The sequence below is a fragment of the Aythya marila genome, assembly GCF_965140915.1.
Source record: "Aythya marila genome assembly, chromosome: 24".
Lineage (NCBI taxonomy): Eukaryota > Metazoa > Chordata > Aves > Anseriformes > Anatidae > Aythya > Aythya marila.
This window is the reverse complement of record NC_139065.1, coordinates 5,823,333-6,368,808: the sequence shown is the minus strand read 5'-3', so window position 1 is coordinate 6,368,808 and position 545,476 is coordinate 5,823,333. Positions and strand designations below refer to the sequence as shown.

The 545,476-nt window shown below is 57.4% G+C and overlaps 42 protein-coding genes and 1 long non-coding RNA gene across 57 annotated transcripts; 18 read left to right on the top strand and 25 right to left on the bottom strand.

The window, feature by feature from the left end:
- Positions 1–16,190: 16,190 nt before the first annotated feature.
- LOC309886898 (potassium voltage-gated channel subfamily A member 2) lies at positions 16,191–17,728 on the top strand (the record flags this gene model as incomplete). Its single annotated transcript, XM_082778207.1, has 1 exon — positions 16,191–17,728. Exon 1 carries the CDS (start codon positions 16,229–16,231, stop codon positions 17,726–17,728), a length of 1,500 nt encoding a protein of 499 aa, XP_082634333.1. The 5' UTR covers positions 16,191–16,228.
- Positions 17,729–60,796: 43,068 nt separating this feature from the next.
- On the top strand, positions 60,797–62,347 carry KCNA10 (potassium voltage-gated channel subfamily A member 10; the record flags this gene model as incomplete). Its single annotated transcript, XM_082778321.1, has 1 exon — positions 60,797–62,347. One exon carries the CDS (start codon positions 60,797–60,799, stop codon positions 62,345–62,347), a length of 1,551 nt encoding a protein of 516 aa, XP_082634447.1.
- Positions 62,348–67,780: 5,433 nt separating this feature from the next.
- Positions 67,781–71,185, bottom strand: LOC309886935 (embryonic pepsinogen; the record flags this gene model as incomplete). Its single annotated transcript, XM_082778262.1, has 9 exons — positions 67,781–67,918; positions 68,112–68,210; positions 68,468–68,612; positions 69,098–69,211; positions 69,494–69,693; positions 69,799–69,917; positions 70,410–70,527; positions 70,846–71,008; positions 71,130–71,185. 9 exons carry the CDS (start codon positions 71,183–71,185, stop codon positions 67,781–67,783), a joined length of 1,152 nt encoding a protein of 383 aa, XP_082634388.1.
- A 4,396-nt stretch (positions 71,186–75,581) lies between these two features.
- Positions 75,582–78,739, bottom strand: PROK1 (prokineticin 1; the record flags this gene model as incomplete). Its single annotated transcript, XM_082778747.1, has 3 exons — positions 78,089–78,739; positions 76,489–76,614; positions 75,582–75,701 (listed from the first exon to the last, which is right to left on the bottom strand). The coding sequence occupies exons 1-3, from the start codon at positions 78,158–78,160 to the stop codon at positions 75,582–75,584; spliced, it is 318 nt and encodes a 105-aa protein (XP_082634873.1). The 5' UTR covers positions 78,161–78,739.
- A 1,666-nt stretch (positions 78,740–80,405) lies between these two features.
- Positions 80,406–82,506, top strand: LAMTOR5 (late endosomal/lysosomal adaptor, MAPK and MTOR activator 5). Its single transcript, XM_082778675.1, has 4 exons — positions 80,406–80,502; positions 80,605–80,666; positions 81,538–81,655; positions 82,149–82,506. Exons 1-4 carry the CDS (start codon positions 80,468–80,470, stop codon positions 82,207–82,209), a joined length of 276 nt encoding a protein of 91 aa, XP_082634801.1. The 5' UTR covers positions 80,406–80,467; the 3' UTR covers positions 82,210–82,506.
- Positions 82,507–84,738: 2,232 nt separating this feature from the next.
- SLC16A4 (solute carrier family 16 member 4) lies at positions 84,739–98,168 on the top strand. The gene is made up of 9 exons (XM_082778249.1): positions 84,739–84,925; positions 85,429–85,538; positions 86,509–86,641; positions 86,996–87,139; positions 87,610–87,771; positions 88,063–88,611; positions 89,862–90,073; positions 90,854–90,947; positions 95,236–98,168. The coding sequence occupies exons 1-9, from the start codon at positions 84,910–84,912 to the stop codon at positions 95,388–95,390; spliced, it is 1,575 nt and encodes a 524-aa protein (XP_082634375.1). The 5' UTR covers positions 84,739–84,909; the 3' UTR covers positions 95,391–98,168.
- Positions 91,256–104,637, bottom strand: LOC309886924. The gene is made up of 4 exons (XR_014319000.1): positions 104,055–104,637; positions 98,200–98,307; positions 92,813–92,941; positions 91,256–91,655 (listed from the first exon to the last, which is right to left on the bottom strand). It is a non-coding gene; the product is annotated as an uncharacterized lncRNA (long non-coding RNA).
- A 64-nt stretch (positions 104,638–104,701) lies between these two features.
- Positions 104,702–112,972, bottom strand: RBM15 (RNA binding motif protein 15). The gene has a single exon (XM_082778248.1). The coding sequence runs from the start codon at positions 112,930–112,932 to the stop codon at positions 110,059–110,061; it is 2,874 nt and encodes a 957-aa protein (XP_082634374.1). The 5' UTR covers positions 112,933–112,972; the 3' UTR covers positions 104,702–110,058.
- A 25,401-nt stretch (positions 112,973–138,373) lies between these two features.
- On the bottom strand, positions 138,374–161,825 carry KCNC4 (potassium voltage-gated channel subfamily C member 4; the record flags this gene model as incomplete). 2 transcript variants are annotated; one of them, XM_082778255.1, is made up of 4 exons in its annotated part: positions 161,007–161,732; positions 153,510–154,446; positions 151,823–152,008; positions 138,374–139,097 (listed from the first exon to the last, which is right to left on the bottom strand). In XM_082778255.1, the coding sequence occupies exons 1-4, from the start codon at positions 161,655–161,657 to the stop codon at positions 139,036–139,038; spliced, it is 1,836 nt and encodes a 611-aa protein (XP_082634381.1). In that variant the 5' UTR covers positions 161,658–161,732. The 2 variants fall into 2 exon arrangements, with proteins under 2 accessions (XP_082634381.1, XP_082634382.1); XM_082778256.1 differs by lacking the exon at positions 138,374–139,097 and adding an exon at positions 146,097–146,233 and having other exon boundaries at positions 161,007–161,825.
- Positions 161,826–167,272: 5,447 nt separating this feature from the next.
- On the bottom strand, positions 167,273–188,974 carry SLC6A17 (solute carrier family 6 member 17). The gene is made up of 12 exons (XM_082778396.1): positions 188,840–188,974; positions 181,680–182,086; positions 178,287–178,444; positions 177,894–178,020; positions 177,011–177,192; positions 175,807–175,917; positions 174,505–174,746; positions 173,578–173,770; positions 173,010–173,202; positions 172,656–172,815; positions 171,892–172,054; positions 167,273–171,497 (listed from the first exon to the last, which is right to left on the bottom strand). Exons 2-12 carry the CDS (start codon positions 181,963–181,965, stop codon positions 171,129–171,131), a joined length of 2,184 nt encoding a protein of 727 aa, XP_082634522.1. The 5' UTR covers positions 181,966–182,086; positions 188,840–188,974; the 3' UTR covers positions 167,273–171,128.
- A 27,003-nt stretch (positions 188,975–215,977) lies between these two features.
- ALX3 (ALX homeobox 3) lies at positions 215,978–221,758 on the top strand (the record flags this gene model as incomplete). Its single annotated transcript, XM_082778320.1, has 4 exons — positions 215,978–216,215; positions 219,036–219,346; positions 220,619–220,681; positions 221,441–221,758. The coding sequence occupies 4 exons, from the start codon at positions 215,978–215,980 to the stop codon at positions 221,756–221,758; spliced, it is 930 nt and encodes a 309-aa protein (XP_082634446.1).
- A 2,439-nt stretch (positions 221,759–224,197) lies between these two features.
- Positions 224,198–235,094, bottom strand: STRIP1 (striatin interacting protein 1). Of its 2 annotated transcripts, none has more exons than XM_082778479.1 (21): positions 234,993–235,094; positions 233,742–233,811; positions 233,379–233,453; positions 232,712–232,846; positions 232,203–232,323; positions 231,141–231,209; positions 230,810–230,916; positions 230,232–230,359; positions 229,572–229,754; positions 229,198–229,415; positions 228,536–228,601; positions 228,258–228,321; positions 227,732–227,803; positions 227,379–227,453; positions 227,069–227,166; positions 226,676–226,802; positions 226,481–226,581; positions 226,254–226,320; positions 225,850–225,954; positions 225,342–225,546; positions 224,198–225,034 (listed from the first exon to the last, which is right to left on the bottom strand). In XM_082778479.1, exons 1-21 carry the CDS (start codon positions 235,086–235,088, stop codon positions 224,787–224,789), a joined length of 2,430 nt encoding a protein of 809 aa, XP_082634605.1. In that variant the 5' UTR covers positions 235,089–235,094; the 3' UTR covers positions 224,198–224,786. The 2 variants fall into 2 exon arrangements, with proteins under 2 accessions (XP_082634605.1, XP_082634604.1); XM_082778478.1 differs by lacking the exon at positions 234,993–235,094 and adding an exon at positions 234,827–234,955.
- Positions 235,095–237,480: 2,386 nt separating this feature from the next.
- Positions 237,481–259,955, bottom strand: AHCYL1 (adenosylhomocysteinase like 1). The gene is made up of 17 exons (XM_082778442.1): positions 259,708–259,955; positions 246,840–246,951; positions 246,067–246,210; positions 245,121–245,221; positions 244,757–244,859; positions 244,417–244,511; positions 243,443–243,549; positions 243,244–243,360; positions 242,987–243,050; positions 241,506–241,594; positions 240,842–240,912; positions 240,378–240,472; positions 240,203–240,301; positions 239,564–239,632; positions 238,256–238,334; positions 237,705–237,825; positions 237,481–237,581 (listed from the first exon to the last, which is right to left on the bottom strand). Exons 1-17 carry the CDS (start codon positions 259,813–259,815, stop codon positions 237,575–237,577), a joined length of 1,581 nt encoding a protein of 526 aa, XP_082634568.1. The 5' UTR covers positions 259,816–259,955; the 3' UTR covers positions 237,481–237,574.
- Positions 259,956–262,810: 2,855 nt separating this feature from the next.
- CSF1 (colony stimulating factor 1) lies at positions 262,811–271,167 on the bottom strand. Of its 2 annotated transcripts, none has more exons than XM_082778443.1 (9): positions 271,081–271,167; positions 269,741–269,872; positions 267,939–268,001; positions 267,420–267,599; positions 267,011–267,188; positions 265,261–266,069; positions 264,908–264,963; positions 264,705–264,757; positions 262,811–264,408 (listed from the first exon to the last, which is right to left on the bottom strand). In XM_082778443.1, exons 1-8 carry the CDS (start codon positions 271,099–271,101, stop codon positions 264,706–264,708), a joined length of 1,491 nt encoding a protein of 496 aa, XP_082634569.1. In that variant the 5' UTR covers positions 271,102–271,167; the 3' UTR covers positions 262,811–264,408; position 264,705. The 2 variants fall into 2 exon arrangements, with proteins under 2 accessions (XP_082634569.1, XP_082634570.1); XM_082778444.1 differs by having other exon boundaries at positions 265,261–265,388.
- A 21,569-nt stretch (positions 271,168–292,736) lies between these two features.
- Positions 292,737–297,965, top strand: EPS8L3 (EPS8 signaling adaptor L3). Of its 3 annotated transcripts, XM_082778441.1 has the most exons (20): positions 292,737–292,800; positions 293,204–293,267; positions 293,386–293,459; positions 293,532–293,596; positions 293,700–293,855; positions 294,389–294,538; positions 294,623–294,696; positions 295,082–295,215; positions 295,300–295,403; positions 295,488–295,596; positions 295,684–295,748; positions 295,869–295,943; positions 296,053–296,201; positions 296,313–296,415; positions 296,511–296,698; positions 296,820–296,916; positions 297,022–297,132; positions 297,229–297,308; positions 297,416–297,548; positions 297,660–297,965. In XM_082778441.1, exons 2-20 carry the CDS (start codon positions 293,227–293,229, stop codon positions 297,675–297,677), a joined length of 1,926 nt encoding a protein of 641 aa, XP_082634567.1. In that variant the 5' UTR covers positions 292,737–292,800; positions 293,204–293,226; the 3' UTR covers positions 297,678–297,965. The 3 variants fall into 3 exon arrangements, with proteins under 3 accessions (XP_082634567.1, XP_082634566.1, XP_082634565.1); XM_082778440.1 differs by having other exon boundaries at positions 296,841–296,916; positions 297,022–297,308; XM_082778439.1 differs by having other exon boundaries at positions 297,022–297,308.
- Positions 297,966–298,390: 425 nt separating this feature from the next.
- LOC309887011 (uncharacterized protein) lies at positions 298,391–302,510 on the bottom strand. The gene is made up of 17 exons (XM_082778389.1): positions 302,424–302,510; positions 302,258–302,333; positions 301,914–301,978; positions 301,746–301,827; positions 301,575–301,675; positions 301,250–301,345; positions 301,068–301,178; positions 300,695–300,786; positions 300,446–300,518; positions 300,085–300,195; positions 299,740–299,815; positions 299,413–299,477; positions 299,229–299,310; positions 299,045–299,145; positions 298,845–298,940; positions 298,662–298,772; positions 298,391–298,575 (listed from the first exon to the last, which is right to left on the bottom strand). Exons 1-17 carry the CDS (start codon positions 302,457–302,459, stop codon positions 298,480–298,482), a joined length of 1,470 nt encoding a protein of 489 aa, XP_082634515.1. The 5' UTR covers positions 302,460–302,510; the 3' UTR covers positions 298,391–298,479.
- A 172-nt stretch (positions 302,511–302,682) lies between these two features.
- Positions 302,683–310,152, bottom strand: AMPD2 (adenosine monophosphate deaminase 2). Of its 2 annotated transcripts, XM_082778437.1 has the most exons (18): positions 309,871–310,152; positions 308,661–308,791; positions 308,052–308,182; positions 307,673–307,741; positions 307,033–307,144; positions 306,752–306,938; positions 306,517–306,658; positions 306,323–306,412; positions 305,946–306,075; positions 305,666–305,860; positions 305,352–305,483; positions 305,087–305,250; positions 304,831–304,957; positions 304,526–304,689; positions 304,327–304,447; positions 304,075–304,248; positions 303,758–303,868; positions 302,683–303,667 (listed from the first exon to the last, which is right to left on the bottom strand). In XM_082778437.1, the coding sequence occupies exons 1-18, from the start codon at positions 309,938–309,940 to the stop codon at positions 303,452–303,454; spliced, it is 2,466 nt and encodes an 821-aa protein (XP_082634563.1). In that variant the 5' UTR covers positions 309,941–310,152; the 3' UTR covers positions 302,683–303,451. The 2 variants fall into 2 exon arrangements, with proteins under 2 accessions (XP_082634563.1, XP_082634564.1); XM_082778438.1 differs by lacking the exon at positions 307,673–307,741.
- Positions 310,153–312,210: 2,058 nt separating this feature from the next.
- On the top strand, positions 312,211–317,143 carry GNAT2 (G protein subunit alpha transducin 2; the record flags this gene model as incomplete). The annotated part of the gene is made up of 8 exons (XM_082778447.1): positions 312,211–312,328; positions 313,238–313,280; positions 313,513–313,654; positions 313,735–313,892; positions 314,276–314,404; positions 314,657–314,786; positions 316,498–316,651; positions 316,953–317,143. The coding sequence occupies 8 exons, from the start codon at positions 312,211–312,213 to the stop codon at positions 317,141–317,143; spliced, it is 1,065 nt and encodes a 354-aa protein (XP_082634573.1).
- Positions 317,144–319,774: 2,631 nt separating this feature from the next.
- On the bottom strand, positions 319,775–350,676 carry GNAI3 (G protein subunit alpha i3). 2 transcript variants are annotated; one of them, XM_082778446.1, is made up of 10 exons: positions 350,672–350,676; positions 347,520–347,666; positions 334,566–334,608; positions 334,323–334,464; positions 332,040–332,197; positions 325,304–325,432; positions 322,792–322,921; positions 322,110–322,263; positions 321,019–321,228; positions 319,775–320,916 (listed from the first exon to the last, which is right to left on the bottom strand). In XM_082778446.1, the coding sequence occupies exons 2-9, from the start codon at positions 347,635–347,637 to the stop codon at positions 321,038–321,040; spliced, it is 1,065 nt and encodes a 354-aa protein (XP_082634572.1). In that variant the 5' UTR covers positions 347,638–347,666; positions 350,672–350,676; the 3' UTR covers positions 319,775–320,916; positions 321,019–321,037. The 2 variants fall into 2 exon arrangements, with proteins under 2 accessions (XP_082634572.1, XP_082634571.1); XM_082778445.1 differs by lacking the exon at positions 350,672–350,676 and having other exon boundaries at positions 347,520–347,694.
- On the bottom strand, positions 348,343–349,997 carry GPR61 (G protein-coupled receptor 61; the record flags this gene model as incomplete). The annotated part of the gene is made up of 1 exon (XM_082778388.1): positions 348,343–349,997. Exon 1 carries the CDS (start codon positions 349,684–349,686, stop codon positions 348,343–348,345), a length of 1,344 nt encoding a protein of 447 aa, XP_082634514.1. The 5' UTR covers positions 349,687–349,997.
- A 4,369-nt stretch (positions 350,677–355,045) lies between the features above and the next one.
- AMIGO1 (adhesion molecule with Ig like domain 1) lies at positions 355,046–357,330 on the top strand. Its single transcript, XM_082778691.1, has one exon. It carries the CDS (start codon positions 355,192–355,194, stop codon positions 356,647–356,649), a length of 1,458 nt encoding a protein of 485 aa, XP_082634817.1. The 5' UTR covers positions 355,046–355,191; the 3' UTR covers positions 356,650–357,330.
- Positions 357,331–357,737: 407 nt separating this feature from the next.
- On the bottom strand, positions 357,738–364,803 carry ATXN7L2 (ataxin 7 like 2). 2 transcript variants are annotated; one of them, XM_082778673.1, is made up of 11 exons: positions 364,647–364,803; positions 363,168–363,239; positions 362,980–363,084; positions 362,733–362,901; positions 362,362–362,660; positions 361,693–361,775; positions 361,343–361,584; positions 361,088–361,259; positions 360,874–360,995; positions 358,844–359,687; positions 357,738–358,117 (listed from the first exon to the last, which is right to left on the bottom strand). In XM_082778673.1, the coding sequence occupies exons 1-11, from the start codon at positions 364,771–364,773 to the stop codon at positions 358,103–358,105; spliced, it is 2,250 nt and encodes a 749-aa protein (XP_082634799.1). In that variant the 5' UTR covers positions 364,774–364,803; the 3' UTR covers positions 357,738–358,102. The 2 variants fall into 2 exon arrangements, with proteins under 2 accessions (XP_082634799.1, XP_082634800.1); XM_082778674.1 differs by having other exon boundaries at positions 357,739–358,117; positions 363,168–363,236.
- An 877-nt stretch (positions 364,804–365,680) lies between these two features.
- SYPL2 (synaptophysin like 2) lies at positions 365,681–370,026 on the bottom strand (the record flags this gene model as incomplete). Of its 2 annotated transcripts, none has more annotated exons than XM_082778585.1 (6): positions 365,681–366,079; positions 366,616–366,807; positions 366,896–367,097; positions 367,737–367,861; positions 369,162–369,233; positions 369,904–370,026. In XM_082778585.1, 6 exons carry the CDS (start codon positions 370,024–370,026, stop codon positions 365,951–365,953), a joined length of 843 nt encoding a protein of 280 aa, XP_082634711.1. In that variant the 3' UTR covers positions 365,681–365,950. The 2 variants fall into 2 exon arrangements, with proteins under 2 accessions (XP_082634711.1, XP_082634712.1); XM_082778586.1 differs by lacking the exon at positions 369,904–370,026 and adding an exon at positions 369,362–369,760.
- Positions 370,027–370,428: 402 nt separating this feature from the next.
- On the top strand, positions 370,429–381,501 carry PSMA5 (proteasome 20S subunit alpha 5). Its single transcript, XM_082778497.1, has 9 exons — positions 370,429–370,585; positions 371,071–371,137; positions 373,353–373,479; positions 374,421–374,488; positions 375,278–375,385; positions 375,485–375,543; positions 376,453–376,555; positions 377,770–377,856; positions 381,222–381,501. The coding sequence occupies exons 1-9, from the start codon at positions 370,557–370,559 to the stop codon at positions 381,297–381,299; spliced, it is 726 nt and encodes a 241-aa protein (XP_082634623.1). The 5' UTR covers positions 370,429–370,556; the 3' UTR covers positions 381,300–381,501.
- Positions 381,502–383,964: 2,463 nt separating this feature from the next.
- On the top strand, positions 383,965–390,866 carry SORT1 (sortilin 1). Of its 2 annotated transcripts, none has more exons than XM_082778319.1 (20): positions 383,965–384,162; positions 385,152–385,211; positions 385,372–385,445; positions 385,566–385,668; positions 385,792–385,956; positions 386,030–386,103; positions 386,217–386,266; positions 386,396–386,523; positions 386,651–386,795; positions 387,146–387,301; positions 387,425–387,531; positions 387,865–387,967; positions 388,038–388,206; positions 388,363–388,553; positions 388,641–388,830; positions 388,944–389,060; positions 389,160–389,268; positions 389,355–389,461; positions 389,652–389,775; positions 389,853–390,866. In XM_082778319.1, the coding sequence occupies exons 1-20, from the start codon at positions 383,989–383,991 to the stop codon at positions 389,865–389,867; spliced, it is 2,361 nt and encodes a 786-aa protein (XP_082634445.1). In that variant the 5' UTR covers positions 383,965–383,988; the 3' UTR covers positions 389,868–390,866. The 2 variants fall into 2 exon arrangements, with proteins under 2 accessions (XP_082634445.1, XP_082634444.1); XM_082778318.1 differs by having other exon boundaries at positions 386,393–386,523.
- Positions 390,867–391,306: 440 nt separating this feature from the next.
- CPNE5 (copine 5) lies at positions 391,307–400,098 on the bottom strand. The gene is made up of 21 exons (XM_082778218.1): positions 399,942–400,098; positions 398,519–398,559; positions 398,372–398,418; positions 397,553–397,656; positions 397,274–397,313; positions 397,069–397,145; positions 396,727–396,786; positions 396,555–396,618; positions 396,231–396,334; positions 395,897–396,001; positions 395,447–395,488; positions 395,298–395,373; positions 395,040–395,093; positions 394,913–394,974; positions 394,671–394,717; positions 394,395–394,576; positions 394,193–394,320; positions 393,999–394,101; positions 392,507–392,564; positions 392,088–392,161; positions 391,307–391,634 (listed from the first exon to the last, which is right to left on the bottom strand). Exons 1-21 carry the CDS (start codon positions 400,022–400,024, stop codon positions 391,443–391,445), a joined length of 1,743 nt encoding a protein of 580 aa, XP_082634344.1. The 5' UTR covers positions 400,025–400,098; the 3' UTR covers positions 391,307–391,442.
- Positions 400,099–402,103: 2,005 nt separating this feature from the next.
- On the bottom strand, positions 402,104–403,783 carry PPIL1 (peptidylprolyl isomerase like 1). The gene is made up of 4 exons (XM_082778690.1): positions 403,678–403,783; positions 403,100–403,254; positions 402,445–402,513; positions 402,104–402,350 (listed from the first exon to the last, which is right to left on the bottom strand). Exons 1-4 carry the CDS (start codon positions 403,731–403,733, stop codon positions 402,130–402,132), a joined length of 501 nt encoding a protein of 166 aa, XP_082634816.1. The 5' UTR covers positions 403,734–403,783; the 3' UTR covers positions 402,104–402,129.
- A 216-nt stretch (positions 403,784–403,999) lies between these two features.
- Positions 404,000–406,761, top strand: PSRC1 (proline and serine rich coiled-coil 1). Its single transcript, XM_082778244.1, has 6 exons — positions 404,000–404,032; positions 404,403–404,617; positions 404,930–405,185; positions 405,295–405,451; positions 405,749–405,952; positions 406,059–406,761. Exons 2-6 carry the CDS (start codon positions 404,448–404,450, stop codon positions 406,163–406,165), a joined length of 894 nt encoding a protein of 297 aa, XP_082634370.1. The 5' UTR covers positions 404,000–404,032; positions 404,403–404,447; the 3' UTR covers positions 406,166–406,761.
- Positions 406,762–406,776: 15 nt separating this feature from the next.
- CELSR2 (cadherin EGF LAG seven-pass G-type receptor 2) lies at positions 406,777–429,425 on the bottom strand. The gene is made up of 35 exons (XM_082778243.1): positions 426,690–429,425; positions 424,226–424,870; positions 423,048–423,270; positions 422,461–422,576; positions 421,820–421,908; positions 420,867–421,024; positions 420,624–420,787; positions 420,006–420,131; positions 419,757–419,923; positions 418,862–419,047; positions 418,629–418,742; positions 418,060–418,234; positions 417,314–417,455; positions 416,566–416,686; positions 416,297–416,480; positions 416,120–416,221; positions 415,781–415,875; positions 415,479–415,688; positions 414,731–414,914; positions 413,960–414,103; positions 413,429–413,675; positions 412,963–413,130; positions 412,439–412,565; positions 411,582–411,782; positions 410,927–411,101; positions 410,221–410,333; positions 410,068–410,144; positions 409,470–409,596; positions 408,885–409,007; positions 408,694–408,815; positions 408,533–408,621; positions 408,290–408,439; positions 408,037–408,207; positions 407,711–407,957; positions 406,777–406,866 (listed from the first exon to the last, which is right to left on the bottom strand). Exons 1-35 carry the CDS (start codon positions 429,334–429,336, stop codon positions 406,845–406,847), a joined length of 8,151 nt encoding a protein of 2,716 aa, XP_082634369.1. The 5' UTR covers positions 429,337–429,425; the 3' UTR covers positions 406,777–406,844.
- A 2,046-nt stretch (positions 429,426–431,471) lies between these two features.
- On the bottom strand, positions 431,472–437,505 carry SARS1 (seryl-tRNA synthetase 1). Its single transcript, XM_082778496.1, has 11 exons — positions 437,292–437,505; positions 435,939–436,009; positions 435,756–435,836; positions 434,973–435,131; positions 434,237–434,380; positions 433,991–434,146; positions 433,235–433,456; positions 433,022–433,151; positions 432,245–432,402; positions 432,030–432,159; positions 431,472–431,931 (listed from the first exon to the last, which is right to left on the bottom strand). The coding sequence occupies exons 1-11, from the start codon at positions 437,425–437,427 to the stop codon at positions 431,774–431,776; spliced, it is 1,545 nt and encodes a 514-aa protein (XP_082634622.1). The 5' UTR covers positions 437,428–437,505; the 3' UTR covers positions 431,472–431,773.
- A 1,212-nt stretch (positions 437,506–438,717) lies between these two features.
- On the bottom strand, positions 438,718–449,072 carry ELAPOR1 (endosome-lysosome associated apoptosis and autophagy regulator 1). The gene is made up of 22 exons (XM_082778550.1): positions 448,897–449,072; positions 446,512–446,632; positions 445,752–445,944; positions 444,733–444,880; positions 444,575–444,655; positions 444,177–444,282; positions 443,959–444,108; positions 443,720–443,808; positions 443,442–443,619; positions 443,208–443,336; positions 443,040–443,130; positions 442,859–442,964; positions 442,653–442,790; positions 442,328–442,582; positions 441,759–441,932; positions 441,052–441,229; positions 440,804–440,900; positions 440,615–440,716; positions 439,851–439,977; positions 439,585–439,763; positions 439,331–439,496; positions 438,718–439,028 (listed from the first exon to the last, which is right to left on the bottom strand). Exons 1-22 carry the CDS (start codon positions 449,014–449,016, stop codon positions 438,960–438,962), a joined length of 2,997 nt encoding a protein of 998 aa, XP_082634676.1. The 5' UTR covers positions 449,017–449,072; the 3' UTR covers positions 438,718–438,959.
- Positions 449,073–449,344: 272 nt separating this feature from the next.
- CFAP276 (cilia and flagella associated protein 276) lies at positions 449,345–450,155 on the top strand. Its single transcript, XM_082778551.1, is given in 4 exon segments — positions 449,345–449,501; positions 449,504–449,521; positions 449,523–449,673; positions 449,853–450,155. Coding segments are annotated over 4 exon segments (330 nt in total). The 5' UTR covers positions 449,345–449,411; the 3' UTR covers positions 449,924–450,155.
- A 475-nt stretch (positions 450,156–450,630) lies between these two features.
- On the bottom strand, positions 450,631–453,435 carry TMEM167B (transmembrane protein 167B). Its single transcript, XM_082778217.1, has 3 exons — positions 453,356–453,435; positions 453,127–453,258; positions 450,631–450,913 (listed from the first exon to the last, which is right to left on the bottom strand). Exons 1-3 carry the CDS (start codon positions 453,417–453,419, stop codon positions 450,831–450,833), a joined length of 279 nt encoding a protein of 92 aa, XP_082634343.1. The 5' UTR covers positions 453,420–453,435; the 3' UTR covers positions 450,631–450,830.
- Positions 453,436–455,357: 1,922 nt separating this feature from the next.
- On the top strand, positions 455,358–456,368 carry GPR25 (G protein-coupled receptor 25; the record flags this gene model as incomplete). Its single annotated transcript, XM_082778387.1, has 1 exon — positions 455,358–456,368. One exon carries the CDS (start codon positions 455,358–455,360, stop codon positions 456,366–456,368), a length of 1,011 nt encoding a protein of 336 aa, XP_082634513.1.
- A 2,238-nt stretch (positions 456,369–458,606) lies between these two features.
- Positions 458,607–463,433, top strand: INAVA (innate immunity activator; the record flags this gene model as incomplete). The annotated part of the gene is made up of 8 exons (XM_082778689.1): positions 458,607–458,727; positions 459,240–459,352; positions 459,442–459,561; positions 459,827–460,055; positions 460,698–460,751; positions 460,835–461,267; positions 461,786–462,362; positions 463,096–463,433. 8 exons carry the CDS (start codon positions 458,607–458,609, stop codon positions 463,186–463,188), a joined length of 1,740 nt encoding a protein of 579 aa, XP_082634815.1. The 3' UTR covers positions 463,189–463,433.
- A 445-nt stretch (positions 463,434–463,878) lies between these two features.
- Positions 463,879–466,780, top strand: SHISA4 (shisa family member 4). The gene is made up of 5 exons (XM_082778672.1): positions 463,879–464,105; positions 464,910–465,081; positions 465,660–465,793; positions 466,106–466,285; positions 466,363–466,780. Exons 1-5 carry the CDS (start codon positions 464,033–464,035, stop codon positions 466,407–466,409), a joined length of 606 nt encoding a protein of 201 aa, XP_082634798.1. The 5' UTR covers positions 463,879–464,032; the 3' UTR covers positions 466,410–466,780.
- Positions 466,781–467,424: 644 nt separating this feature from the next.
- LOC309887057 (uncharacterized protein) lies at positions 467,425–470,007 on the bottom strand. The gene is made up of 2 exons (XM_082778480.1): positions 469,323–470,007; positions 467,425–468,046 (listed from the first exon to the last, which is right to left on the bottom strand). The coding sequence occupies exons 1-2, from the start codon at positions 469,798–469,800 to the stop codon at positions 467,532–467,534; spliced, it is 993 nt and encodes a 330-aa protein (XP_082634606.1). The 5' UTR covers positions 469,801–470,007; the 3' UTR covers positions 467,425–467,531.
- A 1,795-nt stretch (positions 470,008–471,802) lies between these two features.
- Positions 471,803–487,268, bottom strand: LMOD1 (leiomodin 1). The gene is made up of 3 exons (XM_082778495.1): positions 486,829–487,268; positions 472,958–474,577; positions 471,803–472,184 (listed from the first exon to the last, which is right to left on the bottom strand). Exons 1-3 carry the CDS (start codon positions 487,087–487,089, stop codon positions 472,158–472,160), a joined length of 1,908 nt encoding a protein of 635 aa, XP_082634621.1. The 5' UTR covers positions 487,090–487,268; the 3' UTR covers positions 471,803–472,157.
- A 4,364-nt stretch (positions 487,269–491,632) lies between these two features.
- On the top strand, positions 491,633–502,961 carry TIMM17A (translocase of inner mitochondrial membrane 17A). The gene is made up of 6 exons (XM_082778608.1): positions 491,633–491,685; positions 495,210–495,309; positions 497,096–497,159; positions 498,519–498,647; positions 499,047–499,157; positions 500,773–502,961. Exons 1-6 carry the CDS (start codon positions 491,660–491,662, stop codon positions 500,841–500,843), a joined length of 501 nt encoding a protein of 166 aa, XP_082634734.1. The 5' UTR covers positions 491,633–491,659; the 3' UTR covers positions 500,844–502,961.
- A 740-nt stretch (positions 502,962–503,701) lies between these two features.
- Positions 503,702–510,494, bottom strand: ADIPOR1 (adiponectin receptor 1). The gene is made up of 8 exons (XM_082778477.1): positions 510,440–510,494; positions 510,043–510,257; positions 509,346–509,462; positions 508,582–508,753; positions 507,667–507,853; positions 506,344–506,531; positions 504,855–505,048; positions 503,702–504,553 (listed from the first exon to the last, which is right to left on the bottom strand). The coding sequence occupies exons 2-8, from the start codon at positions 510,184–510,186 to the stop codon at positions 504,425–504,427; spliced, it is 1,131 nt and encodes a 376-aa protein (XP_082634603.1). The 5' UTR covers positions 510,187–510,257; positions 510,440–510,494; the 3' UTR covers positions 503,702–504,424.
- A 1,517-nt stretch (positions 510,495–512,011) lies between these two features.
- On the top strand, positions 512,012–514,724 carry LOC309887008 (tetraspanin-18-like; the record flags this gene model as incomplete). The annotated part of the gene is made up of 7 exons (XM_082778386.1): positions 512,012–512,068; positions 512,277–512,471; positions 513,001–513,075; positions 513,339–513,455; positions 513,653–513,832; positions 514,136–514,219; positions 514,677–514,724. The coding sequence occupies 7 exons, from the start codon at positions 512,012–512,014 to the stop codon at positions 514,722–514,724; spliced, it is 756 nt and encodes a 251-aa protein (XP_082634512.1).
- A 982-nt stretch (positions 514,725–515,706) lies between these two features.
- UBE2T (ubiquitin conjugating enzyme E2 T) lies at positions 515,707–520,508 on the bottom strand. 5 transcript variants are annotated; one of them, XM_082778202.1, is made up of 7 exons: positions 520,449–520,508; positions 519,861–520,015; positions 519,434–519,503; positions 518,346–518,451; positions 517,794–517,892; positions 517,274–517,357; positions 515,707–515,968 (listed from the first exon to the last, which is right to left on the bottom strand). In XM_082778202.1, the coding sequence occupies exons 2-7, from the start codon at positions 519,967–519,969 to the stop codon at positions 515,843–515,845; spliced, it is 594 nt and encodes a 197-aa protein (XP_082634328.1). In that variant the 5' UTR covers positions 519,970–520,015; positions 520,449–520,508; the 3' UTR covers positions 515,707–515,842. The 5 variants fall into 5 exon arrangements, with proteins under 5 accessions (XP_082634328.1, XP_082634330.1, XP_082634331.1 ...); XM_082778204.1 differs by having other exon boundaries at positions 519,861–520,009; positions 520,449–520,482; XM_082778205.1 differs by having other exon boundaries at positions 519,861–520,009; positions 520,472–520,481.
- A 3,408-nt stretch (positions 520,509–523,916) lies between these two features.
- On the top strand, positions 523,917–541,615 carry LOC309887173 (cryptochrome-1-like; the record flags this gene model as incomplete). Its single annotated transcript, XM_082778688.1, has 10 exons — positions 523,917–524,329; positions 527,268–527,384; positions 529,095–529,242; positions 529,565–529,705; positions 531,457–531,627; positions 531,791–531,931; positions 532,443–532,594; positions 537,688–537,785; positions 539,322–539,432; positions 540,587–541,615. The coding sequence occupies 10 exons, from the start codon at positions 523,917–523,919 to the stop codon at positions 540,682–540,684; spliced, it is 1,590 nt and encodes a 529-aa protein (XP_082634814.1). The 3' UTR covers positions 540,685–541,615.
- Between the last annotated feature and the right edge of the window lie 3,861 nt (positions 541,616–545,476).

The window sequence follows — 545,476 nt, the reverse complement described above, 5'->3', positions numbered from 1 at the left end:
TGCAAATAGCCCCAAGTGCTCATGGCAGGTCAGATCCAGCATCCCTCAGCAGGTAGTCTGTGTCACCTGCAGGGCACCAGCACCAGACGAGATCACACATTGGCAGGAGGAGAGTTGATTTTCTGGACTGCATCACAGCCCCGGCTCTTGGGAAGTCCTTGTCCCAAAGGTGTTAAATTTAGTTTCTTTTGGAACATGAAATAGTAGCCCTTAAGAGGGGGGATAGAATGTATCAGTACAAAAGTTATTTTTATTTTTCACTGGTGTTACAGAGAGTTTTTTTACGGCATATGTGTGTGTGTAATACCTTTTCCGGTTTCAATAGCCACTCTGTTAAAGCATCTCCCAGTTATGGTTTGAAATGTGTGCTTTGAAGAACAAAGTGACGGGAAGAGCAGAGCCTTTTATGGGTCAGGTTTGAGCCAGAGCTCCTAAAGCAGAGATGGCCCACGAGTTCTGGCCACTCTGCTTCTTCCATGCAGCCCCAAACCTGCCCAACAGACATCTCAAAGCGATGGAAATTTGCCTAATTTCAGCCTGTTCTTGATATTGTACATAGTGGCTCTGGGAATGAAACCACCATTTGGCAAACGTGTGCTCCATGCTGTTGGATTTCTTTTGCTTGGTTGCTGAACCAGCTAATTGTTAATGTGCTTTATCAAAGTAACTGTGAGTTTTATAGACTTCAACTGTTGGTCCAGTATATTATCTGTGTTGCCACGACTCTGAATATAGTCTTTTGTGTTTTAAAGATAACCATCATGTCAGGAGAGCCATTTTGAAATGCCATTTTGGAAGGGGGTGGGGAGAGAGGTCTGACTTTGGCAAGGGAAGACAAATAAAAAATATATCCAGTCAATTAAAAAAAAAAACAAAAAACAAAAAACAACTGATTTAATGATGGCTGACAGCAAGAGAAAATCCAAAAAAAGTAGCATATATTTATTCACATAATCATCCTACTGCAGGCTGCTCATCTTTATTCATGGCCCTTCAAAGCTATGTTCAGATGATGAGAACTCATGCATTGTACATGCTCTTGAGACACTGAACATGTATACATTCCAGCTGCTGTCTGCAGCAAATGCTGCCCACCATCCCTTCTCCCTTTCAGGCTGATATTAAAGTGAACAAGAGTTTTGCTGTGGGGCCCAACCTGGAAGATTTGCAAGGAAAACCAGTAGGATGCTCTAAGTGGCACTGGAGGGCTCTGTCAAACTCTCAAGGGGACAGGGTGGTACTTGAGGCTGTAGGGTTGCATAAAGCCACTAGGATGATGTTCATGCACACCAGCCAAGGGATGTTGTAAGAAACAGGCAAAATTAGAAAGCAAAAGATTTCACAAGGTGTCTCAATTGCTACAAGGGTGCTCATGAACACTCAGGGACACAGTGGGTGGAATGGGGCTCAGCAGCATGGCTGGAGAGGGCTTTCAGAAATGATGCACACAGTGCTGTGAGGTTCTGCTTGCTCCCCTAGATTTGGGGAAAAAGTCAGGATTCCTGCAGTACTGGCCTGGCCTCCAGCCTCTCTCCACAAGTGCTGGTGAGAACCCTCAAAAATCAGCCTTTGTGTGCAGATGGTTGTAATTAAACACATGCGGATGTTCTCTGAAACAGATGCTCACGTGCTGCTACCACTACTGAAATATTTTAAAATTAAGGAATTAAAGGGACAGTTTTTCTCTCCTAAAAAGCTCTGGGAGACAGTGTGCTCCCCACTCTATTGCTTTTCTTTTTGTTACAAAGACTCCTCTAGAAGGTTATCCCTTGAGCTGAGATTAAAGCCATGCCGTGGCCCCTTTAAATTGCAAAGCTCTGTAATCCTGGTGTTTTTGTCTGCCAGCCTTTGATACAGGTAAATTGCCTTTCTTTTTCACACTTTTCTGCCCTCTCCAAGATGACATCATCAGTGCATCTTCAAAATAAATGGCCTGAAATGCTGCTGTCCCCAGTATGTTTCCATACCCATTTTCTCTGACTACTCTGAAGCCAGGCCACTGATACTGTTTCAGATGGATCCTACAATTTCTGAGGGTGATTTTGGAGAAGAACACCTTACCTGGCATCAGGAAAGTCATTGAAATATCTGGACATGCACAATTAATTACATTAAGAGAAGTAGCAATGCCAGGAAATCGCAGACCAGTACTTGAAATGGGGTGGTTTTAGAGCAAAATGATGTGTTTGCTGCCATGCCCCTCTTGCTGCCATTAGTGTATGGGGAGGGGGACTTGACCATTCAAGTTATTCAGGCCTTGCAGTGCCAGTAAAGCAATGCCTAAAAACTTAATGTGTGTGCACCTAAGATGATGTGTTAGGAAGAAAGTTGCCTTTATTGTTGAGGGTGGAGTATTCCCATGGCTGAATTTAGGACCTTTCAAGGAGGTCCCAAAAACATTGCAGGAGAGGGCTGCTGCAGCCTGACCGACTGCAGCCTGACTCCAACACAGGAGGAGGTCCTCATTTATTAATTTCCCATCATTTACTATGCAATTTATTTTCATGGTTTCTTCCTGTGACTGAGATGGCTGGATATAATTTTGACTTTGCTTTCCCGTGTCTGTGTGCTTGTCACTGGGCTGTGAGTGATTTGGGTGGTACTGAAAGGTCTCCATGACTGTCTCAGCAGGACCACACATGGATATATTTGAACAGTGAAATATTGCCTTGTGAAATTCAGTGCATCAGACTGAAAAACCAAGCAGTCTTCTCTGCAAGGAGTGATCAGGTGTCACAGAAACAATGCAATTTTTGACTGGAGACGTAAAGTGCAGTCTTGTTGCTCTGATTTCTTTTTTATTTTGGTTTGGCCAGTGAACTGTGTTTCACTTGTTTCAACTTGTTCTGTTGATACTGGTCTGATGCTAAAACAAGCCAATGCATCTTGTTGTCCTGGTGATCTCCACTGCGCCATGGGTCTTGTGTTCAGTTACCAGTAAACATGAGTGATTTTTTTTTTGGTTGTGTGACTTTTTTACCTGATGTTGAATTTATTTTTTTAATGTTTTTCATTAGAACTTAAAACTGTTATTTCATACACAAAGTTCAATAAAATAGCTAAAACATACCTTGGAGCATGGGGTCAGCGTTCTGCATGTGTAAAGGGGGTTTGAAGATGAGATGGAGCAGAGGGGAGACATTCAGGTTATGAAGAGTGGGGCAAGGATGAGGTTTGAGATACATTCCCTGGATGAACTCACCACTCTTTTTTCATGATGAAATAAACTGAAATTTACTGTAGTTCTCAGGAAGAAAATTCACTGTGTTGGAGAAACAAAATCTTGGGGTAAAATCTGCATATTTCCAGCATCCTAACTATCCTTCTGAAGAGTTGTGCTCTCTTTTTAGAATGAAGTCACTCCATGCAAAGACTTGAAATTTTGATTTTAAATGTCACACAAAGGGATGTCACTGGTGATGTTTTGGCAAAGGCAATGCAAGTGGAGGCACTGAACCATTCATCCTAATCGCAGATGGAGATCTCAAGAAATGAGGCTTGAAGCTCATATAAAAACATTGACCTTGGCTTTCTATCATGTCTTTGGGCTGCATCCAAAAGTGAGTTTGGCCATACAATGTAAGAGCTTTTCTAGGTTACCAGTTGTCTTAAAAATATCGAAGAGTGAGAGGGGAATGGAAAAATAAATTATGATTTTACAAGCTGCATTTAATCTGCAGCAGCTGGAAGCAGTCTCACTTCCACAGTTGGGCAATCTGCAAGCAATTAGAGACTGGTGGGAAGTGGTCTTCCTGGAACAGTGAAGACCTGGAGACTTTTTGGGTTCCTTTTGCTTTTAAATCACCTGCCTCTGGTATTCACAGATTCAATTTAAAAAGCAAGAGGGTACCTTCCTGCTTTGGGGTAAACAGCTGGATGCCATAAAGCAAGTTGAACCATCACACAGCTGAAACCCTGGCTGAGATTTAGGATGGGTGACATGAGCCAGGAAAGTGTGGGAAAGGCTGGGTCTGGTTCAGGACCCAGATTGCCAGAGGGGTCCCCTACATGAATTATCAGAGACGGTGCCAGCACAAGTTGAATTTCAGATGCAAACTCTGCTGTATTGCGTCCCACAACCCAAGGGCCCCTGCAAGGGGGATTTTATTCTACTTCACTGCTGAGCTGGGAAGTGAGGGTTCCTGCAGTTTGTCAGGCTCTTATCCCAAGTGCTGGATGTCTTTGCAAATCCTATTTGTGAGACTGAAACCCTGGCAGGCCCTGTACAAGGCTCCAAACTGATGGTCAGGGCCAGGAGCAGAGCAGCAGGAATGGACCAGGGGAACTCAGCAATGAAGAAGAACTTTGAAGTCTTCAGTTTTACAAATCATTGTCTGACCCTGCTGGTCTCCCTGTCTGCATGGAGTGGCACAGGGCTCTCCAGTGGGGCCTGAGCTCTGCCTTTGCCTTGCCTGACAGCTTTGACTTCTGCAGTTGTGCAGGATCCTTGAAAAGCAGTGTTCAGCTTTTTTGGTTTCGTGTGGTTTTGCCTTTCTTCACTCTCTCGATTTGCTGTCAGCACCAGGGCAGCTGGTGAGCTGGGAGGTGGTGGGGGTGGTGGTGGTGGTGGTGAGCCAAGCTGATGAGCAAAATCACTTTGCACCAACTTCAGGGCAACTGTTTCCGAATACTCTCCCAGTGGCTGTTCTGTGTGGGACCAAACCAGTTCCCAGCCAGAGACAGCAGCAGCAGGAGATTTAAAGCCAGAAGGAAACAGCTTCTGTTTGGGGATGCTCAGAGACAGGCCATGGGTTTAGCAGCCCTTGGTACATCTACCCCTGCCAGACCTTGATTTGTTCCTTCCTGTGTCAGCTCCCCCGGAGGCTGTGGTGCTTCTAGCTGCCGGATTCAGTCATTGTGTGGTTAACCGGCATGGTGATTAAGCAAGCATGAAAAACAGGATGTCTTAAAGTATGAGATGTGAAAGGTGGCATGAATACCATGAGCCCAAACAGCCCTGGAGAAAGGACAGGGCCCGTGTCTGGCACATGCCACCTGGGTTTACATGAAAAGCAGCACAAGGCACTTGCCACAGCACCTCTGATGTGCAGAGAGTGGTGTCCATACCTAAAACATCACAGCACCCAGGAGTGAACCTTGAATTGAGGCACATGCCTAGACATCATGGGTTATGCAGAATTTCCAGTCCACACCACTACTTGGGCTGACGGACTGCATGGAGAAGACCTTGCACCTGAGCTGCAGATGGTCGGTGCTGACAGCCAGGTCATTCCCCAGGTTAGATTTTATTTACCAGTGTGGCTTTTGCAGGTGTCAGGAGGAACACATAGGCCATGGAATGGGGCATGGTGTGACAACAGGATGGATGTCCCTGCTTCCTCTGCGGAGGTTATGAAGGGCAGAAGGTAAATGCCACTGCAGCAGTTAACACCCCAAGGCAAGCTTGGTGTTCAGGCCTGGGACCTGAAGGTCTGGCAGCTGAACCCTGGCTGCCTCCAGCAGCTTTGCACACTGAAGCTGTGTGGGAAACAACTTCATGTGCTGCCTTCACATTTGCCGCTTGGAAATTTCTCTAAGTGTCATTTACTTTTTCTGTTATCATTTCTGTAACCATTCGCGACAGTTCAGGATTTTAGTGACCTGTGTCATAGCCCTTTCCTTCTCTCCCTTTCCCAGCTGGATCATCCAGCTCTCCCAAATGTGACTTTTCCAGGATGCTGGAATCTTCTCCAGGACACTTCCTCTCTCGCCAAACCATACCTTCCTAAGGACACCTCAGATTTGATACATCACTTCCTATCTTTTAAACAGATGTTAGTACCCAAAAAGATTTTCCTTTCCATTCTGACTGGTGAAGCATTGTTTCTTCCTGAAAGGCCTCACTGGCCATGCTTCTTCTGTCAGGTTTACCCATGGGATTGCTAGGATTATCATATCCTGCGTGGAAATATGTGCTTAAGACCATCTGGACCTGGCCATTTGTTACTATTCATTTTCTTGATAGACTCTTGAATTTCTTCTACCCATGCTTCAGCTCAGGGCAGCTCCTCAGACATCACCATGCTCCTCCAGCACCAAGGCTTTAGGCAGTGTTTCTGCATTTTTAATGTGATTAAAGTGGAAAAGTAGAATTCACCTCCTGCTCACTGAGGCAGATGCAGGTGTGCATATCTCGTCAGCAAAAATGGGATCGTGGACAGGATGAAGATGCCAACATATGCAATGGCACAGTTTGATTTGGGAGGAGGCAGCCCCCAGAGATTTCAGTGGTGGTGGTCTCAGATTGACCCCTTGACCTTCATGCCTCAGGGCAACCTGTCCAGGCAGGCTTTGAAAGGACCTGTCTGGAAGCCCCTCCTGTCTGGAGCTCACACCTTGCTCAACTATGGAAGCCAGTGACAGTGGATGAACTCTGCTTGTCCCAAAGGATACTGTTGATCCTCTTAAACAAGGACCTGGCAGTGGAACAGTGCAGACTGCAGATGCTCCTGGGACCTTTCTGCAGAACTGAAACTTTTCCTTTATTTCAATACCCCCGGAAAAAAAAATTAAAATAAAATAAATCAAGGGAAATGACAGGATCTGGGCTATGGACCTGAACATAAGCAGCTCTTTCACCAGCGATGTGGCACCCATGGGTGCTTGGTGGCAGCCGGGTGGGTGCAGCTCATTCAGAAAAGTGTGTGCTGAGAGCAGAGGGTGGGGGAGCAGGGGAAGCCGGGGCTAAAAATAGCTCTTTTCTAAAGAAGCAGCTGAAAACCTCTTTGAAGAAATGAGGGGAGAGGAGGAAGGTTTCCATAGAGACGGGGAAGTCTGTCTCAACACAAAAGAGGGGGTGGGAGAGGAAGAAATAGTAAATACAGCAGCAAGGTGACAGAAGAGCATGCTGCAGGGCAGCAGTGCTCAAGGCAAGGGCAGCTGAGGGTCAGACAAGGCTCTGCCACTGCCCCCTTGGATATGGCACCTCCTCCCCAATGTTCCTGTGGCTGTGACCTCCCCAAGCCACCTGGAGCTGCTGGACCAACTGGGGATGTGCCTGCAGGGCCAGATCAATGTCACTGTGAGGGGACATCCCCAGCATCTCCCAGGAGCAGGGTGACAGTGATAAAAAGATGAATTTCTACCTAAGCTCCCTGTTTCTTCTAGGACTTTTCCACCCTGTCATGGCTCTTTCCAGGAGGGACCCCACAGGGATAGAGCCACACTGGTGGCAGGGACACGCAGGTTGGGGCTGGAAGCTGATGGCAGCTGGCTGCTTAAATGATTTTGGGAACCAAGGCAGAGGGGGCTGGCACAGCGTGGGATTTGGCATGGCTTGCTCTCTGGCATGCTCCCCAGTTTGGCACAGCTCATTGACCCAGTGTGGTCCCCAGGCTGGCACGGCCCACACTTGGCATGGCTCACTGTTTGGCATGTCTGATGACCCCGTAGGGCCGGCAGCTTGGCACAGCCCCTGGTTTGGCAAGGCCCATGGTCTGGCACGGCCTTTAAGTTGGACCAGCCCGCGATTTGGCACGGCCCGGCTTTGTGCGGTGCCATGCAGTGCCCTCTCATGGCTGAAGCATCCTGCTCACTCTGCCACCCTGCCCACAGCCTCAAGCCCTGTGGAAGGCACTCCCCTGCCTGAGCATCCCCAGTCCGCATCTCTTCCCTGCAGCATCCTCCTCCTGTGGGAGGACGAGAGGATGCAAATGATCCTTGCAGAGCACTTTTCCTGCTGCCTGTTTTGCAATCCCACTGCTTCCTGGGGAGGATCACTTGTGGCCATGCCAGTGGCACCTCTCAGCACCCACAGCGGAGCATGGATTGACATACAGACAAGAAGACACACACTTTATGCAGCACTTGTATGTGGGTGCACTGCTACAGCAGCTCCTCACTGGGCAGAGAACAGAAGAATGGGGATAGCAGAGACCACAATGGGAACCAGCAGGGCAGGATTTGTGCAAGTGGGGTGAGTACAGGCCACCCATGGGATGAACTTTTGGGGTGACAGTAGTGGATCACCCCTCTCCACAGGGCTTGGATCTGACCTTCAGCACCTCTTGGTCACCACCAGCACCAGCAGATGCTTAGAGTGAGACACATTAAGTCTAAAAAGAGCATCTTCTCCTATCTGTCCTCTGATGGGAGACACGCACATGATGTTCTCCATCATCTGCATGGGAAACCAGTCACAGGACTGGTGGCTAAAAGGACATGCCCCATTATTCAGTGCAAAGTCACCTACCCACTTGCCCCAAGTCAAAGGTAATCTGTCTGCAGGTGTTTGACATCTCCACTGGAGGTTTCTTTAACCTTCCCTTAGTCTTACTCTCTAAGTTCAGAAGTTTTCAACATTTGGCCCTATTTCTCTGCCTTTTTTTTTTTTTTTATGAGAATTTCCTTTCCCAAAGCTGGAGGAACTGGAGGAGGAAAGATACACTTTTGGGCAGATGGGAATGACCTGGTTCAGACCTAAGGAAAATTAATCATTGGAGAGAAAATGAAATGAGTAGGAAAACTCATCACCTCTTCTTCATATTCTATGGAGTCACACAGGGAGCTCTGGTGTTTGTCAAAGCTGGCTTTCCATCAGCATCACAGATAAAGGCACTTATGGAAACCTATAGCCCTGCAGCAGCTCTACTTCTCACTGTGTTTGGAAGGAGTCAGAGGATGCAAGGATGCAGCTGAGTCCCCTCAGTTGCCCCCAGACAGCTCAGGGGAACACAGGGGCTCAGCTGATGCCTCTAATAAAGTCCCAACCCCAGGGAGGGATGAGGGGTTTTATACAAAGGTGAACATAGGGAGTGAGAAGAGGGCTTGTAAGCAGGAGGGATTCCTTTCCAGAGATGAAAGCACTCATGCCTGGTTCGAAGGAGGTTATTGATTTCGTTTCTGCTCACTAATTTGGCTTGCCCTGTCCTTTTTGTTTGTGCAAGTAAAATAAAGCATCTGTGAGAGCCTTTTAACTGGAGTGGCTGGAGCAGCTGCTCGCCCCATGCCAGTCCTGCCCACCAAGGCGCACTGAAAGGCCATGGGTCCATTAGCTCTCCTGCAGCTAGTGGCAGCATGGCATGAAATATTCACAATCTCAATAAGCTCCAAAGCTCTCAAGAACTGAAGTTGTTTACTGTTTTTTGGTTAGGCAAAATGTGTTTTTTTCAATGAACAGTGCCAGGGCATTGCAACCACTGCCAGCTCCTCTCCAAACATAATATCCATGCTGATGGGGCATCTTTGGAGGCAAAGATGCTGCAGCTCAACAGTTTCAATCGAAAAAACATTCAGAGTAGAATCCAAATGAGTTATTTTTTATTTTTTAATAACCGTGTATTTTATTATGGAAAGCACTTTGGAGAAATTCAGAGGGAGAATGCATTTAATGTTAACTTGCAGACAGGCAATACTGGCTGTCTTCCCTTGGGCCATGGTGCACATTGCCAAAGACCAGGAGATCTTCACAGGATAGGGACACCTTCCCAGGGACCCAATCTTCCCATGGACAAGGAGATGTTCCAAGGTCCTGCAGAGCCCAACATCTCTTTTTGGTCTGTTCATCCTTTCCTGTGTTACCTCAGGCCATTCCTGACTTCCCCCCTATATCCCAAGATGAGGGTAGATGCTCCGACCTCTCTCATAATATTTCAGGATTCACCAGCAGCTACATAAGAGCAAAGTGTGCTCCACCTGTCTGTGACATGTTGCTTCCTGGCTGCCTTCATTTTCTGACACCAGTCCACAACACCGGGGCTGCTGACAACTCTCTGTGTCTCCATTTGCCATAACAGATTGATGCACAGGTTCTCAATGCTGGGGGCTCTGTATGAGAGCATGCACCCTGCTCTGATGGCCTCAACAGGCAGGAGGTGGGATGCTTTCTCTGGAGGGTGACTCAGCCTAGGGAAGCCACTTATACTTTTCACAGCTCCTAAAATGTCATGGGACACTTCCCTGTGGAGGCTCAGACCTGGTCAATGCCCTGCCCAACATGCTCTGCTCAGGATTGCGGGAGCCCAGTGATGCTCATGCATGTGGACGAGCCATGGTCCAGCTCAGCATGGCTGCTGAGGTCCCTCAAAGACCCTCTGACCTTGCAGAAGGTGTCTGGAGGTCCCCAAGAAGGACACCACAGGGATATGCCATTGTCCAGGGACATGTGGAGGTGGTGGGACAGGGTCTGTGAGCTTCTCTCACTGCCCCCCAGGAGGGGTTTGGCTTAGGGCAATGTCGGGAAATGCCAGTCACACAGTGTGATGCTGGGGCTTGAATTTCACTGCCCTAGATGCGGTAAGAGCTGGGAATATCCCACCCTCTTGGTTTCATGTTCACTGATGCAGCTGTTGCCTTAAAACATCACCAAGCATTCCCAAACCCGCTGCATGGTGCAGTAAGGGAAAAAGGGAGAAAGGGCCATCTTTTCTCTGTCTCCCATGCTTGAAGAAGGCCAGAAGAGGCTGGGGTATGTAGGTGATGGGGAAGGGTTTGCACAGAGAAAGACACCACTTTTTTTTTTTCAAACATGTACACACCAGTTATGGGAAGAGCTTAATTCACCCTCAACAGCAACCAGGCTTCCAGAAACCCCAGGAAGTGGGAGGAAGAGAGAAGTCCTGCTTGCAGCTGCCTTTGGGGCCACATGCTTCTCCTTTCCCTTCTGTTTGCTGTTTTCTTTAGAAAAACTCTACCTTCTTTGCCCTTCCATATGCAGCATCCCAAAGTCACTGCCAGTGCCTTCTTCCTCTCCAAACAAAGAGTTTTGTTTTGTTTGCAATCTTTTTGTAGAACATGCCATTCAGTAGCATTGAGATATTTTGTTCAAAATGAGCTAGGAGTAAATGTTTGAAAATTTTCAGGTTTTGTCTGTTTTTGGAGGGGAGCCTTATGGGGGAGGAATTTTTTTTTTTGTTGTTTATGTGGTGTGGGCTGCCTTCAAACTGCACTTTTCCATAGATATAATGTCTGAAGAGCCTTTACCATAACGGCAGGGTCTCCCCTGGGACACAAGGCTACAAATCAAGCAGAGCTCTGCCTCCTGATGGGACCTGGGCACCAGATCTCCTGGGACATCCTCACACCAAGTGATCAGCCCAAGTCACACAGGAATGCTCCAGCTGGAATGCTGCAGACATAAATTGTCCCCAATACTCTGATGCCCAGCCCTCTTACACTCAGCTAAAAGACTTAAAGACTTAAACTTTTTTTTTTTTTTAAGGGGTAAGTTTTTGAGTTAGGAAGGGTATAAATATATTTGAATAAAAGAAATAAAGAAATAATCCAGAAAATACTTTTTTTTTTTTTTTTTACAATATTAATGCAAAGGTATCAGCCACTGAAATATTGAAATACATGTAAAACAGACAAGTGGGTGCAGTGTATCAGCTTGCTGAATTCTCTGAAATGCTGGGTTACTTCTCAAATTGACAGCGTGGTGGAGAGAGGCGGGTGCAGACATACACATTATAATAATAGCTCCACAATTAGGATAGTAAATCAGAGAGCACCACTCAATTCAGAGAAATTTGCCTGATTTGCTAGAGACGGGATTCGGTCTCTTTGTAAGGAGACAGTTCTGCTTATGTGAAAAATCCCACTGGTTTTGCAAAACCTTTGCAAGGCAGCAGAAGGAATAACAAGTTATAAAATCAACTTCACTTGAATTGTTCAGCCTCAGTTTCTGCATATTGCATAAGTATTAGCCTTGGGCAAATCATCTTCTGGATTCAGCCTACCCTGCTATGACAGTTCTGCCATCAGAAAAGACTGAAACAATGCACACAAAATTTTAAAAACCTTCTTCCAGAGTAGCCTCATACCCAGCAGGATGCACACAATAAAAAAACCCTTATGTACAAGGACTGTTCATGGCAGGAAGAGAAGGATTCCCTATTTTGCCATGGAATTAGAAATTCATTTTCAAAACTGGGATCTGGATGGGAATAGGGAAGTATATCTTTGTTTCTGAAGGGTGAGAAGAGGTCAGGAGGGGCCTTGGGAGGAGCAGCGGATGATAGCATCCCCCTTGCACCCCAGTGATGCACCCAGTATCTGGCCCTGTTCCACCTGCTGCTCCTGGTGCCCTGGAGAGCTAAAATCATATGGTTAGGCCCTCCATATCCCCACATTTCTCTGACTGGCATCATTCTTAGCATTGATTTTCTTGGACTTTCAGGGTGATCCAAGCATACCTCAGATTGGTGTTCTGGGGTGATCACCTCCATCACTGGCAGGTGCTTGCAAATCTGGCTGCTGCATATGGGAATGGAATTTTCTCCATCAACTCCTCCAGTGCTTGTATTTGCTGGATGCCAGGCATTTTGTGGTACTTGTTGCTGCCCAAGTGCTCTCCTTGCATGGTAATGGTGGAGTGGTCCAAGCATCTCCTTCATGCTTGGATCATTCTTATCTCTAATGCAGTGACTGAGCCGTGAGTCTTTTATGACAAGTTTGTATGTTCTTGCCCATCTCCCTCCTTTAGGAATGGAAGATGACTTCGTGTGCAGGGGGAAGGTCTGCAAATGTGAAGTGATATAAAATTACTGCTTTAAGGATGATGGAGAAGAGAATAGGGAATGAGGTTTCCAGGTGTGGGTGCACGGCTCATCTGAGGCTGTATGCCCCCCATGAAATGCTGTTCAAGCAGCTGGGCTGGAGCAGCTGAGGAGCCTTGCACATTGGGCAGCAATCCATCTTCAACCCCAGCCAACAGTGCCATGCACCCCTGAGTCTGATCCTGCCCCATCGCCTTCCCTAAAGGTGCATGGAGCTGCTGGTTCTCCAGTCCCAGATCTCCCCAAGCAGATCCAGGCTATAACTGAGAACACAGCATGGATTGGAGCTGCACATCAGAGCAGCAGCATCGTGCACCCAGGGATATGATTATTTCCCAGTGGTTGAAATCTAGGTCTCTTGCTTGGGAGGAGGGAGGGGGGGAGAGATGCTCATATTAATCTTATGAATATTCATTGAGAAGCTCTGCTGCCTGTGGAGGTTTGTTCCTGGGAGCCTGGGGCAAGTTTCAGGGCCAGTGGCGCAGGTGAGGGTGCTGTCAGCGGAGTGGAGCAGAGCGCGGCTGCTTGTGCATTCGCTGCATGCCTGACTGCAGAGCCAATTGTAAGTTGGTGCCTTTTTCTCCCCCTCCCTCCCCCTCCCTTTCCTCCCCGTTGTCCCTGCTTAAATAGCAGCTTGCCACAAACTGTGAAAATGGAGGCTTCATGTTTTCGGTTGCAAAAGGGAAAGCAAACATGACCTTGTCCTCGAGGATCTCTGACATCCAAAATCCCAACCCTCTGAAAGATGGCTCATGTCTGCAGTGATCCTGGGTTTGTGTATGCAGTGAAAAATTGGGGTCTTTTGGCAAATCTTCCTCTTCATCTCCTTCTTGCCCCTGCAGCCCCCAGATTTGCATGAAATAAGCTCAGAGATGCTTGGGAAGGTGGCAGAGGTGTTTGCCTCTTAGCAAAGGGAGTCAGGACAGCATGCAGTGGGGAGAAAGTAGCAGAAACAGCACTGGAATCTGTGATGTCAAGCTAGGTGATGCTGTAGCCATCTCAGATAAGCACCAACCACCCCACCACCACTTGGGTTTGGGCTCAGAGAGCCCATACCTCATGCCAAATAAAAATCAACATGTTAAAAAATGAGAAAGTGTCTGTACCGCTGAAGAAACTTGGATTGTTTTGGGCTGGGAGAAAGGGGAGGAGAGAATTTAGGGGCAGGAGAAAAATTGTATTAAAAAAAAATGATCAAGATTGGTTGATTTTTGGTGAGATGGGGGTTTGTGACTGCCTGATATTTTGGCAGCAGCAGACTCCTGGTGTATGCAGTGTTTTTGCATGGTGCTCAGAGGAGCCAGAGAAGGTCAAACCCAGCAGAACTTCAGAGTGAGCTGGTGGGGAGAAAATGCAGGAAAAGGAGAAAAACTGGGACAAATGCAACCTCCTCTCCTCTGGGCCTGGCAGAAAAGGGTTAAGCGAAGCCATTGAATGCTGCAAGCCTTGTCAGGATTGTACTATTTTTTCTAGTGCATAAAGAGAAGGGAGAGGAGGGTTCCACAGGAAGAGGAAATTTCCAAGAAAAGAGGGATCTGCAGCAATATCTGCACCTGGGGTGATAAAGAGAGAAAACAACAGGCATAAATGCCCCGGAGAAGAAAGAAATCTTTGCCAAGAAGGCTCAGTTCATAGGGTTATTTTCCACCTGCCTCCCCTACTCAGTTCTGTAATCCTGGCTCAAAGTAGACAAGTCGAGTTGGAGCTGAAGAAGGGAGGTTAGAGGATTTTTTCTTTGGGAGAGAAAAAAAAAAGAAAAAGAAAAAAAAGAAAAAAAAAGGAAAATGAGAGTTTGGTTGGACAGCAAAGGCTGGAGCATCCCATGGTGTGAGGCAGTGCAGGATGATCTAATTTAGAACCAGGGAGGCTGATGAGCCGGCGCTGACCAGGGATCGGAGCCTCAGCATCCCCATGAGAAATTTTGCCCACCGGAGTCGAATTCCCAGGGGGGTGGGTCGGCCGGGGGCTGGGTTTCAGGAGGATGGGAAGAGGGCGGATGCGGGTCGTGCGGGTCCTATGACCGGAGATGCTTGGGGCTACTCGACTGCTACTGGGGGAACAGATGGTCTTGGGGGGGGACCAGACAGGGACCGGCAGGGGGCTTGGTCTCATAGATGACACCAGAGCATCCCGAACTACCCGGAAAGGTGGCGCGATGGCGTAGGGACCACCAATTCCTGGGTGCTCGGCGAGCCGTTGCAGAGCATCCTTCGTGGCCGGGGGCTGCGTCGCTCCCCCTCCACCCGCTGCCTCCTCCCCTGCGCTGGCATCGGCTCCCGCGGGCGGCCCGGCCCCGCCGCCTTGAGCCGGAGCGGAGGGGATGGGGCTCTGTTTTTTTCCACCTTGCCACTAGCGCGCTCTCACCCTCATCTCGTGTTGCAGTGCAGGTTAGGGAGGCACTGGGAAAACAGCTCGCAGGGAGGAAAAAGGGCTTCCTGGAGGAGCCAGGGCTTTGCAGATGATCCTTCCAAGCCCCCGGCAGCTTTATACCTTCTCACTGTTTTTTCCAGGCAATGCCACACCTCCTGAGGACACTGGGGACATCAGGTTTTGCTGAGCTTAGCATCTTCTCAACGCCGTACTGAAGGCATCAGACAGACGCTCATCTGCCCTGAAGTGCAGACCTGCAACAGCTACTGAGAAGACTGTCCCTCTGTCTCTCTTTCTCTCTCTCTCTCTCCAGTCCAAACCATTACAAGACCTGACTTCCATCTGGGAATCTCACCCCTTTTATGTCCCTTCTCCTTTTCTACGATGACTCACCATTATTTTTAACTTTGAAGAGAGAGGAAATTATGGGGATCTTGGAAGCCTCTATTTCTCTCTAGGATTTCCCCAGGGTCAGATAATCGGTCTTACTAAGAGGCACTAAGATTTGGCTTCTCCAGGTAATGTGATTTGTTTTCTGTGTGCCATGGTGCTTTGCAGAGAATGACAGGAGCCGGGATGCCAGCGGTTGAGGAGGGGGACTGCAGTGGTCCGCGGGGCAGCTTGTACCGAAATTCAGGCAGCCACAAAGCCCAGGTCAGCGGAGAGCAGGGCGGGCAGTGTGGCATCCCATGGCTTTATGGCCAGGGCAGGAGGATGGGGAAGGTGCTGAACTTAAATCAGAGCCGTTAAGGCTTTCCTGGAGGGTAGTGCTGGGTTGTCTGCTATTGCATGGTTGAATGTTAACCCTTAGCTGCATGCCTGGAAATGAGCTCAGCCCGTGCTGCCTCTGCCGGGTGCCCCGCGGGTCCCCTTGCCAGTGTAGGGCTGGATGGGTTTTTCTTCCTTTCCTTCTCTTCCCTCTTTTTTTTAAATTTTATTTTATTTTTAATTAAATTTTTCTTTTTATTCAAAAATGTTCTGTTTTGCCAATGACAGTTTTTCACACTCTTTGTGAATAGATGAAGGTTCCTCAGGTGTTTTCTCTCTTCCACCTAATTGGTTTAGAAGGGAGTTCTGAACTCTGTCCCAGAGAAGGCAAATTAACCCCTTGAGGAAGGTGGTAGACATGCTAGCGCAGGGAGCTGCTCTCCCGCCCCCAACTTTATTTCATCTCTCTCTTTCTCAGCAGGGGCAATTTTCTTTCCTTTTTTATTTTCTTTTATTTTAACATCCCTTCGTTTTTCATGAAACACTTCCAAACCTACGTACCTGTCCTTCTGCAGGATAGTAGCCGTGCCCTGAGTCCAATCCCACCACCGGGCACTTGGAAGAGTTTAGCATAAGGATTTCTTTTAAACCCCAGTATGACAGTTGCTACCGGAGATCCTGCAGACGAGGCTGCAGCTCTTCCTGGTCACCCGCAGGACACATACAACCCTGAGACCGACCATGAATGCTGCGAGAGGGTGGTCATTAACATCTCAGGGCTGCGCTTTGAGACTCAGCTCAAGACACTAGCCCAGTTTCCAGAGACCTTGCTAGGGGATCCTAAAAAGAGAATGAGATATTTTGACCCTCTCAGGAATGAGTATTTCTTTGACCGGAACAGACCCAGCTTCGACGCGATTTTGTACTATTATCAGTCTGGCGGGAGGTTGCGGAGGCCAGTTAATGTGCCCTTGGACATCTTCTCGGAGGAGATTCGTTTCTATGAACTGGGGGAAGAAGCAATGGAAATGTTTCGGGAGGACGAAGGCTACATCAAAGAAGAGGAAAGACCACTGCCAGAGAATGAGTTTCAGAGACAAGTATGGTTGCTCTTCGAGTACCCCGAGAGCTCAGGCCCTGCCAGGATTATAGCTATTGTCTCTGTCATGGTGATTTTAATCTCCATTGTGAGCTTTTGCCTGGAAACATTGCCCATTTTTCGTGATGAGAATGAAGACATGCATGGCAGCGGGCTGAGCCATCCCCCTTACTCCAACAGCAGCATGGGGTACCAGCAATCGACCTCTTTCACAGACCCCTTCTTCATCGTAGAGACACTTTGCATCATCTGGTTCTCCTTCGAGTTCTTGGTGAGGTTTTTTGCCTGCCCCAGCAAGGCTGGATTTTTTACCAACATCATGAACATTATAGACATAGTAGCCATCATTCCCTATTTCATCACCTTAGGGACGGAGCTGGCCGAGAAGCCAGAGGATGGTCAGCAAGGCCAGCAAGCCATGTCCTTGGCCATCCTCCGAGTCATCCGCTTGGTGCGGGTTTTCAGGATCTTCAAGCTGTCCCGGCACTCCAAGGGGCTGCAGATCCTGGGGCAGACTCTCAAGGCCAGCATGCGGGAGCTGGGCCTCTTGATATTTTTCCTCTTCATCGGTGTCATCCTCTTCTCCAGTGCTGTCTACTTTGCAGAGGCCGACGAGAGCGAGTCCCAGTTCCCAAGCATCCCTGACGCCTTCTGGTGGGCTGTGGTTTCCATGACGACTGTTGGCTACGGAGACATGGTCCCCACAACCATCGGGGGGAAAATCGTGGGGTCCTTGTGTGCCATCGCTGGCGTATTAACAATTGCCTTACCAGTGCCCGTCATAGTGTCTAACTTCAATTACTTCTACCACCGGGAGACAGAGGGAGAGGAGCAGGCTCAATATTTGCAAGTAACCAGCTGCCCAAAGATCCCCTCTTCCCCTGACCTAAAGAAAAGCAGAAGTGCCTCTACCATTAGTAAGTCTGATTATATGGAGATTCAGGAAGGTGTAAACAATAGCAATGAGGATTTTAGGGAGGAGAACTTGAAGACAGCCAATTGCACCCTAGCTAACACAAACTATGTGAATATCACCAAAATGCTAACTGATGTCTAGTTGCTAAAACCTAGTAATGTATTTAAAGCTAAAGTGGAACAATTGCAGATATTGAGTGCTGCTCTGCATTGTAGTTAATACAGTATTTTCTACGGTGTATATTTGGTTCTGCATGGGAAGCAATAGCTATGTAAGTGACTTTTAACCTTTGATTTCCACACCGAATAAGTGTTTGTGAAAGCAAACAAAGAGAAAAAACAAACTAAACCATTTTGTTTCCCTTCTCCCATCCCAGGCTTGTGGGTTTCCAAAGGTGTGGAGTGGTTAGTCGAGCCAAGCACCACTCCTGTTTGTGCAATAGCAGAGATGCAGGGTATGTTCCCTGGCTGGCTGGGAGCATGGCTGGGCACAGCTCTGTCCCCAGTGCTGGGTCACTGCCAGCTCCAGGCACAGGCAGCAGCAGGGAAATGTTGTGCAGGGCTGGGGAGGCCAGCATGCTGCCGGCCACCCCAATTATTTGAAGGCTTGGGTTTCTGCCTTGGGAATGCCAAGTGCGAACGCATCACCCGGGCTCGCGTTTCATAACTGAAAATGCTGCATGCTGCAATAGTTTCAGCCACTGCAGTATGCCAGTGTGAGGCCCAGGGGAGGGATAATTAGTCTGACGGCGCATTATTTATTAAGTCTTAAGTTTTCTATGCCAGGCATCAGGAGGGATGAGTAAATAAATCGAGCGCTTGGATTTTATTGATTTATTTAGATGACACTTCCATCACCACTGTTTCCAGGATCACCAAAGACACCTCCACTGACACATTGAAAATTAGTTGGAAAAAGCATCTTTTTTTATATATCTATATATAAAACTGGAGCAACTATGCTGTGGCCTATAATATATTTATACTGCTGTGAAATTTAACCAGTAATACAGTACAGCTGCATGGGTATTTGTTGCATGAATCTGAATATTTAATACACACACAAATATATATTTTCTTAGTAGACTATACAGTATTCATGTTTATAGTGTTTATAGATACTCCAGTGGCTCAAAGAAAATTTATGGAAGCTAAAAAAATCTCTAATACGTTTAAAACTGGATGAGGAAAGCATGTGCTGACAACAGTTTGATAGATAACAAGGCAAAGCCTGAGTGTCCGAGCATCCAGCCACAAGAGCCGAGTACTGCAAGTGAGGGAAGGTGAGCTGAAAGTTAAACACCTGCACTCATTAGGGGGTGAGTAACTAGTCATTAATCGTGGTGTCATGAGCAGAAACCACAGCTGATCAGAGAGGGCACAGGGAGCAGGTGGAATAGCAGGTACTGGCTCTCCAGACTTGCTTGTTCAGCAATTTTCAGCCCTTTCCTATACAATTATTGTGTGTGTGTGTGTGTGTGTATAGATATTTAGAGAGCGACTATTGGGCCAACTCCTGAACAAAAGTGATCACTCAGAGCATCACGGCTTCCTGGCTCAGGGGCCACCAGACATGACCTGCACCAGATGTGACCTGTCCTGGGACACGTTTTGGGCTGGCAAACCCTTTTTCAACCATGTAGAGCCCTAGAGCTGGTGTTTTTTTCCCGTGTGGTGGAGGCTGGGCTAGATCCAAGCTCACACTTCCAAGACTTTGCTTTTATTTTGCTTTCTCCCAGTTGTGTGGTGTTGTGTTTTTTTTGTTTGTTTGTTTTTGTTTTGTTTTGTTTTTGTTTTTGTTTTTAGGGCTGTGTTAAGGTGCAGAGACCTCAGGGCTGCCCATGTTTCTTCTTCATCTCTGGTGTTATTTGGGGATAGCTGGGAGCTGTTGGTTCATGGGTCTTATCTGCTTTCCCCATCCCACCTGGATTTCCTTGTCTGTCCCCCCACTGCTGACAAAACCCAGAATGGGCCAGATGGGCCAGGGCAGGGGAGAGGGATGCAAACCCCTGCCAAGGTCCCAGCCAAGCAAGTCCCTGGGTGAAGGCTGGCATTTAGCAGCCTGTTGAGTCGGGTTGAATATAGGCAGAATTTGGGCACAGTCAGCATTTCACCACTGCTGCCAAACACAGGTGCAGCGAAGAAAACGCATTGAAAAGCATGCCAGTGAGGTCAGCTGGACCCTTCCTGACTTCCAAGAGGAAAACAATATTTATAACAATACAACAAAGGGTGCTAACGTATTCTACAGCAATGATTCAAAATCCTGTTTAGGGTCTGATCCATCTCTTGTGCTGACGTGGCCCCACTCAACCAGGTGGGATCACTCATTTTTACTTAAGTGATTGATTGATCCAGGCCTGGCTCTAATTACCACCCAGTGTTCATGGTGAGCACACCAGAGTCCTGGATCCTGCTCTGTGCAGAGCAGCACCAATGCACTGCACTGGGCTCTGGGTGCTCAACACTGCACAGGGTTGGGCCCTGCAGCCTGTGCTGAATTATATCTCATTGTGTTTAGAGTACTCTCCTCCTCTCTGCTGCTGCAGCTCTGAAATGGGTGTCCCTGAAGCCCAAAAACATTTGCAACACACACAAAAGAAGCAACACAACTGAAAGCAATAAATCTGTTTCTGAAGCTTGTTGTTGCATGGGATGGCATGGGTGTGATTTCCAGGCAACCAGCCAGCCTCTGTCAGTCTAGCTCACTGCAGGTCTATGGGGATGCAACCTTGCACCCAATGCACTGGGATGCTGGCTGCCCACCCATGGGTCCCCCAGACCTGGGACAGTCCCAACCCTGCTGTGCAGGAAAGCAGCAGTACTAAAAACAGGCTGCCACGGGCATTTAGAGAGGATGCTGGCACTTAACAAGACTTTGCAAAGGGCCTTGTTGTTTAACTCCTGTGAGTTTCAGACCACTCACTTCCTGGCCTCTCTGGATCTGGATGGATCCTGCACCTCTTGCAGTCACCCAGGCAGATGCACGAAGGGAAACCAGCCCTGGAGGGAGAGCACCTCAGCACTGGCCCTGGTGCCATGTATGGGAAGTAGGGGATGTGCCTGGATGCATGCTCAGATATGTTTTCAGTGCAAAAAGGGTCTGTGGGGGCTGTGGTAAGAAGCCATCCATCAGGCTGCACAAAACAGAAGGGTCCAGATTTCTCCCCCGCCCGGAGAAATGGTTTCCCTATAGTTTTTAATGGGATTTGTGCCTGCAGGTCGGAGCTCTAGTGCTATTTCTAGCTTTGCTTCTGACTCACTGATGTGATCTTGAACCAGTTTTCAGGAGGAGACTGTGTTTTTTTCTGTAATTTTTTCTTGAAGAATTTAGTTTGAGTAACTCTGGGCCTGCATCCGCAGAGAAAGCTGAGCATCCCAAACTTCCCTTTGCTTTGAATGGGTACAAAAATGGGATAGGAAGTGCCTCAGATTGAGGATGCCAAAATGCAGGGGCTGAGTCTCCTCTCCCTCCTCCCATGGAGATATTGGCCACAGTTGCAATGGAGAACTGAAGCTTTCTGCTCTGTGGAGGTATCCCTGCATAGGCACCCAGAGGAGGCAGTAGCCATATCTTAACTTTTATTCTTTGTGTTTTAGCTTTGGAGACAGAAAATGGTGGTTACAGTTGTTTTCTAAAAGCCAGCACTTGCCCAAGCCTGTGAACAACCCATCAGACCTTTAAAATCTTCTGAAATTGCTGTTAAGGGCAGTGAGGGGAAGCTCATGTACTGGCTGCACACTGCCAAGTGATTTAGAGCTGATGGAAAAAAATTATCGGTATGGGGTGATGTGTTTTATCAGGAAAAATAATCTCTGTAGCTTTGTGCTGAAGTCTTACAAATTTGGATACAGACCTATACCAAGAAAAGGATCTCTACATTAGTGTTATGCGAGTGTGGCATGTGGGAGTATAAATATGGGCATATTTGTGCATAAATACACAGAAGGAGAGAAAAAGACAGAGGAGGAGGAGGTATTTCAAGAAGGGCCTTGCTTTGTTATCAGATAATTCCTGGGTCAGCATTAAAAATGCTGCCAAAGTCTTGCAGCCTTTCTGGAGTTTGCAACACCCCTAGGGATGGGCCCAAGTGAAGGAGGCCTGGATTTGGCCTTGGTGGTGGGGACCAGTGGCACCCAGTTCCATGTACCCCTGCATCCCAGCAGCTTTGCAGCATTTTTGGTCTGGATCCTGAATCCCCAGCTTGGGCCCATCCTTGATGTTTTTGTGATTGTGCAGGGAAAGCCAAGAAGAAGCTGAAGGGATTTGTTTGCGAGTTTTGTTTTGTTTTGTTTTTTTTTTTAATGGAAGCACCTCTCCGCTTTGGAGCTGGGATGTGCTTATCTTGGGGTCTGTGTTCATGGGGGGGGGGGGTCCTTCTGGTTTCTTCAGTTGGTGGGTGGTGGTCAGCATGTTGCTGGGGTGGAAGGGGTGAAGAGAGGAGGAGCCAGCTCCAAAGCATTTGTTTTTTTCCCCAAAAAAATTATGTGGTTCTCTCCTTGCACCCCTGGCAGCAGCCAGAACATCCCCCTGTGGCCCCTCTCACTGGGGACTGGCTGCTGCCTTGCTCCAGGAGCCCTGAGGAAGACAATGGTCTTCATGCCCTTCCCCATCCTCCGTTGCCTTGGTCTCCCTGTGAAATTACTGCTTTGGCTGTCCAAATGTCACCCTCCAAGCTCTTTTTTTGGGTGCCTCCCATCCTGCTGCATCCCATGGTGAGGGCAAGGGGCCAGTCTCCAGCCGTGTAAATCAGCCCTGAGAGCACAGCACAGATTTACACCCAGGGATGAGCTCCCCCTGACCCAACCATGCATGGAGAGTGGGAAACCCTTCAGCCCAGTTCCTCTTCTGTGTGGGATGGGTTTGCTTGCCAGAGCTCCTGGACATTATATGACCATGGCCCTATTGCAAGGTCCATGTGTGTGTTTAATGCCCTGCCTGGCTGCTCAGGGCTTGGGGGGCTTGGGCTTTTTTTTTTTTTTTTTTTTTTTTCTGTTGTTTATTAGACTGCAGTTATCCATTTACACTTGCTCCTTCATTGCTTGAGACTGTGCTATTGTCCTCCAATGTCATCTACTACTCATTGCTGGAAGCACAAGGGAAAAACAGGCATTGGATCAAGCCTGTGTGTGCTGCCTAATTTGAGTGAATCGATAGGAAGAGGAAATCCAAGAAGGACTCATCCTAACGATGCTGGAGCCGAACCTTTTGTTGCCATGGTTACAGGAGAAATGGGACCAGGAATGGAGAGAGGCCTATAAACTGGTAAAGGAGGACTCGTGGGAATTTCAAGTCATTAAATCATGTGTTTGCTAGACAAAAATTTAGACACCAGCTGTATCTGAATTGCACAGTGTGTATAGACATTACTGCTCTTATTGACAGCGTGGGGGTGTCCTTGGGGTTGGGTGTGTCTGCAGTCTGAGACACCCGCATCAATAAGGCTGATAATTGTATATAGGTATACAGATCTGTGTATATACGTATTCTAAATGAGCATTTGCTGTCTGATTTATCATGAGTGTACATAATATATTCTTCACAGAGTATCACAAATTTTGTAAATATCAGCACTAATTAAGAGGAAATAAATATGTATATTATTGAGGAGCTATTTTGATATCAGTTCTGTGGAGGGTGGAGAAGAAAAAGACAAGCAAATGTATTTTTGGTAGACTGAGGGTTTTTTGTTTGTTTGTTTGTTTATTTTTTCTGTGCATCTAAACCTTCTGTAAGAAAAGGAGGAAACTGCCTGAACCATGGAAAAATCAGCCTGGGGGAAATTCCCCTGGAAGGGGATGGACTTCACTCTTGGTGATGGACAGTGGGGAGGACCTGGTGCTCTTCACCCAGACTGCTCCATGCTGTGTCTGCAGATCTCCCATGGGTGCTGTGCTGGAGGATACACCTCTGGGAAAACCTCCAGGCACTGAGCTGGTGGGTTATAAGGCGGTGATCACATTTGAAAGAGGGAGAAGCAAACAGGCAGGAATGGTGCTAGCAGCAATTCCTTGGTGGTGTTTCAAACTTCTTGTCCCAAGATATGTGTCCTAGTAGGACTTCAGGCTGAGAACAGTCTCTGCAGCAGGGAATGGGGATGGGTTCCCTATGAAGGCATCAACTCCTCTCACAGATGGATGGTTGCTTTGCTAAAACCCCAGGGAGCAAACTCAGCTCTGCTTTCTCTGCTACAGAGAGTCCTCGCCTCTCCTACATGTGTTTTGGGGGAGCAAAGGGGAGGGAAGGAGCTGGAGGTTGGTACTCATGTTTCAGGCTTTTGGCAAACTTCCACAAAAGAGAGAGAGCAATGGGGACTGAAATGTATATATATTTATCCAAAATCTGCCCAGGGCAGGTTCTCCTCTCCCTAAGGGGTCTGAGATGAATGCTCAGAGACAGCTGGGCAGTAGGTGTGTCCCCAGGACTAGGTTTTACCTGCACAGAACCAAACCAGCCCAATTCTGGGTTGGCATTTTTCATCCTCTTGCATCTCACTGGGACACTTAGCTGCACTAGGGACACTGTGGGAACTTCAGGCAGAGATTTGTTATTTTCACTTCTGCATATTGGGGAAATGTTTTTTTCTTGCCATGGTGACAACCCAGACTCTAAAAAATATCCTATCCTAGGCATGGCTTGTTTTTAGATAAAAAAGTTCAAATCTTTCTCCCCCTAGATAGGACTCATGTCAGTGCCATGAATAAAGCCTGTATTGTAGATTGATGTTTGGCTTCAGGATGTGGCATCACTTGCTGGAGACCTTGGAAGGATTCAGCAGCAAACCCCACTGAGCCAGTCTCTTGCTGCAAGCCTCCTGCAAGAAGTTGGAGCTCTCAACTTCAGGTTTCCCAAGCTGCTTCCCCACCTCCAAGAAGCCTCCTCACTCTTGGATGTATACACAGAAGAGTAATAACCCAAGGACAATGTGAAGAGCAGTGCTTAAATTTTGTCTAAACTGGCCAGAAATGTACCAGTGGCATTGGTGCTGTTTTCAAGCCTCCTGGTCCTTGAAGAAGTCTATTCTTTAGAGTACCACTGATTTCTATCTTCTTGGGGCAGCTCCCTCAAGCTCCAAGCCTCTGCACAGGGACTGAGCACCTCAGCATCCTCAACCCCCCTGGCTTCAGTGGTGGAGGACCCAGGCTTGATGTTGAGGTCCTTGAGTTGGGGTTCCTGTCCTGCCAGCAAGCTGCTGTATAACCCAGGGAACAACACATCTCAGTTCGTTCCTCAGTTTCCACACCTGTAATACAGCTTGTTATGCTGTGCCCCAGGATCCAGCAAATTGCAAAGCTCAGTACTGGGGCAGAGAAAATACATAAATGGGTAGAGGAGCCATGGATGGGTAATTTAGCATGAAAGGAAGTATTTAATTCTGAACATTTAAATACAGAAAGCATTTGAACCCATGCAAGGTAATACAAGTATTTATGAGCAGTGCATCCTGGGCTAAATCAGCAGCACCCTTGTCGCTGTGTTTTCTGTAATGGTGGGTGGAAGCTGTGCCCAATTTGAGCCACTTGGTACTCCTCAGCCCCATTTCCAAGACCAGGAGAGGCTCTGGTCAGCTTCAGCAGGCACCAAACCCTTGCTCTTATCTCTGGCTGGCAGCATTCTGGGCTCATCAATATCTAAACACTGCTTGGTGCGAGGGGTTTGCAGAAGTCTGCTTTGCAGGCTCTCTGAGGGGATGTCAGGAGGAGGCGGTGAGGCGGATGCAGTAATTATTTTAAACTGCCAGTCTGTCAATTATGCTGCACCATCCTGGCCGTGTGTGGAGGATTCAGGAGATAATGTCAGGGGTGAGCATCCTTCTGTTTGTCCTTTTGCACCATTTCAGAGACAAGGATGGGGAAGAAGACCTACACATATGACACAGAGACCTCCCAGAGCTAGCAATCCTGGGTGTGCAGCTGACCCTGCCAGTGCTGCCTGACCTACTTTTCCGTGCTTTCTTCACTGTGTGTTGCTTCTCTGCCAGGCAAGAGCCTATGAAACCCTTGTTTATCTGCTCCAGCTCATAAATTAAAGAGTCCTTAAAGGCAGTGGCACAGGGATGCTCTTTGTCTTGGGGAGGACTACACTGCGCACCTTTGCAAAAGGCTTTCTGCTCATTGGGGTCTACAAGTGCTCAAGCCCTCATAATCCCGCCTGGTTACATCGAAGAAGGAAATGAGCCAAGTGCCAAGAAAATTCTTCCACTGCTGCTTGTCCTGGGAAGCTCAGGTTGCTAAAACCCCATTACAGCCCATCATATGTGCCCCAGGGGTGAGTGGGGATTTTTAGTTGCCCTGGCTATCTATTACCAAATCCGTTTCCATTTGGCAAAGAGGGTGATTGGATCCTGAAAGCAACTTCTGGACCAGGGCTGCTGAAAGGCCATCAATACAATGCTGACAGCATGAGGGTGGATGGGGAAAGGATTGAAAGAGGAGAAGGGAAAGTGGTCCTGCAGCTGAGACACTGCTGCCCTCCCAGTGATGCCCATCACAAAGCGCTGGGTGTATGTCAGCGTGGCAGGACTCGAGAATGAGCTGGTGTAGGATTGCACCATCACTGCTGCAGTGCCTCAGATTCAGGGTGGCCTTCACTGAGCAGCTGGGTGCAAAATTTGCAAGTGTGGGTGTGCGAAGAGGGGCCCCCGCAGCCTATGTTTAGGTAACCTCCAGGCAAAGGTTCAGCACTCGCACAGCTCTCACTGAGATGAACACTTATCCTGCAGCTCTGGAAATCAGGCCAGGTCCCTCTTTCTCCTTCCCACTTTCTCTTGCTCCTTCTTCTCCCTCCTTTGCATTTGTGCTGGGTGTTGAAAGGCCTATTCCTGGGAGCAGTGCTCATCCACACCCCAGCACAAGGTACAGGGCAGGAGAAGGGGAGTTTAGGTAATGGCTACTGGCTGCTTTTTACTATATCAGGGTGTATTAAAGGAAGAAACACACATCTCCTCTTTTACAGTTTTAGAACTGATACTGGTGAGGCCCTGGATCTTCAAAGCATTAGTGCAGACAGGGTAATGAGGAGTGATGCAAGGAACAACAGGATTAAAGTCAGAGATACCTAAATATTATTTAGAGATACCCAAACATTTGTCCTTTGCTCTGAGGTTACCCTGATTTCATGGGGAATGCAGGCACCCAGTTGCCTTTCTCAGCCCAACTTGCTGACGTCCTGCTTGGCTGTCACATTGCCCCGTGCCCCTCTGTGCTGGGGAGATGCAGAAATAGACACAAGGAAAGTGTCTGAGCATTTAATCTTAAAACCCAGGGTGGGAGAAACTGTATCTAAGGCACCTGGGAGATTTAGCAAAGGCTCAGAAGATGGTTTGCCCCCTAGCTCACCATCCCCAATGGGCATGAGAGAAGGAGGTTAATCCCAAAATCGCATGATACTCCACAGGTGAGTCTTCAGGATATCCTTGGTGTAATGGGTGATTTGCTGAGCTCCCAGCAGGGACCCCAAGAGTGCAGTGTCAGGGTTTGCAGCTTGAACCCAGGGCTGGCAGGAGCTCATTGAGTTTGCTTTGCTACTCCTTCAGTGCAGCCAAAATCAGCTCCTGGAAAGAGCAGGGCTGGTTTGGAGAGCCAGAGAGACAAGGTCACCCAGCTCCCTGCAGCCACATGGAGATCCACCATGACTCCTGCATCTGCAGCCATCATCCTCCTGCACCGGCCCCCTTTACCTCCCTAGTGCACTGACACCAGCCAGGATCAGGCCCTACGGACATGTTTTATGCAGCAAGAGATGGAGGTGGGGGTGGGCAAGGGAAGCAGAACAAGCATCTTCTGCCAGGCACCTGCTCCCTGCCTCAAAAAAAAAAAAAAAAAAAAAAAAAAAAAAAATGCCAACAGCACATTGTTTGAAAGCATAGACTTTCCTGACTAGGCACAGGGTTGTCTTCCACTGTCCTTTTATCCTTGGCTAATTAAAGGCAAATCTCTGCAGAAGGAACACACTTCTTCACATTTAAGCATTAATAACTAGAAAGTGGCTGTGAATGCTCTGAGGCAGCTGCAGAAATCCCTGGCAGAAACAGCATTTTTATCTCACAGCTCACCAGTTTTGGCTTCAGGGATAATAAACTTCTGAGGTTTAGAAGGAGGCAAGAGCAGATCCAGCCCCATATGGGTTGAGTTTACAAAAGGATCAGTCAAATGGGCAGACCAAATTCCCAAGTTATCCCTGGGCAAGACCTTGGAGGTGACATGGCCATAGTGAGCTCCTCCCAGTCTCCTGGTTTCGCATGGATGCTGTGGGGAATGGCTTGGGTGAGCCCCAGGGGAGCAAACAAGAATGTTTGCTGGTCTCTGGGCAGGTGTTTCTAGGTGCAAGTCCTCTCACCCCCAGGGAGATGTTTGCGTGGTTCTGTCTGCCTGCCACCTCCAGGGGATGGAGGGACAAGTCTCCCTCTGGCTGCTGGTCTCCCTCCAACAACTGCACAGGGGGTCCAGATGGCTGCAGCTCCTTCCACTTCTAGATTTGTCCAGTCCACACTCTTAAGCATTCACATGCTGGTTGTTTCCACTCTTTTAAGGGCAGAAGGAGAATTTAACCCTGAAGCACCTTGATTAAACAAGAATGTTCTGGACATTTGTAAAATCCCTAGCCAGGCAGCCCAATGCACTTAATTCAAAGATGTTTTTAAATGTGTTCGGTTACTAAAATGCACTGAAAACCATACAGATGAGGAAAAAAAAAAAAAAAAAAACCACAGTTGAGCATTTGGTATACCAGTGCATAACTTTGTGAAGACAAAAAAAAAAAATATTGGTCATGGCATCCAATAAGACTGGCAAGAGGCAAGTATTGATAGCAACTATTCTTATTCTGATGATGACATTACGTGGCTCTTATAGAGTGCTTTTCATTAGTAGCTCTAAAGTGCTTTACGAAAGAAGAGACTCAGATGTCTTGAACGTCTGCAGCTATTTCAGCAGAGGAACACAAGTGCAGGGCTCATGCAGAAGCTCTTACTGCAGTTTTACTGGTTGCAGGGCAGGGGCCTCCTCTGCTCAGCTCCCAGCCATCCTAATGGCATTTTAGTTATTATTCAGCTTCTGAAAACCTCTCTGTGTGGCACAGCCCTTGGGGGGGTGGCTCCTGACAGACCTGGATGGAGCTTGGGGGGACACGCTTTTCCATATATAATGCCCCTGGTGAGCTCCCCAACAGTCCAATTCCACCTGCAATAAATGGGACTTGTGAAACCCAGGTGTTTTTACCCACTTCCACATTTACATGAGCACCAACTTTGCCAAGGTAACCCAAAGGAAATGCACCCCCATGGCTTTGGTCTCCTGCCCTGGAGGTGTTTGCTCTGCACACCCCGTACAGGGACAGAGAGAAAGGGCACTGCCAGAGCTGCCTGGCACAGCCCTGTGGTACAAATGCCCCTGAAAATGATAAGGTAAACTGCTTTAGCAAGAATAAAATTCCCAGCCCAAAGGCAGCTGGTGCCTGAGCCTTGTTTTTGGGGCCTTCTGGGCATGCTCACAGCCCTCATGAATGGTGCTGGGTGCCACAGGCATTCAGCACCCAAGAGGAGCGTGGCATTGATGTTGAGCAAAGCATTGGCACAGCTGACTGCACAACATGTGTGGGGTGCTCCTTCTCGGCTGGGGCTTTCCACAGCTTGAGGGGTGCAGGGATTTTGGGGCTGTCAGGCTGCCTTGCCGTTTGGCTCTTTTAGCATCGGAAAATGTCTGTGTTCATTGGCAGGTGTAAACCTTCAGCCTCTGCTCCACTGTCATGGGATATGCACATGGATGCACTCCCCTGTGTACAAACACATGCAAATACCTCCATTAAATCCCAGAGAGTGCTGATTTCAGATCCCTTCCCCTCTATGCTGTAGTTCAGCCTCAGTGATGATGCTGCAGTAGAAAACATCCCACAAGTTTGGGGATATCCCTCCAGTTTGTCCCAGGCAGGACTGTGTCATGCTGGCCATGGTGGCAGGTGAGAGCTGTCACAGGTAGAAAACATCTCCTAGCAGCTCCAGGAGGAGAAGCAAAGACATCTTTGAAAATAACAAATGCACTGCTCTGGTGCTGTGCAGGATGAACAGGATGGCATGGGAATGCTCTGCTGGAGGGAGAGGGTTTGCTCCCCTGCTCCTCCCCAAGTTTCTATGGCAGCTGTGGGGGGCTTGCTCCAGTTCTGCCACATGGGTGCAGCTCCTGCTGGCTAGTCCTCTCCTCCCCACCAGCATCAGCAGAACTGCCAGCTCAGCACAAAGCTGCAGCATCACAGCTCAAGGATTAGACATTCATTTGCCATAAATAGAAAATTGGGGGAATGTGTTTTAGCGTATTGAATGTATTCCAAGTGGCTGCCAATGTATAGGAACATGACCTCCCTATCAATCCCCATCCTTTTCCCTCTCCCCAGCTCCCTCAGGAACAGATGACCCTGTCACTCTGCAAACACCCGAGGCCCTGATCCTGTGACCAGGAGCCAGGGATTTGTCACTGTTCTGGGACTCAGGAGTCAGGAGCCACAGCCACAGCCCCCAACCCACTGGGCTGGTCCCCTGGGCAGTTGTCTCGTGCTGATGGAGGGACCCCCAGGAGGACATCTCAATTTGGTCTCAGTGTCAGGAGCCCCATTACAGTTAGTAGAGAGAAAGAGAAACTCCTCCGCATGATTCATCCAGCTTAATTTAGCCAAGTGCCTCAGGGCCAGAAGAGGCATGCCTTAAAAGAACCCATTTTTCTGCATTTGTGGTGAAAGGAGTTGGGGAAACAAGCTCAGATGGATGGAAATGCCTGCTCATGATGTAAGGGATGCCACTCTGATTTACAAGGCACCAATGACTGAAAGCCTCTTAGTAAAACCTATCTGTGAGGAGCTGCATGGGATGGAATGGCTTTGACACATGCCTAGGCACCATGGCAGTGCAGAGATGCGGGGTCAGTACAGATAACAACTGTTCTCCATCACTGGCTCCAGGCCTGGCTCCAGATATAACTCTACTCCACCTGGTGCCTTTCATGCCTGCAAAGAGAAGACCTTTCTGGATGTTCTCATCTGGGCTGCATATCTTGGGTGTATGCCATGACCATGTTATGCCTTCCTGGCTGTTTGTGCCCCACCATCTGCTGCTGTGGCATGATGCCCACCTGCACCTTGATCAGATGTTCCCCAAGGCTCTTTGCAAGGCAAGATAGCTTGCATGGCTGCATGATGCCATGATGGCCATAGGGACAGTGGTTTGAGGGGCAGCAGAGGACTGCACGGTTCTCATGTGGCTCTGCTGAGTGGTATCATGCACGCTATCTACATCTATCTGAACTTGTTTCTCTGACTATTTTCAACACAAATGCAGAGAAATGGGTTCTTTTAAGGCATTCCTCTCCTGACCTGCAGGCAGATTAAACCGGATGAATGACAAGGAGGAGGTCCTCCACTGATCATGACAGTGCTGTTGGCAACAAGGCCCCATGAAGTCCTCCTGGAGATACCTCCATATGCATGAGACAAATCCCAACAGGAGATCATTGAAGGTTCCTGTAGGTGCCACCTCTCCTCACACCAAATATGAGCCATCCTCTCTGCTCGTTGCAGTGGTTTCTGGCAATGTGAGAGGAGGCCAGAGCTGTACCAAGGTCCCATGGCCATGTGAGGGCAGACAAGGTTTCGTGGCAGCTCAGCACCCTGTTTCTATGCTGCCAAGCTGATTCAGCCCCAGCTGCACAGTTCAGCCTACCTGTGGCTCACGGCACTGCCAGAGCCCTGGCACACCTCTGCCACTGCTCGAGTGCCCTGACCCTGCACATGTCCCTGGACTTCCTCCAGTTTTATGCCTGATGAGGCTCAAGCCTTATGTTGCCAGTTAATGGACCTTAAAATGCCTAGAGATCCTGGCTTTCATCCTGCTCCTGCTTTTCTGGCTTCACTGAGGGTGAAATTTTGCTGTGGGGGGTAATGATGAGGGTGCAGGTGCTCAAGTCCCATAGGAGCTGGAGATTCATTCCTTCAGGTCCCAGGGGAGAGCTCAGACAGTGCCTGGAGGGGAATGCTTTGCATGTGTTTCCATGCAGACTCCTCATGCTATGAGATGTTATTTCTAACAATATTCTGTATTCCTTGATCTCTTAATATTGTGTGAAAGCTATTCCCATGGGTATGACCTCACGGCTACACACTCCCAGACCAAGCTGGTGTGTCTTCTCCACCAGTTCTGTCTACAAAAGTATTTCCATGCTCAACAGAGGAATAAAAAGCACTGCAAGGGGGTTGATGAGGCATCCACAGGCAGATCAGGCTAAAGCCAAGTGTCTTGGAGTGAGAAACATCCTTCTCAGCATGTCCTGGTGATGTTTCCATCCTGGAGCAAAGCCACTCCTTTTTAGTGACTTCCAGATTACTTTATAAAAGCATCGGGAAGGATGCGGAGATCTTCAGTGGCCTCAGGAGAGACAAAAAGTCTCGTATGGTCCTTCTTCCTATTGATTGGACCCTCCAAATAAGACCTTCTTCTGAAAGCTATTGCCTTGATTGTCCATTTTTCCTCCAAAATCTTCCTGCCTTGACTGCATCTGGCTGCTGTCTTCAGCATTTCAGCTCACGCTCACAACTGCTGTATTCATAAATAAATGGTAAGTGGATTGATTAGTCACTTCCCTCTGACTCCAGACCTCTCACCCCTGACCATTTGTTGGCTTAAATGGAAACTTCTAAGTCTTCTAGATAGTACCAGTGTGCGATTCCCCATGGGATGAAGCAGGAGTGTTTACGCATCAGAAAAATCTCCTCTTCACCTTTTTTCCCACCTGGTTTGGACATAGGACTGGCTTTTCCCCCCGCTTATCCATGCCATATGCAGATCCCTGGGATACATGACCAGGTTCCTCACTACTGGGACTTGTCCAAAGGGGACTAATTAAAGCAGAATCATGCCCATGAGCCAGGCTGGCCCAGTGTATCACAGCAAGGGGATACTCTGCCTCCTCTCTTCCCTGCAGGGCCACGGACATGTTCCTTTGGCACAAACCCTTCTAGAAAGGGTCTCTGCATCCTGTGGGTGCTTCAAAAGCCCTCTCCCCCCATAACAGTTCACTTCTTCGTGGTTATGCACAGTCTGATTTTATTGTGGGTGGGAAGGGGTGTTACCAGGGGTGTCCCCTCACACCCCCCATTAACCCCTCACCTGATGCTAAATATGCTTGCTGCATGAAAAAGTGGGAAAAGGGCCAAGTTGGCAGCCCCTGCCTCTGTCCCCTGTCCCCCCATACCACATTTATGCCCTCCTTGACGTGGCACAAGCAGCTGCAGCCTTCTATTTAGAGGAAATCTATAAACCACTCAGTACAGAGCAAACCTGCCAGCCTACCAGCAGCCTTCTGCAGCAAATTGATCAGGCGGTGACTGAATCTTGCTGTCTCTTTTTTTACCCCCTTTCTCTCTTTGTCTGAAACCACTTGGGACTACCTCCAGTGACAGCACCCATCATCTAATGCACCCCATCCTGCTTCACCTCCAGTGCAGCAACCAATATCCCATGCCCAGCAGAGTGCCCCAACAGTCCTGGGGTCAGGAAACTACAGATAAACAGGGTCTGAGGACCTTTCCACTTCATTTCCAGAGGTGGGGAAAGCAACTGAGAGATGGGAACCCATCTTCAGCTGACCTGAAGGTTGGTGCTCTGTTCATCTGCATACTTTCCTTGTCCCTTACTGGCTCCAAAATTGGTGGGTACAGATAGAATAAACCAAACAGACAAAGTCTGCAATGCCAAGAAGCTTGCAGGTTTGGATGTCAAGCTCAGAGAAAGGAGGAAACACTGCCCAGATAACCTCAACGTACACCCATAAAACCCCACCATCTGGCTAGGACCCACCACAAGTGCTTTGTCCACAGGGGCTGGTGCAGATATTAAAGCCATTCCTGAGCAGGGAGACTGGGGAAATGGCTTTTTTTTTTTTACTGAAACATGATGACTCATTCACTGAATGCCTTTTTTTTTTTTCTGTTGCTGTTGTGGGAAACATATTGTTTTGATTAATATCTTGGCTTGGGAATGTAGATGATGAAAAAGATTTGAAGTTTTCAAAACATCCTATTGGGAATTTGCAAAATGAAATGTCACTTTTTCTAGAAAACAAACAAACAAACAAAAAAAAAACTCCTTGGTTTTAGATATTAATTTGGTTGGCAAAAGGCTAGAATGAAGAGAAGCACTTGGATTAGGAGTGACACTTGTTTAAATTCTCAAACTGTAATTTTTTTGTTGTCTCAAACTCCAATTTTAGAGAGGAAAAACAACCAACACCCAAAGAGCATCCAGACCAAAAATTGTCTTAAAAGAAAGATAATAATGTGTCCACCATGTGTCCATCCTCATACATGCAGGCTGGTGTAGGGAGGGAGAAGTGCAATAACAAAGGGCACTTTGTGCATTTAAAACTGCTCTTGCAAAGTTGCAACACTCCCAGTGCTGGTGAAAATGACTTAAATCTCCAGGAAGAAAATGCCCAGAGCTTCCACTTTGGCACAAACAGCTGCGTGCATGCAGCCAGCACTGTGCCCTTGTGGCCAAGAAGGCTAATGGGATCCTGGCATGCATTAAAAGGAGTGTGGCCAGCAGGTCAAGGGAGGTGATCCTGCCCCTCTACTCTGCCCTGGTCAGGCCTCACCTGGAGTTCTGTGCCCAGTTCTGGGCTCCCCGGTACAAGAAAGACAGGGATCTCCTGGAAAGAGTCCAGCGGAGGGCCACAAAGATGATATGGGGCCTGGAGCATCTTCCCTATGAGGAAAGGCTGCGAGATCTGGGTCTGTTCAGCCTGGAGAAGAGAAGACTGAGAGGGGATCTCCTCAGTGTATATATCTGAGGGGTGGGGGACAGAAAGATGTAGCCAACCTCTTCTCAGTGGTTTGTGGGGATAGGACAAGGGGCAACGGCTGCAAGTTAGAGCACAGGAAGTTCCTCACTGACATGCGAAAGAACTTCACGGTGAGGGTGACGGAGCACTGGGACAGGCTGCCTAGGGAGGTTGTGGAGTCTCCTTCTCTGGAGATATTCAAGGCCTGTCTGGACGCCTACCTGGACAGCCTGCTCTGAGGAACCTGCTTTGGCAGGGGGGTTGGACCCAATGATCTTTCAAGGTCCCTGCTAACCCCTACAGTTCCGTGATTCTGTGATCTCCGAAGGAGACCTGAAGCCAAGCCTTTGGGGGATGTGATGGCCAGCAAAGGACATGACAGCTGAGGACCCAGGAACACTGCAGCTCCACAGACACCATGGCCATAATTGCTGTGAGCCTTCACATACAGAAGGACTGCAAAATACTGAAGCACGAGGAGATGCTTGGGCATGCAGTGGCTTCCAAAGAACTCACTGTTCAGCACGTTGCGAGTGAAAATAAAATAAACCTGGTATCAGTATGGGGTTTGTCCCCAGACAGCATCCCTGATTCCTGCAGTGCTCCCAATCTGACATATTCGCCCACACCATAAATGTCCCAAAATAGCTATCCCTAATGTCCAAGCCGGGTGCTGCACCAAGAGCTGGGAGATGGCATGGGGCTGTGAGTTATTTTAATGCCAGACATTGTTTTCTTGTTTTCAAGATGAAGAGTAGAATGCAGGAAGCTGCACGACAAAGCAGAGGAAATTTGCTGGTCAGTTTTGTGGTGATTATAAATTTGTGTGAAACTCCAAGGTCATGAGCCATGGGAAGGCAGAAGAAAGCACTGAAAGCTGAACCATGCCATTTTGCTGCTCTTTCCAACAAAATGTGCACCTCTTTCCTAGGGTGGAAATATCACCTTTTCTGAGCTGCCCTTTTGTGGGTGGGCAGAAAGGCTTGGATATTTGCTTCTTCCCAAGATATACATCCATTTTTTCTCTGGGGCTCCCTTGTCTCTGCCCTAGTGCACACACCACCAAGGAAATGGCCCATCCTGTCCCCATCAGGTCCCTTTGCCTCCTCCCAGCAGCAAACCATGTGGATGCCCTGTGGGCAGCAGGCTGCAGGCTTGGGTTCACCCTTCTGAAGTTCAGCTCTAGACATCTTGGTGCTATTTAAATATTTACAGCAGACGGTGGTAAAAAAGATTGAAACATGAATTATTCACAGCTTCGCTTTTATCTTGGCCACGCATTTGTATTTTGCATGGAGGATTCCTCTGGTGGGGGATGTGCTGAGCAAAGTGCTGGAGAAAGCAGGGAGGGAGAGGAGGGCCTCAGGCTTACTGGGGCAGACTCCATGCATGTAGCATGGTGAGAGGGACTTGGCACCAATACAAGTTTTTTTTTCCTCCTTGCACATCCTTCTGAGTGGCATAGCCCTGGCACATCAGCACAATGCTCTGGTACCCTGTGGATGTGTCTGGTGTCACAGAAGCTCCAGTCAGCACCAGCAGCAGTGAAAGCCTCCAGGCTTGGGTGCTCCCTTGAGCACGTCAGAGCACAGGATACTGTACAAGTCATGGCTCCAGGCCTGTCCCCAGACCTATTCCTGGGGCAAGGTGGCAATTTCATAAGGCTCTACATTTCCCTGAGCTGCTACTTCTTCGGGTATCCCTAGCACCAGGTTGCTGTAGCACAGCCTGCATGGCTTGAAAGGCAGTGATTTCCCACATACAAGCAGTTTCCAACAAATGTGAAACATATTGCAAATCCCTCCATATTTGTGTTCACACCAAGTAACTTATCAGTATGGTGGGGCCCCAGTGATGCTCACAGAAAACATAACTTAACCCCCTACAAGATACTTTTACGGGGGACTCTGAAGATTACTTTACAGAATCACAGAATCACAGAATTTCTAGGTTAGAAGAGACCTCAAGATTATCGAGTCCAACCTCTGACCAACTATGTTGACCAACTCTGACTAACAGTCCTCCACTAAACCATATCCCTAAGCTCTACATCTAAACGGCTTTTGAAGACTTCCAGGGATGGTGACTCCACCACCTCCCTGGGCAGCCTGTTCCAGTGCCTCACAACCCTTTCAGTGAAGAAGTTCTTCCTAACATCCAACCTAAAACTCCCCTGGCGCAACTTTAGCCCATTCCCCCTCGTCTTGTCACCAGGCACGTGGGAGAACAGACCAACCCCCACCTCGCTACAGCCTCCTTTAAGGTACCTGTGGAGAGCAATAAGGTTGCCCCTGAGCCTCCTTTTCTCCAGGCTGAACAAGCCCAGCTCCCTCAGCTGCTCCTCGTAGGACTTGTTCTCCAGGCCCTTCACCAGCTTCGTCGCCCTTCTCTGGACTTGCTCAAGCACCTCAATGTCCTTCTTGTAGTGAGGGGCCCAAAACTGAACACAGTACTCGAGGTGCTGCCTCACCAGAGCCGAGTACAGGGGGACTATCACTTCCCTAGGCCTGCTGGCCACACTGCTTCTTATACAAGCCAGGATGCTCTTGGCGTCCTTGGCCACCTGAGCACATTGCTGGTTCATATTCAGTCGACTATCAACCAATACTCCCAGGTCATTCTCCGCCAGGCAGCTTTCCAACCACTCCTCTCCCAGTCTGTAGCTCTGCTTGGGTTTAGTCATCCCCTTGAGGCAAAAATAAGTGTTCAAAACCACAAGTGCAAAAGTGGGACAGAAAACCCCCTTTGGTCTGTCTGTCCCTGGCAGTTTCTCCCTGCCAGGATTGCTTCCCGCTTGCCTGTGACACCCAGAGCTGCTTGGCCTGGTTGTCTCCCAAAAGGCAATAGCCATAGAGGGCTGCACATGGGGGCAGGCAGGCTAACACCGATCTCCCTTGCCTACTCTGAAAGGAGCTGTATCTGCAAAATATTTTATTTTGCAAAACTGATACATTCCCATGGGGTGGGTGAGCAAGGCAGGAACATGCCTGGCAGCTGAGCCACGCTGGCCACAGCAGTTTGCAGTGGGCAAGACATCCCTGGCCCTTGGCTACACTGAATTACATTGTGGGAGGATCTGGCCCTCTCTGGCTTTCCAGGTTGTTGCATTTTCTCTGTCTATAGTGGGAGGCATTGAGTGCTTTCCAGCCACCTCCACGGGGCCATTTGATTTGCAGCTCTGTTGCTTTTTCCATCCCCAGTGAGAGCAAAATTAAAATGGGATTTTACAGCTTCTGCCTCCCTGTGGAAGCTGCAGTTCCTTGGTGGAGCAGCATGAGGGGAATGTGCAGCTAAGGTGATTCAGTGTCAATTCAGCCCCAGTCAGGCTGCCAGGGTGTGAGAGCACCCCCCAGAGACTTTTTCTCTAAAAGTCATTTTCTCATTATTCATCCTCAAAAATTCCCTCATAAGCCATCCCAGGCATAGGGGCCAGCCCAGCTCAGTGAAGATGCTCTGTGCAACCCCAACTGGGAATTAGTCCCCTTGGCTCTGGCAGAGCTAGCTGCTGTCGGGAGTGTTCCTCCTCCCTGATGTGTTTTGCACCCTTTTGGCACAGGGCTCAGATCCCACGGCCCCACTGAATATCTGTGCTGGCAGCAATCCCTCTGTGCCTCAGTTTCCCCATGCCTGCCAGAGCCACCATGCAAAACTCTAGCTTTGCAATTTATGGAACACAAGAGCTTTCAGCCTTTCCTGGGAGAGTATTTCCTTGTGTTCCCCTCCAGTGCAAAGTTAAAGGGGACTGTTGGATGCCCTGAAGCCCAGGTGCTCTGATGGAGCAGCAGCATTGCATGCTCAGCCAGAGGCTCATTGTTAACAGTTTGCAAACAGACAAAACCTCTCGGTTTTGCAGGTGGGAAAGGCTGTGTTTCACCATTTGTGGATGAGTGGATATGTACCAGCACCAGGGCATCCCTAAATTGTTATTCAGCCATAATCAAAAGAGCACTAAAATGATTTTGCTTAATTAATCCCATGGAGGTATCCCAGTGAGGGCAGGATCATTCCAGTGGGTTGAGAGACAGATCGTTCCTATTTAATGGGTGGGGAAATGAGGTGCAAGGAGCTTCTCTGAGCAGGGGAGAAATTCAGGCTACACTGAGGGTTTGTCCAGCCTTGTATTTAAGGGCCATCCCTTCCTTGGGAAAGACCCATAATAATTTCCTTGCTTCCAGAGCAACATCATTGCTGGCCACCAAAGGGTATTTTTGATTTTGCCCTTCTCCTTGAAGCAAGGACCGAGGGCCATCGCTCCCCACAAGTCCAAACTGGAGACACCCCATCTTGATGTGGGATTTCAAGGGGTTTCCCCAATGAAACCTCCAAAAGCCATGCTCTGGGCACTCCAGTTTCAGCCCCTCCTCAGGCTCTCAGTGCACAGCAGCAGAGCTGTGTCCCACTGGGAGCTAGGACCTGGGGCCAGCTGGGATTTGCTTGGGAGGTTGTAGCACATATGCAGTTTTATGGGCGCAGAGAGGTTCATCTCTCCCAGGATCCTACTGTCAGCAGTGTCCAACACCGACTGCCCATAGAAGAATGCAGGAATGGGGACAGTGCCTGCAGACCCTTCCCATATCACATCTCCAGGGACATGCACTGCCAGCATTGCCGATCTGCAGAGCCCTTGCTGGCTCAGCATGAATTTGGCCCTGCATGAGATCTGTGAGCCTGGAAAGATGTAGTAACCCTCAGATTACAGTCCATCACTGGTATATATGGAGTGGTAATTCGTGTCAGAAAAATGGTTGATATTAATAAAGAAGGGGGAGATTTGGGAATGTGGCAGTGGGGGTCGGAAAGCCTCGTGGTTGGTGATAACATCAAACTCTTAGCGATGAGGTCATCAGGAATGTAAAGAGTTTAGAGGAAATAAAGAAGGGTGATTGAGCCGACGCCCTGCCATCTGGGATTGCTTGTTTTCCCCTCTGTTAAGGCACGGAAGTTGCGGGGGGGGGGTTGTTGCTGGTTAGAACTGTTAACATTTATTGTTTAATGTTATATGATAATAATATTATTAGTGTGGTTTCAAGTGTTAACGAAACGCAGGAAAAGCAATCCCGTTTTGTTGCTTTCGGGAACCTTGTGGTGAGCAGAGCATGTGCAGAAGAAGAGGGAGACAGTCAAAGCCGCTCCTGCAGTCTGGAACAAAAGGTTGCTAATGGTGATGGGGAAACCCTGAGCCTTTCACCCACAACGACCACCACAAAGAGAATTATAATATGAAGCGGGAATAGGATATACATATGTATAGGCGTACTCGGGTTTTCTTGTAAATATGTAACAGCAACGTCCTATATATATTTGAAAAGTTCGATGGTTACGTGCGCGTGGTGGTAGAGCACAGACTCCCTGCGCACCCAGCGCTGTTTACTTGCCTTTTATAAATATTCTTTTATGTTACTAAATTCAGAGATGAGACTTCATTTATAACAATCACCTTCCAGTGATGGTCTGGTATCTTCACTACTCCTTTTCACCATCTTAGTAGAGGCATAGGAAAGGAGGAAGATGCAGCCAGTGGTCGAGCTTGGTTCTAACGGGGTGCTCAATGTCATGGGTGTTCCTCACCATCAATGGCCTTTTCCTTCCTATTCCCCACTCAGTTTCTAGATTTTCACCAAGATTTTCAGGCCAGCTAGCACATCTGCTCCTGTTCAACAAGAAAACCTGCAAAGTAGCATCACAAAAGGAGCTGCTGCATTCCAAAGCTGTGGGCACCAGAGGGGTGAGGCCAATAATCTGGTGAGCAGCTCCACCTGCCTGAGGTTAGAAAAGGGCCTTAGGCAGAGGGAAACTAGCCTGGGGGCACCCCTGAAATTACTGGTCGAGGGTAGCATAGCCAGGCCTGCTCTGGGGTTAAAGCAGGTGGGCAGGGCTAGGAAGAGCTTAGAGGGAAGCTGGGGCTGCATCAGACAGCAACAAAGCCCGGAGTGAATGTTTAAGGGTGTGGAGCTGTGTTTCCCAGACAGCAATGCTGGGGATGTTGTGACAGGTTTCTGGCAGCTTTGTCTGCGTTGTCCTCCCCTGCAGCATCCTGAGAGGGGGCACAGGCTGGGTAAATGGCAGGGATGGGGTGGGAGGTGGGGTTCTCTGCTGTGTTTTGCTTTATGCCAGCCTGTTCTGCTTTACACCATCCCATTTCACTGACTCGTTTCAGAGCATACGTTGTTAGAGTGGCAGGGTGCCAGCGAGAGCTGGTGAATGTGGGTGGAGGGCTGGAGGAGGCTGGGGAGGACCCTCTGGGGCAGCAATGAGACAGTAGTCCCCAAGGATCCATCAAATGTCCACTTGTAACATTTCACCCGTGGAAGGCTGTGTGGTGTAAAGGCCGTTGGGCTGATGAGCATATCAGCATCCAAGTGTTCCCATAGCGTAATGTCCTGCCCAGGGAGTGTGTGCTGGTGCTGAGTCCAATGGTGCTGAGTCCTTTCCTTTCCACAGAGGGCATTTGTGCCTTAATTTCCAGGAGCTGGATTGAGGTAAATTTGCACCTATGGATGATCCATGACAGCTTTCTAAATTCAGTCTGGAGGAGAAAAAGGAGAGAATGGATGAATATGAGCAAAGGTGCTGTCACTTTACTGTCAGCTCTTCTCGCATCACTTCTGCATGGTTGCACAAGGTGGTGGAGGGGGCTTATGGAGGGGAATGTGACAGAGCATTGTGCTGATCTGCCACGGTGGAGAGCTTTGCTGAAACCAGGTTTTAGAGTGTGAGAGCCCTCTGCTGAGTCTGTGTGATCTGTGAACTGGCAGACCAGTGAGTGGCTTTGGAGCAGGTGAGCAAGTGGAGGGGGCCAAGAGAGGGGAGATGGGATCCTTCCAGTGCCCACAGCATCCAGGCCAATGCACACCTTGGCAGCTTGTCACCATTTCATGGTTGACCAAACGCTGTTTATGGGATAATCTGGCTTTTCATCATGAGGGTGAGCAGTTTTTAGGGGAATATGTAAAGACTTGAGTTCCAGAATGTGAAACAGCTGCAAACCAAACTCTTCTGGCAGATCCTGAGATCTGGTGCCCAAACGCCTTTGTCAGTTTGATCCAAGACGCCTGAGTACAGTGGGTTTGGTAGAAGAAGGGTCCCGTCCCATGTTTCTACCCTCACCTTTCTCCTTCCCCAGAGCAAGGAGCATGGCAGGCACCCGGTGCATGGTGGGGCCTGGCATTTGTCAAGCTCTGTTTTTTGCCCAGGTCTTTAGTGCTTTAATTTGCAAACAAGCAAAGAGACCAACAAAGCTGGGGGGGGGGGGGGGGGGGGTGCGTAAGGGAGGGAAGAGGAGGGGGAAAGTGGGGGGAAGAGGAGGAGGGGAGATACAGAATCATAGAATATCCCAAGCTGGCAGGGACCAACAAGGAACACTGAGTCCAACTCCTGGCTCCACACAGGACCACCCAAAAATCAAATTATATGTCTTAAAGCATTGTCCAAACACTTCTTGAATTCTGGCAGCTTGATGCCATTACCACCATACTCAAGAGCCTGTGCCAGTGCCAGACCACCCTCTTCCTAATGTCCCCTGATACAGCTTCATGTCATTCCCTTGGTTTCTATCGCTGGCGTTTGAGAGAAGGAAACAGGAATACCTGGTCCTATGTAGTTATACCTATATGTGTATGTATGTGTTTGCATTCTCTTTCAACTCTTTATTATATGTGCAAGTAAAGAAAACAATATGTAGACACCCACTCTCTTCTTCCTTAAAGAGCAATGACATGCTGAAGCAGTTCCATCTACACTTTTCTACTCAGCACACTTAGTCCTGTTTTCACTTCTTCCCCTAGAAACCAATTCCTCTTGTCTCCAGGCTCAGCCTTCGTTGTAGTGCATCCCTGCTCACCCCCAGCAGACCAAGTCTGTTAGAGCTGAGGGGTTCATTCACGCACCCTGCTGAAAGTGGGGTGGGTTTTCATGGCTGAGAATATCCTCAGCCCCATGTCACGCCTGCTGTGTGCATTGAAATGGGCAGTTTTAACCATGAGGAGGCAGAACTGTGGAAATGAAACGTCCGGAACGAAGCTGCTGTATTTCCATTCCCCAGATAGGGGCGCTGTTGGATTTCGTTCTGGGTACAAGGGATTTTGATCTTTTTCGTTTTAGGGCTCTCTGAAGTTCCTCCAGGAGGGGGTGCAAATTCGCCTGTGAGTTAAATTTAAAATTACTGACAGTAACTTCAATTTCCTTGGTCGCTTTTCAGAGCTGTCCTTAGCCAGCAAGACCGAGTAACCACAGAGCAAACAAAAATTGCTGCTTTGGAGACACCAGCAAGCATTTTCTGACGTTACAGGCTTTAGCTGCTGCAGGAACTTTATCTGGAACCAGCAGTTAAAACCAGGAGAAGATGGGTGAGGAGCAGCATATCAAGATACCCCAAGTTTGGTGCCTAAAAGCCATGAATGAAGCTTTTGGGTGGGTGGAGAGAGCTTTTTGTGAAGAGGTTGTCTTCAAAAAGTTAATGAAGAAGGGACAGAGCCATGCAAAATACCAGAAGCCATCAGCACGGCATGAATCCTTCTCTGAAAAATAACAAAAAAACATCCAAACTCATCTGGAGAGGGCAAGCCTGGGAGGTACAAATCTCCTGTGAAGCGACCCATTGGTGTCTGACCCAGTGCTTGCATTGGGGCCTGGAGCCTCAGGGCAGATTTTGCAGCTTGTTTGCTGAAGCCAGTCATCTTGTTTTTCCCCTGGCCAGATGGAGGTTTTTGTCACTTCTCCAGTACTGGGAGTTTTCAGGAAGTCTTTGCTGCCTTCTCTCAGCTTGCCGGGAGCTGCCTGATAGTGCTGGCAGAGCAGTGGCCCTAGTGGGCAAAGCTGCTACCCCAGTTTGCTGCCTGTGTTGGAAGAGGGTTGAAGGCAGCACTTCTGCACCTCCCTTGCTCCCTGCAAAGTGCCGGAGGGCTGGTTTTGCAGCTCAGCTTCCTTGCATGCTCCATTGCCTCAGTTTCCCTGTTTATAACCTTGCCTTGGGCCAAGTTTTGAGACAATGCAATAATGCCATGCTTGGCCAAACAACTCTCTGTGTGGCAGGAACATCACCTCAGATGGGTGTTGCCTTATGCTTGTGTCCTGAACCTTGTTGCAGGAGGGAGCCTTCTCTCCACCACGGCTCCAGTGAGGTCAGTTACAGCCAGGGCATCAGAGCCATCTCCTCACCTTCTTCCTTGCCTTCCTTGTACATGGTCCTGACCATGTACAAGGAGAAGAAAGACTCTAGCAAAGCTCCCAGTTTCAGACTTTCCCCTTTGCTCCTCCATCTCTCCTTCCCTAGTTTGCAGGGGCACCAACTGAATTACTACCTTCTCTTCTCCGTTACAGATTTTTATATGCCATCCATCTCCTTTTGTCCCTGATTTTCTGAAAAAAAAAAAATAAATAAATAAAATCTCCCTCTCCTTTGCCTGTCAGCAGTCCCAAAATGTACTAAACGCAAGACAGCCATGTCCACACCCTTGCACAGGTCCAGTGGCAGAGACAAGGTGAGTGAGCACAGCTCCTCCTCCCTTTGCTACTGATTCCTCAGCCTTTACGTGATACAAAATAGACAAGCAATGGCTCCTTCATGGAGAAGGCAATTGTGGGAATTAAATAAGGGTTGGAGATGGTTGCTTCAGTGTCCTCCTTCATGGGTGTCAGGGTGGGACTTTGCTCGCCCCAGGGAGGAAGCAGCAGTGAGAGCAGATGTGTGCTCAGGTCAGGGGTGGTGCAGAGAGTTTCCCATTACTGATACAGAATAGCCTGATTTCGGTGGCCATGAGCTGCCATGACGTGAGTTAGGGTTATGCAAACCCAATGAGAAGGTAATAGGCAGGGAACAGGAGCCTGCCTATTAATGGGGCAGTGTCAAATTGGGCAATGCAGACCCACAGAGTGGAACATCATCGGGGTCAGAGTGGGGTCTGGAGTGATTCGTGACAGGACTCATAGCCCTCCTGGAGGAGGAGACAGTGATCAGATTGCCAAACACTGCCCAGGCAGAGGGATAGCATAGCACAGCATCTGAGAACATAGCAAGCAGAGAAAGTGATCACAAAAGAGTAGTAAAGGGGCAGTATCTGGGAAATGAGGGCTTAAGCACTGGGGCTGTTCCTGGGGGTGAAGAGATAGCACAGGACCTGGCATTCTCCTCTGGGCTTTTCTTTGAATGCTCCTCACATCTGCTGTGTGCTGGGGATGGGAATTTACCATGGACATGGCCAAGAACTCCAGCTCACCCAGAGAACATGGCTTTGTATCACCACCAGAAATGCTGCAATGTTCAGTAATGCATGGGTGTGAGCCTGCTTCTGAAGGGTTTACCTGTATGAGCACCCCTTCTTTCCTGTGCTCCTCCAGGTGGGAGCCAGCCCCAAAGCTCAGGGTCTGTGTGGAGGGTTCCAAGGTGCTCCAGAAGACACACTGCTGGGCCCCACATGGGCCTGCAGCAGGCTGAGCACACTGTGCTGGCATGCAGGCTCCAGAAGGCTGTGTCCTCCCCCAGAACTGCTGCATGTGGGCTTGTGAGCAGTGTTTGCAGCTTGGGGATGGCAGAAGGATGGTAGTTGAGGTGTTGGCAGGTATCAGCTTCCCACCCTCAGCCAAAAGGAAACCGTGGTAGAGTCATGCAGGCAACGCAGAACCCAAACCTGCTTTTATGACTATGTTGGACTCAACATTCCAGCCTCCTGCTTGAGGTTTCTGGGGTGCTGGGGTCTGTAACTTCCACGTGCATGCAGCCCCCTCCAGCTGGGTACGGTGTGTGCCTCTTCTCTCCCCCTGCAGCACTGCCCAGCCTTGCACTCTCCCTTCTGCCTGCCAGGGACCTGCTGGAGCCTGTAGGGTGCAGAGTTGCTGGTGCTTGAATGCAGGCATGGCAGAGCTTGGACTGCTCCTGCTGGGGCCAGTTAGGTGGCAGACAGGCTGGGCCATATCCCACAAACGGGCACAGAGAAAGCCTCTGCCAGAAGGTTTTGTTTTGCTGCCGGAGCTCTTCTTTCAGTCTTGGTGTTTCCAGGGCATCAACAGGGCCCTGCGAGCAGGAGCAGCCTTGGGGTGATGGGGGTGTCTGGCCCTCTCCAGGGAGCCTCAGCAGAGCTGATGGTGTCGTGTCCTGGTCTGGATAGATATGGACAGCTGAGATGCAGGAGAGAGGCCAGGTTCACTGCTACAGCTTTGAAGTTTTTAAAGCAAACACATGCAAGTCCTGCAAAACATGAAAATAAAGGAGAAGAAAGGAAGGAGCGGGACAGAAACCAGGGAGAAAGGTGGTGATGGAAACAGCAGGGTGCAGCAAGGAGGAAGAAACACAATCCACCCAAGTGGGTACATAATTTATTTACCTATTAGCTATTAATAAGCTGGCCTTTTGTATCAAGTCTCCCGACGTCCTTGTAACAACTTCAGGCCTTTCTGCAGAGCATCACCCTTTCTGGGTGTTCCTATGCCACTTGCTATGCTAACATGATTCTTGATATGTCCCTCACCCGGCACTGCGCCTTCGTTACTACCATTCAGCTGAACAAGTAATTAATGTGATTCCCCATTACTGCACCGTAACTGTAACCTCCAGGAAATACCTGTGAGGTGGGAATATCTCCTAGGGACACTGCTTTGGGTACTGCCCAAAGATTGAGGGAGGTCTTTGGGCCCTCCTTGTGAGCTGTGTTGAAACAGAATGGCCAAGCTGATGGCCTGGTTGAGCAATGGACCTTCCCTTCCACATTTTGCTGTTCATGATTACAGCAGGACTGGTTGTGATACTTGATACCAAGCCGCAGATCAGCTGAATGTAGCAAGGAGAAGACCCTTGGTCAGCAAACTCACAGCTACCCTGCTGAACTGAGTGAGTAGTCTCCATTGTGTTCCCTCCTCCCATCTTCCTTGCCAAGCTTGAAGATGGACAAGAAGTAGGTTTAACCTTTCCCATGTATTCTTGGGAGAAAATGCACTTAGAGGCATATTTACAGGGTAGTGACCAGGACACCATACAGTAGGCTTGGAAGGACCCATTAGAGTAGCCAAGGCCTCCTATGCCTGTTTCTTCATGGTTCAGGGAATAAGGTGGGTTTTTTACTAATGGGAAGACACTTCTGTGATCTGGGACACATCACCTCTTCCCTGTTGTTGCCTAATGGTGCTGCCCAGAGCTGAGTGCATGGCTGCTTTTTTTTTTTTTTTTTGCGTTTTCTTGTAGTGAGGGATGTTTGGTGCCACTTGGGAACCCCCCTTGAAAGGCTCCCAGAGCCATAGATGTGCCACAGTTCAACTGGTCCCCAGAGTATGTACCTGGTATCCCTTGGGTGTTGCACAGGACAGCAGCAGTGAAGTGAGGCCAGCACCCAAGCCTGGAGCCACACAGCTCCCATCAAGGTGGCAACATGCCTTGGTAGGACTGAGCTACAGCCCACACCTGGGCAGATAAAACTCTTTAGAGTCCTTTTATCTTAAAATGTGAATGCTGTTTCTTGAAGCAGGCATTGCTTCTAGATCCTCAAGTATGAAGTTCTTAGTGGGAAGGGGAATCCCTCTCCTTGTGTGTGTGATATCTGTGGAGCAACTACTTCCAAGTACTGAAGCTGTCGGCTAGGTGACCAGCTCAGGGGCTGAGCTCTTGGGGGTATACCCCTCTTGGGGTCAGTTGCAGAGGAGTTTTGCTTTGTTTGCAGCAATCATTACCTGTGAAGATGTGCCTGGATTGTCAGCACAGCCCTGCTTGAAATGCCATGTTTCTTCCCTGTGTTTCCTTTAAAGCCAAGGACAGCAAGGCAAGATAGGGTTTCACGAGGGTATAGGGTTTCTGAATCTGAGTCTTTCCTGAGACAAACTCTTTCTAATCCTTACCTGCGTGTCAGAGCTGCACAGACACTGACCACATCCGTAACCACCCATAGGATCTTCTATTGCTGGAGGAAGAACTGTAATTTAGGCTGCCTGAACTTGGCTGCAGGTGAGTGACTGCTTTTAGTTTTATTTATTTTGCTTATAAAAGTCTGTATGGCATTAATAATATCACAGAAATGTAATGGAGCCTGACACCAGTGCAAAGCTCCTACCTACATTAAGCCACTCCTTTTATTTTATTTCATCACCCATAGGATGCAGAAGAATCACCTGGTTGACAAGGTTCCCATTTATCTCCAGATAAAATGGTGCTTGGCTTGTAGGTGTATACCAGCTTGTGCTGATATAGGATTTTTGGATGCTCTTGGGTTTGTGCCTGATCCCAGACAGATACGCTCTGTGCTTTCAGCATTTAAAGCCTTTATTTCTTTTCCAAGACTTAAATAAAGTAGTTATTCTTGGCTGTGATCTTTTTAATGGGTTTGAATGCTCTGCAAATCTTCTAATGGAAATGATCAGCCATTGCAATCTGCTTTATTGGAGGGTATGCAAAAAACACTGAAGACACAAGAGGAAATATTAGTTGCATCCAGTCCACTCAAATTAAACTGTATGGGCAAACAATTCATAGGTATTTCTGACAGGCTGAAATCCATTGCTGCCAAGTGGTCACTTAAAACCCAAAAAAGGGGAAGGAGCATCCATTTGATTGGGATGAATTAAATGCGGAGTGGGTGAGATTCAAGAGCAGGTTACATTAGATTCAGACTGCAATAAGAAGAGATAATGGGGTCTTTCTTTTTAGTTTGGCTTAATCTCACCTGGAAATAAAGGGATGTTTTAGGCAATTCCATGGGACTGAGAATGGGGATCTCCACTGAACCCTGTGAAGTTGTACAGTGTTTACCCAGTGATGCAGAGCAGAATTTGGGGAAGATTAATGTAATTTTGGGTCTAAACTGCTTCTAATTCTGGTGGATTCAGTACAGTTTGCATTTAATAGAAAATAACATGCAATTTTTGGTGAGTCCAGGTTAGGTCATCTTCCCTGGTCTTACAGATCAGTGCAAGAGTGCTGCCTCAAAGCTCCCTGCAGCTCTCATACTAATGAGCGCTTCATTCCTCCAAGTGCTAATGAAAAATCATCACTGGGGATAAAGGTGGTATGGAAAGGTTCAGAAGGGGCTAAAGAGACTTTCCTGGGTTTGTACTGGGTTCAGATGCAAGCAGGCATCAGCCCTAAGTCACTCCACAAGCATACCCGGGTGTGTGTCTGACATGTGATGAGATGCACAGTCCTGAGGCAAAGCGATCTCAAGGCAGGATGAGTGGTTTCTGGCCAACACGAGCTGATGCTGAGCCATTGTTTCCTTCCCCAGTGTGCACTGCCCAGCCCATGCTGGGGCACAGCTACAGTTAGTTATTGTCCTATTTCAGGGGGAAAAATCCAGTGTCGCACAACCTTCCTGACAGTCTAAATCTGCTCACTCCCACTCCTCAAAGAGAAAGGGGGAGAAAATACAATACAAAGGGCTCAAGGTTTAAGATAAGGAAAGGGATATCACTCAGCAATTATCGTGACAGACAAAAGAGACTCAGAGTAGGGAGATGGATTTATTATCTATTACTAACAAGCTAGAGAAATGAGAGATAAAGGAAATAAACCAAAAATGCCTTCCCCCTATCCGCCCTCTTCCACCTCTTCCCCCTGAGTGGCACAGGGGAAGGAGAATGGGGGCTGTGGTCAGTCTATGGCACTTCGTCTCTGCTAGTCCTTCTCAGTCCCTCTCTGTCCCTGCTCCCCGTGGGTCCCTCCCATGGGATGCTGTCCTTCCCGAAGTGACCCTGCAGGGGCTGCCCACAGGCAGCAGCTCTTCAAGCAAGGCTCTGTAGCACAGGGAGCAAACTGCTCCAGCATGGGTCCCCCATGGGTGGGCGGCAGCTCCCCCCAGACTCCCTGCTCCACGTGGGCTCCTCTCCACGGGCTGCAGCTCTGGCCCAGGGCCTGCTCCTGTGGAGGCTCTCCATGGGCTGCAGCCTCCTCCAGGCCACATCCACTGCTCCACCGGGGGCTCCTCCACAGGCTGCAGCGTGGAGATCTGTTCCTTGTGGGACCCATGTGTGCAGGGGGACAGCCTGCTCCACCAGGGGCCTCTCCACAGGCCGCAGGGGAACTGCTGCTGCCTGCCTGGAGCACCTCCTGGCCTCCTGCTGCACTCACCTTGGGGGGCTGCAGGGCTGCTTCTCACTCTTGCCTCTGTCAGCTACTGTGTGGCAGTGTTTTTTCTTCCTTAAATATGCTCTCAGAGGCACAAACAACATCGCTTATGGGCCCAGCTTTGGCGAGCAGCAGGGCCCTTATCTAACATGGGGCAGCTTCTGGATTCTTTTCACAGAAGCCACCCCTATGGTCCCTACTACCAAAACTTTGCCACGTAAACCCACTGCAGGCAAATGGGATGTCTCATCATGTCAGCTGCCAGGAAAGTATCTCCTTTTGGTATCTGACATATATCAAAAGGATGAAGATGTGTTTCCCTACCAGTGTTTTGTTTCTATTGTTCTTCTCAAATTGCCCACTAAAAGAGCTCCAAAAACATGAACTGCTTCTCAGTTCAGATTTCCAAAAATCAAAACACTTGCTTGAAACAGCAACTTTTGCATCCAACCTGGACTATGAACCTGTGCCCCAGTGAATAATTTCCCCTCACACATGGGAGAAGATGCTCAGCCCACACCACAGCTTGGAAAGCTATGGATCTGCCATGGCCACTGCTGCGGCGCAGTGGCCAGACCTGGGCTCACCACTGGGCTTGGCTGCTGCTAGGCTCACACATATCCATTTCCCAAGGTCATGGGAAGGAGATCAGGAAATTATACCAAAACAGAAATCAGCTCTAACATGGCACAAGGAGCCCAGGGCTGCTTGGGGGAAATAGCCCCGAGGGGCCACTTCTAACTCTGTGCATTGAGATCCCTTTCCCCACATTTTGTGGGAGATTTTCCAAGGCTGTTTTTCCAGCACCTAAAAAGGTAGTTGTGTCCCTTGTCTTTCCTTTTTTTTTTTTTTTTTTTTTTTTTTTCTCAGCACCTCCTCTGGGAGACCCTGACTTTGTGTGCTCAACTGCCAGGATGCTGCTGAAAGGGCTAAGCACAAATCTGAGGTTCTTTTCCCAATTCACCAGCAGAGTGTGGAAGCCTGTCCTGGTTGCACCAACTGGAAGGAAGCTCAGGGGAAAGGGTCAGCATCTCAAGCCACTGGCAGGAGGGTTTGAGATGCTGGGGTGGATGGGAAATGCCCTGACTGATGCTTGCCCCACTCCTGTGTGCTGGGTCACCGTCTAGGGCAATGCCCCAGTGCTGCCTTTGCTTGGCAAGTTTTGTGGCATGGAAGGTGATGCTGTCTGCATTGGCTGGAGAAATAAATGGAAAGGGAAATATCTGCAGTTTTTTCAAATCCTGCAGGAAAAGCAGGCAGGGGCTTGAAACAGCAGCATGGAAGCCTTCACTGAAAGCAGTAGATGATGCTTGCAGCCCTAACAGACCTTTGGACAGACCCAGTGGCTATGCCTGCATCCTGCAACCTCTGATCTGCAGCTGGCTGGGGCTGCTTTTTGGCTGTGTCCAGGTATGGCTAGGACCCTGCGCTATATGGGCAGGTAATGCCATGACATGATCCGCAGGGGTGCACAGAGGAATACAAAAAGCATACAAGGGTGCAACTCAGGCTCCAGAACCTTCAGCAGTTTGGGAGCCAACAGCAATTGCAGGTTCCAGGAAATGGATTTTCCCAAGCACCAGGACAGAGTCAGGCCCTGCCCTTTGTAGCAGCTGAGGGAATGCCTGGTCAACAGGACCTATGGCCAGATGAGCCCCAAACCTCTCCACCTGGAATGGAGACATGCTGAGGGTGGGAGCACCAGAGGGGCTGAGCAGGGGCAAATTAATGCAGCCCATGTGAAACTGGCACCATCCTGGCTACCAATCAACCCTGCAAGCAGCTCTGCAAAGGGGGGCTGGGGGGGTGGGGTGTATCACCCCATCTTCCTTCATTTGATACTGTTCCTTTTTCACTGTCACTTGGAAAGCAAAGGCCATGCACATATCTGCAGCCAAGAAGGTGGCAGGCTGGGAGCTTGAACACTGCTGCAACTTGCAAGCAGAACCCAGTGATGGAGCAAAATCCCATTTCAGGCACAAGGAGAATGAGGGCAAGGAGTCCCACCGGGCTCACGTGGGCACTGGCATCGCCTTTCCGCCCGGTGCAGGAGGGGTACAAACGTCCCGCACTGCCACAGACACACACTGGGAGAAGTGTGGGGGCTGGAGGAGGCAGCTGGAGGCAGTGGGACCGGGTACCCTGAAGCCGGAACAGGATGAGGATGAGAATGATGCAGAAGCTGGGTTTGTTGCTCCCTTCCTTTCTTTTTGCAGCAGGTTAAAAGATGGGGGTGGAAGAGAGGAGGGGTTGGCGTGTGACCTTAGGGGGCAATTGTGTTCTGCACTCTTTTTGGTGGTGGTGGTTGTTATTTATTTATTTACTTAATATGGGGTGGGGAGGGGGGGAAGAGAAGAGGAGGGAGGGTGGTTCTTTGAGGAAACACCAGGGAGTCAGAGGGTTGCTCCTGAATGCTGGGTGATTGTAGCAAGCAACCCTGGGGTTGCCAGGAGCTGGAGGGTCCCACTGACATTATCCCAGTCCCTTTAAATCTTAATTATGTTCCTGCTGTGTCCAAATTATAATGTCCTCCCCTGGGACCGCAGGGTCATGGTGACCATCCTGGGAGAACCGCACCAATCTCTGCTGAGGCTCCAGCTCAGTGCAAGGTGCTGCCAGTCTGAAGCAACCCCAGGTCTCCAGCCCCTGTCACTGCCTCCTTTTGCTGCCATTGATGCATAAATCAGGATCGATACAGGTATCAGCATGACCTGATTAGCAGCTTCCTATTGTTTTCCATTTATACCACCCATCCACTTTTGGCTGCGGCCGCAGCCTCTGGGGAGGGTTTGTACCTAGAGGCTGTCGGTGCGGTGGCAGCTGGTTTTGTTGGGGTGAGGTCGTTTGCTTGTCCCCAGGAGCAGGAGGAGGTCACAGCACTGGGCTCAGTACTCAGATCCCCATGGGGCTAGGCTCTGCCTGTGCACACAACCTCGCAGCACTTTTGGGCAGACCAGGAAAGTTTCCCATTGATTTGGCATCGACTTGTCTTTATCGCGTTACCTCCAAAAGCCCATTCAGCAGCACCAAAAGGCGCCAAGGCAGGTTTTGCATTAAATACCCACTTAAACCTTTTTCTGAATCAAGATAAAACACTGACTCTGGGCATGGGGAAGGTGGGGAGGGCTGCATTTCAGCAGAGCTTGGATCAGGCCCAGGCGATTGCAGCCAGCCTCGCTGCAGAACTCATTTCACCCCATCTGTCTTTTCCTGCTGCCCAAATGGGTTTGCGGCAGCTTTATGCAGGCACCTGAGATTGGGAACACTGCAGCTTCCTCCAAGCAGGGGTGGCTGCTCTTGACCTAGCTCGCTATTAAATTACATCCTGACCTGGTTAATCCATAGCTGATTAATTTGGGCTGTATGGCTGGGTATCAGAAAGGTTTCATCTGTTTCATGGTGTGTACTCTATGTACCAGGTTCTCTGTTAATCTAGTTTATATATATATATATATATATATATGGGAAAAAAGAAATGGGAAGATGCGTGCAGGACAGCTGGGCCAGGCATGCCACCCTGCCTGATGTGTTGGGTTGAGGCAGCAAAGGATGCCTCTGTCCTTGACTGGGAATCCAGCTTGGGAATTTCCTCCTATGCATCATTTTCCATGGGTGTCTGGCCTGGCTGTGCAGCACATCAGGAGGGCTGGGGAAACTGAGGCACAGAAAAGGTTGCAGCCCATAGCAGTTAGTGGCTGCCAGTTTACGCCAAGCATTTCTTTGGTGGTGGGATTAAAAGGTTTAAATGTTGGGGCTCATCCTAGCCTCTCCTTTTTAAAGCAAAGCCCTCTCTACACATGGAGATGTCACAGACTGGGCTTTAGGGTCCACTGGTGCTGTGAGGCAGCAGAAATTGTGCTTCTCTGTACCCCTTGCTGACCTGCTATTATTTCGTCATCTCTCAGTGCCTTTTCCATTTCTCTGCTGCTCCCACACTTGAGAGTGGAGGGAGCTTTTGCCAGACCTCTATCAAAGGTTTGAATTAGTATTTCCTATTTTTTTATCATCCACAAACAACCAGTCACTCCCTTCTTGCCCCAGCCCTGCTTAGTCTGCTTCAGCTGTGAATATTTGCCTTGAATTTAAGGAACTTCATTTGCAAATATATCTCCTGAGGATGGGGATGCCCCACAAACTTTGGCAGGGTCTTTCTGGGAAACAAAGCCACAAGCAACTCACTGGTGCTGCCTGACCTCAGTTTTCCTGGAGGGATGACTCCTGTGCTGCTCCCCAAGCCTCTGAGGGTCCTCTGTGACTGAACCAGGGATCTGTAGCTCCTTTAATTATTGCCAGTTCCCCATTTCATTATCCTCAATGCCAGAGCAGTCTGTCAGGCCGGAGCCAGTCCATTGACCCAGCCATACACTGAGGGGGTTGAAGTTTGGGTTGTGCTCATTCCACATTGCAGCCCTCGTGTGTTTCTCTGTTCCCAAAATCCAGCATTCCCTGGTGCTGGGGGTTTCACTGATTTAGGGACACTTTATGCAGCACTGAGAAATAACAAAAAGTCACCCCAACGTCTCAAAGATCCACAGAAGTGTCATGGCATCAGCCCAGCCCCGTCTGGGAGCAACATAGCCCAAATGAGTACTGCATCCCCAGCTAATTAGTTCTGCTAAGAAAGAGAAAAATTAACAGGGGCTCATTACTGCACTAAATCGATCTGTGGGCTGAAGCTCAGGTCTGGCTGGTGCAGAGCAGAGCACAACAGGTATGGCTGTTTACAGAAGAGTCTGTAAGCATCATTTTGCCCTAGAATTAGTGAAATATCAAGTTGGGTGCCCTCACTTCATTGCATGGAGTGGTGATGGTGTCTGCAGGACCCCTTCTGGCTTCCCCCCTGCTTCCACCCTCCTCCAGTTTCCCCATGCAGACCACAGGAGAAACTGGTGTGATGAGCTGGTTTGTCCTTTGCTGCCCCCTGTGCATGTTATAAGCTTCCCATGCAAAATAAAACACATGGACCTGCTGCAAAACAAAAGAAAAAAAAAAACAAAAACAAAAACAAAAACAAAAAAACCTCAGCCGGCAATCCTTCTGTGCAGGTTTGTCCTCCCCATCCACAGCAGCACTGTGCGTGCGGTGCTGCTGGGCAGCACTTCCACAGCAGCACTTGCTGGATGTCTGCCTACCCCTTGGGGGCAAAGTTGCCCCTGGGATAAATCCTAGGAGCTGCTGTCAGGGGGATTAGTGGGACAGAAGTGCAAGAGGAGGACAGGGCGCCCAGCTGTGGGTGTGAAAATCCTTGCATGTGTAAAGTCTTCTAAACTGAATGTGAAGCAGAACTTTCCCATGGGGTTGTGGTGGGTATGTTGTGTAATGCTGCACCCATCAGCCTGCTTTGACCTCAGGGATGTTGCTGGTCACAGCAGCTTTTCCTGCCAGAGCTGATTTCTCAGCCCAAGCACAATCCAAACTATTAGCATCTTGTGGGTGGTTTTCATGCTTCAGGCTTCCCTCAGCCACAGATGCTCTTTGCCTGGGTGTAGGATGTGACCCTCATTAGCACCAGGGAGATTTGAGAGGAGAAAAACAAAAAAACAAAAACAAAAACAAAACAAAACAAAACAAAACAAAACAAAAAACCACGGAAGTCATTTTTCACCCAAAAACACCATCACCCCATGTTTGAAGTCCTCCCAAAGGATGGGTTTGGAGGGCAGACAGGCACTGGCTGGGGCTGAATTTAGGTGCTGGGAATGTTGCTTTAACTCCCTTCTACTGGTAGATTCCCAGCAGGTGGGAATACGTGCTTACATATAAGCACAATACTATATAGGGGTGCAGAAAGGGATGTGCAAAATGATGAACCAGCCCTGAAGAGCCAAAAAAAAAATCTGCATGATGTCATGTCGCGTTCCATCACTGGCTGCAGCTGCAGAGGGTTGGACCTGAGTATAAGATGCCCCAAGCCTGTGGGTCCCATGCTTTCCTGCAGGACAGGGCACTTTAATGTGCTCATTAACATAATGGGTGGAAAATATCTCTGAGGACAGTGGAGGGAGCTGGAGGGAGGGAAATTGAGGTGACCGAGTCCCTCAGGAGCAAAAGAGCATCACTGTGGAGTAATTCAGGCTGTGGCATGTGGGTAGAAATGTACCAAAACACAGCGCTAAGGGGGTGAAGAAGAGGAGGAGGGTGTGGGGTCACCTGGGTGGGGATGAAGATGGCATCCATCCTTGTGCGAGTCCACCCAACAGGGCTGAAACCTCTCCAGGGTCCTTATGGCAAGGACGCAGTGGGGTTATGAATGTAACCAGCTCTAGAAAAGAAAGAAAGAAAAAGTGGGGAAGGAAAAAAAAATCTCAGTTACTTCAGTGACTCACACCATCCTGTCCGATGACGTTCCTTGGGGCCATTTATTTAGTTACTACTTGCTGCTCTAAGCCCGGTGGCGCTGGTGCCCCAGCCAGGTGTGCAGAAGGAGCTTGTCCCTGCTGTCCATTGTCCCTGCCGATGCCCTCTCAGGACTGTGCTGCCTCTGCCTGCTGCTGCCACAGCTCCTGGACACGTCAGGGGGGACGGGGACGTCCCACGTGGTTGTGGCACTGTGGCCATCCCCTCCTGGAAGGGAGCCCACTGTACCTGCAACCACAGGCAAGAGGTAGGTGGGCATCTGGGGATGCTCCAACCCTTGGGCTCTCCCCTCCCTCCTCATTTTAATACTGTTATTTTATATTAATAACAAACAACAACAACAACAAAAAAGCCTTATTCCCTGCCGTAAATCTGTCTCTTCATGCCAGCAGTGCTTGGGTCCCTGGCCCCCTCTCCACCTCCCTTCTGGGGACCGGCTCAGACCTCACCACGTCACGGACAAGACTTGTCCCCGCTGGACCAGCCGGAGCATTATTGGGGATTAAAGGTGGCATCCGCCAGAAGGGCACATCCCACCCTGGCCCGCTCCACAATGAATGGGTGGGGGAGGAGGGTGGGGGGCCAGGGGCCCCTCCAGCCCCCCTTCCTGATGGACCCCTGGCTCTTTTCAGGGCAGAAAGGGTGCTTTTTCCCAGGGCAACGTCGGGGCCAAGGCTCCAAACCACATCGGATCCTGCCAAAGCCCATCCCTGGTGTGCTGGGCTGCCAATTATACAGTGAACCAAATAGAGGAGAGCGTTCTAAATGACATTGCCTGCTTTATCCCAACGGGACCTCTCAAGGGTATGGCTGGACTTTTTTTTTTTTTTTTTTTTCTACTTCCCCTACACATCCCTATGTGTGTTTAATAACTCTCTTCCCAGATGCAGAGAGCATTGGCACTTCCATGCCCTGCGTGGGTAAGTCCCCATAGGTGATGGCATGGGGGGTTTATGGAACAAATTGTTTCTTTTCTCATCGAGCACAGGGGTGATGGGGAGGGCATGGGAGGGAGCAATGCAGTACCTCTGATTTTCTGGGAGGACCTTGAAGAATTCTGTCATTTGCTCAGGCGTGTGAGGTTTTGCTGGGGAGGGAAGCAGAACCGGTGGGAAGCAGGAGGAAGTTGTACATGGAGAGGTTTTGACTGCATGGATGCAGAGGGGCTGGTGGAAACCACAGACCAAATTTACTGATTTGCTAGTGGGATGTGATGAGAAAAACACAAACTCTCTCTCAAATGACCTTTCTTTTTTTCAGTCTCTCTCCCTTGCATTTTTTTTCCTCCCAGACAGGGATTTTGGATGAAGCGTATTAGTTAATCAGATTCTGAGAAGCAGATGTTAGGTGATTTAGGAGGAAAAAATGAGACTTTCTAGTTCAAGCCTTTGCTAGAGCCTACAGTGTGCATTGCAAACCATGTGGCTCTGTTCTTGCTTTGAGAGATTGCTTTGTGCATTTGGGAAGTGCTGGTAATTTTAGCCTAAATCTAAAGCGAGACAGAAAGGGTGGTCTGGAGTCTGGGGACAGGTGGGATACCTATCTCTGGTGATGGGGACAGGCAGATGTCAGCATACTTTGTGGCTCTGAATGCAATGAAAAGAAAGTCACAGCCCTGAACCCTCTGGGCAGCATCCTGATGGCATAAAATGGGGCTAAAAAAAACTTGGAAAAGGGCTTAAAAGCTTGAAACTGAGCTAAAACGTTCCTTTCCATGCCCTGCTGCCAAGGATGAGCACAACTTTCCACTCCCAGCAGTGACCATGACATGCAAATTGTCCCTTCACAGCTCTCAAGCCTCCATTTTCCCATGGGGGATGATGCTGGGTGGGCTCAGTTTGATGTGCATGCAGGCTTCAGAGCTAAGCCATATTTCAAGATATTGCAGATCAATATACCATGATTCAACACGCCACAATTGCCTCTGTGGTGGAAATTGTCAGGCTGAACAAGCCCCACCAAACAAGGGCTTGGGAATTTCCTTGCACAGAGTGCCAGCATGCAGTATTAGGAGTTAAGCACCCTTAATGCTTTTTAAGACTAAGATCATCTCACAGTGCTGACTTTGGATGCAATTTCACAGTCAGCTTAAGCTGCTCTAAGGTTGCTCTGGTGTTGAGAGAGCTGCCAGGCACAGGCTAACTTCTGGGCTACCAGCAGGACTGAGGACTGGTGAGCGTGGGGTCAGCTCACTGCTCTGCCTGAACAGTCCTGCTCTCCTCATTCAAACTGATTTTCTTTTTTTTTTTTTCTCCCTCATTAAAAATCAACTTTGGGGTTTAGTATTAAGGAAAAACGAGAAAGCACAAAACAGAAAGATGTGTTGCTTTTCCTTTTTTTTCTTTAACACTTGTTTTTCCCTCTAAACGAGCTTTGCTCGGTCTGGGTTTATCTCAGCATCCCTTCTCCCAGCCTGGCTGCTGATGGTGCAGGGGCACTGAGGTGTGGGCTGTCTGCAGCTCTCAGTTGCACTGCACTGTCTGCACCCTGCATTGCCCTGAGGCTACATCTCCCCTTGCCCACAGCAGCTTTTCAACAGAGCTGTTGAAACATCAAGTATGAGCGGAATCTGGCCCCATGGAGAGCTGCCCTCAGGCATGCTTTAACCTTGGCCATCCCAAGCAGGACACACCTCTATTGCTGGGACTGGAGGACTCAGTTCTGGGGCTCCTCATCTTCTCAACAGGCTGCTTTGAGGGCTAAAACACACCGCTGCTCCCCCCAGACATCATTTCTGCCACATTGCCTTGAATGCTCCTCCCTAAATGTCCCCACATGGGAAAATGGACACAAAAACAGAGCCAGACACAGCTGTACAGAGATGGGTACCTAAGAACAGCCATGCTCTGTGGCTTTTATCAGGTAAAGACATATGATCTTTAAGCAGCTTTACCTTGGTTCCTGGTAAGTTCTGGGATTCATCCCCAAATGCAGCATCCCTTGACTCTGCTGAGGAAACAGCATGGTTAAGCCATCATCTTAGATAAGGACTCTGGCTCCTGCACAAAATTTTGCTTTTGGGCTTATAATGCTGACAGCAGAAGAGCCAGGATGCTAACATCTCCTCCTGCAGCAGATTTGGATTTCTAGCTGGTGTGTACCCAGTTTGGGCAGCAGTGCTTCAGCACAGATGGAGGAGTCCTCTGCAAAGACAGAGGAACAATTTCAGAACCCTGATGGCTCCAGCTCAATAAGGAGGTTTGGGCACCAGCTGTGTCCCTGCGGCCCCAGCACAGGACCAGTCCCTGCGCTGCTGCTGCTCCATACAGACATGGCCCAAATTGCATTGCTATTCCTGGCAATTGAGGGCATTTGTGTTTTTCACCCTTCTGATGAACTTCACTGGGTAAGAAAGGCAGCGGGCCCTTGGTGATCAGTGGGCACACAGAAATCAGAGCCACTCTGTGTGTCCTTGTGTGGTTTCTTATGTTCAGAGAATACACTTGGGGGAGAAAGAGCTGGAGGCCAAAGGAGAGGAAATAAATGGGGGTGAGGTGGGGAACCTGACTAGCAAAGTGCATTTTGGGGGTAAATCTCCTCAGAACTGTTCTCTGTTAACTTCTAATTTCCCTTTGTGGTTCTCCCTGAGGCAGGACAGGTACTTTCCCAGTTCTATAACTTGGCCTGGTCCTCGAGCTGCTCTTAGATTTTGCCATTGATCTCAGCACTACAGTGGAGGCCTGCTGGGGATATGAGGCCCAGCAGTGTTTTGGGGACATAGTGCCAATAGCACCTGCCGGACCAGTCTTGGGAAAAGATCCACCCCATGGCCTGAAAAATGCTCTCCAGTCTCTCTTAGTAACCTGAGTGTTTAAACCTCATCTTCTTCCTATGGCTGGGAATATCATTTTTACCACAAGGAAGGCCTAGGACAGCTATAGAGGATGTTGTCCTCACCCCAAATTTCAGATCAAGACAAGGGGTTCATGTCCCTCTTCACACAGATTGGAGGGGTTCTCCAGGGCTGGTGGACATGTCCTTCTCCTCCTGACCTGCCTTTCTCAAGTCCCAGCCTGGCCCTCATTTGGGAATTGCTTTTGTAGTGCCAGGTGACCCAACTCCTGGGGTTCCACCAGTGACTCTCCCAACTGTATCAGGGGCTGTGGCTAACCAGAACACCTGTGTTTAATACACAGAATCACAGAATCATACAGAATCACAGAATGTTAGGGATTGGAAGGGACCTTGAAAGATCATCTAATCCAATCCCCCTTCCAGAGCACAAACACCTAGATCAGGTCACACAGGAACGTGTCCAGGTGGGTTTTGAATGTCTCCAGAGAAGGAGACTCCACAACCCCCCTGGGCAGCCTGTTCTGGTGTTCTGTCACCTTCACTGTGAAAAAATTTTGTCTCATATTTAAGCGGAACCTCCTGTGTTCCAGCTTGCACCCGCTGCCCCTTGTCCTATCATTAGATGTCACCGAGAAGAGCCTGGCTCCATCCTCCTAACACTCAGTCTTTCCATATTTATAAACATTAATAAGGTCGCCCCTCAGGCTCCTCCAAGCTAAAGAGATAGATACCTCCGAATCCTGCTCCAAACACTGGACCTGCAGCCTGTGGATTAGTGCATACTTGGAAATGTCTGAAATAGCCCCTCCTGCTCTCAGGGCTGGGACTGGTGAGGAAAGTCTGCATGGGATACCTGAATTCTCCCGTCTTCTGCTACTGCCTGACTTTTTATCCTTGGATGCTGTAAGCAGTATTGGGAGGTTTAGTGGTGATAGTGAAGCCATCCCAAAAAGGGCCTGCAGGATCTGGAGCTGAAAAATATGCTGCAAGTATAATGTCCATGAAATTAATGTTTGCATTAAAACATACAGGGTTTTCTGACCTTGGGTTTGTTTCATTCTTTTCAGTCAAGCAAAGCAATCCACATGCACAATTCATCTCTCTCTCCCTGTCCATTTGCTTGCAGATCCTCATAGCGTGGGAAAGACGCAAGCTGCTGGTATCAGACCTGGGGATTTATGCTGCTAATCTGATTAGTGTATGATGGACGTGTCCAGTTGGAAGGAGATGGAGGTGGCACTAGTCAGTTTTGACAACGCTGATCAGATTGTGGAGGATCCCTGTTATTCAAATGACCTCAGTCCTGCTGGGCAGTCGCGGAAAGGCCATCCCAGCTGCCCCAACCTCCTCTCCAACTGGAGAATCCTCATCAACAGTGAAAACGCCAACAATGAGACCATTTTCTCCAGGTTCTCTGCAGAGCTCAGTGAGCACCTGGTGGGGGAACGGGTGGGCATGGAGGAGGGGGACCAACGAGTCATCATCAATATTGCTGGGCTGAGGTTTGAGACGCGGCTCAAGACCCTCAACCAGTTCCCGGAGACCTTGCTTGGGGACCCAGAAAAGAGGATGCGTTACTTCGACTCCATGAGGAATGAATATTTCTTTGACAGGAACAGGCCCAGTTTTGATGGGATCTTGTACTATTACCAGTCTGGTGGGAAAATCCGGCGTCCAGCCAATGTACCTATTGATGTCTTTGCTGATGAAATCACCTTCTATGAGCTGGGTGATGAAGCCATGGACCAGTTCAGGGAGGACGAAGGGTTTATCAAGGACCCTGAGACCCTCTTACCAACCAATGACTTTCATAGGCAATTCTGGCTGCTCTTTGAGTACCCCGAAAGCTCCAGTGCAGCCAGAGGCGTAGCTTTGGTCTCTGTCCTGGTCATTGTTATCTCCATCATCATCTTCTGCATGGAGACCTTGCCAGAGTTCAGGGAGGAAAGGGAATTTAAGTCCACCCAGGAGCTTTCTAAGAATCTGACAGACACCTTGCTGGCCCACAGCACCTTCACAGACCCTTTCTTCGTCATAGAGACTGCCTGCATCATCTGGTTCTCCTTTGAGCTGTTTGTCCGGTTCATTGTGTGCCCCAGCAAGACTGACTTCTTCAGAAATATCATGAATATTATTGATATTGTGTCCATTATCCCCTACTTTGTAACTCTCACCACCGAGCTGATCCAGCAGAGCGAACTCAATGGGCAGCAGAACATGTCCTTGGCCATCCTGCGGATCATCCGTCTGGTCAGAGTCTTCCGCATCTTCAAGCTCTCCCGGCACTCCAAGGGGCTGCAGATCCTGGGGCAGACCCTCAAGGCTAGCATGAGGGAGCTGGGCTTGCTCATCTTCTTCCTCTTCATTGGTGTCATCCTCTTCTCCAGCGCTGTCTACTTTGCAGAAGTGGACGAGCCACAGTCCCATTTCTCCAGCATCCCTGATGGCTTCTGGTGGGCCGTGGTCACGATGACAACCGTCGGCTATGGTGACATGTGTCCCACCACCCTGGGTGGGAAGATTGTGGGGACTCTGTGCGCAATTGCAGGAGTATTGACCATTGCGCTGCCCGTCCCTGTCATAGTCTCAAACTTTAACTATTTCTACCACAGGGAGACAGAGAATGAAGAGAAGCAAATTCTGCCTGGGGAGGTGGAGAGAATGCTCACCAGTGTGGTGACGGGAAATGGCAGCATGGAGTCACTCAATAAGACCAATGGGGGTTACCCTCGAGACAAGGCCAAAAAATGACATTGCTGTGATGGGACTGAGCACTGTCAGGTGGGATTGTCTGGATAAGGTATAAAGCATCTGCACGCTGTGATTTTTTTTAACTGAATGTGCTGCTGCTGTTTTTTTCTAGACATTTTTCACTGATTTCCTGTGGCTGTTCAAATAAATACCATCTTTCTTATCTCTCTTTCCTGCCCATCAGTCTATTTTTTTTTATTATTTGATGCTCATCTGCTTGACATTTAGCTTTTTTGTCTGTGATATCAGTGCCATTCTCCATATGCAAAGATTTTCCCCATATACCAGAAGGGGAAAAAGGCAAAATGACATGAACTGCTTTGCCTGGTGGCACCCAGCTGTCCAGGGGTGGAGCTGGTTGCCATCTTCCTGCATTTCTTAATCCATTTTAAATATTTCCTCCACTACTCAGAATGTGGGTATCTGAGCAATCCCCAGATCTGCGAGTGGTCTGCTTTTATTTATTAATTTATTTTTCTGGCTGAAAAATAAGTTATATTTTTAGCTAGATGAGTTCCCTGGTGTGTCTGCCTAAATAATTTTGCTGATGCAGTAGGGTGGGCAGTGATGGATAGGATTGAGCCACTGGGTGTAGGGATTAAGACAAGAGGGATGGGGACCAGCTGCACTTGCACAGCCACCAAGAAAGGCCCCAGGGCGTGGTGGCTCAGTGCCCACGGACATTCATCTCTGAGAAGGACAGGGGGGATTTTTCCTGCCACAAATGCTTGATGCGTGGGTTATCTGGTGCACAAATGCCTTTGGGGATGTACCTCTGTGACCTTGTAGATTTTTTGTCACTTGTGTTGCTGAAAATGGGGCACAGAGTAATGAGGGCTGACATTTCCTGACATTTTGGTTTTTCGTTGTAAAAATCACTTCTGGTTTTGAAAACATGCAAATTTCCATAGGCATTTTCAATGGGAGAAACAGAAACAAATCATTTTGCTGTTCTCTCTAATGCCAGCAGGTTTCCTTCTGACAAAAACATTTTGTTCCAACTTCACTGTTTCAGTTGGCTTTTTTGATGTTTCTGCCTTCATTAAAATCACAGTTTCTCATACAGTGTCTACACATCTGCTTTTATATCCCACATCTGTTATATATGATGTCTCATCTCCTCAAGGTTCAGCATGATCATTGCACAATGTGCCAACATCTTTGGTTTGCAATTTCATTCAGAAAGGAGTGATGAAAGAATGTTTATTTATTTTTGTACCTGTTCTGATTGAAAATGTGAGATAGGGTGTGCTGGGATTTTTCCTCTGGCAGAAATCCCACACCCACTTGCTGCAGAGCTCGGGATCTGGGGGGATTCTTATTCTGGTTTGGGGTATTTTTTTTGTGCGCTTTCCGCAACACCTTTGGTCCACCTGCACCCCAGGCAGGTGGATCTGGAACATGATCAGGACAGGTGTCCGTCAGAGACAAATCTCCCTTTTAATTTTCTCCCATCCCTCACCCTTTTCCTCACCCCATCCCTTGCCACCCTCACAGCATCATCACCGACAGAGGAGGAGCGGTGAGAAATGTTTACTCTTCCCTCTGTGCTCAAGGGAGAAATGCCTCATTATCTGCAAGGATGGATGGAAGAAGAAGAGCTGGGCACAGCTGGAGGAGGCACAGCTGGGCACAGCTGGTGAGCAGCATTCTGAGACATCCCCAGCTCCTCTCCAGTCATTCCTCATTTCTCTCCAGCTGTTCTGCCACTTCTCTATTTTTATTTCATAGAAGAAAGAATGAAACTTTTAAAATCCTTTTATTTTTTCTTGAGCTCTCCTTCCCAAACTTCACTCCCATTATATCAAAGCTGAAACACTTTCGGTGTTTATTCCTTGGGAAGTGATCATGAAAAACTGGTGAAAAGATTTGGGTTGGGAAATATTCAGCCTGCTTCCTATGGAAAATCTCTGAGCACGTCCTCACTGCTCTTGCTCCTGTAGCAATCAGAGAGGGATTGAAATGGAGGGATGCTGGGATGGATGGATTGACGGATGGATGGATGCATGAAGAGATAGGTAGCAGGATGAACTTGATTCTTATTAACTTGTAAATTTTATTCTCCAATAAAAGAGTAGATGCTTCAAAGTCGAACATACAGAAAATACTGGTTATTTGGATCCAATGTTTTGTTCTTGTGTTTTTGCAATTACACAAACAGCAGGAGCTGGTCCCTGCCTGGGAATCATGTGTGCAGGATGAGGCATGGGACATTACAGACCTGAAGGCACAAGACCTGTGGGATGAGGACAAACTCTGCAACAGTTTCCCCAGAAGTTCAGCTTATGACAGCTGTCACAGGGTGGGGGACAGATACAAGGGAGATCCCTAACTTACGCTATGAGGATGGGGGTCAGAGACATTAAACTTGTCCAGATACAACAGCTGATTTCTGATTTATCATAAAGGGAACAGTAGAAAAAACAGACTATGAATATCCAATCAACATCCATGTAGTGTCTGATTTAAAAACAAAACAAAACAAACAAACAAACAAACAAACAAACAAAAACCACACATTTTCCCATACAATTTGCAGCTTAGCATTTTCCCAAATACAGCCCCAAAGCTCAAAGCTCAATGAAATCCATAAAAGGCTCTTATTAACTGTACATTTCATGAGTCAAGCCCTAATGAGGGCTTGAGCCCTATCATGTCATCTGGCACACAGGGAAGAATTCCCCAGAAAAAAATAAAAATAAACATAAAAATAAAAATTCTGAAGATGGCATGAAACCTCTTTGCTTTATCAGAAAGGTGTCCTGACTACTTTTCTTTCCATGGAGCAAGCCCGAACCTTGGACATATTTGTCCACTAGGAGCATTTTTCTCCTCCTTCAAGTCATAATTTCCAAGCAAACCTTGGAACATCCTTTTGCCACCAAACAGATATTTCTGTGCATCCCCTATGCACGGTACAGTTTTGGCACCGCAGCCACGAGATGGCACTCCAGGATAGACATTTCCCAGGACACAGTAGGGAACTACTACAGCAGTCCCAATGTGTTTGTTCCCCCTTTTAATTTTTGCTTGGAAGCCTTTAGCTGATTTCTTTATTGCCTGAGTGCATGCAGATGTGGGAAGGGCTCCCCTGGCCATGGGGGATGCTCACATGGAGAAAGCCCCTTGCAGAGCTGTTTGCCAAGGTCTTCTGGCATCAGTGCAGAATAGCCATGTCCAGAGGATCTGGCTATGAGGAATATGCCACCTGGCAGAGCGTTTGGGATATTAGCCCTGCCCAGGCCAAGGGCACAGCTTCCTTTTGCCTTCTTGTTCATCATGAGCATGGGTACAGCCCCAGGTGCTCCTACTGGAGCTGTGGTTTCAGCTACATTGGGCCCATTTCATGTTGGTTATAACAAAGGTGGAACCAAGATAAAGCCCCATCTGCCCAGAAGTCTAGCCTTGGGCCCCAGCTCTCATGCATTTTTGAATCCCCTGGCGTTAAGTGACCCAGGGCTAAGTGAGCTCAGGGAGCCTGGGCATAAATCACATTTCCACCATCCCACATTATATACTCATTATATTCTCATTATATATGTTATATGTTATATGTTATATGTTACATGTTATATCATAGAATCATAGATTCAGAATAATAGAATCCTAGAATCACAGAATGGTTTGGGTTAGAATGTGTGGGACCTTAAAGATCATTTGGTTCCAAAACCCCTGCCACGGGCAGGGACACCTCCCTTCAGATGAGGTTTTAACAGTGAGAGAGGAGAGAAATTCCTTTCTGATCACCCAGACTTGTCCCTCCATATCATCCAGAGCTGGTCCCATTGGGTAAACAGCCTCTTGGCCCCATCAGTGGTGGAGCCTTGTCTACTAATAAATCAGGCAGCCAGCCCCTAATCTCCCAGCCCAGCAGAAAGGCAGAAGCAGTGGTCATGCCTGAAGTTCTCTTCCAGCCTCCTGCTGAGCACTTTCACTACAGCTGCTAGGGAGGAAAGAGACAGCCTCCAGTTTTAACAGGGTTTTATGTGGATGGTGGTAATTTCCTTTTCAAAAATGAGAACTGCTCTTTGAGAGGAATGAAGCAAAATCAGGGAAGGAATCATCCTGACCATTGTGGGGGGGTGTGGGGTGTGGGGTTGGAAGAGTATAAGATAAAAATATTAGTTGTTCTTTTATTCCCTGTCGTGGTTTAACCCGGCTGGCAGCTAAACACCACGCAGCCGTTCGCTCACCCTCCCCCCTCCCTCTCTGGGACGGGGGAGAGAAATGGAAAGTGAAGCCCGTGAGTTGAGATAAAGACAGTTTAATAAGACAGGAAAATAATAATAATAATAATAATAATGATGATACAATGGTGATAATACGAAAGTAATAATAGTATGTACAAACAAGTGATGCACAATGCAATTGCTCACCACCCGCTGACCGATGCCCAGCCTAACCCCGAGCAGTCCGGCCCCCTCCCCCCGGCTAGCCACCCCTATATATTGTTTAGCATGACGTCAGATGGTATGGAATACCCCTTTGGCTAGTTTGGGTCACCTGTCCTGGGTCTGTCCCCTCCCAGCTCTTACTGCACCCCCCAGCCTGCCCGTTGGCAGGACAGAGCAAAGGCTGAGATGTCCTTGGCTTAGTATAAGCACTGCTCTGCAACAATTAAAGCATCGGGGTGTTATCAGCACTCTTCTCATTCTAAGCCAAAACACAGCATTCCACCAGCTACTAGGAAGAAAATTAATTCTGTGCTAACTGAAACCAGGACATTCCCCCTCAACAGTATCAAGGCCTATAACTGAGGATTAGTTGGTGTTTCCAATCTCTTAGTACCAGTCTGAGAGCACAGGCTGGTTTGTTATTTTGAAAAGGACCTTAAATTGAGATTCTGCTGGGGGAAAGAAAACTAAGTGTGAATGGATTACTCTAAACCATGGAAACCGAAATGAGACATCACTGCTACACACAAGCAGCTGTGGATGCTCTTCTGTAAAAGTTTCACAATGGGCAAGTATACAATGAGCATGAACTGTCTCCAAGCTGTCCCCTTGGGTGTGGGTTTCCAGAGATCTGCTCTGAGTTGGGCTGTGTTTGGGATGGAGAGTTTATCCTCCCTGGTAGGAAATTTGTTTTTTTCAGAACCGCTTATTTGATGCAGCCCCAGTACAAGAGACAGCCTTGACTTGACCTAGTTTTCAGCCCTTCCCAGCCACAACCACGGCTCCCAAAGGCCCCAGTCTTGTAGAGTTGACTGAATACTCTGAAGCCACCATGAAGCAGTAACTGTATGACACCTCCTTCATAATTCCTGTCTTTTTATCACAAATAAATGTGCAGCCACCATCTCTATATCATCAACACTTTATTCGTGTGTGAGCAAGGGATTCCTTATGAGAGAAGATCTCTTGCTGCTCCAAAAAATATGGTTGTGGTCTGGTTGAGTGATCAAACCACAGCACTGCTGGCATCACAGTGGTTTTAAACAGCCTTGGCCAGTCCAACACGGTTGTTGGCCCGGTCAAAGATGCTGTAGTACACTCTGATGAAGACATCTCCCAAGATCCAGAGGTCCGCAGAGGTGTTCTGGAAACCACTGATACATGCTTCTTCATTGTTCTGCATTTGAGCAAGAGAAGGCAAAGGGGAAAAATGTGGGTTAGTGCCTTTCGTCAGGTCGCTCTGGAGGCCCATGGCCATCCATCTGCTGTCCCCCACAGGAATGGGAGAGGCCAAAGTGATGAGAGCCATTGGAGAAAATAAAAGAATGTAGAGACAGGCTCTTGGAAGCTGGGTACTCACTCCTCCTTACCTGCTCAGTGTAAGCTGAGGCAGATACTGGATACTGAACCCCATTGATGACAAAGACAACATCAGGCATGGCAGAGATGTAGCTACAATTCACATTGTACTGCAGGGAGCAGAGGAAAGAGGCTCTTAGGTAAGAAGCAACACATTCAGCTGGTGAGGAGGGAAGGTTTTTGATTTTGCTGGTAAAAACTAAAGACTGGGAGAGTCTCATGGAGCTCTCCTTTGGAGGTACCACTGCAGCAGGATTGCTTTGCCATGAGCAGTGATGCTGTTTGCCTGTGTGTGGAAGCAGCCTTGGATCCAGGCTTGTGCCAGGCTGTCTCCAGGGCCAGCAGAGCAGGACACAGATGCTCTTACCTCTCCGTACGTGTTCTGCCTGGCCCCAATAGCACTCTGGATGTCACTTATGTCAGAGGGTGGCCCAGCCACAAGGGACGTTCCCGTGTCAACGATGGCTTGGCAGCCACCACTGCACGCAATCTCCTGCCCGTCCACGATGATGCTGGCAGCAGGGAGGGAAAAACAGACAAGGGAGGGGCTGCTAAGCCTGATGAATCTTCATGACACTTTCAGACTTGTTCTATAAGAGTTAGAGCTAGGACAGCTTTCCTCTCCTTGAGCCCTCTGCTTCTTGGGGTTTGCAATGACGGCTGGTATCACAGCCCCAATGCATAAATGAAGATGTAGGCACCAAACAGCCACAATCTGGGACCCAACCAAGCCCAGCAAAGTAAGTTGCTCTGCTCATCACCAGACACATCCCCAAGAGAAATAGGCTTTGTGCAAGAGAAGAACTAGGCTGTGTCCCTGTACAAAGCATACCCAAATCAGGTAGAAATTGCCAAAGTTCTGCGGGTTTTGGCTCCTTGGCTTTCTGCACCACAATGTGTTAAATGCCAGTGGAAAGCCCATGATGTTCATGGGTCTCAGTTCTCTTCAGAAGTTATGGCTAGAAATGAACATAAATCAGCAGAGTCATCTCCTTACCCATCCATGGAGATCTGCCAGTAACCCTGGTAAGAGACAGGAATCCAGTTGATGGAGCCAGTGAAATAAGCTTCATCAATTCCCCCGAAGATGACCACGCTCCCCATCGTCTCACTGGATGATGCATAAAAGGAAAACACCAAAGGGTTTGCCATGTCGCTTCTGTGCAATTACCTTAGAATGAGACCATGAGTCCCGTGGGGGAAGTCACATCCACTCCCCACCTCATTGCTGGCACTACAACAGCGTATTCCCCTGCCCTTAGGCATCACGGCACAAAGACAACAGCTGGATAGCAGCAGTGACAGTGGAGACGCTGGAGTGACCAGCAAATGCAATTATCTGAACTAGACACATTTGCTACTTCCCCCAGCTGTCACAGCTGATGCATCTTACCAGGATAGATAAACTGAAAAGAGGTTCTGCTCCAGCAAGCTCTCATTCACCAAGTTATCAAAGACTGGAGTGATCCCATCAGCAGCCAGACTTGGGTAGCCCAGTCCCAGGATCCCATCAAATTTAACATGGACAAAGAATTGTCCAGGCTCTGTGATGCTCAAGCCAAAGAGCTGGTTGGTGTCCATCAGTGATGCAACCTAGGGATGAGGATGACAGTTAGCTGGATCAGGCATTGCAATATGGGTGTGAATTTGGTGGAGAAGGCACAGAGGAACCCCCTGAGATGCCATTGTGACACTCACAGTGACAATGTCGCAGCCCACGATGCCCTCCATGTCACCAGTGCCATAGTGAATGGAGAGGTTCTGCCCTGTGCTTCTGTAGGTGGATGACTGCGATGGGTTAAACATCTGATGGCTCTCTAGAAGGTAATTGGGAACCAAAAATGAAGATTTTCAGGAAGGCTGAGCCATAAGGATAGCGTGGAAGTAAGAACCATGCTGAATTGCTGTTTAGACCTGCCATTTATTACTTGTGCTGCAGGAACAATTTAGCTGTAAATATTTGCCATATGTTACGGCTGCTTCTCCAGCATCCTAATGCCAAGGATCTGCAGGATATTCCATTTCCCCTTTGGGACAGATGAGGAAACTGAGGCACTGAGCACTAGGAGTATCACCCTGTGGAGTACAGCATTGAGTAGGTGCTACATCCCAAATACTCATCCCAGCATGTTCTGCAGAGTTGAAGGGACCCAGCACCATGGGGTCTGCTCATTGTACTGGCTAGGGGGCCCCTGGTTTCTTTGCAGTGCCACCACAAAATCGGGGCTTGATTCTGCAGAGATAAGCCCATGATGTGCTGTTGGATCCCAGCTCTGGCAAAATGGGGAGCCCTGTCTGATGATACTTACGGCAAGCTGGGCTGGCACAGGAGACAGAGGGAACCCAGAGGTTGGAGGAGCCAGTGTCGAAGACCACTGTGAAGTTCTGCGGTGGGGTGCCAATGGAGATGGTCCCGTAGTACTCCATCTACAGGGCAGCAGGACAAAAGGATGCTTTCAGGGCATGAACCCAGGCCTGGAACTGCCCCAGACCCACTTGTAGCCTTTGTGGTCCCTTTCTGCACATGCATGGGACTCATGAGTCTCAGAGCTGCTGAGGAGATATTTCAGTGTCCAGGCTCTGTCCAGGGCCAACAGTATGGGTGGGAAGGGGCAAAGTAAGTGAGCTGAAGACTTTGGGGGAAAAAAAATATCAGGTTTGGCCTGCACATGGCACAGACACAGAGATGGGTATCCCACAAACCACCCCAGGGCTGCACTACTGTGGGTCAAAGCCAGCACTCACATCCAGGGTGTTCAGCAGGGGCTCGGCGACCACGTCGATTAAATTGGGAAAAGCGTGCGGAAATTTTGTGCCAATGTCATAGCGGTGGCGCTGGAAGAAGTGGCGCAGCAACCCCTTCTCCCGGAGGATCTCTCTCAGTTTCTTCCCCCTTTCCAAGGGCAGCCTGGCACAAGAAACAAGAAAAACAGAGTTAGCCAGGAGCTCACTGCCTGCAGCTCCTGCAAGTAGCACTTGACAGTGTCACTGTTGGTGCTGAAGCCCATCATGATGCTGTGGGGTCTTACTTGGTGAAGCCCTCAGAGAGGGCAAGGACCACGCAGAGAAGGACCAGGGATTGCATTGTGCCGGGGCTGAGGGGACAAACGTCCTGTGGCTTATATAGTCCCAGCACTCCCCAGCTTTGGTGCCAAGGGCGGCTAGGACTGCCACAGAACTGTCCCCTCCCTGGTGGGCACCCAGCCAAAACCCCCCCGGTGACACCCAGGGACTGGAGCCCATGGCAAACAACACCCAATGTCGTTACGTCACCCAGTGAGGGGGTGATGGCCAGGCGCTCTGTGCCAAATTCCTACCACAACCCCTGTTCTCCCCCTCTGCCCCCCTCCCTGATCCCCTCATCCTTTTAGCACCCCAAATCCTTCATCCTGACAAGGATCTGCACATTGTGGGCATCAAAATTAGCCATTGCTTTACACCTGGGCATCCAAAACAAAAGCAATAGTGGGTCCCCAGCTTCATGCTTCCCTGCCCCCACTTTAGGGGGATCTGTCCCTGGTAGGAACACAGAAGAGGGTCCCACTGGGTGCCACCATGTGCGTACAGTGTGGGGACATGGGCATCTGGGCTGTGCGCACGTTTTGGCCCTCCGCCACCTACTGTTATCTGCAAAACTGATTAGTAAGTCATATGCAAACAAGCTGCGAGAAAGGTGACCCCGCACCATGCTGACCCCTGTCCATGTGCTGTGTGCCCAGTGATACAGGGACCATTAAACCAAGATTAAAAGCCTAATGAGTACCCTGCTATCAGCAACATCAATAATTGCTAAAGGCATTGGCTCACCTTTTGCAGTTGGCCAAGAGGAGAGCACGAGAGAGCTCGGCTGGAGGACGGAGGATGCAGGGCGATGCTGTACCCCACGGGATAAGGAGCTTCCTATCAGCTCGGTGCTGGCGGCTTCTGTTTGAGTACCTAAAGGCCCCAAAAGCTGGAGGCAGCCACCAGCATCGCAGCAGGGTGTAGGATTTCTCTGACGACAGTATGGAAAAGCTGTCGTGTTCCTTTTATGTTTGTCATTGGAATCCCCTCTCAGACTTTTCACTGCCTGGATTAGAAGTGATGCTAAATGCCCCTGAACTGCTGGGAAGGTCCACTCCCATTGCTGCAGGGTAAGGCAGCTTTCTGCAATGGGCTCTGCTTTTGTAATAGAGTAAAGCAAGAATTAATAGTGATTTCTTCAGCAGCATTATGGGAACCAGCTGAAATTGTCCCATTGATTAGTACAGAATTGGGAATGGGCTGGGCTGCACTGGATGGAAAAACAGCCCCTGGCTGCTCCAGGGATGCGTCCAGCTTTGGTCTCACACAAGGAAAGCCCCTTCCCATCTGGTCAGACACACCATGGCACATCCCAGAAACCACCCTGGGAAACAAAACCTCTCCAGCTGAAGCCCTCAAAATCCACACTCAACCCTACCTACACCAAATTGACTTCTCGAGGGCTGCTGTTGGAGTTACGACTGTCCCAGTGCCATTCAAAGAAGGGCTTGGAAGACCCAAACTGCACCCCTTATAGGGCATCTGATCTGAAGCCCCAGTGAGCACCATGGTTTTGTCTTGCAGAGCCAAAGGCAAAAAACATGGCCCCATCCAACTGCCAGGAGCAGCAAATCACTCCAGGGCACCATGAGTTGCTGACGGGAGAGATTTGGGTGGGAGCAATGCTGCATTCCCAGACTTGAAAGAGAAATTCAAGCAGCAGGAGGCTTGATTTCTTCTTGCTGTAAAAGCAGGGTGAATTTGATGTGGATTTTAGGGGGAAATTGCATGATGCTCTTTAGTAACCACATTGTGGTTACATTGGGTGTTGAATATCCAGTGCTGGGAGCGAGCATCCCCTGGGCACGGCGCTGGCACTGTGGTGCTGCCACAAGCCATTTGTTGCTGGGCGCAGTTCACCTTGAAGCCAGGACATTGCAGGGAGGACGTCCCAGCAGGCAAGGGGGTGCTTGGCACCACACTGCAGTGGGAAACAAGCATGTGAGGCAAACAGCCACTAGTGCTCTAGGTTAAGGGCTGTGTCGGCTTTTCCCCACGTCCCGCGGGAGGACGTGAGCTTTTGCTTCGCTACATATGTTTTATCCCCTCTGAGAGTGTGCACAGAGGTTTTCTTGCATGGCAGCTCTTAGGATGAAAAAATGCAGGGGGGAGACTTGCTGTTGTCATTGAGTGATTTCCCACTAAACTGTGATCTCCTGCAGATTAAAGCCACCAGGAGATTGGCAATGCCAATCTGTAGGAAAACCAGAAGAAACAAGTGAAACAACGCAACATAATAAAAGAAACCCCAAACATGAAGCTATGTATTTTTTACACTGCTACAAAATAGTAATAGTATCATGTTTTTTTGTTTGTTTGTTTGTTTTGATTCCCACTACCCCCTTCCCCCTGTTGCTATGGGGACCCCTTCCATATGGGGAAAGGGTCTGTCCAGGACAGCTCCAGAGCCCTTCTGCCTTTGTGTCCTATGCCAAGCAATGGGCAAATGCCCTCAAAATCAATGAAATGCATTTGTTTGTTGTTTTATCCAAGCTGCCTATTGAGGTAAGTCTTTCTTCACATAAATAAATAAATAAAACCCAGTCATTGCAGTGTTTTATTTTCATCCAATTTACAATCTTTTTTGAGGGACACACAAGTGTGGGGAAGCTTTCACCTAATCTCAGTTATTTTACATTCTACATTAACACAGCATCTGCCACAGAAAAACAATTGGTGTCCTTAGAAATAGAAATGGTTGCTACAATAGCACCAAAACCCAGCAAAATCCAGCAAAAAGGGGTACCCAGGCCACAGGAGGGGTTTGCAGCTCAGCTCCCTTCCATGATGCAAGGCGCTGCTCCCGAAGGTAAACCCCTGCAGCTTCCCAGGCAGCAGCTCTGCGTCCAAGTGCTTTCACACTCCAAAACAAGCTTCTCGCTTAAGCGTTGCCACTTCTTTAAAGGAAAAATTTTTTTTTCTGTTAATGCTGATTATTCTTTTTTATTTTTATATATTTCTCCTCAAGCTGGTGGAGGTTACTTTGGGAAGTCAAAGGGATGGTCAAATGAGTCAGGCTTTTCCCATGTGTTTTAGGAGGGGAACTGAAAGCATGTGTCTGAGATAACCTTTAGGACCTAAATTAACAAAAAAAAAAAAAAAAAACATTTAATTAAATTTAATGTCCCCTTTTCCTCTCAAATTTGACCAGCATAAAAGGAAGCCAGCATAGTGCCTGAACCTCAGGCAGCTGCTGAGCCTGGAAAACTTCTCATGTCCCAAAGACCCACATCAGGCAGCTCCAGCCAGCTCTGCTTCACCCCCTGCTAAAGAAGTTGCATTGGAAGATGCTTTGCACCAAAGCTTGAATGTTGGGGAAAGCCCAACCCTTAATTACACAAGACAATTGATGGGCTTTTAATTGCAGGCATTAGCTCATTCATCACCAGCTTTCAGAGCTGCTTCCAGGAGGAAATATGTGGAAAACACACAATCACAACAGGAATTGTCTTGCATCAATCACAAAGCAGATTTGTGCAGGAGGAACTGCACAGGAGCCAGCGCAGCTGGGAGGCTACAGGGGCACTGCAGAGGCTTTGGGTTTGTGTTGGCTTGGGAAGAAGCTGAAGTTTGGTTGTCAGTCAAAAAGCTCAGATTCTCACAAAGGGAAATTTCTGCTCCTCTGACTTTCCTTTTGTTTTTTTTTTCCTGCACAGTTGAAAAGTGCAGAAATAAGCTTTCCATTCCCCTCTTTGGCCTGCAAAATATGAAAATGGGATGGCTTGGCACAGCCAAAAATCTCCCCTTCCCTGAAATGAATTTCTAGTGAAAGCAGCCAACGATCACCGTTCATTTTGGAGGCAGCAGGAAGGGGCTGTGCAAAGGAAGGTACCTTGAGCTCTGCAGCCAACGCTCCTCAGCCTCCCAGAAAGGAGCTCAGGTTGCCACTGCCACCTCCTCCTGCTGGCTTCACTCTTGCAGACACTTTGGCAGGTGCAATGGTGCCAATCAGCTTCACCTCCCAGATTTTATTTTGCACTGGGGCAAACCCCATGGGAGGAAGCACTTGGCTGCAGAGGTCGGAGTTCTGTGTTCTCACTCTTTCCAAATTTCATCACCCTTTATTTTGATAACATAAAGGATGGAGGTGAAATGTATCTGACAGCATCTGTTACAGCCAGACAATATCCTCTGAAATGTTTGTAGAGGCCAACAAAAAAGAGGACGTGTCCTGTCCTCTGTCTGCTCCTCTGCAGGACAGGGCTCTGCTTTGGGGCAGAGCTTTGCTAACCAATGTGCCAGAGCAGCTTGGCCCAACTGTGCCTCGGTTTCTCCATATACATAGCTTATAACAATGTTGTCTACCTTGGAAAAGCAGTTTTAGGGTTGCATGGTGGAACAGTGCATTAAGCCACAGGAGGGAGCAAAAAATGGCCACTGCAGGCTGGCAGCCAGGATGAAACTCACAGCTCCGTCACCTAAAAGTCAATGTTCTTGAAGTCAAGCGAGCAACGGTAGCGGCCATCAAGGAACCTGGAGCAGATGAAGTTGGGCAAACAGGGGCAGGTGTGGTGCTGGCGCTTCCCCAAGAATGGGACCTACAGAGAGAAACAAGAGAGAGGATGGGGAAATCCCCCCCTGCGTCACCCCTGTGTCAGCCCTTGGGATGCAAGCAGGTAAGAAAAACTATCAAATGTAACGAAAGCCCTGGGAATTTCTCTCTGCTGCTTCTCAGGAGTTTAATGGGTATGCCTGAAATTAATTTCTGATCCTTCTGCCTTTGCTCACTCCTCATATGAGCAGGAAAAGAAGGCACAGCATCACTAAATCACTACCACCATGAAAAATCGATCTGCGGGCCCGGAGGCAGAACCTCACCCCCTCCCCCCCGGCTGGGTGTCTGGCACTGAATGCACTCAGAAGAGGAATGGCAGCTCAGGATAATCCAAATGCTTCTTATCCAACAAAGATTGCAGCTCTTGGGTGACTCTGCAGTATTAACTTGGCTTCTCCTTGCTTGGCAGAGCATTTACAAGTCAATTTGGAGCACTTTCATTTAAACAGATGTGCTGGGCGACTCAGCCCCAGCTCCCCAGGCACCACTGGCGTATGGCAGCAGGGTTTAGGGTGACAGGGACAGACAGCGGGAGCAGAAAACACTTCAGAGGATGAAAGCAGCTGCATCACGCCAGCCTGGGAACCCCCACAATGCTGCCTCCAGCCTCGTCCCAAATGCATCCCAGCCCCCTCGCCACCCCAGGGCATTAGTTGAGTTTTTCTCCCACATATGGAGCTCAGTGCCCTGCAAGAGCCAAGCTAATGTTTGGCCCAGGGTCCCTGAACTGCCCCGTTTCCCCCACCCATGGACCTCCCCCCCTCCGGTACCTTGTGGCTGAAAGGGTGGCACTCGTCCCCCTGCTGCCCCAGGGGGGTGCACATCCGCAGACCCCGGAGCCAGAGGCTGACAGCACAGCACGTCCCGCTGCCGCACTGCAGGTCCCGCTCACAGGCCTGGGAGGGACACAAAGGTGATGGGGGGGAGGAGGTCAGTGTGTCTGCCCCCAAAATCCCTTGGGGAGCAGCCAAGAAATCTGCTCCCGGGTGACTGGGTGCAAATCCTGCATGGGGATTTAAGGGAGAGGTGAGGGATGCTCACAGCTTTCCCATTTGGCTGCAGGGGTTTTTGGGCAGGGCACAGTCTGGAAACAGGGTGTAAAACCAGGAAAACCCCACATGTGCAGGGAGGGAGCCATGCCTGGGGGAGAAGTTTGCAGCTTCCCAGCTCAACCCCCTAAGGGAACCTGAATCTCCCAGAGCACCCAAAGCACCTCTTAGCACCCAAATAATGTTAAAAATCAGCTCCCAGTGGCGATGGACCATGGCTTGGCTCTCTCTCAATGCAGCCTCTTTCCTCAATCACCAGGGGCTGCACACTCCGCTGAGCCCCACCAGCACCCAAACACAGCAGAGAGAGCACCTGGCCTCTTTCAATTCAACCAGACATTCCCCTCCTCTTAAAAACTTGTCTCAACTTGGGAGGGTGAAAGACAATCCAAGATGCTCCAAGCCCTTGCTTGGAACACAGTCCCCATCAAGGTATTTTTTTCCCTATTTGGAAAGCTTTGCAAACTTCCTCATTTTCCTGTGTGCTGAGTCCAATCACAGTCACAGAATCACAGAATTTCTAGGTTGGAAGAGACCTCAAGATCATCGAGTCCAACCTCTGACCTAACGCTAACAGACCCCACTAAACCATATCCCTAAGCTCTACATCTAAACGTCTTTTAAAGACTTCCAGGGATGGTGACTCCACCACTTCCCTGGGCAGCCTGTTCCAACGTCTAACAACCCTTTCGGTAAAGACTAACAACCCTTTCAGTAAAGAATGTAGTGCTTAGAAAAGAAAAGGAGGGAAAAAGCTGTGCTCTGGGGTGACTACACTCGTGTGCAAAGAGCAGCACAGGCAGAAAAGCAAGGATTGATAGGGAACAGAACTGACGCACTGAGAAAGCAAGTAATAAACTAAAAAATACCTAAAGCAAACAGTGAAAGGCACCACTGGCATTCCAGTGCCTCTCCTGATCATTTTCTCAGTGCAAGGAAGAGGGGGGGGGGAGAGAGAGAGGCAGGGAGTTGGTTTTACATCCAATTTGACTTTGCACCACACGGGTGGGGGACGGCAGGGCAAGTTCAAAGCAACTTGAACTCAGGGTAGCATATACAGCTGCTGCTCCTTGCGCTTCGCTCCACACAGATAAAGCAAGATAAACTGGTAATTGATAAAGATTAAGCGCAAAACCTGTGCAATGAACTCTGGAGAGCAAGAAGATCTAATTACAGTGTTGTAACTGCAACCCCCAGGGTGACAAGCACAATTTCTGCCCTATTTCCAAAAAAAAAAAAAAAAAGACAAAAAAAAAAAAATGGCAAAACAACCCCAAACCCCACCCCAGGCTGGGCACAGGAGCAGTGAGACTGCACTTACCCCCGTGATGACAGCGCCACGGAGCAAGGGCAGCAGCAGGAGCAAGAAGATGGTCTGCAGGAGCCGTCGCATGGTGCCGTCTGCCTGTGCTGACTGCAGTCCTGCACCCTATATACCCCCTTCCCTCTCCTCCAATGTGTGTTTGTTTTTTTTTTTTTGTCTCCCCCTGATGATCTCAGAATAAGCAGATGAGACCTAAATCTCTTAACATCATAGAAGAAATATTTTCCCCACGTAGGGTGGGGGAAAAAAAAAAAAACAAAACACCAAGCAGTCATCCACCCTCATCTATTTCCCAGGATTATTTTTCAACTAAGCCAACACAGCTGGATTTTCCAAGTACATACATATTTATCCCTGACAGGTGTACTTAAGAACTGAAGTAAGAAATTGTGATTATTGAGCTAAAAGAAAATAAAAGGAAAAGGTTAGCCTGGCACATCCATGATGGTAAGAGTATAATATGTAATAGTGTGGGTCTGTGATAAGTACCCTGTAGAAAGATAGACTCATCTGCATTTATTTGTGACAATAAAACAAGACAGGGAGTGAATAATATATTTTTCAGTAATGAAAGCATGTTTGTACATGAACAGAATGTGTAAATATGTCTTGATTTAAGGTTTGAAGTATGTCCCCCATACCTGTATTTGGAATGTCTCTTGAGAGCACACAGAAACATGACTAGGGATTGCTAAAGTGGCTAAAAAGGCAGAAACAGGTGGAATTATCGACTTCTGGTTTTGTTTATACATCCTGGGAGGGTGCAAGGGACAGAGCAGTTTGCAGATGCTGGCATCATAACCTAGGCTGGCCAGCTCCCACAGTGACATCTTCCACATCTGCAAAATTTGCTTTTTTTGCATGTGTGCATCAGCAAAACCCCAACACGCTCACTCTGGGGCCCTTCCCCAAAACCACCAAAGTGCACCCAGGACTGCATCTGTCATGTGAGAGAGGAGCCATAAAACCCCACAGCCTCCACAAGGCGATGTCCCCACAGAGGAGGCCATTCATCACTCACTGCCATGCCCCACACAGCTCTGTGACACGAGCCCCCATCACAGTCCTGCAACAAGAAATAACAAGATTTACGAAAACAGCATTAGTCTATTCAAATACCCACCCATGACCATCGCATGGTCCTGGGCTCCCATGGTCCCGCCTGGATTTGGTCATGACCGAGCTCGTTCCCACCGGCCAGGGCCACGCAAGCCCAGGATGTGGTAAAGCTCCTTGACACAAGGACAGGAAAGCAAAGCAGGGTTTGTGATTTTGATCTAGTTAGCGAGATTTTACCAGCCCTGGACTGCGAGATACCACCCCCATGGCAGCTAGGCTCTCCAACGACGTTACAGGTTTAGTCCCTGCTGTCTCTGCTAGAAAAGTTTCTCTTGCAGAGCATCAGTGCAATGCTAAATTGTCAATTTAACTGACTAAAAATAGCCCAGCCATTTTCCCTGCCAAAGACCAGCGTTTCTTTTGAAGTGGCAGCTGTTCTGTTGCTTTGCTGAAGTCTCCTCCACCTGGTTTTGAAACGATTACTCCCAGCCTCCAGAAATCCCCCCACCAGAAATCCCAAAGCCTTTCTCCAGGGAGTGGACTATGAGCTGTGGTTTGGGGGAGGTTTCCTCGCGAAGGTCCCTGCAGGGCTGTGAGGCTGCAGCCCCTGGCCTGGGTGGGCACAGCCACGTCTGTGTCCTGCCTTGGTGCTCCCCAGGGCTGTGCCAATGGCTCCAAACAGGGCTGTTTGGGGCGCAGCAGGGAGCCCGTGGGCAGGTGGGATCAAGGCACCTGCTGCTGACTCCCAGCAAAACCGAGGGAAGAAATATGTAAAAAAAAAAAAAAAAAAAAAAATAATAATAATAATAATAATTAATAAAAAAAGAAAAAAGAAAAACCACCACTGCACTGCACACCCCCCATCAATAACATTTTAATTTTCCAGCCCGACAAGGCGAGATCCGTTGCCAGGCACACCTGGGCTGCCGCCAGCCGGCTCCGAGGCCCCGTCACCGGCCCCCTCCGGCGCCGCCTGGGCCCGGGCCCCCCCCCGTGTCGCTCCGCGGTCGCGCGTGGGGCTCACGCGCCGGTGGGCCCGGCTTGCGGGGAGGGGGGAGGGGGGGCGAAGAGACGCGCGCCCCGCTTTCGTAGCCAGCCCCCGAGGGCTCGGGCTCGGGCTCAGGCCCGGAGGCTGCCGGGCGTGGGAGGCGCGGGGAGCAGGACACGCGTGGGGTCCCTCCCCTCCCCCACGAGCCCTTCGCGCACCTCGGCGCGCCTTTTGGACCCGCGGCGCCACCGTCCGCGCGCGTCACGTGACTGGCGCCGCTGCCAGGAGTTGCCGGAGCAGGGCGGAAGCGAAGGCGCGGGGTTGGCGGCATGGAGGGGACCCTGGAGCAGCACCTGGAGGACACGTAGGGGAGGGGGGGGCGGCACCGGGGGGCGGGGGGACGGCACCGGGGGACGGGGGGGCTCCCGGCGCTGCCCCGGCGCTCACCGCCGCTCTCTGCCCGCAGCATGAAGAGCCCGGCCGTGGTGGGCGTCCTGTGCACCGACTCGCAGGGCCTCAACCTGGGATGTGAGTAACTGGGCCGGGGCCGGGACCGGGAGCGGGCCCCGAGGGCCGCGGGGTTGCTCCGGGCCGGCGGAGGGAGGGGAAGGGGAAGGGAAGGGGAAGGGAAGGGGAAGGGAAGGGAAGGGGAAGGGAAGGGAAAGGAAAAGGAAAGGGAAGGGATCGCCCCGCTGCAGTCAGGCACAGCCGCACCTCCAGCGCTGCCTGCAGCTCCCGGTGCCGCGGTACCGGAATTTGGAGCTGTTGGAGCGCCTGGAGAGGAGCAACAGCGGTGGGGAAGGGTCTAGGGAGGAAGGCGTGTGAGGGACGGCTGAGGCACCTGGGTTTGCTCATCCCACAGCAGGCCGAGGGGAGGCCTCATGGCGGCCTGCGGCTCCCTCACAAGGGGAGCAGAGGGGCAGGCGCTGAGCTCTGCTCTCTGGGGACAGTGACAGGACCCGAGGGAACGGCTTGGAGCTGGGACAGGGGAGGGTCAGGATGGGGGTTAAGGAGAGGTTCTGCACCCAGAGGTGGTCGGGCACTGGGACAGGCTGCCCAGGGCAGTGGTCACAGCATCAAGCCTGCCAGAGTTCAAGAAGTGTTTGCACAATGCTCTCAGACAGAGGGTTTGATTTTGGGGTGATTCTGCGTGGGACTAGGAGTTGCACTTGATGGTCTGTGTGGGTCCCTTCCAGCTTGGGATATTCTATAATTGTAAACCTCAACCTGTTCCTGACACTTAAAATCAATTTTTCTTGGAGGGGCCACAGGTTGGAGGGGTGCTGTGTCAGCCTGTAGAGGGACAGTGGGGACTGGCAGGAGCAGATCCATCTGGCTGTATGTGGGGGCTGCTTCACGTGCGCGCATGGTTTTAGTCAGCATCTCCTTTGCCTCACAGGCCGAGGAACACTCTCAGATGAGCACGCCGGCGTCATCTCTGTCCTCGCCCAGCAGGCAGCCAAGCTCACCTCCGACCCAACCGATATACCTGTGGTATGCCTGGAGTCAGACAGCGGGTGAGCATCCAACCTGGGGGTGCTGCTTTTCTCTGCATTCACTTTTGCCCCCATCTTTTGGGATCTCCTTGGGGGGGGGTCAAATCTCTAGAGCAGTGCTCTCTCTCTTTTAGTAAACTGGAAGACTTGGAGAAAGCTCCATCTCCAAAGCTACATGGAGAGGACAGTCACAAATAGGCATGGGAAATACTAGACTAATGGGACCTCAAATAACAGGAATTGTAAAAGCCGAAGGAAACCTTTCAGGGGCTGGTGGCTACTCCAGCATGATAATTCTGCTGTTGGGATCTCCATGGATAATTTAGCCCATGACATGGTATCATTTTTATGCCAGTTTTGTTAGTGAAGACTTTTCCAGCACTCTTCCTGGGAGCGATGGGAAGAGATGCAGCAACTGAGAGGTCTAGCACAGAGCTGCCCATCTGGTTTTCCATCCAAGTCAGCTTCTGCTCTCATAGCTGGCTTCTCAACTGTCTCACTTTCCTTGTTCTAGGAATATCATGATCCAGAAGCATGACAGCATCACTGTAGCAGTGCACAAACTGGCATCCTGACTCTGACATCCTGATACTCCACTCCAGACCAGCTCCTCACTGGACAATGTCTCTGCTTTCTGTGCTCCAGTGCAAAACATGCTTCTAGTACCAAATTTGGGCTGAAGGCTAGCCTTCTCTATTTAACAGTTCCTGTGCAGCTATCAGGGTTTCCAATTTGCATTTTAGTACATGTGCTGCTGAGGATGAAATGTGGGTCACTCACCGAGCTTGTGTAATGATAGATACTACAAAGCGTGTGTGTGTATGTGTGTGGCCTTATTTGTTGGAGAAATCAATAAATGACCTACAAAAACATGCATTTGCTTCTCTTTGCTCCTACTTTGAAAACTGTTGCCCAGTGCCTTCCCAAAAGCCAAGTGAGGTAACATCTTCCAGTCTGTTCTTCATTAGCGTTTCTATAGAGAAAAGGAGTAATGCATAAAGACTTAAATTAATGGAGGGTCCTCCAGGGGGAAAGGTACAAACACTTTCCTAGGAATTTCTCCTAGGAAATGTTTAGCCTCCTGTAGTTAAATTGTCCATGTGAGAATGAGTTGCTTATTAGGTCTTGGATTGAAGTTCAAACCTAAACTTGTTGGCCCTGTCTGTGCTGCCTGCTGTGGCTGCATGAACTGCAAATGGATGTTGACAACATCCTTACAAATCCAGGTGCTTCTTCACTTTATATATGAAATGGTACAGGGAAACAATCCTGCAGAAAGGCTTTTCCCTTGAAAAACTGCTACACTCAGATGCTTCCTACGTACAGGGAAAAGGAGCTAGCCTATAGCTGTCCTCATGTGTAAAGCAGAAAGGAAGCTTCACAGTGAAGCATAAGCTAACAGGGCTGGGTCAGAGAAAAAAAACGTGCATTCACACTGTTTTGACTTTACTACTGCACATGTCAGTGATGTTTCCAATCTCATAGTCACTGTTTTGAATGAAACAGGTACAAGGGACAAGCCCACCCTGCCCAGCTGGGCTACACTCTCCTGTTAAGTTCAATTAACAACGTGACCTCTAAGCAGGAGTGGAGGGGGATCTGCACTCCCCCCCCAGCCTGGCTGGCTGCTCCAGAAGGAGAGCACTGCCACCACTGCAAGGTGTCCATACTCAAAGTAACCTGCACTCTACTCAGGAAGACGCTGTGGGATGAACAGCCGTGTTTTAGACACCCAGCCTGCAGGCGTGGAGGAGGGATGTCTGCTGCCTGCAAACTCAAGAGTCCTTCTGAGAACTGGCTTTCCTGACCTCCTCCAGCCGTGGCCAGCCCCTGCCTGTGTCCTGCAGCTACAGTACAGGCACCTGTCCCAAAAATGAAAAGCTGCCATGTGCCTAAATCACCACAGGGAGCCTGCCTGAGTTGTGGAGTAATGCATACACCAACCTCAGGCACCCCAGTCTGTGCTCAGCTCCTCAAACCTCCCTTTTGGGTGCTATGAACATCCCAAAACTTTGAGCAATTTCATTTCCCATCTATGCCTTGTGTTTCCAGCACCATCAAGGCACAGCACACAAAGCTCTGCGCTATTAAATCATTCCCTCCCCCCTTTTCTTTGTTGTTTGATACTCAAATTCCAGGCTTATCTATTCAGAAGAGAGTAATATTGCACATTTTAAATAGCCAAAAGCCAGCAGAAGCTGTTGTCCCTCAAAGAGCAAAAAGGCAAGGGGACTGGACACGTGGCTGGTTTTCAGCACTCCAACGAGCACAGAAGAGCACAGCAGCACTCAGTGCTCCCAGTAACGAGCCCTGGGACCACTGCACTCATTAACAGGGACCCGCATCTGCTCCCTGGCCACACGCAGAGTGGCTCAAGCTGAGGAGGCAGAGCGGTTCCTCTTGGACATCTGGAGCGCAGTCACTGCACCCAACGCTGCCACCGCTGCCTCCTCCCCAGCACCCCCGGCCACAGTGACCAGCTGTGCCCTGAGCCTTTAAACCATATGCACTGCAAAACCCATCCTACTTCAATAAAAGCCCAATGCACACATCCATCCAACCCTGTCTTTCTGTCCTGGGATCCTGCTGGATCCCAGATCCCAGCTGGAGTGCTGCCTGCTCTGCCAAGGCAGGGAAGGGACAGATCATGGTCATGATCCTAAAGTTCTATCTTATTTTAGGAACATCAATCGGGGTGACAGGTCAGCCGAAATGGGGGGATGAAGCGGCTGTGTTTGCTTGGAGTTTGTGCATATTTACAACAGAGGCATGGAGCCAACTCAAATGCACTCAGCTACCAGCTCCTGCCCTGATCCCACTGCAGAGCACCTTGGCTGTAAAACACAAAGTTTTCCAGGTTCTCTCCTATTTCTGGGGCCAAGGGCTGGGTGGCTGCCAGCCGCCTACGGCTTAGCTTCAGGCCACCATTGCCACCTACTGCTCCACTCCATGTCTAGCAGGACCCGGAGCCTTGCCTGGAGCTGGATCCTTGCAGGCTTTTCCTCCAGAGGCTCCATTTCCTCCAGGCAGGATTTCTGCTCAGTGAAAGCCCCGGCCAAGGAAGGGGAGGGACTCCTGGCCTGGAGGCAGTGCGGAGGAGGAAGGCTGCGTCCACAAAGTCCCAGTGCAAACGTCCTGCCTCGGTTGTCCTCACCGGAGACAGACGAAGGACTAGACTTGGGGGCGGCAGGTCCCAATGTGGGGATTTCATTTCTGGAGCAAATGAAGAGACGATTCGTCTTTGCAATCTGCTGTTTCAGGGAAGGTTTTCCAGCATGCAGCAGCAAGACGGTAAGGAACAGTTTTGGGTTTATCAACCCCACCACAGGAGGTGCAGCACAGGCGAGGCAATGGGAAGGAAGGGAGCAGAGAAATGAGGGAAATGGACAGCTTCCCCTGAGAGCTCAAAGATTGGTAACAGACAGACAGTGAACCCCCAACTTCTGGCAAATCTATGTCCTAAAGCCATAGAATGTGTGCTCTAAATCAGCAGGGAGGTGCTTGTCACTTGAAATCACTGAATATTAAATAGCTTTAGCAATTTGGTAGGAAGGAGAAAGGAGGCTAAGCTGTTTGCAGCCAGTGATTACGTGCAACTAATATCCATTGGAAAAGAGCTTGGTAAAAGCTTCACCCATCCTCAAAAGCTTTCTCAAGTTGAACACAAAATGCTGCTTCCTCTTTAAAGGGAAAGGACCAAGGGGGTTCAAGGGCAGCTGATGCTCTCAGGGAAGCATTTCACAGGTTAACTGCAAAAGCAAGGAGCTACTACACCCCAAAACTCTCATTTCCAGGGGAAAGGAAAGAGGAAAAGCTGGAGCCAGAGCCACCAGCAGCGACGGGAGACTCAAGCCGAGGCACAGGTGGAGGGTGGGCATGGGTAGCGGTGCTCCACTTCTTCCTGGTAAGCAGAGAACAAACTCATCTAAAACCTTTGGAAGCCGGGGTCTGTGGAAAGTCTCAAGTCTGGTGCATGCAGGACAGTCTAATCCTGTCCAACTGATAGCAAAATAAGAGAGGCAATCACTAAGAGACAGAAAGTGCTTTGCCACACTGCGGACAGGCAGACAGTGGTCCCTGTTTTGCTGCTGGCTGAGCAAAGAGCTCTTTCACCAAAGGCCCCAATCACAAGGATGCAACCATCCTCACTTCCCCCGAGCCGCCTCTGTCCCCACACTGGTTTTATAATTATGCAGGAGCCATGAAATCCCACCTGGAAAGCAGTTGTCCTGCACATCCCCATGCCATGTGCTTCAATACCAGCACCCAAGCCCAGGCGATCCCCCCCACCAGCAATAAAGAAAACCCCATCACACAGCTAGAAATGCCAGGACATGCAGGAAACCTTTCCCCATTCCACCCCACTGCAGAGTGGATCTGGCAGGGTCCACAGCTGCCAATCGTTAACCCCAGCTCCAGGAGGAGGGAGGCAGGACATCAAGGGCACCAACTGTCCTTTGCCCTGTGACAGGGCCAGCCTAGGAAATGGGGCTGGCAAACACCCGTGCCTGCTCCACTCATCTCCCATCCTCTGCTGGCAATGTTTCATAGCACTGAGACCTGTTCATTAATATTATTATTTAATATTAAAAACACAATTTGCAAAGCAAAACACACTAGCAGAGTTAAGCTCTGGTGTTATTTTGCTTTTTCTTTGAAAAAGCCAGTTTTGCACAGGATTCGGGTGAGCTTAAAGCACAACATGGCCACCACGAGTCCACCCTAACGATATTCCCCAACACCCACTGCACCCCTTCTCACAGTTTCTTTCTCCCAGAACACAACAAATTGTCCAGAACGAGGGAGCACACAAAGCAGTAGGAAAGTAGCACCTGTCCCCTGCAGCACCTAACCTGCTTCTGATCTGAACTCAGGTTAATGTGCTCGTGATGGGAATGCTCAAGACCTTTGGCATTTTCTTTGTGGCTTTTCAAGAGGAGGTAGGGGGCTCCTCAGAGCAAGTCAGCTGGATCGGCTCCATCATGTCCTCGCTGAGGTTCCTGGGAGGTGAGCAACTCTGCAGCATCGGGTTGCTCTGATGGAAGGGGCCCCGGGGCGTTCTGGGGGTGGCACCTCTGTTCCCAGCCATGGGCTCACAGCACCTTGCTGTAGCTGCTTGGTTATAGAGGACATGAGCAAATCCTCACTCTTAGCAGCATTATTAATATCTCCAATCAAACCAGCTGCTGAATAATTCATTGGAGCTGTGTTGTGCATCAAGAAACAAGTTAAGGAAATCTGGATGTTCAGGGCTTCAATTCCGTCCTCTTCCCCCAGATTTCCAGGGTCCAAATTTCCAGGCCCTGCAGAGCATCAGCTGTCATTTTTGGGCACAAGAGCTCTGCCTCTTTTCCCTTGCAGCCCCACTGGTGGCCGTGGTCTGCAGGAAGCTGGGTGAGCGGCCAACCTCCATCATTGGTGCCAGCTTGGTCAGCGGCGGCTGCCTGCTCAGCACGCAGGCCACCAGCGTCCCCTTCCTCTGCATCTCCATGGGACTCCTCCTGGGTGAGCTGCCTGCAGCAGACGGGCACACGGGGACCTTGCTGCACACGAGCAGAAGCAGCTCATTTAAACCAGGCTGTGCCCCCACTGTCACCGGCCCCTTTACTGCCACCAGCCCCTTTCCATAAGATGTTGCATGAAACCCCAAAGCTTCATGCTCAGGAGCATAAGATACCAATTTCAACATGTTAGACCACACTAACTTTGTTATGTTTTCCCCTGGACCCAACATATGCCACAAATCCTGGCCTTTTAATCCCTTAGTGAAAATGCACAGCCTCAAAAACCCTGGTCACTAAACATGCCTGAAATCCTGTTCTCCACTGATAGCAATAGCAGTCAGTCCCCATTTTCATTTTCACCTCCACCGCAGGGAGAATAAGCTTAGGACAGCATGCCTCTGAATCCCCAGACCTCACAATACAAAGCAGCCACTTCTTGGCACTAACATCCCACTTCGACCCGTATCGCAGGCATGGGGTTCTGCTGCCTTTACCAGGCAGCAGCGGTGATGACGGCCAAGCGCTGCAGGAAGCGGCTGGCTTTCTCCAACGCCATCGCCCGCTCGGGAATGGGACTGACGTTCCTGATAGCACCCTTCACACAGCTTCTCATCAATTCCTATGGCTGGCAAGGTGAGCACATCTCCCAGTTTCCACATTCCTTGGGGTGAAGAAGGCACCTGAGGCTCTTTTTAAAAACTAAAATTGGATGCACCAACCCTCCTCCCCAGATTCTGTTTTCTTTTTGCATGCATCAGAAAGAAAGGGACTTCCAGCCCAAAAGGCAGAATAGTGGCTCTGGCAAGGCACCTTTACCTCTTTGCTGATCTTACTCCACATCCAACATGGATTACATCCTGTCTAAAAATAGATCTAAAAAAAAAGAAAAAAAAAAAAAAAAAGGCATCTTTTGTCTTTGCTTAGGTACTCTCCTGATTTTTGGAGGCATCATGCTAAACCTCGTGCCTTCCAGCATGCTGCTGCGTCCCATCAGCACCCAGCTGCCTCAACACTCCTCTGCTAAAAACCATGACAGTGAGTCTTCAGTGCCAAAAAAAGATTCAGAAACCCTTGCTAGACACCTGGATGAAGCCCCTGGCACGGGAGTGCAGCTTGGCCACACACAGGACCTGCCCACCACAGAGCAACCCACGGCACACTGCAGTGGAAACATCTCTGGGCCGGCAATTGCAGAGGCGTCGGAAGGGCTGGAGAAAGCCCCTGCAGACCACAGCTCCCCAGAAATAGCCAGCGAGGACATGAGTAGCTGTAAACCCCTCCCAGTGACCGAAGAAGAAAATCCACAGCCTCTCCTTGACTTTTCCCCTTTGAAGGATCCCCTCTTCTGCATTTTTACATGGTCTTTTTTGTTCAGCCACTTGGCCTACTTCGTGCCCATCTTCCACCTGGTAGCAAGAGCCAGGACGCTGGGCATAAGCAGCATGGATGCTTCTTACCTCATTTCAGTGGCTGGTAAGCAAAAGAATCTTTTAAACACATTTATAATTACAATGATGCCAAAATAGGAAAGAAATACGACACAAATCTTGCCAAGAAATAGTCCCAAATGTGTTCTAGAATAAATCTTCATGAAATAGCTTGAGCTCACAGCCCTTACCCCCCATTCTGTATATATAGTGTTGCCTTCTGTACAAGTACAAAGTTGCTCTCACATGGTGGGTGGTTCTCTCAACCTAAGCCAGATGATCACCCATCCCTTCTGCAATGAACAAACACAAGTTTCAAATTGCATAGGTGCTAGCAGTCCTCCCAAGCCTTCCCACAAATCTCCCTGCTTTGCTTAAACCCACAGAAATCCAGATCCTCTAGTCTGACCCAGGAATGTATGCAGAGAGAAATACAGTATTAGGAGAGAAAAACAACAAAAACACACTAATAATTTGCATCTAGCCATTTGGATTTGGCATATTCACCTGAAAGGGGGGAAAAAAAATACCACCCGCTCCCAAAAATAATAACATAAAGAAGGCATTACAATGAAGTCACATCAGGTTTAAAAAAGTGGCTCCATTCTCAGTCATGATAAAATATTTTATTATACAAAAATAAATTTGTCTTCTACAATGCTGTATAACATTTAGAAATTATGCATGCTGTGGAAGTGTCTAGAAAGAGATCACAGCAATTCATCTGACATTTTGAATTAAGAGTAGGAGGGTCACCAAGATAGAGCTGACAGTTACAAGTCCTTTCACCTTTAGTTTATAAAAAGGCATCTGGAAACGTTAAATCAAGTATGAAAGGTTTGCTGATCCTTTAATAAAAAAAAAAAAAAAGCTGGGCTTTTGTCCTTTTTTGCTTCTTAAAAAAAACACACAAACGCTTCTCAGTAGTCTGCTTTTTCTTCATCTTGAAAAAGATCAAGTGACAAACCTTTCTTTCCTATTTTTACTGAAGGGCACTTCAGAGTTTTCTGTTGAGTGCACAGCCCTTAATTGAATTTCTACATACCACTTTTGTGCACCCACAGGCAATGAAGGCACCAAGGTAAAGAAAAAAGCATGAATTTTACAACAGCCTAAAAATGCCTTCCTGCAGCTTCTTGGCATTGCAGCCCTTTGTGGCCACATCCTTAAAGCAAGTGGCAGGCGGAATGCATTTCACAGCTCTTCACAAAATAGAGAAAAAAAATGTAAAAAAAAAAAAAAAAAAAAAAAAAAAAAAAAATCTTCTTTGAGGCTCGATGACCTCCTTTTCCCCAGGCATCACAGAGACAGTCAGCCAACTTCTCTCGGGGTGGATCGCTGACCAGAACTGGACCAAGAAGTACCACTACCACGCAGCTTACCTGGTGCTCTGCGGCATCACCAACCTTCTCTGCCCTCTGGCCACCACGTTCCCGCTGCTCATGACCTACGCTGTGGCCTTTGCCATTTTCTGTGGTGGATTCCTGGCTCTGGTGCTCCCTGTGCTGGTGAGGATATTTCTTTAAATAATAATAAATAATAATAATACACAGTGTTTCCAGCAATATTCCACAAAATACCTAACAACCTTTTCCTAAAGCTAAAGTGCCCTGGGCTGTCGCAGACTTGCATCAGAGGGGTCTCCCCTCCAGACCCCTCAGTTTGAGCCCCTCGAGAGCCCCAGTCTGCCCCAGTCTCTGCCCCAGTCTCCCCACCAGCCAGCTGACTGGCATGCACAGCCCAGGTGCAACAAAAGCACCCAGAGTCTGCTGCAGATTGTCAGTGATTTGACTCAGCTAATTGCTTCCCATATCCTCCTTTCTAAAGGAGATGGCTCCAGCTCCTGGGAACCAGAATGAATCCATTCATTTACAAGCACTCAGGCAAAACCAGAGAGTTGTGAATATCTGGTCCCAACCCCTGAATTATCTGTAACACACAGACCAGTTACAGCAGGATCTGGATAGGGAAACAACATTACAATTTGGGATTTCCTCCCGGGAAGGAATGCAGTCAGATTTTACACCAGCCTCCTCAAAGCCTCAGCAGCATCACCAGTTTCAGGAGATGCCCAAACAGCGGGATGAGAGCAATGCACCTTGCATCCCTGTAATTTCAGCACCGACCTTAAGGAGGCGAGCAGATTCAAGGCTAAATCAGACCTACATGTGCAAAGTCCTCCCCAAACATTACAGCAGCTGGAAAGGAAACTCCCGAGAAAAGGTGCTTTGTGCCTTGTTCATTCACATGAACCCTACCGATAATTACTGATTTGGTTTTACAATCAGGTAGATCTAGTTGGTGTGCCAAAACTCCACAGCTACTTGGGATTTGCTTCCTTCTTTGCTGGGATAGCAGCCATCGGTGGACCTCCTCTAGCAGGTAATTCATACATTACACACCACATATACCCACCACAGATATCCACCAATTAAGTGTACTTCTGGTTCACTCGCCTACCCATAAGCATCCACAGATGGTCTTTCTGTCCAAGTAGAAAAAAGCATATTTAAGAACATTATCTTTACACAGGCAATATTTTTGCTCATGAATTTGCAAAGCCCAACCAGCAGTCTAACAGCTGCATGGGGAAAAGGATGCTGGCCTCCAACCCCTCCCTCCCCCCCTTTATAAGCCTGACCACAGCAGATCAATGGTGACCACACTACCACAGATTTTACCACCAAGAACGCATTATTAATACTGAGCTAGAAACAGAGGGATAGGAGGGAAGACTACTTCTGTGAAGACAGCTTGATAAAGGCAAGGCTCGAACAGACTCAGCAGCAGCCCCGCCAACGCACTGAAATGTACAGTGAAGCCCCAGTAATCTGTTTTGAAAACGATTACACTACTTAGCCATGAGAGCTCCTGGGCCCAAAGATAAGGAGGATGAAAAGCCTTTCCTCTTCTCTCTCTGCCAGGAAACCAAGACAGTTTTGAGTATCTGGCAGATTTCAAGCACTCAGAAATGAGCTTCTGTTCACAAGAAGGGCTCATTCTCTTCCACACATCCAGGCCAGGACAAAACTCATCCTTTCCCTGACCCTTAGTCACACCTCATATCCAGAACGAAGATCTTAGCTGTTCCTACAATGAAAGTGAACAGAAAAAGCTGCAAGGTCAAACACTGGTGTGAACGATGTTCCACGACTCACCTAGCAGATGTGCCCTGGACTCAGACTAAAACCTGGCAAACCGTTCTTCCTCTGCTGTTCCCTGCCCCGCGCTGGCAGCTGCCCCATGCCTGCAGGCACACTTGGCTCCAAACTGCCAAGTATTCTGAAATACCACCTCCGTGCTGCAAAGTTTTAGCAAGCCTGCTGTACTGCAGGCATGAGAAAGATTGATTTCCCTAATCAATATTTCTAGGTTGGCCAAAATCTGTATATGGATGCAATTTCAAGCAACTAAAGTACTTCATTGACAGTGTGCTTTACACTGTCACAGTGATACATAGCCTATACTGGGGAAGATCTCTTCTGCTGATACAAGATGTATGTCCACCACAAAGCAATACCTGTAAAACCATCTGAGTAAATTCTCTGACAGTACAAAAATAAATAAGTTGGCTATCCTTTATCCATGCATCATAGACGCTAACACAGCAGCTACACTTTGATCTGCTTCCAATGTATTTTTGCTAATTGGAAACCTTCTGCATTCTGAAGATGCTAACCACTCACTGCAAGAACATGTCTGGATTTTGTAAAGCAAGCAGGTTTCTTGCAAAAGGCCTTGCACAGAAATCAGTCTTCTTAATACAGATGGGATAAATAAAGGCCAAACAAAGCCAAGAAACAAAACTCTTGCTGATCTGTCTCAATGTAAGCAGAGCAAGAGGGAAATGATTCACAGATCAGGATCTAGGTTTGTGATACAAGATAATTTTCAGTTTTCTGCAATTTTCTCTTCCAATTCTTTTTCTTCTGCAATTTTCTTCTTCCAACACAGCTGTATTAAGCATGAATACTGAATGGGCTAGAAACTACTGATTAAGTTTCCAAAAGCAGCTGCTCCTTGCAGAATACAGGATGGGATTTAAATGCTATGTATCTTGGGGTTTAGTGCCTTTGCTGCCGACTTTCCTAAAACTTTGACTTCAGAAGTACGATTTTTAAAATTTTATGAAGACAAATTTTTATAGTGAACCCCAAGACATAATATTAACACACATATTAAAAAAAAACACTTATTTTGCACACTAGAGCAAAGCCTAATCACAATGCAACGAAAAAGTGACTTACCTGCAAATCTGTTTAACTTAAAGCCCTTGAGTCTGGAGGCAGCCAGCCTGACCGAAAGCCCAGGGCGAGAAGCCTGACAGCTTGCTCACAGCTGTTTGCCTGCCAGCATTGTTGGACGATCCTGCCCTTCTGAAAAGCAAAACCAAAGTGGAACAAGACAAAACAAACATTATTTTGGCAAGCCACAATCAAGCTAAGGAGGGAGAGTATATTTTATTTCCATAAATAGGGCAAATCAGTAACTCATGCTGCAAAAGGAAAAAAAAACAAAAAAACTACATAATCCAGGATTACAGAACAGAATCCAGCAGCCAGCACACAAAAACTCCAGCCCCGACAAACATGTGCAGTGAAGGGGGAGAGGAAGGAATCATTTGAAAGCTGCATTGGCACATACATTTAGATGTTCTCACCTAAATTCTGCCTGTCTCTTCACGCTAGATATTGCTGCTAGGACATCTGTAATAAACAAAACCCAGAGGTGCCAGATCCCTCCGCTGATCACAGAGCAGTGGTGCAATTTCAACAACCCAAACACAGTTCACAGCAGAAGCATGTGCAGCGCTTGTTTGCATTGTACCACTTTACATGCCAGGGATTTACCAGAATTGCTTGCAAAACCGCTGCTCTGTTAGACTTCGCAGATCATTGGCTTCTAATTCTGCTCTCTGCAGCAGGAATTTGCTTTTATTTTTTGCTCAGGGAGCAGGAACTTTTTGCTCAGGGAGCTTTGAAGGCTGGGACGTCTGGCGGTGAAGGCTTCACCATCGCTGCTCTGCCAGCCAGGAGGCTATGCTCATGCTTCAGCACTAGCTTGAGCTTATATAAAAAAATAAATAAATAAAATCCCACATTTATAAATATCCAGAAGGCAATTTTAAAAAATAATAGAAATACTCAGAGCTCCATGACTAGAGCACTCTGTCCTGGACACCAACATCTTACAAATGACTACATTAGCATCCCTTGTCCACATCTCACAGACTTTCAGGCAGGAAAAATCAATCCCACCTCTCAAAATAAACAAACCTGCACAACATACAGGGCCCTGGAGCAGGACTTGCATCACCATGTCCTACATCACAGGGTCCCCTTCTGACAGACAGCACCGTCACAGAATGGCCGAGGTTGGAAGGGACCTCTGAAGATCATCTAGTCCAACCATGATGGGTTCTTGGCTCTGCCTTCTGGCCAAGGCACATGCAGGGCTCAACCAATATCCCTGAGAAAAAAACAGCACTGAAACTTCACAGCATAGGCATAGGATAATAGAAACCAAATGCCGCTGGCAAGCCCACAGGGAAGCAGCAGTACAGCAAAGCAGCAAGAGCCTTTCCCCTGTTCTACAGAACTCCATGGCCGTACAAATCTGCAGGAAGGAAACGTTAGCACCTCTTGCCAGTCACACAGCCACATAACAAGTAGCATCACTCCCTTTCCCACTGAGTGCTGGGGCGCTCACGGGTACAGCAGGAACAGTGCTCCAGTGCAAAGCCGGGATCTCTTGGGACAACATTGCTGTTTCCACTCCTTTCCAGTTTTAAGAATCCCAGACTCAGGCCAGATCTAACACCGGTGTAAATTGTGTAAATCCGTGGATGTCAGGGAGGAATTCTGATGTACACCAGTAGCAGATCTAGCTCAGCTGGTCACTCTGCTGCTAACCCACCTTGTGCATCCATATGCTAGATTTGGGAGTATGTTATAGAATTTATTACACACAGTAGCAACTCCTATTGCTTTGTACATTTTAGATGCAAACAGAGGAATTATGCACATTTAAATTGAATGTCCAGATACTAGATGATATGATGTAACCAAACAAAACACTTAAAGGTCATTTTTAAAAGGCAGTCTGCCCCCTTGCAGATACCTGAGTCTCTACTGAACGTAGGTTTTCCTTTTAAGTGCCAGCAAAGCTACCTTTAAGCAAGTTCACTCCCTGCTCTTAGTCTGGGATCTTTCATATTAGACAGGTTGTGTTAAATTGGGTCTGCTCACAAGGCAGCAGGTCTGGGGAATCCAGAGACTGCAGCGCGGACATTGCAAAGGAGTCATCTCATTACCAATGAGACCTAATGTCTGCTGCAGCAGCTGCTACTTGCCCACTTACTGAAACAGGAAGAAGTTGGGAATTAAATTCCATCAGATTAAAATCAACTTCCACTACAAGGGTCCAGCAACATCAACCCCAGGAAGAACATCCTACATGTTTGCCAGTTACACCTGTCACAACTGTCCTACCTGATCAGGCACCAGCTGTCCATGCTGCACAGCCACGGGCATGCAGAGTTAAGGTAACCTAAAGAAAATATCGGAGGCATTCTGAAATGAGAACACACGTCCTTCACTTCCCGCACACCTCACAAAAGATTTTCAGTGAGAAAATCCAACAGCTTTACTAACGATCTTTCCTCCTGCAGGGTGGCTGTATGACTACACGCAGACCTATGCCTGCTCTTTCCTCTTTGCTGGAGCCTGTGCTCTCATCTCACCCATGTCCTTCTTCTTTGAGCCACTGGCCCAGAAGTGGAAGCTAAAGGAAGCCAACCCGAGCAACATCCCCACGCTGGCGTGAAGCTTTAAAGCAGTGGAAGCTTTGAAGAACCAGCCTCATTGCACCCGCAACCAGATGCGACAGCCAGCACAGACATTCTGCACCTGAAGCTACTGACGGCAGCAAAATCAAACCAGGGATTTTCAGATGTCAGATTCACCATTAGCATTACTAGATGTTTCTGGTCCATGTGTGATTAAAGCCACCTGAGAACCACATAGGGTAACGCGCTGTTTGACAGGAAGGAACACAGCTGACAGACGGGGGACACAGGGGCTCTGCCAGCTCCCAGCTGGGGACAAGGGGCCCAGCAGCCCCCGGCCTCACCAGTCTCTGCCCAGCACAAAGCTGCCTCACCTCTGGGACATAGCAGCCAGGAGCTCCCGAGTGCCAAAGCGCAGGGGGAGGTTTCAGCTTATTTACTCAGATATGACTAATTAGCAATGGGGAGGGATGCAGGGACCCAGACTGGTACAAGAGATAAGGTTTTAACTTCCAACAGGATGAGAAAAACAGCTGGGCATAGAATATCCTGAGTTGAAAGGGACCCATAAGGATCATCAAGTCCAACTCCAGGCGCCAAACAGGTCTACCCAAAAATTCAGACCCTGTGACTAAGCGCACAGTCCAAATGCTTCTTAAACTCCGACAGGCTTGGTGCCGTGACTACATCCCTGGGGAGCCTGTTCCAGTGCACGACAACCCTCTCAGTGAAGAACCTCTTCCTGATGCCAGCCTGAACCTCCCCTGCCACAGCTTGACACCATTCCTGTGGGTCCTATAGCTGGTCACTAAAGAGAATAGATCGGCACCTGCCTCTCCACTCCTCCTCATGAGGAAGCTGTAGACCACAATGAGATCTCCCCTCAGTCTCCTCTTTCCCAGGCTGAACAGGCCGAGTGACCTCAGCCACCCCTCATACGTCTCCCCCTGTAGGCCCTTCACCATCTTAGTAGCCCTATTATCCCTATTTTATTAGGCTTTGTGAAAGGAATTTGGTTGGAGAGCTTGGAAAAGCTCAAAGGCCATAGCCTAAAGAAACTCTAGTATGGAATTGGCTGTCACGGCAGAGGATGTGGAACCAAAACCTACAGCAGGGCAAACTTCCAGCCCCACAGCTACTCGTCAGGCCCTCACCCCCACTTTCCCCAGCACAGCACCCGGAGCCTCGCTGGTGGGCTCAGCAAGCCCGTGCTCCTCCAGCACCCTACAGCTTTCATTTGGATGGGCACAGTGCAGCTGTCCTGCCTTTCTAGCTGCTATTGAGGCTGCAATTTTTTGTGTTACTACCTTTAAAATTATTATGTAGAGCTGGGATATCACAGGGGTTTTACATGGCCACCAACTCAGCCACTACCGTGATACTTCCCCACTCGCCCCCTTTTCTTTTATAGCATCAAGAGTTATTCCCCTATAGAAGCATTCCTTTAAACTGCCCAATGGGTTATTTCAAGCACAAAATTAAGCAGTCTATGTTTAATAAAAAGCTGCACAACTTCACAGCTGTATTAAGCAGCTAAGACATTGCTGCAGGCACGACAGCTCACTTGCAGATGATGGGCCATATTCAGCAGTTACACAACTAAAAAAAGCCAAAGAAACCACGCATACTGAAATAAGGGAAATATTTTAGCCCTGAATTTGCACTCAGTGAGGAATATCAGTGGTATAAAATGCCTGTTTTCTCATAGATCTGCCTGTTCACAGCTTCCTCCAATTCCTGCAGAAATCCACAGGCAGCAAACGCTTCAGAAATTGTCCTTTCACATCCAAACTGCAGCATCAAATACAGCACATGATCCACCTGTACCAGCTTATGCTTAGATTCACGAGAGGACCTTGCGTGTCATTTGCTGAGCAACCAGGGTTTAAGGATAAAAAAGGACTATTTGGGGCGTTTAAGGCACTGGGGCTTGAAGAGGGGCAAGCGGATCCCATGTAATTTGTCTCAAGCCAGTCCTGCACTGCACATTGAGCTAAGACCTTTAGCAGGGATGAAGCTTTCATTTGCAAATTTAAGTTTTCAGCTCTTGAAATATTCACGCTCCTACTGAACAAATTAAAGACTACTGGTTTTGTTGCTGTAATAGAAACTATTCAGGCTTTACTGGCTTATGCTTGGCTTCAGGTTTCCAAACTCAAGAGCTTCAAAAATCCCTCTCCTTCTGCATTTCTAATGCACATTTAAGCTCACTAGTGCTTTTTGCTATCCAACAGTGCAAGATCCAGAGACCAAGGCAAGGTGCAGACAAAGAAGAGCCGACACATCACATCCTCACCCTGCTGCACTGATCCCACCCTGCCTGATTTATAGTACCTGTCCTCACGCTCTAAGTTCTTTACCCCTTTCCCTAAATAAACCCACTCTGCTGAACACCGCCTCTCATTTCCACACAAGCACTGCTGTTTTCAGCTCTTTTGCTACCAAGAACCAACCTGCAGGATGCGGTGGGCAAACCTCATTCCATCTGCTCCAATTTACCTCCCCAGCCTCCAGGATTTTGAGGAGAGTCCACTGTCCCCCTTGCTTGTGCTCGCCATCAGAGTAGCACAGGCCACCACTTCCTTACCCTTATATAAGAAAATTTAGGGTCTCCAACATCCTTGTTCCCCCATCTCCTTTTGCAGACAGCTCACGAGTCCCCATTTCCTGCAGCATCCTACCCCACACACGGGAACCACCAGCCTTTATGTGCCTCAGAAATAACTTTGCATAGACAAGGTACCTTTCTCAAGCCCAAATCACTTCCTCTTATCTGTCCAAAAAGGTCAAGGAAAAGAAATCCCTGCTGTGAGAAGCTGCTCACAGATGCCCTGCACACCGTCCTACCATCAGCCAGGGTGGTAGGAGAAGTCTTCAAGCCACCGCCTTTGCAGCTCAGCAGGCTCAGGATAACCTCTGCTGGTCACATCCACTCCTCTCCTCTTGTACCTTTTGCTGAGAAGGCAAACACAAAACAGATGTCTTAGTTTTCCTCGCAACACTGAAAACCAAAGCCATTTATTTACTCGCAAAGAACGCACAACACATACATTAGAGAAACAAACAGCAACAACAATGGGAACATCTGCCCGGAGGAAGATTTTCCATCCCTTTGAAGTCATCTTGCGAATAATTTCATAAAGACAGTTTTGCATAGTAAACAGCATCACACGTTGATCGGATAAATGCTGAAGTAGGGTTTGCTGGGACACAAACAAGTTCAAAAGAAATCTAGCTGTAATCTCTTAGGCTGATAGCAAATCCCCCTCATTCCTGCTCCCTTAGTCAACTGCAGAATATAAGGTGGAGAAAACAAGCAGTGTTGGCTTAACATGATCGTCAGCACGGACAGGGCTTTGCTCAGCACATGGTACCCTCCCATTTCTGCCCGGTCTCAAGTTCCACACGCTTCACAGTGCCTCTCAAGCATCATCTCTGCCCACGCTCTGTAGTGCTCATTGCTACCAAGCCACTAGAGATCTTTCTCATGAAGTAATTTAACTTGTAAAACAAATAAAACATCCTCAAGAAACCCAGCACTTGTAGTCACCAGGTATAGCATCCTCCTGTCCCAAGCTCATCTTTCGCACACATGGTGCCCATGGGTCACTTACCATGGTGGGCTGTGCCCCACTTCCACCTAGATGACAAAGCAGGTTTGGAAGCACGTCAGCAAAGAGCCCTTGGTTTGAAAACCTCCCTAAAATTCACACCAGGAGAACAGTGCAGAGAAACCAGATGCTAGAGATCTTGCAAAAGATAGAGCAAAGCTTGTTACTGATGCAGCAGAGCATTAAAAGCTTTTAAACAAAGCCTAATGAAACAGCCTCCAGTTTTCACCATATCTCAACAGAAACCTGGTGCAACATCCCTGAGCACCTTTGAAAAAAAAAAAAAAAATCTACTTTATTTAGATAAAAAGTCTTCTAAGTAATGGCAGGCAGGGAACTGTTCGCCTGCTTCCTGATTAATTTTAGCACCATAAAAATGAAGAAAGAGGGGGGGAACCAAACACAGGCTCAGCTTCTCCAGTGGGAAATCGCAGCACCTGCTGCTGTCACTACAAATCAACTACTGCTGGGATGTTGAGAAATGCACAACTGAGGCCCAAAGAGCTTGGCTACAAGGCTGCAATCCTTCCGGGGAGCTAAAGGGGTGAAAAATGCTTTTCCATCATTATTCACATTCTGCGATTTACTCCCACGTATAACCCCTACAGCAGCAGCTCTGGCCAAAAGGGAGCAAGGAGCAGCAGGAGCTGGGCCAGGCATCCCTCAGGAGGGATAAGGCAGCACCTGGCAGACCTGAAACCCACATCAATGGACTTTGCAGAAGCCAAGGTAAAACGCTGGTTTAGATGGGATTTATCATCTCTCTCTCTAAAAACTAAGGATGACAGTGCAATTCGAGATCATATCAAAAAGCATACATACTGTGTAAGTCCTTAACTCATATTGGAATTTTTATACAAAAGCACGCTCAGTGTATGCTTTCTAGGGCCCTGGCTATCAGCTGTAGCCTCCTCTTGATGGTTGTGTGTTGGTGGAGGCCTCTTCTGCGTCATCAAAAGGCAGGGCAAAGATTTAAAAACTCAGCTTTAGCCATTCCTCACTATACGAGCAAGCGTCTCCTGTCTTGCCCTCAACATGCTCTCAGACTGTCTTAACAAAGAAGATCTGTGATAACCAAGCCGGGGACTTCCCCACTGCTGCTCTCAGATGCTGCCAACTGATAAACCCAGGCACTGAACACGGAAAGCCGATCCCGATCTTTATTGCGTAAAAAGCAACAATCTTTATCTCGGAATAAAATGCGCTCCACAGGCTGGGCTCGGTCATTTCCATCCCTTCCCTCACATGCACAAGGTGAACTTTGAGACCAGGCCAAGAAGCTGCAAGCCTCCGGGAGGTGCGAGCAGGTCAGGACGCCTGGGTTCAGCCCCACCACCTGCAGCTGGCTGCCCTGCGCACAAAGCCACACCAAGGCTACTGCCTGCAGCAGGACCGTGAGAAGCACTGCCTTTGCAGGACGCTCATTAACTATGAGAGAAGTAAGGCCTACTTAATTCAGGGACAGTTTAAAGAAAAAGAATGTTCGCTCGTTGCTCCATGAGCCTTTTTGGGTGGCGATTCCCAGCACATCCACACCCAGGTGTGCTCTGGCTCACGGCACTGCTGAGGTCTCTGCTTTTACCTTAAGCCACAGGGACAAAGCGGAGAGCAATCTAAAATAGCTCGGTAAGGATATGACAACACAGCCTTCCAGCAACAGGAAACAAGGCTGTTCTTCCTTCACCCGCTTGTTTGGCAGATACCGCATGTGGTTTCTGCTGTTTACTCGCCCTTACGTACACTGATAACAGGCACGCTTGGCTCCTTCAGTGCTCGCTTCCCTCCTGTCCACAGCACACCCCGTGTTGCAGCCCCTCCAGCATTGCTCTGGTGATGCAGGCTGCCACTGTGTGGAAATTCAGCACAGCCTGAGCTTGGAAATTTTACTTCCAGCCAGATGAAAGCCACCCTTGGAGGTGAGCTGCTTTGTTTTTTGTTTTTAAAAACATCTTTAAAGGTAGTACAGCTACTTTCACTGAAGCTGATGGGAATTTATCAGCTATCATAATGGAAAAAAAAAAAAAGAAAAAAAAAAAAAAAAGATGTTTGAAAATACAGACGTCTTATCTAGAGCTAAAGTAAGTTTACAAAGACGGAGCCTCACTGAAAAGCTTTCAAGCCTGCAGCAACCACAGAAGATGAGGAATTCATGTTCAAGCCCATGGGCAATTTCAGAAGCAATTCATAGGTCAAAGTCCCTATTTCCAAAGCAATGCAGACTTTGCCTTCTAAGTCACCTCTGAGCTTTTGAGCACTTTCCCCTATAGATGTGTCTCATATGGGCAAGATAGGGCCAGGGAGGTGTCTGCACAACCCTCCAGTGACCCCATCGCTCCAACAGCTCCATCCCCGTGTCCTCAAGCCTTTACCCAAGCAAGGGAAGGGAACTATGGAGGAGGAAACAAAGTCAAGGAGGAAGAGAAAAGGCATTTGTTATCAGCTCCCTGACAGCCGGGAACACGTCACGCCAATTCGTTTTGAATCATGCCTTAGTGCAAGAGAAAGGGAGACAGGCTGGCAGACACAAGGAGCGAGGTCTCTCATTCACCCAGCCAAGGGAAGCAGCACAAGGGACGGTGATGTCCCCTTCCTCACCATGCCCAGGCTGTTCAGAAGCTCACCCCGCACCAACACTGCCTAAGGTGAGGACCACGAGCAGCTCCCAGGCAGTGCTGCTCCACCACAAGCACCCCCGGGGCACTGCTGCTCCACCAGCCCCCAGAGCTCCACAACAGCCTTTGGGAAGCTCAGCCAAGTGAAATGCAGGCTCCCTAACCGGCAAGCCTCCTGCACCCATGGGCAGTCCCGAGGCACGCTGCAGTTTGGGATTTTGCAGGCCTGGAACGTGGTGCTTTCATAGGAACAAAGATACACACTTAAGTACCCTGATGCTCGCTTGCTACAAATTGCAGGTGTTACGGGAAAGCTGCCAGCTCAGGGCAGCACACAGGGCTCTGGCTGAAGCAGTACATACTGCTAAGAGTCAGCCTGCCCTATTGCTGTGTCTGGGGACAGGAAATACTGGAGGTGGCTCCAAACCTACAGACTGACCTTCCAATCCAATTGCAGAACTAGGTATGAAGGTCAAGGCAGGGAAGAAAGCAGCTGAAATACCTGGCACCCACAATTAACCTGTGGCTCACTGGCAGAGCCACAGCAGCTGCGCACGGTCCCTCGCACGCTGTCCCGACCTGGGATAACATGTGACAGCCCCATGCCAACACGGGCACGGCTGGGAGCTCAGCAGAGAGGCGGCTGCAGCACCACCACCACATCACCGCACCCACGTTTAATTAACACATCCATCACTGGTGGAAGATACAAAGGACTGTTAAAAGACATTGTCATAAATGTCAGTGCCGCCCCGTCCTCAGTCTCTGCTCCTCCTGCAGGCACCAGCAGCGCGCAGCCCCACAGGGCAGACCCCGTAACCTGTCACACAGGGCGACACAGACAGTCCTCCAGCAGCTTACCCTGCCTTAAGAGTTTACCTCACCCAGTTCTCAAGCTGGCTATAATTACACACAGGCCCACAGCTAACAGACAATAAAAGGAGGAGATACAATAGGAATCACAAAGCCATCTGCCCAAGGTGCTTTCCACTCCTTTCCCTCGCCTTTCTGCAGGAGACTCACCCAGCCAGCTCACACCGACGTGGGACACATGGCAGAAGTATATCCTCAAGGAGCATTTGCTATTTTACAGTAAACCAGTAGCATGAGGCGAACGTAAGCTTGTTATTAGCTAAGAGCAGAATCTGGGCCATCTGATGTTTAAAACTTACTTCTTAATTCAGCTGTGGCTGGTAAAAGCGCAATTCTGAAAAAATGTGTGAATTCAAATCACCGGTTCCCCATCTAAGCCATCACTTTCTACTGCAGTGCAGTTAATTAAATGGTTCTCTTTACAAATCCACTTTCCCCAGATTGCTTGTCTGAAGTCTCATCAGCCAAATTAATATGATGCATATAGAGCACTTAACCCTTCAGAGGGCCCAGCTTTAACAAAAGCACAGGTTTTCCTGGAGCCGAAGCATTCCTCTAACCAATTCAGCAGGCAGATCCAGCACACAAAAACCAACCTGGTGTTACAGAACAGCCGCAGGAGAATCACCCTACACCACATCCCACAGTACCTCCAAGTCTCCAGAATAACCACATAACATGAAGGAGACTGCAACAAGCCCTCAGTTCAGTAACGGAGGAGTCTGAGTCAGAGCCACAGAACCCTCCTGGAGCAGCCGCCACCGGCCCTGCTTGCTGCAGGAGCCAAAGCACATCCAAGAGGTGGGAGCACGCCGAACCCTGAAACACACGCCTGGCTGCCCAAGCAGACGCCCAGCTTCTGAGAAGCATCTCCTTTACTTGGGTTATGCTAACAGATCGCTCTTCTCCTGGTAGCATCAACCACCAGCCAAGTTGAAGCTAGAGAGGCTCAAGCAAGCCTCCTGTCACTGCTGCGGGCCCTGGACCTTCCGTACAATGCTATGAGTTATCACAGATTCAGAGGTCACATTTCAACAGAACATGAAATACATTGCAAAAACATCAACTTCAACTACAAACACCAGCTTCTGGAAGAAAATCCCATCTCAAAAGTCTCCCCTCATTACCAGCAGTATCTAAAAATGCTCTCATTTGCAATAAACAGCTTCATTTAAATGCTTATACCAGCATCCCATAAACACATACATAGCTTTGCCTAAGCATCGCTTGGCTTTCCACATCAACATACACAGATTACAGATAGTGCTTGGTTACAAGTCAGTGTTAATTCAGCAGTTCATGAAGTTAAAATAGCAGCTCTAGCTCTCCACACCAAAGTCCTGCAGCTCCACTCCCAAGGCACCTTGCCCCATGGGTGAGGAAACCTTGTGATCAACAGGAACCCCAAAGCAAACACAGAATGTACATCGAAGAGTTTGATCCGTCGCTACCATCCCCAAAATGGATGGGAGCGGCACGCTGACCAAAGCAAACACACATTAGTAAAAGTTAGTTGGCACTCAAGGCTAGAGAAGCAAAAAAAGGTGAACAACAAAACTATCTCCTTTTACATTACAATTCAGTTCAACCTTTTAAACCCCCTTACCTGTTTCAGGGATTTACACAGCTCTTTGCCCCAGGAACAGAGACACCTCGCGGAGCACAACCATGGCATCCTTTTGCTGGAAGGCACCTGCAGCCTAGCAGTGATCCTGCATGGCTGCAGGACAGCACTAGGTTCGTTATCCACAGGAGGTTAAAGTATGTCAAGGCAACCAGGGCAAGCTTGCATTTCAAGGTGTCTTCATCTGCATGTCACATTAACTCTAACAGACCGGCAAGCATAACACAAGAGGTGTCTGAAGCCAATGATGCCGCAGTGTTAGCTTCCTCTTCGTCTCAGCGGTTGTCAAATGTGCCCCGAAGTCTCCTGCAGCGAACATGGAGTTGAGCTCCTGCACTGGAACAGCCTTCCACAGCTCAGGAGCCCCCATACAGGAGAAGGCAGGACTACAGCACACAACATTGTCAGGATGCCTCCATTTTTTCCTCTCACCATCTGTACTACACATTGTGGTGACTGCAAGCAAACATGCAGCCGTACCTGGGACGCGATCAGGGTGCATGCACATCCGAGGCATGTGGAACATTTGCTTCAAAACCGGTCAAAATAAGGCACTGACACCAATGCAAAGGTTTTAAATTACCAACTCTAGCTCTCAGGAACTCTTCATCCATTCAGAACTAAACCCAGCACTGCATAACTGCTGAAAAGCCCCTGGAGATGGAGGAGCGCCTCGTGTATGTCAGGAAAGGCTTTATTAACAGCATTTAAACACTCTTAAGGACTCATTTCGCTTTTTCTTTTGGCAATTTGGTGCAAAGGTTTACGTGCAAGATTCAACGCAATTTCAAACTTTTTCTTCAAACTTAAAAAAAAAATCAAAACTAAAGCCAAACAAGTTGGGTGAACAAAATAAATCAGAAACATAAAATTCAGGAACTCCAGCTCGTCGAAGCCCCAGACTTGTACACCGTTCTGAGATGCAGGGTGGTGCTTCCCTGCTTCTTGCATGCCAGCATCAGCACCGCTTCCTCGTAAGGATGAGGAGTAAAGCAGCAAGTGACCCCCTTCACCGCAAACCAAGGGGGTGCCACAGCCAGACAATCAACTAGATTCTTCAGATTTGGTAAAACACGCTGGTCAACGCGAAAGTGCCAGTCTCCCTGCTTCTTGCTCAAGACCCGCAACTATCATTGAGCAGTAGCAGCAGCAAGTACCCCTCTGCTGCAAACAAAGGGGTCAAACGTTTGTCGTCAATTCACTTCCAGGCAGAAAAACCATTTTCCTCAAAAGAAACAATTTATTTAGAATGAAACAAAATCAGCTCAACTGTGAGCGCATGTTTGAGTGACAGCTACTTTTAAGCTGTGTGAGCCATAAAAAGGGTATTCCTTTACTTTTCCAGCAATCTTGTGTACACAGCACAAAGCAAAGAGGTCATTTTTTTTCCACTTAAAACACGGGCATTGGCATCACAATAGCAGATACACAACTTTTTTTTTTTTTTTTTTTTTAAAGCTGCCATTTTAGTAAAATGCACAAATACTAAACAGATAAGCTTTCTTCCATCAAGAGGCCCATGTAAATTCCACACAAGCCACAGCTTCTCTTCCCAAAGGTCCATTAGAGCTTGGTATCCCACGTGGTTGTCTTCTGCAGTCCACCAGTTTTGCTTGCAGGAGGAAAGAAAATGTTATTTCAATACAAATGTATACGACAGATTTTCGCCTCCCAACGTTATACCACCCATGGGCATGAAACCTTGCAATGAAGTCACCTTCTATGTATAGATGCATAACAAGTAGTGCAGGGCTTGTTTTTGCACCGAGGTTAAACTAGGCTTACAGTATTGATGGTTATTCAACTTTCAGCAACAGTTAATGGGACATGTCAAAATAATTAACCATGAGAAAAATCAACGGAATTTTTGACAATTCAGTTGACTTTCCTCAAAGAACATTTCCCGAAGGCAACTTATCAACAGAAATGTGAAATGTAGTGTTCACAAGTTTCTCTTGTTATTATTTTGCTGCATAATTCCAACAGCAGGCAATTCCAATATTAAAGAGGGCAAATCAAAGACACACCTAATATCATTTAAAACTGTTACTATTCAAGTAATATTTCTCATCCATAATTTTAACACAAAACTGCAGGAAGTTGCATATTCAATTAACCATTCAGTTAATTCTACAATACAGTCTGCTTTAAGCCCGATATAAAAATCATCTCATCATTCCTTTTATAACTCATTGGAATACCTGTCCTTCGGTGCTATCTGCAGAAAGTTGTTAGAAAAAGGGGAGACAAGGGGGAAAGAACCCCAAAAACTCTGTAATTGTAGCATGGCAACGATTTCCTCCACTCTTTTTTCTGTTCAACAGGCGTACAGCAGACTCCCCACGAGTACTGCCCTCAGCACTGTTTGTCTTAAAAGCCAGGAACTACAATTTTCCAAGCCATTTTCCCTGAGTCCTCAGAGTTTTTGAACCTGTCTTCACAATTTTCATTGGTTCCTCCTTCCCATTAATACTTAAGGCCTTTCACCTCAGTTACCATCAACTAGATCGTTCCACTGCCAACGCAGGAAGCCTAAACTCTCTTCTCCACCCTCCACAGGAGGTTGAGCAAGTTGTCACCAAAGTATTTCAGACTTTTGACAGCCATATAAAAAAATAGGGTTAAGATTTGCCTGGCACATAAATCGCTTCTCCCTCTGCAATGCTTAAAAGGCTGCACCAGGAGTCATAAGCCAGGAGTCTAAAACCTCCAGAGCTGATGGTAACCTCAGCGCTCGTGCTGCACTCCCAGTCCACAGCAGACCATGCACTAGACCGGAGCAAACAAAGCCACTGGCTAGCACCCAAGGAAGTTGCGTAAAGTTTCCAATTAAAAAAAAAATAATTAAATAAAATCTTAAACAAAAGTATGAGTCATTTGAGGTTCTTTCCCCAAAGCATAAAGCACAGCTACAAAATGATTCAGGAAAAGGACATCCTTTTTCCACATTAATTCAACAAACTAACTCATGAAATATAGGAACATCAGCTGCACATAAAGTTTGAAGAAATACTGAGCTCTGACTAGAGCAACATAATGCCAAATACGACAAGAGAGCTGAATTCTGCTACATCCGTTTTGCTCTATACACAAGTGATATTACAGATGGACTTCTACTTGCGCTCAGCCCTGGCCAAGGTGACTTTTAGTGGGCAGCTACTCCAATGGTGCACACTTCAGAGCTTAAGAGAACAGCACAGCCACCAAAGCTGTACCAGACATGATGGCAGCACGTGGCCAAGTGCCGGCAAAAAATATTGCCAGTCAGCTATGTTTTGACATTAAATACCCTCAAAGGGTGTTAAAATCCTTGCTTACAAAACAAGAGCAGCAACCACATATAAACCAGATTTAAAGAAGCAGGTACTCCGTTCAGTAAGAAACCAGAAAACCTGGAGTCAAATACAGCCTTGCCTGTTCCTTATTGCCCTCCAGTGCAGAGAACTTTGACTTACAAAAGCCAGTGGCAGGTACAACCACTGTTATTTTATGCGGAAAAAGGAAGTGCACCCAAGATGCTCCTCCTGAAAGGGATCCCACACCACCCCAATTAGCTGTCAAGAGTTTGCTTTGACAAGCTGTGTTGACCCCAAGTTTCACGGGCTTTAAAAACAGGTGTCTGCTGTGTATCAGCATAACAAACACTGTGCTTCACAAGTTGAAGTGGTGGACACAAATGATGTCAGTGCTTCTTTTTTGGTGTTGGACAGGTTTGAATTCCCAGCAGTTCAAGTTTCTTTCCTTTAAAACTCTGCGCTTGCAAGTGACTCACATCAGATGCCACTAGAGAACTCGCTCTAAATGCAAGAAGCTCTTAGAGCAAGTTAGCAGCAGTGTTGATTACATGCAAACACACAACAGACACCTGCAAGAATTAAGACAGACATTCTTTGCAGTAAGTGGTAAATATGCTGTATCTTCTCAAACACAGTTATTTGCATTATTGGTGTCATTTCAAGAAATCCTCATTGTTAATAGCAAGATGAACAGCTGATTTCTGCCATCTAAATCTACTACATTCACGTGGAAGGACAACAATCCAGAAATCCTGGATTTCACCCTCAAACACTTAAGAGCATTAAATGAGGCTTGTATGTTTCCACTTTAAAAGAAAAGTAGCTCTAAAACCAAAATTTGTTTTCAAGATATGCTGCCGCATTCGAGTTCTCAGTTCACTGCGATGCCTGGGACACAACATCTACTCTTTCTGCTCTGAAAAAGGAAATCACACCTCACAGAAATGAGAGCACTCTCTGAAGAGAGGCTCTGTAAAGTGGCATTACAGAAATTCACCTCTCTGTGACAGCAAATCTCGAACAAGTACTGTCAAACTTGACAACTTCTGTATCCACAGAATACATTCAGTGCCTCTCATCCTTCAGGTACTACTGGCAACCCATCCCACATCTGAATTTGATTTTTGTGTCATCTAAGTTGAAACAGAAATCAACTTGCCCCACAGCAATTACCCAGGGGATGCATCGGAGGATCAATGGAGTGAAGCAGCATTGTGTTTACATTGTCCATCTCTTAAAATGTGGCTAAGTGCAAGATTACATTCTGGCTTTAAGCGCAAGATTATATTTTAGGGCCTTTATATGGATACAGTCAGATTTACACTTCAGTTTAGAAGCTAGCTGCAATAGCCTTGCAGTTGTTAAATAGTACGAGAGATTTGGATCCCTTACAGAAAATGAACGACTTACTTTGGGAAAAAGGCAAACTGCTTCCTCCTAGAATAACATGAAAAAGAACTCTCACCTCAGCATCCCAAACTACTTTTAAACCTCCCCAAGATGCTGAAAACACCTTGCTCCAGATTATCACAGAACTATAAACCTCATGTAATGCCCACTGTACTGTACCTGAAAAGTCTCTAGCAGACAGCAGTTCCTTGCTATTAACAAAAAGGTAAAATGATAATGAGAACTTTTATGTAATTAAATTATTACAGAATTAAAACCATCTCTGGAGAGAAGCACACTTGCTCAGAGTTTGCACTGTGGAACCAGACCCCACTGTACCTGCAACTCTTTGAAAAAGGCAGTAAAAACAAAAAACCACAATATAACTAAAGTTATTCTTAAAGCACCTCCTTGTTTCTTGCATACCAGAGTAAGCACAAGACATTCATGGTTTGTAACAAAGTCCTCAGCAATTTACCAAACATTGTCACTGCTACAAACCCAAAGTGCATATATGGGATACAACAGAACTCAGAGAAATAGGAGAAATACACCTGTTAAAAAAGCATACCTTCAGTGCATGCATTTTGTGGGGCTGGATGAAATTATCAAACACCCAATAAAGGAATTCATGTTCTGCAGTGTACCCAAGAGCAGGTGCTGGTCACCTGAAAGAAATCAACCTCGAGCCATGCAACTCAAAGGGAAACCATTCAGGCTCCTGAGGAAAGGGATCATGCGTGCCAAAGGGCCGCTGGCCTGAGGCCGTCACAGAATTTCAGTGACTCAAAAATGAGTTGACACCAGTCCTAGCAGGGATGTGGTTTTCCATTTAAAATACTGAGTGCTTTAAATCTGGTCTTTCAGGTTTGTAACTCTAGAGAATGAGCTATTGAACTTGCTTTAAAATACATGAAATGAAAAAAGGACACGAATCAAAATTACAAAGTTGGGAGTTTGTTCTTCCACCCCCTCCCCCCGTTTCTTTTTTTTCTTTTTTTTTTCTTTTTTTTTCTTTTTTTTTTTTTTGTAAATCAAAGCAGGCCTAGCCTCCCAGCTATCCCCATGGATAAGGGATTCTCAAAACATCCTATTCACACTAATGGCTAACCAACCTTTCTGGCTTCTAACTTTATAGAAAAATGTAGTAACAGAAAAACGGGCAGGGAAAGTCACCTACAAACAAAGATCTAATTAAAAATAATGACAGGGCTGGCTAAGGCTGTATCCCATAGCACCTGGCACACGCTGGAGGGGCTGTGTGGAGGAGTAGGCAGGGTTGGGTACAGAACACGAGGGCCTTAGGATGCCCCACGGACAATGATCATGACCAGATAGTCGTCCTCTGATTTGGCCAGTGCCTTGGCCGTGGAGTCCAGGAACTGCTGGGAGAAGTCGCAGGGTGGAAAGGCGTGCAGGACCCCGCTGTTCTCCTTGTCTTTGTTACCCCCCACAGGGAGGCTGATCACCCCAGCAGCCTGCTTTTGCTTTAGATAGGACACCAGATTCCTGAGTGGCCTCTGGGTGGAGGTTGTAGCGGCCTCGCTAGCTCCAGTTGCGGAGCGGTTGTCTGATGTGCCAGGCACAGCCAAAAGGATGGCATAACCATTGGGGCCCGCCACTTTGATGCGGCGGTTCACCTCATCCAGCTTGGGCTGGTCTAGACGAAGACGCTGGGTGATCTTGAGCTGAGCTACTTTCCCCCCAGTAGCTCCTTCCACTAGGAGACTGCTGGCAACTCCGAGGTCCCCCTGAAGCAGATGCATATTGGACGGGAAATTGCTGTTCTTCAGCAGAAGCATCCCCTGCCAAGCCAAGCACAGCTTGGAGGCTCCCCCAGCCTGCGACGCTCCATCCTGCTGCTGTTTCTGAGGTGGAGGTTTGAGCCGGGAGCCTCCGCCACCTCCTTCTGTAGCACGTTCATCCTTTTTGGCTGGACTTTTGCACTCCTGTGCGGCGGCTGCTGCAGAAGCACGATGCTTCCGCTCCCTTTCAGCGGAATTCTTGCGGTCGCGCTTTTCATTCTGGCCCCGCTCCAGGCTGCCCCTGCGCGACTCCCGAATGGGTGAGGGCCGCTCCAACAGGAGCAAGCGGGAGGACGAGCGCTCTGGGTCACTGCTGTAACGCTCCCTCCCTCCAAGGAGCTCTGGGCTGCGGTCTGGGGGGGAGGTGGTGGCCAAACAGTGACGCTTTCGGGAGGAAGAGGAGCGCTCACTGTCTGGAGAGCGGTCCAAGTGTCGGCCTCCATCCTCTGCCAGCCTCCGTTTTCTAGGCTGCTCCCTACTGCTACTGCCCAACTCCCGCTCCCCTCGGTCCCGCTCCAAGGACCAACCATCCCGACGCCGTTCTAGGCTTTCCAGCGGGTCATAGGCAGCTGCCCGGTTACTCCTATCCCGTACAGGGGGCGGGGGTGGCACCCACTCTGTTTCGGGATAAAGGTCTCTGTCACGGTCTCTGTAGAGTAACGGTGGCGTCCTGTCCCGGGCCCCCCGGAGGGGATCAGGTGGGGCCCCCCGGTGAGCCCCAAAAGCAGCTGCCTCTGCCACTAGCTCGTAATGAGCAGGGGGTGGCAAGGGCAGAGGCTGCAGGTAGGGCTGCTGGTACCGATGCTCAGTATCCGCAAAGTCTACGCGGAGCCGGCGATCCGGCCCACCCAAGGGAAAGCCTCGCATGTGGGCACAGGCCGCCTGCGCCGCATCCAAGCTCTCGTACTGGATGTAGGCCCACGAGTCACCTTTGCGGTAATCAATAGTGCGAATGGTGCCAAAACGATCAAACTCCCTGGCCAGGGCGGCAAGGGGCACCCAGGGCCCAAGGCCACCCACCCAAAGCCTGGTAGTTGGAGTGGCTTTACCATACCCAATCTTGATGGGGTTGCGCAGAAGCACCTTTCCTGACATGGCCAGCTTGGCCCGGTGTGCCATGTCCAGATTTTCAAATTTAAGAAAACCGTACGTGCTGGTTTGCCCACGACCCGGTCTTTTGATGTCCACCTCAGTGATGACCCCAAAACGGTCAAAGGCTCGGCGTAAATCTGTCTCGCTCACAGTGATGTCCAGGTTGCCCAGAAACAAAGTGCGGTTGGCTCTCTGGTCGTCCTCCGGGCTGATCTCCTCCTCACTGGCGGCTCCAGCGCCCCCACCTCCTCCACGGAAGCCCCCAGCAGCCGCCACACCAGCCACCCGCTCCAGCCCATAGGCAGGCCGCACTCGTGCTTCATAGAAGCCCCCGTAGTCCCTCTCCCTTTCCAGCTCCCTGGGCAGAGGGGGCGGAGGCGGCAAGCGGCCAAGGGCGAGCTGCTGCAGCCGGTAGTCTCGATAACCCAGGGCCCCACCGCTGCCGGCGGGGGACAAAGCCCGCTGCGTCGCCCCGGCCGGGGGGTGCCGCACAGCCGCTGCCGCTGCCGCCGCGACTCCCACAGCCGCCGTGCCGTAAGGCGACTCCTTGTCCAGCAGCGCCGGGGAGCGGCTGCCACGCCGCCGGCTGCTCCCTCCGCCGCTCCCCACGTAGACGGCCTCGATCTTCAGCGGGCGGTCGTAGAGCACAAGGCGGCCGCGGGCGTGCTTGGCGGCGCGGGCGTCCTCGGGCCTGCGGAAGTTGACGAAGGCCACCCGCTCGTCGGCGGCGCCGGTGCCAGGCGGCAGGCGGCTGATTTTGACGCTCACGTCGCCGAAGCGCTTGAACTCGTGGAAGAGCCCGTCCTCCACCGCCTCGTCGCTCAGCGCCGAGCCCAGCTCGCTGATCTTCAGCGTCTTGTACTCCCCGCCGCCGACCGACTCCGAGGACGGGGCCGCCGCCGCCGCCGGGGCCCGGGACTCCCCCCCGCCGCCCCGGCTGCCGCCGCTCCGCGACGCCTCCGCGGCTTTGCCTCCGCCGTAGCCGTGCCGCCCGCCCCCGCCGCCCGCCGCCGCCGCCGCCGCCCCGGCTTCGTACTCGCGGCTGCCGGCGCGGGCGGCCTTGTCCGGGTGCGGGCCGCGCCGGCCGCTGGTGCTGTCGGCGGAGGCCGCCGCCGCCTTCCCGCCGCCGCCGCCGCCGTTGGAGCCGCCGGAGCCGCTCGGCTTCTTGCCGCTCCGCTCGCTGCGCGCCGCCGCCGCCGAGGAGGAGGAGGACGCCGAGTCCTCGCCGCCGCCCCGCGACCGCTTGGCCTTGGCGGGCGAGCGCTCCTTGCCCTTCATGGCGGCGGGCGGCGGCGGGGCCCCCCCTGCGCCCCGGCGGCCTCCCCCACTGCCCGCCCGCCGCGCTCACGCACCCGCCGCCATCTTGGAAGCCGCGGCGGCCGCCGGCCCCGCCCCCTCGGCGCCCATTGGCCGCCCAGCCCCGGCCCGCGGCCCTTGTTGGCCGCCTCGGGCCCGCCGAGCGGAAGACCCGCCCGGTCCCGCGCTCTCCTCCTCGCGATTGGCTCGGGGAGCTGTCCGTCTGCGGGCCGGCCTCCCGCGCCCGCGAGGAGGGGGCGGGAGGAGCCCTACCCGCACCCCGCCCCGCCCCGCCCCGCCCGCTCACTGGACGATTAGAAAGGGAGCGGCCCTCTGATTGGGCGCCCGGACCTGTCAATAGCGGCTGCCGGGCGGTGAGGGGACCTCCTCTGCTCGCCGGCCATTGGGCGAACGCATCTCTTCCTTCTGATTGGCTTTTTTGCCTGCCAGTTGTAGCGGTCCCGCTGCGGCCCCGCCCCGCCACTCCCCATTGGTCCACTCGCCCAGACGCGGGTTCCCGTCGTCCCTCTCCAGTTCTCGCGAGCAGTGCTCTAACCGCCCCTTTACCCCATTGGCCTCCGCTAAACCGGCCCGCGCTGCTCTGATTGGCCGAACGCTGCGCCGCTCCCGAAGAAGCGCGGGCTGCGGCTCACGCCCCGCCCTTCGTTTACCATTGGGCGAGAAAACCTCCTCGGGCATCCGATTGGGCGCGGCAAGAGAGCTTGCGGATAGGCTAGGCGGCGGTCAGTCAGGCGCTCTCAGGCTCTGATTGGTCTTTGCTCGGAGGGGGGCGGGATCCCGGCAGGAGGGCTCGGCAGGCGCCGGGCGGGGCGGCTCCGTGCGCCCGCAGCGCTGGGGCCTCGCGGGGCCGGGCCTGGTTCCCGCGGGCCGCGCGCAGCAGGAAGGGGGCTGAGGGCGGAAGGAAGGCCCCGCAGGGGCTGGGAGCCGCTGGGAGCCCCGTGTCGGGGGGAGGCGGCCCCCCGGGGCAGCGGCAGCGCCGCTCCTCGCCGCTGGGGCGGGCGGGCCCCTCTTTGCCGTCCCCACGCCGAGTGCGGGGCGGGAGCGAAAAGGCCCCGGAGGGGGAGGGAGCCGCGGCAGAGCGGCCCTGCTGCCGGCCGCGGGAACGCTGCCTGCGTGCCGCTGCGCCGAGAGCCAGCCCCGCACCCCCGTTTAGCGTTCCCTGTGACCCTCCTCGTGCCGTGCTGGGGCATTATCCCTGCTGGCCACTGCCATCAGACCTCGCTTGGCAATGCAGACGTGTCAGAGGAACAGAACCCCACAAGGACGCTGCAGGGGGAAGAGCTGCATTTAACCCAACGAGGCTATGGCCCCCCCCGCCCCCCCAGCCGTGTTTTGTAATCACAGTAAGTGGTTTGAAATGAGAGCAGAAAGCACAATGTTCCCTTGCGCTGCCTCTGACTGAGATGTCCCTGCAGCTGTGCCACCCGTGGAAATCAGATCTCTCCCCAGGAACGTCTTAATCTAACAGAGGGAGAATCGAATCAGACTTTTTAATAGCAGTCCATTAGGCTGCATTTCTCCCTGTCACCTCATCTCCTTCTGACAGAGATGGTACACAGAGGCTCCCAAAACCGTGGGTGGGTTTTGAATGGTGGGTAAATAGCTGATATCTAAATATAGACCTAGGAGTGAAAGAAATTGTGTTTGAAATGTATGTTGAGCTTTAAAAAACAAGTTCCTCCTATGTAACAACACTGAGTTAACCTAACAGGCGTATTGGAGACAGACCCACAATGATACCGGAGATAGCTCATGTGGATATAATTATTGTAGACTGTATGGGAGACAGACACAATTATGTGGATGTGGGCAGCCAGATGAAGTGATACAAAGGTATGTGAGGGAGGGGTAGCACCACAGGCACAGAAGAGCAGTGGGTGAGTGAGACACAGAGAATGGGCCAGGAGCCTGGCAGACAGGCTTATCGCAACTGCTGCTCATCTGATCCGTGCAGCTTTCCTGGGGAGACACATGAGAAGGATAAAACACGGCCACTTTTTTTCCGATAGAAAAATCACTGTTCTGTCAGGGTGTTACCGTTTTACAGAAATGCCTCGCTTCCAAGGCCGGTGTTGCTGGAAAGGATTCTGGAGCCTGGGGTAGGATTGCCTCAGGAAGGAGACCTTGTCTGGCACAGCATGCTTTGGGGAACAGATTATCACAGTTTGAAATAAAAAGAAGCATCACCTTGTTTTGGAACAGACGCACCCATGTTCCATGCAGGTACCCTCCCTGCCAGTACCTCTCCCGTGCATCCCATGGCGTCTGTCAGAGCAGAGGAAGCACTCCTTGGCCAGTCACAATAAAAAATACGGGGAAAATCTTATATTGACATATTTCAGCTGCACCTTTGAGGCTACATCTGGTAAAACCTGGCACAGCTCCACAGGCTTGAGAGGAAATGCATCACTTTAAACAACTAGCGATAGAGACTTCTATCTGCTGAGGTTCTAACTGTTTCCTTGTGGTGCCTCAGGTTGCGAGCGAAACCCAAATTAAAATTCCACAGCTGATAAGTCACAGTTTAAGAGACACCTTGGAGGAGCACCGGGCCACATCGCTGAAGGGACAGGCTCTCCTGACAGGCATTTCATCTGATTTCTGTCCTCCAAGCCTGCTCCTTCCAAGCAGAGACATCTCCAGAGTTTTTCCACCTCTGCATCAGCCAGCAGCAGACGCAGACCTGTCTAACGTGCAGTTTGGCAGCACTGGTGCATTTGGAAGAGGGTTTTGGCAGTGGGGAAAGGCAACGCAGCACCCAAAACGAGCTCTGGAGGAAAGCACGATTTGTCAGACCCAAGAAATGGTCCTGCATAAGCAGGAATCGCTCCCCAGGCCCAGGCTAGATAACAAGCACTCTGTCTGCATTTATTTATGTGTATGAATAATTAAGGAGCCAGATGGCCCTTGAGCCCCTGGCCTAGATAGAGACGTCTAATTACATTTGGTGTCAGTGGGAGTTGGGCATCGAGGTCCTGTCAAGCTGGGCTCATCCTGGACGATACTTGGGTGTTGCAGAACCGGAGAAACTTGCTGTTTTCTGCAGAAACCTCTCTCTAGAGCTTAAGTGTTTGACTCCTTCTTAAAGCCTGGATGGAGATGACAGCAGAGGAGCCAGTGAGCCTGATGGAGGAGTGGCAAAGGGCTCCCATCAGGATGCTGAGCCCCACAGCCTGATTGATGTGGGCTGAAGACATGCGAGCATCTCAGCTGGGGAGGTGACTGCTTGTTGGCAGTTTTGCATTGAGGCAAGCTGCTTTTCTTCCTGGAGATGCACTTGCATCCCAGCTGGCCATTAGAAATGTCAAAATACATTAGCTTCACTTAGGTGAGGCTACAAGAGCCATCCCAGGAGCTCCTGCCAGCGCAAAAGCAAGCTGGCTTGCACCCTCACCCTCAGCACCACAAAAGGGAGGCAAAAGCTTCCCCCACACAGTCACTGTAGTTCTCATGATGGTCTCTGCCTTTGCCAGCAGCAAAAAAAAAGCTGGAGAACGTCCACCCTGCAGGATCATAGTGAGGTTTGGCAGCAAACTGCAAGGCAGCTCCCAGCACCTCAAGGAAATCCAGGAGAGAGAGGGCTCCTTCCTTCAGCTGAAAAAGAGGTGCCTGGGGTTTGCTTGCAGCCTCTTGGGGAGCCAGCGCGGAGATGGGGGCGAGTTCAAGAGTCCTCAACCTGCCCCAGCTCTTGGCTCAGTTCTCCTGTTGCGCCAAGTGGTGACAGTCCCTGTGAACATCTCAGCCCTCAGGCCTGGGCTTTATTCCTGGTTTGTGCTGGTGTGCTCGATGGGGAATGGTCCCTCATTCCCTGATTTTCCTCCCTGTGCAGCTCAGCGCCAAAATCAATCAGGAGACCTGATAACTGCCCAGCTAAAGCCAAACTCTCTTCCCCGTGCTTCAGCCCAGCTCGGCACCACCTCGCGGCCTCTGCGGACAGCTTTTGCAGCAGCTCCCCAGGCAAGGTGTCCCCCTCCATGCCCCAGACCTAGCAGCATCTTCGAGCGTCCCTGGGCACCCCACTGCTCCCCAGTCCAGCCCCGCTGCCGGCAGAGGGCAGCGGCAGCCCAGGAATTGCCGGCCGGATCCGTTCCCCGTCCCTTCTCCACCCTGTTTCGTTGCTTTTCCTCCGCTGCGCGGGTTTAATTAGTAATGAAGGAATTTATGGAGCCATTAGCACAGTAATTGTTCACTTTCCACCTAATAATCGGAGATTAATGGAAAGGGAAGAATAAACCCCAAAGTAGAGAGAGGATTCAGGCAGCATCAGGGAGCCAGGGCCACATCCTGCACCAAAGCCCAGTGCCCAGAGGACACCCATCAGCGTTCAGCATTACAAAGTCTCGAGCAGCTGGGGCTCCTCTGTGCTCTTGGCCTCCTGCCCTTCCCTGTCCCCAGCTGCCCTCCTCAGGGACATGCTGGGGACAACCCCCCTCCTCTGGACACCAATGTCCATACGGAATGGAGGCACCAGATGTTGGGTACCCATCCCAGAAGAACTCAATGTACCTGCACCCACGCCAAGAGATGAGACTCATCACTCTCCTGGCATCTTTAAGCACTGGGTCCTCTGCTCCAGCCATTGCCATGTCACTGCACGGTAACACGCTGCCACGCCACGACACAATGAGCCAGCACTGCAGCAGCTTTGCACAAGCTGTGTTCTGCTGGGCAGACAGCAAACAGGTGGCAGCTCCAGATGAGGAGGACTTCACATCATCCCGGGGCCCCAAGATGCCCCAAACACCAGAGATCTGGCTCAGTTTCAGCCAGGGCTGTCAGGCGCCTTTTGGGAATTTGGGCAGGGGAGGACTCCTCTTGGATAGGGACAGGGGAGGCCCCCACCCCTGCTGCGAGCTATAATGTCACCACCAAGTGTGATGTGCTTGCAGGATGAGTGGCTTGCTGTGGAAGGAGAAGCAGTGCAAAGGGATGCTGTGGAAAGCCAGCCCTGCTCTGAACTGCTGGGACCTGTGGCCTTTCCCTGCTGTCCCAGTAGGGTGGAAAGTGCAGACACAGCCTGTGGCAGAAGGTAATTCTCAACCCTTTGCACAAGCAGCTGGGAAGGGATGAGCTGAGCAGCAGCTTGCAGAGCCCAGCACCTGCATGAGGGGACCACAGAGATGGCCCTGTGAGCCAGCCTGCATCCAGGCACCTCACACCTCTCCTCCACCCTCGTAAGCATCCTTACCTCATTCTCCATAGTGCCAAACACTGCCACACACATGCAAAAGTCACCCATCTCTACAGTCTCAGGGGTGCCCTGTGTCATATCTTCCCCGCGCCACGCGTAACAGGTGTGAGTGGAGAGCAGCGTGCCGAGCAGCATGTCCTCTGCTCTAGCACGGCCTATCCCTTCACAGCACCTCTGTCTACAGGCATACAGTTGAAAGCACAAATCTTCACAAAATGTTCCTCCCTCTGACACCTTCCCAAGCAAAAATGGTGTTGTGCTGAAAGGCATCACCCCTGCAGCAGGCGAGGAGGCCAGAAGGTGCCAGGGAGCCCTCCAGTATGAGGACACATGCTGACCACAAAACGCAGACTTTGTTTCCATTTATCCTCCTTCCCCAGCCCGTGCTATGCATGGGCAGCCTGATGCTGGTTTCTCTTCACTGTCACCCAGGGACTGGTTCCCACCTCCTCCTAAGCACTGCCTGTGCCTCGGTTTTCCCATGCTATGGGTTTTCAGAGAGGGCTTTTCCTGTGCTAGACAGGTGGGGAAAGAAGATTCTCCAACCGAGATAGTTCCCTCAAAATCACCAAAATGCCCCCAGCACCTCCCAGTTCATGTACTCCAGCACAGGTTTGTTGTGCCTCTACGCTGTTAGTGGGAAGGAAAGATGGCAATTAAAATAAATTAGAGGCTGGCAGGGAGCTGTTACAATTTGAATAGGGTGGGAACTCAGGCAGGAGACAATCAATAAAGCAGGGGTGTAAGGAGACACCCACCAACCTTCAGGCAGAGCCCTGAAATCAAAAGCCTGCCTGACTTTGCTATTGGAGCAGTGCTGGCCCTGAGGAAGGAAGGTGTGAGCTGAGTTCCCTCCAGCCCTTGGGCTTCCAAGCTGGCAGCTGTGGGCAAGGCTTTGCTGCTCAAGGAGACCCTTTTGCACAGCGTAACGGGATCCTCTGCAACTTGGAGGAGCAGTGAATAATTCATGGGCTCTGGCAGATCATGCAGCCCTGGGGCAGACCTGGGATTTTATCCTTCCTTCAGCCCAAGATGCTCCTAGGAAAAAGGGGACCTTCCTACTCCTGAAGCACTGGGGACTGAAAAACACTTTGGGATCTCAGAGCCAGTGGGCGAGCTGAAGCAAAGCACATTGTGCTGCTCCCAGCTGTCCCAGTGTGTCACCTGCCACGCATCAGCCCTGCAGCAGCTTCATACCGTCCTCCTGGGGGAACCATGCTGAGCGCTTGTCTCTCTCCTTGAAGGCATTTCAGGACCATTTCAATCCCATGCACGTCCACCTCTCCTGGTCCACCAGCAGCTCCATTGGTTCCCTTCCAGAAGGGCCAGGCTCAGCCCTGTACCTCTGTGGCCATTCCCAGCCGCTGTGGCCCAAGGAGCAAAGATGGACAGCTCTCAGGCAGGCAGTTACTCCTGGGGGAGGAAAACTGCGATGGACTGGGTGGTTACACAGCAGGTGCCCTGGATGTGGCCTGCTGATGGACCCTGAAGGAAGATGACCTTGTTTCGGAAGCCCCAAAGGACCAGCACGTGGCTGCATGCTGCATCGAGGCAGTTGACAGGCACGGGGAGGTGGCTGGGAGCCACCTTGCCACCTCTGCCCCACGTCTCCCCCTCTTCCACCCCAGCAGCCTCCATCCCTCCAACCTGCACTGGATCCCATGGGTCTTCATCAAAAAACGTTCTGTACATTTGGTGCCTGGAGCTCCCTCAGCCATGGACTATGAATTCTTGCTAAATATATATTTAAGGGAGTCATGGGGATATTTTTAAATGACCCCTGAAGCTATTTCTGCTTAATCTCCCTCACTTTTCCTCTGTCTCTCTCCCTGATCTCCTCTGCAGAGGATGAGAGCTCATTTTCATCTCTCCTGTCTGGGCGACAAGGAGCCTGGCCGAGTGCAGACAAAAGCCAGTCCAAAAATGAGCAGACAGAGCTGAGAGAGAACAGCACCCGGGTCTGCTCCAGCCCAGAGCAACCAGGGTGAAAAACCCCTCTGCAGCCCTGCCCAGGTATGCAAGGGGCTTTCGGCCCCTCTCTGATCTGAGAGGAGAGGAAACCCAACCACTCAGTGCGAGACCTGCATGCAGTCCTGGTGCTGTGGCCAGCCTTCAGCCCACGCTCAAAAGCAAATACACCCTGGCACGCTCCACTTGCAGCCCTGCCCGCAGCCCCACCACTGGCTTTCTTTCCACCCAGCCCAAGCCATTTCACTGCTCTGCGTCCCAGTTCCCCCATCGGACACCTGGGGGTAATCACCCGGCCCTGCGGCTGGGGGGCCCCGGTGCCTCCCGGCCCTGCAGCTGGAAGAGGTTATTTTCTGAGGCAGCCCTCAGGGGAAGGGCACTGGGTGTGCACTCACACACATGTGGATTTATTACACCTAAATGCTGCCAGGAGAGGCATACAAATGAGTGAAAAAGCCAAGGAACTATTTGTTTAACCCTTTCAGCCCCATGGCAGTCCCCTGCCCCATCCTCCTGCTGGTGCCCTTGAGAAGCTGCCCTTGTTCATTGCAGGCAAATGCTTGTTCATCTTCCCTGCAGGTGTGATTTGCCCTTCAGGCTCTGCCCATGGCCCATGCCATCAGTCCTGTTCACAGGCCATTAACTCCAGCATTGAGCTCTACCCCTCCCTCCCCTTTCCCCGACTGTTTCAGTTTGTGCGTTTCTTAGATTTTTGCCTGACTCCTTTGGGTGGGTTTAGTGGAAGCAGCAGGGTTGCCTGATGGCTTCCAGCAGAAAAGGGAGAAATATTCCTCCTCTGTTCTCTCTCACTGACTCTCTATTGCTGTCTTCCCTCCCAAATTTCCTCACATGGAGCCTGCCATTTGCTTTCTTCCAGCAGTTCCCCTGCTGCTCAGGCACTTCCAGGTGCCTCCAGCCTGCGAGGCACAGACTGACCAGGCTCCCTATGGGAAATGCAGACAGGAGCAGGTAGTAAAGCAGGGAGGGAATCTAACTCCCTGAGCCTGAAGCAGGATTTAACCCACATCTGGACCATCCTGAGTGAGCAGCCTCATTCTGAAGCCTGCATTTCACCAGTAAGATTTAACCATCAGGGTCCAGCCTGGACTTCTCACAGACTCCCCCAAACCATCCCACAAGGCACGTGGAGGAGCATGGACATGGGAACAGACATCTCGCAGCCCAAGGACACTCAGAGCTTAGGTTTTGATCCAAATCTCTCCAGAAAGCTTTATGAGACTCTAGTTGCTTTTCCCTGGTGCTTAATGACCTCGGGGGTAGAGGCTGCCAGTAATCAAGTTACCATCACTCTGCCGAGATGCAATAACCGCTGCTGACACTCACAGTGCATTCATGGCAAGCTACATTGCGTGATTTGGTGCAGCCTGTTTCTCCTTGGGTGCTTGCTACACATTCAGGAGTTTGGCACTATAGTTGTTTCTCACACCTCAGTCAAAGGCAGACTTGAGCTGCTGCAAATATTTGTCTGCTTGCTGGAAAAAAAATAAATAATCAAAAATAATGGCTGAGAGATGGGACATAGGAGCTGTGAACAGGAGAAACTGCATGGCTTACTTCTTACCACAGGTCCTTTGAAAGTCCTCTTGTGCATTCAGTCTTGGAGATGCTTCACAAACTGTTGCATCCACATTTCAGCACAAGACAGATCCAGGATCCTTCTCTCTTAGGAGCTCAGCAGCATCCACATACTACATACAACCCAGCACACCTGATGAGAACAAGTACGAATGGGCTGAGATGCCCTGAAACACTTCTTGGAGGGGGAGCCTGACCCCAGGAGACCACTGAGATGAGGAGAGGAGACCCTACAGCTTCACTACACGTTACACAAAGTGAGAAAAATCTTCTGCCATGACCTGCACACAAGACCTAACCACTCTGCTTCCCCACTGCTGAGAGCTAGGCAGCCCCAGTACTGCTGCTGAGGCTGGGACATCCCCGGGCTATGACCACGGACCAGCCAGGATGGCTGCAGCTGCCTGCCAAGAGCTTCTGTGACAGAATTGCTTGCAGATGCTCTTGGTGCAGGTCCAGGACACCCTGAGCTTCTGCAAGCTAGACCCGGGCACGCAGCACAGAGCAGACCTGCACTGTCTCGTCCTGGCTCCAGCCGTGCTTCAACAGCGTTGCTGCAGGAGGCCGAGTGATGGAATGACAGAGGGAGAAAATGGTCTCCTTCACTGTTTACTCAGTTTTAAGTGAGGGACAGCAGAATATTGTGCATGATGCTGTCACCCTTTACATTTCAGAGGAACCAGAGGTTGCTGTTGCCTAACAGCAGCATTTGGGGGCATGGCAGGATGGAGCTCTGCAGGACACAGGAACTCCGTGGGAACAACCCATAGAGCAGTACTGGAGACACAACCTCAGCTGGGGCACTGCAGAGCAGGGAGGACTTTCCCTGAAGTGCCAGCACCCCACTGCATCCCTTCTCTGGCTCCCGAGGGAAACCCAAGTATGTAGGCTGTAAAACAGGGCAGTTCAGAGCCCTCACTGTCCCCTCTACCTCACATTACTTTTCCTTCTTGCCCACTTCTGTCACCTGCAGGGTGCTGGGGTCAGAGGATGGCTCATGGCGAGCTGTGCCCAGCCACCCACATGTCCCCAGCACCACCCTGGGGACCTGCTCAAAGACTGCACACCACAGTACAGCGATGACAGGAGCTGGGTCTCAGCGAGGAGCTAGCATGATAACCTACATCCTTTCTGCACCCAACCAGTTACATGGCTCTTTCTGGGATGCTGATGAAGCACTGTGCACCACATTGTGGGGAGGTGACAGATGTGCACATTGCTGGGAGGTGACATTGCCACCACCCAGCATGGACAGGAGCAGAGGGGACTGGTTTAAAGCCATATCCATCACTGCAACCCCACTGCAGGGTGTGAGATTGGCTCCAAGCTGCCCAAGGGGAGGTGGAGCCCACCCAGCACCTCAGCACCCAGAGAGGCTTCATCTCTGTAGACATGCCCAGAGGACCAGAAGGGTCTTGCCCAGATCAACAACACGGTGAAAAGCCGTCCATTTGCGGGTGCCGCTTGCAAAAAAAAACAAGCATGCAAGCTGACCAAAACCAGGTCCTGTCTTGGTCATTCCCCTTGGCAGCCCTGCTGCCTCCGTCCCGGTACACTGGATGCCTTCATCACTCTGAGCCAAAGATTCATGGCGAGGGCTCTCAGCTCACCACTCAGGCAGGCGCTGTGCTGCCACCCAGAGAAGGACTCCCAAGGACGTGAGCTGAGGGCGGTCGCACTGCAACTCGCTCTCCTCCATCAGCTGGATTAAGGACCATTTCCTACTTCTTCACCAAGGACAGTGGAGAAGGGCTGTGACCACATCAAGGTGACCAGCTCCAGGTTGCCAGGGGCTGACCTCCAGCACATGGAAGAGGAGGTGGCACAAACCTCTACGAGAGCATCACACACCCCAGATCCCAGTCAGGGGGCAGCTCTGCAGCCTTTACCCCCCTTCTCTCCCCTCCTCCTCCAGCCGCTTTCCCCACAGGGAGACAGGCAGCAGCTGAGATAATTTACCATTTAATGTGGGCAGATGGCTTAATTTAAACAAAATCAGAGAGGAGGAAAGCCAGGCTGTGAATGCCTTGATGAGTTCAGGCTGTTCTCCTTTCCCTCCCCCTCCCCTTCCTTCAACCTTTCTTCAGCAGCAGGTAAGGTCCCCAGTGTCAGGATCCAATGGGGCTGGATCCAGTCCCAAAGGCTCCTTGGGTCCTGTCATCCTTCCTGAGCTTCACTGTGTGGGAGGGAGAAAAAAAAAATCCAGGTGCAGCAACAGTCAACATCCCCCAAGCCCTTTTGCAGCTCAGTTTGGAATACAGAAACCCTGGAGATCTTCACCTGGAGGGGTTGGTTTGGCTGGCAGCAGGTATGAGGGTGGTTAGAGGTGGTAGCACAGCCACCCAGAGCTTGTGCCCCAAGGACTGTAGGGACAGAATCTGTCCTGCAGTAGTGGGGATAGAGAGACTACGTAGGCAGATTTGAGGATGAACCAGCTGTGGTGGGGAGGCTGTTGAGAGGAAGAAGGGATGGATGGAGACCAAAGGAACTGCGGCCCCTGTGCTGCACCAGGCTAAATCCCTTCCTTCACCTGTTCTGTTCTTTGAGGTCAGCCCAACGGGCAACATACCCACTAATCCCTTCCAAAACTCCCATTCAAGCTGTGATCTGCCCAAGGCTTCATTGCGCTCCCAGCTCTTCCCCATCTCAGGGTCTTCCACCCCCAACCAAAGCCTGCTCAAGCTTCAGCCATGCAGGTCCCATCTTGTGCCCTCCGAGCCCCTTTCATGGTGAGGTCCTGCCTAGGCTGGAGCTTCCAGGGCTGAAACATCCCAGCTCCCCCGGGCCGCAAGGGCCAGCTGGGGTGGGAAGGCAGATCTGAGCCGAAACCATCGCCAGGGCCCACTGGTGAACACGGAGGATAATCAGCAAAGCTATCATCAAGCATTTGGTGTTCAGCACTGCTGTTTCCTACCAGGGTATTAACCCAGCACGGCTCCCTTCGCTCACCAGGAGAGCCAGGCAGCTAGCCCTGTTCCAGGCCAGCATCGTCGACCACCACCATCCCCTCCTGCAACCCTGAGAGGGGGAAAACACCCACAACAATTGCACCAACCCCCGTAATTTCCAGAACAAACACAGCGGGATCTTATCTGTCAAGAGACAGAGATTTTCCTATAATTACCCACATCCCCTATGCACATAACAAATCCATCTCGGTTATGCAGAGACTTTTCATAAGAGGTTGCATGGCCGTAGGTGATTGCTTTAAAAAGCTACCCACCCATGGAGTTGTGCTTTCTGTGCTCGTTCCCTCCACAGTAATAAACGCTAATAATAAAGCTTAGCACCACACAGCATTTCATGGCCTGTCTAATGCAGGAAGTCAAAGTGGCTGAACACAATGGTCTCTTCTAATCACAAAAATAATAATAATCCAAGGAAAAAGCCAATGCAGCCTTCTGGAGGTGCAGAGCATGGTCTGAAGGGCTAGCAGCCTTGATTTGGGATTTAAAAGCTGAGTCGGGGAGTTCAGTGAGGTGCCCTCAGCTAAAAAGTGCATTGATGGCAGAAGCCAGGGCTGGGGGTTTGCAGCCCCTTTCTGCCCTGCCATCTGTGTCCATGAGCCTGCCTTGGGTTCAGTGAGCTTGTGCCAAATGTGGCTGAATTATTCCCATCTCCCCCCAGCAATTTTCTCCACCATTACCCTAATTAGCCCCCCCCAGCCCTGGCGGGTTGCTCAGTCGAGGCTGCGGGGGTCTGGGGAAGAGGCTCGATGTTGGATCTGTGCAGAGCAGCTGCTTTGAACGGTGGCTGCGGGTGGTGATGAGCAGGGCTGATAGCCAGCACGGCTGCCTCACTGCCGCTGATCCGAATTTCAATCAGGCCAGGAGAAACCCATCCATCTGCATCCTCCACGGGGAAGAAAACAGAAAACAGTCCTTGGGAAGCTACTGAGATGCAATTAGCAATGGGGCACGGAGGTGGAACATGGGGTAGGGTGGGCTGGAAGGTACCTGCTGGGGAGGTAGGAGAGTCAGAGAGAGTTTTGTTCTGCTCTCTGGACACCTGGAGCACAAAAGCAGCAAGGAAGTGTGGGGAGAGGAGCCAGGAGCAAAGGTGATGGGGCTGATTAGGAAGCTTCTCTTTTTCCTTTCACCTGGTGAGGTTTTGGTCAGGGACCATGGCCACAAGAGGCAGAAGAGTGTCCCTTCATGGCTCAGCTACTTGTTGTGGAAGTCGGGGATGCACCTCTTTAGGATTGCCTATCTGAGCTGGCAAGGAGGGAGCATGGCAGCAAGGAGGGACCCAGGCACCTCAGGGACATGTGAGCCAGCTCATCACCCACATGTCAACTCATCCCTGCTGGCCTGCCACGATCCTGCCCAGCCTGTTGCCCTGAGCCTGCCAGGGCAGTGCCAGCTCTGCAGCAGACACAAGGGGATTTGCATCGATTTGCCAAGAGCAGCATCCTTGGCACAGGCTCCTCCCCAAGTGCCCAGAGCTCCCACTAACGCCGTGGGCAGTGGGTCCCTCCTGGCTGCTGCCCACGCTCTGCCCTCCCCAGCCACCAGCAGGTCCCTCTGCAGTGTCCCGGCCCCATGCTGCTCCATCAGAGGGTACAGAAGTGAGTCCTGACCCATACACACTGTGTGGCTTTGAGAGCCGAGTCCTCACATGCTCATCACTTCCCTCCTGCTGGCATGGCTTTTTCACAGAATCACAGAATCACAGAATTTTCTAGGTTGGAAGAGACCTCAAGGTCATCGAGTCCAACCTCTGACCTAACGCTAACAGTCCCCACTAAACCATTTCCCTAAGCTCTACATCTAAACGTCTTTTAAAGACCTCCAGGGATGGTGACTCCACCACTTCCCTGGGCAGCCTGTTCCAGTGCCTCACAACCCTTTCAGTGAAGAAGTTCTTCCTAACATCTAACCTAAAACTCCCCTGGCTCAACTTAAGCCCATTCCCCCTCGTCCTGTCACCAGGCACGTGGGAGAACAGGCCAACCCCCACCTCGCTACAGCCTCCCTTGAGGTACCTATAAAGAGCGATAAGGTCGCCCCTGAGCCTCCTCTTCTCCAGGCTGAACAAGCCCAGCTCCCTCAGCCGCTCCTCGTTGGACTTGTTCTCCAGGCCCCTCACCAGCTTTGTCGCCCTTCTCTGCACCCGCTCAAGCACCTCCATGTCCTTCTTGTAGCGAGGGGCCCAAAACTGAACACAGTACTCGAGGTGCGGCCTCACCAGAGCTGAGTACAGGGGGACGATCACCTCCCTAGCCCTGCTGGTCACACCGTTCCTGATACAAGCCAGGATGCCGTTGGCCTTCTTGGCCACCTGAGCACACTGCTGGCTCATATTCAGCCGACTATCAACCATCACTCCCAGGTCCTTCTCTGCCTGGCAGCTCTCCAACCATTCCTCTCCCAGCCTGTAGCTCTGCTTGGGGTTATTGCGCCCCAGGTGCAGGACCCGGCACTTGGCCTTGTTGAACTTCATGCAGTTGACCTCAGCCCATCGGTGCAGCCTATCCAGATCCTCCTGCAGAGCTTTCCTACCCTCAAGCAGATCGACACACGCACCTAACTTGGTGTCATCTGCGAACTTACTGAGGGTGCACTCGATGCCCTCGTCCAGATCATCGATGAAGATATTAAAGAGGACCGGCCCCAGCACCGAGCCCTGGGGGACGCCACTAGTGACTGGCCTCCAACTGGACTTGGCTCCATTCACCACGACTCTTTGGGCCCGGCTATCCAGCCAGTTTCTAACCCAACGAAGCGTGCGCCAGTCCAAGCCAAGAGCAGCCAGTTTCTTGAGGAGAATGCTGTGGGAGACGGTGTCAAAAGCCTTGCTGAAGTCAAGGCAGACCACATCCACAGCCTTTCCCTCATCCACCCAGCGCGTCACTCTGTCATAGAAGGAGATCAGGTTCGTCAGGCATGACCTGCCTTTCATAAAGCCATGCTGACTGGGCCTGATCGCCTGCTTCCCCTGCAAGTGCTGCATGATGACTCTCAGGAGGATCTGCTCCATGAGCTTTCCTGGCACTGAGGTCAAACTGACAGGCCTGTAGTTTCCCGGGTCTGCCCTCCGGCCCTTCTTGTAGATGGGCGTCACGTTTGCTAGCCGCCAGTCGATTGGGACCTCCCCCAATCGCCAGGACTGCTGATAAATGATGGACAGTGGCTTGGCGAGCTCCTCTGCCAGTTCCCTCAGTACCCTTGGGTGGATCCCATCCGGCCCCATCGACTTGTGCATATCTAAGTGCCGTAGCAGGTCACCAACCAGTTCTTCATGGATAATGAGGGCCACATCCTGCTCCCCATCCCCTTCCACCAGCTCAGGGTACTGAGTATCCAGAGAACATCCGGTATTGCCGCTAAAGACTGAGGCAAAGAAGGCATTGAGCACCTCCGCCTTTTCCTCATCTCTTGTAACTAAGTTTCCCCCCGCATCCAGTAAAGGATGGAGATTCTCCTTAGTCCTCCTTTTTGTGTTGATGTATTTATAGAAACGTTTTTTGTTATCTTTAACGGCAGTAGCCAGATTGAGCTCCAGATGAGCTTTGGCCTTCCTAATTTTGTCCCTGCACAGCCTCGCTACTTCTTTAAAGTCCTCCTTAGTGGCCTGCCCACTTTTCCAAAGCTTATAAACCCTCCTTTTCCTCCTAAGATCAAGCCACAATTCTCTGTTGAGCCAGGCCGGTCTTCTTCCCCGCCAGCTCGTCTTTGGGCACGTGGGGACAGACCGTTCCTGCGCCATTAAGACTTCCCTCTTGACGAGCGCCCAGCCTTCCTGGACCCCTCTGCCCTTCAGAACCGCCTCCCAGGGGACTCCACCAACCAGTGTCCTGAGCAGCTCAAAGTCAGCCCTCCGAAAGTCCAATACAGCGGTTTTACTGGTCCCCTTCCTGGCCTCGCCAAGAATAGTGAACTCCACCATTGCGTGGTCACTCTGCCCGAGACAGCTCCCGACGATCACGTCCTCCACCAGTCCTTCTCTGTTTGTGAAGAGAAGGTCTAGCGGAGCACCTCCCCTGGTAGGCTCACTAACCAGCTGCGTCAGGAAGCTATCTTCCACGCTCTCCAGAAACCTCCTAGACTGCTTTCTCAGGGCTGTGGTGTGCTTCCAGGATATGTCAGGGAAGTTGAAGTCCCCCACGAGTACAAGAGCTGATGATTTTGCAACCTCTGTCAGCTGCCTGTAGAATTCCTCATCCGTCTCCTCATCCTGGTTCGGCGGTCTATAGCAGACCCCGACCAGGACACTAGCCTTGTTGTCCCTGCCGATCCTAACCCAAAGGGACTCGACCTTGTCATTCCCAACCTCGAGTTCTACAACCTCGAAAGACTCTCTAATATAGAGAGCCACACCACCACCCCTTCTATGCTGCCTGTCCCTTCTATAGAGCTTATAGCCAGGCATTGCAGCACTCCAGTCATGAGACTGGTCCCACCACGTCTCCGTGATGGCAACCAAGTCGTAGCCTTGTTTTGTTGCAACACAAAGCTGTTCTAAATGGAGAGAGAGAAAAACATCTTTAGGACCAAACCAGGCTGTTTTACCGCAGAGGCTCGTTGACTGCAGTAACACCTGGGCAACCCCAGAGGGACAGGAAGCCTTGCTTTGTCAAGCTCGCCTTGATCAGACAATGGAGCCAGAGAGCAAAACTCTCCCCATCCTCCTTCCCCACCATGTACCTTCCTCTGTACACCTCCCACCCAAAAAGAGACAAATTTAGAAGCCCCAAACTACAAACTGCAATTATGGGATAGTGGACACTGCCTGCAAGCCGAGCAGCAGCCCCACAACCAGGGCTTTAGCAGAGGGTGGGGGACATCAAGGGGAGCCCTCACTGTCCATCCTCCATTTATACCCAACATTTTCTGCAGTGCAGGAACCCTCATTCTGCTGCACAGGACCAGCAGGTTTCCCCATCAAAGCCACCACTAAGACTGGAGAGGACTTGCCCATCTCCTCCAGTCTCTCCCTAATTGCTTCCCACATCTGCTCTGCAGGGGTTGCTCCAGTTCAGCCCAGACTCTTAAAGCACATTTATTCCCCCAAACTCAGCCCTGCCAAGCCCATCAGCACACGCTGGCTTTTGGCTCACCAGTCAGCACTGAGGACACATTTAAACCGGAATGTGACGTCCTTCTCTGAGAGGGACAAAGGCTTGGGGAGCACGAAAAGCCCCCGGTCCAGCTGACTCCCAGTTATTCTGCTCAGAAATTGGCAGAGGTATTTTCAGAGCCGTTAACATCCAATTAGCATCTCTCCATTCAGCAGGGCCCTGGGTGAGCTGGCAGGCGAAACAGGGCAGATGTGAGGCTGGAAGGAACTGCAGCTCTCCCATTATGGTAAGTTTTCCAAAACCCACTGGTTGTGTCCCTAAATAGTTTCCTTCCGTGAACAGTGAGATGGTGTCAGCTGCTTTTTTTAAATTCACATCAGAAAATAACAAAGAGCTGCAACCAGCAGCTATAAATGCAAAGCAGAGGCTGGAGCATTGGGGTCCTACGGGGAGGGAACAGGAGGTCTGCACTGAGAAGGGCTCAGCAAGACAATTTGCAGCATTTAAAGGGGACAATGCTGGCACCAGCCCTGTAAGACACTGCTGCAGCCTTCCAAAGCTGCTCGGACATGGTTGACTTCCCCTTTCCTTGCAAACCGGAGAGAGGGAGACGGTATTTACCCAGCTGGAAATAACCATAGCATCCCTACTGCAAGGTGCTCTTGGGATTCTCCCTTCTTACCCTGGCCAAGCCTCCCGTGGTCCCACTGTATAAAGGAGAGCACAATGCTGTGCTGCAAACAGAGCAGCATTTCCCACAGGTCTTCAAGCCTGCAGCTCTCTGATATACCCCATCCCATGCCCTGTCCAACCATCCCTGCCTCCCATTGCTGCAGCATTGCGAATGGAGCAGCAAAGTCCCCCTCTTCCCTAAAATTCTCTGCATGATGGAGAATTTAGGCATGTTACAAAAATATTAGTGTCAATAGACACCTGGAGTGCTACATTTTTATTTTATTATTATTATTATTATTTTCCTGCCAGCTGTTGAGCAAATATCATTTTCTGTGAGCAGGAAGCAAAGATGAAGAATAGCTCACCCCAGGAACAAACAAAAGATTAATGACAGAGGGGGCCCAGTCGGGTGGCGGTGATAAGAGGGAATTCATTTGTATGTGTTCCTGCAGCATCCTCGAGATGTGGGTTTAGAAAAGGCTGTAGTTGCCATGAGCATCTGGCAGGGGGAAGAGTACAGTCCCATCACACAATCCCTGACCTCAGGGACACAGAGGACTCCTTGTGACACAATACTCCAGCACCCAGCAGGGTCTCACCTTTCTGCCTGGCTGAACCCCAACCCCAACAACATCATGAGGGTCCTATATCAATCAATGGCAAGCAGTGGGAAAAAAAAAAAATAATAATAATAATAATTTTTAAAAAAAGGTTAAAAAAAGAAAAAGAAAAGAAAAAGTGACAAGAGCTGAAGCAAGAGCCTCAGATGCTAGAGTACCTCTAGTAGCATTTCCTTGACTCCATGGGCACAGAAAATTTCCAGGACCACACAAACTCAAGGAGTTGGGTTGAAATATGACTTACTCCATTTTACTACCCAGAAAAAGGAAAACACGCCATTTTCTGAACGGAGCCTGCACAGTAGCAGGTCTAAGTATGTCATGAGCGTAGATAAGAGCCCATTGTGTCTGTTGCTTCCAGTGCTGGAGAATAACCTATTGGACAGGAGTTGTTTCAGGCATGCTGAGTGCAGCCTAGGGATGGCAGAACAGCTATTAATGAAAATGGAAGTGGTTTTCAATTAAAAAAAAATAAAGCCAATGACAACAGTTTCTAGATCAAAAGAAACCTATTCACAAAAAGTGTTCTGTTTGGGCAAAAATGTTAATAAATCAGGCTGAAAAATGCTGCTGTAAAAATCATTTTTTTAATACAAGTTTTCAACTTGGATTTTATTTCAAGGACATGAGGTTTTAAACACCTATTTGTCTTTATTGAAAAAGGCTTTGAAAAACTGAATACGTTTTTCTGCAGACAGGTTTTCAATTTTTTCCTGGGTGAAAGATGGGAAAGCAAAAACTCTGCTTTGAAAACTGAGCAACTTTGTTCCTCCATGGCTATTCTCCGCTGGTTTAAAAACCAAAACACCAAACTGTGTCACAGAGGCCGTGGTGGCTTAGGGTCTGCTACCTTGGGTCTGCCTGAGGCCTTGCTGTGAGGTCTCTGTTCCACCTCCATGAAGCCCACCGGCACCGAGGACCTCACCAGGAGTGCTGGATCCAGGAACACCAATCCATGCCAGCCCTGCCCAGAAGATGCACCGTGTTCACACTGCCACGGGTCTGCCCCTGCAGACCCAGCAGCCTCATGCAAGGAGCTGGTGATGGGGTTGGCCACTCCAAGACCTGGGCTTTGTTTTGTGTTTTTATCATCACACTTCTACTGCATGGTTTCAACTTCTGTTGGGGCAGCTACATGTGGTCCCAAGCAGCTTTGCTGGGTCTCTGCTCATTCTACATAGGAAGAGAATTTGCTAATTTAACTCATTGCTCCCTCTCCCCACACCAAGAGCCTCTGCCAGCCACCAACAACTTTGCAAATCCTCCCAAAAAACACATCCAACCCTAAAAAAACACATACCAGAAGGACGGGACAGGATTTAAAGCCTGGCTTGCACCCATCCACCTTTTAATACCATTTTGCAGCCTAATGCCCTCCTCTCTGCATCCCAGATGAGAAGGGATCGGGATTTATAGCCACCATTTGCCTTCTGGATCCGGAGCTTGGCCATGCCTTGCACCCGCTCCCTACCTGCTGCTTTTTTACAAGGAAACGGGTTGCCCTGGAGCCGGGTCTCCATGGAAACTCAGGTTTTTCAGACACTCAATGGAAGATGCTGGCACAGAGAGGCTTGTGCAGGAATACTGATTCAGCCCCAGCGTCTGTAACACTGACTGCATGTTAATCCTGCTCTGCTACCCAGCGAGCTAAAAATACCCCGCGCACTGTCGCCTCCTGAGCTCGCGTAAACAGCTTAAAGCAACACGGCACTGCCAGCATGGAAATTTCATGAATCAGCTAAAAAAAAGGAGATGGGAGAGGTGATGGAGGGGTCTCAACCCTTGCTGCAGCATGGGAAGCATGTCCCTGCTTGAGGGATGGAACAGAAGGATCAACAGGAGATGGGAGGCTCTGCACCACATGGGTCTGTGGGGGTTTGTTTCACCTCTCCAAAGTGGCCCTTTACAGGGGTAAAGGCAAGAAACCAAGGTTGCCCTCAGTCCCAAGCCATCTGGGAGTGCAATGCATTAATTGACATGCCAGGCTCAACATGTAGCACAAATGTGGGCTGTGGCATGCAGCCACCTGTCCCCAGCAAGGGGCTTCGGGGTGGTCTGAGGAGGGGGCAACCTTGGTGAGTAGCAGCCTGGCATGGTGCTTTGCCTTCTCATATCATCACTCTGCAAAAAAGATGTTGGGGTCCAGCAAACAGAAACCTTGGGGATAGGGACACTGGGGCTGTGGACGTTGCCAGTGCCCTCACTGCACCCGAGCTGCATGTCAGCCCAGCATTACTGGGACCATAATAGGCAAACAAGATCATGCTCTCCTCTCTGCAGTTAGTCGAGGCTGTCCTCAGCTGACTCCAAGAACATCTTTTTGCAGAATACACATATACCTCTCTTTTTTAAAGGCTTTCTCCCAGCAGCACACCATTCCCTGGGAAGCAACACCTAGATGAGGAAACTGAATCATGAGCCTGCTTGCTCAGCACCACAGAAATGTGGCTAAAAGCTAGGAGTGGAAATCCAGGTTTCCCAACATCCCCAGCTATGCCCCAGATGCTGCCCTTTGCCTCCAAAGCCACTGCAGCCTGCAACACCCCTGCATGCATCACAAGCACCCTGCTAACCCCAATTAGCTCTACCTTCTAAACAAAAGGATCCCAAAGCCCAGAGCAGTAGGATGAGCCTACATCCAACAGCACTGAGGATGCTCATCCAATGTAGCAGCTGGCTGTAGAGTTGCTTTTTCAGGGGAAACTGCATTTGTACTTTTGCTTTTGTCCCTGGCACAGAGAAACAGCCAGCATTCCCAGGGCCTAGGGGAAGGTGCTTTAATCCTTTGCTTTCATTTGGAACCAGAGAAGGGGCAGAAATGCCATCCCCAGATCACAGTGGGAGGATTTAAGGTGGGTGATAAACAGGGCTTTGTGGTGGAAAGTTCCCCCCTTGCACTGCCCAGAGCAGGAAAAAAACAATTTCCCAGTTAAAATAAATAAATAAATTGATAAAAATCCAGGCATCCACTTCTGGGGACAGGGGAACTTGCTACAGAGTTCCTTGCTGCTGGCTCAGGGAGGGGAAATGGCACCTGGACACCCTGCTGTCCCCAGGCATTGCCTCCCAACGTTCTCCCTGTGATCAGTCTGCTTTCTCAGCAGTGTTACAGGAGTGCAAGTAAGGGAGGAGGGAAAAAAGAACATTCTAGGTCACTTTTTTTTTTTTTTTTTTTTTTTTTTTTTTTTTTTTGTGGGCTCTTAGAGCTTTCCGAGCTTTCCCGGACATTGGCTCTGAATAGCCAGTGGTGTAAAAGAAACCCATGCAAGGCTTGCAAGGTCTGGCCAAAAATGGGCTGCAAGCTCCAGTGCATGCTGTAAAGAAAAGCAATTCCAGGCTTGATTTATTTATTAAACTTCATCACATTAAATGAGTGGGAACTGGACATAATCAACCCCACCATCCTTAGCCCTCCCTGCCAAAACCTCAGCACTAACCCCACTAGACTGAAACATCACAGCAGGGAGCGGGCAGTGTGGGGATGGGGCAGCCGGGTGCTGCAGCCAAGCTCAGCCCCTGTGCTCGTGACAGTGTCATGCCAGAGGCGCTGGACCCCCGGGGGCTCAACAGGCAGAAAAGTGCCTCTGGGCCCACAGGGTCCCAGGCAGAAATGGCTCCTCTTGCCCCAGGAGTTCAGCAGGCTCCCCCGCTCCTAAATCCCCCAGGCAAGGCCACAGCCTCTTGCCATGGCTGGCAGAAAGCCTCTCGCTGTGCTCAGGTGCAAGAGGAGTGCAGGGGCTGTGGGGAGCAGTCTCCCCTTGGTTTCCACAGGTGGCCTCTAACTGGCTGAGGAGCGCACACGGGACTGTGTGCACCGAGCTGTCTGCCCGCTCCGAGTCCCTCAAGGAGGAGCTGCCCACTGCTGGCAGCACTGCCAAGAAGGGGATTCAAGCAATCTCCCTGCTCCAACATGCCTGGTGGGCTGCAGGCAGCCTGTTGCACCCAGCATTATGGCTCCACCACCTCAAGCCCCATTGCAGGGACAGGGCAGCAGCACAAAGCTCTGGCGATGCTCAGCCCCGTTTATCTGCTCACAGCCAGGAGGCTTAGCACACACTCCCCTCTCCTGGGCTTTTCCCCAGGCCGGTCCCTCAGTCCCTTGACGCCTTTGCAACCCCTTGCCCTGCAGCACCCCCAGCCCCCTCCCACTGCAATGGGGCCCCAGCAGGTTCCGGGCTCAGAGGGGCAGGGGGAGCCCCTCGGCCAGCACCCCAGGTGCCACTGCCCGGCCACACACTGCTCCCAGCCTACTTCCCGAGATTAAAAATAATGTGCTCATCATGCTGGCATGGCACCATGGAGCCTCTCGCTTGTTTTTATTGACAGCACCATCTTCGGCTAATTAAAATTCCTTTAAGTGAACCCGCCAGCTGATCCCAGCCCTGTGGCCAGCAATGCTGTCACAGACTTCCCCCCAAGACTAGGGAATTTTTGCCCATTTTCCCTCCCTGCCACGTCCTGGCCTGCATGCCCTGCTGCGTGCCCCCTCCCTGCTCCACCTGCCTTCCCTCCCCTTCTGTTCTTTCTTCAAAAATAAAGAAAGCATCAAAAATGCTCAGGGAGATCGGGGGGTGGGGATCTATTTGGGAAAGGAAAGCAGGAGGTGTAAGAACGTGCCAGACCCCTTCCCCATCCCTTGTCGCCCTCCTCCTTCTTGTCTTGTGCTGGGTTTGTACCTAGAGGGCCGGAAGCCAAGGGACGCCAGCCAGGAGGGGACTCGTGCCAAGCACGCCTGAATCCAAGCCTTGCTGCGAGGAGCAGCAGTGCTCGGGAGACCACAGGCAGCTCCCAACAAGCAGCAGTGCTAGCAATGGCTCCACCTGGGATGAGCAACTCTGCAGAGACGTGGGGAGCATCCTGCCACTGGTGGCAGTGGTGGGAAGGTGACATTTGGATCCCTTCCCTGCTGTCTATCTCCAAAAGTTTTCAGTTCCTCATGGGGACAGCAGAAGTGAAACCTCCTTCCTGCTCCCCACTGCATTTCTGCTCAGCCAGGAGCTGTTGCTCCTCCATGCCTGGCATCGGCCCCCCTAAGAGGGTTTTAGCCTCCCCAGAGGCCTGGCCTCTCCCATCTCCATGCCTCCACCTGCCCTGACCCTCTTGGGTCTCAGGAGCCCACGAGAAGTGGGGATGCCCATGGCCATGGCCAGCAGCCTGGTGCACAGCCACAGCCATCGAACAGCTGGAGGAAGAGCTGCCAGGCATGGGGCTGCACCCCCTGGCACAACACTGGCCCGTCTGACAGGGCCCACTCAGACCCCCACGGCACACAGTGGGAAGGATCTCACCTGGCCAATGTCTTGCCCACCAAACACGTGTCTTGGTCACAGGTTATGCTCCAGAGGCAGCGTTGTCCTTCAGCTTCCCAGCCTTGGGATCTCTGCTCCCCCTTCACACCCCCTGTGCCATTTGCTCATCTGCCCAGATGTTCCAAAGCCCCATCAGGATCAGAGCTGCAATGGGAAGGGCTGCAGGGTGCAGAGTTGCTGGGATGCGTTGTCCCCATACCTCCATGGTGCTGTAATGGGATTTGCAGGGGAAGTACTAGTCCCTACAAGATTTCAGGGGTTTAGAAGCAAATGGAAAAAAAATCCAGACTCCTCCTAAATCAGCAGCATGAAGCCATCCAGGGGTGCTGCTGATCCCTGGGGATCAGCCACAGGTCCCTGACCCACAGGTTTGTGCCTCCTGATTAATTTGTGCACAGGAATCAGCAAGAAACAGGTTGTACATTCCTGCTGCGACATGGACTGGCAATGGGAAGAGGCTTTGTCTGTGTTGGAGAAGAGACTTTGTCCTGCTGCCCAGGGACACCACAGGGACATCTTCAGCCAGCTTTGGACCATCTGCCCACCACGTGCCCACCTGTCCCCAAACCCACCTCCCACAGGGCCAGGCTGCACCTGCCCCCTGTGCATCACCGAGATACTCCGAGCACTCCTGCCACCACCCCAGTCTCCAAACTCTGTGAGCACAGCCCAGGGGGATGCAGCTGCCCAACATCATTTGAATGAGCATCCCTGACCAGACAACCCGAGCACTTGGCATCAACCCCAGCATGCAGCCACCTCGGCGCTGGAGAAGGGCCACAGTGCTCAGCGTCCTCAGGGACACGGCAGCCATGTGCATTTGCAAATGGTTCTCTCCAGCCAGAGTGGGAAGCAGAGCATCTCTCTCCCAGCCTCAGAGGAAGGCTCGCTCTGTAATTGTTGTTTGGCTACCAGCCACTGATTGCTCACATTTGTGACTGCTTTCTTTTCGGTTTTGTAGCAGCAGCTCTTTGGTTCCTCTGGTTTTAACCTTCCATTCTCCCCCTGCACCACCAGCCCCAAATGAAAGACCTCATGCCCCCAGGCAGGTTGTCCCGGGAGGATACATCCAGGGATCATCTTCCTCCATGGGGCTCCAGCTGAGGCCCCTCCAGCTCACTGCAGCAGTCATGCCAGGCCTCTGCAGCATTCTGGGGGCTCACGCAGCACCTGGGGGTGCAGAGGGTTTAAACCGTCTGTGGAGCCGTTCAGAAGGTGACACCAGCAGCAACCCATCTTCAAAAGGGTGTGAAGTAGCACCCGTACGCCACCCAAACAGCTTCATGCCATCTGCTTGGTTCTGCTGCCCGTCTGCCCAGGCAGCTCAGGGAGCATTGCTCCCTTCACCTCAATGCAGTGTTCACTCTGAAACCTAAGGATGGCACCAGTATGGCCATAATGTTAATTATTTCATCTTTGCTAGTCAGAGCAAGCAGAGCCAATGCATTTGTCAGCTCTGTGGTGCCTTTTCTTCAACAAATGAAGATTGCATGGATGTTGAAATCAATCTGCCGTGGGCTTTCCAAGAGGGCTCTGATCCAAGCTGTGCAAGAAAGCAAGGAGCCACAACATGCAGGCAACACAGCTGCCGGAATTGCGATCCTCACTGCCAGGGACACATGGTCTTGGGGCTTCACAGTGCATGGAGAGGAAACACCAAGGCAAGAGGGTACGGGAGCTGACTCAGCTCGTGGATGTCTTTATTAGAACTCTAGTACGGCTGGACAGGTAGAGGCATGCGTACAGGACAAAGGAAATGGGAGTAGTATTGCCTTGATCACAGAGATATGTAACAGCATTAGAAAGACACTGACCCTTCCAGGCCAGCCGGGCTCACCCCACCATGGCACCCGCATCTGGCACTGCTATTGCTTCCTGTCCCTGTCCCCATGCCCCAGCCAACCCCATCTGTCCCCGTCTGCTTGGGGCACAACCACCAGGGGGGCGATGGTGCAGCAACCCGCTTGTGGCACCCAGAATCATGGAGAGTCCCTAGTTTGACGACAGAGATGGTCAGAGCATGGATGGAGCCACGGGTGGGAGTGAGGGGCGAGCAGCTGACGAGGCTCTGTGGTGGAGGCTGGGCTCCGGCTGGGTCTCTCGAGCAGGACAGCAGCAGCCAGGGGATGCATCCGAAAGCATGGGCGAGAGGAGGGGTCAATGTGTGCAGAGGGCTGGTAGCAGGCAGGGGAATGGGGCAACCCCCAGTCCCCCGACCTCCCCTCCTGGCCCTGCTGCCCCTCTCTGGCAGGGAACCCGGCTGCCAGACACTGAGGGGGCAGCCAGAGCTTCGGGTTGCTGCACTGGGCAGGCAAAGCTCATTGGAGAGAGCAGCCTTTGGCCTCAGGGAGAGCACCCCTGGGGGAACATACCCCTGAGCCTTGAGCAGAGCATCCCTTGGCACTGGTGACAGCATCTCCCTTGGGCAGACCATACCTTGGTCTTGGGCAGAGCATCCCTAGTGGGATGCATCACTTAGCATCCCTTGGCCTCAGGGAGAGCATCCCTTTGGGAAAACATCCCTTAGCCTCAGGGAACACACCCCTTGGGGTTCACATCCCACTGTCTCAGGGAAAGCATCCTTTGGGGTGCACATCCCTCTGCCTTGGGTAGAGCATCCCTCGGGGAGAGCATCCCTCAGGGCACACATCCTTCGCCGGGGTGCTGCCCACATCCAGCCGGGGCTCAGGAGAAGGTGACCACCTCACCCTGGGGGTAACTGGAAGAGAGGACGTCTTGGCAGGTGTCTGCAATTAAAGACAGAGGTATGAAACACACCATTAGAGATTGCTTTCATCAGCTATTTGTGGAGAAAGAGAAAGCAAGGGAGAGAGAGACCAAGCTTTATGGGGACCAAAACTTTGTAGGGCACAGAAAACAGAGGAACTGCAAAGTGAAACAATCTTCTCTGGAGGGAGAAAGTGCTGCTATTCTATCAGTCAAGTAGGCAAAATTGCTAAAAATGCCTCTGAATAGACCCAGAGACACCCCCCGCAAGGTGGAGACATTTCCCATGTCTCCTTGGATTCTCCTTAGTTTTCTTTCTTGGCAGAAACCAGAGAAACCAGAACTGAAGTTGGGGCAACTTTGAAAGTAAAAACAAAGAACAGAGGAAAGAAGTCTTTTCACTGCAAGAACACTGCTTGTGACCAAAAGTTTCCAAACCTACCCCAAGCCAGATGTCCTAAAGCCAAGCCTACTGCATTAATATCTCACAGTGTTTTTTCTCCTCTCTCTCTCGCTCGCTCTCTCTCTCCCTCCCTCTCTTTCTCATTTGTTATCATTAAATTAATTAACATTGATTGGAACTCTGAGTCACAACAATGCCTCTACCAATGTGCCAGGTTTCCAAGCGAGGGGCTGTCAGACAGGGAGACAGCTCCTGATCCACCCGATAAGCCACATAACTGCACTTTCCAGCCAGTAGTTTTGCTGCAAAACCCAATGCTGAGCTCCAATGGCTGGTTTCACCCTGGCTTCCCCCCCACAGCTCCAAAATCAGCTTGGTTTCCCCAAAAGAAATGTCTTATCCTCTGTCAAGCATCACAGCTGTGTGATGGGCTCTCCCTACCCACTGCAGAGCCTGGACATTCACTCCCCACACACAGTCTTTGCAAGCCCCCAAACAGCCACTTCCCAGCTAAACCCCTAGGATTGCAGTCCCTAAATTCCTCGGTAGTTTGTCCCCAAATGATGAACCAGTTTGGGGGACCCAGATTCATCTCCATCAAACAATTTGGGGTAGATTCTGATACACCCTGGGAAAAGACAGCACTGACTGTGCACAAAGCAGCTGCTGAAATATATTGCTGCTCCTGGTTCAATCACTCCTGCAAGCAGCTAAAAGCTCACTGCAGGTCTCGTGGTTGGCCAGAAACATTCCCCGTCAGGTCTATTGATTTACCAGGGACACGACTCGGCTTTTAACTCCCATCTCCTCCTCCCTGCTCAAAGCCATTTTATGTGCTAGCTTGAGACCTGCTGCCCACATCCCCCAGGGACCTGCCTTGGAAAGCAGCTTCCCAGCCTCAGAGAAATTAGCACGACTAAAAATAAATAACAACAGCAGAGAATTTTGTTTAAACGCCATCCCCAGACAAAGCCACCATGAGAAATCCACCCTCCTATCTTGGCTCATCGTTCTCAGCTCGATTACACACCACCAGCAGGTTTCCAGTCCTTCACCCTCACAGCCAACCATGAACCAGCCCCTCTGCAGCTCAGACCCAGCACAGCCTAGCCCCAAAATCCCCCAGGTTTGCTGGTGGTGCTGCCAAGGCCACCCCTCAGAAATTTCCAGGGACAGAGGCTTTCCCCCTACAAGCATCTCCCCAAACAGCCCCAAGCGCTGCCTCCACCGGCTGCCAGCCTCCGGCTGCTCCAGTGCAGCATTTGGGTAGGTCCTACACTAAAACTGTTTGGTCTGATGGTGGGTTTCCTTTTATTGTTTTGTTTTGGTTTGTTTTTTCATCCTTCCCATTGTAAGCTCCATTTGAATACAAAAGGCCAAAGTGGTGCTGAACAAGAGATCTCTAAAAGCCAAAGCACTGCCGCAGTACTGGGTGCTGCCAGGCTGGGCACTGCCTGATCCCACAGAGGAGCTAGTGTGGCCACCAGTGCAACGGGCAGCACTGGGACAGCTCCACTTGGGCCCCCAAGTGCCTTTGAAGGCTCTTGCCTCCAACCTGCACCATTTTGCAGGTCCCTCTTCTTTTTGCCACTGCAGTGGGGTGGCAGGGGGGGGATTTGTAGAGTGGGCAGAGGACCCTGGTCCCCATGAAGCTGCCATGAAACGCCTCCCAGTGAACATCTGCCCCTCCTGCAATGCAGTGCCCATCTCCACCAGCCAGGGCTTTCATGAAGATGGAGCAAAAGCCTGCAGCCACCCTGCTATAAGGGGCAGGGAGCTGCTGCCTAACAGGGCTGTTCTTTTGGAAAGCCACCTCAGATATCATCCACGCAATCAGGACAGCCCCAAGAACATCCCTGTGGGGTCATCACTGAGCACTGCCACTGCCTGAAGAAGCACCCAAGTTCTCAGGTGAGCCTGGCACTGATCTGAGCCTCCCCACGGGGGCAGGACTGTGGCCATCGCCTGCTGGCAGGGACCAGAAGCCACCACTGTTCTTCTAACAAGAATCAATTGCCTGAGCGGAGGTAACAAAGTAACAGACTGGGAGCTTGGAGGCTCCTATTTTTAAGCTCAACTACATCTTATTTTGCATCTGCCTCTGCTCTCCGCATTCCTCGTCAGCATGGGCAAGGAATAGGGTTGCTTTTTTTTTTTTTAATTTTATTGTCATCAAATAAGCACTGAGGATTTTTCCTGGCAGTGCTGGGGAAGTCAGAAACAGGCTGCTTCTGGGTAGAGCAATTACTCTCTTGACTTCTTAACCTCCTGCCCAGCTGACAGACAGGCCTTTCTATTTTCTCAGCTCTTTCAGGCATCTCCCGAGAAACAGAGCAGTTGTTGCAACAATAACAATTAATACTTTGCACGCAACCCGGGCTTTCACCACAGCCTCTGTGCAGCACAGGACAGTGATGTGGGACCTCAGGCAAAAGAGAGGAGCAGGAGGCAAGTCTTGAATGATGGGAGGGGAAGGAAGGGGGGGGAAGGGGAGGGTGAATTGCCCCAAAGCTCCCTGGTTCCAAAGAATGAGCTGCTTTTGCCCCTAGCACAGCTGTTTTGCTGGTCTCAGCAGACAGACATACACATGGATACAGGACAGATGGATGCAAAGACTCCAAACAACAGCCAGGAGCTATGCAGGGAGGAAGAGGCATCTCTGATCCCATGCTCAGTACTGAGCATCACCTGTACCTGCAATGGGGAGAGGAGCATGGGGCACAAAAGCTTTCCCTGGTGCCGTGCCCTACAGGTGAGAGCCCTGTGCATGTGGTGCCCATGGCAGGGGCTTGCAGTGCTTCACACCAAACTGGGTGCTTGTGCTCAAGCACAGCGTCCTGCTGGGATGGGGACAGCAGTTCTAATGGGAGCAAACATTGCATCCGCAGCACCAGCCACATCCTCAAAACACGCCAAAGCTCTGCCTTCTGGGCCACGAGGGCAGCAGCAAGCTCAATCACTGCACACTGGTTTATTTTTTAAATGCTGTTTTAGGACTTGGGCAGAGGCAGCTGTACTCCTATTGATTTATTCAGTTCGTCAAGAATAAATCAAACAACCTTGCTTTCTCCCAGTGCGTTTTGCCTTAGCTGGAACGTGCACTCTTCTCCAGATCCCTAAACATAGATAAGTGGCTGGGAGGATATTCGGGGGAAGTATCGTATTCGCTTGCTCTATTCTTATCCTATTCTCCAGGCAGCCAATTTTGGCCACTGTTTGAGATAAGACTCTGAGCTACAGAGAGGTTTAGCAGTCTGCTCTCCTGAGCTGCTACAGCTTCTCTTACGTTATCAGAGGGATTAACCCCTGCTAACTTACCCCCCAAGCCCTCTGAAACCCCTCCTAAAAATAACATCTTTTTCCCCCTCCTGCATCCTCCAAATCACTTATTCAGAGGAAGGCGGGGGGGAAGAGAGAGAAGATGCAGTGGGTTTTTCAACAGTTTGGTGCCTCCCACAGAAATGCCTCTGTCTCCCATTCGGGGCTCTGTTGTTTTAGAGGAGCTTTTGCACATTAGTCATGCTTTCCACTGAGTTGCATAATGCCAAATCTAAAAATTATGAAGCACAGCTCCATGTCAGCTCTAATATGAAACCAGGGAGAAATCTCATGGTCCACTGAGGGTTTTCCACACTGGACCTGTGGCTGTACCTGGTGTGGGGTTAATGTCCTGCTTGCAAGTGCCTCCAAACCCAAAGCTTTTCTGCATGATGCAGGGCTGGTTTCTGGGGCCTGGCTCATCTCCAAAGTCAGCATGTGACCTTGGACTTACCCATTTATCATTTATGATTCAGAGACCAGGGAAGGCATGGAGGGTCACCTTCTGTCTCACACAGACTCAGGAAATTTCAGCTCCTCCTGCTCCAAGTACAGGAGCCCACTCCAAGGGGTGGATGCAGCATCTTACGTGCCTTTTGCATGACTCACAAACGTGTGGAGTTACCTGAATTGTTGGGTGCATGAATGCACTTTAATTATAGGAATTCAATGAGCACAGCTACATAAACCATATACGACGAGCCCATGTACTGCCAGTGAGAGGTAGCTCACCACAGCAGGAACCCTATGGGACACCCTGGGGTGGACAGCAGGGGATAGCATTCACCCTTAAACTCCAGCACCAGGTCTGTTTGCTGCCTGGTCCTGCCTTCAGTCTCCCAGGGAGCGGCTCAGCACTGAGCTTTTCCCCCTCTTTTCTTCTTCCCTCCTTTGAATCTCCCTAATCTGCTGATGAGGCTGGGGCAGAAGAAGGCAGGAAGGAAGAAGGAAAACAAAATAAAAGGTGAGGTTTTCTTGTCAGCTTCACAGGGGTCTGCTTTCTTCCCAAATGAAGGGGGACACATTGACTGGCTCCTCCTGTCAGCTCATCCAACTTGATGGAAAGGAAAATAACAAAGCTCAAGGGAGGTGATTCTCCCCCTCTATTCTGCCCTGGTCAGGCCTCACCTGGAGTACTGTGTCCAGTTCTGGGCTCCCCGGTACAAGAAAGACAGGAATCTCCTGGGAAGAGTCCAGCAGAGGACCACAAAGATGATACGGGGCCTGGAGCATCTTCCCTATGAGGAAAGGCTGAGAGACCTGGGTCTGTTCAGCCTGGAGAAGACTGAGAGGGGATCTCATCAGTGTGTATAAATACCTGAGGCGTGGGAGACAGAGGGATTTGGCCCACCTCTTTTCAGTGGTTTGTGGGGACAGGACAAGGAGTAACGGTCACAAGATAGAGCACAGGAAGTCCCACACCAACATGCAAAAGAATTTCTTCACAGTGAGGGTGATGGAGCACTGGGACAGGCTGCCCAGGGAGGTTGTGGAGTCTCCTTCTCTGGAGACGTTTAAGGCCCGTCTAGGATGCCTACCTGGGCAGCCTGCTCTAAGGAGCCTGCTTTGGCAAGGGGGTTGGACCCAATGATCTTTTGAGGTCCCTTCCAACCCCTTCAATTCTGTGATTCTGTGAAACAGGGTGAAGCATTTAAACTTTCTCCTTCTGTAGCATCTCTTACACTGTGGTGGCAACAAGAGTTACTGCAGGATGCTCTCATTGTTAGTCCCTTCTCTACACAGAGGGAAATTAAGGCACAGGGAGCCCAGGAAGGAGCAGAAACATCCTGGCCGCAGCATCTGCCAAAATACTTCAGGAAGCAGCCTTGCACCATGGGGATCTTCACTCTGCATCATCCGATGAGCACTGCCTTGGCTGTGATAAAGGAAACAAGCTTGATCCATGTAAACTTTTGTGGTTTTTTGTTTGTTTGTTTTTAAACATAGTCAAGGCTAAACTTTGGTCCCCATCCTCTGGCTGAAAGCCCTCAGGTTCCAGTTACCCCAAGCTGGACTTGCTCAGAGTAAGGAAAAAGGATGAGTGTGCTGGGATGAGGGTTGGGGCCAGGGCTGCCAGCACTGAACTGCTCTATTTCCAGTCACCCAGGACCCAGCCACCTCTGAGGAGGCAGAGCTGGAGCAGCCAAGCAAGAAACAAGCCAAAATTCAGGGGACTGCAGGTTTTGTTCTAGATCAGGAGGACATCCGAGATCATTCAAAATCCTAAAAATTGATTTACATGAGCAAAAAAACAGCAGTGCACAACAAGGAGTTCAGCACTTAGACATCACCCTCCCAGGATGGGGGAGGACCCGGGTCACATCCAGCTGCCATCCCATCAGACGTGGGATTGCTCTGCCCCACCACCCTGGACCAATCTCAGAAGACAACTCCCCCATCCATTCGGGCCCCATTTTGTCTCAACTCTTCCACTTCCCCACTGCTCAACAGCAGCAGCTTTTCCAGTTGCTCCAACGGACACACATTTGCCTCCCCATCATCTCCCAGCTCTTTATAGAACATTCATCGACATATTTTACTGATCCTTTATCCCAGCCTCCACATGCTCCCCATACCCATCCCAGGGCCCTGCAACCTCCCACCTCCATAGGACCTCAGGCTGGTATTTAGGACTGCAGAACTACTCAGTACTGGCCTGGGACCATCCCCAAGGTCAGACAAAGAAGCAGACACAAGCAGGGAAGCAGAGAGTGTGATTTAGGCAGAGAAAAGCACAAAACAAGATGGGAACTGCTGCTGGGCAGGGAATAGAGATTTATTCATCTGTTGCCTCCAGAAATTCAAGGCTGATTTAAAAGAAAACCTAAAATGATATCAACTCAGCCATTTTCCACCACAATGATATATAATTTTATGAGTCAACATGTCCTTCTTGCATTTTCAGCCTCCTTTGCCCAGCACAAACAGCCCACGGGAAGGAGGGCTTGACACCGAAGAGGATTGCATGCCCTTAGCCCAATTTATTTAGCATGAATAAAGTTTCCAGGGAAATAGAACCACTGAGCAGCCCTCCGACCCCCCTGGAAACTGTCCCAAACACATGGACACGAGACGACGAGGTCAATGGAGACATGACACATCCTGCAAAGGGGCAGGGGGAGCACAGCTGCGGCGCTCGGCTGGAGGTCAGAGCCCACTTCTCAGCGATGGGGACGTCCCAGCTCGGATCTCCTCTGGGCACGGGCACTGCCGGGGACATGGCGTCACGGGGTGGGGAGGGGACAGAGCAACACAGGGAGCACGTGGCTGACACAACAAAGCAGGATCCAGGTGGCGTTTAGAGGATGGAGGGGACAGGAGAGCAAGGGCGCCGCAGAGGACAGGGAGAGCTGTAGCGCGACGCAAGGGGAGCCAACCCCACCGTGGATCCTGCCACACCATCTATGCTGCTTAGGCTCCGGGATTTTCCATAGCCTTTGTGAAGAAAATGGACAGAGGTGAGGTTAGAGGTGGGGAGGGAGGAGCACAGAGCGCCAGGGGAGGCATCACCCAGCCCCTCACCTGACTTCAACCCCCTAAAAAATCCAAAAAGGGCACTGTTGGTCCTTTGAGCACAGCCAGTCTCTGCAGATCCTAACAGGTTTCAGAGCTCCACTCCACTCCCCTTGGATCCCTATACAGTCGAGGGGGGCTGGCCAGATCCAGGACTGGAGAGGAGTATGCACCCCAGTCAGCTCAGGGCTTCCCTGCCAGAAACCCAGCCCGAGGGGCCCTGCCTCCCCTGGCCCCTTTCCTCCCACCCCCACCCCATGGCCACCCCAGTTTTCAAGGCAGGAACTACCCAAGAGCTAGGTCAGGAAGGGTCCGTGCTCCTGGACCAGTGGCCAAACATCCACCAGCACTGATGTTAGGGCAACAAGTAATCCCAACATTGGTCCGGGGGGAGGTCAAGCTTTGTTTTCCAGATCTCTCTGAATGAGGCATGAGTCTGGGGATTTTGTGGGCTGAAGCAAACAAGGAAACAGCAAAATTCAAACAAATGTGAGATTTGGAAGGAGTTATTGCCCCGGCTCTGGTTTTTAAGCCCACTGCAGCAGCAAGCTGCTGCTGAGACCTTTCTGTATGCAGAGAAGCAGGTAGAAATGCTTGAGATTTTCCATGAGAAATTGCACTGAAGAGCAAGTATTTCTATTTCTTTAAGCATGGAAACCCTTCACACTCCCCCAAAAAGCCAGAAATTGCTCAAGCTTATAATGAAAAGCAACAGCCAGAACAAATGTTCTTCCAGGTCAAAAGTCACTTTTCTTTGGGAAAGAAAATAAGTATTTGCACTGAAAAATGGATTTTTAGATCCAAACAGAAGTCCTGTTTAAAGATGTTCCACGTGAGCCCAAAGATCTGTTCTCTGGACTGCTGCATCTCACAGGGCCAGCTCTGCTGCCAAAGCGAGGAAAGCTGAGGATGCTCGTGGTCATCAGGAGCCAAACCGCCCCACAGCGCTTGCTGCTGTGCTCTCCAGGCAGGAGCAGTGGGGGACAGCACCCTGACAGCAGAAAAACAAAGCAACGGATGACCCCTTCAGCAGTTCCAAGCTCCCAAACCATTCCCCCATCTCTCAGGGGGTTGACAGCAAGTCCCTGGGTTCTGCATTGGTGCAGAGGCACCCATGACGGGTGTTCTGGGCTTGGCTCAGGGCTGGCTGCACACAACAGAGACGCTGCGGCTTTCTCCCTGCAAGCACCCCTGAGGAGGGTGCTGGCACGAGCACAGTACTGAAAGGCTACAGAACACCGGGGGGGCTTTCACATCTGAAAGTCCCCCAGCAGCAGGGAAGGGACAGGGGACCAAGAGCCACCTGCCTAAACCTGTTGCTGACTCCTGCAAAGCTTTTGTAGTTCCTGCAATGGGAGCAGGAGCAGTCTCCAAACAGAAGAGCAATTTCCTTATTTATGTTTTGGCATGAAGCCACTGGTCTGAATCCACGCAGCACACCAGGGGGGAAAGCGAGCATGGCCCTGGGCTGGGGAGAGCCTCATGACAAGCAAGGGATGTGTCCCACCTACAACAAGCAGGCAATGCAGAGCCCGCTTGCCTCAAAACACCCCCCTAACCACGGCACTGGGCTCATCCTTCAGCAAACCTTGCCCTTTTCCCAGAAGTGGTAAGGCTCTCTGAGCTGCTCATGCATTTCTCTGCCTGCTTTCTATGCTGAGAAATGCCCCTGGGATCATACCTGGCTGCAGCCAGTCACCAAAAGCTCGGGATAGGTGATGGACCTATCGCCCAAACAACAGAGGCAGAGAGGGCTTACAGGGCAAATCATGCTGCCAGTTTTGATTAAGTCTTAAGCATCACAGTTTGGGGCCACACCTCATAAAGATGCCTGATCACTCCAGGGCCTCCCTGGCACACCCAGAGCCATGCACAAGCACCTGAGAACAAGCTCAGGATGATGTTCCTCAGCCCTGAAGGCTGTCATGGCTTTCCACCAAGCTCCAGGCCAGTTGCCACTAAGAAGTCAAGCTGCAAAGCGCCCAAGGGCCATATTCTTCTAATTGCTACCGGTGCAGTTCATTAGCAGAGCTGGTATCCCAGCAACTTGAGTAGGTGCTAATGGAGGTCACCAGGATTGCTTTAAAAACAGGTTTGTTGCCAAGGAGCTGCATGGAGGCATCTCACAAACAGTGGCAGGGCAGCCTGTGTCCCGGGGGCTGGCAGTGCTGTGCTCCCCATTTTGCAAACATTTGCGGAGCATGAGCACACGTGCACACCCGCACATGCTTTGAGCTGGCAGCAGATGGAGATGGGGCAATGAAAGCGTGTGGCATTGCCCAAAAACGTGTATGTGTTTATAACGGCAGCCTGGCGCTCGCCTGCTGGTTGCGCATACTTGCACGCATGTCCCCATGCAAACGTGGGTTTGTCCCTGCTCCTTCCCAGCTAAGCATTGCTGGCAGATGCTCACATGAGCATTCCTGCACTTGATCCCACACTGTGCCATCCACATGCTGGTCACAACTCTGCACTAATAGCAAACAACAGAGTAAAATCAGCTGCATGATGCACTGGGCTCAGGCAGCCAAGCTAAAGAACTGCGGCTTTACAATGCTGGGTTCTGTTGAAGAGAGGTGCTGGAAGACCTGACTGACCAGAAGGGTACATCCCCTTCCCTACATTTAACCCCATTCCCTGTAGCTTCTCTAGAAAGTCCGCTCTGGTTTCAATCACTGTCTTGCTTTTGCTAGACCATCTTAACCCATCTTGCTTGCTGCTGGCCAGGGGTGTGCTGGACTCATCCTGCCTTCATATGCCTGCATGCAGGCAAAGGGCAGGTGCTCACATGCCAAGACAGACCCATGCCAGTCTTTGTGTCCCAGCAGGATGCATTTGGAGGAACTGTTGAGCAGGCTCTGACTGCTGGAGGGAGATAAGCCAGTGTGAAGCAGACTCCAGCAGCAGGGGAGCAAGGTGACACCACTATGAGCAGCAACAGGGACAAGAGAACATGCCATGGTGCAGGTGCCATGCTGCAGTACAGCCCAATCCTCTCCAGGGCCCATGTCCAATGGGTAGTGGGCAGGGATAACTCTTCTCTTCAAGCTGCCCCAGAGAAACCAACCACTGGCATCAGGCTCAAACTATGACGGATGCCAAGATCTGCAGCATATTCCTGAAGCAACCCCATCTCCTGATTTCCACAGCTTGTACAGACATCGGTACCTGTCCCAGGATCTGACAGATGGCCATCAGCAAATCGGGCTCAGAACCAAACTCATCTCAATTTGTAGAGCTGCCAACATCCCAGTAGCAGAACAAACAGCCTCAGCAGGCGATAAATCAGGACTGAGGGAAGAGGCGCCTATGCAGCGCCCAGCTCCTTTGGGCAGGAGCACAGGAGGATGCTCTGCCACTCAGACCATCGCTGCCCACCCTTAACCCTGATGACACCAGAGCATTTCACTGGTGAAGACATCAGGTTGGACCTCCCGGGGCAGTGTCCCATCTATCCATCCCCAGTGGCACAAACAGGATGTAGATATTGAGGTTTTCTCTTCCCAAAAGGTCTCACACATTGCTTGGGCTCCTCTAAACACCAGAGCCACTTTTCATCCCCTACCTTGCTGAAATGATCTGGTGAGTGAGCCACGTACATGTTCTTAACCGTATGTAGCACTCTGATGTTTGCAGGAAGGACACCAGAACGACCCAAGAAAGATCACTACAGTGCCTTTTTGAATATCTGTAGATGCCACCACGCATGGAGAAATAAAATAAAAATCTGGCCTTCTACAACCCAGTAATCTTATTTGGGAGCCCAGCAAGAGCAGCACTGGATCCTCAGCAGTTAGATCTCCTGTAGTTCCCTTGGTTTCAGGGGACAAAGATAAAATGCTTCAGCTGAAGAATTGCCTGACTTGAGCATCTTGTAAAGATGAAGATCAGCATGGGCTGTCATTCTTCTCTCCTATCCATTCCAGCTCAGTGTCCTCCCCAGATCCAAGGCAGGACTAGAGCCCCCTCACCTCTGCTCATCAGCAAATATTAGAAGAACTACTTTACAGAAAATGGTACTTCCAGGAAACACAAGAAGTATTTCAAGCAAATATCTGTATAATACTCTTCTGCCCAAAGATGAACAAGGCTTTTTTTTTCTCCCTCCTCTTTTTAAGGGAGAAGGTTGAGCAGGAACACCAAAGGGAATTGTTGATTTCACAGAACACAGCCAATTTGCTCACGTAATAACTGTGATTGCCCCCAGATGCCTACCCTCAACTCCAGGACTGCAAGAGAGCCTGGCCCAGGGAAGCCTGGGTCAAGCTGGGCTGCCTTGCACCTCAGAGCAGGTGACTCCCACGTAAGAGATGCCAGGGGCATGAGATGGACCAAAGCACCTAGACTAGAGGTCACAGACCCAAAACCAATATCCTTCCTACATCCTAAACCCATCCAGTCTTTACCATCCCAAGCAACACTAAAGCAGCAAACCTGTGGGGGTCTCTAAAGCACCAACACCTCGAGCCAAGAGGCCTCAGTGCACAGCTCAGAAATACAGGGCATCATCTTTTCTCCTGCCTGGTCCCAGGTCACTTGCTCTGATCCCAGTAGCTAGGACTACTTACTGGGAGTAACTGGGATTAGTTGGTACCAAGGAGGCAGAAGTAGGTCAGACTGCAGCTACATCTTCCCACATCACCTTGGATGTACAAATGAGCAAGAAAACTGCAGAACTGAGCTATGTCCTAAGAATTAACCTAGCAACTGAGAGTGCAGACAGATTCTGCAGCTCAAGGTGGGCAGTGGGTGCATCCTCCCAGGGGCTGGGGTGCTGGGAGGGGGACTCCAAAGGCTGGAGGGCAGTGTGAAGGTTCACAACTGAAGATAGCGGTCATTTTGTCACATGTAGAAGAATTTTATGTTTTCCTGACTAGTCTCCCCCACAGTTTCCTATAGAAAACCTCAACACTTCACAAAGCTCACTTTCCAAACCTGGAGGAGACAGGCTTTCTGGCAACCTGGTGCTTTTGGCAAGGCAGCAGTTGACACATCGCAGTTCCCCACGCTCAAACCCACCAAAAGACATCAGAGAGGGAGAGAAAAAGAAAAGCCTGTGGGCTCTTCTGCTTACTGAAAATCTTTTGACCTTCCTCAGCCATGATGTCAGGAGAAGTATCCTCTCAACACCACCCTGAGATGGGTGGGTGAGGACCAGGGAGCAGAGTTAGAGAGACAAGAAGAGCCAGAGCACTGGGCAGCAAAGGGACAGGACTGTCCCCAAGGAGGGCAGTGTGACCAGCATGAGGTCACAGATCCCTGATGGTGGCAGCCAAGGGAGGAGGACTTGGGGGAAGAGAAAACAAAAAGGATAGAGCTAACACAGAGAGATGTAGTGGACAGGGATGAAGCAGATGAAAAGGCAGGAAGGCAAGTGGCTTTGGAGGGAGCAGAGAGCAACAGCCAGCTGGGCAAATGGAGATGAACCACAGTCTTGGACAGATGCAGTAAACTTCCACTTCCCTCCTCCATTTGGCCCTCCCCAGCCCACACCTCCAGCACCAGCCATACCTTTCTGGATGCCTCCATCCGCTGCACAGGAGAAGTCACCCGTGGCCAGGAGGAAACACGTGGAGGATTTCTTGTTCTTATCCCGGGTGCTAGAGCGCCGCATGGGCCGCTTCTCTTCATCAGATGGTGACAGCGGCTGCTCCTCATCCGACAGCACTACATTGGCCTCACCGTTCTGCTTGGAGTCTACAAGAGGGTGGCAGACAATAATCAGCAGCTGATAAACCCATGGGATGACACGCTCAGGGTGGACAGAGGGGGTTGATTAGATCATGCAAGGATGCAGAAGACCAGATTGCAGAAAGCCTACAGCAGCTCCCAAAACTTCAGGCATGTCCCAACTGGATGTGCTAACTAGGGAAGAAGGACCATGCTGAATTTTAATCCCAAGCAGCAAATAGCATCTCTTGCTCCTGATGAGGGTTATATACCCTGCACAAAGCCAAGCAGGGCTGGCCAGGGAAGAAACGTCCCTGGTCTTTGAAAACCATTCCCACAGTTGGTGGGAATTAGCTTTTCTAAATTCACACCAGTTGAGATTGGGGCTGTTCTGGGTGGTGGTGAAGTGCTAATTTATGTCATGTGACTGTGGTTTGTTAGCTGAGATGCTGCACCTGGTGAGGACCAGTCTCAAGCTCCTGAATCAGTGTAGGGTTAGAGGGATAGGGTTGATCTGCTCCTGCAGAATAGCTCCTCCTGCTTCTCCTCATTGATGGGTCTCTTGGGGCAGATGGACTGTACAGGCACTTGGAGAGGACATTTATAAGGGAAAGCACCCATACAGGGCATTGGGATCTCCCTGTGTCCTCACAGGTGAAAGGCCAGTGCTAGGCAGATGGCCAGGTAGGTGACTTAGTGAACACTGTGTAGGACACAGCCCTCTCATGGTCCCTCCCCTTTACTTGCTGCAAAGCTGGCTGCTCTGGGGCAGCAAACAGGTGAGAAGGGCAAAGCAGCCTCCACAGCAAGCAGAGACACCATGGAGAGGTTCCTTCGATCCCCCAAGCTCAGCCCAAGCAATGTTGCCCACAACAGGGCTCTGAGCTCTCTCCGAAGAAAAAAGACTGGAAAAGCCCCAGACTTCATCTCCATACATGAGAACAAAGAAAAAATGCACAGAGGCTGATTTTGCTCCTTCCTGAGCAGCACTGGGCTTGTCATGCAGGAATGCCATTATCTACTAGAAGATGAATGAGAAGGTGAGGTTAGGCCCCAGGGTATGTCTATGATTTTATCCATTTTGGTGAAGCTGGCCCTAATTTACAGTCGTGGGAAGTAAAAAAAAAATAATAAAAAAAAAATAAATCTATCCCAAGGACTTTGCCAAACTTGGATGGGAATTGAGCCAATGGTCCAATCTCTGTCAAGCTGAACAAGGTAGGGACACCCTGAATCACACCAAGGGGGCTTAGTGCATTTCTGGAGAGCAGAATATGGCCCTTCCCCTGGGGCTATGCCCACCTTAGGTGGAGGGTCCTGATCTTCAGCATCCTGGTCCACCAACACAGCCCCCAGTACCCAGGTGTCCTGGCCCATTCTGCACCACGAGCTCATCACCCCAAGAGCCAGGAGCCACATCCTGCAATGGGGAAATCTCCAGGGACTCTGGGACACAGGGGAACATAGACATAGCCTTGGGGGCTCCCAGAGGTCTCCCACTCCCTCTGCCCAACCTTTGGGGTCTCACCTGACCGTTTCCGCTCAGCCACCCCTTCCTCTACTGCCAAGGGGCAGGTGTCACTCTGGGTGCTGTTGCGGGGGGAGTTCTCCTCGGATTTGCAGTAGGTAGGGGAGTCCAGTGGGGCCGGACGGGGTATATGCTTTTTCTTCTTCTTTGGCAGCTTCTGCTTGGCCATGGCCAGGGAATAGTACATCCCAAAGTTATTGACAATGACGGGCACAGGCATTGCAATGGTGAGCACCCCAGCCAATGCACAGAGAGCCCCCACCACCATGCCCGACCAGGTCTTGGGGTACATATCACCGTAGCCCAGTGTTGTCATCGTGACCACAGCCCACCAGAACCCAATGGGGATGTTCTTAAAGTGAGTCGGGTCACTCCCACTGGAGTCGGATGTCTTAGCTCCGATTCGCTCAGCATAGTAGATCATGGTGGCAAAAATCAAGACCCCCAAGGCAAGGAAGATGATGAGGAGCAGGAATTCATTGGTGCTAGCCCGGAGCGTGTGGCCCAGCACCCGGAGGCCCACAAAGTGCCGTGTCAGCTTGAAGATCCGGAGGATCCGAACGAAACGGACCACCCGCAGGAAGCCCAGCACATCCCGGGCAGCTTTGGAGGACAGGCCACTAAGACCTACCTCCAGATAGAAGGGCAATATGGCCACAAAGTCAATGATGTTGAGCAGGTTTTTGATGAAGAGAAGCTTATCTGGACAGCAGATGATCCGAACCAAAAACTCGAGGGTGAACCACAGGACGCAGACCCCTTCAATGTAGGTGAGGATGGGCTCCGTCTCCACTTTATGCGTTAGCAGGATTGTCGTGGTGTTGCCAACCACGAGGGTCTCCGTCACGTTGACATTGATGTTGAAGGCCTCGTGTGTCTCCAGGCAGAAGGTTGTGATGGAGACCAGGATGAAGAAGAGAGAGGCAAAAGCAACTACCTGCAAAAGTTAAATCACACGGGCCATTAGCTGAACTTCCTGGGAATATGTAGAAAGATTTGGGTCAACTGGTGGGGGAGAGCAGTAATTTTATGTACCATGATGATGGTAACTGCAGGACAGGCTGAGGCACACTTCTCCTGTCACCTGTGTTTGGCACATCTCTTCTAATCCTTGCAAGTGAACAGCATCAACAGGGATGGGAGAAGGCCTCATCTGACAAAAATGAGGCTCCAAACACCCCAGGAGCTGTGCTGCTTGCCATCCACTCAGTCCCTGCTTCCTCAAGACCAAGAATGGAGAATGGGGAGCATCCCCTGGACCTCTCCCATCAGTTGTGAGCAAACCTCAGAGTCTGGGGTCATCGGCCCAGGACCTTTCTCTAAGAGCTGTGATATGGACGCAGGAAGGTGCACTAGGCTCCAGTTGTGGCTGGAGATGTGTTGGAGATGACAGGTATGGGAATGAAAGGAGACCTGCAGCAGCCTGTGTTTGGAGCAAGCCTCCACTTGAGCACATGAAAAGAAACACACATGAAAGGCAACTTTCAGAGGACTAATTCGAAGAGCTTTCCCCCACACTCATCAAAAATCCCCCAGCTGAGATATCCTTGTAGGTCCTTTTCAAACCAGGATGTTCTTTAGATTCTATGAACCTAATGTGTGGTCTCGGCATGGACCAGAGATGTATGTCCTTTTGCCCCCTCAATACTCCCTGAGTAGTGAGTCAGTGCTAGGTGTTTTTCTCACAAGCAGCCCCAGGAAGTGGGGGGGCAGAACATGGAGAGCAGTTGGCAGAGCTCAGCCCAGCATTGCACTTATGCTCAAACCCAGTGACACACAGGTGGCTCCCATTGCTTTCCCCTCTCTAACATGAGAGACCTTCGTCTCCTCCCCACGTCATGATGCCACTTCACCTCAGGTGTGAGCTAGGAGGGGCCAGCAGCATGCAACTGTGTCACAGAAAACACTGTCGTCCCCCCTATCGATCCTTGCTCAGCCCTCTCCTCCCCAACAGGATGAGCTCATGATGAGTCCATTCCCCAGAGCATCTGTTTGCAAGAGCCCCTGAAAAAAGCCACTTGAGCAGAAAAACCTTCCTTCTACCTCCATCCAGCACAAAAGCACAGTTGCTTTGGCTTCTCAGGAGCAGATCCTTGCTGCTAACACAGCCTGGACACACTGGGCAGGATTTGACCCGCTGCTCACAGAGCTTCGCGGCTCATTTTGCCATCAGACCAGCTGTCCGGCTGCGTTCAGCAGGCAGCCGTGCCACAAGCCTGCTGGAGACGACAACCCAGGTCCTCGGCTGGAGTGAATAAGCAGTGGAGATAGCCTGAGTCACGCTGGAGAAAAAAACAGCCCCAGACACTGGCAGTAACGTGAGAGTATCCTCACAGGGTGTCCCCAAGGGTAAGCCTGTGTGGGTCCAGTGTAGGAGAATCATTCCTCCAGAAGTGAGGTGTGAAGTTTAAGCCAGACTCTAATTGAGGGAGAACTCTCTGGAAGATGATTCTCCCCCACCACATGATGGACACCTGCCCAGGGATGGGCTGAGATGCTTTGTACCCCCCAGATCAAAGCATGCTGGACCATACGCTGTGAGGCCTCTCTTGCCAGCCAGCTGCACCCAACCCTGCACAACTGGGGAAGCAAATCCAACCAAAGTGTGATCTTAAACTGAGGCCATTTTAAGCAGACAAGAGTGTCTACACAGGTGGTGGCATGGCCAAAATAATCTAATTTTCATCTGGGTCCTGAGTAATATTCCAGAGTTTGCCCATAAGGGTAATCTCAAGGACACATAAAGATTAAAAGCTTAGGCTCAAAGCAAAGTAAGAAAAACAAAATTACCAAGGAAGATAGCAAGACCCTGCTGCCACTCCCCCAGAGGAGCAAACACTCAAGCAATGAAACAGCCCTGCTGTGTGAACTGTGGAGGTGAGAGCTGATTTAGCCCCAGGTGCAACAGCATTCTCTAAAAATAGCAGAGTCACGTTCACAGCCAGTGCCAACCACTGTTCCCCCTCCAAAGCTGACAGTGCTGCCCCAGTTTTGCGTCAGCTGAAGATCTGACCTGAGACATCTTACATCAGCTCTAACCTCTGTCTTGCTCCAAAAAATGTCTTTAAAATAACATAAAATCCATGTCTATACCTAGCAGTAACCAATACAGCACTAGAAGTCCCACCAAACAAGTTCTCCAGAATCTGCTGCTGATCTGAATGGTGGTTCGACATAGTCTGTACAGTTTGGGGTGGTTGTTCCCAAAAAACATGACCCTACAGGTTGGCCTGGAATTTCCAATGGACGTGAGGTCAGGTTTAGCTGCAAAGGGAAAAAAAAAAAAGGAGCTACACATGAGCTGAACTTGGAAGCAGACCAAACACCAGAAGCAGAGTAGCTTCCAATGCAGAACAACAGAGTTTTACACTGAGCTGGGATGGCAACTACACCAGACACCATATTTTCACTGGCACCTCTGAGACTGGATTAGATAAAGCAGGCAATGAACCCATGGGCAATGGCACTACAAGGAAGAGCAGTTCAAAATGTGGGGGGAAAATTTCTAACCACACGCTCATGCAGTTGCCAGGTCTGGAGGTGCAGGGATAGAGATGCTGGAAAGAGGGGAAGATGGAAATAGACACAAGCCAACCAAGTCAGGGCCAGAGGGGCTGCTCTGGGGTTGGGGAGGAGCAAGGACCAGAGAAAATTAACCCTGAGACTCTTAGTCACTGCTGTCACAAGATCTAGGGAGGGTTTTTATGCACACAACCTGGGACGGCTCTCCTTCCTGCTGATGCTAAGGTTTGGCAAGATGCACCAGACCGGCTGCTCCAGGAACGAGCACCCACAGAATCTACTACTCCAAAGCTGCCCTGGGGAGGGTCCAGTGCATCCCCAGGCCAAATGCTGATGGTCAGCACTGACCCTCTGCTTCCCCTCTGAAAGAGAGCAGAGAAACTCTGAAATGGGGTAGCAGAAAAAAGTCCCACTTCAGCCACTCCCAAATGGGGTGGCTCATTGGACGCTGCACCTGCAGAGGTGCTCATGGGTCTCAGAGCATCCTTGTGCCACACAGTGACACCAAACCAGTGACACCATAGTCCACCACTGCACTCAATAACTGGGTGCACTAGACAGGTTGTTGTCAATTGGGTCAGGTGCACCTCCATGTGCTTCAGTTTCTGCTTCTGCCAAAGCATTTTTCCTAAGCTGTTGCAAAACCACACTGATATCTCAGCATGGAAAATATGACCCAGGAGAACCTGAGAGAATCACTGCTGGAGCAACTTGAAGGTGGCCATCCCCACAGCAGTGCTAAGCTGAGCCCTTATCCAAGAGAGGCAAAAAAGAAGGAAGCAGGGAGCTCCCAGTGCAGCCTGGTCCCACTCCATCCCACCATTATCTCCCCAGTCAGAGCTCACATCACAGCCCTCCCTGCTGCCTCCGACGCACTCCCGCCGCTTCTGTTTAGTGAATGCCTTTCTGACAGCAGCCTCAGTGCGCATGAAAAATAACATGAAAAATCTGAATTGAATTATTTTTCTTGATTGATTTTTGTTTGTTTGTTTGCTTGTATTGCTTTGTTCTGTGTTCTATTTGAAGCATTTAAACACTCAGAACATCTCTCAGAGGCAACGAGCACTTGAAGATGGAGAAAGGATCAGATACCCCTTTTAAAACGAGTAAAGCTCTTGCTGCCCAAACATTTTTGTGTGTGTGCATGTGTTGTTCTTACGTTAGCTGCAAAAACACCTCCTTGAGAAACCGACCCCCTGCCCTTTGAGCTGCTGGTGGGTGTGAAATGCCTGCAGGATTTCTTACCATTGATGGTTTTTTACACCTCTAAAGGCATCCAGAATTCATTTAGATCCCAAATGCCTGCATGTATGTGTGCGTGCATGGCAGATTTCAAAGCTGGGGGAATGTGCATGGATGGCTCTGGAACTGCGTGGGCAGGTGTCTGAGGGTCAGTGGGCAGCACTTTGGGGATGATCTAAGAGTATCTGCGAAAGGAGACACCCATGCAAGATAGTGGCTAGGCTGGGAGCCCAAAGACGCTCCTGGTTATGGGGAACACGTCCCAGGCACATTGGTGTCTATGGATAGGGACTGTCTGCATCTGCAAAGGGGTCATGAGGTGGGTGTTGGCACCTGCATGTGCTCACAGTGTGCGTACACGCTGTACTGAGTCCCCAGAGATGTGCGTGGATGAAGACTCACACCACCCAAGTCACAGAATCCAAAGGCAGGGACTGGGAGAGTGAAGAACCACCCACTGTAGGGGAAGATCAGGTGCAAGAGCACCCGAGGAACCTGAAGGTGCACAGGTCCATGGGACCTGATGAGATACATCTGCAAGTCCCAAGGGAACTGGTGGATGAAGTTGCTAAACCACTGTCCATAATATCTGAGAAGTCACAGCAGTCCAATGAAGCTCCCAGTGACTGGAAGAGGGAGAATATCACTGCCATTTTTAAAAAGGGAAAAAAAGGAGACCCAGGGAACTAAGAGAACTACAGGCAGTCAGTCTCACCTCTGTGTCTGGCAAGGTCATGGAGAAGATCCTCCTGGAAACTCTGCAAAGGCCCATGGAAAGTAAGGAGGTGACTGATGATGGCCAACGTGGCTTCACTAAGGGCAGATCATGCCTCACATATCTGGTGGCATTCTATGACGGGGTTGCAGCATTGGTGGATAGCAGAAGAGCAGCTGACATCACCTACCTGGACTTGTGCAAAGCACTTGACACTGTCCCCCATAGTATCATTGTCTCTAAAGCTGAGAAATACGGATTTGATGGCAGGACCATTCAGTGGGTAAGGAACTGGCTGGGTGGTTGCACTCAAAGAGTTGCAGTCAACAGCTTGATGTCCAGGTGGAGACCAGTGATTAATTGTGTTCCCCAGCAGTCAGTACTGGGACCGGCGCTGTTTGGCATCTTTGTCAGCGACATGGACAGTGGCATTGAGTGCACCCTTGGCAAGTTTGCTGAGGAGACCGAGCTGCATGGTGTGGTGAACACACTGGAGGGAAGGGATGCCATCCAGAGAGACCTGGACAGGACTGAGAGGTGGGCCTGGGAAAATCTCATGAGGTTCAACAAGGCCAAGCGCAAGGGTCTGCACCTGGGTCAGGGCAATCCCAAGCACAAATACAGCACAAATACACATGAGTAGAAAGAGAACATCCTTGAAGAGAAGGCCCTGGGGGTACTGGTGGATGAAAAACTGAACATGAGCCAGCAATGGGCACTTGCAGCCCAAAAAGCCAACCGTACCCTGGGCTGCACCAAAAGCAGCATGGCAAGCATGGTGATGGAGAGGATTGTCCCCTCTGCTCTGCTCTTGTGAGACCCCACTTGGAGCCCTGTGTTCAGCTCTGGGGTCCCCAGCACAAGAAAGACATGGACCTATTAGAACAAGTCCAGAGGAGGCCCATGAGGATGATCAGAGCCTGGAGCACTTTTGTTATGAAGACAGACTGAGAGAGTTGGGGTTGTTCAGCTTGGAGAAGGGAAGGCTCCAGGGAGACCTTACAGTGGCCTTCCACTACTTAAAGAGGGCTACGGAAAAGCTGGGGAGTGACTCTTTGTCAGGGGATGTAAGGATAGGACAAGGGGTAATAGCTTTAAACTGAAAGAGGGAAGGTTTAGATTGGATAGAAAGAAGTCCTTTACTATGAGGCTGGTGAGGCACTGGAACACGTTGCCCTAAGAAGCTGTGGATGCCCCATCCCTGGAAGGCCACATTGGATGAGGCTTTGAGCAACCTGGTCTAGGGCGAAGTGTCCCTGCCCATGGCAGGGGGGATGGAACTAGATTGTCTTTAAGGTCCCTTCCAACCCAAACCATTCTGTGATTATGTGATTCTGAGAGGGGTGTGTGAATGTGTGTTTCTGTGTGAGAACCACAGCTGTGAGCCTGTGCTCAATATGCTGATGGGGACCATATGTTGCATGTGGGCTGCATCAACGTGGTGATGGTGGTGGACGTGGGTACAGGGACAAGGGTGTTGGCAGGGATGGAGAGGGCATCTTTTGGGCCTGAAGAGGGATACGAGCTCCTTGGGAACAAATGTGAGGATCCCATTTGCTTCAATGGGACCCAATTTTAGTATTTCCCTACCCGCTGACACACGTGCCAGGGCATAGGCCCTGTCCTGTGTGATTAAACACTGTTTTTGGTGTGTGTACACATACAAGGAAGAGGAAACTAGACAGTCCTGCCTGTCCTAGATCATCCTAAAACTCCATCAGGGCTCAGCCCTGCCAAAAGCTCTCACAGACAATCCCTCACCTCCATGACAGGCCAGGAGATGCCTGGCAGCACCCAAGGGTGTGAAAGTGGCCACCAGTCTCAGCCCATGTGCAGTGAGTTGGGAGGGGACAGGGAGATGACAGAAGAGGCTTCCCATAAGATGGGAGATGGCCAACATGCCCCATGTCAGTAAGGGGACACCCAGTGGAGAGTCCATCTCACCCACGGAGATGGGGAGATGAAGGTATCACCAGCACGGCCCCATCCCCATCCGCCAGCACTTTTTGGGAGCTTACCCTTGCTGCCTTGGATGAATAGGGATCCTCAAAGAGTGCCCACATCCTGGGCTGCCAATTCCGACAGCAGCCACCCCCTCCGGCAGCCCCTGCCGCCCCTGGCAGCCTGTCCTCCATGCCCAGGCGTTGAAGGGCCATCTCCCTACCCCCTTCCTCTTCAGGCTCCTCTCCACCAGCCCCTCCACCGGGCTCAGGACTCTCGAAGATGTCCAGGGCCTCTTCAGCATCGCGGTGTTGGCGGTAGGTCATCCAGCAGCAGGGCTCCACATCGGTCTCGTCAATGCCCCAGTAGGTCAGCTCCTCCTCGAAGAGAGGCCCGCAGATGTCAGCCGGGCAGTGCAGCTTGCCAGTGCGGTAGTAGTTGAGCACGTAGGAGAAGATCCCAGGGTGGCGGTCAAAGAAGAATTCATTGCTTTTACCATCAAAGTCAAAGTTGCTCTGGGCATCAGGGTCAGCGAGCCAGGCCAGACGGGTGCCCGGCAAAGTCCGCAGGGTGCTTTTGTAGGTCTCATGCCGGGTGCCCCCTACATTGATGGTGATCTTGTCCGAGTCTTCCCCTTTGCCCATCTCTTCCTTCAGGCATGTTTTGGAAGGTGGTTTGTTCCCCGACTTGCGTCCACGGTAGGAGGAGACACACACCGAGCTGATCATAGATTTCGGTGGATGGGAGGCGCACGCTTCGCGCACTCTTCCTCGGGGCGAGGAGCTGGGGGTCGGCGGAGGCGGGCGAGGGGAGCAGAGATGGGACTGGGGAGGGGAAAAGGGGGGGGCTCAGCCTTCGCTCCGGCCTCCGCCAGCCCCAGTGCCGGGCGAGGGGGAGCAGGCTGGAGCCGAGCCGGATACCGCTGGCTGCCGGAGGCCGGCAGCGGAGGCTGCAACCTCCACCCCCTCCAAAACCACCCTCCCGGAATAAAACCGCCCTCCGCCCGCAGGCAGCCCAGCCCCGCCGGGCAGCAACAAGTGGAGAAGGGAGGGGCGCGGGGGGGGAGCTGCGGGCAGTGCCGGGGGGGCCAGGCCGGGAAGGAGGATACCGCCAAGGCCGGCGGAGGGGGGGCAGCCCCCGGTACCTGCAGTGCCAGCCGCGGGGGGGCCCCGCCGCCCTCCCCTCCCTCTCCGGCGGCTCCGCGCTCCCTCCGTCCCCCCGGGCCGAGGGGCAGGGGCCCCTCCCCGATTCCCGGTGGAGGCGGCGGGGGGAGAATGGATGCTCCCCCCCACACTTCCAAGCGGGGCCCTGCCCTTCAGAGGGGGCTGCGGCGGCGGGGAGGGGGGGGGGGGTGCTGCTCCCGCGTGGCCGGCCCGGGGGGGCCTGTTGCGCCCCGGAGGCTGCCGCCCGGCTCGGCTCGGCCGGGGAGGCGGCGAGGGCTGCTCCGGGGCTCGGCGGGGAAGCGCCGCCGCCCGGGGCTTTTATAGGGCTGGGAGAGAGCGGCGGGGTTACAGGAGCCGGCGCCGCCCCGCCGGGGGGCCGGGGACCCCCCCGCCCCAGCGCCCGGCCCCACGGCACCCCGCTGCCGCCGGCACCCCCCGCTGCTGCCCTCTTTCCTTCCCTCCCTCCCCGCCACGCTCCTCCATCCCCGCATCCCTCCCTCCATCCTCCCAGCCATCCACCCCACCATCACACCCATCCGTCCGTCGGTCCGTCCGTCCATCCCTCCATCCCTTCCACTCCCCCCTCCACCCCCCGCGGCAGCCCCCCAACCTCCGGCTCACCTCCCCGCGGGGCGCGGTGCGCAGCGAGGCTCGGGGGGCTCTGTGTCAGTGCGGAGGGAGCCCCGGACACCCCAGCTCTGCTTCGCGCCGGAGGGGAAATGCAGCCCAGAGCTGCCTGCGGATCTGGAGCCAGCTCTTGGCAGAGGCTCGAGCAGATCCCATCCCTCCCTGGCTCACAATCCCTCGCTCACCGAGAGGTCAGCAGAGACCGACCCTAGGTGCGGATCGGCGGTTGACGGGGAGCCCGGCAGCACCAGTCAGCCCCGGCCCTTCCCTCCCACAACCCCCTCCCCGAGCATCCCTCTGCCCTGCATCGGCTCCCGCATGAAATTCGTCCCTTCCCCGGAGCTGTGCCCATGGGTGCTGGGACTGGGCACAGCGCAGGACGCAGGGCATCCCCCACCCCAGCCCCTGGCCCTTCCCCTAAGCCCCCTCGCTGGGGGCTCTTCCACCCCCGGGGGATGGTGAAGCTCAGCTCCTCCTGGGACTGGGGAGGACGTGAAGAGGGACAAGCTTGTCACCAAGGCAAAGACCCCAGGGACCCGATCCTGTCAGCGCTGTTTACTCCAGCACGGGCACTGCTGGTGTTGGGGGGGAGGGAGGCGGAGGGGGTTGCAGGTGTATGCTTTGGGGTTATAAATGGGATCAGAGCCCAACACAGGTTTGTTACTGGGGGGGGGACGGGGGGGACGGGGACGGAGGGAGGGGGATACAACTTAGCAATGGGTCAGCACCTGGGTAAGGAAGTCCTCAGTGCAGAGTGAGGGGACAGCGAGTGGGGAATGCTGCCCCACTCCCGCACCAATCTGCACCTTCCTGGGCTCTGCAGAGGGTCCCCACGGGGTCCTGAGCCTCCCACCCCCCCCCCCTGCATGGATTTGTCCCCTCTGTGACATGATCACCCCCCTGCCAGGGGTGCTGGGGCAGACACTCCACCCAAAAGGCATGAGAGACATCAGAGACATCAGAGCCGCGCTTAAAATCTTACCACCAAGAAAGCCCTGCTCCAACTGTAGCTGCAACTCGACAGCTTCCAGGGCCGAATCCTGAGCGGGTGGAGGCTGGCACGGCTCCACACCCAAACCACCGGGGGCTGCACCAGCAGGGGAGCACGGAGCCCAAGGGAAAGCCGTGCTGGAAAAATCGAGCCTTGCATCACTGGCCAGGCATCACAGCTCAGCTCCTCATCATCAGTAATGTGAGTTTGGCCAGGAGGAAGGAATGCTGCGACCTGATGCTAATATTTTATACAGCGACTTTCATCCCAACAGATCACCGTGCACCCAAGCACAGCCACTCCTGGGGCGGGAGGGGGTGGCCAGGCAGACAAATGGGTTGTATCTGGGGAAGGAAAGGATCTTTTAGCCAGCAACACCCGCCCAAAGCTGTCTGCTCTCTAAATATGCCTTCAGATTTTTAATGTCCATGGAAAAAAAAAAAAAAAAGAGAGAGAGAGAGAGAGAAAAAAAAAATAGCAAGAGCTTGATGAATAAGGGTCTTTTCGGAGAGAGAGGGAGTCACTTCTGCAGGGACCTCCTTCGTCCCCACTGCAAGGCTGACAGACAACCTCCGGGTAAGGGATGGATCAGTAGGATCTGGAAGATTTCATGGAGGATCAGCTGCAGCCTGAAAAGCCAGAGCCCTTGGGTGGGTCCCAAGGATGAGGTATGGGGTTCCCAGGTTCCCCCCACTGGTCTCTGCACTGTCATAGGGCCCACAGCCCAGTGAAAGGGGCACATCCCCAGCTTGGCACACAGAGAGTGGCATGACAGCCTGTGGAGTGCTTGGAGGGCTGCATGACCTGAAGGAGAGGACAGGGAGATGCTGGGAACATGTGGCATCTCTGCCCACGGAGGGACAGAGGAGGCAGGGGAACTGCATCTTAGTTTAGGGAGACAATCCAGCTTTGGGGTAGAGATGGACAAACCAACCACACCATGTACTTCAAGACTAGGGTTCTATTACTAGAAAAACATGTTGACAGCAGCCTACTTGCCCCAAGGTCTCTGCCCTTTTCCCTTCATGCTTTTGGTGGGGCAGGCCAGCTTCTGGGCAGGAGGCGGCAGCACCCACTGCACCCCAGGGTGTGAGCCCACACAACCTTTCAAGATGCTCTCTCAGAAGCGGGTTTTCGCAGAGAACCTCTTGCAGGCTGTGAGCAAGGCACGTCTCTGCCGTGCTCCTCTGTTGGGGTGAATTTTTCAGCTAAACTTGCTCCTCGCCGGCCGGGCACGGACAGCGGGGCTGCGCTCCCTTGGGAGAGCAGGTTGCACACCCCGAGTTTGCCTCCCCGTCCCCACGCCACCTCTGCCGCGGACGGACACGGCTCGTTTCCAGCCCCAGTCCCGCCCCCCGGTCCCCGCGCCGCTGTGACACAAGTGCCACCTGGCGGGGCTGCCGCGCAGGGAAAGCGGGCGGCGGAGGGCGGCTGGTGCTGGCGGCGAATCTGGCTCCATCCGTGGCGTCGCTGATGCAATTTTGCTCCGCCAAAGCAATTTCGGGGCTGGAGGAGGCTGGGGCTGGAGCGGGAGCAGCAGAGGTGCTCCAGTCGCCTTTGTCTGCCGTTTGGATGGCTGCGAGCAGCTCCTGGCCGCGTGCCGTGCCTCGGTTTCCCTGTCTGCAAGAGCTGGGATCACAGCTGTGGATTTCTTCCAGCACCGCTCAGAGACCCACGGTGAGACTCTACTCCTTCACACGGGCACCCCTGCACTGTGTCTGTACCCACCCCATGTCCACACTCCAGTCCAGGGATGTTTTGAAGTGAGACACCCAGAAATCACCCCCTGATCCAGTGGTACCATCCTCTGCCTCCTGCCAGGCTCTGTGCCTCACTGTCACAGGGAATCTGTAATAATGTTTTTTTTAAATCACACATGTGGCTTAAATTTGCTTTGTTTCTCCAGGGCTTTTTTCCAGCCCCATGTGGGCCAGAATCACCCTTTGCCGTTTGTTTCAGGCAGGTTTTGCGTGGAGCCCCTGCACCAGAAGCTGGATGTTTCTGCCCCCATATCCCCCCACAACCCACTTTCAGCCCTGGGACTCCTCAGAGTGAACACAGCTGAAGCCTGCCCTGCTCTCACCCTCCCGGCCTGGGGCTTTTCCATGGCAGCAGCTCACTCAGCCCATGCAGTAACTGCAATCCCAAAGATGCATCATCTTTGCTGCTGTTTTTTTTTTTGTTTGTTTTTTGTTTTTTTCTCCTGGGTTTGCTTTTGCAGATAGCTGCAATATTTCCCTGCCTGAGAGAGAAGGGGATAAATCAAAATGACCCCCTTTCTACACTGTGGGGTGGCCTGGGGACAAGGCCCTTGTGCCAGCCAGCCACTGCTCACACACAGTCCAGCAGTGGCAATGTGTCACCTCCCTGCGTCCCAGGTCTGAGCCTCTTCCAAGTTCGTAATCAGGCAGCACACACTGCAGAGTGAGCACAGGTTCAGGCTGAGGCCTGACAGCTCAGCACAGCAGTGAGCAGCCACAAGTGGGTACCGCAGGGCCTCAGACATCACCCTGAGCTGGATTTGATGGGCTCTGCACCCCTACTCCTTCATCCCTCTCTGCTCTGCCTCACTGGGGAAATCTCTGAGGCTGGGGAGGAGCTGGGAGCATTTCCATCCCTGATCCCACAGATGGGGCTGTGCTGGGGCCAGAGCTATCCTCTGTGTCCCATTGTACTGGCCATTGCCCTGCAGGATGTGCTGCCCCAGAGCCTGGTCTTGGAGGGACCTGTGTGCCTCCTCCTGCCTCCGCCATGGGCAGTGCTGCTCCTCCAGCCCCCAGTGCAGGTCCTCACCCCAATGCTGCACCTACATCTCCAGACAATGCAGCACTGGAGATGCTCAGAAAACCTGACCTGCTCCTATGCAGCTGCCACCACAGAGGGGATGCTCACAGTTCACAGCAGCAAAGTACCCCAATGGCATCCCCACTGCTGGCACATCTCAGCTGGTCCCAACTCACCTCTATTCTTTTACCTCCCTCCTTGCTCCCTGGTATCAGACCTGGGGAAGCCAAAGAAGCTACAAAAGATGCAAGAGAAGGGAAGCGAAGGGAAGCTTCCCACTAAGCTTGTTACTAAGCTGATATCCAGCAGCTGAAGTTATTTGGGTCTGCTGGAAAGCTCCAGTCCTTCTCCAAGGTGGCTCTCCAGACTCCCAGCACCCGCAGTGCTCTGAATGAGACATCAGCAGTGTTAGCAGGGCATTGGAAGAGGAACATATGTCTTACCAGTGTATGTGCCCCATAATGCTAGTGTGTACTGGTTGAGCTGGTCCAGTATGGAAGATCACCTCTGTGATGCTCCTGGAGAGCCTGTGGGCAGCCATGCCCACAGTGGGCTCCTTGCAGGGGCTGATGGAGGCACAGGAAGGGGATCAAAGAGGAGAAGGGGAGACAGAAGGACGATATGGGTGGCTGGACAGGACAGGGAAGGACAGAGACATCTATGTCCATGGGTGCTGGCAGCCTTGGAGCCCATTGCTTTAGCTCTTTGCAACCTCAAACCTCAGAGAGACCCCAAAGCCCACCCCAAGAAAGGAAACATGCAAAGAGACTTGGTAAGAAGAAACTTTTAATCAGACTCCATTACAGCTCTTACAGGGTTTCTCTCGACTGCCAATGAGTCCGGCCAGCACGGCACGTATGTTAAATACACTGGCTACGAGGATACATGGGACGAGTTTCTACCAGATCTGTGCTTTTACCTGTACAGAAGTGCTTTGCCAGCCTTGTGCTTACCCACAGGGGAAGTGGCCACAACCCGTGTGCTGCCATGTCTCTGTCCAGGCTGGGCCGTGTCCCCTGGGGCTGGCAGTGCCACCGAGGCCACCCAGCCCTGCCACCTGTGCCCCATTCCTGCTGGTGAGACCCAGGCTCAGGGGAGGACAGGGGCAGGAGTGTGGCAGCGGGAGCAGCTCCCAGGAGGAGCTGGGCTTTAATGTGAGCTGCCAGGGTCTGTGTAGGGGCAGGAGGGTAAGCCTCTCTCCTCATTCAGGACTTCAACCCCTCCTGATTCAGCCAGCATCTCCTGTTGAGGACACCATCCCCTTCCAAGCAGCAGGATCGAGGCTGGGAACCAGGCAGGGAGCAAGAGGAGGGGGCAGGAATATCGGCAGCGGTTCCCCCCTCCTGCTCTGACTGCCTGGATGAAAACTGGAAAGTGTCTGTGCTCACAACTAGCAGCTATTCCCTGTGCCTCTGAGGGGGGAAAAGAAAATAAAAGTGGTTGCCAGGGCTAAAAGTCACCAGATTTGTCCTTATCCACAGCCCTGGGACCCCAAGAAGGTGCGTGGAGGAGAGAGCCTGCCCTGGCAGGTGGGAGAAAGCCCCACCGCAGGCTTCAAAAGTGGCCAAGAACAGCAAGAAGTGACCCCAAACAAAACACATACGCACACACGTACACGCGCACACCCCCACACACAGCATCTATGGACGAACATGCACACGCTCACACGGCCACGACACGGATCACCTACAACTTACCCCCGCACAGACCCCTGTGCCTAACACCAAGCAAATACCACACAGAAATACAGTACTTCCACAGATAAAAAGAAAGGCTTCCTCCCCCCTCCTCCTCTCTGTGGTCTCCCCATGCTAGGGGACCCCTTGAGGCTAGGGAGGGGCATGGGGGGAGGGATGGCCACCCACCACGCACAAGAAATGAAAAGGTAAAAATATGTCTGATATACAGTGAGAACTGATCTGTACAGCACTGGGAATGAAAATAGGTCATGGGCCACTTTGGAATACATTTTGTCATTTAACATCATTTACAGTGACATTTACAGAATAAATATACAATAGAAATAGAGAATCTCTAGGTTATTATTCCATCTCCTCTCTCTGTATACATTTTATATATATATATATATAATATAGCTTTTTGTTACCTTCTTATTGACTTTGCCTCTTATTGGCGCTGCAAGAAGAGGGGAGGAAGGCAAATGCCTTCCTGGCTGGTTTGGGAACAGTGATGGGAGAGATGGAGGGCCGGATCCTTCCCCCCAGGGTTTGAGGAGCATTGTGTCATGGGAACAGATGGAACCACATGTGTTGGCTGCGGGAGGTGTCCTGCCCCAGTAACTCCATGGGAGCTGCAGTGGGAATCCCCTGGGCTCAGGGGTGCGAGTCTGACTTGCATCGGAAGGTGACATTTTGCAATGATTTGGTTCATCCTTTGTTCTGCTGGTCATGAGGAGGAAATCAGGGACAGAGGGAGAAATAAGAGACAGGAGGGAACATCTTGCCTGGTGTTGGGGAGAAATGCATAGGTTTTGTGCTTCTCCCATTCAGAGGTGGTGCAGTGGGGATATTTCTGTGTTCCTCTGTAGGGGCAGGAGGAGAGAAAGACCAAAGTCACAGCAGAGAGGATGGTGAAGAGATTGGACAAGAGATGAGGGCATGGTTGATCCTGGGGATGGTGCTTCTCAGAGCTATCAGCAAAGACTGAGCTGCTTTGGTTCAATCCATGCCTCCATTTCCACCTGAAAAAATGGCTCACAAAGGTCCTGTGCTAATCTCCCAGACAGAGCCACCAGCTGAGCTCATAACAAAAAGGAGAAGGACTATAAATAAAGGATTACAACCCACAAGAGAAATGTCACTGTGGGGGACATTGTACATCCTAGGGTGCCAGGAGGAGTCAAGGATGTGGCAAATGGGCCAGATACTGTCTGCCTTTGACTCTCAGCCAAAAGGAGAATCAAGGTGGAAGAAAATCTATTGATAGGAAAGTGGAGGAGAGAAGGGCTCATGAACAAGCAACCATGAACTTGGCCTTCAAACTAACTTGAAATACTACCACACATCATCTAAGCCTAGCAGAACTGAAGCTAAGGAGCTCCCTCAGCTTTTGAGACTGTAGCAATGTGCTGAGAGGGAGAGAGGGCATCAAGCAGGCTGCTTCTCCCCTGCACCCACCAAGAAAGGAGGAAAAGGCCACATAATACTGGTGCCCTTGACAGAAATGCTTGGCTTATATATGATTCAGGGAAAAAAACATCAGTCCCAGTGGGAAAAACTCTGAGCTGGGAGGCCCCAAACTTTCCTAGACAGCTTGGGGAGAAAAAACATAGCATCACCTTCATCTGGTCCCCATAACATGGATGGGCATGATAGAGGCTCCTGGGCTCTAACAGGAGCTCACCAGCCTGGATCAAGAGCTAGCAGGGACATTGGGACCCGGCACCAACTTCTGGTCATTGCAGCTCAGAGGACATGTCCTCCATCTGCTGTCCCAAAAAGCTGGTTACCCCCTTCCAAAGGCTGGAGAGCCCCTGCACAGGTGCAGCAGCAAGGCAATGCAGGCACCGGCTCGATGCTCTCAGAGGTGAAGACATGTCCAGAGATAATCACTGCCCAGCTCACCTCAGATGGTGGGTGCAAGGGAGGTAAGTTAGGGGGGTGGTTTCCTGAGTGCTACACCAGGACTGTGGTAGGACTGGATGCCCCACAGCTCTGCTTGTCCCACTGGGACATCTAAAGTGGCAACAGGAGACGATCCCACGCCAGGGATTTTGGCTCAGCAGAGCATCCCACATGTCAGGAGTCATTCCAGGAGACTGCTCCTGACACCTATCACTGTAACCCTGGTTCAGACCTCACACATGCTCACACATCCAAAATCACTCACTTCAGAGGTCCTGCTGCCTCTCAGCACAATAACTGCTCAACCACAGAGCATGCTGTCCACGTTGTCTCATGGACATGATATCTCCATGTCTCAGAACAACCTGCAGACACCATCACCATGCTGGTAGTAACAAAACAGACACCAAGGATCCACCAGCTGCAGTCCCACACACCACAATGACTCAGCCAGCCCCACACTGCTCCCTGCCAACCCTGGTCAAAATATTGGGGTTATCTGGGTGTGTCCACAGCTATAAAAACTACAGGAGATACAACAACGATGGCAACAACAACAGCACCCTTTTGTGCTATGAACATCGATGGTTAATTGTGCTCGTTGGAATAAGGCCGTGGCTCCTCCCGGCTGAAGAACAATGGACAGGGAGGGCAGAGCACTGGGCTGCAGGAGGAAGCGTGCTTGGCTTTCCACCTGACACCAGGTCCTTTTTCCAACCATCAACTGTTTAGAAAGAGAGGTTCTTTGCTTCGGATTTGGGCTGCAAGAGAAGGACCCTCAGAGAGGTCCTGCATCACCACTTTTTCCTCCTCCCTTCCCTGAAGGCAAGCCCTGGAGGTCCCGCCATTCAGCCCAGGGTTGTCAGAGGAGTCCTGCCCCTCCCGCAATCCATTCTTCCTGATGTCATCTTGGAAATGGCTGCTTTGGGTTACGATTTTAAGAGGGTTTTCTTCTTTGTCTTGTCTTTATTAGTTTTCCCATTGCCTGGAAAGCCAGGATCCACTCCCCAGTGACCTCCTCTCCCGATGGGGGTGGTTGGCAGGCAACAGTCACAGTTCAGATTCAGGGGTGCTGGCCATTAAGTACCCACTCCCGTATCGTCCGTTGGGGGCACTGCTCATTTCCATGGGGGAATTGCTCCCTGGACCCAGGTAGGAACGGTGTGTGGGCATGGGGGACGGGGTCTCACTGGGCACTTTGCTCAGGATGAAGCGGGTCTCATCGTTGTCTTCCAAGTTGGAGATGTCCTTCATCATCCGGCCCTTCTTGTAGGTGACCGAAAGTGTGTTGGAGCCATCTGACACTAGGTGGAACTGCCGGAGAATGAAGACCAGAGGCAGAGGGAGGGATGCCAGGATAATCAGAGAGATAAGAATAGCCATGGCCCAGGTTGGGTAAAAAAGGAACTTCTCTGCAGCCTGAAAGAGAGAGAGGGGTCTGTGTCAAGGGATTGTTACAGCAAAGGTGATGCATATCAGGTACAATGTATCCTATGTGCTAGGCAGTCCCTGCTGCCTTCTGCCAGACTTTATCTTGAGGGGTATTACATGAAACTAGCAGAAAGAAAGTTAAAAACAGGAAAAAGTGCATGGTCCTGCACACAGAGGGTAGCTGTGGAACCGAGCCAAAACCCAAAGGTCAAACTTCAGCCCGTGGTCAGAACTCAAGACTTGCAGTCTCAGACAGGACATCCAGCAGCAGGAGGACAGACGAGCAGAGGAGGGAAGAGCAGGGTGGTCTGCAGCCCTCATCTCCTCCCTGCTCAGCCCAGGCCCAGGTGGAGGCAGCAGCAGGGGCTGGGGCTGTGCTCACCTCCTCTCTGATCCAGGCGCTGTAGCCCGGGGGGCTGACTCCCAGCTGGATGATACTGGCAGTCATGAGAACGGCCATGCAGATGGGAGAGACGTACTTCCAGGTGTAGTAGTAGAACTGATAGGGCCGGAAACCCAACATTTCTGTCAGTTCCTGCATGAACCTGCCAAGGGAAAGAGATGGAACCACACTGTTCCCACTTTCAAAAGAGAAACTTCCTCCCAGGAGACCCTGTTGTGGGTTATGCTCAAGGTAGAGCCTCAAGAGCCCAGCTGATCCAGGCAAGTGTCTCAGTGTCCTTCAAACTGGTAGCACTGCTTGGGAACCTCTCAAGGAAAAGGCTTCCTGACATAAGTCTGAGCCTCCCTTGCTCCAGCCAGCACTGGGGCAGACAAGGTGCCCTTGGGAGTGACCCAGAGCCTCAGACAAAAGCATACTAACAAGTAAGAGAGCACCATAACCAAAGTTAGATACCCGCTAGAAGGATGTGTTCCTGGGGCTGTGTTACACCTAGGGACAGGCAGAGGACTGATCCTAGACAGCAGTGAACAGACATGAGACATCCCTCCTCTATAAGGTAATTGCTATCGGGGTATTTGTTCAATCAGAGCTTGCCTCCTGGGAAAAAAAGTCCCACAGGAAAGAGCTGGAAGGTAGGTTTGGTGGTGTATTTTGTTTGGTTGGTTGTTTTTTGTTTGTTTGTTTGTTTGTTTTTAGCCAGGAGTTATAGCACAGATATTCTTTTCCCTGTGCAAAAGCCTTACTTCTTGGTGCCATATATCCAGGCCACAGCGATGTTCTCCAAGATCACTACAACCGTGAGTGGCAGCGTGGCTGAGTAATCATCAAACATGGTGACAAAGTAATTCCCAGAGCGCTGCACGAAGATCAGGCCGACCACAAAGGCAAAGATGCAGCAGCCGACTGCAGGGAGCAAACAGGTATGGTCAGCAGAGCACCCAAGGGGGAAGCAAGGCCTTCTCTTGTGGAACCAGGTGGTCCATTCCCTCTGTTAACAGGACCTGGTACACCTCCACCATATCCACGCTCTTCTGGAATGACCCCCAGAGCACTGGGGAACCTCCACCCCTTCCCCAGGAGAATGCAGAAGACCTCACCTGTGAACACTTCCTTCCGCACCTTGAAGGTGTCGATGATGGGCGTAGTGATGCCTGACATGGTCCCAATCATGCTGCCCAGCCCCAAGTTTATCAGCATCAAGAAGAACATGACAGACCAAAATGGTGAGGCCGGAAAGTGGGTCATGGCTTCCGTGAAGGCGATGAAGGCCAGCCCAGTTCCTTGCACTGACTGTTTGGGGGAGAGAGGCCAAAAGGAGAGAAGCAGCATGTCAGAGACAAAGCCTGCATGCCCCTGCAGGCCTTAGGTCTCTCTTGTCCCACTGAACAACTCCTGAAGGAAACAAAAATCCACTCCTGCACCCCAGCCTGGAAGTGATGATGTGGCTGTCAGACTCACTATGGGCAGACCATTTCTGCACCCCAGGAAAGATCCCTGTGCACTGGGAAGACCACAGAGAAAGGGAATTCCCATCCCTATGGAGGGTCTATAAAAACAGTTTCTCCAGATCCAAGTGCCAGGAGCTACCCAAATAAAGTAGCTCCGACCTGGGACTGGCAATGGACATGGTGATCTGCTTCTCCTATTAGGAATGCCACCGGGTACCTTGTCGAGTTCGTCCTCCAGCAGGCAGGCATCCAAGCCCAGTTCTTTGAAGTGCCCCTCTTTCACTGTCATGATCACCCTGTACATCTCATTGTAGTCCTTGGCTGTGAGGTGGGAGAAGTTCACGTGGGGAGGGATGAGGTCATGGCTTAGCACGTTGGTATTCAGGTAGCCCAAGATCTTCTCAGCGTTCCTAAGGGAGAGCAGAGCCCAGTCACCCGGAGATGTCCCCTTCCTCCTGGGAAGGAGGACAGTGCCTGACCATGTGAGTCCTTTGCATCAGGCAGGATAAACCTGCCTGGGTCACATTGCCCAGGTCCCAGCCGTGACATGCTGTCCAGCCTCTTAGCAATTTGCACAAGCAGATATTGCATTAGGCCACATGACAGAGGATGCAACCGGGACCCTACCAGGGGACAGGCTGTCTGCAGCCTCTGCTTAGCCACATGTTGTTGTGGCTTCTCTTCTGCTTTGTCACAGTCAGGATTTTTATGGATGCAGCTCACTGTCCAACAATAACACGACGTGCACAAATTCACCTTCCTCCAGCTGTTTTTGGGGTACAGCACAGTAGCTCTTTAGTCGCAGACAAGGAGACCCAACCATGAGTAGAAACTCAGGGAAACCCAGGTGATGCGATCAGTCATGGGCTCACCAGTAATGTGCAGACTAACAGCCTGCCTCATGGCTGAACTTTAGGCTGGAGGAGCTAAATGCCCAACTCCCTCATGAAGCTAGAAGAATTCATGCTCTCAGCTACAATAGGACATCTCTGGAGATCCAGACCTTGACCTGGGTCAAAGTTGGGTCCACCAAAACACAACATTACCCAATTCTAGATCACTTACTCCATTGCCTCAGACCCACCCCAACCGGCAGGAGCACAGACTTCCCCACCCCAGAGAGACAGAAAGCAAATCCACCTACTCCACCACACATTTCTCGTTCATGATGTTGGCCTTGAAGCCCAGCACGGCAAACACAACCAGGGTGGCCAGGACAGAAGTGAAGAAGTTGATGAAGGAGACAAGCGTGGCATCAAAGTGGCAGTTGTTGTCCTGCTTGTTGTAGCTGGAGAAGGCGATGACCCCCCCAAAGCCCAGGCCCAAGGCAAAGAAAACCTGCGTGGCTGCCTCCCGCCACACCTGGGGGTCCAGCATTTTGTCCAGCTTGGTGGGGACACAGAAGAAGAAAATAGGTGATTTGGTGGTGCCATAACTCATCCTCATGGAGCCAGAGCTAAACTAAAAGACTGCTGTGCCTGCAGCCAGGGCTGGCTCTGGAGCAGCCATGGGCTGGCGTTGTGCTGCCACAATCAGGTTCTGCATTACACAGCATGTGGAGGTCCTTTTTCTCTTTCCTGCACAGGAGGACACTGAGACATGGAGAAGGGCAAGCAAAGATTTGGACCACAGACCACCTGGTATCCCAGTTCCCCCACCAAGGGAGCCACATGCTGCACAGCAATGGGGCCGCATCCTGCCCCTGCCATTGCCCACCTCCATTGCCTGGAGTGTTTGGAACCCAGTGGCTGGGCTGGGGGGTTGGTAGCTGCCCATCCCCTGGACATCATCTCCCTTGCCCTGATGCAGGCTGGAGGCCTCCAAGCACTGTTCATCAAGAGTTCACAATTAATATCTTGTAGCAGCCTCCCTGGCTCAGCTGATTCATCTACATCTCTGCTTAATTAATTAATTAGCTGGTTAATTGCATAAGATTGGTGGATATTTTGCTGCCAGACAGTATCATCTCATAGAGTACTTAAATACATCACCTAAGGGACCCCTCTTGCCCACCCTGTTTCTGGACACCTGAAGGCAACAGGAGCAATGCCAAGGCTCAAAGCAGCACTAGGATGGCAGTCTACAAGTCCTGGCTGTATTCAAGGTGTTCCTAAAAACTCCTGGCTGATTTATTGGGACCTGCGAGGTCATCTGGGATTGACGCTCTATTTTTTGAGGTGTGGATCATAGAGGAAAAGTGGGGTTCTGTGAAATGATGTGTGTGTGAAGGGCTGAGCACTGGGTAAAGAAGCCCTCTGCAGGCAGCTGTTACCCAGCCTCAGATGTGAGGACAGAACACTTGCTTGCACCAGAGCACATGGGCACAGTGAGGGTGTGCTGTGGGGTACAGGGAAGTGACTGCAGCCTCTGCGGCAGCTAAACCTCCCCCCTCCAAACCAAGCTGGTGTGATCAGCCTGGAGGAGAACCTGGGCATGGGGTTCTTACCTTGGGTGTGAACATGTGCATGATCCCATCCACCGCCCCGCGCAGCAGAAGTCCCCGCACCAGGAAGCAAACCAGCACCACGTAGGGGAAGAGTGAGCTGAAATACATCACCTGGGGCAACAGGGATGCAGCATGGGCACAACCTCATTTACTGCCCCCCGGGCTCAGCTCCCTCCCCGTCCATCAACAGTACAGCACAAAAGGGGTGAAAAGAGGGGACATGGCCCAAGGCAGGACATTACAAATGCTGAAGCCTGGGTGGACCTGCAAAGTGCTTGGGCACACTTAGGAGAGAGAAGGAAAATTTGCTGAGGCTGCAAAGGTGTCAGCACTGGCTCAGAAAAACCCTGGAACACAACTGCCAGTGTCTGGCAAGCCCTAGGGAAGGCCAGCTCTGCCTTCCCACCCCACTCTCTTCCCCAGCATCAGCCCAGAGCTGCAGGCAGAGCAGATGTGGTTGGGGCTTCACCCTCAGCAGGGGGGATGTGCTGCCCCGGCCCCACTCCTGTGCCATATTCCCATCCCACAGCTCTCAGTGCTGCAGGCAGCAGTCTCCTTGCCCTGTGCTACCTGCTAATGTGCCAGATGTTTTGCAGAGCACATCTGGAGATGAGGATGTTTGAGGGTCCTGGGGGAGCCATACCCTTCTGCACCTGACCCCACTGCTTTCACAGCCTTCCTTCATACATCAACAACTCCAGCAAGGTCTCAGCGTCCCTCTCCCAAATATTCCTGCTCCTCCCAGCCCTGCTTCTGGTGTGCAGCCCCAGTGCTTCCTCCATGGAGGAAGGCTCTGCTCCTGTACCTAAGTCCTATGGGTGAAGCTGCCTTTGGGATCTGCAGGTGAAGGAGCTGCTGCCTTATTCAGATCTTCCACACCTCTTTCAGTTACAAGGCTCATGCTGCTCAGAGCATCCATTTGGATGGTCTGGACATCTGACAGCCCCCAAACACAGGGACTGGGACAGGTGCTTTGGCTGGCTTGTGGTGGCATTGCTGCAGGTGTGCTGGATGAAACCCCTCCCCTGTGACCCTCTCTGATCTCATTCTGGGCCCCCAGGAGATGTCCCCAGCTCTGGAGCAAGTGTGATCATCCCAAAGAACACAGACACCCCAGAGCAGGGCAGGAGAGTGTGGACCTGGAGGTTTCTGCCTTCATGTCATACAAAAAGCCTGGTCTGGAGGATGGACTGCAGATACCCACCTTCCCCGAGGACTGGATGCCTTTGATCATGGCCAAGCCAACAAGACTCCAGGCCACCAGCAGGCACAGGGTCATCTTCCAGTTGAGTCCCCCACTCTCTGAGATGGAGTTGGAGATGTCCAGGGCCTCCCGGTACCAGAAGTAGGTGGTGGCTGAGCTCCTCTCACATTCAGCCTCCACAACTGCAAATGAACAGAGGTACCAGAGAGTGAGGAGCTGGGGGAGAGTCATCCATTGTCTTTTAGGGGATGAACATAAATTAATGTCAAAGACCTGCAGGAGCTGGCTAGGGAAGGTAGGCATCCTTGGGAACTGAGGGACAGGATAACAGCGCTGATTTTTAGCAGGAAAAAGGGAACAGGACATAAAGCCATTGTCATGTCAAAAACAAGATGTTAAATACAGTTGAAGACATTTGCATTTACTATAAAATTTCCCAGATTGTCCCAAGGAGATGCTCAGATACTACTGAGCACCACTAGTTCCACCAGAGTCTCAGTCAGGCACTGACAAAGCAGCCAGACAAGCCCAGCTCAGTTTCCTGCACAGCCCAGGTCAGATCCTGGTCCCAGGCACCAAGGCAGCCTAGAGACCCAAACTCTGGGTCCTGAACAGGCATCAAACCCCAGCCACGGGGAAAGAATCTGTCTGAAAGCGTGGCCAGGACTTGTCTGACCTGAGGAAATATCTCCATAGGGACAAGGCACCTGGACTGCAGAGGACCCGGTGGCACCTTCTCCCATCCAATCCACACCCCCAGGAGACTCCCCAGGCTCCAGTGTCCCCAGCCTCCAATAGATGCAGACATCGGGGGTCTCCAGTGTCCTGCAGCCCCCCCTCCCCAGGAACTGTTCCCTCCCAGCTGCACCTCCCCCATCCTCACCAGCCACCGAGCCATTCCTGGCGATGGGGCACTCGCTCCAGGGAAGAGGGTACTGGAAGGACTTGAAGAAGTAAAAGATGCTCCAGCCGATGATGACATTGTAATAGAGACCGACAAAAAAACAGACCTGGGGGGAATAAGGAGGACACGGTGTGAAGTCGCAAGGCAGTGACACAGTCTCTACCCCACTTCCCGTGGGGCAGTGACGGAAGGGGAGCAGGGACAGGCTTGTACCCAAACCAGCCCCGGACCCACGGATGGAGCTGGAAAAGCTGCCATCCACCCCTCAAATGCCCACACTGGGCTCCTCCAGCCCACCCTCCACTTTGCAGATTGCTAAGTGTCCCACACACCCTGAGGTGGGGGCTGGAAGGGGCCCATGGGTGCACTTACCAGGCAGCTGGCATAGCCAATGCCCCCAAGGCGGGGACAGATGTAATTCCAGACACCGATGCTGCCCCGGCGGATCCGCTGCCCCACCGCCAGCTCCAGGAAGAACAAGGGGAGCCCAATGATGATGAGTAGGACCAGGTACGGGACCAGGTAGGCACCTGGCAGGGGGGAGAAAGCTCATCATGGACCCGTCTCTGCCTGCTCCCGTGCAGCCAAGCACAGACAGACAGGGAGGGACAGGCAGAGCTCAGACAGGCTCTGTCTGGTCCATTCATTTGCACTAAAAAATACACATGCACAGAAGGGAAGCGTGCAACATCTCTGACAATGTGGGTACATGCAGGATACACCCCTACAGCACACCACACCCGTGCAGACCTCAGGACACACCAGGAAACCAATGGGTCCTGCCTGCACACACACCTGAGCACAACTGAACCCCCTGCACTACAACAGCCCCGCAGCAACACTGGCCACGCCACGTGCCACCCTGCAAAGCGAAGTCCTCTGGTAGGGGTAGAAATAGCTCAAAATAGAAAGGCAGTTAATCTCTGCCTAATTGAGGAGACCAGAGAGAAATTAGCAGTTCATGAAGCATAACCAAATGGCCGTAAAGGATGCGATGACTCACGCTGCAGCGCCTGGCTGATGAATTACTCTAGCCTGCTGCTGGGGGCTGCAGGATGGGGCTTGGAGCACGTGGCCACAAAGCACATGCTGGAGCCCGGGCACTGTGGGCAAGCTCCTGGCTGGATTTACTCCCTGGTGACAGGCATCAGCCCTGGGCCAGGGCAGGACCTGGTGCTGATGCTCCACCAAGCAGCAGTGCTGCAAAGCAGTTCAACCCACGATACTGCCACGAGGCTGCAGCATGCTCTGCTCACAGGACGAGTGCCCTCACAGCGAGTTAGGGATGGACGTTAGAAACACAGTGGGGAGGTAAATCAAGATGCAGCCACCCAGGGTGATTAGGAGGGTGAAAGCAAAGGCAGAGTGCAGCGTGGAGCTGGACCCTGGGAACAAGCACGAGCTTCCCATCTTTGCAACACCCTCCTGTGCATCTGCACCTCAACCCATCAGCAGACAGAGCAAGAAAGAGATGGACAAGTTTGGAGGCAAATTTCTCCAACATCAGAGATTTTCCTGCTGTGACCCCTGGGAAGATGGGCACCATGCCCATGCATCATCACCAGCCTGCAGTGGCTCCCAGCACACCAAGTCCTGAGAATTTGGCTCCAACCCATCTTGCTGCCAGCACACAGCCACTCTCCCCCACAGACACCTGTAAGGGGAGTGGGAGAGAAAACAGCCACTGCCACCACCTCAGCAGCCCAGAAGTAGTCTGTCCATCACTGCCCAGCTCCTGCATCTGTCTGCCTGGCACCAGGCTCCCTACCCAGTAGGAATGTCACCTGGGGGCCAAGAGGGTAAATGTAGTGGGGAGAAAAGGCAGAAAAGCAGCATCCACACCAGGGGACAGGCAAGATGGTGCCACTTGTCCAAAAAGCTGAGGGGACTAATGTGGGGTTCAGGAGAGTTCAGCATTCTGCTGCTCAAGCCAGTTCCTAGCTCTGTGCTTCAGTTTCCCCATCATAAAATATGGAGGCAGCCTGTAAAGCCTGTCTGGAGACCTGCTGCAGGAAGGCATTATACTGTAGCAAGGATCTCCTAGAAGCTGCTGCTTGCCCTGGTATCTGTCTGGCTTTGTGCCCCTATGTCCCAGAGTAGGATGTGGCCAAGCTGTAAGGTTCAAACCCAGCACACCCATCTCCACCACAGCAGGTCTCACAGCTGTCAGAGGTACAATTCCCCATCCTGACATCACATCTCATGTGGCCTTTTGACTAAAAAGCAGCTGCTTAATGCTCCCCAAACACCGTCAGCAAATTCAGCCCTGGCTCTGCTAGGTGATTCTGATCAGGAATCATCCCAGCCTGGGAGCCCCTCCCATTTGCCAGCACTTGAGGTGGACAAGGCTAAAACCCCAGGATGCCAGAGACCCTCAGAGTAAGATTAGAGAATTTCATTCCTTGCACTAATTACAGGTAATTACTGGCTGTTGTGGCAATGTGGAAACTGAAGCATGGAGGGGTTAAGAGAAGCCTAGTTTATAACCACCTGCCCCAAGCTGGGTCCTGATCCCATTTAATCAAGAAAACCAGGAAATAACAGATGTGAGAGCTCTCTACCCAAGGCAGCAGTGCTCCATCAATCTATCCCAGCCCTGCATTCACCCCAGGCTCAGCCTCCAACCTCCTTGGGCCACACACAAACCCATCCTGCTGCAAGAGATGCATGTGTGCCAGCACGTGCAATGCAGCCAGTGCATGCATTCAAGACTCAAGCCCTGCACACCTGCAGATGAGTGCTGCAACCTGAGACAATGTGCAAAAGCCCTCCTCCCCGCCCCCCCCCAAGCTTTGCAATACCACAGCTGCATTATGCAAAGCCACACTGCACCAAAACCCAGACATGCACCTTCTGCATGGAAACAAAGCAGGGCACTGGGAGCTGTGAGTGTCCCCTCGCCACAGGGACCAGGTGCTGGGGACATGCAGAGGGGCAGGGGCTGGCCACAGCCACAGTGCCCCAGCCAGGACAGGTTGGCGAGGGGTGTGGGCAGCCCTGACAGCATGGGTCAACCTGGGAGGCTGACTCATCCCAAAGATGACACCAGAGATGTTTTAATTATTGAGGGCACTGCAGGCTTGCTGGGGCTGGGGGCACATTGAGCGATGCAGTGCCAGGAATATGGTGAGCATGAGGCGAAAGCAAAGCAGAAAGCTGGGCTGATCCTGGCCCCGTTAAATGCTGCTCTGCAGGGGATGCTTCCCATCACTGCAAAGGTCGGTGCTGCGGTGGAGAGGCCTCGGGGTGGGATCTGGATTATGGACAAGCAACCCACCCTCCCATCAGTGACACGAGCAGTACTGGGTCTCAGCACAGCTGGAGGAGACCTGTCTGCTCCTGAGCTGGCTGGAAGTTGAATTTGGGGAGGGACAGGAGCCTACGCAATGCAGATTTTGGACAGGGAAACAGAGGGATGCTCTCTTCTTTTTTTCTCACTAGCTTCCAAATTGCCCCAGCAGGAATCAGGGATGTAGTGAGAAATCCTGGCTCCTGGCCTGGGACTTGTCTTGTCCTCGAGGCAGGAGGGTGAGCATCCTTTCAGAAGACGCTACCCTGGGGGTTCCTGCATCACTGCACCAATACACACTGCAGTGAGCAGCACCCACACCAGGCTCTTCCAGCTCTTCCAGCTGCCCCTTTCCTCCTTCAGAGCCAAAACAAACCACATTGCTCCCTCCTTGCCCAGCAATCCGCACCCTGATGGAGGCAGGACCATACCTAAACCCACACAGGACCTGAGCCCATCCCTGCCTCATCTCTCACCTCCTCCATTCTTCTGGCACAGGTAGGGGAAGCGCCAGACGTTGCCTAGCCCCACGGAGTAGCCAATCTGTGCCAGAATGTACTGCAGCTTGCTGTTCCACGCCGGCCGGTTCTCCACATCCAGCTCCTCCTCCCCGTCCTTCTGCTTGTCCCAAGCCTCCCCCGTCACATTGAGCACACTGCGTTTGTAGTCCACAGGCTCCTCATGAGCCAGCAGGTCGGCCACCGACTCAGTGACATGCTCATTGCTGTGCTCCCGCTGTGTCACCTTGCTGTTCTTCGGCATTGGGACGGCTCTGTGTGGCCCTGGGGGGCAGGATGGGGCAAGAGGAGAAGACAAATGTCCCACAGGGCACACACCTGTGCAAGCTACAGCTCAGGGCTCACCTCCTCTTCATCAGCAGGACCTGCACAGGGAAGAGGTCAACAGAGAAGGAGGTGATTTTGCCCCAAGGCACAGCAGGGTCTCCATCACCCCCATTTAGCTGGGGTTAGCATCCCTGGCTGGGGGTTGCTAACAGGGAGCACTGCCCTGGTTCTTCATTCACAGAGAAGAGCTTCCTAGACCCTCTGGAGGGACCTTCCCCAGGTGCAGGGTGATGGTGGCAGGTGACAGAGACACCTTTTATCCTCTAACAACCCCACTCCTCATTCCCAAAACTCCTGCATCAGCCCCTGTGGGTGCTGGACTGGGACAGGCACAGGTGTGTTTATTTTTGGACCCACAGAGGGGAGCGTGGGGTGAGTGTGGGGTTGCTGCCAGTGCCGGGACAAGTAGGAGGTGCGGAGGGGTGCAATGGCAAACACAGCCCATATGTTTGCACCAGGGATGACTCTGACTGCATGAGTAACCCCGACACCAGGCATTTCAGAGAGTGCCCATGGCCCAGCTTAGCCCCACAGCGTTCATCCCCTTTGAAAAGCTATGAGGCATCAGGGAGGTCTATGCTGTTCCCCAACCCAGAAAAACACCAAGTACTGCCCTTCTTAACCATACTGGAAGAACTGGGGCCAGACTGGATGTTTCTGCCCCAGCTGGGACCATGGAGCTTCACCAGCTGGAGAGAAGATGGAGAAAACCCACAAGAAATCTCAAGTCTTGAGACGATTCTTCCAAAGGGTCATGCTTGCTCTTTTTCTCTCTTGACCATCTCAACTTTCTAGGGACCTCAGGATGGTCACCAGTCCCTGGAAAAGCAATAGTGTTGTGCCCAGGGACCCATCCTGCCCCAAGCTGGCCATGGGGTCATTTCACCCTCACCAGTGGCTTTCTCATGTAACTCAAGGCTGGTGCAGCACCCATATGGCATCCTGAAGGTGACACTGCACAAACAATCCATCCCTGGGGTCAGCACAGGCACCTGATCTCCACTGGGATGGGCAATATGGGACAGACTTCATGCTCTCCATCCCGGCGAGCAGGAAGAAGACGCCCCCCATGTTTTCCCTCAGCTGTCCCCATCTCTTCTTCCCTTTGCAGAAGCACCCAACTTTTTGATTCAGCTCCAAGCAAATCTCACAATCCTGAGCCCTTTCAGAGCAGGGGTTCAGGCCAGGCAGCAAAACTGATCCCCAGCCAGCAGTCCTGGTGCCAGAGGGGAGCGAAGCATCAGCCACAGCAGGAAACCTCACCCTCACCTTGCTGCTTTCTCACCCTGAAGAAAGTTCCCCATCTGCCAGGCCCCGTTCCTATTACAAAAGCTATTTTCAGCTGAAAGCTGCATCCGTTGCCAGGCAACAGCATCGGCTCCACCACCTTGGCTGGATCAGCTCCTCCGGAGAAGCCGATTGAATTATTCTTTCCAGCCTGGTCCAGCAATGTTTAATTTCCTAACAAGAACCATTCACGTAAACTGTTCACAGCTCGGCAGCAGCAATTACCTCACGCAGCTGCCCGTGACAGAGCATCCTCAGCCCCTGGCCATGGGCTGGCAGCTGCTGGTACCAGGAACAGAGGGCAGAGAAGGTCTCATCCAGCAGCCAGGAAATCACCGGGATTTCCATTGATTTTGGATCAGATTCTGTGCAGATGAATGTGGACCTTGAATTTAGGCACCCAGTTGAACTGCCTATGGGTAGTTTGCTGCTCCCTGTCTGCTCAGCTCCTTCCAAGGGTGACTCAGCCCTGAGTAGGACTTAGCCTTGGGGGCTAAAGTCTCTTCTTTCATTAGGGACTGAAAACCTATGATCTGCTGGCCAAGTCCCAAAGCTCAGCACCCCGTGGCTCTCCTGAGACAACTCAACCCCCTAGAGCAAAGCCTGGGAGATGCCCAGCTCCAGGAAGAGAGCGTGAAGCCAGGCCAGCATGATGGGGACAGGGCAAACCCCCAGCACCTCTCTGGGTCTCTGCCTCTCCCCTCCTCGCTTCGGGTCAGTGTTATCCTTAGGAGTCATGGGGCACCAGGACACGGTGCTCCTGGAAAAGGAGGCTCCAAGCACCTCCAAAGCCACAAAGGCTCTCAGTTCCTTGAACGAGCAACATTCCCAAATGATTTGGGGACCAAAATGGGTGCTGAGCTTTTCTCCTGGGTCTAGGGTAAGAACCAGCCGCCTCGCATGGCACCAGGACCCAATCCAGGGGACAACAGGGCCCTTTCTATTAATTTTCTCAGGATTTTACATCAGGCCCAAGACCTGCACCCCTCAGATTGGAAAGTGCAGTTCAAATCCATCTGAAAAAAAGGTATCTCTGCATATTTATTTGATTGAATGAGGAATTTAATAATAAATAAAAATAGTTTCCCAAAATAATAACTATGATGCAAGAAAGATGAGGCAGATCAGCTGACAACCAGGAGCTTTCTGAGCTTAAGAAAGATAGAAACCCCTCACCACTGGAAGATGGAAATTCAGCTTGTTTACAAAGCCCCTATGACCTCAATTTTCTTAAATGTGCATTTTCCCTTCTTTAGATGGAAGACTGGGGCCTTCCAGAGACCCCAGCTGCAAGAGCCCCCCTGCGCTGCAGGACCAGGTGCCTCTCTCAGACACAACCCGCGCTGATGTTCCCAATGTGGGTGCACAGAGAGGGGCTGGGCAAGGCACCAGTTTGTTCTGGGGTCAGCACTAGTGCCTGAAAAATGACTTGGGAGCAGTTGCCAACATCCCAGGGGGAGCCACGAGGCGAGAGCATCACTGGGTTGTCTCTGGGATTACCTACCTCCTGCACCTCCCACCCTTTAGCATCTGCAGGACCCTCCTTGAAGATGATTCTCACTTTTACACGCTTCATCCACCATGTCCCTTTGCTCTAGCAACCCAGGAGCATCAGGTTGAGTGCACACGGCCATAGGTGGCTGTGGAATGAACAGTTTTCACCCCATGCAGGCATGGAAGGAGAGGCTCCTGTTCTGCTACACCCAGGGGTCTGACACCATCAGGAAGCTCCCATTGTTCCCAGATGGAGATGGAAGCCCCCACTGTGGGAATGCCACTGTTTGGGAGCTCAGTGCTGTGCATCCCCCAGTGCTGCCAGCAGCTCCCCACATTCCTGCATGCTTTAGCAGGGAAGGGAGCTCTGAGCCGCGTGTACTGCCTCGGCCCATCCTTGCTTTCTCAGGGAGGTGGCTGGGGGAGCAATAATGTAGGTTGGAATCACGTGAGTGGATCTTTCAGTTAGGCCAGGGAATGCAGATGCAGGCAGGGAGGAAAAGTGGATTTACAGCAGCCTCCACGTAGAGCAGGCACCAGCAGCAGCTGTGCTCTGGGTCTGGAGGGTGGGCACCAGGGAAGGTTTCTCCTCTTCCAGAGACGGATCAGCTCCTGTGTCCAAATTCTGCACTTATGCCCCATTTGGGTCCATGAAGAGGAAAGTGAAGGAGGGAGCAGGGGGAGGGGGGAGAGACGGGAAGAAGAAAAAAACAGACTTGGATTTGGTGAATTCAAAATAACATTTAAACCATGGGAACTCTGCTGGTCCTTCCCTACCCCACCGCCTTTGCTCCTTCTGCTGCTCCCATGCAAGACCCCAGCAGCTCCTAAAGGAGAGGAGATGATGCTCCCAGCCTCTGGAGATCCAGACCCAGGAAGGTCCAGCTTGCTCCAGCAAGATCAGAGCTAGGAAAAGGGAGAGCAAAGGGTCCAGGGCACAGAGGAATTGCAGGAGGTGAAATGCCATTCTCTGGTTCAGGCTGTGAGATCTGAGCCTCTGTTTGCAGCTCCCCATCCTCACAGACATGCACAGGGACAGGGAAACCTTGCACCAAGGGCTGGGCTTTTTTATGCAGATGGAGAGGCTGAAGCAGGGAAGGGATGGATCCAAGGTCACCCAGGGAGCCAGCGAGCCCAGGAAGGAGATGTGGAAGGACAGAGCGGACACCTCTCCCATCTTCCCTCTGTACCCTGCAAAGCCAAGCAGCAAAGGGAAGGAACTCAGGGTGCATGTCCCAGCTTTGAGGTCAAACCACAAGAAAAGTAGCTCCAGGACCCCGCCTGCCCCATGCCACTGCCCAAGGCTGTGAGTGCAGCCCAGCTGGGAGCAGGATCACCTCTGCAAACTGCTTCTCTTGTGAGGCATTGCAGTGCGGGCCTGTGGAGCCCCTTGGCTGCAAGAAACCAGGGGCAGGACCCTCCAGGCAACATCTAAACTCCACTGCAAAGCCCCAGGAAGAGACTTTTGCCCCATAGGGAGACACCTCAGCTCTGACCTCCCCAGCCCTTCTACAGGGGCCCTTCTGCAGTCTCCTTCAAGCAAATCTCCTGCCATGAGGAGAGGCCAGGAAGAACTGCCTCCATCTTAAAGCTATTCAGAGCCGAGGCTTGCTTACAAACCAGGAAATTCAGAGCTCCAGCTCGGATCTTCCTCTCCCTTGCTCATCCTCACTGGCTCCACAGGGAAGGTTTTTGCCATCTGGACTCATTAGGGCTGCTCCCTCTCTCCTCTTCCTTAAACAATCACTGCTAATTAGCACCAGGCTCTTGCCACCCCACAGAGACAACACACGGTGACTCAGTCACACCCATCCACACTGCTCACAGTCCCACATCACAGGGTCCCACAGTGCTCACCCCTCGCACCCACATGTGAGGAGGTGCAAAATTCAGACAGGGACAGTGTGAGCACACACAACAGCACAGGGTAGCCGAGCACCACACACATGCGAGGAGATTTGCAGGAAAGCAGGCTTCCAGCCCTGGCAGACGTTTGTAAGCAGCTCAGCAGCACACACCAGGAACTTCCCTGCCGGAGGAGCGGGATACTCTGCGCCGTCCTTCCTGTGCAAACGTTCAGACCCACTTTAGCACCATGACACAGGATCGATTCACATTCGCTGATGAATCAGAGCTGCCTCCGCTTCTGTCTTACACCTACCCAAGTGCCGTTCGACAGCCAGAGTGTCCAGATGTTATAAATAGTCCCCAGCTCCCTTAAAGGCATGCAGAAGGGTGGTTACCATAGCCCAGCCACCACTTGCCACCTGCTCATCCTGGAGGTGGATGCGTTTCCTACAGCCCCCAGCTCTGGTCTCTTACCAGCAATGGCAGGCTGTGGTTCTGGTGCCACTCTTTTCTTCAGTGGATGCCGGAAACCCTCAGAAAGGGCAGTTTTGCAGATGGGTCATGAGACAGACACAACAACACCGGAGGAGGGGGAGCCTCAGCGCCTTGTTTGTCAGGAAGTGTATGAGCCCATTGATTCATCAGATTTGGTCTCCTTTCATGTCTCATTTGGTATCATGAAAACACACATCAGCTGCAGCAGTGTGACACCATATCAAAGCCAACCGTCATATGATTCCTTCAGGGCTCCACTAGGCTCACAAGATGATCTTTTTCCAGTTAGCTCTCAGTGATCCCTCTTAACTCACCCAATCTGGCTGAAGGTCAGTGACTGAACCCAAAAGCAGCCCAGGTTTATTCTGAAAGGCAGCAAATGGGCACCATCCAAATCCCTCTGCAGACTCTGCTCTGTAGTTCATGAAGCATCCATGTTTGTAAACAAACAAATCCAAATGCAACACAGGATGGGGTAAAATCTGAGCCCCTCCACCCAAGGCAATGGTTTAGTCTGGATGTGCGTAGGTCAGCGCCTGATCTGGGGTAAATTTAATCCTCGTGACTCTCACCTGGCTTGGCTCTGCTCTGACTCCAGATTCCCTGCTCTGTGCAAGCCTGAAGTGGCACTCCAGTCACTCTAGATTTAAACCAAACCCATTTGTTCCTATTGATTTCTGTGAAGCCATCTCTCCAATTTATCCTGGAGGACAGACAGACCCAAATTTTATTTCACTTCTGAGCAGCTGAGCTCCAATCAAGCCACCATCCAGCTTCCCTGACCTAGTCCCAACACCTCTAGAGAGAGATTCACAAGAAACTCTGCACCCTCCCGAGAATAGCTCAGCTGCCTGGCATCTCAGGTTTTTTCCTACCAAAACCAGAAATAGTTGCATCAGCTTCTGATGGATTCAAACCTCAGTTGCCTCTGACACAAGGCAGGATCCAAGAAGCAGAACAATTTCATTTTCTGTGTCCTTTACAAAGAGCTGGGACCAGATTTCTTGGCTGGTTTAAGCCCCACATTCCCAGAATTATGCAAATCTGCACCTGGTCGAGATGCCAGCCCAAAGCACACACCTTTGGGCATCAGCAATGCAATAAATGCAGAGAAGCAAATAAGGACTCCCCACACCCAATATAGAGAATTGCATGAAACCAGGACCCCAACCCTCATTTTTCTGCCCCAAAAGAATCCATCCAGATTCAGAAAGTACTAAAAAAAAAAAAAAAAAAAAAAAAAAAAAGAGGGTAAATAAAGCCCCAACACTTTGGTGGCTGGGAATTAAATATTCATTGCAGCCAAATGCTTTCTCTTCTCCCAATGTTATTGTCAAGGTCAGCCTGGAAGCGGCATTTCTACCCACCCTCAGGCAGTGGCTTGGGGGGGAATAAGCCCCCCAACAACCCACAGCAGGTGGCTGGTGCCACCCCCCGGCACCGGGGTTACCCCCCCCGCTTCCCCAGCTTGCCTCTAACGGTTCCCCCCCAACCCTCGATGCCAGCAGCCGCAGGGCCATGCTTGATGCCTCCAGGCTCAGGCATCCCCCCAGCTTCTCCCTGGGCACCTTCCCCCTAAAAAAACCCCGACAGCTGGAGAGGGTTGGAGGTGGGGAATTAAAGCAGCCAGCCGACGAGCAGCGGGGCCCAGGGGGGAGCATCCTTACCTCTGCGCTGCGGCTGAAACCGACCCGGCGCGGCGGGAAGCGGAGCGAATTCCCGGCACAGATTGACCGGGGGGGCCCGGAGAAAATCACCGGGGTCCCCCCCCCGCCCGGGCGGCGGCAGGACCGGACACCTGCGAGGCCACCTTGGGAGCCGCCGCCGCCGCTGCCTCCGCACCCCACGGCCGAGGGAAGCTGCGCGGCACCGGGCTGCTGCCAGCCTCCCCCCGCCGCCGCCCCGCGGATGCGCGCTCGGCTCGGCTCGGCCCCGCTTCCCCTTCGCTCGAGGGGAGGCAACTCCGCTCGGCTCGGGAAAAAAAAAATAATTAAAAAAAAAAAGCACACTAAAATAAATAAATAATGAGGGACACGCAGACCCTGACGCAGGCTTGAGTCACCATGGCTGCACGTCAAAGCCGGGGTGGCGGGCCGGCCCCCCCACCTCTCCGAGGGGGCTCTTGCGTAAAAAAGAAAAAGAGAGCACCGGGTCCCGGCAGGAGAGGCGGGTTCACTTCTGCCCACCTTGGTGCTGCAAGGAAAGGCACGACCTCCGTTGTAATGCCGAGAGGAGCAGTCCCGCCGGTGCTGTCCCGGTCGCCGCCGTGTCTCTGCCCTGAGGATGGGGGCACAGTGCTGTGACTCTGACCCGGGCACCACTTTGGGGTGGGAGGTGGGTTTTGGTCAGCCCTCTCCTCCTAGGAGAACTTGGTGCGTGGGAGTCGTTGCTTTGCCTCAGACCACGCAGGGAGGAATGGCAGGAGGAGTGGTCAGGACCCGAATTCTGCTCCCCATAACTCAGGTGCTCATCCGGAGCCCGTCTGTGGAAGGCAGCAATGCTCAGGGCTCACTCAAAGCCCAGTGGCACTCAGGGGCCACAGAGCCAGAGCTGGGCTCAGAGGACACCACATCTTCTCCAGCTAAACTGACTGCCTCTCACCCCAGAGCCCATCCCAGGAGCAGCACAGGCTGGAGCAGGGCTGAGCTGGGGGCTAAGCCACATTTGGGGATGAGGCAGCAGCACTTATTAGTCCACCTTTAATGCTGAGAATGAAATTCTGCAAACAGAAGGGTCCCACCCAGTGATCCAATTCTCCCAGTCCATCTCCCAACTATCCATGGTGGGATATAGTGACTCCAGGTATTTTATTAGGATGAAGACATAGATACATGCGCCCAACCAGCTCTTTGGGACAACCAAACTTCAAACCCAGCTTCTTTCACAGGCTTAATTTAACACAGTACTTTAGGCTGCTTCGATGCTGTAGCATGTCAAACAGAAAGCCCAGACACACCTCTGGCCATCAGCCCTCATCCTTTATTCAGTGCTGCGGAGAGACCTGCCATCAGAAAGCATCTAATTGGGTTCATCAGGAAGACCAGAGGGCTGTTAGGTTGGTTTACTGGTGGGGAAAAGAAGTATTCAGTAGAGTTTATTGCTTGTTCAGCACATGATGGAAATGATTAAGGTCTATGGGAAATCCTGAAGACCCAAATTCAGCCCATCCAAACCCCAGTGGTGTAGCCTAAACACTTTTCTCCAACTAGCGTGTTTCTGGTGCAGGGGTACTGGTACCAGTATCCATCTCCTGGAGTCTGTGAGAAACCCTGGCAGAAGGAAAAACACATTTGGAAGAGAGAAAAAACATGGAGGATTCAGACCTCCAGCCCCAAGACATGCTCCCTCCAGCACCTGGATTTCAGTGGTTATACACTTTTCTGGCCTCTGGACCCATTTCCCTTTCCAGCCTATTAGGCACAAAATGATCAATCCTCCCAAGTACTTGGGAGCTCAGCCAGCACCTGCACAGAGATCCAGCTCCTGAGAGCAATGGTTATAACTCTTCCTTCTGTCCCCCAGGAGAAGCAAGACCATATACCTCATTAGATCTGCACCCTTACCCATCCCGGGCAGGAGCAAGGCAGAAGGGGACTTGGTTTTTGCTGGTGTTTTACTACCGTGCAGAATCCCCAGTGCCTGCTCGCTGCAATGTCCCTGCGCTTCTCACAAGGGCTGGTGCACCTTGGCGGAGGTGAGGAGGTTGGAGCTGAAGGTGCCACGCCAACGGCAGTGTGGCTTCTGCATGTCTGGATGACACCATGAGCCCCCTCCTATGGGGACATGCAGGGGACAGGCAATGGCTGAGACAGTGCCACCAGGTCAGGATGGTCCCCCAGCCTGGCCACCAGGCTTTCAGCTCTCTACCTATCGGGGAACCCCAAAGCCATCAGGGTCCCATCTGGGTGCCAGGTGACAGCCACACCCGTGCAGCTGTACCACAGTTCATCACACTTGTTGGGAAGAGCCTGGCAATGGGAAGAAAGGTCCCACTGTCTGCCAGTGAGAAGGAACCTTCCTGACTGCAGACAATGGGGATTTGTTTCTGCCTTCATGGGGCAATGGGTGCTGGCTTTGCTTGGCAGGGCTGGGGAAGGGGAGCGGCCAAGCCCAGGGCCACTTGCACCAGCAGCTGCAGCTCTGCACAGCCAGAGGCTGAACAGAGGCAGATCAGATGATCTTCAGAAGGTCTTAGGCAAAGGAAAATCAAGCAACTCTAAGGGGCTCTGCACCAGCCATTCAGCTCCCTGACCTTGCACATCTTAGCATGACACAGGAGTGAGGCTTGAGTCAGGATCACGGAAGGTTCAATGACACCTCAAGGTGGGATAAACCCATGCCTGAGGATTTAAAGAAATCCCTTTAGCTGGCTACACAACCACCAAAATGAATTGCTGGTTGGTAAACTGAGGCAAAGAAAGGTTCCCCAGCTGGATCAAAACTATATAAAAAAATAATAATAATGACCAGGCCAGGCTGAATGTGGACTCATGAGCACACTCAGAACCAAATCAAGCAAAAATTTGACTTATTTCCAAGCCACATGATGCTGCCCAAGCTGTCACACTGTGGACGCTGCCAATGATGAGAGCAGAAGATGCCACAGGCAGAGGCAAGAAGCTCTGGCTCCGGCTGTGTTTGTCTCACCTTTCATAACAGCAGGGACCAGGCGGAGGCTGATCCAGAGACTCAGACTCAGAAAAAAACCCAAAGCCCTGTACTTTTCCGCCGCCAGCCCAAGCAGCCAGCATGGGCGATGGGACAGGCTGGATGAAAGCGGAGCATGTGCATGAGTAATGTCTCTCCTGGAAGAGCAGTGCCCCGGAGAGCCAGCGAAGGGCTGATATCGCAGTCCAAGATAGACGCATTTCCATAAACGCTTGAGCAGCAGCCTATAAATAACTGCCTGAATTTACCGCTGCTCTCATGTGACCCTGATCCCTGCATTTTCAGCTGCCATCTGTCACCATGGCAATGGCATCACAGGGCCACCAACCACTCATTCATAAGACTGGCCCAGGGGAGGGGGCCTGGCACAGGGGAGGCACCGCCAAGCTGCTTTAAAGGATGAAAGTTGCAGATTCAGGGGAGGAAAAATACAGGAGGTTTAACAGGAGCATGTGACGACCAAGCAGCCCTCCCCACCAGGAATGCAGCACAGCCCGCATTTCCAAACCACCGTGGCGGGTGCATGCTGCAGGCAGGCAGGAGCACCTGCAAAATGCACAGGCAGAGCTATGGGAAGGGAGGGCTGACAGCTGAGCATGGACAGACAGACATCTGCAGGGAGCACAGGGATGAGTGACTCCCTCCCACATTAGCCCCAGGAGTTTGGAGCACCACAAGGGTGCTGCCAGCATGGCAGTTTTTGCCCAAAGCAGAGTGCATACAGAGTGGATTAGTGGGGCAAGTGAGTGTGGAGCTGTCGGTATACTCAGAAGATGGTTTTCCACCTAAGCTGTCAAGCCAACCTATGTTCAAGTGATAATAATCTAAGGGGAAAATGCCCTCCAGTTTCTAAATATGTATTTGCCTGCAAAGCCACAGCCTGTCATGGCTCATTCATAGTCCAGCACTGCTAACACAGAGGGAAAGGGATGGAGCCTGGAAAGGAGCACCCGTCCTGGCTCAGAGCAGAGGAATTTCAAGCTCCTGCGTGGCATTTTCCACCCAAGGATCCCAACTCATTTTGCAAAACGCAGCCTGCCTAGTAACACTGTAGACTGAAGGGACTTACTCCAGGTTCCAGGTGCCACAGCTGAGATCTATCCTTCACCTCTCATGGAGAGGCTCAAACACCTCTTACAAAACTACGAGTTCCTCTACTACAGGAATTGGAGATGTTAGAATGTAAAAGAATGCATCAGAGGTGCCAGGCATAGCTGGGATTTGTCCAAGCGTCATTATGGCAGGGCCAGCGCAGCCCCGGCAGTAGCAGGTGACATTTCCCCTTGGGTTTGTCCCTGCCCATCCCTGGGCAGGGGGGCACATTTGGGCCAGTGACTGTCACACCTGGGCCAGCACAGGCATGGTGGCACTTCCAGGGCTCCCACACCCAGACCTCACACTTTCGCCATCCAAAAGCAGGCTGCTGACCCTGCAGGGTGTTGTGTCCCTATACAAGGGATGAGTGCCAGGCAGCCCCAGCTGGAAACATCAAGAAACATGGCAGAAAAAATGACCTTTAGAAAAAATAAATGCCATTTATTAGTGATCTCAATAAAACTTTCCCCCTGCCACTTTGTGCTCACCTGTTGGCCATTTTTCCCCAGGGCTGCAGATTGCTGGGGAGCTGGACTGACTCTTTTTGGCCTGTAGATCATGTCTGGAAAAAAAAAGGGGGAAGGGGGCAGGGGGGGGAGAAAGGCAATAAGCTATGGCTGAGTGGAAGAAGGAAAGCACGCTGATTCACTCAGCCCCAGGGGAAAGGCATGCAGGGAATAAAGGGGACTGCACAATGGAAGGAAAAATAATAAACACCAGCACAGGCGCAGGAATGAGAACCATGTCTCGCTGCCCCTGGGCGAATGCTCCTAGCAGCAGGACAACACTCTTTAAAGTGCTGCTGCTCCTGCTTTCTGGTCTTAATTTTCTTCACATGCTTAGCCGCCATCGGATCAGATGCGGCTGAGTTTGCATTGTGCAACGGAGGGGAATTTGTGAGTGCTGGGCCCGTCAGCGGTGCGTTGTTGGCAGCAGACGAGGGGTGGGGAGCTGCAGTTTCCCACCACCTTGGAGCATCGGGCTCATCTCCCAGGTGGTTTTGGTGGTCAGTTAAAGAGGGGCCTGGGATTGTAGCTGGGATTTTGCAGGGTTTGGGGGGCTTCTTCTGGAGCTCTGCTGCTGCTGCTGCTGCTGCTTTCCACCCCAGTCCTCCAGTTGCCCCAGCAGTGTGTCTCTGATGGATTTGCAGTGGGGCAGGTCCCAGCTAGCCCCACAGGTGGGTTTATGGGGAGGTACCCAGCATTGTCCCTCGCACAAGCCCTCCCTCATGGCCAGATCCAGCTCAGAGGCCACTCAGGGGATCTGGGACAGTCTCAGCAGTGCTTGTGGCTCCAGGACACACAGGGTCCTTGGACTTTTTGTCCTTGGAAATGAAAACAAATCCCTTCAAAGGGCTGCTCAGCCTCAGATCTCCCAGCAAGGACGCTGCGGGTTGAATCCCCAAGGGAACAGAGACCTCAGCCTGCCTTTGGGCTGGCTCCTTTGAGAGGGGGCGCGTCCCCTTCCCAAATACCAAAGGACACGGTGCGAGAGGACACAGCCCAGAGGGGAGGGCATTTGCCATGGCTGTGCCCAATGCTGCAAAGACCACAATGTGTCTCATTCCTCCTACACTCATTTCAACCATGCAACCTGCCTGCCATGCAGAGCTAAAATTGCCCAGAAGTGCGGGGTTTACACCCCCGTGTGCATCCCCTGGGGGAAAAAAAAGAATGCCCTGAACACAACCCCTGCACCACCACCATCCAGCTGGACCTCATTCCCCCCAGGGAAACAAGCCCCAGCGGCTTGGCTCCTGGCACCCTCCCCTCCCAGCTAATGAGCAGCAGCCGGATGCCACCCAGCTAGTCCCCACCAGTAGCTGCTGTCACCAGAAGTCACCCAGGAACTGCCTGGGGCTGTGATGCCGTGGCTGGTGGGGAGCAGCTGGGAGTGAGCTGGCCACAGCCATTGCCACTGGTGTCCCTCCCCACTGTCCCCAGCCTGGCACAGCCACTCCTGGGTCATGGGGGGACCCAGGGAGTGGTGAAAGAAGAGCTGCCAGCTTCAGACGTTTCCCACCGCATCCTGCAGGTTCCCGCAGGGCTCCGTGCCTGGAGCCCACCAGCTCGTGTCGCACCAGCTGTCGTGTGATTTTGCCCTGGGTGTATTTTAAGCGCTGCCTTTGACGTCATGCCTTCTTCCCCATCTCCCCAGGATACTGCTTTCTATATGTTTCTAGAAAAAATGGCCCCCAAATCTCACCTTCAGCTTCCCCCACTTGGGCTCTTCCTGCAGCATCACCGACACACCGACCCTCTGTTTTCTGCATGCTGCACAGCCAGGTTACCCTTCAGCAGCTGAGCAGAGATGGGGAGGAAAGAGGTGATATTTAATCTTTTGGGAGAACAAGGAAATGTGGAAAAACAAAGGCTGAGGTGGCCTGTTCACCTAGCACTCAGACTCATGGCAGGAACAGTCCATTGGCCCCAAAGGGTGAATGGGGAAGCTTCAGGAGATGGGGCTACCACACCCTGGTGGTGTTGGGTGTACCCTGCCTTGTTTTCAGAGCTGGGTACAAGTGAAACATCCTCCCCACACCCCAACAAGCCCCATGAGGAGCCAAATCCCATCCCCTCCATCCCAGCCACCCTCCTAGACTGGCCCCAGCCCCAAATGAGCTGTGTCCTGCCCTGCCAAGGAGCAAGAGGGAAAGTCCCTGACCGCCTCCCATCCTGGATGGGAGCAGGATATGGTCATCCGGGGATGTGGAGGCAAGCAGGGATGGAGCAGTGTGGCCATTGCATTGTTCCAGCAGCTGGGACACCTTTCAAAGCACTGCAGTGCAGGTACACGCTGAGCTTTTCGCTTGCACGTCTTGTCCCAGAAACAGCCTCTGGAGATAATCATCATCTGAACTGCAGGTCACCTCCCACCTGTGCTGTTTGGGTAGCACCATGAATGATGGAGAGCAGCACAGGGCAAAGATCAGAGCTATTTTTCCTCCTGAGAATTTTTACCTGCAGCTCTGTGTTAACAAATCCCACTGGATCTCAGTGCCAACACCAGTCACACGAGTGCCTCTGTGTCCTTCCTCAGGGGTGCCTAAGGTCAGGAGCATCCATCCCAGCTTGGGGTTACCCACTGCCTACCTTGGCATCCCTGCCCCAAAGAAGTGGGCTGGTACAGTAATGTGAAGGCCCAAAACATCTGGCTGAGGGGCTATTTCCTTATCCCAGACCCCAGGCACACCCTGATTTATCTCTCAATCTCTTGGCCATAAACCCAGATGGGCACTTCTCCATCTCACCCGTGGCGGGACATCTCACACCCCATCCAAGGTATGGCAGAGTTGTGAGGGACTGGTGGAGGGGGAAAAGCAGGAGGTCTTGGGGTTGGGAGAGGTCACTGAGAGGACTAAAGCAGCTGATAAAAAAACCCATCCCAGTGCCGCAGCTGGAAATGATCATCCACATGAAGACAAGCGGGTTTGGGCAAGCCTCTCCTCCTTCGTGTCCCCCAACCCTCCGAGCTCCCCGCGTGCGGGGTTTCACTGTGCTTTAAGGACAGCACAGGCCCCAAGGTATGTGAAACACTGCTGGAGAGAGGAGTCTGGATGCCATCCCATACTCTCCCTGCTGAGCTCCCATCGCCAGCCCTTTCATACAGTGGCTCCCATCCACCCAGCGAGACAGTTGCCTGCGGGGCCACTGCTCCCCGCCTCGGTGCAGAGGAGCCCGTGCCCATCAGGGAGAGCTGGGCTGCCCCTCTATAGTTGGCACAAGCAAAGGCATCTTCCCCTCATTAACCCCCCCAGGGTCGATTCTTCTCTCTCATAGAGCAGCACAACAGGGCTGGTTGCGGCACGGACCCAGACCAGCTGCAGCAGGGCAAGAAAGAGGAATCGGGGGCTTAGGAGAGATTTCAGGAGCACTTTTGCCTGGGTAACACCCCTGGGCTGAGCTGTGCAGGTCCAGCACGGCCACACTGCCCCAGCCAAAGATGCAGGCTCATGTCATGAGCACCCTGCAGCATGGCTGTGTGTGCTCCAGCTTTGCAAGGAGCTGGGAGAGGGGGATTTTATTTCCCAAACCTCCTCACTGGGATGGGGGTGACAGCAGCAGGCAGCTCAGCTGCAGGGAGATGTGCCGGCTATGCAGCATGATGGGATGCAACCCTGGCTGTAGCACGGCTGGCCGTGATGTGGGCTCTGGCTTCATACCTCCCTGCTCCCCCTGTGTTTCTCACTTCTCCTTCTTCTCCCCAGTTCCCAGAGCTTTCTGTGCCAGCTGCATAGTGCAGAGGTCCCCTGCCCGATGGGTGCAGCCCGGGGACAGTGTCTGTGCCCCATGCCACCCCTAGGAATGCACCTCAAACCCAGCAACCCAGAGACCTCCGAGGGCATCCTCTGCCTCCATGCAGAGCTCATCCAGGCCCAACCGCCTGCCAGTCCCCGTCCCATCCCCCCCGCTGCCCCATGGCTGTCAGCACGCAGGGCCACTGCCAAGACAGCAGCGCGCTGCATTGTCCAGGTCAGGCCCAAACACTGCCACCCGAGGGGAGCTTTGGATGCACAACAAAACTGGCAACACGAAAGAGACCCCGGAGGGGGGAAGAGACAAACAAACAGAGAAATCAACCCTAAAAAACAATGAATCTTTCTGAGCCGGGACAAATCCCATCGTCTCCGCTGCAGGGCTCAACCTCTGCTGACTGACATGGCCACCGCCTCTGAGAAAGGGACCGGAGAGGAATGCAGCCACATGGGGGTCCCCAGGGGAGGTCGGGGGATGTTCGTGTCTGGGAGGGGGCTGGCACAGGGATTGCAAAGCCTTTCAAGCCCCATCGCCATCGGAGGTGAGTGCTTGTGGCCCAGTTTTGGCTGCAACACCTGCACGTCTCACCCCTGGGCAGAGGAGGAGGTGGGGAGGGGGGCTGCAAATCAACGGGAGGGCAGCAGGATGCAGAAGGATCCTGGACCTGATGGGAGACATTTGCTGAGGATGATTTTATGGACATTTTAACCTCCCCTTCTCTTCATTACCTAGAATTTACAGCCCCTTCAAGATGCTCAAAGCTGGAGCTAATGGCACAGACTCTCTGCAGCTGGGAAAGGGGGCAACTGGCAACACCCTGGGGCCAGGGTGTCCCCAGACACCAGGGCTCTGTGCCCAGCTCTGTCAAGGGGAATCCAGAAGGTCCCAGACCCTATCACGCCTTAATTTCCCCATGAAGATGAGGACTTTCCTCTTCCAAGCACCCAAGCTCAGCGGATGAGCCTTCGGCTTTGCACACTGAGCCTCCCTTTGGGCTGGAAATAGGGGCTGGTGTGCAGGGGATGGTGGGGTCCCACCTTGAGGAAGGTCTGGAAAGTCATTGGGAGGAAGTCAGCAAAAACAAGAATAAGACGAGCTGGGGGAGAGGCTGGGGAAAGGGAAGAATGAGGAGGCGGCGGCAGGGAGACAGACTGCACCAACCATCTGCTGCGGGCACTTCCAATTCCTTGGGCTCGTTTCAGCTCTGCTTGCCTCAGCTTTGCTGTGGGAGCTGCCACATGGGAGCCTGTCCCCAGCACCAGCCCAGCCCTCAGGGGACACGTGGGATGGGACAGGATGGGACCCAGCCTGGGACAGACAGATGGAGGTGGCATCTGTGCCTAGGACAGGGCCAGCCAGTGCTCCTCTACCGAAGCACCCACAGGGGTCAGAGACCTTCTGCAACTGATTCCTGAGGCTCAAAGCCAGCCTGGAGCTGTCCAGGGGAAGGAAAATCTGCTTGGAGAAGCTGGGATGCTTTACACCACGAGGCAGTAGTCGCTTTAATACCCCAAGTAGTCCCTTGGGGTATTAAAAAAAAAACCTTGGGGGCTTGTTAATGATGCCTCAATTCAAGCACACAAGCCTGGACAGGGGACACATACCTGGGGCTGCCAAGTTCTGTTCTGTGCTATAATTGCTCCCCACCTCCCCAAGCAGCTTCTTTGAAAGCATTTGCACCTCCCAATGCTCCCCTCACCCTCTCCAGAGCTGCCTTCCTGCCTGTCCCCACCTCAGCCCCTCACCCTGGCCCTGGGGGTTCCCACAGCTCCCACATCAGCCAGCAAGAGCACACACAAAACTCTCCAGCCACAATTTGGGCAGCCCCTGTCCTCCTCCCTATGGGATTTGTCTCACTAGAACAGAGCCCCCCATCATGGGGCCAGTATTATGCTGGTGGCTAAGGCCACCAACCCCTGCCATGCTGCATCCCACCCTGGGTGCCTTTGGGGGGGACCCCACCCTCATAAGGGACCCACAAGGTCTTTGTCTTGGCCCTACCATAACAAAAGGATAACAACAAGCCATTGTATTCTGCACAGCCGTTTTATCCCTCATTTGGGGGATCAGCATGGGAGGGAAAACCCAGCTGTTAATTATTCCTTCATCACATATGCAAAAAGCAAGCTGCCCATTGGCCACACCACAGGAATCTACTCACATGGTGCAGCATTTGCGCTCCCATTGGCTTTGTGGCCAGCAGTGATTTAGGAGGCCAGGCATCACCTCCCTCAGGGCTGTCCTCGCAGGTCCCCAGGCTCCCTGAGGGACCCAAATCTTTCGCCAGTGCCTGCACGATGCACACCTCTAATGCAGACCAGATGAGCCTGATGTGTGCCTTCAATCGCCAGCTGCTGGTGCCGCAGGGACCCAGGTGCTCCAGCTGCAGCTCCAGGCACTGTGGGCTTTTGCAGCAGGATCCCATGGGGAAGACAATTGTCCCAGTGCCTCCACGCTGGGAGTGCTGACTGCCCTTTGTTGTCTCATAGCAAGGCTTACCTTTATCCTACAAAACTGCTGGCGTTTAGGAGTTCAGAGGGAAAAGAGTTTGCCATGAAGGCAGCCCCACTCCTCAGAGGGGCATGCTGGGCAGCAGGGACCAGGGTGGTACCCAGGGGATCAGCACGCACCCCAGTGAGTGCCACCAAGTCTTTCACCCCCAAAATTGCACCCATCTTGTCTTGAACAACCCAAAGCACCCCAGGCTGCAGTGGTGGCTGCTTGCCGAGGCACTCAGAGCCACACACCCCTCGCCGGAGGTTTTGCACCCAGGCTCAGCACTGCTGCAGAGGAAACACACCACACCTGGGCTTTCATTTCCCTCCTTGGGTGAGCTTCATATTTAGCCCCAAGACTAGAGCAAGCTGCAGCACTGTGTGCTGGCCTGGGCTGACTCTCTCCAGCCTCTGTGTGGGTGCTTGGGCTCTGAGCTCAAGCACCACAGGGTAAAACCACCAAAGCCAAAAGGCCCAGGTGGTCCTGGGGGCATGGGCAGAGGCAATAGGTTGAGGGCAGCAGAGGGGATTTGAGAAAAGTGGGAAGATACATCAAAAGTGATCACTTACCAAGTGGCTTAACACAATCAGCTTAGAGCAATAACGAGGAAAAACAGCCGCTGAAAGAAGTCAGAGCTTTAATCTTGGAGCAAATCCTGGCACTCCCCTCCCTGCCCCGTCCATCCCCCAAGTACTTTGCCATCTGTCCCGCAGCAGCCCAGGGGATGTTTATTTGCATGGACTGTGGTGAGCAGGGTCTGCCCAAGGCTGGGGACACCATCACAGGAGGACAGGCAGCGGGGAGCCAGGGCAGGATGCTCTGTGACCCCACAATAGGTAATGCTACAGGAAAGCCGGTAAGGAGGCAACTGGAGGGAGAGGCCACGGTCAGGGGGGAGCCGCTGCTACTGGAACAAACCCCACAGGTCAGGATTGAGCGTTACAGGGTGACTAGAAAGAGTGTGAGCAGGATGTGGCCAGGACACCATCCCACAAATGCTGGGAAACCAAGTCAGCCCCTCTTCCTATCTCATTTCACCAGGTAATTGCCTCTTCCAATTACACAATTACTGTGAGCAAAGGTAATTACAGAACAGAGGCGTATAATCATGCTGCGACTGCCATAACTCAGGGTAGCAAAACTGAGGAGCGAGACACATCCAGTGAGATGATGCTGGAAGGGAAATCACCTCCAATAAGGGGGGACAGGGACAGCACAGCAGCAAGGAACCACTGACAACCCCAGTGCCACAGAACAAGCTTCCCTTGGCACAGGGGGATGCAGGCAGCACATGCACGTTTGCACACACGTGTGCACCAAAAGATGGTCTCTTAACTTTGACAGCTGGGTGGAAGGATGAATTACAGAGCTAGGCAGCTACCAGCGGTTTGGCATCATAGTGTGTTAATTATTTTAACGTATACAGGTCTGCTGCCCCATTTCTTCCTTTTCCCTAGGCACAGGGCTTGGTTTCGCAGCATTTTTCTGCCAGGTCAGGGCTGCTTTATGATTGCCCAGAGGGAGGTATTAATGGCTGGGTGGAAGGATGAATTACAGGGCTGGGCAGCTGCTAGCAGTTTGGGATTGCAATGTGTTAATTACATTAAAGGCACTAAATACTTTCCCTGTGCTGATGAGGGAAGGTGGAGAGACACTTCAGGAGGCTGTGGCATGTCCAAACCCCTGGTGGGAATTGGGGTGCACAGACAGCTCGTTCCCGCCAGCTCCTTTGGAAAAGGCAGGGTTTTAACACCCTGACCCATAGATCCATAAAGCCACAGCACCACGCACTCGCCCTCCGGACGGGCAGGACTGGAGAAAGCATTTCCCCTCCAGTTTCTCCAACTTTACACAGCCAGGTGCCCTCCGGAGCCGGTACTGCGGCTTGGGGGCAGGAGGGAAACCTCCGTTCTTGCAGCAAAGAGAAAGCAGCCTCCCCTCCAGCGGGGACAAAAGCCCCAGCTCCCGCAGGGCACGGGGTGGCCCCGCAGCTCCCGGCCCCCTGTCGCTAGGTGGCGGTGCCGCATCTCCGCCCGGAGCCGAGCCCGGAGCCGAGCCCGGAGCCGAGCCCGGAGCCGAGCCCGGAGCCGAGCCCGGAGCCGAGCCCGGGGCCCGCTGCCGCAGCGGAGGGGGGAGACGGCGGGGGTGGGGGGCGCGGATCGCGGCAAAGCGAAGCCGCCAGGCATCTGCGTTGCCCTGGAAACGGCCCCTTTCCTGGCTGAGGCTTTATTTGGGTGGGAAAAGGAGGATTTTGGCTGCTGAGCTGGGATTGCTCCTGAAACAGTCTCGGCTCTGCGCTCACGTGCACTGCCCACGTTTCTGAGCCCAGGCATGAAGAGGATGCAGGTCCCAAATTCCCCACTCGGTCCCACAAATAGCCTACCGGGTCCTCGTGCAGACCCCAGCTGTCCCCTCGCAGTGGGGATGGGGCCCCATGTTGCATGAACTCTGAGTCGGGCAGGCAAGAAAAGCTGCCTGGTGCTGCTGCCCCCCGTCCTGCGCCCACACTCCTCTGGGGTACAAAAGGACCATGCAGCACAGGCAAACACGCAGCAGCAGCAGAGCAGCCGACACCAGCGCTCCCAGCTGACCTCCCAGGCGTGGAACCCCTTAAGGAAATCAGTTTATTTCAATCGTGTCTGGCACACTGTACAAACCAATCTAGAAACCAGTTCCATTAAATCAGTGTAATTTCTGGGCATGTAACAGCTCTGGTTTAACAATGCATCACACAGGAGGCTCAATCCACATCAGACCATGCCAGCCAGACTTTCAGAGCTGTTTTTCCTGCCTAAGCCTCACACCTTCCTTCCACTCTCCAGGACCAGCAGCTGTGATGGGGCAGGCACAGAGCAGGCACAGAATCAATACCTGCTTGGGAAAGAAGCAGCAAAACCTGAAGATGGTTTCTTTCTGCTGTGGTCAGGTCTGGGAGGTGCAGCTGGAGACTGAAAAACATGGTTAAAATGCACAGGAGTAGCTGAAAGGGGAGAAATTCTCCTCAAATTCAAGACCAGCTGGAGGACCAAGGACTTGGCAGAGCAGAGAGCTGTCACAGTGCAGGCACAGGACGCTGCAGCACTGGGATATGGGGATGGAGGTGAAGTCAGGGAATGGGCATAACCTGGGCTCCAGCACAGGGCTGATGAAGGATGGGAGCAAATAAGCCAGAGTTGCTCAGCTCCTCTGGTTCACTCTGTGCAGAAAGCACCAAGATGCTGGGCTGTGAGATATTGTCTCCGAGCCCATAAATCCAGTATCCAGCCAGCATCTTCATCTGGAAAAACCCACAGCACTGACCACCCACCCAATGTGGCAGTTTAGGGAAGAGATTTTAGGGCTTGCTCCCTCCTTTCAAACATGATCAGGCCAGACCCCAGATGGGATGATGGGAGGTGAAGAGGGACAGGAAAAACACAGCCTTTGTCTGCAATTCTTGTCTCAAATCTCACCAGGGAGCAAGTGGGACCCATGAGTCCCTGGGTCTTCAGAGGCGAGGTAAAGGGACCACAGCAAAGCCTAAAAAAGGGATTAAGTTAAACTACAATGAATAGCCAGTTATTTCCTGGATGCTTTCGTGTCCAGCAGCTTTTAACCACACTGAGAATGGCTCCACCAGCAGAAATCAGGGCAACGCACTCCAGCCTCAGTGCTGGGGAGCGGCACTAAGACCATACACATCCTCCAGCCACTCGTTTCTTTCGCAGAGGGGACGAGGGGAAGCAGCAAGATCTGCTCATTCTCAGCTGTGTTTCCACAGTCCCTCAGGATTTCATTCCCTGACACTAGGGCATCGAATTTCCATGACTGAGGATCAGCCTCTTATCATGGGGGCCTGCAGGAAATTGGTGCTGATGGGAGGCCATGGGAGTCCACAAAGCATTTGGAGGCTGAAGCCTTCAGACCAAAGTCATCCATTGTCCCTGCTGCTGCTGGGACAGGCACAGAGCCCAGGCCCCTTTGGGGCACCAACCCTATGGGCTGGATAGAACACATCGGGGTGCACCCAAGTGGGGTAGTTAGGATTTATCCTGGGAATTGTTCATTTGGGGAGGGCACAGCACTCACCTCCTGTTTTCTTACATCACCATGCAGGTGCTGGGAAGGGTACATTAAATGGGGCAGGTACATGAGACCTGGGACAATCTAGGGATTGGACACAGAGAGAGTCAACAGCCTGCTGCAGCCAGCATGGCACAGACCCCTCCTCATCCTCTTCTACAACAAGAAGGAAGCAGAGGTGTTTGCAGGGAGCCTAGCCCCATGCACTGTTACCCCGGGAGCAGCACTCAGCCCTCAACCCTTACCCTACACCAAGAAAAGAGCAGACAGAAGCAAGTTAACAAAAGCCAACCCCCTCCACCTGCTGCCAGTCACCCTGACTCAGGACAGTGGATGACTGACTGACAGCCACTCAGAAGGGATTGATCCTCTTGGAGGAGAAAGAGGAGGAGGAGGAAGAGTAGAGGAACTTCCCCCACACCAGGCCTGTCTGCTCCGTATTTATTGAAACAACAAACACAGGCTCTGCCTCCAGGTGCTCCTGCACATTTCTGCATGGCTGGCAGAAGCTGGAGCCAGCAGTGGGTGTGATTCAGCTGGTCTCCTGGAAAAAGGCATCATCCCACAGGTGGCTGCTCAGCATGTCCCGCAGAGCTGCCCCGTGCTCGCCACAGGCAAGGGGGGCACACCAGGTCTGTTGAGCAGAGATGTCCAAACAAAGGGGTGGTGGGATGTGGGGTGATGGATTTCATGTTGCTCCTGCACCTATGGAATGGACAATGTCCTGCAGACTAGCTGCATTTTTCTTCCCATAGCAAATGCTCTTCCTGCCCCATTCCCATCCAGGGAGGGTATTTCTGCTGCTATTTGCCCCCCCCACACACACACTTTGGAGCTAGATCCAACTCTGCTCCTTCCGAGAATAAATCACTGCCTTGGGTGGTGAGTAAAAGTCTGCCGCGCTCCCACCCAGAAGTGTTCACATTAATGGGCAGGGGAGAATTAATCCTCCACGCACAGGCAAGAGCTCAGGGATGTCCCTGCTGGAATCAATGAAAGGAAGGATTTCAGCCCACAAGACATCACGGCTTCAACAGGGTTAGTGTGTCACACACTGCCGCAGGCTGCCCCGTTTGAATTAAATGAGTTAATGAGATTACTGCAAGCCAGGACAGGGGGGGTCAAGAAGCTCCATGCCCCCCTCTGAGGAAAAGTGTTCCTGCACACAGCTTACCAGCACTGCCTCTGTGCCAGGGACTGTGGGATGCTTCACAGGGCAGGGGATGGGGCAGATGCTGCTAAACCCCCTGAGACTCCTCTCTTGGTGCCCTGCTCTTGTCAGGATTGGCAGTGATGTAGAGAGGATGGGAGCAAATCAAGCAGCACTACAGAAACCTGGATAGCAAAGAAAGGTGCAGCAATGTCATTGTTCCCTGCTGCAAATTAACCTCCCTGTGCAATTTTATCCTCTGGTGGGATCACCAGGTCCCCATGCATGGTTTGGGTTGGGTGGTGAGGATGAGGCAGCCTCAGCTCAGCTCCCTTGGGTATAAGGCTGCATTTTCCAGGGCAGAGGCACAGAGAGGGACATTCTGCATCCCCTTTGGTGCTGGCAGCCCCAGCTAATAGCCGTGACTCCTCCATGTGCAGAGGAAGCAGGGTTAATGCTGAGGGAAGCCACACTGAGCCCCTGCCCTGGGTGAAGTTATTGAATTCAGTTCATTGGAGGAGAGAGCCCAGCACACTGCGCCTGGGAGCCAGGTGGGACCCATTAAAGCCTGTCCTGCGGACAGGGCAGCGCCAGCCCCCAGGTCACAGGTGCTCCTGGGTCACACATGCCCTCAGGAGAAGGGAAGGAAGGAGGGGAGCCAAGGGGACCTGCTGGTGCAGCCTGGATCCTGCTGACAGGGTAACTCCATCAGCCTGAGAGCAGCAAGGGGTGTGCTGGGCCCCGCATTACACCAGTGGGCAGCTTTAGACTCAAAGAAGGTGGTCACCTGAGCAGCAAAGTGTAGGCTGCATGAGCCCCATGGTGCTCTGAGACCCTCCGCCCCTACAAACGTCCCCAAGACCCCAGCATATTCTATGATTCTATGACTGAGAAGAAGCAACGTCAAAAAAGCCAACAATAAATCAATGCATTTCCCCAAACACAGCCTTATTCTGCTGATCTCATTTTATCACTGAACAAGGAATGTAGTAATCAGATCCCATCATAATTTTTACTATGACCCAGTCCCCTAAAACATTAACTTTTCCTCGGATTACCTGGAACTGAGGACTTTCCCACAGACTGTACATCCTGGGACCCTGGTTCTCCAAACCCCAGCCCTGGTGATACCTCCCAGAGCATCCTTTCCACTAACTCACAGGATCGGCTGCTGGACCATTATCCATGCTCCCTCAGGTAAAGAGCTAAGGGCTGATCCTCATGGTTTCTTCCTCCCCAACTACTCTGGGCTCAGAGTTTTAATGTGAAAATGCTGTGGGTTATTTCAGGAATCGGAGGAAGACATCTTTTACTCCAATTTGGCAGGGGTCGCCTCCGCTTATTGCTCTGAGCTTCCCCCCCTGCTGCTCCAAAGGCTTTGAACCAGTTCAGATCCCATTAATGCGGTTAAACAACAGCAGGGAAAATGTAGGTTTAATATCAGGGGAAATACAGGGTGCCTGCTGGTGTTTAGGGCCTGATTCTGCGGGACGCTCGGACTCCATCACCCAGGCAGCCCCCTGTTTCATGCATGGGTGCTGTTCTTGATAAACACCCAACACAAGGAGAAAGAGAAGCTCAAGGCATGGAAATGAAGCAGCTCTGCTGGCCTCAGCGCCGCCACATCTCCCGCTGTTGTGTTGATGCCAATTAGCTTTCTTAGAGCAATTAATGAGCTCCAACACCTCCAGCCATCACCTTCCTATAGCTGCAACAGCCTGGAGAGCAACACACACCTCTGTTACAGGCTGCGAGCTGGCCCATGCAGCTTTGGGCTAAGAGAATGAGCAAGGAAGGAGATTTGCATCGTGCATCTGCTGAAATCTCAAGGCTGAACTGGAAGTCACAGGGAAGGAAGGAGGGAGCACAAGCCCAATATGCCAAACAAGTGGTTAACCCAGGACACTGCTCATATGAGTTGTACATGCTGGCCTGGCTCCTCAGCAGGGACACAACCTCCCAGTGATATCCAGCTGAGCTTTCCTTGGGTGCCTGAGAATTCTGGGGGGTGAAACTGATTAAAAGTTCAATGGTGTGGTTTTGTTTCCTATCAAGGGACATTTGAGGCATGGAACAGCTTGCAGCTCCTCTCAGGGAGATTTGCAGTTGAAAGGTCAAAGCTGTTTCTGGTTCCCCTTATCAGAGTTGGCCGAGCGAGAAGGAAACCTTTTGCTGTCTGGGTCGGGTAGGAGAGGTCACGCCGAGGACAGAGCACCGAGGCACTGGGGGTCCGGAGATGAGGCACCGATGACAGAAGGTGGGAAGAAACCCAGGAGACAGGAACTATGCCCTATCCCCAGTCCTACAGACAAAGCAACAGAGGGGAAGGCAACCCTCCCCACCACCCCAGCATGCCCCCATTGTCCCTTCCACAGGAGAATTAAGGGCACTGGGGTGTGATGGTTCAGGTACCATTTCTCAAAGTGGATTGGAGCAACACAACCATGGGGTTGGCCCCACTGGTGGTGGTGGTAGCCACTCAACTCCATGAACCTGCCCCATATCCCTCCCAGCACTACTGAATTGGGTTGAGTTTGGTTTGGATTGGTTTGGTTTGGTTCCCATCATTGACATGGATGTGGTTTGGGTGCTGGACCCCTCCAGGGCTCAGGTCTTACCCAATTCTGCCTCATTCTCAGATCTCATCCTCCTCTCTCCAGCCATCCCAGCCTGTAGCAGCTTGGAGACAACCCAACCCAACCCAACTCTGAGCCATGGGGCACTAGGATTTCCCCTTTGCCTGCTCCCAGCTGTCTCCCAGCTCCTTCCCGTTCCCACCCAAGTGGGTCCTCGCTCACCTTAAATCAGGCAGTGGCTTGGGGCTGGGAGCCAGGGCAGGCAGGCAGTGCAACAGGGGTGGGAAGCACGAAGCCTTGACAGCCCATCTGGTGTTCACTTGGTGTTGTCACCTTTCATTTACCCTGACAGGTACAGGGCTCACCACCATCCCACTCTCTTGAAGTCCTGACATGCACAATTGGATGACAGAAGCATTAAATGCCTGCCGACGTGCCTGCTGGAAAAGCACTCACCCTTTGCAGAGCGTGCAAACAGAAAGCACAGGACAAGGAGGGGAAGAAGAGCCCCCAGCATCATCACCCCCGCTGCATCTGCATGAAGATGGGACTCTCCAAGGCTCCTCAAGGCCAGCCTCAGTCCCCAGCTTCCTCGGGCTGTAAGCGCAGCCCAGCACCACCAACCCATCAGGAAGACACCAGATGGAGGGATGGTGGGGTGTCTTCTACCCTTAATACAGCAAATGACCCATGCTGGTGCCCCGTGCCTCAGTTTCCCTGTCTGAAAGGGGAACCTCTGCACCCCCTGCTGAACTGCAGCTTGAGATGCTGAGAGACAGAGGCTCCAGTGTGCATGCAGCACCACGCGCCGTGCAGCCGCTCACTCCACACCGCGTCCGTCTGTCTGTCCCAGCAGATCCCAGCCGGCAGCGGGGCTCACACCTAAGTGGGAGCGACAGCGGCGAGAAAATACGGCTCTGCCCAGGCTCCCTGCTGAGCCCCCGGGGATGGCTCCCTCCCGCTCCCCCCTCTCTCCACCCCCCCACACACACCAAAAAACGATTGCTTTCAGGTGTCGGCCAGTTCATAAAATAAATCTTCCCCTTAAGGAAGGGGGAGGTTTGGAAGGGGGTATTTTTTCCAAAGGCTAAACACAAACCAGAAGGCAGCAGACTGCGGCACGTTGGCTCTGCTTAGATTTCCTTGTCCTTTCGGGACATGGTTGGAGACACATAGCTGGATTTTTCCTTTTGTTTTCTCCCCCCCAAAAATTCTCCCCTTATTTCTAGGGGCTGCTCCAGATCTGCCTTAGTAACCACAAGGCAATGCCAACCTGGCCCCCAAGGGTTCCTCGCATCCCTGTTTGTTGTGGGCTTTTCCTTTCCCTGCAATAAATTTTCCACTTACTTTTTAAGGAAAGAAAATGTTTTCCGGTGCTTTTCTGGCTCTCTGTCGGGAGTGATTACTCCCAGATTTATTGGGATTTGCAAGGCAGGCGGCGATACCTGGGATCTCCGAAACGCCACTCACCAGGATAATGATGCAGGGAGCACTTGTCAGCCTCAGATCTGATTTATGGAGCAAGGTTTCATCCGTCCTGGTGCGTATAATTTACTGGGCTCTGGAAGTGGCTCATTAGGGGATGAGACGAATAAATCCATCAGTCCCATGGGGAGGTGAAGAGCTTTGTCCGGCCAAGCTCCATGAATGGCTGGCGAAACCCTGGGGGGGTTGGGGTTCTCCCCAGAGAGCTTGACAGAGCCACCAAGGGGGGAGCATCCTGGCACGGCATGAATCTGGCTCTGGGTGCAGATCAGGGGGTGCTTCATGGTGCAGTTTGGGAGCTGCTCCCCGAACATCGAGCATGCAGGAGAAGTTCAAGCCAACTGCATTTGCTCCTACAAAGCTGATTTCTGGAAGGGCTCAGGTTTATTCCTGGTCTGTCCTGGCATCAGAGTCAGTTCAGCCCTTTCTCACTGCACAGACAGTGCAAAAAAAAAAAAAAAAAATCTCTCCCCAACACCATCTCCCTTTTTCCTTTTTTTTTTTTTTTTTTTTTTTTTTCATTTGCACTATTTTTAGGGTGACTTTCCAGGTAAGGGCTCAATTCTGCCTACAGTCACCCTTTATAAATGCAAAATAACTGCAATCGGGTGAGCCCAGCTCTCCACAAAGGGGAATAAACCCCCGGAGGGACATGTAGCCAAACAGGCAGCTGAAATCTGCAAGAGCCCTGACATGGAGTTACTCTGATTTAGACCCATTTAACCAACTGCTGCATTAGATCAGGGCCAGATCCAGCTCCCAGTTACATATTTATTAACTCTCAGTGATACTGCTTGTTTAGTGTTATTATTTCTAACTTATGTTGTATAACAGTAATATGCTAAAATTAGAAGTAAAAATCAGTATTCTTGAATCCTGCCACAGTCTGGCCACTTCCCAGCAGAGTCAATCTGGAATAAATTCCATTTAATCCCTAGATGCATTCCTGATTTTGCAAATGCTGTCAGAATTTAGGAATTGAGAGTACTATTTCCATGACTTTCAACAGGATTAATGCCCCAAACCCAACCAGAGCATGTCGAGCCCAGCATCTCCCCTAAACCCTGGCTGCCGCCACTTCCAGGCTTCATTTTGCTTTTTAGTTTTATTTTATTTTTTATATTTATTTATTTATTTATATTTTAATTTTATATGTATTTTTACGGAGCAGCTTTGAGAAAAATCAAGCCTGAACTTGGCACCCCCAAGCACTGTCCGAGGCAACCTGGAAATCTCTCGCGTGTCTGGTGCACAAAGTACAAATCTCTTCTTACAGCACGGAGCAGCCGGCACGGCGCTGCCAGCCCGGGACTGCAGCCGCTCGGCCGGGGGCGGACGGAGGGGACGGTGTCCCTGCGGAGAGAGGCTCTGCTCCGGCATAAAACCGAGTTTACAGACACCAGTCAACTGCCCGGCTAACTCAGCAGCCAGGGAAACCCAACCAGCCGGCGTGAATCCACCCCGGGTTCTCGCTTGCAAAGACAGAGCCAGATCCTGTGCACGTTTAAAGCAGCCCGGCCACGCTGAGCCCGGGGGAATTAAACTGATTCACTCCTGCAGCTCCTCTAAAGGCCACAGCATCACCGAAGCACTTTGTAAACACTTCTGGTTTTTTGTTTGTTTTTGGTTTTTGTTTTGTTTTGTTTTTATTTGGCAACTACAGAAAATGGCTAGATTTTACACTGCTCTGAGTCAAGCCGCTGCTTTTTTCTTCCCCTCAGTCTATCTCCGTGAAATGCAAACGAAAACAAAAGCAGTTCAGCTTGGCTTTCGAGCCGCGTTTAATCCTTAATCCCATTCACAGCCATGCCGTTCATTTTCATGGGTTTTGTTGCCTTGATTGTTATTGCTATCATTAATTTAAGGCACGCTTTGACACTGAATGTTGCTCTGGAGTAAGAACTCAAGCCGCTGCTGGACTACACAATAATTTAGAGATTTCGGTAACGATGCTGAAAAACTTGCCCAGAGCTGTACTCTCAACAAAGCCACAATTTGCCTGAAAAGTTCGCCCCATTGCCAGTGCTGAGGGCATACATGTGCTATTGCAGCACACAGATATCACTCCTTAGCTATTTCAACAGAGCTGTAATCCAGCCAAGCAGGGCTGGATTATATAGGAAATATGATCACAATATGTTTGTACAAATGTAGATATTTCTGCTGTTGTGCGGGTGCAACTGCCACACGCTCATCTGTGTCTCCGCAATCTAGATGCATGCTTGCACGATTTTGCTGTCCATGTGTTGGTAACACACACTGATATAGAAATGCCCTGTGCTGTGTGCATGTCTGTAATACATATTTTCATGCAACTGAATGATCTGTGCATATATCTGGATGGCTATAAATACGCATGTGTATATAGGTATTTGTGTAAAGTGCGTGTGTGGCACGGAGGCTGCCGTTGCCTTTGTGCATTGTTACTACATGCGGGGATACGTTTGTGTCTGTGCTTTTCCTTTGTGAGACCTGGGAACAGGACCATTTTCTACTTCGCCAGCCTCATTAAGCAGCAAATCTGGCTCCGGCTTGGTGGAACCGATGGATTTCCGGCAGGGTCAGGCCGAGGGGCTCTGTCTCCCACTCAGCCTAACGCAAACCAGGATCGCAAGCAGCAAGGAAGATTTCCCCAGGTGAATTAATAAAGTCATTTTCCTGCCATCACCACACACATTCCTGAGCAAGATCGAACTTTGGCTGGAGACAAAGCTCTTCAATGAATCAGGCAACAGAAATTGGGGGATTTTCTGGGGTATTTGTGAGGAAAAGAGGGACATGCAGACAGGCAAAGGCTGAGGGTTGAACCCATGGTACTGCTGCAGCTTTAGGAAAAAATGTGAGCAAAGAAACGGCTTCCTTTGCTGCTCAAGGCTGGCATCAGGCTGCCTGGGAATATGGAAAATGCCCCTGCCCCATGCTACTGCTGACCCGAACAAAGCAAAATGAGATCCATAATGAAACAACCACCCGAACAGAGGCAAAGCCCTTTGCCATACAACCCAACAGAAAGGATGGGGAGGAGCGCAATGAGCCCTGAACAGAGCAGAGCCCTGCCTGGCCGCACTCTGTCACAGTTCTCGGGGCACACATACATGCCCAGCTGCTCCCCCTGGGCTGAGGTCACTCCCCGTGTCCCAGAGGGTGAGAGGCAGGGATGTGCCCCAGCCCCGCACCAGACCAGACTGAGCCCAGCCAGGGTGAATCCCCACTGGGGACCAGGAGAAGGTTCCTGCCCTGGGGCGCAGCGTCTGGAGGAGCCCTGACTAGGGATGCAGGCAGCCAGTATGGCCAAGTCTCACGTCTTCCTTGGTTGGGGGAATAACCTCTTGGGATTCCCCACAACGTGTCCTTGCCACAACAGGCAGAGGCCTGTGGCACATCCCACCTCCTTTTGTCCGAACACAGCAGACATGGAGAGGTGAATCAGAGCTGAGCAACAGCCTCCAAGCCCTGCTCCAGGCTCAGTCTGCAATTGCCCAGCACAGCCGGGGATGCCACAGGCTGGGCTTTGGTGCCCCAGTGGCATCAGGAGGGCAGTCACCCCTGCACCCAGCCCTGCCCTAACCCTGAAGCCGACGCGCAGAGACACACTGAGCTGAGCTCCCCTGTGCTTTGCAGATGAAGTCATGGCTGTTTCTCAGCAGGCTCCCAGGAAGTGCTTTCTTCCCAAACTGCAGATTTCTCAGGAAAAAAAAAAAAAAAAAAAAAAAAATAATCCTGAGACAAAGCCCATTGGTCAAAGTGAGGCTGCTGCTCCCCCCCCCCCCCTCAGCACTGCCTGATGCTCTGCTTGCCCTTTGCTTGCTCTCAGCACTGCAGAGAGGGGCAGAAAGTGGAATTGACTCTGGCTGAGGGCTGCCAAGAGGCTCATGCTGGCCCTTGCCTCCTGTGACCTCCATCTGCTGAACCCTGGAAGTCTGGGGTGATTTGGGCACTGGGTATGCCCCGGTGGAGGTTGGACATGAAGCTGGTGCAGCCCAGCACCTTGGCACATCCCAGCGTTTGTTTTGAGGCAGGGACCCCAAATCCTGCAGGAGGCAGGAAGGGTGAGAGGGAGAGAACACATTCCTGGTCCTGCGCAGTAGGGATTGCTCCATGCCGTGCAAGCTTTTCCAAGGCTCTTGGTAGCTTTACAAAGTCTTGGCTGTGCAGGGATATTCTTACAAACCACAGAGCTATGCAAACCCTCCCGGACTCCTGCCGAGCATTTCAGTTACATCTTGTGATCTCCAGGGAGGCAAGGCAGCTCTCTGAGATGGCTTAAGATGGTTGGGAAAGCCAATGGGATGCAAAGAGGGAAAAAATCCTCTTCTGAGCCAGCAAGAGAGAAACCGAAAACAAAAAATGTTTTCACTCCAAGCATCCCACTGGAGTCCTCCTGCTGCACTTTGCAGATCTTTTGCCATGGTTCATTTGGTAGCACATGTGTAAATAGACAAAACTGGGACACAAAAGGACTTTTCCATCCAAGAGCAGAACCAGTGGCATGTCTCCTTGCAGAGGTGTCATTTGGATGCTAGGACAGTGTGAAAAGTTTCTTCCTGAAGGGTCACAGTCATCCTTCTTCCACAAATACTCTGGTTTGTGACAAATGAACCCCATGAGCCCCATGGTGACCTCCCTCTCCTGCTCAGTCCTGTCCCAACACCCGTGCACAGTGCAGAGCCCCAGGCCACAAGGAGGGACACAAGCAGACCACTACATTGCCCTCCCCTGCAGCCTTTCCCCTGATCTCAAAGCACCCACCCCATCTGTGCGCCAAACCAGGAGGATGAGGCACCGCAGTCTGGCTCCACAGACAAGAAAGCCCAGGACAGAGGGGTGGTGGTGGACCCAGGAGACCCCAGGAGTCCTGGGTCAGCCCTACTGGCTGGGTTGATGAGACAAAATCCACCAGTACCTCCACAGACTGCCATCTGCACAACAAATACCCAAAAGAGCTCACAAACCTCTCCCCCTACCACTGCCTTCAGCACCCAGATCCTCCAAATCCCTGCTAGCTTTAGACCAAGCACCTCCCAGGAGCCTTCCACCTGCCCAGGAGGGCCCCTGCCATGGATCCAGCCCAGAAGGACAGAACATCCCCAGGCAGAAGCCTGTCCCTGCTGCCCCCCCTCCACACCAGCAGCACACATGGATAGACTCATCCCTCTGCTATTAAAAGTCTCTAAATGCCAGCAGTAAAACTGGGAGAAGTTCTTTGAAACTAATAAGCCTTTACAGGAGTTATGCTATGTTTAATAACACTTAATGACTTGTCACATGCCAGAGGACTTAAAGTCCCTATTTAGCAATAATTTACAACATGCAGCAAGCTGAGGACAGTCTAACGGGGAAACTCGCGGCAGCTCCAGCTGCTGCGAAGAGAAAGTGTTGGGCAGCACTGTGTGCAGAGCAGGATGTGGACAGAGCCGTCACAGGCATTTGGGGGGGGGGGAGGGTAAGGAGGGAACACCACCAGAACAAACTAGAGCCCTGCATTGCAGCCCCACAACTGCTTTCCTTGTTTTTCAGCTTCCCTCCCTGGGGGCTGGAATACCCAGCCATGATTTACAGCACACACTGCGGACCTGGTGTTCCTGCGATAACACGGGGCTTTGCGACAACCTGACACCATCGCATCAATCCTGCAGCTGCGGATGAGACATAGGGATTACATTATGTTTTTATCATAATCTTCAAAGCAAGATTGCCTTTTGATTTCAGATTTGTGCCACAGGCTAACAAAGCACACCTATACTGCCTCAGCACCACCAATAAAAGCAATAGCACGATGTACAACATTATTTGTCAGTGTTGTGCTGTTGTTTGGCTGTTTATCATGTCTGTGACCCACCTGGTTCTTCTCCACCTATTTTTGCTACTCCAAAGCAGTTCATCCCGATACCCACAGATTATTTTTTGTTTGTTTATTTGTTTGTTTTTGAGATCCTAGCACAGAGCAATGTCCCAGGATTAGCAGAAAGCTGTGCTGTGTGCCATGCATATGGGAAAACAGCAAATGGAAAACATCATCCTGCAGCTTTGCTATCCGTGCGTTTCTCTGCATCTGTTACCTAATCTTCCCTCTCTTTGACATTGATCTTCCCTGCTGTAACACCCAGCCTTTGAATCGCCAAACCTGACCCGATCACTTTGCACTTAACCACCCCCAAAGCTGTATAAAACCTGCCCCCAGCCCCCAAATCCAAACTCTGGGGCGCCAGGATGCAGCTGAACTGGCTCTGATGCAGACGGATGCAGAGGAGCAGAAAGGGAGGAAAGAGAGGATGGAAGAGGAGCGAACCCAGGCAAACCCTGGCCCCTCGCCTTGCCATCCCCGCAGCAGAGAAGGGAGCTGGGAGCTCTGCGAAACTGAGCTGGGGGCACGGCGGCACTCAGCCCTGCGGGGCTGCTCCGAGGGCAGACACAGACGCAGAGGACATGGAGCCGTGGGTCTGGCCTCAGCAGAGCCCTGCCTGCCCCGGTGCCGTGCCTCAGGGTCAGCATCTTCCCTGACCCAGCCTGCCCAGGCCTCAGCCACAGCCCCGAGGAGGGAAAGGCCGCAGACAGCCTCACGCGGCCTGCATAGGGGAAAAAACCCAATGGGTGTCTGAAAGACTGAGGGCAGAGGTTTATCCCCCTGCCTGGGACTTTGAGCTGCTCCCAGGGGCTGGGGTTGAGGCTTTGAATCAAGGAAGGGCCCTGGGCGCTTCCTGTAGCCCGAAGACCCCGGGGAGCAGCAAGCAGGGAGGAGCAGACCCCCGCAGCCCCTGCCCGGGCACGGAGTGGGTTTGTGCCCACAGCCATGGAAGGGGGATCGGGGCATCCCGGGCTTGGGGGGCACCGGGATTAGAGGGTTAACGGAGCGGGTGGGAGGGCGCACGTGACCCAAGCGGTGCAGTGGGCTGGGGTGGGTGGGTGTGAGTGTGCTGGGGGTGCTGGGCGAGCCCTCCCTTCCAGCCCCAACCCCCCCCCCCCAGCCCCGCACAAAATCCGCTCCCCGCGGCCGCCCCGGCCCCTCCAACCTGCAGCATGGAGGCAAGGGGCTGCCCGGCCTTCCCCACCGGCCGCCGGGCCGGGCCCCCCCCGGGGCCACCGCGGACCCCCGGCCCCTTCGTGGCCGGGCTGCCAGGACCCCCCCGGCACCCGCCGCCGCTCAGCCCCCACTGCCCGCCGGACAAGGCAGAGCCCCGGTACCTGGGTGCCACCAGCCCGGGGCCCCTCGCCGTGGCCGTCAGTGGGAAGCCCTTCTACCCGCCCGGGGCTGCAGGTACCGGGAGCTGCGGGGTGGAGGTGGGAGCCGGGGCCGGTACTCCCCCAGCCCTTTTCTTTCCTCCTTTCTGCCCCTGCACGGAGCCCGATTCTGCCGTCGGCCCCGGGGATGCGCCGGGCGGGCTGGCCTCAGTGCCTCCGGGCCCCCTTATCGCCGACACGCTCCCGCTGTCGCGACATGGCCCTGTTAGAGCACAGATCGCCACGGTCGGGCGGCCTCGACCCCGGCAAGCCCGAGGGGAGCGGGGATCCCGGCCAGAGCGGCGGGGCCGGGAGCGGGGTGAGTTCAAGCTCCGGGGATGGAAAAGCGGCCCCGTCCCTCGGGGGGGATGCGTCCGGCCGCCGCCCGGGCCGGGCCTCACCGGCAGCGCCCGGCGCCCGACGGCAGCTCCTGGGCCGGGAGCGGCGGGGTCCCGGGGGGTCCCGGCTCGGGGCCGCCGCCAGGCTCGGGCAGGACGCGGCGCTTCCCCCGGGGCGCTCCTCGTCGTTTCCCGATCTCCGCCGGCCGGGCAGCACCCCGGGCCCGCTCCTCTCCTCGCTCTTTCCCTCCCGGACGAGGCCGTCGGAGACCACCGAGGGCTCCGGTTCATCCCGTCCCGCGGGCCTTTTATGTCCCCGTTCGCTTTAATAGAACCCCAAAAAAAAGGAAAAAAAGGAAAAAAGAAAAAAAAGGCAGCACCGCAGTGTAATGGGAACCAGGTGGGGCTCGGCACAACAGGTAGAGAAAGCCACGGGGCACGGGGAACCCCCACTGCCACCCCTCGGGCCGGGCCATACTGGGGCCGCGCTTACCTGCTCCGGGTGCCGGCAGCCGCGTTCTCTCCCCCAGTTCCCGGGAGCCCTTCCCGTGCCCCGTCCCTTCACTAATGATCCCTCTGAGTGCTCCTTTCCCCTCCCGGTTCACCCAATAATCGTGCAGCTGTTCCCCAGCTGCTGGCTTCCCCAGTGCCGCAAAATTGGTCAGGGGGTGTTGGTTTGGGGGGTATCTGTATCTTCCCTTTTTCCCATCCTCTTTGTCCCCCTGCGACTCTGTTTATTTAGCTACACGCCTGTATCCTGCTCCCTTCCTGCCTTCTCCTTTTTGGCCATTTATTTATTTGTCTCCAATGCTGGAACCCGCTGGATGCTTGGAAATGCGGTGCCTTTGGAAAGGGGAAAAACCCCAGACCCGACGCATTTATCAGACCGGTTTGTGCAGCGGATTTTTTTACTTTGTTTTTCCTGATTTTCAGTTGCTTTTTTTTTTTCTTTTTTTTTTTTCACCTTCGCTCTGCTCCTTGGTGGGGCTTATTTTTTATCACTAAACCCCCTGGCCCAGCTCTAGTCCGGGCTCAGCCCGGCCGAGCCCTTTGAAAGACAAAGCCGGGAGGAAGCGGCAGCTCGGCCTCATCCCTTCACCGTTACCCGCCGCCGGGGCATGGACACAGGTCGGTACCGAGAGGGAAGGGGAGCAGTCGCCCCCCCAAAAACCCCGCCCCAAGATAACATTTTCCCGTTAATTCAAAGCAGATGCACCTCGACTCTTGTCTGTGTGCAGTAACCCCCAAATTGCCTTAATTATGAAACAACCAAAAATCAAAAAGGAAAGTCCAGAAAAGGCCGCTCCGGGGGCTGGTTGCGGGGGAGCACAGAGCCTCACGAGGGTGTGCAGGGACCCCACTCCGCTGAGATGTGACGGTAACAGGCCAGGAAGGAGGATCTGTCCCCAAGGAGGTGATTTCCCCCTCGCCGGCCCCAGGCGCTGCGCTGTGCCCAGCACCCAGCGGTGGGCCGCATCCTGCCCATCTCCAGGGCTGAGCCCACCAGGAGGGCTTCTGGCCTCTACCTGCTGCCAGCCCAAGTCCCTGGAAGTGGTAGTTGGGTGGGGGCAAAAGAATGGATTTCAGTTCATCTCCTGTCTGGGTAAAGCCCTTGTGTGTCCCCTGCAACTGCTGGGGGACCAGGTCCCCTTCACCAGTTCTGCTCCTCAGGGGACCCCACAGCACCAGATCCTGGCCAGAGCCGCTCAGACTCTCTTAGCTCTTCATGTCCCTCCATGGGGACAAGCACCCCTCCCTGGGGGACAAAGGCAATCGTGGTGCCTCTGAAACACTGGCAGGGGTTTAGCTCCTGGAGTCCATTCTGTGAGACTCCCCACAGGCCAAGCAGCAATGCGGGGAGGGGGGGAACCCCAACTTACTGCTCTGGCTCCTGTCGTGCAGGAGGGAGGGGAAAGGAGCAGAGGGTGGGTTTTTTTGTTTGTTTTTTACTCCTTTTTGAATTGTTTCCTGAGAGTTACGGCTGAAGGAAATGTAGTACCAGCAGCAGGCAGAGGCTTTTTGGGGTGCACTGTGCCTGTCCCCCCTTGAACTGAGCTGAGCCATAGGACTCTGGATGTGGCCCAGGCTCTGTAGCTCCAATGGCTCTGCCCCGGGAGGAGGCAGCAGCCTGTGCAGGAAGGGAGCAGGGAGAGCTGAGCAAAGCTCGGCCAGGAAGGTGAACCCTCACTCGCCTGCCTCTGCCCCGCCACACACCCTGTACCCATCAGAGCAGCTCCTGAGAGGCGCCCCAAGTGCGGGTCCTGTGGTGCCGAGCACCCACCAAGCTTTTCCCCGGCACCCTCAGGGAGCCAGCCGCCCGCTCCCCCAGAGCAAGGGCTTTGCCCTCCACGCTCCCTGCCATGACTTTGACCCAGACGGAGCCCCTTTCCCCTGGAGCTGCACCCACACATCTCATGGGGTGATGGGGAATGCACCCAAAATGCAGTTTTCATCCTCTCCCCGCAGGGACGGGGGGCTCCTTGCGTTAACCAACCCGCCTTGTGGCTCTCCCCTCCCAGGTGGTGAGAAGGGATGCAAAGGCGAGTACCAGGTGGTGCCCGCAGCCTGCCGAGCCCCCAGCAAAGCCCCGGGACAGCTGGGCTGCATGCTGGCAGCACCCCTGGGCAGCCTGCGGGAGCACCCAGCTCCCCCGCTGCCCGAGTCCCTGCCGCTGGGCAGAAGCAAGAGCAAGAAGCGGAGGAACAGGACAACCTTCAGCACTTTCCAGCTGGAGGAGCTGGAGAAGGTTTTCCAGAAGACGCACTACCCCGACGTCTACTCTCGTGAGCAGCTGGCGCTGCGGACGGACCTGACCGAGGCCAGGGTGCAGGTATGGCTCGGGGCTCTCGGCATCTTGCTAAGGGGTTGTGCCAGGCAGGGCTGGAGGACACTTTCCTCTCCTGCGCAGCAGAGCTTGTGGAGGTGATGCTGAGTGAGAAGCTGTTGCTTCCTGGAGGATTGCGCCAAGCCCCAGGGAGGAAATCCCAGCCCTGGTGCTCGCTGCACCCACCACCACAGTGGTGCCAAGTGCCAGCTGCCTCACTTCACCTCTTCCTTTGTCCCCTCCAAGGGACAGCAGAAGTTAAATTTTGGGAGGCTGCTGCCAGCACCCCCCAGCCTCCTTGTACCCTGTGCCCCACCAAACACCCTCCTAGCCTCCCTCCCATCCCAACCCCAGATGAGCAGTGATGGAGCATCCCCACACCCAGCCCAAGTCCCCAGGGTGCAGCCTGGATGGGGCTGGGGATCCCATCCCAGGACCCCAGTTTTGTGTTGTGGGGTAGGGTGAGGCCCTCCCTCCGTGCCCCAGCTCTGCCGGCACCGTACTAGCAGCAGGCCAGCAGGCTTTTCCAGAGGCGTTTCCACACGGTGTGATGCTCCATGCTGGCGGAGGAGACTTGGAGGGGGGGCCTGGTGTAGAGAGCAGTGCAGGCGGGGTGGGGGGAACAGAGCAGGGCACGAGGCTGGGGGCACATGGCATGAGGCTGAGCACTGACTGCCCCGAGCCACCGAGCTCTGGGTACTGCCCCCAGCATGGGGCAGGGGCTGTGGACAAGGCAGGGGCAGGGGACACACACCCCAAGCCAGCACATACCCAGCCTTGCTGTGCCTGCCATGGCCTCTGAGAGAGCTGCAAGCCCTGATTTGGGGTGGATTTGGCTGAAATTAACAGTAGCATTGAGAGCTGTGTGGCAGGAATCCCAGCACCATGTCCTGCTCTCCGGGACATGTTGCTGTACCTGTACACTCCCAGCAGCACAGAGGGGGTGTGGGGTGGGCTGTCTTGTCCTGAAGAGCCTCCTGCAGCAAAACCTGGGGTAAATGAAGCCCAGAATCACAAGGCAGAGAAAATCACCACACGTGGAGCAGGACTGCTTCTTTTCCAAGAGAGATGCGCCATTTCTGTTCTTTTGCTAGAGAAAACGTCTGGGGAGCTGGAGGCTGTCCAGAGCTGCACATGAGGGAATTTTCTCCATTCCCCACCATGGAGAGAATCAGCAGCCTTGGCAGGGGAAGGGGACAATGGGGGGGCACCACAGGCTACTCTTCCTGCCGGGACAGGCAGAGGTCTCCACACCTCAGCCTCTCCTCTGCCCCCCAGGTCTGGTTCCAGAACCGACGGGCCAAGTGGCGGAAACGGGAACGCTATGGGAAAATCCAGGAGGTGAGAAACCCCATAGCTGCCCACAGCACCCCACTACCCCCATCGGTAACCCACATTGCCCAGCTTTTGCCTCTGCCACGAGCTGTGTGGTTGTGTCCACTCCCCTTGCAAGGCACCTGGCCCCCACGGGAGAACAACGAAGATGCAGCATCACGTTCTGCTAGGGCAGGAAGAGGCTGCTTCATGGCCCTGCCGTCTCCCCTGGGAATGTACCCCTCCGGGAAGGTGTTGGGTTCCCCCCCATGCAAGGAAACCCCTTTTGCAGGGCTGGTGATCCATCATTCCCGTCAGCATCCCCTGATGGTGCATGGTCACCCAGGGTCTCCCTCCTCTTCCTCATCGTCCTATAAATCCATCAGCATTTCATCCCTCCCTTTTCTGCAAAACTGCCTTATTTTCAAACACTGAAAAGCATAAAAATAGTTTAAAAAGCAGCTTTGTACACATCCTCCATACTCTCCCGTGACTGCCCTGCTTGGTGTAGGGGCTACAGCACCACAAGGGAACAGGGCTGGGGAGGTGACAGGGGGGTCAGCAGCACTGCAAACTGCACACCCTGCAGGGCAGCGTTCTGCACAGATTTCTGGCAGGATTAGCTCCCCCAAGCAATTAAAGTAAAGCAACGGCAGCCCTTGCATTGCTCGCTCGCTGGGGGCAAGGGGGATTCAAGAGCTGGGGGGGCGATGTGGTCCCGACCCTCATCTGTGCATACCCAGCCTCTCCCCCGCTTCACTTCGGGATTCCTGTTCCTTTTTTCAGCTGCAGAGCAACCTGTGGCCGAGCTCTGGCCCTGGGAGCCCAACAGGGCCTTGCCTCGTGGCCCCCGAGAGCATCCCATCCCCGTGCGTGTCTCCGTACCCCCACGCTCACAGCAACATGGCCAGCTTCATGGGCATCCCCACCTCTCCCAGCCACCCCCCTGGCATCAACAGTCTCTATTCCCTGCATGGCCTCCCCCCGACCCTCGGTGGCCACCCCTTCGAGCCCCCTCCAGAGAACGACTACAAATCGCCCGCCCTGGTGACGCTGCGGATGAAAGCCAAGGAGCCGGGCAGCCTGCTGGGCTGGACCACGTAACCCACCCCAACAGGACATGGACCACTCGCCTGAGCCCCCCACAGTCCCGGGACACGTCCTCCCTGCCTGCTTCCTCCCTCCCGAGGCACACAGCACCGCTCGGCACTGGGGGGTGGGAGCGGGGCAGCGGGGTCACCCCGATCACTGCCAGCTTCCCCCAGCCCAGCCCTCTCCATCGTGCTGTCGGGGGGCAGCAAAAGGGTACCCCCGAAACACAGCCCACCCTGGCACCTCTCTGCCCCCTCCCCGCAGACACAGAGAAGCAGCAAGTGGCTGGTGGGGACCCAGCTGTCACTGCCTCTGCCACGGGGGCTGGTGCTGGGACCCTGGAAATCAGCTCCAGAAAACCCTGAGAATACTCTGAGGCTGCAGCCCCCAGGGAAGGTGACCATGGGGACAGGGTTGGGAGACCCGCATGGCAGTGGGAGCTGGGTGGTTTTGGGGCACCATTCCCTTCTTCCTGGGGAACTGAGGTGCTCTCTTCCCCAGCTTGGACACGTGGCCCCTAAACCAGCGCAGAGCTCCCCCCTTCCTCCCTCCCCTCCCTCCCTCCCAGTCTGGGTGCCCCAGCTGCAGCTGTCCTGGGAAGAAATGGTCACTTCGGGTGGGGGGGGGGGTCCAATTTTTGGAGTGGTCTCAGGCATCGGGAGGGGGGGGACACGACTGAATTTCCCCATGCAGCTGATGTGCTTCATTTGCTCTGTGACAGGGGGGTCCTGGAGCAAACTGCAAAGCACCCCCAAACACCTCTTCAAGGCAGTGCATCCGAGCTTACTTTCCAGACAGTAAAGACCCCATCACCATGGCCAAATTGCCCAAATCAAGCCAAGAACAGGTCTCTTCTTGCTCCTGCTGACCCCATCTTTAAAAGATGCTGTTATACCCCCTTGTGCAAAAAAAAATAAATAATAATATCCAAAATAGCCCTCCCCCTTTGCTGCCAGTTCTGCTGCATGCCCGTGCTGGGGAAGGAAAGTGGAGGCGCTCAGGAAGGGCCCAGCCTCACTGACCAGCCCAATCTGGGACAAAAAATAACCCAAGGTTTCCATGCAAAACCCTCCAACACTCTCAGTACCCCAGGAGCACCATGGCCACGGCAGGTGGACAACCCCCAGGGGCCCCATACTGCACCCCCACTTCCTGCAGCCCCTGCCATCTGCAGGGATTTTGTTACTCATTTATAAACAATAAAACACACTTTTAATAAGTTATTTATGGCTGGGGCCATGCTGTAAAAGCTACGGTCTGTGATCACCCGCACAGCTGGGGAACATTTCGGAGAGGCATGATGGAGACACAGCTCGCTCACACCTCGGCTGCTCAGGCGTTGGCTCCTGCCCTGGGAGCGGAGCAGGCACAAGGTGGGTGCCGGGGGCTGCCTGCACCCCAGCAGGAGGGAAGCAGCCCTCAGCAGTTCAGCTTTGCAAACAAACACATCACATCCCCCCCATCCATACCGCTCAGCGGGGAACAAGGGCAGGGTGCAACACTGGGGATGGTTTGTGCCACGGGACACCCAGCAGGAGCACCATGGGTTCAGCCTCTGCCCCTGTCTTGCCTCTCGCTGAAATCAGGGGTGAATCTTTTGGGATTCACCAACCCAAGCTACCCACAGCTGCTGCTACCCCTTGGTCAGGGAAACTGAGGCATGGCAAGGCACAAAGGGGAGCTCTGTTGTGACCAGGCTCTAGGGATGGTTTTGGTCTCCAGCTCCTCCACTGAATCACAGAATCGTTAAGGTTGGAAAATACCTCCAAGATCACCTGGTCCAACTGTCCCCCCACTACCAGCACCCACTGAACCATGTCCCCAAGCACCAGCCCCAACCTCTCCTGGAGCCCCCCCAGGGACGGGGACTCCCCCACCTCCCTGGGCAACCCGTCCCAACGCCTGCCCGCTCTGTCTGAGCAGAAATGGCTCCTCATTGCCCACCTCAACCTCCCCTGGCACAGCTCCAGGCCGTTCCCTCTGCTCCTGTCCCTGGTTATCTGCGAGCAGAGGCCGACCCCCAGCTCCCCACACCTCTCAGGGAGCTGCAGAGAGCCATGAGCTCTGCCCTGAGCCTCCTCCAGCCCAAACACCCCCAGTGCCCTCAGCCACTCCTCACAGGACTTGTGTCCCAGGCCCTTCACCAGCCTCGTAGCCCCGCTCTGGACACGCTCCAGGGCCTTGATGTGCTTCTTGTAGTGAGGGGCCCAAAGCTGAACACAGCACTCGAGGTGCAGCCTCACCAGAGCAGAGGACAGGGGGATGATCACCCCCTAGGCCAACAGATCTGGTCCGCCTTAAGTGTGTGACCTGAGGACCACATGGGGACAAGGATGGGAAACACAAGACCATGAACCTGTGCACCAGCTCAGCCCCACCACTGTCTTCACCCATGGCTGTTCCCCTGGGGCCAAAGGATGAGGACGCAGACAGAGATTAGACACACTCAGCTCAGAGGTATCGCGATTATATATATATATGTACAGCTCATCCACCCCACCCAGCGGGGCAAGGGAAGACTGCAGCCTCCAGCCCACCCCAGCCCCTCGGCCCTGTCACCATGTTCCCAGCGCCCCTGGCCCCCTTGCTGTGTCCCCCAGCAGGGTCTGGTGGGGGGACACAGCTATGGTTTTCCTGCCACAGTAGCCCTGTGTCCCACAGCATCACCTCCCCTCGATTTGCTCCACTAACTGCTCTCCCTCCTCGGCCCTGGCTGGTGAGAGGGCGATGAGGTGGCAGGGCGATGGCAGTACCACATCTGAAAGGCTGGAGCAGGGGCACAGTGTCCTCCATCTAACAGGAGACACCCAGGGAACTGTGGCCTCTTTTCAAAGCCTTCACCCCCAGCACAGGATTGAGGATGACAAAGCCTGGGAGAAGGCAGAGGGGCACGATGGCATCCCGGATCCCTCCCAGCCCTGCCGCAGGGGGCCAGGCACCCACAGACCCTGCTAAAGCCACACACCTGCGGCTTCACCCCCCAGCCTCCAGCCTGTCCCCAGACACCTCCTGCTTCCCCACTATCCTCGCTGCGAGGCCATCACTGCAGCAGCTCCTCCCAGGAGATGGGCCGGGAGAAGACCTCTCTCTCCAGCCACAGGTCGTAGTTGACCTGGAAATCCTCAGGCAGCTCCACGCGCTGGCCCAGCACGCTCTGCAGGCAGTTGTCCACAGGCAGGAAGTCAGGGTTGCTGTGCGCCCGGTCATAGCGGCGTGAGTTGAAGCGCTCAATGCTGGCACGCAGGGCACACTCCTCTGCCTGGAAATCCCAGGGCCGGGCATCCAGGTCTGGGCAGAGGGAAGAGAGTGTCAGAGGAGAGCCGGGGCACTTCAGGCAACCAACATCCCCCAGGATGAGATTTTTCAAATTCTTACAAAGAGCAGAATGCATAGGCACAGAGCAGGCAGCCACCAACATTTCCAACACTGCTGGCCACTGCCAGCTCCTTCCCCACAATGCCATCACCCCAAATCCTCCCAGACCTAGGGGCTGCAAAAGCCCTAAGCAAAGGGACAGCTCTGGCACAAACACATCTCTGCATGGAGTGGAAGGACTGAGGGTAACAGGACACTGTGGCAGCTGCAGCAGACATACCGTTGCCATAAGCCCAGTCGTCATTGAGACGGTGCCGCACTTTCTGGTAGATAGCTGACATGGTCTTCATGTTGCTCTTCCTCCACTGCCGACCCAGGTACTTGGTCTGCACCTTAAGCAACTTCAGCACGTAGAGCTGCATCATGGCTTGCTTCACCTTCAGTGCCCGCTTCAGGATGGGCGCAGACTTGAACACCACCAGCATCTGAGGAACAGCCAGGGCCGGGTGGTGGCACAGCTGGGGACACCCGGGTGCCCCCTGCTGTACAGGTGCCAGCCCCCTCCTCCAGCCCAGGCACACACACAAACCTTCCGTGCAGCATGCACGCACCCTCCCCAGAAGCCTCCCACTCCCCACCCACCTCCCATCACTCTGCAGGCACCCCCATTGCTCTCCCACTCTCCAGCAAGTTCTGGGGTGTAGCCTGAGGGGCACCCCAAGGTACCCACCATCCTCTCACCCAATTTAGCCTGCCTGGGCTGAGCCCGAGGGGTCCCCAGCCCTCACCATAGTGCGGGAGTGCTTCCACTTGGTCAGCTTATTCAGGATGCGCAGGAGGTTTATGCAGGAGAAAAGGTTCCTCCAGCAAAACTGGTTGTTGTCTCCTGCCTCCTGCAGGAAAGCAGAGACAGAAGTAAAGCATGAAATGGAAGCAGGGATGCAGATATGAAACAGAGAGGCTGTGCTGGCCCCAGGACCATTGCCCAAAGAGGCACCGCACAGCAAGCAGCCAGGAGATGCCTGCCAGCCCAAGGGTACCCACAGAACCCTCAGCAGTGCCAGAGGCAGAGCACAGAAGTGTTGAGGGTGCCAGGTCTGGGTGCTGGAGCGCTGCTGTCTCCCTGCGCCCACAAACCCCTCTGGAAAGCACTGCAGGTCACTGGGAGCCCGAAGAGAAGGGAGCAGCGTACCAGACTCTCCGCTGTCAGCTCCGGCAGCTCGTGCACCACACAGTATGGGTAGTCCAGGACAGAAATGCTGCAGAAAGGAGGGAGGGTGTCACGCTGCTCCCATGGATCATACCCCATGCAGGGCCGTGGGGCAATGCAGTCCCACAACTGGGCCTGCCTGCACCCAAGCCCTGGCCAGAGAGGGAGAAAGCAAGCAGAACCCCCTTTCCCATACCCTCCTCCACTACCTGTTCTTGGCAGTGATGTAGGACATGATGTTCTGGTTGAAAAACTTCAGGATGAGTGGGATACAGTTGGCAAAGACCAGATGCTGGGCCATATACTCAAACTACGGAGAAAGGCCAAGTGGGCAGGTGAATGCAGACCCATCCTGGGTGCTGCCCATCCCAGAAGCTTGGTGGCCAGACCCTGGCCCAGCTCACCTGGTAGATGTGATTCAGTTTGAAGTGCTTGAGCAGAAGGAGCAAGACAGCAGAAATGGCTTTGACGATGATCTCCTTGTGCCGATTGACATCCACTCCCAACTTCATGCTCTGCAGCACTGTGGTCCTGGGGCACACAGAGGAATCCTTGGGGCAGTGCCTGCACCCTACCAGCCCCAGAGGCTGCCCCAGAAGTGTCTGTGTGCAGTCTTGCCATTCCCTGGGCTATCAAGCAGGGAATGCAGTCAGGTTCTGCTACACCACACAACGGTCAGATTGCCCAGGAAGCCTCAGCACAGTCACAGCCCCCACGATCCTGCCCGGCTCCAAACCCTTCTTCCTTCCCTCCCCATTACAACTGAGCACCTCCACTTGCCCTCCACGGTCACTCACGGCATCTCCTCTGGTAAGACATCTGCCAGGATGTTGATAGAGTCTGTCTTAGCTTTGGATGTGGGAGCTGCAGCAAGGAGGATCTTCAGGAGAGCAATCTGGGGAGAAAAGAGAGAGATGGAAAAGGGGGTGGGGGAAACCAGCCAAAAGCCACCCTTCCCCACCAGACAACAGAGGGACAGTGACACATATGTTCAGAGGGAAGAAAACGTGGGGACATGACTAGAAAAGGACAGAACAGCAGAGGCGAGAGGCTCCCAGATCGGCTCCAGGAGGATGGAGCAGAGCCGAGGAGACCCACAGTGCTCACCATGTACTGCGGCAGACTCGGCAGGAGGCCCTGGTACAGGATCTCTGCAGGAACTTGCTCTACTTCTTCTTCCCCCTGGTGCCAGGAGAGATCAGAAAACCTCACACCAGGAGCAGCCACCAGTGCAAAGGGTCTGTTTCAGCCCTGGGTGTTCTGACCCTGAGGGTAGGATACCCCCGGCTCCTGCCCAAGTCCCCTCGCATACCCCACTCTCTGTCCCTGGAGAAATTGCTCCTCCTTCCCTAACGACCTGCAGAGCAAACCCAGCCCTCCCGACTGCTGAAAGACCAGGCAGAACCACATGCCCACAGCTCCAACTCTGGAGCCTCATCCCATCCCCACCCCACACTCACCCCAGAGAGCGGGGAGCGCAGGTACTCATCCTCCATGTGCACTTGCACCTCTGCGATTGACGTGTACTTGTGCTGCAGAGAGAAAGAAGAGGGTTCACACCGAGGGCCAGAGTCCCCCACCAATGTCATCACTCCCTGCCTGCTCTGCAGCACATCCTGACACTGCCCCAGCATTACTGCATTTCCCGCTCTGTCCTCTCATCTTTTTTAGTCCCTCCAGGAACCTTTGTTACTCCTATCCTACTGGCGACCCAACACTGATGGGAAGGGAGGCAGGGGGACGGTGGCTGCTGGTCTCACCTCTGGGACAACCCCAGTAAGAAAAGGATGAAGCCAGTGAGGAAAGAGGCTTGGTCAGCCTGGGAAACCAGGGAAGAGATGAAAACTTGAGGTCTCTCATCTCACAGGACTGAGCAAGGTGGGGAGAGGTCAGGAAAACACAGCACTGGCCCCGACCTGTGATCAGTGCAGGGGGAGGGGGACCCACACAAAGGCAAGAACTGGAGGAATCCATCAACGTACTCACCTGCTTCAGGGTTCGGATGCTTTCATGGATGGGCCTGGGTAACCCCACCACTGTGTTAGTGTCACTGGAGAGAAGGGAAAAAGCTGGGCTGGTTGCAGACAGGAGCAATCATGAGCCACCCACCCCATGGGCAGGTCAGGGACCACCACCCAGAGGAGCTGGCAGCAGAGAAGCCCTGAGCTTGCCAGTTGGAGGGTAGCAGCAGCCCCCACACTAGCAGCCTCTGCCACAGCACCCCCACACCAACAGTTCCCCAAGATGGCTCTGCAGGAACCTACCTGCCCAGAGTGTAGCCGATGAACTTGCTGCGGCTGGACTCCAGGAACATCTCGATGTCCTTCTCTCTGCAGCAAAAGGGACAAGAAGAAGAGTCGCATCTTCCCATCAGCCTAAATCCCCCTTGCAGCTGGGGACACAGAGCCAGGTTCTTCTCAGTGGTGCCCAGTGCCAGGACAAGAGGCAATGGACACAAACTGGAACAAGAGGTTCCATCTAAACATCAGGAAGTACTTCTGTACTGCACAGGTGACAACACCGGTACAGCTCGTCCAGAGAGGTTGTGGAGTCTCCTCCGTGAAGATCTTCAAAAGCCACCTGGGCATGGTCCTGAGCAACCTTATCTACGTAACCCTGCTTGAGCAGATGGGTTTGACCAGACGACCTCCAGAAGTCCCTTCCATTCTTAACCATTCTGTGATACACCACAGCCCCCAAGCATGGGACATCAGGAATAAATATTTGGCCTCGTGGCCAAATAAAGGGAACAGTGGGTGTCATCCCACTGACCGATAGCCACTGAAGTGACCGCCTGATTGACCTCCCCATCTCCAACATCTTCCACACACCCCTGCTGAAGTCACAAAATGTAACAGCCTCTATTTTACTTGAGCAGCTCCAGCTTTCCCTGCAGCCCAGCCCAGGATCAGCCCCCCAGACTCACCGGACCTTGGGGGCCCAGGGCAGCCCCTTGGGGCAGGCAATGCGGTCACTTGGGGGATGCTGGGTGGGTGGAGGCATCACCTCATCACGTTCAAGGGGAAAGGTCTCTCCCTCCAGGCTGTTGTCATCATCATTCTCCTCCTCTTCCTCACGAGAGTCATCAGCTTTGTAAGGGTCCCGCTCATTGAAGGCATCGAGGTTATCCTGTTTAATCAGGGCCTGGAGAAAAAAAAAAAAAAAAGAGCAGGAAGGTGGGTTCTGTCCTACTGCTTACTGTCAGGCAGGGAAATACCCAGGGCACAAACTGCTCCAAGATCAGTGTCCTGACCCCAGCTTTCTCCTGATTAACACTGCTGGCCCCAGTTCTGGACTCACCTTGTGCTCCCGCCGGCCTCGCTTCTGCTGCTGCTCAATAAGATCGGAGGCTGACGCTGGTGGGGAGGCAGCTCTCATATTGCGGATGACTTTAATGCTGTCCTCTGGGAGCGGTGGGAGGCCCAGGACCTCTCGCTTCTCTGCTTTCATACTCTGGAGCTCCTCAAAGCCCCCTAGGGTGCACTGCAAAGGAGACCATGGCAACATGAACAGAGGGGTACAAGTCCTCCGTACATGGCACTGGGGGCTTCTCCACCCACCCTCCCAAATCTGCTCTCTGGGAGTCCCAAATCCTTCCCCATAGTCTAAAACAAGATCTGTCCGTCTCCACACTGCTTTTGTCATTGTGAAATACAGCAGGGATAGGAGGGTGTTCGTGCAGCTGCAGCTGAGGTATCTGGACCTTTTTCTTTACTTGGAACCCTGGCTAAGGGCCTTAATTGGGTCCATCCTTGAAATCCAACTCCAGAGACCAACATCCAATGCTCCCTTATGGGGCGAAACCTGAGAGGTTTTTAATCGGGCACACATCTACTCGGCTAAATGCCAGAAAGGAAAGGATGGAGCAATTACAGACAGCTCTGAGGGCAGAACTTCCTTCCTCTGGTAAACATAAAACTGCAAGATGCACACTGGCACGCCCAGTGTCCTTTCCCTTACCAGCACAGTCTTCCAGAGCAAGAGCAGCACCTTCTTCATGGGGAAGTGCGGAGCGTGGCCACTGCAGAATTTAGTCACCATCCCGAAGAGCATTACAGAGAAGGGCTCGTTGTTGTACAGAGGGGCTCCTGGAACCAGAGAGCAGCGATAGCCAGGCCCTCCTCACACCCTGTGCTCACCCATCCTCCTGCACACTGGCAACACTGGCCCCTGCACCTCCCGTGGCTCTGACAGGCTCTCACCCCCATCTCCGAGGTCCTCATTTCACCCCAGGCAGCTCCTCTTTGCTTTTCCATGGCCTTGCACCCTCCATAATTTCTTAACGCTGTTTTTAGAGGAAATGACAGCCCAAATATTCAATTTCATTCCCCAGGGAGTGCACACACAGGTTGCAAAAAAGGCTGGCTGGCTGGCCTCCTCTGCTCCCCTCCTTCACCCCATCCAGCAAGGTTCAGCCTAGCAGAAACCAACTCAGAGCCCTGCTACCTGGGGCCTGGAGCCAAACCCGATCTTGCCCTCTTGCTCTTCAGCCCCAGGAACCCCCATCCCATCCTCCCCAACAAGTGTGGAGTCCTCACCTAGCTCTGCTCGGAAGGTCTGTCGCATGCTCTTCCACTCGGTCTTGTCCCCCTCAGCCTCCTGCCGGACTGTCTCCACGATCAGGTACATGATGTTCAGCAGTACCCTGCAAAGAGCAGAAGATTGGGCTAATCACCAGAGGTTGAGGCGGGTTAAGGAGGCTGCCAGCAGCCAGTGCTCTGGGGGAAGGCTTCATTTGCCACAACCACAGCTTGCCTTCCATTCAACCACTCCACACCAAGGAGTTTGGGCTCAGGCGCAGAGGAAAAAAAGCAAAGCAAAGCAAGCCAGAAACTCTTGTCCGCCTCTCCTCCAAACCCTGCTCCATACCTCAGGTCCGTACTGTCAGCCAGGGAGATTGCAGGCTTCCTCACAGCACTGCTGCAAGCTGCGCTGTTACTGCGGAGGGAAAACATCCTCAGTGAGTTTGGGGACATTTTAATTCTGCCACGAGCAACCCACACACCAGAGCCAAACCCTGGAACCCTGGAATAGGTATTGCTGCAACAAGCCCCCCCCCCCATCAACAAGAAAGGAGGAACACAGCTGTTTCATTCACTGCCAGACAACACAGCTCTTGGTGAATTTCTGCATTGATCCCATTTAATTCTACATGACATGACCCAAAACAATGCGTGTCACTCCAGAGGCTGCAGGAATCACATTAGGGATAGACCAGGAATGGGGCTGGGACAACACACAATGACCATGAGCCAGCACTGTGCCCTTGTGGCCAAGAAGGCCAATGGCATCCTGGGGTGTATCAGAAGGAGTGTGGTTAGTAGGTCAAAAAGAGGTTCTCCTCCCCCTCTACTGTGCCTTGGTGAGACTGCATCTGGAATACTGCATCTGGGCCCCTCGGTTCAAGAACAGGGAACTGCTTTAGAGTCCAGCGCAGAGCCACAAGGATGATTAAGGAAGTGGAGCATCTCCCTCACGAGGAAAGGCTGGGGGAGTTGGGTATCTTTGGCTTGGAGAAGAGGAGCCTGAGGGGTGACCTCATTAATGTTTATAAATATGGAAAGGGTGAGTGTCAGGAGGATGGAGCCAGGCTCTTCTCGGTGACATCTAATGATAGGACAAGGGGAAGTGGGTGCAAGCTGGAACACAGGAGGTTCCGCTTAAATATGAGACAAAACTTTTTCACTGTGAAGGTGACAGAACACCAGAACAGGCTGCCCAGGGGGGTTGTGGAGTCTCCTTCTCGGGAGACATTCAAAACCCACCTGGACACGTTCCTGTGTGACCTGATCTAGGTGTTTGTGCTCTGGAAGGGGGATTGGACTAGATGATCTTTCCCTTCCAATCCCTAACATTCTGTGATTCTGTGAAAAAAAACACCCAGGGAAGAGCTCCAGAGCCACTTCTTAAGTGTCTGCCCACAGTACTCACTCAATCTCCATGTTCAGCAGCTCTACCAGAGCATTGAACGTCCCCACTTCCAGCAACAGGAAGATGTTATACCTCATCCACGCCTGCACCTCAGCCTCAGAGCCGCACTCCCCAAACGTGCCTGCAATGACACCCTCACTGAATCCCACCTCTGCAGGGACCCCAAGGCCCTTCCATGCAGCCAGAACGCTTTGCAGAGGGAACGACAAACACTTTCTTAAATTTAATGCCAAAAGTCAGATGCAGAGGGACAGAACTGCTCTCTTGTGGGTAACAAGAGTCCAAATCAGGCAGAGCAAGCATAGCACATAGAATACTTCTAAGTTTTGGACAAAGTTCCTACAAACTGTCTAGTTCCCTCAAGAATTAGCTTTGTTCAAGGCATCCCAAGTAGAATCAAAGATGCAATGAAAAATAAACTCTTCAAAATATTTTAAATCAATAGCTTCCAACCCTTTACCCAGATTTAGGAACAGGGTAAAGGCCACCAGCCCAGTGTCAGGATGTACCTTGGGCAACGTAAAGGATTGCTCGGGCAACCCTCAGCCGCTTCTCCCGTGCAGTGACCTCCAGCCCGTCGAGCAGCCGCATGGCATGGGTGCGATGCTGGTTCTTGTCCAGTTCCGTCCACTTCTTGTCCCGCACTGGAAAGCCAAAGCAGACAGGCTGAGGGCATGCAGCACCTCTGTCTGCACTGGGCACAAACATCGCAGGAAGAGCTCAAAAGGATTCAGCTTGAAGGAAAACAGGGCTGGCCAGCAAACTAGACATCACTGGGAATAATGGCCACGCATGCGTGACCAGGGCAGAGGGACTGTCTCCTGTCTCCCGTCACACGGATGGATGAATCCCATCCATCTACACTGCCACTAGCAGCTGATGGAAAATGAGCTGGATGCTCTTGCTGCTGCCAGTATGTTCCAGCACAGCTGTCCTGGCACCGACAAATCTCCTTGGTCATTAACACCAGCAAATGCTGATCATGCTGGACACAGTGAGCTGTGCACCAGGGCCAGCCCACACGTGCTAATGAGGTCTGCAATACAAAACACATGAAGACTGCCACTGCCTGCTCAAGCTCTCTGACACAGCATTAGTGCAGCAACCCCTGCATCTCTTCCACGAGATCCCCATCCCACTCCCAGCAGGGCGAGCGCTCCAAGGGAAAGGTCTTACCATGGATCCTGAAGTCCTCCTCAAAGCACTTGCGGTTGAGCAGGAACTCAGGCCCTTCCGTGTAGCTGTACAGCTCTGTCAAAAGAACACAGGGAGAAAATCTTCACAACCTGCACCAAGCCATCAGAGAAAGCTCCAACCCTGACAAGTTAATTGCTATTTACAATGAGGGAAATGCAAAAAATAAACCCAGTGTACGGCAAAAAAAAAAAAAAAATCATTACATGATATCACATCCCTTTTAACGCCAGTGAGGTATTCAAAGACAATAACAAAAACGTTGGAGTCGACAGAATTCCTTTAACCATTACCAGGAAAGAAAATCATGGCTGATTAATTGATTCATCAGGATGAGTCCCTTACCAGAGAGCTCTGCTGCCCATTTATCAGTATCTGCATATTCAAACTCCAGGTCTGGGGACTCGGAGTAGCCCTAAAAGTAGAAAAAATCAGTTCAATTACAGCATTTTTCAGTAAAATCAACATCCCCAAGACAATCACGATTCACCTCATCCTCCTGCAGATCCAGGACTATATCTTCTGTTTAAGAAATAACAAATTTACCCGCAGCAGCATAAACGTTACCAAGGCAACCCCCAGCAGAGCTCTCCCCAGCCCTGCTGCCGCATTGAGCTGGGCTGCGCTTCACTGCTAGGCAGCCCCCGCCACTGCACCACCTCCAGAACAGTCCAGGAGCCCCAAAACACCCAAACACAAAGCAGGAGGCAGGGCGTGCTCAACCTTGGGAAAGGCGTGGGTTAGACGAGACTGAGCTGTTCACCCTTTTTGCACAGATTTAAGAAAACTTCGACGATTCCCCCAGCGACAGACAGATGTCAACAGACGTGAAGAAACAACCCGAGCTTCTTTGGTGGGGCTGGGAAAACACCCGCAGGAGGCCTCCGGGGACTGAAGTCTGCTCCCATCGGAGCCGAGCCCCGGTGAACCCTGCCCAGCCGCGGGGCTCCCGCTCCTGGGGGTGCTTCCCCTGCCCCCGCCAGGGCAGCTCCGGAGCCCTCGGGGCCGGGACGCTCTGGGGACACACCGGGAGGGCCGGGGGATGAGGCAGCGCCCCGGCCCCGGCCCCGGCCCGGAGGCCCCTCACAGCCCGGGGACCCCTCGCAGGGCTCCGTCACCTCTCGCCCGGACCGGGCCCGCACCGAGCGCCCGCGGGGTGCCGGCACCGGGGCGCTGCGAGCCCAGAGCAAACGGACAAGGGCTGGCGGGGCCGGGCCCGGCCCCGCGGGGCTGAACCGAGCCGAGCGGTGCCCGCCGCGGGGCCGGGAGGGGCGGCACCAGAACCAAGCGGCGGGGCCCAGGCCGGGGGAGAGTCGAGACGGAACCGGACCGGGCGCCGCACCGGGACCGGCACCGGCCGGGCCCCGCCCCTCCCGGGAAGGCCTCCGCCCGCCCCCCGCAGAGCCGGGCCCGGCGGCGGCGGCGCTGACCTCGGAGTCCTTGCGCGGCGGGCGGCCCAGGTCGCGGCCCTTCCCGGGCGGCGCCGCCCCGCCGCGGGCCTTGTTGTTGCCCGGGAGCGGCCCCGCGCCGCCGCCGCCGCCCGGCTCCATGTCGGCCGCCCTCCGCCGCGCGCGCCGAGCTCTCGCGAGGACTCACCCCCCCTTCTCGCGGGAGCGGCAGGGAGAGCCGGGGCAGCGCCGCCGCCATGTTGGGAGTGGCGCCGGGCTCCGGCCGCTCGGGCGGCTGCGCCATGGCTCCGCCCGCCCGTCCCGCCGCCCCGCCGCGGCGGCCGCGTCACCGCTCGGAGTCGCCCGCCCCCGGCGGCCACGTCCGGCGCGGTACCCGGCCGGCACCGAGCTCCGCCCCCGAGCCGCCATGTTAGGTGTGGCACAGCCCCCGGAGCCCCGGCGCGGCCCGCAGCCATGCTGTGAGCGGCACTTCCGCCCGCGGTTCGACGGCTTCGAGCCGCCATGTTGGGAGTGGCAAGAAGGGGCGGTGCTGGGGACGGACCCCAAAATGAGGGGCCTTGAAGCAGCGAACCTTCAAACCGAGGGGACTGGGGGGGCTTAGATCCCAATTAGAGGGGGACGAGCTGCCAGCAGAGAGACCCCATAGAACTCTCAGCCTCTCAGAGGGCCAAGAGGGGCTCAGAGAAGATCAGAGTCCCCCTCAGTGGGGTCAGGGAGGCTCAGACCCCAAATGCAGGGCACTGGAGGAGCTCCCCGGGGGCTGGGCGCGGCCCCGAGCTGGTGCCAGGCAGAGCCCCCACCACACACGGGGCTCAGATGCAACCCCCAGGGGGTGCATGCAAGTAGTCTTCAAACAAACAGCCCACAGGAGGAGTGCTTTCTTTTTCCTAATAGTTTAATTAGACTTTAATGATTTATTGCTCAACTGCAAGGATTAATATTGCATTCATTAAAAATCATTCATATACAAAATAAACCTCTCTCTCCCAGCCCGACGCTGCCACCACCACCCCGGCTGCCCCGCACAACATGGCTTATACAGAGCTGGAGGCCCTACTCCCGGGTTTGACGCCCGACAGGGGTGGCACAGAGGGGGACGCTGTGCTCCCAGGGCAGGGGGCCCAGCCCAGGCCCCCAGAGACCTAAGCCCCAGGCCCCTGCAGAGTTTGAGGGAGAGCAGAGGGCTCCCCACGTAGCTGCTGGGCAAGTGCAGCTCAGCAGTGGGATAATCAAAGGAGAAGGTGGGGACAAGAGGGTGATCAAAGCCACACCGTTCAGGGTTGCATCATCCTCCAGTCCCCACCAAGAGAAAAGGAGCATTACACCCTCCGCTATCAGCAGCGCCCACAACCCAGCGCTAAAACAGCATCCCCTGTCCCTGGGGACAGGGCAGCAAGAGCAGCCCTCTCGTGGGTACCACAGCATCTCACATCCGTGTACCAGGCGACGCAGGCAGCACAGGCAGCAAGGGAACAAGAGAACCCAGGGCTAGGGTCCTTTCCGCTGTGCTCTGGCCTTCGCCAGGTGAAGAAAGAGGCATTGGGGGGGGGGGGGGAATAAAAGCTAAGAGAAACCTCACTGGGTTGCAAGGACTTTTCCCTGTCCTGGGGCTAGCTGCAAGAGATGGAAAAGAGAAGTATTTGTCACCAGCAAGGATAGGAAAGGAAAGAACAAGGCAATGAGAGCAGCTGAAACACTATAAGAGGGCAGGGGAGGCAGCTGAGAAAGCCCAGCTCGAGGGATGGGGCAGCAAAGGGGAGCCCAGGCTGGGACAGGGGGAAGGTTCATCTCTGCATCCATCTTGAAACAAAAGTGAAATGCCCCCCTGAAAAACCCAGACACCATTAAAAACCACCCTCACTTCTTGCTGGGAGATGGGGCCGCTCTGATGCAGCAAGTGCCCGAACTCTGCAGCCAGATGCACCCCCAGTGCTTTTCCCCTCTTTAATACATCTTTTTAAGAATCAAAAAGGAGAAAGAGGGGGAAAAAAAGTTTTAAACTCAATTAAGGTGCAGTTTGGCTAAAAAACAAAAACAAACAAACAAAAAAACACACTAGGAGAGATGAGGATAATGCTGGGTGAGTGACCCCCATCCAAATTCAGATTAGCACCCTGGAACAGTGAACTCCCCGTACCCAGCCAGCCAAACCCAGGCCAGCAGCCACCTCCGCACACGGACCCTGGCCGGGTGGGGACAGTCACCTATTCACGAGGTGGCCAGCAGGCGCCACTCTGCTCCCAAGCAGAGCTAGGAGCATAGATCTAGCAGCTAAAACTGGGCTCTTTAAGGCAATTTAGAAGTTGCAGATAATCCACACAAAGAAAGAAAATGTAAGATAATGTAGAACAGCATCTCCATATCTGCAGATATCCTGGACAAGACTAACATGGGCTGGAAAGGTCAAAAAAAAAAAAAACAAAAAAAAAACCAACCACCACTGCAGGAATTAATTGCCCTTCACACAACAGGAAAGGGAACCAGGGCTGGGAGCCACCAGCGGCTTCAGCCACATCAAAGCAGGAAGCAAATCCCAGGTTGTCTGCCAAGATCAGACAGAGATGTGGTCACATAAAAGGGTGAAAACTCAAGAGGAAAAAAAAAAAAAAAAAAAAAAAGGTGACCTTAAAATCACACTGATAAAAGTAAAAACAGGTTTCTTTGTTGGTTTAAAAAAAAAAAAAAAAAAAAAGTAGGTCAAAAAAATGATTTTTAAAAATAATCTCTCATGTTGCCTTGTGTGGTCTGGTCCTTCATAGGTATGGTCCATCAGTATCTAGAAGAGAAGGGAGGTGACAGTGAGGCCATGAGCACTTGGGGACACAGCTCCCATCTGCAGAGGGGTCACAGAGCTCCCAGTGGAAAGCGATGTCCCCAGCAACATCCAGCCAGCACTGACCTGTAGTAGTTGGGTTTGAAAGGCCCGTTTTTGTTGAGTCCCAGGTATTTTGCCTGATCATCCGTCAGTTCCGTCAGGTGGGCATCAAACGAAGGCAGGTGCAAGCTGGCAACGTACTCGTCTGGGAAGGAGAGGGAAGTGAACTCATCACACCACAGCAGGGCAGGGGAACACACAGTGGTCTAGTTGGGCTGTCCTTGCCATTTAGTACCGCTAATTCACCATCAGGCAACCCAGTGGCAGAGCTGAGCCCAAGCCCTGGTGCCGAGGAGGGCAGGATGTGCACCAAAAGGCACATGAAAGCCTCCAAGCAGGAAGGCTTCAGGATGAGGGACACCTGACACACCACAGAGCATTAAAGAAAATAAAGAGGACAAGGTGCAAGTGTTTCAAGATTGCTGCTGCTTCCCTGAACTCATCCTCTAGCTGGAAGATTTGTCCCACCCAGATCTGAATTTCTCCTTATATCCAAAACTGCTGCCCCCCATCAGTCAGGGGACAAGTCAGTGCATAAAGCAGCTCTGGACACAGCAAGCAGTTTCTTCACTCACCCATCTTCTTCGGCAGCAGGTACACGTCCTGCTTGTAGCGGCCCTCGGGAGCATTGTAAAGCTCAATCAGAGCCAGAGCCTGCAGAGATCACAGGGGACAGACCGGGGACAGTCAGGGACAGCCACCAGCCAGGCAGCACTGAACACCTGCAACCAGCACAAAGCTCCCAGCAGTCGAGATCAGGTTTGGAAGCCTGAGAGAGGGGAGTGACCATTTCCAAAATGCCCTGAAGGAGGTACTTCTACCCAAAGGTGAATCCCTGTCCAGGTTCCAGGATCCCACCACCACCAGGGGAGGACCAGAGAGGTCAGAGATGAGGTGCCACCCAGCCTGTTTGCAGCACAGGGCTTAATGCCCAAGGGAAATCCAGAACACAAGGATGAAGGAAAGGGGAGCAGCTATAACTCCCTTAAACCGTAAGGCTGCTGCATCACTTGAAAATAAAGGAATTGCTCATTTTAAGCTGGCAGCATTGCTCCAAAAACCACAGCCTCTCCTTTGACAGAAATAAAACTGCATCTTCCTGAGGGCCAGTTCATGCAGCTGAGAATGAGGTCCAAAACACAGCCCCTGTCCCCACCACTTTACACAGACAAGTGTGAGGAAAAGAAGATTCCCCACAATTAGCATGATCCCCTTGATCACAGCGGTGATTTTTGCCCAGACGTTGGTCCCCCCCTTGTGTTTGCAGCCCCACAATTTCCTCCCACCACTTGCAGAATAAAGGCTGTGCTGTCCTCGGCTGCCTGCGGCACCATGCTGCTCATGTGGCCAGCGCTGAGCACAGATCACAGAGCAGAGCCAAATTCAATCATCGTTTTCTTTGGAAAGGTGGAGTCAGGGCAAACTGCAGGATACAAGCCATGTCCGCCCAGCTGAGACGGTGATGATGCTCAAAAGCATTTAACCACTGACTCCCAGATCTCCAAGAGTCACTCCAGTTATGTGTTTTTGTTGTTGTCATACAGAAAGCAGAACTCCAAAGACAAAACAAAGCCTTGCTTAGAAGTAAGCTTAAACCTGTGCTCAGGGAGCTCTCCAGTTGCTTATGGTACAACAGGAACTTTGCCAGAACAGAGCGTGACTCATTTAAAAGTTATCTCCCAGCTGTAACCAAAGCAGTAAGTTCACGCCATCATTAGCCACATTCCAGCCAAGAGGTGGTGCCTACCACATCTGTGGTGCCAGCACAACCCCAAGCACTGCAGGTTCCCAGCTTCTTCCAAACCGCCCCCACCCCAAGGCTCTTACAAGACCCTCAGGGCACACGCCACTGCTCACACCCCTCAGCCCCACAGTGTACAGACCTGAGTGGTGGCTGTGATGGAGAGGACAAAGGTGGGAACCGTGGAGCAGCTCAAGTTGAGAAGACGGCCCTAGGAGACAGCAGAAGGGTGCCGAGAGCTGAACTTGCCTCCAAGGCAAATTGAATCACCTGAGATATGATTCACCTCTACCCTCTCCCTGGGCCAGGGGACAACCACAGGGCAATAATTCAAGGGCCATGCACATGACCAGGCTGCCCAGACTCTGTCTTAGTTTCCACCCTACCCCTCAGATTTGGTGCAGGGAGATTTTGCAGTCCCTAAAAACGGAGCCCCTCCTAGTGCCAGTAGAGCTTGAGAGGCAAGAGGAGACACCCAGCCAGTTTGCTGCGTGGGAAACCTTGTCAAAGCCAGATGCAGACGGTGTTTGGCTCTCAGAAATGGCTCCTGGCTCAAAAGAATGAACCAGATACTCTATGGCTGCATGTGGTACACAATACTTCCCTTACCTCAAGAAAAAATAAAATAAAATCAAGTAACCCTTTCCTGCGCTCTGAACCTCCTCCTAGGTTCCAAGGATCCCAGCACCTTTCTATCTGGTTAAGACTGTTTCAAACTCTGACCCGCCTGGAAATCACTGCAGATGCCCAAAGCAATGTGGCAGCACAGCTCTCAGCGCACCTCGGCCAGCAGCACCACCCGCTTCCCATCCGGCCAGATGACGTGGTCCACTTGTGAGCGCACCCGCTCCCAGGTCAGCTCAGGGGTCCGCAGGCTGGTCTGCAGGGGCAGGAGGAAGAGGCTGGAGTCACTGTGGGAGGACCACAGGGCGGACACAGCCAGTAGGCACACTCACCACATCGATTTCCGTGTTGGAGTGGCCCATGTTGCACACAATGCAGCTGTTTTTCATCCGATCCAGGTGTTCTCTGGTCACAACATTCTTGTTTCCTGTGGCAGGGCACAGATGAACCCAAGGCAAGGGCACTATAAACTCTCAAATTTCTCCTTCCCTGCACTTGGGTCTGAGAAGCCCAGCTTGAGACAACATCAACTGGACATCAACCAGGACAAGCACCCTCCTGGCTGGCCACAGAAAAACATTTCCTCATGGGGAAGAGCACAATCAAACAGCAAACTGGGGGTTAAGAGAAAAAACTCTCCCCACAGAGTAGCTATTGCTGGTGTAGAATCAGCAACATGTGGCAACAAACTGTCCTCCACCCCAAACAGCCCCAGAGCCCTTGAGACACCGGCTTGGGAACAACTGCTCCTTCCCAGCCTGCTTCAATGGTCACCCAGGACCTTCTCCATCCCTACCTGTGCAGGTGATGACAACGTCGACCTGACGGATTACTTCACTCAGCTTCACCACACGAAACCCATCCATGCTGGCAAAAAAAGAGATTGGAACCACGATGAGGAGGAGAAGCCTGGTCCCCCTCTGCCTTAGGCCAGAAGGGGTCTCAGTGCTATCACACACAGAATTGTAGGGGTTGGAAGGGACCTCACGAGATCATCGGGTCCAATCCCCCTGCCAAAACAGGTTCCCTACAGCAGGTTGCCCAGTTAGGTGTCCAGACACTGATGGAGCAGCTCTGAATCACTCATGACAGCAGCCAGGCTACCTTTCCACACCCCCAGAGATGCCAGATGCAAGAGGAAGGGCTGTGCAAAGGATCCGGCATGAAACCTGCTCTCACAAATGCTGTAAGAGCTGGAGGATGTATGAAACACTCAGTTAGCCCTGCAGGAACCCTTAAGCAGTCTTCCCAAGCCAGCTAGGCAGGTGCCTAGCAGCTGATATCCCACCACTGAACCAGTCCTGAAAACACCCCAGTACTTCCCCATCACACCCCAAAAAGATGTACACTCCCTGAGATTAGCCACAGATTCTCCTGTCTCTGTTTAGCCTCTGTCAGACTTCAAAGGAGGCCAGAGAGCAGAAGGAAGAGGTGCTCACAAGCTACGTTTAACATCTCACCAGGCTTGGAGAGCACAGATGGGGTCAATCTCCGTGACGTAGACGATTGCTCCCAGGGCTTTCAGAGCAGCACAGCATCCCTTGCCGACCTGCAGAGGCAAAGCACCGGCATGAAGCCAAATGCAGGACACACTGAGTGCAGAAATCCCTTCCCCAAAACAGCCAGAGTACATCCCAGGCTGGGCAACACTACAGCTGCCCTTCTGCCTAATGCCAGGAGCAGCTCAGCAAGGCAGAAGCCCCATTTGCTGGGTACCATGTGCCCAGCTCCCTGTTCGTGGACACCTGTCCCCCAGCACAGCCACCAGGAGCTTCTAAAACCACCCCACTCCCAGTCAGCAGAGCATGGATTAGTGTGTACTTCCCGCAGTTGCCCCTAAACCAAAGGGCTTTGACATTCAGAGCTGTTCTGCACTGATGGGGGGGACAAATCCTCCTTCCCATGCTTCCCACATCAGCATGTGGGAGAGCAGAGCTCCTTTTAAAGCATCTCCAACTCTAGCCCTCTCTGTCCACTACAGAATTACACAGGACATCCCAGCAAAACCCTGGTCTCCATGCCACTTACCCACACGAACAGCTGGCTAGTCTCCGCATGCCCATGCTCAGCCCTGTTTTTGGGCCAGCTCAGTGCTGTAAGGAACGTCTCCAGAGACACCCTCACTTATCACCCAGCTCCAACCTCACTTACTGAAAATAGCCAGGAAGGACAAACTGGGACTCCAACCCACATCCAAAGGGAAAACCGTTGAGGGTGGAAAGGCTCCCTTGATGTGCAGAAATCCAGTAAAACTCAGGACAGGCCCCAGAGATGACAACTCCCAGCACAAAACACAGCTAGAGAAGCACACAGCACCACAGAGGGCCTGGGCAAGAGCCAGTGCAACCTCTTGGTCAAGCAGAGCTGGGTTCCACTGGTGTCTAAATAAATTAGTAAGCATGTTCCTGTTGGGAAGAGCATTTGCAGCTACTGCCAGGCCTTTGCAGCGCAGGAAGATAAACACCCAAACAGACAGCGCACAGATGGAGGGAAGGTGTCAGCTCCTGGCTCCGTGCTCTGCCAGGGCAGAATCATTTACAAGTTTGCGGTACGATTCCCCCCTGCCAGAACGTTATCGACCAGCAAGATGCAGCCCGCCCCTCCACCTCCTCTGTCACAGGCAGAGTGACAGCCAGGCTGGATGCTGAACTTGGTCCAGGGATAGCAGATGGGTGCACCCATGGGGTAGTTATAATTCAGGCCAGCGCTCCCAGCAGCCGTCATATTTACAGCCCAGCTAATCTACAGGCAAGCTGGGAAATCTGATGCTTGTTCTCCAGCCTCCCAGTAGGCTCTAGCATGATTTCCCCCATAATGGCTCACCCGATCTGATCTCCTATATCAAGCAAAGGTGAGTGGCCTTTGAGCAGGGAAGGAGCAGGAGACAGCCTGGGGGAAGGATAGCTGGGCAGGAGGCTGACTCACAGCTTATGAAACTCACCTCCCCATAGCCACAAACCACCACTTGCTTCCCTCCAAACATCACATCTGTGGTCCTCTTCAGGCTGGGGGACAGAGAGAGACCTGTGTTGGGATTAGTCAGGCGCACACCGCTGACAGCAAGGAGCCCCAGAACCAAATCCTGCAAACACACAGTGAGGGCGAAGCAGCAAAGAGCGCAGTCTCCACTCAAGAGCAACCAGAGCCAAATCCACCATTAAGAGTTGAAGTGGGGATGGGGAAAAGAGATGGACTCACCCATCCAGGATGGATTCCCGGCAGCAATACAGGTTGTCAAATTTCTGTTTGGTGACAGAGTCATTCACGTTCATGGCTGGGACACAGAGCTTCCCAGCCTTGGAGAGCTGGTACAGCCTGGAAGAGGACAGAGCCAGGTCAGAGCAGAAAGCAGCAATTGGATAAGAGATCTTCAGATCAGCCTTCCCAAACCTCCTACCTGTGAACACCAGTCACGCTCTCCTCCACGATCCCTCGAATCTTCTTGAATATGTTGGGGTACTTCTTATAAACCCAATGGGTCAGGTCCCCACCATCATCCAGAATCTACAGAACAGGCAAGTAAGAGCATGGGGCAGTCAGTCTTTCCACTGGGAACAGCACTTTCAGGAGACAGGATGGGGATAGAGATGGAAAGGATCTCCAGGCACTGATGGAAGGCTATTTGGGCCTGGGGACTGGCTGTTTGAAGACTGGGGACCAGGACTACCAGATTCTCCTAGATGCCAGTGATTCAGGGTCTCCTCTGGAAGGGAGGATTTCTTACCCACTGTGTGGAGCTGATGAACCCTAGCAGGGTTTTCTGCCCCTGCTATTGTTCTGCAGCCTGGAAACACGACCACAGACAGCACTAACTAAACAGTCTGAGATTAGAAGGAAGATACAACATTCGTGCTCCAAAAGCAAACAGCCAAGAGGAAAGGCTACAGGAGCTGTCACAGCCCTGTGCCACATGCTCTCGCATGACTAGTCATCACAGACCCCAAGCCAAGGCAGCAAGTGGCATCACTGGCTCTCAGCAAGGGAAAGGTCTCCCTCAAAGACCCCTGCAGATGGGATCTGTGTCAAGACAGCAGCAGCTGGGGCAGCTCCCATGGGGCTGCCCCTTTGGGGAAAGAGGTCCTGTGATTTCTCAGCTCATTGGCAGCTGTGACAGGAGATGCTCCCATGCCATTGGGCTATACAACTCTGGACACTGCCTCCACAGCTCCCATAACCCTCACGGTGGCCCCCAGCCCAGCTCCAGCTGCCGTTCTGCAGGACGCTCGCTTTAGCAGGGTCTCGAAGGCATTTGCAACACCAGCAGGTGCCAAGGCAGCCCCAGCACGCTCCTAGGAACAGCCCCAGGAAGGGAAGGGTGAGGAGTCCCCAGTGACCGCTCCACAGAGGAAGGGCTGGAAGAAGGCTCATTACCATGTTGGCCTGCCAGCCTTCTACGTTAACACAGCGGTCAATGCACCACCAGAAGTCATCCTCTGACTCCCCTTTCCAGGCAAACACAGCAACACCTAGAAGGAGAAAGAGGAGTATCCTTGGCACCCGCTGAGTTTGGCAGAGCTCTCTTCTGCTTGGCCAGCTTGGGAAAGCCACAGACAGGAGGGCCACGCAGGGATCAAATCCCAGCCCACACCAACAGCAGACCTGCTTATCCCTCCCTAAAAGATATTTGGTCCAACCCTTTCCTAGAACAAGGCCACAGAGCCAGGAGAGGGACTGGAAGGGACTCCGCTCACCCAGGCTCAGCTGTACTCACCTGCTTCTGCCAAGGCGGCCGCCACCTCGTTCTGGGTGGAATAGATGTTACAGGCAGACCAGCGGCACTGCGCTCCCAGCGCACACAGGGTCTCGATCAGCACCTGCGAGACAGCGGGGTGAGCCACAGCACCAGCACAGCCCGAGCACAGCCTTGTGCTATGGGCAGCCAGGAACTGACCAAGGACCGGCTTCAGCAAACATCGCCCTGGGAAAATGTAGGCAGCAGAACCTCTCTGAGAGGTTACCAGAAAAGTGAAGGTGCCTCCACCAATTCCTCAAGGCTAGGAGACTTCAGAGACTTTCCTCTCCAGGGAAAAGCTCGTCTCTCCCACCCCAGATGCCCCCAACAAGCAGCCACTCACCGCAGTCTGTGCTGTAATGTGTGTACAGCCTACAATTTTAGCTCCAGCCAAAGGCTTCTCCCCTTGAGCTCGCTTCCTGAGTGAAATCAGAGCAGACATATCTGCAAAAGGAAAAGAGGGGTTTTAATGATGGCTTACTCTGGAGGACTTCCTTTCTGCCAGACCTGCTCCCCTCTCAGTGGTCTCACAGGACACATCCATCCCCACAGTTCTTCCTGTAGTTGTCATACAGCCAGTGAGAAAACTCCCCATCCCCGGTCTGACTGCTCTGTCCAAACTGGGATCAAGACACAATCATCACCCATCATTTGACAGAGCCATTCAGGACACAGCATCCTCCCAGCTACATAACAAAGAGCAGGCACTGCCCATGGCAGGTAACCAATATGCCCCAGCTACGGAGTCACCAGTCTTGCAGCAGAATTACACCGAGGAAAAGCACATAAAGACATAAACAGTGCTGCCACATCTCAAAAGAGCTGCTCTAAATGTGCCTGTATTGTCTTCCCCTTCTCTGGCTTTGTAGCATGTGTCTAAAAGGAGCCTGAAAGCAAAGTTACCCAATCAGCCCTGCGGGAAATGGTAACTCGGCTTCCCGCAAGCCCCAAGGGAGGGGGTTGGGGCAGTCAGTTTTAGTGTCTCTGAAGGCGTTGCAAGATCCTTGCCCACTGAGGTTTCCCATCCAGAGCCACTAGGACATTAAACCCTACAAGAGCCCTCGCTGTCATTAGAAGATGGATGCAACACGTTGTTAATGCTTGCTACTGCATCTAGCTCTTCTCCACATCATCTGTGGATTTGGGGGTGGGGGTGGGAGACAGTGCAGTCAAGCTATCCAAGGCCATAATGAGAATTTTGGGAATCACCTCTTCTCAGTTCCTGCCCTCAGTGGGCATAGGACCCGGCCACAAGCCCCACAAACCCCTCACATCCCACACTCCCTTACCCTGCTCGGCGATCTCAATCTCCCGGCGTCCAAACTCTGCCTGCTTGATGTTCTTCACACAGAAATTGCTGCTGCCTTTGGAGTTGGTTTGCTGCTTCTCACGGGGGGACACCTCATCATCAGAGCTGTCTGTGTAGGAGGCAGCTAAAGCCAACAGAGGAGCGCACGTCACCCCAGGGACCCTTTTCCAACCCACCCTTTGGGCAGGTTTCTGTTCTGTTTTGCTTTCCGGCTTTCATGCACACACATGCCAATGGCTCTAACTACAAATTTCACAAGGAAAGCCAATGCCCATAGGGATTTTGCACTCTCATTCTCTAAAATAACCCAGAGCTAAGTGATGCACTGAAGTTTAACTATGAGAGTGAATAAGGCTGGTTCACCAAAATACAAACCTCTCAAAGGCAGGTAAGTTAAAACCCAGCTTTGTGGAATATGGATGAAGTCCACATAGCCAGAGAGGAGGCAATCAAACAGTATAATCCCTTCCCCAACATCTTCTGCAGGCTGGATTTCTAGATTTCTACAAAACCCAGTGCTCAACACGTAGGGAAGGAAAAAAAAAAAAAAAGCTTTTGCTAGAGAAAGACCAAGAGAAAAGGAAAGGAAGAAAAAAAAAAATCAATGTCTGAACTTCAGAAAGCCTGAGAAAGCCTCCACATCTGAGTACCACCCAGCAGCATGGAGCATCCCAACACCTGGTACAAGCAGCATGTGGCCCTGACACCAGACCTAGGAGACAGCTGCGCAGGCACGAGGAGCCCAGAACCTACCAGAGCTGTAGCTGTCTGTGGAAGACTGTGAGATGGAACGGGACAGGGACCGGCGGCCAGTCTTGGTCGGGAACTTGCTGAACTCCTGCATGTCATCTGCAAACTGGATTTGCTGAGATATGCAAAGGAAGAGAAGTTCTAAGTCAGCAGGTGCTCCTCATGGCATGCCATCATCCAGGCTATATGAGCCCAGGGCTCCCTTCAGTCCACCCTGACTGCTCTAGACACAGAAATGAGCAGTACCAAATGGATCAAGGAACAGATCTGTGGCTATGAACAGATGCCCAAAATTGAACCTCCTCAGCCCTGTCAGCTCTGCCACCGGAAGGTTAAAGCCAATTTGACGCCTAACACCTGAAGTTAACGGGAAAAAAAAAAAAAAAAAAAAAAAAAAAAAAGGCACTCAGCAGGCCTGGAAACATCCCCTTCAGCCCTTCTCTGACTCACAACACTCCTCCAGGAAAGGTCTGACTGCCCACACAAGTACTGTGCAACCCTCCAGACATGCACTGGGCAGGCAGAGGTCCCCACACAGCTCAGAGGAGCCCAGGCTCCAGCAGCCCCTGCCCGAATCAGGTCCACCTGGTTCTGCCTGAAAATGCAGCAGCGGCAAGAAAACTGGGGTGGTCCTGTTAGAAAAGTAGATCCCTGGTGCTTCTGGGCTCCTTCTCAGGAGCAGGGCATCCCGCAGGTTAAAAACATGGCACATTCTTCCAAAAGCAACACTAAAAGCAGGGGGAAAACCTAACGAGAGAACATTTCAACAAAAAGCAGTTGACATTGCATTGACTTTCAATCTCCTGTGTGTTACAGATGTTTCCATTGTAAAAGAAGTCCTAAATCAGCCACCCTTCCTTCCTAGCTCAGCCAGAGGCAACTCGAGGCTCCAGCACCTACAGCTGGCTCATCAAAGCAGTGGAAAAACAGCCCCAAACTGCTCTGCTGCTGCTGACATGCCGTCTGATCAGGCAGCAAAAGCCCTATTGCTGCTTCTGCAAGAGAAAGACAGCAGAGATTAAAGGGAATTAGGAATAGAGGCTGATGCCCACCCCCCAGGCATGCTGCCAGGCAGGAGACCCCCACCCTGCTGACCAAGACCCCCAGCATGGTCTCTTCCCTCTGATCATGTTGCTGCAGGATTTAATTTTGCCACTTAACAGGGATGAAACATCATCACAGGGAGTGGGATTAACAAAGCATCCCTACGGACCCAGGAGACCTCGAGAAGAGTCCTGAAGAGATCAAGATGATGGAAAGAGACAAGCCACAGTGGCCTCAAGGAGGGGTTTTCCATGTCACAATAACCCCAAAAGCTCCCCAAAAGCTTTGATGCGGCAAACAGTCTTCATGGGGAGAAGAATGAAGCCATTTAGTTGAGACCATCTGTCCCAGAAAGGAAGAATCTGCAGAGCCTGAGACGGGGCGGCTGCTGTGCTGTTACGGCTATTTGGGCTGTAAAATGGAGACAGCTTCTGGAGAAAGGCAGCTGAGGAGCCAAAAGCAGCATTGGTATTCTGCTCAGGAGGGGAAGCAGGGACGCAAAGCCCACTGCACAGTCCAAGCTAGCAGGAGGATACGCGGGTGAAGGACACAAACCCAGCATCTCCTCCAAAGACAGGCTGAAGACACCCTTTCCGCAGGCCAAGTCCCTCAGCGCTCCCAGGCAAGCATCCCAGGCATTTCTGTGGGTGCTGCTGCTAAAAGGTTTTCAGCCAGCAACTCTGCACTGGGTACATAACAGCCTGGCATCTGCTGCCCAGACCAGCCTTCCCAGCAGACGCCGTGTGATTCAGACACAAATTGCATGAATTTGCATTAGTGGAAGGAAAAAGAATGCTAAATGGAATTTGCAGGTTTGTTTTTGCAATCCTTTTAGGCTGCTCAGCACAGAGGGAGGAACCTGAGGGCATCCTAGCTGCAGGATGCCAGGAGATAAGAGGTACGGGAACGCTTCCAGCAAGTGGCATCAGGCAGGTAGCAGCAGTGTCCTCGGGGCTGGAGCTGTTGTGCAGGTCCCCAACCAAGGAATGGCATTGCTGGACTCCGTTCCAACGTCTGTCGCTTGGGTCAATCTTCCACCAGAGAGCCGGAGAAAGGCCTGCGTCAACTCTGCATCGGCAAATTGCTGGTGGGCATTTCCAGGGCGAAAACAGAGCAGCAACATCAGCACAGCAAGATTTCCACCCTGTCCTCCCCAACTCTTCCTCTGGCAGCTCATCAAACCAGAGGGTGTAAACATGCCCCATAAAACAGCTGCTGGCATTAAAACAGCTTAAAGTGTTAGCTGAGGAATTTTCTCCATCTCAGAAAAACATTTCCAGGAAAGGTGTGAACCTAGGAGGTAAAAGAAACAAACCAACAGATAACCCAGGCTTCACTGCTGCAGCCCAGGTCACAGACACACATCTGTCCCTGCTTACAGCATCCACGACATCGGACCCCCAGGCCGGGGCACAGCATCTGTGTGGCCTGGATGGCTTCTTGGAGGAAAGCACATTTGGGCCATGATGGGAAGGAGGTGGGGCTGGACATGGAAGTGCTCTGCCCGTGCTGCCACGACAGGCGAGATCTACCTGCCACCGCATCCCGCCGTCCCCTCCAGACTCTGGTCCCTCCTTAGGGATTGGCCGCGGATGCTGAGCCAGCTCCAGGGCACAGCCCCACTCTGGGGGAAGCACGCAGTTCTGGAACCAGTCAGAATCCAGGGAAGAATAAAAATCACTGCTAAGGAAACCAAGCGCCGAATTAACCACAGTAATCCCTGCCGTGGCTTTACCAGGGCTCATCTCAACTCTGCAGCTTAACAAAATCTGCCCTGTCTAAAATTATCACCAAACATCGCAAGCAGCTCCCAAATCTAAGGCACCATTTGCACCTCAGACCTCCTCCAAACCCAGCAAATTAACGCAGCCTCGGCAACCTGCCGAGAGGCAGACGAGGGGGGACAGCAGGCACTGTGGCCAGGCGAAGCGCGTTACCTTCCACGTGCCAGACTCTCTAGCTGCATTAAAGCAAAGGAGAAAATCTTGTAATCCCGTGGATGTCCCAGGAGTTTGAACGAACGGCCGGGGGCTGCGGAGGCAGCCGCACAACGCCGGGCTGGCAGGGGCAGGAGGGGAGCAGGAGCGAGGGGCTCCATGCCTGGCTGCAGGGGGCACGCTCACAAACCGCGTCCCAGCCTCCGTCCTGCTGGAAGCGGCTTTTCCAGCCGGGTGGAGCACAATGGTTGAGAGCAAGGAAAATATTTTTCGGCCCAGCAATTCACGACCAAGGAGACAAAGCAACAGAGCACTGATTTCTCTGCACAGTACGCCCCAGAACAGAGCCCGTGTGTTTTCCACGGCAGGTCAGCATCGCTTCCCCACTCGGGCTGGGCAGCAGGAGACAGGAACGGGGTCCCAATGGGCACCAAGCCCTGCACCAAGCTCCTCGCTTGGTACAGCAGGGTTTCAGGGAGAAGCCCTGTAGGATCTGACACCAGCTGGCCAAATCTGAGCCCAGCAGTGCTGAATGCTGCCGGCTCTCAGTCACCCCCGCCAAGGCTGAAGTACATTTTCTCCCCTTGCAAAACCTGGCACATCCGCACCCATCCCCACGCCGACCGACGACTTCCAACAGCGGCCACTTGTTTTCAGGGGCAGGGACCCCTCCGGCTTGGTTGTGCCTTGCACAGCCTTGGGCGGTGGAAGGAGAACGTGGGTTTGAAAAGGCATCAACCAGCTCCAGGCCAGGCGCTGACCTGGTTCTCCCAGGCACGGGCTCCACAGGGAACAGACACGTGCTGGGGAGCGGCGCCAGGCTCCCCCCATACCCCAGGGAAGGGAGCCACCGGGTTTACCCCTTTTTTTCCCCTCTCCTTACAGACAAGGTGAGCGATGGTGCAGCCACACTGGGACAGGAAGGTGCCCTTGCAGGCACTTCTGCCCTGCAGGAACACAATGGGGACAAGAACAGGCTCTGAGCTCCAAACATGATGAGAAAGCAGCAAACCACCTAAAACCACTTACACTCAGCTACTGCTAAGGCACACAGACTTTATCAGCAGCTTTTTGAGTTCTGAAGGCTTGGAGATGGGAAGCTTCAAACACCCAGGCTACTGCTGAGGGTTCGTTGTCTGCAGAAAGTCCATTCCCCCAGCACGGTTTCCCCCAGGGAAGCCACAACTGTTTTCTCATGCAGAGCCGAGTCCTGCCGTGCTGGTGAGCTTGGACATTTCTAAACAGCAATTGTTTAAATTCACTTATTTTCAGAAGCAAGTCATCACGTTCAGTCAATGCAGCAGGAAGAAAGGGAAAAAGCACCCCAGGGGCTGATGTCTCTTCAGCTACACAGCAGCCAACAGGGAGAGGAGGGAAAAAAAAAAAAAAAAACAGCTTGAGGCTTTTCTTCTTTTCTAGGTCAATAAGAAGAGCAGAGCAGCAGGTTTGCCTGGGCCACCTCCCCAGAGAGGGGACGGCACTCTTCTGGGCTCCGCTCCTGCAACCACAGGGTCTGGAGAGGACCAAAATGTCCTAATGGGGAGCAAACAGCCCTCCCCGAAGTGACCCGCAGCCTCCTGCCACAATCGCTGGCAGCAGCCCCGAGCAAGCAGCGCTGCCGCTGTCCTCAGACCCACTCTGCCCTACTTGCAGGCTGGGTTAGCCCAGCCCCGTTCCCGTGGCCTCCCAAAGGGCAGTAGCATCTAGACGAGGGGCATGGACCCACTGTGGGCTGGCCGCAGCCCCCCGCACGCAGGGGACACGGATCCTGCTCAGGACCCAACGGGACACACATGGTTTTGTGGTAGAAACCGTTAAGGCAGCTACAGGTGTTTTCAGGTTCCTACCCTGTAAGGGTTATCCAGCCCCAGGGGGCATTTCTAGTCTGCAGCATCCTGCAAGGACTGACGGAAAGAGGAAAAAATCAGGCACTTGGATGGGGACGTCAGAGCCAGCAAGCAGCTTCCACCTCGACCTCTCACCATCCCTTGCCCCAAACCTCCAGCAAGTGGAGGCTTTCAGAAGGGCTTCAGAGGTGCATCTGGCTCCACGATTCGTACCAGCAGCCCATTTCAGCTCCTCCCAGCTCTGGCCAAGCGAGCCAGCGCAAGGCTAGCAGACAAGGGACGGCACGAGTTCGCAGGAGGCTGTGGCCAAGCTCATGGCACAACCCGACTGCCAGCTCCAATCAGTTTGGCAGCAAGAGGCACCCAGCCAGAGCAGGAGGCAGGGCAGACCCAGACAGCAGGTGCGTTAGCAGTGCCCAGGGCTTCAGCCATCATCGCCTGCTGCCCACACACAGCCAGCCAGGGACACGGGAGAGAACAGCCCAGCATCAACATCAGCATCTTCCGAACCTCCCCACACCTGGAAGAGCACCAAGGGAGAGCAAGCAGGGGCACGGCACGGGCTACAGGCATGATGTCCATGAGCAGGACCTGCTTCAGCTCCAGGCACGGCCTCCACAACCAGAGGACTTCACCTGCAACTCCTCGGGGACATGACAGCTCCCCAGCTCAAACCTTAGAGGGCATCTCAAAGGGCTTCAATGCGCTGACACCAAGAGCTGCTGGGCAGATTCACCACCCAAGGGTGCCACTCGACTTTGCAGACCCAAGTGGGATCATCGCCACGTTCAGTGCCACTCCAATCTGTGCCTTTGGCACCAGGAGGGCTCACGGGGCAGGTTTTTCTACTGGCAAGGCAGAGCCAACTCCCTGAGCAGGAACCGCAGCCAGGCCTCTGTCTGGAAACCTTCACACCGTTCCCGACAAGGAAATAAAGGGCACTGAGGTCCTGGCAAAGTAAACCAGCCAAGCCCTAATACCAGCCTCCATCCGTCACTGGCAGATGAGGGATGGCTGGGTAAAGCACTGGGAAGAAAAAAAAAGTTTCCATGAGTACAAGAGGAAAATTAAGAACTTTCACACGAGACCCAGTGCTCGGTAGAAAAGAAACACCAGGAACAAAATGGGTCCATTCCAAAGGTTAATAGGCTGGAAACCGCCACAAGATTTCAGCCATCACGGGAATCACTGTGACTGCTAGTTAAGGGAAAAATAAACAGAACACAGGATTAAATAAAGTAAATGCGATTTTAAGTGTCCAACTGTTAAAGAGTAACTGGGAGTAATTGCTGCCTTATAAACGCCTTGAGGTCAAAGGTGTGCTCCCTCCAGCAGGAGCCAGGAGCTCTCCCCCAGCAGATAAGGCACCTGGTCCTTGGACTCCAGGAATCGAGGCAAAGGATCGCTCCCGCTGTAACGCGGAGGGATAGCACAGGTCAGATACCCACAATCTTTAAGGGCAGTGAACGCCCATGGTGTTTCAGAGGTTAACCCTAGAAAACCAGCATGGTGCAGCGTGGGGCTGTGGCTACCCGGGCAGGAAAGCATCACCTTCCACAGTGCAAAAAGCAATCAGCTCTGCTTGCTGGGTCAGCTAATTAGCTCACACAGCAGAGATAGCAAGGGATGCAGAGGACAGATAAGGCTTGGAAACAGGGAAAGCACACCCTGGGAGAAGTCTTCAACGGGCTTCTCGCTCAGAGCTGGCTGTGGGGTGTAAAGACATCACAGCCTTACCGCCTAGCAGCACATCTGCAGCAACGCCCCAGCTGTGCCCCTGTGGCAAACCACAGGTACAGGCAGTAAGGTCATTGGTATTAACTGGAGACCCCCTGCTGGGTTAAGTCATCCACAGGGGCTGGCAGGCAGATGGAGGACTACCAGCCCCAAGGGGGTGTCTGGCCACTTTAGAGCTTGAAGGCCACAGAAACTTGTTTGTGTAACAGTAATTAACTCTGATTTTTGAATTAAATCAAACTCGTCTACAGTCACAGCTGGACAAGACCACGGGAACATGAGGAAGCGCTGAGTCCAGCCCCACTGCACAGGCCAGAGTGAGGGTTAGCCACAGCCAGCAGCCAAACACAAGAAAACCCCAAACCTCTCCCTAACCCTAAGGCATCATCACGTGTGCTTGGGGAGCAAACCAGCCTGTTCAGCCCTGGTTCCCTGCACAGTGAGTGTCCCATCTGCCCCCGTTTCTTCCCCAGAACTGGCCTGCTGAGTCCCAGTATTTCAAGACCTTTTTTGCTCTTTCAAGAGATGAATATGGCAAACACCACCCCACCTTGACTCCAGCCACACTTAAAAGGTGTTCCATCCCGGTGCCTTGGCTCTAGAGAAAAATGCCTGGCAGGATCAGCATCAAAACAGACGCGGCCCGTTTGCAGCACATCTCACCAAGTCGGGAAATAGCCATGCAGATGGAAATGTAACAACAAGCTCTTCCATTTCCTCGTGTTCCCTGCCCTGGCCAACTGCCCACCGGCCCCTCGCAATGGTATTTCCATGGATGCGTCACCTACAGCTGCCTCTCACTCACACGGACTCTTTCAGCCTTAGAGAAGTCCTGTGTTTTGCTGCATCTGGTTGGAGGGGCTGCAAGGCAGGAGAGGAACACCAGGCTTCAGCGCAGGCAGTTTGCTGCTCAGGGCTCGCTACCAGGACGGACGCACGTCACCCTCCCGGACACCAACCCACCATGCCAGGGCAGAGACAACAGCCTCCTGCAAACAGGATTCATTCCATTAAGTTAAAGGCTGCAGGAGGGCTAAGAAGTGAACTGGCTCTCCTTGAGGGGACAGCAAGTGCAGAGAGTATTTGTAGAAGGAACTGAAACGTACGGAGACACAGGCTGCACTGCCTGCAGGAGGCAGACAGCTCCAAGCCAGATGTTTTCACTCCAGAAGTTGCCCAGGTTCCACACAAGCCTCTCCCCATGGTGCAAAACTGTAATATTCAGGGCTCCCTGCAGGGAGGTGAAGGAGAAGAGAGAAAACAGCAGGCACAGGTTGATCCTCACACCGCAGGCCATCAGGAAGTTTCAGCGAGGCAAAGCCCCGAGGAGACTCCTTTCCACGCCGCCTACCTTCCCTCTCCCTGCAGAGGCTGCAAGGAGCCGTTCCCTGCGCCCGCACCCCGCTCGTAAACCAGCATCCACCCAAAGCCTGGCCCGCAAAGCCAAGCAGCACCCGCGGGCCCTGCCAGCGGGCTCCAGGAGCAGGCAAGGAGCAGCCAAGGAGCAGCCGTCCCCCCTGCCGAGGGCTGGGGAGCCTCACCCGCATTACAACGCGCCCTGATTGACTTGCGGGAACATCATGTCCTCGGCCACCAAAGTTCTTTGGCTGTCACCAACCTGAAGTAAACAGATTCTGCAGCAGCAATAAGCTCGTTACCAAGGCCACCGTATTGATCCCCGAGTGTAATTAAAATTCAGAGTTCAAGCAGCCCAACGCGACAGGGCAACCAGGGTGGCCTCCCAAAGGCACGAACGGCTCCAGCTCCCACCTCCCGCCCCGGTCCTCAACCACCTCGCTCCGCGGGACTCCAAGAGCCCCCCCCAGCAGCCCCCAGCCACTGTCCCCACGCTCATTGGGAAGGGGAGGCCGCGTGCTGCTGTAGCCCTGGTGCAAGGTCCTCTGCGGTCTGCGCCCCACGGGAGCGGCAGAGGCTCAGGGCCAGCCGCCTCCACCGTCACCACGACCTGCTGGGTGGACGCGGGTCAGAGCCCCCAGATAAGCAGCCCCAGTCCAAGGGCTGAGCAGAAAGCGCAGCAAAGCCCTCTGCAAACAGCAGCACTGCCCGCAGGAAACTGCTGATGATAAAAGGCCCGGCCAGATACGAGCAAATCTCTTTGACTAAGCACTGCTCAAACACCTGGGACAAGGAACGTGCTGGCTCCTGGGAGGAACAATCTGGGCAGGGTCCTCAGCTCACAGCCCTGTGCTGAGCCGGCTGCTTATCTGCAAGGGCACCTCCAGGCTGGCCTCAAGGAGCTGCTTTCCAGAGCAAGACCCCAGGCCCAGCAGGGAGCACGAGAGCAGGCTCCGGCATCTGCACAGCAAAAAAGGATGAGGTCCCAAAGAAAGTACCGGCATGGGCAAGTCCTTCCACAAGGCAACTGCACATTTGGGGTGAGGCCAAAGGAAAGCAGCACCCTCCTGCCGCCAGCAGGCTTCCCAGGGTCCAGAGGGAAGGGAAGGAGGCTCCCAGAGGGGCCAGGAGACTCAGTGCCATTCAGGCACACTGCCCCGACGCCTGCACCATCAACGGACAGGAGCTGCTTTTGGATGGTGCTGCAAAGGGACATGCACCTCCTTTTCCACCTCCAGCAGCGCGGAAACAACCCACCTCATGTGCTGAAGGAGGGGGAGAACAGATGAGCAAAACTTGTCTGTTTTCACAGAATCACAGACGCTTTTTGAGATGCTTCAGGTGCTTCACCCTGACACATCACTTTGAAGATGGTTTGTGTCAGAGCCCAGGAAGTCTCCCTTCTTCCTGCTCTTCAGTTCAATATTAATTAATTAAGCACTTTCTGACCCTGCAGAAGTGCTGGGTCACAAGCAGAGGCCTCCTTTACATACATCACTGAGACTCTCCAAAAAGTCAGGGCGATGAAAAGGACATACATGTAAAGAGCAACTTCTATCAGAAATAATTAAAGATTCTGTCATTTAATAAAGCACCACCGGTGACCTGCCTGCTGCCAGCCCTGAACAACCGCCAAGTAAATCACCTCAGTTCCTAACACCCACGTGGCTTGCACTCGCCAGGGATCCAGCCAGATCAGCCCCAAGCCCTCTAACCCAGCGTGTTCACTGCCTCCCTACACCCTGAAAAAGGCCAGATCCACCGCAGGGGTCTCTGCAGAGCAGCAGCCCTCCAGCAGCATCCCAGCCTTGGCATCTAGATGGGAAGGAAAACCAGCTGGGAGAAGGTGATGAGAAACCAAAAGATGGTTTGGGCAAGGAAGCAAACACAATCAAGCACACCACGTCTGGTTAAACAGCCAGCAAAGGAGGTGGTGGCCAGAGCCATGGACAAGCTCACAAAGGCAGACAAAGATTTACAAGCTGTCAGTCTAAGGGATGAAATTAAAGAGGAAAAACAAGTGACTCCAGGAGCAGTGTCAGTGCACACAAGGGCAGCCCTATCCCCCCTGCACACCGAGGGGGAAGGCGAATTTGTGAGCACCTGGCCCCGGCAGGACAACAGGGACCAGAGACAAGTCAGGACCGGCAGAAAACCCAGCCTTAGGAAGGGGCTGCGCAGAAAGCAGCAAAGGTCAGGCAGAGCTCAACAGCAGGAGAGCAGCCCCGCAGGCGACCTCAAAAAGCCACAGCAGAGAGGATGCTCGGGGGACAGCCGTCGGCCCTGCCAGGGGACTGCAGGCACCGGCAGCTCCGTCCCCTGCTCCCACCGCCTGCCACCCCCGCGCGGCTCCGGCTCAGCACCACTGCAAAGCTGCGGCGCTGTGCGTTAGCATCCCCTGCCGCGCAGCCTCCGCAGGACTCCTCCGGCACCAGCATCCGCAGGGACACCACACCGACCCCAGCGGGCCGGCAACGGGCTCGCCGGCTGCTCGGGGTGCAGGGCTGCCGTGCGGCTCTCACCTCCCCGAGGGCAAGTCCGAGGCCGCAGCCCATTTCACGCTCCAGCTGCATGAATAAGCAGACCTGTCTGCAGAGAGAGACAGCGTCTGTCTGTCTGTCCGCCAGCACCCGCCTGTGAAGGAGCGGGCTGCACAGGAGGGAGGCACGCAAAGGGCACGCAGCCTGTGTGGGCACCCGAGCCCGCGCAACAAGGACACGGCATGGATCAGCTGAAGACACGAACAGGGACAGGGCTTACAGAGCCATCCCCTGCTCTGCCACCAGTCCCCAAGGACGGCGCCACGTCCCCCAGGCTCAAGGGCACCCACAGCGCAGCACGGCCAGGAGTTTAAGGCTCTGCCGAGCAGCTGATGCAGACTGGAAAAGAAACCGCTGCCAAGGGCACCTGTGGGTCCCCAGGGTGGAGAAGAGCAGATGCCCAGGCACACACGGAGCTTTGGAAGAGCACACCCTACCCTTCAGCTCTCCTTCACCCCCATGCCCGTTTTCACTTAACCTGGGCAAGACACAAGCCTCAGTGTCCCCAGAATCCCCCTGCAACATCAAGGCACACATTGAAAAAAGTACAAGGCTGAACATCACTCACCTCTGCCTTTAAACCACTCCCCACCAAAGAACCGCCTCACTCTGACCAAAGCTGGTGTTATCTTGCTGACAGACCAATTTCCCATAAACAGTAGCAAAAAAGGAGTTTCAGTGGAGCCAGGCAACCCCAGATCTTGGAGGAAAACCAGACGCATTTCTGCATAAAGGCTACAGCTCTGTTCACCTCTACTGCTGCGGCTCCAACTTAAATCCAGAGTTGATCATATTTAATCTTTTAATCTCTTACCTCCTGCTGTTTCACTTTTTCACCTTAAACAACTCAATGACAAGAGGGGAAAAAATACGTCAGCAATCCTCTGCGTGTGCTGCGCTGCTCGGGCTCGTGCCAGTGCCCGGGGCAGCGTTACCAAAGGCAAGGGAGACGCAGACTGCACAGCATCTATGGGGCCAACGCAGCTCCAGCTGCACCCGAGATCCTCCCCTCAGGCCAAGAGGGGCCTCAAGCTGGGGACGGCAACGTGGGCAGGCTCACACCAGCCCTCCCGCTGCACGCTGGCACTGCCCAAACACCAGAACAAGCCAAAGCCCCTCTTTGAAAATCCCTTCAGCAGCAGGTCATGCAGAGGAGACCGAGCCTGTGCTCGGCTTGGCCATAGTCCCACCCTCCCCCCCCACCTCCAAGCATCTGATGCGAGCTGCAGCCCCAAGCTCAAGGAGCCCAAAAACCTGGAGGCCACGCACGACATCCCCCACCTTTACGCAGGTGAATCACCTCTCAGCCCTCTTTTTCGCAGGCCACACTGAGAACTGCAATAAGCAGCTTTGACTTGCATTAAAACTGGAAGGCATTGTAATGGTTTAATTGCGATCCTGCTCTGAAGGCATCTGAAAACGCCTTGAGCTGGAGGCAGTCAGTGCCTTATCTCAGGAGGGCAATTCTCCCGTCCCGTCCTTTTATCCTTCTGCCAACGCCTTCGCCATTACCGAGCTCTATTTGCAGGAACTAGCCAGGCAAGGAGAACAGTGGCCCGAAGCATTCCGTTCCTTGACCTCAGCTGCATCGCACAATCCCCAAGATCTCGCTGCCTGCTGATGTTATCAGCCTCCACTGCCTCGTGTTGCTCAGGGCGCCTTTCATATCAGCACCCAGCTGGGAGAGGCCGCAGCAACCGCAGAGCCGGACGGGTGCTCTTCACACCGTGCAAGGAGCCTGCGTGTACAGCAGCAAATTCAAGGAAATAAAACTGCCCCACGCCCCCCAGGAACAAGCAAACCTCGTCTCTCAGGATGCTGGGATGGTCCCCCCCTAGGCACACGGGGCATTTCTTTTTCCTGCGCGTCTTTTGGCCCTGCAGGATGCTTCAGGATTCACAGACTGCTCTTCCTCCCAGCTCAGCTGGCCACAGCCGCACGCTGGTAACTTCCCAGCCTCATGGAAGACAACAGCAACAAAAAGGAAAAAACAACCCCTGAGCTCGAGCCGTGCTGGGCCCCCCCTGCAGGAGGCAGATCCCAGCTCCACGTTCCTCCGCTCCTTCCTCCGGGCTCCGTCCTCAGCCCGGATACAGCGCGCCGGGCACGGGGCAGCCTCCAGCTGCCGGTCCCGGCCCCAGCCCGGGCAGGCGGCGCTGCCTCCGCCGCAGCAGCGGCCGCGACCCCCCCGCAGGGCCGTGCCGCGGGGACCGGGCGCCTCCGGGGCCGCCTCCGGCCCTCAGCCCCGCGGGGACCTCGTGCCCCGGCTGCGCGGCCCCGCGCGGCGCCGAGCACCTCGCGGCCAGCACCGGGCCGCCGGCGGCGCGGCCCCGAGGCCCCCCCGGCAGCCCCCGGTGGCCGTGCCGGGAGAACCCCCCCGGGCTGCGCCCCGCGGTGCCGGTGCCGGTACCTTCTTGGGCGCCTTGGTGACGGTGGCCATGAAGGAGAACTTCTCGGCGTCCTCCGCCTCCTTGGCCTGCTTCGCCTCCTCGCCGCCGGCGGGCTCCGGTACCGACATCCTGCGGCGGGGCGGGGCCGGGCACGGGGGCGGGGGGCGGGGCGCGGGGCGCGATCCCGCGGCGGAGGCTCCGGTGCCGGCGCTGCGGCGGGGACTGCGGGCGCCGCGCTCGGCACCGGGGGCTGCCACGCCGTGACGTCGGCGCGCGCTGACGTCAGCGCGCACCCGCCGGGCGCGCGAGGCCGCGCGCGGCGAGGAGCGGGAGCGGCGCGGGAGCGCCCCCTGGCGGCGGCGGCGGGGAGCGGAGGGAGAGCGAACCGCGGCACGAAGAGAAAGGGCGGGGGGCGGGGGGAGCCTGGGGGGGGCGGGACGGGACGGCGGGACAGGAACGGGGACAGCGAGAGTAACGCACGGAGACTGTGACGGTAACGGTGAGAGTACAGGAAAGGAACAGCGAAAATAACAAAAATACAATAAGATACAACAAAAAGAGAAAGAAAAAATACAATAAAAACATCAACAATAATAATGAAATTACGATAAAAAGAATAAAAAGATAGAAGAGAAATAATAAAAATAATAAACAATAAAAAGATAAATACAGAAATAGAAATAATAGAAATAGAAATAATGGAAGTAACACAAATAATAATAGAAATAACACAAATTTAAAAAAATATAAATAAAAATAAAAAAATAAAAATAAAGAAGTAAATCACAAGAGGGGGAAATAGCTTAAGTACATAAATAAACCACCAGAAAAAGCCACAGGGGCAGGCCGGCCCGGCAGGCCCAGCAGCAGCAGCCCCGTACCCCCTGCCCTGGCCAGCAGGGCCTGGGGGTACCCGGCCCAGGGGGTCCAGACCCTGTGCCCCGGTCAGGGCCAGCCCCCCCCACTCCACGGCCCCCCGCTCAGTGGCGGTGCCGGGGGGCCGCATCCTGTGCCGTGCTGGGATCCCCAAGGCTGCAGGCACGGGGCCCGGCCCTGCGGCAGTTGCCTGTCCCCGGCTGCCCTGGGGGGCCGCGGGCTGTGGGCACCCCAGGCCCCAGGATCCGGCCCGGCTGCACCCGCGGGCGCCAGCCACAGCCCCTCCAGGCCTGACCCCGCCGGGGCGCGGCGTTGGCCTTCCCGCAACACACAGAGTGGGCCAACATCAGCATTTTGGTTAACAACCCACTGGGGCCTGCAGATAACATTTTTAACCAAAATCACTCTGTCTGGCCACAAAACGGCCCCGGGCTGGTTCTCGCCGGAGGCGGCGAGCATCACACAGGGGTGGACGCAGGGGTGGCCGGGGCTGGCTCGTGCCGCCTGAGGGCCATGGGGGGAACCACGGCCCCGCGGCGCTGCCCGGGCCGGCGCTGCCCCCTCAGCAGTCTGCGGCCAGGCTGCCCAGAGCCCCTTAGCATGGGGGTCACGAGCCCCCCAAGCTGCAGGGAGGGTGCCCCCAGGCCGAGCCACGTGCTGCCCAAGCGTCTTTCCCCCAAAACCACCCCGTTTTAACACTGCTGAGGCAGATCATCTGCTTTTAAGGCATACAAAATAAAAACAGATTTTGGAGGGTCTCAGGCACCCACCGCCTTCTTCAAGCCCCCGAGGATTATTTTCCACCCTCCTGTACGTGCATGGAGTGATGGGAATGGCTCCACCACTCCCCCCCTACCTATATGGTTCCCAAAAGTGGGCACTGAAAGCAGGTTTTGCTCCCCCAGATCTCCTCTCTGTGCTTTTGCCAGTTTGGGGGCGTCAGGGTGAGTACAGGTGAGGTGTAAATCTGGGAGGGGTTCACCCCCCACCCCAGCAGCCAGGATCTTTGCTCTGACAGCACCACGTTGCCGAGCTCTGCTGTGTGGCCGCATCCCTGCCATCATTCAGCTCCAGAGTGAACACTCTCTCCTCTGCTGCCGGCTTCCACCTGGAGCTGCCTGCAGGGCAGGGGCTGGCTGCCCCCAGCCCTCCCAGCCCGGGCACCCTGCCCACCCCCTCCCCACCACCCAGGCAGCCTCTGACCTTAAACACCCCCCCACTGAGACCATAATGACTGTGGCCTGGATCGGCGGGATATATATAGGTCCCACTTCCTTGGGAAGGGGATGTGGACCTGGGAAACCCCCGGCTGCTGCTGGGGAGAGGAAGGGCAGGGCTGAGTCAGCTCTCCTCGAGGAATCCTGTTTGTCAGCAAACAAGGCCCCAAAGCCCACAAAGGGCTCCCTGGCCCTATCCTGCCCCCCCCCCGCCTCGTGTCCCCAGAGAGCAATAGGGGCAAGCGATAGGGGCAAGCGATAGGGGCTCACTCCCGCACTGCCTGAGCCGCAGACCCCACTCAGGCCCATCATGGGGCTGCAGGCAGTGGCAAAGCCCCCTCCTCAACCCCCCGTGTGCCCCCGGGGAACCGTCTGTGTGCAGCAGCAGCAGGACAGGGGCTCGGGCAGCTGGAGGGGGGAGAAGGAAATAGCTTGCGGTGCGCTGCCTCGCCAAGCAAAGTGCTCGCAGGAAGCAACCTCAAGTGTGTTTGCTTTTAGCAGCTGCTTCAGCTCCTTCCCATGCATTTTGGGGTTGGGGGGGTGGTGGTTCAGCCCTGCACCCTCACTCACAGCACAGGGATGCGGGTGGAATGCCCCAGGCAGCAGGAAGGCCGGATCCATCTTGCTGCCCTCCTGCCGTGACCGTGAACTCCAGCACGCATCAACAGGAAAAGGGCAGGGGCAGCGCATACCCTGACCCCAGCACCGGCCCCATGCCTTGGTCACAGCCAGACCTTGCCCTGCAGCCCCCAGCCCCCCCCCAAGGGGGCTCCCTGCAGATCTGAGCCTCACTCCTTAGACCAGTCCCAGGTCAGTGCTGGGCCAGCTGGAGCACCCCAGGGCCGGGAAACCACCTCCCCTGGCTTTCCTGCAGGGGAAGGGAGCGGGACAGCCCCCAGCTTGCTGCCAAGGGGCAGGGGGCCAGGCAGAGCAGCTGAAATGCCCCCCCCCCCAGCACAGGCAGAAGTCACAGATACACAGCTGCAATGAGCATGGAGCCATCGCTGTCCCCATCCCCACATCCCTTCTGCTCTGGGAGCCAGGGTCCCCCTTCCACACCCCACAGAACGTGCCCCGCATCAGCACAGACATCCAGGCCAGGACACCCCCATCCCAAGATGCATCCCCCTACTCCCCGCCTCCCCCCCCAATCAGTTCCCACCATTGCAAAGTGCTACACATCTGTGTTTATTAATAATATTAAATATACAAGCCATTTTCTATTCTTTTCTTTAAATAGACTTCTTTAAATGACTTTGTATAAAATATTTCACTGTATAAAAAAAAAAAATGAAAAAAAAGAGGCAAAACGAGCCCATCCCGGTCTGACCACAGGCTGTCTCCCCCCCCACCTCCCCCTCCGTGCAAAGTGTTGCCAAGTTGGAGGCTTACACCAGCGGGCACCCAGCCTGGGCACCCTGCTGCGGGGCTTCTCTCCTGACTTATGCTGGTCTCTCACCCCAGGAAACATCTCCTTTTGGCCGTCATAAATACACATAGAAAAATTAATCGTAATGCTTTAAAAAGTGTGGTTTGTTCCAATTTTCTTCCACTGTATAAAAATAATGCTTCAAATCCAAAGAGCAGCACGGCCACGCTCAATGCGGGGCCTGGGGAACGCTGCAGGGGGGCAGGATGAAGCCCAGGGGCAAGGGCAGCTTGTGCAGGTGCACCCCAAGGTGCTGCCGGTGCGCCCCAAGGCAGTGCCAGGGGGGACGCTCCAGCTCCCACCCATGCGAAAGCAGCCCCTGCACCGCTGCCTTCCCCTGCTCCAAAGCACAGTTGCAAAAATCCAGTCTGGAGCGAGGCCAGCTCGCGGCAATAACCTTGCAGGGAGGCAGGAGCCCTCTTCCCCCTGCCCCCCCCCAAAAAACAAAAACAAAAAAATCTTCTGTCGGATAAAGGCATTCATCCACCACATTAAAATAAAACCCTAATGCACAAAGCGGTGCCAGGCAGCTCCCAAGGCCAGCTCAGGTGCGTAGGACGTGCCACAGCGGCAGCAGGACGGGGATGGCACCAAGCGTCAACCCCCTGCCTGGGGGCATTAAATATTCACAGTGTGAGGGTTCTCCCCTTGCAGTTCAGGGCATGCAGTCTGTGCAGGCACGGGGAGGCAGAGGGGTGGGGGGGTCCCGGCCACGGCTCCTCGGCAACTGGGGTGCAGGAGGGGTGCACAGGGTGCCATCCAGCTCCTGCTGTGCCGGGGTAGGAGAGGAGCAATGGGCAGCGGCGAATCCTGGCTGGATCCGGGGAGCTACTCCTCTCCGAGCTTCAGGCAGTGCAGCCCAAATCCAACACTGTCCCTGTCCCGCAGCCAGCGCCACGCTCCGTGCACTGCAGCCCTGCCTCTGCCGCCGGCCCCGCAGAGCCCCTTGGTGATGCTCCAGCGCCTTCCAGCCATGTGCTCCCAGGTGCCGGGGTTCCGCACGGGGTGCGTCCCCCCCACCCTTCCGTCTTTGCCCGTGGTTTTGCAGTCTTCTGCCATGGGGCTAGGGAGGGGGGGGGTGTGAGCATCATCGCCGCCGGGGGGAGGCTGCAGCAGGGCCAGCACGCACCGGCCCTTCTTCGCACAGCGAGGAGCATCCCCGTCCGTCCCCCGAGCAGCTTCACATCCCACCTGGGGCCCTGGGGAGAGCAGAAGTGTCAGTGGGACATGATGCTAAGGAGGGGAGTAATATGTTTTTTAAAATGGAAAAAAAAAAATAACAAATGCATTTTTAATATATTATTTAAATGTATATAAATCCTAATAATGAATTAATAGGCTACAAAACTGCACACCGGCAGCATCAGGGCACAGCCCTGCTCATCTGTGTGTCCCCACCCTGCTCAGCACTGTCAGCAGCTGAATAAAAAACAAAGTCAGCGCCTGCAGGGACAGGGAGGGGTCCAGCCCCTGCCCCTGGGCCCCCCCCACTCACCTCACAGCTCCTGCATCTCCACCTCCGGGCACCCCCTCGCTCCCTGTAGTGCCCTGCAAAGAAAAGCCCAGGAGGGGATTAGGGCAGGATGGCCCCAGCCAGGGTCCCCAGGGCGGGGGCCACAGCCAGGGTGTGTGTGTGGGGGGGGCTCCCTGGAGCCCTCTACCAAGAGCTGTGATGGCACTGGGTGACCCTGCACCCACCTTCGCTCTGGCTCCTCAGGGTCGCAGCCCCCCTCTTCCAGTGGCCTCTCCAGGACCTGCATGGAGGGAGAGGGAACGGGGGGTGAGCCCTGGGAATGGGGCTTCCCATGGGGGAGGCTCCCACCCCCTACACTCAGTAGAACAAAACCAGGAGAAGGGGGTAGAAATCTCCCCAGTAACACCCCTCCACCCTGCTCCGCATCTCCCTGCCCCATAATGGGGGGCACTGACAGGAAGGGGGTTCACACGGTCCCCATGTCAACCCATGCAGCACCCCACTGGAAATCCAAGAGATGAGTGGGGAAAGGGAGGCAGGGATGGATGAGGATGCTCACAGCCAGGGATGGGCTCACCTTGGATTTATACTTGTAGAAGAGCAGCCCGCCCATGGCCAGCAAGACAGCCACAACGCTGGCCACCATGACGTATATCAGGAGCTCCCGGTGGCTCTCCCTGGCTTTCGGCTCCTTCCTGTGTTGCTCTGCGCTCAGAACAAAGCTCGAGTCAAAGCTGGGTCCGGCCCCGCCGTCCTCGGGATCCCGCAGCCGACTCAGCCCCCAGCCCCGCGCCCTCGCGCTGTCCCCAAGGCTGCCCGGTGCCCGGCCCCGCGCCGACGGGGCCATCCTGGAGAAGCGGAGCTGCGTGACCGGCTCAGGTGTCTCCGTGGGACGGATCCTGGCCCCGCGGTGGCCCACAGAGACAGTGCTGGGGGACGCTGCTGGCATCTTGGTGCTCATCCTCTGGGGCGAGGAGGGCTGATCTGGAAGGACAGAGGCTCCGGTGCCCTCCTCCGCCATCCCTCGGGAGGGGATGGAGATGTCCTCAGCTGCCGGGTCGGCGGTGGTGGCCGGATCCAGTAGGGCTTCGGCGGTGCCGCCGGCTCCAGCCGTCTGCTGCATCCTGGGGGACACTGCTGATTCCGTGTCACTGAGCTCAATTCCTGGGACCTCGTCGGTCCCTGAGCTGCCCTCCAAGCTACTGGGGGACTGAGACAGGGCGCTGCTGCCTAACTCAGCGAGGGTGCCATGGAGGAAGCTGAAAGGGACCCGGGCACTAGCGGGTGCCATTTCTCTGCTGGCATGGGTGGCAGAAGATAGGGAGGGCTGGGTGGCAGAAGGGAGGGCAGGGGACAGGCAATTGCAGTCAGGATCTGTCCCCACACCTGAAAGAAGCAGAGAGAAGAGACGGCCGTGGGGTCACTAGCCTCCAAGAAGGGCAGACAGCAGATCTGAGGCAGGGGAAGCTCCCCCAGCCCCCTGTGTTCCCATGCGAACCAAACAGCCCCAGGAAGGAGAGCGAAGGGGAGGCAGGAAGCAGGCAGGACCAGACATGGCAGCAAGACAGAGGTGACAGGAACCAGGCAGGATGAAGCAAGCCCCATCACCGGGTCCCCTGAGCTGACAGCAGCGGGTTATCCACAGCACAGCATCGCTGACAGGAGCTGGCCAGGTTCAACGTCCCCATGGTCCCCACGGTGCGGTGGCAAGGCACAGCCCAGCACAGACGACAGTGAGACATCTCCTCCACAGGCATGCAGACAACAGCGTGGGTGCTCGCACAAGCGCAGACGGCAGCAGGGGCTCTTCCACCCCAGCGGGCAACACTTGGCATGGTGGCTGAGCCTCACCCAGCCTGGAGGCATTTACTCCACAGGACCATTCCCAGGGGAAACTGAGGCACAGGGCAGCAACGGGGCTCAGCTGAGGTCATGCAGCATGCTGGCTCTTTTGCCAACCCAGATGCTCAGTCTTTGGAGATGAAGCCAAGCCTGATACCTCAAGCCGAGCCGATGGAGCTGCCTCCTGACACTCCTCAGTGCCTCTCTCTGGCCTTGTTTCCAGCTGCATTTCCCATCCCAGCAGGATGCGGCCCCCCCTCTGAAGCTTTTCCCACCCCCAGAGGGTGGTTGGCCCCTTCCCCAAACGCAGACACAGAGCTCACCAACACCACGGGGACGGCCACCAGCCGAGCAACGCAGACAGACCCACAGACACGAGCTGCACCCACGTGTGCACAGAAGGTGCACGCGCGGCTCTCAAGCTGTCCCATGCAGGCAAGCCCGCGCTGGGTTTGGCAGGCAGAGGCAGAGCCCCGGTGCCTTACCTGGCGAGGAGCTGGGCTGCCTGGGCCCCACGCACATGCTGCGGTACACCTGGCTGCAGTCCTTCTCGAAGGTCTCCTTGCTCTGCAGCAGCAGGTTGATGTCCTGGAAGAACTGCTTCACCAGTGCCAGCATCTCATAGGGGGACGTGGTGAACTCCTCGAAGCACATCTCTGAGAGCTGGAGGAAGAGCTGGGCTCAGCACCGGGTCCCAGCATTTGCCCCGATCCTGCCTGGTGTCCCCACTGTGGGTACGGTGCTGCACCCGTGGCTGGGTCTGACCCACGTAGGGGCTCCCCACAGCCACCCAGCTCTGCTCCACTTCCAGGATGCGCCCACCCCACAGGCAAGCACTCAGCCCCATACCCCTGTGGGTCTGGCAGCCACCAGGAAGGGCAGAGGACCCCATACCATGCGCTCCTTGTCATCCTCCTCCCTGATGCAGGGGTCCACGTTCTCATCAATGCTGTCATACATCCTGCGCACCATCTGCATCTTCTTGGCATTGGAAGAGTTCTCCTTGAACACTGTTCTGTTTAGGATCTTGCCCAGCAGAGGAAAGGCAGCTTTCACATAGCAGACGGAGTCACTCTGGGAGGGCAACAACCCCCAGGAGGAGAGACTGGTTACTGCATGGGTACAGGGAGCACCATCGTCCCACCCCCCCTGGGGAAACTGAGGCACGGAGACACAAAATGCCTTCCTGTGCTCCCAGTCTGCATGAGTTGAGACTTCACAGCCTGACCAGAAGGGCTATGAAGTTCCCCACAAGGGGCCTGTCCTGCCTCCTGCAAAGGGGGACGAATGAGGGGACGTGGGGTCTGTGGGCAAAAGGGGTGCACCCCAATATGGACACCCCAAAGCACCCAGGGAGCCAGCCCCAGTCCCTGTCCCCTTCCATCTCCCAGTACCTGGCGAGGAGCCACTCACCAGCTGCATCTTATTGATGAACTTGAAGGAGACCCTGCCCGGATGCTGCATCTGGGTGTCCGCCTGCAAGGACAGAGCGGGGTGTCAGCCCACAGCCACGCAGTGCAGCAGGAGGGGGCACGACCCAGCCCTGCCGCCTGAGTGTGCACAAGCCCCCCGGACCCACAGTGCTGGGGGCTCTGCTCCCCCACACACTGATCCCACACCCTTCTTCTCCTCCAGACACTCCCCTAAGGTCAAGGCCAGATCTCTCCTCCCGCCAGGATGGCCCCGTACCAGGGACGTCCTGCCTCCCCCACCGTTCCCTCTCCATCCATCATTCTCCTCCTCCCCACCCCCCTCCCAGCCCAGCTCATGCTGCAGCCAAGCTGCAAAAGAGCATCTGCCACCTCCTGCACCGGGGCACTTCACAGCACGTCAGGATGTGACCGTGACACCGAGATCACAAATCCCCAGCTCTGCACAACACTGGAATCCTGCAGGCAGTGCTGCCGCCCAGACCTGAGCAGAGCCCCGTGCCATGAACATTTCCCAATGCAAAAGGAGGAAAATCCCCCAAACAACCGCCCCAAAGGCAAGCCCTCCTCCAGGGCGTGCAGCCCGCCTCCGGGCCCGCATCCCAGGCTGGGAGGGTGCGGGCTGCCAGAAGAGCTGTGCCGTACTGGAAACAATTGCTCCATTATCCCACGGGGCTGCAGCGAGGGCCGGCTCTGCAAACGCCTTTGCACGGCCAGAGGAGGAGAGGATTGTGATTCCAGCAGGGAAACCATGGCTTTCATTCAAACCTGCACCATCCCCTTTCTCCCCCCGCCACGCGCCCGTTTTTGATCCCGGTGGGCTGCAAAGCAAAGGCTTCCTGGGGGCACAGGGCTGCAGGAAGAGCTTGGGCAGAGGAAGCCAAGCTTGCAAATACAACATCTGCCAGCTCCTGGCACCGCAGCTTGGTGCTTAAAGAGGAAGAGGTAAAGTGAGCCCGGACATAGCGGTTACATGCTAAGAAGTGGCGGCTGAGCTCGGTGCAGGACTCAGTGGCACCGCTGCTGCCTCTTGCTCCCTGTTAGCTGCGAGGCCAGCAGTGCCACAACGGCAGAATTTAATCTGCGACAAACGCATCCGTACAAATCCCTGCGTGCCCCTGATTCCCGTGCCTCCCCTGAGCATCCGCGGGCAACCACGTAATTCCCACTCAAGAGGTGAGCCAAGGGCCAGCACAGGATGCGGCCCCGGCAGCAGGGATGGGGCCAGGATTCGTCTCCCCTGGGGAGAGTGCGAGCACCCGGCACTGCCCATGCGCCATGCAGAGCAAAGGCACCCATCACACCAGCCCGGCTGGCTCCATCGCCTGGCCAGCGGCCCCCCTCACTGCCTGCCACCCACCCACAGCCCCATTGCCAGCCCAGCTTCCAGGCAAGCAGCTGGACTCAGGAATGCAGCCAGATTCCTTGGCTTAACCCCTGCGCAGCCGTTGCAGCCCGGAAAACACCACAGTCCCAGTCCTCTCTGCCACTTCCCCACTGTCCCCTGCCTCGTGCTCTCTGTGGCAGATGCTGGTGCCCGTTGCCCCCTTCCAGCTCACGTTCCCAGCTGTTTCTCCCACTGGCACTTTTCTGCAGCCACGCTCACTCAAGGCATGACGGTGCATCACTCCCAGCTCCCACTCATGTCGGGTGCCCACTGATGCTTGGCTCCTGGGTGCTGTCACTTTGCTCGTGGAGCTGCCGAAGAGCTTGCGGGGGCTGATTGGCACCCACCCGGCCCCAAGCAAGCCTCTGTCCTGCAGCAGGGCCCAGGAGGGCACTCACCAGCTCCTCCAGCTCAGCCAGGTGCTTCTCCGTGATGATCTGCTGGCAGTAGCTGTTCTGCTCCGTCTCATGGATGCTGCAGATGAGTAGGAGGAGGAGGGACGACAACAGGGTGCAGCGGAGCAGGCACACCTGAGCACAGCAGAGCAACGGCTCAGAGCGGTGCTGGACCAATGAGCCCCCCGCCCTTCCCTGCCTCCTCCCCCAGAGGAGCCACCTTTGCAGTAGACGACACACACAGACACACACACAGACACCCCTGTCCTCCCACCCGTGCCCATGCCATCCTGTTATTTTCAGGCACCAGGTCAGAGGGGAATTTCCCAGTCGCCAGCAGGCACAGGGGCTGAATGGCCGAGGCACAAGCTCTCCCCCTCCATCCAGCCCCGTCCCCTCTCCCCACCGTGGTTCTCATGCCTCCGCCCCAGCTGCAGGCAGGGGTACTGAGCCACCCACCCCCAAAAATCCTCTCCCACCCTCCAGACTCCCCAGCCTCCACCGTCTGCACCCGCAGGGCTATTTCCACGCGTCGGCTCTGGCATCACCCCAACCTCCCCCCCCAGCTCCCTGCAAGCCGCGGGGAGGCCCGAGCACCCCGGTGGGCAGCGGGGCTCCCCCGGGGCTGACTCCCCCGCGACAGGGACTGGGCAGAGCCCCCCCGTGGGGGACACGCGTGTCCCTCATCCCAGCACCGAGAGGGTGCCCGGGTGGCGGCCGGGGGGAATTTCCCTGGGAGTCAGCCCAGAAATCCTCCCGGCTTGTGAAACTGCGGATGCTGCCCGGGGCACCGGCGGGCCACGGCCACGGCTGGCTGGAGCCTCGCCCCGCCGGGACGGGGCTGGGGACCGGGACCGGGACCGGCGCTGGGACGGAGCCACCCCGCGCCGGGACCGGGACGGAGCCAGGGACCGAGCCGGGGTCCGAGCTTCCCGGGGACGGGGATGGAGCCACACCCCGCCGGGGACGGGCTGGGAGCGAGAACCGGGACGGGGCTGGAAGCGAAAGCAATCGGACACAGGGGGCCGGGACGGGGCCGGAGCCTCCCGGCGCCGGGGACGTGGCCGGATCCGGGGGTCTCCAAGGGGGGGCCCTCGCCACGTCCCCTCTGCGAGCCCCGGGCGGGGACACGGGGGCCGGAATACGGCGGGGCGGGCGGGGGGCACCCGCGAGGAGCCCCGTGCCGGGGGGGGGATCCGCACAGGTGGCAACGGGACCGGAGCTGGGAGGGGGGGGGGGAGCGAGAAGGAGGGAGGGGGGGCGGCAAAGACGGGAGGGGGTCTCCCGGAGCCCGGCGAGGAGCTTAAGGGGTGGGAGGGAGCGGGGGGGGGGCGCGAGGGTACCTTGGCTCCGAGGCGGGGCATGGGGGCTGCCGTGGGGCCGGGGTGCCGCGGGCCGGGCGGTGCGGGCGAGGCGGCGAACGGGGCCGGGCTGAGCCGCCGCCGCCGCCGCGCTGCCCTTTATAGGGCCGCGGCAGCATGTGGTTTATGAGAAAGGGCTGGCGGGCGGCCAGCCCCCGGCGCGGCGCGGCCCCGCTCGGCTCCGCTCGGCCCCGCTCGGCTCGGGCCGGGGGGCGCGGGGCGGCCCCGCCATCCCCCCCCCCACCCCCTTGATATCCCCCTGCCCATCTCCCCCTGCCCATCTCCCCCCCCATCTGCCCCGTGCGGCTCGCGCACGCGGGCACATGCACGCGCACACACTTGCGCGCGTCCAGGCCTTGGAATGGGGAGGGAGATGGGAGGGGGGGGGCGTTGGACACCCACTCGTATGCGCGGGCACGCCCCGGGCACGCGCACACTTGGACACACACAGGCAGCTGCGTGCACAGCCCTGGAGCTTGCACGCCCGTGTGCACGCAATGCACACCCCTCGGAACATGCGCACGTGCACACGCGTCCAGGCACGGCCCTGGCATGTGCACAAGTGTCTGTGCACGCACAGCACTTGGAATGTGCAGAAGTGCGTGCACGCACATCCAGGCACGGATCTGAGGCATGTACACACCTGTATGCACATGCACACCCCTTGGAACACTCACGTGTGCATGCAGACACAGCCCTGGGATGTGCACACATGTATGTGCATGCACACCCCTGGGATGTGTTGGTATGCATACACACATGCAGACAGGCACACCCCTGGATACGTACACACGTGCACACACACACAAGCACGCATGCACAGCCCTGTGCACACACACACATGCACATACAACACACACACAGCACCTCACATGCATGCACAGCCCCCACACCTGCACACGGACACAGTCCTGCATGGACACCCATGCAGGCACAGGCGTACATATGTGCATGCCCGAACAAACACTCTTGTCGTGTACAATTGCGTGAACTCCTACATGCACATGCACACACAACTGCGTAGCCATGCAGCTGTGTGCACACCTGTACATACCCGTTGCACACACGGGGTATATAAACACAGTCCCTGCCTGGGATACAGAAACGTGCTCATACACAAACACACACGCCAGTGCAGCACATGTGACTTTGCGCCTTGCTTTTTATCCATGCCAGAAGTTTTCCTGCAGGAAATCCTGCAGGAGAAAAGCCCTTGTGAGAAACTTCTGCCATGCAGAGGGTTGCAGAGGGTTTGGGACAGGGTGCCCCCCACTGCACCTGGCAGGGTGCAGGTTGCAGGGCTCCTGGGTGCCCTGGATGCTGCTCAGGGCAGTGAGTGCCAGCAAGTGTGAGCAGGGCAGGAACAGAGGCATCGCGGGACAGGAGGACGATGAGAGACCCCAGGGCATTCGGCTGATTCCGGCTCCCCCCAGCTGCTTTTCCTATTGCTGGTGCCAGGCAGCTAGTGGGCTTGGAGGTGTGGGAATGGGTCTGCGTGCATCGTCACGCAGATCCATGTATGCATGAACGGATGCATTCGCACGGGCATGCGAGGACAGATCTGCATGCACAGATGTGCATGGATGGCTCCACGTGTGCATGAACAGCTCCACTTGTGAGGGTGTGCATGAAGGGATCTGCGAGTGCACGGACCTGTTCATGCACTCCTGTGCACAGAGATCCATCTGTGGACAGATCTGGGGACATGCTACCGCCAGGGACACAAAAGCCACCAGTGTTAGGCACTCAGCATGCAGAAAGCCCCACTCTCTGCTTTTGGGGTTTTCCTGCTCTTTGCCTGTTTGTTTTGCACGCAACTGGAAACAATTAGTTGTCAAGAGGCAAAATGTTTGCTTGCAAAGTGTTCGTCACACCAACAGGGAAGCAGAAAGCAAAATACTCTGCAAACACAACTAGATGTAAGCAGTAGCCCTGGGCTGCAGTGGTGACAACGGTGCAGTGACAAGGGGCCACGTGTCGGTGACAGCCACCACATCCGAGCTTCGAGGAAGCAGCAATATCAGCTCCTCGAGGCCGGAAATGCGAGCGGGGTTTCAGAAGCTGCTGAGGGTTTTTCTTGGAGCTGAGATAACCCCAGAGAGAGGGGGGACAGGGCTGGGGAACTGATGAGGAGCAATGGGGATTTGGGGTCAGGGCAGACCTGGGAGCCATCCAGAGATGGGGACAGCAGTGACAGCCCCCAGAGGGCATCACATCTGCACTCAGGGGTGCCACATAGGCAAGCTCTCTTCTCACCCATGAGTGCCCTTTAGGATCCGCGCTCAGATAAACATTGATGCTGAGGATGGTGGGGACAGGAGAGGAAGGATGCTGGGGTTAAAAGCCAGCTGCACTCCTGAGCACCCTCCTCCCCCCGCTGCTGAGATTGTTCTCATTTTCCACCATGAGCTGTCAGAGGCTTAGCGGCGCCTGGCAGTGGGAGGAAGCCGAGGTGGGCACCCAAGGGACGTGGCCGGGTGACGCCGGCCTGGGGGTGACTCACGGGGACCCCGTGCACATGCTTGGAGCCCTTGTGCGCCCGATGAGGGCTGCACTGCTCCTTCTCTCTTGCACACTCTCCCCCCGCCTCCTCTTTAAGTGACCGGATAATTGTCACAGCCCAGAGTCATGGGACAGTGTTGTCGTATCGCTGGTGAACGCGGGGTTTGGACGGACGGCGCCACGCTCGGGTTAATAATCCACCCCCTGCGCGCGGGAAGCAGAGGAAGCAGACGCCTCTTTTATTTTGGCAGGGAAGTGCTGTCATGCCTCCTCCCCTCCCAAACCTGCCGAAATCCCTGAGTCATGGGGCAGAAATAGAAACGGCAGCGGGAGCTTAGGAGTGACCAGCAGCAGCATCTCCTTAGTGATGCCAAATCTGTGGAAGGGGGGAACAGAGCAAGGGCCCCTTCCCAGTTGCAAACTGGGACCAGTGGCCCCATCACCACCCTGGTATTGCCTGGTGGCTGCTGTCAGCATCTCCCCCACAGCCATCCCCAAGCCAGGGGCTGTTACCTGGGGGAGAAAGGCAGGATGAAGCAGTGGGGCTGAGGGCATTGTCCTGGGCTCTGCTCAGCTCTGGGCTGCCGATGGTGGCTGTGGTCCCTGTGGCTCTGGCGGGGGCTGGTGGTCCATGTCTGCCGGCCCCCAGCCCCAGCCAGCCCCAAGGCAAGGGGCAGGATGCAGGATGCTCCCGGCTCCAAAGGGCCAGGCACCAGCAAGATCCCATCTGCAGCCACGTCTCCTCCTCTGCACCCAAGGCTGGAGCACCCAGGACACCTCAGCACAACCCGAGCCACGCGGGGAGCTGGAGGGGTGCAGTGTGGTCAGATATTCCCCCTCTTCCCAGCCCCGATGGGAGCAGAAGCACAGCACAGCCCAGTGCCTCCCTCTGGCAGGCTTTTTAGGGATGGCAAACACCAAGAGGTTCTTGGGGTGAACCCTGCAGCACATCCAAAGCCATTCCAGCTCCCTACATGGGACATGCACTCAGGCTCAGCCCACGTCTCCATCGGCTTATCTGGAAATCTGCTGAAGTCACATCTGCCCACTCACCACACTACAGAGAAAGTTATTTCCAGCAAGGAAGTGCTGCGAGCTCCTCATCTGTTCCTTTCCTGCTGATTCACCCATGGGCTCAGGCTCTCTCTCAGGCTCTGCTTTGCCCCTGTGCCAGTGTTGCTGTGGGACCGGGGTGGGCAGGGAGGTGCATGCCAGGCTGGAAATCCCCGTGGGAATGCCCCGCACCAGTCCTTGAGGAGCCGGAGGAATGTGGCCAGCAGTGCTGGAGACTGAGGGTGTCACGAGAAGATGACGGGACAAGGCTGAAGCCATCACCCCACAGCAATCAGCGCCACAAAATCCCTTCTTCTTCCCTCCTGCACCCTCTGCCCCCTGCTCCTCAGAAGGACCCACCAAACACCTTTGTGCACCCCCTGTGCACGGGGCCCTACACCCCTTCCTGGGTGGGTGCTGGGGTCCCCATGGGAGGGCAGTGCTGCAGGACAGTAGTGCAGGGCTTTGGGGATTTGGTGGCTGCTGGCGGGACAGGCTGGGAACCGCAGGGTCAGGCTGCATCTGCAAAGAAAGTCCTGTTTATAGTTATCGTAACCCAAGGTCCGGCCGCTTGCAACCACGGTGACTCTCAGGGGATTTCCTTCCCCCCTCCCCCCAGCATGTTGGGGGGTCCCTGGGCAGGAGCCAGCAGGATAAATCCCATCCCTTTCATTCAGGAACATTTCCCCACACCAGTGGTGTGTGCCATGTGGCTAGGGGGGACAGAAGACAAGTGATGGCCCCAAAGTGTCCCCAGCGCATCCCCAGCACGCCGTGGCTGAGTCACGCCAGGCTCCAGCCCCGCTCCTCCCTCCACCGGCACTCTCAAGGCTGAGGAATGCAGCCAAGCCCACGGCAAAAGCCTTCTCGGCTGTGGCCCCAGCACCCATCAAGATTTGGGGGGAAGGGGGAGGGGGCAGGAGCTGCCACCAGCAGCCCCATGGCTGCAGCGGTTACAGCGTGGCAGCAGGAGGCTCTGCACCCCATGCAGGTCCATGCAGCAACACGGGGGCTGCACCCATGAGTGCCCAGGGCTACAGCCAGAGCTGAGGTGCTGGGGTGCTGGGGGGGTGGGCAGCCCCCAGCTCCCTCCACCTCCTGCGCAGCCCTGCACACTGCTGGCTTGGCACCACCCGCTGCCTGCGGTGCGGCGTGGGCGCAGCCCCAGCACCCTCCGGTCAGCCCGGCTGGAGCCAGGCGGGTGCCACCCCACGGGGGGGTCCGGGGGCTGTGCTGGGAGCAGCTGGGCACAGATGGGGAGGGACGGGACACAGTGCATCTCCGTGCCAGGAGCGGGGGATGGATGGGCAAAGGGCTTGGGAGCACTCCAGGGAAGCCCAGCATTGGCGCCATGGGGGGGAGAACCGTCGGCACCCAGACCGGGGGGGTCAGGGGCTCCCGGATGCCGCAAGGGCCAGGCAGGAGCTTTGACACAGCTCTGGCTGCTGCATTCAGGCTGCTCTGCTGGACAACACAATTGCTGTGCTTTGTGTGCACCCAGATGGCCGAATCCCCACCACCACCCTCGAGCGGGGTGCCTGCACCCCACAGGGGACAGTCCCCAGGCTGTCAGGATGGCACCCCCGTGCCAGCCCCACACACGGGGCAGGAGGGGTGCTCTGCTCCACCAGCCCCACTCTCTGCCATGGAGATGCTGCCTGGGCAGTGCGGGGAGGGTCTGGATTGGGCCCGGCCACCCCGGGCGCAAACAGAGGAGCTGCTTGTCCTCCCCAGCAGGGCTGGTTGTTTATCTGCAGCCAGAGCTGTTTACATCAGCCACTGGCCCTGATCACACACAGGCCCCGTCCCCGCCTGCGCCCCCGCCATGGCCCTGGCTCCCCAGGTGCCGCCGGGGCTGTGCTGGGGATGAGGGAGGAGAGGGACGGGACAGGCTGTGTGCGAGAGCCATGCAAGGGCTGAGTCATGGCCCCAGCCTGCTCCACACCCACCTCCCTCCTGCTCTGGGGCCAGGAGCTCTGCCCTGTGCAGGATCCATCCCCGGGAGATGCTGAGCCCCTTCCCCTGTGCACATCCATCTTTGGCATCTGGGGTGGCCCCCAAAGCAAGGACATCTCCGGCATCTCCCTCCTCTGCCAGGCAAAGTCATGCTCCGGGGGACAATGACCTGTCCCCAGGGTGCTGTGGTCTGTGCTGGAGGTTGCAGAGTGCAGCGGGACTCAAACGCCATCATCTTCCTCATTGTGGATGGAGGCAGAAGGAGACAAACATCGATGGGGCCATCTGGATGGAAAGGCAAATGGACAGACAGACAGCTCAACTACCAAATTGACCCCCTTCGTGGCACAGAAAGCCATAATTTTACAGCCCGGTGCTGTCCTCAATGTCTGGAGGCTGCCCCATGCCTAGGGGAATGCCAAGGGCCTTGCTCGCCAGGGAAAGAGCCCGCGCCTCCAGGAGGAAGTGGCTCCTGCCAGGAATGCGAGGCATTACTTAGCCTGCCGGCCGCGGATCAGCTGTTTGGCCACTGTGAGGCTGTTTTTCATTAGGAGCAGTGATTTCAACAGTTTCGCAGTAAAGCTGCCTCCTCCCTCCAGCGCACGGCTCCAGGACAGCCCCCAGAGCCCCAGCCCTACCTGGGGACCAGGGTGCCAATGTAGCCTGCCAGTGGTTTGGCCCTAATGAGCCTTGGCTGCAGGAGAGTGTGGTTCGATGCCTGGATCCAGCCCTCCTCCACCACAGGGACATGTTCTGAGCTGGTCTTGATGTGCACTTGCTGGCTGGGATGCTCAGAGGGACCATGTGGCATCGAGGGGGCCACCCCGCTTTCATGTGCCCCTGTGGCACACGAGTGCTGCGAGCCCAGCTGGGCTCGCAGCCCTGAGCCCCAGCACTGGCTGAGTCAAACGGGTCGCTTTGGGCTGAAAAGGGGAGATTTGGACCCACTACAACTGCGTGAAAGGGAGTTGGGGGTGTTGCATAAAGCTTTCCAGCCTTATTCTCCAGCCAAACTCTCTGCTTGGAAATGGTCTGGAATCCACTTGCTTTTATTAAAATCATCTTTTGGGCTCTGGGAAACCAAATGCCTCACAAGCAACACCAGTTCCAAGGCCCCACTACTAGGCAGCCCATGCCCCGTGTCATGAGGGGGGACACGGTGGGACCAAGGAGCAGCCAGGCTCTCGCGGTGCAAGGCTGCCGTACAGCACACAGAGCTGCTCCCACGCTCCCTGGTGCTAAATTCAGCCTCCCCTTTCCTCACAGCTGGCCGAGGCTTCCCCAGCCTCCATTCTGGTGGCCTCAGCTTCCCTCCTGTGGGGACATTTCCCACCCTGACACCTTCACTTTCCCTTTTTCTCCATCCTCTTCCATGACCCCCATCCACAGCCAAAAGCAGAGCTGAGCAGGCTATAGCGAGGGGGTGAGGGGACTCGGACTGCTTGCATGGTTGTGGTTGTAGATTCAAGTTTTTGATGCAGTTTTTGTTTTTGTTTTTTCAAAACAGGGCCCTTTCAGCATGTGAATTGTTTCCCTCAGCCTGCAAGAGCAGATGCTGCAGCGTAGCCTCGCTCACCCTCCTGCCCGGTCGATAGAGCCTCGTGTGCCCGGCCGCAGGGACATGCACCTACGCCAAGAGCATTGTATCATCCCCGGGACAGCACAAACAACCTTCATCCACCACCAGAAAAACAGTCTGATGCATCTTGGCATGTGCTGCTATGCCTCCACCCATCCTTCCGCCGGCCCCTTGCATCCCCCGTGAACCCCGCTGCAGGCGGCCGAGATGTATCGGCAGCAAAAAAACACCCAGAGGCTTCTTCCAATTGCCCCTCACTCGTGCTGGCGCAAGGATGGCTGTGGAGAGCAGAAGTGTGCAAGGGGACATTTGGTCACCCCGATGGGTTCACCCCAAGCTGCGCCGTGCCTGGGTGCACGCTCTGCCCCGGAGAAAGGTGCTGTCGCAATGCAGCCAGCGGAAACAGTGCCCAGCGAGGCTGAAGAGCACAAAACCATGGTGGGGAACCTGCGAGGGCAGGGCTGGCCCTGGAGAGAGGGCAATGCTCAGGGGCATGGGGGGTTGCTGGGGCTCCTTGCCTGCTTGGCCTGACCCTGAGTTTGGGTCATCCTCTGCGCCTCTGCAAGGGTGGGATGCAGGACGGGGGCAGGAGGCAGGACTGGGACAGGAGGCTGAGCACCTCCGAGCCAGGGAAAGTCAGCACCTCCCAGCGGGATTCCTCCCATCCCAAGCAGTGTCAGAGGACTGGCCCCAGGATCCCTGAGGATCAGGGGGTGGCTCAAATTTGGGGGGCTGACATGAGCCAAGCAAGTCCCAGCTCAACATGGGACCCACTTGCCCATCCTTCCCCAGGGGATCCATGCTGCTCCCCCTGCCCGACGGTGCAATGGGGCCAGTCTGTCAATGCCCCCCCACACCCCCCTCAGTGCTCCTAATTAAGCATAATGCAGCGGAATTTAATCCTGCGGCCACTGCTGTCGTATCTGGAGGCTCGTGTGGTCTGCTTGCAGCCCTGCTCCATTCCTGAGCAACCACAAGAGTTTTCCATCCTCTTTTGATTAGCGTGCGGTCGCCGCCCCACAGCTCCCCGCCAGTTTGCCCCAAGCGGGGCCGGCAGCCCCCCGCACACCCGGGGAGGTGGGCCCTGGCCTCACCAAGCAGCCCCCTTCTGACAAAACTCACAGCCTCCCCCCAGCACGACTGTCCCATCAGCTGGGGGGGACTTTTCTTCTGCCCCAAATCAACTCGTTTCTCAGAAAACCATCCCAAGACGGAAGCCAGCTGCTAATCAAAAGGGAGCTGGCCCCTGACCTTCCACCACGGGGCTGCCAGGCCAAGATGGAGGCTTTGCTGGGCTCTTAAGCATAGCCAAAGAAACAGGGCTTTGCTCAGCCAAAGGCAGTGGCACCACCCCACAGGCCAATGATGGGGGACCTGGGTGCTCCCCTCAACCCCTTTGGGGATCACCCAGCTGTGGAGGGGACACGGCCCCCCCAGCCCACACTCCCTGATGAGATAAACCCTACCAGGAGCTTTGAGGTCCCGGCCACCAGCAGGTCTCTCCTGCTGTCCCTATGCCCCCAAACCTTTCCCAGCTCCCCCCCAAACCCTCCTGGGCCTTGTCCCTGCTCGGAGGAGCTGCAGCAGCCGTGGTTCAGCCACATCTGTGTCTGATTTTCCAGGCGAAGCCACATTCGCCCGTGGGACGCAGAGGCTGCTCTGGGAAGCCCCGCGGGAGCAGAGGACGCAGCCAGATGCCAGGCTCAGGATGTGGTCACTTGGCCAGGAGGAAAGTGGGGCTGGAGGGGCACAGACTGAGCACCACTGGTTTGGGGCAGAGGCAGGAGAAAGCTCCCCCCCCAGCCTGCTTGGAGGGGCCCAGCCAAGAACAAGCTCAACATGGCCCTGGAGAGGGGATGACGCGGAGCTGGAAGCACGTCCTGCTGTGAGCCGAGGCGCTCCATGACCTCATCACCACATGCTCCTGATGAGGAAGGAAAAGCATCTTTTATAAAGAAATAACCTTTGCCCGGGCTTTTCCTCGGGGAGAGAGTGTGACCCAGGGCCAGCACCATTCACCCTTTCCACGACAGCAAGCGATGATGAGCCTTCCAGCCACGAGGTGCCCTGACTCTGCTCCCCCATCCGCAGGACATGGGGACAAATACAAGGATGGGAGGATAGATATGGGGACAAGGGGATGTAGCTCAAAGCTGTGCCATAGCTGAGATCCACCTCCCCAGCCCACCTCTGCCATGTCCCTGGGGCACCCCAGGTTGCCACCGTGCTCCTGTGGGTGCCGCGTCCCCCCTATGTCCTCAGCACGCACAGAGCTGAGCTGAGCGGCTTTGCAATGCAGTGGCCAGCATTGGGAAACAGGGGCAGGGGAAGTCGAGCCTGGGCTAATAAACACATCGAAACCGTTTGTGGTTTCCGTGTGGATCATGTCCCTCCCCCCCTCCATCCACTGGAGACACCCCCACGCTCCCTGAGCATCCCCCGCAGCCAGCCCCATGCCAGCACAGCCAACAGGCAAGCACAGGAAGGGAAATGCCAGTTAATGAGAAGGAAAACAAATTCTTTCCAGGGAGCATGACACAGTGCTGGGCCAGGGCCCATCTCCATCCCCAGGGATGCCCGGCCAATGTGAAGCTGCTGGTTCCTCTTCCCCAGCATCAGGGCGGTTGCTTGAAAGCTCCAGGGCACGCTGCCTTCGCCCCATCCCTTCCCCGTGTAGCTGGGGCTCAACGTCACCACAAAATGTTTGACCCCAAAAGCAGCACCTTTGCTTCAGGGGGAAAAAACAAACAAACCAGCCGAACCCCAGGGAAGCCATGGGGTTGCTCTGCCTCCCCCCGCCCCAGATGGAAAAATGCAGTTTGAAACTGGGGCCACTTATGGGCTGACATCCCTTTTTGGGGGAAGGTTTGCAAGGAGCAGGGATGGGAAGCACGTGTGCCTGTGCCACCCCCGGAGGTGCTTCACCCTGCTCCCCATCCCGTTCCCTAGGTGAAGGTTTTGTTTGGACCAAAACCCTCAGAGGCAGAGTGCTCGGGGCTGCTGACGGAGCCGCTGAGACACTGCAGGACCGGAAAGCAGAGGGGAGACCTCGAGGAAACGCCTGACTGCCATCCTCCCCCCCAAACACCCCACCAGCCGCGTGGTGACAACGGGTGACACTGGTGACTCAGAGGCAGCGGGGAGGGAGCACATTCCCCATTCCTGCCTTGGTGCCACTGTGCTGCCCCTGTCCCCAGCACACCGAGCCCAACACCTGGCCCAGGCGCTGAGGGGACAGACTGGTGCTGAGCATCCTGCCCACGGTGCCCACAGCCAGGGCAGGAGGCACCTGCAGCAGGACCATCTCCACACTGCAGGTTTCAGAAGAAAAAGAGCCCCAAAAGGTGCAAACAAATCGCTAGCTCCTCTTCATACGGCACCTGGCACAAGGCACGGGGCAGGAGCTGAGCTGTTATTGCAATTGAGAGAAGATGGATAGGATTTAGGAGCAGGACTGGGACAGGAGCCCAGCAGCCTCCCTCCTTCTCTCCAAAAAATCATTTACTGAGCCTGGAAGGCAAATTTATCCTTCCCAGTACCAGGGCAAACACTTGCCCACTGTTTTCTATTAGCTCCCAGGATTCACCTGGACCCAAGTGGCTGAGCATCAGCCAAGCAGTTTTCTCCCCTCTGGAAAGGGAAAACTGGATCCTGGAGGGGGTTTGCTGGGCAGGCTGGGAGAGGGGGGGGTAATTCCTGGGAAGAAGCAAGCACCGGGGGGGTGAACGCAGCACTATGCCCACCTACAGCTCCCAGGGCTGGGCTGGGAGACGGGGCCATGAGCAGGATCCGTCCCCAGTGGTTCTGGAGCAGGTGGCTGCATTGGGGGATGCTTGGCGTGCTGGAGGCACGGATCACACCTCCCCACACACAGCACACTGCTTTCAGACTGTTTCCCCCTGGGCTTCATGCATTCCAGCCAGGCTCCGCTGCTGAGTCACACTTGGCCAGCAAAGAGGACCTGGCGGAGGAAAAGGGACTCCCCCCCCCATCTGACACCCTCTCAGTAGCCCAACGGGCCAGGGCCATGCAGGGACACCCACATTAACGGGGTGCTCATGTCACCAGGGGTCCCGGATTAATGGGGCACTCTCACCTCTGGTGTCCCCTCACCTCCAAGGAAATCTTAATGGGACACCCTTGTCCCTGGGTACACGTGGTTCTGGGGCACCCTCATCTCCAGGTCCACTTTGGCTCGACAACGCCTCTGTTAACAGGGAACCCTCATCTCTGAGACACCCTTATTAATGGATTGCCTTCATTAATGTGACAGCCTCCTCTCCAGCACATCCCACTCCAGTCCCATCGTTGAAGGTTGCCAGCCCTGTTTGGCAGCCCTATGGTGCTGCATCCCTTGGGTTTTGGGGTTAGATGCCTTCAGGGTACTGGAGGTTGCATGGGGCTGCCAAGCATCACCTCTGCCCCCCAGCGTGTGAGCAGCTCTGGGCCTGGCTTTGCACTTGCAGAGCAGGAAAACAGCTGTGGCTTGGAAGAAAGAGGAAAGATTTAGTTTTCCTCCTCCATAGGAATGAGACCAGGGGAAGGAGAAGCAGCTCTGTCCTGGGCGGTCCCAGCAGCTGGTTTACTTTCCTCCTTGCATATTTGGGAGGGTTTTTATTTAGCTGATACAAACGATGTTTGAGGTCCTTTTTATTCTAGTTTCCTCCCGGCAACCATCCGAGATGAGTCAGAAATAAAAAAATAAAAAATAAAAACAAAGAATAAGGGAAGCAAAGGCAAAACTCCCACCTCTCTCACCCAGCTGGTGCCAGAGCTGCCAGTGGAGCCACAGAGGTGTTGGGTGCTCACCCCCAGATGGGTCTGGGGGGATTTGGGGGAACACTTCTGCTCCCTGCACTTGGGGTGCTGGTATCGATTACTCAAGGCTGTGTTATGCTAGGCGCATTCCCTGGTCTGTGCCGTTCCCGAGCAGGATTTTGGCAGGGGCGAGGATGGGCTTACTCAGGCTGGAAGGGAGCTGGCTCGTCTGGGGAGCAGGGAGGAGATTTAACCCCTCCGGCAAGCTGGGCACTGCTCCCACCCCACTCTCATCCCAAGTCCTTCCCAGGGATCAAAGGTGATGCCAGCAAAACCCTGGTGAGAAGCAGCACACTTCTTCCTTTGCCCCAAATGTTTGGGGTGATGAGGCCAGGGAGGGGAAAACCAAGCCAGGCAGTGAGTCCCCACGTGTGTTTCAAAATAGCCAGCAGCAGGGTTTGGCCAGACACAGCGACCGCTGACCCGTGCATCCCGTTCTCGCCGTGGCCACAGATCCCCACCAGCGCCAGCACCATCCCTCCAAGGGATTGTGGCAGAAATGAGCCCAAATCAGTGGCAGGAACTGGGGCCACTGCTGTGCTCCCACTGGAGAGCAAACCCACGCCATGCGAGGGAGCAGTGTGGAGCTGCTGCTGAGCGCCTGCTCCATGGTTGGTGTCTGTCCCAGCAAAAGGGAGGCAACTCTTGCCAGATCATAATTAATGAATATTATCAAAATACCTGGAGATAGCGTGAAAAGCCCTAAACAGAGAATATTCCCCCATCACAGCTTTTTCTCTCCATCAGTGCCACTCAAGCAGCCCCGTGCTGTGGAGCGGTGCCAGAGGCAGACACGCAGCTGCCCCACACCACTGAGCAGCGCTGTTTACAGCCAAAAAAACCTGCAACCGCAGTCAGCACCCTGAGTGGGACTTTGGCAGGCAAAACAGGCTTATGCAGGCTGGAAGGGAGCCAGCAATTCCCAGGAGCAGAGGAGGAGATTTAACCCCTCTGGCAAGCAGGACTGCAGGTCAAATTCACCTCAAGCCCCCTTTTCTTGGCACGGGGTCACCCTTGGGTCCTGGGGAGACCTGGAGCTGGGTGCCACCTTGCTGTGTGTAGAGACACCTGTGCTGTGTGTCCCATGGGGTGGTGTCCCCTCCCTGGGGCTGGTGTCCCCAGCTGGGACCTGCAAACCCTTTTCCGTTCTTCTGAGAAGTGGCTGCATCCTGCGTGCCGGGGCTGGCTGTATCTGTCCTCCCTGCAGCCATGAGCTATTGCTCACAAATAAAAACAAAAGGGGAGAGTTATAAATAACCAGCCTGGTAGCCAAAAAAGCTATCTGCGAAGGCGACAGTGAGGATGGTGCCGTATGGAGCATCGTTTATGGGGTCTGAGCTGCTGTAGAACTGGGCTTTCCTCTCCATCTGCTGCTCCTCAGCCTGCCCCAGATTGCCCATGGCCCCAGGACTTCGCAGTCTGTGTTCTTGATGTCTGGCTTTGCACCACCCTGAAAGCTAGAAGCATACTGCTTTATTATTTTTTTCAGTGCAAGCTGACATTTTCTAGCAGTCGCCCAATTTCAGCATCTGGAGCCAGATGCTGAAGCCTTTTTATGGGCTGGAGTGCCCGTGTGCATAAGCCATCCTGGCTGGCACCCTCTGCATAGCCCTCCTGTGTGGCATCTCCCAGAGAGGCTCGAGGAGCATCCTGCAGCACTGCTCTGGACATCACCTTGAGGGCACCTGAACCCCAGCACGTCTGTGGACATCTCTTGCTGGCAGGGACTGAGACAGCTCAGAGCTCCCCTTTAGGCTCAGCTCTCTGCAGTCCCATGGGCCAGCCTTGGCCAAGGCATCTCCAAGCAGACTGGCAAAGACCAGGGAGGCACCAGCAGGCACTCTGCAGGCACCAGCATCAGTCCGGTGTGAGGCCCAGCTCAGACACACGTATCGCTCTAGGACCACCTATGTCCCATGATAGCAGTGACACAGACACTTAGTGGCTCCAGGAAGTTCCTGGAGGCACCTCTGGAGGCCTCCATGGTCCTCTGGCCGGGCTGGCATGATCCATCCCCTGTCTCCCAGTGCCTGGATGCAGAGGTGAGACATTCAAGCATCTTCATGCACAAGCAACTGGAAGACATCAAATCCTAAGCTCCTTTCCCAGCCCTGTTGGCATATTCAGCCCTTGCTGATGAGAAGCCTGGTGACTTGTAGTTATCTTCTAAACAGTTGGTTAACCACCTGGTTTTGCTATTCTCTTACCTTTGCCATGTCTTTCAGTTCCACAGACAGCAAATGCCTTCCAAACAAGGAGAAAAAAACACCAGCTTTTGTTTTGGTCTATTCTGAAGAAGTTGCTTGGGTCTTGCAGATAAGACAGATTGAGATGTGCCAAAAAAGACAGAGTGAGCATCCAAGTCCTCAGAGGTTTGGAGAATCTTTTATAACAGTTTACACAGAGCATTTTTAGGACATTGATCAGGCCCTTGCTGGCTGGCAAAAGGTCTTGGATGCTCATGGCATCCAGGCACACGTCCCTCCTGGTGTCCAGCAGAAGCTGCACTGGGCTGAATAAGACTGGGAGCCAGCTCCTTCTATTCCCTGGCCAACTTCCCATGGAAGTCACACAATAGGGAAGGTCAAACATTTTTCCATTCTGAGTATTTATCGATGGAATGACATTTTTCTGGCAGGAAGCACTTGCCTTTCAGGGAAAAAACAGCCATATGTGTCCACTCAGCAGCCGCATGTCCCCAGTAAACCCCAGCTGCACTGGTCTGGAAGCAGCACAGGGGGACTGGGGACCATGGGTGTCTGCACCCATCCTGGACCAGGGAGCACCGGGAAGTGCAGGAGATGCCACCTGATGGTGAGAGCAGCAGGAAAGAAGGTGAGATTTGGGTTCACACACTCACCGCCCCACTGCTGTTTCACCTCTCCAGTTCTGCCCCCTTTCTGCAACCAGCTTTGACCATGTGGTGGTTTCACTCAGCTAGGCAGCTGATCTCCACCACAACCACTCCCTCACTCCTCCACCTCAAAGGGAAAGGGGGAGAAAATTCGATGGAAAGGAATCAGTGGTTGAGATAAGGACGGGAAGATCACTCAACAGTTATCGTCATGGGCAAAACAGACTCAACAGATGGAGATTAATGTAATCTATTACCTATTTCTAACAAGCTAGAGCAGTGAGAAACTAAAACTAAAAACACCTTCCTGACATCCGCCCTCTTCCACCTCCTCCCCCAAAGGGGTGCAGGGGAACGGGGGCTGTGGTCAGTCCCTGACACTTTATCTCTTTTGCTCCTTCTTGGTCCCTCCCTGCCCCTGCTCCCCGTGGGTCACTCCCATGGGATGCTGTCCTTCCCGAAGTGACCCTGCAGGGGCTGCCCACAGGCAGCAGCTCTTCAAGCAAGGCTCTGTAGCACAGGGAGCAAACTGCTCCAGCATGGGTCCCCCATGGGTGGGCGGCAGCTCCCCCCAGACTCCCTGCTCCACGTGGGCTCCTCTCCACGGGCTGCAGCTCTGGCCCAGGGCCTGCTCCTGTGGAGGCTCTCCATGGGCTGCAGCCTCCTCCAGGCCACATCCACTGCTCCACCGGGGGCTCCTCCACAGGCTGCAGCGTGGAGATCTGTTCCTTGTGGGACCCATGTGTGCAGGGGGACAGCCTGCTCCACCAGGGGCCTCTCCACAGGCCGCAGGGGAACTGCTGCTGCCTGCCTGGAGCACCTCCTGGCCTCCTGCTGCACTCACCTTGGAGGGCTGCAGGGCTGCTTCTCACTCCTCCCTCTGTCAGCTACTGTGTGGCAGTGTTTTTTCTTCCTTAAATATGCTCTCAGAGACACAAACAACATCGCTTATGGGCCCAGCTTTGGCGAGCAGCAGGGCCTTTATCTAACATGGGGCAGCTTCTGGATTCTTTTCACAGAAGCCACCCCTATGGTCCCCACTACCAAAACCTTGCCACGTAAACCCACTACAGACCCAGCTCCTCCAACCTCCAAGGACACACCAGACCCAAGTGACTCCCCATGGAAGGTGTATCCCTGATGCGCCCGGCTCAACCTTCCCTTGTCCTGCCCCGGTGACACTGTGGGAACCTCCTGGCGTGGATTCCCCACAGCTCACACCACTTCTTCCACTTCTCGATGCAGACGGCATCTGGCTGCCCTTTCACAATTTCCTCCAGCATTACTTGGTCAAGTGTCAGCCCGGTGCACGCTGCACCCACGTGCTTGGTGGCACGGTCCCCATGTGTCCCTGCTCTCAGCAGCCCTAGGCTCAACACACCGACCACGAGGCCACGTTGGGCTTTGACGCAGAAGAGCGCGTCACCAGTAGGGTCCCCTCATATTTTGGGGAAGGGAAGCACTTACTGCAATTAAACACAGCGTTGCCTGGTCACAGCCTTTTTTGGCTGCATCCTCTGCATCCCGACCAGCTCAGAGTCATATGTTCGCATCGCCTGCTGCATCCTTATTCACAGCCTTCATCACCCACCCGGGCTCCTGGAAAGACCCCCTCGCAAGCACCATCACCCCATCCTCCCCCAGCCACAGCCACATTCACCCATGCATGAAAGCAAATCAGATGTCGAGGCTGCATCAGCAATGGGACCAAGTCCCCTGACCGGCTCTGCCTGCTCCACCCAGGCAAGAAGTTTGACTCACTGTCTTCGAGGAAAGCACTGGGGCTCCCGGGCTCTGCAGGGTTGCTTCCTCTGCCAACACCATGAGGGATTTGGTGGCTGAACTTTGCTGACCTCTGAATTTGTGGGGTTTTAGGGGCAGAGGGAAGTGCCTGGCATCCCTGGGATGCTGCCAAGGGCCAGGTCCTGCTACTAGGAAGGGTGCTGCTTCGGAGGGAGGGGGCATGTTAGAAGCTTTTAGGTTAGGCTCACCCCCAGGCTGGGCAGCAAGGATAAGGAGGAATGGGGTGGGATGCAAGGGATGGGCCTGTGGCCATGGAGATGCCAGCTCCTCCTGTGGGGGGATTCATCCCAAACACCAAACAGGAAGCAGAATAAAAGCCTTCCAAGCTCTCCGTGCTGCTCAAGCTTCCCCACACTGTGCACAGCAGGGAACGATCTTGTGTCCCCAGGAGGGGCACAGCCTGGGGCATGGACAACCCCTGAGCTCTGCCCTTCTGCCCCCCCCCGCCCTCCCCCACCCCCGCTGCACCTCTCACCCACCGCTTCCCCCAAAACCCATCCTCCCGACTATTCCAGGGCCTGGGAAACACCAAGAAGCACCTCCAGAGCCTGCAGCCATTTGCAGCAGCTCAGCCGCCCCCGGCTTGGCTGAAACCTGCTCGTTTGCATGCTCTCATCGCCTCTAATTAAACCCATGTGCTGCCACTGCCCGTTTGTCTCCCACCGCCTCTGGAAATCCCCGGGTGCCGCCGCTGTCTGCGGGTGCTGCTCTGTGCTGGGGCTCAGCTGCAGGTCCAGGGCAAACCCCTCGCTGCTGGCACAGGGAGTACAGCTACGCCAGCAGTGGGTTTGGGGGCCTTCTGACCCTCATCTGGGGGCAGGGGGGTGAAGCCTCCCTCACCCATGGTGGTCAGAGGGGAGTAGGGAAGCAATGGGGGGGTGGCACAAGGGTGGCCCCAGGGACGCCAGTTTTCCTTCTTCACCCCAAAACCTAGCTGCTTTCTGCAGGTGTGCAGCCAACGCCATGGGTCTGGCTGCTTCTCTGGAGGAAAAAAAAAATAAATAAATATATAACTTTTTCCATGGGTTTCTCCTTCACCAGGGGTCATATACCACACCTAGGTGGTTGGGACAACGGCCTGGGACTTGGAGGGACCCGAGCAGTCCCTGCCCTCTGCCCCGCAGCCTCCCAGCACTCCTCAGCCATCACAGCTCCGTGGCTGCTGTTTTACCTTTTGGCCTCTGCAGAGCAAAACCTCAACACATGAAGATTACCAGCCTCCAGCCAGGTCTCTGCAGCTCAGCTGGGGGCCACCAACTGTGCAGCTGTTCTGGCACACCGGCCGCCTGCGAGCATCCTCTTGGGCACCCTGCAGAAATGAGAAAGAGGAGCAGCGGCGGCGGGTTAACAGAGAGGAGAGGAGGAGGCTGCTCAGGTGTTGCTTTCAAAAGCCTCCGAGGATGCTGCAGGAGGGATCTGGGGAAGCTGGTGCACCAGTAACACCCTGGAGCTGCCCTCCTGCTCCTGCAAAGGGAACACCACCCAAGGACTCACAGGAGCGAGTAGTTTGGACCAAGAGGTCCCTCTGGGGATGAAGGTGGAGGGGAGGCAGCACCCCCCAGGGCAGAGGGCCACAGTGGGGTGACAGGGATCCAGCTCTCATCACCTACACCAGCTTCATGATGCCCTCATGTGGCAACCATGCGGTGCAGGCGCCAGCACCGCCCAGGCAGGATGCGACCCAGGAGTGTCACCATGGCCACACACTCACCATAAGAGAACCAGATGCGCCCCAGCCCAGGGTGACAGCGGGGAATGAGCCAGCAGGACATGAAGAGCAAGCAGGGACCGTGATGTCAAGGCATCACTGAGCATCCCTGCATCTCTTCACTTTTCACCCCAAAATGGCATCCCAGCCCATTGCCAGGACAGCTGGGTCATTAGGGCACATGGTCACTGCCGCAGCTGAAGAAGCCACGCAGAGGGCAGGAGGACTTGGTGGATTTGGGCATCGCCGACAGGGACGTCCCGGCCGTGGGGGCTGTGCCAAGCAGCACACTGAGCCATGCCGAGCTGTGCTGAGCCATGCCAAGCCACTCCTCTGGCCCAGGCAGAAAGGTCTGATGCAGTTTCCCAGCCCCCGAGGAGTTAACGGCCCCCCACGTCCCTGCCCGGCGGTGAAATGACGAGGAGCTGCCGGTCCCCAGCAATTAGGCAGCAGGTCCGGGTACACCGCGGCCCATCCCGCGCTTCGCCTCGCTGACGTGGGGACGGACCCAGGCTGCCGGTGGTTAGCGCCGCTGGCCAGCACCCAGCCACCAGAGCCGCAGCTGCTCCCCGGTGGCACCTGGCCGGGAGCGATGTGTCACCGGCCCTTCCCGGAACCCGCAGCCCTGCTGTCCCTCTCTGCCTGCACACCCCCAAGTCTGCCCCAACCCTGAGGCCGGATCCTGCCCCTGCAGCCTCAGCAGATGCAAGAGAAAATCCCCGCACTGGGATCAGGACGTGTCCCCTGGGCTGTCCCCTTCGCATGTGCCTATGTCCACCCCCTAGTCTGGAGCAGAAAATTCCCTCGGGGCTCCTACGCAGCAATACAGGCCAACACTGAAAACCTAGCAGGGGGGACACATGTGGGAGCTGCAGGATGGGGCCTTTTCCTCCCCAAAAGCGCTGTGTCTTGTGGCCAACACACTGGTTTTGCTCATTTTGACACCTGGGGGTTTCCAAACCCAAAAATGACCCCAGGAAGGGGAATGTGGGGGCAGCAGCCCCCACCAGCACCCAGCACTGCTTCTAATGTCCCTCTGCAAAAAAGCAGCCCCCAGGTTTTGCTCCAAGTCCAACTTGTTTGGGTTGCCTGGAAATGGCGTTTTCTGATGGCGGGCACTGGAGCGGTGGCCAAGTCCAGCTCCTTACTCTGTGCTCTGCCCCATCCTCCGCCTCCGCTCAGGGCCGCTGGGCTGGGAAAGAGCCTCCAGCTCTGCTCTCGGCTCTTCCCAAGGATGCTTTTGGTCCCTGGGGACTTTCCGAGCCTGGGGAAGGGCGACGGGGCCCAGCGGGGCTGTGCACTGGCAAACACCTCTGGTTGGGAGCCAGGGCGGTCGGTGGGGGAAGAAAAAATAAAATAACACATTTCGTAATATTTTACAGTAGTGCTGCAGCTGATGCCATCCCCAGCTTGCCTAGCGGGGTGACTGGGAGGTGTGGGGCAAGAGGATGGGAGGCAGCATTGGCATTGCCAGAGAAAAACCCCACATGGGGTTTTCACAATCCATAAAGCAGTGATGAAATAATCCCCCAACATAAATCCCCGGGGGCTGCTCTCCTGTCCCTGCTGGCACCCAAGGCTGAGCCGGTGTCACTGTGTCCCCTGTGGCAGGGACCGGGTGGTGCCGGCACCTGGGTTAATGAGTGCCCAAAGGACACAGGGTTTATGGCCAGTGTGGGGACTTTGCTTCCTCGCAACGCCACGGCGCGTCACATCCCCAGGGCCACCGCTGGGGACAGTCCCCAGGGCAGAGCCTGGTACCACAGGGCCGGGCTGGGTGGGAGGGGGCACCACAGTGCGCCCAGTAAGGGTCACTGGGTGGCCCCCTGCCCGCTGCATGATGCAGTGGCATTGTGCCACAGGGCAGCCAGTGCTGGCTGGTGGCAGTGGGGGCGTCATGGGGATGGCACACCTGGGTGGCCGCAGATCCCAAACACCATGTATGCTGCCCCGAGCAGAACTGGGCTTCACAGGATGGGTGGGAGGCATTTTGCCCCGTACCCCAACCCCCTCCCCGTGCCCCCCCTCTCCTCTAGGTCCCCTCCCCCTTGGGGACAGGGAGAATGAGGCTGGGGACACAGACACAACCCCTTACCTTGCATGTCTCTATCTACTGGAGGGGTTGGCATAGCAGGGGGTGGCGGTAGCCCCAAACCTCCCACGGGATCTGTGATGCCCCACAGCAGGACACCCGTGTCCCCCTTGAGAAGTGTCACACAAACGCTCCCAGCAGCAGGGAGCAGAGTGGGGCCGACAGGACCCGGGCTGGCAGCGGGCACATCTGGGACCCTGCAGGTCCGGGGGGCCGTGAAATGGGGGGGGGGGGGCGACCTCTGGGGACAGGGAGCACGGGGCCGCGCTGCCCCCTGGTGGTCAGGGCTGCGGGCTGCGCCGCGGGGAAACTGAGGCACGACCCCGACCCCTGCACCCCTCCCTGCTCCCTGGGGCCGCCCCCAGCCCCCTGCCCTGCTCCCACCTGTCCTCCAAGGTGAGGGGAGCCGAGCGAGGGGGGCAGTGGGGACAAGGGCCTCTTCTGAAGTGTCGGGGGGGTCAAAGGGACACAGTGACTGCAGCCCTGCCACCCCTTTATCTGGCCCAGATGCATCAGGATCAGGTCGGAGAAGCCAAAAGCCTCAAACCAAACCCCAAAGCCCCACTGCTCCACGCCAGGAACGGAGGCACGGTGTGTCGCCCTCCGGTACAGGGACACGTGCCTGGCCACAGCCCGGCCAGTGCCCACCTCACCAAGGACCAGTGGTGGCACAGCACAGGGCTGGAGCAGGGGGGTCTCCTCCCTGATGGGGAGGGGGGGGGTAGCAGGGCCAGGTCCTGCAAGGGGGAGACCCCCCCGGGACCTAGCAGGGCTGCCTGCCCATGGACAAAGGACGAAGCCCCACGCTGCGGGGTCACCACTGGGGACCCGCACGCCGGATCCGGCCCCTCCTTGGCACCTGGGAAGGGCTCCCCACCCGTTCCCCTCCACTTGCCCAGTTTCGGCCAAGCCAGGCAGGCCAGGGTTACCCAGAGGGCAGAGGCGCAGCGGTTTGTGGGAGAAAGGCTTGGGTGCCAGCAGCGTGAGACGTCACGGGCTCACCCAGGGGCGGGGGGGAGCCTGGGCTGGGTGTGGGGGCACCCCACCTGCTGGGGGCTGCATCCCCCCAGGTGCCCCCCAGGCAAGGGACCCATGGCACAGGGCAGGTACCCCAGGGATGCCCAGGGTGAGCGGGGTGGCGGCAGCTGTTTGTGCCAGGTGTTCACACCCACCACCCTGTTTTCCTATTCCCCCCCCCCCCCCCAACCCGAGGCAGACGCCTTAGGGCAAAGACCAGCCGGGTGTGGTGCTGACGTCAAGCCCTTACCCCTGCCCTGTGCCACCCTCAGCTGTGCAATTCCAGCCCGGGCACCCGAGGGAACAGCACCGGGATTGGGGTGAGCTCGGACCTCTGGGTGTCCCCCAGATCGGGGGGGGAACAGGGGGGGCTCTGGCCACTGGGTGAACCCTGCGAGGCTGGGATGGGGCAGGGGTCCTGCTGGTGACCATTGGCGGGAGGGGGGGGATGGACACAGGGTGGGTCCTGGGCCACCAATGTTTTTGGGAACCCACGGGGGTGACACAGCAACCTGGGGACCTTGCTGGGTGGTGGGCTCAGGACCTCGCACCCAGACCGAGCCCAGATCCTGGACTCCAGCAGGGCGCTGCCCACCCTATGTGGCCCTAAACCAGTTGGGTCCACACCGGGTGCCCCGTACGGGGCTGGGGCAGGGGCAAGCACACCGCCTGCATCCCCTCCAGCAGCCACACACGGCCTCCCCCCTCTCCCCCCCCCACCAGCGCTGCCATCGCTGCCCAAGAAGATGGGAGACCCCTTTGGCCGCTGGAGCGGCCCCCCGTCCAGGTGAGTGCCCAGCAGGGTGGGTGCCCCGCGCCCCCAGCGATGGGGAGGCGGGAGCCGTGCTGCGGGGCACAGTGGCCGTGGGACTGTCGGACTCACCGCCATCTGTCTGTCCGGCCAGGGGCGAAACCGAAGACAGCTCCCACCTCCACCGCTCCAACAGCTTTGCCCGACCCAGTGGGAAAAGCATCTACAGTGAGTAGCAGAAACCCCCCGAAACCCAGCTCCCCCCCGCGTGCCCACCCCTGACCCTGTGTGTCCCCCTAGACCAGCGCAAGGACTACAGCCAGAGCCTGCTCAAACCCCAAAGCAATTTCCAGCACCATGTGGAGGTAGGAGCCCCCCCCGACTGCCTCCCTGGTGCCCCACGCTGTGGGGAGGTGACGGGCGCCCCATGGCACCCCGTGACTCCCCGTGCTGTGTCCCCCCCCCCAGCACCTGCTCACCATGCGGCTGGACAGGGACATCCGCAACACCGATGACTGCCTGGCTCGCCTGAAGGCGCTGGAGGCCCAGGGCCGGGTGTGGGGTCAGGACCTCATCCTGCAGGTCAAGAACCAGGAGCTGGTGCTGAGCGATGTGGAGAGCAAGGTACAGTGCGCCCATAGCACCCCCAAAAGCTGGCAGCCAGCCAGGAGCAGGCACCGACCCTGGCACCCCCCCATTCTGGACCCAGCTCCCCATAAACGCGGTGTTCCCCCAGCCACAGCACCCCTGTATGCCTGGCACTCCCCTCAACCCCAGCACAAGCATCAGCCTTCCGATGCCCCCCTGTCCCTGGCACCCACCCTGGCCATGAAACCTACCCTGGACTCTTCACCCCCATACATCTCTTATTCCCCCACCTGTGGCACCCCACATAACCCTGGTACCCCTGCCATCACAGCCCTATAAGCTTGGCACCCCGTTGGCCGTGGCACCCGCAGCCCTGCCTCACGGCACCTTCCCCAGGAGCCCGATATGCCCCTCACCCCCTGCTCCTGGCTGGGCACCGCATAACCCTGACACCCACCTTCTCCTGTGCACCCCAATAATGCTGTAATCCCCCTGCCCCTTGCACCACGATAACCCTTGCAGCTCCCTGCCCCTTGTGCCCCTATAACCCCTTGCGCCCCCGTGTGCAGGAGGAGCTGGAGAGCTACCCGCTGGGCAGCGTGCGGGACTGCGCGGCCCTGCTGGATGCCTGCAGCTACGACTCGGTGCTGGCCATCAGCGTGCAGGAGCAGGGCCCCCCCAGCACCAGCGTCCTGCTCTTCCAGTGCGACCGCATCGGGGTGAGACAGGGCACGGGGGTTGGGGGGGGGGGTGGGGGGGCTGCGCACCAGGGTGGGAGGCTGACGGCATTGGGGCTGTGCCAGGCCCAGACGCTGAAGAGCAGCCTGGAGAAGCTGGTGAAGCAGTGCAAGGAGGAGCAGCACCAGTACGGACACAGGTAAGGGGGCGCGTGCCCCCACCCCCTCCACGGGGGCAACCAGGCTGGGCCCTCCCCAAGCCTGCCCCTAGCCCAGGCTGGGGGACCCCAGGTGGCAGGGTCTGGGGGGGCTCTCCCTTCTGGTGGAGGACCCCACTGCCCCCCACCCTGCTCCAAAGGGTCCCTCCCCATGGGCATGGGCCCCTTCTGCCCCTGCCTTCCTCCCTCCTGGTGTAACCCCCCCAGCACCCTCCTGGCGGGTGGGCCCCCTGCTGCCCCAGCCCCTGGCTCAGCACCCACCTTCCCCTGCCCATGGGTACAGACCCCCGGCACCCCCATAGCCAGGGGCAAAGCCCCATACTGCAGGCACCTCAGCAGCCCCCCCCCCCCATCTCTCCCTGCCCAGGGCCCCTTCGGACCTGCCCGACCCGATCCCCCCGTACATGTCAGCCCCCTACAGAGCCCCGGAGCGGTGGGCAGCCACCCCAGAGCCCACCTTTCCAGCGCCGCCCCAGCACAGATCATCCTCCTTGGACTACAGTGAGTCCCGGGGGGGCCATGTCAGGGTGTGGGGAGGGTGCTGGGCACATCTGGGTCCCCTAAAGTGTGTCTCATCTTCCCCAGGAGCAGGGGGGGGCAGCTGGGACCACCCCCCAGCACCAGCCGCTCAGCAGAACACCTGGGTCAACCCCTCAGGCCAGACCATGTCCGACACCGACCGAGATGTGGTAAGTGGCACCCTGTGCACCCCCATCCCCACATCCCCCCCCATTGCCCCCCCCGGCTCACCCACTTCTATGCTGCTCCCACAGATGGTCCTCAACCACGTGCTGGATGACATTGAGCTCTTCGTGAATCAGGTGAAGGATGCCCTCAGCCTGATGAGCACCAAGAACCAGAAAAAGAAGAAGAAGAGCAAAGGTGGGAAGGGGGGGGCTGTGCCAGGGGGTGGTGGGGAGATGCTGGGGGGCTGTCCCAGTGCCAGCCCCCCTCTCTTCACCCCTCTAGCTCTGCCACCCGAGGCCAGCTACAAGGACTTTTTCCAGAAGGTGAAATATGCCCTGAACCTCCTGGTAGGTCCCACCCGGCAGGACACGACCCCACGGCTCTGGGGCATCTTCGCTGGGGCTACGGGGGGTGTGGGGCTGGTGGGGGCCACACGGGGCCACGCTCTGTGATTTCTCTCTGCGCAGGGGATCACCCACCAGCACCTAGAGAACCCGGACCCCGCCCAGCTGCTGCACATCATCTTCGATACCCTGTCCTTCGTAAGTGCCCCAGGAGCGGGACCCCCTACCCAGCCAGGCGCTGCCCTCGGCACCCTGCCTTTGGGGCAGCTCTCGGGGTGCTGAGGGAGCCCCCCCGCCCGTTACCCAGGTCCTGGATAACTGCCCCAACCCCAGACTGGCGCCAGCGGTGGATGCACCGCTGCTGATCCCGGATGCGGTGGAGCTGCTGGAGAAGACCCTGCACCCGCACGAGTACAGCACCTGGAAGATGCTGGGCATCGCCTGGAACAAGACCAGGTGGGCTCTGGGCCTCCACCACCGAGGGGGGCTCCGAGCGGCACCCCCCAGCTGGGGACACCCCACTTTGGGGGCCGCACGCCCACCACCACCTCCTTTGCGCCTTGGCAGGGCCGAGTACCCCAACAGCGAGCAGGTGCCCCCCTACATCCCCACCTTCTCTGACGGGTGGCTGCCCCCACCCATGATGAATCCAGAGCAGCAGCAGCAGCAGGTATGGGGCATGGGGGGGCAGCAAAGACACCCCACTGCCTGCCTCTGTTTCCCCACCTTGCTCTGAGCACGCGTCCCTCTCTGCTCCCCGCACAGTCACTGGCCACCAGCTACAAGAACACCCCCAGCTATGGGAACATTCCCGGCCATAGGAACGAGGACATTCCCAGCTACGGGGACATGCCCAGCTACGGGGACATGCCCAGCTACGGGAGCCTTCCCGGCTACGGGAGCACTCCCAACCGGGGGGACGTTCCCAGACGTGGGGACATTCCTGGCCAGGTGTAAGTGCTCCCACTGCCCCACGGATGCTGTAGGGGCAGTACTGCAGCAACAGTGCTGGGTGGGATCCAGCCATGGTTGGGGGCACCCCTGGGTGCTCACTGCTGCCCCCCCCTCCTTCAGGCCCTTTTCGCCCCCCCCCAGGCTGGCGCGGGCTCTGTATGAGTTTCAGGGCAGGAACCCACAGGAGCTGAGTGTCAGGATGGGGGACACGCTGGAGGTACAAACTGGGGACCCCCAGCGGGTATTCTCTGGGGAATCAGAGCGGGACCCCCCCCTGTGGGGGGGGTCGGGGGAGCTGCCGCATTGTCACCGCCTGCCCTAGGTGCTGGACCAGCAGAAGAAGTGGTGGCTGGTGCAGAACAGCATGGGGCACAAGGGCTACGTCCCCAGCAACATCCTGGAGCCGCTGGGGCACGAGGACGGCTGGAGCCAGGTGGGTCCCCCCTCGTGCCTCCTCCACACCAACAGCACCTGGAGGGGGGTGCAGGGATCACCCCACCACCCTCTGTCCCTTTGTCCGCCCTCCCAGGTCAGCCCCCCCAACCTGCACATGGGCTCCTCGCCAGCGGAGGTGACGGCCTGGTTGAAGGACAAGGGCTTCTCGCGGATGTGCGCTGTCCCCTGAGTCCCCAGAGCGTGGCCCCCCGTTGGAGGGGTCACCCCCCTGGCTGAGCCAGGCCCCCCCGACCCCTCACGGTCTGTCTGTCTGTCCCCAGCACGGTGAGGTGCCTCGGGGTGCTGTCGGGCCACCAGCTGCTGCAGATGACGCCAGAGGAGCTGCGCGCCGTCTGCCCCGAGGAGTGGCGACGCGTCCTCTTCAAGCTCTCCTCCGTCAAGACGTCCCTGGGGGTGCGTCCCCCGAGCCCCCGCACTGTGACGCCCCCCCCAGTGGGTGCTTTCAGGGAGCAGGGGGGCGAGCCCCGGGCTCCCCGCTTCATACTTGTTCTCCCCTCCCTACAGATGAACCCCAGGGACTGAGCCCCAGGGACCACACCGACGCCGTCCCCAACATCCTCCTGCTGCCACCCCAGGACGGAGCGCCCCGGGGGGGGGCAGCCCTGCAGGAGTGGGGGGGCCCGGCAGCAGGAGGTTCCCCGGCCCCTTAGGGCACCCATTCCTCCCAAAAGCACCAGCGGTGGGAAGCTGCTGGGGGGGCACCAGGGACTCCCCCGGGGAGATGTGCTCTGCAGAAGCCGGGGGGAAGCCGGGTACCCCTCCGGGGGGGCCACGCACCGCGAAAGGCTCGCACGAACCCTGCAAGGCTGAGCTGCTGCTGTGGAAAATAAAGAGAATGACAGCACCGGGCTCTGCGTGTAAATGGGGGGCCCATACCCCTGCCCCACACCACCCCAGCCCAGCAGGGGCTGGGGGTGACACCTCTCACAGGGGTCCCCAAGGGGCACGGCTGTCCCCATGGGGGCACAAAGCCCCCCCCAGCACCACCTTGTTAGTGGGCAGATTGTGCTAATGAGCACCCCCCCTAATGAGAGGGGACCCAGGGCTCCTTCCCACGGGGACATCGGAGGGGACAACCCACAGAGGAGCTGAACCCCTAGCAAGGGGGTGCCGGGGACACAGCAGGGTGACAGCCCCCTCCCACCTCACTCTGCCCCTGGCCTCAAGCCCCCCAAGATGGGGAGGGCCCAAGTCCAGTGCCTCCCCCCACATACAAATTCAGGAGGGACTCAGGGTGCTGGAGCTCTACAATTTATTGTGTTTGGGGTCCTCACACCTACAGAGCCCCCCAGCCCCAGTATGGGGGGAGCAAGCCCCTCCACCCCTACTCCTTCTTGTTGCCCCACTTGGCCATCTTGTTGTTGATGGGCATCTTCTGGAAGCGGCTGGACTTCATGTAGGCAGCGACCTTCTCCAGGGCCTGCAGGATCAAGGGGAGTGCTGGGGACCCATTGCCCCCCGAGCCGTGACCTCAGGGGTCCCCACCCACGGCCCCCCCATACTCACCCCGAAGCGGTCCATGAAGTCCTTGAGGTTCTTGTAGGGCTCCAGGCACTTGGGCTCGAAGATGCTGTTCTGCTCCAGCACATCGAACATGAGGAAGTCCACGAAGGTGAGCTGCAGGGGGGGGGACACACACGGTGAGGGGCAGCGTGGGGATGACCCCCCCGCCCCATTCCCCAGCCGTACCTTGTCCCCCGCAAACCACTTGCGGTCCCCCAGGAAGTTGGAGAAGAGCTTCAGCTTCCCTGGCAGCTGCTCCAGGTACCCCGGCTTCAGCTTCTCCTGCGAGGGCAAGGGGGCGGCCGTGGCTCCCGCCGCCCAGGGACCCCCATGTGGGGTCCCCGAAATGACCCCCCCACACCCTGCTGCCCCCAGGGGGTACTCACGAAGTCGGGGTTGTAGCAGACCATGACCAGGCTCATGCGGAAATCCATCACCTGGTTCTCCAGCATGTCCACGCGCAGCTTCTCCTCCTCCGTCTCCCCGCCCTGAGGGACGGGGCAGGCGTCAGGCCCCCCCCCCACCCAACAGAGCCCCCCCCCCCCCGCCCCGCAGCCCCCCAGCACTCACACATGTTGTGCTTGCGGGCGATGTAGCGCAGGATGGCGTTGCTCTGGGTCAGCTTGGTGCTGCCGTCAATGAAGTAGGGGAGCTGGAAGGGACATCGGGGTATGGGGACGCTGGGGGGGGGCAAGGGAGGGGACACAGAGCGGAGTGCCCCCCCCATGGCTCCCCCCAGCCCCTGGCCACCTACGTTGGGGAAGTCCAGCCCCAGCTTCTCCTTCTCGTTGATCCATTGGCTCTTGTCGTAGTCGGGAGCTGCGGGGAGAGCAGGGGGGTGAGGCCGTGCTGTGCCCCCCCGGTGGGGCGGGGAGCTGGATGCCCCCCCAAGACACAGCCCCTCCGTTTGGGTCTCGGGAGAGGGCAGAGGCGCTGGGGGGAGCCCCCGACACCCCCCAGCCCCATTGCACATCACCCCCCCCGGTGGCGGAATCGGGGCGCGGGGCCCAGCCGCGTGCCCCAGGAGAGCAGTGAGGGGGGTCGGGGGGGGGGTGTGTGAGATGTGCCGCCCCCCCCTCACCTTCCCCGCAGCTGTACAGTTTGTCCTCGTACGGCGTCTCGGTGTACTCCAGCAGCAGGCGGATGGCGTGAGCCAGCTGGGGAGGGGGGGAAGGCGGAAATGAGCCCCCCCACGGAGAAAACCGAGGCACGGAGCAGAGCGCAGAGAGCAGAGCCCTTAACGCCCCCCCCCAACAACCACACCGGGGACGCCCCCCCCGCCCTCCCGTACAGGGACCCCCAAACCCTCAGGGACCCCTGGGCACAGCACGAGGCACTGAAAGGGGGGGGGGGGGCTTCACACCCCCCCAGCAGCATCAGGGTCCCCCCCCGGCCCTGAGGAGCCCCCCCCGTCCCCCCCACGCACCCCGCGGATGTCCCAGTATCCCAGCACCGCCATGGCCGCGATCGCTGCGTCCCCCCGCGCCCCCTCCCCCTTCCCCTTCACCTTCGCCTTCCGGTTTGGCGGGGGGGGGCCCTTAAAGGGGAAGGCGGCTGCGTGCGGTGGGGGCCGCCGGGCGCAGCCTCAACCCTGGGCCCTACGGTGGGCGTGCGCCGCGCCGCCCCCCCCCCCCCCCCCCCCCACACACACACCGGGGGGGCTCTGCACTGCCCCAGACTGCACGGGGGGGTCTCTTTTCTTCTGCCCCCCCCCCCCAGCTGCACAGTAGCAGCCCCTGTCCTGGGGGCCCCTTCCACCCCCGCACGGTGCATGGGGGTCTCATTACCCCGGGGGGTGCGCGGGGGCCCTCCCGTCTCCCTTTATCCGGGGGGGGCATGGAGGGATAACCCCCCACCCCCCTGGGATGCAGGAGGGCGCCGTCACCCCCAGGAGCTGTCCCCAGGGTCCCCACCCCTCCCAGCACCCCACGGCAGCTCCATGCACACAGAGGGGAGGGTGCGGACCCCCAGCTTTATTCTGCAGGGGAGGGGGCTGGGGGGGGGGGGCACATGTGGGGGGCATGCATCTCGGTCACTCCTTCTTGTTGCACCACTGCGCAGTCCGCCAGAAGATGGGGGTCTTCATGAAGCGCCCCGACTGCATGTACGCCCGGATCTTCTCCAGAGCCTACAGGGTGGAGAGGGCATGGGGACTGGGGACAGGGACAGGGATGGGACGGGGATGGGGACAGGGACAAGGATAGGGATGGGACAGGGATGGGGATGGGAACAGGGACGGGGATGGGAACAGGGATGGGGACAGGGACAAGGATAGGGATGGGACAGGGATGGGGATGGGACAGGGATGGGGATGGGAACAGGGATGGGGATGGGATGGGGACGGGGGTAGGGATAGGGATAGGGATGGGACAAGGATGGGCACAGGGACACTGGGGTGTCCCCGCTCACCTCGAAGCGCTGCAGGAACTGGCCCAGGTTGCCCTGCAGCTCAGGGCAATCGGGGACAAACATGCGTTGCTGGTCTAGCACATCGTACGCCAAAAAGTCAACGAAGGTGAGCTGCGGCGGGGGGAACAGTAGGGTCAGACCGCTACCCCCAAGCCCCAGCCCCCCCAGCCCCCAGCACCCACCTTCTCCCCAGCAAACCAGGCCCGGGAGCCCAGGAACCGCGACAGCTCCCGCAGCTTCCCTGGCAGCTGCTCCAGGTACGCCGGCTTCAGCTTCTCCTGTGCACAGGGGGGGCAGAGCTGGTGCAGGACCCCCCCCTCCCCAGCCCCTCCAGCCCCCGGGGTCCCAGCCCCATGGCCAGGACCAGGCAGGAAGGGGCCCATTCCCAGCGCACCTTTGCAGTGGCAATTAGAGGCCGCGGTGTGTTTTGTGATGACCCCGTGCCTCCAGCTGCCCAGGGACCCCAGGGGGGGTCCTGTCCCCCTTTCCCCCCCCCATGGCACTCACAAAGTCGGGGTTGTAGCACAGCCGGATGAAGCTCAGGCGCAGATCCATCAGGTGGTTCTCCAGCATGTCCACGCGCAGCTTCTCCTCCTCCGTCTCCCCACCTGAGGGATGGGGCAGGCGTCAGCCCCCCCCCCGAAACCCCCCCCGCCCCGCAGCCCCCCCAGCACTCACACATGTTGTGCTTGCGGGCGATGTAGCGCAGGATGGCGTTGCTCTGGGTCAGCTTGATGTTGCCATCGATGAGATAGGGCAGCTGGGGGAGGCAGCGGGGGGGGGGGTCAGTCCTGGAAGGCCCCAGCCCCACCGTGCGCCCCCACCCCCTGCCCAGCCCCCACCTACGTTGGGGAAATCGAGGCCCAGCTTCTCCTTCTCGTTGGTCCACTCGCTTGGGTCAAAGTCTGGGGCTGGGTAGGGAAAGGAAGATAGGGGGAGCAACGGGGGGGGGAGCGGGGAGGGGGGGGCACAGGGAGATGGGTCCCCCCGGCTCCCCCCACTGCACCAAGGAGGCAGGGGACGCGCAGAGGGGGCTCCCCGGGAGCAGACCCCCCCCCCCCCCCCCGGCTCCCTTCCCCCGCCCGCAGGCACCGAGCCAGGGCCAAGCTCCAGGGCCGGGGGGGGCCGCAGAAGGGCGGGGGGGGGGGCAGCCGGGGGTCCCCTCCTCGGGCCGTGCTGCCCCCCCCTACCTGGCCCGGAGCTGTACTGCCGCTCCTCGTAGGGGGTCCCGCTGTACTCCAGCAGCAGGCGGATGGCGTGGGCCAGCTGGGGGCAGAGCACGGCGCCGGTCACCCCGCTCGGCGCCCCCCCGGATTAGGACCCCCCCCCCCCGCACCCTTCCCCCTCCCCGCTCACCCCGCGGACGTCCCAGTAGCCCAGCGTGACCACCATGGCGACTGCGGGGACAGCGCCGGGGGCAGCCGGGACGAGGCGGGGCGGGGGCGGCACCGAGAGGCCGAGCCCCCCCCCTCCCCCGCACCCTCCCCCTGCCCCTCCCCGCCTCCCCCCCGGAGCGCGAGCGGCCCCCGCCCCCCCGTGCCTCAGTTTCCCCCGAGCTCGGGGCTGCGCTGTGCCCCCCCCGCTCCGCTGCACCCCAACCTCACAGCACCCCGGCTCTTACTTAAATACTTTTATTTCTCATGCTTTTTTTTTTTTTTCAGTTGTTTTTCTTTTTTTTTTTTTCTGGTGGCCGTGTGGTCACCAGCACTTGACCTCGGAGCCCACATCAGGGGCACAGGAAAGGGGGAACACACTTGGGACGGGGCGATGCCCCCGCGGGACGAAGCGGCCCCGTAGGGCCCGGAGCCCCCCTGGCAGTGCAGGGGATGGGGGCAGGCAGCGCCCCAGCCCCACGCCTCCCTCGAGGCAGCCCCTGGGCCACCAGGTCCCCAGCAGGACGAGGGCACAGCGTGGGCGAGGGGCTGGGGTGGGGGCTGCACCCAGCCTGTCCCCACAGCCCCTCGTAGCAGGGCGAGAAAGAGGACGGAGATTGGGGCAGGCCCTTCACGGGCATCAGGACCCCTGCCTGGACTCGGTGGGGGTCCCGCACGGCATCCCCGCACCCGGCACCAGCAGCCCCCAGCCCGGCACCGGGAGGTGAAGGCACGGCCCCCAGCAGGGCCCGTGCCCACATCAGCCCCCAAAGGCTGGCCCCAGCAGGGCCCAACCCAGCTGAGAGAAAGCAGTGGAAAATAAACAAGAAGGCACAAAAAAAAAAAAAAAAAAAAAACACTACCAAGAGTAGGGAACAAAGCCCCCAGAGCAGAGGCACTGGCACAGCCCTGGGGACAGCAGCGGGGAGGAGCAGCTCAGGGCACTGGGCAGCAGGAGGGGGGCAGCAGCGGCAGAGCCTGGGAGGGACACGGGGCCGGGAGCAGGGGGGGTCAGCGGGGGGGCAGAGTGGAGGTGATGGTGAGCGCGTCCTCCTCCTGGATGGTCTCCAGCTCCTCGCTCTGCACCGCCTGCGTGATGAGTGTCAGCTCCTGGCACAGCGTCTCGAAGCGGTAGCTGACGCGGATGTCGGGGACGTTGGTGCGGCGGATGTCATTGCCCTCCGGGCCCTCCTTCAGGTAGTGGGGGCCCAGCCAGTAGCTCTTCACCTGGGGGCAGAGCAAGGGGAGGCTCCTGCAGCCGCCCGCCCCCTCCCCACAGAGCGCCGGGGTCCCGGGGGGGGCCAGGGGCAGCGGTACCTTGTGGGAGAAGCCGCTCATGAGGACGCTGTTGCGGGCCAGCTCGCACATGTCGCAGGAGCTCAGCTTCCAGACTTGCGTGGCGATGCTGTACTCCTCCATCAGCGGCTCCTGGGGGGCACAGCCTCAGCACCCACCCACCCAAAGAGGATGGGGGGGGCCCAGCTTTTCCCCCCTGCCCTGGGCCTCCAGCACCCTCCGCAGCCCACTGCCCTTTTCTTCCTCCAGGCCCCCCCAACCCCGTCCCGTGGCCATGGTGGCTGCCCCATGGAGGTTCTGGAGGGGTCGGGGTCCCGTGGTCCCCCCCAGCAGCTCACCTTGGTGAAGTGGAACTGGAGGGGGTCGTCGGTGGAGAGGGAGACCATGAGCCCCCGCGAGAGGTACTCGGGCAGGGGGTTGCGGTGGTAGCTGAGGAAGAGACTGTTGTTGCTCAGCGGGGACATGGCGATGCCGATCTGCGCCAGGTAGTACAGGTACTGCAGCACGGGGGCCTGGGGGGCACAGCGGGGTGAGGGGGGGCCCGGCCGTGCACCCCAGCGTCCCCCCAGCATCCCCCCCGCCCTGCTCACCTTGCGGAGCAGCAAGCCGTGTGAGATGTTCTCCGACACCATGAAGCCCGAGACGAGGTGGTGGATGGGGCCGGCCTCGCCACAGTGTGGGCGCAGCACGAAGGTGTGGAACCCGCGTTTCCTGCCACGGGGGGGACAACCGTCAGCACCCACCCCCTGCCAAGACACCCCCCGAGCACTCCCAGGCGCGGAGCCTTACCGTCGGAGGTGGTTGAGCACCGTCATGTTGGCGTACATGTAGTACAGGTAGTAGGAGTAGGGCGGGTTGTCCTCCTCCACCCAGTTCCCTGGCAGGGGGCTGTCCAGGTTGAAGATGTGGTGCTCGGGCTTGGACTCATCATCCACGCTGTCGAAGCCATCCACCTGCAGGTGAGACACCGCCGCGGTCACCCCCCACCAAGGACACCCAGCCCCAAAGCTGTGAGGAAGGGAGGGAGCGGGTCCAGGCTGGGGGTGCAGGTGCCACTGGTGGCCCCCGGCCCCCCTGCAGGAGGCGGCGCTCACGTGCTCCAGGAAGAGGTGCAGCTCGGGGTGCTGGGCAGGGTGGATGGTGGCCTCGTAGAGGGGCAGGAAGATGTTCTCCAGCATCTCCTGGAAGTTGGCTAACTGCTTCTTCGTCCGGTAGACATCGCTGCTCGGGGACGGACGACTGTCAGAGCCCGGTGCTCCGTCCCAGCCCAGCCAGACATCAGCTGGGGGTCCCCAGTCCCCCCCCCCCAGGACATGGTCCAGGTGGGGGCAGCTGCCCCCCGGCACTCACAAGAGCCGGGGCACCTGCACAAGCCAGCGGACGTTGTTGGAGTGGACGCGGTGGTTGACGGCCCAGCAGGCCAGTTTGTCCCACTCATCCCGGGAGCGGCCGTAGATGGAGAGCCGCAGCTCGGCGTTCTGGTACTTGCTCTCCTCCAGGTCGGACATCACCTCCTGCCAGGGAGGGGGAAGCGTCACCCTTCCGCCAGCAGGAACAGGGACACGGGTGGCATTGCCACTGTGAGCACTGGAGGGAGGGAGGCACGGGACCTCACCTTGATGATGTGGGCAAAGTACTTCCCCGAGACGCGGTTGTCCGTCTTGATGAAGATCTCCCGCAGGATGGACTCGCCGATGGGATTGTACTTGGCATTGAACTTGTCGAAGCGGTGGAAAGTGTTGCGGTCCTGAAATGGGGGCGCAGACGTGAGCTGAGGCTTCCCAGCACCCTGGAGCCACCAAAACATCCCCATCCAGAGCTTTGGGCACCCCCACCCCACCATGGGATACCCCTGGAGATCTCCCACCCTGGCCAGAGACGAGCTGGAGGACCTGCTCATCTCCAAGATTTGGGGATGTTTCCCCGTACCGCGTGGACGTCCAGAGTGTCCACGCTGAGGTCATAGGCAGTGAGGTTCATGGTCTCAAAGACCTCCTTGAGCGTCTGCTCCTTGCCCTTCTCCACGTGGACGATTTCATCCAGGTGCTTCTTCATGGCCCGCTTGATGAAGCGCAGGAGATGCTTCTGGTTCATGCAGGACGAGGCGTGGATGTGAGTGTCCACCTGCAAGCCAGAGGCGATGCTCAGCCCTGAGAGCCGCTGGGCGCTCCCTGCCCGAGCCAGGACCCCCACCACGCGCCAGCAGTACCTTGCGGATGTTGTAGAAGTCACGGTGGGGCACCTTCTTCTGGGCCGCCAGCTCCTTCATCTCGTTGAGCAGGACGTGCATCTGGAACTTGGAGCTCAGGTACTGCAGCCGGCGGTAGCAGAAGGATTTGCTGCCCGAGGCAAGGAGGGGGCATCAGTTTTGGGGCGAGAAGGGAGAAAATCTATCCCCAAAAGGCTGGTGCCCACCAGGAGGAGGGGACACGGCTCTGGACTCTGGGGCCCCCCACCCCTCGCATGGTGACCATGAGCCAGGACAAACGTGGGGGCTGCACCAGGACCAGGTGTCACAGCCACAGCCACGTCCCCCAGTGCTGTCCCCAAGGTGCCCACCCCCCATGGCAGGGCCCTTCTCCTCACATGGGCCCGTTGATGATCAAAGCCATGAGGAAATTCATGTCGGCGATGAACTCCTGCAGGTCCGGGTACGGCAGGTCCAGCTCCGTGCTCCTGCCAGGCACACAGACGGGGCAGTGGGTCGGGTCCCCCCGTCCCCAGCCACCCACCACAGCCCCTCACCCAACCCATCAGAGCGGCGAGCCTCCCCATCTCACTTGTCAGTGGGGTCCTGCTTGGTGTAGACGTGCACCACGCCATCCACCATCTTCAGCCCGAAGCCCAGGTCGGCCGGCATGGTCTGGGGGTCACACTTCTCGTAGGGGTGCTGCTCTGCGAACGGGGGGTGCACAGGGGCATCTGCGGCCAGGAGAGACCCCGTGGTCACGCACCGGACGGCTCCCCACCAGCATCCCCATCCCCAGTGTAGGGAGCCTCCTGTCCCATGCTCACCAGCGGCCACGGGGGTCTCGGGCACCTCCTCATAGCCGCGGGTCTCCAGGGGCTTCTCGGAGAGCTCCTGCAGGTAGCGGGCGGTGGTTTTGCAGAAGCTCTGCAGCGACAGCCCCATGTACTTCTCCCGCAGGAACAGCGCCTTCACCACGCTCTTGGCTGCATCCAGCAGGTCCGTGAAGGGCACCTGGGAAGGGACACAAAAACAAAGTGGGGGGGATTTCACCCCAAAACCTCCCATGGGTGCTGAAGGGTGCCCCTCGTGGGGGGCAGAGGCTCACCCCGCACTTCTCCTCCCCGGAGATGGTGACGCGCTGGAACTCCCGCTCCAGCAGCGCGTCACGGTCCTTGGGGACATGGTCCACCAGGTCCTCGCTCTGCTCCTTGAAGAGCCTGCGGGCACGGCCAGTGGCCAGTGAGATGGGGACACGGCCTCGCGCCCCCCCACCGGGGGCTGCACACGGTCCCCAGAGGCAGGAAGGTGGCGGCGTCCCCAGGAGTGTCACTGCTGGGTGCCACATCCTGGTTGGAGGCAGTTGTGTCCCCCCTCCACCCCCCTATGCCCAGACGCATCCCCCAGCCCCACAGGAGCACAACGAAAAGTTGGGGGGGGGACAGAGAACGAAACAACTTGTGACAGAGACAACTCCCAAGCGGAGACAGGAGGGAGGGGACACGCAGTGCCGGGGGGGTGACAGGGCCAGGCTGGGGACAGATCTGTCCCATGCCAGCAGCAGGGACCCCAGCTCACCCCAAATCCCCCATCCCTAAACCACCCCCGGGCGCATTAACCCCTTCACTACCAGCCTTGGCAGCAGGGCTGGGGGCACCTCTCGGCTCTGTGCTTGGGGGAGAGGTGGGGGGGCCAGAGTGGGGCTGGGGGGACCCCAAGCCCCTGGTGTCACCGAGCCAAACACTCACTGTAAGTCCGCGGCACTGTCAACTTTCAGGAAGTCCTGTTTGGCTCTGAGCAAAATGTCGGGCTCGAGTCTGGGGACAGCGGAGGGGACAGCCGGGAGGGGACAGCCAGGAGGAGAAAGGGGCCAAGGCGTTGGGGGGGGGAGAGAAAACATCCCATTAATGCCCAACCCAACACAACCACACAGAAACCAGAAAAAAAAAAAAAAAGAGAAAAAAAAAGAGAAAAAGAAGACAGCAAGCGCAACACCCACGGGAGAGGAGAGGACACAGAGCTGGCACAGAGGACTGACAGCCCCCAGAGCAGGGCCGGGGTGCCCGCGGTACCCGGGGCGGTGGCTGTCCCCATGTGGGGACCTGTCCCAGGGGGACCCCGGCTTACTTCACGTCCTGGCTGATCTGGCGCTCCAGGCGCTGCCGCCGCTCCTCCAGCTGCTCGATGGGGCTCTCCTCGGGGAACTCGTACGGCGCCGTCCGCATCTCGCTCTCAGCCAGCGAGCGACAGAACAGCTCCTGCGGGCCCACCGCTGCTGTGAGCTGCGCCAGGTCTCAGCCCACACCCACCGCTGCCGTGAGCTGTTAGGTCTCAGCCCACAACCCCTGCCATGAGCTGTGCCAGGTCTCAGCCAACACCCAGCCCTGCCACCAGCTGGACCTGCTCTCAGCCCGTGCTCACCGCTGCTATGAGCTGTGTTCAGTCTCAGCCCACAGCACCGAGGAGGCCACGCTGTTGGGCTGGGGAGACACAACCTTGGGGGTGGAAGGAGAACAGCCACGGGGCTCCCCCCCAGCCCCAACCCACTGCAGAGCCCTGAATGGGGGACACAGGTTTGGAATCAATCGGGTGCGTGGGGTCACTTCCCTGCCACCACGGCCCCTGCGCGGGCAGGGGGGTGGTCGCCAGGCTGTTGCTGTGTCCCAGGGAAAAAGAAGGTAGGTGAAGCCCCCCCAGTCTGAGACCTGGCAAACCTGGGGTACAGGGAGGACCCACCTCAGCAATCTCCTTGTATTTGCCATCCATGGAGGTGCGCAGGTCGACAGGGAAGTGCTTCAGGCAGTGGGGTGTCCCAGGCAGGGAGCGCGCTGACTGCAGGGGCCGGGACCCTGGCCCCCCCCGCAACTCTGCAGGCACAGGCACAGCGTGAGCATGGTGCGGGGGGCTGTCTGCGCCCCGCTCCCAGGCAGGAAGGGGTTAACCAGCCCCCCCGCAGCCCTCTGGAACTGGGATCCTGGTCCCACCGTGGTGGGGGAGAAACTGAGGCAGCGCAAGGGCAGGAGCTCCCTCGTCACCCATCAGGGGACGTAACAAGCCAGCATCGCTAGTGGGAGAGGGGCTCAGGGACGGGGCCAGGACCCCCAGGGCACTGCCACGGGTGCCCACACAGGTTGTGTCACCACACTCCCTCTGCCCCTCGTCAGGCACTGGTGGCAGCACGGGTGCCCGTGTCACCCCACGGCACCGCGGGCTTGTCCGGTGCCACCCAGTGAGCCCTGCGCTGCCGGGACATGCCCAGCGCCCCGTGCCACCTGCAACACCACTGGCACCTGGTGCCACCCGAGTCTGAGAACAGCCCCCCTGAGCCCCCCCGTGAGCATCCCCACCGGCGAGGTGCCGACCAGCACCTGCCCTGTGCCACCGTCACCCCGTGCCACCGCCACCCAGCGCCTCGAGACCCCCAGGGGCTGACACACGAAGCACCCCCAGCCCCAGCACCCCCAGGGGCTGCTGCCCCCCCCCGCTGCCGGGTGAGCCGGGGGTGCCCTGGGCCCGCATCCAAGCCAGCCCCAGCCTTCCTCTGCCTCCTCCTCCTCCTCCTCCCAGCCAGCTCGCACAGCCGCTGCGCCACGGCACCGCCGCATAGCCCCCCCCCGGCCCCCGCTGCCATCGGGGGGGGCACCCGGCACTGCCCGTGACCACCGGCACCCCCCGGCCCCAACCCCCAGCAGAGAGGAGCCCCCGCCGAGCAGCCCCGACGCCACGGTGATGGGCGCACAGCCCCCAACACCCCCCGCCCCCCCCCCCAAAAAAAAACAATCCCCCAAAGCACCCCCCGGGGGCCACCACCCGACTCCCCCCCACCCACCGCAGCACTGCCCGCCCCCCCCCGGGTCGCTGCTCCCCCCCCCAGCTGCCTGGGCCGCCCCAGGGGCTGCGGGGGAAGATCTGGGGAGGGGGCGCCCCTAGCTGGGGGGGGGCTCACCTGCGGGGCCGGGGGCCTGCAGGCTGCCCCGCTTCTTGAAGGGGAACTTGGCCGGGGCGGCCGAGGACATGGTGGCTCCGGGGGCGGCGGGGTAACGGGGAGGGGGGGGGGGGGGCGGGAGGGGGCGGGGGCGGCCCCCGGGGCCCCGCGGGACTCTTACGGCGGCGGGGCCGAGCGCTGGCCGCCGGCTCCCTCCCCGGGTTGATGATTGATGCGGGAACCGGGGCTGGACCAAAGTCCCCGGCGGAGGCAGGCCGGAAGCCGGCCCGAGGAAGAGGATGGGGCGGAGGGAGGATGTGGGCGCGGGGCGGGGGGAGGAGGAGGAGGAGGAGGAGGAAGGGGGGGGGGGGGAGGAGGCGGCCCGGGGTTGTCGCAGCAACCGGCCCCGCGGCAGGGCGGGGGCTCGCCCCCGGGTGGGGGCTGCAGCCCCCGGGGGCGGTGCTGCCCCCTCCAGCCCCCGCCTCAGGCATCGCCCCCCCAGGACGTGGAGTTGCCCCCCCCCCATGGCATCAGCACCTCCAGCAGCCCCCCCCCGCCGGGGACACGGCTCCGACCCCCCCCCAGCACCGCACTCCCCCCCCCCCCGGCCCATCAGCGCCCCGCAGCGAGACCCCCCCAAAAGACGAGCATCGCCGCCCCCGGACCGTGTGCCCCCCTCCCCAGAGCCAGGCCTCGAAGCCCCCCAAAGAGGGGTAACCTCATCCCTGCCCCCCTGCACAGACAGCCCCCCAGGAGGGGACCTCCCCCCCAGCATCACCCCCAGACCCTGCCCGGGAAGGGGGGGTCTGTCCTGACCCACCCTCCCCGGCCACCCCCTCTGTCCCCCAGCCAAATCCCCTCAAACAGGGCAGGGCTGGGGAAGGGCTCGTGCTCCGGGGGTGTCGCCCCCTGTCCCCCCCCCGCCCCGTACCTGTGCCGCTGCTCCCGGTGCAGTGCCCAGGCCGGGAGTGCGGGCGCGGTGCCGGTGGGTGCCAAGTGCCCCTAATCCGGCACCGGAGCCGGGGGGATTTTTAGCTGCTGCCGGAGCAGAGGGAATGCCGCCGGCCCCCCGCGCCCCCCAGCCCCAGTGACGGGGACAGCGAGGGGACAGCGCCCTTCAGGGCCACCCGGGGGAACACGGGCTGTCGGGGAGGGGGCGGTGGGGCCCCCCCAGCCTGAGCTCTGGGCTAAAGCCGTGCCCCCGCCCAGCACCACCACCCCCCCACGCCTCTGGGTCGGGAGGTTGGTATTTTAATTGGACCCCCTTCGTAAGCGCAAAGTTCATTAGAGGCTCAGAAGGGGCTTTGTGTCCGTGGGGACAGCGGGGACAGGCTGTCCCCATGCCACCGCCGCTGCTGGGCATGGCGGGAGAGGGTTTGTGGTGGGGGGAAACGCGGGGATGCCACCCCCGGTGACACCGCAGGGCGCGGGGGGGTCACAAACAAACCCCTGGAGCCTGCAGCACCGCCACGGGGACCCAGCGGCTGTCCCCTGTCCCCAGCACTGCCGCCTCCCCAGAGCCAGCCCCTGCAGCGCAGGGCAGGGGCACCCACCCTGGGGGCCCTGTGGTCCTGCTGGGCTGGGGAGGAGGAGGAGGAGGCAGGGGGGAGGAAGGCTGAGCACCGTCCTGTTAAAGTGCTTAGACAGCAGGAGAGGGGCCCAGCGAGCGGCACTCAGCAGTGCAGGATTACAAGTGCTCGTTACTGCCTGCAATAATTAGCTCCATTTCCCCAACAGGAGGAAACCCACAGCCCCGCCATCCCCCTGTCACCACCCCGGCAGCACCCGGGGTCCCTGGGTGTGACAGGAACTGAGCTGAGCCCATCCCCAGCACAAAGCCCAGCCCTGCAGCCCCACGGGGGGGCACCCAAAAGTGGGGTGCCCCAAACCCACAGAGCCCCTCAGACACCCCACAGGACCTGGGGTGTCCCCATCCCCTGTGGGCAGGGGATGACATGCCACCTGCCCCCTTACATAAGGCACCGTGCCCACCTCCCTGGCCACCTCCCCGAGATGCTCTTTCTTTTCCGAGCCCTAATCTTTGCCATCTTGGGCTAATTGGATTTCCTGGGTCACATGGAGAGATAAAAAGTCCCCAAATCCATCAGCCCAGAAATTGGGTTATCCATGGGGAATTAAGGGAGAGCTCGGGGGGCAGCCAGCCCGCGAGCACCCAGGCGAGCGCTCCAGCACCCCCGGCGCGGCGCGGGGCAGTGGGCGCCTGGTTCGGCCTTTCGGGGCTTCCCTTTCTTCCCCCTCGCCCTCCGCCCGCCCCTGGGGTGCGTGCGCGCCCCCCGCGAAGAGCTGGAAGAGCCCGGGGACCTAGAGGAGCTCGAGGCGTTGGAAGAGGAAGACGACGCCATGGGGAGCGGGGCGAGCGCAGAGGATAAGGAGATGGCCAAGAGGTCCAAGGAGCTGGAGAAGAAGCTCCAGGAGGACGCAGATAAGGAGGCGAAGACGGTCAAGCTGCTGCTGCTCGGTAGGGTGGAGGGGACATCCGCACAGGGGCTGGCTGGGCACAGGGAGGACACAGGAACTATCCCATGTCCCTACCTGGCACAGGGACCCCATCGGTCCCCATCGGGAGCTGTATCCTCTGGGGATGGGCACAGAGCAAAAGCAACTGGGGCAAGGGGACAGAGAGGGGCTGGGGCTGGGGCTGTGGTGCCAGGGGTGCCGGGTGCCCCAGAGGTGTCGGTGCAGGGACATGCAGCCACTGGTCTCATCCTCTCCTCTTGCTGCCCCTTTTTGTCCCCAGGAGACCCCCTTCCCCTCAGCGCTGGGTCCGTTCTCGTTAGTCTGACGAGCTGTTCTTAGCGAGCAGAGGGTTGTCCCTCCACTGGATGTCCCCCAGGGTTGTGCCTGGGAAGAGCTGGGGGTGGCGTCTGCTCTTGGTGGCATGTAGACAGGTGGCAGGGACCAAGGGGACACCATGGGGTTGGGGAATGGAGTGGCTGAGGCCAGGACACCTTGGTGACACCTGTGGGGATGGGCGTGGGGGGGCAGTGGGACCCTCAGCATCCCCAAACCCTGCCCCACTGCTGGGCACAGGAGGGGACTGTCCCTTGGAGGACCCTGCTCCCCGCTCAGCCATCGGGGTAACCCCGCGGGGCATGGGGGGCAGGAGCAGCAGCAGGGGCTTAGCCAGGTGAGGGGGGGCCAGGGTCAAGGCGATTAGCACCCTAATTCTAAGCAGCTTCCTGTGCTGCCCTAAGCCGCTTAAAGCACCAAGGCAATCGCCGAGGCAGCGCAGGGATGGTGGCAGCCTCTGCAGGCCTGAAGCCACGGTGATGGGCAGGGCAGGGGGACAGAGCAGTGCCCATCACTGTGGTGTCAGGCACGCGGCATGCCCCAGCCACCTCTGAGGTTTCCTTTGACTCCTTTCCAGGGGCTGGAGAGTCGGGCAAGAGCACCATTGTGAAGCAGATGAAGTGAGTACAGCTGTGGCAAGGGCTGCGCCCCATGGCTGGGTACCCAGATTTGGGGGAGGGGGGACAAGGACTGAGCTCCAGAAACCCCTGGCAGAAGCATGGGGCCGTAGGACCTGGGGGTGTCCCCAGCACCATGCTGGTGGTGGGCTCCCAAAGAGGGGGTGATGCTGGGGAGAGAGGGGGCACCCCAGGGTGCCGGGCTCTGGGACTGAGGCTGATGTGTGGCCCCCAGGATCATCCACCAGGACGGCTACTCGCCCGAGGAGTGCATGGAGTTCAAGGCCATCATCTACGGCAACATCCTGCAGTCCATCCTGGCCATCATCCGCGCCATGTCCACGCTGGGCATCGACTACGCCGAGTCGGGACGGGCGGTCAGTGGGGGCGTCCCGCCCCGGGGGACGAGGGGAGGGGACAGCGCGTGGGGACAGTGGCAAAGGGCTCTCTCCTGCAGGACGACGGCCGGCAGCTCTTCAACCTGGCCGACTCCATCGAGGAGGGCACCATGCCTCCCGAGCTTGTCGACTGCATAAAGAAGCTGTGGAAGGACGGCGGGGTGCAGGCTTGCTTCGACAGAGCCGCCGAGTACCAGCTCAACGACTCAGCCGCGTAGTGAGTGTGGGGGTGTGCACGGGTCCCCTGCCTGCTGCAGTCACTCCCAGCTCCAAAATCCCCTCCCTGCTTCTGGGAACAGCTGCAGCACACCACATTGTTCTTTGTCCACCCAAGGGCCCCACGGGTGCCGTCTGGCCACAGCCCCCCGTGTCCCCATGTCCCCACTGCATGGGCAGGGTGAGGCCAGCTCAGGGCCATCTGTGCCCAGCTGCAGTCTCACTGTGCCCCTCAGGGTGTGGGTTGGAGTCACGTCCTTCACCAAGACCCAGCCCCAGACACCCCTTAAAAGCCCAGCTGTCACCCGGGGCTGGCATCGCACCCTCCACGGGGACCGGGACGTCCCCAGCCCCTCCACAGCGTGTCCCCTGCTGTCCCCGCAGCTACCTGAACCAGCTGGACAGGATCACAGCCCCCGGGTACCTCCCCAACGAGCAGGATGTGCTGCGGTCCCGCGTGAAGACCACGGGCATCATTGAGACCAAATTCTCTGTCAAGGACCTGAATTTCAGGTGGGCGCACGCACACACACCACACACACACCCCCGTGAGCACGGGCAGCCCCTCCAGCCCTGACAGTGGGAACAGGGTCAGGGATGAAGGTAACAAATTGTCCCCCTGATGCTCTGGGGCCACCTAGACTAGAGGGATGAGAGATGGGTCACCGAACCCGTGCCCCCCAAGTGCTATGGGGGCACTGGCACCATCCCAGCGGGGGTGGCAGGAGCAGACGTGTCACCGCCCCGTCCTTGTCCCCTCCCCAGGATGTTCGACGTGGGAGGGCAGAGATCTGAGCGCAAGAAGTGGATCCACTGCTTTGAGGGCGTGACCTGCATCATCTTCTGCGGGGCGCTGAGCGCCTACGACATGGTGCTGGTGGAGGACGACGAAGTGGTGGGTTTGGGGCTGGGGAATGGCTCAGCAGCAATGGGGGAGAGGAGCTGGGTGACAGCACCCATGCGGGTTGGCCGCAGTGGGGCAGGTGAATGCTCTGGGTGCCTGGGGCACAGCCACAGGACGGGGGGCAGCGGGGGTGGCTCAGCCTGGCCCCAGCCCCTGCGTGCACCCGTGCTCCCCCCGGGGCAGGAACAGCCCAACCAAGCTGACGCTGGGGTGGTTGTGCCATGGGTTTGATCCTGCTGACCTTGAGGAAAAATCAGCTCCTTCCAAGGAGGCCTGGCCTCCTCTCAAGAGCTGCCATCCTACGGGAACAAACATCCGGGTGCAGCAAAGCCCCGCGAGCCAACCCAAACACACCGGAGACAACGCAGGAGGGGAGGAAGCCCCAGCAGAGGGGCCCAGAGAGCCCTGGTGGAGGAACAAAGCAAATCAGGGTGCTGGGGGGTGGAGGAGCAGCAACAGCGCACAGCTTTTATCCTCCTCTGCTCCCCACGAGCAGCAGCACGGGGAAGGAGAGCAGAAGCTCACCAAGCGAAGCCTCTGGGTGCTGGGCAGGGGCTGCTCCGGCGGGGCTGCTGCTCCCCCCCCCCCCCCCACGTGCTGGGGGGACTCGTGCATTGCTCAGGGAAAGTAGCTTTGAGGGCAGAGACCTGGAGAGCAGAAACACGATGGCCCCAAGAAGGTGCCTTATTTCTCATCATTATTTTTGAAGACAACCAGGAAAAGCAGGCTGCCATCTCCCCTGCTCCACGGCTTGGGGCAAAGTCTCCTTGCTGCTATCTCCCGTAGCAGACGGTCCCGCGGATGCTCCCCGGTGTGCTGAGCTGGGTGCTGCCAGAGCTAGGCTCTGCTGCCTGGGGCTGGGTGACACCGGGTGTGCCCGGGCTGCCACTAGCCCTTCCCCAGCCCCTCGCAATGACACCTTACTCACTGAAGTCCTTGGGAGAGGCTGTAATGCTTCCCCTGCAAAGGACAGGGCAGGATTAAGCCAAACTGGGCCCTGTAGGAGCCCCAGTCACTGAAGCAATACAGGAATGCTGCCACAGCAGGGACCTAGACAATGAAAACCCATCCCCATCAAAGCACCTGCCTGCAGCAGGCAGCTGCAAAGGTCCAGCTGGATGGAGCCTTGTCCTCCCTGCAGCGAACTGGAAAATGCGCCTCTGCTCCCAAACCAGAGCAGAGCAATGCTTCCCCTTTCCGTGCTCCTTCGAAGCCAAGCTGGGGGTAACGGCTGAGGACTGCAGTACCCTGGGGAAATCCTGCAGCATCGCAGCACCGCCTGGCCAGTGTGGATAGGGGCACGGGGCCCTTGCTTGGGGCTCCTCCTGCCAACGATTCTCCCATCAGGATCAGTGCAAGCTGGTGCTGCTGACCGTCAGGGCCAGAGCCCCAGAGCCCCACACTGCCTGCAGCTGCTTTGCAGCTCCAGTGCTGCTCCCCACCATGAGCAGCACCCCAACATACCTGGGTCACTCGCACCATAGTGCAGGGGCTTTGCAGCTCTTCAGAAGAGCAAGGGGGCTCTTTGGAGGGTAGAGCCATTTGCTGCCATAGCAAACAGCACAGCCCCAGGAGTTGCTCCACTGCTGCTGCCCTTTGTTTTGCAGCAGCAGCTTGGGGCAAAGCACCCGTCACAGCACCGGGGCACAAAAGATGGTTTGGTTGTAACCAAGTGCCCATGCTCTGTCCTGTTTGCTTTCAGAACCGCATGCATGAATCCCTGCACCTATTCAACAGTATATGCAACCACAAATTCTTTGCCGCCACATCCATCATCCTCTTCCTCAACAAGAAGGACCTTTTCGAGGAAAAGATCAAGAAGGTCCATCTCAGCATCTGCTTCCCCGATTATGATGGTGAGTGGGTCTGGTCCCCCTGGGGGCCGGCCTTCACTGGCTCCATTATGCTGGGAGCAGTCCCTGGGGCCGGGAGCAATCCGGGGGCAAGGCCAGCATGACTGGTGCCATCTGGAGGATGGAAGCAGGGCAAAACAGCTTCTTTTAAAACTGAGTTGGTAGCTGCGGTTAGCACCCAGCTGGGAGGCAGGCTGTGGGTCTGACTCCCAAACACAAGCCCCAGGCGTCCCCAGGTTCCCTGGCCCCGAGCGTCACCACCCCAGCAGAGGCACCTGCAGCGAATCGCTCCCTCCCTCCGCAGGTCCCAACACATTTGAAGACGCAGGAAATTACATCAAGACCCAGTTCCTTGATCTCAACATGCGAAAGGACGTGAAGGAAATCTACAGCCACATGACCTGTGCCACAGACACACAGAACGTCAAATTCGTCTTTGACGCAGTCACAGATGTCATCATCAAAGAGAACCTCAAGGACTGCGGGCTCTTCTGAACATCTGTGTGGCAGGTATTCCCCGTGGCAGCCGGCAGCCACGAGCAGCAGCCTCTGAGCCACCAAAAGTGCTGGGGAAGGGGGGGCCACAGCCAGCAGGGTGAGGGCAGCCCCCGAGCCTGGGGCTGGGAACCTCCAGAGGCGAGGGACGTGCTGGCAGCAGCAGGAGGGCAGCACTGCCTGAGCACAGCTTCGCTCCGCTCCCCGAGCAGCCCGGTTATTGCTGCAAAGCAGCCTGACAAAACACGTTCACACCCCTGCTTTGTGGAGAGAGATGGAAACAACAGATTACAGCCCAAACTATGCACTTAAGCAGGATCAGACGTCTTTATCTCAGGCCTCCTGTTGCCACAACACTCTGCTCACTGCTCCCTGAAAAACAGCAGCAGGAGCTCCCCTTGTGCCTGACTGCTAAGACAGCTGCAGGGGAAATGGGGCAGGCAGGCGGCAATAGGACAGGGTGAAGCCTTGGGCCAGGGCTCCCCACACCAACGCAGCCCCCTTCTGCTTGGAGCACGCAGCAGGCTTCGGCTGCGAGCCCGCTGCTGGCACCACGGAAAAGATGAGCGTATCGAGTGTTGGCAGCAGCCGGGGGGCCCTGCCTTCTCCCTGGGTTACAGGCAGCAGCGAAAGCTACAGCGAATGATCAGCTAGGGAATAATAGGTTTATACCACCCTCACCTTCCAGCTACGTGCTGCCGCCCGGGCCCTGCTTTTGAAGCTGGTGGTGCAATGCAGATCTGCCTCTACAGGAGCCCTTCCTGGGCGTTATGCTAGTAACACCTTTGCTGTGTTTAATACCCTCTTCTTTCCTCCTCCCTGCCAGAAGAGAAAATGACTTCAGCTTCACATCACCGTTCTGCTGAGCAGAGCCAAAAGGATTAAAGAAAAAAAAAAGCTACCTGGCCCCCACTTTTTCTATGACCTACTCAACCAACCACCTGCGTTCAAGCCCGTAATAGGAAGGGGCTGAAGCCGAACTTCCTGCTCCCTTTCACAGCCATTTCCTCTTTTTAAAGAAAGAAACCCCGGCTCCCTGCAGTGCTTGGAGGTCAGCGTTTATCAATGAGATGCGGAGTGGTTTGACACCAAAGAGCACACAGACCCCAGTGCATCAGAGAAATTAACGCCGAGCCGCCACATGCCCCCCTGCGCAGCTGAAGGTGGCACCGCCACGGGACCGGTGCCAGGCACCCGCCCTGCCCTCGCCCGCTTTGTCAAACCTTAATTGGGTTGAACAGGGAATTTCTGGGCAAGGGCGGTGCCGCCTCCGAGTCATGCCTGGTAGCCAGCCCTGTGGCAGGATGAATTAATTATTTTGTGCTGTATATAAGTCCTGAGACTTCGGTGAATTTCTCAGAAAAATCTTCCTACTGGACAAAGGTCAAGAGCTGCTGCTGCCCCCGGTTGTGCTCTGCCCCCCGACAGCCTTAAGCAGACGAGCGGCCGGTCCTGGCCACCTTGTCCCGTGCCCACCAGCCAGGGCAGGGGACGCAGGAGCACTGGGGGCCAAGGGATGCCATCACGCCTCCAGCGGAGGAAGGGGTTGGATAAAGAGGAAATGGTTACTTGAAAGATTTTCATTCTGCTACTTAGAGCTGTATTTGCTCTTACTGTTTGTAAATAAATCAGTGTCGGTACTGTAGACAAGTCCTGTATCCTCTCAATGTCTACTGCAGGGTCACCTATACGGCTTCACTTAACAGTAGGGGAAAAAAATAAAGAAATATGCATGACATGGATGTCTCATTTCTCCCACTTGGATGTCTCTGTGATGATTGCTCCCAAGCCCCTTTCCCATCGCAGAACGCCTGAAGCAAGGAACATTTTGCGTTCTTTGCCTGAGCTGCTCTCCCCGCGTGCTGCACACACAGGTCCCCCGCCACCATCAGCTGTGCCCAGGCAGCATGGAGCAGGGCCACCACCACCCTCCTTGTCCAGGGGTACACATGGGTGCCACCAAACCACTGCCAGCTGGAATTAAGCCTTCCCAAAACACCCCCCCCATGATAAGGGATGTACCTGGGGCTGCCCTCCCGCCCGGCTCCAGCAGCAGTTGGAATGTGATTGCAGGGGAGCTTTGCATTAATTTGTTTAAAAGACAAGGCGAGCTGTGTCATGCATTAGAGTGAAGCTCAAGTAAAGCCTCGAGGCCTTGCTAAAAGGGAATTGTCAGGCAGGCAGTAGAGCTCAAGGTAATTTGGGAAAAAAAAATCTGAACTATAACGACAGTCTGTAGAGCTGCTGGGCACTGCTGCATGTTTGGCACCCAGCAGACACCGTGACATGGCCATTTCCCACACCCAGAAGGATCCCTCAGGTTATCTTGCTCTTGCAGTGCTGCAGTTCTAGGCAAGAAGCTTCAGAACGGGTTACAGCCACGTCATCTAACAGCAGCCCAGAGCAGTGAACAACTGGATGGATGTCTGCTCTCTGCCATCTGTGCCAGCACAACCCCAGCCTTCGGGAGCAGCAGAGAACACCAAGAGCCATGTATTACACGGCCCGAGGAGCCCTCCCATCAGCTACGCCTGCTTCCCAGCCAAGTGCATGCCTTCCTGCAGCTGGATGGGCAAAGCACAGAAGGGGAGAGAACTTCTGGAGGAATTACAAAAACTAGGGAAAAGGCTCAACTGTTTACTCACCATTTTAATACTGCCAACAACTATAACAGATTGAAACTGTACACATGACAAACTGGGAAAAGAGTCTAAATGCAATGGTTCAGCAAAGGAATGTACTGACTGGTTCTGAACATTACTACAGTAAAAACAATGGCAAACAAGAATTTGGCACCACATATACAAAGTAAAGGCATGCTGTCAATACAGTTTAAGAGTCTCCGAACAGAAAAAGCCATGGTAAATGCAGAACAAAGTGCACCCTTTAAAAAATTGCCCACCAGTTTAGACCAAAAATGCACAAGAATCTAAGTGGTTGATTTAGTAGCTCTGTAGCAGCACACATTTTCCATCTAACTTGGAGCTCAGCATTTCAGCTCTCCAACTGACACAGCCCGGGTACATGTCCACCACAAAGCTGGCTTGATGCTTACCACACAGTATAAATCCCATTTGGATATCAGCATAAATCAGGTTAACCCCTAACCATAAACTAAAAAGACTTCGTATATCCTGCTGCAGAAGCTTCTTTAAAAAGCCTTATGGTAGCAGGACGGTAACAAACTACACATCAGAAAAAGCCGAAGCTATCGCCGTAAGAGCTCTAAGGATCCATTAAGTAGTTGCAGAAATATTAAATTCTGACCATACCAAGTGTTAAAAACAAAGAGTTCCTGCTAAGAGGAATACTTTCTGCATGATCTGGTCACATGTGCATAGTTAAGTGATTTTTTTGTTTTTATTTTTAAAACAAGATTTGTTTGCAAATAAAGAAATAAAATTTAGTAAAGTTATAGTTTTCTTGATGGAAAAAACCTTAAAAACAGACTAGTGGTGGCTTGTTAACCAAAGAAAGAGAGAAAGCTACATATCGAAGGTCTGGAATCCAGCACCTTAACTTCACAACAGCTGTACACATTTGAGATTACACCATCCAAACGATGCCAGGATGATCTAGTCACACTAACAGTTGTTCCATCTTGACCTAACTTCAACATCCCATATCAATATAAAGGTCCCTAATACAGAAGATTGTGCTAAAGAATGCAACGATTCTGCATGCTGTTTTCGTTTCCCTGGTCCTGTTCATGCTTGCAGCTGTCCCCATGAGGCAGCAAAGAGTCTGGTTCTCAAAACGCCACATCATAAGAACTGAAAAGAGAACACGGAGCATTAGTGCAGTACAAGACAAAGCCAGACCAAGCTGGTGTGCAAAGCTTAAACTCTGCGCGCAGCCAAGCAGCTTAGCTTTACCTTCTTCCCACGCCCCTTCTCAATAGAGTCCACATTCCTTCAGGTTGTTCTTAATGATAACATCTGTAACAGCATCAAACACAAACTGCACGTTCTTGGTGTCAGTGGCACAGGTGAAGTGTGTGTAGATCTCCTTGGTGTCTTTTCTTCGGTTCAGATCTTCAAACTGACACTGGATGTACGCAGCTGCTTCCTCATATGTGTTGGAGCCTGACAAAGATAAGAGCCCTTACTTTAGCCAGCAGTTCACAGCAGAGAGTTTTTGCACAGATCTTTTAAGCACATATTAAGCTGCTTGCAACCATCTGCCTTATCCAGCTACAAATCCAAATCCACAATTAACCCCTTCTTGCAAATCTGAAGTCTATTCCCAGCTTCTGCCCAGTGACCTTGGACAAGTTGTTCACTGCTGCAAGTCTCCGACTGCTCCCCACCCCAGACCCTCCGCTCAGAGACTGGAACATCACCATCACACCTCTTCACGAGCAACCTGCGAGATCCAAAAGGGAACGCTGCACATCGGCTACCAAAAGGCTTTGTGCTAGAAACAGTTATATTGCAAGAGTGACAATGACAGGAACAACCAGGTTTGAGGGAAGGGCAGCTTCAAAAATCTAAATGCCTCAAGCACTGACCACGTAACACACCATCCCTGTGCAGGTGGCAGCAGGGAAGGGCTGCAGAACAGACTATTGCTGAAACAGACACCAGAGTGAACAAGGGTCTTACCCAGGATGTGGATAAACTTGATAGCCTCTAAAATAGAGGTTAAATGGAAGCATTGTCCTAGTATAATGTGGAAAACACAGTGACCTTGACTTGCTGAAGTGCAATACTGTTAAGTGTCTTTGCTTTTCAAACTCCAGGCCATAAAACACATGGACAAAGGCTATTCCAAACCACAGCCATGCACAACCACGTCCCTCCTGAGAAAATGAGTTATCAGCTAGCTGGACAGCTCAGAGATGCTGCCCGAGAGACACAGTGATGGGAACAGGGAAAAAGATAATCTTGGATTTTGTAGGCTTTAACTGACTCATTCCTGGCCCTGGTGATGCAAACAAGATGCCATTTCATGAGCCCAACCTTACCTGTGTATTCTGGATAGCAGATCGTTAATGGGCTTTTCTTAATCTTTTCCTCAAACAGGTCTTTCTTGTTCAAGAAAAGAATGATCGAGGTGTCTGTAAACCATTTGTTGTTACAAATGCTGTCAAACAGTTTCATACTCTCATGCATCCGGTTCTGAAAAGTAAAAAAAGAAGAAGGCGATGCATCACTCCAGAGTTATTTAGGGAGGATGAGGTGGGGGCAGACAGGCTTTACTACAAAGGCCAGACTAAGGCACCAAGCATTACACTGCTAAACACGCACGTCCTCACTGTCACCGCATCAGGAACAGTGCCCGTGGCCCTGAGGCTGGTGCTGCCTCACCCCGCTGCTCCCCCAGCCCATGCCCGACCCTCCACGGAGGAGCTCACACCTCGGGAAGCAGGCTGCGGGGCCAGCACCACGAGCCACCCTCCTGTACACAGGCCCTGGGGAAAATTGTGCATTACAGTTATCTTTTTCTGGGGCAAGATACCACAGGCTGCTGCAAGGAAGTGCTCTTCTTTACAGCTCTCAGGCCACTTCAGGGAACAACCACCACATAACAAAGGGAACGATCTAGAGACATGCCCGTCCCACACAGGATAAGATCTGCACTTGCTTCCACCTCCCTTCTGCTACAGGGCCACCCAGCCAGGCGTTAGTAACTCCTCGATGACATACCATTTCTTCGTCCTCGGCCAAGACAAGGTCATAATCACTGAGGGCCACACAGAAAATAATTGCTGTCACGCCTTCAAAGCAATGGATCCACTTCTTCCGCTCTGACCGCTGGCCACCAACATCAAACATCCTGGGAGAGGCAGAAGAAAAGTCTCAGGAGCTAAGGAGACCTCTCTCCCTGGCCACCACCCCATCCACAAGAGATGGGGAGGCTCAGCTAAGGACTTTCCAACAAGCAGGGGTTAGGGAAAAACAGGTACACAGCCTTCCATCAGCAGGGCCAACAACGCGGAGCCTCCCTTCCTCAGGAGAATTCACTGAATTCTTTTTAGAGCAATTTCAGCAGGAAGAAGTAGAGGTTCACCTACATCACTATCCAGAAGTCTGCTGATTCATCAGGGCATGCTTATTTTGTTCTCTGTCTCCTATTTCCTTAGCAACAATCCATTTGCTTGACTGGACTCCAAACACCTACTCACAGCCAGCTCTTCCAGTTCATTTACACTGCATCTCACAAAGGATTATCTGGAACACGCTACCTGCATGCTACTGCTGGGACTCGGAAGAATTAATGAGGTTAAGAAACAGCTTTTTTTTGTTTGTTTGTTTTCAAAAATAAGTGTCTGTTGTCTACTGAAGTTTAAAGGCTTCAGCTACTTACAGAATTTCTGGCTATAGAAGAGATGCAAGCACCTTGGATGGTTACAACACCCTGCTCACTGAAGCATTTTGATGAGATGCAGGGTTGCCCACTATGTTCTGATGTGCTGTGACTTAATTAAATCAAGCCAGATACAAGTCAATATCCAAGAGCTATGGAAATCATAAACATCGATTTGTTATCACAGCAAACACATAGACAAGAGACACTACCCAGTGTGGGCCAAAAGCAATACAACTTAATGACAGCAAACAAGGGAGCCAGAAGAGCAGTTCAGCTAACTCCAATTTTCTATTTAAGGTAAACTGTCCCAGTGGAGCACAGAAGGAAAGATGAAAATCTCTGCAAAGATACTGGCTGTTTACTTAGTTTGCATTATTCGCCATTACTCTCTGCTTTTAGCACACAGTCATCTGAAGAGGAATAGCATCCCTGACAACTCAGCTTCTCCAAGCTAATCCAAATTCAAGTCACAGTTACACTAAAGCTACCTCAGCCCATTATTAATGTCTGAGATTTAACATCAAGGCTTCTGTCGCAGGAAAGATGGCAGCTTCAGGGTTTAAGATGCATTAATGCTTTCCTTTGCAGAGCAAATCCCTCTGAGATGAGACACCTTGTGTGCCTCTGGGGAGGTGGGGGAAAGAGCAACCCCCTCTGAGGCATGTGCATAGAGTGCTCAGTCATTTCACTTTGAAAGAAGGGCTACAATGATTAAATCAAATATGCCTGCTACCTCCAGCTCACTCTCCCATTAGTCAGACGTGATGATTTTTGAAAGAGCACCACACACTGCAGCTGGAAATACTAATCCCAATACATTGTGACGGAAGACAAGTTTTCCCTAGATGAACCACAAGCCATATAAATAGTTCCGAGACGCAAAGTGTTTGGGCATTTTTGTTAGAACAGTTCATAAGTTAAGACATTTCAGAAGCCAAAACGTACTGCTCTCCCAAACAGCGTGCAAATGGATCCAGTTTTATAAGCAATGCATGGATTTTTGCTATAGCTCTTCCAAACTGTTTTCAAACACAAACTAAAAATAAGCCAATAAATTTAAAGGCTTTCAGCAACAAAAGCTTGAAAACATTGCTATAGGATGAAGGGAATTCGCCCAAGACACAGACACTGTTTTTCTACACCCACGTCCTGTGACAGCACTGCTCACCCCCAGGTCCCCAGGCTGGTTGTTAGGAGCGTGATCGCGACCCAAAGCGAGGATTTTCTAAGGAGCAGACCAAGAGCAGGGAAGACAGCTCGACTGCGCACTAGCAGCTGCTAAAAGGTTAGAGGGAGTTTGGTTAGTGATACTGAAAGGGACACTGCCAGGACCAGACTTGGTAGCTGAGCCCCTCAGGGGCTGAATTTAGGAGGCAGAGAGGGGAGGCAAGTCCCATCCTCTGCAGTACCACGTGGAGGCAGCCAGGCCCCAGCACTCCTCCTCTGCAGCAAGTGTCAGTCAGCAATCACTGGCTTTGTGAACACCATGCACCCCAGAGCCAAGGCTGGGTCTTCACAGAGAGCCCTTCTCTTCCATTCAAAGAAAGGGGTTAAATTCAAACTCAAAACCCAGGAGTCAGTGTCCTTTTAGTATTTTTTTTTCTGATCCTGTAAACAAGCAGTCAGTACCTGTGTGTGCGATTCCAACATAAAAGCAGCTGAAAAGAATAGAAGAAGGCAAATAAAAGTCAAACCAGTATCTCCAATGAGCAACACCAGTAGAAAGGGAGTACAACGGAGGCGAGGACACTTAAGAGCACGAGGCGTTTTGCACCGGGGGTGCAGATCTTACTGCCACGCACCAAGGAAATCACCGCAGTCCACAGGGACACGCTGCCCTTCACTTACTTGAAGTAGAGGTCCTTGAAGGTGAAGTGAGTTTCCACGATGCCTGTAGTTTTAACTCTGGTCCGCAGAACATCCTGCTGAGTTGGAATATAGGTCGGCTGGGATATTCTATCCAAGTCATTTAGGTAACTAAACCAGAAGAGACAACATAAGATGAGCTTTTTTTAGCCTCTGTGTTTGCTGTGAATCTTTTATAAACTGCAGAAGAAAGTCATCACAGAACTTATTCACCCTCTTAACACAATGCAGACCTCATACACGCAGCAAACAGACAAACCCCCTTCGGTCTGCCTCGGGATGGTTATCTTTTTTCTTTTTTTTTTTTTTTTTTTTTTTTACCCCCTTCATGTGGCCTTGCAGCACGTGTTAGGTGGAGTTCAGCTGGTCAGGAGCAGTGCTTAATCAGAGGCTAGCACAAGAGGTACTGCTGATGCAGAAGCCATGCCAAGACTGGTATCTCTTGGGGCAATTCAAAGTAGTCAAGGTTTTTCACATCAAAGCACAAGGCAATAAATCCAGTGGCTCACTTTAAAGGGCAAGAATACATCAAACAAACTAGCAGGAAGGAATTAAGCGCAAAGACCAGCGCCACAGCAAGCAGATTCATTCACCTACTTCAGCAACAGCAAACTAACAACCAGAGGTGCCTTAATCCCAGCTTCTGGGAGGATGCAGCAGAAATTTGTAACTCTTTCAAGCTGCAAACATGACATGCTGGGAAGCCCGCGTGCCTGCGGGCGGCCCCACAGAGCCCAGGGCTGCTGGAAGCGCCCTTTTCTCCATGGCACCACAGCACCGTGCTCACCAGGACCCCGACTTCATTTCAGCTTCAGCAGATTCCCTTTGAAGTTTGGCTCTCGGATACATCATTTCCTGCAGCACCATAAATCGTGCCCTAACCAGCAACACCTCTGAGCTTGTTTTTGCCCGTTATGAGGACAGTGAAGCCTTCTCACTGGTGGAAGCAGAAGAGATGACTGCAGCTCCATTTGGAAGGGACCTCCCACAGCTACGGGCACACCTTTACCCTGAGTGTCTTTTTAATCAGCACAGAACTGTACAGCTGTCACGGTGGCACAACGGTGTTACGCTATCTTAACGACCTTGCCATGCCAAGCAAGCAGCATCACAGACCATTAGCGGGCAGAGTTTGCTCACAAGCAAACGTTGTGCCCAAAGTTCACTCGCCTTTTTCACCAAGCAGGCAGCCCACCAAGCGGCATCTCCCTCCTCTGCCAGGAGCACCAGTGGGTGCTGGCAGAGTGCTGACCTATTTTCTGAGCCCCAGCAGAACCCAGCCCACCTGCCAGCCTCCTGCACCGCAGGGCTCTTCTCCAAGGGCTGGGATCTGCAAGCGGTTTTAGCCCAGGACAGGCCAACTCCCCTCATTCCCTCCTCCTGTCCAGTGGGATGAGAGGTTTGCAAACTGCTCTTTCACAGCACCACGGCGCCCGTAACTCACACTTGGGATTGGCTTTAGATTCAGTTTGGTAAAACGGAATTTGGAAGGCAGCTCTCTTCGTTAGGCTTCTCGTAAGCATTTCTGCTGAGGATTTAACTTGCCCAAGTGGTTAGCCTCTTTCCTACCAGTGTTAGTTCAGCTGGGACACTGTGGTTGAGAACCAATGGAAGAGATGGAAATGAAACCTAAGAACTGACCCAGCAACTTTTAACAGCTTGGCTTTGATGCAGGTCACAGGGCTGCCCCAAATCACTGAAACGATAAACGTGCAAGCTGAGGCTGTAAAGCATCTGCTCCTAATTGCCAGCTTTCAGCATCAGGAGTTTGGGCAATGAAACTGGCATAACTCCCACTTAAGGCTTTTTAGGCAGCCAGGAGTGAATAGGGGCATCTCCCATCAACTGCACTGCAAAGTGCCGCTCGAACACTTGCATATCGATCAGCGGAACAAGGTGTATCAGGTTAAGCAGTACTCCATCTGCACGTTCCCTTAAAAATAAACTCAGCTAGATTAATTCAGAGGGACTCCAAGGGCAAGTAAATACCAGACCCCATGACAATGCCGAAGCAGTTGGATTTTTGAGCAGGGGATTTTTTGGTACTAGTTCCCATGTACACGCAACCCCCCCCAGCTATCTGGGGCTCGCCAGGGGCAGATGACTTTGTGGGCACAAACCACCGTGCCCACCGCACGCCTCCCAGCTGCAGAAGCCCAGTCCGTGCTGACCACCTCCGTCTCCCTCCATGACATACAGGCTGAGTGGAACTTGAAAAAAAAAAAAAAAAAAAGGAAAAGCACAGTCTGAGACTCATGGCTTTGAGCTACTCATCACTCAGTTTGCCTCAGAGTTTACAGATGTTCCTCTAAAATACTGTTTCAAGAACTGAAAATGCACACCTTACTGAATCTTGCCACATCCCACGCAGCTTGCAGCCCTGTTCACAACCTCCTTTGTCACTGGGCTGCAGTCATACGCTGAGGCTGCGACACTTGTTCCCCACCTCGTACCCGTGTGTTTACAGAACCAGCTATTTCTCATGCTCAACACCACCTCGCAAACGCAAGCGTGCAAAAGGGTGGTTTTTTTCCTTGTTTTTTTTTCTTTTTTTTCTTTTTCCACACTGAAAACTAGGCTTTGGGCACAGAAGTGCTGACCAAAAGCCTGCAGCATAACTCATGTTTGCGTTAGTGACCCTCCAAGCCTTCTCAGGACAGCCCTGGTTCGATACCGACGTGTGCGTGGATGTGTAGTTCCAGCCTGATCAGCTTCAGCACCGTCCTGACTCACACTCAGGCCGACTGCTCTGCTAAGGAGCACTGACAGCAGCGGCAGGACTCTGGAGCACACAGCTTTCAGGAGGTGAATAAAACACAATTCCCCTCCTCCACACACTCACACGAGCCCTGGAGTGGCATTTTCCTCACAATTCAGTCATGCTTCCTTTCAGTGCTGGAAAGAATGCTCCCAAGGCCAAAAACTGCTCTGAAAGATTCATACAAAGCATTTCTTACGAAAGGCGCTCGCAGCCAGAGCTGTGGGAGGGAGGGGCGGCCCCCGCAGCCAGGAGGCAGCGCCACAGACAAAGCCTGCCTCAGACCTGCTGCCAGGAGAGGCGCAGCCTGGTGCCCAGCTGGGTTTTTGTCTGCAGCCACCGAACGCCGAGCTTTCCAGAAGCCTTATCACAAGAACCCATCCGTGTCAGCCTGAAAATGCAAACGGTATTCCTCCTTCCACAGGAGGTCGGTTCACACAGACTTGATCTACAGCCAAGCCTTCCTGCAGCAAGAAGAAAAAGGGTGAAGACCTGGTGAATCCTGTATCTAAAAGATGTCTTTTTCAGAAGTCTGCCTCCTCTTTCCCTGCATCTTTAGGTCGGTTTTGGCAGATGATGACATTAAACAAAGCAGAAAACATGGTAACAGAGCAGGATTTCCAGGAAAAGGGAATGCTGCGTGTTACCTTTATCAATACAAATGCTCATTTGGAGCAGTTCAGACAGACCCTAAGTCTACAACACAGACCTGCAGATGAAAAAACTCTCATCTGAAACTTGAACTGCGATCCCAAGGTGGTGTGTTACTCGGGAGGAATCACAAGAAAGTAGCACCAGGAGACACATGGGAGAGGTTCTATTTGAAAGTGAAGCAAATAAAATAAAAAGAAATCTAGGTTTTACCCAGCATCATAACTGTAAGGGAATTCAGGCCAGAAATGGCACTTGGGAGCGTGACAAGAAATGCCAGGATACGGAACAGTTCATCAGAAAGCATGCTAATTGCCTGCGGATAGCTCCCAACAGTATCTGCAGTTTGGTGCCTGCATGACCTTTGGAAAAAGCAGCAATACCAGCAAGCAAAATATTTTAGAGCATTATCCGCTTTCCAACACTTACAAGTATCAGATAGAGGCGACTGCAGAGATGTGCAAGACAATAAGCCTTAGCATCCACACTGCTGCCTCATCACAGGTTTTTGTTTGCTGTTGCTGTGACACCAAGAATCGTGCACAGGGTTCCCAAATACTTCTCCACAGCACCCACTGGAGACAGGAGAGGTGATCTAGGGAGAGCTGTTTGTTCACGTCAAGAGGTAAAGAAGAATAGGAAACTGCAATATGACAAACAGGGACGTTCGAAACATCACACCAAAAGAGCACGACAGTTGCTAGAGGGACGTTATCAGATGGTGCCTAAGAGAAGACACTGAGCATTTATGCCAGTGTTTGAATATCCACAGTTTACACCAAGAGTTAACTCAACTGTTCCAAAAACCAAACCACACACCAGAGAAAACATGCAGAACACTCAGGTTCCAGGACAGATCGTTTGGATTGGTGTTACCAGTGGTTATCTTCAGGAGCTTGCCAACACCCTTTGCATATGCACAACAAGCACACTGTTACAAGGTGAGCTCCCACGCGATGGGCAGGATCCATACTGCACAAGGGGAATGGCTCAGGCAGGCAACAGTGGCGAGAAAAGTTTTCAGAAGAATTTGACACAACCTTCAAAATCCTAGCACTCCGCCACAGCACTCCTGTCAGTTCCTGATGATAGTCAAACCACCTCATTTTCACAAGTGATCATTTGTATCTTGCTCTTTTTCCTTTTCAGGTGTCTCAGCAGAGGCCCTCGGGTCTGATCTGATGCCAGAAGCCCAGCACCAGGGTTGACACACAGTGCAGTGCAGAATTTCAGCTGAAAAACCAGCCACCCCAAAAAGAGCACTGGCTGCCAAGCCCAGTCCTGCTTGTAACAGCCACTGAAAGGAGCAGAGAGGTGACGTTCCCCCAGCAGTACTGCACACAAAAGCTACTGCCTACACAATCACCACCACAAGAAGGGATTGCAAGCCAGCCATCCTTTAAGCATGGACTTAAGAAACACCAGAAGATAAGGCAGGTCAGGGGCCACATGCTGAGCAAAGAGGAGCAAATGCTGGCCACATGCTCACTTGGCCACTCGTTCTGTACATTAGCAAGGCAGGGGGCCCATGGAAGAAAACAGGTCTTGAACTGTGTGATTGCGCTGTGCTCGCTCGCAGCATTTCCTAACCGTGGAGTTGCCTGGCAACTGATTCAAAAAACAATGCTGACTTCATGCAACTTCCTGCGGGCTTAGGACAGGAAGCAAAATTCTGACGCCTGTATCAGAAAAATGCCACACGGGTCATCACCAGGCTGAAATCTCTTTGCTGCAGATTTGACACCAGCCCATTAGAGCAACTCCTCACAGCAGGTGTCCACACATACCCGAGATGGGACATGCCGCAGATACTGAGGAACAGGAACAACCCACTAAAGCCCAGTCTTTGAAAAGCAGTCAGGTGAAGCCATGTAAGCACTCAAGCAGGCTTACACCCTCTCTTCCCAAATTTGCCTTGTTGCTGGCCCCTCAATGCCCTGTTCTCCAGCCTGCCTTCATTCACATTACCTTCCCAGGCAGACCATCAAGACCACAAAGCCAGGGCTCCCTATCTTCGCTTCCTCCTTAAGCTCCTCTCAACCTCTTAGGTTTTCTGCCTTAGATCCTGTGCGCAAGAAGAACTTCAGCTTTCCTCCTCTCTCCCACGTCTTTTTTTTTATTAAATCTATTCACTCACTCATTCTCATCTGTCCTTTTTTCTCCCTTTAAATATGAAGCTTCCTCCTTGTGTGCTGCAAAGGTACTCAAGAACCTGAGCCTCTTCTTGTCAACTCACTTAACCTTGATCTAAACCCATGATTATCTGCCGATGTGTTACAATTTAAAAAAAAAAATCTTGCTTATTTTCAAGCTAAAATTTGCTCTGCACAGACAGAGCCTGCAGGCAACTCAGCTGTGACTCATCTAAAGTTTCTTTATAAAGTGCTTCCAAACTAATTTTTCAAAGGCATAAAACATGGCCAAACTGAAGAATTTTCAGGTGGACATCAGGAAGCATGCTTGACCCCAAAGTCATCCCTTCTGACTTATAAAACATTTGCTCTAGAGAGACCAAGCATGCAATTTTTTCCATAAAGAAAAAAGCAACAACTGTCTTGTTTTTTTTAAAGCAACAGTTTCCCCTCCCTGCACTAACCTGCCTCTTAGAAATAGATAAGGCATTCTGGTCAAAATTCTCATTAATTCCAGCCAGCTGCCAGCAGCAGCCTACAGCGTTCTCACTATTTATCTAGTCATAACTTTCCAATTGTTAAGCAATTGTGTGCATTTTAGAAATAGAACGGTAAGCAGGTTTATAGCTCGCCTGCAGCACTGCCTTTGTGATGTTAAGCACAGAAACAGAAGCGTAGCGAGAGCTGTTAAAGAAAACAACTATATGAATATTGAATTGCCAGTATCAGGAGAGCCCAGTATTGGAAATTGTTGGTTACTGTGAATTTGGTAGTTAAATCAGAAGCTCAGTTTCAGGAAGAGTTACTCCCTTCTGCAGGGAAGGAGTAAAGGTCATGTCGCTGATGATCTGCTGCAACAACTGATCTTAATGCAAGGTGGTACATTGTTCTTCCACTCCAAGCAGATCGCCAAGTTCACCTAGGCTCAAAACAAGGAATGCTTTTTCTTTTTTCTAGTCTCATATGCAGGGAAAAGATAGAGTAAAACTGACTGATCAGCTAAAGCTCAAAGTCAGCTTGAGAGCCAAGCCCTGAGAAAACCCAGCCCAGCTAGACTACGGTTTCTGTCCGCCCACTCTGGAAGCGGTTTCTGTCTGCTTGCAGCCACGGAAGTCCTTTTTGAGGACCAGTGTTTGGTTTGCTGTGAAGAACCCAGAAGCCAGTAACGGTCTCTTACTATGATGCAGAGTCATTAAGTTGATATTCTCTTGATCTGCTGAAGCAGGCCTGAACCCCAGCATCTCTCCATAATCGCTTGATCACACCAGCTAGCTCAGCAGTCATCACTCCCTCCTCTGCGCTTCCAGCTAATACAAACAGCTGACGGGCATCGTCCTGCAAGAAGAGGTGAAGAAAAAAAAATAAAAATCAAAACTTAGCATCAGAAACTGTCTTAGAGGCTGCAGCAACTGCACTAAGGAGTCATGTTCCCCTCTGCCATGCTGTCCAGTCTTCTCCCGCAAATCACCACGTTCTTCTTCATCCTGCAGTCAGAAAAGTGAGATCTGTGCCAGAAACCACCTCCTCCAGCCTGTGGGGTGGGATGCACTGCTGGCGGGTGGCAGCCTGTGGCATACAACACTTCTGTAGCACCAACACCACAGGGATCTCCACCCCAGCACAACAGGCAGCATTCACATCAGAAATGCTGCATTTCAGTAACGTGGCACACGATGCCATCATCAGAGGAGAGGTAAGAATGCCAATGTGCTATTATAGCTAAACCATAAATAATGGCTTATAACTGAAAAAGCTTTATTAGAGCAGTGTCATACAGTACGGTAACAAGGAAAATCTCAGTATCAAAAGCAAGTTTTGGATGATTACAGGTTTAAAGCTTTGAGGATACGCTGTTTGCTGGAACAGCTGTCAGAAGGAAAGGAGACTGATTTCCTAATCAAGTGTTTCATCAGGAGATGGGACAGACTGATCCGCATTTGACTCTCTGCCCCAGAGCACAAAAAATTCTTTTCAGAAGTCTTAACGCAGGACCTTACTTCCCAAGCAGAAAAGCAAGCTTTTTCTCAAGCTTTTCAAACTAAGCAAGTTAACAAGCAGAATTTGAAAGTGGAAAACAGGCTGACCTATATCCCACACTGATGTTTACTTCTGCAGTGATCAGACCTGCCAGCTTCCTTTCAGATGTAAGAGACCTTTCACTATCCCAACAAGTTCTCAACTGCAGCAGACTGTCTCCCTCCTAATATCTGCTCCTCTCCAATGAGTATCTGTATCTGTACTGTCCAGCATTTACCAGCAAAGCTTGGAAAACAGTCAAATCTGCCTGCTACTCCAAAGGGTACTTCTCCCGAGCACAAGGCAACAGCCACCTAAATTAATTTAATCAAGGTTTAAATCACTGCAATACAGAGCCGGAGCTCAGTTATGAGTCTTTGCACGTGCTGCACTTACGGGTACAGTGCTATGCTGACAAGTCATACGCTGTGGTTTGCTGGGAGGCAGTAGATTTAGTTACCCTGGGTCTTGCCCTACAAAACTGTAACAAGTTGTTTGCCCTTCAGCGTAGTTTGGGGCACGGGAAAATTCTTGGCATTCAGCTCTTGTTCTGCTTTTGCAAAGCAAGCTAAGCTTGGGCAGGTCAACTGAAAAAAAAGGAACTTGGATTTTAACATCTTCCTCCTTCCAGCCACATTAGCCAGGCTGAGATCATCACTCAACCTGCACAAGCTCAGAGGAAAGGTGGAGCAGAATGCCAGGGTGGGTTTGGAGAACAGTTGAGTAACAGCATAGGTTAGTGCGCAAGTGAATATATGCCCTTCAGCAAGGACACTTTGTATCTTAAGTTCCAAATATCTGCAGTTGCGACACAAAGAAGCAAAGTGTGTTACTTCACTTACCGTGTATTAACTGTAAGCACAAGGAATCAGTGCAAGTCAGCAAACGTCACAGGCTGTGCAGCCACCGCCCAGAATACACAGATCCCATCTCCTACTCATTTTCAGGAGCTTCTGACTTCCCATTCTGCCTGTGCCTTCCCCCACCACGACAGTTAAGACTTCCTCTCTTCAGTTTCTACCAGCTTGAAGTACTGATGGTGAACACCAGTAAGAAAGAGCACAAGGAATCAGCAGAACTGAATGGTAAAGGAGGGCCTCCAATCCTCAGAATGCTAAGACTACAAGTGTGATCAAAGTTTATTTGGTTCAGCTTAAAGACTAACTGGCACAACGCCTTGAAACACTAATGAGGACTGACGTCCAAAGACAAGCAATTTAAACCAAAACTAAGAGCTTTGTTAAAAATTCAAATACCTTATACAAATGGTTGGGGATTTTTATTTATTTATTTGAGCACTCAAACTACAGATCGTGAAGTGTCCCACTAATGCATCTTGTAACAAACATACTTCCACTATAAGCGTCATGGGCAGAATTTCCAGGATTCATTAACACAAGTCACAGCACCAACTCAGACTAAGGGAAATAAGTGAAATACTTACTGCTCTGGCAACTTCCCCAAAGTCTATCTTTAGCCTTCCCATGGCTCTTATGATTGCAATGATGGACTGGATAGTATTGCTGTAGACAACCACTTTATATTGTTTGCATTCTTCCTCCGAATAGCCATCCTCATGAATAATCCTGGAAAAAAACCAAGCCGTCACTCCCAAGCCAAAGCACAAGGGCACTTCTTATTTCATCTTGCACTGAAATGCAGTTCACATGACTGCACTCTCACTTACTTCATCTGCTTCACAATGGTGCTTTTGCCAGATTCTCCAGCACCTGAAAAGCACAAACAAATTCCAGTTAGCAAAGTTAGAAAAAAAAAAGCAGATTGTGCCCTCCTCACTTCCAACAGAGAGGTTGACAGGGTGTGGAATAAGATGCTTCCTGTGCTAGCAGAGCCCCATAGCAGCTGTACCGTCCCTGGGGGAGGGATGGCACCTATAGCTGCACCCTCCTCAGGATTTATCTAACAGACTGTCTGCCCGCCACCCCTTGTTTCCAGCTCACTAACTCCAGTCCGAGGCAGCCCAACAGCTAAATGCATGGATGCCATCAGGTCCTGGCCACTATCGCCGGGCTGAGCAAGAGAAAAGCATTGGCCTTGAACAACCAGGTGGGGATAGCCACAGATCCTGGGGCACTTTCACAAGGAACAGCTAACTCAGAGCAATCTTGTGAGGTATTCAGAGGAAGGGAGCAGACTCAGAAGAGAGCTCAAAAACATGCACAAATTCTGCACACAGATCCAGGTGAAGCAGCTTAGGACATTAAAGGCCAGAAATGTGTTACTGTGTCAGAGCAGGAATACCATGATAGATCTTGCAAGGTCCCTCGGCCACTTTGCGGTCAGCCAAATGCTGCCCATAATGTTCTAAACAGAAAAAGGCGTGCTCCCGTGCTCCATTAATACAGCACAGTGGTAAAAGCACACTGACGGCACTCCCGAGCCAGGTGCTTCTCAAGAAGCCGCAGCAGAATCCAACAAGGCCTGCCCAGACTTGAAGTGGCAACTCCCGGCCACCCGTGAGTCACCAGCAGGAAGAGCAGGGACCTGGCCTCACGCTGCAGCCGCTCGCTGCTTCCCACAGGGGAGCACAGCCACAGGACAGGTCGGGCACCTCCACCACGGCACGGCACACCCACAGCGCATGCAAGGCAAATTGCAATTGATTAACAAGTTCTATTCTCCATCGTTTCCCACAATACAAGCTTTATTATTCTGGGGAACCGAGGACAAAGAGACCCGCAGGTTTACTTAGGAAATGAGCACTTGCCACAGGATGACTTCCAGCTGAAGTATCAGAGCTGTGGGCAGCAGCACCTGGCCACGCCTGCATCGCAGCCGCCTTTCCTTCAGAGGATGGAGCAACCTGCCTTGCTGAGCCCCTGCACACCGCGGGGGGCTGACTTATTCCAGCCCGCCGAGTCAGAGGCTCCTTTCACCAACGTTGCTTTCAATCCAAGGCATCGCAGAGCGCTCTGCACCCACTTCCCAGGGTGCAGCGAGGGCAGCAACCACCTCTGCTCACCAGTGCAGCGGGCACTGGCTCTGTGCCCCAAAGCCACGGCATTATCCCAGCTCGTTATCACAGCTCACCGAGCCCCGCAGCAGCAGCAGCCAGGGGGCATTGCCCATGCGAGGCCCGTGCCAGTGATGAAGCACGCAGAAAGCACGCAGGAGTCACTGCGTGCCAGCAGACAGCTGGCTCTGCTCTGCCCCGTGCGACCACGCAGCAGGAGCTGCCTGCAAACAAGCTGGACCAGCCATGGGTTTCAGGCTGCTCGGCCTAAAGGGCTCGCTCCGAGCTGCAGAACTGGGTTTGCTGAAGCCCAAAGAATGAAGCTGAGCCTGTCTGGATTTGGTTACGTGACTAAAGGTGTCCTGGCCAGGGGACCCAGCCTGCCGTTCACTTCCAGCACAAGGACTGCAGGCGCCCCAGCGCACACTGAGAACTGGCGGAGTGGTGACCCTGAGCAGCATTGCTGCCAGCAAGGCGAGTTTTGTTGGGAGAGGAGAATCCCTTTTAGGTTATCAGACTGATGGGGAAAGACCAAATTTCAGGTATAAAAAGAGGCTGTGAGAACCGGGCTGTGGCGTATTTCTCTAGAAGAAAGTAGATGAAATGCTCTTCCAGAAAAAGAGCGTTTCCCAAGCCTCTTGCAACACCCAAAGCGGACTACACTGCATTCCAGTTCCACTCCTGTATCCCTGAAGCCTTGGGAAAGCCGGCTCCTAGGTACAGCACCACAAATAGGGCATGAAAGCAGTGCTGTTGCTCAAAAACAAACAATTCACTGCCCGGTCTCACTGCTCGATGCCATGCTGGCATAGGAACCCAGAAATCCAACTCCCGAAGACAGAAGGTTGCTTTGTTGGGTTTGGGAGCAGGATGGGTACGCTGCTTCCTCGCTTGGAACTTCACACATGTTCTAGCTTGCTCGTTTCACCTTCCCTATTCAGCCAACAGGGTTTTGGTGGAGGAAAGGGCAATACCGCAGAGAACCTGGAGGAACACGAAGTACTTGCAAGAACGTCAGGGTAGGGCTTACAGCACGGGCTGGGAAGGAGCACACAGGACGGCTGCTTTCTGCCAAATACAAGCTGCCGTTCACCGGCTGTGAGCACGCTGTCACCCTCGGAAGAAGGCAGCAATCATCCCAGGACTGAGCGAGGACAACGCTGCCTTTACAGACACGCACTGTGTCCACTCCCAGTGCATCCGTCAGTTCCCAGATGTTGATGTGGATTCCTGAGGCTCTGCTGCTGTATTAAATTACAACAGAAAGTTTCCCCAACATCAGACAAGGTCATTTTCAAGCTGAATGTGCATTTCCTCCTAGGGAGCTTCAAACCCAGCAAGTGGTCAAATATTTTTACAGCTCTTGGTGGCTGAAGACAGGAGATACAGATCTGGTTCTTCACCCAGCAAGAGCTTTCGCAGCAGGACAAGCAGCTGGATGACAGGTTCTCAGGCTGTCAGGTGGGAGGAAACCAAAGTCAAATGAGGCCTTAACACATCGTATCACAGGGCTGTGCCTCCAGCCTCTGTACGCAGAGTGGCTGGACGAGGGTTTCTGCTTCTTCGGAGAAGAGCTGAGGGACACGCTGCTGTCTGAGCAGCAGAGTGCCACTGCCTGGGGCACGCGGCCGCTCTGCTTGCTTCGGCTGCGCGCGAACACCTTTAAGCACCGATTTTGCAGATACTGCTTTGAGTTTAGCTGCCTCACCATCCCCCTCGGGGACAGCAGCACTAGCAGCTGCCCTGTGCAGCAGGGAAACTGCTTCCGAGATAGGGCATGTGGTGCAATTTAAATCAATTAGCCTTTAGTCTAGGCTGAAGGGTTACCAGATGAGAGTCTCTCATGACAAAGTACTTCCATGTCTGGAAACCAAAGAACTCAACTTTTAAATTATTCCTAAGCATAATTCTTTTTTTTTTTTTTTTCCTTCCCTCAAGTCTTAAAGAGAAGATATTGCCAACTCAGCTCCAGGCAGAACAGGCAACATAAGACACATTCCATCTTTAAAGCCGTTGAAGAAACGTTAGCAAGAAATAATAACAAGGCAAGCTTTAAGCAGAATCCCCCAAACCTTTATTCAGATCTCCGAGGGAATTAACACCTTTCACCCAAGCAAACCCCGGAGGCCTGAAGCGCACGACGCAGCAGGGCTCCCCACCACAGCCCGCTTCTGCGGGACTCTATCCGAATCCCAGAGCTTGCAGGAAGCATCCTCCAGCTGAGCAGGCTCTTTCCTCTTGTTGTGCCCCCCGGGATGCCTGCCTCTCCTGGGGCAGGCACGCTTCTAGCAGGGGTGACACAAAGCGCAGCGACCTGCTGGCTGCACGCTGGTGACAACCCCAGGCGACACGCACAGCTGGGTGCAGGAGCGTTAGGGCTCCGTGTACCCGGCGCCTCCGCCCCGCTCTGCACAAGGGCTCCTCCACGCAAGCCCTCGTGTTTCTTTCCGCAGGTAAGCATTCCCCTCACTTGGCCGTTGTAATGGGAAAGCCTCAGCGCTGCCACCTCCCCGCAGAGCCCTGCGCAGGGATTCGGAGGAGGCTCCCGAGCACAACCTCTGGCTCTTTTCTCATCGCCAGACTCGCTGCCATTTCCTCAGATTACCTTAAAATAATCCACTGCTGCAGCAGGCATCGCCGAACTTGTACTGCCTGTCATCTGAGTGACAAAACAATATCAGATACAATTATGCCATGACAACACAGCCAAGTTGGTTATACAACACTAATTCGAGCCACATTCATTTAACTCTTTCCCTTCTCATTTCCAACCCCACGCACCTCAGCAGCAGCCTCAAAAAGCAGCAGCCCGTGCTTTTGGGGGCCGGGGTCCCGTTCCTCACCCTACTGCTGCTAAGGGACCGAGAGGCAGGAAAAAGCGACCCACGCCCTCTGCCCCTTTCCCTGCCAAGAGGCAGCCCAGGACAGGCTGCCAGGGCTGCCGCGTGTCACCTCCTCTGGGAGGGGATTCCCGAGGGAATTTTTCCGTCTGCTCCCAGCCTGGCCCCCTGGCCCTGCACCTCATTAAGCCCTCATTTTAAAGCGCCTGCCCTCCAGCACCACAATCACTCGCCAGGAGCTCCCGCTGGGGCAGCAGCTGCTTACCAAGGCAATGGCTGGCATCAGGCATGGTCTCCTCCAAGTGGCTCAGGAAAAAAACCAACACGTTAACACTGCCCCGGTCTATTCCACGACACCAGTGCTGCGTGCTCCCGTGCAGCTCGTGGCATTTTCAGGGGCCCCCTCTCACTGCCTACCTGTGCTTTAATCTCCCTCCTCTCCAAATTTTCACAGTTGTTTGCATTTTACTTAGTTCCCAGCCCCAGCTTGAACATCTCCAGGTCTCATTTCTGTCCTCTGACACTTGCAGTTTGTCTAAATATTTGCACGTACCGGGCAAGCTGCTGCTCTGCCTTGTTCCAAGTCACTTGAGTGGCTGCAAAGGGTTTGCACAAAGCGATGCACATCAGGCCCTGGGTAACCAGCACTCAGTGCACCCTTTGCTCCCGGGCGCACACAGCTCCATTTGCCCTGATGCCTGCTGTTTGCACTTACAGCAGGGCTTAAGCTTCAGTCGAGTACCTTTAGCAGGAAAAAGAGCAGGGACTGGAACGCTTTGCATAGCGCGAGCGGGCAGCGTGGCGTTGGAAGTGCTCGTGGGCCTGCAGGTCTCCAGAAGAGCAGGCAGCTGGAGCGCTTTGAGGAGCTGAAAAATCAGGAAATGAGCCACTGGATGTCACTGGGCCCACTGATACCAGAGCTGGAACACTGCTTGGGCACTGCTTGGGCACTGCTCACTGTCAAACACAGAGCAAGCCTCTCCTCTGTGCTTCAGGTAGCAGTTACAGGGAGATCCCCTTTCGCCGGGAGAAACCACGGCTGAATGGAGCAGGGATGTGCAGAGAAGGCTTCACAAGCCCAACGCCTCTTCTCCCAGACTGGCAGCAAGGAACACGCTGATCCCACAGCTCTGCCTGCGCGCCCCAGGGAGGGCGATTTCCCCTCCCAAACCTCCTGCTGCTTTTGGCAGAAGCGGCTCCCCCCCGACTGACCCCGCAAGACCCCCCTGCAGCCACTGCTCCTCCGCTCACCCCGCGGGGCCAGGATCGCTCCCCCAGAAGCCGGCTGGGACGAATGCCCCCAGCCAGCCCCTGCTTACTCCCGGGGTGGACGAGGGGGAATCTGAGGCAGCCCCAGGCCCTGCTGCAATGAGCGGTGCAGAGCCAAGGGGCCCCGCACAGCCTGGAGCTCACAAGATTTTGGGGAAGAGGGCAACGAGCATGGCACCAAAACACAGAGCGGACCGGGAACTGCAGCCCTGCACCGCTGTGCTCCAGGTACAACGGCCACTTTAAAGAAGTTACCTCTTCATTCACGCCGCCGAGGAAATGAGAAAGGGAGGCCAAAGACTACCTGCACCTTCCAGACACGAGCACCGAGCAAGCTCACTGTTTCAGAAGGTATTTTAAGCAAAGTGCTCTTTCTAAAGCTCGATCAAAACTTCGGGTGAGGACTTTTTCCCCCCAGTTAAGGGGAGAAGCCCTGAAGCATCTGAAAGTTTCAGGAGGGAAACCAGGTTACTGCCAAAACAAATCCTTACTCGAGACTTGGAAGAGATGCACCTGGAATATCCATTAAAGCCCAAAAATTTAGCAGGCTGACACGCTGCTGATCCCTAGCCTCTGGAGGAGGCCACGCACAGCTCGTAACTACAGCAACAGCCCGCATCCGCTGCGAAACCACAGCAGGAGCTTGGCAGAAACCTCGGCAGACCGCTGCCGAGACAGGGGATGCTCAACCCCCGCTGAACCCCAAAACCCACCGAAGCTCACAGGCATTGCCAGAGCCAACAGCCTGGGAACAGCCCCGGGAGCAACGTGGGGTCACCCAGCTGGGAAGGAGCCCAGGGGCCGGAGCACGCAGCCGGGGGGAGCCCGGCCCCTCCAGCACCGGGACCACGGCGGAGCAGGGGCTGCTTGAGTGCTCGTAAGCGTCCCCGGGGGGACACTATCTCCCGAACAGCACAGATGTTTCCTTTTGTCAACATTTATTCTAGCCCCTCCCTAGCAAACAGCCATGGATATTTGCCTTTATACACAAACACGCTCCTAGGACGCGGTTTTCCAGGAGGCTGCAGCCCTGGCACGCGCTCCTCCTGCGCAGGCTGCACCCCCGGCCCTCAGCCCTGTGCCCAGCCCCAACACCCCCCCCTGCTGTGCACGCTGCTGGCCCTGCTGATATCCATCACATCTCCCCTTGCAGAGATGTTTTATTTATTTCAGCGCAGCCCTGGGAAGCTCTCGGATAGCACAAGGCCAGGAGAGCTTGGCTGACTACAGGACCCAGCCCCGGGAATCAGGAAAAGGAGATGCCATCAGAAAGGAGGGCAGCGGTGTCAGGCCACCGGGCCCCACGAGACACAGCTATTGTTAGAAAAGTCAACAGGAATCAGAACAGCTGAGGCTGACACGCTGTGACAGCGACAACCACACACTGGAAAAAAAAACAACACCCGTACCCAAAAGGGCCCGGCTCGGGCTAGCAGGAGCCAATGGTACAGGACGAGCTGTCGCTGCCTCTGCACAAAGCAGAAGCAGAGGATCCGCTGCAGGAAGCCCTTCTGAAAACCTCACCACCGAGAGCCCTGGCACCACGGTGACTCCGGAGGCCCCCCGGCACCCAGTGCGACGTGGGGGGTTCCTGACACAGCCCCGCAGGCAGCCCTTGTGCTGCATGCAACTGTGGATCTTTCCCATATGAACCCCACCTCATCCCTGTATGGAAAAGGAAGGGAGAGAGGCTTGCCTGCATTATTTGGCCATCAGTGTTTGTGTAAGCCTGAAAAATTAAGGCTTGAAACCACAAAGCTGCAAATGGCTCATAAGCAACACGAGCTCCTACGCACCCATCCTTCACCTTTTTCTTTTTGCCTAGAACCTTCCTAGGGCATCAGCCTTATTTTACATAAAGGCTTTGAACGCCTGAGCGCTGCCTTAAAGCTTCAGGGGAAAATTTTAACACAGCCTTCAGTGGCTGCCCCACGCGGGGCTCACAGGGAGCTGGGGGAGAGACCCGGGGCAGGGCCAGTACCTGCAGCACGCGAAGCAGGCGGCGTCACCCCACAGCCAGGCAGGCGAAGCCCTCACTTCGAGGCTCCTCGGCCAAACGTGGCCAAAAGCATTGCTCAACTGTTCTGGGGGGGCTGGATACGGCCCAGGGAATCCCACATCCACCCAACAGGCTCCAGGCTGGCCACGGCTGGAGCAACCCCCGGCACCGACAAACTGCCTGAGGAACTGCAGAAAGAGGTGCAAAACCAGGCAGAGACAAACCTAAAGGTGTCAAAAAAAAAAAAGCTCCCCTTTGGTAAAATTAAAAACTAGAAACTGGTGAGAGAAGAAAAGGCCAGCCCTGGCAGGACGCAGACTGCTCTTTGTCCTCGCACGCTGCTGCAGCAGGGCCAGATCCTGGTGCCCACGAACCCAGCGGCTTCCAAGCAGGCTGCGAGCGCTGGTGAAGTGACTCCGGCTGCACCCGGTGCGGGATGCCAGGGGTGCCGGGGGAGCCTCCTGCACTGCAAACGCTGAAGGCTAGCTGCAATAAGATTTGGGAGACAGCGTGAGGTAATGGGAACAGCCTGAACTCTTGCGACGTCCATTTTACCTTTGATACAAAATTTTTTCTACGGAAGGAAAACAAACAACAGAAACTATTTTCCTCCATGGCAAGAACCAAATCAAAGTTCACGTCTGATTTACAGCCGCTTTACCTCATCCCAACCCCGCAGCGCACAGAAAGGCTGGTGGAGCTGACCCACTGCTGCGAGCCACGAACTGAAAGGCCCGAGAACAACCACAGACAGCGGGACAGCCTCCCCGTCCCCACCATTAAACGGCCAGCTGGCCAGAACCACCTGCACCGGCCGTGCCCTGCAAAGCTGGCACCAGCTCCCGGCAGCCCCATGAGCACCGGCACGGCCAGCAGCACCCTGACCCCCAGTGCTCTGCCAAGGGCCCCGACCCCCCCTCCCCACCCACAGCCCCGCAGCACGCTCTCATGGTGCGGCTCCCGGCCGAAAAGCAAGCGACCACCCCTGCTGGCTGCCCCGGCGCCCCTCCGAGCCCCCAGCTTTTTGCCTTCAGCCTCACCACGTGCTGCAGGAGCGGTGCTGAGCGCCGTGCCTTCCCCAACCTGCTGCAGAGTCAGCCCAAAGCCACGTTCAGCCTGCACAGAGGCAGCGAGGCAGCCCTTCTGGGCAGGACCCAGCACGGGGGCGCGTGCAGGGCCACGGGAGGAAAGGCACAGGCTGCTCTGCGGGGACAGGGGTGTGTGGGGGGTGGCAGGCAGACCCCGCCACCAAGGCCCCCGAGGTGGGAGCTGTGTCCCAGAGCAGCAGAGACCTGGGCTGGGCAGACACGGAGGGAACGGTGAAGACAAGGGTCTGAAAAAAAGTTCCTCGCTAGCACTGCTGCCTGAGTGTCTCATTTTCCTTGTGACCCGGGTGGACTGATGTTAAATCCCCGCTGAATTTGATGGAGGGGCAACAGCCCTGAGTTTTTACAAACATTTATCAAAACGAGCAGGCGGGCAGGGGACAGCCCATGAGCCCCCCGCCAGGAAGCAGCACACACCTGGAGCAGGGGCGTACGGACACCCCAACACACGGAGACCCCAACACACAGAGCTCCCCTCGGGCCTCTGCCCACCCCAGGGCCCAGCTCCCGCTCGCTGTTTGCTCTTAGAGCTGGCCCAGTCGGTGCCACCACGGTAAGGAGAGAAGGGTAAACGAGTCAGAGCGGTTACCAAACACCAACTGGGAAAACACGAAACAGGAGACGTGCCTCTGGTGACAGCCACGGCTGCTCGGGATCGCTGTATGGGATCGCCGGGAACAAAAGGCGGTGGCACGGCGAGCGAGGGGGGCAGCGCACTGCCCAACCTCCGTCTGGCTTTGTGCGGGGTGCGCTGCAAAACCAAGCAGCAGCCAGCTCAAGCACCAAGCCCCTGGGGCTGCTCGACCGAGCTCCCATGAGGAAGGAGCACCTCGAGGACCAGAAGCGAGGAGCACCGTGCCTTTGCAGCTGCATGCTAGCTCATTGCTCAAAACTTTTAAAAGAGACACGTTCAAATTAAAAAATCCCTCTTTGTTAAAAAAAAAAAAGAGTTATTGTGATGCTCTGCCTCCGTGTTTAATGAAACTTGAACCTTGTCCAGAGAGCCCTGGGAGGATGGGGCACAACACTGAACCCCCAGCCAGCTGCTCCGCCTGCAGCACCATCAGCACCGTGTCCCTCAGCTCTGCACGAGCACACGGCTGAAGCAGGAGCCCGCCCGGCACGAGGAGCTCGCGCTATGCAGCAGCACGCGAGGCCGGCCCTCACCCTGAGCGACCAGGGCCAAGCCTCAAAGATTGAGATGGATTTTTGTGAAATCTCCCATTGCCGCTCTGCGGTGAGCGCTTGGCACCTCCCTGGCCTTCTCCTGCCTGCACCCCATCCTGGGGGGTGAAGACCAAGCAGAAGGGTTCGGGTCCTGCAGCCGACCCCTGCGAGGTGCAAAGTGGCAGCAACAACACGGGCACAGCCCGGGAGGCGGTGGGCACACGGAGAGCCTTCCTCAGCCCCGGCCGGGCACCAGGCGCCACGAGCCAGGTTCTCATTCACACAGCAGCTGCTCCCAAACGCTAACAGAGCTAACTGCACGGAGATATTGAACTGCCTTCTGAAAACATAACCCTGACTGCTGCGCCTGCGAGAAAACCCTCACGTGGCCACTCACGAGACCAGAGCTCGCAGGAGGAGCGCTCCAGACGCGAGGGCAGCACGTGGCAGCCACCACGGGACGGGGACGGCGCCGCCCCGCAGGGAGCACTGAGCGGCTCCGGAGGCGAGGGGCGGCCGGGCCCGGTGCCCCTGCAGTCCCCTGACACACCATCGCTGTGAGAAGCAGGGGAAAGCTGCCTGTAGGGACCTGTGGTATGGACGGCAACAACAGCTTGGCCTGGATTTGAATCCCTAGAACGCCCTTCTCTGCGTTTCATGCAAGCACAGCCACGGCTGGCTGAGCACCATGAGGTGAACTGGGGGAAAAGAGGGGGGAACGGCAGGCTTGGAAAACAGCTGAAATCTCCAGGAGTAGCAGAGCTCACAGTTTGCTGGGGTAGTTACGCAGATGAAGGCTATTTTAGAACGAATTTATGCGTTTAATTATTTTTGCATGAATTAGCAAGAGCCCTTCAATGTAACCACGCAGAGCATCCGAACCCCGTACCACCGCAGCGGGCTGGGGACGGGCACGTTCTGCACACACACAATTTGGGGCCGGCTGCACCCACCCACCCCAGGCCTTTTCCACACCTCTCCACAGCGTGCAGCGGGACAGCCACATGCACCCAGCAGTGACTTCGTGCCTCGGAGCTGCCCAGAGCCCTCCAAGACCCGTCTCAGCACCTCTGGAAGGTGCAGGAGCACGGAGCCCCCGGCCCTTCTGCGTTTTGCTGCTCATCCCAGCTGGAAAATCCCACGGCTTCCTACGTCAGGCAAATCGCATGCCCACGCCTGCACAATGGCGCTGTCCCAGAGGCAAGGTGGAGCGGGGCGGCAGCAGCCGGCGGGGCTCTGGGGTGAGCCCTCGCCCACTGCCACGTGCTCAGCCCCGGCTCGGGAGTGGCCAGGCACCGAGCAACCATCGCCTCGCAGGCAGGGGGTGGCAGGACCCGGGCTCAGCTGCTGTGCACCGCTCACATTTATTTCTGGGAAAGACCAAAAAGCCTCGCAGGAGTTCCTCAACAGGCAGTGCTGTGGAAGCGAAACGTTCCAGGTGACCTGAGACCCCCACGCGGGAGCCACCGCACAAACCTGCAGCTCCCGGACCTTCACCCGGCGAGCGGCGCTACCTTGGCCAGCACCCGAACCCCTGCGGGGTCCCATCTCCCACCTCAGGCCAGGGGAAGCTCCGGGAAGCAGAAGGGGCACATCAACCCCCTCTCCTTCCTCCTCTGCCAAGGAGGAGACACTGTTTAAGGAACAAAAGCCCTGGTGCTGGGTGCAGCACTCACCTCCCACCAGCTCCCAGACCTGGCAAAGAACGCACGCGAGCCTTACCCTCATCTATGGGGCTCTGCGAAGCCCCAAGTAGGGCAGCGATTTTCACAGGGCCGGGGAGGAACATACGGAGTCCAAACTTTTCTCTCTAGAGAAATGCGTTTCTGCTAAACTTCACTGCATCAGCAGAACGGCGGGAGGCTCGCTCCGGTTACATAAACCACCGCAGGAGCTCCGACGAGTTAATGATACGAGACACTACTTATCCGAGACATCTTAATGCTACGTTGGGAAAAAAATGCTTGCTCAAACAATGGAAAAAACTCGTGAACTTTTCCATCAGCTCCTCGATCCCTCCCCGAAAGGACGTTTGTTCCCACTGCAGATTATTTTCTGCTGGCAGTTGGCTGCTCTGCTCTACCTGCTCATTAACAGAGCTGCACGTGGGGAGGGCGCATTTCAGCGCCACCGAACCCCCTTTGATCAGCAGGAATCCTTCCACTGATTTTTCAACTAGAAAGCTGTGACGGTGGAGACAGGACGCAGGCCACAGCCAAGCGTGAACCCGATCCGAGGCCCGACGCAGATCTCCTCCCAGTTATCCCAGAAAAGCTTCACTGGACTTCGACATATGTGACCCCACTACTGACAAGGTACCCGAAGGCACAGCAGGCAGGCATTTTGCTGCCTCCAAAGCCATCAGAAACCCCAAAACACAACCGCTGCTTGGGTTCTGGAGTCTCACCCAGGCTCTAGGTTAACGCGCTCTGAAGACAATTATTGGACAACCTTTTGGGTAACTCCCCTGACTCTGTCACCCGCTGCCAAGGTCAGGCAGTCCTGCCCCAAAATCCTTACAGCCCTTCCCATGTTGCCACAGAGAACACCAGACCGCAGAGAAAAAACCTGGCACAGGAAACACAAAGGAAGAACCGTGCCATGCGCTCTCCCTGGGAATGTGCACGCGTTGCTTACTATCAACAGCACAAATCCCCGCGGAATAAAGGATTATCCCGACCCTCGGCCGGGAAGCTCTCCGTGTGCACAGATCACAGAGCGCTTTTCTCAAGGATATGAGCAAAAACAAGTTAAAAGGGGGGAAAAGAAGCGTTCACAGGAGGAGGACCCCTCGGAAGGCAGGATCGCTAGCCTGCTCCTCCTGTTCGAAGGAGAGAACCCAGGCGCCTTTGTTCTGGCCCTCAGCGACCCCACCCGCCCCCACCTGAGACGGGGCCCAGCGGCGCTGCCCCAAGCAGAGGCCCCGGGCGGCCCGGCACGAGGGGGCCGTGTCCTGGCGGGCTCCCCCTGCCCCGCCCCGCCCCACCCCGCAGCAGGGCAGCGGCGCGGGGGCAGCCCCGTGCCCGGCGGGCCCCCGGGGGGCAGCGCCTCCTCCTCACGGGCAGGAACCCCCGGCACGGCCCCGGCACAGCCCCGGCACGCAGAGCCAGCGCCGAGGGGGTGCCCCCAGGACAGCCCCGTGCTCAGCCGAGCGCTTTTCAAGCTCTCGGACAGGCGCAGCCCGCAGTCGCCCCGCACCGCGAGCCCCAGGGAGCCCCCCGGGGGGGGCCGAGCCCGGGCAGGCGGCGCCCGCAGCGCGGGGCCCGGGGTCCGCGGGGCTCCTCACCGAGCAGCAGCAGCTTCACCTCCTTGGCCGCCTTCTCGCCGTCCTCCCGCAGGTTGCGGTCGATCATTTTGCTCCGCTCCACCGCCGCCTTGTCCTCGGCGCTCAGCGTGCAGCCCATGGCGGCGGCGGGCCGGGGCCGGGGCCGGGCCGAGCGGAGCGGAGCGGAGCGGAGCCGCGCCTCTCGCCTCCCTCCCTCCCTCCCTCCCTGCCGCCTCCCCCCGCCCGGGCGGCGCCGGATTTCCGCCCGCCCGCCGCGACCGTTACGCGCGGGGCCTGCCGGGAGCTGGGAGGAGCGCGCCGCTTCCGGCGCGGGGCCGCGGGGCACGACGGGAAGCCAGGGGCACGCGCTGCGCTTCCGCCCCGGGGGCAGCGGGGCACGACGGGAGTTGTAGTCCCGAGGCCGCGAGGGGCCTGGCAGCCCCCCCACACTTCCCCCTTCCACGGTCAGGCGCTGGGGGCCCGGCCCCGAGCTCCCGGGGCACGGGGAGGAGGCCGAGGCCGGGGCGCGGGGCAGCGGGGCCGGGACTCCCCCCCCCTCCACCCCGAGGACCCCCCCGGGACCCCAGAGCCGGGGCCGGGCTGGGGCTGCAGCACGGGGCCCCCCCGGGACCCGCCCGCGGGGCCGCGACCCCCCCAGCCCTGAGAGCCCGGCGGCCTCGCACAGCCCCGGGTGGGGGCACGGGGCGCCAGGAGGGAGCACCCCCGGGACGTCCCCAAACCCCCCGAGCGCCGCGAGACCCCAGAGCACACGGAGCAGAGTGGAGCAGAGCGGGGCAGCCGTCCCCGTGCAGCCGTGTTTGAGCCGAACGCGACCGCGGGGACGCTACAGCCCCGGGGGGACGGGGGCGGCCGTGGGCGCGTGGGCCCCGTCAGCACCGCGCCGCTCCGGCCCCTCGGCCCCGTCCTCGCCGACCTGTCCCGGGATGCGGAAGTCAACGGGGGGCTGGTCCCGCTTGGGGCTGGGGGTGTCGAGGCGGGGCCGGGGCTCGGCGGGGCAGCCGGTGCCCTGCAGGAACTGCAGGAAGTTCTCCTCGATGGAGCCCTCGCGGCTGGGCAGCCGCAGGTCCTCCTCGGGCGGCTGCTTGAAGAAGCAGGTGAGGAGCCGGCCCAGCTCGCCGCGGATCTGCCGGTTGAGGCACCCGTAGAAGAAGGGGTTGGAGGTAAAGCAGAAGTAGCCGAGCCAGGTGACCACGGTCTCGGCCGCCGGCCCCGCCAAGGGCTGGGCGCTCAGGGCCGTGTAGAGGTGGAAGGAGAAGTAGGGCAGCCAGCAGAAGAGGAACTGGCCCCCCACGGCCAGCAGGATGGCGGCTGCTTTGCCCCCCCCAAACGTCCTCTGTGGGGTGGTGCGGGGGGCCCCCGAGGTGGTCACCATGGTGGAGCGGCTGCTGAGCGACTCGGAGCGCCGCCGCGGCGTCTCCATCCAGGTGGGCAGGGGACCGTGGTGCATGGCGGCCACCCGCGCCACCTTGAACATGCTGCAGTAGACCACCACGATGATGAGGAGGGGCAGGAGGAAGTAGAAGGCTGCGAAGAAGACCACGAAGAACTTGCAGTAGGGGCCGCGGCTCCATTGCAAGGAGCAGCCGCGGCCGGCGGGCGCCGGCGGGTGGTCGGGGGACAGCCAGCCCAGCACGGGCACGAGGGAGGTGGCCACGGCTTTGAGCCAGACGCCGACCAGCACACAGGCCACCAGCCCCACCGTCATCCGCACCTCATAGCGCATGGGGTGCACCACGTAGTAGTAGCGCTCCACGTTGATGGTGGAGATGGAGAGGATGCACATGCTGATGAAGCAGACGCTGAGGAACAGGTAGACGCGGCACATGGCCTCGCCAAAAACCGGGCTGTCAAAGATGGACGAGCCGGAGAGCATCTCCAGCGGCATGAGGGTGAGGGCGGCCAGGAAGTCCACCAGGCAGAGGTGGAAGACGAAGACGAACTTGCGCAGCGCCGGCGTCTTCACGATGACGGTCATGACGGCGGCGTTGCCCACGATGGCCGTCAGGTCGATGAGCAGCATGAAGAAGAGCCCCACTGACTTGGAGGCCACGTCCTTGGGCTTGCCGTCGGCCGTGCTGTTGGGGGGCATGGGGCCCGGGGAGGGCTGCAGCGCCCGCGCCGCCCTAGAGCCGTTCCAGGCCCAGGGGGCGGGCAGGGAGGGCTCCATGCTGTGCCGCTGCGCCGGCGCTCACCGGCCCATCGCCCATCCTCGGGGCCTCCGGCGCAGGGCCGCGGGGCATCGCTGGGTGCTCACATCTCCGCCGCCCTACGCCCGACACTGGCTCCGGGCCATCTCCCGGCCCCGCTGTGCCGGTGCAGGATGGGTCCTGCCGAGCCCGCGGCACTCAGTGCACCCAAGGGTGCCCCCCGGCCCCGCTCATCTCCCCGCTCCTCTCCGCCGGGCAGAGCCGCGTGCCTGCGGGGAAGGGGAAGCCATCAGCGGCGGGGCACAGCGGGGATGGTGGGGGCAAACTGGGGCCCACGAGACCCCAGGCGGGTGTCCCAGCTCCGCTGTGACTCCCAAGTGCAACCCCCCGCACCCTGGGCATTGCTGGGTTCCCCCACATCACGACCCCCCCACCAAACCCCTTTTCCAAGAAAAACCCTTGATCCCCTGAAAAATGAGCGATTCTGGGGCTAAACCCCCCAAACTCCCCTGCTTCATCCCCAAACACCCACCTGCATCCTTCACCCAGAGCCTGGGCACCATGCGTGGCTGTGCTGGGACCGGCTCGGGGACACCAGGTCCTGGGCGCCCGGGTGCCCCCCTCACCTTGGGGGGCCGCGTGTGACCCCACACCCCCTGCCCGTCCCAGAGGGGTGCCCCCCCCCCCACACACCAAACACAGCCCGGAGAGAGTGGGGACCGGGGCGGGGGCCCTCTGGAAAACCCCCCCTGCCCCTCCCCACCCATGGGTGCTCCCCCGGTGCAGGGTGTGGGGGGGTCCCTGAGACCAGCCGGTGCCCCCCGGTGATGGAACGGGGGTGCAGGGGGTGCCCCCACCCCCGCCTGACCGACCCCCCCCCCCATCACCGCCCCCAGCCCTGCCTCCCCGACACCCCCCCCCCGGCATCGCTCCGCCACGGCCCCGGCACCTACCCCGGGGGGGGCTCCACGGGCCCCCGGCCGGAGCCGGGCGGGGATGCTCGGGGCCGGGGCCGGTGCTGGAGCCGCTGCGGCGAGGGATGCTCCCGCACCAACCGGGCTGCTGGGTCCTAAACGCCTCCCGCCCGCGCCGCCGCTCCCCGGGACCACCGGGCCCCGGGCAGGGACACGGGGGGGGACCCGGCCCCGCCGAGCCCCCCACATCTGCGGGGTCTCGGGGGGGGTCGCGGCTCTGCCCAACGCCCCCAGGGGATGGGGTTTGTGGGGAGGGGGGGAGAAGCAGCCCCGCTTGTGGCCCCGAGCATCGGCCGTGCCTCAGTTTCCCCAGCCCCCCCCCGAGGCTGGGGGGTCCTCGTGGGGGCGGGGGGGTCACTGTCGGCCCGGAGGGTCCGTTCTGAGGGTGGGGGGTCGCTGAGGGGATGGGGGCGAGTTGTGAGGGTGGGGGGTCTCTGTGAGGTGTGGGGTCTCTGTGGCACCGGGGTGGTCCCGGTGGGGGTGCAGTGCCCAAGGCTGGGTGCTGGGGAGGGCTCTGGAGGCACTGGGGGAACTGGGAGACGGAAACCCCTGGGGGCATGGGGGGAGACAAAGGGGCAGGCACGGGGTAAGGGGGTGCAGGGGGCACCTGGGGGGATCCGGGCCCGTGGGGCAGCTTCACAAGGGGGAGAACAGAGCGGGGATGGGGACGGGTGCAGGGGCACAGGGCCAGCAGGGTGAGGGACCTGGGGGGGTTGCAGGGCACCTGTCTGTGCCCCCCCCCCCCCCCTCCCAGCGCCCCGTCACCTCCTCCCAGTTCAGTGATGAAGCCACTGGGACGGGGGGGGTGCCCCCGCCGCGTGCTGTGCCTCAGTTTCCCCAGGTGCCCAGCCAGCAGTTTGCAACGTGGGGGAGTCCCCAACACCCCCTGGGGGCCGGCACCCCCTGAAGGCCTACGCAGGCTGGGAGCTTCCCCCGGCAGTGCCCTGGGCCCCGTCCCCCGGGACGTGCGGGTGGGTGGGCGTCGCGCGGGGCCGCGTGGCGTGGCGGCCGTGCCGGGGGCAGGCGGCGAGCGGGCACCGCGTCCCTGCCGCAGGCCCGGCGGTCACGTGCGCATTGCTAGGCTACGGGCACCCGAAATAAACCTGGCCGCACCGGATTAGAAACGCAGGACCTCGTGTGAACCGGCACCACCGCGCCGGCACCGGCACCGGGCTGCCCACCTAACCCGGCGGCACCCCAGCGGCGCTTCGGTGTGGGCGGGGGTTTGGCCGTGCTGCTCCCCCCCTCCCCCAGCACCCCAGCATTTTGGGCGTGCGGAGGAGCAGAGCCAGGCCCAGCACCCCGAGAACCATCCCGGAGCTGGGAAGCCACCGGGAGCATCGCTCCCACCCCTCAGGCACCCAGCAGGGTCCCCGCAGCGGGGCCGTGCAGCCCCCGCACATGGGTGCGTCCAGGGGGGAGGGGAGGGAGACCCCAGGCCCACCCCCCGACCATGCTGTGGCAGGGAAACTGAGGCACGGGGGGCAGGAGGTGAGGCTGCCGTGGGTGGGCCAGGTGGGGGGGGCATTCCCCAGCGGCTCGGGGGGGGGGGGCTGCCTCCCAGCAGGTGCTGGCTGCTGGCCCCTGCCCCACAGCCCAGCCCAACCTGCGCCTTGGTGCTGGGGGGATTAAGGGGGCACAGGGGAGGGGCACCCAGCACCCAGGCACCCAGCGCCCGGGCACCCCCGCACCCAATCGCCCCCCCCAGGAGGCACCCGATGACCTTGGCAGTGGCAGCCCCGCTGCAGGCGCAGGGTGAGCGCACACGTGTGTGTGCAGTGTGAGCAGTGTGTGCAGCGTGTGCAGCGTGTGCAGTGTGAGCAGTGTGTGCAGTGTGTGCAGTGTGTGCAGCGTGTGCAGCGTGTGCAGTGTGAGCAGTGTGAGCAGTGTGAGCAGCGTGTGCAGTGTGAGCAGTGTGAGCAGCGTGTGCAGTGTGTGCAGTGTGTGCAGTGTGTGCAGCGTGTGCAGTGTGAGCAGCGTGTGCAGTGTGAGCAGCATGTACAGCGTGTGCAGCGTGTGCAGTGTGTGCAGCGTGTGCAGCGTGTGCAGTGTGAGCAGTGTGTGCAGCGTGTGCAGTGTGAGCAGCGTGTGCAGTGTGTGCAGTGTGTGCAGCGTGTGCAGTGTGAGCAGCGTGTGCAGTGTGAGCAGCATGTACAGCGTGTGCAGCGTGTGCAGTGTGTGCAGCGTGTGCAGCGTGTGCAGTGTGAGCAGTGTGTGCAGCGTGTGCAGTGTGTGCAGCGTGTGCAGCGTGTGCAGTGTGTGCAGTGTGTGCAGCGTGTGCAGTGTGAGCAGTGTGAGCAGTGTGAGCAGCGTGTGCAGCGTGTGCAGCGTGTGCGTGTGGCTGTGCACAGGTGTGCGCACGCATGGTGGCTGCATGCGTGTGCTCACACGCGTGTGAACCTGGTGTGGCAGCACGTGTGCGTGTGCGAGGGGGGGCGCGCACACTCGTGTCTCTGGGCCGTGCGTGTGTGCGCGTGGCTGCAGCGTGCCCGTGCTCGGCTGTGCGTGTGCCCGCGCCTCCCGCATGTGCCAGCGTGTGCGTGCTCCCGTGTGGCACTGCATGGCCGGGTCCCCGGGGATCCCACCGCGGTGGCACAGGGACGGGGACGCCCGGAGCCCGCTGTGACCGGGGCAGCAGGAGGGGGGGTGCGGGGGTGCCGCTGCCTCGGGGGAGCTCAGTGCGGGGCGGGGGCCGGGCTGGCAGTGGGCACAGGGCAGGGATTAGCACCCGGATTATGGCAGAGAAATTGAGGACGATCAAAGGACAAAAATCCTGGTCCAGCGGCAGGGGACAGTGGCGGGGGGGGGCAGGGGGGGCAGCATTGGTGTCACCCGGCTCGGGGCGTGCGCACGGGTGCAGAAACCCCAACTGGGGCAGGGAGTGGGCAGAGGGGGCGGGGGGGGGACGGGGTGAGGGGCAGCCTGGGGACGCCCCGCTGTGCCTTGCAGGAGCTCCCCTTTAATTACTCCCCCCCCGCCCCCCCTGCAAATAAAAAGCTGCATCATCACGGCGCTGTTTGTTCCAGCTCCTTTCCCTCTAATTTTGGACCCAAAAAAACGGCACAAATGTTTGCATCTAAAAATACGCCCGGGAGGCAGAGAAACAACTGTGCACATCGGGGAGGGGGGGAAGGAGGGAAAGGGGGTCACCCTCTGCCTGGCCGGGGGCAGCAGCCCCAGGGGTGCCCCTCAGGGGGGTCCCAGGGCAGGGGGTCCCCAACTCAACCTGGGGGTGGCAAGTGGCCTGCTGAAGGCCAGTGCTGCCAGGATGGGGGCGGGACTGGGGAAACTGGGGTGAGACTGGGGGGTCTGGGCCGGAACTGCGGGGTACGGGCTGGTACGGTGGGGTTCCTGCTGGTACCAAGGGATGTGGGCCAGGGCCTTGGGGTCTGTGCTGGTGCTGAGGGATGGGGGCGGGTGCTGCCAGTGAGCCCAGCACGGCACGGTGCGGTGCGGTGCGGTGGGGATGGGATGGGGTGGGGATGGGGTGGGACGGGACCAGGTATAGGGATGGGGATGAGATTGGGATGGGATGGGATGGGATGGGGTGGGGTGGGATGGGATGGGATGGGATGGGATGGGGATAGGGATAGCATGGGGTTGGGATGCAGATAGGATGGGATGGGACCGGGGGTGGGATGGGGCTGGGACAGGGTCCGGGTCAGGGTGAGGATCTGATGGGGCGCGGCTGGGGCCGGGGTCGGGGCCGGGGTCGGGGCTGGGGGCGGTGCGCGGCCCACGAGGGGTTAAGCGGGCGGCGCTGCCATTGGCCGCGTGCGGCGCGGCGGCAGCCAATCAGGATCCGCCGTGCGCGGGGGCCGCCGCGCCGGGGCCGCCCCCAGGCCGCTGTCCCGGGGCGGGCGCTGCAGCCCCGCGGGGCCCGGCGCGGCTCGGGGCGCTTCGGCTGGGCCCGGCCCGGTTCTGCTCCGCTCCGCTCCGCTCCGCTCGGTGTCCTCGCCTCAGCCCCGTTCGGCCCGGCCCGGCCCGGCCCGGCTCGCGTCGTCGTGCCTCGGCCCGGCCTCCCCCGCCGCCCTCCTCGGCACCGGCCCGGCCCGGCCCCGGGCCCCGGTAACGCCCGGTCGGGGTGTGGGGGTGTGGGGGGGAGCCGGGCATCCTCCCGCCCGCCGCGGGGGGGCCGCGGCGCGGGGCTGAGGCGGGGGGGGGGCGCGGGGGGCACCGGGAGCGGCGCGGCCGGGCCCCGGTCTGGGGGGGGTGGGGGGGAGGCAGCGGGAGCCCGGAGCCGCCCGGTGGCAGCGGGCGAGCAGCGGGCCCGGCACCTGCCGGGACACCGGGTGGCCGGAGCCAGCCCGCGCCGTGACACCGGGTGAGGGGCGAGCCCGGTGCGAGCCGTGACAGCCGCTGGCCCCCAGCCACCCTCCGCCGTGTCACCGGGTGGCCGGAGCCACCCCGCGCCGTGACGCTGGCAGCCGCAGCCTCCCCGCGGTGCACGCCGTGACACCGGGCACCCGGCTGTGCGGTGACACCGGGCCGCACGAGCCCCCGCGGTCCCGTCCCCATCCCCGCGGCGGGGCCGAGCGCGGGGCCGGGGCCATGGCGGGGCCGGGGGCCCTGCTGGCGGTGCTGGCGCTGGCGGCGGGGGCGGCGGGCGGGAGCTGCCCCCCGCGCTGCGTCTGCGCCTCCAACATCCTGAGCTGCTCGCAGGCGGTGCTGAGCGCCGTGCCCGCGCCGCTGCCCCGCTTCACCGCCGTGCTGGACCTGAGCCACAACAACCTGAGCCGGCTGCGCGCCGACTGGGCGCCGGGGCGGCTGGCGCACCTGCACGCCCTGCTGCTGTCCCACAACGGGCTCGCCTTCGTGTCCACCGAGGCCTTCGCGCACGTCCCGCACCTGCGGCACCTCGACCTCTCCTCCAACCGCCTGCGGGCGCTGGAGGAGAACCTCTTCAGCGACCTGGCCGAGCTGGAGGTGCTGCTGCTCTACAACAACGAGATCGCCGCCGTCGACCGCACCGCCTTCGACAACCTGGGCCGGCTGCGCAAGCTCTACCTGGGCCAGAACCACATCGCCCGCTTCCCGCTGGAGCTGCTGCGCGAGGGCAGCCGCCTGCCGCAGCTGGCGCTGCTCGACCTCTCGGCCAACCGCCTGCGCAGCCTCCCCGTGGCCGAGCTGCAGGCGCTGCCGGCCTGGCTGCGCGACCGCCTCTACCTGCACGGCAACCCGCTGACCTGCGACTGCCCGCTCTTCCAGCTGGTGGCCCGCGGCTGGCGCCGCCGCCTCAGCGCCGTGCTGGACTTCCAGGAGGAGCTGCGGTGCCTGCCGCAGGACTCGGGGGTGCCCGTCAGCATCCTGGCGCTGGCCGGCCGCGAGCTGCTCAACTGCAGCGAGGCGCGCGAGGCCGTGCTGGAGGCGCACCTGGGCGACACCGTCACGCTGGGCTGCGACAGCCGGCTGCGGGCGGCGCACAGCCGGCACTGGGTGACGCCGGGCGGCGAGCGGGTGCCGGAGGAGGCCGGCAACGGCAGCGCGGCCGTGCTGGCCAACGGCAGCCTGCAGCTGCGGGCGCTGCGCCCCGAGGACGCCGGCACCTACGCCTGCCGGGTGGCCGGCCCCGCGCTCAACGAGACGCTCTACGTGGAGCTGCTGGTGCACAACTTCACGCTGCACGGCCCGCACGACGGCCTCAACACCGCCTACACCACGCTGGTGGGCTGCATCCTGAGCGTGGTGCTGGTGCTCATTTACCTGTACCTCACCCCCTGCCGCTGCTGCTGTCGCGGCGCCGACAAGACGCCGGCCCCCCGTGACGACAGCCTCAACTCCTCCGTGCTCAGCGCCACCCCCAACCACGCCGCCGGAGAGCCCCCCCAGTCCCACAGCACCGCCGGGCCCCGCGCCCCCCCAGGGGGGCAGAACGGCAGGTTCAAAGCGGGGGGCACCCCCCCGGCCGTGGCGGTGGCGGCAGCGCGGGAGGGCCCCCGAGCGCAGAGGAAGCTGTCGGACCCGGACTCGGTCAGCTCGGTGTTCTCGGACACCCCCATCGTGGTGTAGGGGGGCCACCCCGGTGCCCCCCCCCCAGCACCCTTCCCCTGGTCCGTGCTGGATGGGGTGCAGGAAGGACAGCCGGCCCGCTCCCCCCGCTGCGTGCATCGCAGCCCCGGGCTCCGCAGAGGTCGCCTCCGCCACGCCGAACTCAAGGGACACGGGGACTCTGGCGGGGACGGCGCGACCTGGAGCCCCCCGGGGGGTCCGCGCACCACAGGACTGACGGCACCCAAGGACACGGAGCCACCTTTGCCCCCCACTGCACGGGCACCCCAGGGCCAGCAGCCAGATCCCGGCCCCCCCCTCCCCACGACGCTGCCCCCCCGCATGTTTATCGCGACGCATGACCCCCCCGGGAAGCATGTCCCCAAGGCCACAGCTGCCACCCAGACCAGCGGGGGGACTCAGGGCACGGCCACCCTCGGGCCCCCCCCCCCCCCCCCCCCCCCCGCCACCCCCCGTTCAGTGCAGAGCCCGGAGCAGACCCCGCTCGGCGCCCCCCTCGGGGTCCCGTCCCGGGGTGGTAACGCCGCCGCCCCACGCGTGGGGGGGTCCTGTGGCCGGGGACCCCCCCAGCCCCTGCCTGCCCCCTCAGCCCCCCCCCACGCCCCCTGTGCTGTCCCCTGGCCGCGCTGCTGCATCGGTGACAATAAACGTGAGCTCCCCGCCCGCTGCTGCTGCCACGTGCCGGGACCGCGACCCCCCCCCGGGCCCCCCCAGCACCACAGGGACCCCCGGGTGGGGCGGGGCCAAGCCGCGGGGGGCGGGGCCGGTGGGAGGGGCATGGCAGGGAGGGGGCGGGGTCTGACCAAAGGGGCGGGGCCGAGTTGGAGGGGGGCGGGGCTGAGGGCGGGGTCTTCCCATCCGCAGGAGGCTGCGGCGCGGGGACAGCGACACCGCGGGGCTCTGGGGGACGCCCCCGCGCTCGCCCCCCCCGTCCCCTGCGGTAACCGGGGCCCCCCCGCCCCGTCCCCGCTCGGCTCCCGGGGGCGCCGCCTTCCCCCGCCGTCCTGGGGGGCCAGCAGCCACCCCTGGCACCGCGGGGACCTCAGGGGGAACCCCCCCAGGACCCCCGGGCCCGGCCCCAGGCACCCTGTGCAATACGGATTTTCTTTTTCCTTTTTTTTTTTTTAAAAAAAAAAAAAGAATCAACAAAAAAAAAACAGCAATAGGAATTCTTATAAATATCCGCAGCCGGCGGTGGCCCCGTGGAGGCCCCGTGGCCGCTCCTGCACCGGGACCCCCGGCCGCGGCCACCTCCTCTCCCCGGGGGTTGGGTTAGCAGCAACGGAACAGGAACAAAGAGTCTTGAGGTATTTTTCTGGAGGTTTTTTTTTTTTCTTCTTTTTATCCTCGTGTTTTTCTCCCCTTGTCAGCTTTTCGGTGCTTCCTGGCGGCGGCGCGGGGCTCCATGGCGCACAGCAGCCCCGGGCGGTGATGGAAGCCCCCGGCCCCTCCGTTAATGGGCTTTGGACTGCGGGGAGGGAGAGGCGTCGGTCAGCCACGGGGTCACCCCTGTCCCATGGTGTCCCCCACCCAGGGACAGGGCATCCCTGTGGTGTCCCCCACCCAGGGTTAGCGTATCCCCATGGCAAACCCTTCCCAGGGTTAGGATGTCCCCAGAGGGTCCCCATGCCAGCCACCCTCTGAGGGCAGCCCCACAGCACCAGGAGAACCCATTACGACCACGGTGTCCTCCATGGAGTCCCCTACCTGGTGCCAGCACCTCCAGTCTGGGACATGGGTGTCCCCTAGGGGTGTCCATGGCATCCCCAGCCTGGGGCCAGGGTATCCCCAGAGAGTCCCTGTGGCATCCCCAACGTGGGACACGGATGTCCCCAGAGGGTGCCCATGGTGTCCCCCACATAGGGATGATGGCATCAGCACGGCATCTCCCCTGCCATCCCCCACCATACCACATTGTCCCCACGGTGTCCCCCAACCAGGACCAGGGTGACCCTCATGGAAGGGGCACACGCAAGTGTCCCCAAGCCCCAGGAGGAGGTAGGTGCCATCCCATCCCCCATGGGTGCCGGTGGCCCTGTGGGGTCCCCCCATTTCACTGCCCCATGCAACCCAGCTGATGCTGCTCAGCTCTCCTGTGGCCTTTAATATGCCCGGGGGCACCCCAAAAACCCACTCGTGCCCTCCAATCTGAGTGGGGACCCCTCCAGCGCCCCCACCCCCTCCTTAGCCCTACCTTCAGGGCGCTCCGCTTCTCCTCAAAGCCCAGGGGGGTCCCCGGCTTCTTCCTGCGGACGGAGCAGCCTGGGTCAGGGGGCGCCGGGCCGGGGGCGGGTGGGGGAGCTGGCGGGGGGGCGGCGTGCTTGGGCTTCCCGGGCCGGCAGTACGTGGCCGTGTTCTTGCGCTTCTTGGCCTCGTCCTCCGAGATGCAGCGGGGGGGTGGGGGGAGCGCCCCGGCCCCATGCAGCGGTGAGCCCTGGGGCTCTGGCGTGGTGCTGGGGGGGACGCGGCAGTCCGGGGGGGGGCCCCGCTTCAGCCGGCCGCCGGTGCACACCGAGCCATTGAGGGCAGCGGTGGCAGGCGATGACACCGGGGTGGCTTTCGTCTTGCCGGGGGGGTGCGAGACCTGGCAGCCGGGACTTTTGCTTTTCGCCCCGTCCCCGGGGCAGGTCCGTTTGTAGGGGGGGCTGGCGGCAGCGCCCAGGGGCTGCTTGCGTTTGCGGGCGACGGCGTCCGGCTCCGTGCTGCCCGCCGCCTCCTTGGCCCGGAAGGATTTGCTGGCCTTGGTGGAAGGCAACTTGCTGAAGGAGGGCGAGGGGATGTTGGCCGGCAGCGGGGAGGTGATGGACTGGCTGCCGCCCCCCCCGCACTCCGGCTGGCTGCAGGCGGCCGCTGCGTGCGGGGACCCCACCGTGTAGTTGATGCTGGCGGAGCCCCGGCTGTCCCGGGGGCCGGCAGGGACTGGGGGTGTCCGTGTGTGGGGCGGGGGGGCCGGGGCGGCGGGGCCGCAGGGGGAGGCGGCGGGGCTGGGGGGCGCCGGGGCGGTGTGGAGCTGGGGCTCGGCGGCCGGGGGGATCTTCCTGTGGGGTGGGACAGGAGATGGTGAGAGGGACTCCCAAATTGCTGCTCCCTGCCCAGATGGGACCCCCCCAGTCTTTGCACAGAGTCCTGGCAGTGGTTACTCCCAGCTGCAGGGGGACAGCTACCCTGCCCCACAGAATTGTTAAGGCTGGAAAAGCCCTCCAAGATCACCTGGTCCAACTGTCCCCTACCATCAGCACCCACGGAGCTGTGTCCCCAAGCACCAGCCCCAACCTCTCCTGGAGCCCCCCCAGGGACGGGGACTCCCCCACCTCCCTGGGCAACCCGTCCCAACGCCTGCCCGCTCTGTCTGAGCAGAAATGGCTCCTCATTGCCCACCTCAACCTCCCCTGGCACAGCTCCAGGCCGTTCCCTTTAGCCCTATCCCTGGTTATCTGCGAGCAGAGGCCGACCCCCAGCTCCCCACACCTCTCAGGGAGCTGCAGAGAGCCATGAGCTCTGCCCTGAGCCTCCTCCAGCCCAAACACCCCCAGTGCCCTCAGCCACTCCTCACAGGACTTGTGTCCCAGGCCCTTCACCAGCCTCGTAGCCCCGCTCTGGACACGCTCCAGGGCCTTGATGTGCTTCTCGTAGTGAGGGGCCCAAAGCTGAACACAGTACTCGAGGTGCAGCCTCACCAGAGCACAATACAAGGAGACCATCACCTCCCTGGCCCTGCTGGCCACACTGTTCCTGACACAAGCCAGGATGCCGTTGGCCTTCTTGGCCACCTGGGCACGCTGCCGGCTCACCTGAACACGAGCCATCAACCAACACCCCCAGGTCCTTTTCCTCTGCACGGCTTTCCAGCCACCCCGCCCCAAGCCCATAGCACTGAGTGGGGTTGTTGTGGCCAACGTGCAGGACCCGGCACCGAGCCGTGTTGAACCTCATGCCCTTGCCTCTGCCCATTGACCCAACCTGTCCTGCTCCCTCTGCTGGGCGTTCCTGCCCTCCAGCAGATCAACTCTTCCCCCCAGCTTGGTGTCAGCTGCAAACCTACTGAGGGTGCGCTCAATTCCCTCATCCAAGTCATCAATAAAGATATAAGAGGATGGGCCCCAAGACAGCACCCCTGCACAGACTTCACCCTGCAGCCCTGGCCCCACTCAGTGCCCTGGGCACCCCTGGGTCCCTCCCAAAGCACCACGCTGGCCGGCAGGATGCCCCCCGGCCCCCCCTCACCTCCACATGTGCGAGCTGAGGTGCCGCTCCAGCATGGAGCCCAGCGCCGAGCAGAAGCGGTCAAGGCGCCGGTTGAAGACGTAGCAGCCCGGGCTGACCAAGCGGCTCCCAAAGGTGCAGAACTGCGGGGGGGGAGGGCACAGGGTGGGGGGCGTCAGGGTGGGCACCCCAAAGCCCACCCGCAGCAGTGCGAGGAGGCACCCCCCAAACTCACCGCTTGTGGCCGCGGCGGGCGTGCCGCATAATGGCAGTCGGGGCGGTGGGCGTCCTCGGCCCCCTCCTCCTCACTCTCCTCGCTGGACCCCCGGCTGCCCCCCTTGGGCAGGGGCAAGGGGAACAGCCCCGCGTCCCCCTCCTCGGGGTCACTGTCGGAGGAAAGCCTGGCCCTGCACCGGAGAGGGGCGGTGAGAGCCGCAGCCACCGGGCACAGCTGGGGCTGATGCCGGTGGTGGGGATGGCGGGCGCTCACCTGGGGGGTGGGCAGTGGGAGTGGGGGGGCCTGGCGCGGCAGGGGGACGCGCTGGGTGGGACGGCGGGGGGCTGCGGCAGCGCGGGGGCAGCCGGGGCCGGGCGCTCGGGGAGCGGCTCCTTCCTCACCGGGCTCTTCTCCTTCGGGGACTCCCGGCGGGAGCTGGCCTTCAGCTCGGCCACCAGCACATCGAAGTCCTTGGCGCGGCCCTGCACCTCACGGCGCTGGTGCACGGAGTGGATCTGCGGGACAGGGGGGGTCACACGAGGTGGGGGACACCCTCTGGGAGGCACCGCGGCTCCCACCACCCGAAGCCCGCGTCCCCCCGCCCAGGGCAGCCGAGGCGCTACCTTGCAGGTCAGCAGGCGGGTGCAGATCTTCTTGGTGTCGGGGTTCAGCACGCCGCACTGCTTGTTCAGGTCGCACTCCTTCCCTGCGGGCAGAGCGAGGCAGTGGGATGCCGGGGGGGCTGAGGGGGGCGCGGGGCTAAGCCACACACGATGACCGGGCTGCCGCCGCCTCTGCCAGCCCCGGTGGAGGCTCCCGCGCTGCCTGAGCCCCCCGGTGAGATCAGCACCGGGCTCCCCGCCGGAGCCGGGCGAGACCCCCCCGGCCCCCGGCCTGCGCCTAGGTTGTGCCGTGGCATCGCTCACTGTAGCCTGAGAGTGCCCGCGAGCGCCGCAGCATCTGTCCATGTCCCGCTTGCGGGGCTCAGCCCTGGCTCGCGCTCTTGCTCACGGCGCAGGGCTCGCGGCTCCCGCGCCGCACGCAGCTCTTCCGGGCACCCCCGCGGCGGGGGGCCCCAGACCTGCCGGGTGAACGGGGCCGCCGTCAGGGGCCGCCGCGGCTCCTCCGCGGGCGGGCGGAGGGACGGAGCCGCCGAGGTTACCTACCCCGCCGCTGCGCCGAACCCAGCCACCGAGCAGCCGGACCCGGCCTGGGAGCCCGCGCCACGGCCCGCAGCTACGCGGCCCCCACCGGCACCCCCCGCCCGCGGCCGGCGGGGAAGCGGGACTCACGCGCCGGCTTCTTGTGGGACCTGGGGGGCGGCTTGCAGGCGCCCGGCTCCTTCTCCCCCGGGGCGGGCACGCTCTCTGGCTTGTGCACGGGGCCGGCGGCGGGCAGCGCCGAGTCCCCCCCGACCCCAGCCTGCACCGGGGGCTCTTTCTGCGGTGCTGTCGGGGAGGGTCTCCCCGGGGGGTCTTTGGAGCTGGAGGAAGGCTGCGCGGGCAGGGCTTTGGGGGGCACTTTGATCCCATGCCCGTCCGGCTTGGGGAGGCTGGGGATCTTCTCCAGGTTCACCACAGGCATGAACAAGCTGGGAAGAGAAGGGGCCGGTGAGAGGCGCCCGGCGGCACCGGGGGGGCCGTGCTGCGGCCCGGCTGCTCACCAGAGGTTGTCCTTCTGTGCCTTGTCGGGCAGCGGCTGGGTCCGGCCACGGGCGCCCGGCGGCTTCTCCCGCAGCGCCTTGGCCACCGGCTGCCCGTTGACGGCGTGGCACTTGGGGGTGCCGGCGGCAGCACGGGCGTACAGCTTGCTGAGCGGGCCGTGGCGCCGTTCTGCCAGGGAAAGGCCCACCGTCAGCCCGCTGCAGGGGGCTGCGGCCCCCCACCCACCCTCCCCGTGCCCCCACTTACCGCAGTGCTTCTGGAAGGCCTGGGGCTTCACCACCTGGCTGCAGTGGTTGCAGACCACCAGGTAAAACTCGTCGTGCGCTGGGCAGTGGCCGAAGATGGACATGTCTGCGGGGCAGAGGCTGGTCAGGTGCCTCAGGGCACGTGTGGTCCCCATACCACGGGTTTTCTCCCCAAAGCAGGGAGCTTACCTTCCTTAATCAGCGTCATGGCGTCCAGTTTCTTGCTCCCGCTCTTGCTGCTCTCCTCCAGCTCCAACCCTGCTGGGGACCAAAACTCATCAGCGGCACACCTGGGCTGGATCCTGCACCAGCACCCAACGGCTGCCAGTCCCATCCGTGGAGAGAGCTCAGGACCCAAGGGTGCCGTGGGCCGGGAGCTGCTGTTGGCTCCGCCACTCATGCCTCCGTGGGTAAAACCTGGGCTGAAGTGAGTGGGTGGGCTCCTGCTGGAGAGCCATCGCTGTCACGAGCCGTGCCGGCCTCAGCGCCCGTCTGCCCCATCCCGCAGCCAGCATCGGGCACAAAGGCGCGGGTGCTGCCCTGTCCCCAGCTCCGCAGCTGCAGCCACCGAGCCCTCACCAGCAGCACTGCCACCACGTCCCCTGGCTGTCAAACACCAGCCAGCGCTCCCAAAATGATGAAAAGAGCTAAAATTACATGAGGACGGGTCCCTCAGCTGACCTCGGGATCAGGTGATGCTGTGGGGTACCCGTGGCCCCCCATCCCCTACCCCCCCTCCAGGCTCAGGGTGGCACCCGGTGGGTGACATTCAGCTGCTCAAGGCCTGGACCCACGAGGGCTGGGGACAGGAGGTGGCAGTGACCATGGCACCACAACAGGCACCAGCAGGGGCTCCTGGGCCCAAGGGGAAGGGGCAGAGAGAGAGAGGCTGGTGCCCAAAGCCACCGCGGAGGTACCCTGCTATCAGGTGCCAGGCCCTGCAGTGACCGCGGACATGGGGGCTCCTGGGGACAGCCCCCCTGGCTGCGACACGCTCAGTAGGTGGCCAGTGCCACCCGTGTCCCCACCAGCTGTGCCAGCAGCACGCGGCCCTGCTGGCTGCACCGGGTGGCTGTCCCAGCACTGGGACACGCTGCGTGGTGTCCTGCACGGCCGTGCCATACTGGGCACCCAGTGTCACCCAGCCGTGCTGTACTGGGCACCCAGTGCCATCCAGTATCACCCAGCTGTGTCATACTGGGCACCCAGTGTCACCCAGCTGTGCCGTACTGGGCACCCAGTGCTGTCCAGTATCACCCAGCTGTGTCATACTGGGCACCCAGCTCTGTCCAGCCGAGCCCGTGCAGTTGGAATGGGGGAGCCGACGGGGGCAGTGCCGGTACCGGGGCTCTCGGTTCCCCGCGGGCACTGCCGGGAGCGCAGCTCTGCTCGGTGCCCGGTGCCCGCCTCCCCGTGTCCCCGCCGTGCCCGGTTCCCGGTCCGCTCCGCTCCGGGTGCCCGCTGCAGGACGCCCGCCGCCCGGTGCGGGGCGCCCGCCGCCCGGTGCCCGCCGCCCGGTGCCCGCCGCGCGGCGGCGCTAGGACCGGGGGGAGGTGGGGAGAGAGGGGGGGGGGTGGGAGCGGGCGGGCGACGGGCGCGGCCCCGTCCGGCGGCCCCCCCGCCCCCCCAACCCCCCGGTGCCCCCCCCGCCCCGCCGCCGCCCCTCACCCGTGTCGGCGGGCGGCCCGGCCCGCTCCACCCATGCGCTCCAGCTCTGCCCCGCGAACTCGTCCAGGCTCGGCAGCCGCCGCTCCGCCGCCGCCATCGCCGCCGCCGCGCGCCCACGCGCCGCCATCGCCACCGCCGCCGCCGCGGGAGCGCGCCCCCCCCGCCGCCGCCGCCGCCGCCGCCGCCCCCGCCCCGCGCGCCCCCGCGCATGCGCCGCGCGCCCCCGCCCGCCCCGCGGCCCCACGGGCGGTGTAGTCCCGCCGCCGGCCCCGCCCCGGGGCTCCCGGGGGCAGCGCGGGGCCGGGGGGGGGGGCACCGGACCCCCCCTCCCCACCTCCCCTCCCAACCTCCCGCCGGGCCCCGGTGCGCGGCGAGCCCCGTGCCGGGCGGGTGCCCGCGGTCGGTGCGCGGCTCCCGGCACGGCCCCGGGCAGCGCGTCCGGGAGGGGGGGGGCACCGGGGCGGGCACCGGGGCTGCGAGGGGAGCCCCCGCGGGGGGCTGGGACCCGCGGCTCACCGGCCGGCCCCGCGGGGAGCTGCGCCCCAGGGCGCGCACACAGCCCGGTGGGGACCCGCACCCAGCGCTTAAGGACGGCCCCAGAGGGACCCGGCCCCATGGACAGCTGGGCCCCCAGGGCGTGAAATACAAGCACGGAGCGCGGGGCACAGCTCGATGTACAGCCCTGTAGGGAGCTCCCACCCCGGCTTATGGATAGCCCTGTAGGGAGCTGCCCCCCCCGCCCGTGGATACCCCCCCAGAGGATCCCCCAGGCTCACGTACATCCCCCGAGACAGCCGGGCCCCCAGGTGCCGGCCGTGCCCTCACACGGAGCTGAGCCCCCCGGTGCTCCAACCCCCCGGCACGGCGCAGGACAGGGCAGGGCAGGGCAGGACAGGGCAGGACAGGGCAGGGCAGGGCAGGACAGGGCAGGACAGGGCAGGGCAGGGCAGGACAGGGCAGGACAGGGCAGCCGTGCCACGTACACCCCGACACAGAGCCGGACACGCGGGGGCTCCACGCGCCCCGCACAGAGCTGGGTACCCAGGACCTTTATACGCCCCCGCACAGAAGCGGACACGTGGGGTACAGAGCAGGACGCCCGGACCCCTACATAGAGCCAGACAGCAGCGGTTAATGCCCCGACCCCGTGCCCCCCCACCTGGGGGCGCACGTCTCTGCGGCAGCCGCCCCCCCACGCCCCCGGGGCCCGCAGCACCCCGTCCCCAGGCTGGTGGCCGGCGCGAGGTCCCCCGGGGACAAGCGTCCCCCCCCCGCGTCCCCATGCCGCTGCCACCCCGGGGCGGCTACTGCTTGTCGATGGCTCCCTGCTCGGCCGCGCTGTCACGGGGCGCAGCCTGCACGTGCCACGCCGTCTCCTTGAACACGAACCAGCAGTTCCCGGCCCACAGCAGGAAATTGATGAAGCCGAAGAGCTGCAGGGAGAGAAGAGACCCACGGCATGGGGCACCCAGGGGTGACCCAGCCCCAGGCACCTCCTACGTCCCCCACCGCCATGCCAGGGGCTGCAGTGCCACCGCCTGCCCCGGGGACCTGTCTGGCTGGGGGGGTCCGTGCTGTCCCCGGGGGCAGGGGGTGCAGGACGGGCCCCCCGTCCCATGCCAGCAGCAGGCTCCGTTAGGAGCGCAACTGTGGAGTGTGTGTGCGACAGCTTCCCACTGCCCTCTCCCGGCTGAGCTCAGGAATCCCACACGTGTGTGTGTGTGCACGAGGGCTCGTGGGCACGGCTGTGCATGCGTGTGTGTGCGTGCACGTGTGTGCACGGCGTAGCTGTGTGCTTCTGTGTGAACATGTGTGTGCAGGTTTGCAATTCGTGTGCACAGGTTTGCCGTGTGTGTGTGTGTGTGTGTGGCCCAGCAAACAGATGAATGCGTGTGCCCGCATCCACGTGTGCACACAGCTGTGTGTATGTGCACATGGTGTGCGCAGCTCCCGCGCACCGTGCCCTCACCACCGAGATGTTGGCCAGCCCCATGGCCGGCGTGGCGCCCGCGTTGCACACCACGTCCTGGCCCTGGCACACGCTCATGGAGGCGATGAGGCTGGAGGGGCGCGTGGCCGCCTTCACGTCACTCAGCCCCTTGCCCCACGCGGCTGCCGCCACCAGCCAGAAGAAGGCGAAGCAGACGGTGACGCAGAAATCCTGCCGGGACGAGGCACCAGGCTCAGCCCCCTCCCTGGCCTGCGCCGGCTGTGGGGCAGGATCCGGCCCCGGGGCGCAGCCACCTTACCACGAAGGGGAGCTTCTTGTTCTCGCCGTAGAGGGAATGAAAGCGCAGGTAGAGCACCAGAGCTGCCATGGCGTAGAGGAAGGAGAAGACCCCCAGGGTCACGAAAAATTCGGCGGGAGCGGAGAAGTCACCGACGAGGTGCAGGGTCCGGGTCTCAGATTCGCCCTCACAGTCCGGCATCTCGAAGGGGATCTGGTATAACCTAGGTGCGGGGACAGCGGCAGGGTGATGCCGGTGGCCCAGGAATGGGTGGTGTGCCGGGGACAGCTCTGCTGTCCAAAATAACTGCTCTGGGGCATCCCTGAAGGATGGAGGGGAGGAGGACGGGGCATAGACCGCAGCCAGGTCTGATCCATGGCGACCGAGGGAAGGGGCTAATGCTGCAGCTTGTGGCTGGCACGGCTCCCTCCTCGCTCTCGCTGCTTAATGAAGATCCCTACGGGCACAGGATGCAGCGCCAGCAGGAGGACAGGCCCTCACAGAGGGATGCGCCCTGGTATCGGGGAGACCCAGCAGCTCCCATGGCCACGCCTGAGCTCCTGCGTGACACAGCAGAGGAGGCTCCTCCAGAGCAGTTTGCACTTCTAAGCCGTCACTGATGGGGTGGACAAAATCCCACATCCACCCAAAATGCACCAAATCCCTGTGCTGGGCAGGGACCCTTGCTGGATGTGGCCCCTTCCTGGCTACAGTGCCACAGCCGCAGAGTCACAGCCAGCACTGAGTGCTGGGGACAGGGTTTAACCCCCAGCCAGCACCCCGTGTCCCCCCCGGCCACATCGAGGTCTCTGCGGGGCCATGCTATATGTACTGGGGGGGACCCCGGTTTCGCCCCCCTCACCTGAAGGGGTACCCAAACTGCACAGAAATGGCGCTCATCTCCTTGGTTTCGCCGTTGCACTTCACCGTCGCCCCGGTCTCGCCGCTGAAGGAGCCGCACGCCCCGAAAGCGAAGATGGCGAAGAGCTGCAAGAGGGGAGCAGTGGTCGGGGGGTGCACAGAACCCTGGGGACCCCCCCGGACCCCACAGCTGGCCGGGTGTCCCCCTGGCGCTGAGTCACAGCCGCGGCGGGCAGGGCGCGCTGCCACCCCGCAGCTGTCGGCCGCGTGCGCCAGCTCCCAGGCTGCTGCCTGCGCCGGGCGGGGGGCGAAACGGGGGCGAAACGGGGCAGTGGGGGGGGACAGACACCGGGAGCATCCCCACCAAGGGACCCCGTGGCCTGTCCTGCCCTGGGGGTGGCAGCGTCCCATCCCAGGAAGGTGTCGGCAGCGTTGGGGAAGCCACCCGGCCAGGGGACGCTGTGGGGGCACCGGGCAGCTCCTGCCACCACCACGGGCGTTTCCTCGCTGGGGCAGGAGCGCTCCCGGCTGCCCCGCGCTGCGCCGCGCCCCTCCAGCAGGGGATATCCCCGCGCTGCCCCGCTCCAGCAGGGCCTTTGCCCCCGTTCGCTCTCTGTGGGTTTTCCACCCGCATCCTGTTTCAGGCTGCCCTTGCATGGGGGGCCTCATCCTGCCCAGCAGCCACAAAGGCGGGGGGTGCTTCGTGCCTCCCTGGGGGGACGCTCCGGAGCTGCGGGGTCAGCACTGTGGGAGAAGCCCCCTCGGGCAGCAGACACCCAAAGGTGCGTGGCCTTGGCCCCGTGGGCCCCGTGGCCGGGCTGCCCCGTGCCTCAGTGTTCCCAGTGCCGGAGCCCACGGGCCACTGCATGGCCGTGCTGCAGAAATGCCGCCCTCCCCGCGGCCCTGAAATACAATCCCGGAGCCATTCATAGCACGGCGGGGACGGGGCCATGGAATTGGCCCCCCCATGCCCAGGGTGCCCCCTCTTGGGGCTCGCTGCCCCCCCTCTGTCCCCTTCCCTGCACGCCCGCTGCCCCCCAGACCCCATGGGAAGGAGGGGGCCCCAGCACCCCGATGTCACCGTCCCCTCCGACGTGGCCAAGTGAAGCCACCTGCTCAAGGTCACCGGGGGGGCCGCGGGGCCCGAACCCAAGCGGCCGAGCAGCCCCGCAACCAGAGCCCCCCCAGGAAGCTCTGTTTGGGGTCCCCCCGCCCGCAGCCGCTGGGGTGGGGGAAGATCCGGGTGGGTTGGGGACTATGGGGTCCCTGGGGGAGGAGGGTCCCGCAGGCTTCAGGAAAGCAACGGGGACACCCCAAATCTGGGCTTGGGGTTAGTGCTGGACGGGGGCCGCAGGGCGGCAGCACCCATGGGTGCCGGGGAAAGGGCCGGGGGGGTCCCGCTGCGCTGGGGGAGGGGGGCACTCACCCACTCCAGCACCTTGACGAAGCCCAGGGGCTCCAGGAGGCGGCCCCAGCGCATCCCGCTCAGGACCCGGTCCTGCGGGAGGGAGAGAGCGGCGTGAGCCGGGGGGACCCCGGGGGCTGCCCGGGAGGAGCCGCGCCGGGCACCGGGCGGCCGTGGCGGGGACCTGCCCCCGGCTCCGGGGGTCGCCCCGGGGCCCCCACCTGGAGCCGGGGCGCCTTGTCGCCGGCCGCGGGGGCTCCGGGCTCCGACATGGCCGGGCCGTCGGGGCCGTCGGGGCTGCCTCCGCCGCCCGCTGGCGCCGCGCCGCTGTCAGAGCCGCCCCGGCGCCGCCACCGGGAGCCCCAGCGCCCCCGGGCAGGCAGCGCCGCCCCGCCCCGCCTGGCCCCCGGCCCGCCCCCGGCCCGGCCCCCGCCGACCACCGCGCCCGGGACGGCCCCGGCCCTTCCCCCGGCCCCCCTCAGTTCCCCCCCCGGGACGGGCGGCCCCGGGGCTCCGGGCGGGGGCTGGGGGCGGCCCGGGGGCTGCCTCCGGCCGGCGGTCGCTGCCCCCGGTGTCCGGCCCCGCTCCCTGCCCCGCTCCCCGCCAGCCCCGGAGCAGCGCGGGGTCGGGACCGGGGTCAGGACCGGGACCGACGCCCCCCCCTCCAGGAGACCCCCGCCCCCCCCCCCCATCCCGCGCAGCTCCGGGCCGGGGATGGGGGAACCCCCGGCCCCCCCCGCCCCCCGCCGCGTGCTGCACGGACCGGGGAGGAAGCGCCCGGGGGAAGCGGAAGGGTGGGGGAGGGGCGGCCCCCCCGGGGCTCCGGGGCCCCACGCCCGGAGGGGGAGCACCGGGGGGGCACCGGGGGGGGCACCGGGGGGGGCATTGGAGGCTCCTGGGGCCACCCCCCCCTCCCCGCCCCCCCCGGCCCCGCGCCCCCCGCCGCGCCCAGCGGCCCCGCCCTCTGCGTGTTTGGCCCCGCCCCCAGCCCATTGGCCCCGCCCCCACACAGCCGAGACCCCGCCCCGTTCCCGCTCTGGCCCCGCCCCCGAGCTGTGGCCCCGCCCCCTCTCTCTGGGTGCTCCCGGACTCCTCCCCCCGGCGCGGCCCCGCCCCCTCCCTCGCCTCAGCCAATCCCCGTTCGCCCCCGCTCCTCCCCTTCCCCTCCCCTCCCGGCCTCGCCGAGCCCGCCCTCCCCGCCTCCCTATTGGCCGCGCTTCCCGCGCGGCGGCCCAATGCCCTTGAGGCGCGGACGGAAGTCGCGCGAGCAGGGCGGGACTGCGCATGCGCGCCGCGCAGCGGCTTGGCCGGAAGTGGCGGCGCACCCGGCTCGGGCACAGCGGCTCCCGCCTCCGCCGCACTCCGGCCCCGGCTCCGCGCCCCCGCCCCGCCGCCGCCTCCCCCCCCCCCGCCGCCATGTTCCTGACGCGCTCCGAGTACGACCGGTGAGTGCCCGCCCGGCCCCGCCGCTCCCCGCCCGGCCCCGCGGCCTGCGGCTGAGTCAGCGGCCTGCGGCCGGCCCTGCCCGCGGGGCGCCGCCGGGCCCGGGGGCTCCTGGCAGGGCCCCGGGGTCTGTGGGGCTGGGGCAGCCCCCGGGGAGCGGCCGCCCCCCGCCCCCACAGCCCCGTCCCCGAGCACCGGGCCCAGCCCCGAGCACCCCCGGGGACGGTGCCGCCCGCCCCGGCGCCTCCCGCCCCGTCCGAGCAGCAGCGGCCGCTCGCTCCGCACCGGAGCCTCCCCGGACACGACCCGAGGCCGCTCCCCCGCGTTCTGCCTGGCGCGGGCCCGGGGAGCAGCGCTCGGTCAGGGCTGGGGGCAGGGGCGTGGGGGTGCCCAGGGAAGGGCCGGGTGTGCTGGGAGGCGGAGCCCCCGGCCCCGGGTCAGGTCCCGTGCTCTGCTTTTTACACCGTCTCTGACGTTTTTCTTGCAGGGGTGTGAACACTTTTTCTCCGGAAGGGAGGCTCTTCCAAGTGGAGTATGCTATCGAGGCCATAAAGGTACCGTCTGCTCTCCTGGCTGTCCCCCCGCGCCGTTCAGGGCTCTTCCAAAGCGGCTCTGCCCCAAAGAAAGCCGGGCGGGTTCTTTCCTTTGGTCTTGCTCTGCAGAGAAGCAGAGTTTGGCTGACTTCCCAGGGCAACGCAACACTGAGCAGGACCAGGAGGACGCTGCTTTCCCAATAGGTGCTGTTGTTGCCTGTGGCTGCTGGCAGCTCTTTCCTGGCCTTTTATGTGCAGTGTGGAGAGCAGGAGTTGTGCCAGAGTTCAGTCCCTTCTATCCAGCTGCGCCTCGTGCAGCTCCTCAGGAGCTGCTGTTTTGTGCTCCTTGAAGCATCGGCAGCCCAGAGGGGCTGGGCCACGCTTCCCTCTGCCTCCTAGCCAGTGATTTACTCACAAAGCAAACTCAGTCCAAAGTTGCTAATCCCCAAATCAAACCGCTAAAAGCTAGCGCTGAAGCGAGAGGTGCCGAGTGCTTGCATGCCGTGACTCCAACTGTGGAAGCTGGCACCTGTGATGTTCCTAAATGCTCCTCACACAGCAGAGGAGCGCTCTGCTTTCTCTTTGCCATCCTCAGCCAGTGGAGCTTTGCGTTCTGGTCCGTGTGCTTTACGATTGTGGAATCTCTTTTAAACAGCAGCAACAAAGTGGCAGCCCTTCTCTGGGTGGGCTGCCTTTCATGTTCTTAGCTTGCTGCTGTCGGGGCTCAGAGTGGTTCGTGGTTTGCTCAGGTGGAGTGTAGAACTTCTCAGCAAAGGCAAGAGGCAGCATGCTTGTGGGCAAACTAACGCATGGCTGCAGAACCGCACGGCCTCCTTGGGCCAGATGAATGTCCTTGTTCCTGAGAATTGGGGGGGAGGTTGGGAGCACAATTAAACTCAGGGAGAACTGGTGGGGTGATGAAGCTGAGAAGCTGTCAGCAGCCCTCTGTGTGAACTGGGGGGAAAGGGGAGTGTGTGGTGGGGTCTGCTAGCTTTATCTTCCCTCTGCTGCTTTAGTTCGGTAAAGCATCCTTTAAACAAGGAGGCAAAAAGTAGTAATTTGTGTTTATTAAGGCACCAGGAGGTAAGAACTCTGGAGCGCACGCCAGTCGTCAGGCCACGTTTTGTAACTGCAAATACTTCTGGCAGAATAGAAAGCGTCTGGAAGCTTTTAGACTTTGCTGGTTTCCAGATGAGCTGATAAGCTGCAAACACAATTGTTTCAGCTTGGGTGGCTCCTGTGACGTGTTACGTGTGGTGCCTGTGCTCTGGGGGTGTGGGACGAGTTGTTGTTCACATGCAGTGGCTTCATGGACAAAAATACTCCTGAAATAACAGCAGGTGTCCTTTCTTCACTTGGGGTTCGTGCCCAGCTGTGGCAGGCGCACGCTTAGAGGACAGGAGCTGTTGGGTGATGCCTAAACCCACGAGCACTGCAGCGGGGAGACTCCTGCCTGCCTCTGGCAGAGCCGTGGTTACAGGCCTGGACACACTCACTGCTAAAATTCCCCCGGGTGCTCTGATCTGAGCATTCCCGAGCAAGCAGCTCTGCACGACATCTGGCATAGTCACACCGGTAAGGCCCAGAGCTCGCGATGTGACTGAGCCCCGAGGCGCTCGTGGCGAGTGGGTTTGTGGCTGTGCTGGGTGTTTGCACCACCTGCACAGCGGGGGAAACACCTGCAGGTGGCTGACCTCTACCTGGAGCGTGGTGTATGTGCAGTTCACTCTCATTCACGCTAAATTTCACGGACAAAAAGCGTTGAGGAGAAAAGGAGCAAACCGAAAGAACAGTGCCTGAGCCAGAAGCCAGGTACCGTCAGAACTAAAGGCCGTTGTGTGAGCTCCATGTCTCACGTCAGCATTTTCTGTCTGTCTTGCAGAGCCAGGTTCACACGGCCTTTTCTAATCGTAAGGCTTTAAGCTGTAAAAATTGACGTTGCTCAGGGAAGAGATGGAATTATTTGCCCCAACGCTGCTGGTCCTGAGGAGCTGATCAGCAGGAAGTAGCACGGGCTTTGCCCTTCCAGCTCCCCAGTTCGAGCTGTAGCACTTCCAGTTAGGTGTGCAGGGCTAGACAGTTTTGCACACTGGTTTTCTGTCTTGATGATGTGTCTGGCCCCAAAACAATGTCCCTACAAATAGCATAAAGTGGGATTAGTGTTGCACTGTGGTATTGATGCTCTGTCGTGGCTACCCTGCGTTGGGTACGGCGCTGTAACTGTGCTTGTTTGCAGCTTGGCTCCACGGCCATCGGGATCCAGACCTCGGAGGGCGTTTGCCTGGCCGTGGAGAAGAGGATCACCTCCCCGCTCATGGAGCCCAGCAGCATCGAGAAGATCGTAGAAATAGATTCCCACATAGGTAAGGAGAAAGGAGAAGCACGCGTCTGCTGCCCCTGGGCACGTCCCTCAAGTTTTGTGGGCGTGTACGTAGTAAAGCTGTCCCCTGCGAGTTTCAGAAGCTGCATTTCAGGCCTAGCCTTTCCTGCAGGCAGCTCTGCCGAGCCAAGTGGGAACTCTCACCCCTCACAGCGAGCAGCAGGTCCTGGTCACTGGTTTTCCAGGCTGCAGGCCAGCAGGACATAGCTACGGGAGCAGGAAGAGGCAGCTGAGGCACCCCTGCCCCCCGCCTTCCATGACCTCCCTCGTGAAGGCTCATCCCAAAATTAGCTCCGGGAGGGCAGGGAATTACTGCAATGTAAAGGCTTGACTCTGGGCCAGGTCCTCTTGGAGCACCAATGCCCGGACCTCTGCTCGCAGCAGCCTTCTGCACCCTGACGGGGCCCACGAAGTTCTCATTACCAAATATGTCACTTGAGGAGCGGGAGACCTCCAAAATACCCGTGTTGCCGATGATCTGGGCCGTGGCAGCCTAGGAGCCCTTGCAGAGTCTGATTTCTTCCTCCTGTGTGCCTGCGGTGTGCCTTCCTCAGAGCAGGGAGCAGCTCCGTGCTGCGGGCTCCCCCAAGGGCTGCTCCAAAACCCCCAGCGTGGAGCGAGCCAGCCCTCCCCACAGCAGGGCCCAACGCCTTCCCCTTCCCACAGGCTGTTAGCATCTCTGGGAAGGCCTCGAATGTGTCCCCTCGAGCTGATCCAGACCTGGGGTGGGTGGGAGGCGTGCCTGGGAGCAGCCAGCCACGTGCCTGCCCCTCAGCTGCGCGTCCATCCCCTGCTCCTCGCTCCCTGGTGAGCTGCTGCGTCTCGGGACGCCCCCACACAGGGACCCGCAGGCTGTGGGAAGTCTGGGGCACAGCGCCTTGCAGATCGGTGCTGAGGTGACGCGTGGTTTCCCTCTGCTTCCAGGGTGTGCCATGAGTGGCTTAATAGCTGATGCAAAGACTTTAATTGATAAAGCAAGAGTGGAGACGCAGGTAAGACTTGATGTTTCTCTTCTCAAAACACCAGCGTTGGTCTCTGGGGCGTCTGCCGTGGGAAGGTCGTTGCAGCAAAGGAACTGGTGTGGAGTTGGGAGGCCTGTGGGGAGCCTGGATTCCCACATGGGGCTCTTGCAGAACAACCAGGCGGAGTTTCCCACACTGCGTATTTTCCTTTCTGGTGTTGAATGTTTGGTGGGAATCTTAGGGCGTGTTGTCCAGTGCCCATGTAGCCTCTTAACGCTGACAGTGCCTGGCACTGAATGTGTGGTGACGTGTGTGTCAGGCTTCGTTTTGTCAGAAGATTGGCTCAGTTGTAATTTTGGACCCTTAAAATTCCTATGTACTTCAGGTACTCAGGTCCTGGTACAAATCACTGCTCTGTATTTAAAAACTTATCCTGGGGGGGCTTTCCTGTGTGCCAGCACTGCTCCTGTGTCTGCAGAATTGGATCACCCCACCCATTCAGAAACCGGCCCTGGAAGCATTGGGGCAGAGTGCCCTGGCCTTGCATCTTCCTCCTTGGGATCCCAAGGCCCAAATGGCCGCGGCTTTTCTGTGGGATCCGTCCTGAGCTTCTCAGCGTGTCCTGCACTAACGGCTCCTTTTGGTGCTCCCATCTCGGGGCTCAACATGCAGCGCCCCGCGTGCCACCGCCTGTCAGGAGCGGCTGGGCGAAGCTGTCTTTGTGGCTACGCGGGGCCTTGCTCTGGACCACTGCGAGTGATCCAGGATGGTCATTTTAGGGGAACAAGGCAATAATTCTAATCCTTATGTTTTCTGCAGAATCACTGGTTCACCTACAATGAAACCATGACAGTGGAGAGCGTGACGCAGGCCGTCTCCAACCTGGCGCTGCAGTTTGGAGAGGAGGATGCAGACCCCGGCGCGATGGTGTGTAGTGGCAGGGCTGGGAGTGCTCCCCGAGCCTGCTCTTGCCTCTCTGACTTTGCCATCAGCCTTGCCTAACCTGTTGGCTGCTTTCTGTTGCAGTCTCGCCCGTTTGGTGTCGCGCTGCTCTTTGGAGGAGTTGATGAGAAGGGACCCCAGCTGTAAGTTCAGCTCTGTGATCCAGGCCAGCTTTGGGAAGAGAGGAAAACCTCAAACTGAATCTTTCCAGGGCTCTTTAATGACTTGATTCTGTGGTTTTCTATAAGCTAAACCCTTGGGGTTTATCCCATTGTGTACCTGACGTGTTTGTTAATGCTTTTAAGCCTGCCTTTCAAAACAAGGCTTACAGCAGTGTGAGCACAGCCTGCTCCTTCAGGGTTGAAGAGTGTGCTGTGTCTACAGCGAATCTTTGCTTTTCTGTATGTGGCCTCCTGGGCAGGAGGGAGGTGTTAAAGCTCTCCTTGTCCTGAGTTTATTCTTACCTTTCTCTAAAGGACTAGCAGAGCCACCGGTAACATAATATCTGCAGCCTGCTGTAACATTCCTTAGGGAGGTGGAGTGCTTGTAACCTGAACTCGTGTGCTTGAAACACAGCCTCCGCTGGAGGTGGGACTGGCTCTGCAGAGCCAGCCCAAAAAAGTCTCCCTCCCGAGAGCAGTAGTGCAAACTTGCTGATTTTCTTAAAAGGGAAAAGGGCAAAAAATACTCTGCTATGAGCATGGAGGGCAGTGTCAGGAGCGCACAGCTCCCTCCGAGCTTACCAGCCCCCTGGGGGGCTGCAGGAGACCCCTGGGCACTCCTCAAGCTTCCTCTGGGTGCCTGGAGGAGCAGCCTGCAGCTGTGCTTGGTGCAGCAGCCCCCGAGGCCGGGCGCAGCGAGCGGCTGCTGTGAGCTTGGCCACATGCTGGCAGACAAGCTGCTGCTCCTGCAGGGGCCTTGTTCCTCCCCAGCTTTGTGCAGTGCTGAGCACTCTGCAGGGAGGCTGTGGGCCTGGCAGAGGAGAAGCCCTCGTGATGCTGCAGCGCGGGGCAGGGTGCGCCTCTGTTCACTGTCACCTGTGTTCCCGGCAGGTTTCACATGGACCCCTCGGGGACGTTTGTTCAGTGCGACGCCAGAGCAATCGGGTCCGCCTCGGAAGGCGCGCAGAGCTCTCTGCAGGAGGTTTACCATAAGGTAAAAGGCCGGGCTGGGTTGACGTCGCACGAGTTAGAAGTAGCTCGTGACTCGCAAGGATCCACTCGTTTCCTTACTGATGAGTGATTCGCGAGACTCGAGTGCTCTGGAGGAGGTGCGTGAGCCTGGCAGGGTTGGGCTCGGTCCTTGGCAGCTGATCCGGTGATTGGATGTCAGCCGGGGAGCTGCTGGGGAAGGATCTCTGCGGTGAGGAGTGCTACAACCAGCAGCTTCTCTCCAGGCTGTGGCTGCTGAGGCAGCTTCGTGGAACACGAGCCCAGAGCCCGAGATGCCGGTTTCTGCCTCCAGCGGGTGATAATTGAGTCCATGTCAGGAAGTTCTCTATAAATAAAAGAGCTGCTGTATGAGCATGGCCAGTCAGCAGCAGGGCTCAGTATGGATGCAGCCCAAAGCATAGGGAAGTAAAGCAAGAGTTGTTTCGCTAGGCTTGCAGATCTGTTGAGCCACTGAAGTTGATGGCTTTGTACTGCAAGTCCTTGTCCTGTTGGATAAGCAGTAAAACATTCCTTCCCTCCGTGACGGGGGGCTGCCTGCTGTGTGTCAGAGGAAATCAAATACTGTAATGAAAAGTGTAATTGATGCAGTTGATTGCCGTGAAGACTTCCAGCCGAAGACTCGATAATCTAATTTATTAAGTAGCAGAATTGCCAGAGTTCTGGGCTCCATGGCTTGTTCACCATCTCCCAAGCGCAAAGTTATTGCAAGCACAGCTATCATCCCTCTGAACACTGCACAGCTGTCAGGCTCTAGTTCCCCTCACGCAGGGATTTACGATGCTAAAGCATGAAGACTTCTGCCAAGAGTCCAGCTTTTCAGAGCTTCCAGTGGAGCTTGGGGGGGAGCTGCTTGACAGACAGTAACTGGTGAAGGGAAGCGGGCCCTCGTGCCCTGGTCCCGACAGCAAGGTTTGTGTGCCCAGATTAACAGTTCTTAAGCTTTATAAAAAGTTATACAGAAACAGAAAGTCGCCATCATCGCAATTGCCGCTGTCCTGCCTGAACAGTGCGCTTTGATCTCTTGTTGATACTGTAGATAATTTGATAAGCTTTTAAGTTTGCTGCCAGTGACAGCTTAAAGGATTTGAGAAAAAGAGCAGGGAGAGAGCAGCACGCTTCTGGAGTCAAAGGGGTAGCGACAGTAGGAGTGCTTGCTTGAGCATCAACAATGCAATTAATGAGTGATTTGTTTTACAGTCAATGACGCTGAAAGAAGCAATCAAATCTTCCCTTGTCATCCTGAAACAAGTTATGGAGGAGAAACTGAATGCAACCAACATTGAGGTAACTATGACTGTTACCAGCACGCAGTTGTGGCTTGCGACGTAAATTAGTCTGTGCTGCATGTAGCCTGGGCTTCCTTGGTGCAAATCCCACTGGCTGCACAGCAGGCGTGTCAGTAGCGTGCTGTGTTTTAAACACCCGGGTAAGAAAGTTGTCTGCTTGGCTGCTGGAGAGGAGGGCTGCCTGCGCTTGTAGAGCAAGGGCTTGGCAGGCGGAGTAGCTCAGGACTCCCCAAGCCAGTGGCTGGCTGGCTGCGGATGGTCTTGTGATTTGAAACTGCTCGTTGTAGTACACTGTAGAGTGCACTGGAAAGCTTTTGGAGCTTTCTTTGGTTTCTGGATGTGTGCAGCCAGGTACATTTGCCTGGCTTGAGCGGGGTGCTGGTGCAAGCAATTCTCCCTAGGCTGGGTGGGAGTAGAGCCCCCCCCCGACTGTATGTATGCAGGCAGGCAGCCAGCGTGAACCTGTCATGCCAGCAGGATTGCTTTTTCTTCCTCTGGGTTTAGCCATTCTTTTTTTCCCTGGTCCTTGTAATATTAGAAGGAATGAAAATTATACAGCTTCTGGACTTGCTATATTCAGTCCTGGATGGGTGCCAAAAATCTGTCGGACAGAAGGACCAAAGAGGTGAAGCCTCCAGCAACGAGTATGCTTCGCTAACCTCCAGCTCTTGCCTGCGAGGCTGGCAGAGTTCAGCCTGACCCAGGCGTGCGGCTCTCGGAGATTACCGTGGGAGCAGTTGTACCTGTCCCCTCAAACCTTGATTGTTGGGCTGTGACGGTTCTCCTTAGGCAGTAAAGGTAAAACAAACAAACGAAACCTTCCAGTTTGTTAGTGATAATGGACAGATGATGAGCAAGGCTGGCATATAGAGTTTGCTTCTATTTCTGGCAGGTTATGAGACACTAGACCTTTTCAGATTATGTCGTTCTGACTCAAGCTGCTCTTCTCCTGCTGTTCTCCCCTTCCTTTCCTCTGAGCACTGGGAACCCATTTCCCAAAGACCCTGACAGTGCGCACCCCATTGTTTTTACCAAATACTCCTGCTGGGGACCCTTCTGACATGATTAACTGGCTTCCTTTGAAGGGAAGGGGCCCGCAGGCAGGGAGCAGCATGCTGAAAACTTAGATGCTCTCTCCAGAAACGATGCCAGCCACCTGAAATCTGCTTCCCCAGCTGCGTTCCCATCATGGGCAGATCAGTTCTCTCCTGATCAGATTCAGGGCTCTTCTGCTAGATCCGCAGTACAGTGCAAAGGAATTTAGCATGTACAGTATCCTTATGTCATGTCCCCGTTTGACAGGGCTTAACTGTGCTTGGCAAAGTGCTGAACGTATTGAGGAATCGTATCGGGGTTAAGTACGAGAGGAATGTGCTGAGGATTAAAAGGTCACTATTGACTCCAGTCACCCTTCTGGTTGAAAATCTTTCACCTGAAGTTACTGCTTTGCTTTCTAGCTTTTGCAGAAGTATGTGGTGCTTCACTTCATTTACTCAAGTCACTTCTCTTTCTTGAGTGCTTTTTTTCTTTTTTTTTTTTTCCACCTAGCAGCAAAGGGAAGGGGAGGGGGAGTGTGGTCATGGAACAGTTAAATCCATTGGCAGCCACATTCAGGAACCTTAAACAATGTTATGCTTTTAAAATTAATTACTCCCCTGTGAAGCCTGTAAGGCAATAGTTAAGTAAAGTTTTGGTGTGCAGGCAGTGAGGCGCAGGCTCAAGCGGACATGGAGAAGCTGAGCGGTGTCTGCGAGTCCTGGTGTGGGTAGCAGGGTGCAAACACGCGTGTTCAAGGCTGTTGGGTCCATCAGGGCCGCTGTCAGCACACGCAGCAATGGCTCGAGGTGCTTGTAGGAGCACCCGATGTGTCTGAGAACGCCTGCTAAAACCTGGGCTGCGCAGGGGTCTCACCCAGAGCATGCAGGCTGTTCCTCCTTGGTGAAGGCAGGCATTTGCCCTCCCTCTACCTGCACTGTTCGTAGGGTGACCTCGCGATCCAGGAGGGGCTGTGGGACACGCCAGGACCCCCTGAGCCATGCTCACTGCAGCCACACACGCGGATCCCTCAGCAGCATAGATGTGGGCACGGTCCCTGGTGTTGAGGGAGTTCTTGAAACAGCAAAAATCCCATGGCTTGCTGTAGCTGAGCAAACCAAGCTACCAGGGCAACTATGAGAAGTTCCCATGACAGTGTTCCCACATCGCCCAATTGAGGAATTCAGGAAAATATTGTTACCAGCAGCTGGCTTCAAGGACAAGGTCTATGTGACTGCTAATCACAAGGGGGTTGTTTTCTTGCAGGTGGGGTTGTTTTCTTGTAGTTGTTTGTCTGAGTGCTTTTGACCAATAATCTTGTGTGAAACACTGTCCACCCCTGTTAAGTTCACTATAAAAGTTAGGCTATTCGGGCAATAAAAGGGGAGCATGATCTGACTCTGCTGGTGTCTGTCGTGCTTCTGGCCGTGCTTCCTGCAACAGCCGGGGGCATCTGCGAGCGAGCTCTGGAGCATCCCTGGAGCTCCTGCAGCTTCTTGGCTCACCCGCCTGCAGCAGCTGCCTGTGCCTTGGGCTTCTGCGCCGTGAGCTAGGTGCAAACAAAAGTCCCACTTGCATTCCTCTGGCAGTCTCACAATTCTTCAAGTATCTCTTGTTCTGGTGCTTGCCCTGTGAAATGTCTCAGCTGTCTGCCCTGGACGCTGCCTCACGCTGTTCCTGGCACGGTGGCAGGGCACTGTGTTGTCCCCTGCTCCGTCCCTTGGGCTGTGCCTTGTAAGACGTTGTCTTGGCAGTGTTTGGCCCTCTTGGTAGGGCACCAGGCAGTTGCAAGGTGCATCCTGGTGACCAGCTTGCTTACTGGTGGTGTTTAGTGATCGACAGGCAGTTTGCCTCAGTTGTGCAGAGCAAATCTGCATTCCCCTTAAGAGTATTTTGCTGCCTCTGTCCCCTTAAAGCCAATCATGGGCCAGGATTTGTACCCTTGGTTGCTGGAGGAGAAGAGGCTGCAGGGGTGGGCTGAGGTGCAGCGCGAGGAACCCCTCTCCCAAGCAGTATTTGATGAAGAGCTCGTGTTAACGGGGTCTTTTTCCACAGCAAGCAGAAGCAAGGCCTGAGTGTTCCCAATAGATGTTCCCTGCTGCTGCTACTATGAGGAGACTGAGTCAATTAAAAGCTATTTCTGCAGCAGGCGGCTATTTTAGGGAATCAAAGAGCATGTTACGGGGTGGAATGATCTTGCTGGGCTGGCAGATCAGGCCGCCGAGAAGGAACAGCTGTTCTGTCTGCTGGGGCTTCTCTCTGTTCCCTGCCCCATGCTGTCACTTCACATATGCAGGCACACTTAACCCCTTGCTCCTTCTTTTTCAGCTTGCCACTGTGGAGCCTGGGATGAAGTTCCACATGTACACGAAAGAGGAGCTTGAAGAGGTCATCAAGGATATTTGAAAGGGAGAGAGAGACTCCCTCAAAGGCTGATTCCCCCGATCAAAGAACCGACTCTCAGTTCCTTCCAGTACCTGTGATTTTATTTCCAGCAGCATCTGTAATTGCTCTCCTCAGAAGGCTCTCGAGGTTTTTTTTTACAGTTTCTGTACATAACTGATCTCTACAATAAGAGGAAATGATAATAAATCATTTTGTTACTCTACCCTGGGTTCCTTTTAACAGGGGGGCGCTCAGAATGGCCACGGGGGGGGAGTGAGGATGAGGACACGCTGCAGCCGGTGCGGGGCAGGGGCTGCGCTGTCCCTGTCCCTGCAGCATGTGGCGCTCGCCCTGCGCTGGTCACAGGTCTCCCTCTCGTGGAGGATGCGGAGCTGGGCTCTGACCCAGGGAGGAAATCCACAACGGAGGGCGTTTGTGTTTCCTCCTGGTGGGAGGCTGGAAATGCCCATAACAGTAACAGAGCCGGGGTGGGATGGATCTGGGTTAATGGGACAACCCTTGCCTGTTAAATGGGGCAGACACCACTTTGTTTGGAGAGCGGGCTGTCGGACTGGCAGACTGCTCACCCACTTAACGGGGCGTATTGCTCTTGTTTCTGGTTATCTCCTGCAGCCATCTCTGTCCTTATCCTCGAAACAACATCTCAGAACCGGAGGCTGGTACAGGCGTGGCAGTAAGCGGGGCTTAGCGCAGGACTGCGCAGCCTCGGGCTCTGCCCTGTGCCTGGTACCCCGGGAGGGCAGCCTGGTCCTGTGGGGCCGCTCGCTCTGCCCTGCTCCACGAGGTCACAGCCTCATCCTGAACAAAACGGTGTTGTCTGAGCGGGAGAAACATCTGCTGCTTGGGGGGAGTGCCCTGGCACAGGGCCGCTTCCAGCGCTGCGTTGGGCTGAAAGCACTGGCTTTCTGCTCAGCTCAGCAGCGGGGACTCTGTGTGTCCCTGCTGCCTGGCAAAGCCACACGCAGCGACCTGCTGCTGCCCATGGCCCAGCAGCCAGCCTCGGCCTATTGCGGAGGGGAAAAGGCCGGTCCTGCTCATTTTTTCCCTCTTTTGCTCCTGCCAAACAGATGTAGGAAGGGAAGCTGTGGAAGACCAGTGCTGGGGTAATGCCAGTGCTCAGAGGAGCTGAGCCCCCTCCTTGTGGCACAGCAGCCAACGGGATCAGTGGGATCGGCCCGGCCCTGCAGGCGGTGGAACAGATGTGGGGAGCTGTGGACTTCGTCCCGCAGGGACACTTCCTGCAGCCGTGCCTGGCTCTGGCTCTGCCCACCAAGCCCCCAAGCTGCTGCCCTGGTCCCCAAAATGAGCCTGGGCAGTGGCAGGGGAACGTCCCTCGTCCAGCTACTGTCCTACGTGCTGTGCTCATAAAACTGCCCCGTGAGCGAAACCGGGGCTGGTACCGGCCCGTGGGGGTGGAAGAAACAAACACCCCGCAGCCCCTCGTCTGAGCTCAGCCGCACTGTCCCACGCTGGACCCCGCGGCACTCCTCCCAGGCTTGTTTGTGTCCTGGAAAACACAAAAAGCCGATTCTTCCTGGTGTGGTCCCTCGTGCCCTGCCCTTGTCACGCGGCTGCTGGCGGCGGTGGTGCACCACAGCGGCTGCTCCGTGGCAATCGGGTGAGGGGCTGCAGCCGCATCCCAGCCACGCACCCCCGGGGATTTCCTCACAGCTTTCACCCGGCCAGTTCTGGAGAAGCCTCTTTTCAGGGGGGTAAAAAAAAAACACAGAAGGATGACGCGGCAGGAAAACCTGCTCCAGCTCTGCGAATGACAAAGGGCAAAGAGAGCGCGAGGCCGGGCAGCTCCTGGGCCTGAGAGCGGGGAGCTGGGCCCACAACCTGGGGCCGTGCCCCAAAACATGGGGTTAGGCCTCAAATCCCGGGGTTATGCCTCAGAACCTGGTGTTCATTTTCCCAAACCTGGGGTTTATTTCCCAAAATCTCGGGTTATTTCCCCAAACCTGGGGTTCTGCTCCAATCCCAGCCCTTGTGCTCCAAACTCGGGAGTTATGTCCCAGACCTGGGGCTCTGTCTCAAAGCCTCGGGCTTTGCCCCAGCACCCGGCACAATGTCTCAAAACCGAGGGTTATGCCCCAAAAGTTGGGGTTAGGCCCCAAAACTCGGGTTTATGTCCCAAACCACGGGGTTATGCCCCAAAACCTGCATTTGTGGCCCAAAGCCTAGAGGTCTGCCCCAAAGCCCGGCGTTATGCCCCCAAACCAGAAGCCGTGCCCCACCCCCGGCCCTTTTGCCCCAAACCCCGCGGTTCTGCCCCAAACCCGACGGAGCCCCCCCCCCCGCTACCTGCCGCCTCGGCCAATCAGAAAATCGCTCCGCCGCCCCCCCAGGCTCCACCAATCAGAGCGCTGTCGCTAGGTGGATTAGAGCCCGGGGTCAACGGGGAAGGGGGCGGGCTCGCCCTCATCGTGCTACGGCCGTTGGCCAGTGGCGGGAGGAGGCGGGCGCTGACTGACGCGGGAGGCTGCGAATCGCGAGGCGCCCGAGCGCCGTCCGGCGGGGGGGGCGGGCCGCGGCGGAGAGCGACGGCCGCGCCGACCAATCGGCCCGGGGGGGCGCGGCGCGGGGGCGGGGCGCGGCGCGGCGCCGGCCAACGGGACCGGGCGGGGCGGGCTCGGGGGCGGGGCTTGGCGGCTGCGGGCGCGGGGCGGCGGCGGCGGCCGGAGTCGCCATGGGCCCGCGCGGGGCGGCGCTGGGGCTGGCGCTGGCGCTGGCGGCGGCGGCGGCGGCCGCGGGGCTGCGGCCGGGCCCCGGTGCCGGGCAGGCGGCGGCGGCGGCGGCGGGCGGCGAGGCCTGCGGCGGCCTGCGGGGCGTCCCGGCCGCCCTGGGCAACAACACGCACCCGGTGAGCGGGGAGGACGGGCGGGCGGGCGGGGGGGGACGGGACCGGGACGGGGACGGGACGGGGACGCTCGGCTGCAGCCCCCCCGCCCTGGCAGCGGGCGGACGGACGGACAGACGGGCAGCCTGCCCCCCCCGCGCCGACTGACAGACGTGCCCTGGGCGGACAGACGGACACCGGGGCAGGCGGCGGAGCGGACACGCGACGGGACGGACGGGCTGGGGGCGGGGGCGGGTCAGCGGCCCTGTGCTGCACGGTCGGGACCCACGGACACACAGACGGACGGACACAGACGGACGGACAGGCCCTGTGCTGTGCTGTGCTTGCGGACGGACGGACGGACGGAGCTCCCTGTCCCCACGGTGCAGGGCCCGGCGGTGCCACCAGCCTCGGTCACCCCCGGGTCCCCGCCACCGCCCGCCGCAGGGTGCGCCCGTTCCGCCGGCCGGGCCGGTCGCTAATTGCCGCTAATTGCCGCTAATTGGCACCCGGCTGCGCTGGGACGTGGTGCGCAGGCGGTGCCGGGTGTCCCCGCTGTCCCCACCGCGGCCAAACCGCCCCCGGCACGGGCAGGGGCAGGGGCAGGGGTCCCGGCTCAGCCACCCGCGTCCCCCGGCCGGGCGCTGCGTGCTGCCCGGCGCCCCGGCTCCGTTTCTTCCCCCTTTTTCCCCCCTTTCCCCCCCCGCCTCGCGGGGAGGGGACAGGGTGGCACAGGCTGGCGCGGGTGCGGCTTGGGCAATGGGGACAACGGCGGCGCTGGCCTCATTTCCTCCCCTTCCTGGGCAGGGCTTCCCCGCGCCGCTGGCACAGCCCGCTCCCCGCTCCCCGCGTCCCCAAAGCCGCCCGCTCCCCGCGTCCCCAGCCCGACCCAGCGCTGGGGCTGGGGGCAGCCCAGTGGCACCGAGGCAGCTGCAGGCCCCCGTCCCCAGCCCTGTGCCGCGGCCTCGGTCCCCACACCAACTTAGGGTCACTTCTCCCTTCTCGTCCCGCAGTGCGTCTTCGACGACCTCAGCGGCTCCGTGTCCCTGTCCTGGGTGGGCGACAGCACGGGGGTAAGATGGGCCGGGGGCCGCCCAAGAGGTCTGGGGGTGCTGGCACCCGTGGGCAGCCCCCCACCACGGGGGGCCGTGGGACCTGGTGCCAGGCCCCGTGTCCCAGGTGGGGGACTGCCAGGGGTGTCAGTGCTGAGCCCTGCCCGCTGCTCCCTGCCAGGTCATCCTCGTCCTGACCACGTTCCAGGTGCCCTTGGTGATCATGAGCTTTGGCCAGTCCAAGCTCTACCGCAGGTGAGCCCCCCCCAAACCCCTCCCCAGATATTTTGGGGTTGCCGCACGTGGTGGCACGGTGACCCCCCTGCCTGAGGGCTCCTGGCGGTGCTCACGGCGTGGCCACGCTCCCCGTTGCAGTGAGGACTATGGGAAGACCTTCAAGGACATCACCCACCTCATCAACAACACCTTCATCCGCACCGAGTTCGGCATGGCCATCGGACCCGACAATTCGGGGAAGGTGAGCGGAGGGGGCGGTGAGGCGGGCCCCCCGGCAGCCCCGTGCCCTGGCCGCGGAGGCTCTCGGTGGCGTTCCTGGTGAGCGACCCCGGGCCTGGGGCTGAGCCCCCCTTGTGCCCCCCAGGTCATCCTGACGGGCGACGTGTCCGGCGGCAGCCATGGCGGCCGCATCTTCCGCTCGTCCGACTTCGCCAAGAACTTCGTGCAGACGGAGCTGCCCTTCCACCCACTGGTGCAGATCGCCTACCACCCGCAGAACTCCGACTGCCTGCTGGCCCTCAGCACCGACGTAAGGACCGGAGCCCCCGCGGGGCTGGTGCCAGGTGCCGGGGCTGGTGGTGAGCTCCGGGTGTCTCTTGCAGAACGGCCTCTGGGTCTCCAAGGACTTCGGGGAGAAGTGGGAGCAGATCCACAAAGCCGTCTGCCTGGCCAAGTGGTGAGCGGCCGCTCGGCACCCCCCAGCGCCGGGAAATGCAGCGGCACCGCCGTGTGCTGTGGCACCCCCGTGCGCTGCGTCCCGCCAGCACTCTCATCCCCGTCTCTTCCCAGGGGCGCGAACAACACCATCTTCTTCACCACCTACCTGAACAACTCCTGCAGTGAGTACTGCCCGCTCCCAGCTGGGGTGCTGCGGGGACGCGGGGGCAGCTGCGGGGATGGGTGACAGAGCCCCTGGGGGGCCGCTGGGCCCCAGCATCATTAACCCCCTGTCCCTTCTTCTTAAGAAGCTGATCTTGGGTTACTGGAGCTGAAGAAAACTTCTGACTTCGGCAAAACCTTCAAGGTCATCGGCACCAAGATCTACTCCTTCGGGCTGGGCGGCCGCTTCCTTTTCGCCTCCGTCATGACAGAGAAGGTGGCTGTCCCATCCCCCTCCCGTCCCGGGGCACTAGTGGCCCGTCGGCACCAGCAGCCCCTCCGTGCTCCCTATGTCCCTGCTGCCACGCGAGAGGAGCAGGGCTGAGGGTGCTTTGGCTCCACAGGGCACCACGAGGCGCATTCACGTCTCGCTGGACCAGGGCGAGACCTGGAGCATGGCGCAGCTGCCCTCGGTCGGCCACGAGCAGTTCTACTCCATCCTGGCCGCCAACGACGACCTGGTCTTCATGCACGTGGACGAGCCGGGTGGTGAGCAGGGACAGGGACAGGGACAGAGCTGGGACCATCTGCGGATGGCTGGGGGTGTCCCAGCAGCAGCAACGTGAACTAAAAGCCGGCTCTGCTCCGAAGTGTGGGGCTCTCCAGCTCCACTGGCCGGCCTGGGCAGGGCTTTGCCTTTGAGGAAGGAATTTCTCATTAAGACGTTGCTAATTAGCAGGCAGCGGGTGCAAGAAACCTCGTTCCTCTTTGCGGTGTGCGGGGAGTGTGGCCACACTCTGGGGCACGGGAGTTACTCCTTGCCCTTGGTTCCTCTTCCTGCATGGAGCTGGGTCAGTGCCCGGGGAGCCCCCGTTACCTCTGCCCTGTTCCCTCTCCAGACACGGGCTACGGCACCATCTACACCTCTGACGACCGGGGCGTGGTGTACTCCAAATCCCTGGAGCGGCACCTCTACACCACCACCGGCGGGGAGACTGACTTCACCAACGTCACCTCGCTGCGGGGCATCTACATCACCAGCGTCCTCTCCGAAGGTGAGGATGTGGCAGTGACACCCCCCTGGGGTGGGGGCATTGGGGAGCTGGGGGCTGGCGGTGGCTCTGTGGGGACGTGCTCGGTGTCCCCCCAGCCCTGCCATCTCCCCCTGCTCCCACCAGACAACTCCATCCAGTCCGTGATCACTTTTGACCGTGGCGGGGAGTGGGTGCCGCTGAGGAAGCCAAAAAACACCACCTGCGACTCCACGGCGAGGAACAAGGAGGAGGTGGCTCTGTCCCTTGTCCCCAGCTAGGGGCTGGTGCCCACACGGTGCCCGGGCTCCGTGTCCGTCCCCTGTGGGTGGGCTTCGGCCATAAATCCCTGGTGTGAGCGGGGGCTCTGCCCTGGGCAGGGCTGGTGGCCACGCGCGGTGCTGGGGGGCTTGGGGGCACGAGGATGCGGGAGGGCAGGGACCGATCCTGCAGCCCCTGCCCGGGGGCTGGGGTTGCACCGTGGGGGTGCTGGGCATCCCCCAGCAGGCCGGAGGGGTCCCGGTGCTGCCCGAGGCGAAGGACCCGCCCTGGCAGCTCCTGGACGGGCTCGGTGCTTGCGCTTGCAGTGCAGCCTCCACATCCACGCGTCCTACAGCATCTCCCAGAAGCTGAACGTGCCCATGGTGCCGCTGTCCGAGCCCAACGCCATCGGCATCATCATCGCCCACGGTACCCAGTGGGGACGGGGGTGGGCGGGTGAGGGTCCCCACACCCCGCTCACGCTGCCCCTGTCTGGCAGGGAGTGTGGGGGGGGCCATCTCCGTGATGAGCCCTGATGTCTACATCTCGGACGACGGGGGCTACACGTGGGCGCGGATGCTGGAGGGGCCCCACCACTACGCCATCCTCGACTCGGGCGGCCTCATCGTGGCCATCGAGCACACCAGCCAGCCCGTCAACGTCATCGAGTACGTGCTGCGGGGGCGCGGGGGGCTGGGGGAGCACCTCCAGGACGGGCGGTGGTCCACGTTTGGGCACTGCTGCGGGTCCCGGTGGTGCGAGGTGGCGGTGGCTGCGGGTCGCCCCGCAGTGGCTCCGGTCCCCAAGCGTCCCCCATGTGCCAGGTTCTCCACGGACGAGGGGCAGTGCTGGTACAAGTACACCTTCTCCAAGGACCCCATTTTCTTCACCGGGCTGGCGTCTGAGCCTGGCGCCCGCTCCATGAACGTCAGCATCTGGGGCTTTCGGGGGAACTTCTTGTCCCGCAAGTGGGTCTCCTACACCATCGACTTCAGCCAGCTGCTCAGCCGGAGCTGTGAGTGCTGGGGGGACGGGGACACCTGCGGGCCCTGGGGTGGTGGCAGCGGTGCCACCCACGGGTGCTGAGCCCTGTTCCTGGCAGGCGAGGACAAGGACTACACGATCTGGCTGGCGCACTCCAGTGATCCCAGCGACCCCAGTGACGGTTGCATACTGGGCTACAAGGAGCAGTACCGGCGCCTGCGCAAGTCCTCGGTGTGCCAGAACGGCCGCGACTACGCCGTCACCACGCAGCCGTCCGTCTGCCCCTGCACCCTGCAGGATTTCCTCTGGTAGCCCCCGGCCCCGCGTCGCGCCCCCTCCCTGCCCCTGTGTGTCCCGGTGCCGCCCGCCTGGTGCCAGCGGTGTGGGGGTGGTGCTGAGCTGTGCTCCCCCCTGCCCGCAGCGATTTCGGGTATTACCGCCCTGAGAACCAGTCAGTGTGCGTGGAGCAGCCGGAGCTGAAGGGCCACGACCTGGAGTTCTGCCTCTACGGCCGCCGCGAGCTGCTGCGGACCAGCGGGTACGGCCCCGGCCCCGGCCCCTTCCCCAACCCCGGCCCCGGAGCAGCCGCGAGGCGCAGGGGGGTCCCTGGGGCTCATCCTGTGTCGCCCCCCCCCAGGTACCGCAAGATCCCCGGGGACAAGTGCGCAGGGGGGGAGAGCCCCAGCCGGGAGGAGAAGGACATGAAGAAGAAGTGCACCAGCACCCTGCTGAGCCCCAGCCAGCTGGTGGGTGACACACGGACGTGGCTGCCGCCACCCATGGGTGCCACCGGCCTGGTGCCCCCCACCCAGCCCCGTCCTTGCCCCCGCAGGCGGCGTCCCCCAGCTCCGTGCCCATCGTCCTGGCCGTGGTGGCCGTGCTGCTCGTCACCACCGTGGCCGGGGTGCTGCTCGTGAAGAAATACGTCTGTGGGGGCAGGTGAGCCCCCCCGGCCCGCGGGGCACCCTCGGGGACAGGGTCCCCACCTACGGGGGGTGGGGAGGTCCCCTTCGTGCTCTGGGGCGCTTCTTGCTGCTGCTGCCCCCCACCCCAATGCCTGAGGGGGGTGTTCCCATCCCTGGGGGGGCCACGCGCTGCCCCCAGCCCCCCCGTGCTGTGCCCCCCCCAGGTTCCTGGTCCATCGCTACTCCGTGCTGCGGCAGCACGCCGAGGCCAGCGGCGCTGAGGGGACGGAGGGGACAGACCCCAGCTCGCCCCCCCGCAAGGGGGGATACCACGACGACTCGGATGAGGTGAGTGCCCCCCCCCACCCCCCAGAGACCCCCCTCCCATTGGGGTGTCCGTGGCTGACGCTGCCCTTCTCCCCCAGGACCTGCTGGAGTAGCGGCGGGGACGGGGATGGTGCCGAGCTGCCCCCCCCGGCGGGCAGGGCCCGGGGGGCTTTGCTGCTGGGGGGCACACGGGGGGGTTGAGTTAATGCTGCTTTAAGGTTTGTTTCTGGCTGGTGGGGAGTCTTTGTTTTGTTTTGTTTTGTTTTATTTTTGTTTTGCTTTTGTGGTTTTGGTTTCTTGGCGCTTTTTTGGTTCTTTTTTTTTTTTCCCTTTTCCCTCTCTTTTTCCATTAGCTTCTTCAAGGCCCCCCAACCCGGGGCTCCTCCACCTGCGAGCCATTCCCCAGCAGGGAGCAGCCCCCCCCAGCCCCCTCCCAGCCCCCCTTACAGCCAGCACCCCCTGGGGGTGTGCCCCCCCCGAGCAGCCCCCCCCAGCCGCTGTCGGGCCCCTCAGGCTGTGCCGTGCAGCAGTGCAGGAGGGCACGGGCAGGGAGCTGGGGGCCAGGGGCTGCCCCCCCCCTCCAAAGCAATATCCCCGGGCTGCCCCCGCTGCCGGGGGGGGGCACATCCCAGCCTGGCCCCCCCCCAGGCTGCCCTTGGCCGAGGGAAACGCAGCAATAATGAATTCAGGCTTGAAGCTCTTTTAACAAGGGGCCGAGGGGGGGCTCGGTCCTTGCTCCCCCCCCCCCAGCTTTTACCCCACCAGGTTTTGGTCCCAGCACTGTCACAGTCTCCTTACACTGGAAATGCCCCCCCGGGGGTCCTGGGGCTCTCCGTGCCCCCCCCCGGCCGGGGTGCAGGGTGGGGGGGCGCAGCCACGCCGCTTGCATGTGCTTCAGCAGCGCCGCGACGGGGGCAGCGTGTGCCCCCCCCCGAGAAGCCATAGCCCCCCACCCCCCCCCCAGCCCCTGGCCGCAGGGAGGGGTTGGAGGAGGGGGGGGGCGAGGCCTGTGTAGAGCCCTGTAAATAAACCTGGATGTGTAATAACTTTGTACTGGCATTTTTCTGTATATTTGCAATATTTGGGTTATTAGAAATAAAGCCAAAACGGACCGTGTGTGACCTGATCTCTGTTGGGGGGGGTGGGGGCACAGCGGGGGGGGGGGCAGCTCTTGCTGGCAGGGGTGGGGGCTGCTGTCAGCGGATTAAAAAGACTGAAATTTATTGCAGTTTAAGGCAACGCACCACGACCCAGCGCACAGGCACACAACACGTCCATGCACGTAGAAAAATGATGGGGGGGGGAGATGTAGGGACCCCCCCGGCCCTCACTACAGGGACAAAGGGTGGGTGACCTGGGGTCAGGGGGGATGACACAGGTGGGCTCTGAGCATGGGGGGGGACAAAGGGGGTGCCCCAAAGGCTCCCTGTGAGCAGTGGGGGGATCCTCCTTCCCCCCCCCCCCCCAGGTCTCAGGGGTCAGGGTCCTTGTAGGGGAGAAGGGGGTGCAGGATGTGGCCAATCCCCCCCCCAAATCCAGTTTCTGTGGGTCAGGGAGGGGCTGGGGGTGCCTGGCAGTGATTTATCCCTCAGCTGAGGACGGGGGGGGGCTCTGGCCACATCCCCACGTCCCCACCCGTCACCGGGGCTGGAGCGGGGTCCATGGGGACACAGCGGGGCCGGGAGCTGTCAGGGCTGGGGGGGGGCTGGCGGGGGGCCGGGGGGGTCGGGGCTGGGGGGCGCGGGCTGGGGCTTGATGCCGCGCGCCTTCATGTAGGAGATGAACTGGTCGGGGATCTCGGCCAGCACATCCTTGGCCAGGCGCGCCATGCTCAGCACCTGGTTCCCCGTGCGGTCGATGTAGTCACGGAAAGGAACAAACTGGGGGGGGGAGAAGGGGGGAGGGCATCAGGCACGGCCCCATGGCACCCCCCAGGACCTGGAGCACCCCCATGGCCCAGTGCATCCCTACCTCCCCCAGCACCCCCAGGACACTGTGTCCCCATTGCCCCTGTGTGCCCCCATGTCCCGGGGCACTGTGGTGTCCCAGAGTGTCCCCCGCACGTCCCCATGTCCCAGCGTTCCCCCCCCCCAGCTCCCCATCCTCTGCCTCGCCCTCATGCCCCAGTGCATCCCCAAAGCCCACCCCGCATTCTGCTGTGCCCCCCCAAGCCCAAGTGCCACCCCCATGTCCCATGGCACCCCTCCTGTCCCCATGCACCCATCACCCCATAACCCCCCCCCCATACTGGGACCGGCCAGTGGCCCCCAGGAGAGCAGGGGCCGGTGGGGGACGCTGGGGGGGTCGCGCTGTGCCGTGCCGTGCCGGGCTACCTGCACGATGTCGCGCTCGGCCACCTTCCCGCGGGAGGAGATGCGGATGTCGTCCCCGTCCAGCTCCACCATGGCTGCAGGGGACACACGGGGGGGGGGGGGTGAGCAGCACCGGACGCCCCCCCCCCCCCCTCCCAGCGGCACCGGGGCAATTGCCTGCTGACACCGCACACAGGCAGGGCCGGTTCGTCAGCATCATCTCCTCGGAGAGCTTTAATTGAGCTTTTTGGCATGCCCCCCCCCCCCCCCCGAGGGAGGCGAACCCAGCCATAACGAGCGCTGCAGCTCATAATCACCGGCTGTGGGCTGCGGCGCGCCACGCTGAGCCGGAGAAAATTAAACTCGGATTTCCCTGGTGGCCAAAGGCAGCTGCAGCCCCCCCGTTCAGCCCCCCCGCAGGCCCCGCAGCACAGCCTTACCATCAAACTCGGCCTGTCCGACCCCCACGATGATGATGGACATCGGGAGCTTGGCAGCCTGCCGGGCCCAGAGTGTGGGGGGAAAGGCACAAGATTTATTGCGTGCTGCTGCACCCCCCCCCCGTGTCACCAGCAGCACCCCGCGGTCCCCGGGGTGCCGGGTGTTTGCCCGCAGTGACCGTGTGGGTGGCAGCAGGCAGTGGCGTGTGACACCCGTGGGGCCCCCACATCGCTCCCCATCATGTGTCCCCCCCCCAGGCACCGAGTGCTGCTGCTGCTCGGCGTGGGAGCGCGGAAGCTCGCGGCGCTTTGTCTGTGTGCCTGCTGCTCCCGGCACTGCCAACACCTGCGCTCGGTGCCACCACGGGCATCCCGCACCCGGCACCATGCATCGCGCCCCGGTGCTGCGGTGTGGGTGCCGTGTGGGTGCCATGCTGTGCACCCCGTGTGGGTGCCGTGATGTGCAGCCTGCCCCGGGTCTGCGATGTGCATCCCGCGTGGGTGCCGTTCTGTGCCTCCCGCGTGGTTGCAGTGACGTGCAGCCCGCGTGGGTGCCATTCTGTGCATCCCGCGTGGGTGCTGTTCTGTGCATCCCCTGTGGGTGCTGTGACGCGCATCCCGCGGGGGTGCCGCGCTGTGCATCCCACCTCGGAGGCACAGAGCGCATCCAGTGCTCGCCCCTGCGCCCTGCATCCTGCCTCGGGCCCCGTGCACATCCCTGCCCTGCCCCCCCCCAACCAAAGCACCAGGGACAGGAGCCCCTCATCCTCCCGGGACCCCAGCCTCCAGCCCCAAACTCAGCACAACCACGGCAGCCGGAGCCCTGTGAGCCCCCTGTGCCTGCTGCCAGGCCAGTGCCACATCCCCCAGCCTGGCCAGCATGGTGCTGGCAGCTGGAGGGCAGGGACCAAGGGCCCACAACAAGCCCCTGTGCAGGTGATGGCACTGAGCTGCCCCCAGCCACCCCCGCACTGCGGCTCTGCCACGAAATATTAAAAAGCAGCAAGCAAGAAGCACAAAAGCTTCTCGCCCTCCTGCTCTGGCCAGCAGCCGAATTGCTGGGAAGCGTGGACCCAACCTCCTGCCTGGTGTGTGGGAGGGGGGGGGGCAGAGGACAGAAAAAGTTCATTTATTAGGTTATTGCACGTTCCCCCCCTGCCCCTTCTTGTGCACCAGCATCCTGCCCCCCAAACCCCAGCATCTGTCTGGTTGGAGCACCCCAGCTCAGAGCACCCCCTGTGCCCGGACGATCACTGCATCCCAACACCCCGGGGTGTCCCTTGGGGGGAGTGCACCCTGGTACCTTGGGACACCCCATGTCCTCTGTAGGTCATTGCACCTTGCAGCAAGTCCGTGCACCCAGCCTCATGCTGCACCCTAATGCTTTGGGGCACCCCCATGCACCCAGCCACACACTGCTCCCCAGCATTTTGGGGCTCCCCGTGCACCCAGCCAAGCACCGCACCCCCCAGCCCCACGGCGCAGCACTCACGTTGACGATGGCCTCCTTGGTCTGCGCCATGTCCGAGATGACGCCGTCAGTGATGATGAGGAGCACGAAGTACTGGGAGCCATCGGGCACCGCTGCAGCCGAGCTGTGGGACAGCCGGTGAGCGCAGGGCAGGGGGGCCGGGCACAACCCCCGCCACTGGGGGAGACTCGGGGCAGCAACGTCCCCCTCCTTACCGGGCCACGTGGTTGACCACGGGGGCGAAGTTGGTGGGGCCGTAGAGCTGGACGCTGCGCAGGCTCCGGTGATAGGCCTCCAGGATGCCCTCGATGCCGCTGCACGAGGGGTTGGCCGCGTCGCCGTTCTGCGGGCACAGTGCCGGGTGACGGGGCCACCGCCGCCTCCCCCCCCCTGCGGCGCCCCGGGGCTCAGCCTCACCAGCGGGAACTCGTGGGACACGCGCCCGTCCGGAGGGATCTTGGCGCCGAAGCCGAGCGCCGGGAACATCTTGTCACTGTCGTAGTCCTGGATGATCTCGCCCACGGCCTTGAGCGCCATGGTGTAGGCGTTGAGCTGGTAGGGGCTCAGGTAGTGCAGCGAGGTGGACTGCGAGGGGTTGCCTGCGCCAGAGGGGATCAGCCCCTGTCCTGTGCCCCCCGGCCCAAACGTGTCACCGTAACGAGCCCCCGGGCTGTAGCCTGCGGCTCCGCTCACCGTTGGACGCGGTGAAGTCGATGGCCACCGTGAAGTTGATTTGGGTCCTGGCAAGGGAAAAGCGGCTCTGAGGAGCTGGCGGGAGGCCCAAGGACCGGCCGTGCCCCCACCCCGTTCAGAGCACCGTCTCTCAGCACCGAGGTTTCATGAGGGACCAGAGGGACCCACTCTGAGCGCCCCACTGGGTTCTGGGGACGCCGCTGCCAGCTGGGCCCATTTCATGGGGGGCTGCTGAGGCTCACCCGCCCCTGATGTAGTCCAGGAAGGTGTGGTCGGACTCCACGGCGAAGGACAGCAGCGTCACCTGCCAGGGACAGCGGGCTGAGCACGACGGCGGCGGCACCCTGCGCCCGCCTGCCCGGCCCTCACCGTCCCCGAGTTGAGGTACTTCTTCTTCTTCATCTTCTTCCGAGGGTTCACCACCTGGGAGAGGGGAGGCCGGGGGGGCACTGCTGGGCTGGGGGGGCCGGCCCCAAATCGACCAGGAGCCGCGGCACCAGGGTGCAGCGGGGGCTCCCCAGGGCTGTGACACCCGGGGGTGCAGCACGGGGACTGCAGCACCCATGGGTGCGGTGGGGGCACCCCGCTGCCACAGCACCCATCCCCGCGCCCTGTCCCCCTCCTCACCTCGTAGACGTTGAACTGGCTCTGCCCCCGCGCCAGCTCCCGGTAGCTGGTGGTGAACTCGCCGATGAAGTCATGGCTGCAGGGCGGGGGGGCACCGTCACCCGGGGTGCGGGGACGTGGCGGGTGGCCCCGGGGCCCCCCCGGCTCACCTGCCGTCACGGTCCCAGTCGTACACCTCCACCTTGATGGCCCTGCAAGGAGCGGGGGGGTCGCAGGTGGCACCTGCAGACTCGCCCCGCGCTCACCCTGCCCTGTGCCGGGGGTGTCAGCGGGCACAGCAGGGGCAGCCCCAGCGCCCGCTCCCGGAGAGTTTGTTTTGACGCCTCCATGGGCCTTTTCTCCTTCCTCCTCCTCCTCCTCCTCCTCGGCCGTTTTCGGTGGGATATTTTTATCCGCCGTTGCCACAGCAACGTCCGACACGGGGCCAAGCCGGCGGCGGCAGCGCGACGCCGAGCCACCGCTCACCGGGAGCCGGCACCGGGGCTGAGGCGGGGGGGCCGTGCCGGGGCGCAGACCCATTGCTCAGACGGGGAGCCCGAGGCGGGAGGGGGGGGGGCAGGCGCAGGGCGGCCCCGTGGTGCCGAGGCCCCGGCGCTCACCGGTCGTAGTCGCCGTTGCAGAGGGCGCGCACGGGGATGGCGAAGGCCGGCCAGACCGGGTTCAGCGTGTTCCTCACCACCTCTGTCTTGTGGCAGATGGTGAAGCTGCGGGGACGGGGGGGGGGACAGGGTGGTCACCCCCCAATGGCTGACCCCCCACCCATCACCCAGGGGTGGCTCTTGGAGACCCCCTCCCAGCGCCACCCCCACCCCACTGGGACACACGGGGGGTCCTGTGCCAGCCTCAGGGCCGTGACCCCCCCCCGAGTGGCAGCAGGGCCACGTCCTGTTGTGTTTCCCCCCCCCTCAATGGCCGCGTTTTGGGGCTGCTCACGTCCCGTCCTCATTGCTCCGGTAGAAGACCATGAAGGGGTCGGACTTGCCGAAGAAATCCTTCTTGTCCAGCTTGTTGGCGCAGAACTGCAGCGTGGCCACGTCCTGGGGCGAGGGGGTGTCACCGCCACGGAACCCCCCCACGGGCCTCAGGGTCCCGACGGGAGCAGATGGGGGGGGGGGGCTCCGGCCCCCATCTTCACCCCACAGCAGAGTGGAGGAAGGCCCCAGGCATGGACGTGGGGCTCTTCCCCCCCCCCACTCACCCAAGTGGCAAAAAAGGGGGGTCCCCAAACTGCCCCCCCCCACCCCCAGGGCTGCTCACCCTGCAGTTGCCCAGCTCCTCGGCGAGGAGGATGATGGTGCCGCACTTCTTCCCGGGGATGCCCCTGTGGGACCGGTGGTGAGGGGGGCACACGGTGACACGGGTGTCCCTGATGGGGGGGGGCGCAGTGACCCGTGTGTCTGGGGAACTGGGGGGGCACCCCAATGCTCACCCATTGGAGAGGGCTGGAGCCGGCTTCTTGCCACGGGATTGTGCTGTGACCGTCCCCATCCTGCGAGGACACGCGGCGGGGTGACGGGGGGGGGGGGACAGCCCCCAGCCAGACCCCACGGGGAAACTGAGGCAGGGCTGGGAGCAGGGGGGGGGACACTCATCCTGGGGGGGAGCAGCCCGGAGCCGTGCTATCTGCGCCGGGCTCTGCTCTCCATCCCAGACACCGCCGGGGCGCAAGATAAGGACCCGGGCGCCACCACCATCACTGTCACCCGCGGGACGCCGGGCACCGAGCCCGCTCCAACCCCCACACCCCCCCGCACCCCCCAGCCCTGCTCACATCAGCGGCTTCTCCAGGCGGCTGCCGGCCGAGCCCACGATCTCACCGAGGGTGCAGAAGGCCTGGCCCAGGAAGTCCTGAGGGAGTGTGGGGTCAGCGCGGTGTCCCCAGCCCTGTCCCCGTCCCCATCCCATCTCCATCCCATCCCATCCCATCGTCCCTGTCCCCGTACCCTGCAGCCCCACGGGGCTGGTACCATACTCACATGCTTGGACAGGTCGGGGCTTTTGGAGTCCACATCGTACCTGTGGGATGGACGGAGCGTGGCAGTGGGATGGGGATGGGATGGGGACAGGGATGGGGACGGGGGTGGGGACGGGATGCAAATAGGGATTGAGATGGGAGAGGGATGGGAGTGGGAGTGGGACAGGAGGTGTGGGGATGGGGAACGGGGATGGGGATGGGACTGGATGGGAGCAGCCGCCAGCACCCGCCGGGCTCAGCCATGGCAGCACGGCACAGTGCCCGGGGCCGTGGCACTCACAGGTCGAAGCGCAGGTTCTGCTTCTCCTCGAAGAAGTAGTCGAGCACGAACTTGCGCACGAAGTCGGGGTTCAGCGAGTTGTCGATGACCTCGGTGCGGCCGAACTGGGGGCAGTGCCGGGGGCGTGGGGCCAGGTGGGCTGGGGGGGCCGGGGGGGGCCAGGTGCCCCTTTGTGCGGCAGCGCGGGGCTGCGCCGCCCGGCCCGCCTGCTCATTACGGCCCGGAGCCCCTCAATTAACCAGACGCTAATTACAGGGCACGCGGCGGCGGGGCGGGAGCAGGGGCTGTGGAGCACCCCCTCCCCGGGGCTGGCAGCGCTGGTTGGCCGCCTGCCCAGCACCCCAGCACGCTGATTGGCCGCCTGCCCGGTACCCCAACATCCTGATTGGCTGCCTGCCCAGCACCCCAGCACACTGATTGACCAGTGAGCTGACACCCCGACATGCGGATTGGTTGGTTGGGCAGCACCCCAGCATGCTGATTGGCTGGCACCCTGACATGCTAATTGGTTGGTTCAGCAGCACCCCAACATGCTGATTGGCTGGCACCCCAACATGCTGATTGGCCAGCTGGGCAGCACCCCAACATGCCGATTGGTTGGTTCAGCAACACCTCAACATGCCAATTGGTTGATTTGGCAGCCCCCCGACGTGCTGATTAGTTGGTTCAGTAGCACCCCAGCATGCTGATTGGCCAGTTTGTCAGCACCCCAGCATGCTGATTGGCCATCTGGGCAGCACCCCGACATGCTGATTGGCTGGTTCAGCAGCACCCCGACGTGCCGATTGGCCGCGCAGCGGGGCAGGGCCGGGCTCTCACCTCCCGCCACTGCTTGGTGTCCAGGCCCTGGGTGTAGAGGACGCAGACTGGGGGCAGAGGCGGCAGCGCTCAGCAAGGCCCCGGCCCCCCGGGACCCCCCGGGATCCCCCGGGATCCCCCGGGACCCCCGGCCCCAGCCCCACTCACGCGGGTCGGACTTGGAGAAGGTGTCCTTGTCCAGGAGCTGCCTGCGGGGAGAGGCCGGGCCGGTGGGGAACTGCGGCACGGGGGGGCTGGGGGTGTCCGCGCGTCGGTGCGCACGGCCGTGTGCCGGGGTGTGCACAGCCGTGTGTTGGTGCACACACACACACACACACACACGTCTGGGAGCACCTGGCTGTGTGTCGGGGTGCACAGCCTCGTGCCAGGGTGCGCACACCCACCCGTCGGGGCGCACACAGCCACGTGGCAGGGCGCACACCCGTGTGTCAGGGCGTACCCCCGCGTGTCGGTGCACACCCACGTGCCGGGGTGCGCACACCCGAGCTGCGGCACGGAGCAGCGGCTCGGGGAGTTTCTCCAGTCCCCGATGGAGTGGGAGGAAAATAGGTCGGAGCGGCCGCGGGCAGCACGGCCGGGGGGGGGCACCCAGCACCGCACCGGGGACCCTGCCGGGAACCCCGACCCCGCGCCCCCAGCCCTCGTGAAGGGGTGCGGGGGTCCCCAGGGGTCCCAAAGCGCAGCGGGGCTCAGCCCTCGCTCAGGGCTGGGGTCTGGGGGGGACCTGAGGCAGGGAGGGGGGTGGTGAGGCCCCCCCGGGCAGCGAGCACAGTGCCAGCGCGGGGGGGCCCGGGCATCCCAGGGCGCGAGGCGATGGGTGACAGGTGGCAGCGAGCCCCAGCAGGCACCGGGCACGGGGGGGACACGGGGGGGGGCTGTGCGGGGAGCCCCCCCCAGAGGGGGGCAGGATGGAGAGGAGGAGGCTCAGGGGGACGGGGTAGAACGGCCCCCCCCTCCTGCACACCCCCAGAGCCCCCACTCCCTGCCCCTCCAGTTCTCCCAATGCCCTGCACCCCTTTGCCTCCCAGTGCCCCCAGTGCCTCCCAGTGCCCCCCCCCCCGTCTCCCAATAACCCCTGTGCCTCCCAGTGCCTCCTGCCGTGCCCTGTGCTTCCCAGCACCATCTGCTCTCCCAGTGCCCCCCAGTGCTTCCCAGTGCTCCCCAGTGCCCCGTGCTTCCCAGCCATCTCTGCTCTCCCAGTGCCCCCCAGTACCCCCCAATAACTCCCCTGTGCCTCCCACTGTGCCCTGCACTTCCCAGCGCCATCTGCTCTCCCAGTGCCCCCCAGTGCCTCCCAGTACCCCACAACCACTGGGTTCCCCCAGCACTGTACACCCGCTGTGCTCCCCCCGGCTCCCCAGTGCCTCCCAGTACTCCCAGTGTCCCCCTCCCGCATCCTCCCCGACTCTCCCATTCCCCCCCCTCGCCCCCAGGTCCCCCCGGTACCGTTCACCCCCTGACCCCCCCGCTCCCCAGTGCCTCCCAGTGCCTCCCAGCGCATCCCAGCGCCGCACAGCACCAGCCGCCTCCCGCTCCCCCCGGTGCCCCGCGCCCGGTGCCGCTCCCCCACCTGCAGGACACGGTGAGCTCCACCTTGGTGGCCGGGACGGTGCCGGTGCCGGTGCCCGGTTCCAGCGCTCCCAGGCCCGCCATGCCCCGGCTCCGCCCCGCCCGGGGCCGCCGCCGCCGCCGCGCTGCTCCCGGGGCTGCCCCGGTGCGGCTCGGGGCTCCCGGTACCGCGCGCTGCCGCAGCGCCGCCGCCCCCGGGGCTGCCCCCGGAGCCTCCTGCGAGACCGCCCCGGTACGGCCCCCGGTACGGCCCCCGCGCCGCCCCCGGCATCGCGCGGGGCTCCCGGTGCCCCCCCCGCTGTGCTCCCAGTATGGCCCAGTGCTCCCAGTGCCGCTCTGCTGCGCCCCCGGTACCCCCCAGTGCCACCCCACTATGCCCCCGGTGTCTCTCAGTGGTGCCCCACTGTGCTTCCAGTGTCTCCCAGTGCTTCCAGTGCCGCTCTGCTGCATCCCCAGTACCTCCCAGTGCCACCCCACTGTGTCCCCAGTGCATTCCATTGCTCGCAGTGGTACTCTGCTGTGCCCCCAGTATCTCCCAGTGCTGCCAGTCCCACAATCCTGCATCCCCAGTATGGCCCAGTGCTCCCAGTGCTGCTCTGCTGCACCCCCAGTATCTCAGTGCAACCCCACTGTGCGCCCAGTATGGCCCAGTGCTCCATGTGGTACCCTGCTGTGCCCCCAGTATCTCCCAGTGCTCCCAGGGATCGGTCCTGCTGTGTCCCCAGTACAGCCCAGTGCTCCCAGTGCCAAAGTGCCATGCACACAGAACCTCCCAGTGCTGCCTCATTGCGTCCCCACTATCTCCCAGTGCCACTCTACTGCATCCCCAGTATGGCCCAGTGCTGCTCCCAGTGCCCCCCAGTCCCACCACCTGCATGCATGTCCAATGTCCCCCGGTGTCCCTATGTCCCCAGCGTCCCCCCATGCCCTGCTGCCTCCCAGTGCCTCCCAGTGTGCCCAGTTCCCCTGTGCTCCAGTGCCCTGCGGTGCTCAGAGTATCCCCCCAGTCCCCATGGTGGGGGTGTACTGGGCGCACTGGTCAGCTGTACTGGACCCATGGGTGACATCCCCTTGTCCTTATGGGTGACATCTCTGTGTATCCACGTGTGACATCTCTGTGCCCATGGGTGACACCTCCATGCCCCATGGGTGACACCGGTGTGTCCCTGTGGGTGACACCTCCACGCACATGGGTGGCACCAGTGTGTGTGGGTGACAGCTCCATGTCCACAGAGGTGACAACTCCACTGCCCATGGGTGACACCTCTGTGCCCTCAGGTGGCACCTCCACGTCCCCATGCGTGATATCTGTGTCCCCTTACGGGTGACATCTCTGCACCCACAGGTGGCACCTCCATACCCTGTGGGTGACTCCCCCATCATCAGTGTCCCCCCATGCGTGATACCTCCATGACCTGCAGGTGACACCCCCCAGATGACATCAGTGTCCCCCCACATGTGACTCCCCCCCCCATGACTCCCCCCCCCATATCAGTGTGCCCCCGCATGCCAGCTCCATATCCTGTAGGTGACACCCCCCGGATGACATCAGAGTCCCCCAAGGGTGACACCTTTGTGTCCTGTGGGTGACACCCCCCCCAGATGACAACAGTGTCCCCCCCATGGGTGCCAGCTCCATGTCCTGTAGGTGACACCCTCCCAGATGACATCAGTGTCCCCCAAGGGTGACACCTCCACACCCCATGGGTGACCCCCTCCAATTGGTGTCCCCCATGGGTGTCCTGTAGGTGACCCCCCCATTAGTGTCCCCCACGGTGCCAGCTCCGTGTCCTGTAAGCGACACCCCCCTGATGACATCAGAGTCCCCCATGGGTGACAACTCCCCCAGGTGACATCAGCATTCCCCAAGGGTGGCTCACACCCCATGGGTGCCCCCCGCAGTCAGTGTCCCCCATGGGTGTCCTGCAGGTCACCCCCCCATCAGTGTCCCCCTGGGTGCCAGCTCCGTGTCCTGTGGGTGACACCCTCCCAGATGACAGCAACGTTCCCCATGGGTGACACCTCCACACCCCACGGGCGTCCCGCAGGTGACCTCCCCCATCAGCATCCCCCCGGGTGCCAGCTCCACGTCCTGCAGGCGACCCCCCCGGCCCCATAGCGCCGTCCCCCGCTGCCAGCCCCGTGTCAGTGCCGCACGCCGGGGCCGTTCCACGCCTTTATTGCCCGCGTCAGCCCGCGGGCACGGCGCGCAGCACCTTGACGTCGTCCAGGGGCCGGTCCTGCGCGCTCGTCTCCACCATGCCCACGCGGTTGAGGACGCCGATGCCCTGGCAGACGCGGCCGAAGATGGTGTGCTTGCCGTCCAGCCACTGCGCGGGCGCCAGCGTCAGGAAGAACTGGCTGCCGTTGGTGTCCGGCCCCGCATTGGCCATGGCCAGGATGCCGGCGCCTGCGGGACACACCCCGAAAAGCCCCGTTATTATTATTTTTTTCCTATATTTTTTTGGGGCGGGTTTGGTGAAAGGGGGTGGGGGAGCACTCACCGGTGAATTTCAGCTCGGGGTGCAGCTCGTCCTCAAACTGCTTGCCATAGATGGAGGCCCCGCCACGGCCTGCGGGCACGGTGGTCAGAGCCCCCCCCCAGGACACAGGGGTCTCAGTGTCCCCATCATGGGGCTGGGGGGGGGCAGTGTCCCCTGATGTGGATGGGGGGCTCCCAATGTCCCCACCATGGGGCTGGGGGGGGTGTCAGTGTCCCAGTCATAGGTTTGGGGGGGGTCTTGGTGTCCTCATCATGGGGCTGGGGGGGTCCCTGTGTCCCTGTCATAGGACTGGAGGGGTCCTGGTGTCCCAACCATGGGCTTGGGGGGGGTCCCAGTATTCCCACCATGAGGTTGGGGGTAGCTCTGGTGTCCCACTGGAGAGCTGGAGGGGTCCCAGTGTCCCTGTCATGGGGCTGGGGGGCACCAGTGTCCCCTCATGTCCCCATCATGGGGCTGGGGGGGTCCCAGTATTCCCACCATGAGGCTGGGGGGGGTCTCTGGTGTCCCACTGGGCTTGGGGAGGATCCTGGTGTCCCCAACCCACAGCTGGGGGCTCCCGGTGTCCCTGTAACAGGGCCGGGGGCTGTCCCCAGCACGGCCCCGGGGGGGTCCCCGTGTCCCCGTCCCGCAGCCGGGGGGTCCCGGCCGCACTCACCGGTGCCGGTGGGGTCCCCGCCCTGCACCATGAAGTCCCTGATGACGCGGTGGAAGCGGGTGCCGTTGTAGTACCCGCGGCGGCACAGCTCGGCGAAGTTCTTGCAGGTGCGCGGCGCGTGGCGCCAGTACAGCTCCAGCACCAGGGTCCCCATCCTGCGCCGGGACGGGACCGTCACCGCCACCGGCACCGCCACTGGCACCGGGACCAGCACCGGGACCGGCACCGGGGGCTGAACGGCCCCGGGGGACAACGCGGGGAGCACCGGGGGGCACCGAGGGGGGCCCGGGACCGGGGGAGGCGGGGGGATGGCGGGACCGGGGGGGCACCGGGGAGGATCCGGTACCGGGGGGGGGGCGGGGAGAGCACGCAAAGGGACCGAGGGGCCGCGGGGACGGACCGGGAAGGTCCCGGTACCGGGGGGGGGGGAGCACGGGGAGGCTCCGGAACCGGGGGGGGCGGGGAGCGGGGGGTGCCGGTACCGGGAGGGGGACGCGGGGGGGTCCCGGTGCCGGAGGGTTCCCGGGGGAGGGGTCCCGGTGCCGGCGGTGCCCGCGCCAGGCGGCCCCGCCCCTTACGTGGTCTCCATGGTGACGGTGGGCGGCTGCCAGGAGTCGGGCGGCACTGCCGCCATGCTGCCGCTGCCGGAAGCGGCCACCGGGCGCCGCCGCGCGCGCTTCCGGAGACCCGCCCCCTCCCGTCCGGCGGCGGCCAATGGGCAGCGAGCGCGGCGCGGAGGCGGGGCCGAGGCGCGCGGTGGGCGGGGCCAAGCCTCGCGGCGCGGAGGCGGGGCCAATCGGCGCGGCGCGGGCGGGCCGCCGCTATTGTGACGTCACGGGAGGGAGAATTCGAAGGCGCGGGCCCCGCCCCTCGCCCCGCCCCCTTGCTCAGGCCCCGCCCCTCGCCGGCGCCGAGCGGGACCCGGGGGCGGCGGTGAGCGGGGGGGGGGCGGGGGGGGGAGCGGGGGGGGACCGGGATCCCCGGGACGGGGGCGGTGGGAGGGGGGCGGGACCCCGGGGTGGGGGGGCGGGGCCGGGAGCCCCCGGGCCTTGGGGCCTCGGGGCTGGGACCCCCGGTACCGGGACCCCCAGGGCTCGGGGGGGGGCTGCGGGGCCGGGAACCCCCCCGGGGCTCGGCTCCCAGCCCCCCCCGGCCCCGTCCCCGCGCCGCCCGGTGCCGTCCCCGCGGCACAAAGCGCGATTGTGCCCGCTGCCGGCACAGCCCGGCCCGGGAGCCGTGCCCGGCCCGGGGGGGGTCCGGGGGGACCGGGGGGGGGGCTCGGGGTCACCGCCGCTCCCCCCAGGTCGCCCATGGGCCGGGGCCCGGTGCCGCCCGCCGAGCGGAGGCGATGACGGAGGAGCGAGGTAGGGCAGCTGCCGCGGAGGGGGCCCGGCCCCACGGGGCTCCCCCCGACGGCTCCCCCCGCTGCCTCCCCCCGTGTCCCCCCCGCGCCCCCCCAGACGTGCGCTTCATCACCGAGGAGAGGTTCGACTTCAGCGTCCTGTCCCCCGCCGACAGGTGAGGGGGGGACGCGGGGACACGGGGACATGGGGGAGACACGGGGGGCACCTGGGGGGACACGGGGGGACACAGGGACACGGCCACCCCACGGCCTTGGCTCCGGTGTTTTGGGATACACAGGGGGACATGGGGACACGGGGGGACACGGGGACCTGCCACAGCGCCTGGGGGATGCCGTGTCCTCCGGCCGAGGTGCTGGGGGGCACCAGGGACGTGGCACCCCACGGCCAGGGTCACCCGGTGGGGTGCCACCCCCCTGGGCCACCACGGGGCTCCCAGGCAGAGCTGAGGCCGGCCTTCACCCCGCAGCCGGGAGGAGGACGAGGAGGATGAGGAGTCCCCGGGGGGCGCGGGCGTGCGCTGGAGCCCCCTGAGCGGGGCGCAGCTGGAGGAGATGGTGCGCGAGGCCACGCGGCTGGCGGCCCAGCTGCAGCACAGCCACCTGCCCCCCCTGGGCCCCGGCCCGGCGGGGGGGGGCAGCCCCCGAAACCCCCGCCGCGAGACCTTCGTGGTGAAGGACAGCCCCGTGCGGGAGCTGCTGCCCACCGTGCCCCCCGCCCGCGAGGTAGGTGACGGCGCTGCGGGGGGGGGACACCACGTGCGGGGTCATGAGGGGGCACGGGGTGTGAGCTGCGCCCCCCCCGTCCCGCTCCCTGCCATCTCTTTGCTTCCAGGACACCCCCGGCTGTCACCCCCCACCAGCACCCAAGGGACCCCCCGCTAGGGGCAGGGGAACCCTTGCCCGGGGCGGCCCTTCCCGGCTGTGCCCCCCGCGTGGGGCAGGGGCTGCGGCACGGGGCAGGTCCGAACCCCTCCGGAAAGGGCCAGCAGGTAACGGGGTCACGGGCCTGGGGGGGGACAGGGACAAGTTGGGCATGGGCAGCTCCTTGGCACAGGGACACGGCCATGGGGCATCGTCCACTGGGGACAGCCGCACCGTGGGGACCCCCGTGCCGTGGGGTATCATCTCATGGGGACACCCCCGCCATGGGGATGCCCCTCCCTTAGGGTCACCCATCCTATGGGGACAGCATGGGGACAGGGAGCAGAGACCCCCTGGACACCAGCGCACCCCACGGGGCTGGGGGCTCAGTGGGGTCCCCCCCCCAACCCCACCATCTCTCCCAGGCCAGCCAAAGGCGAGGGGTGGCGCTGCTGCCGCCCCCCCAACCCGTGCACCCCGCGCCAGGGCCACCACCGCTGCCGTCCCCGTCCCCAGCAGCCGCCCCCCCCCACCCAGTGCCATCCCCAAGCCCCCCGGCCGGGCTGGGACGTTGGGGACGGCACCAGGCGGGAGGGGCCCCCCGCGGGCCAGCGTGGTGGCACCGAGAGGTAAGGCTGGGTGCTGCCCCCGGGGACACGGGGACGGCCCCTCTGTGCCCCCGATGATGCGGGGCTGCCCCGAGCCTCAGTTTCCCCATGCCTGCTCTCCCCCCAGGTGCAGGGGCGGCCCCTGGGGGGGCTGGTTCAGGGTGCAGAGCAGCCCCCCCCAGCAGCCGCCTGCGTCCCCCCCGGAAGACGACAGCCAGCAGCACCCTGCGGTGACGGAGTTGGGGCGCCCGGGGAAACTGAGGCACGGGGCAGGGGGCAGCGGTGCCCCCCCCGCTCCCCCAAAAGGAGGAGGCAGAGGCTCAGGTTGGATTTTGCTTTAATTACAAAAGGTCGCACCAGCAGTAGGAAACCCCCCCGGCCCCTCCCACCCCACGCACCCAGGGGTCCCTCACCCCCCCCAGCGTCCAGCACCCGGTGCCACCCCCACCCTGGTGACACTGCCTGAGCCTCGTCCCTGGGGGGGGGTGGCAAAACACCTCCACCCCCGCCGACCTGCCCCCCATGTGCCCCAGCACAGCCGAGGAGGGGGTGACTGCACCCCCCGGCCATGTGCCCCCCCCACTCCCCTCCTGGGGGGGGTTGGCACGGTGAGGGGCCCCCGTATGTCCTTTTTTTTTTTTTTTGTATTTTTCATGTATTTTTTAAATAAAACTCCATTGGGCATCAGTGCCGTGGACAATTCCCGGGGGTGCCCCATGGCACCGGGGGGGGGCACCCCATGCCGGCAGAGCTGCCCCATGGCCCCCCGGGGCGTGTGTGAGGGCAAAGCCCTGCCAGGCGTGGGGCAGGGTCCAAAGTGCAATGGGGGGTGCGTCTCCATGCCCCCCCCCCCCCCTCCCAGTGCCACCCCCCTGGTGTCCCTGGAGCAGGGGTGGTGCCCGCCGGGTCCCCGTTAGATGGAGGTCTCGTCGCTCCTGCCGGGGGGGTGGGCACGAGGGGGGGGGGATAAAAACGAGACAGACAGATGCATGATCACGGGGGGGCCGGGAGCAGGGGTGCCCACTGTGCCCGCAGCACCCGGCGCTCGCCCCGACAGACAAGGGATGGAGAGGGTGGCGGGGGGTGGGGGGTGCAGGAGCACCCCCGCTCCCCCCTTCCAGCCCCCACATGTTAATGGAGAAAATTAAAAAACAGAAATCTGGGCGGGGGGTGGGGAGGAGAGAAGAGCAGGGTTAGTGCGAGCTGCCCCCCGCTGCCACCCGCGGGGACAGAGCTGGCACCAAGACCGGGGCCAGTGCAGGTGCCCCCACTTCATGGACACCCAAAAAGCCCCTAGGCACCCAAGGGACAGTGCGGCACCCACTGAGCACCCTCACACCCAGTGGGCACCCAGTGCCATGCAGCGTGCACCCAGGGGGTACCTGGCACCTGCTGGGCACCCTCACAGGGGATGAGCACCCAGTGGGCACCCAACTGGCAGCCAGTGGGGCCCAGGGGAAGCCCTGGCACCCAGTGGCCACCCCTGCACCCAACAAGCACCCAACAGGCACCCAGCAGGCCCCATGGCACTTCATTGGCACCCGATGGGCACCCCTGCACCCGGCTGGCCCTCCTGCACCCAACGGGCACCCGAGACACCCTTGCACCCGCGCGGCACCCGAGGGGAACCCTGGCACTCTACTGGCACCCAGTGGCCACCCTTGCACCCAACGGGCACCCAACGGGAACCACGGCACTGTGCTGGCACCCGGTGGGCACCCCAGCACCTGGGGGGCACCCCAGCACCCGGGGGGCACCCCGCCTGCGCCCAGCACTCACTCGGAGCCGGAGGAGTCCTCGTCCACGGTGCCTGCCCGGATGCTCATGGCGATGGGCGCTGCGCCGCTGAGCTGCTCCTGCAGACTCTGGCGGGGCCGGGGCGCCCCAGGGCCCCCCCCGCGGCTGCCCTCGCTGCCCGAGGAGGCGGCGGTGCCGGCGGGGGGCGGCGGGGGGGGCACGGGCTGCCCTGGGCGCAGGGCGCTGCTGCGCTCGCTGATGGGGGGCAAGCTCTTCTTCTTCAGGATGCCTGCGGGGACGCGGCCGTCACCGGGAGTGCCGCCCCGGGACACGCCTCCCCGGCACCCATGGGTGCTGCTGCCCCGTACCTTTGTGGGGATGAGGCAGCGGCAGCAGTGGGGCGGGCCTAGGGGGCACCTCGCCCCCCACCGCCGGCTCCACCCGCAGCGTCTCCGAGCCCCCGTGCCCATCGCTCTCGCTGGCTGTTGTCACAAACTCCCCGGGCCAGTACGGCCGCGCTGGGGCCACCGGGCTGTCACCTGCGGGTGGGGACGGGGGAGCTGAGCCAAGGTGCACCCCCTGGACCTGTTACCCCCCCGGGGCCCCCGTTGTGGGATTTACCCGTGGGCGCGGGCGGCTGCTCGGGGCGCAGCAGCGCGTCCCAGCCGGCACCGGCGGCCTCGTCCTCGCTGTCGGAGGAGTGCGTGGAGCCGTAGGAGCCACTGGGGTCATCCTCCAGCGACAGGTCGCTGTCGGAATCGGTGTCGTGCTCTGTGAGTTGGGGGGGGACACACACAGAAGTCAACGGGTGCCCCCACCCCGTGCTGCCCGTGGGCTGAGGAGGGACGAGCTCGGCGCACCGACCCTGCTGCTGCTCCGCGGCGTCCAGGAGGAGCCCACCCGGCTCGGCCAGCGCCGGCTGCACGCGGCCGCCGCTCAGCCCCGCGTCCTCCCTGCAAGACAGCGGTGACAGGGGCGTCCCAAGGTATGTGCGTGTCCCCGGCACGGCCCCCCCCGCCCCGTACCTGCACACAAAGGGGATGTAGCTGTGCTGGCTCTTGGCCACGCTGTGCAGGGAGCCCGTGGAGTCCCCGAAGGGCGCCTGGTAGAGCCGGCCGGCCACGTAGGTGGTGTCGCAGCTGTATGCCTGCAAGGGGATGGGGACGTGGTGGCTGTGGTGGCACCCCCACCCCTTGTGTCCCCCCTCCCTACTCACGGTGGTCAGCGTGGACTTGGTGGCCAGCGCGGGGTCAGGGCCGCGGGCACGGGCGCAGCTGGAGCGCAGGCTCTGCCGCACCTCCCTGCTCAGCACCACGCAGAAGAGGAAGATGAGGGGGCCCTGGGGCAGAGAGGGGGGGTTGTGGGTGGGGGGCATGGAGGGAGCCCCTGCCGGCACAGCTGCGGGCCATCGGCAACCGGATGGGCAAGGGGCCCCCTTCAGGTGCCCCCCAGCCCCCCATTGGCACCCCAAAGTGAGTGAGGGTCCTCCCATAGCCATTGGGTGACCCTGCTGATACTGCAGGTGGGTGAGGTACAACTGGTGATGACTGGGTGCCCCCCAGTGGCACCCCAAGGAGGTGAGGGGCTCCCCATACCCATTTGGTGCCCCCCATTAGCTCCCCAAAGCAGGTGAAGGCCCCCCCCACGTCGGGTGCTCCCCCTCCCCTCACCCACCCCTGTGCCCCCATGGGTTCCCCCGTCAGCTGCAGAGGGAGAGGAGCTGGAGCGGGGCGGTGCAGAGATCTCGGGGCACAGCGGGCAGTGCTGTGCGTGGGGTGGGGGCACGGGGGGGCTGGGGTACCTGGAGGCAGTTGGAGATGGCGAAGAGGTAGTGGAAGAGGATGGCGTCGCTGTTGACGGCGAGCAGGGCCAGCAGCCAGGCCAGGCTGGGCAGCACCAGCACCACCAGCGCCGTCTGCAGCCCGGAGCTGGGGGGGCCCCGCGTCAGCACCCCCCATGCCATGGGGCAGGCACCCGCGTGGGGCAGGACCCCCCGGGACCCCCTGCTGCGGGGACACGGTGTGGGGCTGCCCATGGGCACCCCGTGCTGCTGCCACCTGTGGGCAGCCCCGTCCTTTGTGTGCCCCAGCACCCATGGGTGCTCTGTGCTCTCTATGTCCATGCCACCCATGGGTGCTCCCTGTCCTTCATGTCCTTTGGGTATCTTTGAATACCTTCCCGTGCCCCTGCCACCCATGGGTGCCCCCAATGCCTTTCTGTGTTCCTGCCACCCATGGGTGCCCCACTCCTTCCTGGCACCCATGCCACCCTGTGCCCTCCGTGTGCTCCTGGCACCAGCGGGTGCTACCCTTTCTGCGCCCCTACCACCCATGGGTGCTCCCTGCCCTTCCCACACCCCTGGCACCCACGGGTGCCCATCGCCCCGTGCCCCCACTCACCCCGTGCCCTTCTTCTCGAAGCCCTGGGGGGCGGCGCAGGAGGCCCTGGCCGCCAGCACGAGGAAGAAGACGCCGACCTGTGGGGCAGGGGGCGAGCGGGGCGGTGAGCGGGGCCCCTGCAGGTCCCCAGGGTGCCCCGGGTCCCCTACGCACCGCCACGGCGCAGGCGCTGGGCCCCGCCAGGCTCCAGACCAGGCTGTCGTGGATGGAGAGCCAGCAGAAGTCGGGGTTGCCGTAGCCCTCGGGGTCCAGCCCCACCGCCAGCCCTGCGCAGACACACGTCGGGGCGGGGCCTCCGAGGGGGCGGGGCCTCCGCAGGGGGGGCGGGGCTTCACCGGGAGGGCGGGGCCTCCGCGGACAGGGGCGGGGCAGGGGAAGGGCGAGAAGGTGTCTGTGCTCTTGGGGGCGGGGCTTAAGCACGTGGGGGCGGGGCTTATGCAAGTGGGGTGGGGTGCCGGTGCTCTCGGGGCTGGGGTGTGTCAGAAGGGGTGGGGCCATGCACTAAGGGGTGGAGCTAAAGCCTTGTGGGTGGGGCCGAGGTCGTTGTGGGTGGGGCTGGATCTTTGAGATGGAAGGCACTGGGGGCGGGGCCATGCACTTGGGGTGGGGCTGTGCTGCCTGGGGGCGGGGCCATGCTTTCGGGGGTGGAGCTAAGAGCTCTCAGGCCCTTGTGGAAGGGGCTACAGCATTGGGGCGGGGCTAAGGCCCTGGGGGAGGGGCTAGGATCTTAGGGGCGTGGCCAGAACGCTGGGGGTGGGGCCTGGCCAGCCATCAGCACGGAACCAGGACCACACCCTGTCAGCCGATTGGGGCAGGTGGGCAAGGAGGCGGGGCCATGCACGGGGGGCGGGGCCCTCACCGGTGATGAAGGCGGGCAGCCCCCAGCCCAGCACGTGGTAGAAGCGCATGGGCCCGCGGTCGACGTGCCGGGGCTCGCTGCGGCGCCGGTAGAGGTGCAGCGCCTCCAGCAGCGCCCAGCCCACGGCGCTCAGGTGCAGGAACTGCAGCAGGATGGCCACCACCGTGCAGGCCAGCTGCGCCGCGCACACAGCGTCACCGACGGTGCACCCCGGGGGGGCCTCCTGGAGCCCTGCCCACCGCACCCACGCCCCCATAGGCCACGCCCCTTGAGCCACACCCACCAGGGAGCCCCGCCCACTGCGGTTCTAAGCCTAGTTAGCCCTACCCCTCGTAGGCCCCGCCCGTCAGCTAGCCCCGCCCCTTCATTGACCACACCCATTGGTTAACCCCGCCCCTTCATTGGCCACACCCCCGGTTAGCCCCACCTATCCCATAATCCCTTCCCCAGCTCCCCAGGCCCATGGACCCGCCCCCGATAGACCCCACCCCCTTAAGCCCCGCCCCCCACCAGTGCCACCTTCAGCCCCGCCCCCACCTCCCCGCCCACTGCTTAGCCCCGCCCCCATCCCTCCCCCACAGCCCAGGCCCACGTGGCCCCGCCCCCAGATGGACCCACCCTCTTAGCCCCGCCCCCTCGTAGCCCCGCCCCGCACCGGCAGGTCGGCCTGGTTGATGCCCAGCATGAAGACGAGCTGTGCCAGCAGCAGGGCGGTGGCGCCGTGCCGCCGGATGCTGTGGCGGTTGGAGCGCAGCCCCCGCAGGGCGCCCAGCACCAGCACGGCCAGCAGCAGCCCCGCCAGCGCCACCCCCAGCGAGGCGTAGGTCAGCGCCGCCAGCGGCAGGATCTCCCCGTTCTGCCGCACCGGGGGGGTGGGGTGGGTTCAGGACACGCCCCCCGGACACGCCCCGAGACACACCCATGCCGAGCCACGCCCCCACCCAGTCAGGAGCTCCGGCCCCCCACCGCCCCGCCCCATCTCTGGGCCCCATCCCCTATATGAAGCCCCGCCTACTTCCGGGCCCCACCCATCGCAAGGCCCTGCCCCTATGGGAAGCCACGCCCACAACTGGCCCCGCCCCATTGGAGCCCCACCCACTTTTGGGCCACGTCCCCTATATGAAGACCCGCCCAATTCTGGACCCCACCCCATATGTGGAGCCCCACCCACCTCTGGGCCACGCCCCACCTGTGAAGCCCCGCCCACTTCCGGGCCCCACCCATTGCATGGCCCTGCCCCTATGGGAAGCCACGCCCACAACTGGCCCCGCCCCTATGGGAGCCCTACCCATTTTTGGGCCACGCCCCACCTGTGAAAGCCCCACCCACTTCTGGGTTCCACTCTCTATATGAAGCCCCGCCCACTTCTGGCCCCCAGCCCCACCCCCTGCTCAGCCCCGCCTTCCGATCCCAACCCAGCGCCCCCAGCCACGTGCCCCCGCCCACCCCTCAAGCCCCGCCCACTCCTCCCGGCCCCTCCCCCTTGCCCAAGCCCCGCCCCCCGGCCCGCACCTCTCTGCGGGAGATGTCCATGAGCACGGCGAAGCTCGTCATGTGGTTGCACTGGCAGCTGACGTGGCTCTGGTTCCGGAACACCACCTCGCAGCCCCGCGCCGACCAGCCGCCCGCGCCGCCCGCCCTGCGCGCCCAGCAGCGTGGGGCCCGGCACGGGGCGGGGGGGACGGCCCGTGCTGGGGACACCCCCGGGGACACCCCGTGCTGGGGCTGCCCCCCTCGCCGTGCCCCTGCCACCCACTCGTGTCCCCAGGCTCAGGGCAGCCACCCCGCAGCTCTGTCCCCATGCCACCCACCCGCACCACTGGCACCAGGGCTGCCACCCCCAAGCCCCGTCCCCGTGCCACCCACAGGGACGGGCTGCACAGCACAGCCCCAGCCCCTCGCCACCCTCCTCTCACCCCACGGACAGCGCCGACCCCTCCCCGCAGTGCCCACCCCGTGTCCCCATCCCTGCCCCGTGTCCCCGTGCCACCTCCCCCCAGGGGTGCCAGGCCACCCCCTCCCTGTCCCCCGCTCACAGCAGCGAGTGGTTCCAGAAGACGCAGATGGGCTTGGAGCGCTCCTGGGTCTCCAGCAGGCGGAACTGCAGCGTGATCGGCTTCTCCAGCGCCCGTGGCGCCCGCCCTGCCGCCGCGTGCACGCTGATGCTCACCACCGGGGTGTTGATGATGGGCCGCTTGGGCACCCTGGGGCACAGTGCGGTCAGGGCCATGGGTACCCACCCCACAACCCCACATGTCCGTGCAGCAGCCGCAGGCAGCCCTGTCCAGCCCCTCCCTGGGGACACAGGCCCCCTGTGTGTGTCCCTTGGGGGCTGCCCCATGTCCCAGCACCCCCAGCTCCCTCCCTTGCCCTAGCACCCTATGGACACCCTGTGCACCAATGCTTGGGCACCCCACAGCACTCCCCCTACCCCTGTGCTCCCCGTGTCCCAGACCCCTCCCAGTGCCCTTAGTGGCCCCCAGGGCCCCGCGGCCATGGCACCTGAGGCTGCGCTTGTCGGTGTCGTACTGCTCAGGCAGGAGCCCGGCTAGGGTGCGGTAGATGATGACGCTGGCAATGGCCTGGCCCTCGCTCAGCTCCGGGTGCCGCTTGTGCCGGGTCACCAAGGTCACCTCCTCCTCCTCCTCCTCCTCCTCTGCAGCCTCTTCATCCTCCTCCTCCTCCTCCTCGTCCTCCTCCTCCTGCCCTCCCGGGCTCGGCAGTGGTTTCCCGTGCCCCGTGGGGTGGTCTGGGGTGGGCGGGCAGGGGATGGTGGGAGCCTGGCGCCCCGGCAGCCCTATACTGAAGACCCTCAACCTTGCCAGTCCCTTGGCCACAGTGGGGTCCCCAGCCCTGCCAGCCCCATATCAGGGACCCCCAACCCTGCCAGTCCCTTGGCCACACCGGGGTCCCCAACCCTCCCATCCCCACAGATGTGCAGGGGTCCCCCATGGCCCTGCCCACCCCATGGCTGTGGGGTGTCCCCCCCAACCTGTGCCACCCCCCCCATTCCCAACACCGCCCAGGACTCACGCCTGCCCTCGGGGGGCCGGAAGACGCTCTCGGGCAGGATGACGGTGGTCTCCAGGTCAGGGGGCTTCTCCCCCCGCAGCGCCTCGTAGCGTGGCAGCCGGGCACCCGCGAAGCTGCCCTTGTCCAGCCGCACCACCGACACCACTGCGGCACCGGGCGTCACCGCCAGCCCCGCACCGGCACCCGCAGCCCCTGACACCCAGTGCCCATGTGGGCAGAACCCCGCTATGTTACGTGTCCCCTGGGCATGTGTGGGGCCGCATCCCCAGCAGGTAAACGCACACGTATGGCCTTGGGCATGTGTGGCAGCATCACTGGTGCAAGGACACGCACACAAAGTGCCCACGGTCCTGGGAGCACACACGTGTCCCCTGGGCACACATGGTGGGGATACATGATGCTCACACCCCCAGGTGTGCACACACCCATGTCCCTAGCTCTGCAGGTGTCCCCATGCACACACTAGCCCCCTGGGCACACGTAACAGGAACACAATGATCATGTCCACAGGTGTGCGCGTGGCCATGTCCCGGGGCACAGGCGTGTCCCTGGGTGCTCACATGTCCCCATCCCTGGGCACACAGGGGTTAACAGCCCCAGGGCACACACATGCCCATGTCCCCAGAGGCACAAGTGTCCCCGGACCCACAGCCCTGGGCACACACGTGCCCATGTCCCAGGTGTGCACATGTCGCTGGGCACCCGCCCCCCACCAGCACCCACCCACCTGCGGGCACACACCCCTCCCTGTTCCCATCCCCGTGCCCTCACCGATGTTGGGGGTGACGATGGTGAAGGGGCTGAGGTAGGTCTGGCGCATGTTCTGTGCCAGGGCGCTGGCGTAGTCCTCGAAGTGCTTCAGCAGCCAGGCTGTGCCTCCCTCCGTCTGCTGGATCAGCTCCCAGTGCCGCTTGTTGCTGGCGTCCAGCAGGGCGCTGCCCACCCGCAGCAGGTTCTGGGGGATGGGCAGGGCTGGGACAGCGCCTCGTGGTGCCCGCGGCCGCAGTGCCCATCACCCCAGCATCTGGGCATGGGTTTTCCCTCCCCCTCTGCTTCGCTGCGCTGCAAGGCTCTGTGGTGGGGGGCCTGGCACTGCCAGGCTTGCTGTGCCCCCCATCCCGAGTTAGGGGGGTGCCCATCAGCCCGGCACCTCGGTTTTCCCTTGGGGGCACCAAGTTCACCATGCACAGAGCTCAGCTCCTCCTTAGGATTGGGGCACCATGTGGGCACCCAGCACTAACGGCTGGTCCCCAGCACACTCAACCCCTGCAACCCCCACCCTGTGTTCTAACGGGAGCCCATCACCCTGACCTCTGGGCCCCAGCCCTGCTCCTTGTCCCCTGGGGAGCAGGGCGAGGAGGAGGTGCCCTGGTGCTGCCAGCTGGTCCCAGTGCATCTGCCACCCGGCTGGTCCCACTGCGCACCCCTCTCTGGTGAGGGGACCCAAGTGTGTGCCCTGTCCTCCCCCATCCCAGCCCACTTCCCCAGGACCAGGGGCACAGCGGGGTCCCCCCCGTACCTCGGTGAAGTGGACGTCCTGTGTGGCAGCCAGCCGGAAGCCGCGCTGGGCGCTCTCGTGCTGCAGCAGGCGGGCGGCCAGCCGGTACGCCAGGCGCACGTCGCTGCCGAAGTAGGCGGCCGTGTGGCGCGTGGCGTTGTGCAGCTGCAGGGCCACCCGCTGAGACTGCGCCGTGTCCAGCACCGACTCGTTGCGCACCAGCCGCTCCGCCTGCCGGCATCACCGTCCTCAGCCCCCACTGCCACCCACCACCCTGCTCCCTGTCCCCCCACCCTCTCCCATTCCTGGTCGGGGACACTTACGAAGCCCTTGAGGGCAGCGAAGGCCAGCGAGGTGCAGTTGAAGAGGTTGGGGGGCAGCCAGCCCTTGTGCTCGTCGCAGTGACGCACTGCCGTGCCTGCAGGGGATGTGGTCAGCGGGGACACCACGGGGACACCGGCACATCCCCATGTCCCCTGTACCCATGGGGACCTTTGGGCACAGATTGGCATCAGGGCATGGGATGGCAGCGGGCAGCTCTGTCCCCATGTTCCCCCCCACTCCCATGGAGCACTCTGGGCACGGGGTGGCACTGGGCAGCCCTGTCCCTGTGGGGGCACAGGGTGGTGACAGGCAGCCCTGTCCCCGTGTCCCCCCCTTACCGATGGAGCCCTTGGGGCATGGGGCAGCAGCAGGCAGCCCGAAGCGTGTCCGTGGCCACCAAATACTGGCCTCAATGGCACGGGGACAGCTGTCGTAGTTGACTGCAAAAGCCAAAGGGGTCGGGTATCAGGGCTGGGCACCGCTGGGGACGGTGGCACCCAGCTGCCAGCACCCACCTTCGCAGCCGCTGGCCGTCACCTCGGCGAAGGGGTTGTCGCAGCGGTCGCAGTGGCGCCCGATGACGCCGGCCTTGCAGGGGCACTGCCCGCTGGTGGCATCGCAGAGGCGGGACAGGGAGCCGGTGGGGTAGCAGTCGCACAGCAGGCAGGCGTCGCTGCCCGCCGGCCGGTAGTGGTTCTCCTGGGGACGGGGGGGCACAAGGGGGCTCGGTGGGGCCGCAGCAGGCAGGGGGGCGCGGGGCCAGGCAGGGGGCATGGGTGCTCACCTTGCAGCGACACTCGCCCGTTGTCTTGTTGCAGTCAGGGTCGAAGCCCTTGGCGACGTCGCAGCTGCAGGGGCCGCAGGTGGGGTGGCCCCACCACCCCCGTGGGCACGGCTGGTCCACCCTACGTGGGCAGCACGGCACGGCATGGCACAGCATGGCATGGCACAGCACAGCACAGCATGGTGTGGCACAGCATGGCATGGCACAGCAGCACGGCATGGCACACGTATTGTGCATGGCCACTGGGCTGCTTGCACAGCCGCTGTGCCTTTCTCTCACCCACCCTGCCACTTGTGTGGCCACCTTACCCTTTGAATCTCCCCCAAGAGCCACGGTGGTCCTACACAGGACATGGTGTGGACATGATGGCCACCGTGGCTCTTGCATGGCCTTTGTGCTCCTGCAGTGCCCACTGACCCTTACACCGCAGCATGTCCCTCTCATGCCCACTCTGTCATGTGCAGGGCCACCATGGTCCTTGCATGGCCACCATCCCCTTCCATGCCCATCCTGCCACCTGCCCAGCCACCATGTCCCTTGCATGGCCACCGTGCCCCTCCTGTCCCCACCCTGCCACTTACATGGCCACCGTGCCCCTTTGCAAGGCCACTGTGCCCCTCATGTCCCCAGCATGTCCTTGCACACCCACCCCTACCCAGCAAGAGGGATGGGGCACGCACGAGTGTGACAGGCGCCCATCTGGGTGCCCGTCACACTCGCGTGTGCCCTGTCCCTCCCCGCCACTCACTTGTGCTCGCAGTATGGCCCGAAGTAGCCCTGGGGACACTCGCAGACGTAGCCGTGGGTGGCACCGGCTCTGCGCACGCAGGCACCCCGGTGCTCGCAGGGGTCGAGGGCGCAGGCGCTGATGCAGCTGTCACCAAAGTAGCCTGCGGCACCGGGCACGAGGACAGGCACAGTTGGGGACATGCACTGGGCAGCCAAGGCAGAGTCCCCAGCTGGTGTCCCCAGAGTCCCCTGTCCCTTGGTTAGGGATGGGTAAGAGTGGCTGTGAGGGGGTAGCGGTGCCCTGGGTGGCAGTGCATGGGGACACCAACAGGAATGTGGCAGTGCTCAGGGAGGGTGGCAGTGGCCATGTGGGGACAGTGATGGGGGGGCAGTGCCCAGGGACAGCGAGAGGGGGTGGCAGTGCCCAGGAAAGTTGGCAGTGGCCACGGGGACAGTGAAAGGATGGTGGCAGTTAGCAGGGAAGGTGACAGTGACAATGGGGACAGTGACAAGGGTGGCAGTGACCAGGGAAGGTGGCAGCGCCTTGAGGTCTGTGCCTTGCAGGTGGCAGTGCCAAAGGCAGAAGTGACAGGGGGTGACAGTGCCTTGGGGACTGTGCTTGGGGGTGGCCACACTAAGGATGGTAGCGCCCAGCAGGTGGCTTTGCTTGGGGAGGTGACAGCACTGCGGGTGGCAGCGCCAGGGGAGGCAGCGCCTGGGGAGGTGACAGCGCTGGGAGGGGACAGTGGCCTCAGGGGGTCTCACCCGGGTGGCAGCTGCAGGAGAAGCTGTCCCAGTCATCGCTGCAGTAGCTGTGGGGGGGGCACGGCCCCGAGTCGCAGGGGTCGGGCAGGGCGCAGCCCCCCTCCACGTTCACCCGCGCCGCCGGTGCCACCGCCAGTGCCACCGCGCTGGCCGCCGTCTCGCCCACGCGCACGCCCTGCGGCACCGCCCGTCACCGCCGCGCCTGGGCCCCCCCGGGCCCCCCAGCCCCAGTCCCTGTGCCCAGTGCCCCAGGTTGTGTCGCTGTGCCCAAATGTCCCCATGGCCCCGCAGCCTGTGTCCCTGTCCCCATGCCCATAAGCCCCATGCCCCCACTCCTTAAGCCCACAGGCACTGTGTCCCCCTTCCCATGTCCCCATGACCTACACCGTGCTCTGTGCCCACAGCCCCACAGCCCCATGCCCATACCCATGTCCCACAGCACCGTGCCCATGTCCCCCTCCCCTGCGCCACGTCCCCATGCCCTGAGCCATGTCCCCATGCCCTGCACCACGTCCCCATGCCCCTGCCCCCCGCCCACTTGCCAACCAACGTCCCATGTCCCCACGTACCTGCAGGCAGCCGCGGAAGCCCTGCTCCACCTGGCCGCTGTCCCCTGCCAGCCCCCCCACGCTCAGCGTCCGCAGCCGCAGCCCCTGCAGCCCCCCGGCCACGTCGGCCACCGCCTGCGGGGACAGGGGCTCTGAGTGCGCCCAGCCCCAAGGCACCGCGGGTACCGGGGGGTCCCTGCCCCGGGGGGGTCCCCACCCTGCGCCCTGCCCCAGTGCCCCCACGTCCCCATCACCTGGTGGCGGCCGTAGTCCAGGGCGAGGAGGAGGAGGGTGGCCGGGGGGGCGCGGCCGGGGGCCCCCCGCAGCTCCAGCTGGAGGTGGTGCCAGGCGCCGTCGTTGACCCTGGCGTGGGGCAGCCGCAGCCAGGCCAGGCGGGAGCCCCCCTGCCACACACCCGCCTCCGCCTGCCCCTCGCTCAGCTGCGGGCAGAGGTGTCAGTGCCCCACCGGTCCTCCTCAGCACTGCCCCCATGGAAACCTTCCCCCCCCCACCCCCCATGGTTCCAGCACCCTCCTTGATAGGTGATGGCCCCCAGGGCAATGCCCCCTGCACAAATCCCCCCCCAGGTAATCCCCCCTCCAGGGCAATCCCCCTGGGGTAGCCCCCTGCTCCCAGGGGCAATCCCCCCATAAGGACAATGGCCCCCAGCATCGTCCCCCACCAAGGGCAGTAACTCCCCCAGGACAATATCCCCCCCCAGCACTGACCCCCCAGCAATGCCCCCCCCCAAGGGCAACACCCCCTGGACAACAGACCCCGCAGCAACCCCCTGCCAAGGGCAGTAGCTCCTAACCCTAAGGATAACCTTAACCCCCCCCCACACTGCCCCCAGAGCAATATGACCCAGAGCAATCCCTCCCCCATGCACGTGCCCACCCCCCATTCCCACAGCCCCCCCAGAGCAACAGTCCCATGCCCATAGAGCCAGGGCAGCACCCCGTATGCCTACAGACCCCAGGGCGGCACCTCCCATGCCCGTAACCCCTGCACCCACAGACCCTGTGCCCACAGCCCCCCACCCCAGGGCAGTACCCCTGTACCCATAACCCCTGTACCAGTAACGCCCATGCCCATGGCTCCCCAGGCCCATACACTCTCTGCCCGTGCCCCCCCTTGCCCCCGGCACACCTGCAGGGTGAGGGTGGCCGTGGGCCCGGCGGAGGCGCGCAGCAGCAACCCGCGGGGCTGCCGGGTGCGGAACATCAGCCCCAGGTGCCAGGGCAGCGTCAGGGGCAGCGCCAGCCCGCTCCAGGCCACCAGGCTGCTGCCCAGGAACCGCTGGGGACTCGCCATCTCTGCGGGGACACAGAGCAACGTGGGCGCCCACCGCCCCCCAGCCGCCCCATGCCCCCCCCCTTGGCCCCAGCCCCCCATTACCTTCCTGGCACGTCTTGCCCCCGAAGCCCAGCGGGCACTGGCAGCTGAAGCTGTCCCACTCGTGCACGCAGGTGCCCCCGTTGTGGCACGTGCCGGCGTCACACACCGTCTTCTTGGCGGGGCAGCCTGCGGGAGGGCAGGGGGGGGACGGGGTGGTGTGGGGCTGGTGCCCCCCGAGTGGCAGGCGATCCCGGCACTGTGCCCCCCGCCCAGCCCTACAGACTGCAGCCCCCTGACCCAGTGTCCCCAGGCACCCCAAGTGCCCCGTGGCACGGTGATCCCTGGCCACCCTCTGCCCCAATGCTCCCTGCACGGTGCCCCTGCCCAGCCCCCATCCAGACCCAGAGCCAGGCACCCCCCTAACCCCACATGCCCCAGTCCCACACCCCCATGGCCTGGGGCCACAGAGAGCCCTGAGCACCGCCCAGCCCCATGTGCCCTGATCCCCCCTGCCTCAGCACCCCCCGTCCCTATCCCCACACCCCCATGCCCGGGGCGCACGGCCCCCTCCAGCCCTCTGCTCCTGCCACCCTCAGCCCCACATCCCCACACCGAGGGGGCACGGGGAGCTCTGGGCATTTCCCCAGCCCCCCCCCCAGCCCCGGCAGCCCCCCCCACCTGGCACGGTGCCGTTGTTGGCGATGAAGGCGGCCAGGTCGACCGGGCGCTCGTCGATGTGCAGGTGCCGCATGCAGCCCACGAAGTGGCGGCTGCGGATGGGGAAGCTCTCGGGCAGGGTGGGCACGCCGCCCAGCAGCAGCGGCCCCGTCAGATCCAGCGACCTGCAGCACCAGCGTCACCCGCGGGGGCCCGGGGGGTACCCCCAACTCGCACCTTCACCCCCCCGGCCCCCGGCCTTACTTCTTGGAGCCGGACTGGGTGCCCTGCGCCGCGCACGAGTAGTTGCCCAGCATGGGGCCGAACTTGAGGGCCATGCCTGTGTCACAGTCGTCCACCGCCACCACGGCCACCTTCTGCTCCGACGGGCCCTGGGGCAGCCCTGACTTCCCCAGCACGGGCTGGGGGCACGGGATGAGCCATGGTGCCAGTGCTGCCCCCTCCCCGCTGGCCTTCATCCCCCCATCATCCTCCCAGCTGGGCCCCAGCCCTTCTTCCCTCCATCCCCGAACCCACATCCCTGGTCCCCTCCATCATCTTCCTCCGTCTCCAAACCCACATCCCCGCTCCCCTCTGTCCTCTTCCTCCATCCCCGAACCCACATCCCTTCTCCCCTCCACCATCTTCCTCCATCCCCAAACCCACTTCTTTACTACCCTCCATCCTCTTCCTCTGTCCCCAAACCCATATCCCTATTCCCCTCTGTCCTCTTCCTCCACCCCAAACCCACATCCCTTCTCCCCTCCATCCTCTTCCTCCATCCCCGGTGCCCCACTCCCCTTCACCCTTTCCCTCATCCACCCAAGCCCCCACCCCGCTCCCCTCCATCCTCCTCCTCCCCTCCCAAATCCCACAACCTCCCCGCTCTTCTCCATCCTCTTCCTCCATCCTCAGCCCCTCACCCTCCTCCATCCCCCCTTTACCCACCCCCAAACTCCCTCTTCTCCCCTCCATCCCAATCTTTATCCACCCCAATCCCCACCCCAATCCCCTCCATCCTCTTCCTCATCCCCAAGCCCATGTCCCTGCACCCCTCCACCCTCTTCCTCCACCTCCACCCCCCTGCTCCCCTCCATGCCCCCCATCAGCCCCCACCTTCCCGTCCCTCTGTCCATCCCCCCACGCCACCCCATGCAGCCCCGTCCCCCTGTCCCCCCCCCAGCTGTGGCAGCCTGGCGGCCCCCCCGCGCCCCCACCTTGTTGTAGTAGTGCAGCTGCACCCGGTGCCACTGCCCATCGCTGACACCGCCTGGCACGAACGGGGACACCGTGGTCGTGGTCTCACCTGCGGGCACCATGCGGCATGTCGGGCTGTGGGCACGGCCCGGGGGCAGCGAGGGGGCACAGGGAGGGGTCAGGGGGTGACAGCGGGGGGACAGTGCCACAGGGCAGCGCCAGGGATGGGTGCATGGGAAGCAGGTGCAATGCAAGGGACGCAGTGCCAGGGATGTGGATGCAGTGCCAGGGATGTGGACGCATGGGATTCAGGTGCTACACCAGGGATGCAATGCACAGGACGCAGTGCCAGGGACGTGGATGAAATGTATGGGCTGCAGTGCCACGGCTGCAGTGCCATGTGGTGCCAGGGATGCAGTGCCAGGGATGTGATGCATGGGACATGGCTATGTACGGGATGCAGAGCTGGGGATCCAGGGCCAGGTAGTGCCAGGGATGCAACAACAGTGATGTGATGCACGGGATGTGGTGCCAGGAATGCAAAGCATGGGATGCGGTGCCAGGGATGCGGACACGGTGCCAGGGACGCGGTGCCGGTGCCGTGGTGCGGTGCCAGGAGGAAATGCCGCGGATGCCGTGCTGGGGAGCGGCGGGGCCGTACCTGCCGAGAAGGTGAGCTGGATCTGCTCGCGGACGATCTCCAGCGCCACGAAGTCGTGCTTCTCGTTGAAGCGCCCGTTGTAGAGCAGCAGCGCGTCCCGTTCCTTGGTGGCGAACCTGTGCCCAGGGACAGGGGCTGTGTCCTGTTCCCAAAGCGCTCGGGGCCCTGCCCCATCACCCCACATCTCCCCAGCGTGCCCCACACCCCAGGTGCCCACCGGGATGCGCTGCCACCCCCTGCCCCGCTGCCCCCCCCCCCCAAGCCATCTGGGAGCCCCCATGTCCACGGGGCCTCCACAGTCCCCAGTGGGGTGCCCACCACCCCACGCCCCACTGCCCAACCCCACGTCCATGGGTCACTCCCCCCCCGTGCCCCATTACCCCCCCATGCCTCCTGGGCACCCCACTGCCCCTGCCCCATTTTTCCCACCCATACCCCCTGCCCCACTGCCCCCAGTGACACCCATGGAGCTCCCGCCACCCCACACCCCACTGCCCCCACCCCACGCACACGGGGTGCCCACCTCCCTGCCTCACAGCCCCCTGCCCGTGGCCTCCCCATAGCATCTCCCCCCCCCGTGGGCTCACGTCAGGGCGAGGGTGAAGTGGAAGCGCTGGCGGAGGCCGCGGAAGGTGACGAAGGAGCGGGGGGGGAAGCTGCGGGTGCTCATGGCGCAGAAAGGCTTCTCGTAGTGCCCGGGGGGGCACTCGCAGCGGAAGCCCCCCACCAGCAGGTTGACGCAGGTGCCCCCGTTGCGGCAGACCCCCGGCACGCAGCGGCCACGGCGGGCGCTCAGCTCGCAGTGCTCCCCTGCACGAGGGCACCTTGGCACCGGCCCCCCCGGCACCGGGGTCATCGTCCCCCCCCCAAGCCCTGGGGGTCCCCTCCCCTCCTCCCACCCCCCCCATTGCATCTCCAAAGCCTCTTTATCCCCAGCTCCATCACCGTGGCAACCAGCTCCCATCGCCACGGCAACCCAGACAAAGCCCCCCCCCCCCCCCCAGCCCCCTCCTCCAGCTGGCTGCCCCCCCCCAGGGGGCTGGGGGTGCCTGGGGGTCCCCAGTGCCACCGCTCCCAGGGTGACCCCTTGATTGTGGTGTCCCCCCAGCAGAGCCACACGTTGGGGAGGGGGGGGCAGATGGCCACGTGGTGGTGGCAGCCTGTCCCCGGGGTGTCCCCAGGGTGTCCCCAGGGTGTCCCCGGGGTGTCACCCCAGACGTCTCCCTCCGCCCTGACATCCTGCAGGGACCGCACTGGGATGGAGGGACAGAGGGGACAGGGAGGAGGGCACAAGGAGAGGACAATGGGGGGGGAGGGGTGCGCAGAGGGACCTGGAGGGCCGGGGGGGGGCTCAGGGGGTAGGGGGATTGGGGCTGGGGGGCTGGAAGGAGGGGGGGGGGGGCAGAGGTGCACGAAAGGAGGAAGGCGACGGTGGGAGACAAAGGGGAGGATGGGGACAGAGGATGGACGGAGGGACGGACCGAGGGAGGCTGGGGGCTGGACAAGGGAGGGCTGACGGGGATGGATGCTGCGAGGGCTGGAGGGGCGCACCACGAGGGGACGGGCATGGCGCACGGAGGAGCGGCAGGGAAGAAGGGACGGGAGCACAGGGCTGACGAGGGAGGACGGGGCCGGGTGGCAGTGGGGCAGCAGCAGAAGGGACGGAGGCCGGAGGGCTGCAGGGAGCAGGATGAGGAGGACTCGGGGGGAAGCAAGGCAGGGACGGGCACCGCGAGGAATCCTGGGGACAGCACCAAGCTCTCACCGGTGAAGTCCTCGTGGCACTCGCAGGTGTAGCCGCCCTCGCGGCTTCGGCAGCGCCCGTTGCTGCCGCAGGGGCTGGAGAAGCAGAGGTCCACCTCGGTCTCGCAGTAGTCGCCGGTGAAGCCGGGCGGGCAGCGGCAGCGCAGGCCGGTGACGGGGTGGATGGGGCGGAACAGGACGGTGTCGGAGGCCAGGAAGGGCGCCGAGCTGTCGAACTTGAGGACGGAGACGCAGCGCATGTAGTTCTCGCAGGGCTCGCGCAGGCAGATGTTGTCGTCGAAGGGCAGCACGCGCTGCGCCGAGATGGCGGCCAGCAGCGAGCGGTTGAGGTACAGCCGCTCCTGCAGCTCCTCCGAGGAGAAGAAGCGGGCGCCGCGCGCCGAGGCCGGCAGCCGCACCGAGAGGCTGACGTTGAGGATGCGGGCGGCCCCCACGTCCGTGTCCGTCTGGATGTTGAAGAGCACGACGCGGTGGCGGGGGGCCGCCAGCACCGCCGCCACCCCCTCCAGGAAGAGGCTGAGCAGGGGCGAGAGGAAGCGCTCCTGGGACATGTCGGCCAGCCGCAGCGTGATGCTGTTGCTCAGCATCTCGTCCGTGATCACCGTCACCCGCAGTGTGCACTGCGCCGTGGCGCTGTGGACCCCATCTGCGGGCAGGACAATGGCTGCGGTCACCGCGGTGGCACCCAGCAGGATGGCCGTGGGGCGACCACCCAACCGCTGGTGTTCACCATGGTGGCACCCGGTGGGGATGGTCACGAGTTGACCACCCACCTCCCTGTGGTAGCCACAGTGGCACCCAACAGGGATGGCCATGGGGCAAACACCTGACTTGTGGTGGTCACCGCGGTGGCAGCCGGTGGGGATGGTCACGGGGCGACCACCCAGCCCCTCATGGTCACTGCGGTGGCACCCATTGGGCCTGGTCATGGGGTGACCTTGTGCCCTCCACGGTGGCACCTGATGGGGATGGCCATGAGGCACCAACCCAACTGGTCCCACCCTGGGGTCGGTGCCTGCGGTGCCTCCTCCTCCTTGCTGGGGTGGCGGAGGGACAGACGGACAGATGGAGGATGGGCAGAGCACCAGCAGATGGACGGATGGACGCAGCCAGGGGACAGCTCGGGGATGTGGGGACTGCGGGTAGCACTGGACAGGGGGCCGTGGGCTCAGGGAATGGTGACAGACGGTGGCCCCATGGCAGTGGCTGGTGGCCGGGGGGTGGAGGGAGTGTTGCCATGGCGGTGGCAGCGGGGGCCCAGCTATGGCCGGACCCTTTGTTCCCCAGCCCCTGTGCAGGGGGGGGCACAGGGGGGCTCCCAGCGACCCCCTCCCCACCCCTTTGTGTAGCTGGAGCAGGAGCAGCAGATGGGTGGCTGGGGGACGCGGGGCTGGGGCAGGGGGCATCGCGGCACCAGGCAGCGTGCTATGGGGGGCTGGGGCTGTCCCCCCAACCCGCTAGGGCTGGGGAGAGAAGTGGGAGGGGGAGCTCTGTACCCAAGCTGCCCCCCCCCATGAGTGAGGGCCCCCACGTGCCCTCAGAAGGGGCTAAGTGAGAAACTGAGGCAGGGAAGGGCTGGGGGGGAGAGGATTTGGGGAGGGGGAGCCAAGCGCCCTCACCCTGTTCCCTGCCCCCAGATTCCCCATGGCCGAGAACTGAGAACCCCAGTAAGCCCCCCCCCGTGCCACGGTTTCCCCCAGCACAGTGAGACGTGGTGGCTGTGCCCCCCCCCCCACGTGTGGTCCCCACTGCGCCAGCTGAGCCCAGACCCCCAAAGCTCCCTGGTCACAGCCCCATCGGGGTCCCTGTCCCCCCGCTGTCACTCCCACACAAGGCAGAGGCCCTGGGGGGGGGACGTGCAGGCCCAGGACCTCCCCCCCCCAACATGGAGCCACTGGGGCGGGAGGGGCCTGGCCCCACGAGGTGTCTGTGACTCAGTTTCCCTCCCAGTCCCCAGGGTGGCACTGGAGCCACTCCCCTCCCCCCCTCCAAGTTGGCCCCCCACCCCCCTAGAGCACCCTCCCATTCTACCCTGGGCCCCAGACATTGGGTGCTGCCCCCCCCAAACCCACACTGAAGTGCCAGGACCCCCCAAACGCATGCACAGGGTCCCAGGGCTCCCAAACCCATGCAACAGGGTTGTGGACTCCCCCCCCCCAAAAAAAAATCCATGCTCTGCAGTATTGGGTCCCTCTCAGGCCCCCCAGGACTGAGGCTGGTGGTGGGGAAGGCAAAGGGGGTGCTGGGGACCCCAGCTGCCTCCTGCCGGGACCCCTGGGCTGGGGGAGGGCAGACAAAAGGTCCCCAGGATGTCCCCAGATCTGGAGAGGGCACCCCAAAACCTCCCTGCACGGGGCAGGAGGCAGCAGGGAGCACCTATGGGGGCTTCCCCAGCCCCAAACTCTGGTGGAACCCCCCCCAGACCACCCCCTCCTCTCCCCAGGTTTCCCCCCAGGGGTTCTTACCGGAGACGGAGACCCTCATGACGGCCTCCAGCGGGCGGTTGTTGTCCAGGGCCGGGCTGAGGCGCAGGTCCCCGGTGCGGGGGTCCAGCAGCACCAGGTTGAGCTCATTGCCCTGCTCGAAGGCGTAGGTCAGGCTGTCAGAGACGTCGGGGTCGCGGGCCGGGATGCGGCCGATGATGCCGCCGGGGAAGCTGCCCGAGCGGTTGGTGATGTAGTTGTTGAAGACGATCTCGAAGTTCCTCAGCTGGGGGCTGTTGTCATTGGTGTCCCGCAGGCGCACGTGGACGGTGGCGCGGCTCACCAGCGGGGCCGAAGTGGCCTGCACCACGATGACGTACTCCGCCTTGGCCTCATAGTCCAGGTCGGCCAGGGCGGTGAGCTCACCGGAGAAGATGTCCAGCTGGAAGACCTCGGGGATGTTGCCCTCCACGATCTGGTACATGATCTGGGCGTTGGTGCCCTCGTCGGGGTCGGTGGCCGTGATGCGGGCCACCACCAGCCCGATGGGGCTGTTCTCCTCCACGAAGATGTCGAACTCATCCTGCTCGAAGACGGGCGGGTTGTCGTTGACGTCCAGCACCGTCACCTGGATCTCCACTGGTGTCCGCCTGGCTGGCACACCCTTGTCGACAGCGTACGCCCGCAGGGCATAGAGCGGCACGTTCTCCCGGTCCAGGCGGCGCAAGGTACGGACGATGCCTGAGGTGGACTCGATGATGAAGTCGCCGTCGCCATCGTCACCGCCCTGGAAGGTGTAGAAGACCCTGCCGTTGAGGCCTGAGTCGCGGTCAGTGGCTGAGACCTGGAGGACGCTGGTGAATGCGGGCACGTCCTCGTAGATGGAGCCCTGGTAGGAGTCGCGGAGGAACTGGGGTGCGTTGTCGTTGACATCGCTCACCAGGATCTCCAGGTAGGTGGTGTCGGACTTCTGCGGGATGCCGTTGTCGCGGGCTGTGATGGCCAGGGTGTAGGACACCTGGTCCTCATAGTCCAGCTCCATCTGGGTGGTGACAGCCCCCGTGTCGGGGGCGATGCGGAACTGGGGGATGCTGTCCTCCATCAGGTAGGTGATGCGGGCGTTCTCGCCCGTGTCCTCATCCGTGGCGCTGATGACCACCACTGTGGTGCCCACCGGCCGGTCCTCGTTGACGTTGACAGTGTAGTGGGAGCTCTGGAAGACAGGCCGGTGGGTGTTGGCATCAGTGACATTGACGACCACCTGGGCTGTGTCCTGGCGGGTGCCATCGGAGGCGGCGATGGTGAGCAGGTACTGCCGCTCCAGCTTGTAGTCCAGGGGCAGGGCGAGCGAGATGAGCCCGCCGCCGCTCTGGCTGGTGATGGAGAAGCGGTTGCGGGTGTTGCCGCTGGAGATCTGGTAGGTGATGACGCTGTTGGCGTCACGGTCGACAGCGGAGACGGTGAGCACGCTCGTGCCCACTGCCGCGTCCTCGTTCAGGCGGGCACCGTACTCCCGCTGCGTGAACTCGGGGCTGTTGTCATTGACGTCCAGGATGGTGACACTGACGCTGGCCGAGGACGCCATGGGCGGGCTGCCCTGGTCCTGCGCCTCCACCCCAAAGCTGTAGAAATCCACTGCCTCCCGGTCCAGCTCAGAGGCCACCACGATCCACCCCGTGCTGTTGTTGATGGCAAAGGGGAAGCCGGCGCTGGTCTCAAGGAGGGTGTAGACCAGGCGGGCGTTGTCACCCGAGTCAGCGTCAATGGCTTGCACGTGGATGACGGAGTAGCCTACAGGCACGTTCTCCAGCACGGTGGCCTGGAAGGGCGTGCTGACAAAGATGGGCGCGTTGTCGTTGACATCCAGCACCTGCACGGTGACCAAGCCGCTGATGTTGGAGAGGGGCGGGCGGCCACCGTCCTGTGCGCGGATGCGCAGCGTGTACTCCTTGCTGGCCTCGTAGTCCAGAGGGCTGACCACGTCCAGTGCACCTGTCTGCGCGTCGATGTAGAAGTGGCCGCGGGTGTTGCCACTGACGATGCTGTAGTGCACCAGGGCATTGCTGCCCTTGTCACGGTCGGTGGCTGTCACCCGCAGCACAGCTGAGTTGGGCGCCACGTCCTCGGGTACCTGCGCGATGTAACGCTTCTCACTGAACTGTGGTGCGTTGTCATTGTCATCCTCCACCACAATGCGCACAGTGGCCGTGGCACTGCGGGGCCCTGGCTCCTGGCCCTGGTCCGTGGCCTCCACCAGCAGCTCGAATGCCTCCACGGCCTCGCGGTCCACGGGGCCGCGGGTGCGGATGACGCCCGAGCGGGGATCAATCTCGAAGACCTCGTTGGCACCGCCGGCGTTGAGGAGGCGGTAGAGGACATTGGCGTTGGGGCCGGCATCGCCATCGGTAGCCCGCACTGTCAGCACCTCGTAGCCCACCTCCAGGTTCTCCCGCACACTCTCACGGTACTCGGGCTGCTCGAACGCTGGGTCGTGGTCATTGGCATCGCTCACTGTCACCGTCAGCGTGGCCATGGCACTGCGCCGCGGCACCCCGTGGTCCACCGCCGTCACCCGGAATACATGGGTGCTCTTGCTCTCGCGGTCCAGTGGGGCGGCCGTGGTGACGGCACCGGTGACGGGGTCCATGGTGAACAGGGCGTCGGAGCGGCTGTCAAAGAGCGCGGCCATGGCGTAGTGCAGCCGCCCCGCCTCACCCGCGTCGGGGTCCACCGCCGTCAGCCGCGCCACCGCCGTCCCCGCCGGCCGGTTCTCCGCCACCGACGCCTGGTAGCTGGAGGGCTGGAACTGCGGCGCCGTGTTGGGGCTGCGGCGCTGGCGGGAGCGCCCCGCGCCCGCGGGGACCCGCATGGTGCTGGTGGCCCCAGGGCTCGTGGCGGCCCCTGCAGTCGCGGTGGCCCCGGGACTCGCGGTGCCGCTGGTGCACGCGGTGCGCTCGGTGCTGCCGGCGCCTCCATGGTCTCCGGCACCCCCAGGGGTCCCGGTGCCGTTGCGCTCCCCGGTGCCGCGGGAAGCCCCAGCGCTCCCGGTGCTGGAAGCGCCGGCGCCTGCTTCAGGCCCGGAGCCGCCGCCGTACCCGCCGCCGCCGCCGCCGGGCGCTCCGGGGTCGGGATGAGGCCGGGCGCCGCCGCCGCTGTCCCCGGTGCCGCTGGAAGAGCCGGTGGCCGAGAGCGGCCGCGCTCCGCCGCTGTCCCCGGTGCCGCCGTGCGCCCCGGTGCGCGGGGTGGGCCCGGCCCGGCCGCTGTCCCCGGTGCCGCTGGAAGCGGCGGAGCCGCCGCGGCGCAGGGGCAGAGGCAGGAGCGCGCCCGGCGGCGCGGCGGGCGGGCAGGTGCCGGTGCCGGTGCCGGTTCCCGGGGGCGGGCGGCGGGGCTGCCCCGGCGCGGGCAGCAGCAGCAGCGCGAGCAGCAGGAGCGCGGCCCCGCGGGCGGGCGGAGCGCCCATGGCGCGGTGCGGCCGCTGCCGCCGGTGCCCGCTGCGCCCCGCGCCCCGCGCCGCCGCCGCCGCCGCGCCCGCCGCCGGCGCGCACCCGCCGGGGCGGGGCCGCGCTCGGCACGGGGCCGCGCCGCGCTTAAAGGAGCCGCCGCCACCCCCCAAACGCCCCCCCCGCACCTCCCCGCACCCCGGCACCTGGCGCACGGGCACGGCTGGAGGGGGGCGCACACGCGGGGGGCGCGCAGACGCCCGTGCAGACACGCGCACGCCCGCCCACGCGTGCACACGCGTGCACACGCGCACATATGCGCACCCACGCGCACAGGCATGCACACACATGCACGCGCCCACGCACACGCGCGCCCACGCACGCACATGGCACGGGCACGGGGGGCACACGTGCACACGCGTAGGACACGCGTGCCGTGCACGCGCGGCACAGGACACGCGCGTGCACGCACACTCGGGGGATGCACACGCGTGAACCGCCCGCGTGCAGCACCCCCGCACCCAGCTCCGGGCCCCCCGACACGGTGCCAGCCGCAGCTCCGGGGCCGGGCCGGAGGACACTGGGGGGCACTGGGACAAACTGGGGGGCTGTAGGGGACATGGAGCGGAGCACCGCGATGGGTGGGGGGCTGCAGGCGGGGACACCCCCGTCCTGCTGCCCGCACGGGGCCGCGCCGCGGTGCCAGGCAGACGGCGCGGAGCCGGGCCCCGGGGCGCAGAACGGGTCGGACGGGTGCGGGGGGGCGGAGAGGGGAAAGGAACCGGCGCCGAAGCCGCCCCGGGACCCCCCCGGCCCCCGCCCAGGGCTCGCTGACTCAGCCGGGGCCGCTCCCCGCCCTGCCCGGGGGCCCCCCCGGTGCCCTTCAAAGGCGCTGCCAGGCGGGGAAGCAGGGCGAGGGTGAGCAGAACCGGCTGGTCGGGCTGCGGGGGGGCCGGCGCCGGGGCCCCCCCAGCTCCCGTGGGTGCAACCCCGGCTTTCCCACGCGCGGCACGCAGACGGCTGCCGTGGGAGGCACGGCCCAACCAACCAACCCCCCCCAACTTTCCCACCCCCGGCTTTTGGGAAACTGAGGCACGCCGCCCCCGCCCCCACCGCTGCCCACGGGGGTCCCGGGCAGCAGCTGGGCGAGCGGGGCCCCGGCCCCTCGTTGAATTACAAATGGGATCCGCCGAGCGCGGCCTTTGTCTGTGCCATTGTGTGGGGCCGGCAGCGGCCCCGCGCCCAGCTGCTGCTACGGAGAAAGGACAGAAAAGGGGAGAGGGGACCGGAGCCCCCCCCACGCTGCAGCGCTGCCCCAGCCCCCCAGCAACCACCCCTCGCTGTGCGTGGACCCCCAGAGGGGCACAGGCAGCCCAACAACACATCTCAGCAGCTTTGCTTTATTGGATTGAAGGAGAGGAAAGTTTCTGCCCCTGGGATGAGCCCGCAGGGCAGCGACCCAGGGGCGCATGGCCCCGCTCGGGGGGGGGGGACGGGGGGGCCGGAGCCCCGATACTGTCAGTTTTTCATCCCGGCGCTCCGTGCCGGGGCGGCCGGGCGGTGACCAGCAGCTCCCTGACGCAGACGGGGCCCCGAAGCAGAGGTGATGATGGATGGGCGCAGCCCGAGCCGGGGAAGAAGCCGAGATGATTCAGGAGGCCTCGATGGCAGCCCTGGGGCCAGCATTTAGGCGCTGTTCACGCCCATGTTCTGCATCTGCTCCTCCAGCACCCGGTCTCCTCCTGCTGACTTCTTCTTGCTGCCCTCCTGCTGCTTCTTCTGCTTCTTGGAGAGCTCCTGCTCGATGGGGGCCGGCTTCACGAATGGGATCATCTCTCGGAGGTCTGGGGGAAAAGCAAGTGGGACAGATCGCACCAGGGGCACGCGGGGTGCCCAGGGACCCAGCCATGGAGCCTGGGCATGGCAGGGCACCGACTGCTACCTGGGGGCATGAAGTCGCGCAGCCTCTCGGGTATGAGGATGCCCTCCTCCGTCTGGTAGTTCTCCAGGATGGCGCAGATGGTCCGGGTTGTGGCGCACATCGTGGCGTTGAGCATGTGCACAAACTCCACCTGCAGCAGGGTGGGGGGGAAGCAGTGAAGCAGAAGACGGGGAGAGCAGGACCACTCCCCCGCCAGCCAAGCCGCGCGCCCTCACCTTGTCCATCATCTTCTTGGTCTGCCCATAGCGGATGCGCAGGCGGCGTGCCTGGTAGTCGGTGCAGTTGGAGCAGGACACAAGCTCCCGGAAAGCCCCTGACCCCGGGAACCAAGCCTCCAGGTCCAGCTTCTTGCTGGCAGCATGATTCAAGGCGCCTGCGAGATGGGAGGGCCGCAGTTAGCACGGTCCAGCCCAAACAGACCCCCTGTTAGGATGGCAGCGGAGGCTAAGGCTTGAATTCTACAAAGCAGCTTCAGCAGCACTGTGCCAGTGCTCTGCACTTGTCCCAGGGCAGCCGTGTCCCTGCTCAGCAGAGCAGAGGCTAGAAGGAGCCACTACAGAAGCCAATTCCCCTGGGAGGAGTCACTCAGACTGTCCTTCCCTTCCAGAGGGACAGTGGGGACGCAGCAGGGACATGGTCCCAGCATGGTGGGGTGCCCATGCAGTGTGTGTCTGTCCTGGTGGGCCTGGAGTGACACAGAGCATCGCTGCAGGAAAGCTGGCGTCCCCTTCCTCTGTGCCCAGGGCCAAGGCGCCGCCTCCCTGGACCAGGCCTGGGGACTGACACCGTGGGAACGCGAGCCAGGGATGCTCTCGGACAAAGAAAGCTGAGCTGGGAAGTGGGTCAGGGCACGGTGGCACCCGAGGCGCTGGCAGAGGCGCCTGGTCTGCTCCCAGGCCATTGTGGCAAGGAGATGGAGCAAGGAAGTCCCCACCCCAAGGGCTTTCCCGGTACGCTGGCACCCCACACGGCCCCGTGGTGGGGACCCCTACCCGAGACGATGTTAACGATGTGGTAGGGGATGCCCAGGGACTGGTAGAAGTCCTCGGCTGTGGCGATCATCTCATCAAACATCTCCCACGACTTGTTGTCGTGTGGCGAGGCGTAGACAAACTGCTCGATCTGCGGAGAGAGAGCGGCCCCCCCGTCAGCTCCGGCCTGGGAGGGGGCACAAATGCCCCGCGGGGGCTCCCCGCTCCTCTCACCTTCTCGAACTGGTGGACGCGGAAGATGCCGCGGGTGTCTCGGCCGTGCGAGCCGACCTCCTGGCGGAAGCAGGTCGACAGCCCCGCGTACTTGATGGGCAAATCCTCCGGCTTCAGCCACTCGTCCCGGTGCAGGGCTGCGATGGGCTGCTCCGAGGTGGCGATGAGGTACTTCTCGTCGATGGAGCTGTCCTCCGCCTTCTCGCTGCCCTTGCCAATCACCTGGGGAGCAGGGGGAACCGTGGGGACGGGAAAGAGCACCTGTCCCCCGTCCCCAGCTGTCCCTGCACCTCTGGGGACAAAGCCCCCCAGCGCTGGCAGATGCTCAGGGCAGCCAGCACAGGCACCCGCGCTCCCCGGCAGCGAGGCTTCCCAGGAGGGGAACAGGATGGCTCCGAAGTGGGTCAAGAAAAGGGGAGCAGCTGCCATTCGCTGCTTGTTTGGCCTCCTTTATAGGCCCCAATGGCCTCCTGCCAGCTCCCGATGGCGAGGCTGGGGACGAGCTGTCACCCGTCACCCTATCGCCTTGACAACTGGCTGCGTCTGCAGGCCAGGCCTTCCTCGTCCCCACTGGGCCTTCCTCAGAAGAAGACGGACACAGGGACAGGGAGCAGCAGGGAGCCGATGCCATGGCCTCGCCAGGGCAAAGGGACAGCAGCCGGCTGCCTCCCGGCAGGGGAAGGCATGCAGCAGAGGCCGGGCTGGATGTGGGTGCCGGGTGGCGAGACGCAGAGAGCCAGCGGGCGTCGGGCTCACCTTGTACAGCTCCTCGTCGAACTGGCTGAGCTGGGCCACCTCCTGCATCACCTCCTTGCGCATGAAGAAGGGGGTGTAGACGGGAGTGTAGCCCTTGGCGCGGAGGCTCTGCAGGGCGTACTGGATCAGGGCCTGCTCCAGGAACACCAGGGGACCCTGCGGGACAAGAGGAAGCCACCACCGGTCACACGTGCCCTGCTGCACCACCCCTGCTCACCCAGCAGCGCCGCAGGGCTGGGCTCTCACCTTAAGGAAGTAGCCCCGGCTCCCCGCGACGACAGCTCCCTTCTCTCCCTCGTAACCGTCCACCATCACCACCAGGTCCACGTGGGAATACTTCTTCCTGCAGCTGCAGTCACCCCAGACCCGCTCCACCTTGTTGTCCACGTCCTGCACAAAGGCAAGGGGCAGAGACCATCACCTGTCCTCCCTGGGCTGCAGCGACACCAGTCTGCTCCTCACCACGCTGTCCTGAGCCCAGGCTGGGAGCCAGGCCCCCAGCCTCTTCCCTTCCCCTTCCCCACTCCCCAGCCCCCTCCGGGGCCAGGCTTTGCCACCTGGCAGCGACTGAACCCAGACCCCCGAGCCAGAGCTGGAACCCCAGTGCTGATCCCTGCTGGTCACTTATTATGCGGCCACTTGGCAGCCGGCCCAGCCCAATTGTGTTCCCCCAGCAAAATATTCCTGCTGGATGAATGAGGGCAGCCGAGGGAGATCCCAGCCCCCGGCTCCCAGCGAGTTTCCCATGTATTCCCCGAACAATGGCCGTGTCCCGCGCTGTCTGAGCTGCTCTTTGTGTGCTCCCGGCAGGAAACTCTGCCTTGTCATGCAGATTTCATTCACCGCCCGCGGATCTGGGGGCACCTCCCCGCAGCGCGTCCCACTTGCCGGTGGTTTCTGGCTTTGATGCACCAGCAGAGCTGGCTCTGGTCAGCCCCACAGCTCCCCACACCGCAGGGAGCCGCTCTCCGTCCGTCCCTACCTCGTCGTTGCTGATGGGCACCGAGGGGTGGAGGAGGTTCCCGATCTCCCGGAGACTCTCGAAGCGCTCTGCCTCCAGCCTGACGCGCTCAGCGTCGCACTTGAGGATGGCTTCGTCGATCAGGAGACGGACTTTCTTGATCTGGGATACCTGCAGCCCCTGTGTGCAGGCAGCGGGGTTAGATGGGGAAGGGAGGAAAACTGCAGGGGAGAGGGGGCTGGCAGCTGAGTGCAGTTAATCACAGACCCCCACCCACTGACACGGCCTCTGGAGCGAAACCATGGACTGAACACATCAAACAACAGCCAGAGAGCACAAAGGCCCAACATAAGTCAAGCTCTGAAAGGCCTTGAGCAAGCTACGGCGTCACGCAGCGCCTGACAGCAACAAGGGGGAGCAGTCAGCTCCCATGGCAGCAAAAGGCGGCCAGTGCCACACTCATTAAACATCTCAGTTAACGAAGAGGGGAGGGGAATGAGCAGGGAGGAAGGGCCTCACAGAGGACACACAATTATTGAGGCTGCTCAAATCCCCCACGGAACCAAATGACAAGCTGGTGACCAGGCCAACACACAGAGGCTGCAAGGACCTTAAGACGAACAACACCGGGCAAGAGCTGGTCACCACTGGCGTGGGACTGGGAGAAGCGGGGAGCTGCTTGCAGGGCTGCAGGCAGCCGCCCCTGCCCTGCTGCTGGGGTTTCCGTACACCTCACGCTGCCAGTTTGGGCAGGGACAGGCGAAGCCCTGGATGAAAGCACCGGGGAGCTGGGGCTGGACTCACCCCGAGGATGTCAGCCGTGAGCTCGTCCAGGTTCTGCGCGCTCTCTGGAACAGACTCGTCGGTCCCCACGGGTTCTTTTTTCTGCAGCGGGAGGAAAGAAAAAAAACACTGGGCGTAAAGACTGAAGGAACAGAGTAAAAATACTCTTTAATGATGCTAGGAACAGGCCTGCAAGGCCCCCACCTTCATCTTGTCCCCAATTGTTTTGCTGCACAGGTTCTTCAGCTTGTTCAGGTTATCAGCACGAAACCTACCTGGAGGGAGGAGCAGAGGATGCTGTCAGCAAGGCACAGAAGCAGGGCTACAACACCCCCTACACACCCCCAGTGCTGCAGCTCGCCCTGACCCCCTCCTACCGGCGCTGCCCCCCAGCAGACAGCTCCCACACCGAGGATTTGTTGGAGCCCACCGGGAGCGATGCTGCACCGGGCTGCGGCCCCACCGGGACCCCCAGGCTGGACTGGAGCTGTCGGGGTACGGGCAGACCCAGGGCCATGGGGTGACAGCCAAGAGATTTGGGTCATTCTCCTCTCCCTGCTATTGCCTGGGAAAGCCTCAAAGAGCCGGGGAGGAGCTGACGCGAGGACAAGGAGGGGACACGGGGCAGGGCCCTACGGGTGACAGCGGGGCAGGGCAGGAGGCAGGACGCAGCTGTCCCTGCTGGCAGGCAGCCCCGGCACCGACACGGTGACACCGGCATGGGGGAAGAGCCAGCCCCTGCCTCCGGGAACGTCCCTGGGCAGGAGGAGAGCTCTGGGGGGGCACCTGCCGCAGGGGACCCGGCACAGGCGGGCAGGACGAGGCTCTCGGAGCGGGGGCTGCCCGGGGGGCACCGTGCAGGATGCAGGGCCCTGGCGGCCGCCCCAAGGGCAGCGCGGCGCGGATTGCATCAGCCACGGCTCAGCCCCGCAGCGCGGCGTCGCAGGGCACGAGTGCGGGGTGACGGCCACACGCTGCGGGGTGGCAGCAGGGGTGGCAGCGGGGGTGGCAGCGGTGACAGCAGTGGGAGCAGGGGTGCTGATGGCAGTGCCAGCGGTGGTGGCAGCCGGGGGACGCGCTGGGCGTGATGCAGCAGGGCCGGGCTCAGCCGCCCCCCCGCCCCCCCGGTAAGGCCGAGCCCCCCCCTGCGGCACCGGGGCGGCGGCTGCTGCCCCCCCCTGCGCCCCCTCCGGTCCCCCCCGGACCCCTCGCAGCCGGACCCGGGGCTCGGTGCCCGCTCCCGGTCCCCACCCGGTGCTGGGGGGGGGGGGGGTGCCCGGTGCTGCCCGGGCTCGGGGCGGCTCCGCGGGGAGGGGGCACCGGGACCCCCGCACCAGGGCGCACCCGGGCACCAAGGGACCCCCCGGGAACCCCCCCGGGACCCCCGGCCCGGGGCATGGGGGGGTGGGGGGGGCACCCCCGGGGCCAGGCGTGCGGCCGGGGCCGGGCCCCGCAGAGCCGGGGGGTCCCGGAGGGGTCCCGGGGGGGTCTCGGGGGTGGAGGGGGTGGAGGGGGTGTCCCGGGGGGGTCCCGGTCGCGCCCCCCCGCCCCACGTACACCTCCGCCAGGCGCCGTCGGCCCGCACCAGCGCGTCCACCAGCGCCGGGTCCTTGAAGCGCTTCCGCTGCATCTCCCGCATGGCGCCGGGGTCTCCGCCCTTGTCGGCGCGGAACAGGTCCAGGTCCAGCACCATGGTGGCGGTGGTGGCGGCGGCGGCCTCGGGGCGGCCTCGGAGCGGCGGCGGCGGCGGCGGCGGCAGCGGCTCCCCCGGTGCGCGTGCGCGGGGCGGGGCCGCGCGGAGCCGCCGCGAGGGGGCACCGGGGGTGGGAGGGGCCCCGGGGTGGGAGGGGCCCCGGGGTGGGAGGGGCCCCGGGGGGGCGGGGCCGGGAGCGGTACCGGGGGACGCTGGGGGTGCCCGCAGCCCCCCAGGGAGCCCCAGCGCATCCCGCGGCCCCCCCGTGGGCACCCCCTGGCACCCTGCGGTGTGTCCCGTGGCACCCCAGGGTGCTCCGTGGCACCCCCAATATCCCACGGGCACCTTCCGGCACCCCACAGGACCCGCGTGGGACCCTCTGGCATCTCCCATGGCACCCCCAGGTGCCCCATGACATCCCGCAGCGCTGTGTGGCACCCCAAGGAACCCGATGGCAACACGCAATGTTCCAGGGGCACCTTCGTGCACCCCACAGGACCCTCATGGGACCCTAAAGGTGTCTCCCATGGCACCCAAAGGTGCTCCATGGCATCCCTTGGCACCCTATAGCATCCCCACAGCACCCCATGTCACCTTACGGCATCCCCACGGCACCCCAGCTTTCCCCTGCCCCGCTCCCTCCCCACCTCTGAGTGCCAGGCTGGGCCCCCCACCCTGTGTCGGGGCCCCCCCAGCCAGTCCCGCTCCCCCCGCAGCACGGAGTCACCCCACGGGACTCAGAAACGTCGCCTTTATTGCACGGCCGGGACATGCGGGGCCTCCTGGCGCCGCCTAGAAAACGTGGAGATCGCTGTAAAAAGGGGGGGCTGGAGCCGCGGGGCCGGGGGGCAGCAGCCGCCCCCCCGGGGACACCCATGGGAGGGACCCAGCAGTGGGGGGAACACTGTGCTGGGGGCTGCCAGCATGGGGGCACCCACTTTGGGGCAGAACCACCCCAATTGGTGCTTCCCGGGGGGGGGCAAGGCAAGGAGAGGGGGAGCGGGGCTGGCACAGGGTCGTGGGACGGCTGGCACGGCATGGCATGAGATGGCATGGCACGGAGCGACATGGCGTGACACGGCGTGACATGGCACAGCGCGGTATGACACAGTGTGACACGGTGTGACACGGTGTGACACGGTGTGACACGGCACAGCCAGCCCCTGCCTGCCTCCCTGCCCCACGCTGTGGCTGCAGAGCACGGGGCACACACGCAGGAGCTCGCACACACGTGTGCCATGCACACACATCCCCATGCACGCACACACCCCGCAGCCGGGCCCACGTGCACCCACACCCACGTGCAAAATCACCTGTGCATGAGCACACGCCTGCCACACACGTGTGCACCCCCACACACATGCAGGGGCTGCTCCCGCTGTTCCTGTGCCCAGGGCCGGGCTGGGTCTCCACCCCCTGCATTTGGCATTTCGTGGCTATTCCCGGGGGGGACAGGGGGGTACAAAAGCGCCCCAGGGCTCCGCGGGTCCGTAAGGCCACGGGGACGGGGGGTGGGGGCGGGCACGGCCCCCTCACAGCTCCAGGTCGGTGCCGCCGGACGACGGCTTCAGCGGGACGGAGTCGAAGCCATCCGGGGTGCGCTGCGGGGAGCAGGGACACTGAGGCACTGGGACACCCCCACGCCAGGGACACCCCCACACCAGGGACACCCCATCCCTAGGACACCCCGGGACATCCCCACCCCCATCCCCTGGGACACCCCCATCCCCTGGGATGCCCCTGGTCTTTGTGACACCCCTGTTCTTGTGGCACCCCATCCCCTGGGGCATCCCCATCTTTGTGATGCCCCCAGTCTTCATGACACCCCCGTCCCCTGGGACACCCCCATCCCCATGTGTCTCCTCCACCTGCCCCGTGGCCGTGCCCCCCGGCGGGCGCCCACCTTGGAGGTGAAGGCCTTGATCTTGCCCAGCAGCGACTTCTTGCTGGCGAAGATGAGCTCGTCCTCGGCGTCCTCGCCCTCCATGATGGCACAGCTGTCGGGTGCCGGCAGCTCGCTCTCCTTGGCCGCCGCGTTCATCACCAGCTTGGAGTATTTGTACTCCAGCCTGGGGACCCCCGGCCCCCCGTCAGCCCCGGGAGGTGAGGGGGGGACCTCACGTCCTCCTCCTCCACCCCCTGGAAGCCCCCACTCACTTCTGGTTCTTCTTCCAGAAGTAGGCAGCCAGGGCAGCCAGCAGCACGGCCACGCAAGTCCCCACTGAGACCCCCACCTTCAGCCAGAAATCGGCGCTGCGGCAGCTGCGGACCCTCGGTGGGGGCAGGCGCTGCCCCCCGCGGCACAGCCGGGGCTCCCGCCACACGTAGGTGGTCCTCTGTGTGTGTGTGGGGGGGGGACAAGGGGCTCAGCGGGGCGTCCCCGTGTCCCCACAGCCCCCCACGGCCCCGCAGTGCCCCCGTACCTGCAGGCCGCCCTGGCAGGCGCCCACGATGGCGCGGAAGTGGCCGGCGGAGCAGCGCGGGCAGCCCTCGGCCGTCGCCCACAGCAGGTGGAAGGTGCAGCCGTCACAGGTGCCCTCGGGGCATTTGCTGGGGACACGGGCATCGAGGACATGGGGGTGGCTGTCCCCAAAGCCGCCCTCCCCAGGGCAGTGCTGTGTCCCCAGCAGTGGCACCCGCCACTACAGCACGGGGGACACGGGGGTGGCTGTCCCCAAAGTGAGGATCCCGAGTGCCACCCTCCCTGTGGCACTGCGGTGTGTGGGGACAGGAGCTGGGGGGCATCGGGGGAGGGATTTAGCACTGGAACCTCCCCGGCAGTGTGGGGCTGTGAGGATGCTCCTGTGTCCCCAGCCACCCCAGTCCCCAGTGGTGGCACAGCATGGAGGGACAAGGGGGGGGCTGTCCCTGAAGCCGAGGACCTGAGGCTGCCCCCCTTCCCCTGGCACTGCGGTGTGTGAGGACAGGAGGAGCTGGGGGGCTGCGAGGATGCTCCTGCCCCCAGCCCGGTCCCCAGCTTTGGCACCCACCCGGGCACGGTGGGACACACACACAGGGTATGGGGGTGGCAGCTCCCACAGCAAAGTCCCCAAGGACACCACCCTCCCTGTGCACAAGGACCACAGTGCCTGAGGACAGGAGGAGCTTGGGGACACCTGGGGGGCAGAATCTAGGGCTGGCTCCCCCCTTCCATGCTGCCACCTGTGTCCCCAGCAGTGTCACCCACCTGGGCACAGCCAGGCTGCCGGTGCCTGGCTGCAGCGGGTCGCAGCGCAGGCGGATGGTGGTGGCCCGGCCCCCGCTGCACGACTGCGTCACCTCGCTGGACCTGTGGTGGCACCGGGGGGCAGGGGGTCAGTAAGGCCCCTGGTCCCCCTCCCACACTCCTGGGGGCTTGGCCCCCTCCCGACCCCACCTGTAGAAGAAGATGATGTCGGGCAGCTCGGGGTTGGCAGGGGGGAAGAGCTCGGGGGGCGCGGTGATGCCGTCCAGCGTGGGGCTCGTGGTGACACCTGTGATGGCAGCAGGGTGACGCTGCGTCCCTGGTGCCAGGGGTCCCAGCACCCGTGGGTGCCAAGAGCGCCTGCAGGTGCTGAGTGTGCCTGGAGGCTCGCCAGGGGCTGGGGCGAGGATCAAGGAGAAAAGGGGGCTCTATCCGCTCACCCACGACGCGGTCAGCCAGGCTGACGGGCTGCGAGGACACCACCGCCCGGTAGCCCACCACGTCAGAGGGCACCACGATGGCCTGGCACACGTGGGACGTCACCACCCGGCCCGCGCTCCCCTCGTCTGGCAGCCGCGCGTCTGTCACGTTGTCCGTGCACGAGGCCACCTTCCTGCCCTGCCAGCGGGGCGGGCGTGTGACACGTGGCAGGGACACCGCATGTGCATGTGCGGGCAGGGCTGTGTGCGTGTGTGTGTGTGCGCATGCACGTTTGGGGTGTGCATTTGCATGACCACGTGCACGTGTGAACGTGCATGCCCATGTGTATGCATGTTGCCCTGACTTTGTGCAAGTGAACACGAGCATTTGCACAAGTGTGCTCATGTCCACATGCAGGACACACTCACTGTGAGCGTGTGCTTGCATGACCGTGCGTTTGCACACACGTGTTTGCACAACCACGTGCCTGTGGCCATGTGCGTGCAGGTGTGCTTGCATGCCTGAACGTGAGCACAATTGCATGACTACGCATGTGTTTGCACAGCCGTGCACGTGGCTTTGCACGTGTTTGTACAGCTGTGCACACACACGGTGCACACAACTGCCTGCACACATCTGCACGACCCCACGCACCCACGTGGCTACACGCCCGCGTGTCCCCCACTGCCCCGTGCCCACGCCCGCACGCCTCCAGCGCCGCACTCACGCGGTTGCCGCAGAGGCTGATGTTGAAGTGGTGGAAGTACTTGAGGCCCTTGGAGGTGAAGCTGGGGCCGCTGGCGAACGCCGTGCTGGTGGCCAGCGCCGAGAAGTCGTAGTGCAGCGTGCGGCCCGGCAGTGCCAGCGAGAAGCTGCAGTTGTTGTAGCAGAGGGAGCGGACCTGGCCGGGGGGGGCACTCAGGGACCGCTGGGGGGGGCTGGGGTCACCCAGCCGGGGTCCCATCGTGCCACCAAGATGCAATGGCCAGAGGGGCTGGTGTCACCCACTTGGGGACGTCCAGGGAGGGTAACAGCCCTGCAGGGCTGGGTACTGCCAGCTACTGGAGCTACTGGGGGCAGAATGGAGAGGGGATGGTGCCCCCCCTTGGGGACCTAGGAGATGGTGCACCAGGCATCAGGGGCTGGTGCCAACCACTAGGGGCTGGTGCCACCCCCTCGGGGATGGCCAGAGGCTGGCGCCCCCCTTCGGTGCCCAGAGCATGGCCCATCTGGGATGCCTGGGGTCTTGTGTCACCCCTGGCGATGCCACCCCTGGGGACAGGTGGGGACAGTCACCTGGTTGCTGTGGGTGCCGGGGCCACAGGGCTGGCAGGTGGGGGTGCTGCCGGGAGGGTGCCCCTGCAGGTAGGTGCCGGGGGGACAGGGCTGGCAGGCACCGGTGGCGTGATCCAGGGCATGCCCGGGGGGGCAGGGGGCGCAGGCCCCCCCTGGCTCGGGGGCGCAGCGTCGGCAGAAGGAGGCCACCCCGCCCAGCACGTTGGTGATGTTGACGGAGTAGAGCTTGGCCACGTCGCTGGTGTACCGCCGGCCCTGGCACCAGGAGCAGCCGTCAGCATCACCCAAAGGGACACCGCCGGCCCCGTCCCTGTCCCCAGCTCACCGCCTCGTGGTAGGGCGTGCGCTGGAACGCCCAGGTGAAGCTCATGGTGGCGTTCTTCTCCACCACGTAGGTGTACGACTGCTTCCCCTTGGGCCCCGTCCACGTCTCCACTGGCGTGTTGGTGCGGGAATTGACACCCTGTGGGGACACAGGGGGACGTGGGACACCCCGCGGCCTGGCCCCACCACCCCACCGCCACCACTCACCACCATGAAGTAGAGCTCGCAGCTGACGCTGCACATGGTCTCAAACACAAAGGTGATCCTGGCCACCTCCTTGCTGTCCCCATCCTCCAGCGCCGGCTGCGGGGGACTGGGGACGCAGGCGACAGTGAGGACCACTGCCCGCCCCAAGGCAGTGCCACCATCCCCGTGGGGACGTGCTCACCTGAAGCCAGGCACCACCAGTGTGAGGATCATGAAGTCGTTGTCGGAGGCTCCTGCTGCCGTGTAGATGTAGTCCCCAGCCACCTCCCAGCCTGCAAGGACGAGGTGACAACTCGGCGAGGTTCCCTGCTGCCCGTGGGGACGGGGAGGGGACGGCGCCCACCAGTACCTGCCATCCCCTTGTACTCGAAGTTGATGCCGCTGAGCACGGTGGTCTCCATGTTGGGGGGCAGCACGTTCCACCACTTGTACTCCAGCCCCAGCACTGGCTCGGTGCCGGCTGGGCAGCGGACGCAGCCTGGGGACACCGGGGACAGCCCTGCAGGGGGGCAGCGCCCACAGCCCCCCCCGAGGTGTGAGGGTGCCCGGACACCCCACGGGACGGCCCCGGGGACCTCCTTACCTGAGCCGTTGGAGTAGGAGCCGTAGGGACAGGGCTCACAGGCGCTGCTGTTGCTTTTGAAGAAACCAGGGTTGCAGGGGGGGCACTTGGTTTTCACCCCCGAGGGGGGCAGCTGGGCTGCCTGCGGCAGCTCCTCGTTGCAGATTTTCGGCTCTGCCCACTTGAACATGAGCTGGGTCTGGGCAGGCAGGGGCACAGGGTGAGCTGGCACCGGGAGGGCGTGGGGACAGCACGCGGGGACCCTAGGGACCAGGGCAGGGGGGGCAGTGGGGCTGTACCTCCCCGTTGGCATCGCAAGCTGTGTGCGTGTAGAAGTAATCCTTGTCCGTGCAGGGCGGCCGCACCTTGCAGGACGCGGAGCCTTGCTCTGCCGGGCGGTGACAGCGGTGAGGTCCCCAGGGGGCACCCCGGGATGTCCTCCATGTCCCCGCGGGGACATCCCTCGGAGCATCCCCCTGCTATCCCCGAGCATCCCGGGGCTGCAGGGGCAGCGGGGACGGGGACACGCGGCTCTCACCCGCGTAGGTGGCCGGCTCGCAGGGCTGGCAGGCGGTGGCGCCTTTGCTGGAGAAGGTGTTGGCGGGGCAGAGCTGGCAGAAGGAGGAGCCGGCGGCGGCGGCGTAGGTGCCAGGTTTGCAGGGAAAGCACTCGGAGGTGTAGGCGACTCCTGGCAGCAGGAAGGTGCTCAGGGTGGGGTGGGGCACAGTGGGAGCCCCCCACCCTGTGCCCACCTACCTGTGATCCCGATGTTCCTCACCAGCACGGGCTTGGGGACCTTGGACCACACGGAGAAAGCCGTGGTCCTCCAGTAGAGCACGTTGTTGCCGCGGCTCAGCTCCACCTGGGGGGGAGCGGGGGGATCCCAGTGATCGGGGAGGGGCTGGAACCCACAGGGGGTCACGGCACCCACCCCTGTCTGCCTCCACCGACCCTCCCCTTTGTGCCCTCAGAGAGCACCTCCCTGTGCTGGGGTGACAAGGGACCTGTGAGAGGTGACAAATGACCCCAGGGGGGCTGTGGCGAGGGACCCTTCGGGGGGGCTGTGACAAGGACCCTGGGTGGGAGCCTTAGGGGGCTTCCCCAAGGGGCTGTGCCGTGGATCCCCCTGTGCCACCTCCATCCCCCATGCTCACGCTGTGGAACTCCCAGCCCTTCTCCGTGGTCCGCATCCAGCGCGACTCCTCCACCGTGGGCTGGCACTGGTCGTTCTGCACCTGCGGGGACAGGGATGGCGTCACGAGGGGGACACCCCCTGTGAACCCGGGACCCCTGCCCTGCACCCCGCACCCACAAAGAACTCGAAGACGATGCTGCTGTCGGGGTAGATGTACTCGAAGGAGACAGTGCCCGACTGCTTCAGGTTGACGGCGTACATGAGGGTGGCCGTGCACTCGTCCGTGTTGGAGGCGATGTAGTCACCCAGCGGCACCCACGTCGACCTGGGGCAGGTGACACAGAGCAGCACGGGGTGACACGGGCTCTGTCCCCGGGGCATTTCGAGGTCGGAACCTTGCCGTGGCCAGGATGCTGGGAAAAGGGCAGTGGGGACAGGTGACAGCCCTGGGAGGCCCACGGGAGCAAAACGTGACCCAGGGCACAGCACATGAAAGCACGGGGATGGAAGAGCACAAGGTGCTACTGCTGCACTGGCAGGGTGCTGAGGAGGCAAGGAGTTTAGGGCTGTGCTAAAGGGCTGGGGGAAATCCAGTGCGGGGTAGCTCCGGATGCTGGGGAGAACCCAGGGGATGTCACAGCGTGGTGACAAGGGGACGTCCCCCTGCCAGCCCGCCCCTGGTGCTGCCTCAGCCAAGTGGGCTGAGACGCGGGTGGGCTGCGGGAGGGGGATCCTGCAGCACCGGGACCGCGGGTGAATAATTAAAGGCTGCTGGAAGTAGGTTACATTTGCAAGCTGCATCGACGCTGCGGCGCGTGGCAGGCGCAGGCTGCTGGCACGGCGGGCGGCGGGGCTCGACGGCTGCTGCCGGCACTGATCAAAGGCCCGCGGTGGAAAACAAAGGCACCGCTCGTGCGGCAGCAGCGGGGAGGGCCCCAGGCACCAGCTCCCTCCGTGACGGGGGCTGCGGATGGGTCCTGCCAGGGGGCTGCAGCCAGGACAGGGTGGGACAAGGCTGCTGGGATGTCCCCTCCCTGTGGCTAGGCTGCTTCAGGGCTGCCAGGGATGGGCAAGGAGGGAGCAGGGGGGCAATTTTCCGTGCATGGACGTGTCCCGAGCATGCTGCAGCCCCCGGGTGTCGGTACCCGGGCAACAGCCGGGCAGGAAGCCCCCAGAACACGGCCGGGGCCACTCACGCCGTGCAGTTCTCCACCGTGTCGCCGAAGCTGTCGTCGACCTCCAGGTTGGTGGCGACGTTGGCGAAGCCGTGGGGCACCTCGTCCCACTCGTCGAAGCGCACGCCAGTGCCCAGCGAGTAGGTGCCCTCGGCACAGGGCTTGCACGACTGCGCCTTCATGTCGAGGAACTCACCTGCCTTGCAGGAGAAAGCTGCCCGCGTGCAGGGGGGGCATCAGCGTCACCACTGCCCCCTCCCACCGGTGCTGCTTTGGCTTCACCGCCCCCAGCTCTGCTTTCCCAGCTGGACCCCCCCCCAGCCCTGTCCTGAGCATCCTGCACAGCCCCCAGCAGGAGGGAGAGCAGCCCTGGACGGGTGACTTTGGCCATGCCACTGCCTTACAACGCAGCACGTGGCAGCTGGGAAGGGACCCCGGGACGAAACGAGGTGCGGGCCAGGCACAGCCCCCAACCCACCCTCTTCAGAGGGGCTTCTGTCTGCCCCACGGCATCCCAGGGACGGCCCCGCTGTAGCCATCCGTGTGCCGCACCGACAACTCCGTTAATGAGTGTTTATTGCTAAGGAGCAGCTGGATCCTGCCGGCGCCTTTGAAGGCACCGCGTTGCCACCAGGCTTCCGAGAAGCCGCGTTTCGGCTCGCAGCTGCTCCTCGGGAGGAAGGCTCAGCCTTGTCCCCCCCGCCCCTCCCCTTTCTGCTCCACTTTTACACCCCTGCTGATCATCCAAAGCCCCCCTACCGCTCCTGCACCCCAACCTTACAGCACTCGGTGCCCTTGACGGGGTCTGGCAGCCCGGTGCAGAGTCCCGGCGTGTGCGGCACGGCCACCCTCCACCGCGACCCCGCGCTGTCGCACGCCGTGTACTCGTAGTGGTACTCGGACTGGAAGAGAGAACGCACAGGAGAGCTGGGACCCCATGGGGCCGGATCACCCCCCCATGTGCCCACCCTGTTGCTCTGAACATTTCATTTCAGCTGCTGCAACGCCTCAAGCGCGCTGGCTCGAGCAGCTCAACCATGCCGGACTCTAGGGACCGTGCACGTGGCGGGCAAGGATGCTGGGGACAGGGGGATGCTGGGGACAGGGTTAGGCAGGACGACATCCCCCAGCCCTGACGTCTTCCCCACAGGGTGCCAAACCCCCAGAGGGCTGTGGGGACAACCAGGCCACACACCTGTCCCCCGGCTGTCCCCAGGGGACGAGCCATCCCCAGCACAGCGAAGGCACCCGGCGCTGCCAGCCCCTCTGTGGGCAGCCACGGCACCAGCACCGCTCCGGTGTGGGGACAAGGGACAGCTGGTGCCATCACCGTGCCACCTCTGCAGCACAGACCCCAAGGGCTGGGGGACCCCTGGCCCTGCTCCGGAGGCAGCCAGGCCCTGTTTGCCTTGGCGTGGCCGCGGCACGCGTTGCTCATTAAACACGCTGCCGGATGCACCGTCCTGCTCAGGAGCCGCCCAGGCTGCAGCCGGGCACTGGGAGAGTGCACAGGGACAGGGGCACGGGGAGGGGGGGGGAACAGGTTGGTAGCACCCCCTGGGTGGATGCATGGGGCTGCTGAAGCGCAGAGCAGCCGGCTGCATCCTCCCCGTTAGGAAATAAGCCGCCAGCTGCCTCCCAACCGGGACTTGCTCAAGGCCGGGAGGAGGCGACGCTGGAGGCAGGCGGCACATTCAGTCCCCGAGGCCAGGTCTGGCCGCCCGGTGCTCACCGTGCCCACGGGCAGCTGGCGGGGGCGAGGCAGCGGCACCGCAGCCCCCCCGGCCCCTCCAGAGCACGAAGCCGCAGCTCAGTGCCGGCAGCAGACGCGGGAGCGTGGCAGGTTTGTGCGAAAACAAAGCTTTGATGTTTCCTACCAGCACGAGGCAGTGATGGGGGGACGCAGAGGCGCTGGCAGCCCCCCAGACTGGGCATAGAGGAGGTGTCTGTGGTGCTGCAGGGGCCGGTTCTTGGGGACACGGCGGTCCCTATGACCACGGGCAGGACGGGGGCACCCTCACACCGCTCTGGGCAGCCCAGAGCAGAGAGCAAGCCCTGAGCATCCGATGTCACAAGTGCTCGAGGCTCTCTGGGGCTTGCACCTCGGTGTTTTCCTCTCCCCAAACTTTGCAACCCCCCCCCCCCGTCTCAGCGCATGGCTGGCAGCGTGAAGCTGTCAACAGCAGCGAGTCGCTCGCCTTCACCCGCTGTGTGCTCATTAAAGCCAACTCCATCGACCCAACTCAGCCCCGGGGCGGCTGTTCGGGGCTGAGGACCCCAGGTGCTGCCACGAGCCCTTCCTAGCGAGCGATGCCCAACCGGCAGGGACAGGCAAGGGGACAAGGGACAGGGGCGAGGGCAGAACCTCGCTGGGAGCAGCCCCCCCGGCGCCAGCACCGGCTGCAGCCCATTGTTTCCAGCTCTGGGCCATGGAACAAAAAAAAAATAAAACTGGATCACAGCAAAAAAGAATGGCCCAGATGAAAAGCAGCCGCTGGAGCGGGGGGGGGGGGGGCAGCGGGGAGCACACGGGGCAGGGAGCCCCCCCCAGCAGGTGCCCTGTGCTGCTGGGTCGAAAGGCAAAGAGCTGCCAGGCGGGGACGGAGATGTGGAGGCGGCGAAGGACGGCGCTGGTGGGGCTGGAGCTGGGGGCAGCTGAATGCCCCCCCCCAGACTGTCCCTGTGCCCGGCACCTCCCCGAGCTCACCTGTGCAGGACGCTTTGTGCCGGCCGGACCCGAGATAAGAGCCGTGCCGTGACCGCGTGCCGGCCTGGCAAAGGCGCACGGGCGAGGGGACGCGTGCCCTGCTGCCACCGACACCACGGGGCAGGGCTGGGGACCCCGCTGGTATCCCCCCGGGGGGGCAGCGATGGGGGCACCGGGCACCGGGCTGCGACGGGGCGAGCCCCAGAGCCCCCCCAGCAGCGGAGCCCCAGCCGGGCCCCGTCCCCGAGGTCCCCGCCGCTGTCACCCGTTAACCCCCGCTCCTCCCGGCTGACAGCTGACAGCGGCCCGGAGCCGCCCGGTCCCGGTCCCGCACCGGGGGCCGCTCAGCCCCGGTCCCGCGTGGGACACGGCGACAGCCCCCCACCGGGCCGGGGGCGGCGCGGAGCCCCCCGCGCCCTTCCCGTTACGGCCCCCCCAGCCCCCCCCTCCTGCCGGTACCTCCTTGCAGACGTGCAGCCGCTCCCCGGCGCGGCCCGGCGGTACGGCGGCGGCGGCCACGCACAGCGCCAGCAGCAGCCGCCGGGCCCCGGCCCCGGCCCCGGCCCCGGTCCCGGCCATGGCGCAGCGGCGGCGGCGGCAGCGCTCGGCCCCGTGCGGGCACCGGCCCCGCGGCCCCGCCCCCCGCCAACGGCCCCGCGCGCGCACCTGCCGCCACCTGCACCGCCCCCGCCCCGCCCCCGGCACCGGGCACCGGCACCGGGCCTCGTCCCCCGGGGCATCGCCGCCCACCACCCCCGGGGGCGGCACCGGCACCGGGCGTCGTCGCCCCTCGGGAGCCCCGTGCCGGGCATCACCCCCCGTGCCCCGTCCCTCCCGGTGTCCCCGTGTCACGGCGAAGCATCCCCGCCGTGTGCCCCCCCCACACACATCCTCCACGCACCGGGCAACCCCGGTGACGGCCCCGCCCTCGCAGCCGTTACCGGGCAACAGCCGCGGCCAGCACCGGCCCCGCCATGGAAGGCGGTGGCGCCGCGTCCCCGCCGGGCCCCCCCCGGCCCTGGAGCCGCCTCCACGCCACGCCCGCGCGGTGCACCCGGGACCACGGGTGAGTGCCCGCTGCGTGCCCCCCGCTGCCGCCCCCCGGCCCCGGTGCGGCGGCTGAGCCCCTGTCCCGGTGCAGGGCCCCCCGGCAGCCGGAGCAGCCCCCGGAGCCCTCCCCGCGGTGCTGGGTGAGCCCCAAGAAGGAGTCGGTGCACAGCATCCAGGGGGGCATCGGTACGGGGGGCACCGGGACGGGGCGGGGGCTACCGGGACGGGGCGGTTGCGGGGTGGGGGGTGTGACCCGGCTGCCGGGGGTGCCGCGGTGCCCCCGGCCCGGTTGTGGGGACGCAGGGGGGGGGGGTCCGTGGGGGCGGTCCCGGTGCCGCCGCCACCCTCGGCGTGTCGCCCCGCAGAGTGCCCGCACAGCGCGGCCACCAACAGCGGCTACTCGCGCAAGGCGGACGGCGGCTTCTTCTCCCCGTAGCGCCGCAATAAAGGCCCGGTGCGGCGCGGTGCCGGCGGGCGGATCAGAATCGCGGCGCGCTCAGGGGCCGGCCGCGGGGCCGGGCCTCGCCTATCTGATCGACTCATCCCGCCCGCCCGCCGCACAGCGCCCGGGGGCTTCGCGGCGCGGCTCTTCTCATCTCGGCCGGGGGCCGATCAAATAAGATCAACGTGTAGGCGGCGGCACGCGCAAAGCTCACGCACACACACACACTCACGCCCCCCCCCCACCCACGCACACGCAGCCCCCACCCGCACACGCCCGCGCTGCCGCCGCTCTGCGTGCGGCCCCGCCCCTCCCCGCCCTTTTATAACCTCCGCCCCGCGCGGGGCACGCCGGGTAGCGGGCAGGCCCCGCCCCGCTGCCGCACGCCTCCTGGCGGCGGGAGGACCGCTGAGCCCCGCCCCCGCCCCATGCCCCGCCCTTACCTCGGAGCCCCGCCCACCACGAGCCGCGCCCCCCGCACATCCCACGCACGGAGCCCCGCCCCCTCCCACGGAAACCCCGCCCTCCCCTGGCTGAGCCCCGCCCCCTCCCCACCGAGCCCTGCCCGTTTCGCAGAGCCCCTCCGGCTGAGCCCCGCCCCCTCCCACGAAGCCCCGCCCACACTACGCGAGCCCCCGCCCATTTCCCCGTAGCCCCGCCCCTCCCCGAGGCCCCGCCCAGTCAGGTCCCTGCGTGCAGCTCGCTGCTTTATTGGCCGGGCCCCGCCGCACCGGGAGCCCCCCGCGCCCCCCCCGGCCCCGCGGGTCCCCCCCGGCCGTGGGGAGGGGCCGGCGGCACTGGGGGCTGCGTCCTGCCCGGGAGGGGGCCGAGCCCCCCGGCCGCTGGCGGCGGAGCAGCGGCACCAGCACCGGGACGGGGGGCGCGGGGGGCGCGGGGGGCTTCACTTGAGGGCCAGGACGTAGAACGCCATCAGGACGCAGGACACCGACACGAAGGCGTGCAGCCGGGTGCCGATCACGGCAGCTGTGGGGGGGGAGAGATGGGCACGACCCCCACGGCCCCACCCCGATGCCCCCGTCCCCACCCCGTGCCCCCAGCCCAGCCCCGTTGCCCCCCTCCCATGTCCCCCTCCACCCAGCCCCACACGTTCCCGTCGGGACCCCAACGCCACCGTCCCGAGCCCACGGAGCAGCCCCCCAGCACCCCCCCTGTGCCCCATGCCCCCAACCCAGCCCCCAGCCCCACCGCACCCACCCGTGTTCCTGGCCGGGAACCCCGTGCCCCCAAACCCAGCCCCCAGTGTCCCCATCCCGGCCACCACACCCCAGTCCCAGCCCCCAGTGCCACTACCCCCACCCTGTGCCCAGCCCGCTGTGCCCCCATCCTGGAGCCCCACATCCCCATCCCAGCCCCATGCCCCTGTCCCGGTCCCCATGTCCCCATCTCCTCATCCCAGGCCCTGTGTCCCCATCCCACACCCCAACACCGCCATTTCTGTCCCGCACCCACAGCCCAGCTCCCCGTGTCCCCATCCCGGGACATCCCATCCCATATCCCTGCCGCAGCCCCATGTGCCCCTCCTGGTCTCACGTCCCCACTGCAGCCCCACGCCCCCAGCACCCTATCCCCACGTCCCCATTGCCGCCCCACCCCCCCTGCAGCCCCACATCCCCATGCCATGCCCCCAGCCCCACGTCCTCATCCCACAACCCTGTGTCAGAACCCCACGTCCCCAGACATCCCCCCTGCAGCCCCGTGTCCCCATCCCATGCCCCCAGCCCTCTGTCCCCACCCTGGAGCCCCATTTTCCCTATCACATGTCCCCAACCCATGTCCACATCCCAGAGCCCCGCGTCCCCATGTCAGAACCCCATGTCCCCAGATATCCCCCCTGTAGCCCCATGACCCCATCCCGGAGCAACATGTCCCCTGTCACACGTCCCCAACCCATGTCCACATCCCAGAGCCCCGTGTCCCCATGTCCCCATTGCCGCCCCGTGTCCCCATATCAGAACCCCACATCCCCAGATGTCCCCGTTCCAGCCCCACACCCCCACATCCCCCCTGCAACCCTGTGTCCCCCATCCTATGCCCCCAGCCCCATGCCCCCCATCCCAGAGCCCCATGCCCACAGTCCTGTGTCCCCATCCCAGAGCCCCTTGTCCCCCATCCCATGTCCCTTATCCCATGTCCCCATCTCAGAGCCCCACGTCCCCATATCCCCATTATCCCCGTGCAGCCTCACGTGCCCACTGCAGCCCCATATCCCCATCCCATGTCCCTATCCCAGAGCCCCGTGTTCCCCATCCCCAACCCCATGCCCCCAGCCCCGTGTCCCCATTCTGGAGCCCCACATCGTCCCCATCTCCCCACTGCAGCCCCATCTCCCCATCAGAGCCCCATGTCCCCAGATGTCCCCATGCCAGCCCCACACCCCCACATGCCCCCTGCAGCCCCTTGCCCCATCCCGGAGCCCAGGTCCCAGCCTCCCCATCCCAAAGCCTCATGTCCCCAACCCCTGTCCCTTGTCCCACATCCCCATCCCAGAGCCCCATGTCCCCAGGTGTCCCTGTCCCAGCCCCACGCCCCCCCCGGCAGCCCCGTGTCCCCATCCTGGAGCCCCTGGTCCCCTATCCCACATCCCCAACCCACATCCACATCCCGGAGCCCCACGTCCCCATGTCAGAACCCCACATCCCCTAATACCTGCCCTGCAGCCCCGTGTCCCCATTCCATGCCCCCAGCCCCATGTCCCGATCCCGGAGCCCCGTGTCCCCGTCTCCCAACCTCATGTCCCCAGCTGTCCCTGTGCCAGCCCTGTGTCCCCAACTGCTGTCCCCATCCTGGAGCCCCATGTCCCCATGTCAAAACCCCACAGCCCCAAATGTTCCCCCTGCAGCCCCATGTCCCCATCCCACGTCCCCAGCCCCCTGTCCCCATCCTGGAGCCCCGTGTCCCCACTGCAGCCCCATCTCCCCATCAGAGCCCCACGTCCCCAGATGTCCCCCCCAGCCCCCTGTCCCCCCTGCAGCCCCGTGTCCCCATCCCACGCCCCCAGCCCCCTGCCCCCCCCCCATAGCCCCCCGGCCCCATGTCAGAGCCCCACACCCCCAAACGCCCCCCCTGCAGCCCCGTGTCCCCATCCTGGAGCCCCGCGTCCCCCGTGCCACGTCCCCAACCCGCGTCCCCGTCCCAGGTCCCCACCCCCCCGGTGTCCCGGCCCCGTCGCCCCCTACCCTTGTAGCAGACCCCGCCGAGCCCCCTCCTCTCTCCGTGCAGCCAGGCGCGGAGCCGCGGCACCTTCCGCAGGTAGGCGCAGGTGCACACCAGGAGCAGCCCGAACACCAGCAGCCCGTCCAGCGAGTACACTGCGGGGCACGGCTGCGTCCCGGCACCGCCACCGCCACCGGCACCGGGCACGAAGCCCACCCCCCCGCTCTCCCGCCGCCCCCCCCCCCCGCTCACCGTTGGTCATGGCGGCCCCGGGGCCCTGCCTCAGCGCCGCCCCGGCCCCGAGCGCTCTGCGCATGCGCGCGGCCGACGCCCCGCCAGGAGCGAGCGGCGCGGCCCCGCGGCTCCACCGAGCGTCGGGAGCGCGCGCTGCGCCCCCCCCCCTCCCTCACGGTCACCCCCCCCACACACACACACGGGGGGGGGGGCTCCAGCCCCGTGAGGCCGCCCCGGGACGGCCCCCGGGGACAGGACGGGCCCCGGCGGGCGGCCCCGGTACCGAGCCCAGCGCTGCGGGTGCGGCCGGGACCCTGCGAGCCCGAGCAGCGGCTGCAGAAACGGCTCCGGGGGGCGGGGGAGGGCCCTGCTGGCCGCTGACCCCCGTCTGTTCGCCCAGCACTACATGTCTGCACCCCGTCCTGCATGCACACTGCCTTCCTGCATCCGTCCGTCCATCCATCCGTCTGTCCATCCATCTGTCCATCTGCCTGTCCATCCACCCATCCATCCATCCTTTCATCCATCCACACACCCATCCATCCATCCATCTGTCCGTCCGTCCATCCATCCATCCACCCACCCACACACACATCCACCCATCTGTCCATCCATCCACCCATTCACCCTTCCTCCCTTCCCTTCCCTTCCCTTCCCTTCCCTTCCCTTCCCTTCCCTTCCCTTCCCTTCCCTTCCCTTCCCTTCCCTTCCCTTCCCTTCCCTTCCCTTCCCTTCCCTTCCCTTCCCTTCCCTTCCCTTCCCTTCCCTTCCCTTCCCTTCCCTTCCCTTCCCTTCCCTTCCCTTCCCTTCCCTTCCCTTCCCTCCCCCTCCCTCCATCCCCCCCCCCCCCCCACCCTTTCCTTCCCCCCATCTCCCCAATCTGTGCACCCCCCCCCCCTCCCACCGCTCACCGCCCCACAGCTGGAGGAGGCCTCACAGTGGGGTTGGGTGGGGGAGGCCGGGCCATGGGGGCAGCCGGGCGACAGCCGAGCTGCTGGGCCAGGGGCCGAGGAGTGCCCGAGGGGAGCAGGAGCTGGGGGATGGCCGGGGGAGGCCGCACGGGGCGAGGGGAGGTTAAGGGAGGCCAAGTCACGGGGACAGGAGGGGCTCAGAAGAGGAAGGTGACAGCACGGGGCGCCCACCAGAGCAGCTCGTGGTGTCCCCGGGATGGGTGCCCCCCTCCTGGCTGCACCCCGGCCCCACTCCCATCCCCGGCCCCTCTCAGTTTGGGGTTTGGGGCCGTGGTGCAGGGCTGTGGGTGTTCACGGCCGTTGGGTGCAGGAGGCCTCGCACGTGGGGTCGGTGCCTCCTCTCCTCCCCCCCCCGTGCCACCGGGGCTCCGCGGCGCTCCCACGGCCCCGTCCCGTGCCCGCAGCCCGGTGTTGTCATTCCAGGAGCACTTGTGGCCGTGGGCGGCCGCGGGCATCGCTTCTTGGTGCCCCCCGTGCTGAGAACCAGAGTGCCTGGGGCTGGAATGAGCTGGCAGGGCCTGGGCACGGGTGCTGGCTCCCACCACAGCCCTGCACCTGCTGCTGTGCATTTGGGAAAAAAAAATATATAAAAAAAAAATAAAAAAAGAAAAAAAAAAAAGAAAAGAAAAACAACACCACAAAACCAAGGCTTTTGTGCAGTTTTTGCTAACCAGATGTGTCTGGGAAGGGGATGTGGAGGTTTGAGCGTGACGGAGCCGCGGCTGCTGCTTGGTGCCCCCCAGGGCTGAGGAATGGGGCCAGGGCCGGCACTGCCGGGGCTTTGCCCGTCCCTGTGGGCATGGAGCCGTCCTGCACCCTCCTCCCGGGGCTCGCTGTGCTCTGGCTGTTTTTCTCGTTGTTTTTCTGTTTCCAAAATTAACTGCGGCTCACCTCGTGCCTGCCGGCACCCATCCACCCCACGGACCCTGCCCCGTACGAAAGGAAGTGCAGAAGCCTGTTTTGAGCAGAGCTCAGATCAACAACCCGACCGCCGGGCACCGCCAGCACCACCCAGGCACAGGGGGGGCACCCGGGGCTCGGCCACCCCCATGGCTCCCGAGGCCACCGAGGAACCGGAGGCTTCGGCCGACTACGAGTACCTGGCGGGCAGCAACGCGACGGGGAGCCCGGAGCAGCTCTTCACGACCGTTGCCATCCCCGTCCTCTACTCCTTCATCTTCCTCCTCGGCTTCGCAGGGAACCTCTTCGTCATCGTGCTGCTGGCCAAGAGGAGCGGCGGCAGGAGGGCGGTGGACACCTTCGTGCTGAACCTGGCCGTGGCCGACGTCGTCTTTGTCTGCACCCTGCCCTTCTGGGTGGCGGCGGGGGCGCGGGGCAACCGGTGGCTGCTCGGGGAAGGGCTGTGCAAGGCGAGCAGCTACGCCATCAGCGTCAACCGCTGCTCCAGCATCCTCTTCCTCACCGCGCTCAGCGTGGAGCGCTACCTGGTCATCTGGAAGGTGCTGGACACCAGGCGGGCGGGCTCCAGGCGGCACGTCCTGTTCGCCTGCGGGCTGATCTGGGCCGTCTCCCTCCTGCTGGGCGCGCCGGCGCTGTGGTACCGGCGGCTGGACGGGGACGACTGCTGGGACGAGGACGGGGAGGACTTCAGCCTGGCCATGGTCTTCCTCACCTTCCTCCTGCCCCTGGGGGTCATCTTGTTCTGCTACTGCTCCATCTACTGCCGCCTGCAGCGGCACGTGCGGCTGGGCAGGGGCGTGCGGCGCTCCCACCGCGTCATCGTCGCCATCGTCGCGGCTTTTGTCTGCTCCTGGCTGCCCCTCAACACCTGCAAGGTGCTCCTCTTCCTCCTGGCCAAGGGGACGCTGGTGCTGCCGGCGGGGCAGGAGGGGACCCTGCGCTGGGTGGTGGCCACCAGCACCTGCCTGGCCTTTGCCAACAGCTGCGTCAACCCCGTCATCTACGCCCTGATGGACCCGCGCCTCCGCTGCCCACCCGCCCTCGGTGCCAGGACCCCCCCCTCCACCACCGCCTCCAGCCCCTCGCCCGGCAGCGGGACCAAGCTCCCCCCGGTCCCCAGCCCCCGGCCAGGCACGTAAGGGGGGACGGGGACGCAAATGGGCTGGGGGGGGGGTTTGCTGTCGGTACAGAGCCAGGGGGGTGCTTGGATGCTTTGGCAAAGCGGTCGCTGAGGTTTGTCCCCTCCCGGGAGAAGCCCCGGTGCCCCAGCAGTGGTTCCAGCCCCCCCGAGCGCTGCGCTCACCTGCTCCAAAGGGGTCCCGAGGGGCAGCCCCTGGCCGCACCGTCCTGTCCCATCCTGGTTTCTGCGCCGTCCCGGTGTGGGCAGAAAGCTGCAGCTGGGGCCGTGCGGGCAGCGAGTGAGGTCCCACCGAGAAGGCACCGCTGCACAGACACTGCCAGGCTCGGAGCTAAACGGGACGGCTCGGGCAGCGCCTCCGGTTGCTTCTGGTCTTACAGAAAACGAATACAGCTGTAGGCGTACCAACAGCGGTGTCGGTTGTGGAGTTCTTTTTCACAGCCTGCCTGGGGAATAAAGCTGCCGCGGGGCTGAGCTGGGCCACACTGAGCCGTGGGCGATGGTGCGTCCCCAGGCGCCGGGGACAGTCCCGTGCCCTCCCAGCGGAGCCCTGAGCCATTTCTCTTCAAATTCACCCTTTTTTGGTGCAGGGCCCCGCGTGCCAGGTCTCAGCCCCGCTCTTTGCTCAGTTCCTCCTCAGGGACCACCACGTGCTCCCCCCAGGGCTGAGGATGCTGCAGCAGGGCAGGTGGTCCTGCCGCACCCCACCGCCGTCCCTGTGCCTGTCCCTGTCCCTGCAGCCTGTGGCACCTGCCAGCACGGCTGAGGCACACTTTCCACCACCTGCCCCATGCAGCAGCGCAGGATGTGGCTGACTCGCCCGTGCCAGCCACCCTGATTCATCTCACACTGCGTCGGCAGCCGCAGCCCTGCTGTTCCCACGGCCTGGCACTGCCTGGCATGGCACGGCACAGCACGGCACAGCCTGGCACACCGTGACACAGCCGGCTATGGCACAGCTCAGCACGGCATGGTACAACCTGGCACAGCACGGCTCAGCTCAGCAAGACACAGCTTGTGCTGCCCCTCACCCTTCCCCTGCCCTTGTCCCTTCCCTTCTCCCTTCCCCTCCCCATCCCTGTCCCTGCCCGAGGAGGAGGAGGAGGGTCAGTGCTTCTCCCCATGAGGCAGAAGGACCCTGGGGGCAGAGGTGGGGGGCTGGGGACAAGGACAGGCCAGCAGAAACTGCGGGGCTCCCTGGCACCCAGCGGGTCCCTGTGTGGGAAGGGACAGGGATGGCGGTGGCATCTGGGGGACCCCGGGGCAGATGTCCCCAGCCAGGGGCCGTGGGCAGGGGTGGGGACAGTGCCACCACACTGTGACCGGCCCTGTGCTGCTGGCCCTGGGATGGGGCCTCCACCCAGCACCACGCCATGCCGTTCCATGCCATGCCATGCCATGCCGTGCCATGCTGTGCCATGCCGTGCCACACTCTTCCAAGCCATACTGCACTGTGCCACGCCACGCTGTGCCACGCCAGGGTGCTCTGCGCCGTGCTGTGCCACGCTCACCCCTGCCACGCCGTGCCGCCCCACGCCACGCTGAGCCGAGCCCTGCAGCCGGCAGGCCCTGCGGCAGCGGGGCCGGTGTTGCTCACCCGCTCCTCCCCTGCGTCTCAAGTCAAAACACGTCCCCACAGCCCGGGCGCAGCAGAGCCGCAGCGAGCGCCCGCACCAGGAGCCCCGCCGCACCGGCGCCCAGGTAAGGCCGAGCCCCGGCCCTGGCTGAGCCCCGTGCCCACCGGGGGTCCCGGCCCCTCTAACACTCCCCAGCCAGCCCACCGAGCCCCCGGCCCTGTCTCAGTTTCCCTGGGTGTTCACCAGTGTGGCTCATCCCACCGGGGAAACTGAGGCACGCCGTGAGCCCCCCCGGCTGCTCCTATCCCACCCGCTCTGCCCCAAAGGAGGGGACCCCGGGTTCAGGGCTGGGGGCAGGCTCCCACGTCCCGCAGCCACCCCCACCACGGGAAATGCCTGCAGCCCAGACGGGGAAGGAATAAAAACTGGGAGAGGCACCCAGCGAAACCGGCCCGCGCCCCCGCCACCTTTGCCCCTGGGATGGGGCTCATCCCGGCAGCCCGCGCTGCCAGGCACGTGTTTGCACACCTTTGTTTATCGTAGGACCTACAGGAAGGCAAAGCAAACACGGCCTCGCCTTCCTCCCCCACCGGCGCGGCGGCCGTGGCGGAGCCGTACGGGCGATGCTGCGGGCTGGGGGGAGTGCGGGGGGGGCAGCACCCATGGGTGCTCGCCAGGGGCTGGCGCGGGGACACGGCGTCTGCTCGCTGTCACCCACAGGGTCCGGCATGGAGGGCAGGGAGGAGGCGAGCGACACCGACAGCGGGATCATGCTGCACTCGGGTGAGCAGGGGGGGGCCGGGGGGGTGGGCAAAGGGGTTCTGCATCCCAGGGTGCGATGGGTGCCCCCTCCCACAGCCAGGGGCACGGCGGTGGTGTAAAAACTGCAACCAACCCCCCCCCAGGGGACAAGGGGCTGTGCAGGGGCTGGGGGGGGGGGGCAGGAAGGGGTGGAATTTGCTGTTGGGAAATTTGGGGGTTCCCAGTCTGGAGGAGGGACTGGGGCCGGGGGGGGCCGGGGTCTGCGGCTGGCTCTGACTCAGCGGCGTTTCGCTGCGGGCTGGGCTGAGTCAGGGCGAAACCTGCCCCCCCCCCCCCCCCCTCCGCTGGGAAGTCACGGCCAGAGCAGCCACGGGCACAGCCGGCACCCGTCCTGCCATGGGGGTCGGGAGGGAGAACCGGGAACCGGGGCCGACGGGGAGGCAGAGGGGGGGAAACTGAGGCAGGGAGGCGGGAGATCGGGCTGTGCCTCAGCCCGTCTGTCCATCCGTCCATCCGTCTGTCTGTCCGCCCAGGCCCTGGCAGCCCGGTGTCCCCGCTGAAGGAGCTGGCGCAGCGGGTGCGGCGGCAGCAGCAGGCACTGGAGGCGTGCGTGCAGGAGCTGCGGCGGCTCTGCCTGCGCGAGGCGGTGAGCGGGGTGCGGGGGGCCTGGGGGGGACCTGACACCCGCCCCACCACCCCCCCGGCCACCGCTCAGCATCCCCGTGCCATCCCCAGGAGCTGACGGGGACGCTGCCCCGCGAGTTCCCCCTGAAGGCCGGCGAGAAGCCCCCCAAGGTGCGGCGCAGGATCGGTGCCGCCTTCAAGCTGGACGAGACCCTGGTGCTGCGCGGGGCGGTGAGGGGCGACCGGGGGTGCAAAACGGGGAGGGGGGGTCTTCACCGCTGGGGCGGGTCCCAAAAAGGGGCAGGCGGTGACCGGGGGACCCCTCGGCACCCTGTCCCAGGGGAGGTGCGCTGCTCCTTGGGGTGCGGGGGGCCACGCGCCCATCCCAGTGAAGAAGGCAAAGCCGCCCCTTGGCATGTGAGTGGCTGCGGGCTCGCGTGGCTCTGGGGTACGGGGCAGGGGGTGCGGGGGTGCCGAGCGTCCCCTCTGTCCCCAGGACCCTCTGAGCGCCCTGGAGCGGGACCTGGCGCTGCAGCTGCAGATCGCCAAGGCCGCCCACCGCCTGTGCCGGGAGGAGAACATCAGCAAGCAGCTGCGCCGGAGGAGGAAGACGGCGGCGCTGAAGGAGGAGAAGAAGCTGAAGGAGCTGGAGAACACCCTCAGCCAGTGCCGCCTCCTGGCCAGCCACCGGCCCCTGCCTGCCAGCGGCTCCGGGGGTGCTCAGGGTGAGGCCGGGAGTGCTTCGGTAAAGGGGGGGTCAGGAACTGACTCATTTGTGTGGAGCCCGATGCACCGTCCCTGCTGCGTGCACCCCGCAGTGCTCCCCCGTGGGTGCACCCCAAAGCCCCGTCCCTGATGGAGGCACCTCATGGCTGCACCCCAAAATGCCATCCGTGGTGCAGGCACCCCGCTGTGCCCTCCCCACGGGGAATTCACCCCAATACATCCCCCAGCCACTGCGCCCTTGTGAACGCACCCCAAACCTTCATCCGTGGCGGATGCACCCTCACGGGAGCACCCCAACACCCCCCAGTGACTGCACCCCGCTGTGCTCCCCCAGGGACTGCAGCCTCGCGAGCGCACCCCAACCCTGCGTCCGCGGCGGGTGCCAGCAGCCGCCTGGGCAGGGCTGGGAGCTGCCCCGAGCGCCACGGCTCGGCTGAGCCGGCCCGGCCGGTCCCGCCACCGTCCCCGAGCGTGTCGGGACAGGCGGGCGCGGGAGGGGAGCGGGGGCCCATGGGGACGCGCTGGGTGGCGGCGGGTGCCGGGCCGTGGGAGCGCGGGGCCGCTGCCAGCCCCGGGGCCTGCAGGCTGGTGCCAGCCCCCGGTGCCATCCCGCGGTGCCACCGCTGTCCCCTGCCCTGCAGAGCTCAGCGCCTCGGACGAGAGCTCACTGTCGGACGCCGTCCTGCTGGAGGAGGGTAAGGGGCCATTGGTGGGGGGCACCACAGAGCCCTATCCCATTCCCTCTCCCTCCACCCCCAACCTTTTTTCTCTCCCGCAGAGGAGACGCAGCTGCCAGGACCCGGCACCCCGCGGGGGTCCCCATCTCCGTCCCCGTCCTCGTCCCCCTCCCCACGGCCCCGTTCAGTCCCCGAGGAGTGCTCTGAGGCGGAGGGGCCGGGGCACCCACCCACACCTGCCAGCCCCTGGAGGGAGACCAGCCTCGATGGGCCCTACGAGAAGGCCAAGAAAGTCGGCGATGACCCTGGGGACGGCGAAACCTGGGGGTCCCGATGCTGCCCCACGTCCCCACCTGCTGTCGCCACCGCCCCTGGCAGCCCTGACCTCACAGTCTCGCTGGCGCCCAGGGCCACGGATGTCCCTCCGTACCGCTTCGTCCCCATCCGGACCCTGGTGCTGTGCCGGCAGGCGGGCTCCAGCGCCCCGAGCACCCCGGAGCCACCGAGCCGGCGGGGACAATCCCAGTCCCTGAGGTATGGCCCGTGCGCGGAGCAGGGACGAGGGTTCCTGGGAGGAGGATGGAGAGGGATAACCCTGTGGGGTGGCGGTTATAACCCCATGGGGAGGAAGGAGAGAAACCGAGGGGAAGGAAGGTGGAGGTAACCCCATGGGTAGGAGGAAAGGGATAATCCCATAGGTGGGATGGAAATAGAACCATGGGGAGGATGGAGGTAACCCCACAGGTAGGAGGAAAGGGATAATCCCATGGGTGGGATGGAAATAGATCCACGGGGAAGAAGAGGGAGACAACCCCTTGTGAAGAAGGAAGTACCTCCATGGGGAGGATGGAGCAAACCCATGGGGAGAAGGGCTGAGATAACCCCACGGGGAGGCTGGAGATGACCCTGGGGTGAGGAGGATGGCAAGAGATCCCTGGGGAGGAAGATGGAGCTAAGCCCACGGGGAGCCAGCACCCCACGCCCTCCCGGCCGCCCTGTCCCGGGGGCAGGAGGAGCGGGGCAGGAGGCAGCCGCAGCCCTTGTGCCCGCAGGGTGGAGGCGCGCTGGGAGCCCGGCGAGCCGCGGGGCCGCAGCACCGCTCCCCGCCGCCGCCCCACGTACTACACGGTGACGGTGCCCACCTCCTGCTTGACGGCCCCCGGCCCCACGCATCGCTCCGGGTCCGACGACAGCATCTCCGACGTCTCCAGCATCTCCCACGCCACCTCCCCGGGCAGCAGCAGCCCCGACGTCTCCTTCCCGCGCCCCCCAGCCCCGCCACCCCTCACCGAACCCGGTTACTACCCCCGGGGCGCCCCCCGGCTCCTGCCACCCCCCGGCCCCCCGGCTTTCCTCTACGAGCAGGATCTGGCCCCGCTGCGCTACCAGCGCCTGGTGCCCTCGCACAGCCGCATCGTGCGCACCCCCTCGCTCAAGGACTACGCGCCGGCGGGCGCCCGGGGGCTCTCCAAGGCGGCGGTGACGGAGGAGCTCAAGTCATGGCACCAGCGTGCCCGGCTGCGGGGCACCCGGCCCCACTCCCTCGACAGGCAGGGCGCCTTCCGGGGACCCCGCGGCGGGACCCCCCGTGACGGCCCCCCCATCCGTGGGGCCCCGCTGCGGGCTCAGGTAGGGCACGGGGCCGGGGTGGTGCAGGGAGTGGGGTGGGGACAGCGGGGGACAGGCGGGTGGGGGGCACCGCGGTGGCTGTCGCCTTGTGGGGACACCCTGGGTGCTGCCCTGCGGGTGGGTGGGGGACGTGTGGTGTCACCCGCTGGTGGCACGGGGACAGGGGGCTGCGGTGGGGCAGGACTGGGGTCCTATGGGGGGCCCTGGGGCATGGCCAGGGTCCTGAGGTGCCCCTGGGGAAGTATTGGGGACCCATGAGAGTCCTTCAGGTGGGGCTGGGGACCCTCAGTGGTCCCTGGAACAGGACTGGGGAAGATCTCCAGGCAAAGGAGCTGGTCCCAAGGGGGTTCCTGGGGCAGGACAGGGGTCCCAGAAGGGTCCTTAGGGCAGAATTGGACCCTGTGGACAGCACCAGGGTCTCATGATCTGGTCTTGGGGCCAGGACCGAGGTCCTCAAGCCCCTTTGGGGCAGGATGAGGGGCTGCAGAAGGTCCCTATAGCCACATCCAGGGTCCCACCAGCAGGACTCAGGTTCCCACGAGGACAGGAGGGTTCCCGCAGACATTTTGGGGCTGCCTCACTCCCTTCCTCCCTGGGGCTCACGCGGGGCAGGTCAGGACTCGCTGCCGAGACTCTGCCACCCCCACAGCCCCCTCATCCCTCCCTGGGGCCGTGCCCCCCAGGGCGCCATGGGGTGGGGTCCCGGCACCCACGGGCCCCTTCTCCCACACAGGCGCCCCCGATCCGTGTCCTGCGGCGCTCCCCAGACGGCGTGCCCGTGCAGGTCTACGTGCCTGAGAACGGTGAGATCGTCACACAGGTGTGAGCGCGGCCCCCCCCCCGCCCGGGGGGGCACGGCCTGGCTGGCCCAGGGCGCTGGGAACAGGGGGCTGGGGCTGTCCTGTCCCCCCCACACCTCCCCGGGCTTGGGGACACGGGGGGAGGCACAGCTGCCCCCAGCACCCTGCGGTGCCCAGGGCTGGGATGGGGTGGCTGGGGCTGGCCCCCACCTGCTGTCCCGTGTCCCCTCATCGGTGACCCCAAGAGGGTCTGTGGTACAAAGACATTGTATTTTGGGCTTTTTTCTCTAATAAACGTGGTCATTTGGGATCTCCCTGCGGTCACTCCTGTCCTCAACAGCCCCTCGGGATTTGTCCCCTCCATCCCCATGCTTGTCCCCATCCCAGTCCCCATTCCCATTCCCATCCCCATCCCCATCAGCACTGGGGGGAAGGGAAGGGAAGGGAAGGGAAGGGAAGGGAAGGGAAGGGAAGGGAAGGGAAGGGAAGGGAAGGGAAGGGAAGGGAAGGGAAGGGAAGGGAAGGGAAGGGAAGGGAAGGGAAGGGAAGGGAAGGGAAGGGAAGGGAAGGGAAGGGAAGGGAAGGGAGGCCCTGGGGCGCAGGAGGGGCGCGGGGACGCGGGGGCCGTGCCGGGGCCGTGCCGCTCCGCCCGGCGGGGGCGGGCAGGGGCCGGGCGCGGGGCCGGTGGCTGCGGCTGGAGGCGCCGCCGCGGGGGGGCACCGGGCAGCGACCGAGCTCCGCCGGGCTGCGGCGTCACTGCGGGCCTGCGGCGGCACCGCGCTCCCACCGGCACCGGCACCGGCACCGGGGCTGCACCGGCCCCGCCGCACCGACCCCGGCCCCGCTCCCCCCGCCCCGGCCGCCCCCAGGATGGGGCCCGCTGGCCCCGGTGGCCGCTGGCCCCTGGCCGGGACCGTGCTGGTGGCCGTGGCCGCCTCGCTGGGTAAGAGACGCGGGGGGGGGGTGGGAGCGGGAGGGGGCGCCCCGCGGGGTGGGGGGACCCGGTGCCACCGGCTGGGCCCGCGGGGCGCCCGCTCGTGGGACCCGGTGACCTCGGCCGTGCCACCGGAGCGCGGCTCCCGTGTCCCCCCGGTGTCCCCCCGGTGTCCCCCCGGTGTCCCCACCCCGCTCTCCCGAGGGCTCTGCGCGCTGCCGGCCCGGGGGGGCCGTGCCCGTGCCTGAGTTTCCCGTCGGGGGAGTCCCGCGGGGAGCCACGTGGGGACGGGGCGGGGGAGGGCGGCGCGGGGCGGGGGGGGGCGGCCCCGGCTGCTGCCCGTGGCACCGGCGCCGCTTCGCCTCCCGCCGCCCCCGGGCCCCGTCCCCGGGGCTATTCTGGGCGCGCAGGTGGCTCCGGCCAGAAATAGAGCGGGGGGGCGGGGGGGACGTGGGAGGGGATGGAGACGGGGGGGGGGGGGTCGTGGGACGGGATGGAGCGGGGGGGGGACATGGGAGGGGATGGAGACAGGTATGGGGACATGGGGACAGGACGGAGCAGGGTGTGGGGGGGGATCCGGGTGGATCCGGGTATGGGTATATGGGGACAGGGTGGAGAGGGGGACAGGGATGTGGGGACAGGACGGGGGCAGGTGTGGGGACAGGACGGAGCAGGGTTTGGGGCAGTGACACTCAGGCTGCACCCATGAGCCATGAACCTGGGGGCCATGGACGTGGGCTGCTGCTGGGGGCCCCGGGGTGGCGGTGGCCGGGTGCAGCGCCCGAGGCCCCGGTGACGGGCGGCTGTCCCCAGCGGCGGGCGACGAGGACTGCCTGTGGTACGTGGACAGGAACGGCTCGTGGCACCCCGGCTTCGACTGCAACTTCTTCACCTTCTGCTGCGGCACGTGCCACCAGCGGTACTGCTGCCGCGACCCGCTGCGCCTCATCACCGAGCGCCAGCAGCGCCACTGCCTCGCCTTCAGGTGCCACAGCTGCACACTGCTGGGTGCTGGGTGCTGGGGCTGGGTGCTGGGGCTGGGTGCTGAGCTTCAGTGATGGGTGCATGGGGCTGGGTGTTTGAGTGTGGGTCGTGGGTCCTGGGGAGTTGTATGCTGGGTGCTGAGTGCTGGATACAGGGTGCTGAGTGCTGGGGCTGGGCACTGAGCATCAGTGAAAGGTGCTGGGCGCTTGGTTTTGGGTGCTGTGACCTGAGTGCTGGATACAGGGTGCTGAGTGCTGAGCACTGATGATGGGCACTGGCATGGGGTGCTGGGCACTGGTGCTGGGCACTGGTGCTGGGCACTTTCCTGGTGCTGAGCACTGGTTCCCGATTCCTGGTCCCTGGTTCCTGGTCCCTGGTTCCTGGTGCTGGGTGCTGGTGCTGGACACTGGTTCCTGGTGCTGGTGCCTGTCCGGATGTCCCCATCCCACCGCTCCTCCAAGGGGGTGCTCCAAGGGTGCCCCTCGGTGCTGAGGGCACTGCTGTAGGTGCAGGGCAGGGGGCTGCCCGGGTGCCCCCCCCCCTGGCCCTGCACCCCCATGTCCCCGCGGTGTCCCCCAGCCCCAAGACCATCGCGGGCATCGCCTCGGCCGTGGTGCTCTTCATCGCCATCGTCACCACCATTGTCTGCTGCTTCATGTGCTCCTGCTGCTACCTCTACCAGCGCCGGCAGCACCTCCGCACCCCCCTGCAAGGTGGGGGGCTTGGGGGGGCGAGGGGGACCTGGGGGCCTGCAGGGACATCGGGGGAGGGATTTGGGGTGTGGGGTGGGGCTGGCAAGGTGTAAGGTGTGTGTGGGGGGGGCTCAGCATGCTGTGGGGTCCTGTAGGGATGTGGGATATGGGATGCAGTGGGGGAGTCCTGCAGAGGGGCTGGGCGAGGGATTGGGACACAGTGGGGAGGCTGGGGTGCGGGGGGGTTGTAGGGATGGGGGGCGCAGGGCAGTGGCTCACAGCCCCTGGGCTCCATCCCCATGGATCCCAGCCCCAGCCCCATCTCTTCCACAGGCCCTGAGATCCCCCTGGCCAGCTACCCTGCACCCCCCCCAGCCCCATTCCCTGTGGACCCCAAAGCCGGCCCTGTGCCCCCCCAGCCTGGCTTCACCCCCATGGCCATGTACCCGCCGGTCGGCCCTGCCGCCCAGTACCCGCTGTACCCCTCCGGACCCCCCGTCTACAACCCCGCAGGTGAGCACTGCACCCCCCCTACAACAGCACGGCAAACTTTTTGGGGGTACCCTCACTGACCCCCCCTTTCTCCACAGCACCACCGCCCTACGTCCCCGCACAGCCCAGCTACCCCGGTGCCTGAGCCCCCTGGGGGACCCCGCTTCTACTGGTGACACCCTGGGGTGCCCATGGGTGGCAGGTGAGCACGGCCTGGGGGCCCCCGTTGTCGTCCCCCCCCCCCCCAGGCCGTGACGCCACCCTGTGAGGCTGATGGTTGGATCCGGCCCTTCCCGGCCATCGTGGGGACGAGGAGCACAGAGCCGCTTTTGTCCCCACGCCCGCCCCGCACACTGGGACCTTTGTGGGTGCCCGCGGGCGCCAGCGGCCCCACACACGGAGGGGCGATGCCGGGGGTCCCCCTGCCTGCCGGCACCGGGGGGGCACTGTGGGACCCCTGCTCACCCCGAACCCTCGGCTCTTCCCAAGCGGGTGGCATTAAATTGTGTCCCCCCCCCCGTGTTGTATCGTGTTGGTGGCTCTGTGCCCCCCACCCTGGGAGCAATGGGGAGGGGAGGGGAGGGGGGCACAATTTATTTTTTTTTGGGAGGGGGGGCCTGGAGGGTCAGTTCCCTTTTTCCCTCCAGGCATTTCTCCATCCAAAAGAGGTGATTTATTTTTGCCCTCCCCCTCCCCCACAATGTTTTATTTCCCTCCAAACCAGCCAGGATGAGCCAGCACAAAAACGGGGCGCGAAAACAACCCCTGCTGACATTTTGGGGCAAAAAGCAGCAAATCTGGGAGTCTGAACCCAGGGCGGCCGATCCCCCCACCCGCCCTGCATGGCGGGGGCCGGGACGCGCCTCCCTTTCCAGCCAGCAGCGCGGAGCAGGCGGCGCAGGCAGTGATTCACCCAGCTATTTTCGGTGTGATTCACACCCCGCAGCGGTGCAGGGGGGGCCCGGCGCGCCACAGGGGCTAAATTTGGGACCGCCACGTCCCGGCAGCCACCGGTGCCGCACGGTGCTCGCCCTCCTCCAGTGGCCGGATCCTGCCCCGCTGCGGGTGCTTTGGCTGATGAGACGCTGCCCCATCTCGGGGGGGGGGGGGTACTGGGTCCCAGCACCCCTTCCCCCCCAAAAAAAATCCCGCGAGCCGTCTGCAACGAGCCCAGGGAGAGGGATCCGGGGGCCAGCGCTGAGTTTTATTGAAGTGGGAGGACAAAAAAGAAACCAAAGACGCGGGGGCTGGAGGAGGCAGTCCCGGCTCAGGGCTGGGGGGCCGGCGGCCCCCCGAGGTAGCGCTCGCGGATCTGGGCCAGGCTGGCGCTGAGGCCGCCCAGCGCCTGGGCGATGCTGCGCAGGACGGCGGCGGTCTCGCGGCGGCTCTCGGCGCACTCCCGGCGGAAGGCTCGCATCTCCTGCACCAGCCGCTCGTTGCACTGGATGAGGCGCTGCTCGGCCGGGCTGAGCCGGGCGCTTTCGGGGGTCCCCTCCGCCGTGCCCGGGGCCCCCCCCGGCTCGCCCAGGCTGCAGTCACTGAGGTGCTCGGGCTCCTGCTCGAAGATGATGCTGGGGAAGTCGCAGCCCGGCGGCTCCGGCTGCCCGCCCAGGCCGCCCAGGGGGAGGTCAGGCTGGGGGGGTCGCGGGGGGCTCCAGCCCTCGCCGGGTGGGCGGGTGCTGCCACGGGGCAGCCGCCGCGCTGGGACGCTGTCGGCGGGGTCGTGGAAAGGCTCCGTCTTCACCTCCACCGGCTCCTCCTTCACCGGCTCCTCCTTCACACCTGGCCGGGCAGGGAACGTGGTCAGGTCAACCCCTTGGTGGCACCCCCAGCCCCACACCCTCTCACCCGGTGGGGACAGAGCACATCCCCTGGGGCTGCCGTGCTGCCGCCCCATCACCCCGTGGACGTCAGCTGGATGGCTCCACGCCGGGCTGCCTGGAGCGGTGGTGCCAGCAGATGCATGTCCCCTGTCCTGCCACCACCCCACGGTGGCCTTTGGGAGCCCCCAGTGCTGGGGTGCGGTGCCACCGGGATTTGGGGCAGGAGGCTGGGAGGTGCCCTGTGGTGGTGAGACCCTGTCCTGGAGCTGGTCCCCTCCATGTCCCTGGTCCCTGTCCTGCTCCTTCCCACATCTCTGCGTGCCCTCAGCCCTGTGCCCCTCGCCCACCCCCATCCATGTCCCTTGTCTCTCTCCCAGTCCCAGTGACCCCAGGTCCCTGTCCTGTCTCCCATGTCACTGTCCCGATCCCATTGCGTCCCTGTCGTGATGTTTGTCCCCCACGTCCCTGTGCTGGTCCTGCCCACATCCCCATCCCCGCACTGCTCTCCTGTGTCCCCGTCCTGGCTCCACCATGTCCTTGTCTCGGTCCCAGTCCCTCGTGCCCTTGGCCTGATCCTGGTATCCTCCCATCCCTATGACACTGTCCCTTGTCCCTTCCTTGGTCCTGGTCCCCCCATGTCTGTGTCTATGCCCTCATCATTCCACGTCCCTGTCCCCATCCCTGTGCCCCCACGGCCCTGTCCCAGTTCCCTGTCCTGGTCCAAGTCCCCCACGTCCCTGGCCTGGTCTCAGTGCTCCTGTCACCGACCTGGTTCCCTGTCCTGGTTCCCCGTCCCTTGCTCCTGTCTGCCACGTCCCTGCCTTGCTGTCCTGGTCTCTGTCCCCTCTCCTGTGTCCCTGTCCTGGCCCCAGTGCTCCCACATCACTGTCCCAGTCCTGGTCCCTGTGCCCATGTCCCTGCCCTGGTCCCTCCGTGCACCTGTCCTGCTCCCAGTGCCCCCACGTCCTGCTCCTGCTGCCCCCACACCCCTGTCCCCCTGTTCCTGCCCCCCACATCGCTGTCCTGTGTCCCCCTACATCCCCGTCCCCCTGTCCCAGCACCCCACATCCCGGTCCTGCCCCCCTTGTCCCCCACATCCCTGTCCCCCTGTCCCCGTTCTCCCTGTCCCGCTCCTGCTCCCCGCACCCCAGTCCCGGTCCCCGGTCCCAGTCCCGCATCCCGCTGCCCCCGTGCAGCCCACCCTGCGCCCCCCGTCCCGGTGCCCGTGCGCTCACCGTGCGGTGTCACCACCTCGACGGTGACCAGCGGCGGGTCGAGGCCGGCGGCGGCGCGCAGGCCCCAGCCGGGAGCGGGCCCGGGGCCGAGCTCGGGCGGACCGGGGCCGGGACCGGGGCCGGGGCCGGGGCCGGGGCCGGGGCCGGTGCCGAGGCGCGCGGCGGGGCGGGCGGCGGGGCCCTGCCGCTCCTGCCGGTGCCGGGTGATTTTGTCGTTGGCTCGGCGGCGCAGCCCCCGCCAGCGGTTCTTCACCTCGCCGATGTCGCGCTGGTTGCGGCCGGCGGCGTTGATCTTGTTGGTGATGCGCCACCAGATCTTCTGCTTCTCGTAGGCGTTCACGGTGCTGGCGGCGGCGCCGAAGAGCAGCGGCTCGTACCGGAGCACCTCGCTCATCAGGATCTCGATCTCCTGCAGCGTGAAGTTCGGTTTCCGCTTCAGCAGCCCCCGCCGCGCCGCGCCGCCCGCCGCCGCCGCCATGCTGCCCGCCGCCGCCGCCGCCGCCGCCTCCCGGTCATGCCGCCGCCCCGCCGCCCATCGCCCCCCGCCGCCTTTGTCTGCGCCGCCGCCGCCCCGGCACCGAGCGGAGCGGGGGGGAGCGGGGCGGGGCGGGCGGCGGCACCGCGACCCCTGCCGCTGCCGCCGGCCCCCGGTGCGCTGCGGTGCCCCCCCCCCCCGCCGCCGCCGCCGCCGCCGCCGCCGCCGCCCTCCGCCTGCCGGTGCCGCCGGGAGTCGCCGCCCCGCTCCCGGAGCTCGCCCCCTGCCGGCAGCCGGGGCTCGGAGCCGGTCGCCGGGAGCCGCACGGGAGAGGCGGGCGGGGGTCGCCGGCAGTCCCCCGGTGGACGGACCGGGGAGGTGGCGGGGTCACCGGTTTGGGGTGCCCCCAGGTGCCCGGTGTGGGTGCCCCACGGTGCTCCGATTCGGTGCGCAGAGGGCTCCGGGGTGCCTCCAGGACGGTGCCCGGTGTGGGCGCTCCAAGGTGCCTGGTTTGGGAGCCCAGAGGGCTCCGGGGTGCCCCACTGTGCCCAGCTTGGGTGCCCCACTATGCCCAGTTTGGGTTCACCCCAGGGTAGCCCACTTGCGGTGTCCCGTGGGGTCTCTGGGTACCACGCCCCCACACATAGGTGCCCCCAGCGGGGTGCCAAGCACCCCCAAACTCCCACACCCCCAGACACCCCTGCTCCGTCCCCGTCCCCGATGAGCAGTGTGACCCGGGGGGCAGCACCAGGGCTGGGGGTGGTGGGGCCCCCCTCACCCCTGTGTCCTCATGCCTCCCCCCAGCCAGGCTGGCCGCCCGCCCGCGCTGCACGGGTGCCCTCGTGTGAAATGCCCAAATAAAGGCATTTCTCCCCGTTTCCAGAACCTGCCACTCAGCCACGCAGCCTGCAGCCAGGGGAACCCCAAGAAAGGAGGGAGCCCCCCCAAGGGCCCATCTCGGTGCCCACCTGCACTCCAGATCTGGCCTCAGCTGGGTGCTGCCATCACCGCCTCTGAGGAGCCCTGGCACAGCTCTGTGTGGCCCCAGGGTGCCCAGCTGGAGGTGACTGCATGGCTGTGGGGTGCCTGGTTCTGGATATCCAACAGCGGCTGGATGCCCAATTTGAGGTGCCCAGGTGGCCCCAGGGTGCCCAATTTTGGGGTGAGGTGCCCTTTTGTTTTTTTTTGGGTGTCCCAGTTGTGGTGTCCCCATGGCAGGGCTCTGGGTGCTGCCAGAGCTGCCCCAGAAGGGAGCTGCATCCAAACAACCCCAGTACCCCCCTCCCAGGACCCTGGTGTGCAGCAGGGGTGCAGTGGCTGTGGCTCCTGGGGGGTGACGGTCCCCCCAGCCCTGTCCCCGAGGCGCACGGAAGCGTTGGGTGAGCTTTATTGCTGATGCAGTGGCCGCAGTTGTACAAATCGTGAGCAATGCTTCACACCAGGGGTGGGCACAGCGGCCCCAAAACCCACTGCCCCCCCCAAGTCAGGGCTTCATGGGCAGACAGCATCCCCTGCCTGGCAGGGCTGCAGGTGATGCTGGCAGCACGGGGGGCCACTGCCACCCCCTCCTGCTGCCCCCCACCCCAGGAGCAGACCCCCCTACGAGCCCTGCTCTTCCCACGGAGCACTTGATCACCGCACAAGGACAAATGTCTGGGTGCAGAGGTCAGGTCCCGCATCCTGCAGGGGCAGGACAGCCCTGGGGTCCTGGGGACAGCCCTGGGTGCACGCCCCCACCCCAGCTCCACCTCCTGCTGCAGCTCTCCACCACCTCCGACCCCGTGTACCACCAATGTCCCCATCACCCTCCCAGCCACTCGGAGACCCCGCGGGGACACAAGTGGTGACGATGGCCCAGATGTCCCCTGGATGGGGCAGTCCATCTGCTCGGCCCAGGTTGGACTGGGCTGGAGGGCATCAGCCCCTCGATGCGCTCCCAGGGGACCCCCGGCCCCACTGCACCCCCCCAGTCCCTGGCACTGCCCCCCTTCCACCACAAGCCCCCTTTCCCCGCGGTGGGGTTGGATGCAGCAGGGACGTGGGGACAGCCACTACCCCTTCCTCCGTCCTTGACATCCCCGAGTGGCCGGACAGAGCGGGGCACGGTGCTGGCAGAAGAGAGAGCTTGAGGGCTTTGCAACCGTAACAATAAATACAAGGTCTTCCTCACACACTGCATCGAACGGCCATGCTGGCCCTTCTCAGGCCCGGCCCTTCCTCCATCAGTCCCAGAGAGATCACTGCTCCTCGGCGTCGGTCACTGCAGGGTCCCAGAGGGCTCGTCATGGCAAGAGTCACGAGAAAGGCGAGAGTCCCGGGGTCTGCCACGCCGGGCTGCGGGGGCAAAGCCGTCCCGCTCCCTACTGCAGCAGCTTCGGTAAATCCACCTGCCGGAGAAGACACCCCGTTACTGGGCAGAGCTGGGAGAGGTGGCAGGGGCTGCTGGAGGGGCTCCAGGACCTGATGCAGAGCTGCTTGGTGGTGCCGGACCCCTCCCCGGTGCTGCTGGACCCTGCCCCAGTGCTGCTGAGGATGCTCGGAGCTCCAGGGCCACCCATCCCACCTGGCTGGGTTATAGCTGTCCCCAGGGCAGCCCACACAGGGACACAAAGCACTGGGGCAAGCGAGGAATTTCAGGGCTTGGCGCTGGGATGAGGGGGAGATGCAGCCCCTCGGGGTCCCCCCCAGCCCCGGGGGTGCAGGAGCCTGGTGAGCTGCTGCCCTCAGGGACCTGCTGCCCACACAATCCTGCCTGCACTGGCACCATTGCAGCTGAGCACCACTAACACTCAGCATGGGGAAGTCCTGGATCCCCACCCCCTAGGTTTACGGGTTAAAACCGGCTCCTTTTCTGCATCCCAACCCCTGGGCCAGATCAGGCCACTGGAAGGAGGTACCCACCCCAGGTGCTCTGCCAAGGTTTGGATCTGCTGGCCCCATGCACTGCACAAGGGATGGTGCAGAGGGACAGATCTGCCCATCCTGTGTGCTCTGCGAAGGGACGGACCCACCCCTGCCACGTGCTGTGCATGGGGGCTGCAACCTCAGACCCCAGGCTGTCCCCCCCCGAGGGCAGCCCTCACCCCCCACCACCAGGTGACGACAGACGTGGCTGCAGATCTCAGCCCCCACGCCAGCCCTGCCGCGGCCCCGCACTTGCCTTCTTGAGCTGTTTGAGGTTGCTGGAGCGGATGGCCGCCAGGAGCTGGTCCCGCGAGTTCTTCTCCTGGACCGGCAGTGCCCGGTCTCCCATTTTCCTCTGCGTGGCCGGCGAGAGCGAGTTCCTCAGGTTCTCGTTGATCAGCGGCGGGGCAAGCGGAGGAGGAGGTGGGGGCGGCGCGGCGGGCGCTCCCCCTTTCTTGGGAGAGTTTTTGGGGGAAGCCTTGGGGGATGGCTGCGGGGACCCCTTGGGGGACCCCTTCGGGGCTCCGACCTTGGGCACCTCCAGCAGGTCCTTCTTCTCCCCGCGCTCCTGTGCCAGTTTCTGCTCCTGGAGGCGTTTCTGCCTCTGTTTGTCCATGTTTCGGCTCAGCAGGTTGGTGACCGTCATGCGAGGCCCGGCCAGCTCGAAGTGGTAGCCCAGCTTGAGCAGCGTGGTGTTTTCCTTCAGGAGCTTGGCGATCTCCATCTCCGTCTTCCCCCCGCAGATGTGCCGCTGGTTGTGGAAGCGCAGCTCCGTCAGCGTGTTGTTCTGCAGCAGCGCCCGGAAAATGGCCAGGATGCCCTTGCCCGTGATGTGGTTGGAGTCCAGGTTGATGCTCGTCAGCACCTTGTTGGACTTGAGCATGATGGCGATGGCGAAGGCCACGTGGTCGTCGGCGCGGGTGTTGGCCAGTGCAAACAGCTTGACCACCGTGTTGAACTCCAGGGCCTCGGTGAAGCGCACCAGGGTCTCGTTGTTGATGCAGTCCGAGTTGTTCACGTTGACTTCGGTCACCTCTGCATCGTTGTTCTTCACCTTCTCGATGAGCTCATCGAAGATGCTGGAAGCTTCGTCTTCCTTGGCCTGGTCTGGGGAGCTGCCGGTGGCAGGCTTGGAGGGGCTGCTCTCAGCCGCCGCCGTCGCCTTGGCCTCCTGTTTCTCCTCCGCTGCCTTTTCTGCCACTGGTTGAGGTTCCTCCTTCTCATCTGCCTTTGATTTTTTCAGATCTGAACTCTTTTTCTCTTCTTTTTTATCTTTTTCTTTCTTCTCTTCTTCTTTTTTGTCTTTTTCTTTCTTCTCTTCTTCTTTTTTGTCTTTTTCTGCCTCTTTCTTTGACCCTGAACTCTTCTCTTCCTCCTTTTTGTCCTTCTCCGTGCCCTTCTTCAATGCCGAACCCTTTTCTTCTTCCTTCTTGTCCTTCCCTGTCTCCTTCTTTGCTGTTGAGCCCTTCTCTTCCTCCTTTTTATCCTTCCCTGCATCTTTCTTTAATATTGAGCCCTTCTCCTCCTCCTTTTTATCCTTCCCTGTGTCCTTCTTTAACACTGAGCCCTTCTCCTCTTCCTTTTTGTCCTTCCCCTTCTCCTTCTTTACCACTGAATCCTTCTCTTCCTCCTTCTTGTCCTTCCCCATCAGCTTTTTCTCCATGGCCTTGACCTTGTCATTGATGGCTTTCCCATCCTTGGTTTTGCTCTCAGCCTCAGCTTTAGCCTTTGGGTCTGTCTTCTGAGCACTTTCTTCCTTTTTTGAGTCTTTCCCCACTCCTGTATCTCGTTTCCGGGCCAGGTCTTTGGACGGAGCTTCCTTTCCCTTTTCTTCTCCATTCTTGGCTTCCTGCTTCTTCTCGGCCAGTCTGGTTTCCTAACAACAGAGAAACAGGGAGGCGTTACAGGGGCAGGGTCCCCGACCTCCAGCCTCACCACCCCGGTCTCATCGCCACAAACTCAGCTGCTCTCACACAGCCCGGCTCGGGGAGCTCTGGGAGCCCACGAGGGATGAGCTGTCCCGAAACACAACAGGCTCCGTCTTCCTAAATTGCTGCTGGTGGCTTTCAGCCCATTTGTATGGGGCCAGCGAAGGGCTGGAGGCTCTGGGGGAGATGGGGAAGGCAGAGCCCCAGCCCCAGCACTGCTCAGGGTGGGAAAGGACAATTGGGTGAAGGGAGGCGTGGGCAGTTTGTGATAGAAACCTGCGGAGGGCATCGCACAGGGTCCCCAGGAGGCAATGGGGATGCCAGAGGGGAGCACGAGGCCAGCTAAGCGATCTGCCCCAAACTGGGCTGGTTTAGCCCTGAGTACAGGCCAGAGTCTCCTCATCTCACCCGAGTGATTTCCCAGCGCTGCTCATGCGCTGCAGCCCATGGCCCTGCTTTGCAAGAGGCTGCTGATCCCAGCCGAGGTCCTGGCTCCGGGGGGGTTCGGTGTGCGAGTGCCCCCCGTGCAGGCAGAGCCTGCAGCACCCGGGTGTACCCAGCTCCTGCTGCAGCTCCCCAGGGCATCGTTGCTGCACGGTGACATGGGTGATGCTGCCCACCCAGCGGTCACAGCCAGCCCTGGGCTCTCTGAAACGGGGTTCCCCAGGCCAGGATTCTGCAGGTTTGAGCTCCCTGCAGAAAACCAAAGGAACTGGGATGTGGCCTTTATCTGCAACGCGTCTTCTGGTGTCCAAAGGCATCAGAGGAGGGAAGAGCCTCCTACAGGGCGGTCTCGGGGAAGGACGTGTTGGGCACGGCAGTGTCGCTGCAGCTGGCACCCCTTCCCCAGGCACACGAAGAGGCCGTGCAGCAGTGCTCGCACCTCCTGAGCTTTCTCCTCTGTCCCCAGGCCAGTCAGGATGTCTGCTCACTCCCTAGCGGGCTGGCAAACAGCAGCGCTTTCATTTTGTCTGCAGCTGCCTGCCTGCTCCTCCAAGCGAGCTCTGGCTCTGTGTGGTGTGCTCAGCACGATGCCCCTGCCATGCCCGCGGGGCTCTGTGGGCAGCAGGGGCTCAGTCCAGCTTTCGGCTCGCTAGCGCTGACCGCCAGGCAGTGACCACGTCCTCCCTGCATGCGGGCTGCAACCCCGAGGCTCAGGGGCTGTTTTCTTACGGGCTACCTCTGGCACCTAAGGATTTTCCTTTCCCTTTGTGCTTTAGGGCCATTTGATCATTTGTGCAGCATCTGCGTTGCTGCCGACCACAGCCAGGACTCAGCGCGTGTCCCGGTGCTGCCTTCACCCTGGGTGGATGGGGCTGGGCAGCGTCTCCCACCAGCACCACTTTGCAATGCTCTGCTTCTGCAACCCAAGGCTTTGCTGGGTGCAAGCACCCTCCAGCCTGCTGGTTTCCCTACAGCGCTGGGTTCACCTCCTCACGTGCCTGGAGTGATGCTGACACGGGAGCAAGAGTTGGTTACAGCAACGCAGCAAGAGCGGGGCAGTGGGGCAGGATTCCTCTCTCCTAACACCAGATGAGACCCCTCTGCTCCCACTGACGGAGATGAGTGGATGTTACAAAGCAATGCTGGTTGCACCTGAACCCCTGACACTGGGACCAGGTTTGGTGCGCAGGGGAAGATCCTTCTGTAAGGTCTGCGGCTGGGTTTGGTGATTTAAGTCTCCTTCTCCTTGTTCCCTGCCCGGGAGCACGCAGGTTCTTCTCCTCCCAGCTCTTCCTGGGTGCTCAATCGGCTTTGGTGGCCTCAAAGGTTTCTGTCCAGGGGAAGCAGAGGGCTGGGTGCTGTGGTCAGGACACGCTCAGGTCGGTGGTGTTCATCTGAGTGTCCTCATCTTGACCACAGCAATGCTGGTGGCCGAGTAGTGCTGCTGGCTGCGGGACGAGGGAGCACCATGGCGAGGGGGTGTCAGGGCAAGTGTCACCTTTGCTGGGGGGCATCAGGACTTCAAGGAAAGGCAGAAGAAATGCTTCTGGGAGATGCAGCATTTATGAGCTCATAGCACTAGGACAGCACCGTGGCTTCGCCCAGCGCCTTGAAACCCCAAATAAGAGCCTGGAGACCCTGGAGTGCAGCCGGGGCTGTCCCCCCAGCTGGGACCCCATAGCCCAGGCTGCGGCTCTGCCAGCCCCATGCCAGCCCTCTGGGATGGCAGCTTGGTGGAAAGAACTGGCCCAGCCGTCAGCAGGGCAGCTGTGGGGACAGCTTGTACCTGGCGTGTGCACAGATGCCATCTGGGACGAGAGTTGTTTGTTTAGTTAAGAAATTTCTTGGCTCCCTGGCAGGGACCTGAACAGACAGCAGAGAGGCACCAGACCCCACAGAGCTGCCCCTGCGGCACTGCTGGGCTGCGGACCCCCAGGAGCGGGGACAGACCCCATTCTGGGGATGTCCTGATCCCAGCACCTCCCTGTCCTGGGGTCTGCAGGGAGGAAGCAGTGCCACCACCTCCAGCACGGAGCTGGTGGCCCCTCTGACCCAGGTGTGCCCTGCTCCTGGGGTCGGGATGGTGCAGGGATGCTCGGTGACATCCCGAAGCACCTTGGTGAAGGGGAGCCAGGTCCCTGGCGGGAGGTGCACAGGATGGGGGCTCACTGCCTTGCACAGCATTGCCCAACGGTGCCCTTCAAAGGTGTCTGGGGATGTCCCAGGCTGGAGGTTTCCTGCTCGTCCCTGCAGCCCCCCGGGGCTCTGCAGCCCTCTGAGCTCTCCCGGACCCGCAGGCAGCAGCTCCTGCACACCGAGTGCTCCAAAAGCCTTCTCCTTCTTGGCCCAAGCTCACTTGGTGATGGGGGCCTGGGGCTCCCCTAAGCTCCAAGACCAAGCAGAGCAAAGGCTTTGGCCAGGAATGAGCAGATCCTGGAGAGAGGGAGGAAAAACCTGGCAAGAAGGAGCTGCAACACCTCCCGTATGCAGAGGAGGCAACGGATTTCTGCAAACAAGACGAAACCAGAGCAAAATAAGATGAGCAGCAAATCCCTGCTAGGCAAAGTGGCTGCAGCAAGTGTATCTTTTTATCACATCATTAGCACTGTTCTAATTAAAGCTACCATCCCCTGACATGCTGCCACACATCCAGAGCAAAAAGGGAAGGGACTGGCGTGCAACGACCACCCCAGGCGCTGCTGCTGGTGCGGGCAGCGTTTGCGCGCCCACGTTGGGTGTGCTGTTAGAGCTGCGAGCTCCAGCAGAAAGAGCCCCGTGCCTGCAGGGAAAAGCTCCGCCAGGGCCCACCTTGGGTTGGGGGGACACGGAGGGGACATCGGGGACCCCAGCCATGGGGCTCGGTGGCAGGATGGTGCAGGAGGGGGTGGGTGGGGGGAACAAGCACGTCCCCTGCTCCTCCCTGCACCTTCTCCAGCAGCGCGGCCGCCCCACAGCCTCTCCATGGCCATCTCCAGCCCTGCTGCTCGCTCCTCTCCCCAGCGCTGACATATTTACCTTGGGCACCTAGAAACAGGCACCACGGCACCCGCTCCCGTGCCATTCCCTCTGCTGCGAGCGCGATTATTAGGGGAATATTTTTACACTGCGTGTCAGACCTTTAAAAATAAGCCTAATGAAAACAGCCTGGTACTTGGCTGATTAATCACCAGTGTTTTGATGAACTGAAATGCCTCCCCGTTTCCTCTAAATAGACTAAAATGAGCATTGCCATTGCTTGTTAGCATTTGCAACCCTCAAACCCACTCAGATGCTTCCTTAAAAGGCAAAGCAGAGCGGGAACTTCTTGCCTGGAATCCCGGCGCTCGCAGCCCGCTGCAGCGGCCGTGGCCGGGCTGTGCCGCGTGGCTGAGCCCTGCGCCGGGCAGGCCCCGGGGTGGCTGGGTGGGAGCCGGGGGTGCCGGGCTCTGCTTCTCCCCCCGGTGAGTGGGGGGCTCGACAGCTCTCGGCTCCTGCCCCTGAAGCCCCACGGCTTGTTTTGGGGTGGGAAATCAGTGGGTGCCGATCGGGCTGCTCGCCCAGCGTGGGGATGGAGAGGGCACCAAGGAACAGGCTGTGAGCCCCAGGGCACAGGGGGGTCAGCTCCCAAGGGGCTGCCAGCTCTGGGTGCTGTTTGGTGGCAGGAGGGACGTGGGCACCCAGCAGAGGGGGGGGACGTCTGTTCTCGGGGAGCACTGGTGCACAGCTCTCCTGCACCAAGAAGCAGGCGTCTGCCGAAGGACAGCTGGGCCAGCTGAAGTTAATCGCCCCAGGAATGATTTCAGCCTCGTGGGGTAACTACTGCATGCAACCTGGAGCCCACTGGAGCCCAGGGGTCTTCTCGTGGCTCCTCTCCACGACCCCTCCCCAGCAGAGCCATTTCTGCCTGCTGGCTTTTGCCACCCATGGGGGCTGTCCACCCAGAGCTGTGCTCTGCACAGACCGACCAGGCTCCCTCTAGAGCTGCAGGGCAAAGCCTAAGCCGAGTGGCAGTCCCCTCTTCCCAGCCTCTGCTAGGATAATAAGTTCCCCCCGTGGGACATTTTCCTATCTGTCTTTTGGCAGGACGTGGCTCGGGCAATGGGAACCCACCTGCACAAATCCTGAGTGATGGAGGGGATTTTGGAGTGGGGAGAGCAGGGGCATGGGGGGCAGACATCTGAGACACAGCGGGGAGATCCCAAACCGTCAAGGGAAGGGTTTGGTTATTTGAAGTAAGGGGTTGATGCATAGTTACAACTCTGTAACTGACCAGCTGATCTGGTATCTGTGCCCAAGGGGTTTCAGTCTGTCCTACACATGCTTCTGAGTCCTTCAAAGGTCTCCAGAGCCACTGTGAGACTCCAAGGTCTAACCCACAGCTCTAACTGGGCATCTGCAACATCCTCATGGTATGGGCCGTATGGAGCCCCCGTGTCCCCTCCGTCCTGCCCAACTCACCCGAATCTACCCAGCGGCTGTGGGAGGTCAGCAGCTTCCCACCACCCCCCAGCACGACTGTGGGTGAAGGGGGTGAGGATGCTGGGCACAAACCGTGTGAGAACTCCCAGGGGACAGGGACGTCCCCTGAGACTGTTCCTCTGCGTGCAGAAGTCCCCTGAGTCTCAGTGGCCAACCATCGGCTGTCATTGCCTGAGATGCTGCTGGGTGTTCGGGTACCCGTTGCCATTGTGCTCTAGGGAAAGGTTGCTGCAGCCAAGCTGATCCACGACGAGCGGGCCGAGCTGTTCCCTTCCTCCATTCCTCAACCAAGTTTGAGTAACCCGGGGACAGCTCAGAGCCAAGGACATTCCTGGAAAAACGCCGTGTCCTTGGCTGAGGCCAGAGCGCTACTAAACCCAGACCACTGGAGAGCACAGGAGGGAGCAGAAGCCTCTGGCTCCTCCACCAAGCCCAGGACTGCGCCGCCAGCATGGACCTGGGGCTGGTCTGTGTTGGGCAGACCCCGGGCAGCCCTCCTGCTCCTCAGCCAAGAGCAAAGCTGCTCACACCCGTGGCTGTGCCCGCTGTGGGCTCCCTGGTAGGACCATCCGCAGGCAGCAGCCAGTTTCTCCCTTTTCTCCCTTGGCACGTTTGTTTTTCTTGGCATGGAGCAGGGCTGGAAGGATGCAGGCCCAGCATGACCCCCAGGCTGTGCTCTGCGTGCTGAAGCCCAGAGCGATGTAAACAACTTCTTGCCCCGTCCCGCCTCGGCTCTTACTGTTGTTCTAACGAGGAGCCCAGTTATTCCCCTTCCCCTTTGCTCAGGCCTTTCTAACCCCAAACATCACCGCCTCTTTGCACTTCCCAGGCCAGTGTTGTTTAAAACATGCTCCTTCTGAGATGCAGAGCTGTTCTCCAGGGACCGGCCAGTTTTTGGCCCTGACTTTTGTCTTTCTTTGCCTTCGTTGCTGAATTAAGGCGAATAACAAACATTTCAGCTGTTTCCTTTAGCTGGCTAGCCCCAGCTCCTCTGCAGCAGCACGCAGCCATTTTCCAGAGAGCCATTTTCCATTTCCATTTTCCAGTGGCCCTTAAAGCCGTGGGATACTTTGCAAATGGAAAGTTTTGTTGCTCTAACAAAACCTGTTTTTAGAAACCTGGGTTCTGCTCTTCTACCCATCAATTTCCCAGCCCCTTCTCCCAGCAGAGCCATGGCAGAAGGGGATGCTCCCAAGCTGAGGTCTTTGCTCTGCTCACCCCGTCTTCGGCAGAGGTGGTGAAGGGCAGTGGATGTCAGCGATGCGCACCCCAGCCACCTCGAGGCTGGATTTCTGCCTGGTGCAGTTTCTGTGGGCAGCCCACAAAAGGCATTCCTTGGATTTTTAGGACAGAAGAACGTCAAAACCAGCTGTAGTGATCCTCACAACCCCCTCCTGCCCTCCACACCACTGGGAGCAGGATGCTGGAGCAGCAGGGCTCTGGCTCCCGGCCTCCCGGGGCTACATGGACACATCTCCAATCCCCTTGCTGGGGCAGGACTCCCACGGGGGCCACCGCAGCCACCCCACGACATCGCTGCCAAAATTAGAGGGCTGGTTTGTTGGCCCAAACCCCAGGAGTTCCTGCGTCACCTGGGCTCCTCTGCCACGTGGGGGCTGCAGCCCCAAACCCAGCCCTTCATGAGACAGCGCGGCATGCCGGGGTCACGCTCTCCGCTTCCTAGGAACTGCAGACGCTCCCTGGAAGGAAGCAAACTGCAGCTCCCCTTCTCCTGCGGGCTGCTCCCATCCCCATGCAGCTCTGTGCCAATTCCCACGCTGTGCACATCCTGGCCCTGGTCCCCCTGCCAAAGGCAGGGCCACTCGGCGCCTTTGGCAGCATCCGGCACATCTCTGTGTGTGAATCCTGACCCAAACACCGGGACACAAATCTGGGGTCTCAGCTCTGGGCTGCTCAACCCAACATCAAGGGGCTGCATGCCCCCAGATGCCCCAGCACCCTGCATCTCTTTATCAGCACCTCTTTATCAGCAACACCTAAACAGAAAATTAACCCCCCCATCGGTGGCAGCTCGGCCCATATAAGCTGAACGCCCCAAGCATTTCCATAGGTTTGTCTGCATCCCCGTTGTGGATTATATAAGTACAGACCTCAGCCGTTAACTGCTCTTTTTTCAGACTGACCAGAAACCCGGTGTTTTTTTGGGCTTGTGCCCTTAGATGGACTGGGTGCCTTCCAGGCAGAAAGTTTGCTCTTGGCACGAGCTGCGAGCCGCTGGGAACACTGCGTGCTGCGACTCGCGCTGGTCACAGCAAGGCTGTGCTGCCATCACCCCCTCCCCACGGCACTACAGCCCATTGCTCCGGGCGTGATGGAGTTCTCACAGTGGTTGTTCAAAAACGCAGCTCTGACCCACGTGTGTTGCCTCCTCTCCTGCTTCAGCCCTCTCAGCCACCCATCAGCGGATCGTTCCTGCTTTCCTTCTTGCCTCGGAGGTCTGTCTCCTTGCCTGTGGCCAGCTGAAGCTCCTTTCTGATGCTCGTCCTTCTCCTTCCAGCGTTGGTGCATTTTCAGAGATGAAGAACTACACATCCGAGCACAGGCAGCAGCAGGTTTTGGTTTTGTGCATTGAGAGGTGAGAAGGGGAAGGGCTCTCCTGGAGGAGCTGCTCTGCAGCAGGCTGGAGAGCCCACGGAGCAGAGACCATCCGTGGCTGCCCCGAAGGGCCAGATGGGAGCCACTCAACACCTTTGGCTTCTTTCAGAATGTGTGACTATTTTGGATGTCCCCAGCTATTGTCTGCACCTCTTTTGGAGGCTGGGAGCTGGCAGAACACCTCCTTGTTCTGATGGGTAGAGCAGGCACCGATGTTGCCAGAGCCTGCCCCAGCCTGGGCTGAAAGAATGGCAAAACGGGGAGCTGGTGGCGGCTCTTGGAGAGGGAAGGGAACAGCCTTGGCATATCGACAGATCGGCTGATAAACAGAGCAGCAGAGTTTAAATACACTCGTGTTAGTCACAGACTGGTAAGATGCTTAAAGAATGATACAAGCACTTCTTTTCCCTCGTTTACAATTCCCCTTGAGTCTGTCCCAGCTATTTAAATCTGGAGCTTGTTTTTCTTCCAGATATTTCCATGAAAAAAAAAAAAAGAAAAAAAAAAAAAAAGACAAGCTTTGAGCATTAATAGGCAACTTTAACTTGGTTTTCTGTAGTGTAGCAGAAGGGCTCGCCAGTAGGGATCATCACTTTTCCTGGTGTTTCCTTCCTCTGTGAATCCACTATTTATCCTTAAAAGTGGCCTAAACACAACCCAGCAGCGTGCACCCGAGTCTACCTGTGCACACTTCAGCAACAGGATAGGAAGGCAGCAGGACTTTCTTGAAGATCTTCCCAAGGAGTTCCATAATCCCCAACCATGGCACTAGGACCTGTGTAGGACCTCCAAGGAGTGGGTCCCAAGGCTTACACGCAGAGACATGTGCAAGCACCTTGCTAAAAAAAAGCAGTTTTGTGGCCCTGGCACGAATCTCCTCCACTGGCAGGATGATGAACGCCCCCACATGCAATATCCCCGCACGTCCCCAGCCTTCTCTGCCTGAAGGAGCTTGAAATCTGTGCAGCCCCATAGGGAGGCAGGGCTGGGGGCTCCGGTGGGACCGGGACATCCAGGTGTCCTCTCCTTGCAGGCGTGGAGGGTGAGGGAAGGAGGCTCCGTCCGTCCCTGGGGAGGGTGGTGGGGCTGCAGAAGGGGGGCACAAGGCGGTGCCGCTGCCACCAGGCACTCAGCAGGTTGGGAGCCACCTGAGGCCAGGCAGTAGCCCAGGGAGAGCCCAGAATATCAGCAGGTGGGTGTAGTGGTGTGCTTTGAAAAGCAAAATGTCCCGTTGAGGACATGGCTACCGCCACGGTGTGCTCGTCCACCCAACCTCCTGGTGCCATGGCTCGTGTGGGTCACGCCGAGCTGCAGGGCTCCCCACAGTGGCTCTTCTCAGCCCGGTCCCTCCTGGCTAGTGTGACCCCCGGGGGTCTGGGGGTGACCAAATGCCAATGGGGAAGATGGGGATATCCCCATGGTGTGCATCACGGTGCTACATGGACGCATACATGCTGTCAGAGGTGTCACCAGCAGCCGAGGAAGAGGCAGACAAAGCCAGCTGGAGCAGCTCTCCCAAGTCGCAGCCCTCACCCAGCTCTCCTGGCAGCAAACCCCCCCCAGAGACACTGCACGCACCAGGCCCTGCCTCAGTTTCTCCTCCTTTGAAGAGGAATCCCAGGCACGATACAAAAATTTCAAGTGACAGCAAGTCAGCTGGGCCCCTGCTAACTCACAGCACAATGCCACTGCTTCAAACTCTGCCGTGTTTGTAACCCGAATTTCTCTCTCATGATGTCTTTGCCTGCTACATGAAAAAGCCACAAACCATTAAAAACCTCATTTATCCCGTTGTTTTAATATTAGTTTAACCATGGCTCCCTTGATACTCGGGCCTGCGGAGAGGCCATGCTGAGTGCATCTGAGGAGAGGCACAGCCCCGAGCTCCATGGTTGAACAGGGGTATGCCTTCACACGCCAGCAATATTTAATGAAGATTAATTAATTAATGCATCACCAAGATATGAATTTGGCTGCACGGTGTGGAGAAGTCAGGGCAAAGCTCACATCTATTTTGAGCTGTTTATAAACTGCTTCCTAGTTACCCAAGTTTGCCCTTTTCATCACAGAGAAAGACGACATGTTATTGTGAAGTTACAATATTTCTAAATATACCCAACGCTGAGGAGGGAATTGGGGTGCCTGGAGCAGGTCCAAGAGCGGAGAAATGCCTGCAAGAAGAACCGTGAGACTGGCCGGCACTGAGCCCTTTCCTTTAAAACCCCTTCCCTTTACAACACCTCCTTCCCCTTTGGCCAGCTCCTGCTGTCCCCACTGGCACCCAAACCCCACGAGCAACTGCACCAACAAACGGTGGGCAATGAGCGGAGCTGGGCAGGGAACTCCCGAATATTTTCTATCCTCAGCACTTTTGTGCAAGGCAGCTGCGGACCTGGGGACCTGTATCTGCAGGACAAGATGCCAGCCTCCTGCCCCCCCTGCCGCAGAGACAGCTCAGAGGCAGGACAACACCTCCCCGTGCTCAGGCTCCTGCTTCTCACTCGCTTTCGCTTGATGCATTTCACGGGGGATGCTGTGTGCCCAAGTGTGAAGAGGGCTGAGAGCTGCCGAGGGGCAGAGGTTTGGGTGGGCGATGTCGGCACCCAGCCTGACCACCACCCGCTGTGCGAACCCGCGGCACTCCTGCCGGTGGGCATGAGTGAATTGCAGCCCACGGCACCGCGAAATCTGCTGATATGGAGAGGGAGCTGTCATCACAGCTCCCAGCAGCCGGCTGAGAGCTGGGAGCCGCGGGATGCTCCAGAGGGCTCCACGCACTCACTTCATCCAAAACACCCCCCCGGGGCATGGGGAGTGCTCTGCCTGCTGGGCTGCTCTCCTCGAGCACTCCGGTGTCCCGGTGATCCCGTCCTGCCCCCTGCTCCTCACAGCAGAGCCCAGCTGGGCCCAACCTGCCTGCGCTGGCACCTTCTGGGTGCTAATCCCAGGTCCCAACAATGCCAGGGAGGAAGGGATGGAGGGTATTTTTTCTTACCCTCCAGGGACTGAAATAGAAGAAGAAAGCCAGTTCTGCAATATCCAGTTACCGCAGCGCGATCTAACGGGGCCAGTTTCGTTGCCCAATTTGACGGGAAGCCCATCTGCTTTGTCCTCCATGGCCCAAAGCTACCGACGTTGAAACGGGAGCACAGGGAGAGCCTTTGCCAGGAGCTCCCTCACTGTGCTCCCCGCCAGCTCTTGTGCAGCACACTCCCAGGACACCTCTCCTCCCTGTGCCAGCCCTTGCAAACCAGTGCAGACCCCTGCGATGCCACTGGGATGCAGGGGACAGGCCTGTCCTGCTGTGCTGGCAGCTCTCCGCCAGGGGAAGGTGAGTGCAGTGCCCTCAGCCAGGGGCACAGCACTTTCTGCAGTGACCCAGCAGTGGGAACTGGTCCCCCAGCCCACGCCAACACCACATATAGAAGGTGAAGGCTGCCAGTGCCATGTCCTCGCTGCCAGGGGAAAGCTCCCCAGCAGCTGGGAGAACTGCTTAACCCCTCGTGCAGGTCTCCAGAACCAACCTGCTCTTACTTCTCCTGCAGTTTTCATCTTTCTCTCCCTTTTTGCATCCTGGCTGCACCCCAGGCTCCAGTCAGGAGAGGGTGTCCTATAATAAGCTCTGTACACATCCCCAGGGAGCTTTCCAGGCGCTCCCAGGCCATGTAGAGCTTGATTACTCTGCAGGGTGCTGCTGGGTGCCCTGGGACAGGGAAGCAGAGCCAGAGCAGGCAGCTCTGGGGAGCTCACACATGGCTCTGCTCCACTCCCCCTATGAGGCTCCTCAGCCCCTGCACCGAGGATGTGGACCCAGCCTGGGACACAAAACCTGCCTGTGCTCCACAGAAAAATAGCTGCAGGGTCCCCTTCTTTTGCTTTCTGGCTCAGCCTGTCATAAAAAACGAGGGAAACCAAATGCTTCCCAGCCTCCCACGCACCGAGCACATACCAAATATTCTTAGTGCGGAGGTTAATAAATGTTACAGAGAAGTGGGACTGGCTCCCACTGAGGCGAGGCACAAATAGACGAGATGAGGGACTGGCATGAAGCTTTCTGGCTCAAGGCGAGCTCTTAAAGGATTTGCCAAGTGCAGAGAAGGAGATAAATGTGCCCAAATCAAAATGAAAGAATGTGTTTTAACTGAACAATAAAGAGGGAACAAATGGCTTAGGACATAACCCACTTCTTGGGGTGATTTCCACAAATTAGCCAACTTTGCTCTTTTTTTATTCCACAAGAACCAGAAACTGTTTGAGCTTTTGCACAAGAGGAACTGAACGGACCAAGAATCTGGAGATCTCCAAAGGCAAAAGCAGGAGGACAGAGAAACACATCCCACAGGGTCGCTGTCACTGCAGCCGCCCCTCCAGCCTTCTTCTGGCTGTAGAAGCCACCTCTGCCACCAGCCCTGCCCCAGGATGCTGGAGAAGAGGCAGAGAGAAACCCCCCGGCACCAGCACCAGTTTTGGCTTTCAGAGATTTCATGAAATCCCCTGTTGGCTCCTGGTGTGCCAGACCAGCTCCCTGCCTCATCCTCTGGTCTCTCCACGACAGCTATTCCTCTCTATCATGCACCACACACCGCTCACGGAGCTCATGTTTTCCGCCTCATCCCCTAAAACAGCCCCAACTCGCGGGTATGTCCGAGAGCCAGCTGAAACGCGGGGAGATGGGACTTACATCTATCGATTGCTCCCTCTGGATACGTTTCTTGGTGTCCTTCTCACAGTGGTTGAGCACCGTGTCGCAGTTCTGCGGGCTGGTCGGCGAATTCTCCGTTTGGTTTTTCTGACTCTGCTCCAGAGGGATGCTTCCATCCGAATCCACCACATCCAGCTCCTTCTCCAGCTCCTCCATCTCCTCTGGAGACAGAGTCGACAACAAGCTGTCGATGTCCGGATCTTCACTCACTTGTCGCCGATATTTGGCAACTTTGGACATCTTGGCCCGTTGGCGAGACACGGTTGCGGTTGTTGTGGTACCCAAAGCAAGAGAAAAAAAACAGAGCCGAAGCTCTAACACTGCTCCCCGCAGAGGCAGCAGGTGCTGAAGCGTTAAATCGCAGCAGCTCTCAACCGCTGCAGCCCCGGGGCTTGGTAGTGATGAAGAGAGGACACCCCTCGGCCCAAGAGTTGGCCAATAACAGCGCCCAGCGGCGATTCGGGTGCGGGGAAGCCAATGGAGCCCAGCGGGAGGCGGGGAATGGTGCTATCAGAGCAGCCTGAAACCCGAGGACATTCCAGGGAACCATGCAGAGCTGCATGACCAAATTTAGTCCGGAGCATTTAGCCTTTTAAAGGCAATGGGCCAACGTAGTGAGAAAAACACGCAAAAATGCACAAGCTGGCAGGCTGGGGAGCTGGGGGCTGGGGGCTGATCCCAGCACATGCCCATGGGTGCCTGCGGGCGAATAAAGAGGTCAGCCTTGCTCCCAAGTCTCCCCTGTTAGCAGGGGGCAGATTTTCGGGAGATGAGCTTTATGTTGGTGACAGCTCTTGGCTGAAATCCGCAGCAGCGTGCCCACCCCAGGGGGTTTTCACCCTTATCCTGGTGCTCTTCAGGATCTGTGGGGTTAGCCAGAGCGTGCAGCCTGCCGGGCAGAGCTGCTCGTGGTGCTGGCACAGGCTGGCTCTGCACGAAGGACGTGCAAAGCCCGGCGCCTGCGAGCCCAGGAGGCACCAGGCAGCACGTGCCAGCCCAGCGCCCGCTCCTCGCTCAGCAAAGCCCGAGCCCAGAACCGTCCCCGGGTCGCCTGATCGGTGCTTCTGATGGTTCCCTGGCCCCTGCAGGGGGTCTGCAGCCGCTCATCCATTTCCCCGTGCCCAGCCCCAGAGACGTCCCTCCTGCACAGACCAAATTCCTGAGTGTCTTCTGCCTCTGGTTCAGGCCGTGCCTTAAGCCTGGGCTTTGGTTGGAGGCATCTACTTTCCATCGACCTAATCCGCGAAGAAGCTTACTGGCATCTGCAAGTTCTCCCGGAGGGACATGGCAGATATGCTCTTTCTCTCCAGATTTCAAAGCGGCTTTGCCCCATGCACAACGTTTTGTACCCATGTGATATACTGCCGACTTCACCCTTTTCTTCATTCTTTATCATTCCCCTGCTATTTACTGCCTGCTCTCAGACCTCTCTCCTAGTCTGAGCAAGCAGTCCTTTGGTCTCCTTCTGCAAAATAAGCTCTTGTAGGATTTCCCTCACCAGCTTCATTACCACCTTCTTTTCCTCACCACCTTCCCTGCCTGTCCCCCTGGGTTGAATCTCGTCCTGAACAGAGGCACAGGGTGCTCCAGGTGAGCCTCCCAGTGCCTTGTGCTCCAAACCAGACATTCCCCTTCTGGACGGGAAATGCAGACTTGTTGCATTCTAGGATTTCATTTATCTCCCAGCATCCCAGCACCCAGCCCCTGCTCATAGCCTTCCTATGATTCACCCGCACAACTGAGATGTTTTCCAGATTGTAGAAGAAAATGTTGTTTTTAGTTTCCAAGTGCATATTCTCAAACATTGTGGCACTTAATTTCATCCCAATTCACCCCATCATTTTTATCTCCCTGATCTCCTGATCCCCATCTGTACTGACTGCAGCAGTTCCAGAAAACTTGGCACGATCAGAAAAGCTACCAGCGCTCCTCAGGCCTGTGCCGAGGTCCTAAACGAAAATGTAAAGATCAAAGACAAGGCTGAACAGCGAGGGACCTCACTGGCAATCTCCTGATATTTCCTCCTCACGCTGCTTCCCACCGCCAAGCATGGGGTGGGCAGCAAAAACCAGTTTTAGTGCTTCGTGACTGCTTCCAGTACTGCAAATCTGGTTTTGGTAGAATAAATTCAGCACTGATACTCTGTGTTTTTGTTCCTGGACCCTGACTGCTGTGCTGAGGGGCTCCAGACATTGAGCTCCACAAGGAGCTGTGTGCTCGAGGCCCTGAGGTGCTCCTGAGGCCCCACACATCCATCCCTGATCCGTGGGTCCGTGTCTGCTGGGCTCTCCGCCGCTGAGCTGCAGAGCTGCCTGCACAGAGCTAACAGCCAGAGCCTTGCAGAGGAATGGCCCTTCATCAGCGGAGGCCCTTCAGCAAGAGCAGAAAGGCAGGGAGAGGAGCGGCGTCTCCCCAAACCTGTCAGTTTATAGCAGGAGGGCTCAGTGGAATTCATCTTGGCTGTCACTCATCTCTTTAAAGGGGATGGCAGCATAGCTCCTGAACGCACCATATTCCACAGAGCTCTCAGTGCCATAAGAAAGGAAACGCTGGAAAGAAAGTCTAGTTTTCACCTGAGAATATAGAGGTGCTCTGGAGATGTGCGCTGCTCTTCACGGGCCAGCAGCAACTGGGACTGCGTGGGGACTGCGTGCTGCAGCCACCACGGGATTGATGCCAGCCCCGTAAGGCTCTGCCAGGTGGGAGAGCGCAGCACAATACAGCACAGCACGGTGCAGTATGGTGCAACATGGCACTACACAGTACAGTGCAGTATGGTACAGTGTGGCCCAGCACAGTGCAGTACAGCACAGCATGGTGCAGCACGGCACAGCACAGCACGGCACGGCATGGCACAGTGCAGCACAGCACAGCACAGAGCAGTATGGCACAGCACGGCATGGCACAGCACGGCATGGCACAGCACGGCATGGAGGAGCTCCAGCAACTTCAAATCTTCACCGAGGCTCCCCAGCCTCTGCACTTCCCCGGATCCCCATCCCCATAGCAACCGAGCACCTCGGAGGCACCGCTCAGTGTTTCTGCCCCACGCAAGGAGCGCAGCAGCGTTAGCAGCCCCGTCTCAGCAGTGAGGAGCTGAGGCAGCAGGAGGAAGCGTCTTTTCCAGGCACCCCCGCGGGGTCTGGCAGAGCTCTCTGTGCTCCCACTTCTTGTGCCACCACCCATGGCCCTCTGCCTTCCTCTGGTTCCCCCTATCAGCTGCTGGAGTGCAGCTGCAACAGGGATGGATTCCTCCAGGCTGCTCTATCGGTTCCTTCGTTCAGAGCCTGTAGGAGGAAAGGCCGAACCAGTGATCTTTTCACTTTGTAGCGTCTTCCTTGGGACAGCAAGCAGCAGCTCCCTGCCTGCCTGCAGCACGCAGCCACCCTGGAGCGTGCTGCTGCAGCTCTCCTCTCCCAACCCAACTGCAAATTCGCACAGATCCTTCCCCCGCAAAGTTCCCAAAATTCACAAGAGAGCGAGGGAAATGCAGAACAGCCATTATGCATGGGGAAATTAAGCAGCTCCTGGCTGCAGGGAAATTCTGAAAGCCCTTGCACAGCTCCCAGCAGCCTGCCCGGGGTGCCACCGCTGTCCCGGGCTGGGCTACGGGAGGTTCTTTGGTGACTCTGGCTGCCGGGGGGGGGGAGTTTTGGGTCCCTTGAGAGCTCTCCTGCAGCCTGAAGGGGATGGGCAGAGAACAATCCTTCAGCCTGATGCAATTAGCCCCTAACTGACTAGGGGAAAGGATGTGAGCCACCAAGAAATTGCCACCCTCAGAAGGGTCGGATCAGTGCCGGACTGGTGACAATAACGACGAGGATATAAGGGCTCAGAGAGCTGCTGCCGGGCTCTCCCGGTGCACAGCAGCTGGGACAAGACCGAGCTTTTCCCCGTCCCTTCTCCCCGCCTTTCCCAAAGCCACACCACCACCTTCTGGCGATCTCCTTCGCTGCATCGCTGCGCTCCCATCCCATAACTAGGGCAGCAGAGCCTGAAGTTCACAAGGACTCCTGAACAGCCTTCAAAACAGCAAACTGAAGCCGGCGGAGCGTTTCAGTCCCTTTCCATCGCTTCAGCCCATGATTTATTAGAGCAATTAAGTGCCTCGCTGGAGCTTGGTGAACAATCCACGCTGCCTGCTGCAGCCGAGCAATTCACCGTCCTACAAGGGAGGTTAAGGCTAAATGAGGACAAAGAGACCGAGCCGTTACAACTAGAGCGCTTGCGAACACTGATGGAGGAGAGCTCTGGGGCTTCGTGGGCTGCCCTGGCGTTTGCTGCCAGCACGGGGATGAATCCCGCGGCTCTGAGCTGCCTCCCGAAGGGCTCCCAGCCCCGTGCGCTGCTCGCCCGCGGGAGCGGCCCCACGGCCACCTCCTCTGCTGACGGCCCGGCTTCGGGCACACGGGGCACGCAGCGGGGCCGCCCTCGGGACAGCCGCCACACGCCTCGTCCCCAGCCCGGTGAGGGCTGTGCGGGGCCTGCTCCGTGCTGGGCTGCCCGCCCGCGGCCTGGGATCGCAGGGACCGCGCTCTGGAGCGGCCCACGTCTTTACTGCAGGCGAGAGCTGTGCGGAGCTCCGTGCCTGCACCGCAGCGCCCCGACCCGGGGACACCGGAGACACCGAGCACCCGCCGCCGGCCCCGGTACCGCCGCCCCCCTCAGCCCTCAGCGGCGCACGCGCAGCCACCTCAGCGCCCCTTAGTCCCGCCTTCCGCCCCCCATTGGAGGAGCGGCCCGAGGGGCGTTGCGGCGGGCCAATCGCGCGGCGGGAGGGGGGCGGGCGCGGCCGGCGGCGCGTGCGAAGATGGAGGAGTACGCGCGCGAGCCCTGGTGAGCGGCCGGGCGCGGGAAGGGCGCGTGCGGCGGCCGCGGGGCTTTGGCGGGCTCGGGGCGCGCGCGCCAGGAGGGAGAAGGGGGAGGGGGGGGAGGGAGCGGGGGGGGCTCGGGCGGCGGGAAGGGAGGGGGGAGGGGGGGGGAGGTGACCTTGGAGGCGCCGCCATGGCCGCCGCACAGCCCGGTCGTGGCCGCCTCATGGGCGGGCCAAATGCCGCTGTCCCCCACCCCTCAGGTGTTCGTACACACCCAGGAGAGCCCCTCTCGGGCTTCTCTTCTCCAGGCTGAACGGACCCAGCGCTCTCAGCCTGCCCCCACAGGAGGTGCTGGAGGCTCTGAGCATCTTCGTGGCCCTCCTCTGGGCTCCAATGTCTGAGGGCGTTGTCCAAACGCTTCTTGAGCTCCAGCAGCTCGGTGCCATGCCCGCGTCCCTGGGGCCTGTCCCAGTGCCCAACCACCTCGCACAGAGACAGGAATCAGTAAGGCTGGAAAAGCCCTCCAAGATCACCTGGTCCAACTGTCCCCCCACTACCAGCACCCACTAAACCATGTCCCCAAGCACCAGCCCCAACCTCTCCTTGAGCCCCCCCAGGGACAGGGACTCCCCCACCTCCCTGGGCAACCCGTCCCAACGCCTGCCCGCTCTGTCTGAGCAGAAATGGCTCCTCATTGCCCACCTCAACCTCCCCTGGCACAGCTCCATGCTGTCCCCTCGGGTCCTGTCGCTGTCCCCAGAGAGCAGAGCTCAGCACCTGCCCTCCCACTCCCCATGAGGGAGCTGCAGGCCACCATGAGGCCTCCCCTCAGCCTGCTCTGCTCTGGGTCGAACAAACCCTCAGTTTCTCCTCATGTCTTCCCCTCAGGCCCTTCACCACCTCTTTTCCCAGCTGCTGTGGCCCCACCCTACATTTCACCCCATTACCTGCTTTTTGCCCCATTATCTCCATCCCCCAAAGCCCCATGCAGTTCCCCCAGGCCCCGTCCCAAGGCATGGGGCACCCTCAGCCTCTCCCTGCCCGAGCTGCTGTCCTGAGCCCTAAACTGTTCACCATCAGCTATGGTGGCCATCCGAGGGCTGTTGCTGCTGGAGGAACCTGGCCACGTCTCGCATGCTGTGCTCTGCCCGTTTCCCTGCTCTGAGGGGCATCCTTAAAGCCAGGGAAAGATGTAACAGTAACATTAAGCTTGATAAGTGCCAAATTAATAATGGAATAATCTCTTTTATTCTCTTCTGATTCTCTCCACTGCTGAGGTTGAGAACTGCTGGGGCTGTGGGGTGTTTTGTGTCAGCTTTCCGATGCGTCCGGCGCCTATCCGGGAGTTGAAAGGCGCTGACATGAGATAGCAGTGCTGGCATCAAAGGCGTTTTCTCGTTCAAAAGCTGCTCCCGCGGAGGCTTGGAGGGTAGTTTAAGAGGAAAATTAAGTACCCCAAAGGTAACAACTAATGAGCTTTACCTCTGAAGGAGGGTTAAAGATGGAAAAAATCTAGGAGAGCACTCCATGATTGGGGTCTAATTAGTGAAGCTTCTGTAAAGAACAGTCACAGTTTGCTAAATTGGAATTCTTTGACCTTGTGGGTAAAGGAAGACCACTTTACATAATCTATTTAGATTTCCAGAAAGCCTTTTAACAGGGTCGCTCTTAACAAGCGAACAAAGGCAGAGAGTTGTGATGAGATGTTTTATTCATAACAGTAGATCAAAATCTGGACAGGAGGCACAGAGAGAAGAAAAAACGCTGAGAAGAATGAGACGGTCGCTTTTCATCTTGGCAGATCTGACAACAGCGTGCCCGCAACTCTTCCTGATCATCGCTCGTGGGAAATAGGGGGCTTTGTAGGAGGAAAATAAAGTATAAAATGGGGCTAAATTATTTAATTTCATCAAAACTGGAGGGGATTTGTTAGGAATGTGAGATGAAAGCATGTGGCAGGCAGGGCAGTAGAAAGGAAGGGCACTGCCTGGTGGGAGGACGTCCCCTCATTCCACCTCTGGCTGCTGTCCGCATCGGTGTGGGTTTGGGCCCGGAGGCAGCTGGTGGTGGTGGCGTGGGTGGGATCCTGGTGCCCCCACAAAAACGAGTGACTCTGACCCGAAATCAACGTGCGGAGCAGCGTCACGTGCGAGCCAGCAATTCACCTTTGCTCTGCTGTGCAGAGCTGGTGCCACCACCTCACTGCGGGGACTGCACAGATGGGGAACGGGAACGGGTCGGGAAGGGGTCGTGGAAGTGAGAAAGCAGCCTGGGGTGGCCTTTAGGCAGAGGGAACAAAAAATTGGTATTTTTTTGCAGGAAGCAAATGAAAACCCGTGACAAAATATGCAGTGTAGCAGGTGGTCAGGGGAAAAGAGGAGCTGTGTTTCCTTCCTTTCGGCAAAGAGCTTTTACATATCCTGTGGAACAGAAAAGTGGCGGATCTAGAGCAGGTGGATGGAGATGTGCTCTCATGTGCGGGACTGCAGAGCTGGGTGCTGCAGGGAGCTCTCAGGAACAGAAGCACTGAATCCAGAGGGAGATCAGAAAAGCGCATTGATACTCACATCTGTGATGGCTCTTAGTGCAGAATTTGCTAACCTGAACACGGGGCTTGCCGTCGGGTTCGGCTTTGTGAGCGTGCATCTTGCCGCAGCCTGCTTTCTGCTCAGCTTGCTGGGTATTGCCTGTGCAGCAGCTGTGGCTGTCAGGTTTTGCTATAAGATGAAAGAAGCAGAATAACTCCGTGCATACGCTGCAAAATTCCCAGCAGCGGCAGCACGGCTAATTGCAGGCTGGTGCTCGCCCAGCTCGGGAGGTGTTTGGTGACAGAGAATTACAGGGCAGCGGGCTGCAGAGGACAGCAAACCCCAAATTAGAGCCCAGCTCTCCATGGTTGGAAGCCTTTGCTGGGGGGAAGGTGCCTGTTCCTGCACTCCGTGAGGCTGCAGGCTTGGCACCGCTGCCTAGCGCTGCGTGAGCGTTCCTGGGGTTTGTTTTAATGAACTTCAAAGGCCCAGGATGCATCAGAAAAACCTTCCCAGTTTAACAAAAGATGACTTTGAAGTCTCCCATTCAAATAACCAGAACTAACAAAAAGTGTGAGTAACTCCGGAAAGCAGCGTTTTGTTCTCCTGTGGGCTGAGTCTCGTTTGAATTTGCCACCTACGTTTTCCGTAGGTCGAGGTGAGAACGAGAAGAGTGAATTCCGAGTTATTTACACTACACAAGTAGGGCAGAGCTGACTGTAGCTGGAATTGTGCAGACGTTTTCCATGATGGACGCGTCTTGGTGCCACATGAGAGGAGTTCAAACAGCTCTTTGTGGAGCTGATGCTGCCCATGGAGGCAGGGTGTTGGGCTCTAGGTGAACGTGAGCTCGTGTCACTGCACACCTGCGCGTGCCTGGTTTTGGATACCGGGACATTCGTTCGGATGGGGAATTTCCTACAGGAATGCACCGGATGGACGAGTGGTGGATCCCTCAGTTACTCACACAGGGTGACGTGATGCAGCATTGCATTTTCATCTCTGTTTTTCATTACAGTCCCTGGAGGATCGTAGATGACTGCGGAGGTGCTTTCACGATGGGAGCGATAGGAGGTGGCATTTTTCAAGCTATCAAGGGGTTCAGAAATTCCCCGGTGGTAAGTAAAACCATTTGAGAAGTGCATTAAGAGCACGACCCTGCTTCCTCTGTCCATCAGCAGTGAAACTTGGTAGCAGAAGGTGAGGTGGAGGAAATCCTTGTCCACAGAGTGGGACTGATGAACAGGCTGCGTGTCAATAATCCAGACCACGAGTGTCCATTGGGTGAATGGCTCAGCATCCAGAGGGGGCCGTCATCTGTCTGGGTTAAAGTTCTGCCTTCCCCCTTTCCACTGACGGCAGCAGTGGGGCTCTTGCAGCTGGCTGCCCTCCCTCGGTGAGGGGCATCTCTCTTCAGGATAGGAAAGAATGGGGGCAGCAAAATGTGTCCCTCAGCTGAGTTTCTGCCTTTGGTCCTGGCTGCTGCACGTAAAGCAGCAGAGCCTGGGTTGTTCTTCCTCATCTGCCCTGTCCCTCTGCCTTTCTTTAAGAAACTGGAAGACTCAAAGGAAAAATCTTCTTCTCCTTCAGATTTATATTAGGGAGTGTTACTTTCTGTACCTAATCTCTTATTTAAATACTAGTGTTTTTTAACAAATGGATTTATTTGAAAGGCAATTTCAGTTTAAATGTAGAAGTGTGCGTAGACATGGAAGTTCAAGTTTAGGCAACACTAGTCAGTTGTTCTCACTTTCAAGTTTTCTGCAAAATTTTGACCACAAACATGTTGTACAGATGTCTGATAAAAATAAGATCCAACTTCTACTTGAACATTGTAAAACGTTCCTCTGGCTTTTATAGAAAAGACTTAAAAGGGATGAAAGGTGTTTTAGCAGAGATTTACTGTTAGTTTGCTGTTACTATGTGACAATTTGATTGCCTAAATCTTCTTAATAAACTATCAGTTTCATGTAAAGTTCGTAAATAAAATTAAATAACTTTTCCAAAACTAGTCAGATCCTGCAGACACTTAACAGGAATGGGTTTATGTGCTTAACCACATTTAAAATTTGTGTGATACTTGTTAAGTGAGCGTATCCACACTTCTCAGTGCTTGTATCTAAAACAAAACTTGAGTGTTCCCAGTGTGCTTTAAATCTTTCAAAGTATAGGAAATGCATAGTAATTATTGTTGAAATTCCTGGATGACATTTACTGTTTGACACAGAAGGCTCAGAAGCACCTTTTAAACTTGAATTGCGTGCTCCTCTTGGCTACTGAGACTGCGCTGGTGAGGAGGGGAATAACTGCTCCAGCTGACCAGCAGGAGTGGCTGAGTTTGGGCCACCTGCCGAGGTTGCTGCTGCCAGCCATGCCTGCAGCTTCTGGTGAAAAATAGCACTGATAGAAACGCGGCATTACAGCGTGCAGTTCTCTGACACAGCCCTGTGGTGCTCCTCCAGGTGGATTTCTGTGTTTTCCACAGTCTCCTTCCCGCAGTTCCGTGCACCCAATGTTGCTGTTTGCTGGTGTCAAACTGGGGGGAGTGGTTGGGCATCAGATAGGAAGAAAGAATTATATCCGTGACAAATAAATGTGCTTATCTTGCTAAAAGTGTTACGTTAAATGTCTCATTCAACTCCCACCACACCCACCAAACAAACCTGGAACTTAAATCCTTTAAGTTGATGCTTGCTGGCTGTATTTGGTTTTGTAGCTTCCAGGTATATTGCAAAGACATGACAAATAGTAAAATATTCGTAAAAATGCATTTTCTGTCAGCTCCTGATCATGGCCATTGAAGGTGCTTAGAAGTAGGTTGGGCCTGGGGCACGTTTGGGCTATATGCAGTCATTTTGGCTGTCAGGCTTCGTTCTTACATTCTGTCATTCTCTTCTGTTGTAGGGGGTAAACCACCGACTACGGGGAAGTTTGACAGCTATTAAAACAAGAGCTCCACAACTGGGAGGTAACTAATTTTGTGTTGATGTTGCCATCATCTTTCCATGGACTGTTTGGGAATACCAAACACCCAGTTTGGGAATATAACGTGATGGAAGCGCAGGGACACCTGAGCTGCCTTCCAGCAGGCCAGATGCATTTCACCAGGGTTTGTTAGTCCAAGCAGAGAATAAATATGGTTCTGTTGCATCCAGAATTAGTTTTGGTGTGGAGGAAACATGCTTGTGCTCCTGGAGTGATAAACCGGGGTTAATCATTTTGTCATATTTGAGCCAGTTCTGTGCGGAGCTGCCTGCGAGCCTGTGCCTTGTGTGCATGGCTTTAAAGGGAATGAACGTCACTCATTAGGAGAAATCATCAGACGTGGAGAAACAGTGAAATAGGTGGGTGGATCTGGCTGGGATTTCAGATTTCCTCTAAGGTCAGCTAGGTACATTTCAGTCTTTTTTTTTTTTTTTTTTTTTGTAGTGAATGTTGTGCACAAATGTCTAAAATCACAAACCTGCTGCTTGAGTTAAAATGACATTATGAGCTCTTAAAGGTGGTTCAGCATCAAAGTGAGTAAGCCTAAGGATCTGCTCTGTGCCATTATGCAGAAGGAGAAAATGGGAGAGTGATGTTGAGCAGGGGAATGCATTGGCTGCAGCAGAACCTCTCAGAGAAATCGGGGCCACAGGCTCGAAAAGCTCCACAGCCACAGCCTGCGGTGACTGCACAGAGAGAGGAATTCACCCTCCTGGTCCGCATCTGATAGCAAGCTTTCAAAGGCATTAAGACACCTCCAATTAAGGAGAGTTGAACTTAATCTAAGTCACACATTTTTCCCAAAATGAGCCTGGGGATGAGCATTTCTTTTCATTTATAATACCGGTTATTGTTAAATGACTTTAGAATTTGCATTCTGAGAATTGTCACGTTCTCTTTACATCTGCCATACCGTATGGACCAGCTCTGACCTCCTGAGATGCCAGAAGCGGTGTTAGGATAAGGTGCTAAATTACTCTATCGTTCTCTATGAGAAAATATGTTTAAAACATTTTTTTTCTATATGCTATTTTTTCCCTGAGCTATTCCATCTTTATTAGGATGCAGGTTCCATTATAATCACTGCTTGGTAATCTTTTTCTCATGAAATACTAATTAATGAGATTATATACAAAATATATGTGTATGTATAATGTGTGTGTGACTTGACAAGTTTCGAGTTTGTCTCAGTATTGATTTTGACCTGTGTTTGGTTCTTGCTGAGATTGGATGTGTCTGAAAGTGTGCTAACACCACACCACCTCTTGATGACGTGACTGCAGTGTGGCTGCTTGCCTGCTTTTTCTAAACTGGTTTTGCCTTTTTGCCAACTTTCCAACAGGTAGCTTTGCTGTCTGGGGAGGTCTCTTCTCCATGATTGACTGCAGTATGGTCAGAATGAGAGGTAAAGAAGATCCATGGAATTCAATCACAAGCGGAGCCCTAACTGGAGCCATATTAGCTGCCAGAAGTAAGAAATTGAGCTCTTGGGAGCATAGTAATTGAAAAAGCTTCTGTATTCTAAATGTACAGTTCTCATCGTTGCAGCGAAGCGGAATTGTGTGATACCCAAACTGGAGTTTACTTTGTAAGAGAAATTGAAAGATAATCTTAGACTTTTGTCCTGTGCTTATGAAAGTAATAATTATGTTCTCAGACATTACCGTTGTTCTTTTGTTTCCCTGAGGAAGGGGGAGAATTGCTTAGTAATTATCTCTTTATTGATGATACTAATGAGGCTTAATGAATGCAAAATGACTGCTTCTGAGTCTGCCCATAGGAGAGATTATAACTATAGAAAGAGAATTACAATATGCAAAGTAATGCGCTGAAAAAAGAAAAAAGTGTTGTTTTGTACTTTTATTTTTAGATGGACCTGTTGCCATGGTTGGGTCTGCTGCAATGGGAGGAATTCTCCTAGCTTTAATTGAAGGAGCTGGTATTCTCTTAACAAGATTTGCCTCCACACAATTCCCTAATGGTAAGGAGCCATCGCTGCAGTAGCACGAGGCTTTTATTATGCAGTCTTTACTAATGTTCCTCTTCCAGTCATCACTCTTATCATGGAGTAAATCTACTCAGCCAATTCCCAGCTTCTAAGGCTGTAAAAAGTGAAGGAAGAGCCGCACATTGGTGATGATGCAAGAGCTTTCCAGTGTTCTGTCTGTGGGATGACAGTTCTAGAGAAATCCACGTCTAAATGAAGGGAAAGATTGGCTGTCACTCAGCAACGTAAAGGCAGAGGAATGTGGTGCACCTGGGGGTTTCCAGGCCCAGTGGGACGTGGGTCATTTCTGGGGCTTCAGAGGGTGGAGAAGATATTTGGGATTGGACTGAGCAAAATGTGCAGACGTGGGTGGTGTTACGGGAACAGGCGCCCCAGCCCTGTCCTGCTGACTCAGGCCCAAGCAGGACTTGTGGGTTCTTGCTGCTCCTTCCCACTGCGTGGCCGGGCGCTGTGGGGCTGAAAATGAGGATGTCCACATGACAACGTGCCAGATCGTGGAACTGGTCTTCTGCCCCGTCCCCCAGTACATCCACACAGCCCTGACACGTGGTGGCAGCAGTAGTTCAGGTGGCAGTGAGCAACACGCCAGGTTTGAGGGAATCGCAAGCAGCAAGTTGGGTGCGAGATGCAGGGTTTTGTCAGGCTGGCTGTGGTCCCTGTGCAGATGTGTGGGTAACCCTGGCTCACATGAGGAGGTAAAGATCGGCAGGCAGATGCAGAGGGCAGATGTCAAAGAGGGGTAGTGCTGGTGCTTTGTTTTTCCTTTTTAAAACCACTCCAAAACCTGTATCCCCTTTTTTTCCTAAGAAAAACAAGCTGAGATGTCAGTGAGCAGAGTCTGTAACCATTTACATAAATACTTGGCTGGGTGAAACAATTAATATCTCCATTACCCCACCTCGTTTTGGGAGCAATACAGACAAAACCACTAGTGTTGAAAGGATTAGTGGCAAGCCACTAATTCCTGATAGGATTCCTCTCTCGGGTTTGTTCACTGACGTTCTTTGTTCAGTCTAAATTGTTACAATTTCTGTTCTCAATACCAGAGCATTTTAAAATGAACCTGCTTTAGTGAAAGGGTATCATCTGTCTGTTATAATTTATTCTCTCTAAACTTGGCATACAATAAGCGTATTGCTTCCCTCCAGCAGGACGTCAGTAAGAGGAGTCGGGAAGCTGGCTCCACAATGCCTCGTTCCGTTCCACTGCCTTGCCTTGTTGTGGGGCGAGTTACCATGGGTAAACCTGTACAGAATGGCCAGGTTCAACTGCAGGGCAATAAGGCATAGGTTTCCAGCTCCTTTAGGTGACTGAAAACGTTTCCCTCTCACTGCTCTGATTCATTTCCCGATTAGTAAAGGAGCTAAAAATATGTGCCTTATGGGAACAGGGCTCTTGTCAATGTGTAAAGCTCTTGAACATCTTCGAATGGAAAAAAAATGTAAAGTCTTGTTATTGGCTTTGTTAATTTTAGAAGGGATTTATATTAAAGAAAAACACTGTGAATGTGTTTCATGCTTTTAGTAGGATGAATGTCTCATCTTTTCATATTTATTATTTGACTCTTTTTCTTTCTCCTTATTCGCAGGCCCTCAGTTTTCAGACGATCCCTCCCAGTTGCAGCCACCTCCATTTGGCGACTACAGACAATACCAGTGATTATCCTCATTCTGCTAGTTCTTATTGTACCTGAGCTGTAATTTAAAATGCTGGAGGACCAAGATGCGGTATGTCTTTACACCAGTGGTAGTCTCTTACACAAACCATGCCAAGAGGACCTTCAGCACTTGTCAGTGTAAAGCTGCACAGGAGAACTGTTAGAAGATGACAGATCTATTTATTCATAATAGATTCCATTGCTGTAATGTTAATTCATGTCTGGTAGAATACATGGAGATTTAAGATAAGGACCAAATGGAGTCTTGTAATCCTTTGGACATGGACTGAAGTGAATGTCTGTGAAGTCTTCTCTGGGATGTGGCATTAGCCATCCACAGTGAATGCATCTGGAATTTATCCTCTCCCCTTTCGGATTTAGGTTGCTACACAGATTTCAGCTTGAGGAAAAGCATTAATCTACATGCAGTTTTACATTCCTGAAGTGAATATTACTGGGAGAATGTGCAAGCCAGTGAAAATTGCTTCCAGCAATATTTATTTCACCGTTGTTCTTTGTTTACTGCACTACTGCCAAGTTGTTTGGTTAAAGCAGAATCTCTTTTGTGGCTCCTCAGGCTGCAGCACACCTCTGTCCTTCCCCTAAATACACAAAGCTTTGAGCCCCTTTCTGCAGGAGGTGGCAGCATGGTAACTCCGTGGCTGTGCTGAGACCTTGGCTTCAGCTTGGCTGCTGCATACTGTGGCTTGCACAGAAAACTCGAAGAGGTCTGCCACAGGCAGCTTCCCCTGTAGAACTGTTCCTCAAGATGTCTGTAGGGGATCAGGACTGAAAACAGGGAGCTCTCGGGGGTTGGAGGGTGAAGCACCTGCATGCTGTCAGCACAGTTTCTCACCTTTTCACTGTGGATCCAGTCTTTCAGTGCTCTGGAAGGTATCATAGATCCATCTGCTCCATGTTTTTGCTCTTAAATTCCAGTTGTGAAGGCACATTCCCTCTTGCCAGCAGTTAAAAAATTCTTATCTAGCAGGGTTTTCTGTTGAAGGCCCTGGCTAATGGTGTTGCTTGCTGCTGGCAGCTCCTGATAGAATACACATATTTCAAAAGACCTGTGTAGTTTCATCTGAGCTGCTTCTTGGCTTTGCTTTTGCCCAGGAAGGAGTTGGATCTCTGCGCTCTGTGAGGAAACACGCAGACCCATTCAATAGGAAAGGATGAAAATACCAGAAGTGGTCAGAGTAATGCTTGGCAAACGGGTGAATTAGGGTTGTACAATGTGTGCATGCCAGTGCAAGAGCCTGAACATAAAGCTCCTATGTCCTGTCATCCTGTACAAGGGACATTTTTTGTGGCTGTTTCCCCCACCCTGCCTGTCCTAGAACTGCTCCAGGACTGAGGTGTTGTGCTGCTCTGGTGCCTTGCTATTTCATATAGTTGCTGCTGGTGTGTAACTTTCAGAAACCTTAAGGACAACAGCCCCATGTTTCTGAAGGCTTGTCTTGCTTTGCCACTTAACCTGCTTCCTCAGGTGAATCGTAAGGAATTTGCTTGTTTTGTGTCACTCAACCAGCGTGCTCGCCTTTATTCCCAGCTGAGACCCCAGCCACAGAAAAGTCTCTGGTAGTTGAGGGAAAATTACAGTCATCATCAGCACAGAGCCTCCCCTGGGTATCTGAGGCTGTGTTAGTCACCAGATGTTTTCCTGTGCTCTCTCTAGGATTAGTGCACCGGGCATTGTTCAGCTCTGCGTACCTCCCAGCAGCTGAGCCAGCCTCTGCCCTGTGCCCTGGCTCCAAAGCTCGAGGGTTTCGTCCTCTGCCCTGACTCAGGCACTGCCCTCTGGGCTCTGCTGGGCCAGGAGGAAATGGGGCCGCTGCCCTCACTGCTGCAGCACTGGCAGCCTGCACAGGGTTTGCTCCCACTGCCACCTGCATGGGCACAGGAGGGAGGCCGCCAGGCACTGCTGGGTGCCCTCTGTGCATGCCCGCAGCACCACCGGCCTCTACTGGCTGCCGTCAGGGGCTGGGCACACGGCCTCTGTTGCTCGTGGACCATAATTAAGCAGCAGCCTGGATGTCCTGGGTGGCCTCTCCCAGCAGCATCTGGGAGCTGGCTCTGGCTGTGCCGGGCACTGGGGTGCATGGGAGTTGCTGGAGGCTGAGCTGTAGCCCGGGACCAGCTGCCCCCCGCTTTGGGGCTCCATCTGGGCCCTGCCTTTGCCATCCCCAAAGCCAGGCCCCATGCAGACAGCCCCAAGCAGGGGCACCGCACACACCTACCCACAGCAGCAGCCTCCCCCTAGCTGATGGGGCTGGTGGACAACAGGGACAGGAGCCCCGGGTGGCACAGGGGCCCCGCAGGCACTCCTCCCTCACCCCGTGTGAGGTGACAGGCTTCAGCTGCTCGAGAAGAGCTTTATTCAGCTCAGCTCTTCCCCTCTAATCCCCTGTGACCGTCTGTGCTGGACGGTCACTCACACGCTCCTGCACAAGGGCAAGCCACGATTTGGGGTGCCGTCCTTCACTCCCTGCATGCTAACTGGGTTTTGGTGTCTGTGCTGACCAGCCCAGAGCCCTTTGCCCTGCACGGTGAGCTTACAGCTCGCCTCCTTCCCCTGGCAGGCCCACAGAGGGAGGGCAGCAGGTCCCGCTGCCCCCAGTGCACCACGTGCCCAGGGAAGGGTTTCCTGTCCCCAGCACCCCAGTTTCCTGTTTTCTTTCCGCCGGGGCTGTCCTGACTCACCGCAGGCAGGATCCCGCAGCGCGGGCGCTCCTGGCGCTTGGCCCTGGCTGCTGGTGAGGGGCTGCGCTCCTCGGGGGTGCTCTCCCCAGAAGCAGCTGACAGCCTGAGCAGGTTTTTTGCTGCAACCACCCCAAAAAAACGAGACCGACACCGCTCGCACGACACTGAACTATTGACCTTTTTATTTCAATCAGCTACAGCAGCTCTACATTCCCCTAAAACACTGTCCTTCCTTCACTACCACAGACAGCGAGGGAGCCGAGTACACTGCGGTGGCAGCAAGTCTTTTTAAAGCTTAGTATTAAATATTAAATATTCTCTCATTTATGTTTACATTATTTTGTCAAGGAAAAAAAAAAGACCATTAAAACTTAATTTACGTGAATCTGTGCCTGTGCCCTGGGCAGCAGCACTGGGGGCCGCAGAGCTGCCCCCAGGAAGGCAGCTCTGCTGCGAGGGGTAATGCAAGATCTCCGGCCCTGGGCCTGGTAGTGCGTGACAGCTCGCTCCGGCGGTGAGCTCGGGAAGGGGGTGCTCGGCTGTGCCGGGAGCGGGGCACCCGCACCCTCTGCTTTCAGAAATCAGCATGCCTGGAAAGGTCGGATGGCCTCGGTGCTGCCAGAACACGGCCTGGAGGAGGTGAGGCTGTAACACTGTGGCTGGGGGGCTGCCAGGGCCGGCGCTGCCTCCCCTCGGCCCCAACGAAGTGCACGGGGAAGGGGGTGAGGATTTGGTCGACAGAACTCTGCTAAAGAATGTTTCTTTTTTTTTTTTCTTTAAAAAAAAAAAAAACAACAACCCAGTTTTGAGTCTTCCTTTGATTTTAGCAAAGACAGAGTTTAAAAAGCACTTAGGAAGCTTGTACTAAAACCAGGCGCTCTCAGAGGAGAGAGTCGTCTGTGCACCCCCCTTCAAGTCCGTAGCGAAACTCCTGCAGGTTCGACACCCCGTAGAAGTGGACGAAGGCTGCAGCCACCACGAGCACGTGGAAGATCTGATGCGACTGGAACTGCGGGGAAGTGAGAAAACCTCTGAGCCAGCCCGAAGGGGAAAAAGCAGTGCTAGCAAGAACTCCTCCTCCACAGTGTTCGGGCACCACCCCAGGACTGTCCCAGGCCGCACTTTTCCCCCTCGCTGCTCACAGGCAGCGTTTTCTGCCCTGTACTTTAGCCTTGCCCTGCCTTCAGCAGCCATCTAAGGGCTGGCTGCCAGCACGCACTGGGACACCCCCAGCCACGTTCTCGAGGATCCCCACCCTTGATCCCACTCCCCAGCTTCACAGCTGCCCCCAAAGCCCCCGCTCCACTCACCCAGATGTCAAACTTGCCCGGGAAGAAGCGCTCAGGAATGCGGGCGGCGTAGAGCCCCGCGCCCGTGATGTACATCACGGCCATGAGGAAGAACCAGCCCATCTGGCCGACGGTGGTGGCCTTCACAAACCCTTCGGCAATGGTGAAGTGCATGGTGGGCACCACGCCGCTCAGCCCCAGCCCCAGAAAGACACCTGTGGCAGAGAGGAGGCAAAAGGGAGGACACTACTGATCTGTAACGCTACCTCCCAGTCAAAACCAGTGCTGGCCCCCAGTGCCCACTGGGCAGAGCTTGCCCTGAAGGGCCGGGGGGGCCCCTCTGGACAGGGCCGGCCCCCGCAGGTCGCACTGCAGCAACAGGAGCACGAGGAGCGTGGCCCTGCCAGCCCTTCCAGGAGCAATGCTGCTGGAGTCATTTATTCAGTGAAGCTGCTCAGAGCCCGGGGGAAAAGTGCTAATTAGCAGTGCTGGAATTTTCAGATCTCACATCTAATTAGTTCGGCAGAGAGCAAATGGCACTGCAGCAAGACACCCGTGTGGAGGGGCTGCGGCTTGTAGTGGCAGCTGGAGGGAGCTCCCCCGGCAGCGGGGAGGTTTGGCACAGCCAGGGCTCATTTTGTGCTGGGGGAGCAACGCAGCCCTGTCCTGGAGCAGGCAGCAGCGATCTGTGCCACTACACTGACACCAGCGCTGCCGTGGGGTAACGGTGGGGCTGGCACTCGCACCCTGTCCCCTGACAAGGATCTCAGCTGAGATGTGCTGATGGGGCCGCGCAGCAGCGGTGCTGCTCAGCCCCCAGCTCGGCACCGTCCCTCCCTCATCATGTAGTGGGGGCGCTGCTACGGGAGGCGTTTTGCTGCAGGACCCCCTGGGAGACAAGCATGGGCAGGGGCGTTCCTCCACGCTCGCTGGTGCTCAACGAGGCTGCTTTAATATGGAGGGATCGGTTTCAGAGGCTCAGAAGGGGCCCTGCAGGGTGTGAGCACAGAGGCAGCCTTGCCCTGGGGCCTCCAGGAAGGCAGGAGGTGCCAGCACGCACCTGGCAGGGGATGGGAGGGAATCTCTGCCTCTCTGGGTGAGCTGCAGCTCCACGTTGCCAAACCGCTTCCCGGAGAAGGCGGCTTCACACAGCACAGCCCCAGGCTGCCCGGCCGCCACTTACAGGGCTATTTTTACAACGCCGTCTGCCTGCTCCAAACCTCAGGCTTGCTGAGTGCCAGGAGGAGCTCAGACCAGCCAGCAGCTGGGCCCTGCTCCGTGGAGGCTCCAAATCTCCAGCACAACAAGAGGCAGAGGGAGACCTCCCTGCTACAGAGCAGGGCAGACTCTGGGGCAATTCATTCTGCAGATGGTTAGAGCTCCTCAGGGTACCCTGGAGCCCTGCCCTAGCACAGAGTCCACAGCACAACACAACGGCTTCTTCCCAAAGTGCCTCCCCGGAGCTCCCTCCCGGGGCTGGGGGCTTGGGATGAACACAGAGCACTCCTACCTGCTCTTGTCTGCCGGTGCTTGGGGGTGGCAAACCGGTCCCACTGAGCCACGATGATGGCGGAGATGCCCAGGACGCAGACGATGGAGAGGTAGATGAGTCTTGGCTGCGGGGAGCAGTAGAACGAGTAATAGAGCCAGGGGACGAAGCTCCCCATGATCAGCAGTGCAATTCCTGAATAATCCAACCTGCAGCCAGGGAGCAATGAGACACACACAGGTGAGCCCCAGAATCCACCCCATCATCCCGCCTCCTCTTGGCACTCGGTGCCATCCAGGCTGCCTGCGCCCAAACGGAGCCACCGCTGCCAGAGAGGCAGCCAAGGCCCCGTGGGTGAAGCTGTGCCCAGACAGGAGATGTTCAAGTCTCATCAGCACAACGTGGGACAGGAGGAAGGACCTGGGACTTCTGGGGATGCGAGCAGAGCTGGCAGGAGCACAAAGGACAAACAGCAGCTTGCTGGATAGGCAGAAACAGCCCGGAGATGCTGTGCACTCAAACCACCACGACAGGATGCAGTGGGCATTAGTTCTTGTGCGTATGGATTCGACCGTTACCCTCCCCTGCAAAGTGCTTTCGATCTATCGACCCCAGAACCGTTCAGCTGCCAAAGTGCAGCCGCGCAGCAGCTGTGCGAGAGCCTTCCCGGGTACACGAGGACGCTGCTGCTCGGGGCGCTGCAGCACAGTTTGTTCTGGAGCTGCGAGCCCATGGGAGCTCTGGTGTTTGTGCAAAGGAGCTTGGCAAGTAAATGCCCAAGTAAACGCCCTTGATAGACTTGCGTGAGCAAGATCTCATTTGAAAGCCTTGCTGCTGCTCTCCCTGTGCTATGAAGGCTGATGTGAGCTCAGCTCTAAGAGCAGCACTGATCTCAGAGGGGAGCACTGGCTACTGCCCAGCATTTCCACTCTGCCGGGAATCGTGTTTGTTTTGCTTCTTTCAATTTGGTTTCAATCCAAATTGGATGCAACGGAGAGTTTTCGAAAACATCCAGCAAACTGGAAACTGCTGGGTCCCACGGCTGCCCAGTGAGACCAGGACCCCTCACCGCACTGCTCCGAGAGGCACAAGGTCCCTCGAGAGCCACAGCCTCCAGGGTCCCTGTCCTCACAGACCACGGTTCCCGAGGAGCTGCCAGACTGAAGGTGCTCAGGCACAGGGCAGAGCCTCCAGGATCCTGCTCCTGAGCCCCACGCTGGATCCAATGAACGTTCCCTTCCCCCAAGAACAACACCTTTTGGAGCATGGCACTTCCCAAGAGGAAGCGCTGGGAGAAGTGAAAGCCCCCCACGAGACCACACGACCCCACCTGCGCTGACTCACTTTGAAAAAGTCCGCGAGACCTTCTCGGAGTGACAGTAGACAGTGTGGAAAAGCCAGGAGAAGCTGAGGCACAGCACCGCACCAAGGAAGAACATCCCGAACACCACCTTCTCCTGGAGAGGTGCCATGAAATACATGTTGGGCCGCAGCATGGTCAGGATTCCCAGGCAGAGGAACAACACAAAACCTGCAGGAAACACACCGAATGTCAGGCAGGAGCGGGGTGACCCAGAACACCCCACACAGGGTCCCCACAAGGGACACGGGGCAGGACAAGTTCCCTTCCCACACTCAGTCGGTTCCGGGGGTTCCTCCCTTACAGACCCTGCACCCTGTTTGTCCGGGGCAGTCACTGGCCTGGCTGTGCTCTGCAAGGCAGAACCTGGACATGTCCTGGGTTCCTGGGGAAAGGTTTTTGGGACATTGTTTTGCCCAGGACACGTTTCTCCATCCCAGGAGCAGAACAGCTCGCTTGCAGAGCTCAGGCAGAGCCACCACGCAGCAGCAGCAACCCAGACACAACCTGAAGGCCTCAGAGCGCCCTGTGCAGGCCAGGACCCTCCGCAGAGCACCTGGCCAAGCCCCTCCCACAGCCTGAGGCCACCCAATGCAGTTGTCAGCCCCTAATGAGCATGGACAAAGCCACCAAGCTCAGGCCGTGGCCTCGATGAAAGGAAGTGCCCTGTGCTCCCTTCACCCTGAGCTCCAGGAAACCTCACAGCGTGCGTGTGCAGGACCAGGCAGGGGTACGTGAGCCTAAACCAGAGATTTCTGGCACAGAGACAACACGGAGCCACGGAGCAAGTCCCAAGGCTTGATGTGGCCAGCCTGCACACCAAGCTGCCCCCCAAAGGCCACCCCAAACGGCTCCAGCCCCGTGGAAGCGCCGCGCAGCCCCAGAGCTGCCGCAGTCACCCAGGAGATGCGTCCAGATGTTGCCCGTCTCGGTGTGTATCCGGAAGATGCTCTTGAAGCAGGCTCGGAAGGACGGCATCGGGGGCCGGTGCCCGTGCAGGAGGTAATCGTTGTCCTTCAGCCAGTCGGGCAGCACATCGTAGGGGATCACGCGCCAGCGCCCTTCCCACACCTGCAACACAGTGACCTGCGCTGGAACCACCACAGCCAACGGGTCACCTTTGTTGCCTTTACTCAGCCCAGGAGCTCGGGTCGCATGCGGAACAAACCAGCGAGCCTTCCCTGCAGCCAGGGCCGTGAAGGCCCCGTAACTCTCCCCCGGGAGGGGAAGTTGGGCCTTTGCAACACCCGGCACCCCGTGGGATCCCTTCCCTTCCGCCACCCACATCCTGCAGAGCGCTCCCCACATCCCCAGGGAGCTGGAGACGGTTCCTACCCCTGCCTTTAACCCTTCAGTCCCCTGAGGCAGGAGCTGTTCTCTGTGGCAGGAATTCCCTTCCGTTCTGGTCAGAGAATAGGAAGCCTGGCTGGCACAGAACCGTGCCGAGTCTCAGCCATTTGCCACTGCTCACCGAAACGCGGTGACCACGAGCACAGGCACTGCTCTGCCCAGGGCTGAGTGGAGGCATCCGGCAAAGCCAGCGACAGAATTTGTGATCCCAGTCCCAGCTGGAGACACTGGGGATGCTCCCGAGGTCGCTGCCAGTCCAACAGGGCTGGGGGCAGCCCCAGCTGCCCGCCAGGGTCCCCAGCAGCTCTCGTACCTTATACACAAACTCTTCCATCTTCTCCATGGCGTGGTGAGCCTGCAGGGGCAGAGTCAGCACACGAACCACCTCCTCCTCTTCCTCACGGGCTGCTGGGCACGGCGGGTCCTCAGCCTAGGAGGAGAAACGCCGGGAGGGAACCATTCCTGCCACGGGAGGAACGCGGGCACAAGGAGAGCAGCGAGTCCCTTCTGCACGCACCTGGGGCTTCGTCCCCTGCCGAGGGGACGGGCAGGACCCACCGGTCACCGCTGCTTACGCAACACCCCCCTGCCTTAACCGTCTCAGGCAGACTAATCCCCACTTTATCCTTGTTTAAAGGCGGGATTACCACGGGGGATTTTCATCCTTACAACCAAGAGCCCCTGGGCCCAGCCGGGTCGCCGAGCCCTGGAGCTGGGCGCCCACCCCAGCTGGGACACGCTGCCGGGACGCACTGCCCGTCCTGTCCCGGTCCCTTCCCTCCTCCTCCCCCTTCGCATTTTGGGGCTGCGATTCCCGGCCCAAAGCGCCACCAAACCAAAGGGCGAGGGCAGCTTCTGGGCACCCCGGGGCACAGCCCGGGCACCCTCCAGGTGACGAAGCGCCCCGCGGCTCCCCGCGCTGCTCACGGGACGAGGCCCAAACCCCCCGGAGGGCCCGGGGCTGCCTCCGGTGAGCGTCCTGCACGGCCAGGCGGGGAAGGGCGGCTTACGCTGGGCGGGCCGGCGGCGCCCTGCTCCCCCTTCTCCTCCAGCAGCGGCCCCAGCTCGGCCAGCTCCAGGTGCGCTCTCTCCCGGCCGGTAGCGGCGGCCAGCCCCGTGCCCGGCCCGGCGGCGGCGGCTTTGCGGGACGCCATGGTGGTGGCGGCGGCGGCGGCGAAGCTCCTGGGGGCCGGTGCGGGTCCCTCGGCGTCCTCGTGCCGCCGCGCTGCGGAGGGAACGGAGCGGAGTCAACGGCACCGCGCCGGGGCTGAGACCGGCGGCACCGGGGGGAGACCGAGAGGGCACGGGAGGACACCGGGGGAGTCCGGGGGGGCACCGGGGACACCGGGACGGGCTCAGGGCCCGGACGCCGCCGGCCCCGCGGCGCCGCCCCCCGCCCGCACTCACCGGCCGCGACAGCCCGCGCAGGGCGGCGGCGGCGGCGGCACCGGAAGCGACGCTGAGGGACCGGGCCGCTTCCGGCAGCGCCGCCCCGCCCCGCCGGGAGCCGCGCGGTTCCCGCGTTGTGATTGGCTGTCGCGGCTGTCCGTCTGCATCCCGCCCGGCCCCGCCGGCTGCTGCGATTGGGCGAGGCGCCCAGCCGGGAGGGGGCCGCTCTAGGCCGGCGGCGCGTCTCCACTGCCCCCTGCGGGAGGGGCGGGGGCGGTGCCAGCCCCGGGAGGCCTCGGGGTGGGGGAGGGAGGTAACGTCCCCCTCAGGGCCGAGCCGCCCCTGGGGTCAGGGAGGCGCTGGGGCTGGAGGGGGCTGCACCCCCCCCCCCACTGTCCCCACTGAGCCGTGTCCCCAAGCACCAGCCCCAAGCTCTCCTGGAGCCCCCCCAGGGATGGGGACTCCCCCACCTCCCCGTGCAGCCTGTCCCGCTGTCAGTGCACAAATGGCTGCTCCTTCAGGCAATTCCCCCTACCCGGTGTCACGACAAGGCGACATCCTCCACACCCCTCCCCAAGCCCTCTCAGGCCTCATGGGGCTGGAAGGAATTCACAAGAAACTCATGGAATCATACATTGAGGCATTCTCTATTTTCACCCCTCCACACCTTTCCATATATTCCATCATTGCACAAGCTCTGCCCCGTTACCACACGATGCAGCCCTGAGGGGTGCCCAGGCATGGGGACAGGCCCCGTCCGTGCTCCCATCCTCGCTGTCCCTCCATCCCCGAGCACCGAGAGGCGTCGAGGGCTCCTCTGGCGGCACGGCCCCAGCACTAATTGACGCCGAGGTCGTCCCCTGCCTGTCGCGGCCGGCTCGTCTTTCCCCGCCGGCCAGGGCCAGGTTTAATTACCCCCGCTAATGGCAGCCTGGGACCGGAGACTCCCCTCGGCCCGCCGCCACGCCAGCGGCTCCTGTTCCCCATCAATTATTCACAGCTCCGCTCTGGGAAGGGGTTTCTCGGGGCTGCTCGGGGGGGATTTTCCAACTTTTCCGGCGTTCAACAGCCGCTGCTGGTCCTGGAGCTGGTTGGAGGTGCCGGGGCCACCACTGTCCCCGTGGGGTGAGTGGTGCTGGGTTTGGAGGGGACACGGGGCGCGAACATTTTGGGGGAGCATGGGGCAGCCTGAGGGAGCCTGCTGGGGGCTGCGGGGTGGGGTTTTTGTGCTCCAGACCTCATCCACTGCAGCCCCATAGGGGCTCAAGGGCCCTCAGGCTCCTGGCTCCAGCTGGGGAATGGCAAACCCTCTCCATGTGTAGGGCTGTTGCTGTCCCAGCTCCTTGCGGCACTTGGCTGCTGCTGCCCCATGGGCAGAGCAATCCATCGCTCCCCTGACCTGAGCTGGAGGGCATGGGGGAAACCAGTCCCTGTCTGTCCCTTCTGTGGCCGTGTGCTGGACCACCCCATGTCCCACTGCAACCAGGGTGTGGGACAGGTTGGGGCTGGCTGGGGCCAGGGTTCAGCTCCCCCCTCTGCAGGGACAAATGCTGCTGTCTGCCTGCAGAACCCCGTCCCCTCGGCGTCCCCATGGGTGTCTTGAGCTGCGTGAAGTACCTGATGTTCATCTTCAACGTGCTGGTGTTTGTGAGTTCCCCCGGGCCCGGCGGGATGGAGGGGTGCAGGGGAGCCGGCCGGTCCCACCCGTGACGTGAGGCTGTGGTCACCGACAGGCTCAGGGGAGGGGTGGCACTGGTCCGAGGGATGGGACCCCAGCAGGGCTTGGAGCATCCTCAGTCCCCGTGAGGTGCCTGGGGCTGGTCCCTGTGCCCTGTGACCGCGGTGTGTCCCACAGGCCGGGGGGACGTGCCTGGTGGGTGTCGGGGTCTGGGTGGCCGTGGACCCCGCTGGCTTCCAGGACATCGTGGCCACCAAGCCTGTGCTGAGCGCGGGCGCCTACCTGCTGCTGGCTGTGGGCATCGCCCTCTCGCTGCTGGGCTTCCTGGGCTGCTGCGGGGCCCTGCGCCGGAGCCGGCTCCTGCTGCTGGTGGTGAGTAAGGGGAGAGGTGGGAAGAGCTGGGGGGCTGAGCGTTGTGGGATGCAGGGTGTCCCCAGAGGAGTCAGAAGACCCATCCTGGCCCTGTCAGCCCTCAACACACACCCCAATCCCATTCCCACTTTGGAAGACTTTGAATTTAAAGGCCAGAGGGTTTAATAAAGCACTGGGTGGGATCTTTTCTCCCTGAAGCCAGTGGCTTGTCCCACGTGGCCTTTCTGAGCCTCTTCCCTTAATGGCAAGAGCTAGAAACCCCTTTCTGAGCACAGGCGTGACAATTTCTTTGGCATCCTCAGACCCTGGCAGGCAGTGCTTGTTTTTAATGTTCTGCCTGACAGCTGTGGTGCTCGGAGATGTCGTGCCTGTCCCGAATTGCTGCATGCTTGTCTCCTGTATCCCCCCTGTCCCCTGGTCCCAGGGATGTGCGTGGGCAGGGAGAGCTGCAGGGGAGGGAGGAGCAGCAGGAGCAAGCTGCACACAGACTCAGGCTGCTCTCTGACTCCTCTGTCCTGCTGCCTTCCAGTTCTTCGTCCTCGTGAGCCTCGTCTTTGTCACACAGCTGGTCGGGGCTGTGCTCTTCCTGGTGCACTGGAAACAGGTATCATCCCTGCGCCCTGCTGCGGTGCCCAGCCGCTCTCCTCCCTCCATCATGCCACTGATCATGGCCCTGGGTCCCTCAGCAACCAGCTGGGGATGGGGACGGTGCAGGGATGCCCTCCTCACCCTCACCTTCACCACCAGCACGCTGAGCAAGCCTGAGTCCAGCTGTGTCCCTCTGCTCCCGTGAGCTGGTGGCACTGGGTGGTTGATGGTGGGTGTGCGGTGACTCCATGAAGGGACTGGTCCCCCGGGTGCTCACAGGTGGCGCTGACCCCACAGATCCGCCCAGAGCTCTTCCTGTCTGAGCTGCAGAGGAACTACCGTGGGGATGAGGACGCCGAGGTCTTCTCTGTGGCCTGGAACACCCTCATGGTCATGGTGAGCAGGGAGGCTCCTTCTGGGACGTGGAGTACCCATGGGCCCTGCTCAGGGTGACCGTGACCACAGAGGGAGTTCTCATGGCTCCCAGTCAGACTCCAAGCAGCGTGCTGGGCTGTTCCCCTCCCTCTATTGCATCCCCAAGCAAAGTCCCTGCATTTTGACAGCATGTTGACAGCGTTTCCTTTCCATTTCAGTTCTCCTGTTGTGGCGTTTTAGGGCCTGAAGACTTTGGGAATGGCTCCCGGTTCCAGGAGCTGCATCCAGGGACGCCCTGGCCACGGGCGTGCTGTGCCCGGGACGGGCTCCTGCAGGCAGGCGAGCTGCTGGGCTGGGAACAGTGCCGGGAGAGGAGCCCTGGCTACATCCACGAGCAGGTAGGGCTGCACAGGCACCTGCCCTGCACTGCCAGGCCCTGCCACATCCCTGCCGTGTCCCCAGCACATCTCAGGCTCTTGCCTATGGGGAGCAGCACCCTCTGCCCCGAGCACTGAAGTGGGGCAGGACCTGAGACACTGCTGTACCGTGGTTCTGCACCGTGGTACCTCCCCAAACCCGCTGCTCACCCTGCCCCACCACGGTGCTCCCGACCCATCCCAGCCTCCCCAGCTCTCAGTCTCCCTTTGAGCTCCCTGCAGTGAAGCCTGAGGGACGCCTCCAACATCTCCCCTCCTGCCCAGGGCTGCTTCCCCACCTTCGGCAGGACCTTGCAGAATTACATCTCCATCCCCGGGACCTGCAGCTTGGCCGTGCTGGGCATCGAGGTACGGAGCAGGGGCTGGAGGGGACAAGGCAGGCAGTGGGGCACCTCTCACGGGCGCTCTTTACCAGGAGGAAAGGGGATGGGGCTTTGCGTGAAGGGACCACAGACAGGCTCTGTCTGTCCCCCAGCCTTTGGTTGTCACGATCACACCCAGAAAGGCGCACACAGAGCAGGTCTGTCTCAGGGGTGTAAAGCCAACCTCACACCCACCGCGGCTGAGATGGGTTGAGGGACTGAGGGAGCAAGGTTTATTTTGCTCCTGCAGGCCCAGGGGAGGAGGAGCACTGCTCAGCAGCTTCCTCCGTGCAGCATGGGGCAGCCCCTTGCAGGTCGCAGCTACCCTGGTGCCTGGCTGGACTGGGAGCAGGACACTGACCCCTTTACTGTCCAGGCACTCAGATTCCACCCAGTTGCTGCTGTGGCAGGGAGCTAACCTGCTCCATCTCTTTTCATTGCAGATCTTTGCCATGTTCTTTGCCTTTTGCCTTTACTACAACTTTGACTGAGCAGGACACTGGGAGCAGTGCTCCTGGCCACTGCCAGTGCAGCAGAGATGAACCGAGGGCTTTGGAAACAGCAGCAGGCAAGGATGCTCCATTTTCTTGCATATCACAGCCCAGCTCCGTAGTTCAGGAGCTTTTCTGAGTCCTGTGTCCGCTCCAGGGGGCAAATAAGAATGACCTGGTTCACTTGTCCTGGAGCAGGGACAGGACACGGGTCAAATTCTTTACACCCAAACACGCAGAGCAGGAGCCTGAGCTCTGGACTTGGTCACGCTGCAATCTGCCAGTAACGTAGCTGTGACGACAGAGTCCTGCCCCCAACATCTTCTGGCCTGCTGTACCACCAACAGCTACGGCGTGGGTCAGGCTATCAGAGTCCTCCTTCCTCTCAATGCTCTCAGCCTCACTGCCCTGTCCCACACTCCCACATGCCTTTCTTCCACATCCTGCCCCCTCCCACACCTCTGGGTCCCCCCTTGGGTTTTTCTCCATCCTCAGCACTCAGCCGGTGCTTTTCGCTATCCAGCCCCTGGAGACACAACAGCACCTAGACTCATTCCATGTCCCAGCTTGTGTTAAATGGTGTAAGCTGCAACTGGACTGTAGCATGCTGCTCCAGAAACAGAGCTTTAAGACACAGAAGTTTAGAACTTAAATTACTGAGGTATCCTTAAGTAACCTTTATTTTACAAGGCAAATGAAGCCTTCACTAGAGAAGGATTTCAACAGTTTAACACTGCAAACTAGTTCTAGTATGTCTGTCACTCAGCTTTTGTTCACTGTACATTTTGAGGCAAGGACACAAATAGAAACATCAGTCTTTAGTGCTGTTTGCATTCCTTTGAGAGAACGCTGGTAGTCAGAAGCAGCACTGGTACTTCCAATTGTCCTTTTCTTCAGAATACTCTGAAACCCCCAAACAAAATGTAAACCTCAGGGAAAAAAAAAGTTTATAAATAAAATATAAAGCTTTTATTTAATAGAACTTCTGACAGAAAAGCAACTAGGAAATAGAAAAACAAAGCCTACTACTATTAATATTAAAATATTTAGTTATACCTGTGTAAAGAAAAAAGGACAGCGAAAACAAAGTTGACAGCCACACCAGGAACAAAAATCACTTAGGACTCCAGGCGAGATTTCTTCTCTTTCTTGGTGATATTGCTCCCTTTTCTTTTCAGCACGATAGATTCACTGGTGGTACTTGTTTCACTCTGATTTGTTTTCTCTTCTAAAGCCTTGGAAGCCTGTGATTACACAAGAAATAAAAGTAACAGCTGTGAATAATTAAGTTATATAAACTCTTAGCACTGTTGCATGTTTCCAGCCCCATGTGTGTGTATACACGTACACACCTTGGAACACCCTGCCCTCCAAGATCAGAACTGACTGCTCCCTGCTTTTACGCACTGACCCTCAGCTGTACTGTTCCTGTTGCTGGAAACTGTATGAAGAGGGGAGTGACAGGAGAACAGAATAACAACTGTACCCAGAAGTGCCACATACGCGCATGAGCATGCATGAGCTCTCTATGGAGCCAGGTAAGGGATACGTAACTGATTTTTTGGAGCAGGTTTAATCTGCTTAAATTAAATTTCTTTTTACGCATCTCATCTGTGAGATATGTCAGGGTGCAGACCAGAGGCAGGAAGATAGGAAATGTGATGGCAGAAAAACGCTCCACCAAGGGGTTGGGAGACCAGTCAGAGCCAGAGAACATGTGCAGAAGACAGAACAGGCTTAGCTGAGCATAAGGCACAACCATGGCAGAACGTGCAGTTTGGTAGGAACAGAGCTGAGGCAGAAACAGGGCAGCAGAATCCCAGATTATTATTTTTTTTAATCAGTTTTACTCATCCTTCTTACTTCTTGAGAAACAAAGCAATTATTTGTGACTGAACACATCATTAACTTCGAAGGAGTGATAGTTTTTCCTCCACACAACCTGTCCACCTTTAAGTTGTGGTTGTCCAAACGCCTGTCAGAGGACTGGGTTCTCCCAGGGTGACAAACCCCAGCTGGCAGGTCTGGGGAACAAACACTGCTTCAACTCTCAGTGGCCAAAGGCAGCAGCTCCACCTGCTGTGCTTACAGGTGCTGCACCTCAGCTATTCTCAGCTTGTTGGGTATCTGACTGGTCACAGAATGTAACATCACACAGCAAGAGAGCTGCCTTTGGTTACTCAAACTTCCTGAAAGACTAATACAAAGAAGACATTGTAAAAACGCCACCCTTCTCTAATCAAGGCTTACACCAGTCATAAGCAAGGATCCCTCCCAGCAGAGAGCAAGGGGTAGAAGTGAGACTCCACCTGCTCCCTCCACCATCCACAGACTTCAGGGCTAATATTTTCACTAACTACAGCAGATATTACAAAGTGAATCTAATAACGAAATTATAATTAAATAGTCTTCCAAGACAGAACAAAAGGGGAGGAAAGAAAGCAAGCTACCAGGAGAGCCTTGCCAAGTAATCGTGAAAGGCAAATTGAGACAAGAAGGACTGTTCACAAAAACCAAGCTACACAACCGAAAGAGAGCACATTTCTCACCCTCTTTTGCTGGCTTGCGTATTTCTCAGTCCACTCCTTGGCATTTATCAAGAACAGCTGCTTATTGTACTTGTACTCCGAGGACTAAATGTAATGAGAAAGACAGATTTGATTTAATATTAACACTGAGAAGCTGAGACTAAACACTAGGGGTTTGTTAACTCCTCTAGGAGTCCTGGCATTATGACTCCTCAAACCAGACCCAACCTGCTACAAGCATGTGGCATAAAGCATAAACTCATTTTGCTTGAAGCATGCACCCTTCTGTTTGTATAGGCAGGCCTGAAGACAAGACCTTCTCCATCTCTTTTCCACTGCTGCCATAAACTCCATACAGCATGCCCCAGCTGCTCCAGAGAAACACAGCCATGCCCCAGGCCTGATCCCCAGCTGTACTTCTGTGTAATCCCCCAGCGTGTTAATCCTGAGTGAGCGAAGTGGAAGCACAGCCTGAACCTAATGCTCTGTTCCACCCCAGCCTGTGCCCATGGCCACAAGAGGGTCAGAAGAGCTCACGTACTATGTCTGCCATGAGAGGGTCATCGGGGTTGGGCTCCGCCATCAGCAGCTGTATGGAGGTGAGCAGCGTGGAGATGTTGAGGGAAGGCCTCCACGCGCCCTTCAAGGGAAGAGGGTGAAGGAAGCAGTTAAAGAAAGCTACACACGGGCAGCCTAGAAAAAGCTCAGGACTTAGAGCGTTCAGATCCACATGGAAAACACCCGATGCATTCCCACACACAGGCTGCGGCCCCTCTGAGGAAGCCTGACAGACAACCAAAGGCTGCATCCCACACACCTCTGCTGGGACAGTGCTGGGTAGCCCACTTTCAGAGGGCTGCCTAATGCCTTTTGGCTCCAATCCTTAAAGCCTTGGAAGCTTATACAGAACAAAGAAGGTCACATTCTAGTCTCTAAACAAAGGACAGGCCGCACAAAAACCTCTACTGCTGTGCTCCTGTGTAAATAAGTCATCAGCAAACAGACATTCAATAAGGCTTTTACAAGAAAAAGATAAGGAGTTCATTATTCTCCTCAGGCTCGGCTTACCCATGTCCAAGCAGTGCTACCTTACCTTTGGTGGTAACTTAAGAACATCCAGGCAAATCCTTCCAGCAGAGTCAATGTTAGGATGATAGATAGGGGTCAGAAAGCGAATCTTTGGGGGCTCGAATGGGTATCTTTAAGAGATAAGCATTAAGAAACAAAAAGCTATTTTTATATTTGTACTCCAGTTGCTTCATCACCCAAGAAATACCATTATTTCCTCCTCCCAGCCATTTACTAAGTGACAATCTTTCCCAACAATTTTTGGGGCAAGCCGTGCCCTACCTTTTATGCTTTCAGCTGTGTTTGATTAGCACTTCCCTGAACAGCTTCCCACAAAGAAGCAAACATGATAGGAAGCTTTCTGATCAGAATGAGCTACTTTCCAGAAAGCTTTGAGACAAACATAGAAATCCTGTTAAAGTGCTTTTAGGTTGTTTATCATGCATCTCAGGATGTCCTGTATGAAATAAGCTATTCAGCCAGCAGAAATAACAATTAATGAAGGGTTTGTTTAAAGATTATCAACAACATTCTTCATGGGGAGGCTGAAGGAAAGACCTCACTACAAGAAGGACATGGAGGTGCTCAAAAGAGTCCAGAGAAGGGCAACGAAGCTGGTGAGGGGTCTGGAAAACAAGCCCTGTGAGGAGCGGCTGAGGGAGCTGGGTTTGTTCAGCCTGGAGAAGAAGAGGCTCAGGGGCGACCTTATTGCTCTTTACAAGTACATTAAAGGAGGCTGTAGCGAGGTGGGGGTTGGTCTATTCTCCCACGTGCCCAGTGACAGGACAAATGGGAACAGGCTAAAGTTGCACCAGGGGTGTTTTAGGTTGGGCATTAGGAAGAACTTCTTTACCGAAAGGGTTGTTAGGCATTGGAATAGGCCGCCCAGGGAAGTGGTGGAGTCACCATCCCTGGAGGTCTTCAAAAGACGTTTAGATGTTGAATAGGGATACGGTTTAGTGGAGGACTTGTTAGTGTTAGGCCAGAGGTTGGACTCAATGATCTTGAGGTCTCTTCCAACCTAGACAATTCTGTAATTCTGTGATTCTATCAAACATATCAATTAAACCATATCTGAAATGCCTCACCACCTAGATGCCATTGCTCACTTACCTTTCAGGAACAACTATCTCCAGGTTGAATATTCCTTTCTCATATGGTGTGTCTGCAGCTCCTAAAATTTCTTTAGGAAAATGAATATCAAAACATAAGCATTACATTAAAAATCACTTAAATTTATCCAACGAACTCCACAGATCACCCACAATTATATAACTATAGCACTGCTCAAACCCATAAATTTAAATCCATGAATTAAAAGCTGCCACAATACCCGAGACCTGTTCCACCCCACAGCAATCCAAATAGTCGCCAGATCCAACAAGTAATAGATATAAGCTAAAGGAACATCAGAAGAAGAACCTAAGCTTTTTCCCTGGAATTCCACAGGTACGTACGTGCCACTCAGTGAGTCCAGGCCTAGCAGCAAATTCTAACGCATCCCTCCCTTAAAAAGCAGCCCCAGCAGCGGGGTACCTACGTGCTCGGAGGTCGTCCAGGCGGCTCCCACTTTGCCAGCAGGTGATGCCAGGAGGGGGCTCTGTGCTCAAGAGGGAAAGCTCCCTCTTCAGTCGCGATGCTCGCTGCATTGTGCTGAGATCCCGAAGGCGAATTTTATTGCTGCCAAAGCTGGAACTTCGGGAGGAGAATCACGGAATCGTTAGGGTGGGAAGAGACCTCCAGGAGCACCTGCTCCAGCCACCCCCCCCCCCACTAAACCACGTCCCCAGGCACCAGCCCCAACCTCTCCTGGAGCCCCCCCAGGGACGGGGACTCCCCCACCTCCCTGGGCAACCCGTCCCAACGCCTGCCCGCTCTGTCTGAGCAGAAATGGCTCCTCATTGCCCACCTCAACCTCCCCTGGCACAGCTCCAGGCCGTTCCCTCTGCTCCTGTCCCTGGTTATCTGCGAGCAGAGGCCGACCCCCAGCTCCCCACACCTCTCAGGGAGCTGCAGAGAGCCATGAGCTCTGCCCTGAGCCTCCTCCAGCCCAACCCCCCCCCCCAGGATCCTCACGGCCCCCCCTCAGCCCCCTCCCGTGACGCCGTTAGGGCGGGGGGGGCCTCACCGTGACCCGCATCCTCCCCCCACCTTGGCGGGAAGCAGCGCGCGGCGCGGGGGGGGGTGAGGTGGGGGGCGGGACATCCCCCGTCGCTTAGCAACGCGGGGAGACGCTGCCCGTTGGCCCCGCCCCTCGGCCCAAACCGCGGGCGCTGACTGGGCGCCGCCTGGCCACGCCCCCTCCCGCGGCGCCCGTTCGAATTCGAAGGGGAGGAGCGCTGCGATTGGAGGAGCCCCGAGGGCGGGAGCGCAAGCCACGCCCCTAGAGGGCGGGGAAACGCGCGAAGTGGGCGTGTCTCGCAGACGCCCCGCCCTCTGGCTCTGTATTGGGGGGCCGGGGTCCTGCTGCCCCCTTCCCCTTGTCCGCCCCATTCCCCGTGCGGTGCCCCCGCTCCGTGCCCCGGCAGCAACCGGAGCGGGGCGGCCCCGGCCCCAGCCCCAGCCCCGGCCGTGCCCCCAGTCCCCGTGTCCCGTCCCCCCCCGCTGCCGGGCGTTGCATAACCGGCCCCGTGGCCTGGGCACTGGTGCCGGCGGCTGGGGACAGAGCTGGGGACCCGCTGCGCGACCCCCCGTAAAGGGGGGCATCGGGTCGGGCCGGCCCCGCACCGCCCGGGGCCCTGGGGAGGGTGGGGCTGGGTGTCAGGGCTGTAGGGTCGGGGGCTGTGGGGCTGGGAGTAGGGGGTGGGGGGTCAGGGGCTGCGGGGTCGGGGGCTGTAGGGTCCGAGGGCTGTGGGGGTGGGGGTTGTAGGGTCAGGGGCTGTAGGGCTGGGGCCAAGCGCTTTAAGAGCCCAAAACGCAGCTGTGGGGCTGCTCTTGCAGCTGGCTGTGTGTGCGTGCTGAAGGCTTCATAACCGCGTTGTCATCGCTTCCTATCCGGACAGCCAAGGCGAGCGGCTGTGCCTTGACTGCACCGGGCAATCCACGTGTCCGCGGAGGAAATTGAGCTGCTAAAAATTTCCGTTGGGCCTCGGTCCGAACGTGCTGGGTCTTGCTGTGCCACGAGCGGGCGTTGAGCGCGCTGCCAGCCTCCTCCGGCAGGAGTTACGCAAAACCTCGAGTCCTTCAGCCTGTCGAATCCACCCCAGTGTGTGTTTGTGTGATCGCAGCTGGGGTGTTAAACCTGGGCACCTGCCTTGCCAGTGCCTGTAGGAACGGGAGCACCAAGGCCAGGTCCAGGTGACCACCATCGCACCCCTCCAGTGGAAGCCTGCACGCAGAGAGAAATGCCCGTGGGTGGCAGAGCTGCGGTCAGCACTCGGGGGCCACCCTCTCCTCAGGACAGCCGGCTGTGAAGAGCCCGGAGCACCTGCCAGGTAACCCCAAGGTAAGGTCCAGTCACCTCATTTAGGGTTTTCCCTGCCTTGTGTTGTGGCATACATCCCAAAGTGGCGCAAGGCGTGTTTTCTGCCTGATGTGATTGATCTGTGATGAGCTGCAGTCACCCAGACGTGGCAGGAGGCCTGCCTGGCCTTGCTGACAGCGTTGGTTTATGGAGAGTTCAAGCAGTACCTCTGGATAAATCCTGCCACAAAGTCAACCAACAGATGGTGCCTGCTCCTCCTTCCCCCATCATTGCTGAGGATCGTCCCCTTCCTCCTGGCAGGGCTGGAGCACCCGAGGGTGCAGCCCTTTGGTGCTGACCCACCACATCCTCCTGATGCCACTTTGGTGCCACTGGGCCCACAGCAGTGACCCCTTCCTGCGTGTTTCCACCCAGCCGTGGGTCCCAGCTCCCCACCCAGCCCTGGCACTCCTTCAGCTCTGGGCTCGCTCCCCCCGCAGCATGCTCAGGGCCCCCCGCTTCATTCAGGCCTCTGCTTCCCCCTGTGCTGGGATCCCCAGGGTTGTCCCTACCCAGGCACTGCAGTCCCCCCAGCCCCTGCTAGCGTGGACTGGGTGAGAGTTCCAGCACATTTTAGATGCTTTGCTGCCCAAAAATGCCAGCTGGGTGCTCCCAGGTGCCAGAGCCGCCCTGTTTTTCCTGTTCTTCCATGGCGTGTGGGCAGGCTGGTGCCGTGCTCTCCTCCCTTGTAGCTCCATTCCCTGAGCCAAGGCGCCGCACACCTGCAAAGCCCCAGGCTTGGCTCTGAGCTCTTCTGTGCCCTAACCCGTTTCATGGTTAGGTTACTGGGGGCTCAGTGGGCTGTGTCGTGGCCTGGGGGCGCAGTTGGGTGCCTCAGTGATGCTGATGAGTGTTTTAGGGAAGAGTGCAAGTCAGATCGTTATATGAGGCTGGTAATGCTGTTGAGTGTGGGCTGAGCAGGGACAAGGGGCAGAGACCTCCTGCAGCCATTTGGGAGGGTATAAGGGGGGAAGTTTGTTTGAGGGGCTGAACTGGGTTAGAGATTGTTTGGTCCCATGCCAATCCACAACCTCTGAATTCTTTGGGTAGTAACCCTTGAAATTAGAAGCAGGTGGAGGTGGGCTGGTTGGGGGCTGTCACCAGGTGGGCACAGACACCAGGGGCAGCTGGGCTCAGCGCTTCGGCTTGCTGCTGAGTCCATCCCCCGTGAGCAGAGCAAGCAGGGCAGTTCCTCAGGCTCTGCCCTGAGCTAGCACCAAGGTGAGCCCTCCTGCAAGTCCCCAAAGCCAGATGAAACAGTTCAAAGGGAAATGACTGCATGTTGATCCCTATATCAGCCTAAGGTCACCACCTAGCTCCTCCACAGGGAGAGGAGGGCTTTTCTCCTGATGCTTGGAGGCACAAAGGATCTCCTGGGGCTAGGAAAGATGGATTAAGAACTGTAGTGAACTGATGAATCCAGACATCACAAAGTCAGCGCTGTCAGAATAGCCCTGCATGCTCTTGTGTTGGTGTTGTGCTGTGCTTTGCTTTCCTTCCTTTTTCCTTACAGTCTTTAGAGCCTTGTTAGTGAGCAAACATGCCGTATCTTTTATACATCTTCTACTGAAGCCCAGGAGGGCTTTTCACTGCTAGGATGAGCCATGTATCAGGCCTCTGATGAGATGAGGGATCCTGCGGAGCTGGCATCCCTGCAAACAGAGGCAGAGCTCCCTGAGCCACCTTCTCACCGCTGATTTACAGAGGGCTGGATGCTGGGTGCTGCAGGCTGCATCCGTGTATGGGGCTGCAGAATGGTTCTGTAGTAGATGGAGCTCTGACAACTCTGTTTTCCTTCCTTCTGGTGAGCACTGTTGGGATATAATTTAATTTAGGAATTTAATTTGAGGACTTGAGTGACTCTTTTGGGGAAGCAGCCGTTCTCTGTGGAGCTAGGTGCTAAAGCAGCTGCCAAATGGTGGGACCTGGCACAGTGAGGAGTGGTTTGGTCCTGTCTCTGCTCTTCTAGCCTGTGAAAGCTCATTAAAAAAAGCAAAGATTTGTGACAAAAAGAGCTGAGCCATGTTTGGAGCTCTATTTCTAGTATTAATTGGCCTTGTTCCTTAATAGGGATGTTATATCCTCAAAGCCAACAGCTTTTTTCCTCTTCTAACAGGTCTGAGAGCAGCCAGGATGCCACACCGCACCATCCATCTCTTCCGGAAGGGGCTGCGGCTGCACGACCACCCAGCGCTGCTGGCTGCGCTTGAGTCCTCAGAGGTTGTCTACCCTGTCTACATCCTCGACAGAAAGTTCATGACGTCCGTGATGCACATAGGAGCCCTGCGATGGCACTTTCTGCTGCAGTCCCTGGAGAATTTGCAGAAAAACTTAAGTCGGCTGGGCTCTCACTTGCTGGTTATTCAAGGAGAGTATGAGCCCATTCTTAGAGATCACGTCCAGAAGTGGAACATCACACAAGTGACTCTGGATGCGGAGATGGAGCCATTTTACAAGGAGATGGAAGCCAACATACGGTGTCTGGGAGAAGAGCTGGGGTTTGAGGTGCTTTCTGTGGTGGGCCACAGCCTTTATGACACCAAACGGTATGTGATTGCCTTAAAGACCAGTGAGGTGTCTCCAGGAGGGTTTAGCAAGCATCAGGGAGAAAAAGTCAAGTACTTTGGTCCTTCTGGATCTTTTTCCTTTTCAGAAAATTGGACTATTTGAGATAGTGGCACTGCTTGCTGGAGAATTTTTGTGTTGGTTTACTGGAAGCAATAGAAGAAATTTTGGTGGGTTGCACAGGTGTTAGGATGTTGGGCTGTAGTTAGAGCCTAAAGAGTTTATTTTTTTCCCTTTGGGCAGTTTAGTTCACTTTAAGCCATTACGCTAGCTACTCTTTTACACAGACGGAGAAATTCTTTAACACATTTAATAGGACTTAACATTCTTATGTTCTTTTTTTTTTTTTTTTTAAATCTTTCTAGTCAACTTTCAATGGTGTCTTGGATCCAAGCAGTTATTCAGAGCTGAATGACTGCAGGTATTTAAATTAATAATAATAGGGAGGAAATCATTAGCAGTTAAAACAGCCTTAACGCTCTGCTCCTGAAAAACCCTACATTTGTGTGAACGAGTTGATGTATGTGACTTGCCATCTTAAATTCAAGCCATCGGTCTGTATAGGTGGTTGCTGGCAGGGAAGAGTTCTTTACAGTCCTGAACCTGTTTTTTTGTGGTCTGACTGTCTCTGGAAGCCCCAGAGGTGACCAGCACCTTGCCGGCTGCTGTCCTAGCTGTGTCTGGCAGTCTGGAACTACACTAGCTGAAGCTGTGGCTGGCATCCTGGTTTCAATTTTGCTCTCTCAAGTCCCGAGAACCTGCTCTCAGGATGGCTAGATGTTCACCCAGGGAAGTTTTACTTGTAAAATCTGTAACTTCCACAGTCAGCCCTGCAAACTGGTGCTTTTCCAGCCTGTGCTGTCACCTTCCTTGGCTGAACAGAGTTATGGCTTGAGTTTAGGAGAAAAAAAGAGGGTTTATAATCTTTGGAAAAGAGGGCAGGCCACTCAGGGGGACTATAAGGATGTTGCGAGGCAGTGCAGGGACAAAATTAGAAAGGCCAAAGCTCATCTGGAGCTCAATCTGGCTACTGCTGTCAAAGACAACAGAAAATGTTTTTACAAATACATCAACACAAAAAGGAGGACTAAGGAGAATCTCCATCCTTTACTGGATGCGGGGGGAAACTTAGTTACAAGAGATGAGGAAAAGGCGGAGGTGCTTAATGCCTTCTTTGCCTCAGTCTTTAGCGGCAACACCAGTTGTTCTCTGGATACCCAGCACCCTAAGCTGGTGGAAGGGGATGGGGTGCAGAATATGGCCCTCATAATCCACCAGGAAATAGCTGGCAACCTGCTACAGCACTTGGATGTACACAAGTCGATGGGGCCAGATGGGATCCACCAGAGGATACTGAGAGAACTGGTGGAGGAGCTGGCCAAGCCGCTTTCCCTCATTTATCAGCAGTCCTGGCTGTTGGGGGAGGTCCCAGTCAACTGGTGGCTAGCAAACGTGGTGCCCATCTACAAGAAGGGCCAGAGGGTAGACCTGAGGAACTATAGGCCTGTCAGTTTGACCTCAGTGCCAGGGGAACTCATGGAGCAGATTATCTTGAGTGTCATCACACGGCACTTACAGGGCAAGCAGGCGATCAGGCCCAGTCAGCATGGGTTTATGAAAGGCAGGTCCTGCTTGATGAACCTGATCTCCTTCTATGACAAAGTGACACGCTTGGTGGATGAGGGAAAGGTCATGGATGTGGTCTACCTTGACTCCAGTAAGGCTTTTGACACCGTTTCCCACAGCGTTCTCCTCAAGAAACTACTTGTGGCTTGGACTGGCGTACGCTTTGTTAGGTTAAAAACTGTCTGGATAGCCGGGTCCAAAGAGTCGTGGTGAATGGAGTCAAATCCAGCTGGAGGCTGGTCACTAGTGGCATTCCCCAGGGCTCAGTGCTGGGGCCAGTCCTCTTTAATATCTTCATCGATGGTCTGGAAGAGGGGATCGAGTGCACCCTCAGTAAGTTTGCAGATGACACCAAGCTAGGTGCGTGTGTCGATCTGCTTGAGGGTAGGAAGGCTCTGCAGGAGGATCTGGAAAGGCTGCACCGATGGGGCTGAGGTCAACTGCATGAAGTTCAACAAGGCCAAGTGCCGGGTCCTGCACCTGGAGCACAACAACCCCAAACAGAGCTACAGGCTGGGAAATGAGTGGTTGGAAAGCTGCCAGGCAGAGAAGGACCTGGGAGTGATGGTGGATAGTCGGCTGAATTTGAGCCAGCAGTGTGCTCTGGTAGCCAAGAAGGCCAACAGGATCCTGGCTTGCATAAGAAGCAGCGTGGCCAGCAGGGCTAGGGAAGTGATTGTCCCCCTGTACTTGGCTCTGGTGAGGCAGCACCTCGAGTACTGTGTTCAGTTTTGGGCCCCTCGCTACAAGAAGGACATGGAGGTGCTTGAGAGAGTCCAGAGAGGGGCAACAAAGCTGGTGAGGGGTCTGGAGAACAAGTCTTATGAGGAGCGGCTGATGGAGCTGGGCTTGTTCAGCCTGGAGAAGGGGAGGCTTAGGGGCGACCTTATCACTCTTTATAAGTACGTTAAAGGAGGCTGTAGCAAGGTGGGGGTTGGTCTGTTCTGCCACGTGCCTGGTGACAGGACATGGGGGAATGGGCTAAAGTTGTGCCAGGGTTGTTTTAGGTTGGATGTAAGGAGAAACTTCTTTACTGAAAGGGTTGTGAGGCATTGGAGTGGGCTGCCCAGAGAAGTGGTGGAGTCACCATCCCTGGCAGTCTTTAAAAGACGTTTAGATGTAGAGCTTAGGGATATGGTTTAGTGAAGGACTTGTTAGTGCTATGTCAGGGGTTGGACTAGGTGATCTTGAAGGTCTCTTCCGACCTAGATGATTCTGTGATTCCTATTCACTTGCAGCTCCAGTTTCCTTCTTCATTTATACTGTGGTGAAAACTGACCTTATTTTATTTAGGATTTTGGACCTGAATGATGGGACTCCCCCATTAACATACAAGAGGTTCCTTCACATTCTGTCTCTTCTTGGGGACCCTGAGGTGCCCGTCCGAAACCTTACAGCTGAAGACTTCCAGTAAGTAACGCCTAGGCGGCAAGAAATTGCAGGTCCTTTCTGTCTGCCCAAAAGAACAGCCAAGGTCAAGTGATACCAGGGTGCTATGGGCACTGTTTTGTTACCTCTGTGCATGGAGGGCTACAGACTGTATGCAGAGGGGATGCAGATAAGAGGTGGCACAGTCCAAAGGCTTTAAGCTTTTGCAAGACACGTTGAGACAACCTTTGAATGTATGTAAAAGGTTAGCAGAGGAGTGACTAAGGAACTGCAGGTCTCTTTCTCAAAGACATGCTCTAGCTTCCTTACAAACCAAGATTCAAGGGGGGAATTGGATGAACCACTATAGCATGTTTATGCAAGAAATCCAGTGGAACAACCATAATGTTCCCTTCTGGCTTCAAAACTTTTCTTTCCTCCCCTCTGTTGTATGGGAAGGAGGGACCAAGCTCGTGTCTCCCAGGACTTGAGAAGCTCAGAGTCATGGATGTCTTATGTTTAGCTCTGCCTCATAGAGGTTAGTGGTCCAAAGGGAGTTAAGATTGGGGTAGGGGAGGTCTGGCCACTTGGGATGGGACTGCAGATACTTGGGACTTGTCGGGCACCTCCTGCGTGACCTCAGCTCTGTGTTAGTAACCTAGGCTTAGTTCTTCCATCTTGGGGAATCCCATTAATTACTGAATGTTGTCCCCATACACCCCAGTGATGAGACCTATGTAAGTATTGGGATGAACCAGTTCCTAGGGCTTTTCTCACAGTGCTTCCTCCCCTTCCCCCCCCTCCCCCTATAACTTGTTTATTCACACATCTTTTTAATTGATGATGAACGATAAGTAGTTCACATGCTTCCCAGCAGGCCTGTGTTGTGCCAGTGCTCTGAGAGCTGCACTGGCTCCTTCTGCTGTAGGTGTTTGCAACAGAGCAGAGCTCAGTGTTTCCAGGTGAGTGGGAACATCTCTCTCCATCTCTGACCTCATTCAGGGTTTTGCTGGGAAGTCTGCATACCACTGATACTTCCCTAAGCAGCTTTGTTTGTGTTTTATAGTGGGATGGGGTAGGGGTTGGGGTGGACACATGACATACCCTGGTGCTATTCCAGCCTTGTGGGGGTCGGAGGCCTTGGAACAACCTCAACAGCTGAGGCCACACAAGAGGAGTGTGACTCCTCGGGGTGTCCTTATGAGACTGCTCAGGGCATCCTAGCCCCTTGTTTAGGAAGAAGCAGCTGAGGAGGTGGCCCAGAGAGCTGCTCTGTGTCCTTCCCTATGAAACCTCCCAGAGCAACCTCTCCCCAGAGGCATGGAGGGGCCTTTGGAGGCAGTGCCAGTGACCCCAGTTAAATTTAGAGTCTGAGGAGGCTCCTAGCTCCCTCCCAGAGATGGATGAGGCAGCCGGGGAGGCTGCAGGAGAGGAGGTGCCTCCGAGCCTTATGTAGCAGATGCCAAACAAGAAGGAGGTCTGAGCTGTGGTCACAGCTGGCTGCTCTGAGCATTGTCACTTGGTGGGTCTGAGCCTCTTCCCCCAGTTCAGACTGAGTTCAGACTGGAACTACCTGGAGCAGTTTCAGGATGAGATTTTCCTTCCCTAAGGAGTAGAGCCTGGGGTTTCTGGCTGTGTTTTTGTTCCCTTGTGCTGGAACAGAGGAGATCTTGGTGTATGAAATGAGCAGAGGTCTTCCACCCTCTTCTGGCTCCAGTTCCCTCTCTGAAAGAGGCCTGTCTCTCGCATTAGGAGGTGTAAGCCCCCTGACCTGGAGCTGGCTGAGTGTTACAGGGTGCCTCTCCCCGCGGATTTGAAGATCCCCCCTGAGAGCATCTCCCCCTGGAGAGGAGGGGAGACCGAAGGGCTGCAACGCCTGGAGCAACACCTGGCTGACCAGGTCAGTCTTGATTTAATGTGGGTGATGCCGGTGGCTGTGGGTGGGCTGAGGTCAGTGCTGTCCTCCCTCCTTTTGTGTGTGGTTGTCTCTGGACCTCAAGAAACCGCTCAGCTGAGAAGTTCTGTTCCAGCTCTTGCTGAGGATTTCCCCTCCAGGCAGACTGATCTTAAGATGTTGCTATCCTGGATGGCAGTATTTGTGGGGGTATTGCAGTGGGATGTTGAACAGGCAGAAGCCAGTTGCCAAGAGCTTTTCCTTGTTCCATTAGCTGGACACATGTCACCTTGTACTGCCTAACCCTTGATTTCTGTTTTCATTTTAGGGCTGGGTGGCAAGTTTTACTAAACCAAGAACAATACCAAATTCACTGCTTCCAAGCACCACAGGCCTGAGTCCCTATTTCAGCATGGGCTGTGTGTCAGTTCGCACCTTTTTTTATAGGTTGTCAAACATTTATGCTCAGGTAAGGGAAAAAAAAAATGGTCATAGTCCAGCAAATCTAACCAGGCCTGGTTTTTAAGTGAAGTTTTTGAGCAGTTTAGCCTGCTCAAGCAGTTTTGTTTTTAGAAAGTATCTATTTTCATCTTAGGTAAGTTTTGATTACAGCGTAAGCCAAAACCAGGTTCTGAAAACTTGTTTCTTAAGAAAAACTATGGCTGAAACCAATCCAGGAAAATGTATCCTGAACCTCCTGCTTAGAGTCTATCTGAGACATGGCTGAGCTACCTGCATTCAGCTAGCTGGGCAGTTAATATGTTGGTAAATGTATGTTTATTTTAAGAAATCCCCATGTGATACCATTTTTGAAGGTAAATTGAGAGAATTCTGCCTGACAAATCTGGTGGTCTTCTATGATGGGATTAAACAGTGGTGGATAGGGGAAGAGCAAATGACATCACCTAACTGGACTTGTGCAGAGCTTTTGACAGCGTCCCACACAGCATCCTTGTCTCTAAATCGGAGAGATGTGAATTTGGTGGATGGACCACTCAGTGAGTAAGGAATCAGCTGGATGGTCACACTCAAAGAGTTGTGGTCAACAGCTCATGTCCAGGTGGAGACCAGTGACAAGTGGTGTCCTACAGAGGTCAGTATTGGGACCAGTGCCATTTAACATCTTTGTGACATGGACAGTGCACCCTCAGCAAGTTTGCTGAGGAGACCAAGCTGCATGGTGTGGTCAATACACTGGAGGGAAGGGATGCCATCCAGAGAGACCTGGACAGGACTGAGAGGTGGGGCTAGGCAAACCTCATCAGGTTCAACAAGGCCAAGTGCAAGGGCCTGCATCTAGGCCTGGGAATCCCAAGCACAAATACAGGCTGGGTGGAGAATGGATTGAAAGCAGCCCTGAGGAGAAGGACCTGGGGGTGTTGGTTGACGAGAAGCTCAGCATGAGCCAGCAAGACGCGCTTGCAGCCCAGAAAGCCAGCCATACCTTGCATCAAAAGCAGTGTGGCCTGCAGGGTAAGGAAGTGGATTCTCCCCCTCTGCTCTGCTCTCGTGGAACCTCACCTGGAGTCCTGCTTTCAGCTCTGGGGCCCCCAGCACAAGAAGGACATGGACCTATAGAACAAGTCTAGAGGATGTCAAAAAGATGATGAGGGGCTGGAGCACCTCTCCTATGGAGTCAGGCCGAGAGGGTTGGAGTTGTGCAGCCTCAGAAGAGAAGGCTCCAGGGAGACCTTACAGTGACATTCCACTACCTAAAGGGGGCTGTAGGAAAGCTGGGGAGGGACATTTGGTCAGGAAGTGTAGCGACAGGATAAGGGGGAATGGCTTTAAACTAAAAGACGGTGTGTTTAGATTGGATATAAGGAAGCAATTATTTACTTGGAGTGCGGTGAGACACTGACACAGGCTGTCCAGAGAAGCTGTGGATGCCCTGTCCCTGGGACTGCTCAAGGCCAGGCTGGATGAGACTTTGAGCAACCTGGTCTAGTGGAAGTTGTCCCTGCCCATGGCGGGTCCCTTCCAACCCAAACCATTCTATGACTCCATGAATTCAAGGTAATGCAGGGTCTAACAGAGTTCAGCTTTCTCTGCTCTGGTGCAAAAAAAGTGCTTCAGATCTTTGATTTCATTGGCTTTCGTGGTAAACTGCATCAAAGCCAGTTGTATAGTTAGATTAATTTTTATTTTATGGACCTCACAAAATGAGTGAAAACATGATGGTACATATGAACTGAAGCTTTGAACTTCTGTCTTTTGCAGGCCAAGCATCACTCCCTGCCCCCAGTGTCACTCCAAGGGCAGCTTCTATGGAGGGAGTTCTTCTATACAGTAGCATCAGCGACACCAAACTTCACCAAAATGGCTGGGAACCCCATCTGCCTTCAGATCAGTTGGTATGAGGATGCAGAGAGGCTCCACAAATGGAAAACGGTAACAAGATGCATTTCCACAACTGCTGTGTTTCAGCCTAGACTTTTTCAATGGCCCCAGGACTGCTGCCTGCTGGCTATTTGAGGAGGAGTTTATAGCAGTGTGTAGGACACAAGTGCAGTGAAGCACAGTGCTAGAGGGCTGATTTTTCTTTCTGCCTCAGGCACAGACGGGCTTCCCTTGGATCGATGCGATTATGACCCAGCTGCGCCAGGAGGGCTGGATCCATCACCTTGCCCGGCACGCTGCTGCCTGCTTCCTGACACGGGGGGACCTTTGGATCAGCTGGGAAGAGGGCATGAAGGTTGACTTCTGGTTTTAATTTTTCTGTTTTCATTTGGTGCTTCTCTGTTCTGGCTGATCTTCAGGAAGCTCTGCAAAATACGAGCATGGAGGTGGCTCTGGAGAACAGTGCTTTATTACTGAGCCTCAATAGAAATCTCATGGTTTATAAAATCTCATTGTCTTCTGCTTGAGTCTGAGCCCTGCTGTGTAGTGTACAGCGGTGAAAAGTCCCATCCCCAAGATCTGATGATTTTGGATGATGATAATGATATTGGAGACCTTCCCAGTTTGCAGCAGTCTTCAAAGCCAGACCTTGTTGCTCTCTTGTGGGGTTTTGCTCTAGCTTCCTTCTGGCAAACTGTCTTACTGGACAGTAATGTGCAAAGGGTACCCTGGACCAGAACAGTGCTGTGCTTCTAACAGCAAGCTTCATCCTTTATCTCCCAGCCTGTTGTGCTGTTTTGGTTTTGCAATACGGGCAGCCATTTCAGGGGTGTTTCTCTCTTTCTTTTCCTGTCATCAAAATGCAGGTGTTTGAAGAGCTGCTTTTAGATGCTGACTACAGCATCAACGCAGGGAACTGGATGTGGCTGTCGGCCAGCGCGTTCTTCCACCAGTACACACGTATCTTCTGCCCTGTCCGCTTTGGGAAGCGCACGGACCCTGAGGGGCAGTACATAAGGTAGGGCGATGCATGGCCTGGTGCTTCCCTGGCTCCCCTGGCAGCAGCAGCTGGAGAACTCAGTCTTCATAAAGCACGTGCCCCTGTGAAACAGGGCTTGTAGCAGTGATGTGTTTAGCAGACTAGAAAACTATGGCACAGAAAGGCAGAGATGTACTTGTGGTTGCACAGGAGATGATCGAGTATGGAACTGTGTTGACCTGTGAGCACCCGTAGGCTCCAGCAGTGTCCAGTCACTGGGATGACTCCTCTTTCTGAAGGAGTAATAGAGATGTTCTGTAAAACATCTCACAGCTCTCCCCCTCCAGTCTGTGCTGTGTTTCATTGTTTTGTGTGCAGTCTGAATAACTTTGGACACCCAAGTTTTATTTCCCATTCTACTTTGAGCATGTGCCATTTGCTTCAAAGTCTCATTTTTCTCTCTGGTCTGTTTGGGAAGCAACAGCTCTGTTGGTAGCGTGCTGTATCAGACACCTTTGCAGTTACATCTGTGATGGCAGTATGATTAATATTTAAGATTTGGGAGGTCTGGCTAAGAATTTTATCCTAACAGAAGGAACACTCCTTTTGACTAAAAGCTAACAGTCTGTGATAGTCTCCAACCCTACTTCTGAGCTAAAATAACACAGGTTGTGTTCCACCAAGAGCCATCACTCCATTTGGTCAGTTGTGGCAGTTAACAAGCTACTTAAGGAGTTCATCTCCCTCAGGCATGTGTACTTACCCTTATTAACATATACGTCATGGTAAAACTGGTGAAGGGCCTGGGACACAAGTCCTCTGAGGAGCAGCTGAGGGAACTGGGGGTGTTTGGTCTGGAGAAGGGGAGGCTCAGGGGAGACCTCATTGCTCTCTGCAGCTCCCTGAAAGGAAGCTGTGGGGAGCTGGGGGTTGGCCTCTTCTCGCAGGTAACCTGTGATAGGATTAGAGGGAATGGCCTCAAGTTGTGCCAGGGGAGATTGAGGTGGGCAATGAGGAGACATTTCTGCTCAGACAGAGCGGGAAGGCGTTGGGACGGGTAGCCCAGGGAGGTGGTGGAGTCACTGTCCCAGGGGGTATTCAAGGAAAGGTTGGGGCTGGTGCTTGGGGATATGGTTTAGTGGGTGCTGGTGGTAGGGGGTAGTTGGACCAGGTGATCTTGGAGGTATTTTCCATCGTTTATGATTTTTATGCTATAGAAGTGATTGTCTGGAGTCTGTCTCTCCCAAGAATGCACACCTGTCTTTGCTAACATTTTAATGTTTTTCCTCATTGTATCTGTTTCTTTGAAACACCATATAAGTGGGTTCTCTGCAACCACTTGGCAGAGAACAGGGGAACAGAGGGGGAAATGCTGCCTGAATGTTCTCTCACTGTGGCCACAGTTAATAAAGCTTCTGTCTGACCTGTCCTAGACTGTACTTGTGCTATTACACACCTGTAGTCCTGATATTTTCCTTTACCTCCTTGTTGTTGGTGAAGGTTCTTCTTGGCTTTCCTGGAAAGTAGTGGGTGACAGCTGATTTCAATAGGACCAAGCTGTGTTGATGTCTGTGGAAACAGCTCCTTTTCCCCACATCTCCTTGTCACGTTAAGGGGTGTAGCTGATTAACCGTTATGGGTCTGGTCAGATTCAGGGTACTGAACCATCACAGTCACAGATTCACCAATAACGCATTAACCGTTAGAGGTTTAGTCGGATTCAGAGCACTGAACTACCATGGTCATGGATTCACCAAAAACGCAACTAGAGTAAGGGTGGTTATACGTTAAATGAGAACCGTCACGACTACAAACAATGCAATCAAATGCAATTTATTACAGCAACAGGTACACAGGGTCTTTGGATTGCGGCGATAGTGACTGTCTGCAAAAGCAAGCTAGCATGCATGAAATACTCAGGTGACACAGGTGTGCAGCCTGGAAATTAACACGTTAAAAGGCACAAAGACTCTCTAGAGATTTCTAAGTTTCTGTGGAGACACACAGTATAATCAAGTGTTCAAATCTCACCCAAAGGTGTCCCAATTTGGGGGGGAAGAGAGGCTCAGCCCGTCGACTGATCCCAGGGGTCAGGAGGTCCTTGGGATTGTGGCTTGAGTTTAGGAGAAAAAAGAGTGTTTACAATTTGTGGAAAAGAGGGCAGGCCACTCGGGAGGACTATAAGGATGTTGCGAGGCAGTACAGGGACAAAATTAGAAAGGCCAAAGCTCATCTGGAGCTCAATCTGGCTATTGCTGTCAAAGACAACAGAAAATGTTTTTACAAATACATCAGTGCAAAATGGAGGACTAAGGAGAATCTCCATCCTTTACTGGATGCGGGGGGAAACTTAGTTACAAGAGATGAGGAAAAGGCGGAGGTGCTTAATGCCTTCTTTGCCTCAGTCTTTAGCGGCAACACCAATTGCTCTCTGGATATCCAGTACCCTGAGCTGGTGGAAGGGGATGGGGAGCAGGATGTGGCCCTCATAATCCACCAGGAGATAGTTGGTGAACTGCTACGGCACTTGGATGTACACAAGTCGATGGGGCCAGATGGGATCCACCTGAGGATACTGAGAGAACTGGCGGAGGAGCTGGCCAAGCTGCTTGCCCTCATTTATCAGCAGTCCTGGCTATCGGGGAAGGTCCCAGTCGACTGGCAGCTAGCAAACGTGGTGCCCATCTACAAGAAGGGCCAGAGGGCAGACCCGAGGAACTATAGGCCTGTCAGTTTGACCTTAGTGTCAGGGAAACTCATGGAGCAGATTATCTTGAGTGTCATCACACGGCACTTACAGGGCAAGCAGGCGATCAGGCCCAGTCAGCATGGGTTTATGAAAGGCAGGTCCTGCTTGATGAACCTGATCTCCTTCTGTGACAAAGTGACACGCTTGGTGGATGAGGGAAAGGTCATGGATATGGTCTACCTTGACTTCAGTAAGGCTTTTGACACCGTTTCCCACAGCATTCTCCTCAAGAAACTACTCGTGGCTTGGACTGGCGTACGCTTTGTTAAGTTAAAAACTGTCTGGATAGCTGGGCCCAAAGAGTCGTGGTGAATGGAGTCAAATCCAGCTGGAGGCCGGTCACTAGTGGCATTCCCCAGGGCTCAGTACTGGGGCCAGTCCTCTTTAATATCTTTATTGATAATCTGGAAGAGGGGATCGAGTGCACCCTCAGTAAGTTCGCAGATGACACCAAGCTAGGTGCATGTATCGATCTGCTCGAGGGTAGGAAGGCTCTGCAGGAGGATCTGGAAAGGCTGGACCGATGGGCTGAGGCCAACTGTATAAAGTTCAACAGGGCCAAGTGCCGGGTCCTGCACCTGGGACACAACAACCCCAAGCAGAGCTACAGGCTGGGAGATGAGTGGTTGGAGAGCTGCCAGGCAGAGAAGGACCTGGGAGTATTGGTGGATAGTCAGCTGAATACGAGCCAGCAGTGTGCTCAGGTGGCTAAGAAGGCCAACAGGATCCTGGCTTGCATAAGAAGCAGTGTGGCCAGCAGGGCTAGGGAAGTGATTGTCCCCCTGTACTCGGCTCTGGTGAGGCCGCACCTCGAGTACTGTGTTCAGTTTTGGGCCCCTCGCTGCAAGAAGGACATGGAGGTGCTCGAGCAAGTCCAGAGAAGGGCAACGAAGCTGGTGAGGGGCCTGGAGAACAAGTCTTATGAGGAGCGGCTGATGGAGCTGGGCTTGTTCAGCCTGGAGAAGAGGAGGGTCAGGGGTGACCTTATTGCTCTCTACAGGTACCTTAAAGGAGGCTGTAGCGAGGTGGGGGTTGGTCTGTTCTGCCACGTGCCTGGTGACAGGACGAGGGGGAATGGGCTTAAGTGGAACCAGGGGAGTTTTAGGTTGGATCTTAGGAAGAACTTCTTTACCGAAAGGGTTGTTAGACATTGGAAGGGGCTGCCCAGGGAAGTGGTGGAGTCACCATCCCTGGAGGTCTTTAAAAGATGTTTAGATGTTTAATAGGGATATGGTTTAGTGGAGGAGTTGTTAGTGTTAGGCCAGAGGTTGGACTCAATGATCTTGAGGTCTCTTCCAACCTAGACAACTCTGTGATTCTGTGATTGTGTATTCCCTCGGGGTGGTATCTTCCCCGACATCCCCTCTCTCTTAGGCCAATTTATATTATTTTCTATCTTTTAGGTGGAGCTTGAGCGACTCTAGTCAAGCATATCTTAGTTATGATTGGTGAAAAGTTCTCCCATCTCCGTTTAAAAGAATAGTCTCCGAGAAATTCAGAGCGCATCCTCAGTAAGGGGTTGTCGCATCTTGGAGGCGGGTAGCTTTTGAGACGGAGGTGTGTTTTGATATTATAATGGTATTATGATGAGCAAAAGTACACTAGGGTACAGCATTTGTCAAAACATGACAGGCCCTTGGCTCAGAGTAGCAAAAAGTGCGGCTTATTGGTCTTGGTGTGCACAAGAACAATAGAGTCCCCACCTGGTACAGAGCCTAGCTGTGGTGTCTCCACTCCACTCTACGCTCCAGACTGTTCCTTAGGGCTAGCACACCAGGTTCCCCCAGCACGATAGAATCTAAGGTTGGAAGCCTAGGGAACGCTCAGGTAATGCAGCTACGCCCTACCTTGAAAGCCTCTTCAATGCTGCACATTTTCTTTAAAATGTGAATGTTAGTTTTATTTTCCTAGTTACTTTAGGCAATTGCACCACACTCCTCTTCCTCGCGTCCCTTCTAGCTCTGTGCCTTGTCATGGTGAAGCTCATGCTGATGTACCTGACAGTTGCACAGAAAATGACTTTCCCATTCTGTATGATTTTTTTTATTATTATTTTCTTAGCTGTTTTAATTTAGTAAAATTTCAGACAAAATATCAGGGAAAATGTTAAAAACAAATACTTTGTATGAAGTCAAGACTGAAATAATGTTTAAATCAATCCCTTTATTCCTTGCTGTAAAGTGAACTTGTGGAAGATGTTACTGTACAGAGGTTTCAGAACACAGAAACAGTTATTTTGTGCAAAACAAATTGGAACTGTAGATTGTAGCGTCAATACGACCACCTAAAATTAACATTGGTGTAGGTTGGATTACACTTCTCTTAAATGTACGAGTATTTGCCTTCAGGATTATAAAAACATTATATTATTACTCTTTGATAGGAAATACTTACCTGTCCTAAAGAACTTTCCCTCCAAATACATCTATGAGCCCTGGACAGCCTCTGAAGAAGAGCAGAAGCAAGCAGGATGTATCATAGGTAATATGGACACCCTGCTAGGCATTTTGCTACTGAAAATTGTCAAAAATAATTACATGTGTGTGGTGGTTTTACTCAGCTGAGCAGCAGAGATCCACCACAATCACTCCTTCACTCTTCCTCCTCAAAGGGAAAGGGCTCAAGGGTTGAGATAAAGAGGGGGAGATCACTCAACAATTATCGTCACTGGCAAAACAGACTCAGCGTAGGGAGATTAATGTAATTTATTACCTATTACTAACAAACTAGAGCAGTGAAAAACTAAAAACAAACAAAAAACACCTTCCTGCCATGCACCCTCTTCTACATTCTCTCCCCGAGAAGTGCAGGGGAACAGGGGAATGGGAGCGGCGGTCAGTCCATAGCACTTCTTCTCTTTTGCTTCTTCTTGGTCCCTCTCTGCCCCTGCTCCCCATGGGGTCCCTCCCACAGGATGCTGTCCTTCCCGAGCTGAGACTGCAGGGGCTGCCCACAGGCAGCACTTCTTCAAGATCTGCTCCAGATATGGGTCTGTACCACAGAGTCCATCCATCAGGAGCACACTGCTCCAAGCTGGGTTCCCCACCTTTATCAGATCCCCCCGTATCCTCTGCTCCTGTGTGGGCTCCTCCATGAGCTGCCGTATGGAGATTTGCTCTGCCATGGGCTGCAGGGGGACAGCCTGCTCCACCAGGGGCCTCTCCACAAGCCACAGGAGAACTTCAGCTCTGATGCCTGGAGCACCTCCTGCCCTCCTTCTGCACTCACCTTGGGGGCTGCAGGGCTGGGTCTCACTCCTCCCTCTCCCAGATGCTGTGGTGCAGTATTTTTTTCCCCCTCTCTTTCTTAAATCTGCTCTCACAGAGGTGCCAACAACATCACTTATTGCCTCAGCTCTGGCCAGCAGTGGGTCCCTTTGGAGCTAGCCCTTATCTAACACGGGGCAGCTTCTGGACTCTTCTCACAGAGGCCCCCCCTGTAGTCCCCTGCTACCAAAACCTTGCCATGTAAACCCAATACAACTATATGAGATGGAAGTGTCACACTTCCAATGCAAATCACACATTTGTCTTTTGAAAATCGATTCATCCAGCAGCCTGCCTTCTGTCAGCTCTCCTTTAAAGGTTTTTGCTGGAGTCTGATCTCAGAGTACATGCTTTAGCCTCTACTTTATATCCTAAGACTATTGGATCACTCAAAGTTGTTGCTTGTACATCTGTTCAGATGCTTGGCTGTCTGTAAATAGTATGTGAACGTCTTGTACTTCTATACTTACTCTCATGCATCTTTAAAGATGGGGCAGGGCTGCCATCCCTGTTAATAGACGGGAAACCAAGGCCCAGAGCATCCAACATAAGGGTTTGTCTGTTACTGTCTCATCTCTAAATGGAAGTAGTTGGCCCTGGCTCTTAGAGTTCATGAAGAGAAATATGCACTTCAAAAGGGTAAATCACATGGTTTAAGATGCTGCTGACTTTAGGAAGACCTGCAACAATTTGCTTTGGTGCAAATCCAGTGAAACATCCTTTTTAGTCCCATAGCTGTCTGTTCTACCAGGTAAAGACTACCCCTTCCCAATGGTGGACCACAAGGAAGCCAGCAATCACAACCTGCAGCTGATGAAACATGTCAGAGAAGAACAGTACAGAACAGCCCAGCTCACGAGAGGTAAGAGGTGTTGCAGCACGGTGTGTTCAGCTTGCTGTGATACAGAGCCTGTTGCTGATGGCTTTGGGGTTGGTTCTGTGTGGTGTCCTCTTGGCTACCAATACCATGTGCTGTTCTTCCTGTTACTGTTGAAATGTTTCCCCTGCTGGCACACACAAACTCTGAGCAGCTCCTTCCCTTCTGCCTGCCTGTGCAAGATGGTAGCTTGCTTGTGCCTGCTGGAGGAACGCCTTCCCAAAAGCAGACCATCTTTGCCTTCTGTAGGTCTGCACAAACACCCCAGTGGCCCCCAGGTTTGCCAGGTTTATTTCCAAGACATAGAAGTCTTTGCAGTGCTGTCCATGCCTCTGGTGAACAAGAGCATCACAGTTTGTCCTTTTTACCATGATCTGCCTTGCCTCATAGAAGGAAATATTTGAGGTTCCCACTGGCTACGAATGAGAGAAAAGCCCTGGAGAGCTGATCTAAGAAATTTACCTTTTGACCTTGTTTTCTAAATAGGTGAAGCACGTGCATAACACTCTGGTAGTTATCAGATAAGGCTGGAACACTCCAACTTTGGGTCAGCCCGAATTAGGTATTTCCAATTACACAGATGTTCCACCGTTTAAGAGATGTTCCACTGCTTAAGAGCATCAGTACTCTTAAAATTGAAATCCTAGGGCCTGTGAAGAGCTCTTAACCTCAGAGGAATCATTTGCAAGAAGAAAAGTGAAGCAGTGCTTTGTATTTAATAGTATTCCATAGCAGTCTGCATATGTAGTACAAAAATCCAACATGAAGCAGCTGACAGGAGTCTTAAGTATTCCTACATCAATTTCTAGTGTCAGATGGAATTAGTTATTCCAGTCCTGTGCTTATTAACGTATCCAGGAGGTTGCACGTTGGTACCTTTCAAATACAGCTATGCTGACAGTTCCCCCTGCAACCCGATGACATAGGGGAGTGAATGTTCTTGAGATTATTCTTGGGAATGTGGAAAGCCAAAGTCTGGGAACCAGAGTTCCCTGCTTCTGGTATTGCTCCTGTTGCCTGTACACAGAAGTATTTTCTAGCATGCTTTGTAACTTCACATGTTATTGTCATTGTTGGCTCTTGTTCTACTTAGGTCATTAAGGCTGCAAACTTTTATTTTTCTTTCCTTCTTGACATAGATGACACAGATGACCCAATGGAAATGAAGCTGAAGCGTGATCACTCTGAAGAAAATGTAACAAAGGCAAAAACAGCCAGGATGACAGAGCAAACCTAGATACCACTGGGGATTATCCTCTGGGTGCTGAAGAATGACAAAAGGGGAGAGCCAGAGACCAGGTGAACAGGACAAACTGTACTCAGTACTTTGCCCTGTGAGTGGTGCTTCTTGATTGTGAAGTGACCTCCAGCAAAAGTTTTGCATCTTCAATGTATTTGTTAGTACAGCTATTTCAAATTAAGTTGTCTCTTCTGTAAGTGGCTTAGAAGTCATTTGTTGCAGCTGTTAGGTAAATTCAAGTGATTTTGACAGGACAATGCTTTAGCATTGTTCAAATCCATTTGATGTTCATGCATCTGTATAAATAGTTTTAACGGTAAATACTAGTCTTTCCAATGTGACAGATATGTGCCAGTTTAGGAATATATGTACACTGTGTGTTCACATACTCATGTTAAAAGCAAGATTTGCTTGTCTTATATAGACAGAGATTGAGGGATTTCAGGTACAGTTTTTGTTTGCAGTCCCCCATCTGGGGAGATACAGGAGAATGTAGCCCATTGTAAAATTGTGTGTAGTTCTTAGGACTTAAATAAGACTTCTGCATTTTAAAGGCATTATTGCAAAGTTTCTCAGTGGATTAAGGCTGATGTACAACTTCACCATAACTGTCCTTCCTGGCTAATTCCTCTAGAACTGTAGGATAGGTATTATATCTATTACATACTGCATGTCATAATTCACCCATCCCTTGAAATGCCTCGTTGTGTTTCACAAGGCTGGATTAGTCAGTTTTCTTTGTTATTGGTTGGGGTTTTAGTGGACGTGAGAGGAGTGAAATGGGCTTTTAACCACTGTGGGTACTACTTTTGTTTTTAAAATAAATAAAAACTATTTCTGACATGAAAATGTAAGGTCTGTAGAGCAATCTATTGTGACAATTGGCATCCATCTGTCCTCTTTGGAACTCTGACAGCAAGACAACCCTTGCATCAATCCAGTGTGCCCAGACTCCCTCGCTTTGAAGGCATCCCATGACCCAGTGCAGGAGCAGCACACGAACCACGTGAACCAGAAGGAGGCCAAACACTGCTCCTATGCAGCATCTTCCAGTGCTGCTGATGACCTGCAGGACACCTGCTGCATTTACAATCACAGTGACTGTCAGATGGATTTGAGAGACTGGTCATGTCCTCCTGCTGTGCCAAGCCTGAACTGAGCTCCTGGAGGTGCAGATGATACTTGGGATGCTCTTCTTCCGCAGACCCTACTGACTGCAAGGATGATTGGCATGAAAGGCAGTTACCCAAACCCTTGATGAGGGGAAGAAGGCCAAAGTAGTGCTTGTTGCTTAGGCAAGATGACTGCTGCTCTGGAGTCTTCCCGGCATCTGTAATTTTTTATTTATTTTTTTGCTGTGCTCAAAGGGATTTATTGCATCAGTGTCTGAAGCGTTATAGCCCTGTGCAGGTGGCCACAGGAATGCAGAACTGGTTTCTGCCTCACATTTTAAGACATAGTCATTGCCTTCAAGCCCTAAATGGGTTGAGTTGTGGTTACCTAAACCAACTCTACCTTGGGGTGCTTTTTGCCACCTAAGGTTCACTGTCAGCCTTGGGAGCTCTCTGGTGCAGCAAAAGACAGCTGTCAGCAGCCATTGAAGGTCTTTCGCTGTTCAGTATCATGTCTAACATTGCAGTGCAGGCGATGATTTTGGGTGCTCATTGGTCATGAATGTGCACGCAGCCAGAGTGGTGGCCTCCCTAGAAGAGACTCCCAACCATGGAGGTTCAAGGCCTCTTTGGGACTCCTTTTGTTGCAAGGCAGCTGCAAGATCTGTCTTTTGGCTGGAAGGAGTCAGCTTTGTGCCTGTAAAGAAGCTGAGTAGGAGCTTGAGCAGGAAACTTCAAGGGCAGCTGAGCTCTAAGACATCTCTTTCTGGGTAGCAAAGTAGCAATGAGGAAGCTCCTGTGGAACAGAAGGACCAAGGTCTAGCTTATGACCTCACAGTAAAAAGATTTGCTCAGTAAAAATGATTTGCTGAAAGAAAATATTTGTTTGCATCTTCTCTGCTGTTGGGAACCTGACCTTGGAGTCAACTGTATTTGCAGGTGGAATTGGTCAGATTTTGAGGTGTGGAAATGGCATGGAGATGAGTGGTGGCATCGTTGCTGTTTGTGCCTGGGGTTAGGCATAGGTGCTGCAGCTTGGCAGTGGTAATGTCTGAATTTAGGTCATCTTCAGTGCAGTTACTACTGCAGGGAGAGGTGCCTTAAACCTGATGGTGGTTGATCTTGCTAGAGTTTTTGCCACTCCTGTCCCTCCCTGGGCTCCTTCATTCCTCTCCAACATGCAGAAAACCTGCTCTGCATTTCCAGGTGATATTTCTTCCTCCCTTTTCCTTACTTGAGGCTTAACTTTTAGGTGGCTTATGTTTCAGGGGTTGTGAGTTAGGGCTGAAGTTATCTTTTCTTAGCTCATTTCCTTTGGTTTGCACCACAGCTGGCGGAAGCAGGCACCTACGCTGTGGTGAATCACGCCATGGGTAGGTGGCCAAAGTAGGTCATCCGATTGCCTCTGGTGGTTTCCGCTTCAAGGGGCACCTTTCCAAAACAGAGGCAGAGTTTTTTTTAGAGCTGCTTTAGCCTTATGGGTGTTGATAAGCCAGCTCCTTCCTTGCTGTTGAAGAAACCTTCACCTGCTAATGCTGTTCACCAGTTCAACCAGCTTTACTGGTTGGCTTGAAGGACTGCAGCCACTCGTGCTGAAAACAGGAGGCTCATGAACCTAATCCCAGAGGACCCAGCCCCAGGTGGTGCTGAGTGGGAATTTCCCACTCCTGGGTTTGCAAGGAGTGGCAGCAGAGGGCAGGTCCCTGCCTCACCTCACCAAGGTCATCCCTAAGGCATGCGGTCAATGGGCATGGGGAACATTGTTGTGACTGACCCAGTTTGTCCTGTGTTTTTGGTGCTGAAGCATTTGCATTCCAACGTCTTTATTGAAACAAAGAAGCAAGAACAAACACTCCTAGCTTTAGTGTTTAGTTTTTTCTTTTTTTGTTTAGTTTTAGTGTTTAGTTCTGTTGTTGTTGTTGTTGTTTTTCATTGCTCTCTGCAACTGCCTGAAAGGAAGCTGTGGGGAGCTGGGGGTTGGCCTCTTCTCGCAGATAACCAGTGACAGGACCAGAGGGAATGGCCTCAAGTTGTGCTGTGGAGGTTCAGGTGGGCAATGAGGAGCCATTTCTGCTTAGACTGGGTGGGCAGGCGTTGGGAAGGGTTGTCCAGGGAGGTGGTGGAGTCACCATCCCTGGGGTGTTCAAGGAGAGGTTGGACGTGGTGCTTGGGGACGTGGTTTAGTGGGTGACATTGGTAGTAGGGGGTGGTTGGACCAGATGATCATGGAAGTCTCTTCCAACCTTAATGATTCTGTGATTCTAGTCTATAATTCTAGCTGGCCGAGGGCTTTGTTGCAGGAAAGAACCACCACACACATGTTGAACACAAGCCTAGAGCTCACCCTGAATGTGGAGTCCCCTGTTTGTGCTTCCAATGGCTGATGCTTTTGGGATGGGAGGTATTTGCTGTGGACCCCACAATGTGTTTTAGTTTCGCTGCAGGTCCTGTGTCACAGCTAAGCCTGCCAGGGAGCTGAGGTCTGGGCTCTTTGGGCCATGCATCTTCACAGGCTGCAGAGTGGGAAGAGCAACGCGCCCCTTCCCTGGACAATGCTGTCTGTGTCATGAATGCCACTGTCTGACTCACAAAACACAGCTGGGGCCCAGACGTTGGGTAGTGGCTGAAGGACCAAGCAGGCTGCTGCAGACAAGGTCCAGGCTGACAGTCCGAGCTTGGAGATGGCTTAGAGGAGAAACGCCAGGTTTCTAGACTGTGGCTGGGTTTTCCTGGTTAGCTAGGCTATGATTTCTCAAGCTTCTGCTAGTTGGGGAAGTTCTGGAAATTAAGTTGAAATATAAAAGCTTTAAGTCATTCTCATAATTTTGGATTTTGGTGTGTGAGTTTAGTCAAAGTGCCTTTGCAGAACCAGACCCCCAGCACACAGAAATCTGTCACCTAATGCCTTTCATTATTTTAAATTAGTAAGCAATCAGTCGCTTTTTAAAATCTGATTTAGAATTCTTATTTACTTCTTGAATATTTTATGGGGTTTGTTATCAGGATCAATCGTTATTTTCCTGTGTGTTGTAACCACTGGTGGAAGGCAGTGGAGTGCCCGCTCAAATGTAGAAAACATGGCTTTTATGCAATATTTACTCCTCCCAAGCTCTGAATTGTCCTGACAAAATTGTAGTTTACCCCTCTCTTCTTTCTTACTCACCTATATATCTATTTTTTAATCTTGAAACTTTCTACAGTTGGTCTCATTAGAAAATATTGCTGCTTAAATTAATCGAGTTTTTAACAAATCATTCACCTGTTCTAAAACAACCGCTGCTTATAAAAATGATGGTAATGGATTCTCAAACAGCTCACTGGTGTTTCAAACTTTGAATTTTGAATTTTAATTCTTTGTGGTTGTAATTGTACAAAAGAACAACAGCACAGCACAAACTCTAACAAAATAAAACCTATTAGTGAAGATTTGGTGGACCAAAATCAATGTGTAAAATTTGTAGAATTTCAGGCATTTGTTTAATGTCTAGAAATCAGAAGAGCTGAAGAAATTCTTGTGAACCCTCATGAAGCCGTATTTTTATTAAAATTACTTTTTGCCGTATCTAATGCCGTTTACCTTTCCAAGCTGTATAACTGGCAGTGAATTTAGATGCTTACCGCTTTATACTTGCAAATTTGCTTTTCATGGTTGAAAATATTAATTTGGCATGCATTAT

Coding starts and splice junctions, on each gene's coding strand:
- CSF1 (XM_082778443.1), bottom strand. CDS start 271,101: ATGCCCCGCCTCGGAGCCAAG. Junction 269,873..271,080: donor TGCCCCGCCTCGGAGCCAAG/GTACCCTCGCGC, acceptor TGCTGTGCTCAG/GTGTGCCTGCTCCGCTGCAC. Junction 267,189..267,419: donor AGGATGACAAGGAGCGCATG/GTATGGGGTCCT, acceptor CTCTTCCTCCAG/CTCTCAGAGATGTGCTTCGA.
- AHCYL1 (XM_082778442.1), bottom strand. CDS start 259,815: ATGTCGGTACCGGAGCCCGCCGGCGGCGAGGAGGCGAAGCAGGCCAAG. Junction 243,550..244,416: donor AAGGCTGGCAGGCCAACATG/GTAATGAGCCTT, acceptor CCTGTTCTGTAG/ATTCTGGATGATGGTGGGGA. Junction 240,302..240,377: donor CCAACACGGAAATCGATGTG/GTGAGTGTGCCT, acceptor CTGCCCCTGCAG/ACCAGCCTGCGGACCCCTGA.
- ADIPOR1 (XM_082778477.1), bottom strand. CDS start 510,186: ATGGCGTCCCGCAAAGCCGCCGCCGCCGGGCCGGGCACGGGGCTGGCC. Junction 509,463..510,042: donor GCGCCGCCGGCCCGCCCAGC/GTAAGCCGCCCT, acceptor TTCTCCTCCTAG/GCTGAGGACCCGCCGTGCCC. Junction 506,532..507,666: donor GTCTCGCGGACTTTTTCAAA/GTGAGTCAGCGC, acceptor CCCTGGCTGCAG/GTTGGATTATTCAGGAATTG.
- PPIL1 (XM_082778690.1), bottom strand. CDS start 403,733: ATGGCGGCAGTGCCGCCCGACTCCTGGCAGCCGCCCACCGTCACCATG. Junction 402,514..403,099: donor CGGGGACCCCACCGGCACCG/GTGAGTGCGGCC, acceptor CCGTGCCCGCAG/GCCGTGGCGGGGCCTCCATC. Junction 402,351..402,444: donor CCCCGAGCTGAAATTCACCG/GTGAGTGCTCCC, acceptor TGTGTCCCGCAG/GCGCCGGCATCCTGGCCATG.
- LOC309887011 (XM_082778389.1), bottom strand. CDS start 302,459: ATGGTGGTCACGCTGGGCTACTGGGACGTCCGCGGG. Junction 299,311..299,412: donor TGGGGCTGGACTTCCCCAAC/GTAGGTGGCCAG, acceptor TGTCCCTTCCAG/CTCCCCTACTTCATTGACGG. Junction 299,146..299,228: donor CGCCCGCAAGCACAACATGT/GTGAGTGCTGGG, acceptor CCGTCCCTCAGG/GCGGGGAGACGGAGGAGGAG.
- SLC6A17 (XM_082778396.1), bottom strand. CDS start 181,965: ATGCCGAAGAACAGCAAGGTGACACAGCGGGAGCACAGCAATGAGCAT. Junction 178,445..181,679: donor GTGCCAGAAGAATGGAGGAG/GTGAGAGATGAG, acceptor CCCCCCTGCCAG/GTGCCTACCTGGTCCCGTAC. Junction 173,203..173,577: donor TGGAGGACGAACTCGACAAG/GTACCCGGTGGC, acceptor TCCCCCAAACAG/TCAGTGCAAGGAACTGGGCT.
- LMOD1 (XM_082778495.1), bottom strand. CDS start 487,089: ATGTCCAAAGTTGCCAAATATCGGCGACAAGTGAGTGAAGATCCGGAC. Junction 474,578..486,828: donor AGAGGGAGCAATCGATAGAT/GTAAGTCCCATC, acceptor CTCTGTTGTTAG/GAAACCAGACTGGCCGAGAA. Junction 472,185..472,957: donor ACCTCAAACAGCTCAAGAAG/GCAAGTGCGGGG, acceptor CTTCTCCGGCAG/GTGGATTTACCGAAGCTGCT.
- PSRC1 (XM_082778244.1), top strand. CDS start 404,448: ATGACGGAGGAGCGAGGTAGGGCAGCTGCCGCGGAGGGGGCCCGGCCC. Junction 404,618..404,929: donor GTCCTGTCCCCCGCCGACAG/GTGAGGGGGGGA, acceptor TTCACCCCGCAG/CCGGGAGGAGGACGAGGAGG. Junction 405,186..405,294: donor CCGTGCCCCCCGCCCGCGAG/GTAGGTGACGGC, acceptor CTTTGCTTCCAG/GACACCCCCGGCTGTCACCC.
- TMEM167B (XM_082778217.1), bottom strand. CDS start 453,419: ATGCGCAGAGCGCTCGGGGCCGGGGCGGCGCTGAGGCAGGGCCCCGGG. Junction 453,259..453,355: donor CGGGGCCGCCATGACCAACG/GTGAGCGGGGGG, acceptor CGTGCCCCGCAG/TGTACTCGCTGGACGGGCTG. Junction 450,914..453,126: donor CGGCGGGGTCTGCTACAAGG/GTAGGGGGCGAC, acceptor CCCCCCCCACAG/CTGCCGTGATCGGCACCCGG.
- LOC309887057 (XM_082778480.1), bottom strand. CDS start 469,800: ATGGCGGCGGCGGCGGGCGGCGCGGCGCGGCGGGGGCTGCTGAAGCGG. Junction 468,047..469,322: donor CGAGGTGGTGACACCGCACG/GTGAGCGCACGG, acceptor CTGCCCGGCCAG/GTGTGAAGGAGGAGCCGGTG.
- UBE2T (XM_082778202.1), bottom strand. CDS start 519,969: ATGCAGCGAGCATCGCGACTGAAGAGGGAGCTTTCCCTCTTGAGCACA. Junction 519,504..519,860: donor CCTGGACGACCTCCGAGCAC/GTAGGTACCCCG, acceptor ATTTTCCTAAAG/AAATTTTAGGAGCTGCAGAC. Junction 515,969..517,273: donor ACGCAAGCCAGCAAAAGAGG/GTGAGAAATGTG, acceptor GTGTAATCACAG/GCTTCCAAGGCTTTAGAAGA.
- SHISA4 (XM_082778672.1), top strand. CDS start 464,033: ATGGGGCCCGCTGGCCCCGGTGGCCGCTGGCCCCTGGCCGGGACCGTG. Junction 465,794..466,105: donor CCTCCGCACCCCCCTGCAAG/GTGGGGGGCTTG, acceptor TCTCTTCCACAG/GCCCTGAGATCCCCCTGGCC. Junction 466,286..466,362: donor CCCCGTCTACAACCCCGCAG/GTGAGCACTGCA, acceptor CTTTCTCCACAG/CACCACCGCCCTACGTCCCC.
- AMIGO1 (XM_082778691.1), top strand. CDS start 355,192: ATGGCGGGGCCGGGGGCCCTGCTGGCGGTGCTGGCGCTGGCGGCGGGG.
- EPS8L3 (XM_082778439.1), top strand. CDS start 293,227: ATGGGAGACCCCTTTGGCCGCTGGAGCGGCCCCCCGTCCAG. Junction 294,697..295,081: donor CAGCACCAGTACGGACACAG/GTAAGGGGGCGC, acceptor CTCCCTGCCCAG/GGCCCCTTCGGACCTGCCCG. Junction 296,699..296,819: donor GGGGACATTCCTGGCCAGGT/GTAAGTGCTCCC, acceptor CCCCTCCTTCAG/GCCCTTTTCGCCCCCCCCCA.
- CPNE5 (XM_082778218.1), bottom strand. CDS start 400,024: ATGGCGGGCCTGGGAGCGCTGGAACCGGGCACCGGCACCGGCACCGTC. Junction 398,419..398,518: donor CTTCTCCAAGTCCGACCCGC/GTGAGTGGGGCT, acceptor CTCTGCCCCCAG/TCTGCGTCCTCTACACCCAG. Junction 397,657..398,371: donor ACACCAAGCAGTGGCGGGAG/GTGAGAGCCCGG, acceptor CACTGCCCCCAG/TTCGGCCGCACCGAGGTCAT.
- AMPD2 (XM_082778437.1), bottom strand. CDS start 309,940: ATGTCCTCGGCCGCCCCGGCCAAGTTCCCCTTCAAGAAGCGGGGCAGC. Junction 307,145..307,672: donor GACAGTGCCGCGGACTTACA/GTGAGTGTTTGG, acceptor CCGTGCCCGCAG/GCTCTTCAAGGAGCAGAGCG. Junction 304,249..304,326: donor ACGGCTTGCTGCTCCGCAAG/GTGAGCAGGGCG, acceptor TGTGCCCCCCAG/GCCCCCGTGCTGCAGTACCT.
- TIMM17A (XM_082778608.1), top strand. CDS start 491,660: ATGGAGGAGTACGCGCGCGAGCCCTG. Junction 491,686..495,209: donor GAGTACGCGCGCGAGCCCTG/GTGAGCGGCCGG, acceptor TTTTCATTACAG/TCCCTGGAGGATCGTAGATG. Junction 497,160..498,518: donor AAGAGCTCCACAACTGGGAG/GTAACTAATTTT, acceptor ACTTTCCAACAG/GTAGCTTTGCTGTCTGGGGA.
- PSMA5 (XM_082778497.1), top strand. CDS start 370,557: ATGTTCCTGACGCGCTCCGAGTACGACCG. Junction 370,586..371,070: donor ACGCGCTCCGAGTACGACCG/GTGAGTGCCCGC, acceptor TTTTTCTTGCAG/GGGTGTGAACACTTTTTCTC. Junction 377,857..381,221: donor TGAATGCAACCAACATTGAG/GTAACTATGACT, acceptor CTTCTTTTTCAG/CTTGCCACTGTGGAGCCTGG.
- GNAI3 (XM_082778446.1), bottom strand. CDS start 347,637: ATGGGCTGCACGCTGAGCGCCGAGGACAAGGCGGCGGTGGAGCGGAGC. Junction 322,922..325,303: donor TTCAAGGACCTCTACTTCAA/GTAAGTGAAGGG, acceptor TGCCTCTCCCAG/GATGTTTGATGTTGGTGGCC. Junction 322,264..322,791: donor TGGCCGAGGACGAAGAAATG/GTATGTCATCGA, acceptor TTTACTTTTCAG/AACCGGATGCATGAGAGTAT.
- SORT1 (XM_082778318.1), top strand. CDS start 383,989: ATGGGCCCGCGCGGGGCGGCGCTGGGGCTGGCGCTGGCGCTGGCGGCG. Junction 385,957..386,029: donor TGCTGGCCCTCAGCACCGAC/GTAAGGACCGGA, acceptor TGTCTCTTGCAG/AACGGCCTCTGGGTCTCCAA. Junction 389,462..389,651: donor AAATACGTCTGTGGGGGCAG/GTGAGCCCCCCC, acceptor TGCCCCCCCCAG/GTTCCTGGTCCATCGCTACT.
- CELSR2 (XM_082778243.1), bottom strand. CDS start 429,336: ATGGCCGCGCTCTTTGACAGCCGCTCCGACGCCCTGTTCACCATGGAC. Junction 423,271..424,225: donor GTGCCACGAGGACTTCACCG/GTGAGAGCTTGG, acceptor GCCCTCGTGCAG/GGGAGCACTGCGAGCTGAGC. Junction 407,958..408,036: donor GCTGCCTCATCCCCACAAAG/GTACGGGGCAGC, acceptor GCGTCCCCGCAG/GCATCCTGAAGAAGAAGAGC.
- ATXN7L2 (XM_082778673.1), bottom strand. CDS start 364,773: ATGGCGGCGCGTGGGCGCGCGGCGGCGGCGATGGCGGCGGCGGAGCGG. Junction 362,661..362,732: donor GCACAGAAGGACAACCTCTG/GTGAGCAGCCGG, acceptor TTCTCTTCCCAG/CTTGTTCATGCCTGTGGTGA. Junction 360,996..361,087: donor GCCCGCCGCGGCCACAAGCG/GTGAGTTTGGGG, acceptor CCCCCCCCGCAG/TTCTGCACCTTTGGGAGCCG.
- SLC16A4 (XM_082778249.1), top strand. Junction 88,612..89,861: donor TTACCTCATTTCAGTGGCTG/GTAAGCAAAAGA, acceptor CCTTTTCCCCAG/GCATCACAGAGACAGTCAGC. Junction 90,074..90,853: donor CTCTGGTGCTCCCTGTGCTG/GTGAGGATATTT, acceptor TTTTACAATCAG/GTAGATCTAGTTGGTGTGCC.
- STRIP1 (XM_082778478.1), bottom strand. CDS start 234,946: ATGGAGCCGGGCGGCGGCGGCGGCGCGGGGCCGCTCCCGGGCAACAAC. Junction 233,454..233,741: donor ATGGGCAGCAGAGCTCTCTG/GTAAGGGACTCA, acceptor TTCTTTTGACAG/AGCTGTACAGCTACACGGAA. Junction 232,847..233,378: donor GGAGGACTTCAGGATCCATG/GTAAGACCTTTC, acceptor TTGGCTTTCCAG/TGCGGGACAAGAAGTGGACG.
- LAMTOR5 (XM_082778675.1), top strand. CDS start 80,468: ATGGAGGGGACCCTGGAGCAGCACCTGGAGGACAC. Junction 80,503..80,604: donor GAGCAGCACCTGGAGGACAC/GTAGGGGAGGGG, acceptor CTCTGCCCGCAG/CATGAAGAGCCCGGCCGTGG. Junction 80,667..81,537: donor GCAGGGCCTCAACCTGGGAT/GTGAGTAACTGG, acceptor TTTGCCTCACAG/GCCGAGGAACACTCTCAGAT.
- RBM15 (XM_082778248.1), bottom strand. CDS start 112,932: ATGAAGGGCAAGGAGCGCTCGCCCGCCAAGGCCAAGCGGTCGCGGGGC.
- ELAPOR1 (XM_082778550.1), bottom strand. CDS start 449,016: ATGGCCGGGACCGGGGCCGGGGCCGGGGCCGGGGCCCGGCGGCTGCTG. Junction 443,337..443,441: donor CTCCTACTCCAACGGCTCAG/GTAAGGAGGTCC, acceptor CGGTGTCCCCAG/GCTGCGTCCGCTGCCCAGCC. Junction 443,131..443,207: donor CGAGTACAAGGGGATGGCAG/GTACTGGTGGGC, acceptor TCGTCCTTGCAG/GCTGGGAGGTGGCTGGGGAC.
- SARS1 (XM_082778496.1), bottom strand. CDS start 437,427: ATGGTGCTGGACCTGGACCTGTTCCGCGCCGACAAGGGCGGAGACCCC. Junction 435,132..435,755: donor TCACGGCTGACATCCTCGGG/GTGAGTCCAGCC, acceptor GCCTGCACACAG/GGGCTGCAGGTATCCCAGAT. Junction 433,152..433,234: donor GCGTCCACCAGTTCGAGAAG/GTGAGAGGAGCG, acceptor CTCTCTCCGCAG/ATCGAGCAGTTTGTCTACGC.